Genomic DNA, 576716 nt, shown 5'->3' on the forward strand with positions numbered 1-576716 from the left:
GACAAGTTGGCTCACCATCACCACTGCATTGCAGATGTGTTTGTCAAGATTTACTCTCTTAGCCTCCCACTCCCCTGAGGTATCCACAAGGCAGTGGAGCTATTCACCTGCAGCTGGGAGTTTGGCTAAGGACATGCCCACATGCCAGTCTGCACGCCTGGCAAAGCCAAACCTTCTCCGAGTTCCTCTGAAGCTTTAGTCTGGGGCCACGAGCTGAAAACTACTGATGGAGGGTTGTATATTGACAGGGTGAGATTCACACATTTGACTATCTTTTTCACATTGCTGCTTGCCAGCAGCGTGTGCTGAAAATGAGAAGCAAACTAGCACACAAAAGTCCGATATCTCTCTTCACCAACACAATAGATGCATCACATTGACCTTTTGGACATCACTATAGGATTCAACATGCAAAAATTTAAAAGTTTTTTTAAAAGTGTATTTATAAGGCTTATATTAACACTGCAATTAATTATTGTGGAAAACCCCTAGTCGCCACACTCTGGTGCCTGTTCGGGTACACCAAGGGAGAATTTAGTATGGCCAATGCAACTAACTATGATTCATAGAATCCCAACAATACAGAAGGAGGCCATTCAGCCCATCAAGCCTGCACTAACAGCAATTCCACCCTATTCCCATAAACCCACATATTTACCCTGTTAATCCTCCCCCCCCCAAGATTAGGGTCAATTTCGGGTGATCAATCAACCTAACCTGCACATCTTTGGACTGTTAGAGGAAACCAGGGCACCCGGAGGAAAGCCATGGCAATACAAGGCAAACGTGCTGTCTCCGCACAGACAGTGACCTAAGCCAGGAATCGAACCCGGGTCCCTGGTGCTGTGAGGCAGCAATGCTAATCACTGTGCCACCGTGCTGTCCCAGTTCCAATCATAGTACAGAAATCCTATTGTCTATTTCAGAAAATTCAATAATTACTTACACCTGGACATAGCAATGTAAAAGGCTCTGTTTTAAAGAAGCAGTTACTCAGGTGAGCTTGATTTTTACCTAAAAATGTTGGTTCCTACATTGATCAGTTTTTATAGACATCACATTTAGTGGGAAAATTATGTTAACACCTGCAGACCCTGTATAAAGACACATCAATACATAACATGCAGCAGTGGAGCGGTACTGGAGAAAATAATCAAGCTCCTGTAAAATTGCTCAGATTCCCCTTGTTTAATCTTTGTTGTGTTCATTATTAACTTGCTAAGTTTGCATTGCACCAAAAGCCTGGAGGGTTCTTCATTAAAATGGTCAATAACGGCTGCACTCAAGTTGCATTAACAATAGCTGGTGATTCTGGTATTCAATGTTGCATCAACTATTTCCCATCACCGGCCAGCATCCTTCATCTTCCTAATGGTCCAACGACAACAAGCTCTGGTTGTGATTAAGACGGGCACCTTTTATTCTAAATTGGTTACCAGGGGTGACGCTTTCCAGGGTTGCCGCTGAGGAGAATGAGAATTGCATGCTCGTAACTCATTCAAACGCTCGCTGATCACAGATAATTACTGAACAGCAATAAACAAAAACCGCTGCAGATCATTTGAGAAGCAATTCTCACCGAGGAACATTTGTTTGAAAAAGCCTGGGTTTGCAGAAGAGGCAGCCTCATGGGAGTGATAGGGAACCAGCAAAGCTGATACAGCAAGCGAACAGATGGACATACTGGGATGCCTGTCTCCTTCCTCATACCTCATCTACCACATACACGCCTGATTGTTGTTAACTCCGTAGCCCATAGTTGTGCTTATGTGGAACATTTATTTACAAAACGCTAGGGCAACTGATCAATAGAAAGATCATTCGGTAGCTTGATTTTAAGGTTCAGGTACCTTTATTGTGCATTCTAAAGCACTTCATCTGGATCATTTTCAGTACTGTTTACACTACTGCCTTTTGCCAAATCCAGAGCCAAGAATGAGGGAGAATGTGTGCAATTTGAGCATGCCCCGTTCCATGCTGTGGTTGGTTTTATCAAGCTGATCAAGCATTCTTTCTGGTTGAATCACAGCTTGGTATGCCTCCTGCTCTGCCCAAGACCGCAAGAAGCTACAAAAGGATGTGAATGTAGCCCAATCCATCACACAAACCAGCCTCCCATCCGTACACTTTCTGCTGCCATGGCAAAGCAGCCAGCATAAGTAAGGACCCCATGCACCCTGGACACTCTCCCTTCCACCTTCTTCCGTTGGGAAAAAGATACAAAAGTCTGAGGTCATGTACTAACCGACTCAAGAACAGCTTCTTCCCTGCTGCCAGCAGACTAAGTTGATCTTTCTCTGCACCCTAGCTATGACTGCATTCTGCACTCTCTCCTTTCCTTCTCGATGTAAAATATGCTTTGTCTGTATAGCATGCAAGAAACAATATTTTTCACAGTATACTAATACATATGACAATAACAAATCAAATCAAATTAAATCAAATCAAAATGGCTGTCTTTAAAGCAACCATTAGAGGCAGGCATCCAATGTGGCAAGCCTTTTATTTACCTGTAGAGAAGATAGATGGAACAAGTTATTTCTTTTGGTACTATATTCAAATACACGCAAATTATATATCCGATACCAAACTCTTCACCTGACCACCTCCCCTTCACCCTTCTGGATTTATGATTGCTTTGGTGGCAGCTTATCTCTCTTCAATAGGGTGCATCACCCTAGGTAGTAGACAACGTCCACAGAAAGCCAGTCACAACCTGATGACACAGGAGAACTGGCTTTGCGTTGGCCTTTGATCCATCAGTTACAGTATGCCAGTTCCTGCTCACTGCAGGGTGTGTATTCAAGGCAAAAGTCTTTTTTAGTGAACTTTATTTTCAGAATTCACCTTTGAAATGCTTCCCTCTTATAAGTCAATCAATTCTTTTCTAAATATATTTTTCTTTTACAATGTTTTTAAATCTATTTCTATCTGACTATCCACTTCCACTTTTCTCTTCTTACGTATATAGTTTTTTCACGTTATCTCTCAATCCATCCCTCTGCATATCTTTCCAGTGGCACAGTGGTTAGCACTGCTGCCTCACAGCCCCAGGGTCCCAGATTCAATTCTGGTCTTAGGTCACTGTCTGTGTGGAGTTTGCACATTCTCCTCTTGTCTGTGTGGGCTTCCTTTGGGTGTTCAGGTTTCCTCCCCACAGTCCAAAGGTGTCTGTGTTAGGTTGATTGACCATGCTGAATTGACCCTTAGTGTCAGAGGGGATTAGGAGGGTAAATATGTGGGGTCATAGGGGTAGGGCCTGGGTGGGATTGTTGTCGTGCAGGCTCGATAGACCAAATGGCCTCTTTCTGCACCGTAGGGAGTATATGACTCCCTGATTCCCTACCTATCACATTCTTCTGTGGCTGCAATTTTATCTTCCTGCCCACCTTGGAAATTGGAGCGGGTGAGGGGCAGACCATGGAAAGCGCTGTTGACCTTGGGTACAGTTTTGGGATGAGCAAGGCCATAAAATCCTTCCCTACGTTTCTCTTTAAATATATAGGGCTGTTCTCTCTTTATCTGTGCTTACCTCAGCTACCTCCCCACATACATCTCTATTTATTGATGTTCCTGTCTCTACCTCTGCATCTCTATTTATCTGCGTTTCTCTATCTCCAGTGAGGGTAAACGTGTGTTTTCACACTGTGTAAGACAGAGCACCGCATCTGCTGTCTGCCCAGCAGTCTCTGCAAAGTGCTACTCAAATGTTGGCATCATTGACATGATTTATTGGTGCAGCGTACAGGAGTTTGTGTCCTGCAGGCTCCGACTCCAGCAGACACGAAGCCCCCTAAATGGATCAAGTCAATTTGTTGGAATCTGATGAATTGGTTCCAGTGGTGAAAACATTGATTTGAATTTGTTTTGCATTTTTTTACCTTCTGTTTGTCAAATGATTTACGCTGAGGCATTTGTACAGTTATAGGATATTTTTTACCCAGCTAAAATTTGTGTTTTTTTCCCATCGAAACAGATGGGATCTCTGTGTGTGACGTGCTAATTAATCTGCATTTTACTTTCGCAAACACTTTCATCAATGAAAATGTTTACCTCTGACTCCTGCCAAAGGGGTTTCAATGTTTGCAGTACAATTGAAATGTTATGGTGAATAATGATACAGTTTCAGTGCACATACATCGCCCCAGACCCCAATTGATTGGGCAGGGCCACAGTCACTGGTAAGAAAAGACAAATTTCATTGTGAAAGAGCTGGTCTTAGCATCTATTGTTGTCGTTTGTTGTGCAGGGAAAATGCATCAGATCAATGAAGAAGCTACTCCTCAATGTTGCACTTGGGCAGCACGGTGGCACAATAGTTAGCATTGCTGTCTCACAGCTCCAGGGACCTTGATTCGATTCCCAGCTCGGGCCACTGTCGGTGTGGAGCTTGCATGTTCTCCCTGTGTCTGCGTGGGTTTCCTCTGATTTCCTCCCACAGTCCAAAGGTGTGCAGGTTAGGTTGATTGGCCATGCTAAATTGCCCCTTAATGTCCTAGGGTGCATAGGTTAGAGGGATTAGTGGGGTGAATATGTAGAGATAGGGAATGGGTGAGATTGTTGTTGGTGCAGACTCGATGGGCCAAATGGCCTCCTTCTGCACTGTAGGGATTCTATGATTAATACAAAGTAGTTATAGTTCAAAAACAGCCCATTAGTCCCAACAGTTCTATTGTGGTCTTTTATTTCACTCAAGTCCTGTCCAACTTTTCTCCATCTCAGTCCCATCAAGCGTATCCTCTTATACCTTGCCCCCTGCCCACACTTACTAAATTCCCCTTAAGTGCCATTATTATTTGTCTCAGCTGCTCCCACTCCAAGTGGTTGCACATTTCACACTATAGCCACTCTCTGAGGAAAAAGATTTCTTCTGAATTTTATTCTCTTGAACTTTTAGAAGTTCACCTTTCTGCCTTCTTTTTCCTAAAGAAGAATCACAGCTTGTTCAGCTATTCCAGACAATTAGAATCTCATTTAAAGCCATAGGGTAGAATGTTCCCATCCCGCCCACCACAGGAATTGGAGAGGGTGGGACAGGACCACGCAAAGGCTTGGTAATCTCGGGCAGCATTTTCTGGTCTTGGGGTGAGCGCATCCTGAAAATCCAGAGTTATAGATGCCGACCTGGTTTCCTAAACTAAACTAGGCCCATTTGCGTGTGTTTGGCCCATATCCCTCTAAGTCTTTCCCATCCATTTACTTCTCCAAATGTATTTTAAATATTGTAATTGTACCCGCCTCTACCACCTCCTCTGGCACCTCACTCCATATCTGAAACACTTTCTGCATGAAGAAGTTGCCCCTCAGTCCCTTTTTAATCTTTCCTCTTTCACTTTAAACCAATGCTCTCTAATTGTGGGCTCCCCTCCCCTAGGGAAAAGATCATCCTTCTTTTACACTATATCATGTGCCTAGTTATTCTTTTTGTCATACGGAAACCAAAATTGAGCACGGTACTCTAAACAAACATGGTCAAAGCAATAACCTACATACTTTTGACATGATGGGTCAGATTTTCACTGAGGCAGCAGGTATAGTGGGCAGCACAGTGGCACAGTGCTTAGCACTGGTGCCTCACAGCACCAGGGACCGGGGTTTGATTCCGGTCCTGGGTGACTTTCTGTGTGGAGTTCTCCCCGTTCTGTTTGAGTTTCCTTTGGGTGTTCCAGTGTTCTCTCGCGGTCCAAAGATGTGCAGGTTGGGATTTTCACTGAGGCAGCACTTACAGCGGGCTGCACATTGGTACAGTAGTTATCACTGTTGCCTCAGAGCGCCAGGGATCCAGGTTCTGTTCCCAGCATGGGTCACTGTCTGTGTGGAGTCTGCACGTTCTCCCGTGCCTGCATGGACTTCCTCCGAGCACTCCAGCTTCCTCCCACAGTCCGAAAGACATGCTAGTTAAATGCACTGGCCATGCTAAATTCTCCCTCAGTGTACCCGAACTGGCATTGGACTGTGGCGACAACAGGATTTTCACAGTAAAATCATTGCAATGTTAATGTAAGTCTAATTGTGACTAATAAATAAATAAACTTAAACTTAAAAACGTGTAGGTTGGGTGGGTTAGTGTGGTGGATGTGAGGGCTCGCAGGGGTGGGGCGGAGGGGAGGATCTGAGTGGAATTTTCTTTCAGAGAATTGGTGCAGATTCAATGTGCAAAATGGCTTCTTTCTGCACTGGCGGGATTCTATGGTTCGATGATAGCTTGATTTGGGCAGTTCCCTGGCCTGGCAGACACGATTTTGTTTGAATTATTAATATTGTGATGTTGTTCTAGTGAGGGAGGGTTGGAGATAGATCTGAACCTACCATTCTCTGAAGCAGAGTGTAGGTAGCCACAGAGGCAGATGAATGTCACAGCAGACTAATTAAAAGGCCCACTTTAGTCCTCTTGGATTTTGTCACTGTTCCATTAGCCCTCTAACCTTCACCAAAATGTACTAAAAGTATATGTTCCAATAGCACTCAAATGCCAAGAAAATATTTTAAAAACAAAATAATAAAAGTGATTACTTTGAACAATTGTCCACCATGGGCAACAGTCCACTTAATTCTTCCTTAAAATCTTATTTCTTCATCACAATAACTCAGGCTGACATCTCTGCTTTTCAATTCCATCCCCTAGAAATGAATTTTGCCTACAATTCACACCCATACTGTTCACCAGCCATACAAAGGGGCAAACAGATCCGAAGACTACCTGATGGGTTTGCTCGCAGGGTGATCAGTGCCATCCATTTGCTTGGTGGGATTAATAGGGATCAGAAGCATGTCCCCAATTTTTTGTTGCTGATTACGATTCAAGCAGTAGTGATCCAGCCCCAAATTTCACCCTTGCAGGACCCCTTTCATTAATCCCCTTCACGACCTTTTTCTTACCTCCCTTCATGATGCCCCTCCTGCCTCCCTCAGGCCCCACTCCTCCTCCGAAACCAGCATGGCCATAACGCCTAGTCTCTCTCCATTTGTGGAGACTAGTAATGATTCTCGTTGAGTTCCTGCTGCACCTGAGGATCAGAGAATCCCGGAAACCGGGAGAATCCAGCCTCAAATGGATGAGGCATATATAAATTTTTAGTTAAATATCCTTATCCAGTTCCTGCCCTCACTGGACGTGATTATGTCTGGGTGCGGCGGCTGGGAGGATTCCAATGGGATTTTGCATTGGTGCTGAACATGATGGAACCCTCATCCAAGACTCTCTTACCCTGTAACACCTGGACGCGATCTGCGCTGAGCTTTGCACGGGGGGGAGATTCCTGATATTTGTATCTGGAGCGTCAGGCAATGTTAAGCTTCTTATTAAGTTGAATATCTGGGGCCACAGACTGTGAACAGAGTAACCTTTCAATTTTCTTCAGCTGTCATTTAATTTGCTACAAAGGAGTAACATCCTTTTAATCTACTGTCCCCTGTTTTCTACTTTGGGATCAAATGGTTCTATTTTCCTGATCAAATTTATTTTAACATGCATCTATACCTTGCTTCTTCGTATTTTAGATGCTCTAGTCTCTTCTCCCTCTAGCTGTGCACTGTGATCCACAAGGACTTTGAAAGCTTTTCCTCATCGCCAGTATAATAAATTGAGGGTGACTCGATGAGGCTTACGTGGCAAAAGACTCTATTGCCAACAAATAAATAAGTATTTACACTGTAGGGTCAGACAGAATAATGATGGAACTGTACGACACTCCTTCCTGCCTCCAAATGGGGATGCTCCCCGAACCCGGGTATGGGTCCTTGCCCTCGACTGGAGCAGCTTCCCGCCTCGACAATCCATAGCATCCGGCCTGATCACGTGGTCCTCAGGGAAAGCCTTCTTAAAGGGGCCATGCTACCACACGTTTATACCTCTGCAGGGTCTTTTACTCTAAAGGTGGCAGGATTTTCAGGTAGTGCCAGGGAGTAATTTGAATTAGCCACTCAACACGTCACACAACAGAGTTACCTTCATTATTGAGCACAATTTAATCACTTCAAAATCTTCCTAATCACAGACAGTCCCCTCAGCATGTGCAGAATTTAGTGCTGTTTAACACATTTCAAACTGTCACCAGATCCATTATCCTCGTATTCACTTCAATAAAATACATCAGCCAGCCAGACAGCACGTTGCCATAGCACCAAAGATATGTGCCTCTCATACTTATGTTATGGCCATGGATTTGTTCTTGTTTTCATTTTAATTCGTCACCGGTAAATCCGGAATTTCAGGATGAGCTTCTTTATCCTCAGAGGATAAATCTGTGCAAGTTGTTATCGGAAAGTATAGTTAAGTCAAATAGTACAGATGCATTTAAGAGGAAGCTTGGAAATTATAAAGAGGAGAAAAGAAGAGAAGAATTAGAAAGTTTATAAGGATAAATAAAGATGAGAAAAGGCTCCACCATACAGTGGCTGTAATGTGTACCGTCCACAAGATGCACTGCAGGACCTCACCATGGCTCTTTAAACAGTGCCTTCCAAATCTGTGAGCACTACTGTCTCAAAGGACAAGGGCAGCAGGTGCATAGTGTTAAGGTGCCAGGTTACAAACCTCAAGATATTATATGTCTGTGTGGGTTTCCTCCAGGTGCTCCAGTTTCCTCTCACAGTCCAAAGATGTGCGGCTTAGGTGGATTGGCCATGCTAAATTGCCCCTTTGTATCAAAGGGACTAGTTAGGGTAAATGTGTGGGGATGGGGCCTGGGTGGGATTGTGATCAGTGCTGGCTTGATGGGCCGACTGGCCTCCTTTCTGCACTGTAGGGATTCTATGAAGAAACAATCAAATCAAAACTTAAAGCACTGTGGAAACTAGCAACAACTTCTGAATCATCTAAAGATCGGAGGCATTAGACAAATGTAAGGCGTGTTTGTATGAAATGGGAGTTCAATGACGTTCATGTTAAACATTTATACAGACAAATCCAACTTATCATCCACAGTGTACAAACACTTTAGCTGGTTTAAAATTGGAGCTGGCCTTTTCTGAGTGAAATCAGAAAGCAATTTTTCAGCTGGAAGGAGATGGAAATCTGGGAAGTCCCTCCATGGAAAGCCCATGGGTGTTACATGTTCAAGACGGAGATCAGTGAGAGTTTTGTTGGGTAAGGGCATATTTTTCAATTGTTCTGTGTTTGATTAACTGAGTTTGTTTATGTTCACTGTGCTTAACTGGTTTAGCCTGTGAGTCGACTCAAGGAAAACTAAACCCATTATACAAAGAGCTGGAAAATGTCTTTTACTGGCATTTACGTAGTAAAAAGGTAGGAAGAGGAGAGGTGGGGCCAGTTAGCAGCAAAAATGGATTTATGCATGAAGGCATGGGGTAAAACTGAGATAGGGAAGAATTTTTGCATTCCACCTACCACAGGAATTGTAGTAGGTGGCAACAAATTATGCAAGGGTACATTGACCTTGGACAGGATTTTCCAGTCTTTGGGGTGAGCGCGGCTGGAAAATCTCACCTGTAGTAAATTAATACATTCCACCTTTCTTTACCAAGGATAAAGAGATTGCCAAAAAGTCAGAGTGAAAAAGGAGATAGCTGAAACGCTGTATTGACAAAGAGTAGATATTAGAGAGGTTAGCTTTATGCAGAGTTGATATGGCACCAGAGTCAGATGAGGTGTGTAGTGATTGTGAGGTCTGTCTCTTTAGGACAGATTTAAAACTTGATTACCTGTAGAGACGTGCATTCCAACCATTATCTTGTAAATTGAGTTTGTGTCTTTATATGCCGTGTTTGTGAATGTGACTCTTCAAATGACAAAATTCTTAGAGCGTGTGACAGGGTTGATGTAGATAAGATGTTTCCCCTTGCTTGTGAGTCTAAAACCAGAGGACATAATCTCAGGCGAAGGGGTAGGCCATGTCAGACTGAGAGGAGGGGGAATTTCTTCATTTAGAAGGTGGTGAACCTTTGGAATTCTTGTATTTGTATGTTGTGTTGTGTTATGTCGTGGCATGGCATGTTGTGTTGCGCCTTAGCGCTGTGTTATTTTGTAAATACTGATATGTTCACTTTGCTGATTAGTTTCACACTAAGATGAGTTTGAGGTATGTGTTGTTTCTCCCCTGAATTCGCTCAATGCCCTATTCGTTTGTGCATCGAACCCAATTTATTTTCACTCTCCTTGCTGGGAGGAGCTGTTTTGTTCAGTGTCAAGGAACAATTACTGCTTCTGCCAGTGAGATTTACACGTGTCCCTGGCTGTGTGACAGTAAACAGTGCATGTAACTCTACAGAAACCTTTCCATCTCCAACACAAACTCTATGCCTGACAAGCTCCTCTCATGCCTAACTCACATGGAAAGTGCCAGGAACGCCTGGGCTTGTTGGCACTCACTCTATCAGCAAATACAGACATGAATAAATTAATCCTTTTGAGAGCGCTTTGACTACCTTCAATAACTATTCTCCACTGGGTGGAGAATGCTTATTAGTCAAAATCTGCTGGGAGAAAAATTGCATTTTGGAATCCCAATTCAACCATAAGGAATAAAAGTATTTAACTCAAGGATCCTATGGCGTGAGTTAAAAATGTATTCATTAGTTTAGGGGTTTAGAGAAAGTTGTGGTAAATAGCAACCAATGGTCTCTGTGTTTCTTGTTGTGTCAGAGTGAATCTCACCAAGAAGACCGACGTAAGAACACTCAAGTCATTTTTAAAACTGCAGCAAATTGAAGGGAGCAAAAGGCATTTTTACAAATTTAAAATTACATTGCATCCAGTTAGTTGTTTCACACACTGAGTTAAGTAGCTACTTTAGCCAAGTCCAAAATCAGCTAAATACCCAAAGGGTTGTGAATCTGTGAAATTCCCTGCCCAGTGAAACAGTTGAGGCTATCCCTTTGAATGTTTTTAAGACAAGGATAGATAAATTTTTGAACAGGAAAGGAACCAAGGTGAGTGGGCAGGCAAATGGAGCTGAGGCCACAAAAAGATTAGCCATGATTTTATTGAATGGTGGAGCATGCTCGAGGGGCCAGATGGCACATTCCTGCTCCTAGTTCTATGTTCTTATGTTCTTTATATACAGGTGGGGAGGAACAGGGTCTGGGATCATGGCTTCAGCTTATCCATTCACTCAGCTCTTGTCGAAAATTCATTGAAAACCCATCGTACTTCATCGTACAGAAAATGGATATCTCCTGTAAAATGAAGGCATTTGACATTAGTTTTTCTATTTGAAATGATGGTATTACTGGTAAGGGTTCAGTTAATGATCATGTTTCAATATTGGCAATCACAAAATTGTCAACTTTGGAAATTTCACAGAAAAGATAAGTAAAAAAGTGCCAAACACTCACAATACAAAATGCTCACACATATTGCACGTTCCTAGACATTATGAGTAGCCTTATTAACAGGCACACAATCAGCTTCTACCAGAAGTTAACAGAGTTGGCAGATCATGCTGTGAATCAGCATGCAACACTGATTTGACATCACCAACACCATTTTGGAGTTCAGTGCTCCAGCTAATAGTGTCGCTTAATAACATGTGACTGAATGCACCTACAGCAATAAGAAGGGACTTTCCCATCCACTAAATGACAATTAAAAGGATCATTAGCTACTTTCAGGTTAGCTGCTGATTGATTTTTACTGGCTGTTGCTACAATTGTATCAGGTTTTCATATTTTCTAGAGTTCTTTAAAGCTCTTAAAGATCTCTGGAAGCAGTGTTGACAGGTGCTGAAGGATGTAGGGTGGGATTTTACGACCTTGCTTGAGCGGGATTGTAAAATCCTGCCTGTGGCTAACAGAGATTTCTGGGAACCTTGTCCACTGTGATTCTAGGATGGGCAAGGTGATAGCGCAAACCCATTGCTCCCAGACATGGTTACAGTAGTAGGTCTGAACCTCAGAATACAGCATGACTGGAAGAATGAGCAGCAAACATCCAGGGCAGGACAAGCTGCTAGAAGAGGGAGGAGGAGGAAGGAGAAGGTGGCCCCCAAACAGAAGGCATATCTGCCCCGGGTGCTGAGGGAGCAATTCTTCCACCTGAACCCCTGTCAGGAGCAACCTAAGACAATCATCTGTGCTTCGTTAAAGATGTCCCCACTGAATTCTTCTGCGACCAGAAAAGGGATAATCACTACAATGCACCAAGTAGTTACCAGCCTTCTTTTGTAGCCGTCCCATTGAGTGCTCATCTGAGCACCCTGTAGCAGAATTCATGTGTGATCTTGCCTTTGTGGGTACTGACATCCACTCAAACTTTGCCCTCTCCCCTATATACAAAGCACTTCATCGAATCAGAGAATCCCTTCCGTGCAGAAGGAGGCCATTCGGCCCATTGAGTCTGCACCGACCACAAATGCACCCAGGCCCCATTCCCGCAATCCCACATATTTACGCTGCTCAGCCCCTGATACCAAGGGTCAATTTAGGATGGCCAATCAACCTAACCCGTACATCTTTGGACTGTGGGAGGAACCGGAGCACCCAGAGGAAACCCACGCAGGCACGGGAAGAATGTACAAACTCCACACAGACTGTGACCCGTGGCCAGAATTGAACCCGGGTCCCTGGCACTGTGTGACAGCAGTGCTAACCACCATGCCACCGAGCCGCCTCAACTTGTAGCCAGTGATTGGCCAAATGCAGATCCCACCCCAAACCTCTTCTCTAAAGTATTGTATCTGTGTTCTTGGTTACTGGTGTGACATTCAGGTGAAGTATCTCACCATTAGCGCCACCTTCTTTCTCTATGGCCTGTTGCTCTTCCAGCATTCACGAGTCAGCTGACAGTTCCTGGGCAACTAAGAAGAAAAAAATCGCAAAATTAGGATGTGGTGGGGGGGTGGGGGGTGAGGAAGTAAGAGGTGAATGTTTCCACCATCTGTGGTTTCCAGGCCGGAGGACTTTGTGAGATGAAGAAAAGTGGGATGTGGGAAGGAGTCACCTTCTATCTTGTCAGCTTAAGACCCCAATAATGTCAAACATCATCATCTCTTCAGAGATAGGAACATGTGGCCTCAACACTTCCTCACCGTTTAACACCTCCAACCTTGTCCCGCAAGGACAGAGGTGCTTGACACGTGAGTATGGTGCAATCTGTTTGGGTGATGTGGCTGTCTTGGATGAATAGCTGTCAGTGCACACAAGCTGTGAGGTAGGGTGTGAGGCTTTCAGCAGGGTGGGGGTTAGCTTTGGGGTGTTAGGGGTGATTTATGATTGGTAGGAATTGTTGGTGGGTGAGCGATGCACGGGTGGCAGACAGAGTAATGCATGAGGCTGGTGGTGTTGTTGTCATTGTTGCAACAAGACATTGGAAAAGGAACCCACTGATCTCGCTCACCTGTGGGAGGGCACCAAAGCATTTCTCACTGCCCTGCATCCAGTGATCAGGGTTGCGTTCCTGATATTGAGTGTCATGGCTCTCTGATCCCATTGCCCCCTGAGAAATATTCTGGGGGTTGGGGGCTGCAAGGGGTGGGGGGAAAGGAGATGGGGGGACAGGAGGCACCTGCAGGTAGAGTAGATCATCTCCCCACCTCTGCACTTCCTTGACCAGAGCCTTCAATGCAGCATTGGCATATCCTGGAGCCCCATCCTCTCCATGTAGTGAGATTCCTTTCTCTTTCCTGAGTCAGAAGCAGTTGGCGAATGATCTTGAGCCTCTGGACTCAATGCACATCCCCTTTAAGAGCGGCAGGCTACCTTTAATTGTGCCAGCTAGTGTGGCTTCGTAATAGCCTCTTACAATTTTGGCCTTGCTCCTGAGGTGAGCAGCTATTCAACAGACTGAAAACAACGGCCTGTGTACTACTGTCACGGTGAAAGGGCTTTCTTTTTATTCATTTGTGGGACATGGGCGTCGCTGGCTGGCCAGAATTTATTGCCCATCTCTAATGGCACTTGAGAAGGTGGTGGTGTGCTGCCTTCTTGAAATGCTGCAGTCCGTGTGCTATGGGTTGACCCACAATGCCATTAGGGAGGGAATTCCAGGATTTTCCAGCGACTGTGCAGGAACAGCGAGATACTTCCACGTCAGGATGGTGAGTGGCTTGCAAGTGTTGGTGTTACCATGTATCTGCTGTCTTTGTCCTTCTAGATGGAAGTGGTTGTGGGTTTGGAAAGTGCTGTCTAAGGATCTTTGGTGAATTGCTGCAGTACACCTTGTAGATAGATTGCTGCTACTGAGCATTGGAGATATGCCAGGCCGTGAGGTTGCAGATTGTGCTGGAGTACAGTTCTGCTGCTGCGGATGGGTCTTGTTGATAAGTACACTTTACATAAAATACCAAACAACGACTTGTTTGCAGCATGTTTCTCAGTCGCTATTAGAGCGATAAAAATAAAATAATTCCACCAAAATGCATCTTCAACAGATTGTGGCATCAACAGACATTGAGCAGGTAGGAGTGGAGAATTATAATTATGGGTTAAAACAACATTAATGATTCCTCTTCAAAAATCCTGTCCCTGTAGCATTGAAGAGTTACAGAATTGGAACCGAGTGTAACGGGATCATTCAGGTTGTGGTACCCCCTGTGTTTAAACTGTACAAAACAAAAGACAAATTTTCAGGAGAAAGTGACGGTTGCAAATTACAGCGATTTTGAGATGATTTTTGTTTCCCCTCCACCCGTTCCCAACCCAGTTCCAGGCAGATAAAACAAGCTTCCTATTAACACTCACAAGTCATTCCTGTGTCAGGCTGCAGTAATCTAACCAGTCATTGTCGCACATTGCAAAATTATCGGTAGGATAAAGGGATCTCTGAGCACTGGAGGACTGAATTTGTGCATTTATCTTGCTGAGGTCAATAATGTTGACGGAGCAGTTCCTGCCCCGGGCCCTGGGTACATAAATCGAAAAGCAGACGGATGCTGGAAATCTGAAACAAAAAACGGAAAATGCCAGAAGGATCTGGCATTGTCTGTGGAGAGAAACACGGGCAGGAATTCTCCAGCCGTTTGCACCAGCGGGATTCTCCATCCTTGCTTACAACGATGGGGCACGAATGGCTGGAGAATTCCGGTCAGGGTTAATGTTTCAGGTCTGTGACCTTTCATCAGAACTGGGAGAAGGTGTGATAGGTGGGTGGGTGGGTGGGAGGGGCAGGGACTAAAGGGAAGGTAGAATTCAGGAGAAATTCAGTGACAATCTTCCAAGGGCCAAAGTGAATGGTTGATAGGGCAAGGCAAGAAATAGAGGAATAAAAAATGATTCTAGAGCAGGCACACCACCACTGAAAAGAAACAAAATGGAACAGAGATTGTGGTCTGAACGCTGAACTCACTGTTCAGCCTGGAAGACTGTAAAGAGCCTAATCAAAACTTTAAGATGCCATTCCTCAAGCTTATGTTGAGTTTCAGTGGAACAAAGCAGTAGGCCAAGGACAGAGATCAGCATGAGAGCAAGGCAGGGAATAAAATCGCTAGCAAATCATGTTTGGGATTGAAATGCAATGTTGTACCAAACATCCTACCTAGCTTGCCATAATCATGTGACCTCTGTCATGAGGCACAGGCTGAGGCAGCCATGTTACTGTCAGTTCTAATAAAGACGGTTGCACCAAAATCAATCTACTCTTTGACCTTGTAACATTGCGTCAGTTTGGCAGACAGCATTTGTAGGTTTAATAATAATGTTGGGGTTAGTGGGTAAGAGGCCAGAGGGAGAGGAGCAGATGGAGAGAGAGTATTGGAGATGGGTGAAGGTTGAGCAGGGGAAGGGGAGGACCACTTTTCAAAGTGATGAACTTGGAGACAAAGGCAGTGGAAGGAGAGTTCAACATCATGCTGAATTCAAAATTCATTATGGTGGGGGCATATTACATCTCTAACTTTTCCCAGTTCTGATGAAAGGTCACAGGCCTGAAATGTTAACTCTGTTTCTCAGATGCTGCCAGAATCTGCTGTGTTTTTCCACTCTCTTCTATTTTTGTTCTTGAGTACATATTCTGACCTGACACTTCAGTGTTACACTGTTGGAAAGTTGTTTCTTACAGATAAGATGCTAAATTCATTCAAGTTCTTCCAATTTCATATCCCAATATTTATCCCTCAAGCAACAACACCAAAAAAACAAATTATCTGGTCATTTCTCTCATTTTTGTCGGCACTCACACATTGGTTGTCATGTTTCTGACATTGCAAAAGTGACTATACTTCAAAAGTAATTAATTGGCATTGCACTGGATTCCTGATATATGCAAGGCACAATATAAGTTCTTTCTTTTTTTTCCTCTCTTCTTTTCTCTGTCTTTCCTGTTTTCTCTTTCTCACTGTTTCTTTCTAGTTCTTTTCTCTTCTTCAATTTCTTCCTCTCTTGTTCTGTCTCTTTCTTCTTTTCTTCCTCTCTCTTTCTTTCTGTCTTTTTTTCCGTCTCTTTCTTTCTCTTTCTCTCATTTCTCTCTTTCTTTCTTTCTCTTTTCCCTTTGTCTTTTTTCTATCTCTTTCTCTTTCTATTTCAATTTATGGGACTATTTGGATAACTCTTTCAAGAGGCTAGCACAGGATGAATGGGCTGAATAGCTTCTTTGCATACCAAATGGTGCTGTTCACCCTCAGGGTTAAACCCTTTCATCCCTTTTATTTTTTCTGTTTCCTCTCACCGCTCTCTCATTTTTTTTATTGTTTTTTACTCCATCCTTAAAGTTACAAAGCCAATGCTCAGACTAGACGGGCAGACTCAAATCCATTCCCTGCTATCTCCAAAAACCAAATTCAAAATCCAATTGAATCCAATTCATGGTCTCCACAAGAGAGACAAACAATATCCAAGCTGACAAGATAGAATCATAAAATCCCTACAATGCAGAAGGAGGCCATTCAGCCCTTTAAGCCTGCACCGAGAACAGTTCCACCCGGATCCTATCCCTGTAACCACACTATTTATCCCGCTAATCGCCCTGAAACAAAAGGGCAATTTAGCCAATCTAACCTGCACATCTTTGGGGGAAACTGGAATACTCAGAGGAAACCCATGCAGACATGGGGAGAATGTGCAAACTCCACACAGATTGTCACCCGAGGCTGGAATCACAGGTCCCCGGCACTGTGATAAGGCATTGCTCCCCATCTAGGGCTTGATCCAACGCTTGTTCTCAGCCAACAAGAAGCGATCACTGCTCTCTCACTGTATTATGTTTAGCCTCTGCTGCTCTGTCACTGTTTGCCATTTTGCCCTGTCTCTTTAACATGTTCCTGTGTTTATCTGATACCTCCTGGATCCTTTCTCCCTGCAGAATTTGGAGAGACTGGTTTTCCTCTTGACATCAGTTTTCATGTATTTGTCACTCCACTTTGGCCTCTGTTTTGTTTAGTCTGCACTTAGTCTACTGTGTTTGTCCTATAAGTTTAACAAGATATCTGTAATAATGTCAGACTTAAGCTCTGCTGCAGTGTTGTTTGAACAAACATCTGCAACTTGTTTTGTTTTACTTATTTCCTCAGTCTATTGAATTTAGCTCTTTTATATATCCAGCTTCTAGTCTTGGATATTCCCATCTACTCCATCATGTTATACATTATCATTCAGCAGTCACCGTCCCTCAGGAGTTCTCTGACTTCTGTTTGCTGTATATTACTGAGAACATTTACAGGTATCAAGCTGGACCAAAGGTCCCTTGTTGCTTCTTCAATGCATTGCGGTAAATCTTATCATTGCATGAATAGCAGATCACCCACCTGTTACATCAATGGACTCAAAGTTGGGATAGACCATCTACTCAGAGATTAAAAGCCACATGCTGTGCAGATGCTGGAATCGGAAACAAAAAGAGAAAATGCTGGAAAGTCTCAGCAGGTCTGACAGCATCTGTGGAGAAAGGAGGGAGCCAACATTTTGAGTCTGGGTGACAGTTAATCAGAGCTAAGAGCAAAGAAATCAGAAGAGATTTATTCTATGAGGGTGAGGGGTATGGGAGGGGGCTGTATTTGGACAAAGCAAATGTGAAGGAGGATGAAGAAGGCTGAGAAAGGCACCAAAAGTGTCCATTATATGATCAGAGTGTGTGAATGGCAGAACAGAGGGACTCTGAGAGATTATGGCCCATGTGGTGAAGGTGACAATTTATCCCACTGCATCATAAATAACATTTGGTGGGGATTTTCTATCATTTTCTGCTTCAGTAATAATAAAGGACACTGGCTACAGACAAAATGGTGCTGACAAAAATCCCAGGGACTGCTCAAACATCCTGCAGAGAAACATGATTGAAACATATATGTTAATCGTCACAGTACTGACTGAAATGTAAACTATGATAATAAGTTATTCACATATTAACTTATTAATTGTTTCAATAAATCGACTTTGTTAATGCAGAGCTGGTGACACATACAAAGGCAGGGAACTGAAGCCGAGATACAGATCAGCCATGATCGAATGCTAGAACAGATTCGAGGGGCTGTTCGTATCTTCCAAATGATGAGTGAGCGACCAGCTCCATTTACGTGTCACGCATGCCACATTGAGTAGGGTATTAACTCTGGTTGTTGTGCTGGGTTTTGATTTGCCATCAATTCTTCCTGTTTCCCTGAAGCGGAGGTTACAAGTGGATGTCACCGACGGGATTTCTGGTGTGAACGTGGTGCAGAACATAGTCTTGTCCCCTGAATTCACAATCTCAGCAGAGGAGAGCCATTCCCTGCAGCAAGGAGGAAAAGCAGAGAGGATGACAGAACTGTCATTGTATGTCACTGGCGTGTCAATGTATGTCACTGAGCTGCCATCACATGTTGCTAAATTGCTATCAAAGTTCTGCTTGCAATCGGCTCAGGACAGCACTGACGGAGCCTGGAGAGATAACTTTAACCAAGGTCTAAACAACTGGAGGAAATCAGAGTTTGTGAAGAGGAAAGAAAACATGAGGTTGCACGGAATGATATCCTGAAGATTATATATTTTGTAGCGAGATCTTTCTGCGCACTGCCCTACAAAGAATTTGGGTGATAAATGCAAAGCATTAATACTGAGCTATCGCCCTAGCATGAAGGCACAAATTACTGCAATTTTTTGCATTCTGATTACTATTGTTCATAAATTCATTAATCCAGTGAAATGTCTACATTCTAATCGCACAAATTAATCAGCTCAGCGACAACTGGCAAAAAGCCCGCATTTTGTTTGAGTTGAGCTTTTATTTATTAGTTTTAGCAGAAGAGAAAGGATAAGCAAAGAACCTGGCTTTATAAAACACCTTTCACACTCTCCAGGTGTCCCAAGTCATTCCACAACCGCTGAGGTATTTTTGAAGTTAGTTGTTGTCCCAATGCCGGAAACGGAACAGCAAATTCAAACACACCTAGTGGGATTTTCCAGCCAAGCTTACCCTAAAACCGGAAAATTCCAGCAAAGGTCAACAGACCTCTGCATGGTCTGATCCCCCGCCTGCTACGATTCCTGTGGCAGGCGGATGGAAAAACTACCCCCCCACCGTGTTCCCACAAAAAACAGTAATGATCAGGCATTCCCGGCAGGATTTTCCCCTCTCACCTAAGCCAGGATTTCCAATCCCACTACGGCGGGACTTGCCACAGAAGATGTGGTGAGTCAGACAAGAGTCCTTTGACTTGGGCAGGACTGGAAGATCTCTCCTCTAGATGGGGGCAGAAGGTTCGTGGTGTGACAAGGAAGTGGTAATAATTCCTGCTGCAGACTGGGGCAAGCTTTTACATGCACTCTCCACCTCATTAGTTATGCATGCATGCATTCCTGATGGGTCCTGCTGGGCATCACCTGAGAATCCTCAGCGAATTGGCTGGTCAGATAGATTATGTCATTATTTTAATTTTCCAAAATACACAAGGGGCTGGATTCTCTGATCTCACTGTGGCTGGGTTTGTCCTACAGAGAATGGTGATTTGGCTGAGCACCAAATTCACTGTTCCTGCTGGTAGTGGGGGCAAGGCGTGAACAGCTGAAGAATTCCAGCGTAGATTTGGGGCAAGTTCCATTTGGTTGGAAAATAGTGAAAGTCCTTTGCTCAAAAGGAGATGGAGACAGGAAACAGGAAACTACAGATCAGTCAGCTTAACATCTGGCATAAGGAAAATGTTAGAGGCTGTGATAAAAGATGTTATAGCGTGGTACTTGGAAGAATCTGGGGTAATCGGGCAGAGTCAACATGGTTTTGCGAAAGGGAAATCAACTTTAGCCAATGCATTAGAGTTTTTGAAGAAGTCACATATTCTGTGCTTCCCTTTGATAAATATAGAATCGACTCAAAAGATGGCACAGTGACACAGTGGTTAGCACTGCTGCCTCACAGCGCCAGGGACCCGGGTTTAATTCCTGGCTTGGGTCACAATCTGTGCGGAGTTTGCACGTTCTCCCAGTGTCTGTGCGGGCTTCCTTCAGGTGCTCCAGTTTCTTCCCTCAGCCCAAAAGATACACTGGTTCTGTGCATTGTCCATGCTAAATTCTCCCTCAGTGTACTTAAACTGGTGCTGGAGTGTGGTGACTAGTGGATTTTCACAGTAACTTCATTGCAGTGTTAATGTTAGCCTAGTTGTGACACTAAAAGATAAACTTTACTAAATTGCCCATAGACTAAATCTGTGGAGTTTTTGCATCAATGTATTGATAGATTTATTGTGGGATAGACTAATTAATTATTTGGCGGCTACAGGAATTATAAATAAATTATAGAGAGAGAATTGTCCATTTAAATGTAAAATTTAACACAGATACTGCATGCTTCTTAGCCTGTGTTAAGGTGTTCAATGGCAATTTAAAATATGGTTTGTTTCCTTTAGGGTACACATATCATCCACTGACACAGTTTCCAATTTTACATATTTATAAATGACAATTCAAATAGCTTAAGCTGTCAGATGTTAAGTGAAGTCACCCCGCATGTGATCACCTTCACGATCACCTCCTGAAGAATAGAAGCAATAGAAAATACCTTCCTCACCTCTTCACTTTACAGGAATGACTGGGAAACATGATCGCAAAACATTTACTTTGTTATCCTCCAAAGCCAACTATGTTATAAGATACAATGTGCTGCAATTCTTTTTCTTCATGGGATGTGGGTGTTGCTGGCAGGGCCAAACATCCCGAACCAAATGGCTTGCTCGGCCACTTCAGAGGGCAGTTTAGAGCCAAATATTGCTTCGAGTCTGGAGTCCTGTGTAGGCCAGACTGGGTACAAATAGCAGAATTTCTTCCCTAAAGGAAGTGAAGCAGATCGTCTTTAACAACAACTAATGATTGTTTCATGATCACCATTATTGAGGACTAATTTTCAATTCCATATTTTGTTAAGTGAATTCAAATTCCACTAGCTGCCATGTTGAGATTTGAACCCATGTCCCCATGACATTAGCTTGAGCCTAATCACAGAAGCCCTACTGTGTAGACAGAGGCCATTTGGCCTATCAAGTTTCTACTGACTCTCTCTAACATAGTACCTTGCCCATGCCCTTTCGTCCACCCTATCCCCATAGCACCACACATTTATCATGGCTAATCCATCTAACCTTCACATCTTGGGACATTAAGGGGCAATTTAGCATGGGCGATCCACCTAACCTGCACATCGTTGGACTGTGGGAGGAAATCGGAGTACCTGGAGGAAACCCATATAAACATGGGAAGAATGTGCAAACTTCACCCATACGATTGTCCAAGGCTGGAATCGAACCTGGATCCTGGTGCTGTGGGGCAGCAGTGCTAACCACTGTGCCACTGCGCCACCTTAATGATTACTAGTCTAATCACATTACCACTAAACCACCATAGAGTCATAGGGAAATACAGCACAGAGAAAGGCCCTTCAGCCTATCATGACTGCACCCGTCATCTCCCTTAAATTAATTTCAATAATTTATAAACTAAACAGTGTGAATAAATCTGATTTAATGACGGTATTTCTTTAAAAAGATTTTTTTAATGTATACTATCCTGTACACAAGGTTTTGCTTTCTGTGAATTAGGTCAAGGAAAGCAAATTAAAAATACAGTGAAGATCAATATAAATAAAGAGCCAGGTTTTTTGTTTCTTCAATGACAGGATGGATATCATCAAATACTTCCTCTTTAAGAATTGAACAATGTTTTCTGATGGCCATTAAAGGACATTGACTAAACTACTCAAGAACAAGAGTAAGGGATAGAAGCAGATTACTCAACTCCTTGAGCCTGCTCCAACATTTGATAAAATCCTGACTGATCTTGTTGTGGCTTCAAATCCACTTTCCCGCCCACCCCACCATTAATCCTCACTTCTCACGCCAATCAGAAATCTGTCTAATTCAGCCCTGAGCATACTCAATGGCCCACCTCCACTGTACTGGGATACAGACTTCCACAGACTAATAATCCTCTGAGGGGAAATTAAAATTCTCCTCATCGCCATCCTAAATAGGAGAGCCCAGATTTCTAAATTGAGTCGCTTTAATTCCCTGCAAAGGGCAACTGTGCCTGCAGAACAGATCCTGAATCTATTTTGTTGCATCAGCCTCTTTATTTTGCTTTTCTTCCTTCATTTCCTCTTCTGAAATGTATAACTGCTTGCTGGAAAGCTCAACCACGTGACTGTAATTCAACTGTTGGCATGATGGCACTTGATGGTGGCAGTGGAGGCCTCGCCTGCCAACTGGAGGGAAGGCAAGAGCCCTGTGTCGCTTCTTTTAAGGAAGGACACTGTATTAACTACCATTCAGGCCCTTAACTGCGAACAGTGGTGGGACTTCCCCAGGATTGAGGAGCCTGAGGTGGAAGTCCTGGCTGCCATGAAAAGCTGGCCAATCAGAGACTGGCAGCTCTACTGAACAACAGCACCATCAAGCAGGTGGTGGCTGTTTCTGGTACAACACCCACCTGGGGCCTGGTAGCATTGCTGGATGGTATGGACACAGATGAGTAATGGAGGAGTTTAGGGTTTGGGGGGTGGAAATTGTGGGGGAGGTGGGGAGATGGGAATAGGCAGCAAGGGAAGATGGTGGCTTTCAGCAGGCCCCCTACTCCTGAAGTTGTGATGCTCGGTCAGGAAGAATGCCTTTAAATGAGGGCCCTCCTTGACTCCAATAACCACTAATCCCAGCCTGGAGGCCCACAGTTGTTTGCATGTTGTGTTCCCCACATGGTATTAAGTTGGAATCAGCAATAGTTAGATGAGGCCCTTAAGTGAGCATTAAATGCCCACTCAAGGGCCTCATTTGGTGGTGGGATAGGAAGGCATTTCCATCGGGTGGAGGTAGGAAGGGGCTTGACAGCCTCCTGTCTGATTTAATATTCTGCTGTCCCTCAACCTACACATGGGCGAGGGCATTAAATTTGGCCCAGTCAACAGGCCTTTGGAGTGGTGGGATGCGGGGGGAGGCAGGGGCCTGCTGAATGATGAGGTGATTGATATCGCAGCCAAACTTAATCTATTTACACACTTGGAATCATGGACACCAAATGGGAGTTGGGACGGTGGGTATTTTCTCCCTTCCCAGTCCAGACACAGGTCAAGGGAGGTGTAGGAAAAATGCTTTGTTAAAATGGCGGCGTGGGCTCGTTGGGCCGAAGGGCCTGTTTCCCGTGCTGTGTTGTTCTTTGTTCTTTGTAGTTAAGGGGGGAGGTGTAGCATTTCCCCCACCGTCAGTCCCACTAATTGAGAAGCACCTAAAGCCCTTAACGGTGTGGGCAGGGGTTAAATATTCTTGCTCAGTGTACCCGAACAGGTACCAGAATGTGGCTACTAGGGGATTTTCACAGTAACTTTATTGCAGTGTGAATGTAAGCCTACTTGTGACTCATAAATAAACTTGCCATTTTACTTTAAAATTGTGGTTAGGCACTGTTCCATGGCTGTCATTTTAACTGATGCATTTCTAGCAGAAACTCCCTGCAGGCAGGGAGTACAAATCCCATTTTAGACTTTTGTTCATTTCAAAGGCAGGATTTGCATTTGGCACTCCTCATGTTCTCAGGATACAGACGTATAGTCACTATGAAAATGCAGGAGATTCAGCTGCTAATTTCCACACAGCCAGGCTCTACAAACAGTAATGCAATGATGATCAAATGATCCATTCTAGTAATGGAGGTTGGGGAATAGATGTTGGCTAGGAGACCATGGAGATCCCTTTCCTTGTTCAAACTAGTCTGATGGGATGTTTTACATTCACTAAGAGCAGTTTGGAACTTGACTGAATGCTTCAACAGAAAGCCAACGACTTCCTCAATACTGCATTGGGACTTTTTTCCATCGAGACAACCAGTACATCTAGATGAATGTTGACCCAAGTAAAGATATTGGATGTGAGAGTCTATAGCAGTACCAACCTTGTATCAAAAATGTGAACAATCTTGTAAGGGCAGAGACTCAAACTTCATCCAAGTCCAATGTTGCAAGAGTGGTGGAATGAGGGTAGGGTTTTTTGTATTTACTCAGGGGGGGGGTGCGGTGTTGCTGGCTGGCCAGCATTTATTGCCCATCCCTAGTTGCCCTTGAGAAGATGATTGTGAGCCACTTTCTTGAATCGCTGTAGTCCATGTGCTGTGGGTTGACCTTCAATGGCGTTAGGGAAGGAATTCCAGGATTTTGACCCAGCGACTGTGAAGGATCGATGATTTATCTCCAAGTCAGAATGGCGAGTAGCTTGGAGGGGAGCTTACAGATTGATGGTGTTCTCATGTATCTGCTGCTCTTGTTCACTCCCCTCACTGCGCCATAGCCAATGAAATCTCCAGGGTGAGACAAGAAAAGAGAACACTCCAAAATCATTAAAGAAAAGAGGGGAGAAAATTGGAACCATTTCTCTCTGGCCTCTTAGACAATCAAAACTAGTTGAGGATAATAATGGTGTATGAATTGGCTGTTTAACTGAATTCAGGTGGTGGATTTATTTGTGTTAACTGTGGACTCACCTATGTTCATTTGCACAGGAACAGGCTGAAGCTGTGGTTGTGGAATTTGAGTTACACAATCAGTAATGTGCATTTCTGTAAGTAAAAGCTTGCTTTTTTTCATTCATTTGTAGGACATGGACGTTGCTGGCTGGCCAGCATTTATTGCCCATCCTTAGCTGCCCTTGAGAAGATGGTGGTGAGTTGCTTCTTGAAATGTTGCAGTCCATGTGCTGTGGGTTGATGCCTTTAGGGAGGGAACTCCAGGACTTTGACCCAGTGACTGTGAAGAAATGGTGATATATTTCTAAGTCAGGATGGTGAGTGATTTGGAAGGGAACCTGCAGTTGGTGGTGTTCCCATGTTTCTGCTGCCCTTGTCCTTCTAGATAGAAGAGGTTGTGGGCTTGGAAGGTGCTGTCTAAGGAACCTTGATAAATTTTTCAAGTGCATCTTGTAAATAGTACACCAGTGTATAAAAATTAGGCTCCAGTTCTATCTTCACTGTCTGGCTACCTGAGATCTATGATGTGGAGAAGCCTGATGAAGGGCAAACCCTGAAAGCTAGTGGGTTTACTATCAAATAAACTTGTTGGACTTTAATCTGGTGTTGTGAGACTTCTTACTGTGTTTACCTGAGATCTATACAGGTTTCCTCGCTGTTATGACATGTTCTGGGAAAATTCCATCCTAGGAATTGAACTAAAGATATAATCAGGATGGGATTGGAATGTCGAGTAATTGCCTAACAAAGCTGGGGGTGGGAGGGCTGGGAGAACTGGATTGAATTGCTGGTCGAATATGATCTAATGGATATTAACAGATGAAGTGACAGAATTGATTGGTATTCAGAGCTGGCAGGGGAGACAAGTTAGTAACAGCTCACGCTTATAAAGTATTGTATAAACTGGTTAGCAATAGGAATATTTAATCAGATTGAAGAAATAAAGAAGGAGGATTTTCATTAGGAGTGATATCAATCATCAAGGAATTAAATTAACCAAATAAAACCTTCCTCAAAGGAGGCAAGAAAATGGGGAAAAAAGTAACTAGAGGCTCTTTCATTAAATACAAATCAGGGACCCAGAGTTGAAGCAAAATTAGATTAAGCTCTGTATTTTTCCCGTGTGTGATTGTAGACTGATGGATGGAACTTTATCATCCCACCAGTCATGGGAATCGGAGCCAGCGAGGACAGGCCATGGAAAAGTCGATTGACCTCGGGCAGGTTTCGGCTAGTTAGGCCATAAAATCCAGCCCCTTGTATTATGAGACTCATAATCCAGAACGCTGAAATAATGATCCAGATGAGTGAGTTCAAATACCACCATCACAGCTGGGAGATTTAAATTCAGTTAATTAAAGAAAACTGGAATTTAAAAAAAAGCTAACGTCAGTAATGGTGATCAAAAGAAAAGCAGATTGCTGTAAAAACCCCATCTGGTTCCTTCATGTTCCATAGAGAAGCAAGTCTGTCAGATGTATCCAGTCCAGCCTACATGTGACTCCGGACCCACAGCAACGTGCTTGAGTCTTAACTGCCACCTGAAATGCAACTCATGTTGTTGTAGCTAAACAGCTATTTACAAGCCAAAGGTATAAAACTGGATGGATTATCTGGCATTGACCTAGACAATAGACACGACAGAGACACATTCAGCCATGTTGATCCCGCAATAAATTCCTCTTTACTAACAAGTGGGGGCTTGTGCCAAAATTGAGAGAACTGACCTTACAACACTTCAAGTAACAGCTTCACATAGTCATACTCACTCAATCGTGCATTTTGGTAAATGTCCCAGTCTCCTCCGCCACCATCTTGAGGGTATGTCCTGTGCCACTGGCAGGGCAAACTCACCAGATGTGGAGGTGGTGGCACAGCGATATACAGTTAGGAGGGAGTTGCCCTGGGAATCCTCAACATTGACTCTGGACATTCCATGGAGTCTCATGGGAAGGAAATGTGCTGATTTCTACTGACTTCCCTCACTCAAAATCAGTACTCCTCGTGTTGAACAGCGTTTAGAGGAAGTACTGGAAAGATAGAAAAGCAACAGAATGTACCTTGGCAAGGGGACTTCAATATCTATCAGCAAAAGAGGCTCAGTAGTACTCAGTGGTTAGTTTAGTCCTGGAAAGATAAAACTGTCAGAGTAGGCCTGAGCGATGTACACTTGGAGGGCCAAAGGGCCTGTTCCTGTGCTGTAATTTTCTTTGTTCTTTTGTTCTTTAGGCCGGTAGCAGATGGTGATCAAAACAACATGAGGGAAATTTAATCTACCTTGACAGAATGTGCCCATTCATTACACTATTGGTGGGAATGCCTACCATAGAGCTCTCGTGAAGATAAAGTCACATCTTCACATTGAGAAAACCCCTCTTTACATTTGTGAGTTCACCACCTTAAATGGGACAAATTCAAAACATTTCTAGCAACTCAAAGCTGGCTATCCATTAGGTGCTATGGGCCACCACTAACACTGGAATCCAACACAATCTATAACTTTGTGGCTTGGCATATCCCTCACCATCAACCCAGGGGACCAACCCTGCCTCAATGAGAGGAGATCATAGATCAGGTATAGCATCAGATACAATAAGAATAAGGTGACAATCTGGTAAGGTTACCAGGCTGGTCCGCAAATATGTTAAACAGTGGAGGCAGTGTGCTACTAAGGGATCTCAGTGATCCCACAACTGACAGATCGGAGCTGAACTCTGCAGTCCTGCCACATCCAGCCTTGAACAGTGATGGACAATTAAATAACTCACTGGAACAGGAGGAGAAGGCTCTATGCATGATGTTCCAATTCTTAATCGTAGCAGAGCCCGGTACATCCAAGTCGAAGGTAAGGTTAAAGCATTTGCAAATATCTTCCACCAGAAATACCGAATAGATAATCCAACACAGCCTGCACCTGAGATCTCCCCCGCCAAAGATAACAGTCTTTAACCAATTCAGTTCATGGAACAGGGCAGCAAGGTGGCACAGTGGTTAGCACTGCTGCCTCACAGCTCCAGTGACCTGGATTTGATCCCTGGCTTGGGTCACTGCCTGTGTGGAGTTTGCACATTTTCCTTGTATCTGTGTGGGTTTCCTCTGGGTGCTCTGGTTTCCTCCCATAGTCCAAAAGACATGGTGGTTAGGTTCTAAATTCTCCCTCAGTGTACCTGAACAGGTGCCAGAGTTTGGGGACTAAGGGATTTTCACAGTAACTTTACTGCAGTATTAATGTACTTGTGACTGATAAAAACCCTTACTTTTATGGTATCAAGAAATAGTTGAAAACACAGAAAACAGCAAAGGCTATGAACATTAGTAACATCCCAGCTGTAGTGCTGAATACTTTTGTTCTTCAGAACTGGCCACACCTCCAACTAAGGTGTTCCAATAAAGCTACAATACTGGAATTTACCCAACAAAGTGGGAAAAATGAGGAGAGATCCAATCCAGCCAATTTCCATTAATCTACTTTTAATCATCAGCAAAATGATGGAATGTCTTGTTGAAGGTGTTATCGAGTGGCACATACTCATCAATAACCCACTGCTCACATACTCAATTTGGGTTCTGTCAGTTTGGCTCCAGACATAAATCTAACCCTAACCCAAACATGGACAAAAGAGTTGAATTCCAAAGTTGAGGTGAAAGTGATTACTCTTGAAATTATTTGATTGATGCAATCAAGAAGGCCCAGTAAAACAAAACTCGTTGTGAATGGGGGGAGAATTCTCCACTGATTAGACTCATACCTAACACAAAGGAAGATCGTTCTGGTTGTTGGATTTTAATCATATCAGCTCAAGGATTTTGCTGTAGGAGTTCTTTAAGGCATTGTTCTCATGCCATTTATATCACTCAAGTGCCAAGCAATGATCAGCTCGCAAGAGAGCTTAACCACCTTCCATTGATAATCAATGGCATCACCTTTGCTGAGTCCCCCATCATTAACATCCTGGAGGTCCCAGACATAACCTGGGTTCTGGGGTATTAATTGTTGCCTGGCCTCCTGCAGTACTGGCAGTGGCCATTGCCCCTGGTGGCAATACTGCAGAGCTGCTAATCTCCTATTGGTCAGCAGCTCTATGAAGTGAGGCCTCCTCCTGGTAAAGAGGTGGAAATCTCACTTCATAATCAAAGGTCCATTGACTGCAAAATTAAAGCAGGAAGAGCAGGCCAGCCCAAGAACTCCACTTTCCCGCTTTATTCCCATAGCCCTTGATTTTCTTACTGACTAAAACTCTCTCTATCTCAGCTTTGAACATAGTAATGATCCAGCCTCTACAGCCTTCTTCGGTAAAGAATTTCACAAATTCACTATTCTGAGAGTAGAAGTTCCTTATCTCTGTCTCAAATGTGTGATCTCTTACTCCCAAAAGAGGAACAACCTCTCAGCACCTATCTGTCGAGCCCCTGTGGTAACTTAGTCACAAAACAGTAGTCAAATGCATTGTGAAATTTAATCTTCTTATAATATTGAGATACAGTGAGTATGGACTCAGAACTAGAGACAGCGAGTTACACAAGTCCCTCGGTGTCAGACTAAACATGCATAAGCTCACGCTACCAATGACATCACTCGTGCACGCTCATACCCGCTAAAGACATCAGTATGTATACTCAAATAGGAAGATGCTTCATATAACAATCTGTCACACTTCACCCCCTTAATTTCAATCCCCCTTAAGGAAAGAACACAATGAAACTCATGCCTCAGCTATGTGTCAGTTTTTCAGGAGCTTTGCAACTATGCTGTGACCTTTACAGTCCCAGTTTTATGAAGAAGGGGCAATTCTCCCATCCCACTGTGCCGCTTTTGTAACACAGCTGGCTGGAAGACTCTAGTAGGGGCCATTTTGCAGATTCCCTGCATGGCGCCCAGGTCTGAGCATGTCTCCCAGTGCCGGATTTCCAGCATCATCAGCTCCATGCTGGAAATTGGTGCAGAGCAGCACAATGTTGGAGATCATTCTGTTGGCGGGGCCTAATTTGCATACTATTTAAGTGCCATTAGTGGGCCTGGAACTGAAATCTCTGGGCCTCCTAGCCTCATCCTCCCGCCAGTGAGTTTCACTCCAGCGGGATTTGTAGTAGCTCCCCACTTGCAGGCCACTGGTGCCTAACCCAGCTGGAGTGAATGGGGGGTAATTGAGGCCCCTCAGGGTGTCAGGCATTGGGAGAGGTGCCCCCTGAGTATTGACACCTTGGCAGTGCCAGCTTGGGGCCCTGGTACTGCCCAAGGGTTTAAGTGCCAATGCCCGGGGGCATCATGGCACTGTCTATCAGGCATGGGGCAGTGCCAAGGGGTTGGGGCCTAATGGGGACAGGGCCTAATGGGGAGGGGCAAATTTGAATTTTTGTGGGAGAATCGCCCTTTAAGTTTTTAACCTGGCAAGGGTGAGCATAAGGGGGGACAATTCTCCCAAAATAATCCAAAGTGTCAAATTTGTGTAAAAACTGGAGTAAGACATGCTGTTTCTTTCAGCGGGAGTTTAAAAATGAATCTCCCACATTCTGTACACTTTGAGTGCACTAGTCTGATGGAAATCTGGTGCTGGGAGATGCGCTTAGGCCTGGGGGCCCAGTGGAGCGCCCGTGAAATGGCTCCCCTCCCTTGAGTCTCCTGGCCTGCTATGCTAAAAGAGCAGTGCAGTGGGCAGGGAGAATCGCCGCGAGGTGTTTCACTCCAGATATGATTCAAATGACCCAAGTGTCAGGGGCATGGATCAGTGGAAGGTGGATCAGAAGGGACAGAAGGTGTTCCTGAGGGCATGGTGGAGTGAGGTGGGAAGGGCATGGTGTACTGGGTGTGGCTGGGAGGGTGTTGGGGATGGTCAGTCTGAGTAAGTGAATGAGGAACCTAAAGGCCAATGTCAATACTGTCCATATGCGGGGTCAACTTAAGGTGTTGGCTGGCAGTGTCCTCACAGGGCTTTGAGTTCACCTATAACATTGTAATTACCCTGTTCAGAATGATTTCTGACAATATCCTTTACAATGCATTGAAGGGAGGGCCAAGAAAGCCTGCAAGTTCAGTCACGTCCCTTGGAACGCTGAATAAACCAATGAACACAAGCATGAACTTTCAAGGTAGAATGAATGCCAAACACAGCATTTGTTTCTTCCACAAGAAAATAAATATCTCTAACTCGCCTGTAACCATCAATGCATGACAACTCTGAGGTGTGCCAGTCTATTTCACTCTGACTCAACTGGTCTCAATAAATAGTGACAATGCCAACAAAAATAAAGTGAAACGAATGTCATGTGAAATACTTGAAAGAGGAACTTAATTTTGAAAAACATTGTGTTCTCCTCATACCCTGAAGTCTGATGTAAAGTAGCAGTGATGTGGAGATGCCGGTGTTGGACTGGGGTAGAAGTCTCTCAACACCAGGTTAAATTCCAACAGGTTTATTTGGTAGGAAACGCCACTAGCTTTCGGAACGCTGTTCCTTCGTCAGGTGAACTCCCCACTCATAAGAACATAAGAAATAGGAGCAGGAGTAGGCCATCTAGCCCTTCGAGTCTGCCCTGCCACTCAATAAGATCATGGCTGATCTGAAATGGATCAATTCCACTTTCCCGCTTTCTCCCCATGACCCTTAATTCCCTTGTCTATCAAAAACCTATCGACCCGTGACTTAAAAATATATTTAGCAAGGTAGCCTCCATCACTTCAATGGGCAAAGAATTCCAGAGATTCACCACCCTTTGAGTGAAGAAGTTCCTCCTCAACTCCGATCTAAACTGCAACCCCACCCCCACCACCCCCCCACCCCCCATCTTGAGGCTGTGCCCTCTAGTCCTGCTATCCTTTCTAAACGGGAAGAATCTCTCTACCTTTACCCTATCCATCCCTTTCATTATCTTATACGTCTCTATAACATCCCCCCCCCTCATCCTTCTAAACTCCAACGAGTACAGACCCAGTCTATTTAGTCTCTCTTCATAGTCTAACCCCCTCATCTCAGGTATCAGCCTAGTGAACCTGACAAAGGAATAGCGTTCCGAAAGCTAGTGGTGTTTACTACGAAATAAACCTGTTGGACTTTACAGTAAGAAGCCTCACAACACTAGGTTAAAGTAGCTGGGCAGGGCTTTTGTTGCAGATCCTCCCTGTTTGAGCAGAAAGCCCTGTCATTGGCCACTCTCGGATACAGCATTGTCAGCTGATGTTGGGTTTCACCAATGGAAGGCTTTTCCCAATGCTAAATCGCACATGTTTCCCACGCACGCTACTGGCACTGAGAATTTAAATTACATGGGAAAAGGCAAAACGGGAGAGAGAGAGCATAAGTGGCACATAGTTCCTGTTATGACTGTTGACAAAAAGAAGCCATGAATCTGCTTCTCTCCTTTGATGCTGTCTGGCCTGCTGAATACCTCCAAAACTTACTGCATTCATTATAGATTTCTGTCATCTGTGGTATTTTGCTTTCCGTCTATTTCTAACGAAAATCCATCACTTGTGAGTCACGGTCAACATTCAGACCAGAAGGTCTTCACTCCAGAGCAGTATAAACAATTGATGGTTCCCAGTCAGATATCTGCTGCATTCACTATCACTATGTGTTTGGACAAATTGCTTTTTAAACTGTGTTTGCCATATTCAATTGAGCTCTGATGTCATGAGATATAAATAAAGACTTTAGGACAGCAGCCACACCACATGGAGCATAGGCCATGATCAACCAGCCCTGTTGATTACAACAAATAAAATTATAGTACAGGAATAGGCCCTTTGGTCCACCAAGTTTGTGCCAACACAACTTGGTAGGCCTCTATTTTCTTGCCTCTGTGAGGTCCACATCCCTCTATTCCCTGCCTATTCATGTATCTATCCGATGCCTCTTGAACATTTTTATAGAATCTGCTTCCACCACCTCTTCTGACAGTGTGTTCACCACCCTCTATGTGAAAAACTTGCCCCTTACATCTCTTTTAAACTTCCCCCCCTCTCATTTTCAACCTATGCCCCTGAGTAATTGACCCTTTTGACCATGGGAAAAAGACTCTGACTATCCACTCTATCCAAGCCTGTCATAATCTTGTAAACCTCTATCAGGTTCCCCCTCATCCTCTGAAATGAAAACAATCCAAGTTTGATCAACCTTTCTTCATAGTCCATATCCTCTAAACCAGGCAACATCCTGATAAATCTCTTCTGCACCCTTTCCAATGCATCAACATCATTTCGGTAGTGTGGTGGCCAGAATTGTACACAATATTCCAAATGCGATCTAACCAAAGTCTTACATAACTGCAACATAATTTTCCAATTCCTATACTCAATGCGGGCACAAATCCTGTAATGGCTGCTAAACATCACCAGCAGTTAAACGTGAGACTTGTGCCAGTGTGATTTCAGTTTGAAATCTTCCCTACCACAGAAAGGGCGGAAACCTGAATTCCACACATGTTAATAGATTAACAACATATACTTACCGAGCTTTGCATTTTAACACCCACCCACAACATATCTTCCCATCCAGTTGGCATGAAATCTAATTAGCACATATCACTACTATTCAAAAATGAAAACCAGTTGTGTTGACCTCGCTGGGGGCGCACAGGTAAGTACTGCCCTAGGGTGGGTAGAGATATGGGCGGGCAGTATTCTCCCAGTGCTCCCTCAATGCAGAGAGGAGAACCCCGATACTTGTATGATGGGTGGGTAGGGGAGTGCCAGGTCTTTGCATGGGTCAAGGGGTTTACCCCAATGCTTGTGGGCAGGTTCCTCCACGCTGTGTGGAGTTTATTTTTAACTCAAGTTGGGGAATCCTTTAAAGATGGAACCCTGATCTCTCTGAAGCCAGCCTTTTCCAGGCTCGATCAGACCCTGCCCTGCCAGGGTGCCTCCAAACCATGCCCCCAGATTCTCTATGCACTAAATGCCAGAAAATCTGGAGTGAAAACTTAGCTGTTCCCCTAGAGAGGTACACACCAGTTGTCAGCCTGAACCTGACAGCCTGCCAGGTTTTGGAGGAATTCTGCCCCTAGTGTCTGAAGAGTTCAGCCTGGATTGAATGGCTTTTGAAAGCTTTAAGAGAGCCAGCAGATATAAACAGCAGAGAATAATGGTTGGTTTCCCACTTTGTCGAGGACATTGACATCTGGCTGAATCATTATGACATTGAATTTTCCGGTACTTGCTCCTGTGGACATGAAGGGGGATTTGTGAGAGAACTGACAGTCAAGCCTCAATGGCAGAATTATGAGATTGCCACACAGCTAAAGAAGCTTAACTCTGTTACCAGTGATGGAGAAGGAATGCTTCAAGCTGCATTGCACCCTATACCTCACTGAGAAGCAGAAAAGCAAGATGACACTACCAGAAGCATGTGGAGAGAATATAGAAGAGGTTTCTCAGAATGCTGCCTGGTCTGGAGGGTAGCAGCTAAGAGGAGAGGTTGGATAAACTTGGTTTGTTCGCACTGGAATGATAGAAGTTGAGGGGCAACCTGATAGAGGTTTACAAGATTATGAGCGACATGGACAGAGTGGATAGTCAGGAGCTTTTTCCTAGGGTAGAAAAGTCAAGTACAAGAGAACATAGGTTTAAGATGCGTGGAGGAAAAGTTTAGAGATGTGCAAGGCAGGTTTTTTACACAGAGGGTGGTGAATGTCTGGTATGTGCTGCCCAGGGAGGTGGTAGGAGCAGATATGATAGTGACATTTAAGGGGCATCTAGATGAATACATGAATAGGATGGAAGTGGAAGGTTACAGATTCTGTAAGTGCATATAGTTTTAGTTTAGGCAGGCATCATGATTGGCGCAGGCTTGGAGGGCCGACAAGCCTGTTCCTGTGCTGTACTGTTCTTTGTTCTATGTATGAAAGTGTAGCGGCATTGAAGAGCCATGCTGAATCCTTTACTAAAATCATCTATGGATGCTCTGGCCCAGAATTTTGTAGAGTTAGGCTGAGTCAGAAAGCCTTTAAAATAGCGAGTGGAAGGTAATTCTAGGATTCCAGCCCCACTTCACATTTCTGGTCATTTTTGCTGGGGCAGGGTAGGGGTGCAGATGGCAGCACTCCACTTGCCAGCTCCATTGTGGAGGTGGGCATTTCAAACTGCAAATAATTTTCATGGAGTTGGACCTGTTATATTAGGAGATATGATTCACGGCATCTCAGCTGTATCGTGTCTCAAGTCGGGAACCAAAATAAAAGGCAATTAAACATTTCCTTTGAGAAAAATTCCCCCTTATCTTCTCATAATGCCGTCAATTAATTACAGGTGGTGAAGGTGCAATTGATGAAATGTTCAAACCACTTCACATACTTTAATCTTGTCCAAATAAACACACAGGCATTGTAAAAACTCCTCATAGATCAAGTTATTTCAAGCTAATAAAGATGTCAGCCACATAAAACTGGCACGCTCCTTGGCAAATGAATAAAAAGACCACTGCTGAGTTGAATCCATTAGCCATTCTACAAACTCAGCCAAGCAATCATAATGAGACCATCTGAAAAACCAGGTGTTGGGCCATTTGCTCAACCCCTTTTTGTTGGTATAGTTGTCAGATGAACATCAAGCTAAGCAAGCTGAAGAGGCTTTCATGATGCAAGACATCCCAGAAAGACTGGCAACTCAGAAGAGGACCATATGATGTCCTGTGTATGTCAAAGATGCAAGTGTATGGGCAGATAAAACCAAAAGAGAAAAAGTTGGAAAATCTCAGCAGGTCTGACAACGTCTGTAAGGAGAGAAAAGAACTGACGTTTCGAGCCCAGATGTGCCTTTGTCAAAGCTCAGACGAAACTGGAAAAGACTAGAAAGAACCGTTTTGTTCATGAGTGATAATTTTCTTGATGAATAACTTCCAAAATGATAATGCATGCATTTATTTTTATGAAAAGAGGGATATTTGGATAATTACCTTTGTACATTATGGTATGCATATTCATAGAATTGAAAATGTCGTGGCAGGTAAGTAAAGGCTTTAGGACAGTAAGCATTTTAATACTAAATGGACTCTGAGCTCTTCCCGGGCTGTCACTTTCTTCAAATTTACAGCATCTATTCAATGTAAGCCTGGTAGATGTAAAGATTGAGAGGTTATAAATTCCTTTATTTTCTTATTATAGTAAGATAGAATAATAGAACATGGAAGGAGAACATTTGGTCCATTATGTACTGGTTCTGGTAGAGAATGCCTTTAATATCTCTCCCCTGCACATTCCCCACAACCTTCTCAATACTTTTCCCTTCCAGTATTTATGCAATTGTTCTTTGAATATTGTTGTTGAATCAGCCTCCACTTCCCTTCAGACTGATTACAGCCATTCACTAAAACATTCTCTCATCTTGTACCTTCTCTTGCCAATCATCTTAAATCCATGTCTGTTGTTATTGCTATAGGAATCAAATTTCTTTATCTATTCTATCAAATTCATTCATGAGTTTGAATACCTAATATATATCCTCCTGACCTTCTCTGTTGTAGGGAGAATGGCCCCAGTTTGTTCAATCTCTCCACACAACTGAAGCCCCTCAGCCCTGGTAATATTTTTGTAAATCATCTCTGCCCTCTGTCCAAGGCCTAATCATCCTTTCTGAAATCTCATGTCCAGAATTGAAGACATACTCAGCTGTTTTGTAAAAGCTTTAGCACAACTGCCCTGTGTTTGAACTCTTTTCCTCTATTCATTAAACATACCTTTGTATGCTTCTTTTCAAACAATCTTCTCAACTTGTCCTGCTATCATCAAAAACTTCCATATACGCACATTCAGGACTCTGGCTGGAATTCTCCAGCTGTTCACATCCTGTTGTCGCTGTCAACAAGAACGGAAAATTTGGCGCTCAGCCAAATCTCCATTCACTGCAGTGGGACTGGAGAATCCCAGCCGTGGGTGAGGTCACAGAATCCAGCCCTCTGTTCCCTTCCTGTATTCTCCTTAAAATGGTGCCACTTATTTCATGTTGTCTCTTCTGATTGTCCCTACCAAAATAAATCACTGTGCACTTCATGGTGTTAATCTTCTGTCTCTGTGATTCAAAAAATGAAAATTGAAAGAGTTGTAAAAAGGTAGAAAATGTGTCTGCACGGAGGGCATTTGCTGATTTCCTCTGAGTCAGATCACACAGTTTGTACATTGAAATTCACTTTATCAAACCAACTGGGGATACCATTCTCTGTTTATTTCTTGCTAACCCAAACATCAATGCTTTATGCATAACTTTGAGTTCACCATATCTAGCAAGCTAAGGGACACTAGGGATTGTGCAGAAAGTGAGTAACGGATTGTGGAATACAAATACTCATGCAGTGTAGCTAGTAAACTGGTATTATTTGAGATAAAATCACAGCACAGGCTGGGTTATGAAGATGGCATTCATCTACATTATTGCGATCAACTGGCTCCTTATTTAGCCACCGACCACCTCATTTTGTGTAACCTCCATCCTGGCCAAGAGTAGATGTTGCTTCAAGAGTTTGACTTGGTTGCGTGCATGCAGGGCTAGAGCCAGTGTCTATAGTATTAAGAGCTTCACATTCCTAGCATCCCTATGTCACTACATCAGCTTCTGGACTCAACCCAAAGTGAATCAATTATTGCCTTTGTTGCCTTACATTTGTTTTGTAACAGAAAAAGCTGTGGGAAGGTGCTGACTCTGACAGCCTTAACAGGAGGGTTCACATCAGCAAATAGTCTCCCACAATGAGTAAAGATCATGGAAACAAACCAAAATGTAAGGGAAGAGTATCCTTAAAACTGCAGCACATTTATGATCAACTCCAGCCCCTACCCCACCCTGCATTTGATTTGTTTCGATTTATTATTGCCACATGTATTAGTATGCAGTGAAAACTTTCATTTCTTACTCTATAAAAACAAAGCACGCCATTCATTGACAAGGAAAGGAGATGGTGCAGAATGTAGTGTTACATTCATATGTTTTAGTCATAGCTAGGGTGTAGAGAAAAAGCAACTTAATATATAATAGGACCATTCAAAAGTCTGATGGCAGCAGGGAAGGAGCTGTTCTTAAGTCAGTTGGTACGTGGTCTTAGACTTTTGTATCCTTTTCCCAAAGGAAGAAAGTGGAAGAGAGTATGTCCTGGGTGCGTGGGATCCTTGATTATGCTGGCTGCTTTTCCAAGGCAGCGGGAAATGTAGACAGAGTCAATGGCTGGTTTGCATGATGACCCTTTGTAGTTTCTTGCAGTCTTGGACAGAGCAGGAGCCATACCAATATAGTGCAGGTTAGAATATGGTTTGAATTGATTAGGATAGTGTGATATATGTATGTTGGGGGTTTTGGGATGTGTACTGCCCCTTTAAGTGTGCAGATCATGTGACCCCTGGGGATTTAGCTCCTCCCAGTGTAAAACCTGCTTAAGCAGTCTAGGATTTGATTGTGGCTCAGTGCATGTCTACAATATAGTGTTTGCCACCAAGGCAGCATTTGATCGAGTGTATCATCAAGGAACCCTAACACAACTGGATTCAATAGGAATCAGATGGAAAGCTCTCCACTGGTTGGAGTCATACCTGACAGAAGGGAAGATGGTTGTGGTGGTGGAGGTTTAAGTTTACAAGGCCTATTTTGTGGCTCTTCTTGCACTGTATTTTGCTAAATAAATATATAACAGATTGGTAAAGAGAGCAGCCTAGAATCAAACTTACTGTCCCTGAAAGTTCCTAAAGGGTGGCTGCAGTGAGTTCAGCAATGGGTGTGCTTGTTGGCTGGTGATCAGTTTTATTTTATGATGATGATTATTGATGCCAAAAATGCTGTTCAGCCCCTGATGACCTATAATGATCAAAGACATCTAATTATTTGGAGTTAAAGACGTAGAGGCAAAACATCTCCTTAGCCAAATTAAAATGCTGCAAGCAGTAAGTCAGAAGGCATCTGTGCAAAGAACAATCAAGACACTGTTTTGAGATAGGCTCTTCTTCAGATCTTGAGCTTGTTTTCTCCCTCTACAGATGCTGCCTGACCTGTTGAATACTCCCTGCATTTCTTATTGTTCTTCCTGACTTCCAGCATCTGCAGTGTTTTACTTTCTGTTTACTGCAGAAATGATAGTACTGTGCCACTTGTTAGCTCTGGTTTGGTGGTAGTCCTCTTGAGTCTAAGTCAGAAGATATGGACTTCACCACCACCCCTCCCCTCTAGGGACATGAGCTCCAGAGGCTGGAGAGAATGCTGCACTGTTGCATAAAGTGCTAAAGTGAGGACCTGTCTTCCCTGCCAAGTGAATATTAGAGATCTCGCTGCACTATTTTCAATAACAGCAAGGGAGTTCTCGTAGTAATTGAGACACTGATGTTTGGCCCAACATTAATGCCTCAATCAATGTCAATAAAACCGATTTATCTAGACATCATGTCCAAAATTGGCTGCTGTGTTTCCTATATTATGTGTCAGTTATACAGGGCATTGGTAAAACCACAGGACAAATCTAACCCAGCCAGTTACTGTACATCATTCTTCTCTCAATCAACAGTAAAGCGATGGAAGGGGTCATCAACAGTGTTACCGAGTAGCACTTATTCAGCAATAACCTGCTCCTAAACAAATCAGTTTAGACTTTGCCAGTGTCACTCATCTCCTGATCTCATCACAGTCTTGCTTCAAGAATGGACAAAAGAGCTAAGCTTCAGAGGTGAGGTGAGAGTGACAGTGTTTGACACCAAGGCAGCATTTGATCGAGTGTATCATCAAGGAACCCTAACCCAACTGGATTCAATAGGAGTTAGATGGAAAGCTCGCCACTGGTTGGAGTCATACCTGACAGAAGGGAAGATGGTTGTGGTGGTGGAGGTCAAGCATCTCAGCTCCAGACCATCAATGCAGGAGTTCCTCAGGGTAGTGTCCAAGGCCCAAGCATCTTCAGCTGCTTCATCAATGACTTCCTTTCCATCATAAGGTCATGGGGATGTTTGCTGATTGTGCAATGTTCAGTACCATTTGCGACTCATCAGATACTAAAGCAGTCCATGTCCAAATGCAGCAAGACCTGGACAATATCCAGGCTTGGGCTGACAAGTGGCAATTAACATTCATACCACACAAGTATCAGACAATGACCATTTCCAAGAGAGGATCTAAATATTGCCCCTTGACATACAATGGCATGACCATGCTAATCCCCCACTATCAACATCCTGGGGTTAGCCTTGACCAGAGACTAAACTGGACTACCGGGTGTTAGAGATGGAAAGGTGGTAGGAATGGAGGGTCTTAATGACATTACTGTTACTAGAGAGGTGGTGCTCGACAGACTGGAGGGGCTGATTGTGGACAAGTCCCCAGGACCGGATGGAATGCATCCGAGGGTTCTGAAAGAAATGGCGGAGGTTATAGTGGATGCCTTGGTGGTTATTTTCCAGACGTCGCTGGATTCCGGGGAAGTGCCGGAAGATTGGAAAACGGCTAATGTTACGCCGTTGTTTAAGAAGGGTGCCAGGCAAAAGGCGGGGAATTATAGGCCGGTTAGTTTAACGTCTGTGGTAGGTAAAATGTTAGAATCCGTCATTAAGCAGGAAATTGCGAGGCATCTTGAAGGGAATTGCTTGATAGGGCGGACGCAACACGGTTTCATTAAAGGGAAGTCGTGTCTGACAAATTTACTGGAGTTCTATGAGGATGTGTCTAGGGCGGTGGATAGAGGAGAGCCGGTGGATGTGGTCTTTCTGGATTTTCAGAAGGCGTTTGACAAGGTACCTCACAAGAGGTTATTGCAGAAGGTCAGGGGACATGGAGTTGGGGGTAGGGTGTTAGCGTGGATAGAGGATTGGTTGTCAAATAGGAGGCAGAGAGTGGGGGTCAATGGGTGCTATTCGGATTGGCGGTTGGTGACTAGTGGGGTGCCCCAGGGGTCGGTGCTGGGGCCTCAGCTATTTACCATTTATATAGATGATCTGGAGGAGGGAACCGAGTGCAGGGTGTCGAAATTTGCTGATGACACCAAGATTGGGGGAAAGGCAAATTGTGCGGAGGGTGTGGAGAGTCTGCAGAAGGATCTAGATAGGCTGGGCGAATGGGCCAGGAAATGGCAAATGGAATTTAATGTTGGCAAGTGTGAGGTGATCCACTTTGGTAGGAAGAATGGTAGGAAGGACTATTACTTACGTGGCGAAAAACTGCAGCAGGCGACGGTGCAGAGGGACCTCGGGGTCCTTGTGCATGAGTCGCAAAAACCCAGCTTGCAGGTGCAGCAGGTGGTCAGGAAGGCGAATGGGATGCTGGCCTTCATAGCGAGGGGGATTGAATATAAAAGTAGGGAGGTCTTGCTGCAGCTGTATAGGGCATTGGTGAGGCCGCAGCTGGGGTACTGTGCGCAGTTTTGGGCGCCGCACCTGCGCAAGGATATTTTGGCCCTGGAGGGAGTGCAGAGGAGGTTTACTAGGCTGATACCGGAGTTGAGGGGATTGAGCTATGAGGAGAGGCTGAATAAACTAGGCTTGTACTCGTTAGAGTTTAGAAGAATGAGGGGAGATCTCATTGAGACGTATAAGATGATGAATGGGATGGATAGGATAGAGGTGGAGAGACTCTTCCCGCTCAAAAAAGACAGTAGGACTAGGGGGCACAGCCTCAAGATAAAGGGGAGGCGGTTTAGAACGGAGTTGAGGAGGAACTTCTTCACTCAAAGGGTGGTGAATCTCTGGAATTCTCTGCCCGTTGAAGTGGTGGAGGCTGCCTCGCTAAATATTTTTAAGAAGCGGGTTGATGGGTTTTTGATAAGAGAGGGGATTAAGGGTTATGGGGAGAGGGCGGGAAAGTGGAACTGAGCCACAACAGATCAGCCATGATCTTATTGAATGGCGGGGCAGGCTCGAAGGGCTAGATGGCCTACTCCTGCTCCTATTTCTTATGTTCTTATGTTCTTATGTAACCATATATGGCTACCAGAGTAGGTCAAAAGCTAGGAATGCTGTGGTGAGTAACTTTCCTCCTGACTCCCTAAAATCTGGCCGCCATCTCCAAGACACAAGTCAGGAGTGTGATGGAATACACTCCACTTGCCTGGATGAGTAGCTCCAACAACACTCAAGATGCTCAACATCATTCAGGACAAAGCAGCCCCGCTTGATTGTTACCCCTTCCACAAACATTCAATCTTTCCACCGTAAATGAACAGTGATAGCCATGTGTACCATCCACAACAATGATCTCCAACCCTTTTAGGCACAAGATCACTTTTGGTATCAAAATGTGGTCTGAATCTACTCTTAAAAATTTGACTTTACTGAATTCCCCAAAATGTACTTATGCATAACACATAACTATTCTCAGTATGACACCTGTGCTTACACACTATCTGGGAGTCTGAGTTGTAGTTTGGGATGGACAGTCTCACACAGTTAATCAGATGGGAATCTGTGAGACAAGTGCAATACTTGGACTTGATCATTTTCATCTGGGGAAAAGAACCACTTCACAGAGGTATGTGGAACCAAAGTAGGTCCTCACCTTGAAACTCAAGTTTATAAGTCTCCTAAAGTCTTCGTCCCTTGACCTAGCTTTCAGCTCTATGTCATTTTGCAAGGTGATTATTTTCATGTCAATGCCACTGTTTTGTTCAAACCAGCTGAAATTTTGCTGTCAGTTCTTCAATGTCCACTTGGAGAAAAGGATTTGAGACAAGCATAATAATTTGTTCCATCTTGTTTAACTCCTGAAATCGTTCATTCAGTTCCTTTTCCAATTTGTTGAGGTGGTTACAGGATTTGTTTGGATTGAACCCTTTCTGTTTGACCTGTTGTTGGATTTTCTCCAGATTTGGGAAGTGCTCAGGAATTTTGTTCTTTAACTGAGAGGACCACAGACTTAGTTTCAACTTCAGTGCATTCACTGCGCTGATCTCTGTCCCCCCCTCTACCGTTCATAGTTCAGTTCATTCAATTTTGCACTTGTATCCATAGAAATGCCAACTCTAGCAACCACGCATTATCTGACAACTCATTTCTTGATTTAACAAAGGTGACAATTTCAGGGAGCAGATCTAAAAATCCTGAGAGGAATTTTCCTCGACTTAACCACCTCGCATCTGCTTGAAGGATTAGTTCACCATAGATGACATCAAGCTCATCAGATAACCATTTGAACAAGTGATGTTGCAGAGTTCTGGCATGAGTTGAGTTGACAATCTTAACAACAGCTTTATATGAGAAAAGTTAATAACCTTGCTCACTAGCACTTGATGGATAACACGGTGGTAGCTGACAAAGGAAGGGAATTCAGGATCATTTCTGCAAAGTGCAATGAAGCCTGCCTTGACACCCAGCATTGACGGTGCACCATCAGTTATGATTGAAACCGGTTTCTTGATTGGAATATTTTCCTCAGTCACATATCTTTTAAATTTGTTGTAGATATCCTCACCTCTTTCCCCTCTTTGAGTAACTTCATTGCAAGCCAACTTGTGACACTAAAAGATTTGTAGCGTCAAGAGGAAGCAGAGTGGCAAGGTGACAGTGGTTAGCATTGCCGCCTCACAGCACAGCGACCCCGGCTCAATTCTGACCTCGGGACACTGTCTGTGTGGAGTTTACATGTTCTCCTTGTGTCTGTGTTGGTTTCCTCCGGCTGCTCCGGTTTTCTCCGGCTGCTCCGGTTTTCTCCCATGGTCCAAAGATGTGTGTGTTAGGTTGATTGGCTATGGTAAATTAATCCTAGTGTCAGGGGGATTAGAAGGGTAAATGTGTGGATTACGGGAATGGGCCTGGGTAGGATTGTTGTCAGACTCGATGGGCCAAATGGCCTCCTTCTGCCATGTAGGAATTCTATGAGTAGCAAAAGAGTGAGGAAGTCCTCCTTTGCTCCATCTTTGTTTTCATTTGCATAGCATTCAATCAGCTGGTCCGTATCCACCATGTCTAGTGATTCATCAAACTGCAGTAAAAAACATTCTCAATCTAGTAAGTCTTGGTGTACTTGCTGAGACACATTCTTGGACAAATTCCATCCTTCTAGTTACTGTTAAATCATCAAGTGGCTTCGTCTTGATGGCTGTCATCATTTCATCTTTATTTCTAAAGTCTTTGAACAAGGTGTTGGCAGCAACCACCATAGCCTCCTTGATACCTATATCATCGGTGAACAGTTCCTTATATTTCGCCAGCAGAAAGCTGATGGGAAAAGAAGCCACTTCGTTGACCTTACCTTCAGCCACAGGTTATGAAAAGAGTGGCTGTTCAGCTTGCAACATTCCATTTATCTCCCAAACTATCTTTGTCTGAATGGCGTTATTTAAAGGAAAGTTTTCTTGAAATTTTGCATGCACTGTCTTGTGCTGCTGTTCCAAATTACCTCTTTTACACAAGGCGACACTCTGGTGACAAATCAGACAAATGTTCCTGTCTTTAATGCTTGTAAAAAGAAATTCACTTCCTCATTCCTGGTGAAATGGTAGGTTTTTGCCCCCTTGGAGGTCCCTGGCACCCCACTCATCATTTTGTCTTCACCAGTTTAGTCCACATTTTTGGTGCGTGTGATTCAGTCGCCATCATGAGAAGCCCAAGTTCTGCACATCTTCAACAGCGGTTCAGCAGTTAATGACAATCAATTTTTCGAGACTCACTGACTATTTGGAGACCACGGATCTACAAAATGCACTGCAGAAACTCACCATGGTTCCTTGGGCAGCACTTTCCAAAGCCATGACCACTACCATGAGAAGGACAAGGGCACCAGATATATGGGAACACCACAACCTGTAGGTTCCCTTCCAAGGTACTCACCATCCTGATTTGGAAATATAATGCTGTTCCTTCACTGTCACTGGGTCAAGATCCTGGAATCCCCTCCCTAACAGCACGGTGGGTGTACCTATGCCTCAAGAAATATAGTAGTTCAAGAAAGAGCCTGTTCACCACCTTCTGAAGGGCAACTAAAGATGGGCAATAAATGTTGGCCTGGCTAGTGACAACCACATCCCATAAATGAATAAAAAAAATCTGGAGCATTGCTACAGTATTGGTCTCCTTATTTAAAGAAAGATCTAAATATATTAGAAGCAGTTCGGAAAAGGCTTACTCAGCTAATTCCAGGAATGGGAGGGGTGTCTTATGAGGAAAAGTTGGAGAGGTTAGGTGTGCATCTACTAGAGTTTAGAAGAGTAAGAGTTGATAGAAACCGCTTAGGGGCCTTAATAAGTGAATGGGTGGGTTTTCTGCCCAAGGCCCTGCCCCCCCAAGCGTGAAAGTGAATGTGGGTTTGGGTGGGTGGGTTCTTGGGGTGGGGAGGATGGTGGGAGAATTCTTGTTAAATCAATTTTACATTCCATCTGCCTCAGAATCCGCCTGGGTCAGGGAGAGGGGGGAGGAGCTAAAATTTTGTCCATTGAGTAGTGAATGTTTACATGAATGAATGTGTATGTGGATGGGTGGGTTTGCAGGTGTGTCAGCGGGTAGGTGAATGAGCAGAATAGGGTAGGCATTTGAGTCGAGTGGCATGTGGTTAGTGTAGTTGGGTGATAGAATGGCAAGACAGCACACTGGTAATGGAACATTGGAAAATAAGGAATAAGAGCAGGCGCAGGCCCTTCAGCCCCTTGAGCCTGCTCTACTATTCTATCTCAAAGCCATTTCCTGCATTTCCCCAATATTCCTTGATGCTTTTAACATCTAAAAATCTATCAACCTCTGGTTTGACCATACTCAATGAACAAGCCTCCATGCTCCTCTAGCTCGAGAATTCCAAAGATTCACCACCCTACCAATGAAAAAATTCCTCCTTAGTTCAGTCCTAAATTGCCTGCCCTTTATTCTGAGACCCTGTCTCCTGGTTCTAGATTCCCAGTCAGGGAAAACGCTTACACTTTCCCCACCTCAGGTGGGAAGGGGAGGGAGTCTCACAAGGAAAGCCCCCTGAAAGAAGAGGGGGCCTCCTCAGAAAAAGGGGTCCTCCTCCTCCTGGAATGTTGGAGCTTTAAGAACCCCTCCCCCAGGCCTAATCACCCTCCTGCTAACTCCTGCCTGGGCGTCCTCTACCCTCCCATCCCTGTGACCCCTGGGACTCAGCTTTTCGAAGGTCCCAGGAAGTAGGAAGTCCCAGGTGGAGTGCTGCAAGTTCCACTTCTGTCCCAGACAGGTTGAACAGAGGTCAACAGTTCTCACAGGCAGAACTTCCTTCCATGGACAGGATTTCATTCCAAGTGAGTGTTGAATGGAAATGGGAGTTTGAGAGTTGACAGCAGTGCATTAGGCACTTACGCTCTGACTGGTGAGTACAGTTTGCTGTCTATTCTTAAAATTATCTTCATTGGGAAGCTTGGAGACTTTTAAACATTTACCACAATATCGCAGCTCAAGGCTTAAGAAGGTGACATGGCTTCTGTGCAGAATCTCTTTGCTGCTCTCTGTGCAGGTATAGCAGGCAGTAAAGAATGCAAATAGTATGCTGGCCTTCATAGAGAGTGGACTTGAGTATAGGACGAGGGACGTTTTGATGCAATTGTATCGGGCATTGATGAGGCCATGCTTGGAGTATTGTGTACAGTTTTTGTATCCTTATCTGAGGAAGGATGCCCTTGCTGTAGAGGGACTACAGCAAAGGTTTACCAGGCTGATTCCTAGGTTGACAGGTCTGTCATATGAGGAAAGATTAAGTTGTTTAGGATTATATTCACTGGAGTGTAGAAGAGTGAGAGAGGATCTCACAGAAACTTATAAAATTCTAACAACAGGGTTAGACAGGGTAGATTCAGAAAGAATGTTCCCAATAATGGGGAGGTCCAGAACTATAGGTCATATTTTGGGAATAAGGGGTAAACCCTTTAGAACTACTACCAGATGTAGCTGAGACCAAAACACTGTCTGATTTCAAGAAGAAATTAGATATAGCTCTTGGGGCTAAAAGGATCAAGGGATATGGGGGGAAGCTGGTATCAGGGTACTGAATTCGATGATCAGCCATGATCAAGGTGAATGGTGGAGCAGGCTTGAAGGGCTGAATGGCCTATTCCTGCTTTTAATTTCTATGATTCCTGTGTGAGGGAGTTATGCATTATCTTTCCTCCGAGGCAGAACCTTTTCAATGAGTGCTGTTAAGTGGATAGTTCTCCGTATGATCAGAGTCGGCTAAGGGCCAATCAGAGGTTTTAGGCCATTAACTTTTCATTGTTTTCATTAAAAATGTTGATTTGAATGTAGATTTATGAAGCAAAGTCTTCCTTTAATAGATACACATGTAAAATATAACATAAGTTTGCTATTGGCTGTTGCACACATGGGGCTGACTTTTTGCCACAAGACCAGCAAACAGGAGGTGGGTTTGTTCGCAGGTAGGAAAGACTCTCTTCCACCACCTTCCATCAGGAAAAAAAATACAAAAGGCTGAGAACACGTACCAACTGACTCAAGAACAGCTTCTCCCCACTTGCTATCAACAGACTTTAGAATGGAGCTGCCATATATTAAGCTGATTTTTCTCTACACCCTATCTATAACTGCAACACTATATTCTGCACTCGCTCTTTTCCTTCTCCCCATGTACTCTATGAACAGTATGCTTTGTCTGTTGCGCGTGCAAGAAACAATACTTTTCACTGTATGCTAATACATATGACAATAACAATTCAAATCAAAAGACTGAATGAAGTCCTGATTTCCACAGGTTGTGAGCCCTGAATTGATATGGAGCTATTCAATTTCGAGTGAGAAGGAATGGGTCAGATGCCACATGGGACAACTTTAGATACCCCCACACAACAGCCATTACTGCCCTAAGGAAGAAATCTGCTGATTCTGCCAATGCCTTTCACAGCATCTGAGAGAAACCAAATGTAACAGGATTAGGCCTGGCACCCGATGTAGAGCTGCCCCTCACATCACTGATATTGACCTCGATTTGGTCCTGAGGGCTAGGATGGCTGTGCCTTCCTGAAAGGCTGCAGGAGAAAGTCTCCAGGTCACACAGAGGACCGAGTGAGTCATTGGGCTGTGTCCTTACTGACTTTTCATCTCCTTACATGGTTGTATATTCATACCATTAAAGCTCTTAGAAGTAGCAATTGGTTGGGTTCAAGACAATATACTGCCGACCCTGCGACCAAGGTGTAGCTCAGAGTAAAATCTGCAAGGCAAATAGATTTTTTTTTAAGTGGAGCTTTATTTTGACATTATCCACAGAATTCTTCTGATGGGCAGGAAAAGCTAGCAGCAGACCCACCAGGGTAGGTGAGAATAGTGTTGGTAACGGCATAATTCACATGTTGACGGGGCTATCACAACATGGGATTTCTCAGATGCTTAGGTAGATGTCTTATCTGTGAGACCTTGGCATACGACACTTGGGATTCCTCCAAATAGGTCTTAGCAGGCTGGGAGAAATACAAGGGTCATTTTATGCATCTGTGTTATCAGAAGGAAGCCTTGTTTGCTGGCGGTATAAATCAGAGACTTGGCAGTTAGAAAATCATGGGCGGTACATGTCCAAATTTTCACTGCTGTCTGGCAATGTTTTGCAGGTCTCTCAGCAAAATCTTGAAGTTATACTGCTAATTAAGTTTTCATGGGTAATTTTTCAGTATCAAATGAATGGGTTATTGGTGTAGAAATACAGTCAAGTTTGCCTGTCTACTTGCTGCATGAATAAACAAGCTGACAGGTTGAAAGTAGATCACTGTCCAGACTGCTACGAGGAAACATCACAATATGATTCTCCGAAGGCTTTCCTTTGCATCGCCTGTGCACCATGACATGCAACATTGCCAGATGCTCTGGGTATTACGATTGACTTGCTTGAAGAGAAAGTAAATGGAATCTATTTGCAAAGGAGTAGAGGTAGATTTACTGGAAGCTTCAGGTGAAACCTATGAAAGTGTCAGATTTGAAAGGGCTGAGCTATTTGAGGAGCACTTACCCGAGATGTAGCATGACCATTTCTAATGTTGCTTAATTATAGCACTTAGCTCGTTACAGAATAAATACTTTGTCATTCAGCCTGAATAAAATCTTATAATGTTAAATTAGCTGTAATTACAGTGGTCCTACAAGGTGATTACATGGTTTCTATTAATTTGAATTCACCAATGCCAATGTTAAGGGTCATATTTTTCTATGGATGTTATCAAATAAACAGGGAGGACACAGGTGGAAATCCAGCAGTGACCATGGTCATTTTCCCATGTAACTTGTGGCTAATCAAAATGCCACAGAAGCTGTGGTAGTTGTTGTAAAAACACAACTGGTTACTAACTTCCCTTAGGGGAAGGTCAGATTATACACTCAGGTTCAACAGTGGGTTTTGAAGCCACAGCTCCTTGCCTCAGTGGTAAATCTGATACTTGAAAGGTAGAAGTGTTTTGAGTTTGAGCTCCAGTTGTAGAGCTTCATTCACTGAGAACACAGATGTGCGTAATAAACACTGTAGGGTGCTCCTTTCATTCAGAAAGCCAGAGAATCCTACATATAGGACAAAATATGGATACATGGAGTTAAGTGTGAGTCGGCCGTGACATGACTGAACAGTCCAACAGGATCGAGGGACTGAATGGACTGCCCCTGTTCTTGCACAGTTTTATGTTATGAAAAATACATTTTGATAAACCTTTTTTACTGGATGCTTAGATGACGATGTGCCAAAGGTTTAGCTGTGACTTAGTGGAGGCTTTCTTGCCTTTAAGTCAGAAGATTGTTATTCAGATCTTATTGCAGCAATTTGAGGGAAAAAAAATCTGGACTGATCACCCTGTTTAATATTGAAGGGAGTTTTGCATTGCTGAAATACCATAATTTGGATGAGAAAATAGACTTAAAGGATCTTACTGGGTTTTCATGCCATACTCCCACTGCAGTGAACTCGGAGAATTTGGTGACCAGCCAAATCGCTGTTCATGGCAGCGAGGTGGACAAAAACCTGCCTGTGTGAATGGCAATAAGATCCCGTAGGCGCTCACATATAGATGTAAAAGATCCCATAGGCTCTCACAGATAGATGTAAAAGATCCCATTACTCTGTTTCAAAGAAGAGTAGTGGAGTTCAGCCCAGTCAAACAGATTATTTGGTTTCTTTATCGTTGCTTTTCGTTAGACTTTGTTGTGTGCAATTGGCTACCCATTGAAATGGGGAATTATATTTTGGTGACCAGATTACTTCAGAAAGTTCTAAAAAGCAACTTTGATAAGTAAACTCTTGCAAAGATAAAACAAAATTCAGTTTTCAAAATGTAATAAAATTTTACTTTTTTAAAAACTAGTTTTATTAAAACATTGGAATATTAGAATCAAAAACATTACAAATTAAAAATATTTCAGACAAACATACAGTTAAGACAAATTTCTTTTGGCTGAAAGCAAGATCTCTGATTCACCCACACAGTAAATGAGCTAAGAATCATTCTCAAAAGATCTCAGATTTCATGCTAAAAAGCAGAATGGTTATACCTTTTGTTATCAGATTATACAGCCCAGCACTTAATTAAAAGCAATTTCATCCATTCACTGTTCTGTCTACCTAACAATGACACATCCTTCAATCAATTATAGTTTGACACCTTCATACATTGATCTGTCATTCGTCTGTATTTTACAGAAGTTCTCTCCCAGAAATGACTTCTTATGATTCAGCATTTCTTTAACCAGTTTAAATTGGCTCTAACACCAAATGAAGGTGCCTTTATCATTTGGCATTATCCCTCGGCCTGGATATGCATGGGTAATTTGTTGCATAATTTGTGCCTGACTTGTGCTGGTATCTTCCATGAATAGATCTTTCATTTTACTGGCATGTTACAAATTGATTTCTTAGAGAAGTTATTAATATATTGCTTAAATATTTTGTATTATTCTCAAACCACATTTTAAAACATTAGCTACTATTTATCCTCATGTTAGGTATTTAGAATTAATTAGATTTCACAACTATATCCACCCTGAGGTTCTGAAAGGCACTATTTAAATGCAAGTTTTCTTTTCTGAATTAGTACATGTCATTTGTGACTGACTTTGGTGAAAGAAATATCATCTAAAGCCTTAACTCCTTCTGGAAAAAAAATGTTCAGCAGAAATATCTTCATGAAATCAATGTCACTTTAAAATACAGCTGCCAGCGTTGACAGAGCATAAATTGCTGCCAATACAATTAAGCCAGTCTTGAGCGTTGGTGGCTAGTCTTTTAATGGTTTTAAAGGGAAGATCAAGGAGCTAGAAACCACGTAGCTGTATAGCTGACAAATCTAGTAAATCTTCTTTCAAATGTCAAACCTTTTTTTAAATATCAAATGAGGCCACATGAATAGAACAAAGTAACAAAAAAAAGTGTAATTGCTGTGACCATACAACAGATCCCCAAATTGTTGTAGGGTGATTTAAAAAAAAAGCAGTAAAATTGTTGTGAACTGCAGAAATAATAGAGAAGTAATAACTGGAGATTATAACCATCCTAATATTAACTATATATGGAGGACACAGAATTCATAAAATGCATTCAAGAGAATTGTTTTTATCCCAGTCCATAGGAAGAACAAGAACTAGTTCTGGACTTGGTTTTAAGAAATGAAACTGGGCAGGGTGGAAGGTCTAATCAGTAGCAAAGAATTTTACAGGTAGTAACAATAAATCTATTAGATTTAGCATAATTACGGAAAAGAACAAAAGACAGATCAAGAGTAAAAGTTTTAACTTGTGCAAAGTCAATTTTATTAGGTCTGATGTGATTTGATAAAGCTTCCAACAGCTACTTGAAGATGAATCAGAGTAGTGGGAGATATTCGGGAAAGAGACAGAAAGGATTCAGAAGAAATACGTGTTGTAAAAATATCTAGTTTGATTATTCATATGTTTTAGGAATATAACTTTTTTAGTCTGGGGACTGAATTTCTATAACATTCAATCGTGGAAGCAACGGCAGGGGGACGATTCTCCCATTCCACTGCACTGCATTTTTTAGCGTAACAGGCCTGGAGACTCAAGCAGGGGCTGTGTTGCAGGCTCCCTGTTGGACACCCAGGCCTGAGCATGACTCCAACCACCAGATTTTTAACGTCGTCAGCTCCACACCTGAAATCGGCGCGGACACTCACAGCAGAAACTGAGAACTCAAAATGGGAGAAAACTAAGAGGAACAGAGAGTGTGTGGAGCGAAATGAAGGAGGAAATCCATAGTTACGAGTATTGCATAGTGTTTTGGGCACCGTATTACTGTAATTATGTGACAGCACTTGAGAAGATACCAAAAATGGGGAATTTTAGTTCGGAGGAAAGATTGGATAGACCGAGGTTAGTTTCTTTGAAACAGAGAAATTTTAATTGAGCTGTATAGAATTATGATGTAACAGGATAGAGTAGATAGAAATGACCTATTTCCCTTAGCAAAGGCCAATAACCGGGGCAGTGTTGGGGGTGGTGGGGACTGCATAGTTTTAATGTAATTTCCAGAAGGTTTAGATGGGAATTGAACAGACTGTTTTTCCACCCAGAAGGTGGTGGGCGTTTGCAACTTGCTGCCTGAAAGGATGCGAGGCAGAAATTCTCATCACATTTAAAAAAAAACTTTTGTTGGCTGCAGAGATGGGCTGAATGGCTTCTTTCTGTGTTCATTTTTTTAATGCTTTTGTGCTGATGCATCAGCTGAGATACACTTTTGGCACACCGTAGAAGCACTGAGCACCCACTGATCTTGTTATAATTGCCCATCTGTGACACAGCAGCAGAGACAAGTGTTAAAAGGATTAAAAGATTCACCAAGTCAAATTCACACCACTTCCTCTCTGCACAGGTCTTCCAGGCAAGACTAGCATGATCCCATTGTAATGGAGCCAAAGTGTTACTTAAATATTGGAATAAGTTTTAAAGCAAGTCCAATGCTATTTTATGTCGTCATAGGAGCAGATTATTCAGCAAGCTGTCTTCTCCACCCAAGCAAGCCTATGGGAGATTCACAAGTGACTGAATTCTTAAAGGGCCTTTAGCCTTTGTCTTGTTCATTTGCTTGTTTTACAAATGCTTTTATATAGCTTCTGTTCTTAATTGTTTCTTGGCATTCTATCGAAATCTTTTTAAAAATGAAGTTGAACAGTGCAAGATTTTCTGCCAATGTATTTTGGAGATGATTGATTTAAACATTGCACTTTGCAGTCAACCAAATATTTGTACATGTTTGTGTGTTTTTTTTCTGTGACTGTACTGCCTTCAAGACTAATGGTGTAATGAAAGAATGAAATGTGGAACTCGACTTTTCTCCCAGCTATTCATAAACCACAGAGCCAAGAAACATGAAGTGTGTTTATCATGTTTATGGGAATCTGATGTTGTTAGGATGATGAGATGCTCTATTTATTTCTTAACTCAAAATTTGTCTACAAATTACAGATGAAGGGAAACATACTGATAGGAAAAGACCAACTGATCCATGTAACTGTTTCATGATGTCGTGAAGCCTTATGCATTATGATACAAACACGCCCCTCATTCTTGCAGCCATGTAATCTCCTGGGAGAGGCAATGAAACAGATTGGAACTCCAGGTCAATTTTTAAAAATTTGGAAAATTTCTCTCAGATCCCCTTAGGTGATTGAAACAAGACCAGGAGACCACGTACCAGTTCAAAGAGGCTCGGCTTCATCGCTGATAGCCCCTGTCAGTGAAGCTCAGAGTTTGCTGTATCTGAGTCCCAGCTTAATTTGCTGCCCTCTGCTAAAGCTCACTAGTGGCGCTGGCAAGGCTGAGCTTCTGCGGGCCTGTGCGGAAGGTGGGAGCAGCAGTATGGGCCTGCCAGAAGTGGGGCCCACTCAGGGATCAAGATCTAGATAGCACTCTGGTCCCTGATAAAGAAGGAACGCAGATGCATTTTTGGCCTTCACAGATTTTTAGCTCTGACGAAGGGTCATCCTGACTCAGAATGTTGGCTCTATTCTCTCTCCACGGTCGCTGTCAGACCTGCAGAGATTTTTCAGAATTTTCTGTTTTTATTTCATATTCTAGCATCTGCCTAATTTTGCCTTTATTTTTAATCTCAGTGGGTCCACACATCCTACATAATAACCGCTACTGCAACTACCAGCAAGTAAAATGGGTGGGATTTTCCAGCCCCTCCCCGCAGCATGTTTTTCCAGTGATGCAGGCAGCTCATCATTGGCAAAATCTTACAGTCCTACCTAAGTCTATGATGTTTTGCATAATGCGTTCACCCTATTGCCAGGGAACCCAGCCTGAGGGTAGGATGGAGGGCAGTGTGGGATGGGGGGAGGGTGTTGCCTTCAATGGAACAAGATGATTTTGCCAATGGAAAAGGCTGGAAAATACCATCCAATAGTTTTGAGAACTGTACTGAATGTTCTTCAAGAAGTAGCACACTCAGGGGGTAAATTTAGGCTGTAGCCCCCATGCTAACATAACCTTCCTGAGGCTCAGTGTCAAAAACTGAATGCTTTTTCCAGGTGTGGTCTGCCCATGGCTCCTCAAATGCACAACTTCCTCACTTTCATGTTAGCGCTCCCCTGAGGTAAAGACCAACATTCTGTCAGCACACCAATCAGAAAATTTCACTTATAATCTCCATAAGTAAAACCTGACTGAAGTATGATTCCTCTGTTATTTGTGTCTTGTTTTATACAAAGTGGCCACACAAAGAAAGTGATTCAAATCCCTTTTATTCTTCAACATTTAGCCAGTCCAAATATAACTTAATTTTAACAAGTGCCAGAGGAGATATCTTTACAGCTTCTCTACCACTGAACATCCGTTCTGACTTTCAAAATATACAGACATAATGGGTAATCACAAGGAGATCCCGATTCCAAATATTACATTAATAAAAATACTAAAAATTTGAAAAAATTAGAACAACTTGTTCTTTTCAATGTGAAGAATAGACAGACTTGCCTATTTCTTGCAGAACTTTTTCTTTATGTACAAACCAACCAACTCCTGTGGCCTCAACTGATATTCTTTGAGCACTTCATGGGAGCTGTCAATTTGATCACCTTGCATTCGGTCCAGCAGAGTTACACAAACTACTGCACCTGTACAGAGAGAGCGTCAAGTTAGACGGCTGGTAAATCATTCTTCCATTGATACTGATGCCACACTGAACTCCTTGTGGAACAATTCCCACCAATGAGTGGCTGATGTGTAGAAGAATTCAACATCAATAGCCTCAGTCAAAGGCTCAGATCCACTGCCCGAGCTAGGTGTTCACTGTCTCCACGTTATTGCGGAGCATGCTTGAGGGGCTGAATGGCCTACTCCTGCAAGTTTTAATGCTACGGGAATGGCTCCTGCTGACAGAATCTCAAAAGGATCATGGAGTAAATGCATTGCATAGCACCATACAAACCACAGAATACCAGGGAATTAACAACGGCACAACAAATCAATTTAACAATGTGCAACTATGTTCACTGTGGCCATAAGTGATTGAAATCGGCTGATTGGAATGATCTTATTGGAAAGATAAGCAGCAGGGGGTTTGAAAATTATTTTAAGCACAAGGCTCTCTTAGAGTGGAGGGTTTGGGAAAAATTAGAAGAGTGAAGAGTTAGAAGAGAGAAGAGTCAGAAGAGCGAATTAAGAACAGAAAATGCCAGTAATATTTAGCAGATCAAGCAGCAGAGAGGGGAAAATGAGTTAATGGCTAGGATCAACAGCATATAATTCTCAGTGTCATAACCAGAACTGAGTGCCACTTTTGCGTTCTGTCTCTTTGCTTTTTCCTACGCGATAACTAAAATTCCAAATGCCAGCAGTGTGCACGGCAAGTACATGTGATTTACTAATTACTGAACAAATTTATTAATTTTGCATTTTTCCCATTGGGATTCTCCAAATCCATCAAAGGTTTTTGTATCCTGAAAAGAAATCCACTTTGTGACAGAGAGATGTCAGTCCTTTGCTCTGCATAATCTCATTGAGACGTATAAGATGATGAATGGGATGGATAGGATAGAGGTGGAGAGACTCTTCCCGCTCAAAAAAGACAGTAGGACTAGGGGGCACAGCCTCAAGATAAGGGGGAGGCGGTTTAGAACGGAGTTGAGGAGGAACTTCTTCACTCAAAGGGTGGTGAATCCCTGGAATTCTCTGCCCGTTGAAGTGGTGGAGGCTGCCTCGCTAAGTATTTTTAAGAAGCGGGTTGATGGGTTCTTGATAAGAGAGGGGATTAAGGGTTATGGGGAGAGGGCGGGAAAGTGGAACTGAGCCACGACAGATCAGCCATGATCTTATTGAATGGCGGGGCAGGCTCGAAGGGCTAGATGGCCTACTGCTCCTATTTCTTATGTTCTTATTACCCCGGTTGACTTATTTGGGCTTAGATGTCCCTGGATGAAATAATTGCAACGTCTCCCAAACCAGTGGGAGAATTTTCTGATTAGTGAAACCTTCTGTTAGCTGACAATGCTGCATTTAAGGACAGCCAGTTAAAGAATCCCTTGTTCAAATGTCACTGCCATGTTGATGAATGTTTGAGACTGCCATATTCTTTGGATAGAAATGAGGAGTTGTTCCAGACCTGAGGCTTCTCACAACTGCAGAGGAGAATGTGATGGAGGTTGCTAGTGAGGAGGGAGCATGATTGGTAGCAGACAGCGAGGGTGGATCAGGCAGGAGCAGGGAGGAAGAGACAACCATCTTGCTGGTGGCATACAGGCAAATATGATGGATGTGGTGAAATGTTCACACTCTGATTATTCTTAATATGAATCTTTTTGTTCTCCACCACAAGTCGTCACCATCTAAGGACAAGGCTGCAACCAAGACAGAAGCCAGAAGATGTCATCTTTGGGAGTGAAGAAGCCAGTACCTCAGAGGCTACCCCACCATCATCATCCATCACCACCAGCCTTGTTGCACCCACACAGTGGAGGATTTGCATGTAGATTTTGGAGCACGATCTGGGGAGCATTTATAGTCATGTCCCAGCAGTTGAGGGAGGATGGGTCCTCAGAGGACAACTGGAGATCAGGCCTCTATTGAGCCTCATACTGATGATGAGCCTTTGGCTACAGTAACAAGAAACCCACTGGACATAAGGGAGAAGCTGGAACCAAATATGGCAGAGATGCCAATGACCATACACAGCTTTGTGCAGGGAATGGAGGAATCCATGCACACCATGACTATTGCCATATCCCAGGCAATTCAGTGCATGGCTTTATCCAGGGAGAGAACGGCAACTGTATCAGAGAGTCAGGTTCAGCACTCAAACCATATGTACTCTGACCTGCATTATATAGTTTTAGCCATCAGTGCAACTGTAGCAAGGTGAGAGGGGGACAAGGCACTCAACCTCCTTTCAGAAGCCTCCTCTTCTCAGGGAGAGAGGGAGATGCATTCTGCACCCAGTGGAGGAGCATATATCAGCAGTCCTGAGGCCTTTATTTCAGGGAACCCCAAGGTTAGCAGCATTTCCTAATCTCTTCCACCATTGACACTAACAGCTCCAGCTGGGGAGCAGGATACCCCTCCACCATTGCAGAAGAACCCCAACAGGTTGGAACCCTGAAGAGCCCATGTCTTCAGGGGATGCCCACCATGATCATCCAAGACAACAAATGGCTTTTAACAGACACTTCTATCTCAGCTGCTAATGCTGGGATAGCGCTTAGATGTAGTGGTAAAAAAGAAAATCGAAAAAAGTATGAGCAATAAGATGGAATGGTCATTTTTTCATGTCTATCATACTTGTTAAAATATGCACAACATAATTTGTTTTCTGCAATCGCTCAGAATTAAGACTTTTTGGAGCCCATGTTTCTCAACGTGTGATGGCAAGAGAGGCAATAGGGACACAGATTATTCCAGAATGAGATGTGTTGCGTTTTTGTGCGTTCTTTATTGAATGTCCACGTGAATTATGATTTTGGTGATGATCATTCTGTAAATCATGGCATTATATGCAGATACAGCTGGAACCCCACCCATACATTCTTGAGGACACTGAGTTATTTAACTCACAGTGGTCATTAAATGAGACAGGTGCAGTTGAATGTTGGATCAGAATAATTGGGCTAGGCTGGCTGTTACATGGATTTCTTTGTACCCCTCAGGTGTAGGGCTACTAAAGTAGATGAATTAGCAGCACAAATCGGTATACATGGGTACAGTATGATTGTGATTAGACAATATGGCTGCAGAGTAGCCACGACTGGAAACTGAATATCCAAGGGTATCTGATATTTAGGAAGGACGGGCAAATAGGGACAGGAAGGGGGTGGTGTTGTTAAGAATTGAATCAGTACAATAATGCATGAGGATATTGGCTCAGAAAATCTAGATGTTAAATGCAGAGTTAAAAAGCAACATGGGAGAAAACATTAGTGAGAATTGTCTATTGGCCTGCAAATAGATGGCATTAAACAGAAAATTAGAGGATGGATGCTACAGTAATTTTGGGTGACTTTAATCTATATATGTAGATTGGGCAAATCAAATTAGCAACAATAATGTGGTAGATGAATTCCGTGAGTTTGTCCAAAATGGTTCTTTTAGACCAGTATGTTGAGGAACCAACTAAGGAACATGCTATCCTAGATCTGACATTATGCACCGAGAAGGGTTAATTAATAATCTTGTTGTGCAGTATCCTTCAGGGAACAGTGATCATAACATGATATAATTCTTCTTTAGGATGGAAAGGGAAGAATTGTGATCTCAAACTAGGGTCCTAAATCTAAACAAAGGAAACTACAAAGATATGAGACGTGAGTTGGCTAAGATGGAAAGGGGAACTTCAGGCAATGGCTAATACTTAAGGAAAAATTGTATGCATTGCCATTCATTTCTGGTGTAAAAATACAAGAAAAGTGACCTGGCTATGGCTTACAAAGGAAATGTGATGATATCAGGGCATCACGTCCAAAGAGGTGTCATGTAAAGTTACTAGGAAAATCTTGACAATTGGGGCAAGTTCAGTATTCAAAAAGGAGTAAGAGGGGACAGAGTAAACTTGCAAGTAACATAAAAGCGGATTGTAGAAGATTCTGTAAGTATTTAAAAAGAAAAAGATTAATAAAGACAAATGAAGGTCCTTTACTGTCTGAAACTGGAAAATGTATAATTGAGAACAAGGAAATAGTAGAGCAATTAAACAACTGCTTTAGTTTAGTCTTCATGGAGGACGACACAAATAACTTCCCAGAAATGCTAAGGAATCAAGGATCTAGTAAGAAGAAGAACTGGAAGGAACCTGCAATATCTAGAAAAGTAGTGCTGGAGAAATTAATGGGACTGAAAGTCAATAAATCCCCAGGGTCTGATATTCTACATCCCAAGGTACTAGAGGATGCGGCCCTGAAAATAGTGGATGTGTTGGTTGTCACTTTACAAAATACCGTAGATTCTGTAAAAGTCCCAGCAAATTGCAGAGTGACAAATGTAACCTTGCTATTTAAAATAGGAGGGAGGGATAAAACAGGGAATTATAGACCAGTAGTGCAGGAGCCTATGATAAAGGATATGATAATAGGACACTTAGAAAATATCGGTGGGATTAGACAGAGTCAACATGGATTTATGAAAGGGAAATCATGTTTGACAAACCTGGAGGAGTATTTTGAGGACATGACTAGTAGAATAAATCAGGGTGCACTAGTGGATGTGTGATGTATTTGGATTTTCAGAAAGCTTTTGATAAAGTCCCACATAAGGGGTTAGTGTGAAAAATTAAACCATATAGGATTGGTTATAATATATTGGCATAGGTTGAGAATCGATTAGCAGAAAGGAAACAGTAGGAATAAGGGGTCTTTTGGGAAGTGGCAAGCAGTGACTACTGGTGTGCCACAGTGATCAGTGCTTTGGCTCCAGATATTCACAATATACATCAATGATTAGGATGCGGGAACTAAAAGTAATATTTCTACATTTGCTGATGATATGAAACTTGGTGGGGATGTGAGTGATGAGAATGTTAGGAAGCGATTTAGACAAGTTGAATGAGTGGGCAAATACATGGCAGATGCAATGTTACATGGATAAGCGTGAAGTTATCCACTTTGGATGGAGAAACACAATGGCAGAGTATTATTTAAGTGGTGATATATTGGGAAATATTGACTTTAAAAGGGATCTACGTGCCCCAGTACACCAATCACTGAAAGCAAGCAAGCAGTTAGAAAGGCAAATGGTATGATAAAAGTAAATTACTGCAGATGCTAAAATCTGAAACAAAATGGTGGCACAGTGGTTAGCCTCACTGTGCCAGGGACCCGGATTCCATTCTCAGCTTGGGTCACTGTCTTTGGAGTGTCTGCACGTTCTCCTTGTGTGGGTTTCTTCCAGGTGCTACGGTTTCCTCTCATAGTTCAAAAAACGCGTTGGTTAGATGTACTGGCCATGCTAAATTCTCCCTCAGTGTATCCAAACAGGTGCCAGAGTGTGGTGACTAGGGTAACTAGGTTTCACAGTAACTTCACTGCAGTGTTAATGTATGCCTACTTCTCACACTAAAAAGTAAACTTAAAAATGCTGGAAAATCTCAGCAGGTCGAACAGCATCTGTAGAGAGAGAACAGAGCTAATGTCTTGGGTCTGGATGATCCAAGGGTCTATATCCAGATGAGCCATTGCAATCCCTGGTGTGGTGCCTTTAATTAGAAAATCTTCCTTTGACAGATCCAGCTCATCATCTTGTGGTGCTCCCTGATTAGTTCAGGAACCCTGAAGTGGGGTTCAAGGTTGTAGCTCAGTTGAAGAACCATAACAAAGTCTGCTCCAGCAACAATCAGGTTCCTGACCTGCTATTGATCCTATTCTTTGGCCAGGGACAATCAATTTAAGAGTCCGCCAAAAGTGTTGGCATAATATCAATGGTCACTTTATTATTGGAGGAAAGAAGCACCTACAGAACAGCATGTGAAATTAGATAGAGAATTCAAGACAGAATGGTAGGTAAAAGCATACTTACGACAAGTTTTATATTCTGTCTCAAGTGCTTAATATCTGGTTTAGTAAAATGAGGAGGAGTGATTTATTTCCATGGTTTTAGTATTCTAAAAGTTGACAGAGTCTCGCGACTTTCTATATCCCAATGTCTTTGGGAAGGAAAAGCTGTTACCATTATGTACATGTTATTGGTTAGAATTATCAACAGCTAGGCAGAATGGTAAGATTATTTGTGACTATTATTCTAACATTGCTAATACACAAACTACTTGATCTGTGTTGAAAGATTAATTGACGGGAAATACAGAGTAAAAGTATGGCCTCAATGCACAGGAGTGTTCAATTTCAATTACATTTTTGTCTGCAGTTATACTCCTATTGAGCCACCTGCCCAGCCTGCTTCTGGATCTGTTTATTAACTCTTCATTATATAGTGATTGCTTCTGATATGATTAAATTCTACCCTTACACGCTTGCCGCTTTGCGATTCTAATCCATCAGACTTAGTGATGCATTGGGAATTTAGGCAGGGGTTATTTGGAATGTTCAGGTAATCCAGCTTTACAGTGCTTCTACTAGTGGATTTTTAACCCAGCCATGGTACTAACATATTATTTCTGGGTTTCTTAACTAATAATTAATTTGAGCAACATGATGTTGACTTGGCTGAGTTTATTTAGAATCCCTACAATACAGTAGGAGGCCATTCAGCCCATCAAGTTGGGACCGACTATATGCCACCCTTGCCCTATTCCCACAACCCCATACATTTACGCTGCTAATCACCCTGACACTAGGGTCAATTTAACATGGCCAATCAACCTAACTCGCACATCTTTGGACTGTGGGAGGAAACCCACGCAGACACAGAGAGAACATGCAAACTCCACACAGACGGTGACCCGAGGAATTGAACTCGGTTCCCTGGCGCTGTGAGGCAGCAGTGCTAATCACTGTGTCACCATGCTGCCCTCTAGTATTTTAACTCTAGTATTTAAAAAGACATAATAAACATGAAACTGATACATTCTAGAATTTGGAGCGTAACATCAGGAAATGGTAGAATGGAGCACACGATCCAAACACAGACCTCCCCGGATAGGGACTGTAAAGGCTGGCAAGTCGACAGTCTTTCCTATGGTCAAGAAGCAGAAGCCTGTCAGAGAAATCGAAGCTTGGCTGTAGGTGCTGAGGAAGTCAGCAACAGGAATGTGGTGCCACATGGTTTAATGACTGAAGCAGGTTAACAATGGTGACAGGAGCACATTCAATTCCACTCTGAAGTACGTATCATGCTAAGCTCCTCTCTTTGCTTTCTCAAGCCACATCCCACATCCCACAACAACTTATCTTGCAAGTGAACACATCCTTCTCTATCTGTCCAACCACCTTTGACTCTTCATAGATTGTTATGCCTCTCTCTTTATAGTCATCCTTAACAAATGCTCTTCAGTCAACTTCAGGTCTCACTCATGGGTTTCTTCTTTCCTCACAGGAATACAGAACACAAGGTAGAGGCAGAGAACTGGACCTCCAATCAACTCACAACTGAGAGATGTAGAGGAAGTAGCACTGGACATCCACTGGGCTGCAGCCTTGGCATGATCGGCCATCAGAGAATTAAATGTCAGAAAGCCACATGGTATACAACACTCGCTCACACCGACTCAGCAGTGAGTGAAATATGAACCTGTACTTGAAACTTAAAATGTTCTTACCTTGACAGATTTGACGTATGTCTTTAATCTCTCACAGGGCTTTCAAGTGCACTTTTGCATGTGAACCCTTTTGCAAATTGTTGGTAAAATTATAAGTAAGAAAGCATATTGTATGAGTGTTCCTTGATTGTTGCAAGTGTTTCCGTTCCTGTGTCAGAGCACATAGCTAAAACTGTGCTGTCAGAGCCACACCTGAGACGAGTCACCCTGTTGGACAATTTGATCTAAGAGTGTTTGTGCTAACATTGAACTCCTAAAATAGCGAGTGCTCCAACACAAATAACCATCGCTCTAATGAGCCAAGGGAGAAATTAATTTCAATTAGTTTTAATTGTAGTTAGTGCATTTACCATAAGGGGAAGATCTGCTAATAAATTAAAGAAATTGGGGCAGAATTCTCTAATCTCCCACCCCACTGCAAATGAGAATGGAGAATTTAGTGTTCCAGCCAAAACTCCATTTACTTTTATCAGTGCCAGAGAATCCCAGCCGCAAACACGGATTTTGGCGGTTCTAAGCAAATTCCACATATTAGTAACAAGCACATTGTTCTGGATTATAAAAACAGCAACAAATCTGTTGCATAAACTGTATACTCTATATTTTGTTACTCAAAGTCCACATTAGGGTCATAGGCAACTCAATTTTCAAAAGAAGCTCAGTACTCCAATCAGAAGTCGTGAATGTGCAAGTGTTTACCTGGTATACCACTCCGGTTACACATGGCTGCAAATACGGAGGACTCCATTTCAATGTTGCGAACACCTGCCTCATAGGCACAATTCAAGTACTTCATCTTATCCTCGTAGGTATAGTTGCAGAAAGCACCATCCAAACGGGCTTGACCTGCAGAAAGTTAATACATTTCTTAACATGGATGTCTTCCCCTGCATATCACATGAATGGAACAGGCAATTTATGAGGATTGTGGTAATGGACAGCTTCAGAATATTTAAATAGAAGTAACTAAATTATAACAGTTTTTGAATCAATTGCAAATTTCTAATGAAACAATATGTTGTCAGTATATAATATCCATAGTTTTTCTCTGAATAAAGTATGAACTCAGTTGTAAACAAGAGTCTAATTTAAAAGCAATTACATACATTTAATCCATAGGTTTTGAGATATGAAGGATGGCAGATATATCAGTGTGTTTCATAATACTCAACGTGCAGGTTTGGCTTGTTACTGAAAAATTATGTATGTGCTGACTGGAAACCATTACAAACTTATTGTGAAGAATTAGCTTTATTCATATTGAAGAACTTCCCCTTGTAAAATGTGTGACTAAAAGTAAACACCTTCAAGGCAATGTTTTCTCTTTATTGACAGTTTGCTGTTAAGGCTTTATTCAGAAAAAAAGCTCCAGAAATAATGTTTGATCAGTAAAAGTCACAAGTGGTTTAATGCATAAGAATATCCCAACAACTTGTAAGATAATTTCTTTTTTGTCATTTGCCTAATCGGTAGCAAACTTTTAATAGCACAGTTCAATCAAAACATGGTATTTGCTTCAGGGCTACCTAAAAATTAATGATAAGAACATGATAAAGAGTAGGAGAAGGCCATTCAGCCCCTTGAGCCTGTATGCCACCATTCAATAAGGTCAAGGCTAACCTGATTGTGGCATTAACTCCACTGTCTTGTTTGTCCCCATAACCCTGACCCTCGTAGATCTGAAATCTGTCCAAGTCAATCTTGAATATGTTCAGTGGCCCAGTTTCCACAACTCGCTGAGGTAGAGAATTCCAAAGATTAATAACTCAGAAAAAAGAAATTCATTTTCAACTCCACCTTAAGTGGAAGGCCCCTTGTTTTGAAATTGTGTCCTATTGTTCTGGATTTCCCCCAGGAGAGGAAATATCCTCTCAGAAACTATGCTGTCAAGCATCCTTAGAATCTTAGCTTTTTCAATAAGCGCACCTTCATTCTTCTAAACTCCAGTGAGTATAGAACTACTCATTGAATCTTTTCATATAAGACAATTCATTCACTTCAGGAATCAACCCAGTCAATCCTTTCTGAACTGCCTCCAATATAAGAATATCCCTTCTTAAATTAAAACTGCAAGTAGAAATCCAGGGACTGAATTCTACTGGAGAAAGATCATATCGACACGAAACATTAACATTGTTTCTATCTCCACAAATGCTGCCAGATCTGCTAAGTTTATCCAGCAATTTCTGTTTTGATTTCAGATTTCCCAATTCAGCAATATTTTGCTTTCAATTTCCAGGGGAGGTGCGGGCTATTCACAACAACCACAGAAAAGTCAAAGGTCATCCCACAGCGATTAGGATTAGGTCGAGGGTAGGCACGAAGGTAGTGAGCTATTCCCTGTTTTTTTTTGTGTTCCTCCCATCCCACCCTTGCCACTGAAAACATGCTTGGTGAGAGGGGTGGTGAGGCTGTAAAATCCAGCCCGAATAGGTGTGGTCTCTAGTTTTCCAATTCCACGCTGTCTTTATATGTGGCAGGCTGCCTGGTAGAGTGAGAAGCCTAATTTGCCCTTTCCTACCACGTGCACTTTGAATACATGGAAAAGTACTACATTTGCAATCTTCTGGTGTTTTTAAGCGATTGAACAATACTAATATTAATTTTGCTTCACTGATGCGACCATAAATGTGCATTACACTGTCCATGTTGCCATTATCAGAGTTAGTTCAATGAATGTAAGGAATACGTAAGCATTATGCAAGATGTAATTATGAGACAAAACGTTGAATTACTGTCTCTTTATAAAATGCCTGGAGTAACCAAGTGACAGCAACATCAGCGTACTGAACTCAGATGCAACAGTAAATCAAGATAGGTCGCTCCGGGGGATTCATTAACCATCCTTTCACCTCTGTAATCTAGGTTTCAATCCAACCCTGGATAAAAGTTTCTCTGATGAGTGAAATTAATTAATTCTTTGGAAAGATTTATGGGCTGAGCAAAAAGAAGGAAGAAAGACTTATTGACTGAGTGCTAGAAGATCACTTGTGGGACCGATGTCGTGAGCCACTACTGAAGTTTGTAAAGCTCTCTGTAAAAATCAACACAACCAAATTAATAGCGCTTACTCTCAAACACAAGAGATAAATAATTTTCCTATAAGCTTTCAATGGTCACTTTATAAAACCAGATTAATGAACTACAAGTAGATTTCCTCCTAAAATAATTATGTATATCATATTAGTTAGACAGAAGGAAACCAGCTTCATTTAAATAAAACTTCACTACATCTTCATGAGATTTGAACGCACTTAACATTGAATAAATTACATTTGAAGTGTAGAGACAGGAAGACTGGCACAATGAATAGGTGTTGTGTTGTTTGCCCATTCTGATGCTGTGATGCCATCATGTCAGTGGCAGGAAAGGTGGTAGAAGACCCATTCATCCAGGGCTGACGTAAGCCACTTAAACAGCTAATTAAAAACCTTTTCCCCCATTTTACTAACTGCAGGGTTACACTCTTTGGCTCATACTTTTCTCCATAGAGGGAGCCCCCCATTAACAATGGTTGCCCTTACAGTAATGGCACTGCCAATGTCCTGTAACTATCCCATAATAAGACCATAAGAGATAGGAGCAGAAGTAGGTCATTCAGCTCATCATGTCTGGTCTGCTCCCATTCAATGAGATACAAGTTATCTGATAATTCTCAACTGCACTTTCCCATCTTATCTCCATAACCCTTGATTTCTTTACTGATTAAAGATCGATCTATCTGTCTCAGCTTTGAGCATACTCAATGAACCAGCTTCTACAGGCCTCTGCAGTAAAGAATTTCACAGATTCTGTACCACCTGAGAGAAGAGATTCCTCCTTATCTGTCTTAAACTGATGATCCCATACACTGAGGTTAAGCCCTTTGGTCCCAGAATATCCCACTAGGGGAAACAACCTCTCAACATCTACCCTATCAAGCGCCCTAAGAATCTTATATGTCTCAATAAGGTGGCCTCTCATTCTTCTAAACTCCAATGATTTCTGGCCCAACCTACACATCTTCTCATTAAGAAAATCTCGCCACACCCGAGATCAAGGTCTTCTGTTCTGCCCTACCTAACTGGCTCTGGTGCCCTGAGACTGAACTCACCTGACTAAGATCACAAGTCCTTGATGTGTTCCACCAGGTACAATCCCAGCAGCGGCCACAGCTGTTTGTGGTACTGGTGAGCAATAAGACCTCTGATTTGGACTGGCAAGTCTTGTGGCATACCATTATCCTTAATAGGATGACAATTCTGGTGGCAGTCACTTAATTGGCTGCTACCATCAAAATGTGATCCTGGGTTCCACCAAAGCCAGGATGCTACATCCCCAAACTCCCTGGACATTTTTGCATCCAGCAGCGAGACACCTATTGCCCACAGTAAGAAATCTAGTTTTTCAAAATGGCAAGCACATATTCTCAAAGTTTCAAGATGGCTGCTGGTGTCACCCCAACTAATAATAGGCTGCTTGATCTTGACTGAAGTTACTGGGCAGAATTTTATGACCTTACTCGACCTGAGACCAGAAAATGCCACCCAAGGCTTGCTCCTCACCTGCTCCAATTCTGTGGTAGGCATAGCAGTAGAATTCCAGTGACAGTGTTTCAAATCAGGCACTATATAATGACTATTATTTCCCAAACCCAGACATATTTTAAGTCTATTGTATCTTCGTGACTTTGCATTTCAGAAACATTGTTTGGTACTATTCAGCAATTCACCTCTTTTGACACTCCAAATGTCAAAACTAATACCTGATCTTCCAAACGATTATTACATTGAAAACCAGTATATTATATGCATTAAGGAATTCAGACATCTACTATGGAGTGGGAATATATAATACAGTCCGCTAGCTGCTTTCTACTTTCCAAAAACAACTTATGTTCTTGATGAGAAATAATATAGTTTGACTGCTAAAATAGCAGTTTTTTCTCAAGTATATGGTATGGAATATTATTCAGTGCTGTTTCACATCTTGTTTATCTTTCTATATAATTTCACTTTCAAATTGATCAGTTTTTAAGTCAGCCTGCTTTGGATAATTGCGTGGCTGATACTTTGCATTTCATGCAGTGATGAGACTGATGTCGAGGTTTCCACTGCAAAAGTAAAAAGTCTGCAAAATATAAAAGGGCTGTGGAGAACTTAAGCCAAGATCAAAATTTAAAAACAAGACAAAAGGCAAAGATTGGGAACTTAAACTCCTGATGGACCTTGGAGCTTTTAGCAGATGCACAGACTGCGAATAGGCTGCACATGCACAATACTGCAAGTTGTGTTCCTTTGGCCCAGTATGCCCCTGCAAGAAAATAAAAGGTGCAAAAATTGCAGCAGTATAGAGTATAAAAGTCCCAGGCAGGGAAAAGTGAGAGGGGACAAGAGAGATCCCGAAGGGAGGGAAGATAAGGAGACATCACAAAGGAAGAATTCCAGACAGTGACAGAAAAAGATCCCAATTCAGTTAAAAATAGAGAAACAGAGAAAGAGGCTTCAACCTGGAAAAGTGCTGCGAGTGGCAGACTTTAAATGAAGAGGACTCAGGAGGGATCTTTAACATTCAAGAAGGTAGAAGGTTGGTGATTGTGTGCTGCAGGCCATGGGGCGAGTAGTGTTCTGTTCAGCACAGCCAAAGAGCTGAAGTTGTGCTTGAGTTGGTGTTCGAATGTAGACTTGGAAATCCAGGGGAATAGAATCTCAGGAGAGGACATTAAAACTCCTGCGAAGTGGGCCGTTATTGATGCCATTCAAGCTGGAATGATATTTAGAGAGAATTCCCAGGTTGATCTTTGAAGGTGAGGACTGGAATTCCTCATGAGAAGGACAGAGTTCCAGAGATTGGTTGACTCACAGCGTTTACTGACATCTGGGTGGTTGTTGAGAAATCCATGGTATCTGTTTCTGTCACGTTTGTCATTTATTTGGAGGGCCAAAGGGCCTGTTTCCTGTGCTGTACTATTCTTTGTATTGTACAGTCTGGTGTGTTTGACCACAGTTTGCTTGTTAATTATCATGTACCTCATATCTAACCTGAATGTTAGAGTATAACATGGCTATTATAAATTGTTTTATTTTTCTGATCTTGAATATTAAAGTTTATTTTTGTTTGTGGCTTTATTCACTGAGCAAATGCCTTCAGTATCAAACCTTGTCTATTTTAACAAAATGTTTTGGCCCCTATGTGGATTCCCCCAAAATTTTCAGGGTTTGGCCAAGGATCATTACAATGTACAAACAAAAACATTTAAAACAGGAACAGTAAATGTTTCAGCTCATTGAACCTGCTCCAATATTCAAATGTGATCATGGCCGATATGCTATTCAAGCTCCCATACTCTCCCCATTCACCTGGATGCCTTTTGGCTTCTAGAAATCTATTTCTTTCTTAAACGTATTCAGTGCCTTGGCTTCCACAGCTTTATGTGGTAGAGAATTCCCCAGGTTCATCTGCCTCTAAGTGAAACCATTTCTCCTCATCTCATGGCCTACACTGTATTCTGAAATTGCCACCCCCTGTCCTAGAACACTCCCATCACCCCAGCCAGCAGACACATCATTCCTGCATCCAGTCTGTCCAACCCTGTCAGAATTTTAAATGTTTCCTAAACTCCGGTGACTAAGGCCTAGTCCACCTAATCTATTCTCATGCAACAATCCTGCCATCCCAGTTTGGTGAACTTTCGCTGCACTCTCTCAAAGGCAGAAGTGAGAGAAATTTAACAAAAAAGATTGCAAATGAGACCCACATAAAAGGGAGGCTGATGAGGGAAGATGGGCTGGCAGTGAGAAATGGCTGTGCTAATGAACTGACAGGAAAACACAGATCGACAGTAAGTCCATGAGCCGAGGGTACAAATCATTTAAGTCATACATCTGCTGTAAATCACTTCAATAAATCTCACCTGATAGATATGTGGCACTATAATCATGGCTAGTTTTAAGGCTGATTAAATTGGATATCTTAAAGAATTGGGCATTTTAAAATCAAACAGTCAAACCTCGGGCAGGCCAATTGTACAAATATACAAGTATATCTGGGCCTGGCCCATCAATCAAAGATCGTTGAACTCTACTGAGACCCAGCAGGAGATCATCGCACCACATTGAAATGCGCCAGCCTATTGTTAGAAGCCCAGATTGGGCTAGATTTCCTGTCACCGAGTGTTCCTTCAGTCACCTTATCTGACGACAGGTTACATGTAAGCAACAGCATGGAGATGGACACCTGGGGGTAGACCCTGGTATCCTGTTAGGCAGACATCAAGAAACCCACTGGGTATTGGAACCTCCTCCTGGGATCCCAATGGCTGGAAGCCAGAGAAGTTTCTGGAAAGGCAAGCAGGCAGGGGGATAAAGGTACACATCTCAGATACTCCAGCAGTGAAGGCTCGATAGTTTTGTAGACACTGGGGACACTGATATTTTGGTCACTGGGTAGAAAACAGCTTCTCATAAGAAATATTTATTAACACACATCTTGAATGCAGCCTCAGGAATCGGAAATACAAACAGCAAATGGTGGTAGATGCCATCTGCTAATGGCTGATAGATGCTGCCAGACTGGCAGAGAGAGGCATTTTAAATCCAATATGAATCTCCTTCTGAACTATGAAGGCAGTCAGTCTGAGAGACAAAGAGATCACAAAGGGAAGAGATCCTACCCAGCAAAGAAAGAACTCTGCCTAGAATATTCTAAATGGCAGATAAATTACCTGCTGACTCACAGAACCTGGCAAGCTCTTTGCTATACCTTCAATTGGAGCAAAGCCAGTAACCTATCAACTTTGCTCCAACCTACAGGATTTTGCCACAGGGAATTCAACACCAGAAATTCCCAACCTCCCTTTTCTTCACTGAACAAAAGAAATTCTGCAGGCTTGCAACATTTCCTGTTTCCATATTGAAAGATGAGCATCTTCATGACTTTTTGGACTTCTTTCTAAAAAGCTCAGTGAATGCTACACTTACTTTGCAATCACCTTTTCTGCTATCTGTGGGTAGTAAGTACAAGTGTGAGTGGGTGTTACTGCAATTACATTTGGGAGTTGAGGAAAAAAATCATTTATCCTTTTCATATTTCAAACTTCCAAGAAAACCTGTCTTGTGTCTGTTCTTAAGAATTATTGTGCTTAAGGGGTTAAAATACTTCTTCCTTAAAAAATATCTTGCAGCAGTTAATCAAGAGGTGGAAAAAAAGAGAAGTGCTATTCAACCATTGTTCCACTGTCCCTAACAAGGTACAAATCCAGAAACTCAACAGTGTATACTCATATCTCATCCTCTAAACTCCAACATGCCAGCAAGTAGTGCACAAATATCATGAGTATAATACAGACGTTCAAATACCTCCAACATCCATGAGGACATTTGCATTTTAAAATAATGGACTTTTTACATTTGTGAGGTCCTCTGTGCACGCTTGGATGTCATGATGTGGAGATGCCAGCGTTGGACTGCGGTAAACACAGTAAGAAGTCTCTCAACATCAGGTTAAAGTCCAACAGGTTTATTTGGAACAAACGCCATTTCCGACAGTTCTGGTGCGCCACAGCGAAAAACCACATTGGCCTCCTCAGAGGAGGAACATGGGACACGGTGGACAGAGTACCCTTTGTCGTCCAGTACTTCCCCAGAGTGGAGAAGCTACGACATCTTGTCAGGAGTCTTCAACATGTCATTGATGAAGACGAACCTCTCGCCAAGGCCATCCCCACTTCTTGCCTTCAAACAACCGCACAACCTCAAACAGACCATTGTCCGCAGCAAACTACCCAGCCTTCAGAAGAACAGTGACCACGACACCACACAACCCTGCCACAGCAACCTCTGCAAGACATGCCGGATCATCGACACGGATGCCATCATCTCACGTGAGAATACCATCCACCAGGTACACGGTACATACTCTTGCAACTTGGCCAATGTTGTCTACCTGATACGCTACAGGAAAGGATGTCTTGCGGTACGGTACATTGGGGAGACCATGCAGATGCTATGACAATGGATGAATGAACACTGCTCGACAATCACCAGGCAAGACTGTTCTCTTCCTGTTGGCGGTCACGAGCATTCGGCCTCTGATCTTTGGGTAAACGTTCTCCAAGGTGGCCTTCACAGCATACAACAGCTCAGAATCACCGAGGAGAGACCGATAGCCAAGTTCTGCACACGAAGATGGCCTCAACTGGGATCTTGGATTCATGTCACACTATTTGTAACCCCCATGACTTGCCCGGGCTTGCAACATCTCACTTACTGTCCTGTCTGGAGACAATACACATCTCTTTAACCTATGCTTAATGCTATCTCCACTCACATTGTCTGCACCTTTAAGACTTGATTAGCTGTAAAGACTCACATTCTAAACAGTACTCTGTAAACTAAATGTATGCCTTTATATGCACTGTGATCAGAACTCCCCATTCACCTGACGAAGGAGCAGCGCTCCAAAAGCTAGTGATTTTTTACTAAATAAACCTGTTGGACTTTAACCTGGTGTTGTGAGACTTCTTACCATGCTTGGATGGCCAATAAACAACTAATACTGGGCTGACTTCAGGAAAAAATAGGTTTCTGTGCAGCCCAATAGTGGTCCCCACCACCGAACAGATACGTTTTAAAATATATCCACCTGAATCCTTACTCCATCCAGCTCCATTCGAGAATGACAATCTAATGACACAACAGCAGCTCTCAAATTTTCTGCTGGTCAATTCTGATTTGCATTTCATAGTTCTCCAATAAAGTCTCCATCACTGTCACCATAATCACTTGCACTACCTCCCCATTAAAATACCATTTCTTTTCCCCACACCAGAATCCAAGCAACTTTGTAACCAGTTAGAGTTCTAACTTCTGAGAACGAGTTGGATTCTTTCAGAATCATTGAAAAAGAGTTGAATAGCAGTCAAGAAATTTAATACCTCGTTTTTCACAGACCAATTAGAAACTGTTCCAATCCCAAATGTTCACACTGTTTCTTTAAACTATCCCTCCTATTCTTCCTAAGTTAATTTGATTTTGTTTATTTGGTTGGACACCAAAAGATGTCCCTCCTTATTCTTAATGAATGACTTCGCATACAAAATATATTTTTTCAAGACAAACTGAATTTGGCATTCATTCTTGTGAGAACTCCCACATGGGATTGCATGGGGAAATCACTGATTGACCTCCCTGTACTTTTTACATACCAACTAATCATACAAAATCAAATTAATTCGGGGACAAATTAAGGGGGCAGCTCCCCAAAAGGAGGGGGAACAGCCTGAACAAGAAACAATGTTGAAAGGAGACTTAAAACATCAACTCAATGGAAAAAGCCAGACAGTGGTAGTGGAGAATGGCTTCTCTGAGTGGAGGCCTGTGATTCGTGGTATGCCACAGGAATCAGTGCTGCGTCCATTGTTGTTTGTCATCTATATCAATGATCTGGATGATAATGTGGTAAATTGGATCAGCAAATTTGCTGATGATACAAAAATTGGAGGTGTGGACAGCAAGGAAGGTTTTCAAAGCTTGCAGAGGATTTGGACCAGCTGGAAAAATGGGCTGAAAAATGACAAATGGAGTTTAATGCAGACAAGTGTGAGGTATTGCACTTTGGAAGGACAAACCAAGGTAGGACATATAAGGTAAATGGTAGGACACTGAAGAGTGTAGTAGAACAGAGGGATCTGGGAATGCAGATACATAATTCCCTAAAAGTGGCGTTTCAGGAAGATAGGGTCGTAAAGAGTGCTAGATATTGAGCGTATGAGTATTGAGTATAAGAGTTGGAATGTTATGGTGAGGTTGTATAAGACATTGGTGAGGCCAAATTTAGAGTATTGTGTGCAGTTTTGATCACCTAATTACAGGAAGGATATTAATAAGGTTGAAAGAGTACAGAAAAGGTTTACAAGGATATTGCCGGGACTTGAGAAACTGAGTTACAGAGAAAGGTTGAATCTGTTAGGACTTTATTCCCTGGAGCATAGAAGAATGAGAAGAGATTTGAAAGAGGTGTATAAAATTATGACGGATATAAACAGAGAGAATGCAAGCAGGCTTTTTCCACTGAGGTTAGGAGAGAAAAAATTAGAGGGCATGCGTTAAGGGTGAAGGGGTAAAAATTTAAAGGAAATATTAGGGGGTGGTTCTTCACACAGAGTGGTGGGATTTGAAATGAGCTGCCAGATGAAGTGGTGAATGCAGGCTCACTTTTAACATTTAAGAAAAACTTGGACAGGTACATGGGTGAGAGGGGTGTGGAGGGATATGGTTCAGGTGCAGGTTAGTGGGACTAGACAGGAAAATGGTTCGGCACAGCCAAGGGCCAAAAGGCCTGTTTCTGTGCTGTAATGTTCTATTGGTTTTATGGTTCTAAATTAATAGGTGATTATTAGGGTCTATAATACACCCCAGCTCCTGCGGTGCCCAGCAGGCATGTAAGGCGGATTGACCTCCCTGTAGAACACATAGAATACGAGCTCCCTGGTCTTAGGCAATTACCTTGCTGGTGGAACTCAGACACTGAGCTCTTTATAAAGCAGGCCCCTGAGTGGGTCCATTATTGTATTTTCCTGCTTGGAACCTGCTTGTGTTCACCATAGGCTTGTGGTTCTGCTCTACTTTATTTTGTGCAACAAAGTACCATTCTTTAATAGCTGACTGCTGGAGTTACTATAATTCTGAAATATGTGTTCAATTTATACTGAATCTTGACAATAATCATGATGGATTAAATGGCAACACTGACAAATGTTCATTGTTGATAAGTGTGAAACCATTCACTTTGGGTCCAGGAGAGACAATTTAGAGTATTTTCTATATAGTGAAAATAAAGGAACTGCAGCAAAGAGATTTTGCTGACCATGTATAAAAATGGCCAAAAGCTATTAGATACAGAAACCAAATAGGTAAATAGATGTTGACGTTTATCTCAAAAGGCTTAGAACACAAAGTGGAAGAAATTATGTTTCAATTACAGAGACCTGTGTTCATTTGTATTCATTTCCGTGTTCTGCAGCAGCTGTGACTTTTAGGACAAAACCAAAAACCAAAGAATTTATCTTGGGGGTTCACCAGTGACTGTCCAGTTATGTTAACACCATGGCTATGAAAACAGGGACAAAGCGTGGATACTCTGCAATAGGTTGTAGACCTCTTGAACTGTCAAAGCCATTTACAAACTTCAAATCCAAATTGTTTAGTAATACTCGCCACTTGCCTGGATCAATGAAGCCAGAACCACATTAAGGAGTCTTGACATCATCCAAGATAGAGTGTCTTGTTTGACTACGGAATTGATGTCCAGTCCTTCAGCGCACAATAAGTACAGCATGCACCTATCATGCAGCAGACCACCAAGGGTACTTGAATTGCGCACCCCTCTCCTACAATTTCACCTATCCAGCAAATGAAAGGCAGAAATGTTCTGGGACCATGAGTATCTCCTAGTCATACACCAGCCTGACTTGGATACATTGTGTTGTTCCTTCATCTTCTTTGGACCAATATCCTGAAATTCCATATTGAATACTATTGTGGGAGCAAAATCAATTGTAGTAGCTCAACTGGGATTGGGGAATAATGCAGCACTGCCAATATCATCCACATCCTACGAACAAATTAAACACCACCAAAAGCACTCTAAATCAACATGATGGAAAATATTAACATATGATATTTATGATATATTTTTTATGAAATTGAATAACGTAAGCAGCTCACAATACCTTTCTTTGTCAGTTATGTGACTTAATCATAGAAACCTACAGCATGGAAAAAGATTATGCAGTCCTTCATTCCCATGCTGGCTCTTTGAGTAGTGGTGTTAAATCCCACATCCACACATTTTGTCCATAATCTTGTAAGCCCCTCAAGTATCTGTTCAACTCTCAAATTATTTATGGAATTGGTTTTCAGCATCTTCTCAGATCCCATTACATATCCCATAAAATCAGTAAAAATCTCCTCCACTCCTCCCTTTGGATCTTTGATTCCAATGATTTTGAATTTATAACTTTATAAGAACTGTACAGCACAGGAACAGGCCCTTCGGCCCTCCCAAGCCTGCGTCAATCATGCTTACCTATTGAGACCAATCGCTTATATCCCTTTCTTATCCATTTGTTCATATGTATATCAAGATAAGTCTTAAATGTGGCTAACGTAACTGCCTCAATCACCTCACTTGACAGTGCATTTCAGGCCCCCACCACCCTCTGAGTAAAAAGCACTTCTCCCGTGCATCTTCACTGAACCCTCCCCCGCTTATCTTGAACTCGTGCTCCCTTGTAATTGCCATTTCTGCCCTGGGAAAAAGCTTCCAACTGTTCACCCTATCTATACCTCTCATAATTTTATAAACTTCCATCAGGTTGCCCCTCAGCCTCTGTCTTTCAGAGAGAATAATCCCAGTTTATTCAATTCCCCCCCCCCTCATAGTTAATACCCAGCAACATCCTGGTAAACCCTTTCTGTACCTTCTCCAAAGCCTCTCCATCCTTCTGGTAGTGTGGTGACCAGAATTGGACAAAGGTATTCCAAATGTGGCCTAACCAATGTTTTATACAACTTTAACATAATTTGCCAACTTTTATACTTGATGCCTCGCCCGATGAAGGCAAGCATGCCATATGTTTTCTTCACCACCTTTTCCACCTGTCACTTCTAAGGCATTAATGACCTACTTGTCAGAGGGAATAAGTTCCCTATTGAAACCCCGTAGCAGTGTGGAAGAATTAAATTAGACCACCTCTTAACCTTCTCTGTTCCTGAGAGAACTGTCCTAACATTTCCAACTTCTCTCCATAACTGAAGTCCTGACCCCAGTAACATCCTGGCAATCCTCCTCTGAACCCTTTTTAAGGTCTTTGCTACTCTCCTGAAGTTTGGTGTCAAGAATGGCCCACAGTACTTCAACTGAGGCAAAACCAAGTGAACCTGTGGTCTGAAATGTTTGCATTAAAAGGGCATCCATATTTCCTTTGCACGAATGGGTCCTTGTCATTGAGGCTCATTGGAGATGACCCCTTCGAAAAAATTCAACCGTAGCACAGTCAAAGGTGCTTTATTAAACATTTGTTCTCCTACCTTCATAAAAATCAGAGGTGCACAAGGTGCTGCCTATGATGGTGTTGAATTTGTTGATTTCCTTGCTGCATTTCATTAGTTCCTGAGCCAAACATTCATTTAATACTGTGGGGTAAGCCACAAGCATCCCCATTATATTCTGTTCAAAGTATGGATTGAAGCAACCATCGACTGCGACATTGGTGATGACAACTGTGCCTGGCTGCAAGCCTGAGAAAGAGAAGATAACTCAAAACCAAAGCCCAATATAATGAACAATGTTTATAAATGATACTGTTCCCTTCATTAATATATATTTAAAAAAGCAGAGGTCCCAATGCTGACCTCTGGGGTATACACTTTCTATTCGTCTCCAGTCTGAAAAATTACCATTCATCACTAATCTCTGCTTTCAGTCTGGTAGCCAATTCATATCCACACTGCCACTGCCCCTTCAATCACAGGGTCCTCAATTATACTAACAGGACCACTATGTGCTATTTTATCAAATGTATTTTGAAAGTCAACATAAATATCAACCAAAATTCCCTCATCAACTATTTCCATTACTTCGTCAAAGTACTCAATCAAGTTTGTCAGATCCAATTTGCATTTAAGACATCTATGCTGGTTGTCATTTACTAACCCGTGCTTTTCAAAGTGATGAGAAATGTTGTTGTGGATAACAGTATCTTTCTCCATTGTCGATCCTAGGCTAACTAGTCTATTGCTACTGGGTTTATCTGTCTTACTTTTTTTTTTGTTGAACAAGGATACAGCATTTGAGCTGTTCCAGACCTCTGATACCACCCTTGTTTCTCAGCAGGATTGAAAGATCATGGCCAGTTTCTCTATTTCCACTCGGTAAACCAGGCTGTACCCCTCTGGACAGGGTGACTTTTCCACTTAGAATACTGCCAGCTTTTTTAGTACCTCTTCTTGAACTACTTTGCCTCATGCAATCTCTCTACTTTCTTTCTTCTTTACTGTGCCATTAGCAGCATCCTCATTTGTTAAAAGTGCTGAAATCATTTAGAGCCTTAGTCACATTTGACACTACCACAAAAAGATGACCCTTTTAGTTCTGAATCACCCCCATCATTCCTATTCTTTTAACTACCCTTTCACTCTTGATGTTTTTAAAAAGTGTTATCCAGTATTCATTACTCAAGCACTCTTTATTCCTTTTCTCAGATCTGCTTGTATATATAGTCAAAAGTGCAGGTGATTATCTGGTTGTTTTATGGACTCATTGCCCCCTATATCTGCTGTTCCACATTTATACAGTGAATATAAGATTAGCTTTTATCATATGGATAAGTGATTCATGCTCGGGAATGCAGTGATCTGAATAGTTCATTATTCTAAGCAGACATGCACAATTTTAATTCAGAATCCATCACAGGTCTGTACTAAAGGAGCATTACTGCATCCCAAAACCAGACAGATTTAATCAGTACAGACGTCAAGTGACATGATTTGAAATCCATTTCTTATCAAAAATGTGATGTTGACATTTTAGATGTAGGAAGAGTGACAAGAAAGAACAAAAAACATAAGTCTATAAAATTCAAGCTAGTGAGAGATCGTCATGACAATGCTAGATATGAATGTATGTCTAGGATCTGTACACAGAACCATGGAGGATTACAGCATAAAACAGCCTAGCCAATTCATCAAGTTTGCACTGATGTTTTTCGTCACCTTTAATCTCAATCTCATATTTGCTCACCATGCCTTTTCATATTCCTCCTTTTCAAACCATCATTCAAATCTCTTTTAGAAGTATTTATGGTTTCTGCAATGGTTTGTGACAGTCCATTAGCACTGAGGTTATGGTCAATGTTCATAGTGAGAACATTCTGCTTCCTTTTCATGGGAACAACAGGAGGAGGCTATTTGGCTCATCGTGTCTGCCTGGCTCTCCAAATAAGCGATATACTGCATACCATTCCCTCCACCTTCTCCCTGTAAGCCTGTGTGCTACTCCTTTTCAGATAATAATCCAATTCCCTCTTCAATGCCTTGATTAAGCCTACCTCCACCACACCCTCAGGCAACACTTTCCAGTTCTTAACCACTCACTGTGTAAAAAATCTTTTCTCATGTCGCTATTGCTTCCTGTGACAATTACCTTAAATTACCCTCTCATTCTTAATCCTTCCAACAGGGGGAACAATTTTTTTTCCTATGATCTCTGTCCAGGCCCCTCATGATTTTAAGTATCTCTTTCAAATCTCCTCTCAAACTTTTCTCCAAGGAAAACAATCCCAACTTCTCCAATCTATCTACATAATGAAGTTCCTCATCCCTGGAATCTCTTCTATGAATCTTTTCTGCACTCCCTCTCATGCTTTCACATCTTCCCAAAAGTGTGATGCCTGGAACTGGACACAATACTCTAGCTGAAGCTGAACCAGTGTCTTACACAGATTTCGCAAAACTTGCTTGTCTGGCACTCTATGTCCCTATTAATAGAGCCTGACATACAGTATGCTTTGTTAACTGTGCTCTCAACCTGTCCTTCCAACTTGAATGACTTATGTGCAAATTCCCTCTTGATCTTCCCATTGTTATCCTTCCACCATGTTAAGTTATAAGAAGCCCATCTTTGATCACCTTCTCACTCATCTCTCCATTCATGTCCCCTCTTTTTCCCTTCCCAGCCCCGCTTTCTTCTGCCAGCCCTAGAAAAAACACACCCCTGAATTACATCAACCCCTTCAAATTCCAAACTATCTAGCCTTTATTCACTATAGCAATTCTGAAACTACAAATCTGCTTAGAAATATTGCCTCACTTGCTCCTTTACCCACTAAATCAATTACTTTTCTATCCTGGTCATTTTCCCTGCATGTGCCTCATCTCCTTTATGTCCAAAGGACACAGACTGGAATATTTATGCTGGTTTAGCCATTCATTGACAGATATGCCTGAAGCACAAAGTACCACCAGATTCTGCTCTCTCCAGCCAAGAATCATCATGTTAAGAGAGCTGACAGCTGCTTTAAATGAGGGGCAAACTCAAGAGATCAGTATTAAATCTTTGGGGGGGATTTTGACCTCACACTGGGATCAGCAGAGTGGAGTCAAAATCCCGTGAGATTCAAAAAGCACGGTTCACTCTGGTATGACCATGCTTTCCAATTTTCATTAGCCCTCACTAGTAATCAGGTTCAGGCCCATAATACTTATGTCAGTGAGGTTCTCAACAGAATTTTTAAAACATTAACTTGTCAAGGGGATCCCTCCCAGGATGGAGTGTAAATATAGCTCCTGGGGGAGAGGGACACAATCAAGCAGTGGCCTGGCAGTTCACCCCTGGCACAAGTTAGAACTGCCGGGGCATTGGTGGGGGTTTGGGGTGGGGTGGGGGGGTGGAATGCCAGCAATGATCTTGGATGGGATGGGGAGGTTGGTGGTGATCATTGGAGTATGATGGGAGTTGGGGGTTGTTGTTAACTTTCTGTTAGTAAAAATCTCTATGCAGCTGGCTTTGCTGGCTCTAAAGTACACCCCCCCCCCCACCCCCACCCACCCCCGACCACTCCATCAGAGTGATGGTGCAAACCTCAATCCACTTTTTGTTTAGCTGTCAGTGTGAATATTCCAGGAGAAAATAAACCAGTGGAGCCGGAGAGCTCCACACTGGTTCTCTTGCTGGAATGGATACTTTGACAAATCATGGTAAGTTTTCCCTGATTTTTTTTTTGACTTTGCAACTCCATACTCTCAGTGATTTAACTTTCAGCAGCTGTTTGAATATCACTGTCTAGTATGGCTTATTTCACTTTCTTACTTGAGTTTTGCATTAAGAAATTGCTTGGTTATCTAGCCTGTCTGATTCGATAACCTTTTTCTTTAGTCAGGATACTGTACCTATTCCACCTGAGGTGCCAATACGAAAGGCAACAACATCAGTGCACTTGGCATGACAGAGCAATTTGATGAGCTCATGCAACATGATTGAGATTGAGGGAATCCCCATGCCATGCTGAAACAAAACAGAAATTTAGATTGTTATGTACATTTTCTTTGTATTTTCTCAAATTAAAGCCCCCAGTGCCTTTAATATAGTAAATGTCTCGAAATAAATTTAAATGGATATTTAGCAGCAGCAGGAACAGGGCGGGAAGAGACTAAAAGCATCACTGAAAAGACAAGTTTTTGTACTGGTCAGCTGGGTGTCTGAAAAACAGGATAGCCCATCACCAAATAAACCACCAGTCAAATTACTGAGAAATCCCCACTCAGTGTGGACAACTCTCCCCACAGGGGCAACTTGCACTTAACTAAGCACTGAAAACTTGGCACACATTGGAGAGTCTAAAACTTGGTAGTTGCCAAAGTACACAAATAGATACCGCCAGCTTTTAATCAGCCAAGGCAATGCAGCTTACCTGCACATCACACTGGGAGCTTTCCTGCTGCTTGTTGGCTTTCAATACTACCTGAAATGGAGTAGCATCAATTCCAAGCTCCCAATATTGAATTAGGCTGGTTGGTATTTGTTAACAGTGTTATGAAATGCTCTAAGTCTGCTGGACCTGGGTATCTGGGAACTTAGTCTGCCATGTAGGGTTGACTATGTCCTAACTGCCCAGCACATTGAGTCATTTCGATTTCAAGGAAACTCTGTTCATCTCTTCCCAACAATTGGTCATCAACCACAAACTAACACTTGTCAGACAACATGCATCGGGAATTCTCTCATGTTGTATGGAGGCAGCATAGCTAACCCTAACATCTATGAATAGGTTGCCACCAACATCCTGTCAACACCATGGACATGACACCAACTACACAACATTAGGTTTACAAGTTGAAGGTCCCAGAGCTTTATCAGTAGTTTCTTACCTTTATTCCACACATTCATGGTAGATGTGAACTATTAGCAGCTTTCCAGCAAGTTTTCCAAAGATTCTTCATCAGCTATTTGATAAACCGTACCCACATCAATCCCCACATCTACCCTCCAACCACTTGTTCCACTCCCATTGCCAACTGCTAACTTTAATGGAAACATTTTTCATATTCATTCAAGGGATATGGGTTTTGCCAGTTAGGCTGGCATTCATTTACCATCCCTAATAATTGACCTTGAGAAGTGAGTGGCAATCTGCCTTCTTGAACTGCTGCAGTATGTGTAGTGTAGGTACACCCTCAGTGCTACTACAGAGGGAGTGCCAGGTTGTGACCAGTGACAGTGAAGGAAAAGTGATATATTTTCAATTCAGGATGGTGAGTGGCTTGGAGGGGAGAAGTTAAAGTTTATTTATTAGTGTCACAAGTAAGCTTACATTAACACTGCAATGAAGTTGCAGTGAAAATCACCTAGTCCCCATTCCAGCACTTATTTGGTAACCGAGGGAGAATTTAGCACGGCCAATGCACCTAATTAGCATGTCCTTCAAACTTCCAGGTAGTCATGTTCTCATATATCAAAGAACAAAGAACAATACAGCACCCTTTGGCCCTCCAAGCTTGCACTGATCATGTGTTCCTAACTAGACCATCTCTTTGAATCCCTCTATTCTCAGTCTGTTCATGTAGCTATCTAAATAAGTCTTAAATAAGTCCTTGTCCTTCTAGAAGGTAATGGTTGTAGGTTTGTAAGGTTCTGCTAAGGAGATTTGGTGAGTTCCTGCAGTGCATCTTATAGATGGCTGCCTCAATGCATCAATAGTAGAAGGAGTGAATGGCATAGAGAATGGCATAGAGACTAAATAGACTGGATTTGTACTCGTTGGAGTTTAGAAGGATGAGGGGGGATCTTATAGAAACGTATAAGACAATGAAGGGGATGGATAGGGTAGAGGTAGAGAGATTCTTCCTGCTTAGAAAGGACAGCAGGACTAGAGGGCACAGCCTCAAGATAAGGGGGGGGGGGTCAGTTTAGAACGGAGTTGAGGAGGAACTTCTTCACTCAAAGGGTGGTGAATCTCTGGAATTCTCTGCCCATTGAAGTGGTGGAGGCTACTTCGCTAAATACATTTAAGACATGGGTAGATAGGTTTTTGGTAGGCAAGGGAATTAAGGGTTATGGGGAGAAAGTGGGAAAGTGGAACTGAGCCACTTCAGATCAGCCATGATCTTATTGAATGGCGGGGCAGGCTCGAAGGACTAGAAGGCCTACTCCTGCTCCTACTTCTTATGTTCTTATCCCTTCCACAAACAATCAAGCAGGCTGCTTTGTCCTAGGATGGTGTCAAGAGTTGTTGGATCTGCACTCATTCAGACCAGGCGAAAGTATTCTATCACGTTCCTGACTTGTGTTGTAAATTGTAGACAGGCTTTGGGGAATTAGGAATCACCACAGGTTTCCAACCCTTTGACCTTTACTTTTAGCGCAGTTTTCACAAGGCTGATGCGATTCAGTTTCTGGTCAATCCCCCAGATGTTGATTGCTGGGGGATTCGGTGATGCTAATGCAATTGAATATCAATGAGAAATGGTTAGATTCTCTCTTGTTGGAGATGGTCATTGCCTGGCACTCGTGTAGTGCAAATGTCACTTGGCACTTGTCCGCAAGCCTGGTCTTGTTGCATTTGAACATGAACTGCTTCAGTATCGCAAATGGTGAACATTGTGCAATCATCAGCAAGTATGTCCCCTTCTGACCTTATGATGGAAGGAAGGCCATTGATGAAACAACTGATGGTGATTGGACCCAGACACTCTTCTAAGGAACTTCTGCAGTGATGTCCTAGAGCTGAGATGATTAACATCCAATAACTACAACAATCTTCCTTTGCACTCGATATGAGAGCTTTCCCGCTGATTCCCATTGACTCCAGTTTTGCTAGGGCTCCTTGATGTCACATCCAGTCAAATGTGGCTTTGCTAGCAAGAATCGTCACTCTCACCTGACTTCCAAAGTTCAGCTCTTTTAACCATGTTTGAACAAAGAAGCTTAGTGGCTACAATGGAACCCAAACTGAGCAGCCAGTGAGCAGGTTAAGCAAGTGCCACTTGATTACATGGTTGGTGACCCCTTTCGTCACTTTACTGATGATCAAGAGCAGGGAGCGATAATTGACCAGGCTGGATCTGTCCTGCTTTTTGTATACAGGATATACCTCAGCAATTTTCCACATTGCTGGTAGATGCCCCAATGTTGTAGCTGCACTGGAACAGCTTGGTTAGGAGCGTGACAAGTTCTGGAGCACAAGTCTTCACTACAATTGTCGGAATATTGTCATTGGCAGTATCCAGTGCCTTTAGCCATTTTTTTTGATATCATGTGGAGTGAATTGAATTGGATGAAAACTAGTATTTGAAATGCTGGAGACGTCTGCAGGAGGTACGATGGGTCATCAACTTGGTTCTTCTGGCTGAAGATTGCTACAAATGTTTCAACCTCATCTCTTGCACTGATGTGCTGAACTCCCACATCATTGAAGATGGGAATATTTGTGAAACTTCCTCCTTCAATGGGTTGTTTAACTATCCACCACCATTCACGGCTGGATGTGGCATGATTGCAAAGCTTAGTTCTGATCTGTTGGTTGTGATGTTGCTTAGGTCTGTCTATCACTAGCTGCTTATGCTGTTTGGCACGCAAGTAGTCCTGCGTTGTAGCTTCATCAGGTTGATACCTCATTTTTAGGTATGCCTGGTGCAGCAGCTGGCATGTCCTCCTGCACTCTTTATTGAGCTAGTGTTGATTTACTGGCTTGGTGGTAACGGGAGAGTTGGGTATATGCCAAACCATGAGATTACAGATTGTAGTTGAGTACAATTCTATTGCTGCTGATGGGCTCATGGATGCCCAGTCTTGAGCGCTGGATCTGTTCCATTCTGTTAACTACCTCTAACTTAGAAGTCATTTACGATATGTGCAGTTTAGACCAAAATTGTTTAGTTCCAAAACTTGGCATCAATGATCACCCACAAAGCAGGGATCAAATCAGGTTTTCTTTGAGGGCTAAGTGTGAACTTTCTCGGTATTTTTTCATTTTTGGGAGTTATCTTTTGGTTTTCAAGAGTTTCCTTCTTCATGAACTCCATTGTTAGCTGATGCAGTCATGAAGCAACATTATCTTCTCTATTTGTGTTGGTGAGACATAGGAGCAGAATTAGGCCACTCCACCCATCCAGTCTGCTCTGCCATTCAATCATGGCTAATATTTTTCTCATCCTTATTCTCCTGCCTTTTCCCCAGAATCCCTGATCCCCTTATTAATCAAGAATCTATTTATCTGTCTTAAAGACACTCAATGACCTGGCCTCCACAGCTTTCTGCAGCAAAGAATTCAATAGCTTCACCACTCTCTGGCTGAAGAAATTCCTCATCTCTGTTTTAAAGGATCATCCCTTTAGTCTGAGGTTGTGCTCTCTGGTTCTAGTTTTCGCTGCTAGTGGAAACATCCTCTCCACATCCACTCTATCCAGTCTCGCAGTATCCTGTAAGTTTCAATAAGATCCACCCTCATCCTTCTAAACTCCGAGTACAGACCCAGAGTCCTCAACCATTTCTCATACAATAAGCTCTTCATTCCAGGGATCATTCTTGTGAACCTCCTCTGGACCCTTTCCAAAGCCAGCACATCCTTCCTTAGATATGGGGCTCTTTATAAGGTTTTCATCTTTAGATAGATGACACAAATACCAAAAATTGTATATGCACACATACACACATTTTTATTAAATAAAATGTTTTGTTAGTTTATAATAAATTAATCTCCCCTGCTCCGTTTCCAAAAAATGAAAATTCTAGTTACTTGACACGAGGTAGCTTATTGGGAATGTATATCGCCCTTTGAAAAATGAATTACAAGCACACCACAGCATTATTTGGTCTTATTCTGCCAATTTTAAGTTTCTTTCCCCTTAACACTTGTATTGCTGGCAAACATGTTGATATATCAATTTCCAAAGGTCCAACTGTGCAACAAGGGGGATACATGCAAATTAATTCTGCAGCATGAAGCTAAACATTAGGTAATGTTAATTAACAATTATTTATTATCAAAGCAAATAATCACCTGCACTTTAATAGATATAAATTGGAAAGACAAAAGGAACATTCATTGTAGTTCTTTGTACCCATATTAAAAATTAGCCACATTCTTGGGATTTTACTCCATGACACGTATGCTACTATTCCAATATTCCAATGATCCATTTCATAAATACCAATTTAGGAAATTGAGTCAGATTTTGGGAAGAACCCAAACTAACATAATTGACCTTGAATGATTCAAGTTCAGTAGAGGATTGAGGACAGGAGTTTCTAATTGAAAATCTGAACTAAAAATGCCAAGCATTTTCTCAGGTATCATATCAAATAAACTCTATTCCATTGGCTTCATAGACATAGGACATTGTAATTAATCACTTAACTCCTCTGCTCCTCGTCACAGAATCTCCTGTTCCATTTCTCCTTGCTGCTCCTCCAATCATAGACTCTGGACATGATCTTCCCAGCCGTTCATGCCACGTTCCCGCTGCAGTGAGGTTCAGAGAATTTGGTGGCCAGCCAAATCTCCATTCACTGCAGCTGGATGGAAAAATCCCACCGGTGTAAATTGTAACAAAATTCCAGACTCTGTCTTGAGGAGCAGCAAGGGTGGGCACACCTGTGATTGGGGGAGCAAGAGTAGTGAGGATCAGAGACACAGCGGGGGTGATTTTACCACTTTGTGCCTGATGTCTCACTTCTCACAATCTTACTGGCACCAGATATCTGGTACATTCAGCCTCCCGCCCATTTTCAGCAAGAGGCTGAATAAATTAATTAAATCAAATTTGAACGCATCTAGCATTGATTTATTGAGCCTGTGATGCTATCATTGAGGCTCACTTGTCTTTGTGGGCTCATCTGGAGAGGGTCTTTCCAGTGGCGATCATGTATGTTGCTCACAAACAGGGACCAATAGTAATGGCCTCGCTGATAGAACTGGAGACCATTGAGGTTCTCCCCCCACCCTGGCCCAGAAAGTCAAAGGTAAGGGTCTGGCAGTGCAAGCCTTGCAGTCTGGCATTGCCCAGGGGGCGACACCTGAGGGGGCATAACCTACGGGGGCAGGCTGATCAGCTAGGGAGTGAAGGCTGCTGCAACTCTGCACCATGATCATGGGGGGAGGGAGGGAGGGAGTCCCCCACTGTGACTCTGCATTGCAATCGGTGTAGGGGAAAGTAGAATGCGATTAGTCTGGATAGCGGAGGCAATATTTCCAGATGGTCAGGATGCTGGGTTGAGGCTGGCTGTCGCAGCAGAGGCCTGACAGACCTCTCTCTCAGACTTGTCAGGTCTGTACTGGTTGCCATTGCACATGTGCAGCCACAGAGGTCTACATATGCGCAAAAGCACCTTCTGCTGCTAGAACAGGGGCTGGCTGGCAATTTAAGCTCCGCCCCTTTCCCTACATGCAACAAAAGCTTTAGCTCATTTTTTTCATGCACTAAGTGCATAAAATTATGGATTTGAACTCGCCTATAAAAAAGGAGAGAAACTCTCCCATTTTCCCACCCATCGTAAACTTAGAAATTCTTTGGTAAGATCAGTCCCAGAATCTGTGATTGGAAAAGTAACTCCTCTCAGATTCTAGGAGTGATCTTACCATTATGTGCCACCGGCCAATGGGTGAGGTAAGCCAGTAAGATCGTCAGAGAGCTGAGGAATCAGGTTCACACCTGATTTCTCATCTTTTGTGATCTTACTGGATAGCTGATGTAACCAACCTCCTGCCCATTTCCAGCAAGAGGCTGAATAAATTATTTAAATTCAATTTGCATGTGATTTAAATGGAATTGGTGAGCACGGGACGCTATCGTTTGGGCTCACTTCCTATGAGGCCTCAATGGGAGATGTTCTCTCAGGTGAGAATCACAGCTGGTCCCTAGTAACATGGACCATTTGTGATGGTCTCACCAATAGAACCAGAGGCCACTGAGGCCCACTGGGAGGTCGAAGGCAATCAGGGGTGCTCCTTAGGCAGTATCAGGGCTTGAGGGGGCTTGACCAGGCCAGGGGAAGGGTCTACAGGGTAACGGGTTGATTAGGTAGGGAGGGAAACCCCCTGCAGGTGATTGGTGCAGGAGGGAGGGTGGCCCTGCTGCCACTCTGAAGATGATCAGTGGAGTAAAAAGTCTGACAACCGATTTATTTATTTAGTCCAACCGATTTATTTGATAGTAAACGCAAATAAATCGGTTGGACTAAAACCTGGTGTTGTTGGACTTTTTACTGTGTTTATCCCAGTCCAATGCCGGCACATCCACATGATGATCAGTGGGACAGGGAAGGGAAGGGAAGGGGGCGATCAATTTGGGTGGTGGGGGCTGGATTGAACAAAATTTTTTCACCACTGTGGCTGAACATTGGAATTTTCCAAGCTTTTTATGGGCTTAGGTGGCAAATGTGCCCGCTGCCCTCATGAATTTGAATACTGCTACAAACTCTGGTAGTATTTTCTTCTGAATATCAAAGCAATAAATGGTTTTGGAAAAGAATAATAAATAAGTGAGATGAAGAAATATTCCTCACTCACTTGAAATCATGTAAGTGTAGGATAAGAGGTTTCATACATCTTTTTAATCACCCAAAGTAATATGTTGCTAAACAGTTACAAATAGGTAATATATATCCATCAGCATACTTACTTACATTTTGTGGTTACTTACACTGACTGCAAGGACAGGTCCCACTTTGTACATGCTGTAACGGTCCGTGTTTGCACAGATATTGGGAATGTCATCAGTGGCATGCCCCAATCCTAACAGCTCATTCATGTACTGACTGAAGGCTTTCATTCGCAACCCACTTCCTCCGACACATACAAACTGCCACATGAAAAAAAGAAACCATGGCGTCATTTTTATTCATCAGTCAACAAACGCAAGTGCTATAATCCTTGGCAGGATTTTAATACTCACGGGCAGATGGGCATTGGGCAGTGGTGAATGGGCGGGGAGAATGTGGGTGTTGGTCAGTTAAAATTGCAAGGTGGAATGCGGAGCAGGACTTTGATGTGTTTTTGCCCCCATGCAGATTTCCCAGAAGTGGTTGGGCTGCGGGGGTTGAAATTGCACGCAGCAGCGGTAGGCGGGCAGGCAACACACCTGTAAGGAAGCCAACTGTCTGCTATTTTGAGGTGGTTTTGAAATTTCACCTGGGCGTAAGAAATCAACAGAGCATCAGCAGCTTGTCAGCTATAAGGAGGTGACAGCTCAGTGTCAGGTGAGTGGGAGATGAAAATGAGAGTGACTGAAAGCAACGAAGTTGAGAAGCATCATAGCGCATGAGCAATAAACTGGAGGGGTTGAAAATGGGAATAAAGATCAGGGGTACATCACTGAAAGGGTCTCTGAGGTCCAACTCTCCCATTCAGAAGTAGGGGATTGAAAGACTTTGAGACACGAGTGTTTCGTTTGTCAGTGGGTCTTGCGCGCTCAGAGTCCTTGGAAGGTATGGCGAAGAGGTAATGCAAGTGAGAGAGCGAGGGAGAGAGGCAGAAGAGAAGAAAGAGAGAGAGCTGCAGCCACAGCTGGAATGGGGCTGCAACACTCAGAGGGGCAGCAGGTTCACGAGTTCTTGGAAAAAGACACATGAGGAGGGTGCAGAAGGTCCCGAATGCAAGTGTATGATCATTGAAGATGGTACCCAGCTAAAAGGGTTCACTATAAAAGGCTCTGCATCATGAGATATCATTAAAGTATCAACAAAGAGTGTGGGTGCTGTCCTAAATGCTGTAAGAGATTTGAGTCTAATTGGATATGGTAACAATCTATTGCTTGTGGTGGCACAGATGATGGTGGCAGTCAAACTTTACTCCTCAGGGTCATTCTAAAATTTGTCTGCAGGCATCTGTGGGATATCCCAGTCAGCAGTCCATCACTACATCAAGTTGCCATGTACCACAGAAGGGCAGGGCAATATCTATAGATCGGGCCAGACAGTTAGGAAAGGCAATGGGATTGGGGCCATTGCTACTTATCCCCTGGTGCAGGGTGCAATCAACTGCATGCATCTGGATATCAAAGTTCCCATGATATGCACAATCTTCTTGTGTTCTTCAAGGTTCCCATAGCGTAGCCAGGAGCTTTCATCAATGCTTTCAATTTGTTGAATGTACAACTATAGTATGTGCACTGTAAGAGAATTCTGGCATGTGGAAGCTGATGCAACTCATTCATTCTGAGACATTTTCAGGTGCCTCAGCTTTTCACGTGACCCAAACTCCTTTGTAGTTGGATACTAGGTGACAGGGACAGAAGACACACCGTCTGCACAGGTATAGGAAGCCATCAGCAACCACAAGGGCAACCACATTGCAACTGCAGAGGCAACCACTGGATATGCTTGCTGGAAATAAGGTTCAGATCTTTGGATAGATCTGGAGGATCCCCTCACTATGCCCTATCAAGAATCACATGCATCATTGTGGTGTGCTGTGCTTGGCACGTCTGGCATTCCAGAGGGGAGCAGCTTTGAAAATTGAGGAACTCCTTAAAAGCACTGCCTCTTCCTCTGAGGAATTAGTCCATGTCTAAACGCAGAAAGACCTGGACAATATCCAGGTTTGGGCTGACAAATGGCAAGTAACATTCATCATACAAGTGCAAGGCAATGACTATCTCCAACAAGAGATAATCTAATCATCTCCCCTTCGATATTCAATGACATTGCCATCACTGAATCCCCCACTACCAATATCCTGGGTGTAGTATTGACCAGAAACAGAAGTGGGCTAACCAAATCAATACTCTGGCAACAAGAGCAGATCAAAGGCTAGGAATCCTGTGGTAAATAACTCATCTCGTGACTCCCCACAGCCTCTCTACCATCTACAAGGCACAAGTCAGGTGTGTGATGGAATGCTGTCCCTTTGTCTAGATGAATGCTGCTTTAACAGCATTCAAAGCTTGAAACCATCCTGGTCAAAGCAAGATGCTTGATTGGTACCTTTTCCACAAATATTCGCTCCCTCACTCCCGGTGTACACAGTATACTGGAAGATCTCTCATTCACCTCAACCCCTCCCTTCTCCTCCACCCCCACAGATGTCATGCCCCCCACTTTCCTGATCAAGTGTTCCCCACCTTTCCACCATTGCGAATGGCAAAATCCAATACTACATCCCACTATCCCCAGTACGGCCACACCTCCTTCATATCAGTAAAATTCAGCCCAGTCATTCTGAGAGCTTACCTTGACATCGCCAAACATAGCACGGAAATCATGAGTTTTCGTTCCAAGGTCAAAGTGATATAAAACATCTTCTTTCAATGTTTCAAGATAAGGGTTTGATGCATAAACACATTTTGCTCTGCAAGAGGAAAAAGCAATTGGCATTTTCGTAATAAGATTACTGCTTTAACAGCCATTAAAAAGTGCTTGTCATCATTTACGGTGCATTGTAACCTCATGTAAACATTCATTTATCATGTGAAGATCCAAAGTGCTTTTAAAAATGAAAGCAATTGACATCACAGACTGCCTTCCATCGACAAATATAAGCAGAACGCATCTTGTACTCCATTGCCCTAAATGTACCATTGAAACAGACATTCAGTGTGACTGAAGGGTTAAGAAATTCAATTTTTGAAAATGCACACTCAAAAATCTGCTTGCAGTAACATTTGTTGCATTACTTTCAGTAAAGAACTGAAGTGTTGTCAACAGGGGAGAAAACGTGCTAATGTTTTTAAAATACTTTTTCTTTTAAAAAGGTAATTATCGAGAAAAAAATGATTAATTCTGATGGGCTGCAATATAAAGAACATGTGGTCCTGAACATGCAAAGAAATCTGACACTCATTACTGCAAAGAAAGAAAAAGTGTAGAAGTGGAAGTAGCGGACAGTGGAATTGGAAATTTAGCGCTGGATTTTCATCCCAAGTGGAAATTATTGTCAGGTGTAGTTGGAGGGATTGGGGGGGGGTGGTGGTGGTGGTGGTGGTGGTGGTGGTGGTGGTAGGGGTGCTGGTTGGGTTGGGCCAGCTAACTCAGAAAAGAAGTCAAGGTGCTGAGGTTGCGCTGTTTACAAGACCTGCCTCGGTGCTGTGGGGCTTGTCCCAGTTAAAATAAAAACTCAAAGGCCTTCCAGCCCTCACCATGTTCCTTCCATATCACCTCATGCCCTCATCTACCCTCAAGGTCCCTCATGCCCCTAAACCAAGCTAGACTTCTACACCCACCCCCATGATCCCTCAGTGATCTGAGGAAGAACGAGTTAGAAGACTGGCATCTTAGACTTGGCATCAAGCTCATGGCCCACACAGCAATAGTGATATTCTCTCCCCTATATGACTCAGAGATGTATAGACTATCAGGCAGCACAGTAGCACAGCTTGGGTCACTGTCTGTGTGGAGTTTGCACATTTTCCCCATGTCTGTGTGGGTTTCCTCCAGTCACTCCTGTTTCCTCCCACAATCTGAAAGACATGCTTAGTTAGTCATACTGACCTGAATCGGTGCCGGAGTGTAGTGACTAGGGGAATTTCACAGCAACTTCATTGCAGTGTTAATGTAAGCCTTACTGTGGCTAATAAATAAACTTTATGTATGGCAAGCACTTCAAAGCCCTGGAAAAGTAACACCAGTGTTGCCTCCGCAAGATCCTGCAAATCCATCGGCAGGACAGGTGCACCAATGTCACTGTTCTTGCTTAGGCCAACATTCCCAGTATTGAAGTACTGACCACGATTTATCAGTTCCACTGAGCAGACACATCAACCAGATGCTTGAAACGAGACTGTGGAAACAAGCACTCTGTTCGAAACTTTGACATGGCAAGCGAGCCCCAGGAGGGCAGAGGAAACACTTCAAGAACACACTTAACGTCTCCTTGAAAAAGTGGATATCCACTGACATCCGGGAATACCTGACACAAGACTGCCCAAAGTGAAGGAAAAGTATCCAGGAAGGAACTGAACACCTTGAGTTTCATCACTGAGAGTAAGCGTTGATTGTGAAGAGAATACTTTCAAAGAATCAACGCAGCTTTGACAGAGTCTGACCAAATATCTATAGGAGCCCACGTCAGCTGCTTGGTGCAGTGATAACAGGGCGCACCTTGTACTGAGGACTAATTTTTCACTCAATAAATTAGCCTACGGAGTGGATATAAAGCAACAGAATCAGTTGCCTGGACCTCACAGAATTGCATGATAAAGAACAGATTTAGCAGGAATCTCTGGTGACAAAGATCTGCAGGTCGATTATCCACTCATACAGATTATGCATCAAAAAATTACTAATCTAAGCAGAATTGCTGATTTGCAGAATTTCTAATAAGTTTTAGCATTTGACGAGGTACGAGGCCCAGTAATGTTTAGCTTTTATAGACTTATAATTGGTTATTCAGATATTCTAACATTTATTTAGTTATTATGGTACTACACACAACAATTTTTTCACAGCTACATGTTGCACTTGGCAATATCATCGAGACACGTTGGGTAAGCTTCACGTAGATCTGGGAATTGCCAAGCTTTCCTTTTCCACAGCCTCTCTTGACTCCGCCACTGCCTCTGTGTTTTTATATTGCTTGTCCAAATCAATTGCAATTTCCTTCAGGTAAACATGGAGAAGGCTTTAGGCATCCTCTTCACCTTCTATCACAAACACCATGGGAGGGAATTTCCCGGTGCTGCCTGCCACAGGAATTGGAGCAGGTGGGGAGGGTGAACATGCAAAGGTCTGTTGACTTCAGGTGAGATTTTCTGGTTTTGGGGTGAGTGTGGCTGGAAAATCCCACCTCCTAATACTTGTTACTGATTCTATCCAGGTCCTTGACCACTCTGACAGACTGAATAAGACCCTATAATTTTTGATATCTTATTTGACCCCAAAGCTCTCTTTCTAACACTGTCAGCAAGATCTCCTACACACACCTCTGCCCTGATTCAGCCCACCTGCTGCTGGAACCCTCATTCATGCCTGAGCTCCAATATTCCTCAGCCCATTCCCATCTTCTACCTTTGGTAAACTTTAAATCTCAAACTCTCCACCCATATCCTAACCCACCTAGTTCCATTGTCTCTCACCATTACTTACTCCTACTCCTATTGTACATTAGGTTTAAAATCACCATTCTTATGTTCAAATACTCATGGGAATGCCTATAGATTCCTTGAACACAACGATCATTAAAAATACCTGGCCTCTTGTACATTCCTTTGCTTTTTGCTCTTCAATTGAACCATGCCTTCAATCACCTAGAGCCTAGAGAATGGAATTCTTTCAATATATGGGCAGTAGAGTGGCACAACAGTTAACACTGCTGCCTCACAGTGCCAGGGACCTGGGTTTGATTCCAACCTTGAGTGACTGTTTGTGTGAAGATTGCACATTCTCCCCATGTCTGCGTGGGTTTCCTTTGGGTGCTCCCACTGTCCAAAGATGTGCGGGTTAGGTGGATTAACCATGCTAAATTGCTCCTCAGTGTCCAAAGATTTGTAGATTAGGAGGGTAAACGCGTGGGGTTACAGGGAGTGCAGCTGGTTATGATGCTCGGTCAGAAAGTCGGTGCAGACTCAATGAGCCAAAAGGTCTCCTTCTGCACTATAGGGATTCTATACCTCTCAAAGACCCAATCCTCTTTCAAGATCTTTGAACTATGCCTGTGAATCACCTTGGGATGATATTCTATGTTGAAGGCACTATATAGAAGCAAGTGGCTACTGGTGCAGTTTACTTTAAAGCTGTGGTAATGTTTACCACACAAGTTCTGAAATATCATTAAAACTAATAATTAAAGGCTAGGATGCCTTCAGTTATTTTCCATGGTAATTCAATTTTGCCTGCTGGAGGCAGTGAGATTTAATGTGTAGCATCATTAGGAATGTGCACTCAGATAAATATTTCATGCAGTACTAGTTACAAATAACAAAGCTGACTTGCTGCAGGGTCCTAGAAAATAACTTAATCTAAATGACAGATAATGTCTCAAAATATTGAGCATATCTATGCAAACCAGGATTTAAATAAATACACTACAGTTGCAGAAGTGCACATCTGAACATAAGATTTTTCAAATTCAGCATGAAGGCACCAGGAACACTGCAATTGCAAGTATTGTACCTGTCCAAGCCACATACAGCAAGGTCCCAACATGCAATCTGCGAGCAATGGGGTGGCATATTCAGCAACCATTTAAAGGGAAGCCTTTTTGACGTAAAAAATGTTTTGCAATAGTGGAGGAAATGTTAAAAACTGAAATAAATACATGATAATATTTCACCCCCTCACTGGCAGGTTGGAAGCTGAAGGAGGCAAAAAGGGAGAGGAAAAAAGGAGGTGGGGGGGGGGGGGGAAGGAGAAGGAAGAAATATTTGCACATTTTAGCATTTTTCATGATCAATAGATGTCTCAAAATGCTTTAGGACCAATTAGGTGGGTTTTTTTTAAGTATATTTACTATTGCAATGTGGGAAAAGTGGCAGCCAATATGAGCACAGCAAACTCCCCAAAAACAGCAACATGATGCGATGGGTGCGGTCAATCTTTTTAATGCTAATTGTGGAATAAAAAACCTTGTTATTCCTCATAATAAAGATCCATGGGATCTTTTGCATCTACCCAAGCAGGCAGATAAGTCTCACTTTATCATCTCACGTGAAAGACAGCACTTCCAACATTGTGTCTCTGGTACTGCACTGGAATGCTAGCTTTGATCCTAGAATGCCTACAATATAGAAGAACACCATTCAGCCATTGAGCCTGCACCTGACAACAATTCCATTTTATCCCCATAATCCCACATATTTACTCTACTAATCCGCCTGAAATTATGGTCAATTTATCATGGCCAATCAAGCTAACCTGCACACCTTTGGACAGTGGGAAGCACCTGGAGGAAACCCATGCAGACATGGGGAGAATGTACAAACTCCATGCAGACAGTGACCCGAGCCGGGAATTGAACCAGGGTTCCTGACATTGAGGCAGTAGTGATAACCATTGTGTCACCGTGCCATACCTTGTGCCTCCGTACCTGAGCCTGAGAGGGTGACATGGGGCTGGATTTTACACCTGGTTGGGGGGGGAGCGGGGAGGGTGGTGCGAGTTGGTACATGGAAGACACAAGGGATGGCAAGCTCACCCACTTCTTAGCTGTCCCCCTTTAGACACGGGAGGACTGGCTCTGGAATCAGCAGCCTAACCACTGTTTTTAAATAATTAACGGTCAATTGAGCTTGTTAGCAAACCAACTGACCAGAAAATGATTGGCATGGGCATGCAGACAGGAGGGTGAGCATGCCTTTTTAAAAATAGTTTTAAAGGCAGGAAAGGTGGAAGTCACGGCATTTGGAAGATGCCCTTTGAGCACTGGGAACTGCCCCTTCCCCATGGCATTACCTGCTCCCCCTTTTCCTCTATGCCTGGCTTCCAAAGCATGCCCTCTTATTCCCCTGGCCCTCACTCCCGCAGCTAGGCTGCCCAATTCCTTCCCATCCAATACCTGGTCTGGACAGCATGGGTCAGCTTCCAGTCTGATTAGCGGGCAGCTCTTGAGGGCATGAAGTCCTTCCACTGAGGGGCAGAAGTCACACTCACAGCTTGTTTAACCTGTTGGCAGTGTGTTACGATTGTGGGCTATACACCCATCCTTACAAAATCCAGTCCTCGAATCCAAAATCTTGTGACTCAAAGTGTAGTGCTCCCAAATGAGCCACAGCTGAAAGTATGAGTGCCAACCCTGCAAGGTGTGCTTACGTCATTCATTCACAATTAACATCGGTGTGTCCCTTGATTAAAGCTTGTGATATTTCAGACTGAGCCTATGTAATCGTGTCATACAAGGTTGGTTTGACCAATTGGACTCCTAGTGCAGCACTTTTTCCATCAGGACCCAAATACCGAGAATTCGGAGCATGGGTGGAATGGGATTTTCTGCTAGGAATATAATATTGCCAACATTACCATCATTTATTTAAAAGCCGATTTAAGAATCAACCTACAAATCATCACTCAACTGATTGTTATCCTCAACAGTTGGCTGACTGCTTGAGCCACACTATATCAGAATGAGAATCAGTGATTGAATTTACCATTAAATAGAGATTACTGTTTCTTTCTCTATCGACAATACACTGCCATATTGGATTAACTAATAAACAATTATTGATTTGTAAGGAAGCAATGGAATTGGAATAATAGATGCATAGTAACAGAATATGGAACTTGGACTCTTTGCATTCCTGGTGTGTGAATTACAGCAAAATTAACTAAACAGGAAGTTGGTGAGGTAAGATTGAGCAAGCACAGCTTTTGAGTTACTTGCCACACTATTCATAGCCTCTGATCTGCTCTTGTAGCCATGTTATTTATATAGCAAGTCCAGTTTTGTTCTGATCAATGCAAACCCCCAGGAAATTGATAGTGGGGGATTTGGCGATGGTAATATCATTGAATCTTATGGCGAGATGGTTAGATGCACTCTTGTTAGAGATGGTCAATGCCTGGCATAACATGAATGTTACTTACCACTTGTCAGCCCAAGCTTGAATTTGTCCTATATTGCTGCATTTGGACATGTTTCAGTATCTGAGGAGTCAGGAATGGAACTGAACATTTTATAATTATCAGCAAACATCCCCATTTCTGTCCTTGTAATGAAAAGAAGTTTTCTCCCTAATTCCCTTTGACTGCAGTTTTGCTCGGGCTTCTCAATGCCATGTCAAATGCTGCCCTGATATCAAAGACAGTCGTTCTCACCTTACCGCTGGGGTTCAGCTCTTTTATCCATGTTTGAAGCAAGACCATAATGAAGCCAGAAGTTGAGTGGCTCTGGTGGAAACCAAAGTGATGATCAGTGAGCAGGTTATTGCTAAGCAAGTGTTGTTTTATGGTACTGTTAATGGCCCTTTCTTCACTTTAGAGTAAGCTGATCGGCCAGTAATTGGCCAGGTTGGAGTTGTCCTGATTTTGTGTACAGGACATACCTGGGCAATTTTCCAACATTGTAGCTGTACTGATACAGCTTGCCTAGAGGCATGACAACTTCTGGTCTTCAGTACTATTGCCGGAATATTATCCGAGCCCATGGCTCTTGCAATATCCAGGTCTTTCATTTGTTCGTGAAGTGAATTGAAGACTGACAGCTCTGGTGCTGGAGGAGACTGAGATGGATTGTTCACTCGGCACTTCTGGCTGAAGCTTGTGGTCTCGACTCAATCGTCTTTGGCTCTTCTGTGCCTTTAGCTGTTTTGGTCTTGCTGACTGTCCAGTTCTATTGCACTGTTGGTATGAAATTGGAGGACACTGATCTCATCTGGGGGACGCTTTGCTTCACAGTGTTGGCACAGTCATTCTACTGGTTGATTAGGGTATTGCTTTCCTTAGCCTGAATGTCCTTGTTTTTGTGCTAGACTGCAGGATTTCCTTTATATCATGGCTTACTTTGTCCTCTTGAAATGGATCTGTGCTACACATGGAGTGCAGACTGCTTAAAAACTAGATAGCTTCCTTGACGGTTAAATCTTCCTTCAGTTTTAACATGCCCAAGAGTGCGTCATCCACTATTCCACAACTCTTCTGTCCCTGAGAAGTTCAGATTTTAGATCTCCACATTCATAGCCTCCAGCTATTCAGTACAGCTTATTAACAAAGTCGATGGGTTCTCTGGGCTGCTGCACGCACTTACTAAATTTAGCCCTTTCAAGGTCTTTGTTACTTCTTAGGTTAAAATGAACATCAAATGATTTTTGTATTTGTGCTCAATTTGAAGATGATTTATTGTTTTCTTGCCTAGTGATAATGTGATCTGCAATCAGGGCTACTGAGTCAAGCAATGTGTTAATTTATTCAGCTTCTGAGTTTTGATGCATACTGGAATAATCATGTATCTAAGAACTTTTCTCTTCCGATGTTCCCAATAATGTGATTGATCTTGGCCTTAGATAAGTCCAAAATAATCTGGAAGAGTGGATTTCTGATCCACAGTTAAAAATTTTCAAAGTGTAGGTTCGGCTTTAAGAAGTTGCCGAAATTCAAGATGGCGCCATTATTTTGAAGACAGAGGGCAGAATTTTCCAGTCCTGCCTGCCATGGGCATTGTAACAGGTGAGACATGGACCATGCACAGGTCCGTTCACCTCGGCTGGGATTTTGCGATCTTGGGGCGAACATGGCCGGAAAATCCCACCCAAAGGGTTAACTGCACTTGCAAGCTTTGGCGGGCTCCTGCTGCAATGACGCTCACACTCAGCCTTAAAAAAATTTTAAACCATGCCTGCTTGGATTGGTGAGTTGCAGGCTTCTCCATTTTCATGTTATGCTTTAAGGTGACAAAACATTAAATGATGGCTTTTGCTGGTCTTTGAAGCGGATTCTTCTGGCGTAATTCTTCTGTCGTAATTCTTCTGAATTAATAAATTAAACTCTTTAATTAAACCCCTTATTGGCCTTCATGGACAGAGCTCGGACCAGATGCTGACTCGGGATTTTGGGTATTCTGACGGAGTTTTAAATGGCAATTTCTGACCGCTGCATTTTTTTTTTAGAAGTTTCTCCAGACTTACTTCATCCTAGAATTTAAAAACTCTAGCTCACCCCTGCTAGATCTGCTGCTGATACTGAGAATTGAAGTCAGACTTCCAGGACATCCCATGGAATCTTCTGCTGCAGTGAGGAATTTTAAATTTCTGCCTTCAACTCCTAAGCCTTTATTTGAAGATTTTCCCCCACGGCAAGTTGCCACAAGGTAGGATGTTTGATCGGTCCAAATAAAATCCCTGTAGTTTTAAGTCTGTTAACTATACGAACCATGGGATACACACACGTACATATGTATATAATATATATAAGAAGGTCCAGGCTAGAAGCTGGCTCCATGCTTGCTTGTGCACACAGCTCTGTCCAATACTAAACTGACTTCAAGGTGCAAGGCCTATTATTTCTTATATCATCATGTGGCCAGTACTGTACTCAGTCCCTATATTTTATGTGCCATCCTCTTATACGGCAGTTTTTGTGCTCAAATTCTGCAATGGGACTTGGACTTTCAATCATCTGACTGTGAGGTTGAATCCTATCCTAGGGGAAGGCGGGATCAAGCTATGGGGTTGGAGGATCAGCAATGATCACAATGAATGGCAGAGCTGGCTCGAAGGGCCGAACAGACTCTTGCTGCTCCTATTTTCTATGTTTCTAACTGAGCCATAGTGGACATAGAGGTATGTATATTTGTTGAAAATTATGTATTAATTTGTTAAATGCTAGCTTGCTTATCTGTCATCATAAGAACATAAGAAATAGGAGCAGGAGTAGGCCATCCAGCCCTTCGAGCCTGCCCCGCCATTCAATAAGATCATGGCTGATCTGTCGCTGCTCAGTTCCACTTTCCCATCTCATCTCAAGATATTCGGTTGTATCAAAGTACCCTACCACTATTTTCTCAGTGGCACTGAAGGTAGGAGATAAATGCCAGTCTTAACAATGCTCGCAGCCCAAGAACGAAGAAAATGTTTAAATACTTGCTAGATAACTTAAAGTTACTGTATGATGACCCTGGGCATGAATGTGACAAGGGAACAGCTCAGCAACCTTCAATCATTATCCGTATTCTTCATGAAAAGTACACAAATCTGAATCAGAAACAGGGCTGAACATTCTACAGTTGAAATTAGTATTTGTTAAAGGCAAACTGATGGAGATTTCTGATGAAGTATCAGAGAAGGTTAATGAAGGTAATGGGGTCACTGTGGTATGCATGGACTTCCAAAGGACATTTGATAAGATCTCACACAAGCTCAAAGCCGGGTGTACTGTCAGGGGGCTCCACTGGGGGAGGGGTAACCTCCTCCATTGGTAGGCCGGGGGGGGGGGGGGGGGGGGGGTCTCTTTCTGTGTATGTGGGGGTGGTCATGCAGGTGACACCCCCACCCCCACCCCCTCCCCCTCCCCCCCCAACATACACTTTCCGCTTAGAAAGGATAGCGGGATTAGAGGGCACAGCATCAAAATAAGGGGGGGGAGGGGGGCAGTTTAGATCGGAGTTGAGAAGGAACTTCTTCACTCAAAGGGTGGTGAATCTCTGGAATTCTCTGCCTGTTGAAGTGGTGGAGGCTACCTCGCTGAATATATTTAAGTCAGGGGTAGATAGGTTTCTGATAGACAAGGGAGTTAAGGGTTATGGGGGAAAGCGGGAAAGTGGAACTGATCCACTTCAGATCAGCCATGATCTTACTGAATGGCGGGGCAGGCTCGAAGGGCTAGATGGCCTACCCCTGCTCCTATTTCTTACGTTCTTATGCAGGTGGGACTGTACGAATATGGGTTTTCCCTTCTGCTTGTGGGGAATGGAGGGGGGTGGTGTTCCCTTATCCGCCAGTGACGTCTTGATGATCAGTAGATTGGGGGGGGGGAGGCAGGGGGATAGAGTTCCTTCAATTAAACTTGTAGATAAGGGCACCCTTTAAACACCGTGTCTCAATCTACCAGCTATTTCAGGCTCAGCCACTCCAGCTGACTATGAGAACCACACCAACCCTCTGAAATTGAACAGAGTGCCACTAGATCTGGAGAGAAAAGCCACATGTGGGTTCATACAGGTTTCCTCACTTGATCCAGCACTCTGCCAAGTTTTGGGAAGATTGCACCCATAGAGTACAAAAGCAGAGGAAGTATGGCAAAAATGTATAAAACAGTAATTCAGCCCCAACTGCAGCTGTGTGTCCAATTATGACCATCACAGTTTAGGAATGGTGGAAATCATTAGAGAGGGGGGAAAAAAGATTGATAAGCATGGCTCCAGAAGTGAGAAACTTAGTTACATGGATAGATTGGAGAAGATGGGCTGCTCCCCTTAAAGAGAAATTCAAAGATTTGATAGAGCTGGGCAAAATTATGATAATCCAGACTGAGTTGGTATGGATAGAAACTGCTCCTCTTGTGGAAGGGGTCAGGAACCAGAGAGCAAGGAGTTAAAGATACAACGGCGAAAGAACCAAAGGCAACACGAGGAAAAACCTTCTCATGCAGCAAGTGGTCAGGATTTGGAATGCACTATGTGACAGGTGGTGGAGGCAGATGTAAAATAGTGGGGGAAGCTGCTCTTGCAAACAGGGGGCACCAATAGGAAAATCCAAATCAACTAATTCTATGTTATAACCACTTTATCCTTCTGTAATTGTCCTCTACATTGCGAATAGTGGTCGGATATATGAAGAACATATTTATTTCTGTCCTTTTTGCCTTCTGTAAATCTTCAGCCATGCAGTACGCCAACATAGAAAGGCTTGCCATTCAGTTAAAATTCACAGCATTCAGCCGTGCCACACAAAGCATATTAATGTGAGATCTTAAACTTGCCTGATCCAATTATTCTGATGGAAAAGGTCCAACAAGGAGAGAAAGCCAAGCGTTTGTAGTACTCGGGATGTAGGTATCGCGAGTGAGATTGGCATTTATTGCCTGTTATTCATTGTCATGAAAGGATGGTGCTGGCCTTCATCGTGGACCACTATGCAATGTAATGGTTTGATACAACTGCATGGTGGCACAGTGGTTAGCACTGTTGCCTCACAGTGCCAGAGACCCAGGTTTGATTCCTGGCTTGAGTCACTATCTTTGCAGAGTCTGCATATTTTCCCAGTGTCTGCATGGGTTTCCTCCGGGTGTTCTGGTTTCTTCCCGTAGTCCGAATGACATGCTGGTTAGGTGCATTAGCCACACTAAATTCTCCCTCAGTGTACCCGAACAGGCTCTGGAGTGTGGCGACAAGGGATTTCCACAGTAAGGTAACTGCATTGTTAATATAAGCCTATTTGTGACACCAATAAATAAACTTTAAACCTAAACGAGTGAGCCAACCACACTGGTGTGGGACTGGGATTTCCTTCTCTGAAAGACAGTAGCAAACCAGTTGGGCTTTTACAATAATCCAACATCTTCTGGTCACCTTTCTGATTTGTAAATTTTTTAAATACTCTGCATTTAAATTCTGGTAGAATTTGAACTCATTATGTTATTGCACTAGGCTGAATGACTGGCCCAGTAACATAACCATTATGTTACACAATGAACCCCAGCTTTTACTGTATTTCATTTACAATTGCTTCCTGTATCTACTTACCATCAAATGTTATGTGCTTCCCTCAGCAATGTAATTCTTTTTAGATTTGCATTATCTGTGTTTCAGATGGATATAGATTTGTTCCATACACAAGATTAGGAGACTTAGCCAATTTGGAATAAAGCTATCCGAAATTATTATCTAGCTTTGCTGCTTAAAACTGGCCAGATGATCCCCAAACTCCAACTTGAATGAATTAATCATTCTGGCTCGTACTTCTAGCTGACAGTAGGCTGGCAGGCTGTAAAGATTAAAATTCACCATCTCAATGAGACATCCATTAGTAGCTACGGGTGGGGGAAGGGATAAATCTGCTGACACCGAATGTGGTATTGCACTGACAAGAATAATACAAGTCAAGCAGCAGAATTGTCTATTTGGTCTATTAGTGGTGTGATACAACAGTGCTGTGCTCAACTAGCAGTCTGCAGCAGGGAGAGAGATTCATTTCTCTGTCACCTCTCCAAACAAGTCATAGCCTGGTTATGATTCATGGTTAGGTCAACAGTAAAGAATGAAAACTGCTACCATCATTTTAACACACTGCCCAAAAGCAGCAAAATGGCATCATGCCTCTATTAGTGAATACGAGTACAAAAATATGTACTTAAAAAGAATCAGAAAATATTATACAGCTTATATTAGATTTGAATGCTCCAGACCTCTTTAATAATAATCAGTACCATTCTAAAATCATAGATGCAACTTTAAAGCAGCTCTTTTAATGGCAATTCAAGACAAAATTAGAAGGAGTGATTAGACAACATTACGCATGTTAACTCGCTTAAAGCACATTACATAACAAGATGATCATCCCAACACCATCAAAAACTACTTGGGTTGCTGCAAGAATTAAATAAACATTTCCCATCCCCCACTGGCGGTAGGGGAACAAGAAAGGTGAAGACACTAGGGTCTGGAAATAGCTGTAGAATTAACACCGCCAGCAATTACGGATGCATAAAAAAGCTCAGAAGTTTAAGAGATTCACCCCAAATTGCTGAATGATTTGCACCGCTCCAACATCAGCCTTGCAAAAGCAGAAACACGCCATCTACCGCCCTTTAAGTGTCCAGAGATTGTTGGATCCATGACATGAATACAAATGAATCTTGCTACAGCCAATTAGGGTTGGCATGTTCATGTTTCACAGTTATGACATGTCACTCAATCTCTGAGGGCAAGAAAGGAAACAATTGAAACTGGGAGCATCACTCCTGCAGGTAGTAAGCTGTTCCTTTTATCAATCTTTTCTTTGACATTTTATCTTTACTTGTAGTCTTTATCCCTCTCTATTTCTTTTTCAATATTTAATTTCAAGTGCAGGGCATTCAGGAGGAGGTCCCAGACACACTCACTGCGATGGTATTAGCTAATACCTTCAGCAAATTGCAACGCAAAACATAATAGAATCTGAAAAATGAGGAAGGAAAATCCAATTCACCATTCAGGCAATTTCTAGGCCATGCGAGCACACAAGACAACATCACCAAAATCTATTACCAAACTAAAAACTGAGTAAGAAGATAATAGTTGCATTTCTTACGGGCAAGGCGTCTCCTTCTTGCATGGATCCTTGTTATTGCTTGCCATTTTGTGATCTGAATCCTTTGAAAAGAAAGATGTAATTCATGTACAGATGAATGTAAACATATAACACACATTGATTTCTGACTGCTTGTGCCAACTATGAGCCTGGAATGGGTTTTGTCCAATCTTTTTGCCTGGGGTGCCACATTTCAAACTTTTTCTCACTCTAGGGGCCGATGAGCAAATTTTGGAAAAACAAGGTCAGGCACAACATTAAACATTAATTAAAAAAGAACTGAGGTATGAAAGTAAACAAAAAGACAAGTAATAAATAAAGACGAGTATTAAAGTATAATAGGAAAGGAATGTGTCTTTCTGGCTCAGTCAGTCACCATCACCCATGTGAGTGTGGATGAGGGTGGGCAAGAATCCTGATACTGGGAGTGAGCCAGACTTCTGGACACATTCTGCCACCCACACTTTCTTGCCATCTCATCACACACTGTTTCTCCCCCTTAAACTCACTCTCTCTCCTCACACATTCTCTCTCTCTCTCACCCTCCCTCATACACTCTCACTCTCCCCCTCACTCTCTCTGTCTCTCTCCCCCCCACCATCACACTTTTCTCTCTCTCTCTCTCTCTCTCGTTCACACATCTTTCTCTCTTTCTCACCTCACACACACTCACACGGTTTTCACTCACTCACTTACTCAGATACCAGTGGGCCTGTCCTGCTGCCTTTGGCTCTACTCCAGCCTGCCTGGGTCATGTTTCCTGGCATCTCTGCTCCCAGGGCCCTGTGCCTTGGCACTTCCACTCTCTGGATATGGCTCCTCTGCTTCACTCCATGGTTCCCCAGGTCCCACTCCTTGGATCCCAGCCCTCAGCTCCCTGGGCTTCCCATTCTCAGGTTCCAAACTCACTGCCACTGGTATTCGCTGCTCCTCCAGTCAGATTGTTTCTCTCCCACGTGTCGTTAATATCAGCAGCACACATGGAAAAGGAATGCCTGTTATCGGAGGACTATCTCCATGCAGGTTCTTCCATTCAAACTCTACTGTTTGACTGGCATTTTGAAAACTAGTGCTGGAGGCTTATGGAGAGGCTTTGATAATGGTGTTTGGCCCGTGGACTGAACATTGAGCCAGGCTGGCACTGAACCACAGATTTCCATCAATAGGTAGAGGCCATGAGTCGCACTGAGTGGATTCTTGTGCCGGTGTAGGGGACTTAGCCCACCAACTGGAGATCCAGTAAAAACCCTATATTGTCTCTTCTCGAGAAGACATGCTGCATCCTCTGCCATTCAGGCATTTAGCAGGCCAGCCTCCAGGATCAAGGAACACTTGGCGCAAGTCCTGCTGTTCAAGAGCTATCAGCCAGTCAGCAGCCCTTCTGTACTGGATAGCGCCATTGGGAAGGTGGTGACTGCTGCCCACTACTGTACCCACCTAAAACCTCAGATCAAGGAGACACAGCAGTACTTCCAAATTTACAGTCATCTCTTGACCTTTCTTATTCCTTCCATCAAAATTCTTCAGAATAGTAGAAGCCTCAATATGATCTCTGACCCTCTCTGCTCCATCTCAAGATTCCCCCCCAGATCTATACAGTTTCTCATTGTTGCTATTTCATTACCTCTCTGTTTTCCTGAGTTTTTTGCAGTCCTCCTGTTTGTCAATCTTCCCACATTTGTGTTGTCACCAAATTTTGTGATCGTGCTCCATATGCAGAATGCAAACCTTTGGTCAATATCTAGAATAAAAATGGAGTGTTTCAAATTAACGTGTTTTCCTGCCGTGTTAACATTTATAGTATATAAATGTCTATATTTTGGTTGCTGGCATAAATCAATCATCAAAAACAGTGCCATTTACCCCATTCTGATGAGGTGATAAGTGAAAACGAGTGGGGTAATATTGGTAGGTCGTCCATAGGGTCTTTTGCCCAGCCTCGGTGATCTCTGGACAAAATAATTCGAGAACCACTACTATGCATTAAAAAAAAGTCCACTAAATGTGAGCATACATTTAATCTCAAACTTGCCTCAATCCAGCCTGCATGTCACACCTGGGTCATCTGGGCAAAGACTGGAAACAAAGGCCACAAAGACTGGGAACAATGGCTGAAAGAACTGGGAAAAATGGTTGCAAAAACTGGGAAAAGGGCTGCAAAGTGACCACACTGCTTAAGTGGCTTCCTTTGTGTCAACACAAAGCTCAACACCTAATCTGTGTAATGATTAACATCTTATCCTTCACATCACACATTATATTTAAACAAAGAAATGAAGCCAATGGGACTTTTATTAAATAACAAGTCTTTACAACAAGAGCATGCTGCTTTGTGTCGTGTAGCACTATCGCCAGGCTAACTAGGGTAGATTCAGAGCAAATTTATGAGGGTGACAGGTGCCGACTGAGGGCGATCTGTCTGATAGCCAAGAGCATCCCTGCCAAAGTGGAGATCTCTGCAGCCGCTCCTCCTGCTTTTGGTGGCACCATCAAGAAGGCGGCTGCTTCTTGGCTGAAGAAAAGTGATGGTGCTAGAGGTTCAGCGGCAGTGATCAAGCAGGTCCTGGAGGCAGTAACTAGACATCACTCTGAAGAAAACCATTTTAGCCTTGGGCTATGAGCGAAAGAAAGGCAGCAGCACCATCCAGCCCAACCCACTGCCCCAGCTACTCATGAGCACTTTGACCAACATGATCGCCCCCATGGCCGAAAGCAAGGCCAGCACCAGCTCAGCTTCCTTCCACCAGAGCAGCAGCAAGGAAGAGGAGGAATAGGGTGGACAGCAGGAAGGAGAGGGCGAGGGCAGCACCAAAGGGGGAAATCAACAGGGGAGCAGCCTCAAAGAGAGGGTGGCCGCACTAACCAAGAAGCCAAGAGTCCCTGACAGGAGATGGTAGCAAAGCAAAAAAAAGCCTCCAAGTGGCCAGTCCGGCAGAAACGGGTACAGGGAAGAGGAGGTAGAAGCATCGAGAGCAGAGAAAATATCGAGAAAGAACAGGTAGGAAATTGTGCCTCAATTAGAGACTGTAGGTGATCAGCAGCAAAATCATATTCAATCAGAATTTGTAGTTTCAACACCCTCACTCATTCTATCTTCAAGTCAGGAGGCCAACTCTGATTCAATGAGGTGAGATGCAGGGAGGGAGGGAGGGGGAGAGAGGAGATTTCAGCATCATAAACATAATGGAACATGCCAAGGAACTTCACAGGAATAATTACTGAACAGAATCTGACTGAGCCATAGAGAGACACTGGACAGAATGTTTCACTCCCGTTCAGGTCAGGCAACAGAAAGGTATCACGGGAAGGCCAAAGTCGCATTTCACGAAGACGTCAAACAGGAAGCGATTGCCCCTCCCCATCAGTGACTGGCCATGTTTAATGCCATTCAATGTCAGAAACCCCATTATAATAAATTAACATACATCTTTGATCGGCCCGCATGCCAGAATCTTGCCCCCAAGGCAAAAAATCGATCCAAAGCGGCTTGATGTCAGAACAGAGTGAAGCATAACTGGTTGCTGAAGGCGAGTGCCTGGCCACCAGCACACCCAGGAAGCTCAGAGGTTAGTGCAACAAGGCTCTTGGGAGCAGAGGACCATGCCAGGGTAGTATCTGGGTGGTATCAGGGTAGTGCCAACTTGCTGCCAGCAACTTGGTCCATTTTGGCAGGACCAATGGGATGCAGGAGTACAATATCAAGGGTAGGAGTCTTAGCTGGGTTGAAGACCAGAAGGATCTTGGGGTCTGGGTCCATAGGACTCTTAAATCGGCCTTGCAGGTGGAGGAGGTGGTCAAGAAGGCACATGGTGTACTGGCCTTCATTAATCGAGGGATTGAGTTTAGGAGTCGGGAGGTAATGCTGCAACTTTATAAGACCCTTGTCAGACCCCACTTGGAGTACCGTGCACAGTTCTGGTCGCCTCACTACAGGAAGGATGTGGAAGCTATTGAGAGGGTGCAGAGGAGATTTACAAGGATGTTGCCTGGATTGGGAGGCATGCCTTATGAAGATAGGTTGAGGGAGCTAGGTCTCTTCTCCCTGGAGAGACGAAGATTGACAGCCGACCTGATAGAGGTTTATAAAATGTTGAGAGGAATAGATAGGGTGGATTCTCGGAGGCTATTTCCCAGGGCTGAAATGGTCGCTACGAGAGGACACAGGTTTAAGGTGCTGGGAAGCAAGTACAGAGGAGATGTTAGGGGTAAGTTTTTCACTCAGGGGGTGGTGAGTGAGTGGAGTTGGCTGCCCTTGGTGGTGGTAGAGGCAAACTCTCTGGGGTTTTTTAAAAGACTTCTGGATGAGTATATGGGATCTAATGGGATTGGGAGTTACAGATAGTTCTAGGGCTTGGTAGGTATAGATGTGATCAGCGCAACTTGTGGCCGAAGGGCCTGTTTGTGCTGTGGTGTTCTATATAACACTAGCTTGGTGCCAACATATTGCCAGGCAGTGCCAAGGTATGCACCTGGGTGAAGACTGTCTCCTGGTTTGCTAGCTGTGCACTGAGGCAACCCGGATCATGGGGTGTCTGATCTGATGGTGCAGGGGGCAAATCAGAGAATGCCCACCAGCAATACATCATGGAATCCATGACTTCAAGTTGTTTAAATGCCACACTACAAGGTGGCAACTTCAAGACTCTTTTCCTGCCTTCACCAATATTGAAGAAAATCCCAGCCACTGTATTAAAACAGGAGGTTAGTTTGAAGAAACTGTATCTTAAAAGGAGAGAAAAGATAGAGTTGTGGCATGGTTTAGGGAGGGAATTCCAGAATTTAGGACCTAGACAGCCAAAGGGCTGAAGGTAATTGGCAATGCCTCCTTCCTGTCCCTTAAACAGGAATCAAATGTTATATTTACTGTTTGGTTTGACTGTAAAAATTGCCTGTGTGTCACAGAAAAAAGCAAAACTGGTATAAAATTTTAATGTTCTGTGGTTTGTTGTAAATGGCTGATCAGATTTGTGAAGTGTCATGTGGTACAGAAAACCTCCAAAGATATTTCATTTCTAATCAATAGTCTATTAAGTACAAAATTGTTTTAGCTTATCACTGCCTCACTGGAAGTATGTACTTGAGTGAAACAGGATTTGTCAATGGGAAAATAACGCTATGGCATTATCAGTTGAAAACCAAAATATGTACTTAGAGGAATGTTTACGCCCCAGGATATGACTGCTCACCCACTCATGCATGCGCCTCCTAAAAAACCTGGGGCTTCTAAAATCTTGATATGAAAACTGCAGTTACTGTCATGAAAAGGAAGCATGCTCTCCCTGAGAATTTCTTTTATTCATTCGTGAGACATGGGCATTGCTGGTTGGCCAGCATTTGTTGCCCATCCCTAGTTGCCTTTGAGAAAGTGGTGGTGAGCTGCCTTCTTGAATTGCTGCAGTCCATGTTTTGGGGTTTACCCACAATGCGTTAGGGAGGAAATTCTAGGATATTGACCCAGTGACTGCGAAGGAACGGTGATATATTTCCAAGTCAGGATGGTGAGTGGCTTGGAGGAGAACTTGCAGGTGGTGGTGTTCCCATTTATCTGCTGCCTTTGTCCTTCCAGATGGAAGTGGTTGTGGGTTTGGTAGGTGCTGTCTGAGGATCTTTGGTGAATTGCTGCAGTGCATCTTGTAGATAGTACACACTGCTGCTACTGAGCATCAGTGGTGGAGGGGTTGAATGTTTGTAGCTGTGGTGCCAATTAAGTGGGCTGCTTTGTCCTGGATAGTGTCAAGCTTCTTGAGTATTGTTGGAGCCGCACCCATCCAGGCAAGTGGGGAGTATTCCATCACACTCCTGACTTGTGCCTTGTATATGGTAGATAGACTTTGGGAAGTCAGGAGATGAGTTATTCGCCACAGTATTCCTAGCCTCTATCTTGTAGCCACTATGTTTACGTGGTGAGTTCAATTAAGTTTCAGGTCAATGGTAACCCCAGGGATATTGACAGTGAGGGATTCAGCAATGGTTGCACTATATAATGTCAAGGGACAGTGATTAGACAGTGATCTTATTAGTGATGGTCATTGCCTGGCAATTGTGAGACACGAATGTTACCTGCCACTTGTCAGCTCAAGCCTGGATATTGTCCAGATCTTGTTGCATTTGAACATGAACTGCTTCATATCTGAGGATGATGTGGGAATGCCGGCGTTGGACTGGCGTAAACACAGTAAAAAGTCTGACAACACCAGGTTTTAGTCCAATCTGGACTAAAACCTGGTGTTGTCATACTTTTTACTTTATTATCATATCTGAGGAGTCATGAATGGTGCTGAACATTGTGCAATCATTGGCGAACATCCCTACTTCTGACCTTATGTCAGAGGGAAGGTCATTGATGAAGCAGCTAAAGTTGTTGGGTCTAGTACACTAGCCTGATGGACTTCTGCAGAGATGTCCTGGGGCTGATATGACTGACCCTCCACACCACAACCACCTTCCTATGTACCAGGTATGACTCCACCCGGCAGAGAGTTTACCCCCGATACCCATTGATTCCAGTTTCGCTAGGGTTCCTTAATGCCACACTCAATCAATTGTGGCCTTGATGTCAAGGGCTGTCACTTTCACCTCACCTCTGGAATGCAGCTCTTTTGTCCACGTTTGAACCAAGGCTGTAATGAGGTCAGGAGCTGAGTGACCCTGGCAAAAACTAAACTAGTCATCACTGAGCAGGTTATTGCTGAGCAGGTGCTGCTTGATAGCATTGTTGATGACCTTTCCATTACTTTACTGATGATTGAGAGTGAACTAATTGGTCGGTAATTGGCTGGGTTGGATTTGTCCTGCTTTTTTGTGTACAGGACATACCAGGACAATTTTCCATATTGTTGGATGGATGTCTTTTCTTGTGCTCATCAGCCTTCCTCTTGGATGTCTATGCTGACCCATTGTGGCTTCAGCTGGGATCGGAAGCCCCAGCTGAAAAGGGGCAGCATCATCAGGTTGGAGAAAACTGATAGATCTGATTCTATGTTTCTCCATAGCTTTGCAGCTTTTCTCCCTTCAGCTGGTTATACAATTCCCTTTTGAAAGCCACCACTGGATTTGTCTCCACCCTTTCAGATAGCACATTCCAAATCCCAACTCACTACGAAAAACATTTTCCCCCATTCTACCTTTTTTGTTCATCGCTTCAAACCTGAATCTTCTGGTTCTTGATCCTTTTGTCCATCTCTGCCATTTCTCTCCATCTACTCTGTCTTGACCCTTCATGATTTTAAATAATTCTATCAAATTAGGATACCATTTGCCCTTTTCAACACTTTCATTAACCTGTCCTGCTTTTTTCAACAATTTGTGTATATTAACCCCTATTGTTGCAGCTCCAATATAATTGTCCCCCTTGGTTTATATTGCCTCTCCTTGTTCTTCCTATCAAAATGAATCATTTGACACTTCTCTGCCTTAAATTTAATTTGTCACTGTCAGTCCATACCACCATCCTGTCCTAGTCCTTTTGAAGTCTCTCACTATACTCCTCAGAGTTCACTACACTTCCAAGTTGTGTGTCATTTGAAATTACATCTTGCGCATCCATTTCTTGAGATACATATAAATCTCAAGATAAAAAACAGTGATCCTACCTTTGGGAAATTGCCACTGTGCTCATCTCCAGAGTACTGAAAACAACCACTCACCGCTGATTCCCATCACTGTCTGTTTCTTTAGCTTTTTTGAACAAGGTAATTCTCTAGTCCTCTGGCACTAAACCCATATCGAAAGGGGACTGGAAGATTATGGACAATCGCTCTGTGATTTCCATTTTAACTTCCCTCAGCATTCTTGGATGCATCCCACTCACTCCTGGTGACTTCAAACACAACTAATTTTTCTAGAATATCAATTTTTAGCCCATTCAGTATTTTAACTATCTTTTTCGCTAGGACTTTGGCAGATCGTCTTCCTCATTAAAAACAAGTGCAAATAACTCAGCCATACAATCCACACACAATCCCTGCAGTGTAGAAGCCATTTAGCCCATCGAGTCTGTATCAACAACAATCTCACCCAGGCCCTATCCCCGAAACCCCACATATTTACCCTGTTAATCCCTCTAACATACACATCCCGGGACACTAAAGGACAATTTTGCTTGGTCAATCAACCTAACCTGCACATCTTTGGACTGTGGGAGGAAACCGGAGCACCCGGAGGAAACCCACGCAGACTTGCAAACTTCACACAGACTGCGATCCAAACCGGGAATTGAACCCAGGTCCCTGGAGCTGTGGGGCAGCAGTGCTAACCACTGTGCCACCATGCCATCCTGCCTTCATAAATAAATCCCCATTGTTAATCCCTAATGAGCCCCACTTCTTCTCATACTGCCCTTTTGTTATTTATATGCCTATTAAAATCTTTCTAATTTCCTTTAAAATTGGCTGCAAGTTTCTTCTCATGACCTCTCTATACTGTTCATATTTCCTTTTTGCTTCCCCTCAAAACTTTCTATATTCAGCCTGGTTCTGACTTGTATCTGTCATACTGCTCCACCTTTAATAATTTTACAAAAACCTCTATTATACCAGCCCTCTGCCTGCTCATTTTAAGAGAAAAGGTACACAGCCTGTTCATCGTTCCTTGGTTGGTACGGATCTGAAATGGAATGACACATTCAGCCCATCATATCTGGACCAGCTCTTCAGAAGAGCTACCCAAATAGTTTCTCACTTCTTATTACAATTTTTTTCCTGTGCTAGTATTTATCCAAATCCCTTTTTGAGAGTTGTCTTCTCAATTGGCTTCTTATCTGTTAATTCAGCCTCCTCTCAAATGCATGTTATTCATCTCAACTACTTCCCACGGTAGCAAATTCCATAATCACGCCACTCTCTAAGTAATTCTAATCAGTTTCTCCACGTAACTACAACTCTCTCCATCCCATTCCGGAGGAAATGGGACACCTCCCTTTCCAGTCTTATCAGTCTCCTATCTTTAAACATTATCAGAACTTTACATTGGCCTTGCAAAGTTGCTCCTAAATTAAGCAGAGGTAAGGTAACGATTAATCAGGTACGCATTAATGTTCCATCTGTTTATTGTACTGTCGTTCATAATGCTATTTTTATGATAATTATCTTTGGACTATCCTGTACTTATCTCAGCTATGGAGTGAATAAATGATGATACCTAGAGAAAGTGTTGACAGAATATCAAGCAGATCATGCATGCAGAGTGACAGTGAAATTCTGCTTGTTCCATTATTATTGATGGAAACATCCTAACTCTAAATTCAACGTGGGAATCGCAGTATATAAAAACTGAGATCCAGTTCTAACCTTTACGTCCTGGCTATAAGTTTAAAAGCACTTGGCCTTCTCCTTGTCCCCTCTCTGTCCTATCTACTATTTAGAAAAGAGGACCAAAACTGTTCACAGCATCCCAGGTGTGGTCTAACTTGTGCCTTGCACAGTTTTAGCAAGACTTTAAAGGCTAACATTCATTTGCCTGCCCTATTACCTGCTGAACTTGCATGCTAGCTTTTTGTGATTTAAGCACAAGGACCCCAAAATCCCTGCACTGCAGCTTTCTGCAATTTTTTTCCATTTAAGTAACATTCAGAGTTTGCCTCAAGCTTACACAAACCACAAAAGCTTCATCTCCTTCTCCCTCTGCACCAAACTCCTAAATTTCACACACTGTTCATTATACACGTAGTTAGCACTATGATCTGTTACGCTCTGTGCTGCGAGGTAACAATGTTCTTTCACAAATATAACTAAACCACTTCCAAAGTTCATTTTAACAGTTAACAACAGCAGGAGCACTTTGTGAATTTTCTGTTGATTCTTGGTTTGGGCTTGATTTAAACTATTCCAAAATGCCTTGCGGTTTAAAGAGGCAGATAATTTATTTCATGTTTATATTCTGACTGCTGCAAGTTGTCTCCTAAGTCAGCAGAGTCTTTGAAGTAACATGATGTGGTTTGCAAATTGGTGATTCAAATTTAGAGGTCCTTGTGAAGCACCTTGGGACATCTCACCATGTTAAAGGCACTTCATAAATGCGAGTTGTCTATACTGTGGAAGTCATCAAAATGACCTATATTTCAAACTTGTCATATAAATCAAAACAAATAACGAGAGGTAAATAATGATAAATATCTCAACTCACCGGACAGATCATAATTCACTCTGAACTTTGTTAGAGATTACTTATCCAAGCAACCCTATCTGTGATAATTTATATCCCTCTGCTGAACACTCCTTACATCATATCCTTCATTTACAACACTCAGGGCTATAACTTCACAGAATATTATTTTATCAGCTGTAAAACTAACTACAAAGCTTAGCACCATCTTTGGAGAAGCGTGATCATAATTATTATAGTTAGTTTGCTAGTAATCAGTTCAAACTTTCTAAATAAAAGACTGGAGGATTATCATAGAACACGACAGTGCAGAAAGAGGTTCTTCACCCCATTGAGTCAGCATCAACCACAATCCCAGCCAGGCCCTAACCCCATATCCTTACATATTTTACCCGCTAATCCCTCTAACCTACACATCTCAGGACACTAAGGGGCAATTTTAGGATGGCCAATCAACCTAATCTGCACATCTTTGGACAGTGGGAGGAAACCGGAGCACCCGGAGGAAACCCACACAGACACAAGGAGAATGTGCAAACTCCACACAGACAGTGACCTGAGCTGGGAATCGAACCCAGGTCCCTGGAGCTGTGAAGCAGCAGTGCTAACCACTGTGCTACTGTGCCACCCCACAGTTATCAGCTATATAACAATCTAATAACAATGGTCAGCATAGATCTAGGGGCAGAATTTTATGGCCTCGCTTGTCCCGAAAACATAAAACTCTGCCTGAGGTCAACGGACCTTCCCATGCACTGCATCTCGCCCACTCTGATTCCCATGGCTGGTGGGTCAGTGAAGATCGTGACTGGTAAATCTTTTTATAGCTTTTTTTCCCCCACATTCTTCCCTTGTTTGCATGGGTTTCCTCTGATTGCCTCCCACAGTCCAAAGATTTGTGGATTAGGTGGATTGGCCATGCTAAATTGCCCCTTTGTGTCAGGAGGACTAGCTAGGGTAAATGCATGGAGTGATGGGGGCAGTGCCTGGGTTGAATTGTGGCCAGTGCAGATTCGATGGACTGACTGGCCTCCTTCCCTGTGGGATTCTATGATTCTATGAAAAGCTATTTGTGATTTCAGACATCTTCTAAAAGATTCACATGCAATATCCATAATCAAACTAAAAGTCTTAGGGTTCAAAGTTGAATGTGAATCTGGACAAGAAATTGATTGTAAATGAGAATAGTGGGAGGTCATGAAAAATGTTGCGTTCATAGAATCATAAAAACCCCACAATGTAGGAGGAGGCCATTTGGCTCATCGAGTCTGCACCAACCACAATGCCACCCAGGCCCTTTCCCGTAACTCCACATACTTACCCTGTTAATCCCTCTAACCTATGCATCCTCGGACAGTATGGGGCAATTTAGCATGGCCAATCAACTCAACTCACACATCTTTCAGAGCACCCGGAGGAAACCCATGCAGACACAGAGAGAACGTGCAAACTCCACACAGATAGTGACCCAAGCTGGGAACCCAAGACTCTGGTGCTGTGAGGCAGCAGCGCTAACCACTGTGCCACCGTGCCGCCATCTGTCTCAGCATCTTCAATCTATGCACGTGACTGGAACCCCTCATCCCTGGAACTATTGACAGAATGTGATTATTGGTGTCCAATAGGTGTTTGTTTCAATGTTTCAACTATTAATTATATTTATTAATGATTCAGATGAGATAGAGAACCACAATCCAAGTTTGCACAACAGCGCAAATAGTAAGGGGTGAGGGGGGAGGGGGAGGTGATGTGAAATTCTTCAGAAGTCAGTGCATCTTCCTGTCAAATATAATTTACATTTTTACATTTACGGTCCACATATTCACATTTTATTTTCCCTTTATTTATCATTTCCTGGTCCTCCCTCCCTGGATTTTAAAATGCATCCACTCCTTTAACTTGCAACTATTTTTGGCAACTTTACAAAGCCACACCCTTTGATCAAAGGCCATCCTTCACTTTTTTCATTAGTCACTGTTGATTTATCTTCCCTGAAGGTTTTTGTATTAGAACAATGTATATTTGTTGTAGACAATATAATACTAAAACTTCTTTAAATGCTAGCCATTACTTGTCAATCTTTTCATGTATTTTCCCATTCCACCATTGTCAACTTGCTTCCCATACTTTAAAATAAAAGCAAAGGACTGTGGATGCTGGAAATCTGAAATAAAAACAGAAAATCCTGGAAAAACTCAGCAGGTTTTCTGGCAACATCTGTGGGGAACGACAGAGTTAATGTTCCATATCCGTATGACTTCTTCAGAGCTGCTCAAGTGGTGGTCAATAGTACTTTGGGTTGGGCTTCAACTAGTCACCATTCTTATAAAAAACTTTAATGACTGGGGCAGGTAATGGTGTAAATAGTATTGTTGCTGCATTAGCAATCCAGAGACCTAGATTATGTTCTGGGGACTTGGATTCGAATCCCACCATGGCAGATGGTGAAATTTAAATTCAGTTTAAAAAAATCTGGAATTAAAAAACTCTAATGATGACCATTAAACAATAGTTGTAAAACCCATCTGGTTCACTGATGAATGTCCTCTAGGGAAGGACCCAAGTGCTCCGGTTTCCTCTCAGTCCAAAGATATGCGGGTTAGGTGGATCGGCTGTGCTAAGTTGCTCCTAAGTATCAGGGAGGCTAGGGTAAATGCATTTGGTTAACGGGATAGGGCCTGGGGAGGGATTATGGTTGGTGCAGACTCAATGGGTCAAATGGCCTCCTTCTGCACTGTAGCAATTCTATGAAATCTGTAATCTTTACCTGGTATGGGCTAAATGTGATTCCAGACCCACAGCAATGTGGTTAAATACCCTCAGGGATGGGCAATAAATACTGGCCCAGCCAGCAATGCCACAGCCCATGAACAAAAAAAAGATAGAACCAAAGATCTAAGTTTGCTAATGACATGATAATGGTGGCATCGTAAGCAGATTGAAGAAAAAAACTTAGATATTAAAATATTAAGGATTAATATATGCAAGTGTGAGGTTTCCATTTTAATCCCAAGAGGGTCAGATCAAAGTACCTTGAAATTTGTGAAAAGCTAGAAACACAAATAGGCCGAGAGGCTCATAAATATAGCCATTAAAATGGCATGGACCTGTACAGAAAATAATCACACATGGAATGTTTGCCTTCATATCTAGAGGACAAGATTAGTGGCTTTCAAACTGGGGGTCCATGAAGTAGTCTCTCAAGCAGGTAAAGGAGACAGAAAGATATGAATGAGAGTGGGGAAAGGAGGGCTGGAGTAAAGGAGGAAAAAAGATACAATCCACTTGTAGGACAGGATTTTACGGCCTTGCTCAGGGGAGAATGGAAATTCCTACCCAAGGTCAACGGTGATTTCTGTCGTCCACCCCTCGCCCGCACTGATTCCACGGCAGGCGAGGTGGTAGAGTTCCGGCCGTTGCGTCTAAATTCGTGGTAATTTGTGTTAGTCCTGTGCAAGTGGCTGGCAAGCTATTCAACCTTGGAACTCCCAAATACTCAGCCTTGTTCGCAGTGACAGCCACCTTGGCTCCCCACTTTTCAGTGGCAAGACTCAAAATAACTTTTGGCGAGGGGAGGAGAGGGGAAGGTAGGGAGACCAGCTACTGCTGGAATACCAGGATGCCTTCAGTTCGGATTCAGGGCAGCGAGCAAGTGTCATTATAATGATCTTCTGCTTACATTAATCTATTGCTGATTTGATTCTTGTAATCATGGGAAAATTGCCATCGTGATTCATGTACAATTTCCACAATGTTGCAATAAGGTAAACATGTTGCCAAGATCAAGTGACGCTGAGAAACTGGGCTGGGTTTAGGTAGTTTTATAAAATATTCCCAAGGATGTCACAATCAAGTGAGTATTAGAATTGGAAGGGAGGAATCATACAATGCAGAAGAGGTTTTTCAGCCTATCAAGTCTGCACCAACATGTGAGAAACACCTGACTTCCTACCTAATTGCATTTACCAGCACTTGGACCATGGCCCCCTGTGTTACAATGTGCCCCAAGTAGTTTTTAATGGATCTGAGGCAACCTGCCTCTACCACCCTCCCAGGCAGTGCATTCCAGACCACCACCACCCTCACATCCCCCCCGAATTTGTTGCCCCTCACTTTGAATCTATGTTCCCTCGTGACTGATCCTTCAACTAAAGGAAGCAGCTGCTCTTTAACCACTCTGTCCATGGCCCTCATAATCTTCTGACATCCAAGGGAATATTTGATAACCCCCCCCCCCCCCCAGCCTAGTTTTTCAGTGTTACTGGATCTCAAAGAACTTTATCTTATTGCAACATTGTGGAAACTGTACGTGAGTCAAACTAGCAGGTTGCCCCAACCTCAGTATTCTTTGCTCCAACAAAAACAGCCCAAGCCTATCCAACCTTTTAAATGTTCCATGCCAGGCAGCATCCTGGTGAATCTCCTCTGCACCCCCTCAATGCAATCAACCATAACTGCACACAGCATGCTACTTAGCTGCAACCTCACCAAAGTTCTACATAACTCCAACATGACTTTCCTGCTTTTGTAATCTATGTCTCAATTGATAAAGGCAAATGTCCTTTTTCACCATTCTACTGCCCTTCCACCTTCAGAGATCAATGGACAAACATGCCATGGTCAGTGGACTAGAACTCAAGGAGGTGGAAGTTATGAGTAAACTGTAGACAGCTCTAGTCTGATGCATCCAGACTACTGTGTTCATTTCTGGGCACCACACCCTTGGAAGGATATCCTGACCTTGGAAGGGGTGACTATCGATTTACTTGAATGATACTTAGATTCCAAAGGTCAAGTTATGAGAAGGCATTATATTAACTGTGGGCAGGATTCTCCAGTTTCATCTGCAGTGGGACCCGTTTGCGAGCAAGAATAAAAAATTTGGGATAACAAGGACACTTAAGTCAGGCTCTTATTTTTTAACTACAGCTCAGCCTTCAACACCACAACAGCAGCAGAACTCATCTCCAAACTCCGTGGCCTAGAACTCTGCTCCTCCCTTTGCAACTGCATCCTAGACTTCCTAACTCATTGACCACAATCAGTAAGAATAGGCAATGACAGCTCCTCCACGATCAGCCCCACAAGGCTGCAGCCTCAGTCCCTTACTATACTCCTTATACACTTACGACTGGGTAAATTCTGCTCCAACTCCATTTTCAAGTTTGCTGATAACACCACCGTAGTGGGTCAGATCTCAAGCAATACGAGACAAAGTGCAGGAAAGAGATACAGAATCTGGTGAAATGGTGCGATGACAATCTTTCCCTCAATGTCAGTAAAACGAAGGAGCTAGTCATTGACTTCAGGAAGCATAGTGGCGGACATGCCCCTGTCTAAATCAACTGTGTTGAAATGGAAATGGTCGAGATCTTCAAGTTTCTAAGTATCCAAATCACCAACAAACTGTCCTGGTCCCTTCATACATAAGGCATAATTAAGAAAGCTCACCAACATGTCTGCTTTCTCAGAAGGCAAGGAAATTTGGCATGTCCACTATGATGCTTACTAATTTTTTACAGATGCACCAATGAAAGCAACCTATTTGGGTGAAGCACACCTTGGTATGGCTCCTGTTCTGAACAAGACCACAAGAAACTACAAAGGGGTTGTAAACATAGCCCAGTCCATCATGCAAACCAGCCTCCTAGCCATTAACTTTGTCTACACTTCCCCTGCCTCTGGAAATAAACCAGCATAAGCAAGGACCCCACACACCATAAATATACTCTCTTCCACCTTGTTTCATTGGGAAAAAGATACAAAAATCTGAAAACACGTACCAACAGATTCAAGCACGGCTTCTTCCCTGCTGTCATCAGACTTTTGAATAGCCCTGTCAAGAAGTTGATATTTATTATTTGTTTATTTGATTATTTGATTTATTATTGTCACATATATTAACATAGTGAAAAGTATTGCTTCTTGCAAGCTATACAGACAAGGCACACCATTCATAGAAAAGAAAATGAGAGAGTGCAGAATATAGTGTTACAGTCATAGCTAGGATGTAGAGAAAGATCAACTTAATGCAAGGCAAGTCCATTCAAAAGTCTGACCACAGCAGGGAAGAAGCTGTTCTTGAATCGGTTGGTACATGACCTCAGGCTTTTGTAACTTTTTTCCCTGACAGAAGGGGGAAGAGAGAGAACGTCTGGGATGTGTGGAGTCCTTGATTATGCTGGCTGTTTTGCTGAGGCAGCGGGAAGTTGGACATAGTCAATGATGGGAGGCTGGTATGCGTGATGGATTGGGCTACATTCACAACCTTCTGTAGCTTCTTGCGGTCTTGGGCAGAGCAGGAGTCATACCAAGCAATGATACAACAAGAAAGAACGTTTTCTATGGTGCATCTGTAAAAATTGTCGAGAGTTGTAAGTGTCATGCCAAATTTCCTTCGTCTTCTGAGAAAGTAGAGGCACTGGTGGGCTTTTTTAATTATAACATCGGCATGGGAGGACTAGGACAGGTTGTTGGTGATCTAGACACCTAAAAACTTGAAGCTCTCGACCCTTTCTACTGCATCTCTGTTGGTGTAGACAGGGACATGTTCCCTTTTACGCTTCCTGAAGTCAATAACAATCTCCTTTTTGTTGACATTGAGGGAGAGATTATTGTTGCTGTATCAGTTTACCAGATTCTTTATCTAATTCCTGTATTCTGACTCATTATTGTTTGAGATCCAACCCACTATGGTGATATCGTCAGCAAATTTGAAAATCAAACTGGAGAGAAATTTGGCCACACAGTCATAGGTGTGTAAGGTGTAGAATTTCTCTTCAACTGCAACTCTATATTCTACACCCTACATTTTCCTTTCTCCTATGTACTCTATGAACTGCACATTTTACCTATTTAGTGCGCAAGAAACAGTATTTTTCACTGTATGTTAATACATGTGACAATAATAAATCAAATTCTGTCAGAACACCATTGACTCTCAGTGGTAACAGAAAATCCCAGCCGCGAACGAGGACGGAACATTTTGGCCATGGTTGTATACCCTGGAATTTAGAAGGTTAGGGGGTGATTCGATCAAAGTTTTCAAGGTTTTAAGGGGAACAGATAGAGTAGAGGCAGAGAAGTTACTTCTGCTGGTTGGAGTATAGGATGGTTGAAGGGATCGGGATGTGGGGGAGGTGGTTGTATTCTAAAGCCCGACCTTTCAGAAGTAAAGTTAGGAAACGCTTCTTACACACAAAGGCTGATAAAAGTTTGGAACTTCCTCTGCTGAAAATGACAGTTGATTCTAGATTCATTTATAATTTAACACAGAATAGATTGCTGTCTACTGAGATGAATTTATTAATGGGATTCCGGGGCAAAGGCAGGTATACAAAGGAATAAATAGGGGAGCGGCTAAGTAAATCATTCCCTGTTCCGATAATAAATGCATTCCATAAAACAAACCATTGCACTTGTACCCCACCAAGGTGCCAGACTGGAAGATAGAACAATATCCCTGGTGACATGTACAAGTTAAAGATATGACCGATAACTTTTTTTAAAGTTTTGAATGCGCTGCTTTAAAGGATGGTGAAGGCGGATTCTAAAGTAATTTGTTCAGGGAGAGGGAAGAGGGGTGGGGAGGAGTTCAAGGGCCCATGAAAGGGGGGCAGGGAGAATGTCAGAGTGATGGGGAGGGGGCTGGAGAGGGTCAGGGTATGAGGGGTGATGGGGTCGGGGATAGGGTCAAGGTGTGGGGGGGTCAAGGTGTGAGGGGGGAGTATGGGGGGTCATGGTGTGAGTTCATGGGGATAGGGTCGGGGGGGCTGGGGTCAGGGTGGAGGGAGATGGGGTCAGGGGGATGGGGCCAGGGTCGGGGGGGGGGTGTCCGGGCTGGATAGTGTGGCTGTCACTCTTCGGTTAGCACTGCTCGGGGTGATGCAGCCCCGACTCGGCTGGAACCGAGGGGAAAGCCGCTCCCCATCCCTGTGACAAAGGAAAAGAATCAGCGCTCACCTCCGGCACAGCCTCAGCTCCGGGAGCAGCTCCTGTCGACAGCAACGTCTCCATGGAGAGGAGCCAGCCGCGAGCCCCCAGACACGGCCTGCAGCTCATTGGTCAGAGCGAAGGGGGCGGGGGCCGGGGCCGCAGCTGGAGGGACAAGATGCAGATCCGCGCTCTGTAGGCGGGGCTGGGGGGGCGGAGCGGAGCGGAGCTACAGGTCGTGACGAGAGACGGGAAGGCTGTGGGCGGAGCTATGCTATGGGCGGGACTGGGCTATGGGCGTGTCTGATCTGGGGCAGGATGGTGCTGTGGGCGGGGCTGATCTGTGGGCAGGATGGTGCTGTGGGCGGGGCTGATCTGTGGGCAGGGTGGGGCTGTGAGCGGAGCTAATCTGTGGGCAGGGCGGGGCTGCGGGCGGGGGTGGGGGTTGGTATTTTTATGTCAAACCGAGTAAACAAACTGAAAATTACATTAGGACAAAGAAAAAGGGGGCAGCTCCCCAAAAGGAGGGGGAATGGCCTGAACAAAAACAAAAATTACAAAGGAAACTTAAGACACGTCAAATGAAAATGTGATTGTCAGGGTCTAGAACGCACCCCAGCCCCTGCGGTGCCCAGCGGGCATGGAAGGCATTGACTGTGCCCGCGGACACCGCATGCTCCCTCTCCAGGGACACCCAGCTGCGAACATAGCTGCGGTAGAGGGGCAGACAGTCAGGCTAGACGGTCCCCCCCCCCCCCCCCCCGCCGATCGCCAGCTGCCTGGACCTGTAAATGGCACGTTTTGCCAGGCCCAGGAGCAGGTTCACAAGGAGATCGGCATCCCAACCTTCTCCTCTCTGCACCGAGTGTCCATAGATCGGGAGCGTGGGACTGAAGCACAAACAAAACATCAATAAAAGGTTCTTCAGAAAATCAAAAAGGGTGTGCAGTCTATAACACAAAACGTGGACATGGTCCATGGACTCCTCGAGGCCACAGAAAGTTCAGTCTCGGGACCCCGTGAACCAGTGAATCCTACGGTTGTACGGCACCGCTGCGTGCAGCAGCCTCCACCGCAGGTCCCCCATGTAATTGGGGGAGATCCCTCCGTAGAGCGACCTCCATTGGGGGGCTGTGGGCGGGGTTGGACTGTGGGCAGAGCTAATCTGTGGGCAGGGTGCTATACCCACATAGAATCAGAGTCCCTAAAGTGGTGAGAAAAGTTATAAAAACAGGAAGTGCTGGAAAATCCCAGCGAGTCTGACAGCTTCTGTAGGAATAGAGCCAACATTTTGAATCTGGATGACACTTCAGAGCTAATTGGGAAATGTTAACTTCTCTCCTCTCTAACCCCAGGTTGCTAAAACAAATTAGAATTGTCTTTGCTCTCTTGTTACAATGCCGACTGCTATTGTTGCTCCTTAGTTATATTGGGCAGCATGGTAGCACAGTGGTTAGCACTGCTGCTTCACAGCTCCAGGGATGTAGGTTTGATTCCCAGCTTGGGTCACTATCTGTGTGGAGTTTGCACATTCTCCTTGTGTCTGTGTGGGTTTCCTCTGGGTGCTCCAGTGTCCTCCCACAGGCTAAAGATGTGTGGGTTAGGTTGATAGGCCATGCTAAAAATTGTCCTTAGTGTCCTGAGATGCGTAGGTTAGAGGTATTAATGAGTAAATATGGGAGTAGAGCCTGAATGTGATTGTGGTCAGTGCAGACCCAATGGACTGAATGGCCTCTTTCTGTACTATAGGTTTCTATGATATTGTGCATTTTGCTCATATTGTTTGAGGCTTGTTATAAAGGGCTGTTCCTACTTACACCACGGGATTGTGTAGTGGGTTATAAAGGTTCAATACATTCTCCACTGACATCAATTCATCTATTCATCTTCAATTCTTTTCAAGTCTTTCTTCATGGGTCACACATCCTCTTCCTTTGTCTCCTCAGTTCTTTGATTAGATACTTCTCTTTGTCTTAGGATATTGATCAATTTTGGCAAATTGCAGAGATGTTTCGGTCTTGGTCCTGTGAGTTCCTAAGGTGTGGGAGAGATAATTTAGCAACAAGGTATTGGGGGGGTGGGGGTGGTGGTGGTGGTGTGCAGGGGGGTGGGGGGAACACTTATAGCTAACAATGGTGAATTGTCTCTGAAGCTGTTTACGTTTCAATCAACGCAGCCTACCCATTTTGGGGGATTATTACTCCTAGGAACAGGGATGTAAAATATAGCGATTCAGTGCTAATTTATTTTATCCTATTCATATGGCATTGTGTGTCATATTTTATAACTCAGTGTGAAGTATTCTTATAGCCATCACATGAAAACTTTCTTGGGTTCTTTAGTTTAAAAGTCTGCTACAGTATAAAGAGCCAGAAGCTAGTACAGTTGCATTCGAAAGGAGGGTGTGAACTGGAGCCTAAATTGAAGTAACAGTTGCAATGTCAAAGGTGGACTAACATCGAAAGGATCTGTATTGGCTCAAATGCCAAGATCATTTTCAACCGAGGGGGAGATTTCATTAGCAAACATAATGGGCATTATTTAAAGTCCTTCCCACCCAATGCAAGTTTGGAGGTGGCATTTAATCAGGCTGTGCCTTTTCACTTCTCCCCTGGTTAAATCAGGGATGGGAAGGCTTATGGAAGGCCCATCCTGCCAGAGCTTGTATTCAACCAGAGACAGGTAGTGCAATGGCTGGACGGGAAGCCAGGAAGGCAAACCCTGTCAAGGCTGCTTCTTTATTCTAAGTATCCGACCTAAGGATGCAGCATCAGGAAGGGAGAGCCTGCAGAGTGCAATCCCTCTGCCCTTCTCCCTCTCCTGCAACCCCTTGTGACTCCTGGGTCTAAGACCCTCATTGATCCTCGCCCTCTTTTTTGACACGCAGCTGGCAGCTGTCACCATTCCCAACGCCAGCTGCATTAGTTAGCAAGTTTCAGGAACTAGGACATCCACTCCAGGAGGAACCTGGGCAAGGCACTCTGTTGGCTGCTTAATTGTCTTTGAGGTGCCCACCCACTACTCTACTGCCCAATTAAATACCCTCCCCACCTCCAAATTCACCACAGGACAGAGCATGAAATATCAACCATAGTTACAAATTCTGTTCTGCAAAATTAGTAATTAAGAATTTTAATAAACAGGTTATGTGATAAAACAAAAATAAACTTCACTTGAATACATTAATGTATTTGTTATTACTATCACAGTGCAACTAAAACTCATTTGTGGTTGAAATCGGGTGCTCATGTTGCAAAACATACAAACTTAAAGACAATATTTGAACAATAATCTGTTTCCCAACGATAGAAATGAATCCCTTGCGAACTTCTTTCCTATGTTCAAGATGTTTAATGGTTTGCTAAACCATTACCAATTCCAATTTGTCTCACATCTTGCTTTGCTTCCGATGCAGCCATCTCCAAATCCCCAGATGTGCATTCTACATTTCCACGATATGCTTCACAAAGTCCAAGTATTCCCTTTATTAGATGTATGGGAGTAAGAGCAGTCAACTGAGCTGTACATCACATTTGCCAATGGGGTAAAATCTTAATTTAACTGCTAGTCACCATGCATTGTCTCCATCTTACAGTAATATAATCCTTTATAAACCTTTACCTTCTGGTTATCAACTATTCAGCCATTGAAAACTCAGAATCATAGAATTCTTACAGCGCAGGAGGAGGCCTTTTGGCCCATTGAGCCCTCACCTACAACAATCACACCCAGGCCCCTTAGTCTCCCTGACACTAAGGAGCAATTTAGCATGGCCAATCAACCTAACCCGCATGCACATCTTTCGACAGTGGGAGGAAACTGCAGCACCCGGAGGAAACCCACGCAGACAAGGGAAGAATGTGCAAACTCCACACAGTCACCCAAGGCCAGATTTGAACTCGCGTCCCTGGCACTGTGGTGCAACAGTGCTAACCACTGTGCCATTGTGCTGTCTCTATTTATCTTTATCTGCTCTATCCAAACGCTTCATGATTTTAAATGCCTCTATCAAATCTCCCTTTAGCTTTCCAAGGAGAGCAACCTCAGCTTCAATATAAAAGCAAATTACTGCAGATGCTGGAACCTGAAACAAAGATCACTGGAAAATCTCAGCAGATCTGACAGCACCTGTGGAGAACAATAAAGCATTTTCATAGAAAAATTCCTATAGTGCAGAAGGAGGCCATTCAGCCCATTGAGTCTATACTGACCACAATCCCAGCCAGGCCCTATTCCTGTCATCCCACATATTTACCCTGATAATTCCCTGACACTAGGGTCAATTTATCATGGCCAATTAACCCAACCCACACATCTTTGGACTGTGGGAGGAAACGGGAGCACCCAGAGGAAACCCACGCAGACACTGGAAGAAAGTGAAAACTCCACACAGACAGTAACCCGAGGCCAGAATTGAACTCGGGTTCCTGGTGCTGTGAGGCAGCAGTGCTAACCACTATGCCACAAAACCACCACTATCTCAGCATCTTCAATCTATGCATGTGACTGGCCTCCCTCATCCCTGGAACTATTGACAGAATGTGACTACTGGTGTTCTACAGGTATCTGTTTCAATGTTTCAACTATTAATTATATTTATTAATGATTTAGATAAGATAGAGAACCACATATTCAAATTTGCCAAGGACATGAAGACATGGAGCACTCTAAGCAGTGTAGCTAGGACCATAAAATTACAAATAAATATCAATAGATTGAGAGAACGTGTCAAACCAGTTTCAATGTAAGTGTGAGGACATCCACTTTGGATCAATAAAGACAAATCAGAGTATGTTGTAAATGGTGAAAAGCTAGAAATGGAGGTCCATAGAAACTGAGGGATCCATGTACATAAATCATTAAAATGTCACGGTTAAGTACAGAAAATAATCAATATGAAATGTTTGCCTTTATATCTAAAGGTCTAGAAATGTCAGCATTGAAGACAACAATTGTGCACAAATTGTAGCCACATCCTAAAACAACAAAATTTGCCAGCACTGTAATATGCCTTTATGGGATAGCAGCATGACATCACTAGAAGGGAAGTGTGTCACATGATCCTTAGTTTCACTTTTGCCTCTGAGTGGAGCATACAGACAGCTCTGCTGCTGATGTCATCAAACTTTCCATACATGTATAAATGTTCTCATGTGCCTAGACTAAATAAATGAACTCCCAACATACTCCCTTGAGTGACTGGTGCCTCTATACCATTATAACAACATGACAGTCTGCAGAGTTGAGATTTGTCTGTGTTTCTGAAGTGCAGTACAATTACTGCTAACTGGTTAAATTTTTGAAACTGCTATCCAATAGCTTGATTCTTGGTGCATGTTTTCAATAAATAGGGAATGTTGGGAAAAGTACAGCCATCCCACTGGTGAATATAGCACTGATTTTGCTAGTCTCAGAAATGCAGGATTTATAGGGGCAATCCCACAGTATTACATTTGCAAGTGGGGAGCTACATTTACATGAAGCTTGGATTGGACAATTGGGTCTACAATATGATAGTCTGTAAGTGGAATTATTCTTTAATGTCACAATAGTCCACAGAAATGCAACACAAAAATAATTAGCAAAATCTCTTTACAGCCATTTACATCCATAGATAATGGACAAATTGTAATCAATGGAACAATTTTAATAACTTACTAAATTTACTATTTTACTGTCATAACTATATAATGAGATAATAATAATTTTGCAAACATTACTTATCACCTTTGTTTTAGTTGGAAGTACATCATACTGATCCAAACTAAATCCAAACTAAGATACAGCGATTGAACTTCTGCCAATATTTCCCTGATCTCCAACTAAAATTGATGGAAAATCAATGGAAACCCTGTGAAAACACTAAAAATAGGAGGATAAGGAGAACCTGCTCAGGCAGTTCCACCCTAAACTCATAGAAAATAGATGAAGCAACCTTTTTTGCTGCTACCATGAAAGGAATATCATGAAAGAATTCTGTTACTCCACAAAACCTATTGAGCAATGTCTCATTTTACCAGTGGTAAATGTTGGTTTAGTTCAAATTTTTAAGCTTCCTAAATTTATTGAGATAATAAAGAATATGGATGAAAAATATACAAGCCACTGTTATAAAGATTTATTTTCAAGATTAATCAAGGATAAAGTTGAATATTATGTGCATTTATTGCTACATGTGTCGGGTCTCTGCAAAGCATTCTTGGCAAATCAAGTGCTAAGGTCCAAGCTACCTCCAAAGTGAAGTGAAGGAGAGATGCCTCCTCCAAGCAGTCTTATGTCACTACTCTCCGGGGTAAGTAAGTTTGGGTCCTAATTCCAGAAAGTATGTTTTTTTCTTTATTCAAGGTATGTGAGCATCACTGACTGGGCTAGTGTTTATTGCCCTTCCCTAATTACTCTTAAACTGAGTAGTTTGCTTGGTCAGACCAGATAAAGATAGCAGATTTTCTTCCCTAAAGGACATTTAGTGAACTAGTTGGGTTTTAATAACAATCATTTCATAATCATCATTAGATTTTAATTCCAGAATTTTATTGAATTCCTATTTCACCATTTATGGTGGTATTTGAACTCAGGCCCTGAACTGCATCTCTGGATTACGAGTCAGTGACAATACTACTAAGCCACTGCCTCCTCCTCAAAACATCAATGAGAAGTTAAAATCCTTCTTCACACACCTATGCTATAGATGTACTGCAAATGCATAAACAAAAATGTAACATTTAAACAGGATAAAAAGGCCTAGGACACAGTGGTTCTACTGGAACACTACCATTGATACAGTGCATGTCTAGCAGAATGGCCATAGATTAGCCTTAAGTATGAATTTCCTTCAGGAGTTTATGGTGGTAAAGCCTCTGCCTAACCCAAAACCTGACGAAGGGACTAACCCCGAAAGCTTGTGAGTATATTATCAAATAAATAGGTTGGACTAAAACCTGGTGTTGTCAGACTTTTTACTGTGTCTAACCCAAAAAAGTCACTCGTGTAAGGGGCAGGTGGACATCAGCTTTCAATTGGGACCCAGGTGCACTGAAAAGATTACGTCCGATCTAATCATGATTAACCTGCTAATTTGGAGGAATTCAAGCTCATTTGGGAATTCAGGTCAGAATTACAGCCTTGAACCCTGGAGACCAGGCAAAGGAAATTTAATTTTGCCATTTTAATAGAGCCTATTTGGCTGGTTTTCTTACAGCAAGAAAGAATCTGAGGATTGCAACGTCATTAAAATAGTTAACCTTTGAGCGGATTAATCTTCCAAAACCAGCTATGCTTCCAATATATCTGGATGTGGGAAGTGAGCTATGAGATTCTTACTCTTTTTCTTCCCACTCAATCCAAACCCAACCATTTTTAAGGAATTAAAATTCACTCAATATTACAGAAAACTCTTGAAAGAGTAAAATAGATCACTTCTTGTACTTGAAGAGTGTTAAAACAAAGTTATTGCAATTCACAAGTGATTTTGTATTAAGACAAAACCTAACAATGCATTAGATAAGGAACAACATTTTATCTCATTAATTAATACAATGAGGTAAAGGATGACAGTGAGAAGGCAGCTGACCTTTTATTTTGTGATTATTTAAAATATAGAATGGTAAATACTTCTATAATATCACAAGTCTATTATAAGTGACATTGTACACAGTGTCTTATCTTTCCCTATTAATACTGATATTTACCATAATTAACACAGTACATGGATATGTAATTCATGTAGTCTCAACATAACATCTTTATTAGTGAAATGAGTGAGTTAACTTATGGCAACAAAATTATGAGCATGTTAGATTGAGTGCTGTTCACAATGTAGCACAGTAAGACCTAAATGGTCTTCAATTTATAAAATAAATTATTTTAAAAAGTGAGTTATGTCAGAAAGAAAATGTGGATGCTTCCCTGGTATTTTAATGTTTAGCGATGCAGGAATACAGAGTTATTTCATCTGAGTAACCAGTTATGCAGTCAGTTTACACCAATATGATATGTGAGCAATGTAAAGATTGTTCAGGATAGTCCAGTGTAAGTGTTTTTGTTCAGTTTCTGGAAATTAGTTGTAATATGGTATGATGTGGTGTGCAGTATCACAGATTGTGTAACATTTTCTCATTAGCTCAAGGAAAAGTGTATGATGAAGATGGTTGAATTTTATGTTTCTGTTATTTTATTTCCCCATTTAAACTAAATATGAGTATCATCCTTGTCTTCAGAACAATCATTGTTTCAGTCTAAAACATATTCTGATAGTTTGAAAAGATCAAGATAGCAGAAAAGGAGCATCAGAGCTTTCTAAGTACTAGAGCTGTGTAAACCATTGAACAATCGTGCACACACCAACATGTGAAATTTGTCTTTTAATATAAAAGGAATATTACCAACAAACTTCCATTGATTTTAAAGGACTTTTCAGTGAAATACAATGAAAAACTAATATTTCTAATTAGCTGAATTGTGAAGTAGGCTCCAGTCCTCATAATAGTGATTCTTCCATATCACATAAATAGTCAATGATACTTAGTACTCAAATCAATCTTTTATATATTACAGCTCAATAGTGCTTAATCGTATACATAGCCAAATTAACGAAGGCCCATTCAATAAGAATTAAATTGTCTCTTATAGTGATAAAACAAATTAAAGTTGCTGTAATGCAGGGGATAAATATTAATCATTATATAAATAATTACATTTTATTCTTAGAAGTGATAATTAGTCACTGTTTTCTTGCAGCTGTCCACTTTTAATTGGAATGATTTACTTTGTCCTATGATGATGAATATCTGCATGATGTGTGAATGTTCACATCTTAACTGCTGACGTCAATTCAAGCTGGCATGTCTCTGAATCTAAGATTATGAATGGAAAAAGAGATTATATTACTCTGTTCTATACAGCACAATGCCATGGTAATATCATCAGTTAAAATCCCTTTTATTTACGTTTTTGGAGACTCCATTTCTTATATTTTCCTGGGTTATCCTGCATAAAGTATTTACCATTAAATCTGATTTGTTTCCAATGTTGAGAAAGTACAAATTCTGATAATTACCACTGCTTTGTGATGCATAAACACCTATTTGCTAAAGGTTCTCCATTGGTTTGAAAAACAGAAACTACCTACAGCATTTAGGGAAAACTAGAAATAGATGAAAACTAATAGCCTATTTCAAAATCCTTCAAATTCAATATATGTACATTATAGTTAATGAAAGAAAATTTTTGAATAGTAGATTTGAAAAACTTTACGTTATATTGGGCTGATTTTCCATTCTAAACCACATCTTTGCCTCCAAATGTTACTTGAATACTGCACCCAGAAGTCTCCATGCAATAGGTAGACATGATAATGGGATGGATGGGAATTGCTCAACCTCCTCATGCAAGAAGGGTGTCAGTTTTGGAGATACTGAGAAAAAGTGGGCTTTACAGACTGCATTTTTTGCAGTTGGGAAAAATCAGCGGGGAACAAACAGTTATGTGACCTAAACAGGTTGTGTTATATTTTCTTTCCAGACCAACAGGACAGGAATTGTGTGTTGACAGCAGCCTAGTTGCTACATCTGGACAGCAGTCAGAAGGAATTAGATCAGAAGAATTTAGCCAATCAGCCATTACTGACCTTTACATTATCTGCCCAATCCCATTCAATTGGCACTAGATAAATACATGAATGTCTGTTTGGCACTCTCTATACTTGTGCAACCAACAAAATTACTATAGGGCTACTTGTTCACTTAGCTCCCCAGTCATATTCTTTGACACAATGAACTTGAGGATCTGCTATGATACTTTGCATTGACTGCTTCAATTTCAATGTGCCACTTGATTTTAAAGGAGGGCTTCAGGAAAGTGTGTTCTTGATCATGTTGTGATATTTTCAGGCTTAATGTAATCGGAGAAGTGCAGTACGGTAGGTGCCAGTGACCTTTAGTCCTGATCCTTCTGCAGCACCAGGAGACAAATAGAAGGTAGCATCATTCGCATGCAAGTGTCGAATGTCTGAATAACTAAAGACACATCTTTGACATTCAACAGAGAAAATGGAAGGCAGCAGTCACTGGAAAAGAAGCCGTTCAGCTGGTAATGCATCAATGGACCCTGTCAGAACGTTTATTTATATTTCTAAGGCATAAAAGGCAAACCCAAGTTCCCATCCTGGACTTCCCAGGTAGTCCCTAGTTGCATTATTGAACATGCCTCTATATTGGCTACATCCTGACATTCAAGGCATTTGACCATACGGAGGCTGAAGCCAAAAATTTGCTGATGCAGGATTGTCTTCTTCCAGCTCTTCTCTCTCAGTTGATGAGGCAACGATTGGAACAGATATAAGCTCTCATTCAAACATGCCCCATTCAGATTAGCATTCAGAGCAAACATGTAATGTTAAACAAACCAATTATGTTTACATAATTTCAGACCACTATTTTCTCTACCAAAGAACAACACAGCACAGGAAACAGGCCCTTCGGCCCTACAAGCCTGCGCTGCCCATTTTAACATTCAGTGAGTGCCTCATTCCAATCCTTCTTCTATCTACGACTTTTGTCTATGCCTCTTGGACTCCACAATAAAGGTGTGCAAATTTAGAAAATTATATGTGCGCCAGATTAAGGGATGTCTAATTTAGGGACTATTTGTTCACACCAGTCTAAAAACACGTTTTCCTCCAGTCCTCTGGGACCTCACCTGTGTCCAAAGAAGAGACAAAGATTTGTGTCAGAGGCCCAGCAATTTCATCTCTCGTCTCCCTAAGCAGCCTAGGATAAATGCCATCAGGCCCCAGAAATTTTTGACTGATTCTTTATGCATTGAGGTGAATTAGTTTCTGTTTTAAAACAACACTGACTTCTATGTTGTCCCTAGCAATTATTTACTCCTCACTGTTTAATATGTGTATTTAACCTCTTTTTCTCTATCTCTGACTAAAAATGAAGCTGGTGACAGTGACTAACATTCAGGGCTATTCCAGGCCTTTTAGAACTGGCCAACTCAGCAATAGCTCAAGTAATAACATTCAACTTTCTTTCTTTTTCCTCCCTCCTTTGAAAGCAAATAAGTAATCTCACTTGTGCATTTCAATAACTATCTGGTTTAATACCCAGGATTATTGGAATGTTATAAACTTCTAGTTCCATTCCTCACTTTTCTGATTTGTATATGTTTAGCCATTCCATCATTGTCATTGGAAGTCACTCCCAAACATCACTATTGAACATCGTCACCACAGTAACTATAGCAGTTCAAGAAGAGGTCTCACTCCTACCTTCTGAAGGCAACTAGGGATAGGCAACAAAAAGAATCACTCAAATCACAATTAATAAACAGAATCCAGCCTTGCATTGATAATTTCAGTCAACATTCTTCAACATCCTTCAGATCATGTACTCAGTTTTCATAATCTCCTGTCTTATTTAAGTGAGATAAAGGAATCACAATAATCATGAGATCGTAGGTCAGTTTTGGTGGATTCCTTAGTCCGGTGTAGCTCAGCATTGTTAGCGTAAACATTAACCTCTATAAAATAAAGAAAACCTAATGTTTGAATTGATATGTAACTGCTCCATTGTACAGACAGTAAATGCACATATCTATTATACCCATGGAAATTACTTGCATAAATTATATTTATTTCATTAGTTAGTTTCATTTGTTGATGATTGTATTGGAAAGAAGCATCAAGGGAATTGGATGAATGAAACAAATATTATGGCTACTGGATAACTGTGACATTTTAATCTGTCATCTTTCTTCTTTCCACTTCTACTGGAAAAGACCTGACTTGCTTACCTTCTAATTTACTCTGTTTACAGTTGCATAAAGCTAGTTAGTGTTCAAGTCTCCTGCTATGTATGGTACTGCATTTTCAAACTTCATTAAAGCTGATTTTTTCAAAATGAAATGTTGAACTATTTTTACGAATATTGAGAAAACAGCAAGTTGTTTGCATTTAAATAAAATTACATCTATTATACAAATTATTTACAGTATTCCCTACGGTGGCACAGTGGTTAGCACTGCTTCATCACAGCTCCAGGGACCTGGGTTCAACTCCCAGCTTGGGTCACTGTCTATGTGGAGTTTGCACATTCTTCCCAAGTCTGAGGGGTTTCCTCCGGGTGCTCCGATTTTCTCCCACAGTCCAAAGATGTGTCGGTTAGATTGATTGGCTATGCTAAATTGCCCCTTAGTGTCCTAGCCTGTGTAGATTAAAGAGATTAGTGAGTTAAATTTGTGGGTATCGGGCCTGGGATGGGATTGTTGTTGGTGCAGACTCGATGGGCCAAACAGCCTCCTTCTGCACTGTACTGTTTCTATGATTCTATAGCTTAAGCAATTAAAATTGCCATTTCAGCGGAATTTATTTTGTGTTATGTTCTTGCAAACACTTATCAGTCTATCTCGTTGGGTGAGAGGAAGCAAGGTCTGGAAACAGGTTGAGATGTGTCTTACTATGTAGCAATCCCTACATTCTGAATAGGTATGTTGCTGTTTCTCTATCTTTCCTCTGATGTTGAATAAAATTGGAAACCAGCAAGGGTTTGGAGCAATTTTCCCAAGGTCGTTACTGATTGCCTAACACTTTCCTTACTAAGCTGTAATGTGAATTCAGTGACTGGTTTTCCTTCAGATTGCTTTTCTCACCTATGTAACAGCAATGTGCAGTCACTGTTCTTAGCAGACAAGAAATGACAGCCTAGACTTTCTGTCTATCTTTGAAAATTTTTGGTAGATCCAAAGTAAATCCAGTTTTTGGTAGATCCAAAGTAAATGAGTTGGGAGGGGTGCTTGGTGAGTTGAAAAATTGCCAAATGTTTCACTTTTCCACCTCTTTCCACCAGAATAGTCATAAAGCATTAGTCTGTCCTCAGCTGAGTGGACATAATTAAATAAAGGAAATAGGTCCTTTGACACAGAATCCACAAGACCACAAAATACCTACATTGCAGAAGGCCATTTGGTAGGAATAATGGTAGGAAGGATTATTACTTACGTGGAGAAAAACTGCAGCAGGCGACGGTGCAGAGGGACCTCGGGGTCCTTGTGCATGAGTCGCAAAAACCCAGCTTGCAGGTGGTCAGGAAGGCGAATGGGATGCTGGCCTTCATAGCGAGGGGGATTGAATATAAAAGTAGGAAGGTCTTGCTGCGGCTGTATAGGGCATTGGTGAGGCCGCAGCTGGAGTACTGTGTGCAGTTTTGGGCGCCGTACTTACGCAAGGATATTTTGGCCTTGGAGGGAGTGCAGGGGAGGTTTACTAGGCTGATGCCGGAGTTGAGGGGGTTGAGCTATGAGGAGAGGCTGAATAAACTAGGCTTGTACTCGTTAGAGTTTAGAAGAATGAGGGGAGATCTCATTGAGACGTATAAGATGATGAATGGGATGGATAGGATAGAGGTGGAGAGACTCTTCCCGCTCAGAAAGGACAGTAGGACTAGGGGGCACAGCCTCAAGATAAAGGGGGGGCGGTTTAGAACGGAGTTGAGGAAGAATTCCTTCACTCAAAGGGTGGTGAATCTCTGGAATTCTCTGCCCGTTGAAGTGGTGGAGGCTACCTCGCTAAATATTTTTAAGACGCGGGTTTTTGATAAGAGAGGGGATTAAGGGTTATGGGGAGAGGGCGGGAATGTGGAACTGAGCCACGACAGATCAGCCATGATCTTACTGAATGGCGGGGCAGGCTCGAAGGGCCAGATGGCCTACTCCTGCTCCTATTTCTTATGTTCTTAAGTTCATTCAGCCCACCAAGTCTGCAACCTCCAAAAGAGCATCTTACCTAGGCCCACCCACCTCTCTGCCTTATCCCCGTACATTTACCATGGTCAAGTCACATAATCTGCACATCTTTGGAGTGTGGGAGGAAACCGGAGCACACAGAGGAAACCCACATAGACATGGGGAGGATGTGCAACTCCATTATGATACCCGTGACAAGTGAGATAATAAAACTCCCCCCATCCGATCAGATGAGGGACACTCAAGAAGTATCTTAAAAGAATAAAGCGAGGTAAAGAAACAGATAAGTATCAGTGGAAATTCTAGTATTTATGGGCCTAGACAACTGAAGGGCATGTCTGCCAAGTGTGTTAGCAATGTGCAAGAGGTCAGAATTTAAAATATGCAAATTTCTCAGAGGCTTGTGGGTTTGGAGGAAATTATACAGATATGGAGGGGTCAAGGCTATAGAGGGATTTGAAAACAAAAATGAATATTTTTAAATCAAGAACTTGTTTGACTGGGAGGTGAGCATTGGGGTGATAGGAGAATGGGACTTTCTGCAACTTAGAAAATGGGCAGCAGGATTTTGGATGACCTCAAGTTTAAGGAGGATAGAATATGATAGATTAGCCAGGATACATTAGAATAGTCAAGCCTACAGGTAACAAAAGCAATAGATGAGGGTTTAAGCAGCAGATGAACTGTCTAGTGATGTTACAGAGATGGAAATAGTCTTAGTCAGTGATGGCACAAATATGAAGTTGGGAGCTCATCTGAGGATCAAATATGGCATCTAGGTTACAAACAGGCTGGTTTAATTTCACATTGTTGCCAGAGAGATGGATCAAGTTCGTACCCTGGGAACAGAGTTTGATGTAGGAACCAAAACCAAAAGTTTCAGGTTTTCCAATATTTAATTGGAGGACATCAAGCGGAAGATGCACTTCACAAGGATCTGGAAAATTCATCACTTACATTATTACAGTAAGGCAACTTTGTCACATACAATTATTATAAATATCATGATAAGACATGATAGAAGCTACAACAGGCATTAATACTTCAAAACTCCACCTAAACTGATCCATTTAGGGAAAAACATCTTATCAACTATCGGCTTGTAGATAATGTCATACAAAATATTACATTTTTAAGCATTGGCCATGAAAACGCAGGCTTCATGGGAAATGTCAATAATAGCTCTGGTGAGAGTTCAGTTGAAGATCTAGGTAATAGGTGGGGGAGTGCTAATATACTCAGTCCTGTCTTTGCTGAAAGTTATGGGGTTGACAAATGAAGGCATGCCTGTGAAAAAAGCAATGCAAAAACTGCAGAACATCATTGAAGACACGGAATTAAAGGGCAGTGATAGCATGAATAGAATGTTGGCTAAGAGACAGTAGGTTAAGTTGTTTTTTTGACTGAAAGGAACAAGAGAATGGAGTTCCACATGGGTGGGTACAGTGATCACCACTCTTCTTGACACACATTAATGATATGGACTTAGTTATGCAGAGCAACATTTCAACATTCCAGGTGACATAAAAAAGAAAAGTGATAAAAAAGAGGGAGATTGTAACAGGAGAAAACTGACAGGCTGGGCAGACACATGACAGATGCATTAAGGCAAAGGTGAGGTGACTCATTTTGGTCGAAAGAATGGTACAATTTTAAAGTGTATGGTTGAATAGAGAGACCTGTATGTACACAAATCTGTGAACACAGCAAGGCAAACCGAGAGCTATTTTGGAAAATAGTACATTTATCATCTAATCAACCCTTATGGCCTGAGGGTATATATCTGCTCCTGATTTTGGAGTTCCCAAGGTAAAATTAAGTCGAATATCAGTCCTTTCTGTGGCACTTGTGCAATTGCAACTCCCTATGTTCCTTCCACCTGTAGCTAATGCTTGTCTTTAACCAGAACAGAATACTAAAAAGATTCAAATTCTAATCATGCTCCTGGGTTTATTGTGGCTACTGCTTCATTACATTACCTGACACTGGAAAGATGAATCAGGAGAGGCAGAGGCCTGGAACCTAGGGCAGGCAGCCCCTCAAATCACAAGTGCCCAAGATATGCCTTGAGGCTTTGAGAGGGAGAGGGGGAGGTATTCTTTCCAGGGGGCGGCTGGTGGATGTCTCCCTTCCAGACCAAGCAGGCCTCAGTGAAGTAGCTGAAGTCGCAGTCAGAGGCCGATGTCATTTGTCCTGCCACCACTGCCAGTGACAACGGAGAATTTGGTGCTCAGTCAAAACTCCATCCACTGCTGCAGTGGGACTGGAGAATTCCAGCCAAAGGCGAGGATCAGAGAATTCAGGCACAATGTGGTCACAGAAACAGGATTCGGTGAAGACAAAAGCTTCAATTTCCTTACATTCTGGTGAGGTGAGTGCAATAGAGGATTGGTTGTCAGATAGAGGATTGGTTGTCAAATAGGAGGCAGAGAGTGGGGGTCAACGGGTTAGGGTTGGCGGATGGTGACTAGTGGAGTGCCCCAGGGGTCGGTGCTGGGGCCTCAGCTTTTTACCATTTATATAGATGATCTGGAGGAGGGAACCGAGTGTAGGGTGTCGAAATTTGCTGATGACACCAAGATTGGGGGAACGGCAAATTGTGCGGAGGGTGTGGAGAGTCTGCAGAAGGATCTAGATAGGCTGGGCGAATGGGCCAGGAAATGGCAAATGGAATTTAATGTTGGCAAGTGTGAGGTGGTCCACTTTGGTAGGAAGAATGGTAGGAAGGACTATTACTTACGTGGCGAAAAACTGCAGCAGGCGACGGTGCAGAGGGACCTCGGGGTCCTTGTGCATGAGTCGCAAAAACCCAGCTTGCGGGTGCAGCAGGTGGTCAGGAAGGCGAATGGGATGCTGGCCTTCATAGCGAGGGGGATTGAATATAAAAGTAGGGAGGTCTTGCTGCAGCTGTATAGGGCATTGGTGAGGCCGCAGCTGGAGTACTGTGTGCAGTTTTGGGCGCCGCACCTGCGCAAGGATATTTTGGCCCTGGAGGGAGTGCAGAGGAGGTTTACTAGGCTGATACCGGAGTTGAGGGGATTGAGCTATGAGGAGAGGCTGAATAAACTAGGCTTGTACTCGCTAGAGTTTAGAAGAATGAGGGGAGATCTCATTGAGACGTATAAGATGATGAATGGGATGGATAGGATAGAGGTGGAGAGACTCTTCCCGCTCAAAAAAGACAGTAGGACTAGGGGGCACAGCCTCAAGATAAAGGGGGGCGGTTTAGAACGGAGTTGAGGAGGAACTTCTTCACTCAAAGGGTGGTGAATCTCTGGAATTCTCTGCCCGTTGAAGTGGTGGAGGCTGCCTCGCTAAATATTTTTAAGACGCGGGTTGATGGGTTTTTGATAAGAGAGGGGATTAAGGGTTATGGGGAGAGGGCGGGAAAGTGGAACTGAGCCACGACAGATCAGCCATGATCTTATTGAATGGTGGGGCAGGCTCGAGGGGCTGGATGGCCTACTCCTGCTCCTATTTCTTATGTTCTTATGTAATACTGAACCCTCAGGACTGACTTCTGGATTCTCATCCTTCTTTTCTCAGGTAGTCCCCCGTGATTGAGGATCACTTTCTTCCATTCTATTTTGATGGATTCTGAGATGACTGATAGGTCCAACATAGATCTGCAGATTCTGCCACGAGGAGTTGGTGATACTTAAAGAATTAGGTAGATGGGTTGTTCAGAATGTTGTGTGCTCTTTCTGATGCCTTCACCTCTGCATGTTCCTAACAAAGCCCTGTCAATGTGTTGATGCCTTCCTGAGTAAGCCTTCTCCATTTCGTTCGGTCACAAGTCAGGGTCTCCCATTCAGAAGGCATGTTTTACCCCTTCAGTGATATTTTGAGGACATCCCCCAAGCATTTCAGCTGTTCTACTAGGAGTGTCCTGCCATGACTGAGTTCTGAGTAAGAAGTGGTTGCTTTAGGAGTATAGTGTCGGCATACAACATTCAGCCTCAGGATCTTATATGTTTCAATAAGATCACCTGTCATTCTTCTAAATTCGAGTGAGTATAGGCCCAACCTACTCAACCTTTCTTCACAAAAAGCCCCTTCCTCCCAGAAATCAGCCTAGTGAACCTTCTCTAAATTGCTTTCAATGCAAGTTTGACCCTCCTCATGAGCAGTTGTAGCAAGGCTTTCCTACCTTTATACTCCATCTCCTTTGTAACAAAGACCAATATTCCATTTGCCTTCTGAATTACTGGCTGTACCTGCATGTCAATATTTTATAGTTCATGTATGAGGACACTGAGAAACCTCTGTATCACATTTCTGCAATCTCTCCAAATTTTGATTTTCTATTCTTCCTACCAAATTGGATAAGCACACAATTAATACAGATTATAGATAGTTGAGGCCTCAGCTCTGATCCCTGTGACTGCCTACTAGTTACAGTATGCCAAATTGAAAATTACTTATTTACCCCAAATATTGTTTTCTGTTAGTTTGCTAGTCCTCCATCCATGCTAATACTGTATTTTACCCCCAACAATAAGAGCTTGTACCTTATGCGGTAAACTTTTACATAACGCCTTACCAAATAACTTTTGGAATTCATTTACTGTTCCAATCTATCCACCCTGCTCATTGCTTCCTCAAAGAACTCTATTAAATTTGTCAATCGCGATTTTTCTTTCATAAAATCATGTTGATTCTGCTTGATTACATTATGATTTTCTAAATGTGCTATTATTACCAGAATCATGAATTCCAAAACTTTCCCAAGAGCAGATTTTAGGCTGACTGACCTATATTTCCTGCTTTCTGTTTCTCTCCTTCCTTAAATAGTGACTTTACATTTGTGGTTTCCCAAACCACTGGGACCTTTCCAGAGTCTAGGGAATGATGGCATGTTAACACATTATCCACTATCATCAGTAACTTATTTCTATGCTTCATTTCTTATTTTAGGATAGCCTGCAAGACAAAGAAAGACTGAAAAAAGTGAATATTGGTGATAAGAAGACGAAATGGGGTCAAGTTCAAATTGATGAGAAATTGCATATAGAGAAATAAGATTTTTTGGGATGAGCTGTGAAACAAGAATATCCTGTAAAATGGTGAGGGTAGTTAAGAGGGGAGTACCTGTTGTCTTCCTTGCCATGGCCAGGAAAGGTGGTGGGTGACCTTCCAGCCAAGAAGCCAACAGAGTCACTTAAGTCACTGTCAGTCCCTTGAAATGAAGATGATGCCTGATAGGCTTTGATTTTTGTGTCCTCAGATGACTCAGCAGGTATTCCTGGAGCCAAAGGTCTTTGGGCAGAGAGGATAACAGAAGCTCTGAGGACAGGGGGTGGGGGGTTCTCAAGTCAGGGTTCTGTTCTTCTTCCTTTTACTTGCATCACTTCTCCGTAGGAAAGATTATGTGGTCAGTCTCCATCTGTGTTGCAGTTTGTTAGATGAGGCGCCATCACATGGTAAGGCTTGCATTAAGTTCTTCCCACACACCATTGTCAATTTGTCCCTTTTTAAATGAGACCTTCACAATGTCCTTAAAATGTTTTTCTGCCCCCAATGAGATTGGGTGCCAGCCACATGTTGTGAAAAGAGATAGCTCCTTCAGAAGCCAATTATTTTGTATGAGGGTATGGCATCCAGACCAGTAACACTGATTTTGTATAACCATAGTTATGGTTCTAGACAAATTCTTTTCATAGAAGTGTTAGAATTTGTTCACCTGTCTTACCACTTTAAAAAAAAACCTTTCATGGTGCATCAGTGGCAACGTCAACATTTGCTGCCTAATTGCCCTTGCAAAGACAGTTCAGCTGCTGAAAGTACAACTACAGTGCTGTTTGGAAGGAAATTCCAGGATTTAGATCCAGTGACAGTGAATGATGCGTGCCTTTGAGCGGACCTTGTAAATGTTGGTATCCTCGTGTATCTGCTGCCCTTGTCCTTCTTAGTGGTAGAGGTCATAGGTTTAGAAGGTGTTGTGAAAGGAGCATTGTTGAGTTGCTGCAGTGTGTCTTGTATATAGTACACACTGCTGCCACTGTGCACAGTGGTGGAGGGACTGACGATTGAAATTAATGGATGGAGTGCTGAGAAAGCAGACTGCCCTGTTCTGGATGGTGTAAAGCATCTTAAGCGTTGTTGGAGCGACACTCATCCCTGCAGGTGGAGAGTATTTCACCACACTCTTGACTTGTACCTTGTAGATGGTGGACTGGCTTTGGTGAGTTAGAAGGTGAGTTACTTGCCACAAACTTCCCAGCCTCTAATCTGCTCTTGTAGATGCAGTATTTATAAGGCTTGTTCAGTTCAGTTTCTGGTAAATGGTATTCTCCTGGGCTATAATGATAATGCCATTGAATGTCAAGAGAAGATAGTTAGATTGTCTCTTGTTGCAGATGGTCATTGCCTGTCACTTGTGTGACATGAATGTTACTTCCACTTAACAACCCAAACCCAGTGTTTTGCAAATAGACATGGATTGCTTCAGTATCTGAGGAGTTGTGAATGAGGTTGAACGTTGCGCAATCATCAGTGAACATTCTCATTTTGGCCTTATGATGGAGAGAAGGCAATTGATGAAGTAGCTGAAGATGATTGGGCTTAGGCCTAGGAACTCCTGCAGCAATGTCCTGGGATTGAGATGATGGCCTCCAACAACCACAACTATATTCCTATGTGCTAGGTATGACTCCAACCAGTGGAGATTTATTTACTGATTCCCATTGACTTCAATTCTTCCAGTCTCCTTTGTACCTGATGCTACCTTGATGTCAATGGCATTTACTCTGAGTTCACCTCTTGAGTAGAGCTCTTTTATTCATATTTGGATCAAGGCTGTAATAAGATGAGGAGCCAAGTAACCTTGACTGAATCCAAACTAAACAGAGAATCATAGAATCCCTACAGGGCAGAAGGAGGCCATTTATCCATCAGGTCTGCACCTTAAACAATCCAATCCAGGCCCTATCCCAAAAATTCTAGCCTTTGGTGACTGTGTGGAATTTGCATGTTCTCCCATGGGTTTCCTCCGGGTGCGCCAGTTTCCTCCCACACTCCAAAGATCTGCAGGTTAGGTTGAATTGGCCAGGCTAAATTGCCCCTTAGTGTCAGGGAGATTAACAGGGTAAATATGTGGGGTTACAGGGATAGGGCCTGGACGCAATTGTTGTTGGTGCAGGCTGGATGGGCTGAATGGCCTTCTTCTGTACTATAGGGATTCTATAATTGTATGAATGCAAGTTGTTGTGTAAGAGCCAGATCTGTTGTAGCCAAAGTTTCTGCCAGAATTAACATCTGTGAGCAGATTGTTGCTGTGTAAGTGCCACTTGATAGCACTGTCGATGACCCCATCACTTTGCTGATGATCAGAAGTAACTAGATTGTTACTTTAGTTATATCTTTTACATGTCTGTGCAGATAAAACAGTCTAATGAAGGAGATGTTTCCTGTACTAGGCTGCAAGGAGATGGAGGCATAAATGTTGAAGGCTCTGGTCGCCTTGACTATACTTGCAAAGATGTTGACTGGCTGAAAGCCTACCTTAAAGAGACAACACAGCTGTATATCCTAGTTATCCTAAGCCTAAGCAGACAGCATTGTTTCATCACAGATGGAATGGAAAAGGAGGAGGAGGAGTCATAGTAAAGGATGACAATGTAAAGTTGTTTCAAGTGGCATTCCACAGGCTTGGTGTTGGGACCTTTGCTGTTTGCATTATATTAATAATTTAGATGTGAACGTGGTGATATGATTGGAAAGACTGACTGATTGGTAGATAGTGTAGAGGATAGCTATAATCTACAAAATGATACTGATGGGTTGGTGGAGTGGTTAGTGAAGTGGCAAATGGAATTTAGCATACTTACTTTGCTAAAATAGAATAATGTTGAAAAATATATCTGGTTATATATCTTTCATTAACACAGAACTCACAAAAATTTGCCAATGTATCCTTGTAGTAACATACTAGCTCCCAAAGACAGGTCTGTGGGAACTATGCTCAGGATTCCAGAATAACAAGAGCAGCAATTATAAAAGATAATTGAGAATGTTTTAGCATGGTAGAAGACTGACTTACTTGTTCAGAATAAATGATGTTTTAGCCTTGGAATCACTCACAGGGTCTCTGAAGGTTACATTTTGGTCTACTGTAGTGGAAATAGCTTTTCTTCCCCGTGTCTTTGTATTTCTAAGAAGCTCTTTCTTTTCTAACTTCTCCTGGAATGCTTCAAGAGGAACAGGGTCTGCAGATAGAATTTTCATTAGTTTATAGTAATTCCCATTATATTCATTTCCCCCTTTGTGTACATAGACAAGACATATTTACACTACATTTTGCAACAGAAGTTATCTTCATCTATAAATACTTGGCACTAAGATCAAGCCCAAGATGGGGTGCAATGCCTCATCTTGTCAGCTTGGATCTTGTTTGCCTCCCTTGTGGGGGCCATGAATTGGATTCAACTGGATTTTGAATTTGATTTTTGGAGCAAGCAAGGAATGGATTTAGGTTTGGTCCATTCTGAGAATTGGCTTTCTAACTTTAATAATGGAGTAAAAAAAATTAAAGAAGCAGAATTCCTTTTTGGTGTGAAATTTGCCATGATACTGAGAAAGTACCCTGCTTTTCTTTGAAGAATGCTATAGAGTCGGAAATATACATCTCAACTGACAGATGGGATCATCATTTAATACCTTCTTTTGTGCTGCACTAAAGGTGTCAGCCTGGTGTCCTGGGTAGGGACTTGAAATAATGTTTTCACTTCTGGCTCAGAGAGTATTAGGAAAGATGGACAGGGGGGTTGACTTGGTGCGCATTGGCACTATATCCTAATCACAGTCTAGCCCACATCTACGTAAGTTGATGAAGTCAAGGCGTTGCACGACATGTTTGTGAGGATGGTTTCCCTATGTCATTCCATGACATCATCTCATCAGTCTGACCCACGCATTCCTGTAAGGCTGTAAATTAGGGTGACCTAGGTTGGGTGTTGAATCTTCAAGGATGTTTGATATTTAGGAAGGTTTGACAAAAAGTAAAAAGCTTATTTGTTTATTTATTTATTGTCACAAGGCTTATATTAACAATGCAAGGAAGGAGGGTATCGCAGTTAATAAAGGAAATTTATCTATTGAAAAGACCTTGAATCAAAAGATCAAGATGCAAGATGCAGAATAAGTGTGGGTGGAATGAAGAAATAGCAAGAAACATTGGTAGGAGTTGTTTTAGGCTACAAAATGGTAATGATAGTGATGCATCTAACAACCTTGAGGGATTATGAGTGGTCATAATATGATAGAAATTTGCATCAAATTTGAAAGTGATGTAGTTCAACCTGAAAGCAAGATCTTAAATCTAAATAAAGGAACTACGAAAATATGAGGGACAAATTGACTGTGATAGATTGGGAAATACATTAAAAGCAATGACAATAGATAGGCAATGGCTCTCATTTAAAGAATAAATTAATAATTGACAACAAATTTACATCCCTTTGAGGTACAAAAACCCAGGAAAAATGATCTGACCATGGTTAACAGTTAATGATAGTCAAAAGTTGTCAAAACAAGTAATGAGATTAAGGATTGAGATTAGAATTCAGCAAAGGAGGGCCAAGAAATTAATAAAGAAAGAGAAAATAGAATATGAAAGTAAACTAGCAAGAAACATAAAAACAGACTGTAAAAGCTTCTATAAATAAGTAAAAAGAAAAAGATAAGCAAAGACAAACGTGGGACCATTGCAGGCCGAGACAGGAGAATCTATAATGTAGAATAAGGAAATGATAGAGAAACTAAACAAATACTTTGGCCTAAATTTTCTGGTCCAGTTCACCGCAGGAATTGTCAGGGGTGGGATGGAAAACCTGACGGACCGGTCAAAGGTCTATTGACTTTGGGCACAAATTTTGATATTGTGGGATCCTTCACAGAGGGAGATACAAAAAAGCTCTCTGAAATACTAAAGAAGCAAGGGACAAATGAGATTGAAGACTTGAAAGAAACCAACATTAGTGAAAAAAGTAGTACTGGAGAAACAAATAGGATTGTAAGTTGTTAAATCTTGTGGCAGAGTGTTCAAAAAAATGGTTATAAAGATAGTGGATGCATTGGTCGTCATCTTTCAAAATTTTGTAAATTCTAGAATGGTCCCTGCAAATTAGAAGGTAGCAAATTCACTATTTAAAAAAAGGAGCAACTGTAGGTTTGTTAGCCTGATGTCAGAAATAGGGGCAATGTTAAGATCTAATGGAAAGCATGTAATAAATAACAATATATAGAAATAATGGTAGGATTGGGCTGAGTTGATATAAAAATTACGCTTGACAATGAGAATGCAACTAGCAAAACAGATAAGGGACTACCAGTGGATGTGGTTTATTTGGGTTTTTACTAGGCTTTGCCACACAAGAGGTGGCAAAATTACAGCATTTGGGATGGGGGAGTGGGGAAGGTGGGTGGGGTGAGGAATATGGTGACATGTATTGAAAACTGTTTAACGGACACAAAACAGAGAGTAGGAATAAATGGATCATTCTCAGGTTGACAGGCTGTGACTAAGATCCTCAAGGACCCAGCTACTTACATTTTATATCAATGATTTGGAAGTGGGAACAAAATGTAATACCAAATCTAATACCAATGTTTGCTTAAGACGCAGAACTTAGTTGGAATCTGAGTTGCATGGAGAATGCCAAGTGGATTTAGACAGGCTAAGTGAGTGGGCAAGAATATGGTAGATGGAATGTAATGTGAAGAAATATGAAGCTTCGATAGAAGTAACAAACGCAGAATATGTCTTAAACGGACGGACTGGGAAGCATTGATGGCCAAAGGGACTTGGGTTTCCTTGTTCATAAGTCACTGAAAACTAACATGCTAATGCAACAATAATTAAGAAAGTGAATAACATGCTGGCTTTAGAGGATTTGAGTACAGAAATATAGAAGTCTTTCTGCAGTTGTATAGAGCCTCGGTGAGACCACACCTGGGGTACTTTGTACGATTTTGATCTCCATAAGGAAGGGTATATTTGCTATAGAAGGAGTGCAATGCAGATTCATAGAACATAGAACATTACAGCGCAGAACAGGCCCTTCAGCCCACGATGTTGCGCCGACCAGTTACAAAACAATGACCCACTAACCTAAACCAATCCCTTTTCGTCCATAAACCTATCCACGGATCTCTTAAACGCCCCCAAACTAGGCGCATTTACAACTGCAGCAGGCAGGGCATTCCAATCCCTCACCACCCTCTGGGTAAAGAACCTACCCCTGACATCCGTCCTATAACTACCACCCCTTAATTTAAAGCCATGCCCCCTCGTGCTAGATTTCTCCATCAGAGGAAAAAGGCTATTACTATCCACCCTATCTAAACCTCTAATCATCTTATATGTTTCAATAAGATCCCCTCTTAGCCGCCTTCTTTCCAGTGAAAACAACCCCAAATCCCTCAGCCTCTCCTCATAGGACCTCCCCTCCATACCAGGCAACATCCTGGTAAACCTCCTCTGCACCCTCTCCAAAGCCTCCACATCCTTCCTGTAATGTGGGGACCAGAACTGCACACAGTACTCCAAGTGCGGCCGCACCAGAGTTGTGTACAGTTGCAACATGACGCTGCGACTCCTAAATTCAATCCCCCTGCCAATAAACGCCAAGACACCATATGCCTTCTTAACAACCTTATCTACTTGACTCCCAACTTTCAGGGATCTATGTACACATACACCTAGATCCCTCTGCTCATCCACACTATTCAAAGTCCTCCCATTAGCCCTATACTCGACACATCTGTTATTCCTACCAAAGTGAATTACCTCACACTTCTCCGCATTAAACTCCATCCGCCACCTCTCGGCCCAGCTCTGCAACCTGTCTAAGTCTTCCTGCAAACTATGACACCCTTCATCACTATCTACCACACCTCCGACTTTGGTGTCATCAGCAAATTTACTAATCCACCCAACTATACCCTCATCCAGATCATTAATAAAAATTACAAACAGCAGTGGCCCCAAAACAGATCCCTGAGGCACACCACTCGTAACCGAACTCCATGATGAATATTTACCATCAACCACCACCCTCTGTCTCCTATCCGCTAGCCAATTCCTGATCCAATTCCCTAGATCACCCCCAATCCCATACATCTGCATTTTCTGCAGAAGCCTACCATGGTGAACCTTATCAAACGCCTTACTAAAATCCATATACACCACGTCCACTGCCTTACCCCCATCCACCTCTTTGGTCACTTTCTCAAAAAGACTAATCAGACTAATTCCTAGGAATTACGAGGGGAGGTTGAGGAGATTGGACCCCTATTCTCTCCCATGCCATCAGCCCCCTCAGGGGGCCTCAATTGCCACCAGTGAAGCCAACAGGACTGTTCCCCATTCATGGGGAGCAGGTGCTTTCCTCACCAGAGAGAGCGTCCACTGGTGAGGCCATAAAGACAAGTGAACCCAGACAATTGAGTGCCGGACTCACTAAACACACACAAATCGGAATTTCAGTATATTGCAATAAATTACTCAGCCTCACATCCAATTCCAGGGAAAAGCTGACCTCACCAGAAATCCAGCTCTCATAAAATCACAAGAGCCTAGAAATCAGGGGTGATCCTGATTTCTCGGCACTCGTGTGATTTTACTGGGTTGCTCACCCATTGATGGGCAGGGAGAATCGGTGAAATTTCGCCCACCCACTGCATATATTCAAGATGGAGACTTCTAGATATTAAAAACATCAAAGGGATATAGGGATACTGTATGAAAATGGTACTGAGATAGTAAATCAGCATGATCTCTTCTAATGCTGGAATGGGCTCTAAGCACCAAATAGCCTTTTTCTACACCTATGGGCCAATCTATATTCCTAGAACATGTAACCAAGTATCAAACTATAGCTATCCATTCCATTCTCTGCATAAACATAAGCTCTAAATTGCATATGAGCCAGTAGACATCTTTATAGAAGAAGATAAAGCTCAGCCTCAGCCCCTCTGCTAACCCAGAAACTGAGAAAGTACTTTCCCAATAGAAATGGGTTGCAGGCACATTAGATGTAACACTTGATTAAAGTTTTTAAGTTTAGAATTTATTTATTAGTGTCACAAGTAAACTTACATTAACGCTGCAATGAAGTTACTGTGAAAATCCCCTGGTTGCCACACTCCGACACCTGTTTGGGTACACTGAGAGAGAATTTAGCATGGTCAATGCACCTAACCAGCACATCTTTTGGATTGTGGGTGGAAACCGGAGAACTCCACACAGTGACCCAAGCCGAGAATCAAATCTTGGTTCCTGGTGCTGTGAGGCAGCAGGGCTAACTACTGTGCCACTGTGCTGCCCCTATGCCGCACTACTATAACTTCTTAGATGCAATATTGGGTAAAGTATGGCAAGCTATGATTAAGTGCTGCTGAAGCACCTAACAGAGAATGGCTGACATTGGGCTTTTACATTTCATAGTGATGCTACAAGATATTTTCTCTTTTCACTTCTGGATGTGTGGAAGTGGCGGTGAGGCTGGCCCAGAAGCAATTTTGAACTGGCATGGGACCTGCAACAAGATAGTATTTCGGAAAGGATGGTGTGGAGAGAGTGTTTGGGGGTGGCGGGGCTTGGCTGGAGGGGTGGAAACGCTGGTGGAGACAGTTGAAGGATGATGGAGAGAGTCAGTGGTCCAGATCTCTGAGTTGAATGGGGTTCTAAGGCCTGGAGGTCGGCAGGGACCTGAGGCCTGGAATTTGGCAAGGGGGTGTGGGGTAAGAGATTAGAATGAGAGATTGGATGGATGGAGGTAAGAAATTAGAGAGTGGAAGGAGAAGGGGGTAAGAGTTTGGGCACCAGGTTGTGGGAGGGAAACAGTTTGGAGACCAGAGGTTATTGGGAAGGGAGGACAGGTCTTGGGCAACTAAAGTGTCATTATGTAGCTTGCTGTTGGTTGCATGTCTCACCCGTGATGCCTCCTTCCTCAGTGATAATAGCACCCTGTCCATTTGCGAGTCAGCATTACTCTCAAAGGAATGTATGGGTATAGTAGGTTTGCCCATGGTTCAGTCAACAACCCTGACCTGTAGGCACACCTCCATGAACTCCTCCTATTTCGTGAGGTCATCAGGGACATTTGGGATCGTGCCCTTTCAAGATTGACTGTGACCCATGTACAAATCCTCTCTGTCTTTTAATTAGAACAATTCATCCAAATACATTACAATCCAAAGACATTATAATTCCACAATGATAAATTATTAAAACAACAGTCAACAGAAAATACACCTTCCTTAATACAGCAACTAAATCCTCCCTTCCAATGAAAATGGCATCCGTTATAAATTAGGTTACTGGGGCTTCACTTTCCGGGGTTATGCCAACCGGGGATTCGCTGGCCTTGGTGTCGCTTTCTAGGGTTTTGTCTTCTAGGACACACAAGTCCCAACTGGAACAACATTTCTTATACAAGACCCATCCAGGACAAAGCCTCTCAATGCCTCTGAGTCACAGCTACAGACCTGGTTAAGGAGGGGTTCAGCCAAGGAGAGTTACGTGAACAAGCCAGCATCAGTTGAATCCGTGTTCTGTCAGTCAGCCCATATGACAAAGAAGAATTGCTTCCTGAGTCAATCACTCAAGGCCCCATTAAGGACCTCACTCTTCTGTCTCAGCCCGCAGCTGCTCAATCTGGCCACATCTACAGAGTATTGGATAGGATTTCTAAACCCGCAGGCCATGTGCCCCCCCATCCTTGCCCCACAAGATATCAGGTATACCAAGGCATCTGATTACATCACCTTCAACCTGGACTAGGCCCATCAAGATGCCCAGGATGAAGAATTCTCTGTCATTTTTGGGATGCCCAAAGTCCAGGGGAAAAAGATGCCACCCATGTTGCCCTTCAAACTCCATTTCATACTGGGGTGCTCTTCAGTAACAGGAAGGGATACTACTCCATGAACATCAGGCTGCTATGCAACCACATCTTAAATATTATGTACGTCTGTGTATGCTATCCTGGGAGTGTGCATGACTCCTATAATCTGGGACAATTGAAGATACCCAACATGTTCCAGGATCACCCTCAGCCGAGGAGATTGGTAATGGGGGACATGAGTTACCTGCCAAGGTTATGGCTGACCCATTACAATAAGGCCCACTCTACCACCAGAAGTATCATTGAGTGGTGCATTGGCCTCCTCAAGATGCTGTTCCACTGGTTGGATTGGTCTGACGGGGCACTGCAATATAGCATTCAGAAGGTGAAACCTATTGCGGTCGCTTGCTGTGTGCTGTACAACCTCACATAGCATTGGGATGACAAAGTAAAGGTGGAGGAGAAAGAATAGGAAGCTTCATTAAAGGAGGAGAACCAGGATAGCACAAAGGAGATTGAGGAGAATGCCAAGGAAGCTGAGCACATGGCAGTCAAGATCCAACAGAGACATTGGACAAGGGAGGCTCTCATTGCCTCCAGACACAAGGTATAGGATCTTCATTGTCCAGCAGGTCAGATCCCATTAACTCCTGATATCCTCATTCTCTGCCTTGGGTGGTCCTTTCCCTCATTCTGAGCACCTCTCCATTCCCCTTCCCCCAATCCCTCAGCTCCATCTCCCCCTCCCCTGCTCAAGATCTAAGCACCTTTATTTTCACGTTTTGCCCTGAGCCATTATTCACTCACCAACCTAAACATCGAGATAGGGCAGGAAAGGGCCTTTAAGTAGAGGCCTTAACTGGGGCAAGGACAGGATTTTACAATGCCCACTCGTCTAAAATCACAACCAGATCAGAGCAGGTGGGAACCCCAGAGGGAATCTATTCTTGCAGTTTCACCCCCAACCCTCCCCACCACCACCACCACTACCACCACCACCACTGTCAGACCCTGCAGCAGGGAACATAAAATTCTGGGCCTGTTCTTTTGGGAACAATGAAGTATCTATCACTTTTGGGAACTTGATGGTCCCCCTGACCAAAGCATCGTTTTATCTTTTTCGAGTCATCTGTTTAGTTTTGCAAATTGTCTTTGACCTCAGCCTTGAGCTCTGGAAGGATTGTATATTCGCCAGATTTGAGATTCAATTCACCGAGTCAGTAACAACTCTTCATTTTTGATGTTGCATGTTCACCCAACAACATGGCAATTAGTCAGAAATGAATAAGACATAGGCCATGATTCTCTCATCCTGCTGCACTAATTTATTAGTGCAGTGGGCTGGAAAAATCATATGTTGGTCAATTCACAGAGTTCTCACGAGCATTCACATGGCGCTTGTGTCTCCCAATACTGAATTTTCGGTGCAGTCTGCTCCACGCCAGAAATTACGTGGAAGGACGGGTCAGCATTTAAACAGTATTCGTCATACTATGCAAATGCTATTAGCAGGCCCAGGACTGACGTCTCGGGACCTGCTAGCATCTTCAACCCTGCCAGTGTTTCACTCCAGTGGAGATTACACTAGCTCCGCACTTTTGGGAGTCAGCAGCCTAATCCCACTGGGGTAAAGGAAGGGGCAATCGGGGCTCCCCAGGGGTTGGGTGGTCGGAGTGGAAGTGGTGGGGGGTGCCCCTGGACATGGGCATCCTGGCAGTGGCAGCCTGTGCCCCAACACTGCCCAAGTGGCAAACTGCACATGCCTAGATGGCACCTTGGCACTGCTCGTCAGGCATGGGGCAGTGCCAAGGGAATGGGGCCAACTGAGGGGTACGGATAGGGGGTGATTGGTGGGGGTAGAGGGTCCTGCTGCCACTCTGCCATTGCAATCGATGAGGGCAAGAGGGAGGCTAGTGATTGGGGTGAGCTGGAGGGGGAGTCTGATGGGGGGATGGGCCGGATGGTGGGGGGGGAGCGGTCTGCCTGCAGGGGTGTCTATACTGCAGAGGTGGGGGGGTGGGATTGGCACTGTGTGGGACTGGAGATTGGGACGATCCGGGAACTAGTTGTTGTTGGGGGGCGGGGGGGGTGCGGTGGTGGGTGTGCTTCAAGACTGGCTGGGAATGGTTAGGGGGCCGTGGTCAGGCCATGGGCAAGGTGCTGGAATTGTGGGGGTCCCAGGCTGGCCAGCAATCGAGCTAGCCAGCAAATGGGAGGCTGACAGTTTGGGGCCGGTGTGTATACACAGAGGTCCACTGGTTTCAGCCTGCTGGGTAGGAATAAGCCTCACCCCTGAAATCTAATGATATTTGTGCTAATGATATTGGTGGGCTCTGCAGAGAGTCTAGTCTGAGCTCCCATTGAAATTACTCCAATTTTCCTATGAATTCAACACTTAGAATTTTTTTGGGAGAATTCCGCTCATAGTGTAATATCATGTATATATTCTGAAATGTTACTTGATATATCCATTAGGGACAGAAGAACCTTGAAGCAGCTTTCCTCAAGAGGTTAAATGGTTTGAATAGTCTATCACTGAGCATTCAAGCATATTCTTCTATGAAAGGAATAGGATTCCTGGGCCAAATGGTCTTTTTTCATGACAGATGTTCCTATGCAAGAGGCATAGTTTTATAGAATGAATTCTACAGATTGAAGAAGTATGTGAAGTTATGCTAATTGATGGAATAGTGAAGTCCTTATGCAGAAGACTGAGTGCTCCTGGCATAAGCATGGAGGTCTGGTTTACACATGCAATTCTTAAGGGTGCAGTGATTATAATTTTATGGGAGAATGCCAGTACAGACACACTTTTATAATTTTACAGATAGATAGTACAGCCCATCCTTAACTGATGCCTAGGCCCCACTGGATTGGTCGACATGAAATCCACTCATGTCAAGGTTTGATGTCCTGTTTGATTATTGTTTTCCATTTCTGTAAAGGATTACCTTAACTCATATTTCACTTTACTGTCACATATCAATTTTAGTACAGATATATTTATTTTTCCATCTTTGTCTGCATATTTTTCTTGTTCTGCCTTCAGGTCCCTGCCAGTATCACTTTATTATCTGACAATAAAAAAACTGCAAGTAGACCAGAATAAGAAGGCATCTGACCTTCAGTCTCTTCCTCCCTGTGTGCTGATTGAGGGTAAAATCATATCTTACCATAGCATGATAAGAACACCAACACATCTGTAAAGCATTACCTCCAGTCTCTTTAATCTTTACATTCGGTTGTATCTTCTTCCACTCCTTTCGCTGCTGGATCCAGTCTTCAGCATACCCATTAGTAATTAATTTGGTAATGTTTATAGGTTCATTCTTTTTCAGTAAAGGCCTAAAGGAAAGTGTTAGTTATCATAACTGCTCCAAGATGTTCACATTTTAAAGCAATTTTCTATTTGTTGGGTTTTATTTTGTTTGCAAAGCTTTAGGAAATTGTGCTCTCCGTTGGAGTTTCCATTGACCCAGTGCTCATCAGAAATGCAGGCATGCAGTTCCTACAAGTCTCTGTCCAATAAATTAAAGGATTGCAAATCATTGGGCATGCACGGACAGGTAGTGTTTCAATTTACATATCTGTTTTCCCATTTGGTGAGGCTTCATAGCAGGACTGCATTTTACTATGTTGCCTCTAAAAGGCATTATTATCTGGATTTAAACATCTTAACATTCAAAACAATTGTAATGAATAGTGAATTATGTGATTTTAGTTTACAATGAGTTGAAATTCCTCATCTAATAGGATAGCCTATGAAAGGTGAAGTAGCTTATTGTGGAGCATGAATGTTCAAGGTTCCTGTCCCAGCAACATATAATCCTAAATTCTGATCTTGGTAGGGAGAGCGAGAGACAAATTTTGTTCCTACATCCAGCAATGTCCACAGCCCAACTATGAGGGCATGTCTGATGGCTACCTTGGAATTGCCCTTCTTTGGCCTTGTGGAAACCACGCCTGCTGAGAGCTTTTTGAGTCCCAGCATGAGCCTACTAAATTTCCCAAATAACTTGCTCATGGCAATCAATTAATTCCCTAATAAAGGATTGTTTTTATCTTTGGTAAAATTAAACAGTTTTAATGATGTATTTGGCCTATCAGAATCCCTATTGTCTCCCATGCAAGTGGAAGATTTTCAGTCTTCACAGTAAACAGTCATCGTTACCGTACTTCTACATAGGCCTCCTCTTCCTATGAAATAGGAGTATGCCTTCCAGTCCCAGAAGCTTTTCTTCTCTGTGATTAGATCGTGCTTGATCTGTATCACAATGTTATTTTCTCACTATCATTCTGTATCCCTTTGTATTTTTAACCAACAAAAATCTATCAATCTTAGCCTTGAAAATTTCAATTGACATTGCACACACAGCCTTTTCTGGGAAAATATTCGAGACTTATACTAACTTATCTGTGAAAATGTTCAGTCCTAAACAGTCTAGCTCCAATATTCAGGTTATTGTTCTTTGTTCTTGATTTCACACAGAGAAACAGGTTTTTTTGTTTCTCCACTATTGTATCCGCTCAGATTAGATCACTCCACGATCTTCTAAACTCAAGGACATGCACAAACAAATACAACTTGCCAAAAAAATTTAACCCTTGAAGGCCTGGTATCATTCTGATGAATCTGCATTAAAGCCTTTCCAAAACCAAAACAATTTTCCTGAAGCTCATTTTCCAAAACTAAAGATAATTATTTAAATGATCCCATCCTAACAATTTGAGATAGGGTGAATGCTTAATCATGTCAAGCTTCACTATACTTCTGTCAGTGGAGCAGGAATCTTAGAGTGTCAGCCTGAGTATGAGCAGAACCATGGAACAAATGCAAATAAAGCATTATTGAATAACAGTGCTCATGCAATGCCTTTGTGCTCTTCTTGTATGAAGGACTCACTTAGGATAAGTTACTGAAACGAACGTTCTATGTCCCTGCTGAGAATTGTTGTTTCAAGTATGTTGTACATTAATTTTTTGTTATACAAAAATTCTGATCATTTTAGCCCTAAATTTAACAATTTAAACAGACTTTTTAGTAATGCTCTGTCATGTCTCTGTTTAGATTTTTGGGGCCACTTGAATGGTGCTTCATTGTATCCCCACTCTTGTGTTGTTGGTACTACGTATAACTTATAAAATGTGAGTGTAAGCTTTGCAGCAAAACTAAGTATGTGAGGGTGAGGTGAAGGATATAAATGTTAGGTATAAAGCTTGGTTGATTGATTGTTAGTAGGTGAGTGATGGCATGTTCTGATGTAGGAGTGGCTGCCAGAATTGGTCAGATATGTGACACTGCATCCAGATCCTCAGGACCTGACACCTGGCCCTGCCCTCTATGACTATCTGTTCCCAATCCCACTGTCAATTGACCATGGCCAGAATTCGCCCTGCAGCTGGGATTGTCCACCTTGCTGCAGTGAATGGAGATTTGGCTGAGTGCCAAATTCTCCATTCTCGCTGGCAGCAGTGGCAGGGCATATAACATTGGGGTACTCTGGCCCATATCTCTGAAAGGCCTCCTTCCTAACTGTAGTGGCTTCATATCATTTTCTCCATGTGGATGCTGGACAACTCTCCACTTTCCCTCCTTCTGCATTAAGACCTCCAGTACAGTATCCAAAAGCTTTGGAGCCTGTTTCCTGTTCTGTTATGCCATTTCTAATCCTTTCCCAGCACACATTCTTTTCGATCACAATTCCCAGTACCTGTTCCAGCCACAATATGCCTCACCTTTGGAAGTGGCAGAACATTTTGAGAGCTGTTGGTAAACCATGTAGATTCTTGGAATTCATAAATAACGCTATTGAGTACAAAAAAGGGAAGTTATGCTGAATCTTTACGTGAAAGTGCATGTTATTTTTAAAAATATTTTTAGTGAACATTTTATCAGTTTGTAAAGAAGGCACAAATGTGTATGTGTGTGTCTCAATGATCTAATTAGCTGAGAAAGGTTACCAGACAGATTGCCTGGGATATGAAAGATATGAAAGGATAGAGGTGTTAGATTTGTGCATTTGTAATGAGATATTATGGTGGGTTTGAAGTGCAAATAAATAGGCTGGATCAAACATTTGCATTTTTAGGTAAGATGAGAGTTCATTTTAATATCAAAGGTAAGTCAGAGGTGATAAGAAACATTTTGCATCCCACATGAGTTCAGTGGGCAAACAAGAGAGTACTTAACATTTTATTGATCCAAATGCAGAAACAACATAGAAACATGAAAGATTTTACATTTGGAATGATTTGAGTTTCAAAGAGGTGCAATAGCAATGGAACCTGGAATGAAAGGGGGCATAGAGTATTTAGTTACTGTGGAAAGTGTAGTAGTTGGCTATATGAGGAAGATCTAGCAATAGCTCTGGGCTGGAGAAGGTGCAGTTTGAATCAGCTATACCATCAAGCCAGGAGAGCTATGGCTGCAAAAAGCAGACCTGTTCTGAAGCCTTGAATTTGCACAGCAGAGTGGAGATGAGCTGGAGAGATTGTGTGGTATATGTTATTAAAGCAATAGCAGCTTTGCTTTGGAAAATATTACTGGATTTTTATAGATAAACATCTATAAGGCAGTATTAAGAACATAAGAACATAAGAACATAAGAAATAGGAGCAGGAGTAGGCCATCCAGCCCTTCGAGCCTGCCCCGCCATTCAATAAGATCATGGCTGATCTGTCGCTGCTCAGTTCCACTTTCCCGCCCTCTCCCCATAACCCTTAATCCCCTCTCCTATCAAAAACCCATCAACCCGCGTCTTAAAAATATTTAGCGAGGCAGCCTCCACCACTTCAACGGGCAGAGAATTCCAGAGATTCACCACCCTTTGAGTGAAGAAGTTCCTCCTCAACTCCGTTCTAAACCGCCCCCCTTTTATCTTGAGGCTGTGCCCCCTAGTCCTATTGTCTTTTTTGAGCGGGAAGAGTCTTTCCACCTCTATCCTATCCATCCCATTCATCATCTTATACGTCTCAATGAGATCTCCTCTCATTCTTCTAAACTCTAACGAGTACAAGCCCAGTTTATTCAGCCTCTCCTCATAGCTCAACCCCCTCAACTCCGGTATCAGCCTAGTAAACCTCCTCTGCACTCCCTCCAAGGCCAAAATATCTTTGCGCAGGTGCGGTGCCCAAAAATGCACACAGTACTCAGTTGCGGCCTCACCAATGCCCTATACAGCTGCAGCAAGACCTCCCTACTTTTATATTCAATCCCCTTCGCTATGAAGGCCAGCATCCCATTCGCCTTCCTGACCACCTGCTGCACCTGCAAGCTGGGTTTTTGCGACTCGTGCACAAGGACCCCGAGGTCCCTCTGCACCGTCGCCTGCTGCAGTTTTTCGCCTCGTAAGTAATAGTCCTTCCTACCATTTTTCCTACCAAAGTGGACCACCTCACACTTGCCAACATTAAATTCCATTTGCCATTTCCTGGCCCATTCGCCCAGCCTATCTAGATCCTTCTGCAGACTCTCCACACCCTCCGCACAATTTGCCGTTCCCCCAATCTTGGTGTCATCAGCAAATTTCGACACTCTACACTCGGTTCCCTCCTCCAGATCATCTATATAAATGGTAAAAAGCTGAGGTCCCAGCACCGACCCCTGGGGCACTCCACTAGTCACCATCCGCCAATCCGAATAGCACCCGTTGACCCCCACTCTCTGCCTCCTATTTGACAACCAATCTTCTATCCACGCTAACACCCTACCCCCAACTCCATGTCCCTCGACCAAGGTGTTTTACCTTCAAGGTGTTTATTTGTGAGTCTGATTAAGTCTTTTGAATGGAATGTACAACTAATTTTAATGGTGTAAGTATAGTTCTTTTGTGCTCAAGTTCTTTTTTCATCTTGTTAGTAAACATATTATTTTTAATGTTTAAAACCCCACAAACGTTACTGGACTTTTTTCTGCTGAGATCAGTAGTTTTCTTCTCGTTTCAGAATAGAAAGAAAGGGTATGCCCTGTAAGCCAAGTTTCCCTCTGGGATTTGGCTTGTTTAGCAATTAACATCTGCTGTGGTCTTTGCATTTATAAAACTCTGATTATATTAAACTCTGACAATAATATTATATCCACTTCTAGTCACCACATTTTAGGAAGGTATTTAATATCCCTGAAAGAGTGCAGAGGAAATTTACCAGAATGATTCCAAGGATGAGTGAATTTAGTTACGAAGTTGGAAAGCTGGAAGCAAAGGAGCTTGAGGGGAGGTTTGTTAAAGGTTTACAAATTTATGATGGCTTAGATAAGACAGACAAGGATAGGCTATTCATAATAACCCTCTGGTAGAAAGACGAGGGTACAGATTTGAGAATCTGGGCCAGACATACAACGGGGGATGTGCAGAAGAACGTTTTTATGGAGCGACTGGTAATGACCAGGAAATCACTGCCTATGCTTCCATGGAATCAGAAATGATCAATGATTTCAATAGAAAATTGGATAAGTATTGGATAGAAATGAACATGGAGGGTTATGAGGATAGAGCAAGAGAATTCAACTGACTGAATTCCTGGCGTAACCTTGATTAGCCATAATGACTCTATTGTATGTTGTGTGTTTTGTAGGTCTCACAAGGAAGTTCTGAATCTTGTATGGTTGAACATTAAGCATTTATTGATAATGCGTAACTATACATAAAGATATAAACAGGGTGATCAAGCTATGAACTAACTCAATATTTGCCTTTACACAGCTCTCTGTACAGTCCACAACTGAACCTAGTCACAGGTCATGTGATCCTTTACATTACACTCTGTTTCCCAGTCCCACGTTAACTAGGGGAATGCTGGTGGGAACCTCTCCCAGTGGTGGGAGACATTACTGAGCCCGGACAATACGACCTAGGCTCACTAATGATATAGTAATTGACATTTCCATTCTGTAATCAGCGTCGTGCTAATTTCCGGCACAAGACTGATCATGCTTAAAAAAAAGGGCCAAAAGAGTTGTGATCAGCTGGACGCCGGTCTTGAATCCCGCTACATGCCCCCCACTGATATTTCCCGATCCACTGTACTATTCGAGCAGCATAGCAGGCCAGTGGAATCACGCCCAGGATCCTCCCTGCCCCTGCTGATGCACCCAGCCAATGAGTAGCACAGTTAGCATTAACAGGACACAGAGGTTGTTCAAATGAACAGACAGCACAAAGTTGCTGCGTCACCTGTATTTCAATCAATGCCGGGTAATTTTACAGCAAAATCCCGACACCTATTTTCAGCTAATTTAGCCCCAGATTCTAAATTATGAAATGTAAGTTAAAATATTTAATATTATGTAAAATCATGACATTATGCCTGTATGGCCTAGCTTTAATTTTAAGGCTATATCTCCCTGTTCTGAACTTTCCCAATGTAGAGATGCCGGCGTTGGACTGGGGTAAACACAGTAAGAAGTTTGCCAACACCAGGTTTAAGTCCAACCAGTTTATTTGATAGTAATCTCACAAGCTTTTGGAAACGGTGTTCCTTCGTCAGGTATGTGCAAGGTTCTGATCAGAGAAAGGCATATAAAGATACACTCAGTTTACAGAATACTGATTAGAATGCAAGTCTTTGCAGCTAATCTGCTAATCAAGTCTTAAAGATGCAGACAATGTGAGTGGAGATAGCATTAGCATAGGTTAAAGAGATGTGTATTGTCTCCAGACAGGACAGTAAGTGAGATTTTACAAGCCCAGGCAAGTCATGGGGGTTACAGATAGTGCGACATGAACCCCAGATCCTGGTTGAGGCCATCCTCATGTGTGCGGAACTTGACTCTCAGTCTCTGCTCAGCGACTGTGCGCTGTCGTGTGTCGTGAAGGCCGCCTTGGAGAACACTTACCTGAAGATCAGAGACCGAATGCCCGTGACTACTGAAGTGTTCGCCAATAGGGAGGGAACAGTCTTGCCTGGTGATTGCTACGACAACGGATGAATGAACGTTGCTCGACAATCACCAGGCAAGACTGTTCCCTCCCTGTTGGCGAACACTTCAGCAGTCACGGCATTCAGTCTCTGATCTTCGGGTAAGTGTTCTCCAAGGCGGCCTTCACGACACACGACAGCGCAGAGTCGCTGAGCAGAGACTGATAGTGAAGTTCCGCACACATGAGGACGGCCTCAACTGGGATCTAGGGTTCATATCGCACTATCTGTAACCCCCATGACTTGCCTGGGCTTGTAAAATCTCACTTACTGTCCTGTCTGGAGACAATACACATCTCTTTAACCTATGCTAATGCTATCTCCACTCACATTGTCTGCATCTTTAAGACTTGATTAGCAGGTTAGCTGCAAAGACTTGCATTCTAATCAGTATTCTGTAAACTGTGTGTGTCTTTATATGCCTTTCTCTGATCAGAACCTTGCACACACCTGACAAAGGAACACCGTTTCCGAAAGCTTGTGAGATTACTATCAAATAAACTGGTTGGACTTAAACCTGGTGTTGGCAAACTTAAGAACTTCTTACTGGACTTTCCCCTCAGAGGAAGTAGTTTCCTCTCTAATTACCCTTTCAACAACTTTAATCATCTTAAACTTGATTAGATCATCCATAAATCATCTAAACTTAAGGGAGTACAAATTCAGTCAACATAGCCTGTCCTATAATTAACCTTAGCCAGGGTGGGGCACTACAATTAGTCTTAGCCAGGTTTGGGATGCAAGGGAAGATTGGATGTCAGGTCTTTGGCCAGTGGGAATAGGAAGAGGACAATGATGCTGAATCTATAGATTTTGCTGGGCTGTTCCCTAAGTAAGAAGCCAAAAAAAATGTCCCTAAGAAGGAAGGTCATTCAAGGAAAAGCTGGACCATATGACTTACGGATGAATGTGCAGAGGTTTGGGGAAAGGGCAGGGCATTTGACACTAAATCATAGTGCTTGTTTGGAGAGCCAGTGCAGACACGATGGGTCAAATAGTCTCCTTCTGCACTGTAACAATTCTATGATTATGCTTTGGAATTTGGAATTGTGTCCAGTGAACAGGTATTTGAGAATTATGTGGGAGAGCTGATGACATAAGGGAACCACAATGGCTAGGCACTGTGCTGAGGCTCCATCAACAGAGAAGCATCTTCAATAAATTACCACCCCCTCTTGACTGTCCATTGGCTATAACGCCATTCTTAAGAAGGGGTTTCCCACATTCTCCTTGTTGCAAGTAGACTACGCTGGGCTCACAGATTGATACAACAATGGTATGGAACGATCTGTCTGCAACATGCACAATGTGACAATAACTTCCTGCGCTGCCCTATACCTGTCAAATAATAAAGTAAGTTAAGTATCTGTTAGGGAGAAATGGCCTGATGAGTTTTAGTGATTGTCTTGCCATGCAGTGTTTGGGGGCGCTGCAGGGGGTGCTGGGTAGGATGGGGAGAGATTCTGCTATTTGCTGATGCACACTGACATCTTATGGGGGGGGGTCCCAGGAATAGATGTGTGACTGAGATGGCCGGCAGGCTATGTCTCATAATGTGAGTGGGGATTGAATAAATCCTCTGGGAGAATGGATGTCTCTGACTTAGTTGGGCAAATCTGTAGTGACTCCTGGATGATTGTTCATTGAGTATGTGACTGGGAGTCAGACAACAAGTAACTCAGTGGTCCACTGCTGTAAAAGATTGTGCACCTCCAGTGTGAGGTTTACCTCATGCTCTGTGCTGTAGCTCAGCATATAGCACTCTCATCTCTGAATGTAAGTCTCACCCCAGAGATCTGAGCACATTATCCAGGTGCACTCTCAAATGCAGTACTGAGGGAGTACCACACTGTTGGAGGTGCCATCTTCCAGATGAGACCTAAACCAAAACCCTCTCTGTTCTCTCAGGTATTTGCAAAAGATCCCATGGACATGCTACAGAATGTCCAGAGAGATAAAAGAGCAAAAAGGTAAAAAATACATTTTGTTTTATTTTTAATAAAATCTCCAACAATAATTAAAACCTGAAAGAATGAGAATTTGTGTTTGTGAAAGTAAATTTTCAGTGCCAGGAATGTTGTTTGTGGTAATTATGACTTATCATTGCATTAGAAATTTTCTTGAATGGACAAGCCCCAGCACATTCTATTCGGTAAATAGTGCAATGCCACAGCCTTTATGTATTGAAAGTCAATTCTTTTTAAGTAATACTGCTAGTGAAGTTTTTGGAGAAGCAAGTCAAATTGGACAACTTTCTAATTTTTCCATATAATCCCAACTGTGCAGAAGGTGGCCATTCAACCCTCGAAAAGAGCAGACTACCTAGGTCCACTCCCCTACCCTATCCCCATAACCCATGCATTGATCATGGCCAATCGTGCTAACCTGCACACCTTTGGACACTAAGGGGCAATTTAGCACGGCCAATCCAACAAACCTTGGCCTTTTGGCTAAGATCAAGTGTAGTATCGACATGCCGTGCTTGGTTGAAGTCATTAGGTTAAATTTTAGCTTCATTTGAAGCGATTTTTAAAAGCGGCATCTTGGCCTTTGGCTAAGATGCAAATGAGATCAAGCCTTGGAGGAGGGGCTATGCCTACTCCAATCAGCTTGGATCATGTAAATCAAGCCCAAGACAGGAGGTGAGAGCCCTGTCTTGTCAGCTTGGATCGGGAATGTCTCAACTTGTTGAGACTCTGAATTGGACTTAATTTGATTGAATTGGAATAAAAACAAAAAAAAAATCCAACAAACCGACACACTTTTGGAAGGTGGGAGGAAATCAGAGCACCTGGACAGAAGAAATCCAAGCAGACACAGGGAGAATGTGCAAACTTCACACAGTCACCTAAGGGCATAATTGAACTTGGGACCATGATGCCATGAGGCAGCAGTGCTAACCACTGTGAGATTTGTGTGTTTAACTATATATATGCTGAACTTACTACCTAATGTATTATATAACAACAGTGATTGCTAATGGAAAATTCAGTGAACTCTAAGGGAACCTGTGAGAATGAGAATTTGAACTTTGGCTGAGCATCTTAGGTTTCTAGGCAGCCAGGGTGTAGGGGTCATTCAAATGAGGAGTCAGCTTCCAGATTTCACAGACTAATAAGATACCATTATGTTAAGAAGTAGAATGCAATTTGCCGGAGTATTTGACTATTAATATTGTTGATTTGTATATCTTGAAGATGGTTGATTTAAAATTATTGTAAGGCAGGAATGCTTGGTAAGAAAAACCTATAATTGATCTAATTTTTAATTGTTAGATTTATTGGAGAGGTTTTGTTCATCTATACCAGAGCTGCTTAACCTTTTGATGATCTCCTGGCAGCTATAGGTTTACTAAAGTTATTCTTGAAAGTTAAAGAAACACTGACTTTGTGATTCTTGTATTGTCTGATATTTCTTGACAGTACTGATCACCTTGGTTACCCCACAACATCATGAATGCAATTTGTATTTATTTGCACATCAGGAATGCTCATTAAAACAGCTGCTCACCAATTTCTTGTCAAGCCTTCCAATCTTGCATCACACCAGCAGGAAATCATGGCAGCATGAACACAATTGCTAATGAGTGGCACGCAAAAGGCAGTCCTTAGTTCTCTAGAAACTTTGAGTTGAGTGCAGCAAAACCTTTGTGCCATTCAGTTGTGCTGCTCCTGATGCACTGTCCACCACTCTGCCAGGGCAGACCAATTCTTGCCCTCCACCTCCAAGCTTGGACAAAGGGTAGATTTTAAAGATTGTTTTAAATGAGAGAGAAGTAGAGAGGTTTAGGGAGAGAATCCAAACCATAAGTCCTTGGGAGCTGAAGGCAATGATGCAACAATTAACTTCAGGAAAACACAAAAGACAGAAATTGGAGGCGCACAGCAAATTTGAAGGATGGTGGGTTTGGAGGATGTTACAGCAGTGGGGAGGGGAAATGCCATGGAGAGTTTTGAAAACAAGGATGAGAATTTTAAAATCAAGGCATTGTCAGACAGGGAGTCAATATATGTCAGTGAACATTTGTCGGTGGCTGGCACTGTGGCACAGTAGTTAGCACTGCTGCCTCACAGTGCCAGCATTGGTAATTGGCTGTGAGGGTTTCCTCCCACAGTCCAAAAATGTGCAGGTTAGGTGGATTAGCCATGTTAAATTGCTGCTTAGTGTCCGAAGATATGCAGGTAGGGGGATTAGCAATGGAAATGTTAGGGATATGGGGATAGAGTACAGGGTGGACCTGGGTAAGATGTTCTTTCAAAGAGTCGATGCACACAATGCACAGTGGAGAGTGGCAAATGTTGTGCCTTTGTTTATAAAGGGCTGCAGGGAAAAGCCTGGGAACTATATGCCAGTAAGCCTCACAGCCATGGTGGGTAAATTGTTGGAAGGTATTTCGAGAACAGGATCTATAAGTGTTTAGAGACGCACGGGCCGATTAGGGAAATCAGCATGGCTTTGTGAATGGAAAATCATGTCTCATAAATTTGATTGAGTTTTTTGAAGGGGTAATCAAGAAGGTAGATGAGGGCAGTGCATTTGATGTTGTCTACATGGATTTTAGCAAGGTCTTTGACAAGGTACCGCATGGTAGATTGTTACATAAAGTTAAATCTCACAGGATCCAGGGTGAGGTATCTAAATGGATACAAAATTGGCTTCTTGACAGAAGCCAGAGGATGGTTGTAGAGTTGTTATTCAAAGTGGAGACCTGTGACCAGCGGTGTGACTCAGGAATCAGTGCTGTGTCTGCTGTTATTTGTTATTTACATTAATAATTTGATGAGAATATAGGAAGCATGGTTAGTAAGTTTGCAGATGACACTGAGACTGGTGGCACAGGGGACAGTGAAGAAAGTTATCTCCAATTGCAATGGGAACTTGATCAATTGGGCCAGTGGGCTGACGTGTGACAGATGGAGTTTAATTTAGACAAATGTGAGGTGATGTATTTTCATAGATTGAACCAGGGCAGGACTTACTCAGTTAATGGTAGGGCACTGGGGAGAGTTACAGAACAAAGAGATCTAGGGGTACATGTACATAGGTCCTTGAAAGTGGAGGCACAGGTGGACACAGTGGTGAAGAAGACATTTGGCATGCTTGGTTTCATCGATCAGAACACTGAATGTCTTGTTGAAGTTAAACAAGACATTGGTAAGGCCACACTTGGAATACTGTGTGCAATTCTGGTCACCCTATTATAGAAAGGATATTATTAAACTAGAAAGAATGCAGAGAAGATTTACTTGGATGCTACCAGGACTTAATGGATTGAATTATAAGGAGAGGCTGGATAGACTGGGATTTTTTTCGCTGGAGCGTAAGAGGCTAAGGGATGATCTTATAGAGGTCTATAAAATAACGAGGGCCACAGATCAGCGAGATAGTCAATATCTCTTCCCAAAGGTAAGCAAGTCTAAAACTAGAGGGCATAGGTTTAAGATGAGAGGGGAGAGATACAAAATTGTCCAGAGAGGAATTTTTCACACAGAGGGTGGTGAGTGTCTGGAACAAGCTGCCAGAGATAGTAGTAGAGGAAGGTACAATTTTGTCTTTCTAAAAGCATTTAGACAGTTACATGGGTACAGAGGGATATGGGCCAAATGTGGGCAATTGGGATTAGCTTAGGAGTTTTAAAAAAAGGGAGGCATGGACAAGTTGGGCCAAAAGGCCAGTTTCCATGCTGTAAACCTCTTTGACTCTATGACACACTTAATGGGCCAAAAGGTGTCCTTTTGCACTGTAGGGATTCTATGAAGTACATGGATGGTGTATGAATGAGATTTGTTACAAGTTAAAATATAAGTAACAGAGTTGTGGGTGAGAGGACTAATAATTACTAATAGCACGATGCAAACATGCAGGCAGCACTATTCCTTTTGGTACTGAAGAGTTGCATACATAACTGCAGTCAATGTAATAAAGGAGGGTATTTCAATTTGAGACTGAAGGCCATGCTTTTTTCACCCCTTGAACTTGCCAAATCTCTAATTTTCTAACTAGCATCTACTGCCAACAATGCTCTACAAATAAAAGCTAATATTGAAAACAAATTACATAGTGAAATAGCTACCATAACACTGAAACTGAAGCATTTTCCAACTAATAAAATGGCATGAATTAAAAATAATAAAATCTTAGGTCCTGCTTGAAAAATATCCTTCCAGATTTGGTAAAGTGCAACTTACATGGATGGAAATTTGTTCTCCAAGTTGTCCTCTTGTGCTGCTTTCTTAGTAAACACTTTGTCCTTTTGCTTCTTGTCTGTAATTTCTGGCAACTTCAGCTATGGTGTACAAATTATGCACAATGTTTGTTATGAGGAAGTAGCTTGCAGTGCATATTTATTTGCAATGTTGACAAAGGAAAATTATTTAGGGATGATTATTGGCAGTTCACTGAAAATACTCAATCAAAGCTAATCAACAAGGCGAATCAAGTATTGCAATGCATTTGAAGGCATTTAAAATTAAAGCAAGTGACCCTAACACTGTGAGATCACTGTTAGCATTCCTGATGCAGAACTTTGCAAGTTAGGAGTACTTATTTGATATCTGTCTAAATGCAATCTCACAATCTTCCATTGTTAATAAAAATCATAGAAATTGTAAACTGGCATGTGTTTGAATTTCTGATATGCACACTCAATATACAAAATTCTGCAGCTCAAGGAATAAAGAGAGAATGATTACTTTAAGTTTTTTTATTGAGTAAATATTCTAATATTCTACAATATTAGAATATTAGAAGGAATCCATAATGTAGATGGAAACAGATTATTTTATTTATACCTTAAACCTAGGATACAATAGCAGGAGAGAGCGTAGATAAAGCAGATACTGGAACGTACATCTAGAGGTCTGTGCCAGGTATAGAAAGAAGGACAGTAGAGGAAGGAGGTTATCGAAAGTTATGCTAGATAGTAGGACGAAATGGCAATGTAGGCCAATGCAAGAATACTGTTCTAAGAACATGGATATAGTGAAGGAAGAAGATTAATGATCTGACACAAGTTGAGTGAGTTCAATTTCAAAATGACATATCCTACTAACTGAAACATTCACTTCAGCCATGACTCACTTAAGATAGCACGTAAAAGGAGACAGCAGGAAAGAACTGGAGGATGACAAGCACCTCTGAATCTTTTAATCACCATGGAGAACACAGTGCTGGCCATCATGGGAGAGGGTACCCTAAAGATCATGATTACTTATAGGGATGATGAGGGATACTTAAATCTCCTTTGCTCTTACTGCATCTCCCATCCCTCCCTCACAATTTCTTCTTTTTTGTTTATTTATTAGTGTCACAAGTAGGCTTAAATTAACACTGCAATGAAGTTACTGTGAAAATCCCCTGGCTGCCATACTTCAGCATCTGATCGGGTATACTGAGGGAGAATTTAGCACAGCCAATGCACCTAAGCAGTGCATCTTTCAGACTGTGGGAGGAAACCGGAGTACCTGGAGGAAACACATGAAGACACGGGGCGGGGGGGACGTGCAATCTCTGCACAGATAGTGACTCAAGGCTGGAATTGAACCCAGGTTCCTGTCACTGTGAGTCAGCAGTGCTAACAACTGTGCCAATGTGCTGCCCTGATTAAGGTAAAGTTGTAACTAAGCACTTCTTATTTTATCCTCCTCCTCATCTCCCCCCTTTATTCCTTTTTCATTTCAAATATCTCAAAAGTTGGAACTTTCCCAGTTACAGAAGGAAAAGGAAGAAAACAACAAAGATGGACAGACTTGCAGTCACCAGCTAAAAGACTGCCAGCTCTAGAGCCTGACACTGTCCATAGATTAGAGGCCAGGATAGAAAAGGGACTTACACATGGTAGCCACCAGGCACAAATACGCAGAATTGGGATGATGAATGCCATATATGCTAGCGTGTTGCAGGGCCTGATCATACACTACTTCACTGCATCACTGCATAAGGGTCAGATAGGGACTTCAATCAGCCGGGTCGCAGAAGAAAGCTGGTGGGCATACATAACCGACTGGTTGATGCAGTGAAAACCTGCAGAAAGCCTGTGCATTATGCCATGGAATATGGAGGAGTCCAGCATCAACTTGGCATCAACAAAGCTTTGCCCTTATGCTGCTACCAGGCTGGAGAGGGAGAGTCCCCTAAAGGTCCTCGAGGTTGAGTGGGCTCAAGCTGGGGACAAGGGATTGATCTCAGCACTGTCCCATGGGATGGAGGTGCTACTGTGACAAAACATACCAAAGCAAATGAGACAATCCATAACTCTCCAAAACAATCAACAACATTCCAAATCAAACAAGCTATGACATCTTAAATAAAGTCATTCTGCCCTATCTTCCAACGTTAACAGCTGGGTCCTTTAAAAAAAAATCAGGATCTGGATCCATATCTGCAAATTTGCCAAACATTAATCAACTCTTCCTTGAGCCATACTGTACCAAGTTTTGTTGAAAGTTCTTGGGACATATTGTTTACATAGAGACTAAAAGAATCAAAAATATAACCTCTATCCACCTTCGGTGGCAAAGGTAATGATAGGATAATGGGAAGAGGGACAGGGGAGTACACACCTAGAGAATCTTGAAGTTGATTGGACAGGTAGGTGGGTGGTTAAGAAGGCACATGGGATATTGTATTGCATTACTTGTAGCATAGAATGTAAGCAAGGATGTTATGCTAGAACTGTATAAAAGACTAGTCAGGCCACAGATAGAGTTATGGCCATTGTCTTACAGGAAGTATATGACTGAGTGGAGGGGATGCAGTGGCAATTTAAGAGCATGTTGCCAGGAATGGAAAATTTTAGCTATGACATAGATTGGATAAACTGTGATTGTTTTTGTTTGGAACAGAGGAGGCTAGGGTGAAGATTTAATTGAGGTATATAAAATAATGAGGATAATGAAGGTGTGAAAAGGAAGGACCTGTTTCCCTAGTAGAAAGGTTAATAAGCAGAAGGGACGGATTTAAAGCAACTAGCAGAAAGTTTAGAAGAGTGTAAGGGTGCAATTTCTTTACCCAGAGGATGATGGGTGTTTAGAATTCACTGCCCAAAATGTGATAGAAGCAAAAACATTGATTGTATTTATAAAGTGCTTGTGTATGAATTTGAATCGCTGTAAACTAAGGGGTATGCAAAGCATGTTTAGGCATTTTTTCGGCTGGCACAGACACAATGGAATGAATAACCCTTCTTCTGTGCTGTAAATTTTCCATGCTGCTGTTTTCTATGTAAGTGTATGTTTTTTATGACTGAATTACCATGAGTTAATTTTAGTCTGTGGATCTCAGTGAACAAATAAAAATACTATTGACAATTATCAGAGGTTATTAATAGCTAAAGTGAGCGCACAGTACCAAAATTCAGCAGAAAATATGTAAGCTCAGGTCTGAAGAAGGGTCTTCCTTTAATTCTTTTGTGATATGTAGGAGTACTACGTACGCCAGCATTTGTCATCCATTCCTAATTGCCGATGAGAAAGTGGTAATGAACTGCCTTCTTCACACTACTGCAGTCCACATTGCTTAAGTACATCACGTTGCTGTTAATTTCGTGATTTTGACCCAGCGACAATGAAGGAAAGGTAACATATGTCCAAGTCAGGATGGTGTGTGGCTTGGAGAGAAACATGTTGGTGGTGGTATTCCCATGCATCTGCTGCCCTTGTCCTTCTAAGTAGTAGAGACAGTGTGTCTGAAAGCTGTTGTCAAAGGAACCTTGATGAGTTATTGCAGTGCATCATGAATATGGTACATAGTGCTGTTCTATGCATGGTGTTGGAAAGAATGAATGTTCAAGGTGGTGGGGTGCCAACCAAGCAGGCTGCTTTGTCCTGAATGGTGTTAAGTTTTTTGAGTGCTGTTGGAGCCACTCATCCAGGTAAGTTGAGAGTATTTCATCACACTCCTGATTTGTGTATTGCAGATGGTGGACAGGCTTTGGGGAGTCAGGAAGTGAGCTGCTCGCCACAGGATTCTGAGCCTCTGATCTGCTCTTGTAGCCACAGAATTTATATGGCTAGTCAAGTTATGTTTCTGGTCAATGGTAACCACCCCTCCTGCCCACCCCCTGCAGGATTTTAACAATGGGGGTTTCAGCAATGGTAATGTCTTTGAATAGCAAGGGCATTGGTTAGATTGTCTCTTGTTGGAGATGGTCACTACCTGGCACATTTGTGGTGCGAATGTTACCTGCCACTGATCAGTTTGAACCTGAATGTTGTCTAGGTCTTGCTGCATATGGGCTTTGGCTTCTTAAGAAAATAAGGAGTTGCATATGGTGCTGAACATTGTACAATTATCTACGACTATCCCCACTTCTGACCTTATGACAGAGGGAAGATCATTGATGAAGCAGCTGAAGATGGTTATGCCTACAACATTCATCTGAGAATTCCTGCATCAATCACCTGGGGCTGAGATGATTGACCTTCAACAACCTCAACAGTTTTTGCTTGTGTTAGGCATGACTTACCACTGGAGAATCTCCCCAATTCCCATTGTCTTCAGTTTTGCTAGAGCTCCTTGTTGCCACATTCTGTCAAATGCTACCTTGATATCAAGGGCATCTCACCTCACCTAGTGAGTTCAGCTCTTCTGTTCATGTTTGGACCAAGGCTATAATGAGATCAGGAGGAACCTGGGGAACCCAAACTGGCCATCAGTGAGCAGGTTGTTGCTGTGAAAATGCTGCTCGCTAACACGCTCCATGACACCTTCTATCACTTTGCTGATGATCGAGGGTAGGCTGGTGTGGCAATAATTGCTTGGGTTGGATTTGTCCTGCTTTCTGTGGACACAACATACCTGAACAATTTTGCACATAGTGTTGCAGCTGTATTGGAACAGCTTGGCTAGGGGTGCAGTTAGGTCTGGAGCAAGTCTTCGGAAGTATTGTTGGAATATAGTCAGGGGCCATAACTTTTGCAATATTGAGTGCCTTCAGCTGTTTCTTGATACCACATGGAGTGAATCAAATTGGCTGAAGGCTGACATCTGTGATGTGGGGCACCTCAAGAAAGCCCTGTTCAATCATCCACTTGGCACATCTGGCTGAAAATGATTTCAGATGCTTCAGGCTTGTCTTTCACACTGGTGTGCTAGGCTGTCCCATTGTTGAGGGTTGGGATATTTGGGGAGGCTCATCCTCCAGTTAGTTGTTTAATTGTTCACCACCATTAATGAGTAGAGGTGACAGGACTGTGTGATCTGTGCAAGATTCCTACAGGAATAAATTTAAAGTAACCTCCTAGCACCTGGATTATACCAATAAAGAATGAATAGTCTTACTCAGTTGAATGTTATATTTTCCCTGAGACTGACTTCCTTTCCTTTGGGAGTAAGGAATAAAGATAAATGTCAGGTGATTTTCTGCTCTTCTTCCTTTCCTACTTGTGACGATACTGCGCCTTTAAAAATGTATTTTAGTCATGTTTCTGCGCTGAACATGTTTATTAGTTCCTTTCATTTTTATTGAAGACGTTTTGTCTTGACTCCTGTAGCACTGTATTGTTTCTGCAACAGCATAATTGATCTTAATGGATGAGTGTTTGTTTTAACCTGACATAATACAGAGTTCTGGTATTTTGGGTTTCTCTCTGGGATTGCAGAGTAGGGTTTGATTAGGTCATATAACTGGGTACAGCTAGGCTTTCACAGAGAACTTAAGGCAGTCTGCTTTTGGTATTTTTAAAGAGACTTTGCTTTCTCTGTATCTTTTGCTCTATTTGAAGTGGAGGCTGGAATCTGTCAAGAAATAAGCCTTTTTCTCTGAGATTCTAATGTCTGGGGTGAAGACCTTCTTTGGAAGGTGCTGCATGAGAATTAGAAGACAGGTATTTGTCTGGATCACTCTCCAAAAATGTCAAAAGGCGACATCTCGTATCTATATAAGCATCTTTGGTTTCTATGCTAATTGGTTCTAAATAAGGGATTCATGTCTGTGGGGATGCTGCTGAATTGGAATTTGGAGATAGCTAGCTGTAAGGAACTATTCTTTGTCACGTTTAAGTATTTTAACTAGTAAAAGTTATGCTAATTCTTTTTGTTATAATCTAACTGTTCTTAAATAAAGTTTGTTTTGATAAAAGCTTCCTTGTGGCTCACTTAAAATATAACTGAAGCGAAACACCTAATGCCAAAACCAAATGTAAAAGTTAGGATCTAGTCTAACTTCGTAATATACCTTGGAGTTTCTGATCTGGTCCTTAACGTACCATAGAAAGCTGCAGGTATCTCCAAATCATAACATAAGGGAATCCAAGAAATATTGTAATACCTCCCCTTTAATGCAACTGATTAAGATGTTGTGCAGAGTATTTCAAAGAGTACTGAAATATCAAAAAGAGAAGCTGGCTCCACAAAAATGTGATCCAGTTACATTACAGGACAATTTAATTGTAATGCTAACATCCAGATTTAGCCTTTCAACAGGTTATTTTCCAGAATATTTCCAATGAATGACCAGAAACCTACAGTCCTCTTCCACTTAAATATCCACCTACAAAACAGATAGATGCAGATATCAACCAAAAATTGAGAACAGTATTTACATTAATATCAATTTTAAAATAACTGATTATAAATTCTTAAGTGCTCTATTTTGGGCAGAAGCAACTATATTTATTATGATATTACATTGCGAAGTACACATTAATGCATGGATCAATTTTCTCATTAAATCTGTAAATATAAAATAATTAGGGAAATACATGGAGAACAAATGCTGTAAAAACCTTATTTGTAATATTTTAGAAAATTAAACAGAACAAAATCTAAAATAATCTATTCAAGTTGGTATCTGTTTTGACACCATGCCTATCACTGATATAATTCAGTTCCTCTGCACTGGTGAAGGACCTGCTTATCGTGATTCTGATTTTGAAGCATTACTGTTTAGTATTTGTCACAGTTTAGTATTGATTTGTCCTTCAGATGCAAGACATCAAAAAGATAGTGAAAAAACTGCCTTGCTGTAATTTTGCTTGGAGCAATAGAGTGATGTTCCTTGGTCACTGGAGAGCTGCAGCTCCAGTGAAAGTTAAAAAGAACTGAAATAAGCAAGCTCTTTGTTAAGTGTCAGGTCCAATATTAAATATGTTTATCAAGTAAAGGCTTAGGGCATTGTGGATGCTGATGAGCAAGAACTATATAATGTATAATATAGCATTCTTCACAGATACTGCCAAACCTAACTGCTTCCAACATTTTCTGTTTTTGTTTTAGATTTTTAGCACTCACAGTATTTTGTTATCTTAAATATATATATAGCTTTATCACATTATACCAACCATTGTATATAGAATGGGCAGATTATGTCTGCACAAACATGCCATTATTAGTGGGGGACACTGTATTACATAGGAGCTCATGTCAGTCAGTAATTGGACATATTTCCTCCACAGATATCGTTTCTCACTAGCTATGAATGATCAATTACAATTTAACTCTTCCACAGACAATTGAATACAATCTTTTTTTATTCATTCATTGGACATGAGCATGGCTGGCTGGCCAGAATTTATTACTCATCCCTAGTTGCCCTTGAGAAGGTGGTGGTGAGCTGCCTTCTTGAAATGCTGTAGTCCACTTTCTATGGGTTGACCCACAATACCATAAGGGAGGGAATTCCAGGATTTTGACCCAATGACTGTGAAGGAATGGTGACATATTTCCAAATCAGGATGGTGAATGGCTTAGCGGGGAACTTGCTGCTCTTATCCTTCGAGATGGAAGTGGTTGTGGGTTTGGAATGTTCTATAAAAGGATCTTTGATGAATTTCTGCAGTGCATCTTGTAGATAGTACACACTGCTGCTACTGAGCGTCAATGGTGGAGAGAGTGGACGTTGTTGGATGTGGTGCCAATCAAGCAGGCTGCTTTGTCCTGGATGGTGTCAAGCTTCCTGCATGTTGTCGGAACTGCACCCATCATGGTAAGAGGGGAATATTCCATCACACTCCTGACTTGTACCTTATAGATGGCTTTGGGGAATTACTCACTGCAGTATTCTTACCCTCTGACCTGTCCTTGTAGCCACTGGTGAGTCCAGTCAAGTTTCTGGTCCATGATAACCCCAAGAATGTTGACAATTATGACTATTAAAATATATTTCTTGTGATCTTATGTAACAGTGATCTTACAAAAACGCATTTGTAAGGACATAACAAATTATGGAACAGGAAAAAACAATTTCATCCATCAAATTCATGCTTTCCATTGATTAGTATATAAACACTCTGTGTACCTCTTTTTAATTATCTGATCAAAATGTTTGCATAATGCAAATTAAATTGTAGAATACCCATTCATCTCTGCAATTTGTATATGAATAGGGTCAATCAAAATATAAATTCTCCAGTGAAGTTCCATGTTATAGACAAGAAATATCTGTATCATAGCTCAATTTTTATTTGAATAGAGAAAAGAAACATGTATGCAACCAATGGGAATGGGGTTACAGCCTTAAAGATAGATCTATCTCTACTTCAAAATCCATTCAAAATACTTTGGGGGTGGAATTTTCTCATTTCTTCGAGTAACGTAGCAGACAGGAAAAACCATGTGGAAGCTGCCAGCCCCAAGGATGGTTTCCTCTACAGCATTTTAGGTACTCAGCGACAGAATGGTAATGATGGATCCCATGACAACTCTGTCTGCAATTTAGGTTTTTAAAAGATCTACCCTGATTTTAATAAGTAAAACCATGGAGCCCCCAACCACAGAACATTCCTCTCCCTACTCCCCCACCATGGAGACCTCCCCCCTTGACATGGAACTCCCCCATTGCCCCTGACTACAGAGACACCCCAACATCCTACTCCATGGATATGGAATTCATCTGCTGCACTGTCTTGCTACTGTCACTGGCACTACCTGAAAAGTACCAGTAATAGTACCAGGGTCCTGCCTGGGAATGACCCTCTCTTCCCAGGGGCTGTACTCACCTCTGGTGGGTTCTGTTCACCACGTGTATCTTATGGGAGACCTGTTCTGACTTATATCAGCGCGAGGGCATGTGAATGTGAATGAACAGTTTAGGATGGGGGAGCTATGAGGTATAAAGATCTTATAATTATATTTAAATATATTCAAATGGATAAAGTTCCAATATTCTTTTGTCATTGGCAGGGGGTGGGCGAGGACAATCACAATGGGAAATCCTGCAGTCATAAAATCAATTCTGGGATTCCCACAGGATCGTCTGCACTGATTTCACCCCTCAAAAATGGGAGCAGAAAATTCCCCATTGTTTACATGGTGAATCTAGAGAAGTTGAGATCACTTTCCTCACAACATAGAAGGTTAATGGGTGATATAATAAAGGCAATCAAATCATGAAGGATTATGGTAGAGAAAAGAAAAGGAGGAACTGTTTCCACTGGCAGGATAGGAATGTTATTAACAAGATGACACACAGGTTTAAGGTAATTTTCAAAAGGCCAGAAGTGAAACAACGTGATTTTTTTGTTACACAGTGGCTTATAATGCTCAGGAATGTATTATCTGAAAGGATGGTGAAAGCACATTGACTTAAATGTTTTAAAAAGGAATTGGATAAATATTAAGAGAGAAAATATGGGGGAAAAAAGCATGGGAGTAAGACTAAATAGATAGCTCCTTAAAAAAGTGAACACAAGCATGATGGACTGACTGGCCTTGTTCTATTATATATGATTCTAATTTATGCAGCAAGTGAATATATAATTAAGTAGTAAAACCATCCATGCAATCCATCCCTAGAGTTTTCTCTCAAAACAAACTTATATTCAGCCAGTCTTTTATTAGACCCACTAGAGGATATCTAGCCTTCATATTTTCAAGTGTGACAACATGATACAAATATGAAACCTCTCCAAATTGTCAAAAGTAGAATATAAAATAAACAAAATCCATTCCATTCGCTATATATAGTTTCACAGGTTCTCAGTGGCACCTTGAAATAAAGTATTTTCAACATTATTTCAGGAAGATGACCTTGTGACCATCATCAGTTTGCCCTGAGCTTTAAGTCTAACTGCCTGACAACCTCTGGGAAACAAGGTAATGTGAACACAACTTCTACATATTAATAATTTTAATGGTGCGGGTGCAAAAGCCAGTAAACAGCTGACTGAAAGATCTTACTTTGATAAAAAGGAATTTCCCGGCTCTTTGAAGACAAACTGGGAGGCAGAGGGCAATAAAACATGGTAAGGTGCCATGGTAAGGTGCCAGGAGGGGACTCTGACTCCTTACTGAGACCATGGCATAATGCCAGTGATAGGAGCTTCAGTCGTGCAACCAACCACTGGACAACCAATTATGGTTATTAATTGCTCAATTAAGTGACGCCTCCCTCCACCACGCTAGCCCCCCACCACACACACACACACACACCCCCCCCCCCCACAGATTGTCATTGAAAAGCCCTTTTTTCTGATGATCCAGCATAAGCATTCATAACGTCTAAAGATGGCACTACTGAGGCTGCTGAGCAGTTGGCCGTCTGATCGTGTTGGCAGTGCTGGGAGATGGGCTGTCATCCTCAACTAGATGATAAACCCAGTACAACCTGTTACTAGGCTGTCACCTGAAAAATACCATCTCAGGGCCTGCCAGACCGGAGTTGTCTCCTGCTTTTGATTCTGCTGCTGGGCTCACATGAAAAATTCAGCCATACAAATAACAGAACATATTTTCAACTCTGAGCAAAGTTATTTTATACCCCACCTTATTTTACACCCCACTACCTTCCACAGGGATTAAAATTACCCCAATATATTGTTTCTAGTTTTGAAAAACAAATCTGCATGAACAGTGAAAAGAAAACACGTCAAATAGAGGGAGACCATAATTTCAATCAGCCGTCTATATATGCAAAATTTTTTGAACTTGTGTATGTTGGATCATTAAGTTTCTTTAATCAGACACATCCCAACAGTAGACTTTCAATGTTAGGTCAGATTAGTATGCTAAGATCCCAGAACAGCATATTCTGTCCCACCATGCATTCAGATATTGTAAACCACTCAACAATTTATATCCCTAAATCATTGGAGTTTGGGAGACTCCACTTTCCTAAGTGTCAGTGATTTAACTAAGAAAAAGTACACATTATTAAAGCTATTATGATTGCTGACTATTAGATTACCTTTCCTTTATTTTCCTTCTCATTGTCTTCTATCTCCTTCTCCAATGTAGTTTTATCAGGATCATGCAATTTTCTAGGAGGGCTAGGAACGAACTCCTCATGAACCATGTACTCTGGCAAATACCATTTAGGAACACTGTAAGTAAAGTGACATTCAACTTGTTTACATGGCTGCTTTTAAAATGGATGCATTATATTTTATCCATTACTATAGATTTTGACAAACATGGGGAGGGGGGCAATTCTCCGAAAAAAATGTTGTGTCGAATTCACATAAAAATTGGAGTAAATCACAGGAGTTTGAAAATGAATCTCCCACACTCTGTGCACTGCTGAGCGCACTGATGTGAATCACTTAAAAAAGCTGTGAGCAGGGCCTGTTCCCACTGGAGTGCCAGCAGCATAGCACTGAGTGGGCCACTGCGCATGCGCCGATCTGTCAGCACTAGGATTAACACATGCGCAGCGACCCCTGTCTACCAGTTTTCCGATGGCTGGCCAACCCCTTGATACCCACATCGCCAGCCGTGCAACACCTCCATCCAAAATATGCCCAGGCCAGCCATGATCTCTCCCCCACCACAGCCCCGATCTCCCAAACACACGCCCACCCCCCCGCGACCATCTTCCACAGGCAGCCCCATTGCTGGCCTCCCTTCCTCTGTCACTCAGTCCAAAGTGCAGAGTGGCAACGGAAACCTCCAATCCCACAGATCGCCCCCAAAGACCCCACCCCATCAGGCCCTGCCCCCATTAGGCCCTGCCCCCTTGGCACTACCAGATGCCCGATGAGCAGTGCCAATGTATCCCCCGGACATTGGCACTTTGCCCCTTAGGCAGTACGGGGGGCCAGGCTGGCTCTGCTGAAAGTGGCAAAGCCAGGTGACATCCCCCCCATCCCCCTCGGCACCCAGTTCTCGAGGGGCCCTTCAATTCCCTCCCCTTCACTCGGGATTGGGCAACCAGTTTCCTGAAGTGGGGAGCTATTGTAACTCCACTGAATGGAATACTCCTCGTGGAGGAGAGAGGCTAGCGGGCCTCCGAGATTTCAGTCCCCAGCCTGGTAATGGGATTTAAATTGTGTTAAAATTAGACTCTGCATATGTTATGCAACTCTGCGCCAGTAATCAGTGTGGAGCTGATGGCGCCGGAAATCCAGCGCTGGGAGATCTGTGGAGGCCTGGATGCCCAGCGCGAGTTGGCCACCGCTAGAGTCTCCTGGCCCGCTGCACTAAAGAAGCAGCGCAGCAGGATAGGAAAATCAGTTCCCCCACTTTAGCCGCTTTAGCAATGACACTAAATACATTACCTTAAGTTTGTTCTGTGTTTTAAAATTAGCACAAATTCTAAGTATGCACTGAGTGATAATAATTTTATTCATAGGAACATCTTTTAAAGGAGAGTAAGTTGATAAAAATGTTTGGGATTACAAATGGGTGTACAGAGTGAAAAGCAAAGTGGTAATGATGAACCTAAGTAATCATTGTTTTTGAGCCTGTACTTTTGGAAAAAATACAAGGTTGTGAAGTGGAAGCAAAAATAATTGACGACGATGATGGGCTTGATCTTTCTGGCCCGTTATGCCAGTCGATCAGCGCACCAGACCTTGATGCTAGCATGCAAGGATTTTGTGCTGGGTGTGAACTGGTCTCACACTGAAAGCCATCTTCCTGGCCCTGTTTTGCCACATGTTTGGCTTTACACGGAAGCCAGTTTAAATATTGTCATCACTAACATGACTTTAATGCATATGGCACAGCCATTTGTGGCCTCCTGGATGTTTCCTTCCTCATCAGGATCCGTGGCCATTGAAGCCCCAGGGTGGTCAGTGAATGGTCAGCCAGTGCCCATCTGGCATTGCCAGCCTGGCATTGTCCAGGCAGTGCTCACCAGGCACCGTAACAGTGCCGGAGACAGTGCTAAGAGGGTGGGGCCTGAGAAGGTTGGCTATTACAGTGGATAAAAGCAAGGTGGCAAACTCTGTATGTTAGCCAGGCAAGCAGGGAGCTCAGCAGGGGGAAAGGCAAAAGAGGGAACTCTGCAGTGGGGATGGGTGGGGAGGTGGGAGGCAAAGTAGGGAGATCTGCAGGGGGCCCGACAAGGGAGGAGCTCTGCAGCGAGGGGAGGCAATGGGGGGAGCTCTACAGAGGGGGAGGCAAGGGATGAAGGAGTGGGGAAGGAGCCGGGCTTCCAAGGGAGGTGTTGGGTGATTAATAAATTTGGGTCTGCGGAAGGGGTGGGCTGTGAAAGGGTTACGATAGGAGACTGATCGGGAAGGTCCAGATGCCCCGATGCTGGTAACCTATGTTGCCACAGGTGGGTTACACTGCTGCTGATGATGGGGGTAGTGAGGGCTGGGGGTTGGGGTGGGGTGAGGAGTGATCCTGTGGAGAAGGATTGTATTACAAATAGTGAGTTTGTACAATTATCGAGTTGCCGCTTGTTAAGGGCAGAAATCCGATCAGGGCCAGCAGGATGGGCGAGGGAGCATCATGATCGGTTTGGCATTCAGCACAAACCAATGCCCTATTATCCAGGCTATCATGATTCTCACTAGTAACTAGCCTGGAGAATCCCCCCACAAGTTGTTGGCAGGGCAGGTGCAAACAGAGTCCACCTCGCCAGTGTGATGTCATGGAATCCACCCTTTGCCATTTTTTCTGCAATGTTCCCAATGATTGGTGCTGGTAGTTTTAACACCACTATTGGTGCCTGTAGTTTTAATGCCACATTTCCTGCCTATTGCCACACACTGCCAAATACAGGTAAAACTCCGTTCCATGACTGGATAAAATTAGTGGTATCAAATTCACTTTGCCGTCTACCCTCCATAATCCCTGACTCCCACGGCTATCAAAGATCTGTCTAACTGGCTTGAATAAATTTAACAACCTAGCCTTCACTGCTTTCTGGTGAAGAGAATTCCGCATACTCACGACCTTTTGAGAGAAAACAATTCTATGATTTCTTCTTATCTATCTTGAACTTTTGACCTCTTATTTTTAAAATATGTCCCTTCTAGTCTTTCCCACAAGTGTACATATTACAGAGAAGGAAGTGCTGAAGTCTTAAAGCACATCAAGGTAGCTAAATCCCCAGGACCTGATGAAGTAATCCCAGGACATTTGGCAGGCTAGGAAATTGAGGGCCCCTTAGCTGAGATATTTGAATCATTGATAGTCACGGGTAAGGTGCCTGAAGATTGGAGAGTGGCAAATGTTGTGCCTTTGTTTAAAAAGGGCTGCAGGGAAAATCGTGGGAATTACTGGCCAGTGAGCCTCACATCTGTGGTGCGTAAATTGTTGGAAGGTATTTTGAGAGATAGGATTTACAGGCGCTTGAGATACAAGGACTGATTAGGGACAGTCAGCATGGCTTTGAGTGGAAAATCATGTCTCACAAATTTAATTGTGTTTTTTGAAGGGTAATCAAGAAGGTAGGTGAGGGCAGTGTAGTTGGTGTTGTCTACATGGATTTTGCAAGGCCTTTGACAAGGGACCGCATGGTAGGTTGTTGCATAAAGTTAAATCTCATGGGATCCAGGGTGAGATATCTAAATGGATTCTTGTCAGAAGCCAGAGGGTGGTTGTAGAGAGTTGTTTTTCAAACTGGAGACCTGTGACCAGCGGCGTGCCTCAGGGATCAGTGCTGGGCCCACTGTTATTTGTAATTTATAATAATGATTTTAATGAGTATATAGTGGGCATGGTTAGTAAGTTTGCAGATGACAACAAGATTAGTGGACAGTGAAGAAAGTTATCTCCAATTGCAACAGGATCTTGATCAATTGGGCCAGTGGGTTGACAAATGGCAGATGGAGTTTAATTTAGATGAATACGAGGTGATATATTTTGGTAGACTGAACCAGGATAGGATTTACTCAGTTAACGATAGGGCTTTGGGAAGAGTTACAGAACAAAGAGGGGTACATGTTCATAGCTCCTTGAAGGTGAAGTCACAGATGGAGAAGGCATTTGGCATGCTTGATTTCATTGGTCAGAACATTGAATACAGGAGTTGAGACATCTTGTTGAAGTTGTACAAAACATTGGTAAGGCCACACTTGGAATACTGTGTGCAATTCTGGTCACCCTATTATAGAAAGGATATTATTAAACTAGAAAAAGTGCAGAAAAGATTTACTAGGATGCTACCGGGACATAATGGATTGAGTTATCAGGAGAGGCTGAATAGACTGGGACTTTTTTCTCTGGAGTGCAGGAGGCTGAGGGGTGACCTTATGGAGGTCTATAAAATAATGAGGGGCATAGAGAAGGTAGATAGTCAATATCTTTTCCCAAAGGTGGGGGAGTCTGGAACTAGAGGGCATAGGATTAAGGTGAGAGGGGAGAGATACAAAAGTGTCCAGATGGGCAATTCTTTCACACAGAGGGTGGTGAATGTCTGGAACAAACTGCCAGAGGTAATAATAGAGGTGGGTACAATATTATCTTTTAAAAAGCATTTAGATAGTTACGTGGGTATGATGGGTATAGACAGATATGGGCCAAATGTAGGCAATTGGGATTAGCTTAGAGGTTTTACATAAAAAGGGTGGCATGGACAAGTTGGGCCAGATGGCCTGTTTCCATGCTGTAAACCTCTATGATTCTATGACTCTAAGTGGAAATATCTTCCCTGTATCTAATTTATCACATTTCCTCAGGATGTTATATGATTCAATAAAATCATCTCTCACTCTTCTGAATTCCAATAGGTATAGATACCACCTGTTCAACCTTTCTTCATAGGATAGGCCTCTCATCCCAGGAATGAGTCGAATGAATAGCCTCTAATTCAATTATATTGATTTTCAAATAAGAAGATCAAAACTGTACAGAGTATTTTAAATGTGGTTTTACAAAAGTGCTGTGCAGCTGCAGTAAAACTCTCCTATGTTTATATTCCATTCACCTTGCAATACATGCCAACATTCATTTGCCTTCCTAATCATTTGCTGTACCTGCATACTATTTTTCTGTGATTCACCTATAAGGACATTCAGATCCCTCTGTCCCACAAAGTTCTTCAATACCTTTGCATTTAAATAGCATACTGCTTTTCCACTCTTCCTTCCAAAGTGGACAATTCCACATTTTTCCACAATATACTCCACTGCCAAAATTTTGCCCACTCACTTAACCTGACTATATCCCTTGGAAGACTCTCCACCTCCTTGGACAACATACTTTCCTACCTTTCCTGGTGTCATTGGCAAATTTAGATATGAGACATTTGGTCCCTTCATCCAAATCATTGATGTAGATTGTGAATAGTTGAGGCCGCAGCACTGACCCCACTAGCACTCCACTTGTACAGCTTGTAAAAGGATCCATTTATTGCTCTCTCCAGTTCCTGTTTGATTTTGTCTTACACCTTCTGGAAATCCAAGTACAGCACATCTATAGGTGTCTCTTTATCTGTTGAGAATTCACTGATGTTAAATGTGAGGGTATCCTCAAACTCAGAAAGGTAACTTGAAACACCAGTTCTTAATGGTGTATATTTTCAATTTGATACACTGTGGGAAAAGAAGTGCAAACCAGGGAGGAATGACCTTTTCGTTTTGTGACCAATTAATAAAGAATATTAATCAGCTTAACAGAAAAACAAAAACAGTGCTAAAATACACAACAGCAATACACTTAACTACCCTGAGGGCTATACTTAGGCTGTATCACATGAAGTTACCCCACTGCCTACATTTCCTGAAATCTGAGATGCCTCTTTTGCCTAAACAACATCTAACATTATACAACTCTGAGCTAAATCCAGCAGATAGTTAGCACAAACAAGTTATCTGTCCACATTTGGGATGATTGTCTTCAGATTCAGTGAAGGCACATTCTTCTTAATTCGAGTTTTGGATTTTAACTAGCACCCTATTAGCAATAACTTGTTTTCAGGGGAGACTTTTCTGCAGCGGCATGTGGCTGTGATAGTAGCTGTTTCTACTATGTGCCTTTCTCCAGTCATTGTGCTATGGATATATCATTATTTTCCTTTGATGTTATTCACCCTATGGATCTGGCCTTTAGTGTATAAGTGCCATAGGTAAACACTAGTTGTTCTCACTTGTATGCTAATTCACATATCAAAACACCCCTTCAGACAGCTGCACTTAACAATCCCCCATTTTATTTTATGCCAATTTTCCATAATGTGTAACATGTGCACCGTATTTGTTATTACAAAATTAGTTAAACACAATTTCCCTATCACAAATCCATGTTGAAACTGCCTGATCAAATCATGATTTTCTTAGTATCCTGCTACAACCTCCTTAATGAATTCTAGTAATTTTTTTTTCTGACAGATGTTAAGCTAACTGGCCTGTAGTTCCCTGCTTTCTGTCTCTTTCCTTTTTTGAATAAAGACGTTACATTAGCTATTTTCCAATCCACTGGGGCTCTTGTGGAATCTAAGGAATCTTGGAAGATTATACCCATTGCATCTAGTATCCCTGTAGGCACTTCTTTTAAGACCTTTAGATGCAGGGCAGTGGGGATTTGTCAGCCTCTAGATCTAATCGTTTACCCTGCACTTCTTCCCTAATGATGGTGATTTTTTTAAGTTAATGCCTCTTGTTCACATCTTGGTTTTCAAATATCTTTGGGAGGTTTTCTACAGCGGAGGCAGATACAAAATACGTGTTCAACACCTCTGCTTTTTCCTTGTTTTTCATTTTCAATTCCTAATGTTGTGTGAGTGTACCTTTAAGAAAGTTTTTTTTAAATCATGCAGCTTACAGCTTCTGGGATGTCATTGGGGGATGGAGCTAAGCTGTGGCAGTCAGGTGATAGGGATTTCAGTTTTGTTTGTGGCAGTCATGTGATAGGGGTTTTCTCCTTTGGGCTTTCAGTTTCGTTTTGGGGAGTTTTTGGAAGCAGCTTAGCAACAAGCTAAGAAACAGTTTCTCCCTCTCCCTGTGTTTTTTCTCTTTGTTTCGTTCTGCCTTAAAGAAGCAGATTCAACTACAACCTCTTCTGAGTTTCTTCACAAGAGATTTTAAGCATTCAACCCAGGAGCAGAGTTTCTGTAACAAGTGGACATTAACTTATGCTGTATTGTGTTTATTTGAAGAGTTTTGTGTATTGGCTATTAGTTTTGGTTGGAACACATTGTAGATATTTCCTTAACAGTTACATGATAGTGTATAACATGGTTGCTGTGTTTCTTGTTTGTAACTGTTAAAAGTTATTGCTAATAGTCTTACTAAATATGTCAACAATATTCTTAATTAAACTTTGTTTTTGATAAAAGCTCCTTGTAGGTCAGTTGAATCACACCTGGAGTGAAACCTCTCATGCACATCCTAGCCAAATTCTACGTAAAATGTTACAGGTCAGGTGAGCTTCATAGAACACCTTGAAGTATCCAACCTGACTTGTAACACTAGACACAATCTCTAAAGAGCAATACTAGTTTCAGTTAACCTTTTCCTATTTAAATACACATAGAAACTCCATCTTTCTGCTTTTACATTACTAACTGGCTTTGTCTCAACTATTCTTTCTCCCTCTTTTTTAAGTCATTCTTTACTGATTCTTAAAATAAGAAATGAAACTGGATGAACATCCAGTATGGACTACGGTACCAGAAATGATAGTTTTGATTTGATTTATTACTGTCACATGTATTTGTATACAGTGAAAAGTATTGTTTCTTGTAAGCTTTACAAAGTATACCGTTCAAAGAGAAGGAAACAAAAGAGTGCAGAATGTGGTGTTACAGTCATAGCTATCGTGTAGAGAAAGATCAACTTAATGCAAGTTAGGTCCATTCAAAAGTCTGATGGCAGCAAGGAAGAAGCTGTTCTTGAGTCGGTTGTACGTGACCTCAGACTTTTGTATCTTTTTCCCAACAGAAGAAGGTGAAAGAGAGTATGTCCGGAGTGTGTGTGTCCTTAATTATGTTGGCGGCTTTACTGAGGCGGTGTGAAGTGTAGACAGTGGTCAATGGATGGGAGGCTGGTTTGTGTATTGGATTGGGCTGCATTCATGACCATTTCTTGTGGTCTTGGGCAAAGCAGGAGCTATACCAAGCTATGATACAACCAGAAGGAGTGCTTTCTATGGTGTATCTGTAAAAGCTGGTGAGAGTCGTAGCCAACATACCAAATTTCTTTAGTCATCTGAGAAAGTAGAGGCATTGGTGGGCTTTCTTAACTATAGTGTAACTATATATATGTATATATATTTATGTATGGCAAACCCAGCCCTGATGACCTTGTAAAGTCCACCTTTCTAATTTCTGGTGCTTTTGCCAGAATTGGAAGAGCTGTCCCACAGATTCATCAAGCAACAGCTTGATATAGTCATACCTAAGGAAGCATACCTTCTAGACAATGTCCCAGACACTACCATCATCATCCCTGGGTATGACCAACAAATGATGGTGGGACAGTGGTATAGTCAGAAGTTAGTTGCCCTGGGAATTCTCAACATTGATTTGAGATCTCATGAAGTCTCATAACACTAGGACAATATCCATCACCATGAGTGGCTTGGTAGCATCACTTCTGACAGAGCTGGCCAAGTCCTAAATAACATAGCTACTAGACTGGGGTCTGTGACAGGTGTTGAGAGAACTAACAAGAGGGGAAAATCTACATGAACTTGTCCTTAACAATCTACCTGTAGCAGATGCATTTGCTCATAACCATACAAATAATAGTGATCAACGCACAGTCCTTGTGGAGATGAAGCCTCATCTCTACATTAAGGAAACCCTCCATCGCATTGTGTGGCACTACCACCATGCTGACTGGAATAGATTTTGAACAGATATAGCAACTCAAAATCCACGGAGCAACATGGTGGCACAGTGATCCAGCGCTAGGGACCCGGGTTCAATTCTGGCTTCAGATGATTATTTGTGTGGAGTTTGCACATTCTTCCCATGTCTGCATGGGTTTCTGCCAGGTGTTGCAGTTTCCTTCCACATTCCAAAGATGTGCAGGTTAGCTTGACTGGCCATGCTAAATTGACTCTTAGTGTTAGGGGGATTAGCAGGATAAATATGTGGGGTTGCAGGGATAGGGACTGGGTGGGATTGTTGTCAGTGCAGGCTTGATGGGCTGAATGGCCTCCTTCTGCCCTGTAGAGAATGCTATGGTTCTATGTGCTGTGCTCTGGGTCATCAACAGCAGCAGAATTGTATCAACTACTAACTGTAAATTGTGGCCCAACATATTCCTACCCTACTATTATCATCAAGCATGGTAATAATTCTAGTTCAATGAAGAGTAAAGGATGGCATGCCTGGAGCAAAACCAGGCATACTTAAAAATGAGGTGTCAACCTGGTGAATCTACAAAATGGAATTGCTGGCATGCCAGATAGTGAAAGCAGTGTGCAACAGTCAGAGCTAAGCAGTCCCATGACCAATGAATCAGATCTAAGTTCTGCAGTCCTGCCACATCTAGTCATGAATGGTGGTGGACAATTAAACAAATAACTAGGAGAGGAAGCTCCACAAATATCCCCACCCTGAATGAAGAAAAAGCCAAGCACATAAGTGGAAAAGAAAAGGCATTTGCATCAATTTTCAGCCAGATAGGTCAAATGGATGATCCATTTCGGCCTCCTTCAGGGGTCCTCAGCACCACAGATGCCACTCTTCAACCAATTTGATTCATTCTACAAGAAATCAAGAAGCGGCTGAAGGCATTGGATACCACAAAGGTGATAGGTCCTCTCAACATTTGAGCAATAAGCCTGGATATTTGTGCCCAAGAGCCAGCTGCACCCTCAGCCAAGCTGTTTGAGTACAGTTACAACACTTTCATCTGCTTGGAAATGTGGAAAACAGGTAACTCCTGCCCACAAAAGCAGGATATATCCAACCTGACCAATTACTGCCTGATCAATCTACTCTTGAATGTCAGCAAAATGACTGAAATTGGTGTTGACAATTCTAACACTTACAGCACTTAGTAATAATCTGAACACTGATGCTAAATTTAAGTTCTTCCACGGTCACTCAGCTCCTGACTTCATTATAGCCTTAGTCCAAAGATCTCAGAAGGTGGGGTGAAAGTTAGCGCTCTCAGTATCAAGGCTGCATTTCATGTGGCATGAAAGAGTCAACAGGAATTGGGCGAAAACTCTCCACTGGTTTGAATCTTACGTAGCACAAAGAAAGACAGTTGTAGTTGCTTGAGGTCAATCATCTCAGTCACAGGATATCACTGCAGGAGTTGCTCTGGCTAGTGTCCTTGGCCCAACTGTCATCAGCTGCTTCATCGATGACTTTCCATCCAACATAAAGTCAGAGTAGGGATGTTTGCTGATGATTGCACAATCTTCAGCACCTACTGCAAGTCCTTAGATACTAATCAGTCCTTACCTATATGTAGCAAAACCAGGATAAAGTCAGGCTTGGGCTAATGAGTTTCAAGTAAGATTAGCCCTTCACAAGTCCCAGGCAATGCCTATCTCCAACAAGAGAGAATCCAACCAGTTACCCTTGACATTCAAAGGCATTACCATCGCTGAATCTCTCAATATTAACGTTCTGGAGTTACCATTCACTGTGAAAATTCAAAGATTCTAAGTCTGATTGACAGTTGTGATTTCTTCAAAAGGAATAAATGATTTGTCTTTTACAAATCCCAAGTGAAATTGACATCTCCTCTCTGACAGAGAACTTCAAAGGGGTCTGTTCACACCTACAGCTTCTAACAGGGAGAAAGGAAAATATCTGCTGCAGAATGGAGTGCTACCAGGTGAGCAGGCAGCATGGAGATTAAAGTGACCTAGCCACTTCAGAATTTTCACAGCTGACAGGCAGGAATGAAGATGTTGATCACAGAGCTGCCTAAAAGCTCTATGACAAGGGTGATCATTAGGTCTGCCAGGGTGAAAAGGGGCAGTCCAGCCATGAGACCCTGGGGAGAGAAATGAGGTCAGCACCATGCCCCCAGCCCAAGCCCACCCAACCCCAGAACTACAGAGGGACCCTTCCTCTTGAGCCTGGCAGTAACAGAGGGGCAAATAGTCACTGGATCTACTTCCTTGAGCCCCCAAGGGGCTAGACAAGTGCGTCAGTGCCAAGGTGCCAGTTGGAGCTTAAAGCCTCCCTTTCTGCCGAGTTATGTGACTCACCAGAACACTGGTCCCACCAGAGTTCAGGCGAAGCCCATCCCAAAGATACAGCTCCCATTTGGAGCTGGTGTCCCATGAATCGAAACCCATTCCACCTACACAAGTCTTTGAGCCATGCATTCATCTCTCTAATTTTATTTACACTATGCCAATTTATTTATGGCTCAGCTAATAATCCAGAAATCACTACCTTTGAGATGCCGCTTTTTAATTTAACTGCTAGCTGCTCATAATCCCTAAACAGAATCTCTTTCTTATACTATCAATAGCATCGTTATCAATGTGGATCACAACAACTGGATCTTTCTCCTCCCACTGCAAATACCACTCCAACATCAGACAGATGCCCCAAATCCTGGCATCGGATAAGCAACAGAACTGTCTAGACTCTGGCTCTCAGCTGAAGAGAAATGCGTCTATGCCTCCGACTGTACTGTCCCCTGCTAACACTACCTTTGTATTAACTCCCCCAGTTTGAATGGTGGCTTGTACCACGATGCCATTGTCAGTTTGCTCATCTACTTTGCAGCTCTTGCTTTCACTCATATAAACATCTCTCCTAGAATAATTAAATTGGCATTTTCTTTACAATGCTAATACACCTGCTGCATGTTCCCAGCATTTTCTGGTTTAAATTTCACATTTTCAACAAGTAATTTTCATTTTTAGCTGTTAATTGTCCTTCTTTGAGATTCCCCTCTACACACTATTTTCCAACAAAAAAAATAAATGGACAACCTTGCTAATTGTCTTAAGAGCAACTCAGAATAATTCATCCCTTAAGCTGTCATATACCTGAAGGTGCATTTATTAAATGTTGTACTTTTTCACACAGTCACCTGAAACAAAGCAATAATATTAACACATATTTATCCAAATATTAGATTTTTTTTTCAACCAAATTAGGCCAAAAATGTTTCTGAACTTACATATTTCTCCAAATTCAAAGCAAAGATTGTACACAGGAAAACACTTGTACTTACTCCTTGTTCTTCGAAATTGATGGTGCATGCACAAACCATTCTGGTTGTGAGCAGGGAACTGGGGGTGACTTCCTTGGAGGAGGGGAGTGATGCTTCAGCAAATCTAGACATTTGTAAGAATACAAAAGACTTTTAGTTTGCTTAAAAGCCAAACAATTAAATAAAAGATGAAAACACTACTTAAGATCAGAGATGTTTTTGACAACAAACTGAAATCTGGATCATGCACCTAGGCATATTGGATCATCTAGGCAGAGATCACAGGAAAATCATTGGGACAAAACTATACACCTATAAATAAGCATGCTGAATTTTGCATCCATTTAATTAATGGAAAGAAGATTAAGTAGATTATTTTCCTGCTTGACTTTTTGTTATCCAGTATTCCACCCTGGCCCAAGCCCAGGAACAACAGAACTTTATTTTTCAGCTCTTAATGTGATATGGGGACACATGTGACACCAAGCTGCTTCTTGCCTGGATATAGTGCCATTAAGAGAGATTGGTAATTCTATGCTGATGAAGTGGCAGCTATATGTTATTCATCCAAGATCAAAACCAATTCTGAACAATAATAGACAGATTAGTGTCTGAGAAAGTCTGACTATGACAAAATGTTTGGAGTGGTATAGAAATTATGACATCCTTACTCAACTATCTTTGGCCTGTCGCCATACCCTATCGGGGGTCACAGTGAAGGTTGCTTCAGATATCTGAGACAGGGAGTTGAGAATTTTGTCTCCCCATTAGAGTGATGCTCTACATTACAACAGTGACCACATCCATAAAAAAAAGTATTTTAATACTTGTGAAGCACTTGGATGCCATGAAGTCATGAATGGTACAAAATAAGTGCAATTAAATTTTTTCTTCTTTCTTTCAAAAGGCTTAAGCCTACTTATAGACGCAAGAACAAAAGCTTGGAATCTAGATAAACTTCTGTATAAGACATAGGGTGGAATTTTACCGCACGTCCACCCAAGTTTCGCACATCCCACCCAAGTTTCGCACATCCCACCCGAGGCCAACGGAGAATGCTGTTCTCCGAGCCGAGCCCGCCCCCGGAATCGGGGCTGGCATTTTGGTAAAATTATGGCCACAGTCTCATATTTGAACCAAGTAGGTCCTGAGTACAAAAATATTATTAATAATTGACCATCTGATGTGACTCAATTATGCTGAAGAAGCAGATCTGCCAACACTGAGTTGGCCCACAAAAACCTTGAAAGACAAGCCTTCAATGGATAAAGGGTTCTAACTGGAAAAGAGGGAGGCCAGTTTATTTGGTTAGCTAGGTGGCTAGCATGTTGTTCAGGATAGCATGGGTTTGATTCACATTCCAGTTGAGACAAATTTGGGACCTGCCTCCTGGCCCTGAGAATGGAAGGCAATGACAAACCACCACCAACAAAAATGCCAAGAAAATAGGACAGAATGAAGTATCAATAGACAATAAGCCAAGAACTTCCCTTTGGGCAGACAGCACATGAATAATGAATGAACTGGAAAAGGCAGCAACACTATCAACTGATTATACTCCAATAGTGTTCCTGCACACACTTGATGGATCTCTGAAGCCTTGGTTCTGTCAATATTTGTCTTTGTTTGCTGGACTCAGACAAGTAGGACGTATCCAGATAGCAAGAGTGTGGACAATTCATATTGGGAACAAACGTAGTGGTACGTTTTTTTCCCTTAGGCACTGAAGAACCTACAAAATGGAGAATGAAACGGCATACAGGTTTAGCCAACATTTCGTGCAAAATACCATCTTGGAAAAAGGAGTTGAAGCTTGCTGTAGCAATGCTTTCTGGATGATGATTAAGAGACAGGGTATCACTGGAATTGTAGCTAGCCCTCATTAATAAGCTGCACAGAAATTTGGTGATAGGCTAATGCTTGGAGGTGATGCCATTATACAATGTGGAATACCTCCCAGTAATTCATATTGTTTAATAGTATCATGATACTGGATATCAAGTTTTATCCTGAGTTACAGTATTACCCTTGATTTAATATAGATCATTAAACTGAATGGCTCACTTATGTAATTGGGAATGTTTCTGAAACTGTTCAGATAAATGACATCTCACTGTAGTTATGTTTTTGTGCCTCTGTATTTATATGAGAGAATGACAGATTTTCATGTTGAAATCATACTCAAATATGTAAAGCTGAAGAAGGATCAATGATTCTTATTTACTGCATCAAACTACATAGATTATTTTAATTTCATTAGTTCCAAAGCACAGCCAAATTAAGCACTGCTCTCCCAAACACAACTTTGGAATTACAAACTAGTTTTATAAACATCCTAATATGGTTGATTTTTGGTGGCTTCTCTCATATCGGGGCACCTAGTCTATCTAGCATGATCAGAAAATTATGATATGCTGGCTATATATTTACAAATTGCACTTACAGTGAAACAGGCACATTCGCCAGAGCGCGAGCTTGGAAAATCTACTCTATGTCTTTTTTAAATCAACCAGGTGCCTAAGGACTGGTTTGCCTGATTTCCCCTTTCCATCTGACACTGCAGCTTCACTGACTGAAAGGACTACATCCCTTTTTTACGCAGAAATCAGGATCATACATAATTGTGTCTAAGACAATTTGGTGCTTAAATATGACCCTTCCCCATCCTTTATATTTTGAATAATTACTGTATAACTGATAGAAAAGTAATGAATTATGCCTCAAATATCTGCACTTCATGTAGGTGCTCGTTTATATTCATTGTGGAGATGACAATTAGCCCAACTATGGCAGATCAATTCTGCCATCTGCTGGTTAAGAAGCAATCATGTGCTTGTATTATACTCATGCATTGCTGGTATGGCAGTGTGTTATATATTTCTCCATACTAAATGCTGAGTTATCGAAAACACTCCTGTGGTCTATCTTTTGTCTTTTTAATTTTGTCCACTAGGTGATGGTGTGTGTCCAAAATAGATCAACTTTTGCAGTCTATGAGGATGAAAATTCAAGCAGCCAATTCAGGCTGTTTCACCTCGCCTCTGAAAATTCTCAAAACTGACTATTGTTCAGATGAGCTCCATTAAATAGCAGAGAGAAACTGCCTCTCAAATTCATCAATGAATTGAATTACACATAAATTATGCATGCAATTTATTGATGCAAACCATTAAGCTGTCATGCAATGAAACTCATTCAAGTTGTTTCTTTAACATCCAAAAATCTGTTTTACCAAACTTCAAATTAAAGATTTGCACATTACAAAAGAGAACCTATTCATTGTAGCAATTTCCTAAGTTTTATGTTTAAACTTCAGTAGTTCTTTGTCTATCCACTTTTAATTAATTTGTAAATACAGTTCTTCTGAGATTTAGAAAATAACCTCTGCAGTCCAGAATCCTTGGGATAAAGCATTTCTGGATTTGGGAATTTTCTGGATTACAGAATAATTTTAGAATGCCTAACCAAAAGTGTGTGAACCAGATATAAATATCTCAGACATAAAACATGCAAGAACTAGTGCTAAGACACGAAAGTGTGCATTATCAAATTCATTTGAAAACATGGGCTAATGCACAAAACAAAATTAAGCATTGTCAACAGTGCTATAGACAGAGTAGAGATAACAGGCTGACCTCTTGGCTGACCAAAGACAATGAGGACGATCTTACCAAAAAAATTTGAAGTCCAGGATAGGCATGAAAATAGGTGAGTTTTAGATCTGTTCTTTGAGCAAGTTCAAATCTGTGATGTTAGGCACTCAATGCATGACAAAAGAATAGAAATGGTTTCTTGCCTGTAGAGGGGGAAGATGGGGCTTAAGTCATGCTGGCCTAATAGCAGCAGAGGGTGCCTTTGTGCATGTGCAGGTCTTCAGCAGCAGAGACATATCACTTAGCCTCTGCTGCTCTCAGCCAGTCTCTATGGCCTCCACAAAGCACCTTCCCCAACTACCGCAGAGACCCAATTGTCCCTCTCTCTCACCCCACCAATCCCTAGTGCAGTGGGTCCCCCCTCCCTCTTTACCCCTAGGAGGGGTAAGTTGCCCTTTAAGATTGTTAAAAGTAGACGTGTGCAAAAAAGCAAAAACTAATTGGAACTGTCAAAACGAACTATCTGGAGAGCTATATCACAAGATATGCTAATGTTATCTGCGAGGGTGTCCCAACTTGAAACACTGGTTCGTGGTGGTGTATGGTTTTGTTTTTGGAATGGTGTGAGGAGTCACATGTAATCCCAATGTGAATAACCAATCCAGTCATCATGCAACAATTATTAAGGACTATTTATTCAATTAAATAAAGGACAAATACACGAACAGGACTACAATACTCTAAGACAATTAAGTATACAAATTAAAAAACAAAAACTTATGTAGCAATTACCCCTTGTTCCAAATATATTTACAATCTCTGAGGCTCCTTAAGACTTTCACCTTCTCAAACAACATCCAAATTAAATAGATCTAATCCAACTTACAGTTACCACACAACACAGCTGAGGATCAAGTCTGGGAAAATGTATTAGTCCAGCGAAGATATTTAAACTGCCGTTATGAAGATTTCTGAACTGACTTGGCTCTAAGACTTAGATGCAAGGCTTAACCTCCTGACTGTGAATTGTGAACTGGCTTCTTGACTGCTAGATGTAAACTGGCCTCTGAGCTGCTAGATGTAAACTAGTATTCCTGCTTCTTAAAAGCAAAATACTGCAGATGCTAGAATCTGATCCACAAACAGAAAATGCTGGAAAATCTCAGCAGGTCTGATAGCATCTGTGGGGCGAGAATAGATCCAAAGTTTCGAGTCCAGATGACCCTTCACCAGAACTGGACCAGGTTTTCCAGCATTTTCTGTTTTTGTGGCTGCTTCTTAGGGTGCCTGCAATTATACCATCTTTCCTCTTTGATTCGTCATTCTGTGTATTTGTCTATCTGCATCTCTCAAATTCCTGGACTCGAGAAATTAGCATGTGTATGCATCCAATAATCTCTGAGTCATCCAGGTAAGCTGTTTCCTACTCATATGGCAAGTTATATTTGGTTTTGTCTAGATGTCTGCTAATCTCATTGTTGAGGAAATCACATCCGTTGAATGTTTTTTGAATTCTGGCTACTGCTGTTGTTACTAGACAGATCCGCTTTTTTAAAAATAAAATGATTTAATTTGAAAGACATTTCACTTCTCAACCCTTTTTTTATTAGTTCTATCTTATCAGACATTACAAAAGTCACGAGCATTCCTTAACATTGAAGATATCCCAGTTAATTCACTTCCACTGTTCCCAAAAGTCTCTTTTATACTAATGATAAAGCATCCACAATGATGTTTTCTCTCTCGGCCACATGAAAGATTTTTAAGTTAATTGGTTGCAATAGCAAACTCCATAAGAATAACTCGGTGTTCCGATCTCAAACCTTCTCTAGAAATTTCAAACAATCATGGTCACATATATAATTTTCTCCGCTGGCAACATAAATCTTGAATGTTGCAACGTCAGTTACAGGCTTAATGTCTTTTTCCAATGGTCAAATATTACTGTTGGCAACAGTTTAATTTCCTTGAGAAATATTCCACTGGCTTCTCAAGGCCAAGTTTGTCTTGTTACGGTAACACCACTCCTAAACCAATGTTGCTAGCATCCACTGCCATTTTAAACTGTGTGTTGTAACTGGGTACTGCTAACATTGGGTTTGTCGTCAACATAGTTTTTAAATGGTTGAATGCTGTTTGACAGTCCTTCATCCAGGTAAAGTGCTTTTTTTTCTTTAAGAGCTCTGGGAGTGGTACAACTGCACTACTAAAGTTTGGCACAAACATGAAGTGAAATCCGCTCGTGTCCATGCAGACGCTACGACAATGGATAAGTGAACGCCGCTCGACAATCACCAGGCAAGACTCTTCTCTTCCTGTTGGGGAACACTTCAGTGGTCACGGGCCTTCGGCCTCTGATCTTCAGGTAAGCATTCTCCAAGACAGGCTTCACGACACACAGAGTCACTGAGCAGAGATTGATAACCAAGTTCCACACACATGAGGGCGGCCTTAACCGGGATCTTGTGTACACGTCACACTATCTGTAACCCCCACGACTTACCTGGACTTGCAAAATCTCGCTAACTGTCCTGTTTGGAGACAATACACATCTCTTTAACCTGTGCTTAATGCTCTCTCCACTCATACTATCTGTACCTTTAAGACTTGATTACCTGTAAAGACTCACACTCCAATCATTATTTTGTAAATTGAATTTGTGTCTTTATATGCCCTGTTCGTGAACAGAACTCCAACTCACCTGATGAAGGGACAGCAAGCACTCCGAAAGCTAGTGGCTTTTGCTACCAAATAAACCTGTTGGGCTTTAACCTGGTGTTGTGAGATTTCTTACCAGTAATAAAACCAGCAATCTCTCTCCTATTGCAAAACTGAGTTTGGATGTCCCAATCAGCCCACCGGGCTGTCCTTAAATGTTTTCTTGTCACCTCACATGCCCCATTCAATTGTTCTCTGAAATTTGAGATTTTTTAAAATTTTATTCATTGTCACAATTAGGTTTACATTAACACTGAAAAAGTTTCACAGTTAGTAACTTTTCACAAATTAATTTTGATGGTCCTCTGACCTCATGCCCATGGACCAATTCAAAATGACTAAATTTGGCGCACTCATTTAGTGCATTTCTAATTGCAAATAATAAAAATGGAATCCCTTTGTCCCACTCATGAGAGTATTCTTGGCTATAAGCTTTCATCATGGTTTTCAAAGTCTGGTGCTACCTTTCTAGTGCTCCCTGGGACTCTGGATGATAACCTGATGATTTGTACTGTTTGGTCTTCAGGCTAGTTTTGACCTCTTTGAATAGCCCTGACACAAAATTTGACCTATGGTCTGACTGTATCTCGTTTGAAAAGCCATATCTAGTAAATAACTTGATTAACTCCTCTACTACTCTCCTAGCTGTAATGGTTCTAAAAGATATGCCTTCAAAGTTTCGCGCGGATATATCCATGGTAGTTAGCAAATATTGATTCCCACTTCGCTTGACAGCCCCACACAGTCAACTAGGACCTTTATCAAACGTTGGGATCAGAATCAAAGGTGTCGGTTTGATTGCCACTTGCAGTTTCCCTATTACCTATTAGAGTGACAGGTTCAACTAACGGTGATTACATCTTTGGGTAGTGCAGGCCAATAAAACTGTCTTTAGAACTTGTACTGGGTTTTTTTATTCCATGGTGTCTCCTTAATGAAATTTCATGAGCTATCCTCAGAATCTTTTTCCTATACTCAGAAGGTAAAACAATTTTGTATATTTCTGCCCATTTGTCCTTTGCACTAACATGTGGTGATCGTCATTTTTTTCTTAATACGTTCTTCTGTCCATAGTAATACTCGGGAATGCATTGAGCTTCCGATGCAGAGTACATGATCTGAGAATTACTTTAATTTTGAGTCACTCTGTTGTAATTCAATCAACCTCTTTGAATTGAACCACATCGGACTCGTTCTCTGAGAGCCCAGTTTTGATTCTAAATGCTGGGTGGACTTGAATCTGGGAGCGTTTTAAATGTGACTTTTAGACCCCTTCTCCGGCGCCCCCATACGCACTCTGCCTGAAAAAAAAATCAGTGATTCTGAACCGCGCTACACAAGCCTATGGGCAGGACTTATCGTGCCTGAAACACGAATTTGGAAGGCTCCAATTGGAGCCTTCAACAGCGCATGTGCAGTAAAAAAAAAGAAAAACTCTCCGCTGCCATATCGCTCCCAGATTGGATAATGCCATCCCTTGGCTCCCACAGACATTGCCCCAACCTCACAATATAATTGCTCCCCTTGTCCCCCAACCACCCCATTCGCCAGACTGATCGCAGTCCCCTGCCCCCCTTCCCCCCCCCGCCAATCATAGGCAGAGTGGCAGCAAACCCCCTTTCTCCACCCCCACTCCCCACCAATCGCGCACAGAGTGGCAGCAGAGCCCCCTGCACCACTCCCAGAGAGCCATCAGACCTGCCTCCCTTCTGCACTCCCCCCCCCACCCCCCACCACCACCGCCACCATCACCGCCGATCTGAGTCAGAGAGCTGCCAGAAGCTCTGAACTTACCTCCTCAGAAGCTGGAGTGCCTGAATCTGACCTTCGCGGACCATGTCTGTTTTGTGCCGAATCTGGACGTATAAACGCGGTGGTAAAGTGGTAGTGCTGATAAGTTTGGGTGTCAAGTCCATTAAGTCAATTTAAATGCATGCAAATGCATTTAAATTGACCTTATGCCTGTTTCGGGCGCGGTCCAGCTGGCAGCCATTTTTGGTGATTGGTAAAAGGGGAACGGGCGTGGAGGCATGTGTGGATCACACTACTCGTCTCACACCCAACTTTACCAAGTTTTCAAGCCCAAAAATGGGCGCAATGTGATAGTAAAATCAGGCCCTGAGTCTGTCTCATTCCCATTTAGCTGGCTAAAGATGGCATCAAATAACCTGATCTCACTGGTCTCATCCTGGGCTTGTAACTCCTTCCTCTTTTGTCTTAGCTTATGAGCCTGTGATCACGTCAATACGCAAATTGGAAAAACCCCAGGAAAGTCAGTTTGCAATTTCTCTGTGACTGGATCCTCTATCAGCTGTTTAGCTACAGTAGGCAACACTATCATATGTGATCCTGCTATGTCATTGAGTAGAATGAATTGAATGCCTGCAACAGGCCAAGTTTCTACATGTCAGCCACTACTGCCCCCCGTCTTCAAGCTACTCTTCAACCTTGTTTTTACTAAGGGATTTTCTTTCATTTCCACATGGATGCTGCTGAAAGGAACATTTTCCTTCAAAGCAAATCACTGCGGAAGCTGGAATCTGAAACAAAAACAGAAAATACTGGAAAATCTCAGCAGGCCTGACAAAAGGTCTCCAGATTCAAAACATTAGCTCTATTTTCTCTCTAAAGATGCTGTTAGATCTTTTCCTTCAATATCCTTTCTGGTCAACAACGTATCTCACAATATCTTTAACACCTTGTCCATTCTATCCTGTCCACATAGGAATACTTTACCATTGCACACAAAGGGTACAATCGTCTCCAAAAAATTCTAACTGTCATAAAAGTCTGAAAATGAGAGTGTTCCATACCATTTTTTGGGCAGGTTTGGCACTGAAATCTTCCCACACTCACTTTTTCTGACAGGGTGATTGATTCACACCAGGAGAGAAGGCAGAACCTTAGTTCACTAGTGAAGCCACTTCATGCTGCTAGGGGTGCCATTGTGCAAGGCGTCCTGATCTCTCAGAGAACTGGAAACCTCCTCCCAAATCCTCCATGCCTCCTCCCACACTATTATTGGTGGCATACTTTCCCCCATACCAACACAGGTCACCAGCATCGGTGCATCAATACTCTCTTGAGGAGTCCCCTGGCAAACCTCTACGTACCTCCCCAGATGCTCCCTCCCTTTAGGTGCTGCCCTTGCAGAGCATCCCACTTGCATAGCCCACCCCAAGCACAGCCCTCCTCTGCGCATAGCCCCCATCCTTGAAGACCCTCCCTTTGCAGAGATCCTCTTCCTCGTATAAGCCCCCTGTCATGTATACCACACCCTCACCCCCACCTCCTGTCATAGCCCAACCCCCACTCAGGCCCCACATCTATTTAGGTCACACGTACCTGGCACTGTCCTGGCATACTTGTGGAGCCCAACTGAGCACTTATAGGTGCTCGGTGGCAGTGCCTGGCTTGCAGGCACAACAGACACTGTCCGGCCATGCTTCTAACCACACAGGAGTTTCAATAGTCTCCCATCCCCCAGGGTTTCATGGCACCTGTTCTCCGCTGGTTCAGACCAGTAGTGATTCTTGCCGGCAAGGGAAGATTCCAGAGGCCAGAAGATGCCATGCAGGACACAGTAAAGGGATTGAAAGATATTCAATCCATACAAATATCACTATCAAAATACAGCTGGGAGGATTGCTTGTGGGACCAAACCAGTTCATACCTGATGTGAACCGGATTTTTGGCCCCTCACACAATCTTACTGGCTCGCCATCGACCAACTGGCACAGTGAGCAGTAAAATCACGACCAAAATCTTTAAGCACATCCGCCACCTGCTAGCCCCTCAACAAGCTGTGCACACATTTCTTTCCGTAGTTGTCAACTCTTTCTCTTGGTGTACCAATATGATTGGCTTTTTGTGTTCTCCAGTGTCAAAGTTCACTTTTTTCTGTTTAAGGTTAATAATCCCAACTGTCCAACCATTTAATCTCCAGCATAATGACTTTGTGAGTCCCAGTTTATTACGGTGAAAGCATCTAACCCTTTACATAGCTCTCACCTTCTGAAAGATTGGTTTATTTTCGGGTGAAGTCACCTTCAAGTTTCCGACCACTCCTTCTCTTGCTGACCTGTCCTCTCTCTCACTTTCCCAGTTTCTTGCTTTCTCTAATTTAAAAGTGAGTCTAAAGAAAGTTTTTGGGGTCTATGAACCAACTCATAGTTGTTCTCAAGCTCGGTGGCTTGTCTGGAAGTTTTAACTTACTGTTCCTCAGCATGAGTTCTAATCATTCCAGGCAATGAACCTTTAAATTCCCTCAACAAAATTATCTTCTATTTTTATTGCTCACACCTGCCTATCAAAATGAGTTTATTTAACCCTTTCGAATTCCATGAAAGTCTGTCCAGCCTGTTTTCTTACAGCTCGAAACGTTAATCTGTGAGCCTCCTGTACTAGCTCTCAAGCTCTCTTCATTTTCTCATAATCCCCAGATCTTTCTTTTGACAGGGATGCACAGACTTCACTAGCCTTATTTATCTACATGTTTAGTTTGTACGAGGAGGGTCCAAATGTCTTATGGCCACTTCATTTGTTTAGCTATTTTCTCAAAAGCACAAAAAATGTCTCGATATCCCTTTCATCAAATTTTGGGAGAGCTTGTCTGAACGTCTCCCCTATATTTTCCCATCTAGAACCACCTTATTCAACAGTCTGCTCTAACCCTTCTGTTTCTGCTGTCTGTTTATGAAGCTGGAAGTCTCTCTCTCTCTTTGTCCCTTTCTTTCCTTATGGCTTCTTACATTTCCCTTTTAAACTTCTTTCTTTCATTCCCGTTGGAAAGCTTTCTCCTGTTCCCTTTCCTCTCTTTCCCTCTTTTTTTTGCATCTCTAACTTCTTAATATCTGTGTCTCTTTGTATTTGAAGCCTAGCTAATTAAAGCTCCTCACTTCTCAAACCAGTGGGTCTGGCTAACCCCTCTCATATATTTAAGTGCATTGCTATGCTTTCAATGATCTCAACCTTCTTATCCCCTGGAGCTGACTGCTTCCAATGTATCTGCCAATTCCATCAATTTAGTTTTAGGCACATTTTTCAAACTTGTTAAAGTTATATTGTCTACTTCCAGGTAAGATCCAGTTAGATCAAGAACCACTATTTCGGACAGCTTTCTTTCTTTAAACAACATGTTCTCACTTAGTTCCACATGGTCCTCACTCTCGTTATATTTAAAATGTCAAAATTCTCCAAGGAATTAAGTTTTTTAGGATCCCGGACTTAAGTCCCAAATTTTCTGTCACAAGTCATGCTGATGTTATCTGAGAAAGCGTCCCAACTTGAAACATAGTTCGTTGCGTGAATAGTTCTGTTTTTGGAATGGTGTGAGGACCCATGTGAAACCCCAGTGAAAATAACCAGTCCAGTCATCCCTTAACAATTATTAAAAACTTATTTTTAAAATTAAAGCCAAATACACAAGAACAGGACTACAACACTCTAAGACAATTAAGTATATGAATTATGAAACACACACACTGTTTAAGTAGAAATTATCCCTGGTTCCAAAATATATACATGATCCCTAAACTCTTTAAGACTTCCTCCTTCCCCAACCAACATCCAAATGAAATAAATCTAAAAGTCAAATTCAGCATATAGTTGCCACACATTACAACTAAGGATTAAGTTTGGGAAAACATCTTTTCCTGGTCCAGTGAAAAAATGTAAACAGCCTTTACGAAGTTTTGGCTGTGAATTGTGGACTGACCTCTCAGCTATTAGATGTAAACTGGCCTGCCGGCTTCTTAGGTGCCTAGTATAATATAACTTTTCCTCTTTGATTCTTCATTCTGTGTATTTATCTGTCTGCACATCTCAAATTCCTGGACTCTAGAAATGAGCATGTGTATGCCTCCACTGATTTCTATGTCATCTAGGTAAGTTGTTTCCTAGTATTGGGGAATTTATACCTGGTTCTGGCTAGATGCCTGCTAATCTTGTTACTGGAAAATCACATCCTTTGAATGCTTTTTGAAAGCTGGCTACTTCTATTGTTAGACAGAGTTCTATCTGTTGTGGGACAGTTAAAATCCCAGCATGCCTTGTTAAATTCTGTTATTGCTGTTATTGACAGATCCATGACAGCTATCAAAAGGTGCTGCCAAGAGAGCTGTCAAAGGGAGCTGTCAAGCTGTCAAGGCATTAAAAATCCCTTTAAATATTTTTTAAATGAAAATGACTATAATGTGAAGCAAATCAGTACTTACTATTTCACTCTGTTGACATAAACCTGAGGGCAATCATTGCAGCATTAATGCTCCATAATTGATTTCACAACCCTTCCTTATTACAGTAGGGTGCCTGCCAATTCACATTTTATTGACAGCTCTAAATCATTGTAAACTCTTCGAAATGAGACCACAGTTTCCAATGCTTGTTTTTTTAAGAGATTAAAGTAAGTTAAATGTTGTGAATGGGTTTTTATTAATGGTAATGATTTTTTTTAAATAATGAATTAATCAACAGGCATTTAAGAACTTTATTTAATCTCAGTATGGATCCTCAGGTCTGTCTATGGTGGATACAGGATGAGCTGGCATGGTAGGTGTAAGGGCAAAGATTGATGGGTGAGGGGCATAGATTAGCATGAGTTGGCACTAAATTGGCATTGGGCTATAAGGAGATTTGGGGTGGGTGGAAGGGCATAAGGCAAAGAAATGTTGGGCAATTGTTGGAGTTGCTTAGATTGGCAGTGAAAATATGAGGTACCATGGGAGTGGGTGCAGAGGCAGTGGTTGGCCTAGGAATTATAAAGAGAGAACTGTGTTCCAGAATCACTCAGCCACATGTCATCTTGATAAGCTGGAATCTTTTATGGCCAACGTTGGAATCAAAAGGTCTGAAAACAGTATTGTGAAACCAGTCTCTTAATTAGTTTGAGAAGTGCAGTCAATAACCACAGGGAGGACTTGCCTTTTGTTGACTTCCCAAAGATATGTTCCGAAAGGTCATTTGCATTTTAATAGGTTCATCAAGTCTTGTCTAGATATGGAGATTAACTCAGAGTCTTTATAGTTCCATGTGCATTGGACTCCATTTGAACGCCATTTTGTTTAGTGTCCATTTTAGGTCTATACTTCATCATTTCATATTTATTTCATATTTAGCTCATATATTCATATGGCATGAGCATAACAACAGTTTACCAGTACACTCTTTTATAAATATTCTTTAAGACTTATGAATCCCAATGCATTCATGTTGTACATCAGTTATTCCTGCACTCTGGACACACCAGTCAATGATGTGTGATGGGAATGCCCTGATGCTTGCGTGTAGGAGGGCAGGGAGTAGGGAAATGACCTGATGCTTGCAAAGTTGGGAATGGTCATCCCAATGTTTGTGGTGGTCCTCTATGTCTGGGGGAGGGGGGTTTATTTTATCATTCTGATCCGGGTGCTCTTTAGAGATGGTCCTCCAACATTTTTGGAGCCATGCCAGCTTTATTAAGCTGCACCCAGCCAGAGTGATAAGGCAAAGCATACTCCCATGCAGATTCTCTGCACACTGGTGCCAGAAAATCTGGAGTGAGCACTCAGCTTTGCACCTAGGGATACACACCAATTCTCAGTTTGAACCTGACACTCTGCTAGACTTTGGAAAATTCCACCCTGTGATTTGCAGGGCCTTCTGTAATGAACCCTAGATAACTAGTATTGTGACAGCTGGAGATGTACCAGTTTATTAAATTTGCTTATTATCAGCATCTCCTTGTCTCACAAGACAAATTTAAGTTTGCAAAACAGGAAGTTAACCACTTATTCCTTTTGACGAAACCACAGCTGTCAATGAGGCTTAGAATCTTTGTAAACATTGTGTTTAGGATCAATAGAGGTACTTGAGGGAAATTCAAGCATGAAGGGAAATGAAAATGAGAACAGCTGACTGGGCATGAGCAGAAATCCATTAAGGTGTCAATGCAGAACTATTTTAAAGCACTATATGCTAAATTGACAGAGACCAAAGGCTTCTAATAGCCTAGGGCGGGTTTCAAATGTTTCAGCTTGCTAGGGAGCCTCAGAGACACTGTATCTTAGTTGAGTGAATACATTGGGGCTGAGTGCACAGCTGTGCAGAATGGAACCCTCACCCTCCCCACCAACACCACCAGGTGAAATTGACATCTGCTCTATGTTAGTGCACTTCAAAGTGGTCTGCTCACACCCGCAGCTTCTGACAGGAGAAAGATAATTCTCTGCACAATGGAGTACTGCAGTGATTTAAAAGCCTGACAGATGACTAGGTGGCATGGAGATTAAAGTGACCTGGCCACTTCAACATTTTCACAGTTGACAGGCAGGAATACAGATATTGATCACACAGCTACCTGAAATTATCCTGCCAGGGTGATCTTCAGGTCTGACAGAACTAGAAGGGCAGTCCTGCCACGAGTTCCCCATCCCAAGGGAGAGTGGCAAGGTCAATCTCTTGCCCCCAGCCCGAGCCCACTCAACTTCCAGGAACCTTGAGTGTTCCTTCTCTGCAGCCTGGCAGCAGCAGAGGGGCAAATGACCTCAGGGACCAAGGCACTAGGTCAAGGTGTCAGTGCCAGGGTGCCAGGAGCAGTACACCATTGTGATTGCCACGGCTCATAGAGTGAATGGGGCACCTGAGTTGGGGTCTGATGGGGGAGAAGGCCTGAATGGGGTTTCTGATGAGGAGAGGAGGCCTGTGGGGTTCTGAGGGTGGGGAACAGGCCTGAGTAGGGTGTCTGAGGATGGAGGAAGCCATGTAGAGGGTCTGAGAAGAAGGGGGACATGGAGGGTCTGAAGGGTCCTGATAATGGGGGATCTGAGGAGTTAAGAGGTGTGTGTTGGGTGGTCTGAGAATGGGGAGGGCTTGAGGGAGGGGTCAGGTTGCGTCATCCTCATGACTGCTTGTTGTGGGATGGGTAATCCATGATTTGAGTCATGGATGGGAAGATGCCCCTCTTTTCCAAGGGATTGGTGGGTCCTTCACGCTGTGCCCTGACTTAGCAACACCAAAGCCCAACAGATGCCGTTCCCACTGGGGGCAAGGGTGCATGGCGGGACAGATGAATGGACAGTCAAATCTGTTAATTGTATCACAATTAGCAGGTATACATAATTATGGGGTTGCCACCCATTATGGGCGGGAATCCAATTGAGGCCAATGGATGGATCAGATGAATCCCAATTGCTTTGACGCCTGTTGGGAATCCTGATTCTGCAGGGCATCAGAATTCCTGTGGGCTGTCTCATGAGGCTGGAGAACTCAGCCCAAACACCCTTCAAATTTTAATTAGGAATCACCATAACGTTCTAACAAAGTGGTCATTAAAAAGAAAATACAGTAGAACTCTTATCTGTAGTTACCTTAGAATGCATATCTTCTTACCTGCCCTGCCTCCTTGTTTGGCTAATTTTACATAGTCTGAGTCTGAGTCCTTAATCCATAATCTACGGCTCTCAAAGGTGACCTCCTTGTGAGGCTCTGCAAGTTTACTCAAGCCTGGGATCTGTGAAGTTGGAGGAAGCTGTACTTGACTCTTGTCTGTTTTGGTTGGTTTCTGGGGAATGTGGTAGAACCAATCTGCAAAAAGTAAAGAATGTTAGAACATTGTCACACAGTGTTGTCAGAATTCTTTTCCAGTTGGCTCCAAATTTGAAATAAATTGAAAATCATTTTCTCAAAATGTTATCTTAAAAATTGTTCTGTTTTGGTGATGATTTGCAACAAATAATCTTACTATTCTGTCAGCTGTGGTTCAGTTGGTAGCAAACTCACCTCTTGAGTTAGTTCAAGCCACACTCCAGGCTGAGCACAAAATCTAGATTGGGAATTTGACAGGATGGATGGGGAAAGGATGTTTCCATTTGTAGGACAGTCTAAACTAGGGGACACAGTTTTAAAAAAGGCGTCTGTTTCCCATTTAAGATGGAGGTGAGAATATTTTTTTCTCTCAGAGGTGGTGAATCTTTAGAACTCTACCCCAGAGAGTGGCAGGACAGGATATTGAATATTTTTATGGTAGAGATAGATTCTTAACTAACAAGGGAATCTAGTCAGTTCAGCCATGATCTTACTGAATGGCAGCTTCAGCATGAGGGACCAAACTGCCTACTCCAGCTCCTAAATTACATGTTCATTTGACACTCCAGTGCAGTACTGAATGAGTGCTGCACCATTAGTCTTTCAGATGAGATGCATGCAAACAATCCCATGGCAGTATTAAGAAGAACAACAGAGAGTTCTCCCGGTATACTGGCCAATGGTTATCCCTGAACCATCATCACTTAAACAGATTTTCTGATCATTATCATCATTATTGTTTTGGTATCTTGTGGTGCACAAATTGGTTGCCAGATTACCTACATCATAACAGTGACTTTATTGGCTGTAAAGCTCTTTGGAATAACTTGACCTCAATTGTATAGATGGAAGCTTTTTTTCCCTTTTCATAATTACATTAAAATCCATTGTGGAAAATTGTTCATTTTACCTGGTATCACTGGAAGCTTCATTAAAGACAAGAATTCAAATCTCAGTAAGATGACTTTTGATTAATTATTTTCCTGCTTATTATAAAGCTGCAAATAGCTCACTCAATTGGATTCTGGAATTTTATTCTTATAATCCTGAAAATGTGCAATATAAAAGCCAAATAACAAGATAAATACATTTTTCTTTAAACCCTGGCTACATTAGCTATTAAATTTTCTTCAAAAACTTTAAAAAACAAAGCTATTGAATAATTAAATATATCTTTTAGATATATCTTTTAGATGGACAGAAGAGGGGAACAATTTAATATCTGAAAAGGCAGTGTACAAAGCTTAGGGCATGAATTTCCCATTTGTTTCCCACTGGCATTAGCAGTACCTGTCAGGTAGGATGTAAAAGCATGCACTGCACAAATGACTGTAAGAAGTCTGACAACATCAGGTTTAAGTCTGGCCAGCCCAGCTTCACAAAAATCAGGTGCCCTTTTTAAACATAGCAGAAAAGAGAAAGTGAAACCTTCTGCCTGGTGTATAATTGATCCAACCTGTCAATCAGAATAAGAATGTTTATAAACATTGCAGTTGGGAAGAAAACCAAGTATTTGAGATGCATTCAACTGTGAAGGGGAAAACAAACAAACAAAGCTCCTGCCTGGTATGTTACTGATCCAATCTGTCAATCAAAGGCTAGTTAAAGGCAAAATTGAATGAACACAAAGCTTTTTGAGACACTTGAGCTTTCCAGGAAGGTTTGGAGACCTACAAAAAAGGCAGTCTTTACCATATGGGGCTGAATGAGCAGGTCTGATGGAAGGAGAACTTTCTTGAGGCTTACTGAATTACATCAGCAATGAACAGTCTGATTTGCTCTGGAGATGTCAATCAGAACAGTCGGCTGCACCTACTGTTCATTAGGCAACTAAAAGGAATCTCCCAGTGAAGCAGATATCTCCTGTCAGTCAGAGACTCGAAAGGGGTCTTCGCACACCTGGAGAAAGAGAAAGGGCAATCTCTTCTGCAGAGCGGAGTGCTGCTGAGATTTTGAAGGCTGCCAGGCGTCCAAGGGGCATGGATATTAAAATGACCAGGCCACTTCAAAGATTTCACAGTATACAGACAAGAATGAAGATTTTGAACTGAAAGCTGCCTGAGATCTCCATTCTAAAAGTGATTGTCACCTTTACCAGGGCTGGAAAGGGCAGTCCCACTATGAGACCCCCATCCCAGAAAAGAGTCCCAAGATCAACCCCTTCCCCCCAAGTCTGACCCCACCCAAATCCCAGGTCCTTTGGGAGGCCCTCCCTCTGCAGCCTGGCAGGACCACAGGAGCACATGAGTACAATATCTATCTCTTTTCTCCATTGCCCTCCACCCCCAGAGTCCAAGGCACTCAATCACATTTGTCAGGACCTTATCAAATCCCCCCTGCTGGACCAGCTTCAATCAGGTAAATTACATTTTTTAGCATATCAATTAGGATCCTGTCTGTTCTATGTAGGAATTTGATTGGGCCAGCCAGTAAAATGGCAATGGGTTTAATGCCCAATGCAATCCCATTTTAGCCCTGATGCCCAATTCAATGGACCTGTGGCAATCCTCCCTCCGGCTAGCGGGAGCAAAGAATTGTCCTCCCTACACTTAACTTTCAATAGCCCAAAATTGTAGGACATTGCTGTGCAAATAAATTATATTATAATGAGACAGATTATCTGCAAACCCACCATCATAGTACAAACAAGCATTAACATTTCTAACAGGTGTTCAACTAGATTTTTGCCAACTATTCACAGTCAATGAAGCAAATCAATATACTCAGACAAACTTCAAAGCTGTCCTAACAATTCCAATACTAAACTGCATTTCCTCCAAATTCTGGCTAAAACATCATAATTTGAAGTAAGCATATTAACAAAATCTCTCATCCTAGTTGAACACAATTACACCTTTACACATTTTCCTCACTATAGGAATATTTTCTCTTTGCGTGCCATTGAAAGAACATATAGCAATAAAAATAGTGCCACAAAACTCTTTGTTAGAGTTTTCACAATATGAACTATGATACCACTAATATTGAATAATCTAGCAACCTACAGTCAGGTCTCACTGATCCACATGTGGAAAGATGCATGAGCTTATAAATCAATCAGTGCTTCATATTTTAACTAAAAACTCAATGTAAAAGAACCTTAATCTCAAGAACCTTTGCTTACCAATATACATAGGCTTTCAGGCCAACAATGCTTCAATTTTAAAATTCTCATCTTTCATTTCAAATCCCTACACATTCTCACCCTCCCTTTCTCCATAATCATTATGTTAAATATGCTATACAAATGCAAGTTGTTATTGAACTTGAATACTACCTCTCTACAAGTGAATGTCTTAAGTGAAGGAAGGAAAGCATGGAATGAGAAAAGAGCATGTGGTCAGTTAATCCATTCACAGATCATGTAAACTATTGTGATCTGTAGCCAATCCAGTTAATTTCTTTAAGTAGGCAAACAACTACAAGTGAAATTTCTAAGGTAAAACTCTTGCGAAAAATGTTGTTACCTTGAAATTAAACAAACAAAACTCCAAGAGGTTAATTCAACTTAAATGTAATAGTGCACCCTACTGTGCAGCTCAGTTGCTTCTAGGCATTAATTATCGTGAACTGTACATTATTCTTTCTATTGAGGTTAATATTTAGATTTTCTGTCCTGTTTACATTTGTTTAACTAAGTGTTGATATAGTTTTTTTTTATTCCTTCACGGGATGTGTGGGCGTGGCTGGTTAGGCCAGCACTCATCTAATTGCCCTTGAGAAGGTGGTGGTGAGCCACCTTCTTGACCCGCTGCAGTCCATATGATGAAGGTACACCTGTTAGGAAGGGGGTTACAGGATTTTGATTCAGTGACTGTAAAGGAATGTCGATATAGTTCCAAGTCATGACGATATGTGGCTCGGAGGGGAACCGTTGCAAGTGATGGTGTTCCCATGCATTTGCTGCCCTGTTCTTCTAAATGATAGAGGTCACAGGTTTGGAAGGTGTTGAAGAAGGAGAAAAGAAAGTGTTGAAGAAGGAGGCCTGGTGAAATGCTGCACCTATACCATACACACTGCTGCCTCTGTGCATGGGTGGTGGAGGGGTTGAATGCTGAAGAAGGTAAATCGGGTGCCAATCAAGTAGGTTGTTTTGTCCTGGATAGTGTTGAGCTTCTTCAGTTTTGATGGAGCTGCACTCATCCAGGCAAGTGAAAAGTGTTCTATCATATTCCTGACTTGTGGCTTGTAGATGATGGACAGGCGTTGGGGTGTCAATAGGTGAATTACTCTCCACAGAACTCCCTGCTTCTGATCTGCTCTTGTAACCACAGTATTTATAACACTAGTCCAGTTCAGTTTCTTGACAATGGTAATCCCTAGGATGTTGACAGTGGGAGATTCAGTGATGATAACGCCATTGAAAATCAAGGGAAAGTCAGATTCTCTCTTCTTGCCTGGCATTTGAGTGACAGAATTGTAACTTGCCACTTACCAGCCCAAATCTGAATGTCCTCCAGATCTTGCTGCATCTGGACATGGACTACATCAGTTTCTAAAAGTCATGAATAGTGTTGAACATTGCATCAGGGAAGGTCATTGATGAAGCAACTGAAGATAGCTGGGCCTGAGACACTACCCTGAGGAACTCCTGCAGTGATGACCTGGCACTGAGATGATCAGTCTCCACTAACTACAACTATCTTCTTTTGTTCTAAGTATGATTCTAACCCATGGAGAGTCTTCTCCATGATTCTCAATGATTCTCAGTTTGCTTAGTTTCCTTGATGCCACACTTGGTTAAGTGCTGCCTTGATGTCTAGGGTGTCACACTCACCGCAACTCATGTGTTTTTAAGTTTTAGCTCATGAACAATTGAACAAAACATTTTGACTACGTTCCTTGACCACACATACAATCAGATCATCCTACAGTAGTCAAACTAGATTTTTATTAAAATGCTGTATGATCTGATAACTTCTAGGAAGTATTCTAATCCGAAGTGATTTGTTATAATTTAACGGTGTAAAGATCAAAACGATGAATTGCTGGTTGTTCATTTGAGGTCTGTGATGTTTGAAAGTCATTTGCAGCTTGATGCGATTCTGTTTTTAATAATCTGTGCAGGGATGCAAATGGCCCAAAGTCAACCATACAGCAATATAAGTGTTTTGAAAATCAACACTTTTCTCATTAGAGTGAAATTGAAGCATTTGTGTTTTGTTTAATTCATTTTATCACACTGGTGTATTCATTCATAATCTCTACAAGGAGAATTATCATGTACAGGTATGATTGAGGAGCAGTATTAGTCAAAATTTTAATCTCCTGAATATGCCTTTCTCTGCTGCCTATAAATCAAAGTCTTAGAACAGCATTTTCCAAACAGAGACAGATCAATCCAAGAATTAGGAAACAAAGGTAATGTGCAGAAAACTGGCTTGAGTGGAATGTAATGTCAGAGATACATAATTCTAAAGTGGCAACATGTTTTCAATGTAGCACCATGCAGCCTGCACTAACCAATTACACTTATGTCAAATGTTATCTTATTATGCCTCTGATGGGGGGATCAAATTTACATGTAAAATGAATCAACAGCGCATTTAGCATTTGTCTGGATTTTAATCTGGGGTCTGTTCCAAGGTAGGGAAACCCAGGAGAATGGGTTTTCTGTTTTTTTGGTTGGGTTTCCATCCACAGCAACAAGGCAGACTGCAATCTTGTCGGGTACAGAAGCCTATAGCAGAACATCCCAGGGTTGAGAGCAGGTAGGTCTGAGGTTCTTTACCAGACCCATGGCATTAGTTGTCAGGTGCCTGGAGAGAAGGGAATGTTCCACTCATTCCTGTCTCTCCAGGCACCTCACAACTTCCATCTGAATAACCAAAGTACATACTCACTCTTTTCCTATCGCTCTCTCACACACATGCCTCACAGCCACCCATAAGAACATAAGAACATAAAAAATAGGAGCAGGAGTAGGCCATCTGGCCCTTCGAGCCTGCCCCGCCATTCAATAAGATCATGGCTGATCTGTTGTGGCTCAGTTCCACTTTCCGGCCCTCTCCCCATAACCCTTAATCCCCTCTCTTATCAAAAACCCATCAACCCGCTTCTTGAAAATATTTAGCGAGGCAGCCTCCACCACTTCAACGGGTAGAGAATTCCAGAGATTCACCACCCTTTGAGTGAAGAAGTTCCTCCTCAACTCCGTTCTAAAACGCCCCCCCCTTTATCTTGAGGCTGTGCCCCCTAGTCCTACTGTCTTTTTTGAGTGGGAAGAGTCTCTCCACCTCTATCCTATCCATCCCATTCATCATCTTATACGTCTCAATGAGATCTCCCCTCATTCTTCTAAACTCCAACGAGTACAAGCCTAGTTCATTCAGCCTCTCCTCATAGCTCAACCCCCTCAACTCCGGTATCAGCCTAGTAAACCTCCTCTGCACTCCCTCCAAGGCCAAAATATCTTTGCGCAGGTGCAGCGCCCAAAACTGCACACAGTACTCCAGCTGCGGCCTCACCAATGCCCTATACAGCTGCAGCAAGACCTCCCTACTTTTATATTCAATCCCCTTCGCTATGAAGGCCAGCATCCCATTTGCCTTCCTGACCACCTGCTGCACCTGCAAGCTGGGTTTTTGCGACTCATGCACAAGGACCCCGAGGTCCCTCTGCACCGTCGCCTGCTGCAGTTTTTCGCCACGTAAGTAATAGTCCTTCCTACCATTCTTCCTACCAAAGTGGACCACCTCACACTGGCCAACATTAAATTCCATTTGCCATTTCCTGGCCCATTCGCCCAGCCTATCTAGATCCTTCTGCAGACTCTCCACACCCTCCGCACAATTTGCCGTTCCCCCAATCTTGGTGTCATCAGCAAATTTCGACACCCTACACTCGGTTCCCTCCTCCAGATCATCTATATAAATGGTAAAAAGCTGAGGCCCCAGCACCGACCCCTGGGGCACTCCACTAGTCACCATCCGCCAATCCGAATAGCACCTGTTGACCCCCACTCTCTGCCTCCTATTTGACAACCAATCCTCTATCCACGCTAACACCCTACCCCCAACTCCAAGTCCCCTGACCTTCTGCAATAACCTCTTATGAGGTACTTTGTCAAACGCCTTCTGAAAATCCAGAAAGACCACATCCACTGGCTCTCCTCTATCCACCGCCCTAGACACATCCTCATAGAACTCCAGTAAATTTGTCAGACACGACTTCCCTTTAATGAAACCGTGCTGCGTCTGCTCTATCAAGCAATTCCCTTCAAGATGCCTCGCAATTTCCCCTCCACAAATGTTGGCCTTTCCTCCATTACTACTCATAATTTTCTGCATTCTGTCTTTGCAGGATAAGAGAATATATAATCTCACGGAGGGACAGAGACCTGGAGAGGTGATAAGATATCTTGACAGCTACTGATGATAGATACCCACTGGGAAGGAGGTCTTGTTCCAGCTGCAGAAATCTGGGCTTCCAGACGCACTGATGCTCACATAGAGAGTTCTGGTGGTGTTGGGGATCTCTCCTCCCAGGAGTTGGAGCTCTATGTCAGTCCCCTCTGCACTGTGGAACAGCATGTGGCTGAGGAGAAGGTAGCTGTTGTTAAGACCATAAGACGTAGGAGCAAAATTAGGCCACTTGACCCATTGAGTCTGCTCCAGCATTCAATCATGGCTGATATTTTTCTCATCCCCATTCTCCTGCCTTTTCCCCATAACCCCTGACCCCCCTATTAATCAAGAACCTATCTATCTCTGTCTTAAAGACACTTAATGCCCTGGTCTCCACAGTCTTTTGTGGCAAAGAGTTCCACAGATTCACCACTTTCTGGTTGAATAAATTCCTTCTTATCTCTGTTTAAAGGATTATCCCTTCAGCCTGAGGTTGTGCCCTGTGGTTCTAGTTTTTCCTACTAGTGGAAACATCCTCTTCATGTCCACTCTATTCAGGCCTCGGAGTATCCTGTACGTTTCAATAAGATCCCCCTTCATCCTTCTAAACTCCAAGACCATTCCTCATATGACAAGCTCTTCATTCCAGGAGTCATTCTTACAAACCTCCTCTAGACCCTCTCCAAGGCCAGCACATCCTTCCTTAAAATTGCTCACAGTGCTCCAAATGGGGTCTGACCAGAGCCTTACGCAGCCTCAGAAGAATACCCTTGCTTTTGTATTCTAGCCCTCTCAACATGAATGCTAACACTGCATTTGCCTTACTAACTGCCAACTGAACCTGCACGTTAACCTTAAGAGAATCTTGAACAATGACTCCCAAATCCCTTTGTGTTTCTGATTTCCTAAGCATTTTCCCATTTAGAAAATAGTCTATGCCTCCATTCCTTCTTCCAAAGTGCACAACCTCACACTTTTCCACATTGTATTCTATCTGCCACTTCTTTGCCCACTCTCCTAACCTGTCCAAGTTCTTCTGCAGCTCCCCTGCTTCCTCAATACTACTTGGCCCTCTACATATCTTTGTATCATCTGCAAACTTAGCAACAGTACCTTCAATTCCTTCCTCCAAATCATTAATGTATAGTATGGATAGTTGTGGTCCCAACACTAACCCCTGAGGCACGTCACTAGTCATCGTTGCCATCCTGAAAAAGACGCCTTTATCCCCACTTTCTGCCTTCTGCCAGTTGCTGCTGCTCTTTATGCTGTTGTTGGAGCCATTGCTGTTGCTCCTCTTGCTCTTAATCAGAACTGCAATTTAGAGTTGTACAAGCTGTTCGCATTCCGTGATGAAGGCTGGCAACAGGAAAGTTTAACAGAAAGTGTGTGAAATGCAAGACAGATGAAATAACAGGTAAAATTGCAAGAAGTCAGCAATCATCCATCAAACACTGAACACAGTGAGTAGCAGCCTCTCATTTGGTATGACTTAACTTCTTCAGTTTTACTAATTAAAGGGTTCTAGCCTGTAAATTTCAAGAAGCTTTCACCACATTGGTAAACTAGGCGAATTCCAACATAAGAACAAAGAACAACCCAGCACGGGAAACAGGCCCTTCGGCCCAACAAGCCCGCGCCGCCGCATCACCCTACACCTATTCTACCCTGCGTATCTACAAATAGAACCCCTGACTTAGCCAGATTCAGGGGAGAATAGTGTCAATTTGGTAAAACCAATCAGCCTAAGAGCACATCTTTGGGGTGTGGGAGGAAACCGGAGCGCCCGGAGGAAACCCACGCATCCACAGGGAGAATGCACAAACTCCCACAGACACAGGCCCAAATCCATGTATCTGCACAGCTAGCAGTGCTAGTCACCGAGCTGTTGCGGCGCCCGTCTACCGGTCCAGGATCAAGCACACACACCGACACGAAGTACTAGGCCACTCCCGGAACCTCCAAGAGCAGCCCACGCAGGACCCACCGTGTGCATGCCCCTCGTTTGACAACGAGGTGGACCTCCACCTGCGGAATAAAAAGACAAAAACGTTAATCACAAGCCTGCCTTTCCGGTGTCTCCCGAGGTTCTAACCCTTATTTAATAACCCCTACCATAACCCTCCATCCTCGTTTCACTCATGTGCCTATCTAACTGAACCTTAAACGAGTCCAACGTTCCCGCCTCCACCACCCTACTCGGTAGCGCGTTCCATACCCCCACAACTCTCTGCGTAAAAAACCTTCCTCTCATATCCAAATTATACCTCTCCCCCCTCACCCTTAAATCATGTCCTCTTGTATTTGTAACCAATCTAGGGAGCAGTCTCTCACTATTGACTCTGTCTATTCCCTTCAGTATCTTATATGCCTCTATCATGTCCCCCCTCAATCTCCGTCTTTCCAAGGAGAACAGTCCCAGTTTCTCCAACCTTTCCTCGTAACCCAGCCCCTCCATGCCAGGCAACATCCTGGTAAACCTCTTCTGCACCCTTTCCAGAGACTCCACGTCCTTCCGGTAGTAAGGTGACCAGAACTGGACGCAGTACTCCAAATGCGGTCTAACCAACGTTCTATACAACTGAAGCATTAGACGGCAGCTTTTAAACTGTATACCCCTTCCTATAAAGGCTAGCATTCCATAAGCCTTCCTGACAACATTCTCCACTTGTGTTGCAACCTTCATGGATTTGTGAACCTGCAATCCCAGGTCCCTCTGTGTTTCTATACTCCTAATTTGTCTACCCTTAATCACATAGCTCCTCTCTACATTATTCCTTCCAAAATGCATCACCTCGCATTTGTCAGGATTAAATTCCATCTGCCACCTATCTGCCCAATGCACCAACCTATCTATATCCTGTTGTATCACCTCACAATCCACTTCGGTACCCGCCAACCCTGCCATCTTGGTGTCATCAGCAAACTTGCTGATCACACCACCTACGCTCGCTTCCAAGTCATTTATGTAGACTACAAAGAGGAGAGGTCCCAGTATTGAGCCCTGCGGCACACCACTGGTCACTGGCCTCCAGCCGGACAAAGTCCCCTCCACAACTACCCTCTGTCTCCTATTACCTAGCCAGTTCTCAATCCACCTAGCTACCTGACCTCGTATCCCATGCGCCTTGACCTTTTCTACCAGCCTACCATGAGGGACTTTGTCAAACGCCTTACTGAAATCCATATAGATGACATCAACGGCTCTCCCATCATCAACCGTTTTTGTCACCTCCTCAAAGAATTCCACCAGATTCGTAAGGCAAGACCTCCCTCTAACAAAGCCATGTTGCGAATCCCCAATCAGACCGCAACGCTCCAAATGCTCATACATCCTACCCCTAAGTACTTTTTCCATTAATTTCCCTACCACCGATGTCAAACTCACCGGCCTATAATTTCCAGGGTTATCCCTACTACCTTTTTTGAACAGTGGTACCACATTTGCTACCCTCCAGTCTTCTGGGACCTCACCTGTGTCCAAAGAAGAGACAAAGATTTGCGCCAGAGGCCCAGCAATTTCATCTTTCACCTCCCTAAGCAGCCTGGGACAAATACCATCAGGCCCCGGAGCTTTATCCATCCTTACGCTACCTAAAAGCCCTAGCACTTCCTCCCTCGTAATAGATATTTCTTGCAGCTGATCCTCAGCTCCCTCTAACAGACCGCACGATTCCGAACCCCTCTCCTTCGTGAATACCGACGCAAAGTATTCATTCAGGAGCTCCCCCATTCCCTCCGACTCAATACATATCTCCCCACTTTTGTCCCTAAGAGGACCAATTTTCCCTCTAACTACTCTCTTGCTCCTAATATAGGAATAAAATGCCTTCGGATTTTCCTTAATCCTACCAGCCAAAGCCATTTCATGCCCTCTCTTCGCCCTTCTAATTCCCCTTTTTAGCTCCCTCCTACTCTCTCTATATTCCTCCAGCGCACTCTCCGTACCCAGTCGTTTTGACCTAACATACGCCTCCCTCTTCTTCCTGACCAGGTCTTCAATACCCCCTGTCAACCATGGCTCTCTAATCCTACCTTTCCCATCCTTCCGCTTAACCGGAACATACCTCCCCTGCAACCATTTCATTTTGCCCTTAAAAGCCTCCCACTTGCCAACCGTGGACTTGCCAGCTAACAGTCCCTCCCAATCAGTGTCCTGCAGCTCCCTCCTAATCCTGCCATAGCTCGCCTTTCCCCAGTTCAGCACACTCCCGTTCGGCCGGCACTCGTCCCTTTCCATTTTTATCCTAAAGTAGATGGACTTGTGGTCACTATTAGCCACATGTTCGCCTACCTCTACCTCTCCCACCTGCCCCGGCTCATTACCCAACACTAAATCCAGTATAGCCCCTCCCCTAGTCGGACTAGTTACATACTGCTCTAGAGACCCTTCCAAAACACATTTCACAAACTCCTCTCCCTCCGTACCCCCAGCTCTAGGCCCCCTCCAATTCACTCCAGGAAGGTTAAAGTCTCCCACTACAACCACCCTATTCTTCCTGCACCTATCCAAAATGCCCCTGCAAATGCCTTCCTCCACTGACCTCGGGCTGTTGGGTGGCCTATAATACACCCCTAGCAACGTAATCTCTCCCTTTTTATTCCTCAACTCCATCCACAGTGACTCAATCCCTATCTCTTCTATATTGTCCTCCCTCTGCACTACTGTGATGTTTTCCTTGACTAACAGTGCCACCCCTCCACCTCTCTTCAACCCTCCTCTGTCACACCTAAAACACTTGTACCCAGGAACATTCAGCTGCCAGTCCTGCCCATCCCTTAACCATGTCTCTGTTACAGCCACCACATCTAACTGCCTCACAAACATCAAGGCCCTAAGCTCATCCGTTTTCCCTGCCACACTCCTAGCATTGAAACAGACACAGTTCAACCCACAAGTGTCCCTCGGAACCTCCTTCTCCCTGATACGTTTCCTTTCACCCGACTCTCTCCCAGCCACCTCCCCACCCCCCCTCCATATTAGTTTAAATCCTTCATAAACACCCCAGCTAACCTCCCAGCTAAGACATTAGTTCCCCTCCCGTTCAAATTCTCCCCACCCCTCCTGTATAATTGCCCTTCTCTCCTAAACACCTCCCAGTGATCCACAAAAGTAAAGCCCTCTACCCTACACCAATCCCTCAACCATGCATTCAGCTGCATGATCTCGTCATTCTTTGCCCTGCTGGTACTGGGCAATAACCCAGAGAGTGCCACCCTGGAGGTCCTACTCTTTAGTTTGGCCCCCAACTCCCTAAATTGCCTACATCTCAGGAAATAAATCCACTCACTGCCTCAAATCCTCGGCTGAAACAGAATTTAATTGTTTATTTGAATTTTTAAATACTGGGATTTCCTACTCACCTCCAAACTGGCCAGGGTGAAAACTGGAAGAGGTGGTATGATGTTGGGATCCTGACATGGTCTCAGGAAGCTCAGGTTTTCACACGTCATGCATGCACTAAACCTGTCTCCCCCACTGACTTTCTCTCTTCACAGATGCTGTCTGACCTGCTGAGTATTTTCAATATTTTCTCTTTTTATTTAAAATTAAATGTTGATTAAACTAGCAAATTGATGGTTGAAAAGCAATAAGATCACAGTGATGAATTTGGGCAACTTTGCAGAAAATGCATGTGTTGAAGGTGTAAAATATATTTTAGAATGATTTAAGCACATTCACAGCCCAGGAAGTTTGAATTTTTGACATTTTTCAATATTTGAAAGTGTGAGAATGATATTTCTTTATCAGTTATTCTGAGCTGTTGCCTTCCAATTCCATAGCAACTCCTAAAGATTATTCTGCTTTGACAGACTTTGCACAATTAAGATGTTTTAAATGATTCTAAACAGGCTGAATAGTAGTAAATCTGGCAGTAACAACCTGTTACCATTTTCTCACCTGTTTTACCAATGTACTTCTGATCATTCAGAAAAATATAAATCCATGTCTCTATTTAAAATGAAACTAATCATATTGGAATTTCATTACAAAATCTTCTGTTCAAATTACATTTGTATTATTGGATAAGGTTGTATGCTATAGCATCCTGGCATTCTAAATTTCTATATTTCATATTCTGATGTCTATCAGTAAATATTAACCCAACTACTAGACAATAGTGAAAACACCCAGTAAAAAACATGGTCACTGAATAAGAATCAACTACTGCAGCTTGCCTTGCAAAATTAACTCACGCCCAATAAATTAGAAACTTATTTTGAAGTTGTCACTTTAAACTCTTCATAACCTATGCATGCCAACTTGAAATTTCCATTTACCTATCCCCCAGGAAGCAACGCAATTAGAAATTACTATAAAATCTCTGGCTTCCTTTAACCATTAAATAAAGTTCTCACCCATTTTACTGTGATGGTACCATGTACCCATTGTAACATTCCACAATTTCCACCCACTGACTAGAAATAGTTTATATTTAACCTGAAAAAGCAAATAAATATCTTGTGGGTGAATTTCTTCAGGATTTCTCTCTTCCATCACCATAGTGACGGTAGAAATTCCATTTACGCCTGTAATCAGGGTTTTTATCAAATTTCTGCTGAGGTTATGATGGTGGAACAGGGAAAGATAGAAAATTCTCAGTTTTTGCATATTATTGCATCTTGATAAGAATTTCAAAGCATTCAATATGCAATTAATTACTTTGCATTAGTATTTGTGTATGTAAACACATTTAAATTGTACACTGCAAGGCTTCCCTCTATGCCATCTCTCCTCTTTCCCACTTCTTCCATCAAAGCTCCTGTGCAGCATCTGAAAACCTTGAAGCCCTTGTGGTATCATTCCTTATCCTTTCACATATCCGATTCTCTTCGACAACCACTCCCACCCAGCACCTGCTAGCTATAATGCATCTCCCATAACTTTAAGCAGTGTAGACTACTATTAGTGATGCTAACCATTCAACGTATTGCCCCCTACTAAATGCCTCATTGATTAATCATACCTGTAGGGCAGAAATCTGGATTTTAATAAAAGTAATTTATTTCTTGACATTGGGCAGGATTCTTCAGCCTCATGAGGTGGCCTGCAGGAATCCCGATACTCCATAAATTGGGACGTTGGGTAAAAATCAGGATTCCCGACAACTGTCAAGGCAATCAGGATTTGCCCAATCTACGCCAGCAACTTCAATCTGGGTTCCTGCCCAGAGCAGCAGTAACCCAATAATTATTCAAAATCCCTTGTTTCAATGTCATTAGCAGGCCAGTCAGCCCATGCAGCGTCCTCCTGCCATGCATCCCGCCTCTTTGCCAGAAGGCATGCAGGCGTCATTTGGTGTTGCTTTTCAAAAGCAGGGACCTGGCAGATATCTGAGGGCAAACAAGGATATAAGTGAACATTTAAAAACTGCTGGGGGAGTTCTGCATTTCAACTGAGGCAAGTGGGGGGAAGGAGGGGTTGAGTTAAAGGGGAGTGATGTTTCGAGGCTGTTGCAGGGGGAAGTCCCCCATCCCTGTAATGGAGAAGCCTTGGCAGACCACATTCATTCAGTTTCTGAGGTTTGGCAGGTACCCCATCTATGTTAGTTTCAATAGTAGTTAAAATGGTACACCTCTCTGTATCCTCTTTCAGCTCACAGTTATAAGCTCGATATAAACCTATATACATCAAGACTATCTGCACCCCTGTAAACTTGTACCAATTCTGTACTCACAGTCTGATCTAATCTTAGCCTCAAAGAAACCCTGAACTCAGAGCAGCTCTCCCTTAACTGATCCTATGCACAGTAAGTTCGGTGACCCAAGGTCTCCCTTGAAAACCTACATTAGCGTAGACACTTGGAGCAACTCATGGAACTCCCCTCATGACAGTCCAATATCAGATGAGAGAGGGAATTCGGAAAAGTTACTGCACATGGAATCAAATGTCCCAATGGCAGGTGAACAATGTGCTGCCAAGTAGCCCATATTACGTAAAAAGCCACATCGCTGAGACAGTCAGGGGATGCCTCATGAAGGATGTGGCTCTCTACCCCTGCCTAGCAGCTGCTCCTTCTAGTCTCCTCCATATCCCACTAGCTATCATTAACTCTTTCAGAACCTTGCTGAATCTCAACCAAGCTTTCTAAAAGAACTCACATTTGGGATACTGCAGCTCAGCTTCCATTATAGATTCAAATCTCTTGCCAAAGAAATCCTTCAATCTGTGGCATGATTGCAGCCTCTTCATGAGGAGATGCTTGGCTGCAAAGAATAAACACCCAGTCCACACATTCACCTGCCACAGCCATACAAGAGTTCACAAGGGTACCTCATCAAGGACTACCCCAAAACCACCCAACCCCGGCCCCACAGATCCCTCAGGAGACACTGGGAAAGGGACACAGTAATGCTCATGAAACCAAGCATCGAGCCCTCATGCTTGTCATATGAGAGGGAGAGATTACGAGAACTGAGACATTACAAGCCAAGGGGTGGCCCATCAACACCCTGATGGCTGAGAGCTGTAATGTTTTCTGTAATTCCTGGAAGGGGTCAGGGTTGTTGAAGGAATAAAGTACTACTAATTTCCATGTCGTGCAACTGATCACCGCATCTAGGCAGTCACTGAAACTGCTTCAGATAAGGTTCAGTGATGCTCACCCAGGAGGTTTCAGCAGGCAACCTTTCTCACCTGTGAGACCAAGATGTGTCCTCTTTCCTTCATCCTATCATTCATCCTCTTGGCATCGTCCCTCATTGTTGAGGAGACTGCAATTCCCCAGGGGAAGACCAAGTCAAGGGTCAAGGTTAAAGGTAGTTACAGGCAGGGCCATGGGGCAACCAAATGTCCAGCACTTTCAGGCATTGTGATGGGATAAATGATAAGTACATGAGGCTATGAAACAAGATGAGGGGACATGGGGCATCAGCCTCACCATGCAAGCTCGCTGGTGGAGACAGCAGCTACTGTAAAGAATTGCTGCCTGGGGGGGAATGCTCAGGTTGGTCAGCCTCCAACCACTGCACCAGACAGGACAAGGGAAAACACTGCCGTAAAAAGATAGATAACATTGCTGACTGTCTCTCTTTATTGCTCTCTCTCTCTCTCCCTTTTCCATGCCCTCACAGGTAGAAGGTGAATTTTGATTTGGAATTTTGATTTGAATTTTTGATTTTCAAAATTTTGATTTGGAATTTTGATTTTGATTATTATTATTGTTGACTGGCACTAAGGCATGTAGAAAATGGCAACAGCCCCTAGGCCAGCCCAGGAATGATCCAGCATCACAGGAGCCAGCCACGGAAGATCACAGGATTGCCACTGAGGCTCAGGTGCTGGCCGACCATTAGGCCAAGGAGGCGGAAATAAGACATTGGGACTGTAGACCCTAAATCTATAAAAGATCCTGTAGATCCTGGTCTTTGAGGAGCTGCTGGAGAACATGTACTGCAGAAAACTACACCTTCAAAAAGAGATAGTGTGACACCTATGCCAGGTTATTGATCACCTGGCACCAAGAGGAGACACTCCCCTCCCAGTGGCTGCCCTGAACATTTTCACCACTGAATATTTCCAGAGCTCGAGCGAGGGCCTGTGCAGGATGCCTCACTGCATCCACCAGGTCGCAGATGCCCTGAATGCTTGGGAAGTGGAATACATTTCATTCAATTTGCACCAAGCCAACCGGATGCCCTGGCTGCAGGATTCAGTACCATTGCCAGGATGCCCCAGGTCTAGTGGGCAATCAATGGCACACATGTCACCCTTAAAGCACCAAATCATAACAGAAGGCCCTTAATTAACACTTCCACTCCCTAAACATACAGCTGGTGTTTGACCACCAGTTGAATATCATGCACGACTGTGCACACTATCTTGGGAACATGCATGATGGCAACATCCTGGGAACTTGGTGTTTTTGAGTTTCAGCCTCAACTCAGGGACTGGCTGGTGGACGACAAGGATTATCCACTGAGGTTGTGGCTAATGACACCTGTGTGAAGGCCCTAGACCAAGGCAGAAACCTGTTACAATGAGGACCAGTCTGCCAGCAGGAGCATCATCAAGCAGGGCATGCCTTCTAAATATGCAGTTCTGTATTTGGACCGCTCTGGCAGGGCTCTTCAATATAATCCCCAGAAGGCCTCAAAGATCGTTGTGCACTATACCATCTTGCCCAGCAGTGGGGCAACAGAGTGATGGATGAGGAGGTGGAGGGACAGGCGATCTCCGACGAGGAGGACGAGGATGAGAACCTGGAAATGGCAGAGGAGGACCCAGAGGATGGTGGACATGCATTGGCCAGGGAGTTACAGGGCCACAGAAGCGGGGAGGCACTCACAGTTTCCAGATTCACCACCTAGGGCAATCATGTCCTGCTGCTAAATCTTTCCCTCACAATCCTCGCACCCCACCAGCCCCTTACCCAAAAAACCTTCCTTGCTTCAGGATATTTTCCCAACTCTGATCTTTCCTCTCCCCTCCAAACCCTTGTCTTCCCCCATTTCTCCCTACCCTGGCCTTCCTCTATTCCTCCCAAACCTCTCCCCTGTCCCAAGATGTATGCTCCCCCTTCCCCAGTCCAAGGGTCACTATTACATCACACCAGGATGACTGGTCTGGGTTGACGGTGTCAGCGGGTCTGCTCGCAAGGTAGAACAGTACTAAGACTCACTGTGAAGAAAGCTTGGTGCTCCTCAGTGTCACAAAATGGCTGACTCCTGACTTTTTCAGGATATCCCACTGACCTGCCAGATCATTTCTGAGTGTTTATTGGGACACTTTCATCTGGACAATTGTTAGTCAGGAAGGGTAGAACTTTAGGGAAGTGACAGAGATTGTAGATGGTAGTGGTTCAGTCAACCGGGATGTGTAACTCTGGCTCGTGTGGCCTCCTTCGTGGTGTTCCCCTGGACCCTTGGGGTCCAGCATGCCAGATCCATGTTGGTGATGACCAATGCCAAAGCTCACCTGGTGCATTTCCCACTAGAGAGGCTGGTGATAGCAAGTAAATAGGATTTCAAACCTGCTAACTGTATTACAATTAGCAGGTTTGCATATTAATCAGCTTGCCACCTGATCCAGCGGGAATCCGATCTGGACTCGGGGGGCAGGTCAGGTGAATTCCAGCGGGGATCCTGTTTTTAGCCCTGACATCGATTCAGCGGACCATCGGGATTATGGCCATCAGCAAACGGAGATCAATGAGTCCCCACCATTATTTTAGAGGCAAAATCCTCGAATCTTGTTAGTCATTGCTAATTTTTGTGGAGTGTATATTACATCTTGCTTAATAAATTCTACTTGATTCATGAATACAAATTATTCATACTTTATTAAATCAGGTACAATTAAAGATCACATTGCCATAAGTTAAGAATTTGGAACTTAAGTTAAAGGGTTTTATACTTCAAAACCTCTAAAATGTACAGCACTGCCAATACTTGACATAATGAGGATATTTTCTCACAGTGAGTTATACTACTGTTATACTAAATCAAAAAAGAAATGGTGGTGAACATAGAGTTATTTACAGGAGTCTTTCCTGAGGTTGCTTAGTACCATGCCCATTGAAGTAGTGATTACCATACATTCTGTAAACAATGGATGGATTTTGCTGGAGTGCATGACAAATACATATAAAAGTAAATAATTCTGGTGAACTCTTCAACGTTATACTGCAAGACATCTGCATAAGGGAGAAGCAATGATCAATTAATCAATTGACCCTCTGATAATTTCACTGTGCATTTCATCAATCTTTTCCTCAAATTTTTAAGAATATTCACAATAGGACTCACTAGCTGGAACAAGCAGCTAAACATTTTTACATTTTTGGTATTATTTATATTGGTTTGATATGACTGACTGGCTTACTAGGTCATATGGAAGGGCTGTACTGTGTATAAGGTCAATTTATAAATCAGGATTTTTATTATCTTTCTAAATGTAGAAACAATCTGCAAGTTTAAAGCCTGAATAGCAACTCAACATTGTCATAGGCTCTCGACCTCATTATAACCTTGGTCCAAACAAGGAAAATGAATTGATTTTCAAGATGAGATTGAATTCCCTTGATATCAAGATAGCATTTGACCAGGTGCAGTATTAAGGAACCCTCTAAAAAACCAAGGGGTTCAAAAGGAAAACTGATGGGAAAAAGGGGGAATCAATTGGTTGGAGTCATACCTAGCACAAAGAATGATTGTATTAATTAAGAACCAATCATTTAGCCCCAGAGTATCATTGCAGGAGTTCCTTAAGGCATTGTATTAGGTTCAATCATCTTTACCGCTTCATCAATGATCTTCCCTCATTATAAGGTCAAAAATGTTCACCAATGACTGTGCAATGTTGACTTCCACTCTGAAGTCCTCAGATAATGAAGTCTGTGTCCACATGCAACAAGATCTGGACAGCACCCAACTTGAGCTGATAAGTAGCATGGAACGTTTATATCATATAAGGCAATAACCATGCCCAGCAAAGCAGAGTTTAACTACCTCCTCCCCTTGATATTCAATGGCATAATTAGCATCAAAAATCCCAAATATCCAGGAGCCACTGTTGACCACAAACTGAACTGGACCAGCCAAATGAATACTACAACTACAAGAGGAGGGTGAAGTGACTCACCTCCTGATTCCAATAGTCAGCTACATGGCCAAACAAGTGCGATAGAATAATCTTCCCTGGATGAAGGCAGCTTAAACAATATTCGAACACACCATCCGGAACAATTAATCAGTGCCATTGATTGATATCCCATCCAAAATTTAAACAATGACTCCCAACACTATGCAGTGTGGCTTCAGTGTGTACCATCCACAAGATATGTTGCAGCAATTTATCAAAGCTCTTTCGTCAGCACCAAACACTCCTACAACTTCTACCATCTAGAAGGACAAAGATAGCTGGTGCATGAGAACATCACCACCTGAAGGTTCCCCTCCAAGTAACACATCATTCTGCCCTGGAAATGTATCACTGGGCCAGAATCCTAAAACTGCCTACTCTAGCAGGATGCTGGAAATGCCTTCACAATACTATAGACTGTAGCTGTTCAAGAAGGCAGCCCACCACTATTTTCTGAAGGGCAATCAGAAAGGGGCAATAAATGCTGGTCTTGTCAGAGGCATCCACATCCAATTATTGAATTTTTTAAAGCAATTTGTCATATCCATTACGTGAGAATGGACAGGGAAGGATCGTATCAGCTGTATCAACAAGATGGATCATTTCATCGTACATGAACCTTGAACCAACGAGGGAGCAAGTTATCTTGGATCTGGTCCTGTGTAATGAGACAGGTAGAATTAAAGATCTTCTTGTGAGGATGGGATGAGTGATCTCTCTTGGGATGAGTGATCACATTATGGTTGAATTTCTAATACAGGTGGAGGGTGAGAAAGTAGGGTCCCAAACCAGTGTCCTCTGCTTGAACAGAGGGGGGTACGATAGGACGAGGGCGGAATTGGCTAATGTAGACTGGGAGCGCAGACTAGTTGGTAGGACTGCTGAAGAACAATGGAGGATTTTTAAGGAGATTTTTCCCAATACTCAGCAAAAATATATTCTGGTGATAAAGAAGGAATGTAAGAAAAGGGATAACCAGCCGTGGGTAACTAAGGAGATAAAGGAGAGTATTAAATTAAAAACTGATGTGTACAGAGTGACCAAAACTAGTGGGGAATTAGAAGATTGGAAAAGCTTTAAAAAACAACAAAGAACAACTAAGAAAGGAAAGATAGATTATGAAACTAAACCACCGCAAAACATAAAAGCTGATAGTAAAAGTTTTAACAAATATATATAAAGGAAAAGAGTGGCTAAAGTGAACGTTGGATCCTCAGAAGACGAGAGGGGGGATTTAGTGGTGGGAAACGAGGAAATGGCCGAGGCTTAGACAAGTTTTTTGTGTTGGTCTTCACAGTAGAGGACACAAATAGCTTACCAAAAATTGACGGTCATGGGACTGTAGGGGGTGAGGTCCTTACAATGATTACTATTACTAAAGAGGTAGTGCTTGGTAGGCTAATGGAACTAATGGTTGACAAGTCCCCGGGCCCGGATGGAATGCATCCCAGGGTACTGAAAGAAATGGCAGAAGTAATAGCAGATGCGTTAGTAGTAATTTATCAAAATTCGCTGGACTCTGGTGAAGTGCTGGCTGATTGGAAAACAGCTAATGTGACACCACTGTTTAAAAAAGGAAGTAGACAAAAGGCAGGTAACTACAGGCCAGTTAGTTTAACGTCCGTAGTTGGGAAAATGCTGGAATTCATCATTAAAGAGGAAATAGCAGGACACCTGGAAAAGAGTGGTTCGATCAAGCAGACGCAGCATGGATTCATGAAGGGAAAGTCGTGTTTGACGAACTTACTGGATCTTTATGAAGATATAACGAGTGCAGTTGACAGAGGGGAACCCGTGTTTTTAGATTTCCAGAAGGCGTTCGATAAGGTGCCTCACAAAAGGTTGTTGCAGAAGATTATGGTATACAGAGTTGGGGGTAAAGTGTTAGTGTGGATTGAGGATTGGCTATCTAACAGGAAGCAGAGAGTTGGAATAAATGGGTGCTTTTCTGGTTGGCAGTTGGTGACAAGTGGCGTGCCGCAGGGTTCAGTGCTGGGGCCTCAACTGTTTACCATACAGACAGACGATCTGGAGGAGGGGACCGAGTGTAGGGTAACAAAGTTTGCTGATGACATAAAGATGAGTGGGAAAGCGAATTGCGTGGAGGACGTGGAAAGTCTGCAGAGAGACATGGATAGGCTGAGTGAGTGGGCGAGGATCTGGCAGATGGAGTATAATATTGGCAAGTGTGAAGTTATCCACTTTGGAAGGAATAATAGTAAAATTGACTATTATTTAAATGATGATAAATCACAACATGCTACTGTGCAGAGGGACCTAGGTGTCATTGCGCACAAATCGCAAAAAGTCAGTTTGCAGGTGCAGCAGGTGATCAAGAAGGCAAATGGAATATTGGGCTTTATCCCAAGGGGGATGGAATATAAAAGCAGGGAGGTCTTGCTGCAATTGTACGGGGTACTGGTGACGCTGCAATTGGAGTACTGTGTGCAATTTTGGTCCCCTAAATTTGCGAAAGGATATGTTGGCCTTAGAGGGGCTGCAGAGAAGGTTCACCAGGTTGATTCCGGAGATGAGGGGGTTAGCTTATGAAGGGAGATTGAGTAGATTGGGCCTGTACTCGTTGAAGTTTAGAAGGCTGAGGGGTGATCTTACAGAGACATAAAAGATAATGAAGGGGCTAGATAGGGCAGAGGCAGAGAGACTTTTTCCACCTAGAAAGGAAACAAGGACACGGCCTCAAAATAAGGGGGAGTCACTTTAGAACAGAGTTGAGGAGGAACTTCTTCTCTCAGAGGGTAGTGAATCTCTGGAATTCTCTGCCCATTGAAGCGGTGGAGGCTACCTCATTGAATATGTTTAAGTCACAGGTAGATAGATTTCTGATCAATAAGGGAATTAAGGGTTATGGGGAGCAGGCAGGTAAGTGGAACTGAACCACTTCAAGATCATCCATGATCTTACTGAATGGCGGGGCAGGCTCGAAGGGCTAGGTGGCCTACTCCTGCTCCTATTTGTTATGTTCTTATGATCTTATAACTGCATTTTCTGCCAAAAAATTACTTTGTTGGATGCTTGGGCCAATTTGACTTTTCAAATGCTAGTGGAGAAATGGTGTGAAAGTGTGGTCTAGTCACACTAATTATTAGTTTGGCTCAAATAATTAATTTCATTATAAGTAAAAAAATTACTTCTGGAGTTTACCCCAGTAGAACCATTCCCAGACAAGTTTAAATTGAAAAATGAAAGAGACATTGCAATAAAAGAAAGACACATTTTCAATTTTTTGTTGTCATTTCTTGGCAATTTTTCACTTCCTTCCACTCCTTCCCGAGAAACAGTTTCAAATTATAACCACATAGCTACAATTCATGTGTAAGCAGGAGTGTCAGTAGGTTTCTAGGGGAGGGGAAATCACAGCCAGATTTGATTCTGTCATCGATCTAGTGCTGTCTTGAAGAGTGTCACTGGACAATAATTGTGGCATCCCAACAGATTTTTCCCAGCCTAATCCAGGGACAACAAATTAGCCAGCTGCACAACAACTGCCAATCAAACTGGTATCAAACAGCTCAAGAGGGAACATCAATCTTGGGGTCTCTTTGGTTCATGTCCTCCAGATATTATTAGAAAAGACCTCAGTGAATCAAAAGGGAGCCAGGTATTAAAACTTGAAGTAAATAATTAAAAATTCTCAGTGAAAGTGCAGTGGAGCAGGAACAAAGGAAGAGGGGTAGCACAGTGGCAAGTGGGTAGTACTGCTGCCTCACAGCTCGACGGACTCCTGACTTGGGTCACTGTCTACGTGGCGTTTGCACATTCTCCCCATATCTGTGTGGGTTTCCTCATGGTGCTCTGTTTCCTCCCACGGTCCAAAGATGTGCAGGTTAGGTTGATTGGACATGCTAAATTAACCCTTAGCGTCCTGGGATATGATAGAGTAGAGGGATTACTAGGGTAACTAAGTGGGGATAGGGCCTGGGTGGATTGTTGTCGGTGCAAACTCGATAGCTGAATGGTCTCCTTCTGCACTGCAGTGTTGCTATGTTTCTAAATGCATGCAAGCACAGTCTGTCAGCTCCAACCCAAAAGGTACAGCTCTCCATGTATCCCATGTATAACAATAAAAAGTTAAATGTGACATCAAAATGTCAGCCTTGTCAGCAAAACCCATGTGTAAAAAGTACATTTTATGTAAATTGGTTAATTAATTTTCAGAAAAATATAGCTTCCAAATTTAATACAAAAACCCTGTCTATTGTTGTATTATTGGAAATGTCTGTAAAGAGCTAGGAACAAACTGTTATGTGTATGTATTCAGAGAGTCACGTTTTATAGCTGCACTGGAGAATCATGCAATATGTAACAGTTCAAACCAACCTTTCTTGGGTACAAGACATAATGGCAAATATTAAATATAAATAGTTGTCATCTTTCCAAGCTTAAAGTATGGATTATTATTAACATCAGAAATCCAAAAGACAAGAACACAAAGCACTGCTTCAATTTTTGGCTATTGTGTTCTTATGTTCTTATATTGAATAGACTTAGAAACTTTCACCCATTATCAATGTGTGGATGAGAATTGGGAGGGGGCCAAAAATGGAAACTTGATACATAATATATCAGGACCAAACAACCTGCAAACCTTTGATACAAGATGCCATTTCAAAAATAAAAAGAAAATTCAGCCATAAAGAAACTTTTTGTTGAAATTAGATTTTTCAACCATCACACATAATTTAGTTCAGTTTAGAGCCATCATCAATTCCAGCACATGCATAGCAGTGCTCAAGTACTCTATAATTGATATAAACCTTTGGATCATTCCATCTTATCATAGATTCAAAGCAAACAAATTTTTAAAAAGGCAGGGTGTATCAAGAAATCAATTGTGTGTGCTAATTTAACATGTTTGGAAAAACAGAAAAAGACTTACCACAATCACTATATTGGCTAGAGGCAGACATCTGTCTCTTGCAAGTAGCCCTGGAAAACAAAATACGGATATTAATTTTTGGAGAACTTTGCTCTATAAGTTTAGCCAAATATATTTTGGAACTTACCTCAGATTTTTACAGTAGTCTGTGAAACATGCTCAATTTCCCTGTTTGACTAAGGCAAAGTATAGGTAGGTGGAGGAGCAATACAAAAGTTTCAACACTTTAACCAAACTTCTATATTTGTGTTAAGTTGTATATATCGCAAAATTAGTCAGATACAAATTCAAGTTGGCTAGTTATGTTTATAGCTCTCAGTCCTTCCTTAGGATGTGGTTGCCTGTTTTTTTTAAGGGAAGTTGCCTCCCAGGGAAAATTTTTCACCAAGATCAGGAACGGAGGCAGACAGGATCCAAAAATACTATTGTCAATTCACTTGCCATGGTTCTGATGTTGGTCATTTTAAGGAAGGTGAACTTGGGGCCGAGAAGGGCTGCTTTCCCCTATGAGCTGGGCAGAAATTTATGTTCATTAAAAACCTTGTTAACAATGTTCAAAGAACGCTAACTGGCATATTTCAGTTAACCTCCAGTTTCCAACACAAAGCTGGGGAGAGTGGGTGCAGTTAAACTGTCCGGAGGCATGCACCTAGGTACAAGCCAGTGTGCTAGAATTTCAAGCAGGCCTACAGGCCTTCCCTGTCTGCTACCCTGTAGAGAACTCCCTGCCCCAACCCCAATAACTCTCCTTGCCCTGCACAACCACTTGTCACAATGGTTGCCTTTCTGTTTTTCATTTGATGTATTTTTAAATACTGGCACCTTCATGTTGAAGTGGTCTCTCAGTTGCTTATTCTTTTATGCCTCTAACAGGCCTTTCAGTTTCAAGAGCCCACCTGCTTCTCTTAATTTGACAGAGAAGCTGTCTTCATGCCAATGAAGGCTCTGCCTCGGTAAAAATCCCAAAGAGTGGCTGTCTCCACTCAGAACACAGAATCAGTCCTGACTCCTGTTTCCTTTCCTCAAAGTGAAAATTCAGTCCCTAATGTCCTGAAACAGCACATGACTTGGTAATCTTACAACAAATCCCCTTGTGATCTAGATTGGATTTCCATGTTTTAAGCACATGTATTCCTTTAATCTCTCTGAAACATGGTCTGAGTTAACATGAATTGGCTGACTTTGAAAGATATTTTACAGCACAGTTGTCAAAACATACAGAACATCGAAAATGTTGAGATTTACTATTAGAATCAGTACAATTTCAGTTCAAGTACTGTTACAATAAATTAAAGAACACACATTCCACTAGACCTGTTCCAGAAATCTTATCCCAATTTAAAAATGATATTTCTTTGTTACCAGTCCTAACAATCAGTACAGACATTACTTCTTCATCAGTTTTTTTGGTGTCTTCGCAGACTTCCTGGTATCTCTTGATTTTTAACAATCAGAGAATTAAGAAATTTGTCAACACCAAGGTGGTAGATAAATGCTGAATTATTAGATATTGCTAACAAAATAGGCTAATCAATAATTGGGAATTCATCAAGTCAGGACTTAAAGCATCTCAGGAAGGATTCACCAGCCCCATTCGCTGACGGTGGGAATCCGGATTGCCTGCTGAATTGGGTGTCAGGGCTAAAAACGGGATTCCCACTGGCTGTGAGCGCTTTCAAGATTTATCCGACCCACCCCCACTGTCCCCAATTGAGTTCCTGCCTAGAGGGGGCAACAACCAATTAATATACAAACCCACTAATGGTATCATAATTGACAGTCACTGCCCCCACCCCCTGCCATTCAATAGCCTCTCCAGTGAGAAATGCACCAGTCATCACCACCATAGACCTGGCCTGCTGTACCCCATACCCTGGCACTCACAACCACTATGGGGGTCAAGGAGGTAGGTCCAATGGCCATTTGCCCCTTTGACACTGGCTGGCTGCAGAGAAAGGGCCTTCAAGGGTCCTGAAGTAGGTGGGCTCGGGCTGGAGGTGAGGGGTTGGCCTTGCCACTTTCCCACAATGGGGGTCTAGTGGCTGGACTGCCCCTACTAGCCCTGGCCTATCTCAAGATCACCCCTGTCATGCTGATTTCATGATGTGGATGTGCCAGCATAAATCGGTTGGACTAAAACCTGGTGTTCTCAGACTTTATGCTGATTTCAGGCAGTTCTGCCATTAACATCTTCATTCCTGCTGTCAGCTGTACAAATTTGAAGTGGTCTGGTCACTTTAATCTCCATGCCCAGTAGTCACCTGACAGGTCTTTAAATCACTGTAGTACTCCACTCTGCAACAGAGATTTCTCTTTCTCTGTATCAGAAGCTACAGTGTGAGCATACCCCTTTGAAGTTTGGGACGGCATGATGGCACAGTGGTTAGTACTGCTGCCTCATGTGCCAGGGACCTGGGTTCGATTCCCAGCTTGGGTAACTATCTGTGTGGAGTTTGCACATTCTCCCTGTGTTTGCGTAGGTTTCTTCTGGGTGCTCCAGTTTCCTCCTACACTCCAAAGTTGTGTTGGTTAGGTGAATTGGCTATGCTAAATTCTCCCTCAGTGTATCTGAACCAGCACCAGATTGTGGGGACTTGGGGATTTTCACAGTAACTTCATTGCAGTGTAAATGTAAGCCTACTTGTGACTAATAAGTAAACTTTAAAACTTTAAGCCCTCTGATACAGAGGAGGAGCAGAATTTTCCCGTCCTGCCCACCATGGGAATTGTAGCGGGCAGGGGCAGTCCATGCAAAGGCCCATTGGCTTCAGGTGGGAATTTCCGGCCTTGGGCTGAGCACGGCCAGACAACCCCACTTGAGATGTCAATTTCACTGGGAGAGGGCTTCCCTTCTCTACCCCTATTTTTAGATCTTCTACTATAAATTCAGTTCATCAATTGTATATTTTAGAAATTCATCTGTAGACACAACGAGAACAAAGAGAGCAAAAAGGTTCTGTACAGGCCTAAGTGGGAGTTTCAATATGATTAGTTCATGTATTTATTCTAACTTTGAAGTTTTATTTTAGAGGGATCCATTATGGTTAAGTATCTGACGTGAATGTGGGAAGTCTCATATGACAGTATCTGTAAGACATTTACAATAGCTTCATCCCTGACTATGCCTTATGTTCTTTATCGTGTGTAAGTTCATTTTCGCTGTTGGTACTTTTCCTTACCATTTTGTACTATTTTGATGGCTATAATATACTTTCCTTACTGGTGTGTATTGGTGACTATGGTATATAATCCTTACCATTGGGAAATGTATTGATGACTACGGGATGTATCCCTTACTTTTGTGGAGTGTACATATTCCTTACCAGTGCATATTGATGACTATGGTATATATTCTTTACCGTTGTGGAGTGTATATATTCTTTCCCAGTGTGTGTTGGTGACTATGGTATATATTCCTTACCGGTGTGTGTTGGTGACTATGGTATATATTCTTTCCCAGTGTGTGTTGGTGACTATGGTATATATTCCTTACCGGTGCGTGTTGGTGACTATGGTATATATTCCTTACCGGTGCGTGTTGGTGACTATGGTATATATTCCTTACCGGTGCATGTTGGTGACTATGGTATATATTCCTTACCGGTGCGTGTTGGTGACTATGGTATATATTCCTTACCGGTCTGTGTTGGTGACTATGGTATATATTCCTTACCGGTGTGTGTTGGTGACTATGGTATATATTCCTTACCGGTGTGTGTTGGTGACTATGGTATATATTCCTTACCGGTGTGTGTTGGTGACTATGGTATATATTCCTTACCGGTGTGTGTTGGTGACTATGGTATGTATTCCTTACCGGTCTGTGTTGGTGACTATGGTATATATTCCTTACCGGTCTGTGTTGGTGACTATGGTATGTATTCCTTACCGGTCTGTGGTGATGACTATGGTATATATTCCTTACCGGTCTGTGTTGGTGACTATGGTATATATTCCTTACCGGTGTGTGTTGGTGACTATGGTATATATTCCTTACCGGTGTGTGTTGGTGACTATGGTATATATTCCTTACCGGTGTGTGTTGGTGACTATGGTATATATTCCTTACCGGTGTGTGTTGGTGACTATGGTATATATTCCTTACCGGTCTGTGTTGGTGACTATGGTATATATTCCTTACCGGTCTGTGTTGATGACTATGGTATATATTCCTTACCGGTGTGTGTTGGTGACTATGGTATATATTCCTTACCGGTCTGTGTTGATGACTATGGTATATATTCCTTACCGGTGTGTGGTGATGACTATGGTATATATTCCTTACCGGTCTGTGTTGGTGACTATGGTATATATTCCTTACCGGTGTGTGTTGATGACTATGGTATATATTCCTTACCGGTCTGTGTTGGTGACTATGGTATATATTCCTTACCGGTGTGTGTTGGTGACTATGGTATATATTCCTTACCGGTGTGTGTTGGTGACTATGGTATATATTCCTTACTGGTGTGTGTTGGTGACTATGGCATATATTCCTTACCGGTGTGTGTTGGTGACTATGGTATATATTCCTTACCGGTGCGTGTTGGTGACTATGGTATATATTCCTTACCGGTGCGTGTTGGTGACTATGGTATATATTCCTTACCGGTCTGTGTTGGTGACTATGGTATATATTCCTTACCGGTGTGTGTTGGTGACTATGGTATATATTCCTTACCGGTGTGTGTTGGTGACTATGGTATATATTCCTTACCGGTTTGTGTTGGTGACTATGGTATGTATTCCTTACCGGTCTGTGTTGGTGACTATGGTATATATTCCTTACCGGTCTGTGTTGGTGACTATGGTATATATTCCTTACCGGTGTGTGTTGGTGACTATGGTATATATTCCTTACCGGTGTGTGTTGGTGACTATGGTATATATTCGAATGGGCCAGGAAATGGCAAATGGAATTTAATGTTGGCAAGTGTGAGGTGGTCCACATTGGTAGGAAGAATGGTAGGAAGGACTATTACTTACGTGGCGAAAAACTGCAGCAGGTGACGGTGCAGAGGGACCTCGGGGTCCTTGTGCATGAGTCGCAAAAACCCAGCTTGCAGGTGCAGCAGGTGGTCAGGAAGGCAAATGGGATGCTGGCCTTCATAGCGAGGGGGATTGAATATAAAAGTAGGGAGGTCTTGCTGCAGCTGTATAGGGCATTGGTGAGGCCGCAGCTGGAGTACTGTGTGCAGTTTTGGGCGCCGCACCTGCGCAAAGATATTTTGGCCCTGGAGGGAGTGCAGAGGAGGTTTACTAGGCTGATACCGGAGTTGAGGGGGTTGAGCTATGAGGAGAGGCTGAATAAACTAGGCTTGTACTCGCTAGAGTTTAGAAGAATGAGGGGAGATCTCATTGAGACGTATAAGATGATGAATGGGATGGATAGGATAGAGGTGGAGAGACTCTTCCCGCTCAAAAAAGACAGTAGGACTAGGGGGCACAGCCTCAAGATAAAGGGGAGGCGGTTTAGAACGGAGTTGAGGAGGAACTTCTTCACTCAAAGGGTGGTGAATCTCTGGAATTCTCTGCCCGTTGAAGTGGTGGAGGCTGCCTCGCTAAATATTTTTAAGAAGCGGGTTGATGGGTTTTTGATAAGAGAGGGGATTAAGGGTTATGGGGAGAGGGCGGGAAAGTGGAACTGAGCCACAACAGATCAGCAATGATCTTACTGAATGGCGGGGCAGGCTCGAAGGGCTAGATGGCCTACTCCTGCTCCTATTTCTTATGTTCTTATGTTCTTATTCCTTACCGGTGTGTGTTGGTGACTATGGTATATATTCCTTACCGGTGTGTGTTGGTGACTATGGTATATATTCCTTACCGGTGCGTGTTGGTGACTATGGTATATATTCCTTACCGGTGCGTGTTGGTGACTATGGTATATATTCCTTACCGGTGCGTGTTGGTGACTATGGTATATATTCCTTACCGGTGTGTGTTGGTGACTATGGTATATATTCCTTACCGGTCTGTGTTGGTGACTATGGTATATATTCCTTACCGGTGTGTGTTGGTGACTATGGTATATATTCCTTACCGGTGCGTGTTGGTGACTATGGTATATATTCCTTACCGGTGTGTGTTGGTGACTATGGTATATATTCCTTACCGGTGCGTGTTGGTGACTATGGTATATATTCCTTACCGGTGCGTGTTGGTGACTATGGTATATATTCCTTACCGGTGCGTGTTGGTGACTATGGTATATATTCCTTACCGGTGTGTGTTGGTGACTATGGTATATATTCCTTACCGGTGTGTGTTGGTGACTATGGTATATATTCCTTACCGGTGTGTGTTGGTGACTATGGTATATATTCCTTACCGGTGTGTGTTGGTGACTATGGTATATATTCCTTACCGGTGTGTGTTGGTGACTATGGTATATATTCCTTACCGGTGTGTGTTGGTGACTATGGTATATATTCCTTACCGGTGTGTGTTGGTGACTATGGTATATATTCCTTACCGGTGTGTGTTGGTGACTATGGTATATATTCCTTACCGGTGTGTGCTGATCCTATTTCCTCTCTCTCTCGGGGTGGCAGTTGGTCTCGAGCTCTCCGTCTACAATCCAAACGCAGCGTCTCCATGGGAACGGGGACGCGCACTCTCTCCCCGCGCTCTTTCCAGCCGCCATTGCTGACGGTGCTTCTATTGCGTTACTGCCACTGCTTCCACTGCAATATTGCTCCTGCTGCTCCCGTTACTGCCACTGCTTCCACTGTAATATTGCTCCTGCTGCTCCCGTTACTGCCACTGCTTCCACTGCAATATTGCTCCTGCTGCTCCCGTTACTGCCACTGGTTCCACTGCAATATTGCTCTTACTGCTCCCGTTACTGCCACTGCTTCCACTGCAATATTGCTCCTGCTGCTCCCGTTACTGCCACTGGTTCCACTGCAATATTGCTCTTACTGCTCCCGTTACTGCCACTGCTTCCACTGCAATATTGCACCTGCTGTTCCCGTTACTGCCACTGCTTCCACTGCAATATTGCTCTTACTTCTCCCGTTACTGCCACTGCTTCCACTGCAATATTGCTCTTACTGCTCCCGTTACTGCCACTGCTTCCACTGCAATATTGCTCCTGCTGCTCCCGTTACTGATGCATTAGTGCCACTGCTCCTGTTACTGCCACTGCATTACTGTTCCTCTTGCTCCCATTACTCCCACTGTCTCCTCTCTGAGCGGGAAGTGAGACTGCAGGATTAAACAGAAAACTCTTCGCCCATTTTGGTGCCATGTGGTGACCCGGTAGCCCCAGCTTGATTTCAATCAATTCTCATTGCAATTGGATCTTTAGCACGGTTATATATACAAAAAAAAACACTGGGAGGACATGTCATCAATAAAGGGTTGGTTATGATAAGTTTCTCAGCAACAGGTGGAGTTAGTTGACACAAGTTTGTGTTGAACTCGCCTGTCCAACTGGTTACCTACGGCCAGCCTTATCTACCTGGGGATAGGTAACCAGATTCCATGCAGCTGCAATTGTAATGTCAGAGCCTACATTTACTTGTCTGCGTACCTTTCAAAGCGCAGAACTTAAGCTCATCAACAGTACAAAGACTGAAAATAGGTGGGATTCTGGTAGTAGAAATAACAGACATATAGTGCTCACCCTTTACTTTGAAATCAAGCAACTTTTTTGTTTGCGTTTTTATTCTATTTTTAAAGTTACAAAGCCAAAGCTCAGAGTGGACCGGGCAGATTCAAATCCATCTTCTTGGTTGCTCCAAATTCAAATTCCATGGTGCCCACAAGAGAGCCAAACAAGATCCAAGCTTACAATATAATGCATTGCACCTCATCTTGGGCTTAGCCAAAACGCTAAGGTGACAGTATGCACCATGGTGGCGAACAGTGTATTGACAATGTCTTGGTGTGGCTTAGGACAGCACTCTGGCAAGACAGTCTCTGCTACATTTGCTGCAGAGGAAGAGCTGGGCTTTTAATTTCTGCTTGCCTCTTTACAACGGTGGTATCTACTCAGCCTTTTCTCCTGCTTAGCACATGTTGTCCAAGTCTCACCACTGTAGAGAGGTGTACTGAGAATGCAGGCTTGGTACACTCAGTTTGGTGTTCGCAGTCAAGTCCACCCTTTTATTTATGTGGAGGTAACAGCTGCAGCCTTTGCAAAGCATATGTGAATTTCAACATCAGATAATAGATTGCTGGTGATTGTGCAGATTAAATATGTGAAACTATCAATATCTCCAATGTCACATTATCACTGCTGATTAATGGCACAGAGCATATCCTAGATCATAACATTTATCTCCCTGATACGAATGGTCAAGCCAAACTCTTCATAAGCATGACAGTCCATTTGTCCATTTGTCACTGAAAATATCCCTCACTATGGACTGTTAGTGTGGCATTGTCAGCACAGAAAATGTTCTGAGGAGGACTTGACACACCTTTGTCTTGGATCTTAGGCAATTAAGGCTGAATGCTTTGTCAGCTCTGGAATGCAAGTAGATGACCTGAAGGCATGACAGCAACAAGAATATGCCAAAGAATAAACCAGAACAAAACCCTATCTGACTCCACTACAGGTCTCAAGTGTTCTGAAGTTGCACCATCAAAGTTGACCTTACCCATCATGTTGTCAAGGAAAGAGAGCACATTGCGCAGCAATACCTCAATAGTTACTGCAAACACTATAGTCGCCCTGCAGTCAACCCCATATACAGTTAAACATGGAACTCAATGTCTGAGTTGCTCTGCTCATCAAAAAGTTGAATGACAGCATCTCACTTGCTTTTCAAATACACTAAATGGCAGGGAGCTGCTATGGGTATCTCCTACACAAGGGACCAAATTTGCCAGAGAAAATTGTGGCACATTTCTAACAGTGGTAGGTATTACTGCCAAATACTTCTCTGACGCTGAAAATTAATTTCCTTCAGATAGTTTATTCCTAATTTTTGTTTCCCATATCTAATTTTACATTGAATTCAACATTTCTTGAATGGCGCTGACAATACACAGTTTCTCAATTCAGGTATCTTTATATCATTCTGTACAAGCTCTTGAGGTGTAAAATTCCATTCAATTTCACCAGATAATTTTCCACTACTGGTGATTTAAGAAAATTATTTCTCATGTGCTTAACAACATTTTTAGCTGTGATAGCATAGTTTTACTTCGCAGAGCTTCACTTTCTTTGGGAAGTAGATTTAGGGATCCCTTATCAGCAAGCCCTTATTTTTCAGGCGTTCCCCATAGAGAACTGTTCACAAGCCTTTGCAGTGAATGGGACATTGTAGAAAAGTGATAATTCCTAAAATACATTGTAAAATTTAGCTCAACCACAAATTATGTAGTTATCCTTAATATCTGCCTGTCATAATTCAGTTGTTAGATTGATGCATACAGACTTGGGACATCTAATTTTATGGTCTCACCGCTCCCCTGAACGAAAGCTGCCACAAAGATCTAGCAACGACTGTGATGTAGATTTCTAATTTCTGTATGTTAGTTTGAATCTAGTGCCAATTCAAATGGTTCTTCGCGTGTCCTGCAGTGGTGATCTTATCAACGGCTTAGAAGCCAAACACATGGAAGTAGTCTCATACACAGCAAACCAGGAATTAAAATAAAAGCAAATTACTGTGGATGCTGGAATCAAACAAAAACAGATAATGTTGGAAAAGCTCAGTTGATGTGAAAGCATCTGTGGAGAGAGAATAGAACCAATGTTAAGTCTACATGACCATTCATCTGAGCTGAAAGCAAAGAAGATCAGCAGAGATTTATGAGGGTGGGGGGAGGAGGGTGGATGGGACAAAAATAATATACATAAGGATACAGAAGGCTAAGAAGTTGCTTAAATGTCCATGAGGTGGCAGAACAGAAGTACAAATTGTTAAAGGACTGCCTGAGGAATGTGGCTGGTGGCCTGAAGGTGGTGATGGGGGAGGGGGCAAGAAGGGCAGCAAGAACGGAGAAATCGAAAAATGGAAGGGAGGAAGGAGGATGATGAATGGATCAATGAGATGAAACAAAATGAAATGAAATAAATGAAGATGGGGTGATGGTGGAGAAGAGGGTTTATACTCTGAAGTTGTTGGAACTCAAATCTTCAGCCCAGGAGGCTGTAATGTGCCCAATCAGAAGATGAGGTGCTGTTCCTCCAGCTTGCATTGGAGTTCGCTAGAACATTGCAAAAGACCAAGGACAGACATGTGGGCAGGATGGTGTGTTGAAGTGGCAAGTGACAGGAAGATCTGGGTCCTACTTGCAGACAGACCAAGAGTGTTCGGCAAAGCAGTCACTCAGTCTGTGTTTAGTCTCTCCAATGTAGACCACATCCAGAGCAGCAAATGCAGTAGACTGGTTTGAAGGGGTGCATATGAAGCATTGCTTCATCTGAAAAGGGGTGTTTATGACCTGGGAAGGTGAGCAGAGAGGAAGGGGCAGGTGTTGCACCTTCTACAACTGCATGGGAAGGTGCTGGGTGTGATGGAGGAGCAGACCAGGATGTCCCAGAGAGAACAGACCCCGTGGAATGCTTGGCGGGTGCTAGATGTGTTGAGTAGTGGCATCATGTTGAGTTGGTAGAAATGTAAAGGATGATCCTTTGAATGCAGAGACTGGTGGGATGAAAAGATAAGAGAGATCCTATCCTGGCTCTGGGACGGAGTGGGGGTGAGAGCAGTGGCCTAGGGGATGGGTTGGATGCAGTTGACAGTCCTGTCAACCTGTGGGTGGAAAACCACAATTGAGGAAGAAGACATTATTTGGAAAGTGGCATTAACAGAACAGGTGCAGCAGAGGTGAAGGAATTGAGAATATGATGGAGTGCTTAAGAGGATGTAGGGTGTGAAGAGCTGTAGTCAGGGTAATTGTGAGAATCGGTGAACTTGTAATGGATACTAATGGACAGTTTATCACCAAACATGGAGACAGAAGTCAAGGAAGGGTAGAGAAGATATGGACCATCCGAAGGTGATAAAGGGATGGAAATTGGAAGCAGACTTGATAACGTTTTGGTCCAGACAAGAGCTTGAAGTGGTACCGAAATAGTCATCAATGTACTAATAAAGAAATTGTGGAAAGCTGCCGGAGTAGGACTGGAACAGGGAATGCCCCACATAATCCATAAAGAGACAGGCATAACTGGGACCCATGCAGATACCCATAGCCACATAGTGAGACAAGTTACTAGATAATATAGTTTGGTGATGTTGGTCAGGAATTTAGGAGTACACTAACTACTTTTCAAATAGTGCAATGGAATCTTTCACATTTATCAATATCACATGCAAAATGGCACTGCCTGCAGTGGAGCACATAATACTGCAGTGCTAGATGAGAAACTACAAGTCCATCTGGTTGCCTTCTACCACTGTGACAGTCAAATGATACAACGATAATGGGAGTTGTTGACTAACCATGGCAATCCTAAGAGATCCCAGACATAACCAAGTGTTCAAGAAGAAAAAAGAACAGCAACTTTAGTCCACTTAGTCTGTCAATGGCAAGGAGTATAAAGGAGAATGAGGCAGTGAACACTAAGATATGAGCTGGTTAGGAGTAGTCAATATAGATTTGTAAAATGCATGCATGATTAATGAAATTCGTTTGAGGTTACTGAGCATGCTGACTAAAGAAATACAACGTACTCTGCAACTTAACTTCCAAAAAGCATTCCATAAACTATATGTGACATTTATTATGAAAATTAAGATGTGCAGTATTAAAATGGTGGCAACGATGAGAGATGGTTGAGGGTAGCATGTTGTGTATAGGTTTTAATAGTTAGACATGCACACTATAAAATGATGTGCTATAGCAACCTGTGATGAGGCTTTGCTTGTTGTCTATTTTCATAATTTTTTTTAAGATGTGTGCATAACGATCAGTATTTTCTGACAGTACAAAATTAGGAATATTATGTGGAGGGCAAGTACATTAAGGAGTGGCCATGTATCACAAATACAGTTTGCATAACAGAACAAATTTGGCTCACTCTGTTTCAAACCAGTTAGCAAGCTGCTCATGAAACTTGAAAAATGGAAGTCATCTTGACTAGAGCAGCATAAGTAAAAGGACGTTTAAATAGACGTATTCAAAACTACGAAAAGATTTTGAGAGAGTGATTAGTAAAATTGGTTGGTAATCATTACCAAGGTGGTATAAACTTCAAATTAGCATTAAACATTCAAACATTTTCTTTTCCTTACCAGAGATTAAGATAATGGAACATATCACAACGGTTACTAAATTGCAGGAAATGTTGGAAGGATGACACCAGACCTGGAGACAGTCTCCATGAGACACAGAAATCAAGCCACCCAAAATTAGCAACGCATGGCAATGTAAAAAGGCCAACTTCTTCTGAAATTAACTGGAATCTCCATTCCTTAGAAGAATTGACTACATTGTAAATTAGATGCAACCTTAAATGATGTTACTATTTCAGCAATTCAAATGACAAATTTGCTGAGGAGTATGAGGTAGGGTTCTGATCAGGATTCTTTGGGTTCTCTGCTGGTTACACTATTTATTAACTGGTTGATTTCCTGCAGTATTACCCCTGGATAAGCTAAATAGATTCTCTCCTCCTGTGCTCTGTATGACTCACATACGTCCTTTCAATGTGGTCATTTGTCTCTGACCTTTTCTCTCCTTGTCTCTCCTACCGTGAAGGAGACATCTCCCTACTTTCCCCAAAGTTTAAAATTGTCCTGCAATTTGGTTAAAGTTGCTCAGGCCACAATTATAAACACTGATATTTTTGGGGGCCAAAATGCACACATGTCCATAAATGCTAAATTACTTGTATCAAATTACACAGTTTGAGATCGTGAATCCAGAAACAGATTGGAAAAAGCAGATAGTGGAGCGGGAGTGAAAATAAATGATAGTTAATGCAAAATCACAAATAGAAGGGTTGTGTGTGGTGGTAATAATCTTCTGAAGTGTGTGTCTATTTCAATGCCAGGAATATTGTGGGGAAGGCAGATGAGCTGAGGGCGTGGATCAACACATGGAATTATGACATTATAGCCATTAGTGAAACTTGGCTATAGGAGGGGCAGGACTGGCAGCTCAATGTTCCAGGTGTGATAGAGGCAGAGGGATGAAGGGGGTGGGGGTGGGAGCGGTGGCATTGCTAGTCAGGGAAAATGTTGCAGCAGTGCTCATGCAGTACAGGTTAGAGGGCTTGTCTACCGAGGCCATATGGATGCTGAGAAACAGGAAAGATATGACCCCATTAATGGGGTTGTATTATTGGCCACCCAACAGTCAGCGAGAATTGGAGGAGCAAAGCTGCAGAGAGAAAGCAGCCAACTGCTGGAAACAAAGTTGTGATACTAAGGGATTTTAATTTTCCACATATAGATTGGGACTCCCATACTGTTAAAGGTCTAGACAGGGTGGAGTTTGTAAAATATGTTCAGGAAAATCTTCTGAATCAATATATGGAGGTATCAACTAGAGAGGATGCAATATTGTATCTCCTATTAGGAAATGAGTTAGGGCAAGTGATGGAAGTGTGTATAGGAGAACACATTGGTTCCAGTGATCATAACGCCATTTGTTTCACCTTGATCATGGATAAAGATAGATCTGGTCCTTGGTTTGAGGTTTTGAACTAGAAAAAGGCCAAATTTGAAGAAATGAGAAACAATCTAAAAAGCGTGGATTGGGACAGGCTGTTCTCTGGCAAGGATGTGATTGGTAAATGGGAGGTCTTCAAAGGTGAAATTTTGCGAGTGCAGAGTTTGTATGTTCCTGTCAGGATTAAAGGCAAAGTGAATAAGAATAAGGAACCTTGGTTCTCAAGGGATATTGCACATCTGATAAAGAGAGAGATGTATGACATGTACAGGCAACAGGGAACAAATAAGATGCTTGAGAAGTATAAAAAGTGCAAGAAACTACTTAAGGAGGAAATCAGGAGGGCTAAAAGATATGAGGTTGCTTTGGCAGTCAAGAACATAAGAAATAGGAGCAGGAGTAGGCCATCTAGCCCCTCAAGCCTGCCCCGCCATTGAATAAGATCATGGCTGATCTGTCTTGTCTCAGTTCCACATCTCCGCCCTCTCCCCATAACCCTTAATCCCCTTGCCTATCAAAAACCTATCAACCCGCGTCTTAAAAATATTTAGCGGGGCAGCCTCCATCACTTCAACAGGCAGAGAATTCCAGAGATTCACCACCCTTTGAGTGAAGAAGTTCCTCCTCAACTCCGTTCTAAACTGCCCCCCCTTTATCCTGAGGCTGTGCCCTCTAGTCCTACTGTCCTTTCTGAGCGGGAAGAGCCTCTCCACCTCTATCCTATCCATCCCATTCATCATCTTATATGTCTCAATGAGATCTCCCCTCATTCTTCAGAGCTTCTACAGATATACTAAGGGCAAAAGGATAGTAAGGGATAAAATTGGTCCTCTTGAAGGTCAGAGTGGTCGGCTTTGTATGGAACCAAAAGAAATGGCAGAGATATTAAATGGATTTTTTGCATCTGTATTTACTAAGGAAACTGGCATGGAGTCTACGAAAATAAGGCAAACAAGTAGGGAGGTCATGGAACCTATACAGATTAAAGGGGAGGAGGTGCTTGCTGTCGTGAGGCAAATCAGTGTAGATAAATCCCCGAGACCGGTCAGGGTATTCCCTCGAACCTTGAAGGAGACTAGTGTTGAAATTGCAGGGCACCTGGCAGATATATTTAAAATGTCAGTATCCACGAGTGAGGTGCCGGATGATTGGAGGATAGCTCATGTTGTTCCATTGTTTAAAAAAGGCTCAAAAACTAATCAGGCAAATTATAGGCTGGTAAGCTTGACATCAGTAGTAGGTAAATCATTGGAAGGTGTACCAAGAGATAAGATCTACAAACACTTGGATAGACAGGGAATTATTAGGGAGTCAACATGGGTTTGTGCGTGGTAGGTCATGCTTAACCAGAGTTTTTTTGAGGTTACCAGGGAAGTGGATGAAGACAAGGCAGCGGATGTTGTCTACATGGACTTCAATAAGGCCTTTGACAAGGTCCCACATGGGAGGTTAGTTAGGAAAGTTCAGTCGCTAGGTATATGTGGAGAGATAGTAAATTGGATTAGACATTGGCTCAATGGAAGAAGCCAGCGAGTGGTAGTGAAGGATTGCTTCTCTGCGTGGAGGCCTGTGACTAGTGGTGTGCCACAGGGATCAGTGCTGGGTCCATTGTTGTTTGTCAACCATATCAATGATCTGGATGATAATGTGGTAAATTAGATCAGCAAATTTGCTGATGATACAAAGATTGGAGGTGTAGTGGACAGTGAGGAAGGTTTTCAAAGCTTGCAAAGGAATTTGGACCAGCTAGAAAAATGGCAGATGCAGTTTAATGCAGACAAGTGTGAGGTATTGCACTTTGGAAGGACAAACCAAGGTAGAACATACATGGTAAATGAAAGGACACTGAAGAGGGCAGTCGAACAGAGGGATCTGGGAATACAGACACATAATTTCCTAAAAGTGGCGTCACAGGTAGATAGGGTTGTAAAGAGTGCTTTTGGAACATGGGCCTTTATAAATCACAGTACTGAGTACAAGAGCTGGAATGTTATGGTGAGGTTGTATAAGACATTGGTGAGGCCAAATTTAGAGTATTGTGTGCAGTTTTGGTCACCGAATTACAGGAAGGATATTAATAAGGTTGAAAGAGTACAGAGAAGGTTTACAAGGATGTTGCCAGGACTTGACAAAACTGAGTTACAAAGAAAGGTTGAATAGGTAGGACCTTATTCCCTGGAGCGTAGAAGAATGATGGGAGATTTGATAGAGGTGTATAAAGTTATGATGGGTATAGATAGAGTGAATGCAGGCACTGAGGCTAGGGGAGAAAAAAAACTAGAGGACATGGGTTAAAGGTGAAGGGGGAGAAGTTTAAAGGGCATATTGCCAGTGGAGTGTTTGGGGGGGGGGGGGGGGTTGGAATTCTTCACACAGTGGTAGGAGTGTGGACTGAGCTGCCAGATGAAGTGGTAAATGCGGGCTCACTTTTAACATTTAAGAAAAACTTGGACAGGTACATGGATGAGAGGGGTATGGAGTGATATGGTCCAGGTGCAGGTCAGTGGGACTAGGCAGAAAAATGGTTCGGCACAGCCAAGATGGGCCAAAAGGCCTGTTTCTGTGCTGTAGTGTTCTATGGTTCTATGGAAACAATGGTCCTTCTAGGTTGAGGAAAAATGAACATATTCAGGTGGTTTATTTTAATTTACTTAATTATCTTTACAAAGTAAAACACTGAAGTGTGTTCAGGTCCCACAATGCAATCTGCATGATCAATACTAAAAGACCCCAAATTTGTGTGCTGCCTTTCAGGACTTCAGTATTTCCCCATCAGGGAAGTATAGTTCGTGCTGCAATATAGGAAACACAGCAGCCAACTTGGGCACAGCAAATAGCAGTGAGGTTCTTTCTTTTAAAATGTTGGTCAAAAGATATAATAAAAACTAGGAGGTTGCAGAGAACTCTCTACTCTTCAAATAATGCCATGGAATGTTTTACAAAAGGCCAGATCAGCCTTCACTGTAGTCCAAAATCTCACCAAAATGCTGGCACGGGCAACGATGTAGCATTTCCTCAGTGCTGCAATGAAGTGAGAGCCTGGATTTAATTTAGGTAACTAAAGTAACAGGTAGAATGTAAAATGTACATGCAGTGAATGATCACATTTAAACTTGCATGAAAAGTTGTTTGGGTGACTAGCAGTACTGACCATGACTAATCATGAAAGCTCTCATTGACCCAACAGTTAACAACAAAGCTATTCACAACAAGAATGCATACTTAAGCCAGACGATGAGTCAACGCAGATTATTTTGATCTTGTACCACAATTTGGGTACGGTTGTATTTAACAGCACAGTGAATATACTGGAAATCTCAAATTCAAAATGACACTGATACACTGAAGACAAAATTAAAAACAGTGGTAATGAAAAGGCTTGAAATGTTTTCAAAAGCAAGCCATGCAAAACTGAATTTGCTTCCATTCCTGGAAAAAAATTTGGATAGGGTTTATATAACAAGCCAAGGATTTTGATTTTATATAAAAACTCAACCTAAACTATATGTTTAAACAGTCGAGTTTAAAAAACTAGCATTGGCCCAATTGGCACAATGCTTGCTCTTCTTATCTAATTCTAGGTATGCAGAACTGGAGGAACAATACAATATAAGCATCAAACGAGACTTCTAGGAATTCTCCCTCTCTCCCGGAACGGCATAGAAAAGATTCCAGTCAAAAACGAATTGGCAATCCCTTTCGCACATGGATAACTGCAAATTATAAATATTGTGGGGCATTTTTCTCTCCTCTTTCACGCATCTTACCCCATGATGAGAAATAAAGCTTGTGCCAGAAGGCATGCAATTAAAAGCAGTGGCCTCATCAACACAGAAAAATTGTGCAACCGTGGGAAATATAGGCAATAAAAATGTATAAATTGTTTCATTGATATCATGTAAAAAATTAAATGACAGCTTCACAAATTTTTTCATTGCTAAAACAATATTTATCAGATGCTTATACTTGTGCAACATAGTTTTACATTGTATTATCCCTTAACCACTGACAAAACAAAAGAGCGGAATAAAAAGGTTTTTAAATTGTAAATCAGTAGTTGACCAATGTTTCTTTCAAATTAAAAAAAACACATTTGAATAAATGTTAGACTATAGTAGCCAGATAGTCTTTGACTTCTGCTGGAGTGAGTCTGCGAAATCCTGCTTCATCACAAATTCCAACCTCTATGTTGTCTTCTGTCATCTGGCCTTCAAAACTTTCCTGTCAAGGAAAGAAAAAATTCACGCCAGTCAGCATCATGGATAGTTTCTGTAGAACAATCTCCAGATAAACCATTATTGATATTTGAAGAACAGATGAGATACCTGACCTTTAATGTTAAGATTGCTGTATGAATGGCATCTTCAAGTTCTAGATCTTCATTGTACCTACAAGTACAAAAAAAAGGTCAAATAAATGTTTTTTTTCTCCTGGAAGAATTTCTTCCATTAACCGTTTCAAAACAGAGGTTCTAAAATATTGCCCAAGCATGAGTGCACAACATACCCTTTTATTTATTACAGAAATATAATGAAATAATTACTCCATAATGGTCATATCCCATTTACCAGAATTTTATGAAAGCCTGCTGGCAAGTTTCTAAATTTTAATCAATTAGGCACTAGGGGAAAACAGAGAATACTAAATAAAGCACATGTATTTACCCAATATAAACAGTTGAAAACACCCAAGTAAAACCTCAATTTAAAGTCTGTATAAAATGTTTTGTGAACAGGACAAAACAGGACTGAGCAGCAACAGATCAGCCATCATCTTATTGAATGGCGGGGCAGACTCGAAGGGCTGGATGGCCTACTCCTGCTCCTATTTCTTATGTTCTTAAATAGGTTAGTGATAAATTACAAAAATATTCAGCTTGAAGTGACCTATCTACCAATCCTGAGGAAAAAAATTCTGTTCATTGTGAACACTGTATTTATAATCTTCTTACATCTGATGTAATATAACGTCACCTAGTCCTGTTCCCACAAGCCCTCCTTTCTTATTTTAAGGCTTCGCAAATATAATTGGTATTTTACCTCTTTTCAAGGAAGGTTTTCCCATTTACGTAATTCTTCCCCATAGCTGTTGCTTTCCATGCAAAATAAGCACCCTATTGAAAAGGAAAAAAAAACCAGAAGTTTGATAGGAGAGCTTTTTTGCGTTGTCTCAAAATATGACAGAAACAAAGACATAGGACATCTCAGCGAGACAGTATTAACAATACATGACATAAATATTCAAATCTCCCTTGATTCAAAATAAAATATGAAATACTTCTAAGAAGAAAACAAAACAAAGGCCAGCGTACTGAAATGATTAAATTGTATCAGTAAATTACAAGCTAGGGCATCAGGATGCTGAGTATTTTAAGTGCTAGGCAACTCCCTGACTTCAACTTGTACTGACTCTGTCTTATACATAAGCAGTTATTGTTCCAGAGTTTAAAGAAATTGAGTACATATTTCAATAGCCCAGTTATGAGAACTGTCTTTTGGAAAATACAAAATTGCTGATAATCGAATTTGTTTTACTACTATAAAACATAACATGGATGCAAAACTAATATATCATGGTTCTAGTACAGATCAAACATGTGACATTGCTGGATAGGAGAGTAAACCAGGCTATAAAATTATATACATCATTATCCTGATGACCAGTTGTTTGAAGTGTTGGCAATGGCTATCACAGAATTGTTATGACACGAGGGGGTCATTTGGCCCTTGTGTCTGCACCGGCTCTCCAAACGATCAGGACTTAGTGCCATTCCACAATTCATATGTTATAGCCTTTCTGATGAAGAAATGTAGTACCAATGGAGTATCCCACACTGGCCCAGTGAGAATTTTCCCTTGTGCTTCGGCCTGGAAAATCTTTTGTCTCACAAACGGCGAGAAGTGAAATCTGACCATTGTAACAGGAACCCTGGGATCCTGGAGAAGGAGGGGCAAATAGTCCTTTACAAAGGAAAACAAAAAGGAATGACGAAATGAATTATAGTCAATCCTGTTTCAAAAAAGTAAGAATGGACTGGGAGAGAGCAGGAGACAAAAGGAAAAGAAAAATATTTTACAAATTTGAAATAATTCACAACCTAAAGGAATGAGGCATCCTTATTTCATATTTTCCCTCAAGTTGGAGGTTGTGTCATTTCAGGAACATAAATCCAGCAATTAAAAAGTATTTTTCATTGTTGAAGTTCTAGCTCTAGTTGACTGTGATTAGCCAGCAACTTGTGATTTGCAATTCGGATTATTCTCTTTCCTCGCAAATTGTTGGATGATTTGCAAACCAATTAACATTAATCATTACATTGCCAGCAAATTTTAAATCATTCAAGGGATGTGGATGTCACTGGCATTGATAGCATTTACTGCCATACCCAATTGCTGAGATGATGCAGTGAGTAGCCTTCTTGAATTGGTACAGTCTATGGGGTATAGGTTATTTCCAGAGTGCTTCAGGTATAGTGTTCCAGGATTTTCAACCCAGTGACAGAAGGAACAAGCTAAAGTCAGGTTGGTGTACAGGAACTTGCAGTTAGTGGTGTTCCTATGCACCAGCTGCCCTTATATTTTTAAGGCCGTAGAGGCTGAGAGTTTGGGAGACGTTGTTGAAATCTTGATGATTTGCCACAGTGCATCTTGTGGATGTCAAACATGGCACACATGATGTGCTGGTGGAAGGAGTACTAATCAAGCAGGCTGCCAAGCTTCAAGTGTTCTTCAAGCTGCAATCATCCAAGTGAGTGGAGAATATTCCATCAAACTCCTAATTTGGACCTTTGATTGCAGACAGGCTTTGTGGAGTCAGGAGGCAAGTTACTCACCACAGAATTTCTAGCCTGAGTTGCTCTTGTAAGATTTGTGTGTTGGCAAGCATCACATCAATGTCATCATAGTAACCCACATCTAGGGTCTTTGAGCAAAAAAAATCTTTTAAATAGAGATTAATGCCATAGAAAATAATTTTATTGCAGGCTGTGAACAATACTGGCAAGCAATTCAAGGCTAGGTAGAACACAGTGAGGGACAGACAGCTTTCCTTTACTCTTTCCCAACAATGTGCACATTCCAAACCTCAGAACAATAATCACAAATGCAATATTGTAGATTGTTTCTATTTCTCAAGAGTACCATCCCAACAGCTTCTCTAGTAGAAGTGCCAATTTGGGGTTGTGAACCAATGTCTATGAGGAATTGAATTAGGAATGTTCATACTTGTTTCATTTGGTGTTCTTAGAATAGAACTAGCTCAGGTGGAAATATGCTAAATTGCCTGGTTCACCCAGTTCCCCAAAATTTCATTTCTAGAATGATTCAAAGGTTTGCATTAGAATTGTGTCCAAGAATAGGTCACTGGAGTTCCAAAATGAAATGCACACAGCACAACTTGTACCATCCACAAGGACCCAGTGAACACCACCTTTAGTTTCTATGTCTTACCAATTAGATAGGAATTACAAGGGGCAGCACAGTCATTAGCATTGCTGCCTCTCAGCGCCAGAGACCTTAGTTTGATTCCCAGCTTGGGTGACTGACTGTGCAGAGTTTGCACGTTCTCGCTTTGTCTGCATGGGTTTCCTCTAGGCACTCCAGTTTCCACCCACAGTCCAAAGATGTAAGGTTAGGTGGATTGGCCATGCTAAATTGCCTCTTCGTGTCAGAGGGTTAGTAAGGTAAATAGGTAGGGTCATGGGGATAGGGTCTGGGTGGGATTGTGGTCGGAGACTCAATGGGCCAAATGACCTCCTTCTGCACTGTAGGGATTCTACGATTCAACTCTGTATTGTTGTAATGCACAACCTTTATTTATTAAAGTGATAGGTTTATAATATCAGGATCAGCAGCAACATGGAGCTTATTCTGTGTCCAGAAAGCAAACCATAAAAAAATCAACAGGTTAAGAACTGAGTTAAAAACTGCTTTTCTCCAGTACTTACAGATGGATCCGATTGGAACAAATATGGTCGCCCCTCATCCCAGCCAGCTATCAGCAGTGACACTCCAAATGGGCGAACACCACTGAAACAAGACAAAGGAATGAGCTTTTATCCTCGCCCTGCTGGGAGATCCTGTAGCCAATATAACCAGGAGAATTTGAGAGATCAAACTGGCAAGAAAAGTGAATCTCTCTCCATAATCTCAAGATATTAGAAAGGGGCATTTACGTAGCAATTCTTCATATCTCAGAACATGACAGAACATTTCACATCCAATGAACTATTCTATTTATGACAAAGATATTCTGTATTCATAGACTACAAGGCTATGAATTTGTACTCATTATTTTTGGTTTTGTATATTCTTGATTCAGACCCTCAAACTTATTTTCTCATCAAGGATTTGAGGATAAATTCTGTTTTCCTGCTCTATTAAAAACTGATACAATATTTTACAATAAACAAATTAAATCATTCAAATGTGGGGAGCAAATGTATACAAGATGGGACTGTTGGAGAAACTTATTTGGAATCTGGACAAAATATTAATGATTAATTGAAAGACAGCAGAACTTGGGTATGAAACCTTGGACATGGGTGGGGTGGGGATGGCACCAGGTGGGATGATGCAAAAATAGCACTGGTTAAGTATATTAATCTAACCACAAGAGTTTAGTGGGTCTCTGCTAGTAGGTAATATTTAAAAGAAATTTAATTTACTCACCTATGTTTTTCCCTCTATTATTTTACAACCTCCAAGTATTTGCAACTTCCTTTAAGTCAGGTAACAGTCTTCCATAGATTTGCAGCTTTAATCATGACAGAACGTGTTGGACACATTTCACAGCGACATTATTGCACAGTAGCTCACCTCGTATATTTCTCAGGTAAAAAAACCCTTTGTTGGAACGAGGTTATCTCACTCAAAGTAACAGCAAGTTTCTCACTGCCATTTAATTCAGTCACAGAAGCATATCACTGTGTCCAGAGAAGGCTGCTGATTTTGAATAACTTTGAACAGCAAGTGCCTTTTACACCTTGTCAGGGAACTAACCTAAAATTAGTAAGTCTTGTACATGTGGTGACCAAGTTATGTTATAACCAGCATTGAGTATAAGAATTCATTTTACTGACTTACCCGGACTGTGTATATTCCTGCATGACAGAGGCCACTCTCTGTACAAGCTGGGCTGTGGGAATGGGCTCTTGATATACAAGGTAGTACTGCTGTGCCAACTTACGTGCCCGACGAATCAACACCCTGTGAGGATTTAAGAATATAGCATTGTGAATGTTGCCTCATCAAATAGCAGTCTGAAGCTGAGACAAACCTGATTTTTATTCAAACCTCAGTTAAAGCTGAGTTTGTTCCCTCACCATTGCCCCAGCACACACTTTTGCCTTTGGTTCAACTCTGCATTGATCAGTATCCTCTAGACGGCACTGCTTTAGTGGATGGAAACTTCAGTGCAGCTCAATCATACAACACATTTTTTTTCACTTCCTATTTTAGCTGCAACGCAGTCAAGATTTCCTATTCATTCTATCTAATACCTCATAACAAATTCCATCATCCTCTTGTCTTGCCACAATCAAAGTTTTAAAATCCCAAACTTATTATCAATTAATAACTTCAATTTCTTGCTAATTTCAACTTTTTGTCCCACGCTGTAGCACTTCAGTTTATTATTAAGTTTAAAGGGCAGTAATAAAATTAATTTCACATTTATGAATCACATCTAAGCATGATAATCCTGGACATACATATGCAGGCAGCACCATGCTTCAACATTCTTCTGCCAGCAGTCCCAGACAAAAGATTCCAGCTATGGTCATGATTTAGGTAGTAACTTTGAACTATCTCTCTAATCACAAAGATAAAGTCAATTGGCTTCCAATTTCTAGAATGGTGCTAACATTACTCTTGGCTAAGTACTTCAATCCATTTCATGACATAAAACATAAGACCGAATATTTATTTTTTCATAGCCACCTTGGAATGTTTCCTGGTCATAACATTGCCACGGGCAGGTATTTTAGTGACTGATCATATCACACCCTCTCCACCCCCAAAATCCTCTTGCAAATCTGCTATACAGACTCTAAAATAACTACTATCGCAAACTTAGATGCATGTCAGATACTAGTTCAAGTTGCAAAGAATTGCATTTTTGTTGATGATGCTAGTTTTAGTTTCACAGCGTTTTGATTTAAAAACTGATTTTGCTCCAAAACTCTTTCCTCAAACATATATAGAGGAATGAATAGCCTTAGGTTTATCACCTCTATCAACAAGACTCCGTATCATTCAGTGATTAAACTTGCTAAATTCTGCAGCTGTTATCTCATTATCATCTCGCTTTGATTGGGCCACAGAATGACCATGTCACATACAGTACATCTCACTGGCTTGAAATAAATTCAACTGCATCGCTGGAAGTCAAATGCTGGTGACAAGTAATTGACTGGAGAAAATGGTCTGATGCTGAGGAACCTGAGAGTTCTTGACCATTATCTGCAAACAGGGCACCAAGAACAATCAAGTTCATGGATTTGGCTCACCTACCTATAATCAGGGCCCATTCCACTATACACCATTCCTATGTGCTTTGTGATCGGTTCCACTTTGTGTACACTCTGTTCATCGTAAAGAATGGATTTCTGTTTCTTCTCTGTTGCCAAAACAACGCCATTTGAAGCTGAAAAGGTTTTTTAAAAACATATTTGTTTCGAGACATAACAGTACAAGATACATACACATTGTCTCTATTCATTTGTGATGCTCTGATTTTGTTGAGCATTCAGGCATATCTACATATTTCAAATAACTAATTAACTTGCATTTAGCACTTTTCATGGCCTCAGGGCACCTCAAAGTGCTTCAGAGAATTATTTTTGAAATGCATTCTAAGATGTTAATTAGCTGATTGGAAGCCATGATAGCATGATGGATTAATTTCAACATCCCCGCAGCTAACTTGCATAGTAAATAGCAATGAAGTTCTTCAGGTGTTTTTTGGAACGTTGGTAAGGGATCAACCAAACCTCTTATTCAAAAGATGATACCTCCAACAACTTAACAAGTCAGCCCTGCATGGGGCTAGAACCCACAACTGTCTGATTCAGAGGAGTCATCACAGACTTAATTGGCCATTTAATAAATCAGGCTCTATTTCACTGTTGGCAGTGGTAAGTATGTGCCTGCATTTTCACTAATGAGGTGCCAGAACAACTAGGTTGCCATATAAACAAAACGGCATTCTCCTCACATATAAATTTTAAACGTTGAAACTATAGAAATTTACAGCCATTTGTTCAATCATATGTCAGCCAAAAATGAATTACACAGCCTAATCCCACTTTCCAGTTTTATCATAGTGCAAAAAGAGGCCATTCAGCCTGTCGACTCGGCACTGATTCTCCAGGTCCATGGCCTTGAATGTGCAGGTGCCATAATATACAAGTACAATGAGGTTTCCTGCCTCTGCCAACTTTTCAAGCAGCGACACACACACACACACACGCACACAAATTTACTGAACTTCCCTTTAATTCTTCCACCAATTATTTTCAATCTATACTCCCTTTAGTTACTGAATTCTTAAGAGAAATAGATACTTCATATTCACTGTATCCAGGCTCTTCGTTATTTTATACATCTGAATTAAATCCCTCCTTGGTTTTATCAGTTCCAAAGAAAGCAATGCAAGCTAATAGTTGCCAACATTCTCACAAATCTTCTCTTTCATCCTCTCTAGTGAAACCATATCCTTTCTGTAATGTGGTAACCAGAACCACATATCTGTGTCCTAACTATAGCTTCATTTTTGGCTATCCCTCGCTAGCAAGGATGATTGTCTTCCATTAGTTTGGGATCTGCAGAACTTATGGTATGTAGGATATTTATTGCCATGTGCAATGTCTGGTCACGTGTCATCAGTTCGGGTCATGCAGTGTTCTTTTTGTCACTTTCGCTTTTTGACTTCATTTTGTCTCACAACACTGGGATCTTTCCCACATACTCTGCCACCAACTGGCTCAATCCAAGGCAATGGTCTCTCAGGAACTGATGTCAATGTTGCATTTCCTTCCTGTTGGCTTTCAGCACATCCTAGAAGTGTTTCTTCTGACCTCTGCTGCGTCTGTCCTGACCGAGCTGGGAGAAGATGACCTGCTTTAGGAAGCTGGTATCTGGCATCCGAACTATATGACCAACGCAACAAAACTGATTCAAGCATAACCTCTGTGCTCTTATACTATGCCTCAACTAATAAAGTAGTCTGTACATCTTAATTGCCTTAACATGGAGTCATAGAATTAGAAAATGGCTACAGCATAGGAGGCCACAATTCGGCCCATCATGTTCGTGCTGGCTCTCTGCAAGAGTAACTCACCTTGTCCCATTCCCCACCTTTTCCCGTCACTTCAATTTTACTTGCTCAGGTAATTATCCAATTTTCTTTTGAAAGCCTCAATTAAATCCGACTCCATCATACATTCAGACAGCGTACCCAAATTCTAACTCTCACTGTTCAAAATAAACTTTCATCACCTCACCAATCACAATAAATTGGTGAATGCTGCTCAGTCCTTATTGCAAGCAGTTGTATCCTATCTACTCTGGCTAGATACTATGATTTTGAGCCTCAATCTCTTTATCTTCTCTTCCCCAAGGAGAACCGCTTCTCCTATGTAAATGAAATTCCTCATACCTGGAACCATTCTCTTGAATCTTTTTCTTTGTATCTGCCTATTGTCATATCTATTTGTCCAGTCACTTTGGACAACAGCTACTTAGCGTCACACTGCAGTGAACTAATTACTGAAAGGAGGAAACATGCATTTCAGTGATTTAGACCCATCTCCTCTTTTTTGGCGCTCTGCTGTGACTTCACAGGGCTGCAAGTTCCTTGGTACTTCAACCAAACAGTCTGAGTATTGATACCTATCATTATGAGGTCTACTCATGCATAATTCACAGGAAGAGTCGGTAGATAGTCATCAGGAATTAAGATGATTTTTCAGGGTTTTGAAATTAACCATTGCACCCATTTCACTGAGATTGAGCCCAAATCAGGAATCAAACCCACCATGGTTTCACAGTAGACACAAAATAAGACTACGCTAATACTTGACTGTCTGATCTCCTTTGAGAAAAGACTAAAAATCTGAGCTTAAATTGTAGAACAGGTGCACTGCAAAAGCCTCATGTAGTGCTCAACTGGTCTACGTGCACTGAGTAACTAGGCACAAACAAGACTTTAATTTACAAGTGCTGTCAATAATGTAATCAAAGGAGGCTACTTGGGTCTTTTTACCAAGGGTTTATTTGGCAATATTTCCAAACCCACAAAATCTATCGTCTAGAAGATGCTACAGGTGCATTGAAACACCAATTCCCAAGTCAGATGCCACTCCAAGTTGGATAAATGTAGCCATTCCATCCTAGACATTGGAATTCCCTATCTAACAACACTGTGGGAGAGCATTTTCACCACATGAACTGTTGCGTTTCAAGGTGGCAGCCCATCACCTCAAGGGTGACTAGCATTGTACAATAAACAACAATCTTGTTAATAATGTCTATATGCCAAGAATGAATATAATAGCTAACTCCTCATGTAAGACATTAGCACAAAAATAGGAAAAGGAAATTCCTTCGCAGGAGTTGTCAGGCTTAAAATGGTTAAAAAGTGCACAGTGGTATCAATGCTGTCCATACCTTTGATTCCCACTGCTGGAGCTCCGGCAGCTACAGCTGCTAAGGCATACTCAATCTGGACGAGTTTGCCTGAAGGGCTGCAAGATAAAATATAAAATAGTATAAATGAAACTGAAATTAAGAGCACTTTGATGAAAGTTTTTCTCCCTAGATTAATTTTTTTACACAATACCAGAAACAGACTCAGATCCAACAGCAATTTATCTCCAGTTTCTCTACAAAGCATAAATACAAACTGCTTTACATTGATTCAAATAGAACATTTTGCATTCCTCAGTGCAAAGATCCTGCATCTTGGTGAAAATAACTCACCTATACATAACCAATAAAATCAGTAACACCTATACACGCAAACACAGAGGCACAATATTTATGCCCAATACTTTTCTTGGAGCAATTTCCACCATACTGAAGTGTCAATGCTACACTGAGTTATAATACTATGGCCAATGTGGACTTCCCCTAGTCAGCTCAAACAATTGTTCTTCTAGGTGAAGAGAGAACTGGCAGATCCCGTGACCTTAGGCAGCACAGTAGAGCCTTATTGTGCCCTCATCTAAAATTTGCTTCCAGTAGGGGGTATTGAATAGCGACCAGGATTGGACAGCACGGTGGTTAGCACCAGGAACCTGAGTTCAATTCTGGCCTTGGGTGACTGCGTATGGAGTTTGCACATTCTCCTTGTGTCTGCATGGGTTTCCTCCAGCTTCACCCCCCCCACCACAGTCCAAAGATGTGCCGGTTAGGTTGACTGGCCACTTAGTGTCAGGGTAAATACGTGGGGTTACACGGATACAGCCTGGGTGGGATTGTCACCGGTGCAAACTTGATGGCCAAATGGCCTCCTTTTGCACTGTAGGAATTTTATGCACTCTATCCAATTATTACCATCCAAATGCAGGAATACTGATATCAATTTGTCAGAAGACTGTTACCCTGTCTTCTTAGGTCATTAAAAATGTGACAGGAAGAAGTCTGAAATGGACCACCTCAAGTGTTTCCATGTAGTGCTGCAATATTAATTTATAGATACACCTTCACGATATTGCAAGAGGTAATATAAGGAACCAAAAATAAAGTTCTTGCTGATAACTGATTTGCCAATATACAGGAAAATACATCAAGAAAAGACGAGACAAAGACATGCACATCACCTTTAAAAGTCTCTGAAGATCTTAAATTGTCTTACTGCCAAATTAAGGCCTGTAGTCACTTTTGTAATGCAGGAAACACATCAGCCAATTCGTTCACAATGCCCCACAAACAGTAATGTGACAACAACCAGATGTTTTAGTAATGTTGGTTAGGGGATAAATATTGGCCAGAGCACAGGCAAAGAAACATTAAAATTCAAAATAAATCTTACATCAGTTTGAAGAAATATACTATTGCAACCAACTGACATGATTTAGATTTCATCTGCTGAAATCTGACTATACTCCATAAATGTAGCAGTAAATTGTTCGCTTATTTTGTTCTTCCAGTCACAAAATTCAACTCAGTATGTTGCAGACTTAATTTTGCCTCTTCCAATAAGAAAGCAGCTTTTGGTTTAATAAAGCAGCAGGTTAAGAATAACACTGGGAATTAGCAAAAAAATTCATGTTAAACAGCAGACAAATGCAATTTCATTTAATCGATTAGTTACAAGGTTTGAGTCCATATAGAAAAACCTAAAAACAGAACCAATATTTAATTGGATCAAGTTGCTTTGAGTAAATTGAATTGAGTAAAGTGATAACTTTCAGAAGCAAACGAGATCAGTGTCACATTGTTACACAAACATAGGATCACCAATTGCTGAACGAAAACCTAAAGTTACAGGGAAGATAAGTGTGTTTTGTACAAACAAAAATTTGTGGCAGCATACTTAAATTAAAACAAATCTTTACAACTGATACTATTGCCATCAACTTATATTCCACATACTTTAAAGTTGGTTCGTTATCATAATAAAAATTACAGGAAAAACAATTTGGACACATAATGTTACATTTTTATTGCTGCTAACACCAGAGCAGCTTCACCTTCCATCAATACAATCCCAGAACTGTCAAGTTATATCCATCAGTAGCCACAAGCACCAACATGAATCAACGGTTAGCGGAATAGCATTCAACCAGGCTTTGACATCCACCATCCAAGCCAAGTGAAATAAGCCAGCACCAAAAACATTAGCTACTTGCTTCCACATTACAAAACTTCACAAGCCCCTAGGGAGAATTGCAGAAAGCAGAACGGAAGATTCTTTTATCTGGAGCAGAGTTGACCAAGAACACAAGAGTAAGTGGGAGATGGGGCTGGAGGAGAGTGTGACAGAATGATTGGGAGAAATCATGTAAAGTTATATGTTTGATATCCTGGACGATCTAAAATTAATTAATAAAATCGGGAATAAAATACTAGGTTCATTAACAATGGATCAGAAAAACCCATGTCGTTCACTAATGTGCTTCAGGAGAGAAAATCTGCCTGGTCTATGTAAATCCAGACACAAAATAATGTGGTTGACTAGTAGCTGCCCTCTGAAAATATCTCTAAGCCACCCAGTCATAAACAGCCACATAGAAATGTCAAATTATAAAACCAGATAGACTACCTGGCATCAACCTAGGTATAGGAAAGTACAAAAACATACCTTGCTCTGTTGACTCTGCAAAAACCTCTTCACTAATAAAACAGAACTTATACCAAAGTTGGGACAACTGTCTTATGGACTAGTCAAGCAACAGCCTGACTGTCATACTCACTGAATCATATCTTACAGTCAACGGCCCAGGCTTCTCCAGCACTCTCGCTGGGTATGTTCTAGCCCAGTGGCAGGACATAGGAGCAGTCCTGAGAACCCTCAATATTGATTCTGGATCCTATGAAGTTCCACAATATCAGGTCGCACATGGGGAATGAAACCACTTGCTGGTTATCACCTACCATTCTCCAGCAGCTCGTGAAACCGTGTTTCACCACATAGAACACCATCTGGAAGAAGAACTGAGGGCAGAAAGGACACAAAGCATCCTCTGGGGGGGGCAACTTCAATACTCATCACCAACAGTGGCTTACTGACCAAGCCCTGAAAGACTGGGCATGCAGCAAGTGGTGTGCGCACCAAATGAGAATAATGAAAAGTCTACTGACAAGAGGGAAAAGCCTACTTGACCTCGTCACCACCATTCTATAGGTTGCAAATGCATCTACCCGTTCCATTATTGGTAGAATGATGACCACACAGCCCTTGGGACTCAAAGTTGTTTTCTAGCTGAAGTCATTTTCCATCTTGCTGTGTGTCACTACCACCACACTAAACAGACTCAGAACAAAGATACCAACTCAGAGGCAGGCATCCATGAGATGCTGCAAGCTATCAGCAGAATTGTATTCAACCACAAACTGTAATCACACCTTGCATTTCTGTCACTCAACCATTCCCATCAAGCTAGGAGACCCGCACAGGTTCAATGAGTAAACGAAAACATAGTAAGGGTCTCACAACTGCAGGTTAAGGTCCAACAGGTTTATTTGGTAGCATAAGCCACTAGCTTTTGGGGCGCTGCCCCTTTGTCAGGTGACTGGGAGTTCTATTCACAAACAGGGCACAAAGATACAAACTCAAATTTACAAAATAATGATTGGAATGCAAGTCTTTACAGGTAAAGAAGTCTTAAAAGGTACAGACAATGTGAGTGGAGAGAGTGCAAAGCACTGGTTAAAGATGTGTATTGTTTCCAGACAGGACAATTAGTGGGATTTTGCAAATCCATTTGCTGTAAACATACCCAGCCGTCCCATTGCATTGGACAATGGGATCCTGTGCAAGAACTTCTCTGACTACGTCGAAGGCATCCTGAAACCCAGTGTACAAAGAATCCCCAGCTTTTGTCGCGACACTACGGACTTCCTACAGAAACTTAGCACACAGAGCAGTTGAACCAGGAGCTCTCCTCGTCACAATGGATGTCTCAGCACTCTACACCAGCATCCCCCATGACAATGGCATTGCTGCAACTGCCTCAGTACTCAAAGCCGACAACTGTCAATCTCCAGATGCAATTTTACAACTCATTCGTTTCATCCTGGACTACAATGTCTTCACCTTCAACAACTAGTACTTCATCCAGACGCATGGAACAGCCATGGGGACCAAATTCGCACCTGAATGTGCCAACATCTTTATGTACAAGTTTGATCAAGACCTCTTCACCACACAGGACCTTCAACCAATGCTGTACACTAGATACATCGATGACATTTTCCTCCTTTGGGCTCATGGTGAACAATCACTGAAACAACAGTATGATGACATCAACAAGTTTCATCCCACCATCAGACTCACCATGGACTACTCTCCAGAATCAGTTGCATTCTCGGACACATGCATCTCCATTAAGAATAGAGACCTCAGCACTTCACTGTACCGCAAGCCCACGGATAACTTCACAATGCTCCACTTCTCCAGCTTCCACCTGAAACATGTTAAAGAAGCCATCGCCTACAGACAAGCCTTCCGTATACACAGGAGCTGCTCCGATGAGGAGCATCGCAGCAGACACCTCCAGACGCTGAAAAATGCCCTCATAAGAACAGGATATGGCGCTCAACTCATCGATCAACAGTTCCGATGCGCCACAGCAAAAAAACCGCACCAACCTCCTCAGAAGACAAACATGGAACATGGTGGACAGAGTACCCTTCATCGTCCAGTACTTCCCCGGAGCAGAGAAGCGAGAAGCTATGACGTCTTCCCCAGAGCCTTCAACATGTCATTGATCAGGATGAACATCTCGCTAAGGCCATCCACACACCCCCCCTTCTTGCCTTCAAACAACCGCACATCCTCAAACAGACGACTGCCCACAGCAAACTACCCAGCCTTCAGGAGAACTGTGACCACGACACCACACAACCCTGCCATAGCAACCTCTGCAAGACATGCCGGATCATCAACACAGATGCCATCATCTCACGTGAGAATACCATCCACCAGGTACATGGTACATATTCATGCAACTTGGCCAATGTTGTCTACCTGATACACTGCAGGAAAGGATGTCCCGAGGCATGGTACGCTGGGGAGACCACGCAGACACTAAGACAACGGATGAATGAATATCACTCGACAATCACCAGGCAAGACTGTTCTTTTCCTGTTGGGGAACACTTCAGTGGTCACCGGCATTCGGCCTCTGATCTAAGTGCTCTCCAAGGCGGCCTTCATGACACACAACAGCGCAGAGTTGCTGAGCAGAGACTGATAACCAAGTTCTGCACAAAATGAGGACGGCCTCAACTGGGATCTTGGGTTCATATCACACTATCTGAACTCCCACGACTTGCCTGGACTTGCAAAATCTCACTAACTATCCTGGCTGGAGACAATACACATCTCGTTAACCTGTGTTTACCCCAGTCCAATGCCAGCATCTCCACATCATAAATGAAAACATACCAGGATTGGCATTAAGCATACCTAAAGATACGCCAATCTGGTGAAGCTGCAATACAGGATTACACCAAGTGATCCCACAACAGATCAAATCTAAGTTCTGCAGTCCTGCTACATTTGGCCATGACTAACGGAGGACAATTAAACAACTAACCAGAGGCTGAGGCTCTCGAAACATCTCCACTGCATCCATACGGGAGCCCAGTACATCAGAACTAAAGGCATGGCTGAAGCATTTGCAACCATCTTCAGTCAGAAGTGTCCAGTGATGAATCACAGTCTCCTTGAGTCTCCAGCACCAAAGAAGCTATTCTTCAGACAATTCAGTTCATTTAAGGTGACACCAAGAAATGACAGAAGACACTGAACATAGCAAAGGCTATGAGCCCTTTCAACATCACAACAGGAGTACTGAAGACTTGGGCTCCAGAAATAGCTATAATTCTAGCCAAGCTTTTCCAGTAGTTACAACATTAGCGTCTACACGATAATATTTTCAATATGTCCAGGAAACACAAAGCAGAGCAATCAATTACTGCCCCACCAAAGAAATTGCACACAAATGCTCAATTTGGGACATACCAGGGTCATTTAGCTCCTGATCTCATTACAATTTTGGTACAGATATGGACAAAGGAGTCAAAATCAAGAGATGAGAGTGACTGTGCTTGACGTCGAGACAGCTTCTGATGGCATATGACATCAAGGAACCGAAGCAGAATTGAAGTTAATGGAAATCAGGGATAAAATTCACCACTGATCTGAGCCATACTTAGCACAATTGTCTCATCTGCAAGAGTTCCTCAGGGTGGGGCAGTGTCCTTGGCCGAACCATCTTCCACTGCTTCATCACTGACCTCCTACCACAAGCTGTGGAGATCCAGTGTTGGACTGGGGTAAACACAGTAAGAAGTCTCACAACATCAGGTTAAAGTCAGACAGGTTTATTTGGTAGCAAAAGCCACTAGCTTTCAGAGCACTGCTCCTTCATCAGGTAAGTGGGAGTTCTGTTCACAAACAGGGCATATAAAGACACAAACTCAGTTTACAAAATAATGTTTGGAATGCAAGTCTTTACAGGTATTATTTGTGTGTTCTACCACAAGGTCAGAGATGGAGATGTTCATGGATGGTTGTACAACACTCAGCAGCTTTTATGACTCCTTAGATCATATGGCATCCGATCATATAAAAGACATCAATCATCATAAAAAGGTACTCTCTCTGCCACGGCATATAACGAGTATGCTCTATGAGATGCACAGCAACACTCTTTCCATAGATGCACCTTCCAAACCAGCAACCTGTACCACCAGAAGGACAAGGGAGCAGACTTGTGGGAACACCACCAGAAGCAAATCTCCCTCCAAGCTGCAGACCATCCTAATTTGAAACTAAAATATAACTAATAAAATTTGGAACTAAATCACTATTCCTTTACAGTCACTGGGTCAAAATCCTGAAACCTCCTCCTTAACAATGGGAAGAGAGATTACAGCAAAAATACAGTTTAAAACTAAAATATAAATCTGACTTGTAATCTGTCATTTTGACCATACGTTTTTCTTTTGAACCACGGTTTTTCTAGGTATTTTTAAAGTTTAGTTTTAATGCTAGATCCTGACTTGTGACATAAACAGTCACTGGGTCAAAACACTGTGATTGTTACATAAGAAATAGAAGGAGTAGGCCATCTAGCCCTTCGAGCCTGCCCCGCCATTCAATAAATCATGGCTGATCTGAAGTGGATCAGTTCCACTTTCCCGCTTTCTCCCCATAACCCTTAATTCCTCTGTCTATCAGAAACCTATCTACCCGTGACTTAAATATATTCAGCAAGGTAGCCTCCACCACTTCAACAGGCAGAGATTCACCACCCTTTGAGTGAACAAGTTCCTCCTCAACTCTGACTCAACTTGTTGTAGCTTTGTCATGAGGGTACAGAGGTCCAGCATTCCCTTCTTAAAGTAATCAATATGACCTCGTTAATTCTGACCACGCTTACCCCTACCGGACCGTTAATGTACCTGCCTCAGCCGCAGCAGAGCGGCCTACAGACCGAAAGCGAAACCAAGTTTGCAAACAGTTGGCCTCTGGGCCTCGGCACAAGGTGCTACTCCAACCACCTAGGGAGAAAACACGGACCCGGCAGAGGTAAAGACCTAAAGGAGCCTTTGGCAAATACAGCGATTCAAGTGCCTCACACACAGTGCCGCCGAGTAACATGCCAGCCAGCCGGCCGGCGCACAGCAACGGTGACTCTGCAACTTCCAGCGCCTGCAGGCCGCCCTCAACCTGAAGAGTCTGAGAATCAAAGAGCGGAGGCTCCTGCCGCCCAGAGGGATGCTCTTCCCCTCCTGAGTGAGAGAGATGTTCAGGCGCCCAGTTTACCTGAAGGTGGTGAGGGAGAAACTGTAGCCCCGGTCCGCCATCTTTCTGCCGCTCACACTTCTGGAATGCTGGGAGCAGAACTGCCGCTGGAGAAACGTCACGTCCGGCGGCCCTACGCCGACAAACTACAACTACCGGCATGCATCGCACCAGGAGGCAGGCGGGAATAGCACGCGGGGGACGCTGGGAGTTGTAGTGCGGCACGGCCAAGGGCGAGGCCGTGCGGAGGTCACGTGCCTCCGCCGGCAGCCTATCCGCGCGCACCATGAATGTCGCGCCTGCGTGATCGGGATGAAGGTTGTGTAGTTCCTGGTTCTGGTTCTGACCTCTGGCTCCACGATGGCGATGCTGCAGCGACTGCTGCTCTCCTGGTCAACACTGGAACGTGCTCTGCTGCAGGGACTGGGCTTTCAGCAACGGTTAGGTGAGAATGTGAAGATAAATGTTGAGGAGGATCTATCCATCCAGGAACCCAGCCGTCTACCCACTTGTCTTTTGACTTTCATCTATCCATTCAAAGTTTATTGGTCTCACAAGTAGGCTCACATTAACATTATAATGAAGTTACTGTGAAAATCCTGTGCAAGGAAACCCCACACAGACATGGGGAGAATGTGCAGTGCCGTGCAGACTCCACATAGACGGTGACCCAACCTGGGAATCGAACCCAGGTCCCTGGTGTTATGAGGTAGCAGTGCTAACCACTGTACCACCTTTTTGTTAAGTAAAACACGGTACTTAGGGCAATTAAGCTGATGTGTCGCATGTTTACACTAGTAGACACCAGTGTGATCCATAACAACAGCAACTTGAGCAATCTTGGCTCAGAGTTGATAAACTGGAGCTTGAGTTTCAGATGTTGCAATGCATCAAGGAAGGGCAATGTTGCTTGGGCACTTTATTCTAGGCTTCAGTAACATCCCTTAGACTAGATATTTAGGAATTTGGTCTGTGATGTGGGATAGGAGGGTGTGATTGAGTAAGGCAGGTATGAGGATCCAAAGGTAGCAATGGAGTAGCATCAGCCTTTCAGATTTCTTGACCGGCTTGAGGTTGTTGCAACTTATGTTGCAGAGGGAGCTGGGACAATCTCGACCTGAGCTGTGCTGGGACCAGTGATCTGGTGAATCGAATAACTAGTAGAGTGGAACTTAAAACAAATAGCCAGGGCAAGGATTCATGAGAGGGGTGATATGAAAGGTGACAGGGAAAAGACAAGGCAATAACGTAATGGTAATCAGAGTAGGACAGGGTGTATAAACATGAATGCGCCAGCAAATAAGGTCAGAGTAGGCAAAGATGCTAACAAGACAGAATTACGTATTCCCTAATGTAAGCCTATGTGGGTGAGAATAGGAACTGCAGGGTGGGTAAGCAAACTGACCTTGGCACAGGATAAAGGAGGCCACTTAAGCTGCAGAGTTAAATTAGATGAGCTGTAGCTGGGAGCAGTATTGTCAGGGATAGATGCAGCTCTCTGCATCAGTTATCTACCCAATGCCAAGGTTGAGGATATGCCCATAGGGCTGGAGAGGAATTTTGGAGTGCAAAGAAAAGAATCTAGTTGCCATGGTCTATGTAGGTACCAGTGACATATGTAGGAATAAGAACGAGGTCCTAGTCAAGGAGTACGAGCAGCTGGACCTGTATTAAAAAGCAAAACCATGATTGTAACAATATCTGGAGTAAATTGGTGTAGGATAAATAAGATTGGAGAGCTGAATGCCTGGCTCAAAGGTGAATATGGGAGAAATGAGTTTCAATTCGTGGGGCATTGGCACCAATACTGGGAAAGAGGGAGCTGGGACAATCTCGACCTGAGCTGTGCTGGGACCAGTGATCTGGTGAATCGAATAACTAGTAGAGTGGAATTTAAAACAAATAGCCAGGGCAAGGATTCATGAGAGGGGAGATATGAAAGGTGAAAGGGAAAAGACAAGGCAATAGCGTAATGATAATCAGAGTAGGACAAGGTGTACAAACATGAATGCGCCAGCAAATAAGGTCAGAGTAGGCAAAGATGCTAACAAGACAGAATTGCGTATTCCCTTTCTAGACAAGATGGATGGATTGATAGCACAAATAATTTAGTTCAGAAAATTAAGGTATAGAATCATTTTGGGTGGAGAAAAAGGAAAGGAGTTACTAGCAGGAGTGACAGTAGCTCACAATAGGACAGAGTATACGTCAAGAAATAATGAGAGCTTGCAAAAAAGGTACTACAACAATCGTGGGTGATGTTAATCTTGTTGATTGGACAAATCAAATCGGCAAGCTAGTCTGGAGACTCCGTTCACAGAGTATTTGCAGGACAGCTTCTTAGAGCAGAACATTCTGGAACGTGCCAGACTATTTTGGAACTGTTAATATGTAACGAGGCATTGTTAATTAAAGACTTCTCACTGGAGGATCTGCTGAGCATGATTACAATGTGATAAATTTCACACTCATCTTGAGAGTGAGGAGTCTCAGTCCATAATTTGTGTTTTAAATTTAAGACAATCACTAGATACGAAGGCAGAGTTAGCTAAAGTAGACTGGGTGAATGGGTTAAAACACAAGACAGTGGAGAAGCAATGGCAGATATTTAAGGAGGTATTTCATAACACAATAGATATATTTCCTTGGGGAAGAAAAACTCCAGCAGAAAGATGCACTATGATTAATTAAGGATGGTGTCAAATTGAAAGCAAAGGTGTACAATGCTACAAAGATTATTGAGAGACCAGAAGGTTGGAAATGTTTTCAAAACTAATAAAGGATTACTTTTTTTAAAAAAAGGGATGAATTGAGAGAAAACTAGGAAGAAATATATTCTATAAATTCTACAAGTATATCAAAAGGAAATTAATAGTTAAAGTGAGCATTGGTCCCTTGGAAGGTGAGAGTGGGGAATTATGATGGGAAACAAAGAAATGGCAGAGGCTTTGAATAAGTAAGAACCTTCACAACAGAGGACACAAGAAACATCCTAATAAAATGCGGAGAGGGGAGGGTCGAGACGCCGACCTCCTCGTGAACCTGGGCCTGGTGAAACGCGCCATCAACAGGTCCAGGCAGCGGGCGATCGACGGGGCCGTCCGTCCCGACTGCCTGCCCCTCTACCGCGGCTACGTTCGCAGCCGGGTGTCCCTGGAGAGGGAGCACGCGGTGTCCGCGGGCACCATCGAGGCCTTCCGTGCCCGTTGGGCACCGCAGGGGCTGAGGTGCCTTATAGACCCCGATAATCACATTTTGATTTGACGTGTCTTAAGTTTCCTTTGTACCTTTTGTTTCAGTTTGGGCCGTTCCCCCTCCTTTTGGGGAGCTGCCCCCTTTTTCTTTGTCCGAACGTAATTTAAGTTTGTTTACTTGGTTTGACCCGAAAGATCATAGGAAATTAAGGCAAAGTGGGAGGAGGAACTTAAATCAATTACTGTCACTGGAAAAAGGCAATTGGAATAACAATAGAGGTGGTTGTTGGGGAAGGTCGGTAGATGGGTGGGTGGGGGGTGTGGAGGGAGAGAGACTGATAGTCTGCATTCTAGGTCCATAAAAAAAGTTGCTGCCGCAGAGATGATGGATGCGTTTATTGTAACCTTCCAAAATTGCCTTGATTCTGGGAAATCCCAGCAGATTAGAAAACTGCAAATGTAATACCTGTGTTCAAAAAGAAGGAAGACAGACAGCAAAAAACTATAGTGTGTCATTATGAAAATGTCTGAATCCAAATAAGATAGTAGCAGGAGATTTGAAAAAAAAACACAATACTGTCAGGCAGAGTCAACATGGTTTTATGAAAGGGGGGGTCAAATTAGAGTTGTTTGGGGATTCAACAAGTGGGGTGGATAAAGTGGAACTAGTTGATGTCGTGTATTTGGATTTCCAAAAGCTGTTTGATAACGTCACTTAGGTTACTACGCAAGATGAGAGTTTATGGTGTTAGGGGTGATATATTAGAATAGATAAAGGACTGGCTAACGAGCAGGTAACAGGTTTGAGACAAATGGGTCATTTTCATGATGATAAGCTGTAACTAGTGGAGTGCCACAGGGATTAGCATTGGGGTCGCGACTATTTATGATCATTATTAATGACTTGGATGAAGGGCCCTCCTACATTGTAGCTAACTTTGGCACAAAGATAGATAGGACAGCAAACTGTGAGTACACAGGAAGGAATGTAGGGTACATTAAGGGGGTAGGAAAAAATGGCAGATGGAGCATAAGATGGAAAACTGTGAACTTGCCCACTCAGAAAAGCAGAATATTATTCAAATGGAGAGAGGCTGCAGAATGCAGCCGTGCTGAGGGATCTGGATATCCTTGTACATGAATCATAAAGTCCACATGAAGGTACAGCAAGTAATTAGGGAGGGAGATAGAATGTTGGCTTTATTGCAAGAGGATTGGTATATAAAAGTAGGGAAGTCTTACTATATTAGGTAGTGGTGACACACCTAGAGTAATGTGAACATTTTTCTTCATGTAACTAAGAAGGAACCCACTTCCGAATGTTCACCCAGCTGATTCCTGAGATGAGGATGAAAAAGATTAAGTAGGTTAGGCCTATACTCATTGGAGATTAAAGATGATTTTATTGATGCATACAAAATTGAAGGAATTTAACAGGTTAAAAATTAAACTAAAGTTTATTTATTAGTCTCAGATGGACTTGCATTAACACTGCAATGAAGTTACTGTGAAAACCCCCTAATTGCCACATTCTGGCACAATTTAGCATGGCCAATTCACCTAATCAGCACATCTTTTTCAGTGGAGGAAACAGGAGCACCCAAAGGAAACCCATGCAGACATGGAGAGAATGTGCAAACTCCATACAGACAGTGACCCAAGCCAGGAATCGAACCTGGGTCTCTGATGCTGTGAAGCAACAGTGCTAACCACTGCCATCATGCCACCCCATAGATGCTGAATCAATGTTTTACTAATCCAGAGATCCAAGCTAATGCTGTGGCATCAAGAGTTCAAATCCCACCACAGCAGGTGGTGGAATTTAATTTAAGTTAATAAATCTGGTATAATAAAGATGGTCACAGTAATGGTGACCATGACAATTATCACTGATTGTTGCAAAAAGGTCATTGGTGTCCTTTTGGAAGGGGAATACTCTCTTCTTACCCAATCTGCTTACACGTAACTCCAGACCCACAGAACAATTATTGACTCTTAACTGCTGCTGAAATGGCCTTGCAAACCATTCAGTATGAGCAACAAATGCTGGCTTTACCAGTAACATCCATGTCCATGAGAAAATAAAGAAAAAAAATCACAGTTCTACAAGTTGAATTGTAGCTATCACTGTACCACCAGGAGTGACTGCCCTGTAACTGTACCACCAGGAGTGACTGCCCTGTAACTGTACCACCAGGAGTGACTGCCCTGTAACTGTACCACCAGGAGTGACTGCCCTGTAACTGTACCACCAGGAGTGACTGCCCTGTAACTGTACCACCAGGAGTGACTGCCCTGTAACTGTACCACCAGGAGTGACTGCCCTGTAACTGTACCACCAGGAGTGACTGCCCTGTAACTGTACCACCAGGAGTGACTGCCCTGTAACTGTACCACCAGGAGTGACTGCCCTGTAACTGTACCACCAGGAGTGACTGACTGCCCTGTACCTCTTCAAGGAAGATGAGACGGAAACCAGAGGATTATAGGCTAGTTAGCTTAATATCTCTTGCTGGGAAATTACCATAGTTTATAATCAAGAATGAACACCTTAAAGATCACCACGTGATCAGAAAGCCAGCATGCATTTGCAAAGGGTGGGTCATTTTTGAATCGGATTGAAGATTTTGAAAATGTGGCTGAAGTAATGACAGTGGAACATCAATGATTGTTGTTCATATGAATTTCCAGAAGGTATTTGATAAATGTTAAAGCTCATGGAATTGAGGACAGATTATTGACCAGTTGAGGAAATTAGCTGAGAAACAGGATATAGAGGCGAAGGATAATGGACAAATACTGTAATTGTAGAATATGACTAGTGGTATCCCACAGGAATTCTGTGGTGGCTGCAGCTAATTACCCAATTTATTAATGCCCTGAGAAGATGGTGGTGAGCCACCTTCTTGAACTGCTGCAGTTTCTGTGGTGTAGGTACACCCACCATTAGAAGAGAATTGCAGGCTTTTAACCCCAGTGAGGAAATGCCAGCTACATTTGGTTTGTGACTTGTTGGGGAATTTAGAGCTGGGAGTGTTCCTATAAGTCTGCTAACTTGTCCTTCAAGGTGGAAGAACTCACAGATTTGGAAAAACTGTCCAAGGACCTTGGCTAGTTGTTGCAGTGCAGCTTGTAGATGGTACACACTGATGCAACTGTGCATTGGTGGTGGAGGGAGTCTTTGTTTAGGACGGTGAGTGGGGTGCTGATTAGTGGCTGCTTTCACCTGGATGGGGTCGAGCTTCTCAAGTGCTTTCGGACTTGCATTCATCCAATGGAATGGAAAGTGTTCCATTCTGACTGATGCCTTGCAGTGGGAGGCAGGTTTTGGAGAGCATGAGGTGAGTTACTTAATGGTAGAATTGTGTGGCACAGTTATTACTTGCCACATGTCAGCCCAAACCTGTACGTTATCCAGGTCTTTAAGCAAGTAGGAAGAAATTCCTCATTATCTGAGGTGAACTGAATGCTGTGCAGTCATCATCAAACATCTTCACTTTTTACCTTGATTTGATTTATTAATGTTACATGTATGAGTACGGTGAAAAGTATTGTTTCTTGCATGCTATAAAGCATACCGTTCATAGAGAAGGAAATGAGTGTGCAGAAGGTAGCGTTACATCATTGCTAGGGTGTAGGGAAAGATCAACTTAATACAAGGTTGGTCCATTCAGAAGTCTGATGACAGCGGAGAAGAAGGTGTTCTTGAGCCAGTTGGTACTTGACCTCAGACTTTTGTATCTTTTTCCCAATGTAAGAAATGGAAGAGAGAATGTACGGGGTGTGTGGGCTCCTTAATAATGCTGGCTGCTTTTCCGAGGCAACAGGAAGTGTAGACAGAGTCAATGGATGAGAGACTGGTTTGCGTGATGGTTTGGGCTATATTTACAATCTTTTGTAGTTTCTTGCGGTCTTGGGCAGAGCAGGAGCGATACCAAGCTGTGATACAACCAGAAAGAATGCTTTCTATGGTGCATCTGTAAAAGTTGGTGAGAGTCGTAGCTGACATGCCAAATTTCCTTAGTCTTCTGAGAAAGTAGGGGTGATGGTGGGCTTTCTTAACTATAGTGTCAGCATGGGGGTGATGAGGACAGGTTGTTGGGACCTTGCAATAGAAGGAAAGATTGTTGATGAAGCAGCTGATGATGGTTAGGCCAAGGATACTTACTCACTGACCCTGAGGAACTGCTCAGACTGCGTAAGGTCATGAGAAACCAACAGAGGTGATCAAGTTATGATAGAAGCATTAGCCGTAAGATAAGTGTAATATGTAAAGAAAAAAATGCTAAAAGTACTCAGCCTGTCAGGCCACACCTGTAGAGAGGGAAACAGTTAATAACTCAAGTCTATGATCTTGTGTCAGAACTGAAAACGGTGAGATGTGACAGATTTTAAGCAGGATGGAAAACAGCAGTGATTAAATGACAAAAGGGATGAAGGAGCAAGGCAGAAGTAGGTAGTGATAGGATAAATAAAGTAAGTAGGTGTGAATCCAAACAGTAGAACCATTACCAGCACCACCTGTCCAAAAATATTGAAAAAAGAAGACATGTTGCTAATACTGGCATTGAAGCGGCCATTGTCAGAACAAATGCAAGGGAGACCAAGAAACCAGGAGAATGGAGCAGAATTGTTTGGCAGCACCTTCTGAACCCACAACCGCTACAAGAGCAGCCAATACCTGGGAACACCACCACCTGGAAGTTCCCCTCCAAGTGACTTACCATCCTGACCTCGAAATATATCTCCGGTCTTTCAATGTTGCTGGGCCAAAATCCTGGAATTCCCTCCCAAACAGCACTGGTGTACCTACACTTTGGACTGCAGTGGTTCAAGAAAGCAGCTCACCACCACCTTCTCAAGGGCAACTAGAGATAGGCAATAAATGTTGGCCTGGCTAGTAATGTCCACGTCCGGTAAATTATTTTTAAAAAAATTTTTACAGGAGGTGGGGTGGGAAGATGTATAATCAAGGTAGCTTTGATGGAATTGGTAGGCATCGAGTAGGTATCAGCTGGTGATCTATTCTCAGCATTGGAAGTGGAGAAGCCAAGGAAAGAAAGGAAGAATTCAGCAATGGACCATGTGAAGGCAGAGGGATGGGAATTGGAAACAATGTTGATGAAATTTTGCAGTTCCAGTTGAATTGGAAGATATCTCAGGTTTGCCTGAGTCACATTTAATTAAATTGATTGACAACATTTATCAACCAAATAATACCATTCAGTTAAGTGATTGAGTGTTCACTCCATCCCATCCAGCTATTAGTGAGTACCAACATTACTAGGACATCCCATGTGAAGCACTGACTCTTGGCTTGCGAGTAAGGTTCTGCCCCCAGTCCTAGGCTATGAAAGGAAGGTGGATGCTGCCCTCTAGGATCATGGAATCATAGAATCCTTACTGTGCAGAAGGAGGCCATTTAGCCCATCGAGTCCACATTGACCACAATCCCACCCAGGCCCTATTCCCGCAACCCTCCACATCCACCCTGCTAATCCCTGACACTAAGGTCAATTTAGCACGGCTGATCAACCTAACACGCACATCCTTTGGAGACCACTGCCAAACTTTTGTTACGGTGAATAATGTAGCCTTGTACAGTCATCCTGAAACTGCTTGGAACTTAATAAATTCTCGGAAAGACCATTGACCTGAAACATTTGGATCCCTGTGCCAACGCTGCCTGATTGGAGCATCTTTTGGCATTTTCTGTTTTTAATTCCTATTTCCACCTTCTGCAGAATTTTACATTTTTTGCAATAAATTCCCTCCTTGATTCTTGAATAAACTTATACTCTGGTTTGAGCTTTTAAAGTTCTTTATTTACTCTGATTCTCACCTCTGTGGATGCAGTGGATGTTGGGGGAAGTGGAAGGGGATGCAGAAATGAAACTGATCATTTCTTGAAAGGTACATCCAAATCATTGCTGTTCTATTTCTGTATCAAACTGATTGCAGTAAGCTTTAGAATAACTTAAGTTTCTAGTATTAGGCTGCCAGGTGGATTTTCATTCCTCTCCTCGATATCTAAAATAGCGGGCAGCGTGGAGCATCGTACACTTCAGTGGCAACAAGAACCCAATCACTGACTAATACTCTACGTATGTGAGTTTTTTTTTAGTTTGACTGGACCAGTTGGTTTAATGATGCCAGCTTCCTAGGCAGTGGTCTTCATGTCCAGTGCCACCCTATTGGCCTAAATTCAAAACGGAACCATGCAGTGTATGATCTGCAAGTGTTTGATGTGGGCATTAAAGATCTGGAATTGACAGTGTGTCATTACAAAAGAAAATAAAAAAAACAACAGTCTTGAAACATTAGCTTGTTAGAATAACAGCAGGTCTCACTATTTCCCATTGTTTGAACCTAGTATCTTTTTTTAGTTTTATCTGGAGGCATAGACAGTAGCCACATGCTGGGAATTGCTACTGAAAGATTTAAATAGCCAGTTTGAAGAGGATGTTCATGGGTGGTAGCTAGATCATTATTCTTTTTAAATTTATTGGTGCAGAGCAGAATTAATCTGATATGAGAATATTATTAGGTGTCAATTGTTTGTTTTTATTCTGTTCAGTGTATAGATCTCTCCCAGGCCAGAAGGTAAGATTTGCTTACTTAGCCATGCAGGGATACCATAACCTGCTGTTGGAAGATGTGTGAAAACAGCCCGCAGTGATTCTTTCAGATTATTCTCATGGCTGTGGCAAAGTTCTCACATCCCACTTGACCCCTGGACACAGCAGCAAGGTCAAGAATAGAATGTCAGCATCTGGACAACCTGCCTTCCAGCAATGTGAAACATTTCAACTTAGTACTTTGCTGAAGAAGTTTAAGGAATGACACAGTTGAGTCCATAGTCTGGGAGAGGAAGGCATGGGGTGGACTATTTACAGCTCGTGAATTATCAAATACAAGCGATTTGCAGTGTTGCTGCTGGAACAGAGCAGCTGTTCCCAGAATCGAGCTGCAGTGCTCCATACCAGCAGCAGAGGTCAGCATAATCACATTGTTCCACACAGCTGTTCTCGAATGCTTTTATAAACCCATGTTTATGTGTACAGTATGCAGAAACCAGGATTGTGGTCAGGGAGACTACTGTTTTGAGAGGAGCTGGGCTATAGTTTTGTAGTCGGCGCACTAGGAAGGCACTGCAATAAAGTAATTATTTTAATGTTACGCTCTGTTCATTTATAATCTGGTTGGTTACACACTAACAGCGCTTATTGAATTCGAGGCCCCTTATGCATTTGTTACAAGATGTAATTATACAGAAAAATCTCCTGACAAACACCAGTTCATATTGCTAGCAGATTCCCTTCTCTGCTGGCCATCTCTGCTGCTGCCTTTCCCTTCACAGCTGGCACCACAGTGGGCCATCTCCTTTGCTCCTCATGTTGCTGTTGGCCATATTCTTTTCACCTCTTAAACAATTGTTCAATATGCTTTTCTTTATTATTTACCCTCCTGCCTTTCCATGCCATTTTACAGCACCCTCCCCCCCCGCCCAATACTACTTGCTTCCTTGCCTGACCCCAAAAGGTCTGAAATAGCATTGTGATCATCAACAGATCATCCATTTTTAGTGTTGTTTGAGGGATAAGTATTGAAATTTCACTGCACTTTGTCGAACAGAGCCATGGGCTCTTTATGTCCCATGAAAAAGTAATAGCCTCTCTGATACTGAGCGAGTGCTGCACTATGTCACTGCAGTGTCAGCCTGGATTTCGCACTTGAGTCTCTGAAATTTGCACCCAACGGAAAGAGCAGTCCCTGAAAGACTCCAGGTCTTTTTACCAAACATCTTTTGGAAGTTTATGTAAACTTCCCCTCACCCTCATCAATCCTCTCTGTTACCTCATCGGAAAACTAAACAATAGGTTTTTACAGCAATTAACAATGGTTTTGTGGTTACCACTAAACTAGCTTTTAATTAATTGAATTTAAATTCCAATAGCTGCCTTGGGTTTTGACCCAGTGTCTCCAGAGCATTGACAAAGGGTCATCTAGATTCAAAACATTGGCTCTGTTCTCTCTCCACAGATGCAGTCAGACCTGCTGAGCGTTTCCAGCATTTTTTGTTCTGGTTTCTAAAGCATAATCTGCCCAGGCCTCTGAATTATTAGTCCAGTGACATTACCACTACCCCGTCACCTTCCTTTCCAACTGGTACCTCCACAAATTATTTGAATAAAAGTTACCTTTTAAAGTAAAATAAAGTTTGCCACTCTTGTTTAATTTGAGAGCTGATGCAATTCCCTCTTCCACAGTATTTCTTTATCTGTTCTGTCCATGGAAAGCTTAGCTACGGTCTTCCAGCAATTTCTGACTTACTGCATCCAGTCAAAGTAGAGAATGTTTGAAGCACTTGGAGAACTCATAGGTAACATCGTGAGTGCTTGATTGTAGAAACACCAAGAAAAATTTTCAGTTCTTGTCTGGGAGCTGTTAACAATCTGGTGAGAACCATAGAATCTCTACAATAGTGCCAAAGGAGGCCATTGACACATAAAGGCTGCACCAACTCTCCAAAAGAGCACTTTACCCAAGCCCACCCCTTCCCCGTAACCCCAGGCATTACGCATAGCCAATTCATCTAACCTGTGTATCTCTGCGTTGTGGGAGGAAACCAGAGAACTCGGAGGAAACTCACATAGACGTCAGGAGAACGTGCAAATTTCACACTGTCCTCAACACCAGATTTGAACCAGAGTCTCTGGCACTGAGGCAGCAGTGCTAACCACTGTGCCACCTCACCATTCACTGCTGAGGTATATCAACACTGATTTCTGCAGTAAGGGGGGCCTCAGTTGGGCAACGATGTGGCACTAGCTACTGAACTAGTGCCTGTTAATTGTGTCCCAGTACAAATTGAGACATGTTCTGAAACCACTATTTTAACAGCTGGTGGGACAGTGCTTGAAATGGGTATCTTCAAACAGTCTCAAGGAAGTTTGTGTGCTCTTCAAAGTGCACTCAGTAGTTTTCATGCGACTGTTCATTCTGACCTAAAGCACAGACATTGACCGTTGGCATAACTAATAATTTGTTTGGGGGGGTGGAGGGGAAGAGGGGTTAAGAAAAATAAATGATAAGGGGTGCTTCGCAACCGGAGGAAAACTGTGGATTCCCTCCTGAGTGAACAGATTTATGATCAGGTGTCAGATGTTTTAATGGTGATTGTTGTTGTTAAATATGTTGTCATTCCTGATTTATTGTTGCTGATTTAAGATCGTTTTTTGTGTATATATTTTCAGAACATACGTCACGTTGCATTAAGCTTTTCCTTTACTTTGTTTACATAGGAGATTTTTTAATAAGCTCTTGTAAATTCGTCTGTTTGTTGCACCATGTCATTCCTTTCACTTTTTTTGTCATTAATCTCTATCTTTTGGCAATATTTATTGCTGCTGCTTTCTTTATGTTCCTTTTTTTTAAAGTTTATTTATTAGTGTCACAAATAGGCTTACACAGTGCAGTGAATTTACTGTGAAAATCCCCGAGTCAACACACTCCAGCGCCTGTTCGGCTACACTGAAGGAGAATTTAACATGGCCAATGCACCTAACTAGCACGTCCTTGGACTGTGGGAGGAAACCAGAGCACCCAGAGGAAACCCATGCAGATACGGGGAGAACATGCAGACTCCACACAAAGTGACCCATAGCGGGAATCGAATCCAGGTCCCTGGCACTGTGAGGCAGCAGTGCTAACCACTGTGCCGCCCATTCTTTATTTGTACATTTTCTGACCTTTACAATAGTTGTCTAGACTCTTCTGTTGCTAAGTTTGCTTGTCTAATGCTCCAACAAAAGGTTTGCATTTCTGTAGTTCTGCTGAAGTCTTCAAGGTTTTCCTCAAAAGGCAATGGATAACTATTGAAGCACAGCAAGGTACCACAGACCAAGCAGAGAAAATGGATTGGCTAATGCTAATCTGTTTTGGTAGAGCTGGTTGAAGGTTAAATCTTGTCCTTGACGTAAGGAGAACACATCTGCTTTTTGAGCAGTACCATAAGACCAGTTACATCCAGCTGAATAAAACCGGAGCCTCGGTTCAATGTCTCAGCCCAAAAGATGGCAACTCTGGCAATGCAACATTCCCTCAGTAAGTGCAGTCCCAAATCGTGAGCTGGCACTTCAATCCAAAACTCTTGAGTGAGAATGCTACTGACTGAACCAAGACTGACACAACCTATAGCAGCTTTAATATAAGGAAATGCAACAAGGCCCTCGCATAAAATTTTGATGTTGCAGTACGAATCCATAGTATTGCATTCTGCATGTCCTTGTGGAATTTTGCATTTCCAATCGCTCATTTTTGCTGAGATAGAAACATATAAAATAGAAGCAGGAGTAGGCCACTCAGCCCTCTGAGCCTGCTCCACTATTCATTATGATCATGGCTGACCATTGAATTCAATATCCTCATCCTCCTCTCCCCTATATCCCTTGATCCCTTTAGCCCCAAGATCTAGATATTACTGTTGACATTTTTCTTTGATTTCTTCCATTCTCCACTGCCCTGATCCCCACAATCAACGCAACCATAAAATCACCAATCCCAGAGATGCTGTATCTGTGAAAAACACCAAGTTTCTTCACAGGCGTGGCTAGGAAGCAGTGCCAATGCTCCAGTGAAGCTGCCTCTGCGAATTGTATTATGCATGGCGGATGAGGCTGCTTTTTAATCTGAAGGAGGGGACGTTCTTTTCACTCCAATTCTCTTTTTAAGTTGCATGACTTGAAATTAGATTCAGGCCATGTATCTGTGAGGTGAACGGCACAGCATTCACATTTTCATACATGCTTGTGCTGATATTTACCCTACAGAGTCTTTTAATTGCAAGTGTTAGGAGTTTTCCAATAAAATGATGAACAACATGTTGTCCTTCTACCCCTTGCAAATGTAATCTCATGGAGGGATTGAATAATTGCCCTTAAAATGTACACTTGACTCACATATCTTTAAAATAGGTCACTTTCCCTGTGTCAGTCCTTAATTTACACAATGGCCAAAGGCCTCCTGTGGCCCAGTGGGTTTGGGGCCTGTTAATGTCAGTTGTCCATCTGGCACAGGAAAGCGATAAACCTTGTCAGTTTTTAAGTCATGAAATAAAGGCCTATGGGAGTTGTACATTGTACTGCTTCAGAACACAGGAAGGGCTGTGGTGTTAATTGACTCAATTTTTCCTGACTTGTTGAATCCCTGAACAACGCTTCCTGTATTTTTGATTTGTCTTGTCACAATAGCCATCCTCTGAGGTTTTGCAACTCTTTTGGTATCCTACTGCTTTAGATCTTAATAGAATCTTTGTAAAATCCATATGTTGGACCCATTTGACTTTGAGACAAAGATAATTATAGACTTCAGGAGGAAATTTTTTTTTAAGATGTCCATGTTGATGAGTATCAACAAGTGTTTCTCCTGTGGCTGAATTAATGTTCAGCCCACATCAAGTAAAGCAAGGGAAGTGAAATAAAGATAATCTGCACTATGCTCACACTTCCAATAGAGAGAGGAAGGACTTGTATTTATATAGCACCTTTCATGACTTCACAATGCCCCAAAGTGCTTAATGGCCAATGAAATACTTCTGAAACGCAGCTACTGTGGTTACTAATGTGACAGTGAATTTGAGTGTAACAGAATCCCACAAACAGATGTGTGGTGATGACTAGATAATATGGTGTTGGCTGAGGGCTAAATATTGATGTGGATTGATGTGCATTGGACTGGGGTAAACACAGTAAGAAGCCTCGCAACATCAGGTTAAAGTCCAACAGATTTGTTTGGTAGCAGAAGGTTTTGCTACCGAATAAATCTGTTGGACTTTAACCTGGTGTTGTGAGACTTCTAACTGTGGCTAAATATTGGCCAGGGCACCAGGAATAACTCTCTCCACTTTACTTTAAAACAGTGCCATGGGAGCTTTCACATCCACTCACCTTGGTTTGACATTTGATTTGATTTATTGTCAAATGTATTAGTATACAGTGAAAAGTATTATTTCTTGCGCGCTATACAGACAGAGCATACCGTTCATAGAGAAGAAAGGAGACGATGCAGAATATAGTGTTACAGTCATAGCTAGGGTGTAGAGAAAGATCAATTTAACGGGAGGTAGGTCTGTTCAAGTATGGCAGCAGGGAAGAAGCTGTTCCTTAGTCAGTTGGTATGTGACCTCAGACTTTTGCATCATCTAGATGAGAGACGGCACCGCTGGCAGTGTAGCACTCCCTCAGGGTGGCACTGAAGTGCCAGTCTGAATTATGGACTCAAGTTTCTGGAGAGAGCCTTCAACCCACAACTTTCTGACTTTTAAGATGAAACTGCTACCAAAGTTGACACACAAATAATTGCACGTAATAAAATGACACACTTGATAATTGAATACTCGCTGCTGTGATTTCTGCAGCGTAAAGTTTGAAGACCCTAAATTTGTATTGGGGATGGTGAGAGGGCTTTGTTAGCTGAATTTCTGGAAGAGCTGGACACAATGATTTAGATTACATTGGGTGGACTGTTAGAATGTCCCTGTCGTTCTTAATCTCTGTCACTGGAGGTTCTCGGTGAGCTATGTAAGCATAAGGGATTTCGCCAGTGGCAGGAACCAGTATTGAAGCATTTCACTTTATTGAACAGGTACTGCAGAAATCACAGATGCTTGTGTACTCCCACTGCTGCAATTGGGGTTACACTGCAGCAGATTGTTCCTTTATTCATTCTTTACTGCATTATGCTGCTTGTGTGTGTGTGTTCCTTTATATTTTGTTTATTTAAAAACCCATTGCTTGTCTCCCTGTTTATCTTCCTCTGGAAGTGAATTTGTTTTATATGAGAGCTGGGAATCTTTTTTATTTCATTTATTATTCCCTCTTATGCTTTTCCAGTGATGAAATTAGTGCTGCAAATGGATGATTTTTCCACTTATTACAGTGACACGTTTAGGTCAAATACAGCGAGCAACAATAACTTGTTTAATATTTCCTCTTTAGTACAGTAATCAAGCCAACATATTCCACAAGAACTTTATCAGAAAAGAAATTAGCATTATAAAGATGTTAGGACTCTGGTGAAAGAGGAAGGAGTTAAGGGAGACAGAGGTTACAGGGTGAGAATTCCAGAGCTTAGCTTTAGTGCCTTGGCAGTTGAAAACACAACTATCAATGGTAGGCCAGAGGAAGCAATGCACAAGAGGCTGGAATTAGACAATCGCTGAGATCTCTGAGGGGTGTGAGCGTGCATGTGGGTTTCAGCAGGAGATGAGCTTAAGGCAGAGGCAAAGTTGGGCAACACTAAGGAGAAATAGGCAGTTTTAGTGATTTGCACAGAGGTATGTTCAGAAGCTCATCTTAGGTCAAAAATGAAATGCTAATTAGAAACAATCTGATTTAATCTCAGGCTGTTGCCAGGGAGAGGGATGGAGTCGGTGGTTAGGGAATAGAATTTGAAGTAAAGACTGAAGACAATGGTTTCAGCGTTCCCGATATTTAATTGGAGGAGATTTCTGCTTTTGCAGTACTTGATGTTGAACAAGTAGTCTGATAAGGTATCAGTAAAAATGGAGGTGTTGAGAAAGATGATGGTTAAGTAAAGCAGGATGTCATCAGCATCCATGTGAAAAGTGAGGCTGTGCTTTGAATTATATTGCTGAGGGACAGCAGCAGATATTGGAAGTGCCAAGGATAGACCTTGGGAAAATACTGGAGATAATGGTGCGGAAGCAGGAAAAGAAGCCATTGTAAATGATTCTGCAATGAGACAGAGGAAAATGGAATGAGAGAACAGTTCCATTCACCTGACAGCAGTGGAAAAGCATTAGAGGAGGAGGAGGAGGATGTAGTAAACTGTGTCAAAAGCTGCAGACAGGTCGGGAAGGACCAAGGAGGAAATTTTTACCTTTGTCACACGTCCAGAAGATGTAACTTGTGACTTCGGGAACCATTTCTGTATTGAGGTGGAGGCAGAAACCTGATTAGAGGGATTCAACCATGGAATTCTGGGGAAAGATGGGCATGGATTTGGCAGACTGCAATGTACTGAAGGACTTTGGAAAGGGATTTTGGAGGTGAGACAGTAATTTGGAAGGAGGTGGGGTCAAGAATTATCTTTGAGGAGTGATGATTTAAACGGAAGGGAGGTGGCACCTGACGAAAGAATGCCATTAACAATATCAGCCATTGTGGGGGCTAGGTGGGTAAATTAGGTTGTTCAGCAGTTTAATGGGAGTAGGGCTGAGAGAACAGGAGATTCACATATTGGGCACACTATACCCAATAGAATGCACCAGCCTAATCAATGAAAACTTCGCCTCCTACATTTTCCTACTTAACAACAGGGACTACAATTCCAAAGTGCTTGATTGGCTGTAAAGCACTTTGGGCCACCCTGCAGTCATGAAAGGCATTATACAAATGCATGTTCATCCGATTCTCCCTCAAAACATATAGCTTTTAGCTCAGTTGGCTGGACAGTTGATTTGTGATGCAGAGCAATGCCAACAGCACGGGTTCAATTCCCATACCGGCTGAGGTTATTCATGAAGGCCCTGCTTTCTCAATCTTGCCCCTCGTCTAAGATGTGGTGATCCTCAGGTTAAATCATCACCAATGAGTTCTCTCCCCCTCAAGGGAGAGCAGCCTATGGCCACCTGGGACTATAGTGACTTCGCCTTTGTACCTTTTACTCTTCTGCCAATGAAACACGCAGTTTGTTCACTTCTGTTTCTCTGCCCCTCAGCTCCTGCATTGGTGATACAAGTCCCAGTAGACTTCTCTCAGCCTGAGGCTGAACCCTGTGACAATAACCAGAGCGACAGCCCGAGCTTTCTAGAAAGTATCTTGTGGATGGCAGCTCCCAAAAAACGACGCACCATTGAGGTCAACCGTTGTCGGAGGAGGGACGTTAGGAAATTAGAGAAAGTTAAGGTACAATTGCAATTACAATTACTGTTTGTTTTTGGATCATGAATTGTTAAAAATTGTCTCTATGTATACGTTTAACTTTGAATTCTGCAACAGGGTGTCCGCTTTCTTCTTTTAACAACTCCCTCCAACATCCCTAAAGCTGTCAGTGACATGTTTTACTCTGCTATATATACTCAAGAGTCAGTAGCACAGGAGGAAGCCATTCAGCCCATTGTGCCTGTGCCAGCTCTTAGAGACAGCTATCCAATTAGTCCTATCTCCTGTTCCTTCCCCAAACCCCTGCAATTACTTTCTTTTCCTTTTGGAATGTTATTATTGAATCTGATTCCACCACTGAATGCCAGATCATAGCAGTTTTCTCCATAAAGATTATCATTCCCCCTCCTCTTTCCACCCTACCCCCCCAAACTTTAAGCCACCAATTAAAGGGTTGAAAGGAGCAGTTTCTATTGGTATCATTGTGGTAGATAATAGAGTAGCTCAGTGCAGGGCGTGCTCTCATCTATTCCTGTCCCATGTGGCCTCTCACTTCCTCACTTTGCAGCTCCTGTTCTCAGCTGTCAACCTGATCAACAGCCAGTCTGTGTTAAAATAAAATCTCCCAGAGAGGGACTATCCTTGATGGAATGTCTTATAGAAACATAAGATACAGGAGCAGAGGTAGGCCATTCGGCCCTTTGAGCCTTTTGATAAGATCAGGACTGGTCTGATTGTGGCTTCAGCTCTATTTTCCCATCTTCCTGAACTGCCCGCCCCTATAATCCTTAACTCCATTGGCTATCAAAAACCTGTAACCCCACCTTGAATAAAATCAATGATTCGGCCTCCACCGCTCATTGGGGGAGAGAATGCCACAAGGTAACAACTCTGAGGGGGGAAAAAAAGAATTCTCCTCATCTTAGTTTAAGAAAAGAAGTCTTCCTTCTGTGCCCCCTAATTCTGGTCTCTCCTACAAGAAGAGCCAGTTAAGAACGGAATGAGAGAACAGTCCCATCCATCTGGACAGCAATGGCACATGGTATCTATCTTGTCAAGACCCCTCAGGATCTTATACATTTCGAAAAGATTACATCTCATTCTTCTAAACTCCAATGCTGAATACCTTTTCAACCTTAGATCATAAGATAAGCCCTTCGTCCCAGCAGTGAGTTAAGTGAACTTCTTCTGAACAGCTTTTAACACAATTGTGTCACTTATCGACTGAGGAGACCAAAACTGTACACAGTACTCCAGATGTGGTCTCACCAAGACCCTGTACAGCTGCAGTAAATCTTCCTTCTTTTCTTCCATTTCCCTTGCAATTAATGTTAACATTCCATTCGCATTCTTAATCACTTGCTATATGATGCACAATAGCACAGTGATTCACGTACTAGGACACCCAGACCCCCCTAACAGAGTTCTGCAATCCCCCCCTCTCAAAATAATGTACTGCTTTTCCATTCTTCCTGCCAGAGTGGACAAGTTCACATTTCCCCACATAATATTCCTGCCAAATGTTTGCCCATTCACTTAACCTTTGCATGGGGTTTGATTCTGTTTCCTTTTAGCTGTAAAATATCTGTGTGGGACTGCATTGTGCTTGTGTATATATAGATTATAAAAAATTGGCTTTATTTAATACCCTGCATAGCTTGCAAATCAAGTCAGCAAATGAACAATTTTTTTTATTCATTCATGGGATGTGAGTATTGCTGGCTGGGCCAGCATTTATTGCTCATCCATAATTGCCCTTGAACTGAGTTTCACGTGCGTTGGAAGAGTCAGCCACATTGCTGTGGATCTGGAGTTGCATATAGGCCAGACCATGTAAGAACGGCAGATTTCCTCCCCTGAAGGACTTTGGCGCACCAGATGGGTTTTTACAACAATTGATCATTGTTCCATGGTTTTCATTAGATTTTCCATTCTAGATTTTTATTAAATTTAAACTTCACCATTTGTCATGGTGAGATTTGAACCTGGGTCCCTAAGTTACTAGTCTAGTGACAAAACCACTACGCCACTGCCTCCCCCAATCTACTGTCTGACCTGTTTGAGGGCTAAGCATGAAGATGCCTGGATGTGTTCTTCAAGAGGATCATGCAAAAAAAGGGATCTTGATAATGGATTGATACTAATTGCAAAGAACTCTACAACTGGGCTTCTCCACCATTAATGTAACATGAGTGAGGTGTGGGATATGTAAAGCATCCTTTCTACATGTTTGTATTAGTCCCTTTTAAACAATTTCTCACCAGTGTGCACTCTGAGATGGTGCAGCAATTTTATTTTTAAAATTTAAATCTCTTTCTGAGGTAAATTTTTCTCTCGTTTTGTTTTTCTTCCTTATTATTGGAATTTCTTCTCATTTCAGAACAACATAGAAGTTTGTCAAGATTGCGGGCGCTTGAAATTGAAGCATGTGCTGTGTGCGTTTTGCTATCAGAAGGTTGTACACGAAACAGCCCTTGTACGAGCACAGATTCGAGCCCAGGAAGGAAGGCCACATAACACCCCCCCTGTAGAAACTGTCATACTTTACGAGGAAGAAAAGGCTACAGAGGCTGATGAGGGAAAGAGGATCATTGAAAGGAATCGAAAACGCCCATCGTGGTTTACCGTAGACTCCTGACGCGAGCACAGCACAGAAAAGGAAGGTCATGCCATTCCAAGACCCTTTTTTTTCAATAACATAAAATGTGCCACTGTAGCTGAAAACATAATTTGAATATGTTCCCTTTTTGTTGACCCAGCAAATGTTTCAGGAATTCAACCTGGTCTATAGAAATGTATGTTGTAATAAACCCTTTTTTACACAAAATGCTGCGTGGATGATTTTTTTTTTCCCCCATTGTGTGTTTTTATTTTTGACAAACCCAGAGGGGAAATAGTATTTTCCTCTCTTTCTGCTCTCTGCAGCAATTCAGAAGTAAGCATTTGAATTGACTTCAAGAAGTCTTTCACTAAGCTTCAACTTTGCAATAGGTGACAGAATAAGGCTTCAGTTTAACTTTCTCCTTTACATTTTATATTTTCCAATGGTGAATTGTTAAAATTCTGTGTTTAGATTTAACTCAGTTGAATCCTGTAACAAGTGTCCACTTTCTTCCCTTTTTCTGTCCCTTGCTGTCAGAGCTGCCAGTGACAGTTTTTACTCTGCCGTATATTCAAGGGACAGTAGCACAGGAGGAGGCCATTCAGCCCATTGTACCTGCGCCAGCTCTTTGACTCAGCTATCAAATTAGTCCTATCCCCTGTTCTCTCCCCAAATCCCTGCAATTCTTTTGCTTCTGGAAAGTTATTATTGAATCTGACTCCACCATCCTTTCAGGAATGCCAGATCATAGCAGCTCTCTCCATAAAGACCATCATTCTCCCTTCAGAATAGAAATTTAAGCCACCATTTAAAGGGTTGAAAGAAACATCTTCTATCGGAATCATTGTGGTAGATAATAGAATAGCTCAGTGTGGGGCGTACTCTCACCTATTCCTGTCCCATGTTGGCCTCTCACTTCCTCAAGCTTGCAGCTCCTGTTCTCAGCTGGCAACCTGATCAAAAGCCAGTCTGTATTAAAATTTCCCAGAGAGGGACTGTCCTTGCTGGAATTTTATGTGTGGGGTTTTATTCTGCAATGGCTGGCTGAATAAAGCACCTTCTAATTTAACTTCCTCACTTGCATTTTTTAATATTTTTCAACATTATTGAATAAACTTTGAAATATCTTCCACTGTAATGGTTCATAATAAATCATTCACAATTCTAGTCCCTAAACTCTTTCATGGACTTTCCATCCTCTCTAATCTCATCCAGTCATATATCTCCTCTCTTCTGATACCCTCCTCCCTCTTGCTCCTCTGGCACTGGCTTTCCCTATATCCACGCACATGAGGACGGCCTCAACCAGGATCTTGGGTTCATATCACACTATCTGTAATTCTCACAACTTGCCTGGGCTTGCAAAATCTTACTAACTGTTCTGGCTGAGACAATACACATCTCTTTAACCTGTGCTTAACCCTCTCTCCATTCACATTGTCTGTACCTTTAAGACTTGATTATCTGTAAAGACTTGCATTCTAACCATTATTTTGTAAATTGAGTTTGTGTCTTTATATGCCATGTTTATGAACAGAACTCCCACTTACCTGATGAAGGGGCAGTGCTCTGAAAGCTAGTGGCTTGTGCTACCAAATAAACCTGTTGGATTTTAACCTGGTGTTGTGAGACTTCTTACTGTGTTTCCCTATATCCTATACCTCCCCTTGTCCCATCATTGGTTAGTGATTATAGGATATCTCTGCATATAACTTCTGCATATCTCCACTGCACTTTTGCTACTTTGTCTTTTGGAAACCAGTTCTTCAGTTAAACCCTTGTTTTACCAGTATCCATCCCTGATTCCAGGATTTGCCATCTACTTTCCTTGCAACTGTTTCTAAAAACCTAAGATGTGGTCTTTACATTGAAAGGTCCTGTATGAATCCATGATTATTAACTGTTAATCCTTCTCAAAGTGCCTTTTTATTCTTGATTAACTGGGGTGGCACTGTGGTTAGCACTGCTGCCTCACAACACCATGGAGTCATGTTCAATTCCGGTCTCTGTGGAGTTTGCACATTCTCCCCGTGTCTGTGGCTTTCTTCCGGGTGCTTCGGATTCCTCCCACAGTCCAAAAATGTGTGGGTTAGGTTGATTGGCCATGCTAAATTGCTCCTTAGTGTCAGGGGGATTAGGACTGTAAACATATGGGGTTACAGGGATGGGACCTGGGTGGTATTGTTGTTGGTGGAGGCTCGATGGGCCAAATAGCCTTCTGCACTGTAGATTTCATGATTAAGATTGTTGGATTAGTCTGAGTTTTTAACTATAATGCTGCTTTACATCACCAGCCTTGAAAGGAAAGGTGAAAAGGATTAATTCTGATCAAAAACAACTCCCTAGTTATTTCTAGGGTTTAGAGAATGTCTTAGTTATGAAATGGATTTGCTAATCAGACTGATTTTAAAATGTAGTTCTTGCAGTCAAAACTTAAAGTATGTAATTAACGTGAATTGTAAAACTAGCCTGTTTTGTATTTTGTCAGTGGTCATGGTTGAAAAGAGATGCTCAAGCTCCATGAGTCACTTCTTTGATATTTTGAATTGAGCAGAATAACTTTTGCTCTGTACCTCTACGAAGGGAAAGCAAAACTCCTGTGTTCATTTGAATGAGAGATAAAGGACATCTCTGTTCTTTGCATAGCCTGTGTAAAAATAAGATGATGCATGAATGATTTTGCAAGTAAATCAATATTTAAATAAATAAAACAGAGGTGGTGCAGTCAACTTTGGAAGTTTGCCTGAACATGCAAATCTTTTCTGGTGAATACTAAAGTCAAATATAACACTTGCCTTTCAAAGCAAAATTTAGTTTTGTGTTTCCTGTTGCATTGCCTCAAGAACAAGCCATTGACCAACTCTCTGAAAAGTCAGCAATCTCAGCTTTTCTTCCTAAATGGGTGACATGGTGGTACAGTAGTTAGCTCTGCTATCTCACAGCGCCAGGGACCCAGGTTCAATTCCAGCCTTGGTGACCATGTGGAGTTTACACATTCTCCCTATGTCTGCTTGGGTTTGTACTCTGGTTTCATCCCACACTCCAAAGGTGCATGGACTAGGTTGATTGGCTACGCTAAGTTGCCCCATAGGGGAACAGCAGGGTAAGTATGTGGGGGTTACAGGGATGGGGCCTGGGTGGGATTGTTGTTCGTTCAGGCTCGATAGGCCAAATGGCCGCTTCCTGCACTCTGTTCTTTGATTAACAGCCATAGCTCGGATTAAGATGGCTAGTGTGGAAAGGATCAGTATGCATAGGAAGTTGATTTTGCATTAAAGATGTAAATGGGTGGCTGTCAGTGTTACCTGTTGAAACTATTGCCCTTCTCTATTTCTCAACCTACTGCTTTTTTTATGTAACGTGTGATCTAGAATAACAAATTCAAGGAGGACTGTATGTGATTTTGAGTGGACATATCAGTAAATTGGGGAATTGGTGATACATTTGATGCAGAGAATTGCAGAGAAGAATAATATTTTGGGAAGAGTAAAATTTGGTGAATAGTAGAAACTTAGTGGTTTAGATTCATGTGCCTTATGGGGGATAAGTTAAGAAAGCTTCAAGAAAAACCATAGACTTCCTACAGGCCATTTGGCCATCAAGTCTGCACTATTCTCTGACAGCATTTTATCCAGGCCCCCTTCCCTGCCCTATACCTGTAACCTCACCCATTTACCGTCCATCTAACCAGCATAGCTTGGGCCAGTAAGGGACAATTTAGCCATTCCACTTACCCTGCACATCTTTGAACTGTGGGAGGAAATAGGAACACCTGAAGGATGTCCATGCAGGCACTGGGAGAATGTGCAAACTCCACACAGTCATCCAAGGCTGGAATTGAATGCAGGTCTCTGAAGCTGTAAGGCAGCAGTGCTAACCACTGTGCCACCATGCCACCCTAATAGAGATCCTCGCTCTCTTCCTCATAGGGCATTGGTAACCACGGACCTCTGTGTTAATCTTGCCCCAGAGCTGAGAATCCTCAGTTGTGGTACATTCATTCGGTTTGTGAGGGGAAAAAAGAATTGTCTACCGCAACCTCTTCTATCATCAATCTTTCGCTTTGACATCAGATTTTCTACATTGTTTTCTTATCACGTGCCCAAGAATTTGTAACTGTTCCTGATCTTGATTGGCAGAATTATTTTTGGTCTCAGATTTTGCTGGCAATTCTTCATTGGATCCTACATTTTTAAAGAAGAGGATCGAAGTACAAAGGAAGAATAGTAACCCTAAACCTATACAAATCATTGGTTAGGTCTCAGTATGAATATGGTGAATTTTGTGTGGACTTTAGGAAAGATGTCACAGTTACGGAAGGGTCATAGATGATACAGGGTGGGACTCTTATCTCTAAAAAAACTGATTTATCAGAACTGAGGCTAAGAGGTGATCTGCAAGAGATGCTCAAAATTATAAAATAGGCAAAACTTTGGCCAGTAAATCAGTAACAAAAGAGCAGAAGTTTAACAGGGCCCATTCATTATCTGCAACATTTCCTCATAATCCTAAAATCAGGAATGGCCAGCAGTTCAAGGGTGGCACAGTGGTTAGCGCCTCACAGTGCCAGAGAACTGGGTTCAATTCCAGCCTTGGGTGACTGTGTGAGTTTGCGTGTTCTCCCCGTGTCTGCATGGGTTTCCTCCCACAGTACTAAGATGTACAGGTTTGGCAGGTTGGCCATGGTAAAAATGCCCCTTAGTGTCTCAAGATGTGTAGGTTAGACGGGTTAGACATAGTAAATGTGTGGGTTTATGTGGATAGGGTGGGGAGAGGGCCTGGGTAAGATATTCTGTGTATCAGTACAGACTTGATGGGCCTAATAGCCTCTTGCTGCACTATAGAGATTCTACGATTCAAATTCTTCCAGAAAGGCAACATCCATTCGTACCAATGATTTTCCTGAAATAGTGGACGTGTGAAATGTCATTGATGAAAAATTTTCTTTGAGCCTCTGTCAACACTTCCCTGAAATTGATCTTCAGGATGTAAACTGGGATTTTTTTTTCACTCTGGAATACTTTTGTTTCCCTATCGTTAGTTGAAGTGATGAAAGGAATTTGGGAATTTGAAAATGTGCCTGCTGGAATTACAGAGCCAATCAGTCAACAAGAGGAAAAATAATGAATCCACCAGCAAGGCGGATAGCTTCTGCCCTAAATGACTGTGGAATGAGTTATTAATGCTCCACGTTATAGATGTTGTCCTCCCTCTTTGTGTCATCCATACTAAACACCATTATTTGGTGATCAGTTCTGAGAACACTGCTAATGTTTCTCTGAAACTGGCCTTTAACTGGATGTGCTATAGTGAACAACTCGCCTTGTTTCATAATGCTGGGCCTGTGCTCAGCATGACAAGGGGTCAAGAGCTTCACATTTTAGGGTGTCCAGATCACCAACAACCTGTCCTGGTCTCCCCGTGCCGACACTATGGTTAAAAAAGCCCACCAACGCCTCTAGTTTCTCAGAAGACTAAGAAAATTTGGCATGTCAGCTACTACTCTCACCAACATTTACAGATGTGCCATAGAAAGCATCCTTTCTGGTTATATCACAGTTTGGTATGGCTCCTGCTTTGCCCAAGACCGCAAGGAATTACAAAAGGTCATGAATGTAGCCAACCCATCACGCAAACCAGCCTCCCATCCATTGACTCTGTCTACACTTCCCACTGTCTTGGCAAAGCAGCCAGCATAATTAAGGACACCATGCACCCTGGACATTCTCTCTTCCATCTTCTTCCACCGGGAAAAAGATACAAAAGTCTGAGGCCACGTACCAACCGACTCAAGATCAGTTCTTCCCTGCTGCTATCAGACTTTTGAATGGACTTACCTTTCATTAAGTTGATCTTTCTCTACACCCTAGCTATGACTATAAGACTACATTCTGAACTCTCTTGTTGCCTTCTCTATGAACGGTATGCTTTGTCTGTGTAGTGTGCAAGAAACAATACTTTTCACTGTAAGTACATGTAACAGTAATAAATCAAATCAAATCAAACCTTCAGCTAGGAAAGCCCTAAGCCCTGGAATTCTCTCCCTGAACCTCGCTTTTCCACCTCTCTGTTTAAGACACATTAAAACTACCCCTGCAGTTTTTTGGCCACTGTCCTAATGCACTAATCTTATAGGGCTCAATGCTGATTTTTTTTGACAATGCTCCTGTAACTTCATATTGCATTAAAGATGCTTTAGAAATGCAAGATGCTGATAATTGAGGTAGATCTTAATTCTAGCGATATAGTGTTATTCAGGTGGTAACATGTCAGCAGCATGTTTTATATCTCTCACAATTGGATGAAATGTGCCACCATACAGCCTTAATGGGTGGGAATTAATCCAGCTTGTTGTGGTGGGAAGTGATGGCCTGGCCCACTTAAAAGATGTGCAGGTTAGGTTGATTGGCCATGCTAAATTGATCGTAGATGCATAGGTTAGAGAGGATTAGTGGGTAAAATATGTAGGAATTGGGGGTAGGGCCTGGGTGGGATTGTGGTCGGTGCAGACTAGATGGGCCGAAGGACCTCTTTCTGTACTGTAGGATTCCTATGATTCTATGATTCTAATTGTGGGCCAAGCCACATGACCATCTCCTAGCAGCGGGAAATCCTGGTGGATTCTCAATTAGGCTCATAAATTGAGATTAAATGGGAGTAGCATGGCTCCCCTCTGCATTCTGAAGGTCACCCATCAAACCCTATTGTGTTTGCCAGCTGCCTACCAGCTTCTGTGACTCAATGCCCAATTGAGTGGATCCAGCATTGGGAGGGAACATAAGAGCAGCAATAGGCCATTTGGCCCCTTGAGCCTGCTCTATCATTCAACTTCTACCTTAGTTGATCTTCTACCTTAGCACTATATTCTCTCATCATCCTCAAGGAAGGGCGAGGAGCTGCTGAAAACTATCCCCCCCATCCTTATCTCCGATGCCCCACCCTCTCCTGTAATCCTCACCCCATCTCTATCCCACCATCACTCTAAACTTGGGATCTGATGAAGATCCCTGGTGAAGTCTCTGGAGCATTACCTGAAGCAGCCTTGTCTCCTGATAGTGCTGCTCAGAATACAGAGTTACTGCTCTCTAATTAGTTGCTGGTCTTGGGAATCGGGATTTCTACTGTCAGAGACCTAATTCAGTGGGGTCTCGCTTAAGGAAGCAAGGTGGATTTATCATTGGTTCTCCAACTGATGAGTGGGACCTGCACAGGGAACATTCCACCTGCTGTATGCAATGGTTTTTAATTATATAGGTGGGTTGTTAGTTAGCTTAGGTGGCTGGAATATGATGCAGAATGACACCAATGGCATATGTTCAATCCCATACCAGGTTATTCATAGAAGCCTGAATCCTCACCTTAACCACTTGTGTAGAGTGATCCTCAAGCTATATAAAACCAATTCTAACTCTCTGATGGAGAGGGATGTCTATGGTCCTTTTTGGATTATGGATAATTACCTAATTATATAAATTCTGATGGGGGAACTTTAAACCTAAATAACTAAATTTACCAAATGACCCCCGAATTATCAACAAGATTTCACTTTCTGTAATTTTCACGTTAAGGTGAATCAGATCAAACACAGATTAGACATGAACTGACAGGCAAATTATCTTTGAAATAAAAAGGTAAATTTCATTTTATATAGTTGACACCATGAAGATACATCTTATACAACCATGAGTCCGCACATCATTCCCTGCAGTCATGCATCGTGTGTAGTTCCAAAGTTCTCTAACCTGACCTCTATTATGTGGGGATTCCACTTTCTCAATGAATTCGGTCCTTGAATCACTTGCACTGGCACCCATATTCCATCTGAAATCCCTGGTGAATCAAACAGCTTGCCACTTCTTAGCTAATTTCATCAAGGTATTGATGGCACAGATTTCAAACAGATTCCTTTAACTTAATCCTATCATGAACTCTGTTAAACATTCATAGAATCCCTGCAGTGCAGAAGGAGGCCATTTGGCCCATTGAGTCTTCACCGACTCTTACCCAGGCCCTTTTCCCGTAACCCCATGCACTGCCCTGCTAATCCCCCTAACCTATATATCTTGGAACACTAAAGGGTATCTCAGCATAGCCAAGCAACCTAATCTGCACACCTTTGGACTGATTGATGCTTGCAGAACTGAAGTTTTAATATTTGTCCAATGCAATAACACTGTTTTAAACACATTTTGACTTTCTGGCCTGTATAACTATCCTATCTGATACACACACAGCTCCTTGTAAATGTTCCTTTGCTCTCCTTTGCTGCAACCCTCCTTTGTGTCTGGCAAATTACATGGCTTTCACATGTCAATTTCCTGCTGGTATTCCTTCAAGGTCAAGGGTCACCAGGTCACATAGGCCAATGTTTCCTATTATTCAAGAGAATTACAATAGGTCCCTTAACAATTGTTGCAAACTTTCAAAAGTTCCTTTCAAATATTCCTAAAGCCAATTACAAATTCCACAGATATTTTAAAGAAATGGTGAAATTTCCTTAATGCATTGCTTCTCAGTCAAAGTACATCATGAGAGTGTTGCCCTTTATTGTTGAAATGCCCAGGGGAAGAAACAAGTGTGAGTTTTAGTTAACCAGATGTTGATTTTATGGCCCAGTTATGAAGGCTGAAAAGTATTCATAGGGAGCGGCAAGTACAGGGAATTGTTACCTGTTGATCCATAAACCGTCGGTGAGACTCTGCTAAGAGCAGTTGTGTCTTGTTTGTTCTTTACAGGTATTCAAAAACATAAGGCTCTCAATGTGATTACCTGGATTGAAATCATTAAGGTAAAAAGAGAGGCTTTGAATCAGTTCCCACTCAATCTAGGGGAAAGAGGGAAAAATAGTTAAGCTTTTAAATTTGTGTTCGACAGTGAGAAGTTCTTCATACCAAATCAGGAAGAGAAAAATGAAGAGATATGTCTGTAAACTAAGAGAACCAATTCACATGATGCAGCCCTCTGTCTAGACATGTTTCACACAATCTGAGTAACACACTGTCTGAGGGGCAGTCTTTTGGATGAGAACACGAGAGCAAAACCACGTTTTCCCTTTGGAGTAAATATAAATATCCCATGGCACTATACAACAACAATATCTTATATTTATATAGTACCTTCAATATCATGGAATATCCCATGATGCTTCACAGGAGTATTATAAAACAAATGATTACACTGAGCCACGTAAGGAGATTTTAGGTCAGATAAACAAAGACTTGATAAAAGATTTAAGGGATTTCTTAAAGGAGGAAAGCAAGTTAGAGAAGCAGAGAGGAGTAGGGAGGATATTCTAGAATTTAGGGCTAAGGCAACTAAAGGTGCAACAATGGTGAGGCAATTAAAATTGGGGATGTACAAGAGGTCAGAATTAGAGGAGCGCAAATACCTCAGAGGGTTGTGGAGCTGGAGGAGATTTCAGAGATAAGAAGGGTTGAGGCTCTGGGCAGCAGGTGAGGAAGAGCTTGAGAATTATTTCTAGTGCACAGAGCGTGACTGCAAATGAGGCAGGTATAAGGATCCAGAATGTAGCAATGAAGGAGCCTCAACCCTTGTAATTACATAGAATACATGGAACCTTGACAGTGCAGAAGGAAGCCATTTGGCTCAAAGAGTGTGCACCAACTCTCCAAAGGAGCATCTTACTGTGAGGCAGCAGTGCTAACCACTGTGCCATTGAGCCGCCATTCTCCAATCATTTCAGACATCTTGCATCTTGCATGGATGAGAATAGGGACTGCAGGGTGAATGAGCAAACTGAACACAGCACCGTAGTGCACAGAGTCATTCAAATGGGTGGAAGGGGAAGCTTAAGCTTATTTATTTATTAGTGTCACAAGTAGGCTTACATTAACACTGCAATGAAGTTACTGTGAAAATCCCCTAGTCGCCACACTCCGGCGCCTGTTTGGGTTACACTGAGGGAGAATTTAGCATAGCCAGTGCACCTAACCGGCACATCTTTCGGAGTTGGGGGGATAGAAATGATTGTCGAAAGCCAGGGCGTAAGTCTCGAAGGCTGTGTTGCCCGCCTGGTGCCAAGGTTAAGGATACCTCATCCAGCTGGAAAGAAACTTGAAGTGAGGGAGGAAAGATCTCATTGTTGTGGTCCACATGGGTGTGACTACATAGGTAAGCCTAAGAACAAGCTTCTGTTGAGGGTATATGAGCAGCTAGGGGTTAAATTAAAACACCAAAGCACAGAGGTAATAATCTGTGGATTTTACCATTAGGATCATGAGAAAATTAGCATAGGGTAAATAAGAACAGAGAGTCCACTAAAAGGTTTGTGTTGGAGAAATGTGTTCTGATTCATGAGAGAGGCTGATCAGCTACATTACTTTTTGTCAAACTTGTTGAGTGGTCTTGTGGCTGCATCCATGCAGGTGAGTATTCAATCGCAATCTTGAATTGAGACTTGTAGATGGTGTAGTGGAGGAGGTGCAGCGCTTGTCAAAGATGACCAGCCGTGGTTCTTGATGTTGTAGGTATGATGTTGATATGGATATTTTAGTTAAGCTTCCAGTCAGGGTGACTCCAATGCTGTTGGCGGTGGGTAACTCAGAAATAGTAGTGCCCTTAAACATTTTAGGGAAGTGGCCACTACGTGACATTTAACAATTCAAGCCTGGATGCTGTCCAAATCTGCTGTTGACTGGAATAGGCTGATTCATGATTGCAGAACATGAGAATAGAGCTGGAGATTGATGACCCACTAGGAACATTATGATAGAGGGAATGCAATCTCAATGCAGTGGCTAAAAGTGGCGATAATTTTCAGTGGATCATTGGTGACGTGCATGGTGGGAACCTAAAGAGAATGGGGAATAAGATTGTCCACTTTGCATCTTTAGCTGAAGGTAACTAAATACTCAGTTTATGTGTGCTGGGCTATATTATCGAGGATAGAATTCTCTTGGGGCCTACTCCTGATTATTACCTGATTGTGCACCACTAGAATGGATGTGGTAGGGCTACAGAATCTTGGTTTTCAAAAGGTGTTTTCTGGTTTACAGCATGTTGTGTTTGGCGTTTAACATCATGCTATTCCTTGTTACAGAACCCTAGAATGATATGGCACAGAGGGAGACCATTCAGCCCATCATGCATATGGAGGCACTTTGGTTGAGAAATCCATTTCATCCCATTTTCTGGCTCCTTCCCCCACAGCTCGCTAGTGTTTTTTTCAATCTCTTCTGGTATTTATCTGATCCTCTTTTGAATTGTACTATTGAATCTGCTTCCACCATCGTTTCAGACTCTGCATTCCCGATCACAACAGGCACGCTGTATTTAGAACTTTCTTCTTGACACCTTTTTATTTTTGCCCAAACCATACATCCAATAAAGAATTCAGGTTGAACTTACTGCCACATAGAGAAGTTGTGGTGAAGAGTATCGAAGGGAACACTTGCAAAGTACAGGAGGGAGAAAGGAATAGATGGATACGCTGATTAGATTGGATGCAGTAAGGTGGAAAGGAGGCTTGAATAAAGCATAAGCACTGGCACAGACAATTGTCTTAGATGATCTGTGCTGTAATTTAAATGTAGTACCCACCATTCAGCAGCCAAGAAGTAAAGCACTCACAATGATCAAAAACATTTATCCACTCTGCCCATTTTACCAAGGAAAACACTAAAATGCATACTTCATCGAAGCGCTGCTGCCTTATAGCACCACAGACCGGGGTTCGATTCCCAGCTTGGGTCGTTGTCTATGTAGATTCTGCACATTCTCCCGTATCTGCGTGGTCTTCCTCCGGGTCCTCTGGTTTCATCCTGCAGTCACTGGGCGTGCTAAATTCTCCTCAGTGTAACCCAAACAGGTACCAGAGTGTGGACAACTAGGGGCTTTTCACAGTAACTTCATTGCAGTGTTAATGTAATCCTACTTGTGACACTAATAAATAAATGTAAAACTTATTCGTCACCAATGGTACCTATAACTCAGCTTCTACTCTATCCTAGTCAGGAATGCAATGAGCAGCATCCCAGTATGGTTAGAGATTAATGTAATGGCAGCGCTGGCCTGTGATAACATGCTTTTTTTAGCTGTTAGCTTATTGAACTCCAACAGGAACAAAGAAGAAGCAAAATATGGTGCATTTGGTCAGAAAACCTAAACAAGATGGGTTGTTCAGACTGATTTTATTTGGGAGTAGGGGGTGGGGGTGGAATGGGGGGAAGGTGCTGATGTGGTTAGAGAACAAAGTAATGAGTAAGAAGTTTTACACACTTTTTGTACAGTGTGTGCAGAAGGGTTTCCTGACATAATATGTGGATAAGCCGACAAAAGGTGGGGCCACATTGGACTTGGTACTGGGTAATGAACCGGGCCAAGTGTTAGATTTGTTTGTGGGAGAGCACTTTGGAGATAGTGACCACAATTCGGTGTCTTTCATTATTGCAATGGAGAGGGATAGGGTCACACAGCAGGGCAAGGTTTATAATTGGGGCAAGGGTAATAATTATGATGCGATTAGGCAAGAATTAGGGAACATACAATGGGAACAGAAACTGCCAGGTATGGGCACAAATTAAAAGTGGAACTTGTTCAAGGAACAAATGCTGTGTGTCCTTGCTAGGTATGTCCCTGTCAGGCAGGGAGGAAATGGCTGAGTGAGGGAACCATGGCTCACAAAGGAGGTTGAATGTCTTGTCAAGAGGGAAAAGGAAACATATGTAAGGATGAGAAAATAAGGTTCAGTTGGGTCGCTTAAGGGTTACAAGGTAAGGTAGCAAGGAATGATTAAAAAAAGGGCTTAGGAGAGCGAGGATGGGGCATGAGAAGTCCTTGGCAGGTCGGATCAAGGAAAACCCCAAGGCTTTTTACTCTTATGTGAGAAATAAAAGAATGACCAGGCTGAAGTTAGGGCTAGTCAAGGGTAGTATTGGGAAATTATGCAAGGAGTCAGAAGAGATAGGTGAGGCATTGAATGAATGCTTTCCTTCTGTGTTCACTAAGGAGAAGGACCATGTTTTTGTGGATGAGAGTGTGATACAGGCTGATAGGATGGAGGAGATAAATGTTCTGAGGGAAGATGTATTAGCAATTTTGAAAGACCTGAGGGTGGATAAGTCCCCTGGGCTAGATGGGATATATCCTAGGACACTTTGGGAGGCAAGAGATAAGATTGTGGAGCCTTTAGCTTTGATTTTGGGTCCTCACTGTCCACGGGGGTTGTGCCAGAGAACTGGAGAGTGGCAGTGTTGTTCCTCTCTTCAAGAAAGGAAATAGGAATGACTCTGGTAATTATAGCCCAGTTAATCTTACTTTGGTGGTCAGTACGTTAATGGAAAAGGTCCTGACTGTTTGGAAAGATGCAGCTTTATCCAGGATAGTCAGCACGGATTCGTGAGGGGTAAGTCTTGTCTCACAAATTTGACTGAATTCTTTGAGGAGATAACTAAGTGTGCAGAAGAGGGTAGAACTGTTAATGTCGTATAAATGGATTTTAGTAAGGCATTTGATAAGGTTCCCTATGGTTGGCTCATAAAGAAAGTAGGGAGGCATAGGATAGAAGGAAATTTGGCCGATTAGATAAGTAACTGGCTATCTCATAGAAGACAGAAGGTGGTGGTGGAGGGAAAATTTTCCGACTGGAGGCCAGTTACCAACAGTGTACCACAGGGTTCGGTGCTGGGTCCTCTGCTATTTGTGATTTTTAAAAATGACTTGGAAGAGGGGGCTGAAGGTTGGGTCAGTAAATTTACTGATAACACCAAGATTGGTGGAGTATTGGAGGAGGTGGAGGGCTCTTGTCGGCTGCAAAGAGACGTTGATAGGATGCAGAGCTGGGCCGAAAAGTGGCAGATGGAGTTTAACCCTGATAAGTGCAAGGTGATTCATTTTGGTAGGACAAACTTGAATGCAGATTACAGGGTCAACATCAGGGTTCTGAGGAATATGGAGGAACAGAGAGATCTTGGGGTTCATATCCACAGATCTCTGAAGGTTGCCTCTCAAGTGGATAGACCTTGAAGAAGGCTCATAGTATGTTAGCGTTTATAAACAGGGGGTTTGAGTTTAAGAGCCGCGGGGTTATGCTGCAACTGTATAAGACCTTGGTGAGACCACATTTGGAATATTGTGTGCAGTTCTGGTCACCTCACTACAAGAAGGATGTGGAAGCATTGGAGACAGTGCAGATGAGATTTCCCAGTGTGCTACCTGGTTTGGAGGGTAATTCTTGTGAGGAAAGCTTGAGGGAGCTGGGGGCTTTAGAGTGGAGAAGGATGAGAGGTGACTTAATAGAAGTTTATAAGATGATGAGAGGGATAGATAGTGTGGACGTTAGACTATTTCCTGGGGTGGATGTGGCTGTTTCTAGGGGGCATAACTATCAGGTTCATGGTGGAAGATATAGGAAGGATGCCCGAGGTAGGTTCTTTACTCAGAGAGTGGTTGGGGTGTGGAATGCGCTGCCTGCTGTGATAGTGGAGTTGGACACTTTCGGAACTTTCAAGCGATTATTGGATAGGCACATGGAGCACACCAGAATGATAGGGAGTGGGATAGCTTGATCTTGGGTTTGGACATAGCTCAGCACAACATCAAGGGCTGAAGGGCCTGAACTGTGCTCTACTGTTCTATGTTCTAAGTTCCAATATGCTCAGACCAGACTAAACACTCACACTGTGTCAGCCACGTGGAATCTGCTCATGCCACTTGAAACTGAAGAACAAGTTGATGCCAAGTGACCCACAACACATCAGTCTCATAACAGAAAGTGAGCTCAGTCAGCAAATAGTAACACCACACGTGTTTTATTCTGTACCTTTTACTCATTTACGAGGCTCAAGAGGACTCTTGAGGAGTTGTTATCTTTCAGCCTTGTCAGTAATAATTTCAAACCCTTTGCTTTTAAAGCAAAGAAACAACTTGTAAACCTCAGTTCTGGAGGATGAGCCAAGTTTTGATTATTGACTTTGGCAATTCTGGTTCCTCTTTCACACCAGAATGTAAACTTTATTTTAACACAGTAAAAAACACTGCAGAAGATAAGGGACAACAGCAGTTTTGGCAATTGCAGCACTAAGCATGTGTTTCTCATTTAAAGAAAAAAAAACTTCACGCATTACAGATGTTCAACCTGCTGCATCTCATGTTTCTGCCTTATCTTCCACTAGCCATTAATACTTGCACTTAAGTGTCATCACACTCTGTCAGGGCAGCCCAGTGGCACAGTGGTTAGCACTGATGCCTCACAGGGCCAGGGACCAGGGTTCAATTCCAGCCTCGGGTGACTGCCTGTGTGGAGTTTGTACATTCTCCCTGTGTCTGCGTGGGTTTCCTTCAGGTGTTCCAGTTTCCTCCCACCGTCCAAGAATCTGCAGGTTAGGTGGTGTTAGAGAAAGTTAGAAAGCTCTGGGATGAATTCAGAAAACCCTGGGAATTAAGAACTAATAAAATTACTAAACAGGGGAAAATAACTTAGAATAGGGACCACAATGTGCCTTATACTTGTTTTATACAAAGGTATTACTTGCATTGACACACACATTACTGGTTAGGAATTAAACACGTACTTTAGATTTAAACTCAAATTTTTTGAATTTATTGTGCACCTTGGCCAAAATTCAAGCTGCCCTGAAGCATAATGGGAAGAGAGTTAAACCAGGCAGGCCACATTCTTTGGGAACAATAAGCCATAGAATACAGTTATGTTATCAGAAGAAAGTCAGGGAGAATGCACATTCTCATACTTTAGACAGTGAATAGATGTATTCACATTGTGTATACGAAGTATTCAGTTCCGACTGATAGTGAAGCAGAATGAGACAGTGAGAACTTCATCTTTTCAACCCTGTGGCCTAAGGTGGGAAAGCAACTTTTGAACCTTATGGATTTACGTAAGCGAGGTTGCTTGGTAACAGTGGGTAGGAACCTCCGGACCCTTTAGACCAATGAATTCCTAATTCTGCTTGAAGGTAGTATGCGATTGGCCAAGGTAAATATTGTGTACCAATACGATTGAAGCATTCAGTTAGGGTGGTAGGGTAGGCGAGAGAATTGAAGTTTTGAAAATGTATAACCATTGTACAATTGCATTGTAAACTTCAGAAAGGAGTTGGTGTGTCCAGTTGCCTTACTCCTAGTGTGGGTGGTCAATAAAGAATGTCTTTAACCAGCATACTGTCTTCGTGAGTCTTTGTGTTTAGCTGTTCAGCTCAATACTTAGCATCTGAGAAAAAAAAACCCTTTAGGTGGATTGACCATGTTAAATTGCCCCTTAATGTCCAAAGGTGTGTAAATTTGATGGATTAGCCATGGTAAATGCATGGGGTTACACAGATGGGGCGGGAAGGGGATGCTTTTTCGGAGAATCTGTGCAGACTGATGGGTCGAGTTATCTCTTTCTGCATTCTGGGGATTCTCTGATTCCACAAGAGTTTGCACGTACTGCTGGATGTTGGTCCCTGTTCAAGTATGATCACTGAATCAGAAGATCAGAAAGTTTCCAAATGCGCACCTATTTAACTAAAAACTGTATTTAAAATGTCTTCCTAATTTGACCATTGGGAGATACTTCCACAGCTCATTTATATTCTCCCCAAACTTTTGCTTCCTAACAACACTGTGGTGTATCTATATGGCAAGGACTGCAGAAGTTCAAGAAGGTGGCTCACCACTACTTTCCTAAGAGCAATTAGGGATGAGCAATAAATGCTGCCCTTGCCAGCAATACTGGCATCCAATGAACATGGGAAAAGGAAAAATTAAGCCCAGATTTTTACCATGGTGGAGATCCTTACTCTCCTGGTGAAAATAGTGGAAATGGCTGAAAATGCTAAGACTCGCTCATGAACATAGCTTTTCCTATTTTCGTGGGGCTGGAACTTCAGTCATACCTGGGGTTTACACATACGCATTTTACAGAAGTAATTCTGTAATTTTAAATTAATTTTAAATTTAAATCACCAACTACCTCTACTGAAGTCAGATTTTAGTAGACCAAGCATGTGAAATCTAGGGTGTGCAGATTAGATCAAGTTAAAGCTGGTCAGAACTTAGTAGATTCATTTGGATGGCCAGTGTACCCTTTTGGAAAGGTAAGGGACCCCTCCAGATATGATCCTAGGACACCTTTGAGAGAGGCAAGGTCCTTGCTGAGATAGGCAAGGTACTTGCTAGGATAGGCAAGGCACCCTCTGGGAAAGGTAAGGCACCTTTTGGGATTGCTAAAAGTAAAAAGTGCATAGAATCATTGGAACAGACAAAGCTGTCAAAGCACTATCAAAGATCTGTCAAGCTGTCAAAGAGCAGTCAAAGAATTACCAAGGAACTGTCAAAGCTGTCAAAGAACTGTCAATACTCATTGGAACAGTCAAAACTTAATGGAATCATCAAAAATGTCAATGGATTTAACCCTGTCGGGCCTTAAATTAGTCTAGAGTTTAAAAAAAAATCAATGCTTAATATTTCATTGTGTCTGTTGACGTAAATCTAAGGGTTATCATTACAGAATTTGTACTGCATTGATTGAGTTTACAAACTAACATTAGCACAGTGGGGTGCTTTTTCAGTAAGCAGTTTGAATGAAAGCTCCAAATGGTTATAGAATATAAATATTTGTTTTCATAAGAAAATAGTTGAAGAAATTTCTCTGTGTTGAATGTTTTTTGTAAATTCATGCGAAAGTTTTAAAATAGTGATGTCATCACTAGAAACATGTCAGCATGTCAGCATGGCTCCTGAGGTTTGCCCATGTGGATATCTGGTATGTTGGCGTGGAGGGGGTAAAGGCAAATAGTGGTATGTTGGGAACATATGTTGACATGATTTAATGACATAGGGGATGATTGGGCCATGAGGATGCGAGGGCATGGGGGTTTGAGGGGCATGGGGGGTTTGAGGGCCATGGATTGCATAGGGGTATGAAAGACCACAGGAGTTGGGTGGGGCACACAATGTGGCATGGATGGAGCATGGAGGGTGTGTGGAGGGTGAGGAACGATGGCTACTTTTGTTTTGATTTTTTATTGAATCCAGCAAAATGTAAGAGTGCAGAGGCAGGCCTTCCATCCAGCCTGCCTCTACATCCAGCCTCCACATTCATTTCAGAAGCAGTAGGCCTGACCTCTAACCTGGCCTGCCCCTACCCCCACACCCACCTCCAAGGAAGGAATGGCAGCTTGCCATTTTAAAGGTCAGCTTTGCAGTGCTGGAATTTCTCTCGTCTCTTCGCACCCAACTCAGGAGCAAGGATCTGGGCTTTGTCTCGCTCTGCTCTCTCTCCAATCCCAACCTTTGTCGAGACCCAAAACACTTTCCAGCCAATGAGGTTTTTTTTGAAGCACTAATGTTGTCACAGAACATTGCATTCAATTTGCACACAGTGAGGTACCACTAAGAGAAATGATGTAAATGACCAGATAATCTGCTTAGTGATGTTGCTTAAGTGATAAATATTGGCCAGGTCAAAATAGTGACATGGACCCAAGAACTTGGTACATTATCTCATCTGAAAGCCAATATCACCAATAGTGCAGCCTCTCTGTACTTTACTTTTACTATTCATTCCGGGTATATGAGCATCATTGCTGAAACCAGGATTTGTCACCCATCCCTGATTGCCCTTGAGAAGATGGTGCTGAGCTGCCTTTTGAACCACTGCAGTCCACGTGGTGTTTAGGAGAGTGTTTCAGGGAGACCCAGAAACAGTGAAAGGTCAGTGATAAATTTCCAAGTCTAGATGGTGTGTGGCTTGGAGAGGAACTTGCAGGCGGTGGTATTCCCAGGCATCTGCTGCCCTTGTCAATTGAGATGGCAGATGTCAGGGGTTTGGAAGGTGCTGTTTTGGTGGATTAGTGCAGTTCATCTCGTAGGTGTGTAAGATCTTAGTTCGTGATTCACAGATTACCCAAGCAGCGAGCGGATTAAACTCATAGTTGACTTCAAAGCGGTGCGACTAAGAAGAATTTAGATATGATACATCAGCTAAATAGGGCAGCACGGTGGCACAGTGGTTAGCACTGCTGCCTCACAGCATCAGGAACCTGGGTTTGATTCCCAGCTTGAGTCTCCATCTGTGTGGTGTTGGCACATTCTCGCTGTGTCTATGTGGGTTTCCTCTGGTTTCTCTGGTTTCCTCCTTCAGGCCAAAGATGTGTGAGTTAGGTGGATTGGCCATGCTAAATTACTCCTTACTGTCGGGGCGGGAGGGGGGGGGGATGGCTAGGGTAGGATTGTGGTCAGTGCTGTCTCGATGGGCCGCATGGACTCCTTCTGCACTGCAGAATTTTATGATTCCATGATTCTAAATAGGCCGAAAAGTCATATGATCCATAACAGATGAAATGATTTAATGGTCCTGGATCAGGCAAATGAATGGGTGAAGCAGGGGGTTGCTGATCTCCATAGCTAGCATGGGAAGTCTTCTCAGAATGGTTTATTTCTAGGACATTGTTCTAAACCGTCAGCCAGTTTGTGTACATATAGGTCATGGGGTTACCCCCACCTTATCGAGATTAGTCAAGTCTTGTTTCAGCACCTATACTAGACACATGTCCTTGGCTGCAATAACAGTCTTTGTAGTCCCTTGTTTGTCTGCCTAGAAAGCTGCCTTGTCAACTTCCTACGCACACTGACAATATCTTCTTCTATCACTTCTTTCAACACCTCCTACCCCCCCAGCCCTTTTGTGATAGCATACAACTTGTTTGATAGGAGCTCCCTATCGGCACAGTGGCACAGTGACTAAGACTGCTGCCTCATGGCGCCAGGAACCTGGGTTCAATTCCAGCCTCGGATCACTGTGTAGAGCTTGCACATTCTCCCTGTGTCTGCATGGGTTTTCTCTAGGTGCTCCAGTTTCCTCCCACAGTCCACAGATATGTGGGTTAGGTGTATTGTTTGTGCTAAATTGCCCCTTAGTTTCAGGGGGACTAGCTAGGATAAATGTATGGGGTTAGGGTCTGTATGGGATTATGGTCGGTGCAGACTCGATTAACCAAATGGCCTCTTTCTGCACTGTAGGTTTCTATGATTCTAACTCCTTTACAAACAGAAGAGGATGCTTACATCACATACACTACAGTGGTCCAAGAAGGCAGCTCAATGCCGCCTTCTCACAACCGTCTTAGGGATGGGCAATAAATGCTGACCTACCCAGCCATCTATTCAGTTATGAATGATGCTTCTCGCCCCATAACTGGGCTTTTCAATCATTCATGGGGCGGGGGGAGAAGGAGCAGGTGTGATTTGAGACTATTGCCAGATATCAGTGTCCTGAAGCTTCTGGGACACAATGTGAGGAGAAAGATGAGGGAGCCAGAAACCCTGATCACCTTCAGTTGATTCCTCTTGAGGAGCTTGTTAATGGGTTCAGGATGTGATTTGCAAATCGCAGATTGCCAAACCTGAACCGTTTGGTACATATTAGTGCACAACAGTAGGGTACAATGTGGGGAACCATCAAGCAATTTTTTTTTGAGGAAAACCTTAGGCACCAGATGTTTTTGTCTCAAGATCGGTGGAGTACCTTTTAGTCAGCCAGTTGGCCACTTCTCTCCATCTGTGAGTCTCTCCAATGTCCTGCCTCTATTCTGCAAGTCAGCAGCAGGCCCCATCATGGCTGCCATTTGCCTTTGCAAATCATGCTCAGTAGGCAGCTCCCACCTCCTCAGCTCACTGCTAGCCCAATTGGATTATCTACATATGAAGATAGAGCTGTAACAGCAACACAAACATGGCACAGAGTTGGGAGCAGGAAATTTTCAGGGCAAATATGGGAATTCTGAAATAAAAATGAAAAAAAAGCTGGAAATACTCAGCAGGTTAGGCAGTAACCTGTGTGGATTGAAACATAGAATCATAAAATCATAGAATCCTTACAATGCAGAAGGAGGCTACTCGACCAATCAAGTCTGCACTGAACACGATCCCACTCAGGCCCTATCACTATAACCCCATGCATTTACCCTAGTTGGTCCCCCTGACACTAAGGGGAAATTTAGCATGGCCAATCCACCTAACCTGCACATCTTTGGATTGTGGGAGGAAACCGGAGCACCCGGAGCAAACCCACGCAGAATATGCAAACTCCACAGAAACAGTGACCCAAACCAGGAATCGAACACAGGTCCCTGGCGCTGTGAGGCAGCAGTGCCAACCACTGTGCCACCCCTAATTATCTTAGAGTATTACAGTCTGAGTCATGTCTATCTGTCTTGTCTTTAGGTTAATAAATAGTCTTTAGGAATTGTTACGAGATGATTGGGTTGATTATTCTCAGCGGGGGTTTCACGTGACTCTTCACACCATTCCAAAACAAACTACACACTGCCACGAACCGAAGTTTTGAGATAAGACGCCTTCGCAGATAGCACACATGTGGTCCGTGACAGCTTATACCTCACACAAAATAAATGATCCCATCAGTTATTGCATTGCTGTGTGTGTGAGCTTTCTGGGCAGGAACTGCCGCAGCTGGTCACAACTGTAACCATAATGTTCATTAGATGCACCACACTTTGGGACATCATGGGGTCAGTATAAATGTAAATCTTTCATTTATTGCAATGACAAATAGAACAGATGATGTCTAAAAAGAGAGACTCGTGTGAAACCAGATCAGGAAGATGCAGGACTGGAGCAGAATTCTCAGCCTATATTACTGAAGTGAGACTTCTATTTTCTGCTGAGTTGGTCACTAGTCTGTGCTCTTGGGCAATTCTAAAGGTGTTAAATAACATTGACCTATCTGGAATATATCTAACAGCAGGTACCTAGCACTTAGGTTGCTTCCTCCCGGTGCTTCCTTGTGACTTAATTGAATTATACCTATTCTCTGATAAGCCACTGAGGTACCTTGAATCACTTCAAAGGTAACCTGCAATGTAATTGGAGAGTGGCCTTTAGCAGTCCCTTTGACTTACTTCTGAGATAATTGAAGCCTGAAATATAGTTGGATTCCAGCTTCAAGAAGCCACAATACAGTAACTGAATAAGACCAAAGTTAGTATTACTCACTGCTCATCGAACAGCTTTCAAAAACACAAGCACCCATCTATTAAGTGCTTATTAAATAGTGTCTTATCCTACGAGCACCGAGTGACCTTTCCAGCTTTCCAAGTAGTCATGTTTTCTGTTGTGTAACATTAATAGTCATTTTCCACAAATATATATCCCTGTACTAAGCAATTGTACATAACCACAGAACATTTCCTCAGTTTAAACAGTCACAAGGGTCACATAAATCTCAGGCAAAATTTACAGTTTTGTTAGTGTTTAATAGGAATGCATTTGCAAGCGGCCCCTTTTCTAGTAAGTGCTTTGTGTCTGCGCTTTGATCATACAAGCCACTGAACTGTAATCTACTGGGGATAGCAACATTAAACTGATTTACTAGCTTTGTTGTTTCAACAATTTGTATTCCTAGTGACACAATAAAAGTTTTTACCACTTCCACAATTTCAAAGCCGTATGTGAAATTATTCTCACATAACTGGAAGTTGAGTCATTATTATCTCGAAGATAGTGGTGACTGAACCCAGGAACAGCAACATTTGTGTGTTATATAAAAGAAAATTCTGTTGGATTAATGAACATGTTCAAACTTGTTTTTTGAGCAAGAAGTAAGAAAGAAAAGACCTTGATGAGGACTAAAGGACAGGCACAGTAGCACGGTGGTTAGTATTGCTGCCTCACAGCACCAGAGACCCGAGTTTGATTCTCGGCTTGGGTCACTGTCTGTGTGGAGTCTGCATGTTCTCTCCTTGTCTGCGTGGGTTTCCTCCGGGTGCTCTGGTTTCCTCCCAGAGTCTGAAAGACGAGCGGGTTAGGTGCACTAGCCATGCTAAATTCTCTCTCAGTGTACCCAAACAGGCATCTGAATGTGGTGACAAGAGGATTTTCACAGTAGCTTCATTGCAGTGTTAATGCAAGCCTACTTGTGACACTAATAAATAAATTTTAAACTTTAAAGAAGACCATGACTCATGTTTTCATGCATTTAACCCCCTGAGGACTACATATCATTTTTGATTTTGAATCCCATAATAACACATTATTGGGTGGTTGGAAACAAATTTCCTCTTGTTTCCTCCCCTCATCACCCACCCCTCCCCATTTCCACCTGGGATTTGACATAACCTGCATCCACATCTATTTTTTCACAGGTTTCCATTCCCCAAGCATAGCTCTGGCTTGGCTGGGCCCCGGAGCCAGAGGCAAAGTAGAAATCCAAGCATTGCCATAGATCCAAGAGAGCCAGAATTATGATAATGACCATCAGCTACTGGGTTTTCTGGTTAACAATTCATTTGCTAATGAAGTGTAGTTGCATTGACTTCAATAAGAGTTAATGCTTGGTCTGGTGTTCCTAGTTCCATGACAAATTGTGATAAAAGTTTATAGTAAAGTTTATTTATTAGTCACAAGTAAGGCTTACATTAACACTGCAATGCAGTTATTGTGAAATTCCCTTTGTCACCACAGTCTGGCGCCTGTTTGGGTCAATGCACCTGACCAGCCTGTCTTTCACAATGTGGGAAGAAACTGGAGCAACCGGAGGAAACTGGGTGATCATGCAAACTCCACACAGACAGTGACACAAGCCAGGAATCGAACCCAACTCCTTGGCAATGTGAGGCAGCAGTACTAATCAATGTGCTACCGTGCAGCCCATTGATGGATGCATGGGAGATCATCCATGCAGTGTTGCCAACTCTGGTTGGATATATTTGCGGAGGTTTCATCACATGACTTTCCCCTCACACTTCTGCTATTGGTCACCTGGCATGTAAACCCTCATGCCATCTGCCTTTCCATTGGCAACTAGAAAACAACCAGACTCTTCATTAATCGATTGAATGATTTTTGCCTGTCAGTCAAAGCCTATTTTCTCCAGCTCCAATATTTAATAACTGATACAAATGAAATAGGAGCAGAACTAGGCCATTTGGCCCCTCGAGCCTGTTCTGCCATTCATTAACATCATGGGTGATCTGTTTGTGTTTCAAATTCCACATTCCCATTTACCCCTGACAACCTTTGATTCCCTTATCCAACAAGAATCTATCTAACTGTGCCTGAAGAAGATTCAGTGAGCTCCCCCCACAACTCCCTCACTTTCTGAGACAGAGTTCCAAAGTTACACAACCCTCAGAAACGTTTTTTTCTCATCCCTGTCCTAAAAAGGAAATCCTTAATTTTAAAACAGTGCCCCCTAGTACTGGACTCACCCATAAGAGGAAACATCCTTTCCAGGTCCACATTGTCAAGACTGTTCAGAGTCTTATATACTTCAATCAATTCACCCCTCTCACTTTTGGTTGGAGGAATGAGGACAAGTAATTTATACCAAAAGATTCAATTTTTAAGGAAATTCGGAGTCGGAGAATCCGGGATGGTGGGGTGGGGCGAAGGACGTGAGCCAAGTTAAAGAGGCTGTTAAAATAGCAATTATGATCCTTGACCATATTAATGGTGGAATGGAATTCAAAATCAAGGAAGTTGTGCTTAAATTTTATCAAATGGTGATTAAGTCCCAAGAACATAAGATAAGACAAGAAAATATTTCCTCCTCACCTGCTGAACGAAGGCCAACAGCAGTAGGTTATTGGTGGAGGGTGGGCTTGTTGACCATCAGTCAGTGAGGCACTGATATCCCTTCTGTGGGAGGAGGAGGCGAATAGCGCACCTACCCCCATCTACGCCACCAGCCCCCTCGTAAAATTCAGCTCCACGTTTAATCAAAAATATGTCACCTCTGGGCTTCTGAGTAAACAATTTCATTGCTGTTTTATATGTTTGGTTGTGTGAAGTTAATGCTGCTCTAGACTAAAGTTTCTACCTTATGACCAATGTGACTAGCCAAATTTCTTTCATTCAATTTATTATTGTCACATGTGTGAATATAAAGTGAAAAGTAGTGTTTCTTGCTCACTAAGCAGACAAAGCATACCATACTTAGAGAAGGAAAGGAGAAAGTGCAAAATGTAGTGCTACAGTCATAGACAGGGTGTAGAGAAAGATCAACTTAATGCAAGATAGGTCCATTCAAAAGTCTGATGGCAGCAGGGAAGAAGTTATTCTTGAGTCAGTTGATACGTGATCTCAGACTTTTGTATCTTTCTCTTTATGGAAGAAGGTGGAAGAGAGTCCAGTGTGGGTAGTGTCCTTGATCATGCTGGCTGTTTTCCCAAAGCAGTGGGAAGTGTTGACAGAGTTAATAGATGGGAGGCTGGTTTGCGTGATGGACTGGGATTTGTTCATGACCCTTTGTAGTTTCTTTCAGTCTTGGACAGCGCAGGAGCCATACCGTGCTGTGATATAACCAGAAAGAATGTTTTCTATGGTGCTTCTGTAAGAGTTGGTGAGAGTGGTAGTGGACATGCCAAATTTCCTTTGCCTCCTGAGAAAGTAGAGGTGTTGGTGGGGTTTTTAATTATAGTGTCAGCATGGGGGGACCAGGACAGGATGTTGATATTCTGGATACCTAGAAACTTGAAGCTCTTGACCATTTCCATTCCATCTCTCGATGTCAGCAAGGAATTTCCTCCAAATTTCAGCTGTTATTTGATTCACAAGAACTAAAATCTCACTTACTTTAAGGAGTGTTTTTTCACAGAATCATTCAGCACTGAAGGAGGCAATTCAGCCCATTGTGCATGTGCCAGCCCTTTGAAAAGGCTTTCTAACTAGTTCCACTCACCATTAAGTATATATTCAGTTCGCTTTTGAAAGGTACGATTGAATCTTCTTTAACAAGCCTTTCAGGCAATGCATTCATTCTACACCCTGACAAAGAATTCTGCTCATCACCCATCTGGTTCTTTTGCCACTTATTTTAATTTCTGTCCTCTAGTTACTGACCTTACTGTCACAATTTCACTAGATTTTTGTCTTTAATTCACCAGGACAGACACAAGAATGGCAAATTTCAAAGGGAGTAACAATTTATATGGCATGAGAAAAAAGTGCTGATTGTGGTATGTGAATTTCAGTGTGAGGTCAGCCAGCCAGGTCCGTAGGCCGTACATCCCAATCACTGGCTGACAATGTCAAACAGCACATCCTTCTGACTGTTCGAAATAGGCAGATTGCTGACCGCACTCAACCAGCCCTTGGAAAGCTCAGATGTTACAAAACAAACAGAGAACAGTACAGCACAGGAACAGACCCTTTGGCCCACCAAGCTGGCTCCGATCACATTTACTTATCTAGACCAACAGCTTATATTTCTCTATTCCCTGTTTGTTCATATGCCTGTCAAGATAAGTCTTGAATGTGGCGAACATAACCACCTCAACTACCTCAATTGGCAATGCATTCCAAGACCCCACCATCCTCTGTATAAAAAACTTCCCCCGCACATCTCCACTGAACCTTCCCACCATCCCCACCCCCCCCAACCCCCACCTTACCTCGAACTTGTGTTCCCTTGTAATTGCCATTTCTGCCCTGGGAAAAAACTTCCAACTGTTCACCCTATCTGTACTTCTCATAATTTTATAAACTTCTTTCTGGTCACCCCTCATCCTCCATCTTTCCAAGGAGAACAATCCCAGTTTATTCAATATCTCCTCATAGCTAATACCTTCCATACCAGGCAACATCCTAGTAAACCTCTCCAAACTCTCTCCAAAGCCTCCACGTCCTTTGGTAATGTGATGACCAGAATTTGACACAGCATTCCAAATGTAGCCGAACCAACATTTTATATAACTGTAACATAATTTGTCAACTTTTATTCTCAATGCCCTAACCGATGAAGACAAGCATGACATATTGCTTTCCTCACCACTTTTTCCACCTGTGCTGCCACTTTTATGGATCTGTAGTTCTGCACTCCAGATCCCTCTGTTCTGTCATTTATTTTATAGCTGATTGTTCTGCCATTTATTTTGTAGTTCCCACCTGAATTGGATCTGCCAAAATGTATCAGCTTGCATTTGTCTGGATTAAATTCCATCTGCCATTTCTCTGCCCAGTTTTTCAGTCCATCTATATTCTGCTGTATTCTCTGACAATCTTCATCATATCCGCAACTCCACCAATCTTAGTATCATCTGCAAACTTGCTAATCAGACCAGCTATGTTTTCTTCCAAGTCATTTATATATATTACAAACAGCAGAAGTCCAAGCACTGATCCCTGCAGAACACCACTAGTTACAGACCTCAGTTCAGAAAAACACTCTTCCACCCTTTGTCTTCTATGGCTAAGCCAGTTCTGAATCCATCTAGCTAGTTCACCTCTGATCCCATAAGATTTAATCTTTTGCAGCAGCCTGCCATGAGGGACCTTGTCAATGCCTTACTAAAGTCCATATAGAGAACATCCACAGCACTTCCCTTGTCAATCATTTTTGTTACCTCCTCAAAAAACTCAGTTAAGTTAGTGAGCTATAACCGCTCACATGGAAAGCCATGCTGGCTGTCGCTAAAAGACCATTCAGTTCCAAATGTGTATAGATCCTATTTCTAAGAATCTTTTCCAACAGTTTCACTATCACTGACGTCAAGGTCACTGGCCTACAATTTCACGGGTTACCCTTGCTACCCTTCTTAAATAATGGGACAACATTGGCTATCCGCCAATCCTCTGGGACCTCACCAGTGGCCAATGAAGAGACAAGAATTTCTGTTAAAGTCCCAGCAATTTCATCCCTTGTCCCCCTCAGTAATCTGGGATAGGTGCCATCTGGCCCTGGGAATCTGTCTATCTTAATGCTTTTTAATTCACCTAATACTTCCTCCTTCATAATGATGACTTGTGCTAAAGGGTTTACATTCCCCTCCAAGACATTATCAATTGACGTGTCCCTCTCCTTTGCGACTACCAATGCAAAGTACTCATTAAGAATCCCACTCACTTCCTTCGGCTCTACACATAATTTCCCTCCTTTGTCATTAAGTGAACCAACTCTTTCTCTAGCCACCCTCTTGTTCCTGATGTATGTATAAACTGCCTTGGGATTCTCCTTAATCCAGTCTGCCAAGGACATTTTGTGACTCCTTCTTGCCCTCCTAGCTCCCTGTTTGAGCTCTTTTCTACTAACCTATGTTCTTCAAATTTTTTATCTGTTTTTAACTGCATAGACCTCATGGATGCATCCTTTTTCTTTTTGACTAGTATTGAATTTGATGATCAGCCATGATCAAAATGAATGGCGGAACAGAGTCGAAGGGCCAATTGGCCTACTGTTTCTATGCCTCTAAAACCCACCGCTCCATGTGCAAAATCTTGTAAGAGTCGGGAAACAAGCTTCTTGCTGGCAAAATCTTGTCTCCCAATTTTCCCCGCCCCTCGCTGATGACCTATTGAGGTTCCTGCCCACTCAAGGTGGGAACCTCATTTAAATACATTTTAATCTTAACATTATTGACGGGCCACCCTGCCACATGATCCCTTCGTTAAGTTGTCGAGGTTTCAGAGGAACAGGAATCAATCGAGGGCGCTAAGGTATGTATAGACCCCAGGGCAGAGCTATATCTCTGGGCAGTGCCCTGGCATTGGCCCCTGGAACAAGTTGGAAGTGCCAACCTGTACCAGGGGAAGTGATGGGGGGTCCCATTTTGGGGGTTACTACTATGTACAATGGAAAGGGGGGGGTGAAAGGGCTGATGCCATTGAATGGGAGTTGGGGGAACTTTCCAGTGAAGGGGTAGAGTGCCCACGATTTTGCTACAGAGGTGAGGGGGTGGATGGGAAAGCCCTTCGATACCTTCATGATGAGGTGAAGGAGAGATCGCTCCCCCCCACAAGTAGCTCTTTGGTGTTGGGGAGGGAGCCCCCAATACCTTTGTGGCGGGTTGTCGCCCAGATGCCTTTGTGGGTGGTGGGGTGTTGATGGGAATTGCAGCACTGATCAGGGCTCCATCTTTAAAGATAATGCTCTGATCTCTATGGAGCATGGCTTGTTAGCTCTAACTGGCCCCATCCCAGTAGACTGACAGCATAAACCACGTTCTCAGATTTTTTTTGTCAGAGTGGCTGAAGATCTGATCTAAAAATTCAGCCATGCACCTGGAGAGATACACACCAGTTTTCAGTCAGATCCTGATACTTTGGCAAATTATGGGAAAACTCTGCCCATTATGTATAAGGTTAGATGTAATTGGACAGCACATGCTGAACAACCCCAAGTATGCTAAGAATTATGCTAACAATCAAGTTAAGATTTTCAGTTGGGCTCAAAATGTAACTTATTTATAATTACAGAAGATACACATATTCATGCACTGTAACCTATCTTTTGCAGGCAAAAGCAATATATCCAGGCATTGCATCAATTTTGTACTAAACAAATTTATGGGAGACAATAGTTTCCTGTTGCATTATCAATGGTAATGCCTCGACCAGAGTTAACTTGCCAACTAATCAGCACCCTTTTCTCATGCAGTATAAATCATTGCTCCCTTTGAAATTTGGCATTCTTGCATCTGTCCTGATGAGCGCAAGATGAAAAACTTCAATAGCTTGTCTCTTTTTTCAGCAACACTCAAGTTCTGTAACACAATTTCTCCTTATTTATTCTCCCTCCATAATTTTGAGCATTCCATTCTCCCAATTCTCTGCTCAAAGATGAACAATCCCAGTTCCTTCAATCTCTCCACATAGTCCTTAAATCTTCTATCATTCCATTAACTTGCTTCTACTCCAAGACACGGACATCCATTACATTATATATATTGAACATATTCTGGTTCACTTTAATTACGTTTAAGTTGTTGTGCTGGCAGTAATCCTTGGGTTGATGTCTGGTAGTTATATTCACACCACGCAGCATAGTAATTTGGGTCAACTTGGCTCATTTGGTAACTTAATCGTTCTGGGAAGCAAAAATTGTCAGTTCAAACTCCATTCCATAGATCCAAGCATGTGGATTAGCTATGCACTGCACTTGCCAACTATGATTGGATATACTCCTGGGCGTTTAATCAAATGAATGTCCTCCATGAAAGTGCTCCACCCAATCAAACAAATTTTTAGATCCAACTCCAATACTTCTGTAAGTAAGAAACAAAAGGGTTTGAAGAAAATGATTGAAAATAGAAGCATTTTTTTTAATGCCTGCAGTGATGGTTCTCCTGTTTAGCTTGCAGCAATGTATAGGAGATTAATCTTTACTACCAAGAAAACTCCTGGAGAGTTGGTAAACCCACTCTGGGCCCCAGTGTAGCACTGGGGGATTGCTGTATCATCAAGGGACATGTCCTTAAGATGAAGCATAAGTTAAAGTCCTGTCTGCCTGATGTGCTAGTCCTTAAGGATGTAAAAAAACAATGATCGGTCTGGATCGCAATCCCATTTAACTAATGAACTGGTTATTCTTCTCATTGCTGTCTGTGGGATCATGTGGTCTACTCCATTTACATAGAAACTAGAAGCAGGAGCAGGTCATTCAACCCTTTGAGCCTGCTCTGTCATTCATTTTGCATATGACTGATCATCAAACTCAATATCCTGATACCCTCCCCTTTCCCCCATATCCTTTGATCCCTTTAGTCCTAAGAGCTATATCTAATTTCTTCTCAAAATCACAAAAGGTTTGGCCTCAACTACTTTCTGTGGTAGTGAATTCCATACATTCAGCACTCTCTGGGTGAAGAATTTTCTCTTCACCTCAGTTCTAAATGGATTATTCCTTATCTCAAACTACGACCCTCAGCCTGGACTCCACCACCAATGGGAACATTCTTTCTGAATCTATCCTGTCTAACCCTGTTAGAATTTTATAAGTTTCTACGAGAACCCCTTTCACTCTTCTAAACTCCAGTGAATATAATCCTAACCGACTTGCTCTCTCTCCTCATATGACAGACCTGCCATCCCAAGAATCAGCAAAGAGTGAACCTTTGCTGTACTCCCTCTATAGCAAAGACATCCTTTCTTAGATAAAGACACCAAAACTGCTCGCAATACTCCAGTATGCTGTCCTGATGATAATTACTGCATTTGAAAGTATTGGAGATTATAAGTGAAGAGACGAAATAAAGTGCTTTTATAAAAGTATATTCTTATTTACTCGGGCGTGGGGTTGACATTCTTCATCTCAACTTGAAACATGCGAGACATCAGTGGACTGGCCACAAAGTTCTGCCCAATGCTAATGTCGAGAGGCACTAAGCCAGTCGGGAGGCCCAAATATTCCTGCTCCTCCTGGCAGGAATACCCCTCTAGTATGTTTACAGGTTATTGCTAGATGAACCTCCAATGATTAAGCCACACATTGCATGGCAAGTGATAACTTTTACAGATGCACAACAGAAAGCATCCTTTCCGGATGTATCACAGCTTGGTATGGCTCCTGATCTGACCAAGATGGCAAGAAACTACAATGGTCGTGAACGTAGCCCAGTCCATCACACAGACCAACATCTCATCAATTGACTGTGTCTACTCTTTCGATTGCCTTGGAAAGGCAGCTAGTATAATCAAGGACCCCTTGATTACACTGGCTGCATAATCTCTTCCACTTTCTTCCATCAGAAAAAAGATACAAATGTCTAGGAACACATACCAACCAACTCAAGAACAGTTTCTTCCCTGCTGCCATCAGACTTTTGAATGGTTAGATTAAGCTGATCTTTTTCTGTACCCTATCTGTAACTGCAACATCATATTCTGCACCCTCTCTCTTCCTTCTCCTCTATGCAGTCTAGGAATGGTATTTTTTGTTTGCATTGTGCACAAGCAGCAATACTTTTCACTGTATCCTGATACATGGGGCAATAATAAATCAAATCAAAAAACATGCAGTGAAGACCTGATATCAATATCTGACGCTTCAAATTCACACTATCAACAGCTCAAATCCAGCACTTTGCAAGCCAACCATCGCAATAATCATTGATATTTTGACAGAAATAGCTGTATAGTTTCACATCCAGTGAATTTCCTGGGGGCTCCTCCCAATCCGCCACAGAAACCTTGCTGAAAGTTTGATGGGAAACCCAAGGAAATTCATCCCCAGTAAAGTGCTCCAGGGAAAAAAAATAAAACGACATTCACTCAGTGAAGAATTCACCCACTCTCTTGTAGAGAATACAAATAAAAAGATGCCAATGTGTCTAGTTTTATTGAATGTTTTATTTTTAGGAAAACAAATTGATTTGCTGGTTTGAGATAACAAGATAAGGATTATATGCTCAGTAGGGTAACAAATTGACAACATTAGGATAACACAAGTCTTTTTTTGAGTTTATGCACATCTACTGTTACCATCAATCCACATTACATATGCAAGTCTAAATTGATTTCCCGGGGCATCTACCATCCTGTATACTATTGCTCTTGTGCCTAAGTGTGAGGCTTCAGTGGCAATCTCAAAAGCCTTTTTGAAATCAAATTGTTTCTCCATTAATAACCTTCACCTAATTTCTTCCTGTGATAACCCATATACAAGACGGTCTCTCAGCACTTCCTGAGGTAAAGCTCCAAAATGACAAAATCTTGCTCGGCTTTTGAGAACCGTGACAGATTTAATAATGTTTTCACTCTTCAGTTGGTCCCGCTTGTAGAACCTGTACCATTCTGCAGTTTGAAACGGTTGTGGTGTGAACTGTGCCCCTTCAATAACTTGCACAACTCCGTGAATGGTTTATCGGCTGGCTTCTCTGGCTGCAGTATGTTATTTAGGACTCCAAACGTTTTATTGCTCACTGTGCTCAAGAATTGTAATAAAAATACTGAAACTTTCTATCTAGGCTGACCATGCTTCCGGTCCCCTTGTGGAAATCTCTGACAGTCCTAAACTTTCCTGCTATTTCGCCTTGGTGGTGGCAAGGTTTGACAAGGCCCGAAGCCTGTTCCTCCCATGCTGACTCATGGTCCCTTGATAACTGCTGGATTCCTCACTCACTTTGCCATTACCAGCAAACAGTAGCACTGTAGTGACAGTGCTATGCCTGAGTTCAAATGTCCGTTTCCTTCCCCCATTGCCTGTCTGATGCTTACTGTGGTTGCCGCAGTAAATCCTGAAAGCCCCCCTTCTCCTGCCCCCCAAAAGCAGTGCGCTCAGTGTGGCTCTTTCGATGATCCATGGTTGAGAAAAATGAAAATCCTCAGTCCTTCCTCACAGTTGTGGAACCAAGACTCTGACTCTCATCATCAGTGATAAGTTTCAGACTACCAGGGAGATATCTTCAAACTAGTCACATCAAAAGCAAGCCATTGGAACAATATAGAACATAGAACATTACAGCGCAGTACAGGCCCTTCAGCCCTTGATGTTGCGCCGACCAATGGAACCAATCTAATGACCCTCTAACCTAAACTATTCCAATGTTATCCATATGCCTATCCACTGACCATTTGAACGACCTTAAAGTTGGTGAGTCCACAACTGCTACAGGCAGGGCTTTCCACGACCTTACTATCCTCTGAGTAAAGAACCTACCTCTGACATCCGTCCTATAACTACCACCCCTTAATTTAAAGCTATGTCCCCTCGTGTTAGCCATCACCATCCGAGGTAAAAGGCTCTCACTGTCCACCCTATCCAATCCTTTGATCATCTTGTATGCCTCAATTAGGTCACCTCATAACCTTCTTCTCTCTAATGAAAATAACCTCAAATCCCTCAGCCTTTCCTCATAAGACCTTTCCACCATGCCAGGCAATATCCTGGTAAACCTCCTCTGCACCCTTTCCAATGCTTCCACATCTTTTTTATAATGCGGCGACCAGAACTGGATGCAATACTCCAAGTGCGGCCACACCAAAGTTTTGTACAGTTGCAACATGGCCTCACGGCTCCAAAATTCAATCCCTCTACCAATAAAAGCTAACACACCGTATGCCTTCTTAACAACCCTATCAACCTGGGTGCACATGTACCCCGAGATCTCTCTGCTTGCCAACACTACTAAGAGTCCTTCCATTAGCCCTACATTCTGTACTCCTGTTACTCTTACCAAAGTGAATCACCTCACACTTTTCCCTATTAAACTCCATTTGCCACCTCTCGGCCCAGCTTTGCAGCTTATCTACGTCCCTCTGCAAATGGTAACATCATCCTCACTGTCTACAACTCCTCCAACTTTGGTGTCGTCAGCATATTTACTAATCCATCCTTCTACACCCTCATCTAGGTCATAGAAGGATGGATTAGTAAATTTGCTGACAATATGGTTTATTGATGAACTGTACTCCTCATACTCTGGCACTTGAGTGGCTGTAGGGACTCCTGGGCAGGTCACACCATGCCCCAGGTCACCTGACCCTCCCTCTTAAAGGGGCTAGGCCCCGCAAACATAACATGGTGATCCTCAGGTTAAATCACCACCAGTCAGCTTTCCCCCTCAAAGGGGAGAACAGCCAAGATGATCTGGGACTATGGCAACTTTACCCCCTTACCCTTCTACTATACTAATATTGTGCAAAGTGCTGTAAAATGCATGTCTTTATTTCCTTAACAGGGTAAATTATAAATCAGATTATGAATATTATAAGAACAGGAACATTTTAAAATAAGACGCATTTATATCACTCTGGACATTCTTAAAATGGCGGGCAGCACTTTTACATCCCATAATATGCCCTACTCTGCTGCATCATGTTATTTCTTTATAGTTAAGGGGGTGAAGAAGGGAAGATATTTTAACTCCGTGGCAAAATAGCCACGTGTAGAAACATTCACAAAGAGGGCAATGACTTTTTTGGCGCTGTATTTTTTTCTGTTGGCTTGCAAGCATAGCTTTCAGTAATATCAATAAACAAGGTGAAACAATACACCCTTCAGAACATGCCAACCTCTGCAAAGAAGTGCTTACACAGTTTTCTCTATTTACATTGAAAGAATGTTCCAAAGCTTTGGAACTGTTGTCATCCCAGTGCAAAGATTGGGAGCGTTCATGGCTGCAAGAACTGATGTGATGACTGATGGTATACAATCCAAAATGGGGCCAGCAATACGAGCCTGAATGATATTTGCAACAGATGTAGGTTTGAGAAGCATCCCAGGTTATTCAGGTGTCCCATGGAACTCAAGATCAATCTCCAGGATGCTGATATCAGCAACCAGGGAGAGAAAGCGTAAGGTTATTCACAAAACAAAAGCAAAATGCTGCAGATGTGGGAAATCTGAAGTAAAAACAGAAAATGCCGGAAAATCTCAGCAAACCTGGCAGCACCCGTGGAGGGAGAATAGAGCCAACATTTCGAGTCTGGATGACCCTTCATCAAAGCTGAAGGCAAAGAAAATAAGATGAGATTTGTAGTATAAGTGTTGGGGTGGGGGGTGGGGGCTGGGCGGGAGGTGGCGGGGGGGGTCGGTGCTTTGTGTAAATCACCGAGACGTCATAGACAAAAAGACAAAGGGAATGTAATTGGTGGTGATGAAGGCTGAGAATGGTGCTAATACTGTCTACTAAGAGAAGCACGCCAATTTTCTCTCCAGATCTTACAACACTCTGCCTATAAAAAATTCAAGGGGAATTGAGTCAGCATCCTCTTCAACCCCCCTCCCCCAATCATCAACCTCTTGCCCCACTCAACGGTCGTTGAAGAAACCCGCCCTTCCCCCGATCAACGGCTCCATTCAACCCCCTACACCCCCACAATGGCTATCACCAGCATCTCCAGCTCCCACATCCACTCTGACCAACCTCCACGTATAAATGACTCCTCGCCCGCCTCCCCGTGAGACTCCCACTGAGGTCTACCCTGGCACTGACCCGTGGCCAACCCATGCCAAGGGGCAGTGCCGGGGGCATTGCCAGCCTTCTGTCTGGCCCTGTACCTCTCCTCTGAGGGCTATACTTACCTTTACATCCCCTGGGATTCCCCCATGACAGGTTCATGTGCTAAACTGTGCCAATGTGATGTCACATAGGTGCTGTGTCAACATACAGTGGCGGGAAGGGTGGGGGGCATGGGTTGGCAGGGCAGTCACTGTCTGGTGAGGGGGCAGATTAATGATATAAAAATTTATTCAAATGCAAACAAAGCATTTGGGTGTGATCTTGATGACGTTGCCAGGGAGGGGTGGGAAAGATCCCTAATTGCCAGTGAGATCTGCAACTTCCAGATCTTGAGCCCCCACCCACACACAGACGGTGAGAGTGGGCTCACGCTTGCCTCCTGATAGCTTTGTTTTCCTCCCACAGACGCTGCCAGACTTACTGAGTTTTTCCAGCATTAAAAAATATCAGGTTTTGTAAACACTTTATTGGGTCCAATAATGTTGGAGAAGGAAAAATGGCAAGTAAAGGAATATGCAACCAATGAATGAAAAGTCTGAGCAGTTTACAATTGGGCAGTACTGTAAGGATGGACGTGTTAGACAACCAACAATTGGAGTGTGGGGATGCGGCAGAGGACCACTGCCCATGTGATGAAACCGTCAGGAGCACTTCCAAGCAGAGTTGGCCGTTCTAACCAGCAGTGTTCTGAAAGGGTGTTGGACAAATATACAGCACGCTCCAGGAATGTGGATAGTGTAAAAGCTGAAAGGAAACAGTGTGTCGCTAAGTATCATCGATTATCCAAAGCAGTGCTGGTAAACAGGAAACTTTATTAAGCTAAAAAAAAATCTGCTGGTTTTGCATCCTTAAAATCTTCCACCAACATGTCCACGCAAACATGCCTTCAGTATAATTAACTTTCCGAATGGGGGTAAATGCAGGAAGAATGCTATGTTTAGCTGTGTGCTATTATTTGATGTAATCAGAGGGGAGCTGGAGGTTGCAAAAAAAGGTCAGGAAAAATTGTTGAGAAAGGTTTTGAACCATTGGCAGAATGTCACTTTGTGGCATGCTTCCTGTTTTTGTGAAAGCTTCAGTGAGTGATGACCTCTGGTTGCTCCGGGAGAAAAGTTTCCGTGTCAACTAATGACTGATGGGTCCGTTCTTTAATCAAATCTTTCTCAAAACTAAACTGGTGTGGAGGCTTCACTTAAAGGGACATCCACCCATTAACTCAACCTTCCCGATACGCAGCAAAGAACTCTTTCGCAAATGTAGCCGCTTTACAAATTAACAAGAGACGCTTGCAATGCTTGTGGCCTTGTGCATCTGAATCTCCTGTGAGTGCGGTGTCACAAAAAAATGAAAGACCCCCTCCAAAAAGCCAGGGTAAGTGGTGTTGCATCAAACAGTCTCTCAAGAGGGTATTTTTTATACTTTCATGGGATGTGGGCCTCACTGGCTGGGCTAGCATTTGTTGCCCATCTCTAATTGCCCTTGACCTGAATGGCTTCCTAGACTATTTCAGATGCGCCAATCTGGTTTTGAGTCATGGGGACACTGGAGAATGCAAATGGTAATAAGTGCAAGTCTTTCTTTCTGACAACTGTTACTTAACAGTCAACCACATTGCTGTAGATCTGGAGTACATGTAGGCCAGAACATAACATAAGAAATAGGAGCAGGAGTAGGCCATCTAGCCCTTCGAGCCTGCCCCGCCATTCAATAAGATCATGGCTGATCTGAAGTGGTTCAGTTCCACTTTCCCGCCTTCTCCCCATAACCCTTAATCCCCTTGCCTATCAAAAACCTATCTACTCGCATCTTAAATACATTTAGCGAGGCAGCTTCCACCACTTCAATGGTGCCAGACCAGGTAAGGACGGCAGATTTCCTTCCCTAAAGGACATTAGTGAACCAATGGGATTTTTCGACAATGGTTTCATCACTCCTAGACCCCTAGATCAGCTAGATAGTCAATATCTGTTCCCAAAGGCTGGGGAGTCTAAAACTAGAGGGCATAGGTTTAAGGTGAAAGGGTAGAGATAAAAAAGTGTCTAGAGGGGCAAATTTTTCACACAGAGATGGTGATTGTCTGGAACAAGCTGCCAGAGATAATAGTAGAGATGGATACAATTTTGTCTTTTAAAAAGCAATTAGGTAGTTAAATGGGTACAATGGATATAGAGGGATATGGGCCAAATGCGAGCAATTGGGATTAGCTTAGGAGTTTAAAAAAAAAGGTCGGCATGGACAAGTTGGGCCAAAGGGCCTGTTTCTATGCTGTAAATCTCTATGACTTTATGATCATCAGTAGATTCTTAATTCCAGGTTTTTTTTATTGAATTCAGATTCCAGAATCTGCCTAGGTGGGATCCAAACACAGCTCCACAGGAGTTGGTATCAAGCAATGGGAGTTTGCAACTGGGGAGAGGAACCAGGCTGGGAATTGTGCGGTCATCGTCAGAATCACATGGAAAAAAAAAGACCAGACCATGTGACAGTTGTGTGTGATAAGGCAATTTGGTACCAGTTAGAATGCAGGGCCAATATGTGGCATGGGCATGCATGGGGACATCCTTGTTAGGCGTCCCTTGTCATGCCAGTGAGTATCCACTTTGTTGTGCAGGAGACAGGAATCTTCAACAACAGGGAGAGGGCCAAGATTGGAGGAGGAAGGGCCAGCCCGAAAGTTCTAACACCATGTGAGGAGGAAGCCAAGGAGATTGCAGGGGAGCAGGGCAGCCAGCCCACTGCAGATGTTGATGTTGGATCAGCCAGCTGAAAAAGAATACTGCCAATCTGGCTTTGAGACCTGGGGGACACTGGAGAATGCAAATAGAAATAAGTACAAGGCTTTCTTTCTGTTATTTCAGATTTCTTGATTTCAGTCTCCCGACCTCACAGATTGCCTGGATCCACTACAGTTCGACTATTGCTGCAAAAGGTCCACAGCAGATGCCATTTCCCTGGCCCTACACTCAACCCTGAGACACCTGGATAACAAAGACACTTATGTCAGACTCCTATTTTTTGGCTACAGCTCAGCCTTCAACAGTATTATTCTCACAAAACTCATCTCCAAACTCCATGGCCTAGGGCTTGGCTCCTCCCTCTGTGACTGCATCCTAGAGTTCCTAACATACAGACGACAATCAGTAAGGATAGGCAACAACACCATCCCTGATTTTAACCTCAACACTGGTGCCCTGCAAGGCTGTGTCCTCAGCTGCTCATTATACACCTTATATACCTATGACTGTGTGGCCAAATTCCCCTCCAACGCCATTTTCAAGTTTGTTGATGACACCACTGTAGGTAGTTAGGACTCAAACAATGCTGAGATGGAGTACAGGAACAGCATCTTCCCTGCTGCCTCCAGACTTTTGAATGAACCTACCTTGTATTAACCTGATCTTTCTCTTCGCCCTAGCTTTGACTGTAACACTACATTCTGCACTCTTTCCTTTCCTTCCCCAACATGCATTCTATGAACAGTATGCTTTGTCTGTATAGCATGCAAGGAACATTATTTTTCACTGTATACTAATACATGTAACAATAATAAATCAAATCAAATCTTCTTCTTAGTCATAAGAACATGCGAATATAGTTAGGCTGAGTCAGTCTCTCAAGCCTACTCTTCCATTCAATGAAATCACCTCTAAGCTATATTCTAATTCCTATCTACATGTCTTGTCTTTGTATCTCTTAATACACTTGGTGAGCAAAAGTCTATTAGTCTCAGTTTTAAGGTATCAATTAGCCAAGAATATACTGCTTTTTGTAGAGAGATACACTAAAAGACCCTCCATCTTAAATGTTTACCATTGATCTGTGGTTCAGCTCAATATGAACTCTCTGTCCCTGAAGAACCTACTCAATAATTTATTGATTTCTTTGTAATAATTTGCTCATCCATCACCTCTGTTAATAGTTATCTTCTCCTATTCTTTCCCAGGCAATAATGGGAATGTTGTGGGACAAGTTACTGCCACCATTGGAAATATCCATGAATTTCTTTCCAAACCATTGTCTGTTGCCTCAAGCATTTTGTTTCCAAATGGGGCAATAATTTATGTTAAATTTCTTCAATTGTCTCTCAAAGTGGTCTCTCCTTTAATTATGGGGGATCTGATGAGAGTTGGAAAACTGCCTTTCCAGGCATCTTTATTCTGACTGTTTGGCTAATCCTGTTAAGAAGCCTACTCATGTGAACATGCAGTTGGGTTGTAGCAGGACATTACAGTCCATCTTACGGCCAATTTTGTTTGATGCCAATTTGTCTGCAATTTTGAAAAAATAGTCCTCATCCTATTCAAAATGGCTGCCAAATCTGAACTCTTGTCCTGTTGAATATGCCATTGATGGGCCAGCGACCTGGGTTCAATTCCGGCATCCAGTGACTGCCTGTGTGAAGTCTACATGTTCTCCCAGTGTCTGAATGGTTTCCTTCTGGTACTCCGGTTTCCTCCCACAGTCCAAAGATGTGCAGATTAGGTGGATTGGCCATGACAAATTGCCTCTTAATACTGGTGGGATTAGCAGGATAAATACATAAGGTTACAGTGATAGAACTTGGGTGAGATTGTTGTTGGTTCAGGCTCCATGGGCTGAATGGCCTCCTTCTGCACTATAGGGATTCTATGAGTCTATGACGTACTCAATCTAGCAGCAAATTCAGTTTGTGTAAGGTGACAGTTGAGATGTTCTGGGTCTAATAAATCTTCATCTTCTCTCTAGCTGAAAGGCCCCTTTAATTTTTATTATTAACAATTGCAGCCATTCATTGTATCAATAGCAAAATGTTTTGTCCATTTTATACCACTTAATTTTGTATACGTAAGTGCTCAGGTGTTCAGTAAAAACACTTCAAAGTAAGATCAGGTTATTACAACATATTAAAGATGTCAATCAAGCAAAACGTTTACTCCCCTGCAAACTGAGTCAATGTTGCCTGCTGAACTGAGTGCATTAGACATTCCTGAAGCTCAGACAAGTATTCATAATGAGGTCTAACAGTCATCATTACAGCTGGGCTGATGTTTAAGTAAACAGAAGTGGACATTCTAGTTTGCCAGTATCGTCGTTCGATCACATTTACTGCTAGCTTGGGCGTGCCGCCAGACTCCATCCCACTACCCCCCTCCCCAGAATGGGAATATGGTAGACAATGCCGTGTTAATGGACTGTGGTTTGCAGTTAGCTCCTGATTCGTAACCCATTGCCTTCTTAAATGTCTGGCCCTTAGAATGATTCTAGCACAAAATGAGTCCATTCGTCCTACCATGTCCTTGCTGGCCCTTTGCAAGGGTTCTTCATCCAACCCATTCCCCTAGATTTTCCTCATGGCCCAACACATTTTTCTTTTTCAGGTAATGATCCAATTTCCTTTTGAAAGCCACGCTTGAATCTGCCTCCACCATGGTTTCGAATATCTCTATCACATCTCCTTTCGACCTTCCCTTACTCCAAGGAGAGAATCCCACATTCTCCAATTCATTTAAGTGATTGAAGTTCCCGTAACTTATTCTCACTAATATTTTTGCATCCTCTCTAAAGCCTTTGCTTATCTGTTATAGTATGGCACCCAGAACTGGACACAATACTCCAGATGAGGGCAAACCAGTGTTGTATACAAATTTGACATAACTTCCTAGCTTTAATACTCTATGTCCCTGTCTACAAAGTTCAGAATGCGGGGCCAGTATGTGGCATACTGCTGTTTTACCCACTTGCTATTTCATCTGCTCTTTCAAACAGCCCCACCACATAAAACCCCAGGTCCCTCTGCTCCTGCACATCCTTTAGAATTGCACCCTTTAGTTTAGATTGGCTCTCTGCATTCTTTTTACACAAATGATTCACTTCACACTTTTCTGCATTAAATTTCATCAGCTGCAGAATTGCCTCTGAGCCACTCTTACATCCACAGTGTTTATGTGGCTGGTTCAGTTATGTTCCTGGCCAATGCTAACCTCAGCATGTTGACGGTGAGAGATTTAAAGATATTTAAGTTGTTGAATGTCAAAGTGAGATTGTTCAATTCCATTTTTAGTCATTGCCTGGCAGTTGTGTGGGACCTGAATGTTACTTGATGCTTATCAGCCCAAGCCTGAAAGTTGTCTTTGTCTTGCTGCATGTGGGAATGGACTGTTTCATCATCTGAAGAGCTGTGAATGGTACTGAACATTGTGCAATCATCAGCAAACATCCCCACTTCTGACTTAACATTAGAGGAAAGATCATTGATGAAACAACTGAAGATCTTTGGGGCTCAGGCACCAGCCTGGAGAACTCCTGCAGTGCTATCCTGGGACTGAGGTGATTGACCTCCAAAGACCACAATAATGTTCTTTTGGGATGCTGGGGACCTCAGAAGGAGACCGGGTTAGGTCATCTACTCGGTACTTCTGGCTGAAGACGGTTATCAGTGCTTCAATCTTGTCGTTTGCATTGATTTGCGTTGAGGATAGGAATGTTTGTGGAGCTTCCTCCACTGGTTAGTTGTTTAACTGTCCACAGCCATTCGTGACTGGAAGTGGCAGAACTGCAGAGATTTGCTCTGATTTGTTGGTTATAGGATCACTGAACTCTTTCTATTGCTGCTTCCACTGGTTAGTCCTGTATTGTAGCTTCACCAGGGCTACATTTTAGAATATACCAGGCCACAGGCCATGGGGGAATACAATTCTGCTGCTGCTGATGGCCAGTTTTGAGCTGCTGAATCTGTTCTGAATCTGACCTGAGCAGCTGACCACCCCCTCTCCAGCTACAGCCCACTCAGGCTTGGTCACTCACGACACGTGGATCTTGGGATGGCACAGTGGCACAGTGGTTAGCACTGCTGCTTCACAACATGGCATAATGGTTAGCACTGCTGTCTCACAGCACTAAGGACCCGGGTTCAATTCCGACCTCGGATTACTGTCTATGTGGAGCTTACACATTCTCCCTGCGTCTGCATGGGTTTTCTCCAGGTGCTCTGGTTTTCTCCCACAGTCCAAAGATGTATGGGTTAGGTTGATTGGCCATGCTAAATACTACCTCAGTGTCAGGGGGATTAGCAGGTAAATATGTGGGATTATGGGAATAGGGCCTGTGTGGGATTTTGGTTGGTGCAGACTCGATGGGCTGAATGGCCTCCTTCTGCACTGCAGGGATTCTATGATTCTATACAGGCTACAACTGGTGGCAATGCCAGTATCTTAGTTGATGGTTGTGTAAAGTCTTCAAACTCCTGCACTTCCTCTTATGTTTCCTTAATGGGCAGTGGCTCATGACTATCTCAATTCAAAGTATAAGGTGAGGGGAGGGGTAAAGGAAGGTAGGATGGGTGGATAGGAAGAGAAACAGGAGGTTCATGGTCACTCAATTCGTAGTCTCCACTTTCTGGAACTTTTCAGCAAGGACGTGAAGAGAGCGAGAAGATCCACAAGGCAGCATCCACCATCATCCTGCATGGCTTCAGCAGCTGAGGGGATATATGCATGTCAGTCCTTCATCAGTCTTCTGGGTTTCTGGCTTGTTGTGGGCCACTTCCTCCTGTAAGTGAGAAGGCAGAAATTCAGTGACTGTTTGTCAGTGTGGTTGGGTAATGTGAAGGGAAGTAAATTTGTGCATGCCCCTGGTGTGGTTTGAAGGTGTTTGTTTGTGAGGGGTAGTATAAGGATGTTTGGAGCAAATCCTGTGTGTCAGAGTGGGCTGCTGAATGAACGATGGGAGCATGGTGCATTGAGCACAATGAGAGGCGGTGGTGTGGGATGGGATGTGTAGATGTATTTGCTCACCTTGACCATCTGAGTGAGGTCATAATCCTCTCTTGGCATGCCTGCCATGTCCTGGCAGCCATACTCCAGGCATTGACCACCCTTGCCACATGCTCCCTCTGTGGTGGTTCAATCCTGAAAAATGACCCCCACCAACCTCCCCTAACCCCCAAACAGAAACATGACCTCCTTCCTGGCCTCCACCTCATTGTCCGTCTCTCACCCAAGGTGGCATCGTGCCAAAGTAGGAAGACCTCCCCTTTGCCAGCTGTGCTATCCTCCTACTCACTTAGTGCCTCTATTTCTCAGCCAATAATCCAGGAGCCAGCAGTACTTTGCTGCAATTTCCCTATTCCTGCTCCTTTCAAAAGAGGAAGGTTATTTGGAGCAGGCACTTCCTTCACAATGTCTCCTGTGTTGAGCAGAGGATGTAGTCAGCACCTGGGAGACTAGGACAGCCTTGGAGCTTCTTGTAGCTGCACCATAAATAGAGAACTGAGGTGGCTTCACTAATGTTTGTGTAGCCCATCTCATTTCTGATGGGCATGGGCAGCCCCTGAGCTCAAACACCAGGGCAAATAAACTGAATGGTTCTTGGCAGTGGCTGTGAGTTCAGTTAATTGCTTCCTGCATAAATTCCAACCACCGCCCCGCTTGACTACAGATTATTATGTGTCACAATAATGTAAGAAACATTAATGTTACCACAGGAACGAAATTACACTTTGGAGATCACGCAGAAAATGTACCGCTGAAAATTGTCATGAAGTGCAAAGATTATGTAAAAGATGCGTGCAGTCCCGGAATGGACTGCAAACCACCAGCACAATCTCAGGCTTTGGCTATACAGGTCTTTGTCCCTCTGTCTGAATAAAGAGGAATGTAATATTTACTATTAATTCAGTGATAGAAGCGTAGTAAGTTCACCTTTGCAATCAAATCTCTCCATGGCCTCACCCCTCCTCTCTCTGTTCAGATCCTCCAGTCCTGCAAAACTCCCAAGAGCTCTGCGTTCCTTTAACTCTGAAGATCGAGAGTTTTAAGTTTTTAATAAGGTCTCTCTGGTCTTTGTAATTGTCACACTTCATCTTTGAAATATGCGCTGTTTAACTTGTGGTTCAAGGACAGGATGAGCATGCATGTTGAACAATGGCTTTTAATGGCCAGCTGTACTTAACAGGAGCTGGCACCCTTCTCCAACATCTATAACTGAGTGGGTACTTTTTCCATTATACATATCCCCCACTTTCTGCAAAGAGGCACAGGAACATCAGTATTGCCTCTGTTAAATAATCAGTGGGATTTACAGCTTAAGGGCAGTTGAGTGAGATTTCTCAAGCAGTTGTCAAGTTTATCTATGTTTCCCCTTTTCTAAGAAGAACGGTTGCTAGGAGCTCGATTATTTATCGACACAAACAAAATGTGAGCTGTTGGTGTAATACCAGTATTTAGCCTATAGGCCTCACTAGAATCCTTGTTAGAAGTTAAATGAAATATCTCTGCATTGTAGTGAAAGTAAGCTCTAGACATGCACATTACATTTTGACTAAATTTCAGCTTTTCCCTCCTCGCCAACACACCTATTGCATTCTTAATGTTTATTTGTTTTTACTGGTTCTTCTGTTTCCAGCATTATTACAAGAAATCACCATCAAGCAAAACATAATGGGACCAATTGCCATCAGATTGGCACTTCACTCCCACGTTCCTATCTTTCACTGGAATTCCATGTTTCTTGTTCAGAATTCCAAATCAGGCCCCCACAGAAATGTGGGGCATATATGTTCTCGGAGTCCTTCTTTGTAACGCAGAATCAAAGAACAAAGAAAATTACAGCACAGGAACAGGCCCTTTGGCCCTCCAAGCCTGCACGACCATGCTAGCCAACTTAACTAAAATCCCCTACCCTTCCGGGGACCATATCCCTCTATTCCCATCCTATTCATGTACTTGTCAAGACGCCCCTTAAAAGTCACTTCTGTATCTGCTTCCACTAACTCCTGCCGGCAACAAGTTCCAGGTACCAACAACTCTCTGTGTAAAAAGTCTGCCTCGTACATCTTCTTTAAACCTTGCCTCTTGCATCTTAAACCTATGCCCCCTAATAATTGACTCTTCCACCGTGGGAGAAAGCTTCTGACTAACCACTTTGTCGATGCCTCTCATAATCTTGTAGACTTCTATCAGGTCTCCCCTCAGCCTCCATCACTCCAGCTTTGGGATTTTCCTTAATCCTGCTGGCCAATGCTTTTTCATGACCCCTTTTAGCTTCTTACTCCTTGCTTGTTTCTTTCTACTTTCCTTGTATTCCACATTGGCTTTGTGTGTTCCCAGCCTCCTAGCTTTGACAAATGCTTCCATTTTCTCTTTGAGTAGGCTCACAATATCTCTTGTTATCCAAGGTTCCCAAAATTTGCCATACTTATCCTTCATTCTTGCAGGAACGTGCCGGTCCTGAATCCCTATTAACTTATACTCGAAAGCCTCCCACATGCCAGATGTTGATTTGCCCTCAAACATCTGCTGCCAATCTGCATTCTTCAGTTCCTGATAATATTGCTGTAATTAGCCTTCCCCCAATTCAGCACCTTAACTTGAGGACTACACTTATCTTTATCCAACTGTACTCTAAAGCTTACTGAATTGTGATCACTGTTCCTGAACTGCTCCCCTACTGAAACATCCACCAACTGGCTGGCTCATTCCCCAATACCAGGTCCAGTATGGCCCCTTCCCTAGATGGACAATCTAACTACTGTTTCAGGAAGCCCTCCTAGATGGTCCTTACAAACTCTGTCCCGTCCACACCCCTAGCATTAAGTGAGTCCCAGTCAATCATTGGGGAAAACCAAGCCAGACCTAATTTCTTCAGCACTGGCTGCCATAATCAGTAGGTTGAGGCTTCCAAAGCTACTTTGAGAAGCTATGGACAGAAGGTATGTGTGTAAGATAAGTGTGTAAGAGGGGTTAGGGTAGAGGTAAGTGGGTGAAGTGGTTGAGTGGTAGGTAGGTGGGTGAGAGGTTATGGTGGCAGATGGGTGAAGGGGTCGGATGGCAAGTGAGTGGATTAGGAAGTCTGGTGGAAGATAAATGGGTAAGGGTGGCAGGTGGGGGAGCAAGGTGATGGTAGGTTGGGTGGAAATTGGGTGGTTGGGCATAGAGTCAGGTAGACACAGGAATTAGTAGTGGGGTTTGGGAGGGTCATGGTTAGTTGGCAGAGTTTGAGGTTATTGATTAGTGGTAGCCTAGGGATCCAGTAGGAAATTGGAGGGGGTTGGTGGTGGAGGGAGTGGAGAAGGGGTTGCGGGGAAGTCAGTGTTATGGTTACTAGTTTGAAAGTTTGAATTGGTTTTAATCCTTCTAATTTTTCCTATCTTGCCAGATGAGTTGGAATCATCTGGAGCTTCTGACTCTAACATAGAATTTCAAAGTGTTCCAGATACAGGGAATAGCTGTTGTAAGTTTAAACTTCTTGGGCAATTCCCATGTTGTCAGCGTGTTGGGACCTCTGAGGGTTCTCCAGCACATCCCTGAGGATGAGAAGATGTGTGCCAGTGAGCAGAACATTAACTCCATTGCTGGATTTGGGTTTAAATTCAGTAGAAGGTAAATATCCAGCTCTCAGTTTACTGCAAGGTCGGTCTGTTTATGAAAACTGTTTCAAGTCATTGACACAAGGCCTGAGGTGTTGGCTTACTCTGCCACATCCTGTCAATATTAACTTTGGGTCGCTTTTGCTAACCATGCATAGAATAGTTGTTTGTTCGTCTGATGTGAAACTAGGAACCTTCAATATCCTAACTTCATTCGACATCGATCTGTGGATTCTTTGTATGTTTTGCTTGGTGCAAGAGTGGCTTCTACCTTTATATATGTATATTATATTTGATCTTTTTGACATTGTTAATCACCGATCCAGCCCTTCTGCAAAGTCCTAACAGAAGGTCACATTTTATATGTTCATGAAATATAATACCTCTCCAAAATGCTCAGCAAATATGTCCCATTGCAACTGAACATCTGTTAGTTTTTTTATAGCTAATGCAAGTCAAAGGTTAGATATGCCAAAGCATCATAGCACAACTTGCATGGAGATGGAAAACATTTGTGATTCAATTTTTCCCCATGTCTTGAGGAAACGAAGAAACATCTTTCCTAAATCATCCAAGGCAATGAATCAAACGGTACAAGAAAGAGAGAACTTGTATTCCTTTCACAGCCTCTGGATGTCCCAAATCACTTTACACCCAATGAGATACCTTGGAGAGTGTAGTTACTGCCATAATGTGAGAAATACGGCAAGCAATTGTCTGCACAGCAAGCTCCCATAAGCAGCAAGTAAATAAATGACTTGGTCATCTGTATTAACTGGATAAAAGCAAATTACTGTGGATGCTGGAATCTAAAACCAAATGCTGGAAAATCTTAGCAGGTCTGGCAGCATCTGTAATGAGAAAAGAGGTGATGTTTTGAGTCCAGAAGGCCCTTTGTCAAAGCTGAAAGGCATAGAAAGTGAGAGATATTTATACTGCAGGGTGAGGGAATGAAAGATGAGTCATAGTCACAAAAACAAAGCGAAAGGTTGTTAATAGCTAAAGGAGCCATTGATGAAGTAGCTGATGAAACAGTTGAATTAACATCTAAATTAACTGTTGGCTGGGTGGTAAGTGTTGGCCCCTGCACTGTAAACAGTGCTGTGACATCTTCCAGGTTAATCTGAGATGGCAGATGGGTCTCAGTTTAACCTCTCTCCTGAAGCACAGCTCAGCACCCGCTTAGTGCGGCACCAGAGCACCACTCAAAGCAACTGTGCCCAACTCACAGAGGTGGCATTGGAAGACACAAACTTTAAAGTTTTTAAAGTTTGCAGTAAGTTTAAATGTTCCAAAGCTATTTTGAGAAGCTACGGAGAGAAGGTAAGTGTGTAAAGTAAATGAGTGAGGGGGAGAGAGTACCTTAAAGTTTTTAAAGTTTAGTTATTAGTGTCACAAGTAGGCTTACATTAACACTGCAATGAAGTTACTGTGAAAATCCCCTAGTTGCCACACTCTGACGCCTGTTCGGGGTACACTGAGAGAGAATTTAGCATGGCCAATGCACCTAACCACCATATCTTTTGGATTGTGGGAGGAAACTGGTGCACCCAGAGGAAACCCATGCAGGCACAGGGAGAATGTGCAAACTCCCCACAGACAGTGAACCAAGCCGGGAATCGAACCCGGGTCCCTGAAGCTGTGAGGCAGAAGTGCTGACTAATGTACAGCCCACCTTCCGGCTCAGAGGGTGGACTTTTGAGTGGGAAAAAAGTCTGATGGCTTGGGGGAGAGGGGAGGAGAAGTAACTCGGGGGGAGCTGAAATTCTGGATTTCCGACGATGGGTTGAGCTTTTGAAATTGAGTTGGCAGCATTTCAGCAACAGATCAGATTGGGCCTCAGTGCATCCGACGGCAGGTTTCTCTTTTCCAACAAAAAAAAGCTTCAGATTTCCAGCACCCCGCCGCATTTTGCTTTTGAATCCTCATTCAACTAAATTGCTTTCAAATTAAGTCCAACCTTCGAGATGAAATCTGTGGAGCACAGGAAACTTGTGGCTCTGGTTTCACGACTGGTTAAAGCTGATGTGCAGCAGGGGAGGATGATCATTCTTTAGCTTTCATGTGAACCGTTGTCTGAATTCAGCTGGCATGGGGGATGGGAGCAAGAGGAGTTTTGCAAAGCTGCACAGCCTGGTAGCAGCATGGGCAAAGCAGTGGGTGGCTGCGGGTGCTGGGGCATCAAACAGCACCCCTGCTGAGCATGTGAGGAGGTGGGGGTGTTGAGGCACCAAATGGAACTTCTCTCAGACACTTGTAACACTTGGATTCTGACCTCATTACAGCCTTGCTCCAAACATGGAGAAAAGAACTGAGCTCAAGAGGTGAGGGGACAGTGACTGCCTTTGACAACCCATATGAACGGGTTCGATTCCCGACTTGGATCACTGTCTTTCTGGAGTTTGCACGTTCTCCCTGTGTCTGCGTGGGTTTCCTCTGGGCGCTCTGGTTCCCTCCCACAGTCTGAAAGCTGTACTGGTTAGCTGCATTGGCCGTGCTAAATTCTCCCTCAGTGTACCCAAGTGTGGCATCAAAGAGACTCAGAAAAATTGGAGTCAATGCGATTTGGGGGATCTTTCCACTGGTTGGAATCATAACTAGCACATAAAAAGGCAGTAGCGGTTATTGGAGAATAACCATCTTAGCCTCAGGACATCACTGGAGGGGTTCCACAGGTGTTTGAGGCCCAACAATCTTCAACTGCTTCATCAATGGCTTCTTTCCATCATAAGGTTAAAAGTGGGGACATTCCCTGATGACTGCCCCATGTTCAGCAGCTTTCACAACTCCTCAGATACTGAGGCAGTCCATGTCCATATGCAGCAAAACCTGGACAACATTCAGGCGTGCGTTGGTGAGTAGCATTTGCACCACACAAGCACCAAGCTAAGACCATCTCTAAGACAGAATCTAACCATCTTCCCTTGACATCCAATAGCATCACCATTGCTTACTATCAATATCCTGGGGGTTGCCATTGAGCAGAAACTGCTAGCCATGTAAGTACTGTGGCAACAAGAGCAGATCCTAGGCCAGCAATTCTACAGCAAGTAAACCACCTTCTGTTTCCCCAGAGACTGTCCACCATCTACAAGTTCCGAATTTGATGGAATATTCTCCACTTGCCTAGCTGAGTGCAGCTCCAACAACACTCATGTAGTTCAACAACATCCAGGATAAAGCAGCCTATTGGATTGACATCCCATCCACCAGCTTAACCATTCCATCTCTTCACCATTGACATAGTGGCGGCAATGTGTACCATCTACAAGATGAACTATAGCAACTGCAAATCCATGCTCTCTGCCATCTAAAAGGACAAGGGGATTCAAGGGAAGACAACCACATGTTAGTGCTCTGTCAAATCACTCACCATCCTGACTTGAAAATATATCACTGTTCTTTCACTGCCACTGTGTCAAAGCCTAGATCTCCCTCCCTCACAGTTCTGTGGGTGAACTTACGCCATATGGACTGTTGTGGTTCAAGAAAGCAGCTAACCACCGCCTTCCCAAAGGCAGTTAGGAATGAGCAAGTTAGGGCTCTTGGCCTTGTCAGCGATGCCACCTTCCCACAAAAGAATTGAAGGAAACTCCTTAAAACATTTGACGAAACTTTAGGTCAATTGCCCTAATATCTCCTTATGTGACTCAAATTCAAATGTTGCTTATGCTCCTTGAAGTGCCTGGGGGGTCATTTTATTTAGTTAAAGGTGCTATACAGATGCAAATTGTTGTTGTATGTAAATGAGAGCGAGTGAGAACTTCCAGCTCTTCACTACAGTGGGACCTTCTGATCCTGCAGACTGCTCAGCCCAGTGTGGGGTGGAATCAATGGGAAATCTATCCATGCAACACACCGCAGGGATTCTAGAGGATCCCACCAACAACCTTCAAAAACTCGGAGCTTAGAGTACACCTCCCTTTTCATCCAGCCCTTCAAGTCTAAATAATGTCAATGGTGGAAAATCCATTGGAAACTATGGAAAGTAGCATAAACCCAAGGAGACCATGTTCCAGACTGTGTAATATTTCCTTCTGGATAAGACTCTCAAAGGTTAAACGTCTCCAACAGAAATGTGGAAAAGTTGGGGAATGTGGCTCAGGATAATGCAATATTGCAAAATCTCATTTTCTCATAAAAACTTGTATCAATGTGGGAAACATATTGATTCTTGGAAACATGTTTCATTATGCACATCCCAGTCACTTTAAAATTTGTAACATGACAGACGATATTTTGGAAGAGATTCAATGTAAAAGTATGCGTGTAGACAAGAAATAAATAATGCATTGCAGATTTCTGAACCAGTCAACTTTTATCTGACCTAATATGAAGAGTCCAGACATACTGCTTAAATGTTTTGAGTGTAATATTTTAGATGCATTTTGAAACAAACAGTCTGGCTTCATATACAATACAGGCTTTAAAGAGACGGGCGTTCATAGAATCATAGAGAGCCTATAGTGCAGCAGAGGCCATTTGGCTCGTTTCTGACACTCTGACAGAGCATCTTATCCAGGCCCTCCCTACACTTGTAACCCCACACATTGTAAGAAGTCTCACAACACCAGGTTAAAGTCCAACAGGGTTATCTAGTAGCAAAAGCCACTAGCTTTCGGACCACTGCTCCTTCATCAGGTAAGTGGGAGTTCTGTTCACAAACAGGGTATATAACGACACAAAATCAATTTAAAAAATAATGGTTGGAATGCAAGTCTTTACAGGGAATCAAGTCTTAAAGGTACAGACAATGTGAGTGGAGAGAGGGTTAAGCACAGGTTAAAGAGACGTGTATTGCCTCCAGTAACCTAGTGTTGTGAGATTTATTACTGTGTTTATCCCAGTCCAATGCTGGCATCTCCACATCATGACCCCACACATTTACCATGGCTAATCCATCTAACCCACACATCTTGGAGCACTAAGGGACAATTTAGTATGGCCAATTCACCTAACCTGCATATCTTTGGATTGTGGGAGGGAAACAGAGCACCCGGAGGAAACCCTGCAGAGATGGGGAGAACATACAAACTCCACACAGTCACCCAAGACTGGAATTGAACTCGGGTCCCTCGCGCTGTGAGGCACCAGTGCTAACCATTGTGCCATTGAGACATCCTACTTCAGTGGGGGCAGCACAGTGGTACAGTGGTTAGCATTGCTGCCTCAGAGCGTCAGAGTCCTGGGTTCAATTCCAGCTTCAGGTCACTGTCTATGTAGAGTTTGCACATTCTCCCCGTGTCTGCCTGGGTTTCCTCCGGATGCTCTGGTTTCCTCCCACAGTCCAAAGATGTGCAGGTTAGATTGATTGACCATGCTAAATTGCCCCTAATGTCATATGTGGGGTTATGGGAATAGGGCCCTGGTGCGATTGTGGTTAGTGCAGACTCTATGGGTCAAATGGCCTCCTTCTGCACTGAAAGGATTCTATGATTCATTTAAAAGTAGGCCATTTGAATCTCTGAATTCTGGATCTAGTAGAATCTATGGAAAGCCACTTAGTTGATTTAACACTTACTGACTTCTAAATATTGAGTTAGGTTTGCAGACCAACCATGTCCAACCTGGAGACCCCGGAAATTAAAGATTCATCACCTAGGCAATATTGTGCCCAAATTGAGAGAAAAGTAACGACAAGATTAAATTTACTTCATTTTCTATCTTTTCTTTGAAGGCTTTCGTTTATTAATTATAAAATATTGGCAATGGAGATAGAAGGACTCTTTGACTGTGCAGTATAGTTGGAGGTGAGAAGTTATGTGATGAAATCTCCAGAAACTTATCCAATCAGAATTGGAAACCCTATGCCATCGGACTATTGCTGGACATTGTCAGTTGAATTTTACCCTGAAGGTATAGTCCCTGTGTCCCTCCTTCCCCCCGCCCCCCCTGAACACTGCCATCTTGCATAAAAGCCAGGGCAAGCCAGTCTACAATTGGCTGGCTTGTCCCAAAGCCATTCAATGGCCAATGGCTTTTGAATTAGCTTCATGTGGTATGCCTGCCACTCAGCAAGAGGAAATCTCACCTCGGGGAGCTGCTGGCCACTTGGAGTGCCGCCAACTTTCATGTCTCACCAGCACAACTGGGAGTGGTGCCCAGTTCTGGGACTGAGTGAGGCGTTGAGAAAGGCATTCAAAGTTGGAGCTGGGCTGTAAGTTGAGTCTGAGTCTCACTGAGATTAGTGGCATGCTCCGCAGAGGAGGGTGGGGGTATGGTCAGAAAGGGAAAATGTGGAGGATGGATTGCACTGTGGGGAAAGCCCCTGTTGAACGCAAATGGAGGTGTCCCCCAACCCAGCAAAAAATTTTACCTCCTTCTGTAATGTAGGGATTCTATGATTCTATGACCAGGCATCTCCTGTTGTGACTAGAATTCTTCGGCCGTGGCAAGAGTCCCTTAAGTGACTTTTTAATTGGTGATATAAGGGCTTCAGTGAGCTCACAGAAGGTGAGCTGCCTGTTCCCCTCTCCACTATCAATAAAATCACAGTGGGGGTGGGTGGGGGCAGGTCAGTTCTTGGAATGGTGCCACCAAGATGGTGCTCAATTTTATGCCACCCCCCACCTCCCCCTCCCACCTGCCATCCTAGCCCATCGGGGTGGGGGTGGGTGGGGATTGTACAATCCTGGCCCCCACACGTGAATTCAATCCCTGGAAACTTCATTGGCCGTAAAGCACTTTGATAACATTCTGAGGAGGTGAGATATGCTATATAAATATAAACACGTTCTCCCATTTGTTAGGAACTCATTCATTCTGGTAAAATTACTAAAAATGTTCTGAATTCTTCTCTTAGTGCTTTTGCTCTTCACAAGTTATACTGCGTCTTATCTTGTGGAACCATCTGAAAGTCTTTGGATGCAAAGTATAGTTTGCTGATTTCTAGTTCCATAACATTTTCAAGCTCTGAGCGATTAAGCATTGTTGAAATGGAACTTTAATGCCCCTGGAAGGTGCAATAATTTTTAGTGAGTGGCTTGAGTTGGACTAGGTTGGACTGAATTAGGGAACTTTCCCCCTCATAGTGACGGGACTTCACTGATAATCTTTGATTGTTATTAAAATAAGTGAGTTGCCATGGGATTGGATACGGTTTCCAATTAAATACTCTTGAGGGCACCCCAGGACCTGATGGTCAGATGGCCCAGGATATAGACCCAGCGACAGTGAAGGAATGCTAATATGTTTCCAATTCAGAACGGTGACTGGAAGAGGAACTTGGGAGGTGGTGTTCCAATGAGCCTGCCAACCTCGTCCATTTAGATAATAAAGGTGGAGGGCTCAGAAGTCACTGCAGTGCATCTTGTATCTCCTACATGCTGCTGCCACGATGCACCAGTAGTGGAGGAAATGAAGGTTTATGATGGTGGATGGGGTGCCAAACAAGCAAGCTGCTTTGCTTTGTAAAATATTTTGAGTGCTTTTGGAGCTGCAGTCACTCAGGTACATGGAGCATATTCTATCACTCCTGATTTGTGCCTGGTAAATGATTGACAAGCTCTGGGGAGTCATGAGTTGAATTATTTGCCATAGATTACCCAACCTCTGAACGCAAAAAGTGATTTTCCTTGATCATGTTGTGTGAATTTACTCTTGTTATTTTAGCTATTTCATGGTATCTGCACTGGGCTGGTGAGCTGGTATATGTGATAAACAACTTTGTTTTCATTGTGAAACGTACCTTTCCCTATACTACTGGTGACTCGGAAGGTTACTACAGATAGACACCTCCAAAACTCTGCTTATCAATATCCTAATCGTAAAGGGGTTTGGAGAGGACATTTGGGGTTGGATGTTGCTATCAAGAAAAGATAATTAAGGCAGATAGTATCAGGTATGCATTTAAGGTGATCTTCGATAAATAGATGATGGAGCAAAGACTAAAAGAATATGAAGCTAAATTAAGATAAAGTAGACTTGGGAGGATGTTGTTTGAAGCTTAAACGGTTGGGCCAAATGGCCTGTTTCTCTGCTTCACATTCTGTGTAATATGTAATTAATGTTCTCAACGTGGAAGCTTTTCCATTTATCCTCAACTTTTGCTTCCTACTCCCCAATCAATCTGAAACACAGCTGGCAAATTTACAACAAACTTCACAAAACCTTAATCTTTCAATGCAGGCTTCTCTCTATCAAATGTCTGTTGAAAGTTCAAATCAATGATATCCACCAGTTGGCCTTTGCTCTCTCATTTAGTGTACCCTGTTAAACAATTCCAACCAATGTGCCAGGCCTGATGAATTGTTTATAATCTGTGCTAGCAACTTACGGCCCCTACACTCTTTTGATGATTGGTAAAAGCATTTTGTCTTCCAACACTTTTAGATTAACAGATCTCTAATTACCTTTGCCAAGTCACACTCCTTCCTTGAATGTAGGGACATGGAAAAATATTAAACCAAAGAGTTCCAAATTGGATTTTGCAACACTTCAAGAATATTCCAGCTGCATCTTCAATATCAATTGAAATATTATGCAATACCTAAACCAAGTCATAAAAGTTCTCCCAACAGTGTATGATGGAAATTGGATGCCATACATTCCAAGAGCATTGGAAAGTGCATTGAGCAAATTCTAAACTTGTGATTGAATGTCATTTCGAAGCCATTGTCATAAAACGTGAATGTCAAAATATGTGGAACACTAGTTACAGTTAAAATAAGGTTTACAAAATTTATAACTCCCAATCTGCCAGGTTGGCAATGCCAGTGTGCCAGGTTGGCAATGCCAGGGTGCTAGGTAGGCAAAGCCATGTCCCTGACCACCAGGAGCTTCAATGGCCTCTGAGCTCCTGGTGTGGCCATAATGCCTGGTCTTTGCTAATGGAGATCAGTAGTGATTCTCACCAGGCTCGCATTGCGCCCGAGGGTCAGAAGATTCCAGGAGCTGGGAGAATTTGGCATTGAGTGGGCTAAGCACATTGAAATGCTACTTTAAATATGCTATTCAGCCTCGTGTTCTTTTAGGTGGCATTCCAGTTTGTGCCAGTAGAAAGGAACCGGGACGATTGCAAACTGTTTGGCACTGGGTGCGAAATGTGTTTTTCAGCCAATTGCTATCTTCCGGAATTAGCATGATCTGTACTAGACATGGTGAGTCCACAAAATCCCCCTATGAAGTCTCTGAGAGTACATCTTTACAAATAACCTCTTATTCTTCTAAACTCCAATGGATACAAGCCTGGCCTTTTCAAGCCCTTCTCTTAAGATAACCACCCATTAAAGGTATTAATCTCATAAACCTCCGAGTTTCTTCCAGTGCATTTACATATTTCCTTAAACAAGGAAACCAATACTGTACAGGGTACTCCAGATATGGTCTCACCAATGCTCTGTATATCTGAAGCATAACCTCCCTGTTCTTGTATTCAATTCCCCTCGCAATAAACGAGAACATTAACTCTACTAATAGTCTTCACTTTGAGTGTGCTTGCAGATAAATTGGAAAAAGAAAAATATGGTGAAATTAAATTTGTCTTCCGTGTGATACATTACTCCTTTTAAACTGCAAAACTCAAAGCATAAATTTCTGGTAAGGAGCATTTGATGTACTGCTTGGTCCCAGTGCCATTATCTGTAAGGCTGAATAGGGAAAATATTTAATAACATTCAACTGACCAATATATTAATCTGTGTGCATGCACACATAGTACCTGGTGAAGTGCTGCACAACAACTATTCCCATGTATGCTATTAGAGAGATTGGCCGGAATTCTCTGGCTGTTCACGCCAACAGGATTCTCCAGTCCTGCCGGTGTGGGGTGACGTCAGTGGGAATTCCCATTGAAGGGCCAGAGAATCTTGCTGAGAGCAAACAATGTACCACCTCCCACCAGTGGGAAACACACAGCTGGAAGAGGGGAGAATCTCACCCAACGGGTTCAGTTTATTTCTTGGAGTTTCACCACTTTCTCCACTTCTGCCTGATGTCCATGAGTAATGTCATGGAAGATCTGAGAACCATATTTCAATTGTAAGATATGGTATAGGAGAATGCAAAACCAGATAAATTATATATATATAAAAGCAGACATACATATGTATGCATCCAAGAATACAATATTCTTCATACCTCTTCTATCTGCTTTTGGCTTTTGACCAGACCAAACAAGAACTCTTTCTGTTTGAATAAGTGCTAACTAATTACATACTGAAAAAAAGTTAGTCAATTCCATTTAAAAAATCCAAAAGAACCAATTATTATCCATCAGAAATAACCTGTCTCATGATAAAGGCATAATGACCCTTCTTATTGCACACCCCCAAAACCCTCAAAATATTTGCCTAATCATAATTTCAACAATACACAAAAATATTGCAAATTTACCAAGCTAATAGTCCCTGTATTTTTTTCTATTCATGGGACCTGACTAATATCTCTGCTTAAGAGCTTCTTCCTCTTATAATTAACAGTCCAAACACATTTTTAAAGTTTAGGCTTATATCAACATTGCAATGAAATTTCTGTGAAACTCCCCTAGTCACCACACTCCAGCGCTTATTTGAATACACTGAGGGAGAATTTAGCATGGCCAATGCATGTAACCAGCATGCCTTTCGGACTGTGGGGGGAAACCGGAACACCCAGAGGAAACTCACACTGATATGGGGAGAACATGTAGACTCCACATAGACAGTGACCTAAGCCAAGTTTGAACCCCAATCCCTGGTGCTGTGAGGCAGCAGTGCTAACCACCGTGCTACCGTACTGCCCAAGTACTGCAAGTTCCACAAAATACTGCATGGTGCAGCCTCAAAGATGACATGGGTACTGCATGTTCAGCTGATGCAGAAGAGCACAATAATGATAATAAGATATATTTGGAGCAAAGGGTTTATAAAGTGTGACAATGATTCAGACTTTCAAAGTTAAATCTGATTTAATTTTTTGTCTGCATCTCTTGAAGGCAAAAATGATTCTCGCCTGGTACAGGTCAGTCTTCATGTATGTTATTCACATGTTCTTTCTTTATTGCTGAGTTATAATACTGAATGTCAGCAGCGTAATCAACTGTGGAATTTAGTCCCTTGCAAAAACATTTGTTATGTATCATTTAGAGAAGAATATAGAAAACAAAAAGATAGGTAGCTTTGGTTGAGTTAAATAGACTGTTATGCAGATAAGATGCTTGTAATGGGAGAGGGATTTGCAAAACAATTTATCTTTGGCTCCATCTCTTTTAACCAAAGATCTTAAATCAGCATTGCATAGAACAACACAGTTGCTACAGTAACTATGGTTATGATGACGCACATCATAACAGCTGCCAACAATAACTTTGCATGCAAGAGTACTGAGAAAGATCTTCCGTGATTTTGTCTTGTGACTTCAATTTATTTGATCATCTTTAAGATGACGAAGGAGCCAAACCAGGGCAGTTGAGTGAACAAGTGGAAACTGCTGGCCCATAACTGGGAAGTGGACGGAATTGGGTGGTTTTGGGCCATAGGAGCAGGAATTGACCACTTGAGCCCATCTCACCATCCAATCATATCATGGCTGCTCTGTCAACATAACCTCCTTTATCCCGCGTGTTGTGTTACTATAATGACATAATACCTTAGCTTATTCATTGTACAGGACACTGTGAATCAATCGCTCATAAGGGATTTGGTAAACATTGTGGATTCATTTATTAAGAGATCAGTGATACAAAGTATATCCTTTCCAAATGTATCACAGCTGGGTATGGCTCCTGCTCTGACCAAAACCACAAGAAAAGGCAGGGAATTATAGCCCGGTTAGTTTAACGTCTGTAGTTAGAAAAATGCTTGAATCCGTCATCAAAGAAGAAATAGCGAGGCACCTAGAAAGGAATGGTTTGATAGAGCAGACGCAGCATGGATTCGTTAAGGGGAAGTCGTGTTTGACGAATTTATTGGATTTCTATGAGGATGTGACTAGTGCGGTAGACAGAGGGGAACTGGGGGATGTGGTGTTTCTAGATTTCCAAAAGGCGTTTGATAAGGTGCCTAATAAAAGATTGCTACAGAAGGTTAGGGTGCACGGAGTTGGGGGTAATGTGTTAGCGAGGATAGAGGATTGGCTGTCTAATTGGAGTCAGAGAGTTGGTATCAGTGGGTGCTATTCTGATTGGCGGTTGGTGACTAGTGGAGTGCCGCAGGGATCGGTGCTGGGGCCTCAGCTATTTACCATTTATATAGATGATCTGGAGGAGGGGGCTGAGTGTAGGGTGACGAAATTTGCTGATGACATGAAGATGAGTGGAAAAGCAAATTGCGTGGAGGGTGTGGAAAGTCTGCAGAGGGATCTGGATAGGCTGAGCGAGTGGGCGAGGACCTGGCAGATGGAGTATAATGTTAACAAGTGTGAGGTTATCCACTTTGGCAGAAATAATAGTAGGAGGGATTATTATTTAAAAGGTGAAAAGCTGCAGCATGCTACGGTGCAGAAGGACCTGGGGGTCCTTGTGCATGAGTCGCAAAAACCCAGTCTGCAGGTGCAGCAGGTGATCAAGAAGGCGAATGGAATGTTGGCCTTTATAGCGAGGGGGATAGAATATAAAAGTAGGGAGGTCTTGCTGCAACTGTACAGGGTACTGGTGAGGCCGCAGCTGGAGTACTGTGCGCAGTTTTGGTCGCTGCACTTGTGGAAGGATATATTGGCCTTGGAGGGAGTGCAGAGGAGGTTCACTAGGCTGATGCCGGAGATGAGGGGGTTGGACTATGAAGACAGACTAAATAGACTGGGTCTGTACTCGTTGGAGTTTAGAAGGATGAGGGAGGATCTTATAGAGACGTATAAGATAATGAAGGGGATGGATAGGGTAGAGGTAGAGAGATTCTTCCCACTTAGAAAGGATAGCAGGGCTCGAGGGCACAGCCTCAAGATAAGGGAGGGGCAGTTAAGATCAGAGTTGAGGAGGAACTTCTTCACTCAAAGGATGGTGAATCTCTGGAATTCTCTACCCGTTGAAGTGGTGGAGGCTACCTCGCTAAATATATTTAAGTCACAGGTGGATAGGTTTTTGATAGACAAGGGAATTAAGAGTTATGGGGAGAGAGCGGGAAGGTGGAACTGATCCACTTCAGATCAGCCATGATCTTATTGAATGGCGGGGCAGGCTCGAAGGGCTAGATGGCCTACTCCGGCTCCTATTTCTTATGTTCTTAAAACTACAGTGTGCTGTGAACAAAGCCCAGTCCATTATACAAACTAGCCTTCCATCTGTTACCTCCGCCTACACTTCCTGCTGCCTCAGAAAAGCAGCCAGCATAATCAAGCACCTCACGCACGTTGCCCATACTCTCTTCCACTTCTTTCCATCAGAGATCACATACCAACCACCTTAAGAACAGCTTCTTCCTGCTGCCATCAGACTTTTGAATGGACCTGTCTTAAATAAAGCTGATCTTTCTCTTCACCCTACTATAACTGTGACTCTACATTCTGCACTCTCTTCTTTCCTTTTCCCTGTGTACTGTATGAACAGTATGTTTTGTCTGCTTAATGTGCAAGAAACAATACTTTTCACTGTCTATCAATATGTGTGACAATAATAAAGCAAATCAAGTCAAAGCTAGAAGACATCAGAGTTGTGTGGTGTGTATGTCACATGACACTTTTCCCTTTTGGTGACATCATGCTGATATCTTTTAAAAGCACATTACAACATCCCCCTTTGTTGTTAAAGCTACCAAAGAAGTACAACTATTTGCAATACATGCTCATGTTTAATTACCATTAAGTAAGTGCATAGAACTAATGAGTATCCAAAGCATAAGGGTAATCTCCTGGTATGCCCAGATCTTGTAATAGTAACCTTATCTTATTGCTCACAGTGATATGTGGGATTGCCATTCTTGGATGTTGTTCCTTGATGCACTTAGGGTCTTTTCCTAGATGCAATAGAACTGTACAGTGGTTGAGGAGCTGGATTGGATCTGATATGTTCTCTGTTGCACATCGCTGGTGCATCTTTGTGTGTAATGAATACATAGGATCTTAGTGTTGTACGGATTCTTGTCACCTCCATTAGTGGCCACACAGCTTCTGTGGAGTCCTGGATGTGAATCTGTTGTCCCAACTCTGAACTTGGCAATTCTGTACCCATGTTTCTATTGTGTATATTGGTCATCTTCTTTATGTTTTAAAAGCTGTTCTCTAGATTCTCAGGGAACAGAATGATTAAGAGTACGTAAACTAGGACGCACTGGTCTGCCAAACATGAACTCTGTCTGTTGCATTAAAAGGGTTGGGCTCCCAGAAATAACGTTGCAATGTGTAAATATTACTTGATCTGTCCACATTTGAAAATTAGGTATTTCACTGTGTAAATCATTCATTCAGCTAGGCCATTAAATCTAGGGTAATGAGGAGAATAAGTAGTGTGATCAATATTCCACTTCTTACACATATCTTGAAATGGCTTACAAAAAAATTGCAGACCATTATCCACAATGATCTCTCTAAGCACAGCAAATAAAGCACTTGGAGTGTGTGTGTGCAACAGTTGTACTTGACATATTGTGCAATTGTCAAATAATGGGGTACTTTGAAAAGTAATCACTGATGACAATGGCAATGCCAGAAACATGAAAGAGGTTGGGTACGATTTTGGACTAAGGATGGATAGGAACTTTGAGCGCAATCAATGGTATTTTTGCTGACGTAGCATTTGCTCTTGACAAGCCTTGAACGTCTTGGTGATAACTTCAATGTCACTGTTCATACCCGGCTAATAGACTGTCTGCAAATCTTCTCATCCGATCTATTTCCATATGTCAGTGATGAAGTTGTTAAAGAATATTGGTCACAAAGATTCTGGTACGGTGACCTATCTGCCTTTAAAAATGACTCCCCAGGAGATGCCGAGCTTAACCTGATAAGGTCAAAATGGTCTCATGTGTTTGCGGACAAGTTGAATTGACTTAGGCCATTCTTTGTCTTTTCACAGTTTTTGTACTGTCAAATCTTTTGCCGTTTCTTCTTGTGGCTGCTGGCATTTGCTGTTGTGCAAAATGTGCCAGATCAGTTAAAAGAACATCTTCAGGTTTGATGTAAATAAAGTTACCTTGCTTATCTAAGGATATATCTTGTGTTTTTGCTGTGTTAGGCAATCAGCTAAGTGTATCTATTGTGAAGTTATCTGGTTTATTCCTAACCTCACAGTCATAACCTTAAACATTTAACAAGGGATGTTATAATCTCTGTGGCGCATTGGTGAATAGTTTTCACCAAATCATCTCCGATGGCTTGTGGTCGTTTTCTACCACAAATCTTTTGCCAAATGGATATGTATAAAAACACATGATTCCAAACACTAAAGCTAATGTTTCCCACTTGCTGTTGGAGTTGTTGAATTGCATTGCAGATAGAGATTTTGAAGCAAGTGTGTTCAGTTTGCCTAAATGTTGTATGCATGCTTTGGCTCCTTCCTGTGAAGCATGTATCTCCAGGGTAGCTGTCTCCCTGCAAATGTAAAATGCTATTGTTTTTGATAATGTCTGTTTCAGTGGTTTGCAGGGGCTTTGTGGACTTTATGCCACAGGGATGATATATCCTTTCTCAACAATTCCCTTCTGTGGGTGACACGGTGATACAGTGGTTAACACTGCTACCTCAGAACTCGGCACCGGAGTTTGATTCCCGGCTTGGGTCACTGTCTGTGCAGAGTCTGCATGTTCCCCCCATGTCTGCATGGGTTTCCTCCAGGTGCTCTGGTTTCCTCCCACAGTCTGAAAGACATGCTGCATAGGTACATTGGCCATGATAAATTCTCCCGAACAAGCACTGGAGTGTGGTGACTAGGGGATTTTCACAGTAAATTCATTGCAGTGTTAATGTAAGCCTAGTTGTGGCATTAATAAATAAGCTTTAAACTCCACCATGACGATTTCTGAGTGAAATTAGGAATGTGTGGAGACAAGAAATTAAAGAAACCTAGACATATTATGTTATGCATGTTGGGACATAGCTTCTTTAAGGGAATAGGTCAGGTGACCCTGGATGTGGGGTGATCTGCCTGGGAACTGCCCTGAGAGGGCAATTGTTGTTTGGAGTGTGGAGCGAGTAAGACTGCAATAAATGCCTGCGTTTGTTGATGCCTGTCTGTGGAGTGAGATCTTGAGGATGCTCCTCAGTAGTAAAGAATTTAATATATTCAAAGATCATCCTTAGCTTGAGGAGCTGGCATGGCTTTGATATCCTCTATTTTACTTGGATCAGGACATATGCCAGCATTGGAATGTAAAGAACTGAAGAAATTGATCTGCTACTTGTTGATGTCACATTTCAGACTGTCAAACACAAATCCTTCATTTTGCGCTGCTTGCTCCAATAAGTGCAAATTATGATCGTGTAGTTGCTTTGTTCTTTTCATAACAGCCGTGTCATCTGTGATACAGATGTATCCTGGTATAGTACATGTAATGCAGTCCATGTGAGCTCGGAAGAGATTTTGCTAACAGATTGCCTGGAAGGAAGTCACTGAAGACAATATAATCTGAATTAGGTATAAAATGTAGTAAATTTGTGAGACTTCTCTGCAAGATCTACCGACCAGTAACCAGACCTGACATCAAGCTTCGAGAAGTTTGCACATGCAAAATTTTGGATTTAATTCTTCTGATGTGCATTTTATGGGCAGGGTGGTGGCACAGTGGTTAGCAGTGCTGCCTCATAGGACCAGGGACCCAGGTTTGATTCCGGCCTTGGATGACTGAACTCATGCCCTGTTGAATATGCCATCGATGGGCCAGGGACTTGCATTCAATTCTGGCCTCTGGTGACTGTCTGTGTGGAGTCTGCATGTTCTATGAGTTTCTGTGTGGGTTTCCTTCAAGTGGTCCAGTTTCCTCACACAGTCCAAAGATGTGTGGGTTAGGTGGATTGGCCATGCTAAATTGATCCTTAGTGTCAGTGGGATAAGCGTATGTCAGGGGAGTAAGCATATGTAAAATATGTGGAGTTACAGGGACAGGGCTTGGGTGGGATTGCGGTCAGTGCAGATTTGCTGGGCTGAATGGCCTCCTTCTATACTCTACAATTCTATCCTGTGATTAGCTGCCAATTTTGTTGGCACATTCTGGATATTTAAACGTGAGGTCATGGACTGAGGTGCTAGGTGTAGTTTCTGAGGTGGATCTGCCTTGTATACCGAAATTTTACCACCTCGCCCACCTGAGGCTCATAAGATCCCACTCAGGGCTAACAGAGACTGTCGTTCTGCGTGCCTCGTCCGCCCTGATTCTGGGGTGGGCATGCGGTAAAATTCCAGCAGTGGTGTCTAACTGATTCCATGTATTGTCACTACTGTGGTTCATGACATGTCGTTAGACCTACAATCATTGGGCCTTCCCATGATCTGTGACACCCGGGAGGATTGATCATACTTGCAATCCAGGACATGGATCCTGCACATGGAATTGGTAAACTGCTGTATGCTGAAAGTTCCACAGCAGTAATTTTTGACATGTCTTCCGTGGCTCTAGACACATGCATTTTGGAATGTGCAAAGGTAGTTTGTTGGCACTTGCACTTGCTCAATTTTGGGCGATAGCGAATAATTACCAACTTTCTTAGGGTAGATAATTCAAATCTTTGGCAAACACTTCAGATGCGTGTAATGGCATTAATGATTTCCATGAATGTGATGATTGAAATTTTTAAAAAGTTGCTGTTGTCATTTGGGAATAATTGCAGCCAATTTGCACACAGCAAACAGTGAAATAATTGACCAGAATGTCTGTTTTTCTGTTATTGATGGGATAGAAATAATGACAGGGACATGTGTAGGGCTACAGCGGGGAGGCGGATATATCTTCCCTGCTCGTAATCCAATAATGCCGCAGGATCTTTTATGTCTGCCTAAGGGGGCAGACAGGGTTTTGGTTTAACACCCCATCCAAAACTTGGCAATCCAGCACCCCTTCAGCACTGTACTCAATAAAACCTCAGCGATTCATCACACAAGATTATTGTAATGATTATATTACAGCCAGACTGGCAAGCGCCAGGCTCTGCATTATGTGTAGGTGGCTTATTCAAGAAGATTATAGGTCCAGGACATCTAATACATGGTTATATCAACATTTCTTACAATCGTAGTTTATTGATGTTAAGATTGATTTCAGAGGCAGGAGAGAGCTTTGAAGTAATCTTCTGAGCCCCCACGTCTGACGCTGCTGGTTTAGAAAGGAACAGAAAGTTGGTGTAATCTTTCGTGGACTTCGATACTGGAGCTAAAGACAACGTGTGCTCTACTTAAGTGAATGTGGGCAATGTAAAAAGGGACACCATCAAATCTTACAACATAAAAGGAGGTCATCAGGGTCACAGTGACTATGCTGACTCTTTGAAGGTGTTATTGACCTTGTCTCACTGCTCTGCTTTTTTCTCATAGCCCTGTGATTTGATCTCTCTCCAGAGTTTATCTATTTTCCTTTTCAAAGTTATCATTGAATCGCTTCCATCAACTCTTCAAGCAGCGCATTCCTGATTATAATAACTGCCTCGTTAAAATAAATTCCTCTCATCCCTCACCTCTAGCACTTTTTGCTAATTACACCACTGTAGCAACAATATATTAAGCTAGGAAACTGCCAAACGGATTACCATGGTGTTCAGGTTGGTGATTTTTATTATCGCCAATACTACAAAGTATGCTTGTAGTTGTCGGCAGCCCCTATTAGTCATAGAGCCCAACTTCAGCCCAACTTGTCTATGCCGCCCAGTTTTTACTACTAAGCTAGTCCCAATGGCCCGCATTGGCCCAAATCCCTTTATACCCATCTTACCAATGTAACTGTCTAAATACTTCTTAAAAGACAAATTGTACCCAACTCTACTACTATCTCTGACAGCACATTCCAGACACTCAACATCCTCTGAGTGAAAAAATTGCCTCCCTGGATCCTTTTGTATCACTGCCATCTCACCTTAAACCTATGTCCTCTAGCTTTAGATTCCCCTACCTTTGGGAAAAGATGTTAACTACTTACCTTATTTATGCTCCTCATTATTTTATAGAAGTCTCCTGCACTCCAGGGAAACACAGAAAGTATCATAGAATCATACAGTGCAGAAGGTGTTCCACTGTGAAAATCACTTGTGCTGTAAAATAGGGGACTGATTCTCCATCAGCCCATCTCACATGACCGACAAAGGTCAATTTCACCCCCAACATGTTTGATGTTGGTGAGCATCAATTTTTCAGATAAAGAGAATAAAAAAAGGAAGAGCTTGGATTTGTACAACATCTTTTGGCATGACAAAGTGTTTTGCAATCAATGAAGCACTTTTGAAGTGTAATCTCTGCTGTAATGTGAGAAACGTGGCAAAGTGCACAGCAAAATCCCACAAACAGTAGCGTGACAAGGACCAAATAATGTAACTGAATAAAGTCGGTTGTTCCGGCTGGTAACATGGAGACTTCAATGTTCCTTAAAACTTGAGTCAAGGCAGAAAAGATTTGGTTCAAGTTAATCAAAAAGGGGAATTTTTGATAGAAGTTGGACTTTGTGTGCCATTTGAAGATTGCCTTCCTCTGTCAGAAAACTATGAACATAGACGCAGAGAATTTGTTTCCTCTTGCGTGAGAGAATCCAAAGTAGTGTGTCACACTGAAATGGGAGTGAGGCCAGTGAGGAGAGAGATCAAGAAGCATTGTTACATATGAAGGATAGTGGAAATCTGACATTCCGCCACCCAATTCTGTAGGAGCTGGGAATCTCTTGGAATTCTCAAGACTGAGTTGCTAGGTGTTGGGTCAGAGGATTAAAAGCAAAGGCGAGTAAGTGGAATAGAATATGGATCACCCATGATTTCACACAGACCTGTCCAACCTTTCTGCTTAAGGGGCCACATTTGTAAACTTACCCACTCAAGGGGCCGATGAGCAAATTTCAGAATAAGGTGAGGCAGGGCAATAAACTGAACTTCAAAAACAGAAGTTGGGGTTTTAAGGAAAGATACAATTGTTGAGCAATGCCAAAGCAATAGAACATAGAACATGGAACATTACAGCGCAGTACAGGCCCTTCGGCCCTTGATGTTGCGCCGACCAGTGGAACCAATCCAATGACCCTCTAACCTAAACTATTCCAATGTTATCCATATGCCTATCCACTGACCATTTGAACGCCCTTAAAGTTGGCGAGTCCACAACTGCTGCAGGCAGGGCATTCCACGACCTTACTACCCTCTGAGTAAAGAACCTACCTCTGACATCCGTCCTATAATTACCACCCCTTAATTTAAAGCTATGTTCCCTTGTGTTAGTCACCACCATCCGAGGTAAAAAGCTCTCACTGTCCACACTATCCAATCCTTTGATCATCTTGTATGCCTCAATTAGGTCACCTCGTAACCTTCTTCTCTCTAATGAAAATAACCTCAAGTCCCCCAGCCTTTCCTCATAAGACCTTCCCACCATACCAGGCAATATCCTGCTAAACCTCCTCTGCACCCTTTCCAATGCCTCCACATCTTTCTTATAATGCGGCGACCAGAACTGTACGCAATATTCCAAGTGTGGCCGCACCAGAGTTTTGCACAGTTGTAACATGACCTCACGGCTCCAAAATTCAATCCCTCTACCAATAAAAGCTAACACACTGTGCGCCTTCCTAACAACCTTATCAACCTGGGTGCCAACTTTCAGGGAGCTATGTACATGTACCCCGACATCTCTCTGCTTGCCAACACTACTAAGAGTCCTTCCATTAGCCCTATATCCTGTACTCCTGTTACTCTTACCAAAGTGAATCATCTCACACTTTTCTGTATTAAACTCCAATGACTTGTCAAGTTCAAAAAAATAAGGAATAAAAATCTATGGGGTGCGAGAGGGTCAGTGGGTGGGTGAGTGTGAATGGAGGTGTATGTACATGCCAGAGCGTGGTGGTGAAAGAGTGAGAAAATTGAGATAGGGCATACTGCTGAGGTTGAGATTCTGGGCTGACCTGCTTTCTGAACTTGGGGCCTCAGTCGTTTTCTAAGGCCGGGGTCACGACCCTTGTGCACTGGCTCCCACCACCTTTAAATAACTGCTTCCTTTGAGTTTATCTTTCCATGTGGTCCCCAGCCAGAAAGACATTCAAATTTTACCCAGCAACTGATGATGTTCTGCTTGTCCAATCACCGCCAAGTTTTACCCTGCATTGGAGCCTATGATTGGCTGAGCAGACATTGAGCCTTATTAAAAATTCTTTCTGGGAAGTTTTGAAATTGAACTCTTCTCTGCACCTGGAGGAGGTGACAGGCCCCTAAAAGATGCCTCACAGGCCACATCACCCTGCCCTCTGGCCCTTCGACAAGCCTGATCTAACTGAATGGTGTAATAAGCCTACTCCTGTCCATATGTTCAACCTTCATATGGTCCATGTGGTCTTCCTAAGGTACCTAATAATTGCAACAGGTTGTCGCAGCAGAGTATAGCACAACAATTCCCAACCAGCATTTCCAACACTGCTCAGTAATTCACCTCAAATCTCAATCATTAATTTGATAGCAGACTGATTCCCATATCAAGACTTCCAGAGTTTTGACTCAGTGACAGTGAAGCAATGGTGACTATATGTACAAGTTGCAATATTGCGAGGCTTACAGGAATTTGGTAATTGAGTCTGTTCCCAGAGGCCTGCTGCCTTTGCCCTTCTAGTTCAGGAAGGGCAATGATTTTGATAGGTGCTGCCAAAGACACTTTGACACTGTGCTGCAGTGTATCCTATAGATAGTGCAGACTGCAGCCACTGGGAGCAGTGTCTGGAGGAAATGGCCGCTGAGATGTGGATGAGGGGCTAGTGATTCTGCCCTGCATGGTGCTGCCCTGCATGATGCTGGGCTTTTTTGGAGTCATGTTGCAGCAGATTGCAGGTGGTCACAGACTGCTGCCCGAACACTCAAACAGACCTTTCCACCATGAGACAAATGGACCAGGGTGTACACGATTCTAGCCTGCTGCATGAATGCTGAAAAACACAAATTCTTCATTATGTATCCAATGTTGAGTACATTCCAACCTGACCCCAACAGTAGGGCGGCACAGTGATTAGCACTGCTGCCTCACAGTGCCAGCGACCCAGGTTCAATTCCTGGCTTGAGTCACTGTGTGGAATTGGCACGTTCTCCCCGTGTCTGCGTGAGTTTTCTCCGGGTGACCCGGTTTCTTCCCATAGTCCGAAAGGCATGCAGGTTTAGGTGCATTGGCCATGCTAAAGTCTCCCTCAGTGTACCCAAAGAAGGGCCAGAGTGTGAGCGACTAGGAGATTTTCACAGTAACTCCATTGCAATGTTAATGTAAGTCTAGTTGTGACACTAAGACACAAACTTTAACACTATTTGCCATCTTTGCATTGTATCTGTTACAAGAAGACAAATTTATTGGAAAGATCTTGTGTACTATGAGAACATTGCAATTGCTAACGTAACCAAGAGCCCTCTGAGATTTTTAACTGAAAGTCACTTTAGGGGCAGCTAAAGCATTGTACAGTGCAGATGTCCAAATCTGCCAACAACCATTTCTAATCCAACATGCACATTGTATCTTCCAGCCACTGTGACAAGGCACTTAAACATTTTCTTGAGTATTTAAGATCTTTCTCAGCATTTCCACCAGGCTATTTTGGTGAACCACTTGTTGTTTTCTGTATCTGGAAAGGGAACAGGATAGAGCTCACATTGCAAACCAACTGAGAAATTGCTGGGCCAGTGCAACAAGAGGAAGCTGAACTGTACACACTGGGAAGCAACAAGTTCATTCCAGCTGTGCAGAAACCCCTTGACCGTTTCACATTCTTTTAGCTGTTTGGATTATTTCTTTGGACCAGTGCCGTTCAAAATATACACTTTTCATACGCGGAAACTACTAAATTCAGCACTAAAGTGCAGTAAAACAAAATCTGACCCCCCCTCCCCGCCCCAGCCCCGGGTGGCTATCACATTTCTCAGGAAACGATTTGTCAGCAGATTTAGTCAATAGGCTAAAAGGATCCTCAGACATTCTGCGGCAAAAATTGAGGGGAAAGAACAGAATTAAGGGATGTACAGAATTAGAAAGCTCAGGCAAAAATATTCACATAAAATGATTGGGAAAAGGTGGAGTACTGTTTGACCCAGTCTGCAGCGAGCGCTAAAAACTCCAAATGGAGCAGACTTGACTCCTGCAGCCTTATTCAAGATCAATTTCTGCGAGAGGCCTCTCGGTGACATCGGTTAAAGGTAAGACTTGTTTTCAGCCGTTGCCCAGGATGACTGAAAAACAATCTTCAGTGATGTGGGGGCGCCTTGTAAGGCAAGGCTCAGAGTGAACCCTGCATTTACTGTCCTCTTTTCTGAACTCCTCAGAGGCCAGTGTCCCATCACCAGACTCCCTTTATCTACAAACTCAATTCCACTCCTAACAGTCAGAATCCAGAGAGTCAGGAAAGACCCGGCCCTCCTCGTTATATTCATATGTGAGACCCCCTGATTGGGCAGGAAATCATTATCTCAGTCAGGGAACTCATACTCCAAGAGGCCTATTTCACAGGCCTTGTTGATGTCGTTACAGTTCCTGTGCCTTGGAAAATGGACACACTGAGACCCAATTTCACTATTACAGCATAGCAGCTAGCACTGCTGCCTCACAGTGCCAGGGACCCGGGTTCGATTCCCAGCTTGGGTCACTGTCTGTGTGGAGTTTGCACATTCTCCCCGTGTCTGCAGGGGTTTCCCACGGGTGCTCCAGTTTCCTTCCGCAGTCCGGAAGATGTGCTGGTTAGGCGCTAAATTCTCCCTCAGTGTACCCGAAAAAGTGTTGGAATGTGGGTGACTGGGGGATTTTCACAGTAAGTTCATTGCAGTGTGAATGTAAGCCTACTTGTGATACTAATAAATAAGAAAACTGTTAATCTCACTAATAAAGCCACTAAGTTTGAGAATTCAGCATTCTGTGCATGATGGAAGGACACAGCAGGAAACTGCGCACTTCCCACTCATAACCTTTCCACTCCATTAATTCCAAGAAACAAAAAATTTAGACTTAAAAGTTGGCTGACAACAGCGGCATGGTAGCACAGTGGTTAGCACTGCTGCTTCACAGCTCCAGGGACCTGGGTTCGATTCCCGTCTTGGGTCACTGTCTGTGTGGAGTTTGCACATTCTCTTCGTGTCTGCATGGGTTTTCTCTGGGTGCTCCGGTTTCCTCCCACACTCCAAAGATGTGCGGGTTAGGTTGATTGGCCATGATAAATTGCCCCTTAGTGTCCTGAGATGCGCAGGTTAGAGGGATTAATCGGGTAAATATGTAGGGATATGGGGGTAGGGCCTGAGTGGGATTGTGGTCGGTGCAGACTCGATGGGCCGAATGGCCTCCTTCGGCACTGTAGGGATTCTATAACTTCTATGGGAAAATTTCTGTGGGATTAACTTAGACAAAAATACAGCTGCAAGTGGATTAGGGAGAACACTGAGTGGCAGGAATGCTATGGGTTTGAGGGCTAAAAGATTTGGAAGGGGCCTTTCACAAGTTGGATCCTATAACCCTCATCCACATGGCAATTGGTTGGACATCAGTCTTTCCACAGTCCAGTAATTACCCTGGATTCCATCACAAGATTGGGAGGTGAAATAAGGCTGGGTTCCTTGGGTTTGTAGCGCATTTTTGCAACACGTTTTTGACTAAGCACTTCCTTTTCAAAACAAGAGCAACGTATGCCTTGAAAGTGTTGAATAAGTCTGTTCCTTTGTTTGTACGAACATATTTCCGAACCGTAACAGCAAGTCCACAGTCCTTGATCCATCTTTGACAAAGTGCGTCACTGTGGGAACAGCGAGAAAATAAATGCAATCCTCATGAGGAATGGAAAGTCATTGGTTCGTTCGTGGAGACGGCACATGTTTTTATAGTTAGAAGAACAGAGGGCACCAAAGAAAAGAGCCTGAAAATAGGACTGTCTGTGAGGAAAAGGATTTCAGTCACACAATGCTCTGCATTCCAAGGGCAGGAAAACACACCTGCTTGTATCGTCTGCCAACTTTCTCCTTTCATGGGAGGCTCTTATCAGATGGCACCATATCCTCTGCTAATGTAGAGGAACCTCTGTGTCCCTTTGAATTACTTGCTTGGAATCTAATCTTTTAACACAGATTCTTAAAAAAAAACACTTCAATTGTTCAGTCTTTAACGTCTTTCATCTTTGCTTTCAAATTTCCCCAAATTTCCCCATAACCTAAAGGGCAGGGACAGAGGGCAGAGCTGTGAAGGGGGAGGAGACAAGTGCGGAGCTTCACAGGGGTGCAAAATTCTGCCAGGGTGGGAGGGAAAGGGGAGATTTGTCGGTGGGATGGGCAAAGGGTGGAACTCTGCTGGAGAATTGGCGGGAGAGTTGGGGGCGGGGTCAGATGGAGAGGTGGGGAGCTCTGCCAGGAATGGTGATCCACAATCGAGTAGAGAGGGAAATTTGCATGGGCGGGGGGGTGGTGTGATCGGTGCCCGGAGAGGAGAGGCAACTCTGCATGGGAGAGCGATGTCCATGGGGATGGTCTCAATGTCCATTAGGTGGTGGGGTAGGGAGGCAGCAGGAGATTGCCCACTATGCTGGGAGGTGGGAACGCCAGTGCAGTGGTGCCCCTAGGATGCAGCAGCCTGCTTCCCTGGCGAACTGAGGTTCCACGACCCCCCCACTCCCACCCCTACCCTCCACCCACTGCTGGCAAGAATCACATCCTGCACTTCTTTTGCACTAAGTGCCATAAGATTACATTTTCAAACGTGCCCAAGAAACATAAGAACATAAGAAATAGGAGCAGGAGTAGGCCATCTAGCCCTTCGAGCCTGCCCCGCCATTCAATAAGATCATGGCTGATCTGTCGTGGCTCAGTTCCACTTTCCCGCCCTCTCCCCATAACCCTTAATCCCCTCTCTTATCAAGAACCCATCAACCTGCTTCTTAAAAATATTTAGCGAGGTAGCCTCCACCACTTCAACGGGCAGAGAATTCCAGAGATTCACCACCCTTTGAGTGAAGAAGTTCCTCCTCAACTCCGTTCTAAACCGCCCCCCCTTTATCTTGAGGCTGTGCCCCCTAGTCCTACTGTCCTTTCTGAGCGGGAAGAGTCTCTCCACCTCTATCCTATCCATCCCATTCATCATCTTAGACGTCTCAATGAGATCTCCCCTCATTCTTCTAAACTCTAACGAGTACAAGCCTAGTTTATTCAGCCTCTCCTCATAGCTCAACCCCCTCAACTCCGGTATCAGCCTAGTAAACCTCCTCTGCACTCCCTCCAAGGCCAAAATATCTTTGCGCAGGTGCAGCGCCCAAAACTGCACACAGTACTCCAGCTGCGGCCTCACCAATGCCCTATACAGCTGCAGCAAGACCTCCCTACTTTTATATTCAATCCCCCTCGCTATGAAGGCCAGCATCCCATTCGCCTTCCTGACCACCTGCTGCACCTGCAAGCTGGGTTTTTGCGACTCATGCACAAGGACCCCGAGGTCCCTCTGCACCGTCGCCTGCTGCAGTTTTTCTCCACGTAAGTAATAGTCCTTCCTACCATTATTCCTACCAAAGTGGACCACCTCACACTTGCCAACATTAAATTCCATTTGCCATTTCCTGGCCCATTCGCCCAGCCTATCTAGATCCTTCTGCAGACTCTCCACACCCTCCGCACAATTTGCCGTTCCACCAATCTTGGTGTCATCAGCAAATTTCGACACCCTACACTCGGTTCCCTCCTCCAGATCATCTATATAAATGGTAAAAAGCTGAGGCCCCAGCACCGACCCCTGGGGCACTCCACTCGTCACCATCCGCCAATCCGAATAGCACCTGTTGACCCTCACCCTCTGCCTCCTATTTGACAACCAATCCTCTATCCACGCTAACACCCTGCCCCCAACTCCATGTCCCTTGACCTTCTGCAATAACCTCTTGTGAGGTACTTTGTCAAACGCCTTCTGAAAATCCAGAAAGACCACATCCACCGGCTCTCCTCTATCCACCGCCCTAGACACATCCTCATAGAACTCCAGTAAATTTGTCAGACACGACTTCCCTTTAATGAAACCGTGCTGCGTCTGCTCTATCAAGCAATTCCCTTCAAGATGCCTCGCAATTTCCTCCTTAATGACGGATTCTAACATTTTACCTACCACAGATGTTAAACTAACCGGCCTATAATTCCCCACGTTTTGCCTGGCAAGTCTGAAACTCTCCCGTTTTTCTTGCTCACTGTCACTTAGAATGTTTCTCATGAGATTCCACCCTCTGACTCTGGGACAGTCGGATGTCCAACTCCAGTGGAGGGTGAGGCTGTTCTTTCATCATCACTGAATCAATATCCTTGAACTCCCTATTTAACACTGTTTTGGGAGCAACATCACCAGATGAATTATAATAAGAAAAAACAGCAACACATCCTCTCAGTAAGGACGACCAATTAATTCTGGTCACGAGGGGGATTGAATATAAAAGTAGGGAGGTCTTGCTGCAGCTGTATAGGGCATTGGTGAGGCCGCAGCTGGAGTACTGTGTGCAGTTTTGGGCGCCGCACTTATGCAAGGATATTTTGGCCTTGGGGGGAGTGCAGAGGAGGTTTACTAGGCTGATGCCGGAGTTGAGGGGGTTGAGCTATGAGGAGAGGCTGAATAAACTAGGCTTGTACTCGTTAGAGTTTAGAAGAATGAGGGGAGATCTCATTGAGACATATAAGATGATGAATGGGATGGATAGGATAGAGGTGGAGAGACTCTTCCCGCTCAGAAAGGACAGTAGGACTAGGGGGCACAGCCTCAAGATAAAGGGGGGGAGCGGTTTAGAACAGAGTTGAGGAGGAACTTCTTCACTCAAAGGGTGGTGAATCTCTGGAATTCTCTGCCCGTTGAAGTGGTGGAGGCTGCCTCGCTAAATATTTTTAAGACGCGGGTTGATGGGTTTTTGATAAGCGAGGGGATTAAGGGTTACGGGGAGAGGGCGGGAATGTGGAACTGAGCCACGACAGATCAGCCATGATCTTATTGAATGGCGGGGCAGGCTCGAGGGGCTAGATGGCCTACTCCTGCTCCTATTTCTTATGTTCTTATGTTCTTATGTTTTCATTATCAGCCACAGCCCAAGAATTATTAAATATCCAAGATAGAAATATGGGTGTCTTCACGTTATTTGGAGAATGATTGTTATGATCCCCATTCAGCCCAATAACATATAAAAAGACATTTGAATTCCCAGTGACTGATGGAAGGGTCACATGACAAGATTCCAAGTTTTAAGACTTTTACTATAATAAACAAATTAAAAGCATCATTGGCCACAATTCACCCAAGTCAGTTCTAAGTGCTAATGCCAGCGGGGAACCTGGATTCCTTCCCATTGCATTGGCAGCGCTCAACAGGTGCTATTCAGCCTATTGAAATGGGTCAGTACTTCTCCCACAGGAATCACACTGATTTCCCCACTCCACCAGTGCCTGATTCTCCAGAGTCAGCTGTTAGTCCTCCCCAGGTAGGAGCTGCATATAAGCGTTCCCTTCAGCATCCACTTTCATTCCAGGCAGCACCATGGCTGCAAGAGTCACCCCAAGATTCCTGGGCGCACATGTGGATCAGATGCTGGACGCTGTACAGGAGAGGAGGGCTACCCTCTTTCCCAGGCTGCTGGGAGCTTACCTGCCAGAGTGGTCTCGGAGGCCTGGGATGGGGCGGCAGAGGCAGTCAGCTCCAGCAGTATCACCAGGAGGACCGGTCTTCAATGCCGCAAGAAGATGAATGATCTCCTCTGAGCCGCAAGGATGAGTACCCACCTGTCTGCCCCTGGCATCATTCCCATCCCTAACCTATGGCATCTTACCCCAAACTCTTGCACCCCTCATACACCCAAACTACTCACATTGCCTTCATTCCATCTCCCCCCCCAACAACTACCCCCATCAGAAACCCTCATTGTTTAGATATAGTGCCCACATGCCAACTGCTGGGAACCCCCTTACCTTCTGCCCCAAATCTGCCAGTCCACTGTCTCACAATGTCCACTTTGTGATAGCCCACAACAGGAGGGAGCGTGGGAAGGCAGGTGGCCAAGCTACATCTCCTCACTCCATTGAGGAGAGGGCACTGGAAACGAAGGAGAAGTGAGGTGTGGCAGAATGCAAGGTTGGAATACCCTAAGTAAGAATCCAATGCACCTTTACCCAGACGATCCATCTTGTGAGTCTATCATCCACCATGCCCCTCATATTCTCAAAGGCTGACCCTTGTTGGGTGGGGATGGGGTGCTCTGGCTGTGCACTAGACATCATATCTTCCCACAGGCCCTCCAACCTCAGCCAGAAGTGGGACCCTGTGAGTGCACCAGTCTGATACATCCTGTTATCACAGCATCACCAGTTTATGAGGCCCAACTTTTCCTCCTCTGTCTCCTCCCCCTCATCTACCCTCTCCCTAGCACTAGTGGATTCCGGGTCCAGTTAAAGTACACAAAGAAAGGAGTTAAGGAGGTAGCAGAGAGAGCTGCTTAGTGTGTGTGTGTGTGTGTATCAGTGCGACAGGGTAGTGCAACTGGACAAAGACCCAAAATAGTGCTACCACACCATAGAACAGCCGAATCAAAGAATTAATTACAATTCTGCAGATGTCAACTACACTGGAATCAATATCTAATGGCCGCAGCATGTCATCGACTGTCCTCCCAAACCAAGGAATGTTCTGTATAACTTTTTATTTATATCTATTTACTATTGGAGTCAACTCTTACTTCTAATCTGTATAAATGTAGATGCTTATGTTTTACCATGTCTCCTAACACCTTTTTAGCATTAATACATTTACTTTATCTTAACTCAAGAAAGCCTAGTTAAATTGATACTCTTTTAAACGTAACTATTGGAAAAGATATCTGAGAGAATGGGAACGTTGTTAGATTAAATTAATTGAGTACAAGAGTTGGGAAATCATGCTGCAGCATTATCAAACCTTAGTTAGGCCACATTTGGAGTATTGTGAGCAGTTCTAGTCGGCACGTTACCAGAAGGACGTGGAAGCTTTGGAGAGAGTGCAAAGAAAGTTCACCAGGATGTTGCCTGGTCTTGAGTGTGTTGGCTATGAGGAGAGGTTGAATAAACTAGGATTGTGTTCACTGGAAAGATGGAGGTTAAGGGGAGACCTGATAGAGGTCTACAAAATTATGTGAGGTATAGATAGGGTGGATAGTCAGAGGCTTTTTCTCAGGGTGGAAGTGTCAATTACAAGGGGCACAAGTTCAAGGTGAGAGGGGGAAAGTTTAAGGGAAAGGTACAGGGAAAGTTTATCATGCACATGGGGTGGGTGCCTGGAATGTGCTACCAGAGGTGGTGGTGGAAGCAATATTTAGGAGGCATCTGGATGCGTACATGAATAGGGAGGGAATATAGGGATACAGATCAAGTAAGGACATAAGTTTTTTTTAGTTTAGTTCGGGTATCATGATTATCAGGGGCTTGGAGTACCCGTGCGGTACTTTTCTTTGTTCTTTGTTAAATCCTTGTAGTTACAAGCAGAGGGTGGGTTAAGTAAAGACATGGAGCCTATCATCCTCCCATACCTGGGTTTGACACAATTTGGGGCTATTCCAGCCAGATGGTGACAAATCGAGGCGTCTTGCCTAGATCAACAACTTCTGGGGAATCTCACCTAGGGCTGGTTGCAACACCTAAAGAGGCAAATGTTCAATTCTCCAATACTCCCATCCACGTCAAGATAAACACAAAAACGTTTGCCAAAATGTTTCTGTGCTCAATCCTTTGCCATTATTTTGATTGCTAAAAATGTGGATTAAGCAATGATATTGATGAAATATAGATTAATTGAAATAGGGAAATAATTTAAACATGGCTCCATGAGTTTGGAAGTATAGGAAGTACAAGGGGAAGGGATGGCCTAGTGGATATTATTGCTAAACTATTAATCCAGCCAACTCAGCTAATGTTTTGGAACACAGGTTTGAACCCCGCCACGGCAGATGGTGGAATTTGCATTCAATAAAAAAAAATTGGAATTAAGAATCTATTGATACCAATGAAACCATTGTCGATTGCCAGATCAACCCATCTGGTTCACTAATGCCCTTTGGGAAGGAAATCTGCCATCCTTACCGGTTCTGGCCTATATGTGACTCCAGAGTCATAGCAATGTGGTTGACTCTCAGCTACCCTCTGAACAAGGGCAAACCAGGGTTGGACAATAAATGCTGGCCAGCCAGCAACGCCCATGTCCCATAGATGAATAAAAAAAACTAGATAATATGTAAAATTTTGCCTGCATCATTTCAATTACTCCAGACTGTTCTGCCATGAGTTTGAAAATAACACTTGGCTAGTGGAAGCTTTTAGCTTCATTTGTATCCTAATGTTTGGTTTGCTATTGCCTGATAATCACGAGGGAGAAATATGGAACGTGTCAAGGTTATATAAGTCTTTTTTTTATGTAAGAAATCATACAGAAACATTAAGACAGCATCTATTATAGGCTGTCTGACAAGGCTGAGCCAAACTAAACAGCTTACAATCCAAAGTCCCAATAATATCAGCCATTCTCTCTTAGTGTTCAATGAAAGCGGTGAGATTATAAGGTCACAGAACTGATAAGGGTTACTTAGGTCTACCTGAATGCAGGTAGTTATGGTAGAGAGGCAGAAAGGGCAAATGTGCTGCAGCCCACGGATGCTTCGAAACAACCCAATAAGCTCAGTTACACTCCGTCACTGCTGCATCTTGGCAACACCACCCTCTTCCGTCAATCTCAACCAAACAGACACTGGTTGTTTTGGCAATGGGGAAGTGGACGTGTGTGAGAACAAAGATAGACTTGTTGCCTCAACACATAAACTTGGCAAACATTTTTGAGAAATATGAAACAGTACCACAAAAATTAGCAACCCTGCCAACCCTGTGTAGAAAAATATCCAAACAAAGCTGGAAACTCTTAACACAATTACAACTTAGCAATTACACGACTTCAGTGAAGGCGTTTCCTTTCCCGTAAATGAAAGCAAGCAGGTCTACTTGGATTCATGATGGAAGTTAAACTGGCCTGATAGCATGCTGACTTAGGCATTATTAGGTAGCATCTCCCAAATCTGCAACCTCCAGTACCTAATCGGACAGGAGCTAGCAGGCACAGGGGGAAACTATCACCTTCAAGCACCACCCACCAAACTCACAATATGGATACATTTAATTGAAACAACATGCTGGAATGCGGCAGTACAAGTCGTCATCTTGTCAACCAAGGATGGATGATAAATGCTGATCTTGACAAAAAAATGAGTAATGGGAAGCAATCCCTTCACTTTCTCTGTGGCCTAATGTTATGCCACTGCTCTGCCTCCTCAGGAGCAGTCTAGCATAAAAAACCATAGGTTATGCCCACAGATTATGCACAGATAAATACAGTTATAATTTACCTAAAACTACACCTATCTTTTAACATACCAAATGCTCCCATCACTATCCCCTCTCCAGGAAGCAGGCCGCAAGGGCAATATTGTGAGAAAGCAAGAGAAGCTCTGCATTTAAATTATTGTGTTGCTTAGTTGATTATTTTCTGAGTTTTTAAAGATGGTTAAATATCTTTAATTTCTGTGTATTTAATTGAGAATGGAAAAGATAGAGCAGCAGAGAAAGGGATGTCTTAGGAACAGGAGCTGGTCTAATTGTGGTCCTTTCTACCACGCTTGCCACAGTGACACTGGGGTAAGTCCAGAAAGCTTGCTGACTTTTGGCTCAGCTATTTTTATGGACTGTAAAAGTGCTTCCATCGCAACTGCATTCTTTAAACATTTATTTTTATTTCCATGATGCAGAATGGAGCTGAGAAGGTCAATGTAGGCAGGCCCTTGTGTTTCCTGGAACATCACAACACATTAACCAATGTTAATCTCACACCTACCATCACTCATGGGGTGGGGGGAGGGGGATGATTTTCTGCAGGCCAAAATGGCAACGCCAGCGGAAAATCTTGCAAGGCCGGTTAAATGAGAATTTCGGCCATTTTTTGGCAGCCAGAATTGCACACAGTACTCCAAGTGGGGTCTGACAAGGGTCCTATAAAGTTGCAGCATTATCTCCCGACTCCTAAACTCAATCCCTCGATTGATGAAGGCTAGTACACCATACGCCTTCTTGACCACATCCTCCACCCGCGAGGCTGATTTAAGAGTCCTATGGACCCGGACCCCAAGATCCTTCTGCTCCTCAACAGCCTGCAGCTGGATGTTTTTTACAAAATAAGCGTGATAGGCAAGAAATTCTGGCTGCTTGCACTCTTGCTTTATCCCAATGTCCATGAAAACTATTGCAGATAATTAAGAATGCAAACAACAATGCAGAAATTGAAGCTCCGCAGTATTCATAGTTGTTGAACTCTGCAGCCATTTTTGAGCTTTGCTGAAATTAAAACTCCTTCAGTATCTTTTAGATATTTTGACAACCAAGAACAGAACAGCCCATGGGCTTGAAATTCATACTGAGATTTTGAGCGGGAATTTATGGCTTCGCTCAGGCAAGACTGGAAATCCTCACCGAAGGTCAACAGAGATTCCCATTGTTGGATCCTCGCCCGCACTGATTCCATGGTGGGTAAGGTGGTAGAGTTCCGGCCATTTTAGATGCAAGTGAATGTTGTCAACAACTGCATTCAGCTTTTATTTCAGTGCCTTCACAATGTGAGTTCATGTGGTAAAATTACATCCAGATGACCATAGGCTGCTCTCCCCATCGAGGTGGGAAGCTGACTGGTGGCAATTTAACCTCAGGTTTACCACACCTCAGGCAAGGGGCAAGGTTGAGAAAGGCAGTAGCTTCATGAATAACCTCAGCCATTACTGGAATTGAACCCACACCGTTGGTGTCGCTGTTCATTCGTACTAGCCATTCAGCCAAGTGAGCTAACTGACTCTCTGTTAATGAAGTAGTCAAAGAGGACGGGAGAGACATTGAAATTTGGCCAACATGGAAAACTGAATAAGTAATTCCTACGTTTTTGGTCGGGTTGAGATTGGGGACCCTCAGGATGTAGATGCCTGAGTTTTGGAGATCAAGGGGGGAGCGTAATAAAGGGAGTGACATTTTCTTGAGATGGGAGAGCCACAGTTGATTACAGGACAACTCCATAGGAGGTTTGCCCTCTTCCTTCTCGCCTTCCCTAGCTCCCTATGTTATCGTGGTGGAGGCAGTAACAAGCCCTTAATTGGCTATTAGTTGACCAGATAAGGGCTCCAATAGGCTTAAGGGAAGACAGATTGGCTGATGCCTTCTCAGCCCGCCATATTATGGGGGACTGGTCAGGTGTAGATGGAACGTCATGGGGCTAGCCACATGTCCTATTTTACATGGGTAAATATGTCAGCTGAGGAGCTGTAAAATTCCCCTGCTATTGTTTACAAAAAGACTGTCAGGACCAAAAGGATTATGTTCTGTGAGATGGAGGTAATTATCTGGAATAACTCAGCCATCCTTTGCATTAAGCACAGTGGTTACCATGGGTGGTTCACAGTTCAGTAGGTTTTACACTAAAACCAAATACTGAAATCAAAGAGCCAGATTCCTAACCTCAGGCAATCAGTCCTGACATTCCACTTTAGTCATGGATACAGTGATTTTGATATATTCCTTTTCAATATTTCTGAACTTTAACAGCCATGGAACCATAAAATCCCTACTGTGCAAAAGGAGGCATTTCAGCCCATCGCGTCTGCACCAACTCTCCGAAAGAGCATCTTACCCAAGGCCCCCTGCCCTATCTCCGTGACCCTGCTCATTTAGCATGACCTAACCTACACATCTTTGGAGTGTGGGAGGAAACCCACGCAGACACGTGTAGAACATGCAAGCTCCACACAGACAGTGACCCGAGACCAGAATTGAACCTGGGTCCCTGGCGCTGTGAGGCAGCAGTGCTAACCACTGTGCCATCCTGAAAATTGTATCACAATTCCCTTTATTTGAAGCAGCTACTGATATCAGGATAATGGCACTGACTATCAGCAACAATTACCCAAACGAGTTGCTTTAATTGTATTAAGTGCAGTGGTTGCCATGGGTCGTTCACAGTTCAATAGGTTCTACACTAAAACCAAATACTGAAGATTCTAGACATCTGAAAGACGTGCAGAAAATGCTGCAAAGACTCAGCGAGCTCTTGGAGAAATTGGTAACTCATTAACTCTGCATTAGTGATCTTGCTTCTTTCTGCCTCAGTAATTGGATTAGTCAAAGGCATCAAAAGAGAACTGTGAAATGGGAGAAAATTCACAGGCTGCCATTTAATGCTTGGCTCTTGAAGATGTCTGAAAACTCCAGCAAATCCCTCCCTCGGCCTGCCCCTTCTCTATAACCGGCTGCAGCCCAACAACCTCTGAAAACTTAGCATTCCTCTAATTCTGGCCCTTGAGCGTTCCCTCCATTTTCCACACTTCTCCATTGACACATCTCTCCCCCTCTCTCCCCTACTTTAAGAAGCTCTCGTATTGACCAAGCTTTTGGTCAGCTGAGCAAAAACCTCATCATGATAGCTTACAGTCAAATTATTTCATAGAATCGCTACAGTGCAGAAGGAGGCCTTTCGGCCCATCAAGCCTGTACCAACTCTCTGACAGAGCATCCCAACCAGGCTCTATCCCTGTAACCCCACATATTTACCCCACTAAAGCCCCCAACCTACACAGTTTGGGACCCAAAAGGGCATTTTAGCATGGCCAATCCACCTAACTTGCACATGTTTGGACTGTGGGAGAAAACCAGAGCACCCAGAGGTAATAATTTATCAATAAATAAACTTTTTGGAGATGTTTTACAGTGCTGAATATGTTGTAGAAGTGCAAGTTATTTAACCTACTATAGTTTAATTGGTTACTGTTTAGAGCAGACAAATCACATGATCTGCTATGATCAATGCTGCCACCAAGGAGGATAAGGTGAAAAGTCAATGGGCCGAACTTTACAGCCTTGTTGCACCCACACCACAGCGGGAAAATGTCATAAAATCAGGAGTGATGCGACTAGCGGGAATGGCGCAAGTTTTCACACTCATCCCCATTTTACCAAAAAAAAAGATGCGATTGGGACCCTGCACAAAATGGGCAAAATTTCGATTTGCATTTTTAGCATTCATCACAATGTAATTAGTGAGCTTCACTCCCAATCGTCCCAGCTCACTTGCCTTAATAACTGTGTTCACTGCAGCCAGATAAGTCAGGAAAACACCTCAAGTCTAAAAGTTGCGTTCAAGCACTTGATTAGTGAGGGTGAGTAAGGAGGTAAGATTCTGCTTTCAAACTACTCCATGCTGCTCAGAGAGGGTTGTTTTGTGGCGGCCATGTTGCATTTGGGTTGGGGGGGCGGCCTACAGGTGTGAAGGGGGTTGCCGTTGTTCACAGAATCTGACTTCGGCCTGTCAGCACGGATCCAGCTCAGAGCGCTGGCCTTGGATCTTGGCGCTGACTCTGGGTCCTAGTGCAACAGCAACAAGCACTGTTGCAGGTGGGGGATGGGCTGGAAACTCTCTGAGGTGGCAGTGCTGCAGCCTCAGGACTTGTCAAGCAGCACTGTCTGTGATCACTGTTGCATGAGTTCTGGATGTGTATTTATGAGTGGGGGGCTGTGTTGCCATTCTGGGACCTGTGGAGGGCGGGGTATGATGACTGTGTGGTGCTGCAGGTTTGTATCTGGCCTGTGTGTTGGGGGGGGGGGCGGTTGCTATCAGCAGAACGGTTTTATTTCCACTTTCTCTGCGCACGCGCAGTTTGTGGCTCAGATCTGAGCCACTGGCTGCCTGGCGAATTAGACCTCACCCACTGCCTCTAATGGCTAGAAATGGTCTAACCCATGTTTTCAAAGGCTGAGGGTATATGATTTGGTGTGAAAACCCACCAGAAAAATGAATCAGCAGTCCTCCCATTTTTGTGTTAGCTGGACACTTAGAAAAAAATTGAACCCAACCTGTCACCGTCAATTGTTATTTGGTTGATCATGCAGAGTGGTAGAGATGACACAAGGGGCAGAACGCCTTTACTCCTCTGATTCACATCCAGCAATTATTTTGGCATGCATTGAAACAGAGATAAACCCCGTCACAGTTATGGCCCAAACCCCAATCATATACCTCCATGGCAACATGGGCTTTATAATATTTTGTTTTCTCATTATTTTTACAGATCAGATTGAAAGCTAAATGAGTGAGAACAAGAAGCATGGAAAGTTTTGATTGAATGTTCTGGGATTTTTATGACATATTATTGGCCTGTGCATTTTGTGTCATTATTTCAGCAGCATGACCCATGCTTTCTGATAGAGAAAGAGGGAGAGTTAGAGTGAGAGTGAGAGTGAGAAAAACAGAGAGATAGAAAGAAAGCAAACTAAAGAGGAGAGAACTAGGTTCAACATGATTGGCTGCCAGGAGAAATAAAGAGGAAAGTAAGAGCGGCAAATTGAACATATGAGAGTATAATGGGAGTCAACATAAAAGGAACCTAAAAATCTTCTGGATGGCGCAGTGGTTAGCACTGCTGCTTCACAGCACCAGGGACCTGGGTTCAATTCTGGCCTTGGGTCACTGTCTGTGTGGACTCCGCACATTCTCCCCTTGTCTGCGTGGATTTCCTCTGGGAGCTCCAGTTTCCTCCCACAGTCCAAAGATGTGCAGGTTAGATTGATTGGCCGTGCTAAATTGCCCCTTAAGGCTAGTGGGGTAACAAGGTAAATGCATAGGGTTATAGGGATAGGGCCTGGTTGGGATTGTTGTCAATGCGGACTCAATAAGCCAAATGGCCTCCTTCTACACAGTAAAAAGTCCCACAACACCAGGTTAAGTCCAACAGGCAAATGCCACTAGCTTTCAGAGCACTGCTCCTTTGTCAGGTGAATGGGGAGTTCTGATCACAAACAGGGTATATGAAGGCACGCACTCAGTTTACAGAATACTGATTAGAATGCGAGTTTTTACAGCTAATCAAGTCTTAAAGGTGCAGACAATGTGAGTGGAGATAGCATTAAGCACTGTCAGGATTCTTTGATTCTATAATTCTATGATTTACTTCTGCCTCTTAATGAGGTTGAAGGGTATGTGGATGGCCAGCATGGAGGTGGGTTGACACTTTAAATATTGTGATGAGTCTTACTATCATTTAGTTAAACAACATTGACTCTGATTGGTCAGTTTCTCGAGCATCAGGAAACCCAGTATCTATATCCAGGTGACAAATTGGCAGATCCGGGGGTGAGTTCCTTTACACCACATCTTGAAAGCATTGCCTGAGCAACCTGTGAATTGGGAACCCTTTCCTCTGAATATCCACTTTGTGACAGCTGACCCTCCTAGCTCAAGGCCCCTCAACCAATACCTCTGACCTCCTCCCAGGCCATTGACTTCCAGCCTAGGTTTCCAATTTCCCACCGTGGGACCGTCCCCCAACACAAAGCCTCTGACATCCCCTTCGGCCCATAACTTCTACCTGCTATCCCTCCATCCCCCAAGACATCTCCTCACAGAGGCTCATAATCCTCGCTTCCAAGACCCTGGGATTGGTGGCTGAGCAAAAGAGCCACTTTCCTATCCTGGGATTGACCTCCCTTCCACCTCTCAGAACCGAACACACCGCTACCACTTCCTTACCATCCCCATTGGGCCGGAAAGGTAAGAATTCAGCCTGCTCCACTTGAAATGTTACCACAGGTACATTGATAGACCGTGGAACAGAGGATTTTAATCTTTCCCAGTGCTGCAACATTAAAAGGAGGAAGCACCAATCTCCAAAATATTCACACCTCACTACATGGAAGTGTGAGTTCTGTTTGTAATTTTCTGTTTGTAATGTTCCAGGAAATGACTGGAACATGGAGGGGATAAATCACAGCTCTGTTTACTCAGCTTTAATTCTGACAGATGATGAACTCAGATGATGAACTGAAATAAACGTTATCCTCAGACATCCGAGTTCACCAACCTGAGTGGCTTCTTTCAGAAGTCTTGCTATTTAGAAGATTCTAAGAAACAAATTCTGAATAAGATATCAATGAGTCCATAATATTTTTTTAATTCATTCATGGGACATGGGTGTTGCTGGCTGGCCAGTATTTATTGCCCATCCCTAATTGCCCTTAGAGGGCAGTTGAGGCCCAACCACATTGCTGTGGTTTTGGAGTCTCATGTAGGCCAGCAGATTTCTTTCCCTAAAGGATACAGTGAACCAGATGGGTTTTTCCTTGATGATTGACAATGATTTCATGGTCATCAGTAGATTCTTAATTCCAGATATTTTTTATTGAATTCAAGTTCCAGCAGCTGCTATGGAAGGATTTGAACCTGGGTCCCCAGAACATTAGCTCAGTTTCTGGAGTAATAGTCTAGCGATAATACCATTGGATCAACGCCTCCCCTTGTGAATAAACAAAGCCAGGTAGTTTTGGCCTATGTCCATTGACCTGATGGTGTGTTGCTGAAATAAGGCAGCTGATGCCATTGGAAAGGCATTCTCCTGCACCCTCTGGCTTGAATTTAGCTTGTTGGAAGGTCAGTGGGGTACTTTGGACCTTAGTGAATGATGGGAATCGGTATGCTATCTCCTTAAACAATAAGATCCCAGGATTGAAAAAGAAAATGAAGAACAATAGACGCAGCTGAATCAGATCCAGAAACAGAAATAAAGCACAGAATTTGAACAGTCAAGGTTCCCGGGATATGAGTTTGGATGCAGGCAATGGGAGTTCAATGCCTAAAATGTGTCCCTGATATGATCCCAACCAGTTCCGGGTTATACCAGAGTACATTCTGTGGCAAATAGATAACCTTAGTGGAGCTGCCGTGTCAACGATTTAAATATACAAACAGGGCGGCACAGTGACACAGTGGTCACAGCACCAGGGACCCAGGTTCAATTCTAACCTCGATTGGTCATCTGTGTGGCGTTTGCACGTTCTCCCCATATCGTGTGGATTTCCCCCGGGTGCTCCAGATTCCTCCCACAGTCCAATGATCTGCAAGTTAGATGGATTGGCCATGCTAAATTGCCCCTAGTCCTAAAATATGTAGGTTAGATGGATTAGACATGGTAAATATATGGGGTTAGGGGGATAGGTCTGGGTAAGATGCTCTGTCAGAGAGTCAATGCAGATTCTGTGGGCCAAATGGCCTCCTTCTGCACTATAGGGATTCTATGATTCTGTAAAACCAGCCACTAAGTATGACTTTAATGCTGGATTTTGACTGTACCAGCCAACAAGCTGTGTGGAACTTGCCAGGGTTAACAAGGTAAGATCACAGTAGACAGTAATCACTTTCACTACTGAAGGTGTGCAGAGGTAAGATTTTCACTTCTGTTGTCTGTAAACAACATATCTCAAAAACTAGTGGACAAATTTCAATTAAAATTGGCGGACAGAAAACGTATAGTCCAGTGAAGAACTGATTGGCTTTTGGTGAAGGTACGGATTTGGGTCTTGGAATTTTTTAAAGAAGCCCTTAATATTGGGAGATAGGACAAATTGATTTCTTTTTAGAGTGTGATATTTCAGCATGTTGTGGGTTGTCTCAGCTGTGCGGTGGAAATTTTCACAGCTGTTAAAATGTGAGTAGGGTTTTCAGAGTAGGTTGTTGGATAGAGGTTGGCCGGAAACCACCTTAGAGAAATGGAAACTCTTTAGTTCTATAACTACAAAGCTCTTTCAGCTTTGTAATTACAGAACATCAACCAGACCAGGGAAAGCCTCAAGGACGCGATACATAGTTGTTATAACACTGAGTCAACACAGCATGGTGGAGATATATTTTGCATATGAGTGCCCTCTTCATTTGTTGATCAGTGAGATTGACAGTCAGGAAAGCCTTTAAACAGGAAAACTGCATAGCTGCCTTTGTGAAAGTTTTGTAATATTTTATTTGGAAGTCGTTTCACCTACCTTGGTGTTTACTCACCTTAATCCGATCATCTCTCCTCTCAGCATCCACTGCAAATCTTTTTTTTTAATTTCCAAGATGAATTTTCTACATTTAGGAATCAAACTGTCCCTAAATTAGTTTCCCTCAATGTGGAATGCCATAATCATAGATAAGGGTCATGGGTGGAGGGGGGACCGGTAATATTAAAATGGTGGCACAAGCTCATTGGGCCGAAGGGCCTGTTTCCTGGGCTGTTTTTGTTCTTCGTTCTTTGTTCTTTGTTTTTGTAAACTGAAAACCTTTCTGGGCTGGAAAGTTTGAATGGATTGTAAGGACCGTGACAAACTGGTCCATTTCTCCGTCACCCTCAATGCCTCATCCCCTTCCCATGGCATCGTTTGATGCAATTGCACAAGGTGTAACATCTGCCCCTTATCCTCCTCCTTCCGTCCTATCTAAGGCCCCAAATCCCTTTAATATGTTAATGCAGCAACTTTTATTTGTACTTCTTTTAACTTAGTCTACTGCATTCGCTGTCCACATTGCATTCTCCTCATTGGAGAGACCAAATGTAGACTGATATGACCACTTTGAAGAACACTTTTACTCAGTCTGCAAGCATGACTCTGACCTCCTGGTCACTTGCCATGTCAATTCACCATCTTGCTCTCGTGCTAACATTTCTGTCCTCGGCCTGCTGTAATGTTCCAGTGAAGCTCAACGCAAGGTGGAGGAGCAGCACCTCATCTTCCTATTAGACCATGAACTCTATCCTCCATTTTTCCGGTGAGCGTCAACCTATATTGCTTTCTCATGTTTTTGTTTTCAGGCAGTGCTGACCTTTATAGAAGGTCACAGAAGCCACACAGCTTGATTAAACTTTGGTTAATATTGTACAGTCTGATGTATTTTGCCATTTATTCTTTAAAACTTATTTAATAGTGTCACAAGTAGTCTTACATTAACACAGCAATGAAGTTACTATGAAAATCCCCCAGCCACCACACTCTGGCGCCTGTTCGGGAACACTGAGGGAGAGTTTAGCATGGCTGATGCACCTAACCATCACGTCTTTCGGACTGTGGGAGGAAACCGGAGCACCCGGAGGAGACCCACGTGGTCACGAGAATGTGCAGACTCCACACAGACAGTGACCCAAGCCGGGACTTGAACCTGGGTCCCTGCTGCTGTAAGGCAGCAGTACCAATCACTGTGTCACTGTGCCAGTCTACAGTGCCACCATGCCGTCTTCTCAACTAGTTTGAAACCTTTGCTGCTGAGTTCAATGCAACCTCTTCCCCTGTGTATGCTTCAGTGCAATGTGGGTGAAGGCTTATCAGGGAAATATTCAGGAGATCTGGGTCTATAGCTTGGCAAAATAGAAAGTGCTCCTAATGAAGCAGCAGTAGGATTGATATCAATGCCTTGCTATTACTGCCTGCTTTCTGTCTTTGAGAGTGAATTCTTCCTGAGCTTTTGGTGGAAATCCTCACAAAAGTTAAAGGCAAAATACCGCGGATGCTGGAATCTGAAACAAAGACATAAAATGCTGGAAAGATCTCAGCAGGTCAGACAGCATCTGTGGAGAGAGAATAGAGCCAATGTTTTGAGTCAGGATGACCCTTTGTCAGAGCTCCAGTGTGGTGGGAGAAACCACAAGGGATAAAAACCTTCAGATGCATAAAAACTAAAATCTCATCATTCCTCTTACAACAATAACCCCCAATTCTATTCTCCACCTACCCATGGGGTGGCATGGTGGCACAGTGGTTAGCATTGCGGTCTCACGGCACCAGGACCTGGATTCGATTCCTAGCTTGGGTCACTGTCTGTGTGTAGCTTGCACGTTCTCCTTGTGTCTGTGTGGGTTTCCTCTGGGTGCTCCAGTATTTTCTCACAGTCCAAAGATGAGCACATTAGGTGGATTGGCCATGCGAAATTCACCCTCAGTGTATAATGACTAGGGGATTTTCACAGTGGTTTCATTGCAGTGTTTGTGTAAGCCTTCTTGTGACTAATAAATAAATAACCTCTACCCTCTTAATCATGTAGTGACAACTATATAGTGAAAGCTGTAGGACATTATGGAACCAATTACCACAAAGCGATCGACCAGGGGCTGAAGATATTGAAGATATCCCCTTACTTTGATCCCACCTTGGTGGACTGCAGGGCCCTGGGGCATTATTTTATCAATAGCAGCCAATTAAGACCTTGCCTATTGAGTATGGGTGGCTTGTCTCTCAGCGATACCTACACAACCAGAGAACTGAGAACTCGGCAGTGCCACTGTCCCTCCGTGTCATACACTGTGGAGAGTATATCTCGCTTTATTTAATATCAGTATAAATTAGCAAAACAAATTAGATTTCGAGGACTTATGGGTTAGTGTCAGATGTGCATTTGTAAGCTTGGCTCAGGATGAAAGCAATGTGCTTACTCTACAATTAGGCTCAAGGTTTGCCACTGATTAAAGAACAGCTGCCATCAAAAACAAACTCAAAGAACTTCAAGGACCCCGGAATCGTTTTCTTTCAAAACTTGAGATAAAAAGCCACACTGCTCTCGTACTCTCTGTGAAGGTGTCTCCCAGGGTATCTTTGTTAATTTAGCACTTTATTACAAGAGTGCTGATTCCCTCCCCTCTCCTGTCCCACAGGGAACAAACTAACCAGTGGAGCTGAGGTTTCCTGACTGCTTCTCAGAGGTGAGAGGGAATAGAATGAGCAGTGAGCTTGATTCCACTACTCAAATCTTTCTTGGCTGGTGTACCGTACTAGTTCACTGCAAAATAGCAACTTGCACAAAATTAAATAACAATTACAGCACAGCAACTGGGATTCAGTTCCACACACAATCTTCTTCCCATCTCTCTCCCTCTAACCTTATCAACATTTCCTCCTACTCCTCCCCACTCCGACTTCCTCTAACATGCGTCAATGTTATTAACCTCAATAACTCTCAATTATCACAGCTGATGGACAGTTGAGGAGCTGCAGTTTAGTTTTCCTGCTTTGTCTCTGCCAAGAGAATACGTTGTCAGCTCACTGCACCACAATCAAATGTGCAACATGGTTAGAATGCATTTTCTTCTCATGTCATAGAATCCTAGAATCTTACAGTGCAGTAGGAGCCATTCAGCCCATCAAGTCTGCACCAACTGTCCCACCCAGGCCCTAACCCCATAATCCCATGCATTTACCCTAACTAATCCCCCTGACACTAAGGGGCAATTTAGCATGGCCAATCCACCTAAGCCCACGTATCTTTGGACTGTGGGAGGAAACCAGAGCACCAGGAGGAAACACATGCAGACACAGGGAAAATGTGCAAACTCCACACAGATAGTGACCCAAGCCGGAAATCGAAGCGGATCCCTGGAGCTGTGAGCCAGCAGGGCGAACCATTGTATCACCATGCTGCCCTTATGTCATTTGGAAGTTAGTTGATTTGACAACATTCTTTATTCCCTAGAATGCAAAAGGTTAAGGGGTGATTTGATTCACGTCTTTAGAATCTCGAAAGGAATTGCTAAGGTAGATGGGGAGGACTCAAGCCAGGGACACATAACTTCAGAATTAAAGTCAGGCGAGAAGTTGGGAAACTCTGCTAGGTAAAGCATGGTAAAAATGGGGAATTCTCACCCACGAAAAGCAGGAGATGCCACATAGATCAGCTCCTGCTGGAACCATGCATTAGGCAGGCATCGGCAATCATGGACTTCCATTGGATTAGTCAATGATTATCCCTGGCAAGGTACTGCAGTGGTTTGGCATTGCCTTTTACAGCATGGCTGACCAGGAAACTCTCCCAGTCTTATCGCCTGCTATCAAGCACATTGGAAGGAATTACAAGCTGATTATCAACCTATTAGGCCACATTATTGTTGTGAAATGTTCGATACGTCTTATGTAGAGGTTTTGAGTTGTATCATTTAACAGTAAAGTTCTTGCAGCTTTATACTTAGATACAGTGTATGACCCAAGCTAGGTACTGTCTCCATGCTTGCCTCTACACATGTCTCTGTCCATTACAAGACTATAGGCTCTAGAATCAGATCATCTGTTACTTTGCATTATACCGTGGGCAATGCTGTAGCCAGCCCCATGTTAACCTTTTCTATCCCCGACTCTTATAGTACAGTAATGAATGTATCTTCTATGGCCATCAGGTTCTAAAGTGGAATAGGAGTCTACAGCTTCTGGCTCAGAGGTAGGAACGCTCCCATCAGACCAGCCACAAAATCTCCTTATATAGATTCATTAATGATTTTAAATCTGAGATTGATAGGTTTTTGCCAGACTGGCATTACAAAAAGATATGGAGTGAGGTAGCTGGATGAAACTAAGATGTAGATCACCCATGATCTCAATGAATAGCGATCCAGACTTGCTAATGGCCTACTCATATACCTATGTTTCTAACCCACCACCAAAAATCAAATCTGAAGAAATTTGCAGCAGTATTAAAGAAGAAATAGTGCATTTATATATCATCTTTCCAGACCTCAGCACAAACCAAAGAGCCTTACAGAAAATGACAGGCAGGACATTCCTCCCCACAGCAGTGTTTCGCAATGGCGGGAGTGGTATACCACTTATGGTCCCTCTGTTGTCAGTGGGGCTTCATGTAGAACGCACCCTCGCCACCTGGAAACCTGCAGTGGGGATATATCATCACCAAGGCTGTAAGATCCCACCAGCGTATATGCCAGCAAGAGTTTTGTTGTAATATAGGAAACATGGCAACCAATATGCACTCAGCAAGCTGCCACAAATGCCAATGAGTTAAATGGCTGCCAAAACTTCTTGTAATGTTATTGGGTTAAATAACTAATCAGCTCACCGAGGAGAAGAGTCCCACTGTTCTTCGAAGTAGTGCCATGGGACCTTCTGCAAGCACATGAGAGGTGGGTTAACATCTCAAGCAAAAGATGGCACCTTTGATAACACAGCACTCTCTCAGAACAGTACTGGGAGAGTCAGCATGAATTATATACTGAAGCCTCTTGAATGACGCTCAAGCCCATGAACTCCTGAGCCAGGGCTGAGAGAACGGTTTCAGGTTAAAATGCAACTGTGAGTGTTTGAAACGGAAAATATTTATTTATTAGTCACAACTAGCCTTACATTAACACGGCAATGAAGCTTCTGTGAAAATCCCCTAGTCACCACACTCTGCTGCCTGTTCAGTACATTGAGGGAGAATTTAACATGGCCAATGCACCTAACCAGCACATCTCTTGGACTGGGCGAGGAAAACCAGAGTACACAGAGGAAATCCAGGCTGACACGAGGAGAACTTGCAAACTCTGCACAGACAGTGATCCAAGCCAAATTGAGCGCAGATTCCTAGCGAGCTGAGGCAGTAGTGCTAACTACTGTGCCACCTGTGCCTCTCCATATATATTTTAGGTATCATAGTGCTACCCAGTCAGCTGCCCTTCATCTAACTTTGCTTTTTTTTGCCACCATTTTGCCACTCTCTGGGCAGCATCACAAGGGCATGTTATTGATTTGAACTCTTGGGTTGGGTTGGGGAATCTTCCAGAGGATAAATTTCTTCTAATCTGTGTATTTGGGCATTGACAGAAGATTTCCTCTGATGGTTGTTTTTTTCATCAATAATGTGAACACATTTGGTAAGAACACTTTCACATTCAAATGACATAGGTGCAGAAGCAGGCCATTCAGTCCATCACGCCTGCTGTGCCATTCAATAAGATGAAGACTGAGCTGATGTGATAATCCTCAACTCCACTTTCCCTCGATCCTCTTGCAGACTAAAAAGTGCTCAGTAAGACCATAAGCTATAGGAGCAGAAGTAGGCCATTCAACCCATCAAACTTGATTTCAATTTCAATAAATGAGGAGCAAGTATTGACAGGAGATTTGATAGCCCAACAAATTTAACATAATTGGCAAAAGAACAGGCAGAGTTGAGGAGAATCTTTTTTAATGTGATGAGCTGTTAAGATCTGGGATGCACTTACTCAAAGGTGGTGAATGCAGATTCAGTAGTAACTTTGAGAAGGTAATTTAATATACATGGCACGATGGCACAGTGGTTAGCACTGCTCCTCATAGTACCAGGGACCTGGGTTCATTTCCCATGTTGGGTCACCGTCTGTGTGGCGTCTGCACACTCTCCCTGTGTCTGGTTAGGTGCATTGGCCATGCCAAATTCTCCTTCAGTGTACCCAAACGGGCACCGGAGTATGGGTAACTAGGGGATTTTTACAGTAACTTCATTGCAGTGTTAATGTAAGTCTACTTGTGACAATAATAAATTAAAAGAAAGAAAGATAATTGCATGGTGGTAAGGATATGGTGGTACTCTTCAAAAAGCCAGCATACATGATAAGCCGAATGGGCTCATTCTGTGCTACCAGAACCTATGAAGTACCACATGAGCTCTTTTGTTTGGCTTCCTCCCCAATATTGCTGTAATAATGGTATCTTATTCAAGCAACACAACCACAGCCCAAAGGGTGAGCTCAGTGGGACTTACATATTGTCACATGTATTAACATACAGTGAAAAATATTGTTTCTTACGTGCTATACAAACAAAGCATACCATTCATAGAGAAAGAAACAAGAGAGCGCAGAATGTATTGTTACAGTCATGGCTAGGGTGTAGAGAAATGCAAGGTAGATCCATTCAAAAGTCTGGCAGCAACAGGGAAGAAGCTGTTCTTGAGTCTGTTGGTACGTGACCTCAGACTTCTATATCTTTTTCCTGATGGAAGAAGGTAGATGAGAGAATGCCTGGGGTGTGTGGGGTCCTTAATTATGCTGGCTGCTTTTCCAAGACAGCGGGAAGTGTAGACAGAGTAGATGGATGGGAGGCTGGTTTGCGTGATGGGTTGGGCTACATTCATGACCTTTTGCAGTTCCTTGCGGTCTTGGGCAGAGCAGGAGCCATATCAAGTTGTGATACAACCAGAAAGAATGCTTTCTTTGGTGCATCTATAAAAGTTGATGAGAGTCATAGTTGACTTGCCAAATTTCTTTTGTCTTCTGAGAAAGTAGAGACATTGGTGGACTTTCTTAACTATAGTGTCAGCATGGAGAGACCAAGACAGGTTGTTGGTGATCTGGACACCTAAAAACTTGAAGCTCTCCACCCTTTCTACTTCATCCCCATAGATGTAGACAGGGGCATGTTCTCCTTTACACTTCCTGAAGTCAATGACAATCTTCTTCGTTTTGTTGACATTGAGGGAGAGATTATTGTTGCCGCACCAGTTCACCAGATTCTCTATCTCATTCCTGTACTCTGTCTCGTCATTGTTAAGATCCGACCCGCTACGGTGGTGTTGTCAACAGACTTGAAAATTGAATTGGAGGGGAATTTGGTCACACAGTCATTGGTGTGTAGGAGTATAGTAAGGGAATGAGATCACAGCCTTTTGGGACCCCGGTGTTGAGGATGATTGTGCAGGAGATGTTGTTGCCTATCCTTACTGATTGTGATCTGTGAATTAGGAAGTTCATGATCCAGTCGCAGAGGGAGGTGCCGAGGCCCAGGCCACGGAGTTTGGAGATGAGTTTCATGGGAATAATGATGTTGAAGTCTGAGCTGTAGTCAATAAAAAGGAGTCTGACATAGGTGCCCTTGTTATCTAGGTATTCCAGGGTCTTCCATATTGATAAAGTGTTGTAACAAAATAGACAAACAAATTCAACCTGCAACAGGGAAATGGTGGATAGAATATTACAGTTAGTACTGCTGCCTCACAGGGCCAGAAACCCAGGTTCGATTCCTGGCTTGAGAGTTTGCATGTTCTCCTTGTGTCTGTGTGTGTTTCCACCAGGTGCTCCAGTTTCTTCCCACTGTCCAGAAGACATACCGGCTATGTGTATTGGCCGTGCTGAATTCTCTCTCATTGTACCCGAACAGGCGCTGGAGTATGGCAACTAGGAGATTTTTGCAGTCGTGTTAATGTAAGCCTACTTGTGACAATAATAGATAAATTTAATTTAGCAAAAGAATATTGAATTAAACTTATACCGAAGTTACAAATCATTCCTACATTACAAGCACTGAAATATATATAGTTATTGATTAAGTACTTCAGTTAGGGCCCAGGAAGGTAAGGAAGTTCCATTGATGTAGACCACTTGTCAAACAGCATTACCAATTAGGTCAAAAGATTTTCAGTGAAAGTGGTACAAGAATGGAAAATTGAAGGTAGTATGATTTATCTTTTTTCATGAGTCTACTATTCTCCTTCCATTGGCCTCTTTTCTACTATTTTCAACATTTTGCATGCCAGATGCTTACACTTAGAACAAGCCAGGATTACTACATCTGGATGTATTTACAGTGGCTGCCACACGGATCTTGTCTAGACCTGTTGGCTGTGTCCACTTGTCTCAGTGGTAGTTTGACTATTGGATAGACCTGAAGTCATGGAGCAAATTTGTTAATAATAAAAACCAATGCAAACGATCGGGAAAAGTGCGCTGGGAGAACGGGCAATCCTCTTCCTGGAAGATAATGGAAAATAAAAGTGTGGGAGACAAGCAGCAAACACAGCAAAGACAAAAGATATTGGAGAAATAAAGGGCAACAAAGACAAGGGGTAGGAAAGGAATGCAGAGGCTTGGGGAAGAAAATAAGGTAACAAAGGCATATACAGTAAATAAAGTAATACAAGGGAAGGCCGAGGCAAAGCATTATCGCTAGACTATTTATTCAGAAACTCAGCTAATGTTCTGGCGACCCGGGTTCAAATCCCACCACAGCAGATAATGGAATTTGAATTCAGTAAAAAATCTGGAATTAAGAATCTACCGATGACTTTAAAACTATTGTCGATTGTCGGAAAAACCCATCTGGTTTACTAATGTCCTTTAGGGAAGGACATCTTTTCCTGGTCTGGCCTACATGTGACTCCAGAGCCACAGCAATGTTGTTGACTCTTAACTGCCCTTGGGTAACTAGGGATGGGCAATAAATGCTGGCCTAGCCAGCGATGCCCATGTCCCGTGAATGAATAAAAAAAAGGTGAGGGGGATTTTTAATTATCCAACAGGAGAGCAGCAAAGTTTATATATACAACATAGGAACAGGAGGCCATTCAGTCCATTGAAGCAGCTCCATCATACAAATCTATACGTGATCTACACCTCAGTTTTGCCAATTCATTTCCAAATCCTTTAACACTCTTATGCAACAAATTCTATCAATCTCAGTCCTCAAAGCTCAAATTATTCCAACATCTACTGCCTTTTGAGTGAGAGAACTCCAAATTTCTACAACCTTTTATGTCAAAAAAAGCTTTCTCTCCTGACTAAATTAATCCAAAGGCTATTTCCCCTCATCCTTGATTCCCCTCAATGGAGGAAATAACTTTTCTGCATCTATTTTATCAAAAGCATTTATAAATTTTTAAAAACTGTGATCGGATGCTTTAACCTTTTCAATTCAAGTACCTGTGGTGAGGGAAACAGAATTAACAAATTGAATTGAATGGGACTCTCCTTCGGAACCGAAGATGGGTAGAAATGTGGGCTGGCATTTTACATTCCTTGGGCAAGTGGTGCCCAACTCGGAAGCGCGTAAAATCACGCAAAAAGATTTTGAGCGGCTGGCTTCATATCATTCATCCAATACTTCAGTTGGTGAATAGCCACAAGAGTCAGAAGAAAGAATCAAACAGAAATTTAGTTCATTTAGGCACCAATTGACCTCAGTTTTACATATTGCACCTGTTTTTATGGTTAGTGGGCAGGCTGGTTGGTAAGGCAGCCATAGGCTGGAATTTTATTGGCATGCCCGCCCCAGAATCGGGGTGGGCGAGGGTCGCAGGATGGAATTCTCAGTTGGCCTCGGGCAGGATCTTATAAGCCTTGCCCAAATGAGGTCATAAAATACCGGCCTATGTTTCCACTGCAATCTCCGGATGAAATGTCATGACTGAAATAAATTTTAAAGAGATGTTTGGAGTTTCTGTTTGAATGTGCTGCCTACACATTCTTTGCAGCATTGTTCCATTGCAATTTATATTTACAGGTCTGCATTCCCCTGAGACAGCTCCATAGTGGCTGTCCCCTGAGGGAGCACATTAGAAGCAGTAATCCACACCCTTGATTTAAAAAAAAACTTTCACATTCTGTGCATTACATATATGTGAAACATCTTTTTAAAACGTTTAGAAAGAAAATTAACCCACCCAAAAAATGTCTGCTGTCTCTACTCACTGTAGCTAGACCAAAATATAACTGTGCAAAAAATAAGAGCAAATACTCACCTAGCATCAGCCCAAGTGACAGAAGTTGGGGTGAAATTGTTGCTCAGTGCTTTAATGTTAGCAGTTTTCAGAACCTGAATTGGAGGTTCAAACTTGGCGCTCTTTCTGCACGAAGGATGTGGAGGCTTTGGAGGTGGTACAGAAAAGGTTTACCAGGATGTTCATAGAATCATAGAACCCTACAGTGAAGAAAGAGGCCCTTCGGCCCATCAAGTCTGCACTGACCACAATCCCACCCAGGCCCTACCCCCATATATTTTACCTGCTAATCCCTCTAACCTAAGCATCTCAGGACACTAAGGGACAATTTTAGCATGGCCAATCAACCTAACCCACACATCTTGGGACTGTGGGAGGAAACTGGAGCACCCAGATGAAACCCACGCAGACACGAGGAGAATGTGCAAATTCCACACAGACAGTGACCTGAGCTGGGAATCAAACCCAGGACCCTGGAGCTGTGAAGCAGCAGTGCTAACCACTGTGCTACCATGCCGCCCCAGTGTTGTCTGGCATGGAGGGCATTAGCTATGAGGAGAGGTTGGAGAAACTTGGTTGATTCTCATTGGAGCGACGGAGGTTGAGGGGAGATCTGATAGAAGTCTACAAGATTATGAGAGACATGGACAGAATGGATAGTCAGAAGCTTTATTCCAGGGTGGAAGAGTCAATTACTAGGGGCATAGGTTTAAGGTGCAAAGGGCAATGTTTAAAGGAGATGTACAGGCAGATCTTTTATACAGAGGGTGGTGGGTGCTGTCGGGGGAGATAATGGGAGTGGAATAGTGACTTTTAAGGGGTGTCTTGATAAATACATGAATAGGATGGAAATGGAGGGATATGGTCCCCAGAGGGGTAGGGGGTTTTAGTTGAGTTGGGCAGCATGATCGGTGCAGGTTTGGAGGGCCAAAGAGCCTGTTCCTGTGTTGTAATTTTCTTTGTTCTTTGCGTGTGCGAGTCCACAATCAGGTTAAAGTGGCATTCAGCCTGGAAGTTACGGGCCATTCTCAATTTCACAGACTTTTGCTTCTCTGTGCTTACTCTTTCTCTTCTGTCTGATATATTTAATGGCAGCATTCATGTCTTCTCCAATGTACATTATTTTCCCCATGAGCAAACATTCTGTTTTGCTTCTTTAGATTGGACTGTCATGCCATATGTATTGTCTTAATGACAATAAAGTCTTTCTTCATTTGCAAAAGATCTAATAGAGTTTCAGCTGAGGCCCCAGTGACTATACAATTGAGCGTTAATTCATTTCTGAGACTCCCATAGTCAAAATTCTCACAGGTCCATGGATTCACCCCAGTTTTTGCCCTCTCTTAATAAATTTCACTCACTCAATTATCCATTTTTTGAACACTAAAGTAAGATCAAACGTTTGGGGAATTTCCTCATCGGAGCTTAAAGCCTCATCGATGCATTAGGGGCCATCTGCTATGACCCTTACTGCCTAGTGTAAAGTACTGACCTGATCTTTCTGTTACATCTTATGCAAACCTGAAGCTATTATGTATCTGGAGAATCATTTGCTCCAATTGTCTTATTGTTGAGTCTGTTGTGAACATTCTATATTTTAGAATGGTTCTGGGAGCGGCAATGTAAATTCCATGCTTACACTAAGCTCTGGGTCTGTAACTGTTTCTGAAGTTGGGCTTTTGGATTGTACTCTGTATTCACAGCTGCCTGGACTCTGGGTCTGTATAACTGCTTGCAACTATAGCATTCACAATGCTCTGTTCACAGGTAAATCTTCAATCGTTTTGCTCATTGCCCTTTTTCCAAGGTTTTGTAGGTCTTTCAGGTTTGCAATGTTCATTTCATTTCTAGATCTTTACACTCTGTCCTTTGCTAACATGAAACCATAGAAAAGTTATAGCACAAAAGGAGGCCATTCAGCCCACCTTGTCCATGCCAGCCAGAGGACACCCATGTGCCCTTTCTAATCCGACCTACCTGCACCCAGCTCATATTCCTGTAGCTTATTAAGCTGCAGATCCAGATACTTTTTAAAAGAGTTTAGGGTCTCTGCCTCTACCACCAACTCAGGCAGCAAAATCATGACTCTGCATAAAAATGTTCTTCCTCATGTCTCCTCTACACTTTCTGCCACTTGAATGCATATACCCTGGTTCTAAAATTCCGAGCCAAGGGAAACAATTTTACCATGTCCACTCTATCTCTTCCCCTCATAATTTTGTGCACCTCTATCAAGTCACCCCTCAGCCTTCTTTGTTCCAAGGGAAATAACCCAACCTAGCCAATCTCCTCTCATAACTACACTCTACTAGCCCTGGCAACTTTCTTGTAAACCTCCTCTGCACTGTCTCCAGAGCAATTGCATCCTCCCTGTAATATGGTGACCAGGACTATACGTAATATGGTGCAGGTCAATACTTGGAAGAAACAAACAGTTGCCAACTTTTGCACCTTGGGTTCAGGGTCTAGATGGGGTTTCTTTAGGCTTTACCTCTCACCCTGAGAATGCCACCAAGGAGTGTTAATCACAAAACAACCCTCTTGTTCATACATAGATCTATATATATCTCAATACTCTTCACAAGGTTGTCACAGCTAGAACAGTAGTTTCATCAGAATCAGGTACTCCTGTTGTTAACCTTCTATATGATTCAGTCCTGAACCTACAATATGAAAGATAAATTAACTGACCATTTATCTCACTTGATTTGATTTGATTTATTATTGTCACTTATATCGGGCTACAGTGAAAAGTATTGTTTCTTGCGTGCTATACAGACAAAGCATGCTGTTCATAGAGTGCGTGGGAAGAAGGAAAGGAAAGGATGCAGAATATAGTGTTGTGGTCATGACTAAGGTGTAGAGAAAGGTCAACTTAATATCAACTTGCTGAGAAGGAGGGGAAGATCCACATTGACTTGAAGAAGTAACAGTGACAGCCACTTCAAAATTAATTAAGAGAAGCCAATTTCTTTTGGGAGATGTTGAGAAATCGACCGTGCGAATGGGAGTTCTTTCTTAGGCCCCACTTTCATTCTTAAGAATGTTTGCTTGTTAGAGGAACTGTTTTTGCCTCGTGAAATTTTATGGTCAATTTCATAAAGAGCGTGACCTTACAGTTAGCAAATGTGACCCTGCAGGCTTGCCACAAAGCTTACAGACCTGACATTCATTCCACACAAAGAGCCTCTTGCCAATGTAAACAACTATTTATTTTGATCTCCTCTAGGATAAGGGATGCAGAGAGAATCCTGAGAAAGCTGCAGTCCACATTCAACCGGAAAGGAACTGAGGTGCTCTATTATTTTATAACCTTGTGAAACGAATATGAACAATGAAGAGTGTTGAGAGAGTGCTGACTGGCAGAACAGCACTCCAAAACCCCCAGGACCTACTTCAATCAAAGCCATACAACAATAGGAACTGAAAAGCAGAGAGAGGCACACCGGTTTGCTCATTCAAAAACTCGGCCCCACCACATTGTCATTCCTGAAATGTCTGTGCTACAGGAGAACGTGAGCGCTTAACTTGACAAATAGCTGAAAGAAAGTTACATAGAAAGGGGGGCAAGCTGAGAAAGAGCACAGGGGTAATTGAATCAAACACTTCTCACAATCTTGGGTTTGCCTCTCACCCTGAGAAGCCATCACAGAGTGTTAATCATAAAACAACACTCTTGTTTATATATAGATCTATATATATCTCAATAGTCTTCACAAGATTGTCACAGCTAGAACAGTAGTTTCATCAGAATCAGGTACTCCTGATGTTTACCTTTTACCTGATTCAGTCCTGAACCAACAATATGAAAGATAAATTAACTAACCATTTATCTCACTTGATTTGATTTGATTTATTAATGTCACTTATATTGGGCTAAAGTGAAAAGTATTGTTTCTTGCGTGCTATACAGACAAAGCATACTGTTCATAGAGTGCATGGGAAGAAGAAAAGGAAAAGATGCAGAATATAGTGTTATGGTCATAACTAAGGCGTAGAGAAAGGCCAACTTAATATCAACTTGCTGACAAGGAGGGGAAGACAAATTGAGCCTGAGGTGGGGTACTCACAGTCTGACCATCTCTAATACAACGTGCCCAATTTTTCTGTTCCATCAAAATGACCATCGCTGACAATTAGGCAAGGCTGGGTAACAATCGGACAAACCATCAGCTCTGCAGGCGGCCCTGCTGGAGCTGAGTTTTACTCCCTGGTAAATTAGCCAATTTTAAAATTACGCTGGATGAAATTAAGATGAACCTTGACTTTAACTGTGACTGCGAGGTCAGAATTGTATATCGATTGGCAGGCATGCAACCGACCTGGAAGCGTGTGAAAGCACAAGACAAGACATCAAGTGCACGTCCCAGCATCATCAGGCAATCACGCAATATTTTAGTCGGTGGGTGCACAGGAGTAGAAACCTTGCCCGCTGAAAATCAAGTAAGCAATTTAGCCCATTAAGGAGCCAATTGAAAGTAATTTTATGTGGCCCGTCTGCTTCTAGGATTTGTGGACAAGCCAATAGGCCAGGCGGTCTTTATATTTTAGCTGCAGCCCTGGTCCAGAGCAGGATATACTGTCAGGGCTGAAATAAAATTTACAAATGTGACTGGAGACTGAGATCTGTGCATAATTGTCTTGTCGAGACACTCGTGGCATACTTTTAACATTGATACTTACTTAATGAGCGTCAGTAGCTCCCTGAGACAGCTCTGCAGTGGCTGTCCTCTGAGGGAACACATTAGAAACACCAGCCCATACCACCCGCTCCCACCCTTTTCTTGCAGTTAGTCTCCTTTCTGTCCTCCCTGGCAGCGCTCAGTCCTTCACAGAATGTGTTTCAGGCTGGATGGCCAGTCATTGGCCTGCCACTGAGAAATTGTGCACTGGGTTCCACCAAGGCTGGAAACGCCTTCCTGCTTCCTGGTCCTCTGAGTGTGCACGGCGGATGGGCAGGAAATCCAGGCCCAAGACCGAGCTAGGTTCAGTGATAACACTTTCACCATGGGATCAAAAAGGTCATTACATTCAAAGATGAACCTAGCTCCCAATGATGGCACAAGACGTGCCCCCTCTGCTTTAAAATGGTAAAGTGTGAGAAGATTTGGATGGGAAATCTGCCTGTTTCTCTGGGAAGAAGCACAATGGATCTCACTCTGAACATTGGGATAACTCTGCCTTGGGTGAGCCAGGGTGGGACTCCCAGTGTCAATACTCAGGGGGCGACCCATCATCAGAGGGTCACTTTTCAGATGAGAGTTTAAACTGAGGTGCCATCTCTGCCACCAGGTGGACGTACAGGATCCCAAGGGGTATTTTGAAGACAAGCAGCAGATTCTCCCCTCGCGTCTAACCAACGTTGATTGCTTGACTAAAATCACTGAAACAGGTCATCTGGCCAGTGATCTCAGTGGGATCTTGCTGTGCACAACTTGGCTGCCAGGGTGTCTTACAATGCAATAGTGAATATATTGATTTCATTGGCCGTAAAGTATGCTGGGACCTCCTGAGGTCATGAAAGGAGCAAGTATTTCATCAGATAACAATATTAAAGAAGTAATTTGAACAACAGTCGCCAGAATTAAAAAGTAGAACCAACAAGGTGGTTATCTCTGGGCTACTGCCTGAACCGAGTGCAGACGGGCGTAGGGTTGACAGGATTAAGGAAGTGAATGGGTGGCTCAGGGATTGGTGTGGGAGGAATGGGTTTGAATTTATGGGGCATTGGCATCAGTATTGGGGTAGGTGGGACTTGTTTGGGCGGGATGGGGTGGGTCTGAACCGTGCTGGGACCAGAGTCCTGGCGAATCGTGTAAAGAGGACTGTAGACAGGGCTTTAAACTAATTGGGGGGGGGAGGGTGCGAGGGTAGGTGACATTACGGGGCCTAAAGTTAAGGAGAGGGTACAGGTAAGGGTAGAGGCCGAGGATGTCCCAATAATAAAGGGAGTGGGGGGCTTGAGTATGGTTGGTGGCGTTACGGGAAATAGGGTCCAGGTGAAGGCTGGGATGAAAGCGCTTTATCTGAATGCACGAAGCATTCGGAATAAAGTGGATGAGCTGGTGGCGCAGATCAGCACAAATGGATATGATCTGGTGGCCATTACAGAGACGTGGCTGCAGGGTGACAGGGACTGGGAGCTGAATGTCCAGGGGTATCAAGTGTTTAGGAAGGATAGGCGGGAGGAAAAAGTGGGGGGGGGGCGTAGCTCTGCTGATTAAGGATAGCATCAGGGTGGTAGTAAGGGATGATATAGGAGCCAAAGAGCAGAAAGTGGAATCGTTGTGGGTGGAGATTAGGAACAGCAAAGGGAGGAAGACACTGGTGGGTGTCGCCTATAGGCCCCCGAATAATGATCTGGAGGTGGGGCGGGCTGTTAACGCGCAAATAAGTGCGGCGTGCAGGAATGGAACAGCCGTGATTATGGAGGATTTCAATCTGCATATTGATTGATCGACCCATGTTGGACGCAGTGGGCTCGAGGAGGAGTTCTTGGAATGCTGCCGGGATAGTTTCCTTGAACAGTGTGTGTTGGAGCCGATGAGGGAGCGAGCTATCTTGGATCTGGTGTTATGTAATGAGGCGGGTAGAATTAGGGACCTTGCGGTGAAGGATCCTCTTGGGGAGAGTGATCATTGTATGGTGGAGTTTCTGGTGCAGATGGAGGAGGAGAAAGTGGGTTCCCGGACATGCGTCCTTTGTTTGAACAGAGGGGAGTACGGTAGGATGAGAGCGAAATTGGCGAATGTAAGGAGATCTTTCTTGGTGCTCAGCAGAAATTTATTCCAATGGTCAAAAAGGACTGTAGGAGGAGAGGTAATAAGCCGTGGATAACAAAGGAGGTGAAGGAAAGTGTTAAATTAAAAGCGGAGGCGTTTAGAGTAGCTAAGAGTAGTGGGCGAGAAGAGGATTGGGAAAGGTTTAAATGTCAACAAAGATTGACAAAGAAATTGATAAAGAAGGGTAGGAGAAACTATGAAGCTGGGCTAGCGCTTAATATAAAAAAGGATAGCAAGAGTTTTTATAAGTATGTAAAAAGGAAGAGGCTGGCCAGGGTGAACGTTGGACCCTTAGAGGATGAGAAGGGGGACTTAGTGGTAGGGGATGGGGAAATGGCTGAGGTCTTGAATAACTTTTTTGTTTCTGTCTTCACGGAGGAGGACGTGAATAATTTGCCGGGTGTTAGAGATGGAAAGGTGGTAGGACTGGAGGGTCTCAATGACATTACTGTTACTAGAGAGGCGGTGCTCGACAGACTGGAGGGGGCTGATTGTGGACAAGTCCCCAGGACCGGATGGAATGCATCCGAGGGTTCTGAAAGAAATGGAGGAGGTGATAGTGGAAGCCTTGGTGGTTATTTTCCAGACGTCGCTGGATTTCGGGGAAGTGCCGGAAGATTGGAAAACGGCTAATGTTACGCCGTTGTTTAAGAAGGGTGCCAGGCAAAAGGCGGGGAATTATAGGCTGGTTAGTTTAATGTCTGTTGTAGGTAAAATGTTAGAATCCGTCATCAAGGAGGAAATAGCGAGGCATCTTGAGGGGAATTGCTTGATAGAGCAGACGCAGCACGGTTTCGTTAAAGGGAAGTCGTGTCTGACAAATTTACTGGAGTTCTATGAGGATGTGTCTAGGGCGGTGGATAGAGGAGAGCCGGTGGATGTGGTCTTTCTTGATTTTCAGAAGGCGTTTGACAAGGTACCTCGCAAGAGGTTATTGCAGAAGGTAAGTGGGCATGGAGTTGGGGGTAGGGTGTTAGCATGGATAGAGGATTGGCTGTCAAATAGGAGGCAGAGAGTGGGGGTCAATGGGTGCTATTCGGATTAGCGGTTGGTGACTAGTGGAGTGCCCCAGGGGTCGGTGCTGGGGCCTCAGCTTTTTACCATTTATATAGATGATCTGGAGGAGGGAACCGAGTGTATGGTGTTGAAATTTGCTGATGACACCAAGATTGGTGGAACGGCAAATTGCGCGGAGGGTGTGGAGAGTCTACAGAAGGATCTAGATAGGCTGGGCGAATGGGCCAGGAACTGGCAAATGGAATTTAATGTTGGCAAGTGCGAGGTGGTCCACTTTGGTAGGAATAATGGTAGGAAGGACTATTACTTACGTGGAGAAAAACTGCAGCAGGCGACGGTGCAGAGGGACCTCGGGGTCCTTGTGCATGAGTCGCAAAAACCCAGCTTGCAGGTGCAGCAGGTGGTCAGGAAGGCGAATGGGATGCTGGCCTTCATAGCGAGGGGGATTGAATATAAAAGTAGGGAGGTCTTGCTGCGGCTATATAGGGCATTGGTGAGGCCGCAGCTGGAGTACTGTGTGCAGTTTTGGGCACCGTACTTACGCAAGGATATTTTGGCCTTGGAGGGAGTGCAGAGGAGGTTTACTAGGCTGATACCGGAGTTGAGGGGGTTGAGCTATGAGGAGAGGCTGAATAAACTAGGCTTGTACTCGTTAGAGTTTAGAAGAATGAGGGGAGATCTCATTGAGACGTATAAGATGATGAATGGGATGGATAGGATAGAGGTGGAGAGACTCTTCCCGCTCAGAAAGGACAGTAGGACTAGGGGGCACAGCCTCAAGATAAAGGGGGGGGCGGTTTAGAATGGAGTTGAGGAAGAATTTCTTCACTCAAAGGGTGGTGAATCTCTGGAATTCTCTGCCCATTGAAGTGGTGGAGGCTGCCTCGCTAAATATTTTTAAGACGCGGGTTGATGGGTTTTTGATAAGAGAGGGGATTAAGGGTTACGGGGAGAGGGCAGGAATGTGGAACTGAGCCACGACAGATCAGCCATGATCTTATTGAATGGTGGGGCAGGCTCGAAGGGCCAGATGGCCTACTCCTGCTCCTATTTCTTATGTTCTTATGTTCTTATGTTCAAAGTGTTTGTCATTGAGGCTGTTCAGTTAAGGCAAAAATAAAAAAACAAAGCACCAGTTTCTAGTTGTACATTATCATCATTCTGAGGTGAGAATTCTTTGGGTCAGTCAGCTTTTCTGTGAAGAGCAATTGGATCCTAAAAGCAAAAGGGGAAAATTAGAGCACAGGAAACTTCACCAGAGGAACCAAATATAAAGACAGAGGGTAGGATTTTCTGCCGTTCCCCCTCCCACTCCGCTGCCCTGGCATGTTTTCCAGCCATGATGTGGGTGTGCCGGCACCTGACGAAGGGGCTAACCCCAAAAGCTTGTGAGTATATTATCAAATAAATAGGTTGGACTAAAACCTGGTGTTGTCAGACTTTTTACAATGTTTTCCAGCATCAGAACCAGGTTGCCATTGGCTGCAGGTGGGATCTTCTGATGTCTCACATGGCTTGCCTGTCCCATCACCAAGGAAGCTGCCGCAGTGGGTCACCTTCGGCGGGACCGGAAGATCCCACGGGCAGGAAGGGCTGGAAAATCCCACCCAGAATCTTTTACCTGCAGCTTCCAATTCAGCTGCTTGGCAAAAATGTATGTGAAATAAAGAGTTTGCCAGCATGTCCTAGAGATGTAAGAACAGTCCATTCCTGCTGTACTTCTGGTTCAAGTGTCAACCCATGGCTCCAGTAGCAGATAAATCAAGGCTGATGCATTTCTGAGGGAACAGAAAGTACCTGTAATTGGAAAAGTTGTTAAGGATGACACGATTGCACTGCAGTTAGCACTGCTGCCTCACAGCACCAGGGACCCGGGATCAAATCCTGGCATGGGGTCACTGTCTGCGTGGAGTCTGCACATTCTCCCTATGTCTGCTAGGGTTTCCTCCAGGTGCTCCGGTTTCCTCCCACAGTCCACAATGCGAGTTGTGCAGATTGGCCATGCTAAATTACCCCTTAGTGTCAGGGGGACTAGCTTGGGTAAATGCATGGGGTTATGGAGATAGGGCATGTGTGGGATTGTGGTGGGTGCAGACTTGATGGGCCAAATGGCCTCCTTCTGTACTGCAGGATTCTATGATTCTTTGAAACTGAGCCCTGTCTACCTACTTGGGTAGATGTAACAGATGCCAGGGGGTGAGTACAAACAAAATGGAGTTCAGTCTAAGGGGGACCACCCCATGATCGGCAAAGGGCAACCACTGAAGAGCGAACCCTCCCCCTCTATCCTTCCTTCCTGCCATTTAACCATTTTGTGGTTAAAAATTGGGCTTTCTGTCCTGGCCAGCAACCCTTGCCAAGTGTATTATGGAGTTGGCAGCATATTAGTTGGGTCAACTGGCTTGATAACAAACCTAATTTACCCTTAATTATCATCATTCTGAGGTGAGAATTCTTTAATATAGCAGACATCCTTGATAAGGAGTTGGGCTCTGTTTTATTATGGGTATGATGTGAAGATGCCGGCGATGAACTGGGGTAAGAACAGAAAGAAGTTTCACAACACCAGGTTAAATCCAACAGGTTTATTTGGTAGCATGAGCTTTCGGAGCACTGTTCCTTCATCGGGTGAGTGCCTGATGAAGGAGTGGCGCTCCGAAAGCTCATGCTACCAAATAAACCTGTTGGACTTTAACCTGGTGTTGCATTATGCGGGCATTATGATGCCACTGCTGAGCACCATTTTGGAATATGGGTTTGTTTGATGTCTCGTGGGTGAGATCTTGAGACTCACGTTTAACCACGAACCATTTATCAGCAGCCTTTGACTACATACAGATCCCAGATAACATCATGCATGGTGCTGCTTTTCCATACAGTGTCTTCTCTCAGTTTCTTACCAAGTGACCCTATACATCATACAATGGCTGGGACTATTCTCTAGTCCCATGCCACCCCTCGTTCTGCAGAACACCTTTATATTACACATGGCATGCAGGTACATACAACATTACGCAGCAAGCTCCAGGGTGGGCATGAAGATGGTGGGATGAGCACCCACCCCATTTTGCGTGTGTGTACGTGTCCCTGCCCTCATTGGAAACATGCCCAGTGGTGGCACATCAAATTCAGCCCCTGGACTTTGCGTTTAAGTCTCTAGAATGGGACTTGAACCAATAAACTTCCAATTCATAGTCACTGAATCACATCTAATTGGCAGTGGCATGGTTATGGAGAGGAAAACTGGGCAGAATTCCTCTTCCTAAATATGATCTGTCCAAAGTGCTAGAAGTGCATGTGCTTGAAAATCAAATGGGGAGGTGGGGTGGATAGGTTTAGATATTGCAACACTTGCCCATGTTGGGAAGTAAGCTGACACTTAATAACATAGCAGGCAATTCCTACAAACAGTTCATCTAGTGCATTGGTGCTTTACTTATTACAGAAACAGTCACTAGAACAGAGGAACAAGGGTATGCCATTCAGCCAGTAGAATCTGTTCTGAATTTTGACATTTCCAATTAACCTAGTGCGGAATTCTCCGTTAAGCTGGTCTAAAAGCTGAAACTTCCCGCCTGACTGTCAATGGGGTTTCATATTGTCTGTAACCCACCTGCAGTGATGGGTGGAATAGGAGAATTCCAACAGCTTTTATGAGAGTTTCCGATTTCACTGCCCTTGGTGTGGAGCCAATACTTCTCCCCAACATTGTCCCTGAATGGTTTAACTCTAATTTTAGGGTGATGGCTGCTTTTTATCTGGACTTCCCGCAGCAGAGGAAATAGTTTATCCATCCATCCCATCAACCTCTCCAAACACGTCAACTAGATCAAATGTTCTATACTCGGGAACACAAATGAAATCTATAATTTAATCTTTTTAGCCTTGGTATCATTGGTGAGAATGTACCTCACCCCCATCAAGGCCATTTTATATTTGCTGGCGTGTGCTGTCCTTAGCTGAATACATACTCTGGGATCTAACCACGCCTTTGTATCTCAGCTGTCTTGAGATAAAGGCCAAAAAACCAAAGAGAAATCTACCTCATATCGTATACAGTGGATGTAAGTGCAGATTTGTCAGGGAGGGCTTCCCGTAACTGATGAATGGCATCAAGTTAAAGATTACATTAACTGAACAGCACAGCAACATCAGCAGCTATTGTGCATATATTTTAGACAGTGTGGGGGGATTTTTTTTGCGTTCATTTTCCATACGCTGTCTGACCTCTGAGTGAGTTATAGCAAGCAAACATGCATTACTGCTTCCTTTTGGTATTTGGAACTTGGCCAATAATGAGATTTCCGTGTAATCTGCTTGAGGCAGTACATGAGTCTTACAGGTCAGCGTTAACTAGCAAGCACATGGGACCGCATGCATTACCTTAAATGGAAGCGTTGTACCTGTACAGGCCAAACCTACGGAGAATGTCTTACATATCGAAAGCTGCCAAATATATCAGACTAATCCTTCCCTGAAACATCATTCAGCTATTTTGTTGTCGAAATAATGTTACCCGACAAGCTGTGAATTTCTAAACCCGAATATTTGATTGTAAACATATGACACTTGTAATCTCTAAACTCTGCATTAGATTATAATAGCAAATCAACCAGCTGGGTGGAGACCTGCCTTGGGAACAGAAGGCAGAACACAATGAGAAATGGAAGAGGCAGTGACTAGAGGAGCTCTGCCCTGGACCCTCTGATGTTCAGACTATTTATAAACAGTAATGAGAGTTGGATGATTTAGCTTCTCCACTGTTGAATTTATTCATAAACAGAATGAGAGCGAGGAACCCCCAGCAATGTTACAAACGTGCTGACAACACCAACTCTGTTGGCCGTCAAGGTAATCAGAATCGGGGAATTCCAACAGCGCCTGATCCGTGGGATCCGTGTTGAGGGTCCTGCCCGGATAGCACCTCCCGGCACTGGTTTTCCAGCAGCGCCAGCTCCACACCGGGAATTGCTGGGGAGGCACATAAATCACTTAAACAAGCATTTCCATACATTTTAAATACAATTAGCAGGCCTGGGACTGAAGTCTCTCGGCCCACTGGGATTTCCCGCCCCACGGCCCGACCCTACTGGAGTGACGGGGGTGCAATCAGTGGAGGTAGGGGGTCCCGTTACCACTCTATACTTTGGGATTGAGCAGAGGGAGGGAGGCTAGTGGGTAGGGGCGGGGGTGGAGTGGGGCGGCGGGGGGGGGGGGGGGGGTGGTGGCAGTCTGCTGGGGGTCAGGACTGCGGAGGTGAGGGCTGGGACTGCTGGTGGGGTTGGGGTTTGGGAGCGGTCGGGAGATTAGAGCTGAGGGGGGAGGATTGATGCTGGCCCGGGCATGCATGGGGGGCCAGCAATTGGGCCATGGAGGTTAGAGAGCTGGTATTGCGGGGATCGCGGGGCTGGACACGGATTGAGCTGGCCAGCAATCGGGAGGCCGGCAGACAAGGGCCACTGCGCACGTATCAATCTTGGCTTTGACAGATCAGTACATGTGCAGTGGCCCACTCAGTGCTATGCTGCTGGCCTCTCCAGTGGGAATAGGCCCCATCCGCTGATTTTTAAACATGAGTTATGCTAGTGCACTCTGCAGTGCACAGTGTGTGAGAGATTATTATCCGAACTCCTGCTGAAAAAAAAACAGTGCGAATTATTCCAGTTCTCATGCAAATTCAACACTTGGAATTTTTTGGGAGAATCCCGGACCAGATTTGGCTTCATTTCTTTGACAGAGTGAGATAAGATTCTATATTTAACTCGCCCAAAACACATTCTCTTCCCCTTTTCACGCACTTATTTGGCACTTAGAATTTTTTTATTAAGATCGCCCCCATTGCTCCTGATTCCTTTATTGGAATTCATTATTAGTCGCTGCCTCGGAGCAGTGCTTCAGTTTGTCAATGCTGGCATTATCAGCCCAAATCAGTGCAGAAGACTGGGGAACATTAAACGTAAGATTTGCCCGAGAAACAAACGTTCGTGTTTTCCATGATCCTTGGCTCTGTTTCAAGTAGCCATTCAAGACCCACCCACAATTCTGGCCACATCCCAGATGGAATTGGCAAGATTCTGCCAATTGTGCTGGATTGGGAAGGATGTTCATCGCCATGAGGCCATGTGTTGGAAGGATTTCATATAGGGAAAGATATTTGATTTACTAAGATACTGCCCAGTGCGCAAAAATGGAACTAGTAAATGGTTTATTACAGTTATTTTTGAAAGTTATCTTCTGCAATGACAAAATAGAGGAGACAAAATATAATCCCAAACAACACAATTTATTTTTTAGCATGTAACGGTAGGCGATGGCATAGTGATATTATCGCTAGACTAATAATCCAGAAACTCAGCTAATGTTCTTGGGATCTGGGTTCGAATCCTGCCACGGCAGATGGTAGAATTTGAATTCAATTAAAAAAAATCTGAAATTAAGAATCTACTGATGACCATGAAACCATTGTCAATTGTCAAAAAAACCCATCTGGTTCACTGTTGTCCTTGACAGAAGAAAATCTGCTGTCCTTACCCAGTCTGGCCTCCGCGTGACTCCAGAGCCACAATTATGTGGTTGACTCTCAACTGCCCTCTGAGCAAGGGTAACTAGGGATGGGCAGTAAATGCCGGCAGCCAGTGACACCCATGTCCCACGAATGAATAAAACAAAAATAAAGCTGAAAATGAACTTGAATTATTGCTTCTCTTTGGCAGTGTCTGTTGGGTCGGGACTATCATGCTATTGGAGGTAGAAGTTGGTAAAAAACTCAAACTCTCATTTTGGATCTTTCTTCCCACACACTCTGCCCACGGGAGCTCAAATCTATCAATGTTTTTGTCCTGCTTCTCATAAATTGGAGGCTGTCCGTTTGTTCCCAGATGGGGAAATGAGCGTGCTTGTTGGTTTTTGTCAGCAGAATAGTAGAATTTTTAATGTGGTTGCGTTATAAATGTTATTCAAGTACTAACCTCTTAACACAGGCATGAATTATGCCTCGATGGTAGCACTCCCACCTCAGAGTTCATAGGTACGTGTTCACTGTGATTGCGATGTGTACACTGCAAACTCCCACTAAAGCAGAGAGATAATGAACGTTTCATTTGGCTTTAGCTGAGGGACACATAGAACCGGATGCCAGGAAAACATCAAAGGCCAGAAGATAGAATCCAGACTGATCCTCCTGTGCAGTACTCAGGGTGCTGTGCACTATCAGAGGTGCCATCTCAGATGAGGGGCTAAATTAAGGGCTACCCTCTCTGGTGGATGCAACATACCTCCTTGACACTATCTGAAGGGCAGGGAGATTTCCTGGCATCCGGTTCTATGTTTTCCTCAGCTAAAACCAGATGAAACGGTCATTATCTCATCGCTATTGTGGGAGTTTGCTGTGTACACACCACAATTGCATTACCTACATTACAACAGTAGTAATGCTTCAGAAAGTATTTAATTAACTGTGAAAAATTTGGGATTTCCTGAGGTTGTGGAAGGCTCAATATAAACACAAGTTCCTTCCTTCCTCCATTTTTTTTTCTCTCCGGAGTTCATTCTTTTAAATGCTTTTCCAGTTCCTTCAAAAAAAAAGCCTCAATTTAGTGCTTTATATCGCTAAGGGGTTCATAGAATCATAGAATCTCTACAGTACAGAAGAGGCCATTCGGCCCATAGATTCAGTGCAGACCACAGTCCTACCCAGGCCCTATTCCTGTTAACCCACACATTTACCCCCTAATCCCCCTGACACTAGCATCAATTTAGCATGGCCAATCAACCTAAGCTGCAAATCTTTGGACTGTGGGAGGAAACCAGAGCACCCAGAGGAAACTCACGCAGGCACAAGGGAAATATGCAAACTCCACACAGTGACCCAAGGCAGGAATTGAACCCAGATCCCAGATGCTGTGAGGCAGCAGTGCTCACTACTGTGCTACCGTGCTGCCATTCATATTGAATTGATTTGATTTATTATTGTCACATTTATTGGGTTGCAGTGAAAAGTATTGTTTATTGCATGCTATACAGGCAAAGCATACCATTCATACAGTACATAGAAGAGAAAGAAAGGATAGGGCGCAGAATATAGTATTGCAGTTACCAAAAGGGTGAAGAAAAATATCAGCTTCACAGAAACATAGAAAATAGCTATAGGAGTAGGCCATTCTGCCCTGCACCACTATTCAACATGATCATGGTTGATCATGCACTTTCAGTATCCCACTCCCACTTTCTCTCCATGCCCCTTGATCCCTTTAGCCACAAAAACTACGTCCAGCTCCCTCTTGAACATATCTAATGAACTGGCCCCAACAGCTTTCTGTGGTAGAGAATGCCACAAGTTCCCAACTCTCTGAGTGAAGAAGTTCTTCCTCATCTCAGTCCTTAATGTGTAATAGGACCAATCAATAGTCTGATGGCGGCAAGGAAGAAGCTGTTCTTGAGTTGGTTGGTATGCGTTTTCAGACTTTTGTATCATTTTTTCCCAAAGGAAGAAGCTGGAAGAGAGAATTTCTGGGGTGTGTGGGGCCCTTTATTATGCTGGCTGCTTTTCCAAGGCAGCAGAAAGTGTAGATGGAGCCAATGGATGGGAGATTGGTTTGAGTGATGGAATGAGCTACACAATATAATATTAATTATACAATATTAATCTAACCTGCCCAGTGGGTAACTAAATATCTTAGTAAGAAATAAAAACGGACAGAGTGCAAAATGGACAGTCAACCTGATGGCGTCATCTGAGCAGGGTAGGTTGAAATTAATCCCAATCTCAGTTAATTTGGTGGGTTTTCATCAAATAAATACCAATGCATTCTGAGACAGTTTTCCACAATGCATTCACTGCTGTATTTGTCAGCATCACTGGTTGTTAGGTGAGTTTGTACATACGCTGATGATAGCAATAGGAAGAATGCTACACTAGGGTTTTCAACTCGTTCCTGGTTGTTCAGAGATGCCAATACCTCCACTACTGAACAAAACCATTATGAAGAGTTTCAAAGGTATAAGAAATAATTTGATGAGAAGTCTGTGTGGAGTTTGCATGTTCTCCTCATGCGTTTCCTCCGGGTGCTCCAGTTTCCTCCCACAATCCAAAGATGTACAGAACAGATAGATTGGCCATGCTAAATTGCCCCTTAGTGTCCAAAAATGTGTTGGTTGGGGGATTAACCATGGTATATGTGTGGGGCTGTGGGGATAGATTGTGGGAGAGGGTCTGGGCAAGATACTCCATCAGAGAGTTGATGAAGACTTGATGGACCAAAAGCCACCTTCTGCACTGTGGGGATTCTATCTATAGCGGTGATTTTATGTATGTCTTCCCAGAATAGGCTGGGTAGAGCGGGCAGTTAAAATTACCCAAGTTCCTCACGTGCTCAAAGCCCCCAGGATTTGACCGTTCCATATTTGAACCTGACTCTACTCAGCAGGCAGAGAGCTCGCCTGACCAAAGCTGGCAGGCTCTTTTTTCATATATGTATGTCTGATGATGGTGAGATCAGCCTGACTTTAACTGAAGGTCTGAGTGGGGATGCCGCTGTGACTGTGGAAGCTTTGGTTAGGCCACATCTGAAGTGTCATAGAATCATAGAATTCCTACAATGCAGAAGGAGGCCATTTGGCCTATCTAGTCTGCACCAACCACAATCCCATCCAGGCTCTGTCCTTGTAACCCCATGTATTTACCCTGCTAATCCCCCTGACACTATGGGGTAATTTAGCATGACCAATCAACCCAATCCACACATCTTTGCAGTACTGTGTTTATTTCTGCTCACTGCATCTCAGAAAGGATATTACAGACTTTGAGGAATTGCAGCACACATTCAGAGGACTACGAGTCAGGCTATAAGGACAGGTTGCATGTACAGACTGTGCCTGTAATCCATTGAGTGTAGTAGATTAAGTAGTGATCTAATTAAGATAGTTTAGATGATTAGATGATTTGATGCTCACTCCTTCCTCTGTTGGGAGACTCTAGAACATGGGTGACACGATGGCACAGTGGTTAGCACTGCTGCCTCACAGTGCCAGGGACCCAATTTCGATTCCTGGCTTGGGTCACTTGTGGAATTTGCACATCCTCCCTGTGTCTCCTGGGTGCTCCAGTTTCCTCCCACAGTCCAAAGATGTGCTGGTTAGGTGGATTGTCTGTGCTAAATTGCCCCTTAGTGTCAGGGTGATGAGTTAGGGTAAATGCATGGGGTGGTAGGGATAGGGCCTGGGTGGGACTGTGGTCGGTGCAGACTCAATGGGCTGAATGACCTCCTTTTGCATTAGGGATTCTATGATTTATGAAAAATATTGGAAATGCTTCTTCGCACAAAGGAATGGTGGAAAACTCTCCCGACAAAAGATGTTGAGGATAGGTCTGGTGATAATTTGAAAACTGAGTTTTGGAATGCAGAGTTAAAGTACATATCAATCAGGATCTAATTGAAGGACGGAGCAGTCTTGAGGGGCTGAATGGGCCCCGGTTTCCCATTTGCATTGCTCTTGCACCAGAAGCAAATATTAATGGTTTGGAAGGAGAGACACTCTGTTTCTATGTGGCTGGGAAGAATCAGAAAAATTGCTTCGTGCTGTAATTTCTTTCTCCCTGGGTAGATCCTCGGGGTGTGGCTACAAGAGCAGCTGCTGTTTCTGAAGCAGCGAAGGGAAAGTGTACCCTGAGCCAAACAGCTGCCAGGCGATAAGGTTTATGAGATCAAAATTGCACAGAGCTGAGGTTAATTAGGAAGTGTTCACACAATTAGAACATGGCCGGCTAATAAAAAGAAAAAGGCTGGGGAAATTTTTTTAATCATTATATGTGACTGGCAAATTTAAAGCTAGTGCACATGGTCTGAATTTAAGCCTTGTGGTTTATTATTTTTCGCGGTAGGCCAGGAAGGAACCTGTCTAGTCCATTCACAGGTTGAGCTATATTTTAAAATGTTGCTTCATCTGAAGCACAGGAAAGATATTCGGACTATGCATAATTATAGCAGTGCAAACCCAAACTGGAAATTTGCACTGTAGGGGCTGGAGGGCATGTTGAGAGGCATTAGCGTTACATCAAATATTTCCCATAGGTTTAATACAGCTGTAAATGTTTAACATGATGGGATTGAAGACACTAATATAGCCATTATTATGGAACAGTGCTTGGCAGCGAGTTTGCCAACTGGATTCTTACAGGCTGCCACCAAATTTTGGCACTGTATCTGATTATTTTTCTTACTTCTGATGGGTTAAATCATTATTATGTTGATGGGGAGGCAGCACAGTGGCACAGCGGTTAGAACTGCTGCCTCACAGCACCATGAATCTGCGTTCAATCCCAGCTTTGGGTCTATGTGGAGTCTGCACGTTCTCCCCATATCTGCGTGGGTTTCCTCCAGGTGCTCCGATTTCCTCCCAGAGTCCAAAGATGTGCAGGTTAGGTTGATTGGCCATGATAAATTGTCCCTTTACGTCAAGGGGATTATCAGGGTGAATATGTCAGGTTATGGGAGAGGGCCTGGGTGGGATCATTGTCGGTGCAGTCTCAATGGGCCGAGTGGCCTCCTTCTGGGCTGGAGGGATTCTATGATTTCAATCTTTCCAGTCTGAGAGTTTGATTGGCTTCAACTCCCATCTTCATCCAATCAGTGAATGTTGGCTTTTTTTTTGTACCCGTCTCCAAAATGGATGGTTGGAGAAGAGTAAAAGGAAACAACTTTAGAAAAGCTTTCAGATAAATTCCTCTGTGGCCTTATGTAAAAATATGTACAAAAAAAGGAAAAATTCTTCAAGGAACTAAATAAATATTTAAATGAAAATATTCTTCTTTCCTTCCTTCAGGTGATGACTCATGCAGCATGAGAGGTGATATTCAAATCCAGTGACCATTCTTTACAGGGGTCTAGACAGCAAGATATTCAAACGTACATGAGAGGAATTTCTGATCTGTATTTCCCCCAAATTAACCCAGGTTTTATCTGCTTCCTTTCCTCTACCAGGTGATAATTTCAGGTGGGAGTGTATAGATGATGATACACAAAGTAAAGTTTATTTATTTGTCACAAGTAGGCTTACATTCACACTCATAGAATCATAGAATCCCTACCGTGCAGAAGGAGGCCATTTGGTCCATCGAGTCTGCACCGACCACAATCCCACCCAGGCCCTCTCCCGTAACCCTATGCAATTACCCTAGATAGTCCCCCTGACATTAAGGGTCAATTTAGTATGGCCAGTCCACCTAACCTGCTCATCTTTGGACTGTGGGAGGAAACGGGAGCCCCCGGAGGAAACCAACGCAGACATGGGGAGAACATGCAGACTCCGCATAGTGACCCAAGCCGGGAATCGAACCCAGGTTCAATTTCCAACTTGGGTCACTGCCGGTGTGGAGTTTGCACGTTCTCCGCGTATTAGCATGGGTTTCCACCCACAGTCCAAAGATGTGCAGGTTAGTTGGACTGGCCATGCTAAATTGCCCCTTAGTGTCAGGGGGGACTAGCTAGGGGAATGCATGGGGTTATGGGAACTTACTGTGAAAATCCCTGAGTTGCCGCATTCCAGTGCCTGTTCAGGTACACTGGGGGAGAATTTAGCATGGCCAATGCACCTACCCAGCACATCTTTTGGACTGCGGAAGAAAACTGGAGCACCTGGAGGAAACCCATGCATACATGGGAGAATGTGCAAACTCCACACAAACAGTGACCCAAGCCGGGAATGAAGCCCATGTCCCTAGCGCTGTGAGGCAGCAATGCTAACCGCCATGCCATTGTGCCATCCAGTTGCAGTTGGAAGGGGATTCTGGATGGATTAAAAGATCCTTACCTGTCCACCTTTGTTTGTATCTCATTTACTGAACAGATGGAAATTGCTTTTCTTCACCAGTTCTCCTCACTTATATCAGTGTTAAAATCAGTGATCATCTGATGGTAGTGGAAACCCATCTTTGAACAGGTGGGGTTGGCACAATTAACATAGAATCCCTACAATGCAGAAGGAGGCCATTTGGCCCATTGAGCCTGTACTGATAACAATCCTACCCAGGTCCTATCCCCTGAACTCTACGTATTGACCCTGTTAATCACCCTGACACTAATGGGCAATTTAGCACGGCCAATCAACCAAATACACACATCTTTGGAGTGTGGGAAGAAACTGGAGCATCCGGAGGAAACACATGCAGATACGGGGAGAATGTGCAAACTCCACACAGACCTGAGGCCAGAATTGAACCCGGGTCACTGGCGCAGTGAGGCAGCAGTGCTAACCACTGTCCACCGTGAAGCCCATTCCAAATAAGTTCAAGTACTTCATAGAGAACAAGCATGGGACCTAAGACCCCCCAATCTATATTCCTTAGCATTGCCATATGTGTGACATTTAACCAATGGGTCATAGAGGAGGGACAAGGTACGGTAACTTTTTTATCTGTTCAATCGCACCCTTACTGAGGGCACCTTATCAGGTTCTCATTCAGTAGACAAGTTATCGCTGGCTCCTTTATCTTCGTCCTTTTATCATGGTGGTGATGGCAACTTCAAAGCACTCCAAAGTGCCGATACAGATGAGCTCCTGCGGAGATGTGAAGGGTCAAGCAAAATCTTCAGTATCAAGAAGACACTCAACAAGCACAACAAGCAAGTGCAGAAAGAATATGGCTGGGAATTTGAAGAGTTTTATTCAATGTTATTTGGTAAAGGTTGGGAATGTTGAATCATCTGAATTAATGTTATAAAAATTGTAAATCTCTCTCTGGCATTGAAAGATTGTGGTATGTTGCAACTCCTTCACGGAAGAATTGAGCAGGTTGGTAATTCTTTCCCTGGTTATGGAAGAATTATCTTCACATGTTTCCCATTCCAGAACATTTTTTGTTGAGTTTTATCCTGAATTCAGTTACTTAACAAAAAATTCTGGCAACTTTAGGAATTTTTTTCAAGCTATAGTTTCCTCCAGTAACTTTGCTGCAAGTGTGATGGAAATCACATATACACATGTAATCACATGCATTTACAGCAAAATTGAAAGTTTAAAGTTTACGTATTAGTGTCACAAGTAGGCATACATTTACACTGCAATGAAGTTACTGTGAAAATCCCCTAGTCGCCACACTTCAGCGCCTGTTTGGGTACACTGAGGGAGAATTTAACATGACCAATGCATCTAACCAGCATGTCTTTCATGGGAGGAAACCCAGAGGAAACCCACGCAGACATGGGAAGAATATGCAGACTTCACACAGTGACCCAAGCTTGGAATCAGACCCAGGTCCCTGGCACTGTGAGGCAGCAATGCTAACCACTGTGCCACTGTGCTGCCCTAGTGGGCCAAGCATGATTGGCCCATCTATCTAGGCATTTTTATATATCGACATCTACGACAGTCAGTTAAAAACCACTTAAGAAAGTTATTTCATTTATTCAAGTTGCGACTAAGATTTTCCATTCAGGGCCTATGCACATTTTGGTCAAGGGATAAATGAACCGTGGCATAAGGAAGTACAATGTAGCCCAATGGATGCTGAGGCTGTGTTATTTATTGCGGCACCTCGACTCTGTAGCTACATTCTCTCTGCCGGTTTAAACAGTTGTCGGTTTAAGCCCCACACCAGGTCCTCAGCACAGAATGGAAACAATATTGCCAGACATGCTGCCATTCCAATGAAGTGTTAGCTGGCATCCCACCCTGTTCAAGTGGATGCTAAGGACCATCTGGAACGATTTGAAGAACCGTGGAGTTTTCCTAATGTCCTCGCCAAGATTTCTCCTTCAACAAACACCACAAAGGAAAAAACATCTCATTGTTACCAGAGTAACATGGCTGCTAGCTTTGCCAAGTTAAATCGCTGGACTTAAAGAGTAAAGTAATCCAGGTGTTGGTAATGTTTTGACGTGTTTTTCAAAGTGGAATGTAAATACAGGTTATATTTAGCACCTATATAACAGTGCTCAACACCACAATCTTTGTCTAATCACACCAGTATTTGGTTAAACTTTATCTATTTCACAGATCCTATATCAAGCGTTTAAAAACCAAGCAACAGGTGGATTTTTTTTTCAATTAGTGGTCTAATGATTCAGAGATTTGAGAAAAACATCACCCTGAGTTTTATGTCACTCAGGAGGGTCTGACCCAGAGGCAGGTGAAATTTCACAAGGAGGCGTCAGGCACATGAGAGGGAGATGTTACTCAGGCAATGTGTTGGTCGGTGGGTTTGCAGGAGGGTTCAAAAAGACCCATGGACAATCAAGCAAGCCTATTGTCCCCTTAAGGAGTCAATTGAAAGTAATTTGACTTGGCCGGTCTTCTTTAACAGTTGGCGAATGGGCCGATCGGTCGGGCGTCCTGTACGTTTCAGCAGTGGCCTTGATCCAGGGTAGAATAAAACATTATCCATTTTGAACTCTGTAGCATGGGTGGTGGTGTGCAAAGATGGTCATTGAGGTGCAGGGAAGTGTGGAAGAGGGAAGGGCCTACTGTCCTGTGTGTAATGGCCCTGCAGGAGAGAGATGGTCAGTTCCAGGCAAGGATGGAATGATGAGCCTCCAGACGGGAAGGGGCATTTTGGTGAAGGGACTTCTGCCTCTGCAGACTTATTCCAGTAATGTTGAGTAGGTTGGGTGTGTTAAAGCAAGCATGAGGGCAAAAGCACCAGGGTTTGGTGGCGGGGGGGGAGGCTGCTTCAGATGCAGCCATTCCAGGGGAGGCTTCTGTCTTCTTTAATATCTAACTAGCTATCACACTGTTTTCTTGGAGATCTAACCAGCCATCTCACACACAGTTGAAATTAATGATTTTTTTGTCAACTTGGGCGGGAAAAGCAGCGGGGGTTAACCCCCCCACCTACCTACCTCCCACCACCGTGCCCCCCCCCCACCCCCCCCCCCACTCCCCTTCCCCAGGTACATGTCATGCTGATGTGAATGGACAATTTAACACGGGTGGCGGGGGAGGGGCAGGGGGCGCTATCAGGGTTAAAGTCCAGACATGCATAGTTAGCCAGTTAAAGTCAGGTTTCCCATTACGTCATTGGCAGGGAGCGGGGACAATCGAGTGGGGAAACCGCGCCAGCATAAAGACCGTTTTGTGACTCCCGCTTGACTGTCCGTGGCCCTCTGCTGCTCCGGCCTCCTGAAAACAGGAGCAGTCTTTAATGTTTTCCAAAATCTGTTTTTCCCCTTCAATCTCACCCTCCATTGTTTCCTACAGTCCTTTAGAAGCCTCTTTTTCCAGAATTGATCTATGTCCCTTTTTTCACTTTATGGCACCCGTCCTGATCTTTCCCCCATCTATTTACAATCTTTTTATATATGTTCTCCTTTGAAATAGAACAACCAAATTCAGGACACTTCTAAAATTTTTATTCAGGCTCCACTGGTGTTCTGTGCTCATGTCGCACTATCTGTAACCCCTATGACTTGCCTGTGTTTGTAAAACCTGTCTGGAGACAATACACATCTCTTTAACTTATGCCTAATGCTCTTTCCACTCACCTTGTCTGCATCTTTAAGACTTGAATAGCAGGTTAGTTGTAAAGACTCGCATTCTAATCAATAATCTGTAAACTATGTGTGCTTTATATGCTCTGTCTGAGGCCAGAACTCTCCATTCACCTGACAAAGGGGCAAATCCCGAAAGCTTGTGAGTTTACGATCAAATAAATTGGTTGGACTTTAACCTGGTGTTGTGAGACTTCTTACTGTGTTCTCTGCTCATCACCAGGTCAAACCAACTGCTTTCATATCATCCTTATCGACACTTGACCTTTGTTTCTAATCCAATTAAACCAATCACAACTTCCCAAGCGTTTTACCCAGTATATGAGAATGTGACAGTGATATTACAGAAGACAAAATAGTATTATTTGTGCAGAGTTAGTGGTATATCAGGTGATACCCAACCCCCAATTGTCTATGTGCATCCCATCACGCATACTTGCCCGTTGGTCACATGTTGCATCCAAGACCAAACCTCAATGTTCTTTGGCCTCAGATGCCATGTGGCACTAAGGCTGATTATGTAGTTACTCTCCTGGCATAGCTCACTCACATATATACCTGTCTCACTGATGATGCCATGCAAAACTCCTGTTGGGGATGTGACACCGATGCTTACCCTGGCAGTTCAAAGGAGGTCACTGACCCGCTTCCTGCAATGAACCCTGGTTTGATTTGTTACCTACAATGTCTCACCTCCTCTGTGACCTCCATCCAGGCTTGGCTTGGTGCGATGGGATGCTGTAATTTAAGGGCCACTTCAAGGGCCTGATTGGCCATGTTAAAATTGACTCTTAGTGTCCCGGGATGCATAGGTTAGAGGGATTAGTCAGTTAAAATATTTAGGGATATGAGGGTAGGGCCGGGTTGGGATTGTGGTCGGTGCAGACTTAATGGGCTGAAGGGCCTCTTTCTGCACTGTAGGGTTCTATGGTTCCTGCCCAGGCTTAATTTTCAGGCTGACAGGCACCAAAGGCATTTCTTTTCATATTCATTTGTGGGGTATGGGTGTCACTGGCCGGCCAGCATTTATTGCCCACCCCTACTCGCCCTTGAACAGAGTAGCTTGCTAGGCCATTTGAGAGGGCAGTTGAGAGTCAACCACATTGTTGTGGTTCTAGAGTTACACAGAGACCAGATAAGGATAGCAGATTTCCTTTCCTGAAACACATGATGACATTAGTGAACCAGATGGATTTTTATGAGAATTGACAATGGTTTCATGGTCATCAGCAGATTCTCAATTCCAGGTATTTTTTATTGAATTCAAATTCCACCATCAGACGTGCAGGATTTGAACCTGGGCCCTCAGATCATTAACTGAGTTTCTGGATTAATAGTCTAGTGAAAATACCACTTGACTATCACCTCCCCTGAAGAGTGGGAAACAGAAAAAGTTTTCAGCTCAATCTTGAGCAGTAAGGGGTGGAGAGCAGCTCCTTCAGACTAGGAGAACCCTCTTCTAGTGGACTGGAGACCTCTAGACCTCCCTATACCCCTTCCCCTCCTCCCTCCCCCGGCCTATCCCTCAGCAGCGAGATCATTCCCTCACTACCCCAGGGCATCCCATACCTTCCAGCCCCAGGGACCCCAGCTACTTATTATCACTGCAGTTTCTCGGATATTAGATGCAATTTTACTGTTTCAGGTCGAGCGAGGCCATAAAATCCTGCCCCAGGTCAACGGACCTTTCCACGGGCCTTTCCCTTTGCCTATTCTGATTCTCGTGGCGGGCGGGACAGTAAAATTCTGGCCTTAGTCTCAGGCATGGCGCTGCAGTAACTCTTCCGGCCACTGCAGCGCTGTGCCTGGATGAGCTCGAGGGCTGCCAGCCAATATGATTGGTCAACAGTTTTCCAAACCAGGACTTCCTTCCAGGAGCAGATGGCAGTCCTGCCTGCCGCCAATCAATTCTCATCGGAGTGTGAAGTGGTAGCAAACCTGTCAGAGTCAGCGGGGGTACGTTCCTCACCGACTCTCCAGGTGATGGGCATTGAGTGCCCGGCATCCTGAAAATCCAGACCATGTTTTCTCGATTCCTGTAATTGGGGTTATCGTGGTAATGATTTAATTGACATCTATCACATCTGTTGCTACGTCTATCCTGTGGGCTTTTTGTATTTAGCAGATGATCTGCGTCTTGTCTTTACTTCCGATAATCTTTAACTTTTCTGTCTTTATAGGATGCCTGCAACTGACAGTTCTAAAGTCCATTATTGCTGTCAGTCCTGGGCTATTCATTAAAAATCATTAGGACTGGGATAAGAACAGTTACAACAATACGTTACTCATAGCTATGACTAGGGTACACTTTTTGCAGGCTGATTTAACATATCCGCATAAACTCTGTGTGTGTGCCCTTTTAACATACAATGAGTCTGCACTCCTTTGAGCAATTGGGGAAAGACAGGTTAGGTATTTTGTTGGAACAATGGTGGACTGATTATGTACTCTGGATGGATTGCTTTCATAGCTTACACTGACACAGTGGCTTAGTGAGGAACTAAACACTTAGTTCTGAAAGGTCTGGGCCTACAGTGTGATACGCATCATGTTGACCTGTTGTAACTGCTTTCAGAACATTACCCTATTCAGTAAGGGCCAGCACCATCTTGCCAGGAGACTGGGAAGAAAAACAAATCCCTGTTACATTTATCAGTGATTCAGAATCATGGCTTTTTGTATTTGGAAACAAGCTCCATGGGACCTCTTTTATGTTTCAAGCTGAGATGGCGGGACAGAAGGAAAAACAGATGATGAGATAACTCATTTTCTCTTTGATGGCGAGATTTTTGGTCTAAGATTGGAGCAGTTGAATAATAGCACATTCACATATTCACGTTGTTCAATGTTTCAGCAGCGGTGTTAACCAGTAGAAAATAAGAAGGTTGATGTTTCTATTAAAACAGCAGACTAGACAATAACCAATCAATAGGATTGTTTATTAATGTTTAACAAACTAATTTAGAGACATTTTCTTTGGGATTCTGTGCATCTTCAAAGGTAATTTATCATAAAGTGATTTCTGTCCTTACCTGGTCTTCTCACCCTCCACAAGTTTCAAACAGTGAGATTCCCTGCCCCCATCTCCCACCCACCCCAATCGCCACCCCCTTGCCATCGCTACCCCCCCAACCCCCACCGCCCCCACCACCTCGGAAAGTGATCTCCATGGGATATCAGGATATCAGTTGATCGTGCCCTCCAATAATGACCAGCCTGGTGTTTGCAGTCACTGGGAGGGTGCCTCACCTACAGAGGGGGCTGTCAGCCACCTCCTTGGCATCACTTTTTCCATATCCATAGAAACTTGGATGCCCGGCCCACTCCAGCATTGCCCCACTCAACCTTCCAGGAAAGCAACCAATTCAGGAAGAAAATGCGCTTTAGTCTCTCTCTATCTCCATCTCTCTATCTTTCTCTTCCTTCTTCTCTCTATGAGTGCTAGCGCTTAATATAAAAAAGGATAGCAAGAGTTTTTATAAATATATAAAAAGGAAGAGGCTGGCTAGGGTGAATGTTGGTCCTTTAGAGGATGAGAAAGGGGACCTAGTGGTAGGGGATGAGGATATGGCTAAGGTATTGAATAACTTTTTTGTTTCTGTCTTCACGGAGGAGGACGTGAATAATTTGCCGGGTGTTAGTGATGGAAAGGTGTTAGGACTGGAGGGTCTTAATGACATTACTATTACTAGAGAGGCGGTGCTCGACAGACTGGAGGGGCTGATTGTGGACAAGTCCCCAGGACCGGATGGAATGCATCCGAGGGTTCTGAAAGAAATGGCGGAGGTGATAGTGGATGCCTTGGTGGTTATTTTCCAGACGTCGCTGGATTCCGGGGAAGTGCCGGATGATTGGAAAACGGCTAATGTTACGCCGTTGTTTAAGAAGGGTGCCAGGCAAAAGGCGGGGAATTATAGGCCGGTTAGTTTAACGTCTGTGGTGGGTAAAATGTTAGCATCTGTCATTAAGGAGGAAATTGCGAGGCATCTTGAAGGGAATTGCTTGATAGAGCAGACGCAGCACGGTTTCATTAAAGGGAAGTCGTGTCTGACAAATTTACTGGAGTTCTATGAGGATGTGTCTAGGGCGGTGGATAGAGGAGAGCCGGTGGATGTGGTCTTTCTAGATTTTCAGAAGGCGTTTGACAAAGTACCTCACAAGAGGTTATTGCAGAAGGTCGAGGGACATGGAGTTGGGGGTAGGGTGTTAGCGTGGATAGAGGACTGGTTGTCAAATAGGAGGCAGAGAGTGGGGGTCAACGGGTGCTATTCGGATTGGCGGGTGGTGACTAGTGGAGTGCCCCAGGGGTCGGTGCTGGGGCATCAGCTTTTTACCATTTATATAGATGATCTGGAGGAGGGAACCGAGTGTAGGGTGTCGAAATTTGCTGATGACACCAAGATAGGGGGAACGGCAAATTGTGCGGAGGGTGTGGAGAGTCTGCAGAAGGATCTAGATAGGCTGGGCGAATGGGCCAGGAAATGGCAAATGGAATTTAATGTTGGCAAGTGTGAGGTGGTCCACTTTGGTAGGAAGAATGGTAGGAAGGACTATTACTTACGTGGAGAAAAACTGCAGCAGGCGACGGTGCAGAGGGACCTCGGGGTCCTTGTGCATGAGTCGCAAAAACCCAGCTTGCAGGTGCAGCAGGTGGTCAGGAAGGCGAATGGGATGCTGGCCTTCATAGCGAGGGGGATTGAATATAAAAGTAGGGAGGTCTTGCTGCAGCTGTATAGGGCATTGGTGAGGCCGCAGCTGGAGTACTGTGTGCAGTTTTGGGCACTGCACCTGCGCAAAGATATTTTGGCCTTGGAGGGAATGCAGAGGAGGTTTACTAGGCTGATATCGGAGTTGAGGGGGTTGAGCTATGAGGAGAGGCTGAATAAACTGGGCTTGTACTCGTTAGAGTTTAGAAGAATGAGGGGAGATCTCATTGAGACGTATAAGATGATGAATGGGATGGATAGGATAGAGGTGGAGAGACTCTTCCCGCTCAAAAAAGACAGTAGGACTAGGGGGCACAGCCTCAAGATAAAAGGGGGGCGGTTTAGAACGGAGTTGAGGAGGAACTTCTTCACTCAAAGGGTGGTGAATCTCTGGAATTCTCTGCCCGTTGAAGTGGTGGAGGCTGCCTCGCTAAATATTTTTAAGACGCGGGTTGATGGGTTTTTGATAAGAGAGGGGATTAAGGGTTATGGGGAGAAAGCGGGAAAGTGGAACTGAGCAGCGACAGATCAGCCATGATCTTGTTGAGTGGCGGGCCAGGCTCGAGGGGTTGGGTGGCCTACTCCTGCTCCTATTTTTTTTTCTTATGAGTCTCACTGTCTCGCTACATTTGCTTCTGATTCTATCTCACTTACCCTTCCTTTATGTTACACTCTTGTGTCCATCTCCCCTTTGGGTGTCATTTTCCAGTCCTTGCCTGTCCTCTGTGGAGGGTTTAATAATAGGCAAAGGTGGGTACAATGCAGTGGGAACTGAGAAATCAGTTTCTTGCTATAAAATGGTGGTTGGAACAAATGCTTCCCCCCATTCCGCCGGAACACAATTCCTGTCCCTTTCAGGCAGATGGAGTCTGACCAGAATTGTCTCCCCACACCCAATTATTCCAGTCGCCAATGGGTTTTCATGCCAGCCCAGAACATACCTTGCCCAGTGTGGCATGCAAATCTCAGACTTACCTGCAAGAAGGCTAAGAAGCTTAGGGAGATTGGACGTGAAAATGAAGACCTCCAGTTACCAGGCCCTGAAACACCCATGTGCAGCAGTGAGTGAGTGGAGCGCTTATGATGTGGATCTCCTAACTCCGGAACCTCCCAGGAGTTGAATCTTCCATCTTCAGTGGTGGTGTCTGGATGTTTTTTTAAATATAGGTCCAAATATGATGCCAAGTATGAGCTATCCAGCCCTCCCCACTGCACAAAGCATCAAGAAACCCCCAATGTACAATTTATTACACTAATGTCATGAAAATTCCCAGCGGCTTCCCTGGCAGGAATCTGTTCCCACTCCCGCCCTCACCATGGGAGTTAGTTTCAGAATGAAAAATTCCATCCTTAATTTCTGTCTTTCCCTCTTCCGGCTAAATACATCCTCTCTTTCAGTATATCCCTTTTTCTATCTTTCTAGCCTTTTGTCTCTATTTATGTAAGTCTGCTACTTTCTTTCATCATATCAGTTTCTTTCATGTCCCCAGTCTGTGTGTTTAAGTTTATTTATTAATTTCACAGGTAGGTTTACATTAACACTGTAATGAAGTTACCGTGAAAATCCCCTAGTTGCCACACTCTGGCGCCTTTTCGGGCACACTGAGCGAGAATTTAGCATGGCCAATGCGCCTAACCAGCACGTCTTTCAGAATGTGGGAGGAAACCGGAGCACCCAGAAGAAACCCACTCAGACATGGGGAGAATGTGCAGACTCCGCACAGACAGTGACTCAAGCCTGGAATCGAACCCGGGTCCCTGGCGCTGTGAGGCAGCAGGGCTAACCACTGTGTTTCGTGCACACTTCCCTTTCCTCTGACCTCTACTACAGACTAAGGACCTGGTTTTAAATTAACTCACCTGGCAGGAACAGTACTGGGATAGGAGAGTGCTGGGCTGTGCACAATAATAATATAACAAAAGTAAAATACTGCTGATGCCGGAAATAAAAACAGAAAATGCTGGAAAAACACAGTTAGTCTGGCAGCATCTATGGAGAGATAAACAAGTCAACGTTTTGAGTCTGGATAACTCTTCAGAGCTAAAAAAGGGGAGAAATGGGACTGATTTCATTCTGTAAGAGGAGGTCCAGTAGGTGGAGGAAAGTAGAAGGTAGGAAAAGGTTGTTTGACTGATGGTCAAGATTCATCTAATCAAATAATGAAGAGGCTTTCCAATTGGCTTAGGTAGGCACCGCACCATGAGGACAGGGTATATTGGTGACCAATGGCAAGCATATGGGATACAGAAATTGGAGTTAGGAAGTCATGTGATGGCACATCCAGGAATATGCTTAGTGTAGGCCAGACCAGGTAAGGACTGCAAATTTCCTTCCCTAAAGGTCATTAGTAAACCAAATGGGTTTTCTCGACAATGGTTTCATGGCCGTCCGCCTTGTAATTCCAGATTTTTGTTGAATTCAAGTTTCACCATCTGCTATGGTGGAATTCCCCAGAGCGTTACCCTGGATTAATAATCCAGAGACCCAGGGTAATACAACTGAGACCCAAGCTAATAGTCCAGAGATCCAGGGTAATACCACTGCGCCATTACCTCCCCTCGATTCAGTGTGAGATTCATAGTGTTGGCTTTCCTTGGAGCGAACTTCTCCAAGGAGACAAAAGGTGACAATTCTGCAGCCAGCCTAGCAATCACATTTTGCCAGCCCTTTCATTCCAATGGCTTACACATTCTGTGTTGTTGTTTACCAAAGTCCATTACTATGGTTACCATCAAAGTGGATCCACCACCAAAGATAAACAAGTGCTGAGACTCAGAAAAAAACAATTAGTGCCTCTCTTTGAGGCAATAAGAAGGGAAGTCATTCACTAACCCCCCTTGAGAGAGCTTTACTTTTGTTATTAATTGGACCAGTTCCACAAAGCATTTTGTATGTTATTGGGACAACCAAGTAAATGACGGTTATTGGCTCATCTTCCAGTTCCACTTCTCAATCATCCAGAATCCCATTCTTGTTTTGGGATTTCTCCAGGTTAAGCGCTCACGGCACGCATTTTAAATAAGCTCTCCCTAATTCTTTATCATTTGTTGTAACAGAATGATGTTTCTCAAAGCATCTTTACATAGCCTGTATACAATGTTGTGACAGTAAAAATATCGCACACAGCTCCTCTCATTCTCAGTCCTGGGAAACGTAGCTCAGTCCAGTGGCCGCTGTATGTTTTATATACAGTGCAACAGCTCACCAAGGTTTTTTGGACAGCGCCTCACCATTGTGACTTCTTAGAATCATAGAATCCCTACAGTACAGAAGGAGACTGCACATCTTTGGACTGTGGGAGGAAACCGGAGGACCCGGAAGAAACCCGCGCAGACACAGGGAGAATGTGCAAACTCCACACAGACAGTGACCCAAACCCGAGTCACTGGTGCTGTGAGGAAGCAGTGCTAACCACTTCCATCGATTGAAAGGCAGGGACAGTGAGTGTATGGAAATACTATCCGAGTTCTCCGAGTTCTTCACCAACATCCTAACTTGGACATCAATGGGTATTCCCATCATTGTCACTGGAACACCCTACTTTATAACGCAAAGGGTATACCTAACTGCACCAACCACAGTGATTCAAGAAGATTCACCAAATAGGAATGTGCAATAAATGCCAATCTTGCCAAGATCCCATGAAAGAACATATTAAAAATAAATACAACAGAGAGAAAGCCTGCATCATGCAAGGTTCATGCATCAAGTTGGCAATTTGGTCCAACCTTCTTGAGCAATAAGGTTATGGTTCATTCACAAAGATCTCTCACAATCTGCGCAAAACTGTCTCGGGAGGGCATGTTTAAGTCTATTTATTAGTGTCACAAGTAAGTTTACACTAACACTGCAGTGAAGTTACTGTGAAAAATCCCAAGTCACCACACTCCGGCTCCTGTTCGGGTACACTCAGGGAGAATTTAGCATGACCAATGTACCTAATCAACATGTCTTTTGGACTGTGGGAGGAAACTGGAGCACCGGAGTAAACCCACACAGACATGGGGCAAATGTGCAGACTGCACAGTCAGTGACCCAAGCCAGGAATTGAACCCAGGTCCCTGGCATGGTGAGGCAGCAGTGCCACCCCATATTCATAACTTTTAAGATATGAACTCCATTCAATGTGACGCTGTATTTTTAAAAAAGAAAGGAAGAAACATGGAGTAACGGACATTTTAATCTCCCAAAATGGTTGCCAAAATGTAAGACTATTGTTTGTAGTTTCCAGACAGACAAGGATTAATTCAAGTCTGAACATGCTTCTGGAAGATTATTAAAATGTAAGCTGTGGATGGACTCCCTCCTTGGAAAAGGGATTCTGATTACAAAAATCACTTATAATCTTGCAGCTCCTTGCAGAAACTGAAATTCAACACCCTCCCCCCACCACCTCCATTTCCACAAACCTGCACCCCACCCCATATCTGCAAACTCAGAACTTAACAAAGAGAGGCATGGGGAAACCAGTTTATCACAAGCAAGTGTGATCGATCATCATTCATCCCCCATTGCCTAGCAATGGCATCTAACTGTGAATCATTTGTGTGGACAGTAGAAGGATTGAGCATGTGGTCATAACTGACTCCAGATATCAAATATTATTATTCCAGGGATCAGCCAGGGGCAAGTCAGTCAGGACACAAGACAGAGCATTGGACCAGCAAGAAGACAGAACCCTGCCTATCAACCATTCACCTGAGGCACTGAGAAAGGGGCTCATTTGCTTTCATCTGCAATAAAAGTATAATCTATTCTCCTACAGAAGCTCAACCCCAATTTAGTCTGAAAATCCCGAGACTTTCAATCTCTATACATCTATTCAGTGGTTAGCACTGCTGCCTCACAGTGCCAGGGACCTGGGTTCATCTCCAGGCTTGGGTCGCTGTGCAGAGTCTGCATGTTTTCCCCAATATCTGTGTGGGTTTCCTCCCACAGTCCGAAAGACGTACTGGTTAGGTGCATTGGCCATACTAAGTTCTCCCTCAGTGTACCGGATTGTAGTGACTAGGCGATTTTAACAGTAAGTTAATTGCAGTGTTAATGTAAACCTACTTTTGACACTAAGAAATAAACTTAAAAACTTAAAACCTTCAAAGAACCATGAGATGCCCCCCTCCAGGCATACGATGGGTTAATCTTAAAGGGCTAATTTAAACATTTTGATTTGTTTTCTTCTCATTCCATGAACAACCCATGTGCATGCATCATCATCTCTTCTGCTGTGTATGCGCCTGTGTATTTAAGGGGGTGAGTGTTTTGTTGTGTCTATATTCCGGCTGTTGCGCGAATGAACATTTATCTTTTCTGCTGGTTTAAACTAACCAGAAAGCCTGTTTCGTGTGTTCTTTGAAAAGTCACAACCCCCAAAAAGGGGGTTTAAAACACATTCCCTCTAAACATGCACATCTTGTTGCGAACAACCAGGAACTGAGGGAACAGGCTAAAAGTGACCCCATCGCCACCTCTCCCTGCCTGTAACAGCTGTCACACAGTTAGACTGACTGTCAGTCGTATCTGATTGTAACTGTGTCACAGAAAGTATGAGTTACCTATCTGCCTTCATATAACGAGCAGAACTCACTGCAAAAACCGATAAAACAGCCACGAACAATTTACGCTGGCATGATCACCTAGCCAAATGACTCTCTGTTGTACCGCTCGTTGGTCAGCTTGTAATCTCGAATATGTTAATCAAACTTACAACATTTTACACTTCCCCTGAGATGACCAAATTTCATAACATCGCGGGTTGGCAGGTTGAGATTTTCCCTGAAACTGGCTTTAATGCCAAATGCCTCACACAGCCCTTTGGTTGGTGGTATCTGCATTCAAATGTACCTCACCTCCAAGTGGGTTTTCCTGTCCTGCTAGTGATGGGGGTTCATGGTGGACGGGACAGGAAAATTTGGCGGTCGATTTCCCACCAACATAACAACAGCTCGCGATTGTGCTTTCCCAACTTTAATAGTGGGTTAGCTAGGTTGCTGCGCCATGTTGGATTCTGCATTAACCCATCACAAATATTAAAAGCAGGCTCACCAGGATCACACCCCTCCCCCCCAACTCCAGACCAAAAGGCCACAACAGTGTCCAATCAGACCAGTGTGATTCATAACTAATTGGACGGCACGGTGGCACAGTGGTTAGCACTGCTACCTCACAGCGCCAGGGACCTGGGTTTGATTCCCGGCTTGAATCAGTGTCGTGTGGAGTTTGCACATTCTCCCCGTGTCTGCGTGGTTTCCTCCGGGCGCTCTAGTTTGCTCCCACAGTCTAAAGATATGCGGGTTAGGTGGATTGGCCATGCTCGTGTCGGGGAGACTAGCTAGGGTAAATGCATGGGGTTGTGGGGATAGGGCCTGGGTGGGATTGTGGTCAGCGCAAACTCAATGGGCCAAATGGCCTCCTTCTGCATTGTAGGGATTCTGTGACACATACTTAGGGACCAGCACGTCGCACATGTCTTCAAGGTATTTTTCCCATCTTTCTCTGTGCTACACTCATGGTTTCCCCAACTCTGTCCAAGGTCATGCAGGTATGACCGGCAGGAACTGAATTGGGGTTTCAAAGCCAAGGCTCTCCATGACACATATTAGGAGCAGTCAAATACCAATTTAGGTAATTAAGCACCTTAACTCAGACTGTTTTCATTCTTGAGTATAATTCCAATTGGAGCCTTGCAAAGACCCTTTGTCCCACTCGTGGGAAATCTTGAGTATCAGAAGGAGCCAATAGAAAAGGCATAATATGCCAATCTTAAGATACAAATGCATGCAGCAAGTCACCAACATCCTCTATAGCAAGGCTCAGAATTGTGTGCAGTTTTCTCTGGATGTGACCAGCCAGGCTGCCAGAACTGTGGGCTTTGCTGCTATCTCTGGATTCCTACAGGCTGCCATTGACTGCACTCACATGGCTTTATGAGCTTCCTGGCAGCAGCCCCTCCAATTCATCAACAGGGAGGGCTTTCACTCTCTTAATATGCCACAGGTCTGCCATTACCACAAGCAGATTATGCAGGTATGTGCAAGATACCCTGGAATTTCCCATGATTCATACATCTTGAGTCACTTGCAGGTGCTACAGATTTTTGAGTGTCCTTTCAGTAATATGATAACAGCAGCCACAGGCTGTCTCGTGAATGATCAGCTGGTGATGGGAGCCCACTTGGTTGGAAGGGATGGTGGTCTCACCCCCAGTGCAGGCATAGTCCTGGTCCTTGCCAACCAACTCGAAGAAGTTTATTTATTATAGGCTGTCACAAGTAGGCTGACATTACTGCTATGAAGTTACTGTGAAAATCCCCTAGTCGCCACATTCCGGCTCCTGTTTGAGTACACCGAGGGAGAATTTATCACTGCCAATGCACCTAACCAGCACATCTTTCGGACTGTGGGAGGAAGCCTGAGCACCCGGAGAAAACCCACACAGAGACAGGGAGAACTCTGCACAGACAGCAACCCAAGCCGGGAATCGAACCCGAGTCCCTGCTGTTGTGAGGCAGCAGTGCTAACCATTGTGCCATCATGCCACCTATTGCCAAAACAGGCTCTTCAAACTGAGTGAGAGGCCTGAGCACAGGCAACCCCCTGTACCTGCGACCTCTCTCTGCTGTTGTGGGTAATCTTCTCCTGCATAAAAACAGATGGATAGACTGTGAGCAGGACAGATGTGAAGGCAAATGACAAAGTTGCCTATCTCCTGTGACTGTGCTGAGTGGACCAGTGTGAGGGCTGAGGACAGAAGCTGCGTAGGATATCAGAAGGAATGAAGATGTCAAAGTCAGTGGTGATGTCCTTTGTCTTGGTGGTAAGTGAGATCCTTGTTAAATTGAACCGTGCACTGCCTGATGGAATTGTGAGAGTTGAGAGTGAGGGGAAGGTCGACTTACCCTAGCTGTGCAGTTGAGATCATTCATCTTTTTTTCTGCACTGGATGGCAGTGCTGACCACATTGGCCACCTCCTCCCAACTCAGAGTGATGAGATTGGTGGACCTCCTCCTGCTATCGTGGGGATAAAGCGTGTCCCAGAATGCCTCCACTGCATCCAGAAGTAGTATCAGTGCATCCAAAAGAGAAAAATGCTAGAGAACCTCAGCAGGTTTGGCAGCATCTATAAGGAGAGAAAAGAGCTGATGTTTCGAGTCCGGGTGACCCTTTATGCTTTGATAAAGGATCATCTGCACTCAAAACAATTTTCTCACCTTACAGGAGATGCCAGGCCTGCTGGGATTTTCCAGCATTTTGTCTTTTTTGGTTTCAGATTCCAGCATCCACAGTAATTCACTTTTATCTAGTATCAACGCATTGTTGCTGAACTTGATGGCACTCTGTTTCCTTCCTTTGAGGGCTTTCACTATCTTTGAGCAGCCCAGGGCTGTGGACAGTGAACTGTTAGGGTTAGTACAATTTAAATATCGCATCCAGAATGGTAATCTAATGAGGTCAAGGTGGGCAGACAAATTGTAGCATGTGGCACCATGATATCCAACATTCTTCCTGAAAAGCGAATGATCTGGCATGGAAACCCGGCAGTGAGAAACTCACCTGCCACTGCACTGAGTCTCGGGACCAGAGAATCCCACCCTATGTTATTAGAGGGCCTATTTTAGGTAGGGAGTAATCCCAAGTGTACTGGTTTTCTGAACATAACATATCTGTGAAGGCTTACTCTTCAGTAGAAGTTATAAGCATTACAACAGTACTTGTGCCCAATATCCGAATGCTGTAGAAAAATAAAACTTTCCATTCTTGCACATAAACACACCAGAGACTTGCATGCATACACAGTCCTGTTCTATATAATCAAACATTACTTATTCAAGCTTAGTGTAGCCAAACTATATACAATTTAGATTGCTTGGATCAATATCATGACAGTTATCAGAATTTATATGACTAGAAATGTTAGTCTTACAGTGGACTTTAGTTTACCAACATATAGTCTGTATTTATATGTAGTCTTTATCCTCCTTCTAAAAAAAGAAACAGGTTTTAAATGCAATACTTTGACTGCAAACATTAAGTATAGAGTAGATAAAAACATTAACTAGCCAAATTCTGTTGGAAAAAAATAATAGTACATTAATGACACTCACCATTGGCCAGCAAGTTCAGTGGGATAAGAGATACACCATGAGTTGCTAATCTCCATAGCTTTCTGGTTGATTTATGTCATTCCCACTTTTGCCTTGCATAACAACATCTCACCTTGAACCTCTCAATTTTATTTGAAGAACTTGTTAGAATTGCACAATAGTTGTCTATTAAACTCACTATAGAATTTAAGTCTGGTAATTGAGAATGTAAGTGCCCCTTTTGACAATGTAATTATTGATAATGCAATGCCAATGAACGTCCCTGGCTCGGATACAACATAAACTTTGCAATCTCATTCATGCCTGTAGAGAATTGTTGTTAGAGATTTTTTAAAAAATTCAAATATTTATTTTTTAAACATTTTCCTTTGCTTCGAGTTTCTTTTCTCTATCCAATTTTTCTTTCAATCTCTTTATTTCCCTTTTTGCACCTGATCGACTCATTAATAAGGATAGGGAGTACAAGAGCAAGGAGACTTTGCTGTAATTATACAAGACATTAACTAGACATCAGCAGGAATATTGTGTATAGTTCTGGGCATCACATGTGAATGCATTGGAGAGATCGCAGATGAGGTTTACAGGAATATTTCCAGGGATGAGAAACTTCCGTTTTGAGTGTAGATTGGAGAGGTTGGGATTGTTCTCTTTGGAGACAAGATTGAGAGGCGATTTGATAGAGATGATCAAAATCATAAGGTGGCTGGACAGAATAGATAGTGAAAAACTGTCAAAGATGAGAGGGCATGGACTTAATAATACCATTTGCAAAAGGAGAAAATGTGATGTGAGAAAAGACTTTTTCAGACAGCGAGTGGTTCAAGTCAGGAATGCATTGGCTGGAAGTTTGGTGGACACAGGTTCAATTGAGGCATCCAGGAGCGCATTAGATGATTGCTTGAATAGAAAAAATGAGTGGGATACGGGGAAAAGGTAGGAGAATGTCACTAAGCCATGATGCTCATTTGGAGAGCTGGTGCTGACTCGATGAGCCAAATGACCTCCCTCCGCACAATAACAATTCTATGACTCTACCCTTTTCAATTTGGCCTTCTTCCTTATTGTTTCTCATAAATGGAGAGAATAAGCTCTATTCTCTCTCCACAGATGCTGTCAGACCTGCTGAGATTTTCCAGTGTTTTCTGTTTTTGTTTCAGATTCCAGCATCTGTAGTATTTTGCCTTTACCTTCTCTCTAGCCAATCTTACTCTGAGGCACCCCAAACCACATCCAATTTCACTTAAGATGAAGCCATATCTAGCCTCTGGTTCACTTGGTAGGTGTAGGGTCATCATTATAGTGCTGAGTTTCATTATTTCATAAAATATCTGGATGACATTTGGGTCTCTGACTAGCGCTATTTACATTCCAAGATTCTGCCAAGTGTGCTTGTTGCATTCGTTAATTGAGGGCAATTGTCTTCAGTACATAATCAAGCACAGTTTGTGCATTGCTCCAATTCCTATCATCCCAAGAACAACAGGATTTTGCCAAATTACTTGCACTGAAAGATCTCAGATTATCACACACAATAGTGCAGAGTTTAAATTCTTCTACTCATGTAGAAACAATTAAGTCTCATTACTTGTATTGTGCAATAAGTAGCTGAATACCCTTCGAATAGGCTGAGACATCTATAGTCTGGAACCTGACTGATCTCGATGCTGAATCAGATAGGCCTGAGGCCTAACTCTTACTGCACCTCAGGCCTCATTTTATTACAGAGCAGCAAACTGCAGGCATCTATCAGGTGCCACAGCTGGCTGGTTGGCGAAGAACATTTAAATTTGGGGCCGTTAAATCAGCAGATCTTCAGGTAGATCTAGAGAGAAGGAGGAGTGACTAGGAGAGTGGGAGCATGAGCACTGTCATTGACTCCTGGTTCTAATGTTGAGCCAGAAGTGGCAGTCCTTCTCCTCCACAGATCCAGACTCAGACAAGTATTTCATAGAAGAAGAAGAATCATAGAATCCCGACAGTGCAGAAGGAGGCCATTTGTTCGGTCAAATCTGCACTGACTCTGACTCAGGTTTACCCATAATCCCATATATTAACCTGCTAATCCCCCGACCTACATATCTTGGGACATAAGAAACATCTTATCATGGCCAATCAACCTAATCTGCACACCTTTGGACAGTGGGAAGAAACTGGAGCACCCAGAGGAAACCTACACAGATATGGGGAGAATGTGTAAACTCCACACAGACAGTGACCTGAGGCCAGAACTGAACTCATGTCCCAGTGCTGTGAGGCAACAGTGCTAATCACTATGCTGCCCTTTCAAATTTGATTAGTTGGCCTCAGGGGGCCTGGTTTTCCTGAATGCTGTGGGTCTGGCGCTGGTTTGGTAAAGGAGTCACCATGGGGCTAATATCCCAGAAGGAAAACCAGTTCAAAGTAATTGGATCCCAGTAAAAATCAGTAATACCGATACCAGCAATACTGGAGTTCCAATTTAAGGCATACAAAGCCAATTCGGACAAAGTTTACTGATGCCCCTCATTTCCGACTTTTAGTGTTGTTTTTCCTTGAGGCACATCCTGAGGCACTATCTATACCGCTGTGGCGCATGATGGGAATGTGCAAGGTGCCCTCTACATTCAGTGCATTGACACCATTTATATGCCTGTAACACAATTACGTTTCATTGAATTTCTAAAGTCTGTGCTTGATTTGGATTTAAATCTAAATTTTTGGTGAGTGGTGTCATTCCTATTATGTGAGAATGGCGGGGTTCTTTCAACCCTGGACAAGTCAATGTGGCACTAAGCTGCCCCAAGCCAAACACAGAATAAAGTCTTCTCTCTGAGAGCAGCATTGTTTAATCCCAAACTCAGAGAAAGCATCATCTGCTACGCAATTGCATTCCTTCCACTCTCCATGCTGTGTTCATAATCTTCCATACTCAGATTGCTAACCTATTGGCAATTTTGTACTCTGGGCCAACAAGGATTCAAGTTAAAATAACCCCAGGTAGGATTTTACATTCCCTGGCTGGCAGGTAGGCTCCTGTCTGCCCCAATATTTCTGCAATTTTATGACGGAATGGGTGAGGTCCAGAATGGCACCCAGCCCCCTTGCATCTCCCCCAAGACCTTGCCTCAAATGAGACCCCTAAGTGGCCAATTAATGATTACTTAAGGCTGTAACTCACTCGGCTTCAATACTCTGACTGGTGGGGGAAGTTCAGGGGTAGGGAGGCGGACAGACAAAATGTGTTCCTGCTCAGGGAAGGGAGTGGGTCAGAGGGGGCACCTTTATTAATAGCCTCTTTTCCACATTGAACATCCCCCTCCCCCCAAAAGATCTGGCCCCTACAGATGCTTCTCCCCCTCTGGCATTTCCACTTTCCACCAACATCCTCAAATGCACCACCCAACCAATTGCGCACAATTCCCTCACCACGCCACCCACCCCGCAACCTTGTCTCACAGGCCTCAAGTTGTCTCCCTGCGCCTAAATCCCCAAACCCAACCTGGTCCTGCACTGCTGCAACTTGGACTCATGTGCACTGCAACCTCTGGCACTGCTGAGACTCGAGAGTCACAGGCCAATCAGATTATCCAGCAGCTCTCTGAGGCAGGACTTCATCCTGCGTGAGGGGTGGAAATCTCGCCTCCGGTCAATTGACTCTCTTTGTCTCCGGGGTGAGCAGTATCCATGGGGATGTGTTCACCACTGGCTTTAAATGTTCATTAATGAGGCCTCAATGTCCTTGTCCTCCCCAACTCGCTAACCTTTTCCAATTCTACAACCTTCCAAGATTTCTTCACTCTTCCACTTTTGGCCTGCTGTGTATTCTCGAGTTTCTTTACCACTCTAATGATGGCTGTGCCTTTAGCTGCCTCGGGCCTGATTTCTGAAAATCCCTTCCTAATTCTGTCCACCTCTTTCCTCTTTAAAGCTTTCACCAAGCCTTTGGTACATCTATCATAATATGGCTTTTTATGTGGCTGTGTCAAATATTGCTTGATAAAGCTCTGGTGTTTTGTCTTAGACATTTTACTATGTTAAAGGCATTGTATAAATGTAAGTTGCAGTTGCTGCATACTTATATCCTACTGCATAATTTCAGGGTTGAAGAAGCAAAAACAATGCAGGATTTTTTTAAGTTTAATGCAGAATTATACACTTGTTTCTGTACAGAAAAGATGGATTTAAACTTGGTCTATGATGGTTATTCTGCAATCATTTACTAACACTTACATTGGTACAATCTAAACTTTTACTACTATAGACACTTGGAGCTATGAAGCAATTTGGAACTATCAAAACAACTGTTAAAAGTGTCAAGATAGACCGCCAAAGGGAAGTATTAAGCTGTCAAGACATGTCGAAAAACTGTTGCCCTTTAACTCTTCCAAGCACTTAAGAAAAATGATTGCTTGCTACTTCACTCTGTTAACTTTAGGGCTACCATCACTAGATAAGTGCTGCATGACCAATTTCACAACAGTCCATTATCACAGCAGGGTGCCTGCCTACTGTGATAATGCAGTAAGAAGTCTTACAACACCAGGTTAAAGTCCAACAGGTTTATTTGGTGGCAAACGCCATTAGCTTTCGAAGTGCTTGCTGCTCTTTCATCAAGTGAGTGGGAGATTTTTGATAATGGACAATCATATTGACAGTTCGAAGTAGTTATGGACTTTTTGAAATGGGACTGTGAATTCAATGCTTGTTTAATGGAGGATAATGCAATTGAATGAAATATTTGTTGTTATAAGGGATAATTTGGTTAAAGGAGTGCAAATGTAGTACTTTTTTATGAATGAGAATTTTAAAATAAAGTCTGCTATAGACACTTAGAACATTATTTTATTTAATCTCAACATTAATCCTGAGGTCTGCACATGGTGAATACTGAGTGAATTGGCATTGTAGGTGTAAGGGCAGAGGTGGTGGGTGGGAAGAGCATGGGCTGGTCTAAACTGGCACTAAAAGTGGCTATAATAGATCATGTAGGGTGAATGGGGTCCATATATTCGCATGAAAGGTGTGAGGGGACATGAGGTGCAAGGAGGGAGGCATTAAGTGCCATGGATTGGCATGAATGAAGAGTGGGAGTGTGTGAGGGCTAAGGGAATGTGAGGGGTGAGGGCTGGAAGTTACTTTATATGTTTCCTTTTTTTTGTACAATTTCAGTACAGTGCCAGCACACGGAGGCAAGCCTTCCAACCAGCCCCTTGCACATCGGCATTCTCCACACTCATTCTGACATCACCCAGCCAGACTCCCTGGAAACTGCAACATCCCAGAATGAAAATGCAGCCTTCCAGGGCACTTGCTCCCTGGTCAGGTTTGCGGAGATGGGAAGTCTCCCGACTCTGCACTTCTGGCCAAGGGACCGAAAATCCCATCTTAAATCTAATGATTAATGCTTATCATAACATGAGGATTGCATTTAAGTAAAGGAAACATGAGCATTCAGTTGACAAATGACTCATAGTACATGAACCAGACATTCCCTATTGCACACTTTTCCAATAATTGCGACACTGGAGATTAACCTCCAGTGTGTTCACTTTCCGTGATGTGGACTGGGGTTGGTCACAAGCTGCTCTTCTAACCTTCAAGAGGCAAAATTATGGGGAAGATTTTCCAGCCGGATCTGTCCCATTTTCACAGTAACTTCACTGCAGTGTTAGTATGAGCCTACTCGTGACACTAATAAATAAACAAAACTGGAAAATCCACCTAAGGTCAACGGATCATTGCATGGTCAATGTCCCGCCCACCACGATTGCCATGCTGAGCGGGATGGGAAAATGCTGCCCTATAAGTTGTGTAAGATAATGTGACAATGGAAAATACACCAGCAGGGAACTTAACTGAAGTGAATTGAATAAATGGATTTAAGCTCGATTTGTATCTGGAAAGAGGAAGGGCTTAGAAATGTGGGCTGAAGTCAAAGGGCAAGTCACAATTTTTTAAAGTTAAAGTTTTTTTTTTAGTCATAAGTAAGGCTTGCATTGACACTGCAATGAAGTTACGGTGAAATTTCCCTAGTCGCTACCGTCTGTTCAGGTCAATGCACCTAGCCACCCAGAGGAAACCCACGCAGACACAGGGAGGACATGTAAACTTCACACTGACAGTGACCCAAGCCAGGAATCAAACCCAGGTCCCTGGCGATGTGAGGCAGCGGTGCTAACCACTGTACCACCGTGCCACCCTTGTGCGATCGTGCACAAGGAATTATCTTAAAAGTTCTAATGCTCTTCTCCAAAAAGCTCTCACTTTAAATTTGGCATGGTCAGGCACAAGTGCTTTTGTGACCGTTTAAACATAGGGCCTATGGGTCTGCCCAGTCAGAATTTAACAGAAACCTAGGTATTTACCCTAGTTCCAATTTTCTGTTTGCCACAGAACAGGCAGAAATCCTTTACGAATCAGTAGCCTTGCCAAACATGCCCACAGCTGGGTGTAGGCCAGATATAGTTAAGTATGAAATGCATGTTGAAGGAAGCTGGCAGCAACTTCAATGGAAGAATGAGCTACCACTGTGGCAAGGCGATGGTCCACACAGAATGAATCACAAAAATATGGTACCGCCTGGCACTCGCCACAGAGAGACTTCAGAGCGGAGAGAAACATCAAGGGTGCAAATATGTAGTTCAGACCTAATAAAAAACAGTGAGAGGAAATTGATTGAATAATTCGTGGAAGTGACTGACAATAACAAGAGCAACGTGACATCTGCCACATCATCATACTGACAAACACTATCAACAGATCCCTAATACGATAAGGGGTAAGAAACTGAAGCTCTATTAACATTAATAAATCAAGGTATATATTTCTTTCTTTGTGATGGGGGTGCATTTCCTTGCTGATTTGTACGGTGTTTGGAAAAACAATAGTGGGTGTGTAAGAATTCCTCCTGGCACAGTGCAGTGTCTCTGCAAGGTTTGAATATTAAAAACCATGTGAGTTTTGGGTGTGGTTGAGGCTCTGAAATTGTCAAAAATGTGCGTGTGCCTGGAAGTCATTTCCAAAGCACTGACTTCCTTATTTAACTCAGATTCGGGCAGCACGGTGGTTAGCACTGCTGCCTCACAGCACCAGGGATGCAGGTTCAATTCCAGCCTCGGGTGGCTGACTGTTTGGAATTTGTACACTCTCCCAGTGTCTGCGGGGGTTTCCTCTGGGTGCTCCAGTTTGCTCCCACAGTCCAAAGACGTGCAGAGTAAGAAGCTTAGCCATGCCCCTTATAGTGGAATTCTTTTGTCCAGCTTGCCACAGAAATTGTAGCAGGTAGGGGCAGTCCATGCATTGGCCTCAAGCAGGATTTTCCCGTTATGGGAGCGAGCGCAGCTGGAAAATCCTGCCCTTAGTGCCAGGGGGACTATCTAGGGTAAATACATGGATAGGGCTTGCTTGGATTGTTGTCAGTGCAGGTTCGATGGGCCTCCTGCACAGTAGGAATTGTATGTGTAAGATTGTATATACTTGCCAGGTTAAAGATTTAAACACTTGCATCAACGTATTGCAGTGATATTTTAACCAGCATTTAAATTTCTAATATCACATGCACTGTCTCTGGTCTTCCTAAAGTTCATCATTTTCCCAAAGTAAGAAGAGAATTGCCATTTGTGGTGCTCATTAATAAGAACATAAGAACATAAGAACATAAGAAATAGGAGCAGGAGTAGGCCATCTAGCCCTTCGAGCCTGCCCCGCCATTCAATAAGATCATGGCTGATCTGTTGTGGCTCAGTTCCACTTTCCCGCCCTCTCCCCATAACCCTTAGTCCCCTCTCTTATCAAAAACCCATCAACCCGCTTCTTAAAAATATTTAGCGAGGCAGCCTCCACCACTTCAACGGGCAGAGAATTCCAGAGATTCACCACCCTTTGAGTGAAGAAGTTCCTCCTCAACTCCGTTCTAAACCGCCTCCCCTTTATCTTGAGGCTGTGCCCCCTAGTCCTACTGTCTTTTTTGAGCGGGAAGAGTCTCTCCACCTCTATCCTATCCATCCCATTCATCATCTTATACGTCTCAATGAGATCTCCCCTCATTCTTCTAAACTCTAGCGAGTACAAGCCTAGTTTATTCAGCCTCTCCTCATAGCTCAATCCCCTCAACTCCGGTATCAGCCTAGTAAACCTCCTCTGCACTCCCTCCAGGGCCAAAATATCCTTGCACAGGTGCGGCGCCCAAAACTGCACACAGTACTCCAGCTGCGGCCTCACCAATGCCCTATACAGCTGCAGCAAGACCTCCCTACTTTTATATTCAATCCCCCTCGCTATGAAGGCCAGCATCCCATTCGCCTTCCTGACCACCTGCTGCACCTGCAAGCTGGGTTTTTGCGACTCATGCACAAGGACCCCGAGGTCCCTCTGCACCGTCGCCTGCTGCAGTTTTTCGCCACGTAAGTAATAGTCCTTCCTACCATTCTTCCTACCAAAGTGGACCACCTCACACTTGCCAACATTAAATTCCATTTGCCATTTCCTGGCCCATTCGCCCAGCCTATCTAGATCCTTCTGCAGACTCTCCACACCCTCCGCACAATTTGCCTTTCCCCCAATCTTGGTGTCATCAGCAAATTTCGACACCCTGCACTCGGTTCCCTCCTCCAGATCATCTATATAAATGGTAAATAGCTGAGGCCCCAGCACCGACCCCTGGGGCACCCCACTAGTCACCAACCGCCAATCCGAATAGCACCCATTGACCCCCACTCTCTGCCTCCTATTTGACAACCAATCCTACAAGGTTTCCGAGAGCTGTAAAAACTCCATGTTCACAGATACTCCCTGACCTCTCACTGGGAAAAGATTTGTTGAGTAAGATTTGTGTTGAGAGGGTCTTGGCTTTTGAAAAGCGTTGAGACTCCAGATCAGGTTGGGTGGTAGGACTGGATCTTGGCTGAGATGGAAGATGACCATTGGCAGCACTGAAAGTCTATCATGGAGAAACCTGCAGGTGTTGAGCAGATGTGGGGGCAGCAGTGGGGCCCGCGAACAGGGTGCACAACAATAATTCCTCTTTCTAGACTTCTCAAAGAAGTAGTTACTCCGCAGGCAGAGGTTGTCATGTTAGATGGGGAGAGACATCTGCAGTCTGAAATTTTCCAGTCCCATCCACCGCAGGAATTGATGGATGTATAATTTGGTGGACCAGTAAAAAGACCAGGCTGGAATTTCAAATCCCACCCTTGGTTTCTGTTGGGCCTGGTGGACATGGAAGTGACGATCCCCCTCAACCTTTTGCCTCCAGGTCCATCCGAGTCTCAAAGGCAGACATATCCAGGATCTCCCAGTCAGTTGCATATAAACATCATGAGGCAAGCCACCGAATGTTTGCCAGGGTCTGAAGTTCTGTTAACGTCAACTGGAATGACATCAGACGGAGTGAGTGGGTGCTCAGCTTTCCATTTCTGGCTGGTTTCCCATAAGGCCGGATGTCATTAACAGCGTGCATGTGGTAATCTGTGCGACCCCAGATCAACTGGGAGTATTGGGACACTGTAGGAGGTTTTAGTTCAGCAATGTACAGCTGGTGTGCAACAACCAGAGAAAGTTCATGCAGACATGATTCAGATTCCTGGGGGACTGCCATGATCTTTTCAACTCGCAGCCGTCCAAGTTTCCTTTGCTCATTATTCCTCACTTACTTCCTGCTCCGACATGGTGCAACCTCGATGGCTTCAGCAGACCGAGAGGCAGGTTGCTCAGCTCACTGCTCTGAGTGTTGAGACCTCGAGCTGTAAGAACCCATGAGGACCCAGCCAAGGAGTGCTCCACCTGCACCCAATGCAGGAACGCGCACGTCCACCTGGAGAGGAGGTAGCTGGTGAGAGACTAAACTAACCCCCACCTAACCCGCACATCTTTGGACTGTGGGAGAAAACCAGAGCACCCGGAGAAACCCACACAGACACAGGGAGAATGTGTAAACTTCACACGGACAGTGACCCAAGCTGGGAATTGAATCAGGGTCCCAGCACTGTGAGGCAGCAGTGCTAACCATTGTGCCACCATGCCACCCCCACCAAAGATATCCAAAGATGTGCAGGTTAGGTGGCCATGCTAAATTGCCCTTTAGTGTCAGGGGGACTAGCTGGGGTAATTGCATGGGGTCATGGGGATAGGACCGGGGTGGGATTGAGGTTGGTGCAGACTTGGTGGGCTGAATGGCCTCCTTCTGTACTATAGGAATCTATGACTGATTGGGGAGGTTTGTGGTGCAATGGGTCTTTGAGGCAAGCTCCCATTTCTATGATTCTGTTTGCCCTCACATGATCCGGTCAGGAATTCTCTGGCCTCCCCGCGGCGTTTTACTCGGCTGCTATCAATGGGACTTCCCATTGATCCCATCCCATGCCACAGCGAAACCAGCAGTGGTGAAGCACCATCAGCAGGACAAGAAAATCCCACTGATGTAAAGAGCTGGAAGATTGTTTCTCTTCCCCTTTCCCAGAGGAAAAGAGCACAGAAGATTAGAAAGAGATAAAGAATTGGAGGTATGGTTGACGGATATAAAGGAGGAAGCACTGGGGGAATCATTGGCATCTCAGTTTTCCTGACCATTGGACGTGGAGAGAATGGGAGCTCCCAGCCTGCTGATTCAGAATGAAATAACCCACATGCCACAACACAGAGGCATGTTGCCTTGATTTCAGCAGAGATCCCGTTGAATTTAATAGCAGAACCCAATTTATTTATTACTCATCCAGAAAGCAGCCGAGGTAGCCAGCTGGTGGACAAGAACACCAGTGGTAGAAAGCAAGAGCTGGGAACTACTGGGAACAGACAGGCAGCTACGCCGTGGATTGAAGTTGGGATTGAAGATCAGAGTTTTAAAATTTTTAGCCTCCTGACCTTCTCCATCTGTCATGAGGGTGTGCGATGGAAGCATGGGGAGTGGGAGATGGTTTCTAATCTTCACACTAGCAAAGGGTATACTCTAGGCTGACACCTCAGTGCTGAGCGAGGGCTGCACATTCCCAGATGCCAGTTTATAGATGAAGCATTCAGCTGGAGCTCCATCTGTCTTCCCCAAAAGGTTGGAAAGGTTCTGACTGAACTATTTGCAGAAGTCATGACCAATATTTCCACACACAATTAACACCACGAGAAGCAGATGAGCTGCTCATCTGTTGTTTCTAAGACCTTGCAGTGCGCATTTTAGTTGCATTGTTAACACATTCACCAAAGCACCTTCCAAACCCACCACCACTTCCATCAAGAAAGACAAGGGCAACAGATAAATGGGAACACCACCGCTTGCAAGTTCCCCTCCAAGTCATTCACCATCCTGACTTGGAAATTATCACCGTTCCTTCACAGTCACTGGGTCAAAATCCTGGAATTCCCTCCCTAACAGCACTGGGGTCAACCCACAGAACATGGACTGCAGCGATTCAAGAAGGCAGCTCACCACCACCTTCTCAAGGGCAACTATGGATGGGCAATAAATGCTGGCCACCCAGCGACCTCTATGCCTCATGAATGAATAAAAAAATTAACAGAAGTGGCTACATTTTAATTGTAGTGCATTGGACGTGAAAAACCTGGACCATTCTGAGGACGCTTTAGAAATCCAAGTTCACTTGAACTTGGTGTATCTGAAAAATGTTTCAGTGTTTCCCAATATAATCTGAAGCATGTCAGCTGTTATCTTATTAGTACTCAAGTTAAATGACTAAAGAACTGAAGGGAAGTTGAGGAAAGGTTTTTATTCACTTAGCGAGTTGTCATGATCTGGAAAGCATTTTGAACAGCAAAGGGAATGTAAGTTTATTTATTAGTGTCACGAGTAGGCTTACATTAATACTGCAATGAAGTTATTATGGAAATCACACTCTGGCACCTGTTCAGTACACTGAAGGAGAATTTAACATGGACTACGTACCCTAACCAGCACACCTTTCAGCTTGGAAAGCGGAACGCCTGGAGAAAACCCACACAGACATGGGGAGAACATGCAAACTCCATACAGACAGTGACTCAAACTAGGAATCAAACCTGGGTCCCTGGCACTGTGAGGCAGCAGTGCGAACCACTGTGCCACCATGCCGCCAACAAGGTGCAGAGGATGACCATTTGGCCCCTTGAGTCTGCTCCACCATTTAAAAGTGGACAAATCATTGAAGAGTGAAAGTGTTTAGGGATATGGGCAAAGGACAGGGGAGCTGTGCTATATGAATAACTCTTTCAAAGAGCCAGGACAGGGAGACAGAGGCGAATGGCTTGATTTTGAACAAGGTGCCACGAATGCTTGAGTAATCACAGATGGTATGTAAGACTTAACGTTACTGCCACTAAATCACAAGTTAGTCATATTATACAAGGAAAGATATTAATAGCTTGGTCTTGTGCATGATTAAAAAATGTCAAGAGTGATTGAAAACAGACATGCAACTGAAAGAAAGGGAGCGCAAGGGAATCATTTGGAAATTGCACCAAATATTTAAACAAAAATAGGTTGGAGTTACGATACATGATACTAGTAATGAGCAGAATATTTAATGAAAGAGTGTATCTGTTTTAAGATAAGTGGGTTAAAATATTATCCATCAACTGATAAAAATATTTCATTTGAATGCCTTCAATTCTAATATCACTGTGTGGTTTCAAACAAAATGATTAAAGAAGAGCCGAGATTATGGGTTTTACAATTTTTACAGCCACCCCTGTCAAAAGTTAGCCATTGCTTGATGAACGCTTTAGGTCCTTTCTTTTACTTATCATTTAATTTTCTTTCTCTCACCATCTACAAAATTGAGAGGGTGGATAGTCAGAGGCTTTTTCCCAGGGTGGAAGTGTCAATTACAAGGGGGCACAGGTTCAAGGTGAGAGGGGGAAACTTTAGGGAGATGTGCAGGGGAAGTTTCTCACCAGGCACAGAATGGTGGGGTGCCTGGAATGCGCTGCCAGAGGAGGTGCACATTAGTAACATTTAAAAGGCACCTGGATGTGTACATTAATAGGAAGGGAATAGAGAGATACAGACCAAGTAAAGGCAGTTTAGTTTAATTAGGGCATCATGATTAGCACAGGCTTAGACAGCCGAAGAACCTGTTCCAGTGCGGTACTTTTCTTAGTTCTTTGTATAATTCAGAACACTCACATCTACAACGGATGGCTTCCATTGAAGGCAAGAAAGGAGATGCAGAAAATATTTTAGGGAATGGTCCCTGGGGTGGTGAACTTTAATTCTGTAGAGAGGTTGGAGAAGCTGCAGTTGTTTCCTGGGAGTAAATAGGATTTGTCCAGATGTCTGGACAAAGTAGGTAGAGAGAAATAGTTCCCATTAGTGGAAGGATCTCGAACCAGAGGATACCAATTTGAGGTGATTGACAAAAGAAGAGACAATGACACAAGAAAACACCTTTTTAAGTCACAAGTTATTATCATGATTTAGTAACATCACAATTAGGCTTATATTAACACTGTAATGAAGTTACCGTGAAAATCCCCCAGTTGCCCTACTCCAGCACCTGTTTGGGTACACTGAGGGAGAATTTTGCACAGCCAATGCACCTAACCAGCACATCTTTTGGACTGCAGGAGGAAACCAGAGCACCCAGAGGAAACCAACACAGACACAGGGTGAATGTGCAGACTCCACGCAGACAGTGAACCAAGCCGGGAATTGAACCCAGGACCCTGGTACTATAAGGCAACTCTGCTAATCACTGTGCCACCATGGAAAGCAGGGCCTGAGAGTGTGATATTATCTAATTACAATGAGATTATCACACCACAGGTTCAGTCAGATAGATGGGTGACCACAGGAGAGGCAGGCATGAAGTGAAGGAGTCTCCTGTGGCTATTCCCCTTTTAAACAGATATACCGTTTTGGATACTGTTGAAGGGAATAGCTTCTCAGGGGAAAATACCAGCAGCTGACAGGCCTATGACACCACACCTCATTCTGCTATAAAGCAGAGTCTGGCAAAGGACAACTGAGCAGTACTAATAGGGGATATGCAAGTTAAAGGCACAGACAGGTATTTCTGTGGCTGTGATTGAAACTCCAGGCTGATGTGTTGCCAGGATCATAGACATCTCCAAGCAGTTAAAGGACGTTCTTAAGGAGGACGGTAAGTATCCAGAAGTTGTTGCACGCATTTGTACCAACGACATAAGTAGGAAAAACGATGAGGTCCTGAAGTGTGAATATAGAGAGTTAGGCAGAACGCTAAACTGCAGGGCCTCAAGGGTAGCAATTTCTGGACTACTGCTGGTTCCACATGCCAGTAAGAGTAGGAATAGGAAGATTAGGCGGATGAATTCTGGCTTGACAACTGGTGCAGGGGGCAAAGATTTAGATTTGTCGATCACTGGGATTTCTTCTGTGGGGCAGGGGTGACCTGTTCAAGAAGGATGGGTTGTCTGAACTGGAGGGGGACTAATATCCTCTTGGGGAAATTTGCTGGGGCCACTCAGTAGGGCTTAAACTAGTTTGGCAGGGATTGGGACTCAAAGCAGTGGGGAGACAGAAGAGGAGATTGAGGACAGCACAGAAGTTAAAGAGAACACATTAAATAGTAAAGGCAGTGTCAGTAACCCTAGTACTAGACAGGTCAGGTAAAAGCAGGGCAGAGAGCAAGGGAAGTCTAGATTAAACTGCATTTATTTCAATGTAAGAGGCCTGATGGGCAAGGCAGATGAACTCAGGGCATGGACAGGCACATGGGACTGGGATATTATAGCAATTACTGAAACATTGCTAAGATGGCTAAGGGAGGGGAACTGGCAATTCAATGTTTCAGGATTTAGACGCTATAGGAAAGATAGAACAGGAGGTAAGATAGAACTGAGAGTTGCATTTTTATTTAAGGAGAATATCACGGCAGTACAGAAAGGAGATATTTCTAAGGGTTCACCCATTGAGTCTATAAGGGTAGAAATGAGAAATAAGAAAGGGGAAATCACTGTGATAGCATTGTACTGTAGCCCCTCCCAAATAGAAATTGAGGAATAGATATATAAGGAGATTACTGATAACGCCAAGAAAAATAGGGTGGTAATAGTAGGGGACTTTAAACTTCTCAACATAGACTGGGACAGCATTTGGGATTTGGATGGAGAGATTCACAGTGCCAGGAACCCGGGTTGAATTCTGGCCTCAGGTGACTGTCTGTGTGGAGTTTGCATGTTCTCCTTGTGTTTGTGTGGGTTTCCTCCCAGTGCTCCAGTTTCCTCCCGCAATCCAGAGATGTGCTGATTATGTTGTTTGGCCATGCTAAAACTAACTTTTAGTGTGAGGGGGGATAGCAGGGTAAATTCGTGGAGTTAAGGAGATAGGGCCTGGTGGGATTGTAGTTGGTGCAGACTTGATGGGCCAAATACCCTCCTTCTGCACTGTAGGGATTCAATGATTCTCTGATTCAAAGAGGTAACCAAGAAAGTAGATGAGGGCAGTGCAGTTGATGTTGACTACGTAGACTTTAGCAAGGCACTCTGAGTCCGTATGACTCTTCTTCACAGGTCAACATTTTCCAGCCTTTCCTGTCTGTGGGACCTTCCAGTCCCACTGATGATAAACCCCCGGGGTCCATTCCTCAACAGTGGAGGGTTGGGGGGCATGCAAGCGCCCATAAACATTGGTGGTACCAGAAGATCCCACCTTCAACCAACAGTAGGAGGGCTATGCCACTAGAAATGGGTTGCAGGAGGGGGTAGTGTGGGGTGGGCAGGGGATGCAACGGGGGAATGGGGACAGCGGGGGAGGAAGGGGGATGCTGCTCAGAGAGTTAACTCTGCTTCTCTCACCAAAGATGGTGCCAGACCTGCTGAAACTTTCTGTCTTCATATAAGACATGTACATATTGTTCTCCTTGGTGACAGTAGTGCAGGTGTTCACTGTTTTGAGTCAGACTGTTGTGGGTTTAAGTTATGCTTCAGAGAGCTGTGCCTATCATCTAAGCCCACAGTGCTCTGCAGCAATGAGATTGGAGGTGTTACCTTCAGGGTGAGACCCAGGATGTGTCGCCCTCACAAGTTGAAGCAAACTGTCCCATGATTGATTCGAGGAAGAGTAAGGCGTTCCGACCAATACTTTATCTTGAAGAAACATGACTAAAACTGATGATTGTTGCCACAGTGCTGTTTGTGGGAGTTTGCGGGGTGAGAATTGGCCGCTATGCTTCCCTTCATTGTAACACTGACAGCACTTCAGAAATACTTCATTGGCTGTAAAGTACTTTGGGAGCATCCTGAGGCTGTGAAAGGAAGCTATATGAATGCAAATCTTTCTTTTCTTTTGTGTTTCATTGCATTTTTTTCCTGTCACCATTCTGAACACTCATATATACAACGGGAGGGTTTCCTGTGGTTTACCTTCACGATCCAGAATCAAGCTGTGAAGTGGTGAGGAAATGGTTTCAAAAATGTGAGCATTCTGCTCTTTGTTATGAACGCCTGACTTCAACATAACTTTGGTATGTAGCTGAAGGGAAATGAGTAATTAGAAATAAGCCATGGTATTCCATTTAGAGTAATTATTATGTCAATCACTCAGTTTAGTCATCTCTTTCGGGATGCCAAAGCTTTCTGAACTGCCACAAAGAGTACAGTGGTTAGACTGTGTCGTGAAATGTCCATGAGTACAAGTGCACCTCACAGAACATTGTTAATCTCAGTCGACAGTGAGCAACATAAAGAGACTTTGGGGGACAGTACTGCTGTGATGTTCCCCTTAAACAAAAACGCAACTCTCATTTCTCTCTTACCTCCTGTTCTATCTTTCCTGTAGCATCTGTATCCTGGAACATTGAGTTGCCAGTTCCCTCCCTTAGCCACGTTTCAGTAATAACTATAATATCCCAGTCCCATATACCCATCAATGCCCTGAGTTCATCTGCCTTGCCCATCAGGCCTCTTACATCGAAATAAATGCAGTTTAATCAAGACTTCCCTTGCTCTCTGCCCTGCTTTTGCCTGACCTGTCTAGTACTAGGATTACTGATACTGCCTTTACTATTTAACATGCTGTCCTTAACTTCCATGCTGACCCAAAGTTTGGACAAGGAGGTAGGTTTTAAGGAACCACATAAGAGAGAGAGAGAGAGAGGTGCTGAGAGATTTAGGGAGAGATTTCCAGAATTTGAGGCCCAGGTATCTGGAGCCATGGCCACTAATAGCAGAATGATGAAAATTGAGGATGCAGGAGAGGATGAGGGAAATTATCTCAGAGAATTGCAAGGCTGGAGAGGTTTACCAAGATATAGAACAATGAGGCTGTGAAGGAATCTGATTGCAAGGTTGAGAATTTTAAAATGGAGGTGGTGATATGTTGGAAGCTAATATAGGCCAGTGAGGAATGAGAGGTGAATTAGACATGGCTTTAGTTTGGATGAGTGACACGGTGGCACAATGTTAGCACTGCTGCCTCGCAGTGCCCAGGTCCTGGGCTCAGCTCTGGCCTTGGGTCACTGTCTGTGCAGAGTTTGCACATTCTCCCCATGTCTACGCGGGTTTCCACCGGGTGCTCCGATTTCCTCCCACACTCAAAAGATGTGCAGGTTAGGCGGATTGGCCATAGTAAATTGCCCTTTAGCGTCAGGGGGACTGGCAGGGTAACAGATGGGGTTATGTGGATGCAGTCTGGATGGGATTGCGGTCGGTGCAGACTCAATGGCCTCATTCTGCACTGTAGGGATTCTATGATTCAATGGAGACAGGAGAATGTTGGATGAGATCAAGTTTACGGAGGATGCATGGCGTATGGTGAATGGACAAAACTGCTGACACATATCCTGACCCACAAAAATTTGTTGTAAAGAAGGCATCAAAACCAAAAGACAGTTTCAGACCAAGCTAGAATCCCAGGCTAGCCACACCAACCCCCGTCGCCTATGGCAAGGTCTGCAAGAAGTAACAGGCTACAAGATGAAGGCATGTAAAATCGCCGGCTCCAACGCACCCCTCCCTGATGAGCTCAATACTTTCTACGCCTGTTTTGGGCAAGAGGTCAGTGAGAGTATGCCCTCCATCCTGGAAGCCCTGGATGAACCTGTATCTGGGGTCTCCATAGCAGATGTCAGAGCAACTTTCTCAAGGATCAATACACGGAAAGGGACTGGCCCGGACTGAGTACTCGGACGAGCGCGTGTGGATTAGCTGGCAGGGATATTTGCAGACATCTTCAACCTCTTTTTCCAAAAATCTGAGGTCCCTATCTGCTTCAAGAAGGCGACTATCATCCCGGTACCTAAGAAAAACCAAACAGCATGCCTTAATGGCTATCGGCCAGTAGCTCTGACATCCATCATTATGAAGTGCTTCGAAAGGCTTGTTATGGCACGAATCAATTCCAGCTTCCCGGACTACCTGGATCCACTACAGCTTGCCTATCGCAACAACAGGTCTACAGCAGATGCCATCTCCCTGGCCCTGCACTCAATCCTGAAACACGTAGATAACAAGGACACTTATGTCAGACTGCTATTTATTGACCACAGCTCAGCGGTCAACCGTTATTCCCACAAAACTCATCTCCAAACTCGGTGTCCGTGAACAGCCGCTGAAGTGTGGCGACTAGGGGATTTTCACAGTAACTTCATTGCAGTGTTAATGGAAGCCGGCTTGTGACTAATAAATAAATAAACTTAAAGTTGTAAATAAAATAAATAAATATAGTGTGTCTTTTGGAGGATGACCGCTCAGAGGCCTGAGGGTCTGGAGTCGCCCTCACTTTGTCAGAGCAAATGACATCATTGATTTGTTTTTCTGGCACAGAAGCCAATTCTTCCTGAGTGCTCTTCACCTGATGTCCTCAGCCATCTCCATCCATGCCTGATGGTTTGGAATGGCAGCCGTCCTGTGCTACCCCCTGGAAAGAGGACCTCCCTTTCACTACTTTAAGGAGAGCTTTCAGGTCAGTTTCAGTGAAGTGATGAGTGGCCCTTGCCCTCTGCCTCTGTCTCGCCCATCAGTGCCACTTCCATTTTATTGATACAAATGGCAACCATGTAATGGTGATGGGTTTAAATTGCACCTACACCATCTCACCTCCATTCTTTAGATTTGATTTGATTTATTATTGTCAGTGTATTGGTATACAGTGAAAAGTATTGTTTCTTGTGTGCTATAAAGACAAAGCATGCCATTCGTAAAGAAGGAAAGGAGAGGGTGCAGAATGTTGTGTTACAGTCATAGCTAGAGAAAGACCAATTTAATACGAGGTAGGTCCATTCAAAACTCTGATGGCAGCAGGGAAGAAGTTGTTGTTGAGTCAGCTGGTACGTCATCTCGGACTTTTCTATCTTTTTCCCTGACAGAGGAAAGTGGAAGAGAGGATATGCAGGGTATGTGGGGTGCTTGATTATGCTGGCTGCTTTTTCAAGACAGAGGGAAGTATAGACTATGTCAATGGATGGGAGGCTGGTTTGAGTGATGGATTCAGCTCCATTCACGACCCTTTGTAGTTTCTTATGGTCTTGGATAGAGCAGGAGCCATACCAAGCTGTGATGTAACCAGAAAGAATGCTTTCTATGGTGCATCTGTAAAAGTTGGTGAGAGTTGTAGATGACACGCCAAATTTCCTTATTCTCCTGATAAAATAGAGGTGTCGGTAGGATTTCTTAACTATAGTTTTGGCATGGAGATGCCAGGAAAAGTTGTTGGTGATCTGGACACCTAAAAACTTGAAGCTCTTGACCCTTTCTACTTCATCCACATTGATGACATGGGCCTGTAGACAGGGGCATATTCTATACTATGCTTCTAGCCGCCACTACTAATTGGCTGCCCAGCCTACCTTCTAGCCAATCAGCAGCCTGTCTCTGTGAAATCTGGGGGCTGTGACTATGACAAACCCGGGGTTGGGTTGGGACCAGGAAACGATCCCAACACTCTGACCCCAAGAGGAAAATCAGGTCCACAGAACCAGGATGGAAGAGAGAGAGAGAGAGAGACAGAGGGGAGTCAGATTGCAGAATTTTCCCATCATGCCTGCCACGGGAATCATAGTGAGTGGGACATGGACCATGTGGATGGGATTTTCTGGCCTTGAGTCGAGAGCGGCTGGAAAATCCGGCCAGAGAGTTAGAGACAGAGACGTACTGAGAGGGAGTGGGGGAGAGACAGAGATAGAGATGAGGAAAGCTCATTCCAAACTGTCTGAAATTTGACAGTTCTGCCTTCAACTCTCTCTCTCTCTCTCCTTGTGGTGAAGTAAACAAATCTGTTTAAAATCAATCAGACTCGCCGGTAGATTTATAGTGAGGCTTTCAGGACAAGTTGTAGCTGCTTTAAGAACACCGGTGAACTGTCCATGCTGTGTAAATCTCTCTCGACAGCACAGACATTACAAGCATTTTTGAGGCACTTATAAGACATGTCAATTCCAACAGAGCGGCAGCAGTGCAATCTCCCCTCAGTTGCTGACATCGCTGAGGCTTTATCCCATTAAATATCAAAAACGGTGTCAGATATGATTGACCTGGTCCTGCTTTGTTGCAATTCTCCTGGCAATACACTGCCCATAAAAAGAGAAACCTTCCACCCTGCACTCTGCATTTTAGCCATTTCAGTTTTGCGATTCCAGCCTTAAAATTTCATCGGACTTCCTTCCTTGATGTCTTTTCCCTCTCCTGTCACAAGTCCAACCTATTACCCTCTCATTCGCCTTTGCAAAGTGGCACAAACCTGCTTCAGACATTTAGAACCAGGTTTTTAGTTATCTAAAACAGTGGCCTTACAGTGAGTGTTCCAGCCCGCTCCACAACCAGATAAGGTTTTTGATTTGATTTATTATTGTCACATGAATTAACATACAGAGAAGAGTATTGTTTCTTGCACGATACAGACAAAGCATACTGTTCATAGAGAAGGAAACAAGAGAGTGCAGAATGTAGTGTTACAGTTATACCTAGGATGTAGAGAAAGATCAACTTTCTGCAAGGGAAATCCATTCAAAAGTCTGACAACAGCAGGGAAGAAGCTGTTCTTGAGTTGGTTGGTTCATGACCTCAGACTTTTGTATCTTTTTCCCAACAGAAGAAGATGGAAGACAGAATGTCCATGGTGCATGGGGTCCTTAGTTATGCTGGCTGCTTTGCCGAGGCAATGGGGAATATAGACAGAGTCAATGGATGGGAGGCTGGTTTGCATGATGGATTGGGCTACATTCACGACCTTTTGTAGTTTCTTGCGGTCTTGGGCAGAGCAAGAACCATACCAAGCTATGGTACAACCAGAAAGAATGCTGTCTATGGTGCATCTGTAAAAGGCGGTGAGAATTGTAGCTGACATGCCAAATTTCCTTTCTGTTCTGAGAAAGTAGGCGTTGGTGGGTTTTCTTAACTACGGTGTCGGCATGGGGGGACCAGGACAGGTTGTTGGCGATCTGGACACCTAAAAACTTGAAGCTGTCGACCCTTTCTACTTCATCCCCCTTGATGTAGACAGGGGCATATTTTCCTTTACGCTTCCTGAAGTCAATGGCAATCTCCTTTGTTTTGTTGACACTGAGGGAAAGATTATTGTTGCCACACCAGTTCACCAGGTTCTCTATCTCATTCCTGCACTCTGTCTCGTCATTGTTTGAGATCCAACCTATTATGGTGGTGTCATCAGCAAACTTGAAAATCAAATTGGAGGGGAATTTGGCCACAGTCATAGGTGTATAAAGAGTATAGTAGGCTGCTGAGAACGCAGCCTTGTGGGGCACTGGGGTTGAGGATGATCGTGGAGGAGGTGTTGTTGCCTATCCTTAATGATGTGGTCTGTGACTTAGGAAGTTCAGACTCCAGTCACAGAGGGAGATGCTGAGGCCCACTGCAATGAAGTTACTGTGAAAATCCCCTAGTTGCCACACTTCAGCACCTGTTCATGGACACCGAGGAAGAATTTAGCGTGGCCAATGCACCTAACCAGCACAACACTACCAGGAGGATATGGAGACTTTGGAGACAGAACAGGAAAGATTTACCAGGATGTTGCCTGGAACAGAGGGCATTAGCTATGAGGAGAGGTTGGAGAAACTTGGTTTGTTCTCACTAGAATGACGGAGGTTGAGGAGTGGCCTGATAGAAGTCTACAAGATTATGAGGGGCATAGACAGAGTGGATGGTCAGAAGCTTTTTCCCAGGGTGGAAGAGTCAATTACTAGGAGGCATAGGTGAGGGGCAAGGTTTAAAGGAGATGTTCAAAGCAAGTTTTTTACAGAGGGTGGTGGGTGCCTCGTTGTCAGGGGAAGTAGTGAAAGCAGATATGATAGTGAGTTTTATGGGGCTTCTGGACAAATACATTAATAGGATAGGCATAGAGGAATGTGGACACCATAATGGTAGGGAGTCAGTGCAGGCTTGGAGGGCCGAAGGGCCTGTTACTGTGCTGTAATTTTCTTTGTTCCTTATTTTTTGTCCTGAGAATGCACGCTGTTCTTAAACCTTGGAGTATTGTACAGCCAGGCCACTCGCAGACTGCACAGCAAAGCCCTTTTGCTGTTGAAGATTTGTCAGGACCGACACACGCGGTTTTTTTATGTCAATGCATAGACCTCTCTCTTTTTCATCTTTGCAAGAGAAAAGGATTCATAATGTCTGAGAGAGGGAGCTGACAGGAGGAGTGTCTCCACATGGAGGAGAGAGACACAGGGATCAGTCGGGCGCAGATTACACCCTCTCCCAACACCTCCCCACCCCTCCAAGCACACTCCCAGACCGTCCCTGGAACAAGTTAGGGAAGGTAAGATGGTCATTCCCAGTGGAAAGACATTATAATCCGTAGATGAAGAGGGTGGAGTACACATCAGCTCACCTCTCACATGCCAAAACTCTCAGCTCCACTGAGAAGTCCTTGTACAGACCCAGGCTCCTGCTCACCAAGAGTGGTTCCCCTGACCTGTTTTTGTGTCTCCCACAAGCTCTGATGTGGAGGGAGGACAGAGTTCTGTATCTGCATCAGACCGAGTGCTGGTATCAAACACATCAGAGAAAACGTTAGATCTGATAAGCATACTCTCCGCCTGCGCTGATGCTCACTCATCAGTGGCGCCTCACACAACAGATGAAGAGAACAGCATGAATGAGCAGGAGGAGGTGAGGGTCACAGAAGCAGTTGTGGGCCCTTCCCCCAACCCACAGAGGATGGAAGACAGATATAGCCATGTTCAGCTGGGCACACGTTCCTGCATGTTCAAGGTTCCTGAGACATTGAGGGATCATAGGATGAGAATGTCAGCTGATGTCCGTCACCGTGGTTCAGAGTCTCAAGTGCATTAGCTCCTCCATTGCGCGAATGGCCAACCTTATGGAGAATATATGTGGCAACACTCAGCACAAAACATGCACAAAATCTGAGGGCAGCATTGGTATAGTGGTTAGCACTGCTGCCTCAGAGTGCCAGGAGCCTGGTTTCAATTCCAGTCTCGGGTGACTGTCTGTGTGGAGTTCTCCCCACGTCGGCGTGGGTTTCCTTCAGTTTCTCCAGTTTCCTCCCATAGTCCAAAGATTTGCTGGTTAGGTGGATTGGCCAAGCTAAATTGCCCCTTAATGTCAGGGGGATTATTAGGGTAAATACATGGGGTTACAGGGATAGGGCTTGGGTGGGGTTGTTGTTGGTGCAGCCTCAATGGGCTGAATGGCCTATAGAGATTCTATGATCTACACTCTGTCACATTGACTGATCAGTGGTGCAGAGTCGAATGGAACAGATGTCAGTCCTGCCCCAGCTGGTTCTTCCCTTCTGTCATCTGCAGCACCATCCATAGCCTGGGACAGTCACCAATGGGGATGAGGGTGCTATCCCTCATTGGGCACCCTCAGTCTCCCTGGCTCTCTAATTGAGCCACTGTCTATGTATCAGGACCCTGTGATAGAGGCTTAATCTGCACTGACACTGGTACAATGGCCTGTGGAAGTGCTCCCATGGGCATCTCCACCTCAGCTGAGGCCACGAGGGAGAACCTCATAGGAGTGGCTGAAAGGTGAGGCTATTGCATCAGGCAGAACACAGAGTGGGTTGCTGAGGTTTGCTTCCCTTGTGAATGTTCACTTTGTTACTTCTCTAAGACAAACTCAATGTTGACACATGACACCAGGCACGTGAACTTTCATTTTTTAATGGCAAAACTGAAAAAGAGGGAAGAGGTGATGAAAGGAAGCAAAGGACAATGAGGGGGGTCAGGGAGACCTCACTATTTCTCTCTCTGCCTGTACATCTATCTCTCATCACTCCCTCTGTCTATCCTTCTCTGTCACATGCTATCACTTAACCCAGCTTTGTCTGTCTGTCCACCTCTGTCCTCTCTCTTTCTCTATCTGCTGTTCTTTCTGTCACTTTCTCTTTCTAGTTATTCCGCCCTCTCACTCTCTCTCTCTCTCTCTCTCTCCTCCTGCCAAAATCCTATCATTAGTAAAATCACTGTCTCACAGCCAATGGAACCAGAGTCATTCAGCAGATGTCATGGTAGTCAAAAACAGGAAGTGAGCAATAAATTTGCTGACCCTGAATTCTGGGATTGAATGCTCAGAGAATCATTGCCTTGGGACTGACTAATTCTGCGGTGTTAGTCATTCTTGGAGAAAAACTCTTCTGCCATTTGTTCCAGTATGTAGGAGACATTAAACTTCGTCAGTCATTCTTTTTCTCTCCGTTCTTATCTTTAGGCTTTGCAGACTATCGCCAAACACTTATATTGTACCTCAGAGCGCCCCCTCACTGAAAATCAGAGTTGGAGATACATCCTGAGGCTGTCTGACTCAGGCCGTGCATGAATATACTACATAATATTCTCCAGGCAGTGATAATGCAAGTGGAAGGGCAATTCTCTGCTTTCCAGAGAGACAAATGTGATAGCTCAGAGGTCAGGAGAGCGCTGAATGCTACGCACACTTACGCTTTCACCAAAATTTGCAAATAGCAGAAACAGAGTGTTAGTATTTACAGTGAGTCCCCAGGACAGTGTCAGTATTTACAGAGAGGCCCCAGGACAGTGTCAGTATTTACAGAGAGGCCCCAGGACAGTGTCAGTATTTACAGAGAGGCCCCAGGACAGCGTCAGTATTTACAGGGAGGCCCCAGGACAGTGTCAGTATTTACAGGGAGGCCCCAGGACAGTGTCAGTATTTACAGGGAGGCCCCAGGACAGTGTCAGTATTTACAGAGAGGCCCCAGGACAGTGTCAGTATTTACAGGGAGGCCCCAGGACAGTGTCAGTATTTACAGAGAGGCCCCAGGACAGTGTCAGTATTTACAGGGAGGCCCCAGGACAGTGTCAGTATTTACAGGGAGGCCCCAGGACAGTGTCAGTATTTACAGAGAGTCCCCAGGACCGTGTCAGTATTTACAGAGAGTCCCCAGGACAGCGTCAGTATTTACAGAGAGTCCCCAGGACAGCGTCAGTATTTACAGAGAGTCCCCAGGACAGCGTCAGTATTTACAGAGAGTCCCCAGGACAGCGTCAGTATTTACAGAGAGTCCCCAGGACAGCGTCAGTATTTACAGAGAGTCCCCAGGACAGCGTCAGTATTTACAGAGAGTCCCCAGGACAGCGTCAGTATTTACAGAGAGTCCCCAGGACAGCGTCAGTATTTACAGAGAGTCCCCAGGACAGCGTCAGTATTTACAGAGAGTCCCCAGGACGGCGTCAGTATTTACAGAGAGTCCCCAGGACGGCGTCAGTATTTACAGAGAGTCCCCAGGACGGCGTCAGTATTTACAGGGAGTCCCCAGGACGGCGTCAGTATTTACAGAGAGTCCTCAGGACAGCGTCAGTATTTACAGAGAGTCCCCAGGACGGCGTCAGTATTTACAGAGAGTCCCCAGGACGGCGTCAGTATTTACAGAGAGTCCCCAGGACGGCGTCAGTATTTACAGGGAGTCCCCAGGACCGTGTCAGTATTTACAGGGAGTCCCCAGGACAGCGTCAGTATTTACAGAGAGTCCCCAGGACAGCGTCAGTATTTACAGAGAGTCCCCAGGACAGCGTCAGTATTTACAGAGAGTCCCCAGGACAGCGTCAGTATTTACAGAGAGTCCCCAGGACAGCGTCAGTATTTACAGAGAGTCCCCAGGACAGCGTCAGTATTTACAGAGAGTCCCCAGGACAGCGTCAGTATTTACAGAGAGTCCCCAGGACAGCGTCAGTATTTACAGAGAGTCCCCAGGACAGCGTCAGTATTTACAGAGAGTCCCCAGGACAGCGTCAGTATTTACAGGGAGGCCCCAGGACAGCGTCAGTATTTACAGAGAGTCCCCAGGACAGCGTCAGTATTTACAGAGAGTCCTCAGGAGTGTGTCAATATCAACAATGAATTCTCAGACTGTGTCAATACTTTTAACAACTCTCCAGGGTTGTGATAGAATTCACAGGGAATCCCCAGGATTGTGTTGAGAGTTAGAAGGAGTCCCCTGGTGTTTGACAGTATTTACAGTGCATCCCCAGGAGTGCTTCATTTATTATTTGTTCATTAGATATGTGCTTCACCTGACTAGGCCAGTATTTATTGTCCATCCCTAGTTGCTCTTGAGAAAGTGGTGGTGGGCTGCCTTCTAGAACCGCTGCAGCCCATGTGCTGTTGGAACACCCGCAGCTCTGTTAGGAAGGGAGTTCCAGGATTTTTACCCTGTAACTGTGAAGAATGGAGGTATGGTTACAAGTCAGGATAGTGAGTGTTTTGCAAGGGGTGGCAGCTTCTGCTGCCTTTATCCTTCTAGGTTGTAGAGGTTGTGATTTGAAAAGGTGCTGTCAAAGGAGCCTTAGTGAATTGCTGCAAAGAATCTTGTGGTTGGTACACACTGCTGTCAGTGTGCCAGTACTGTGCCCAGGAATGTCTGTGAGAACAGTCAACCCTGGGAGTCTGTCACTATGCACAGTGAATCCCCAGGATGTGTCGGCACTTACAACGAGTTCCTGTGATTGTGTTAGTATTTGCAGGGATTCTGGCAAGGCATCCTACTACAAAGGGTTGTGAATGTTGCCCAATCCATCATGCAAACCAGCCTCCCATCATTGAATGTGACTACCCTTCCTGCTGCCTCGGAAAAGCAGCCAGAATAATCAAGGACCGCACATACTCCCGACATCCTCTCTTCCACCTTCTTTCATCAGGAAAACGATACAAAAGTCTGAGAAAACGTACCAACTGTCTCAAGGACAGCTTTGTCTCTGCTGCCAACAGACTTCTGAATGGACTTACCTCGCATTTAGTTGATATTTGGTTAGCACCACTGCCTCACAGCACCAGGGACCCGAATTCGATTCCCGGTTTTGATCGCTGTCTGTGTGGAGTTTGCACATTTTCCCTGTGTCTGCGTGGGTTTCCTCCCACAGTCGAAAGATGTGTGGGTTAGGTTGACTGGCCATGCTAAATTGAACCTAGTTTCAGGGTGATTGGCCGGGTAAAAATGTGGGGTTACGGAGATAAGGTGCGGTTGTTGTTGGTGCAGGCTCGATCGGCTGAATGGCCTCCTGCTGTACTATAGGGAGTCTATGATTCTCTATACCCTAGCTGTGACTGTAACATAACATTCTGCACCCTTGCCTTTCCTTTTCTATGAACAGTATGCTTTGTGCACGAAACAATACTTTTCACTGTATACTTATACATGTGACAATAATAAATGAAATCAAATCATTTCCAGGATCACAGAACGGTGCACAGACAATTGTTGAGATGTGCCTTAACAAAAGGCACATCTGCCTTCCATATTTTGTGCTGATGCCTCGTTCAAGATGGGCAAATACATTGCAGATTCTTTGATGCTGTGACTAACACTTCAGGGTGCAGCTGTGTAGTCTCCACCCAGTCACGAAACTGCTGGAATGTGAGACAGCTACCCACAAGCATCTGGTTAAGATGCCAAAAGGCCAAACCTTGTTACTCTTTTGTGGTGGTCGTATGTTTTTCTTCACATTTCTGAGTTTGAATTCTGTGAGGGATGATCTCCCTCTGTAATTTTAACACCATGTACTATTGTGCAGTGAATGGCGATCTCAGTGAAATTACCTTAGAGCAGTATTCTTCCGAGAACAATGAAATAATGCTTGCAGGTGGACCAATAACACAGCAAAGAACAAAGAAAATTACAGCACAGAAACAGGCCCTTCAGCTCCCCAAGCCTGCATCGACCCCCTACCGTTCCGGGGACCATATCCCTCTATTCCCATCCTATTCATGTACTTGTCAACATGCCCCTTAGAAGTCAATATCATATCAGTAATGAGACAAATCTATTATGGCTGGAACCCAATTATAAACTTGCCTAGTTGTTCTATGCAAGAGCAATTAGTACGCAATATGTGTTGCGATGTTCTGAACCCTCATTATGAAGCGCTTCCATCATTATGAAGTGTTTCGAAAGGTTAGTCATGGTACGAATCAATTCCAGCCTACCGGATTACTTGGATCCACTACAGTTTGCCTACCACCGCAACAAGTCCACAGCGGACACTATTTCCCTGGCCCTACACTCAACCGAGAAACACCTAGATAACAAGGACACCTATGTTAGACTCCTATTTATTGACTACAGCTCAGCTTTCTCAGCTATTATTACCACGAAACTCATCTTCAAACTCCGTGGCCTGCACCTCAGCACCTCCCTCTGCGACTGGATCCTGAACTTCCTAACTCACCAACCACAATCAGGAAGGAAAGGCAGCAACACCTCCTCCACGATTATCCTCAAAACCAATGCCCCACAAGACTATGATCTCAGCCCCCTACTACTCTTCTTATACACCTATGACTGTGCGGCCAAATTCCCCTCCAATCCACTTTTCAGGACACCATCGTAGTGGGTCAGGTCTCAAACAATGATGAATTAGAGTGCAGGAATGAGATCGAGAAGCTGGTGAACTGGAGCAGCAACAATAATCTCTCCCTCAGTGTCAGCAAAACGAAGGAGATTATCATCGACTTCAGGAAGCATTAAGGAGAACATGCTCCTGTTTACATCAATGGGGATGAAGTAGAAAGGATCAAGAGCTTCAAGTTTTTTTAGGTGTCCCAATCACCAACAACCTGTCCTGGTCCCCCCATGCCTACACTATAGTTAAGAAAGTTGTATCACAGCTTGATATGGCTCCTGCTTTGCCCAAGGTCACAAGGAACTACAAAAGGCCGTGAATGTAGCCCAATCCATCATGCAAACCAAGTTCCCAACCATTGATTCTGTCTACACTTCTCACTGCCTCGGCAAAGCAGCCAGCATAATTAAGGACCCCACACACCCCAGATATTCTCTCTTCCATCTTCTTCCTTCGGGAAAAAGATACAAAAGTCTGAGGTCTCATACCAACCAACTCAAGAACAGCTTCTTCCCTGCTGCTGTCAGACTTTTGAATGGGCTTACTTTGCATTAAGTTGATCTTTCTCTACACCCTAGCTATGACTGTAACACTATATTCGGCACTCTCTCCTTTCCTTTTCTAGGAACGGTATGTTTGGTCTATATACCATGCAAGAAACAATACTTTTCACTCTATGTTAATACATGTGACAATAATAAGTCAAATCAAATCAAATCAAATCAAACTCGCAGCTACAGAGGTTGAACTCACAGGCCGTGATTTTCTAACCCTTCCCGATAGCTGGCCTTCCAGCCCTGCCACAGAGTTCCCCAGCAGTGAGGCTGATAAGCAACGCAAATAGCCATTGACTTCAGCGAAATGGATGATCCCACCAGTGGCCAATGGCAAGTCATCTCCACCAGCAGAACACCTGCGGCGGGGGGCGGGGGGGGGGGAAGGGGTGGGGTAGATGGGTTGGGGGGTGGAGAGGCAGGGGGACTGGAAAATTCCAACCGCTGAAACAGCATTCCAAACTCAAGCCATCATTTGATAAAGGGGGGATAATTCAATACAGACCTCAAACTTACAAAAGTCGATTCTTTCTCAGAAAGAGCTGAGGACTCTAAAATACTCCATATGTGATGAATAGTCACTTGGCAGTCCAAAAATTGAGTTTGCTGAGTGGATCCCAATTGATAGAGACATCGCCCTGAGGTGTGCAACAGGGAACAGTTAACTGCCAAGCATTTGATTAAATTCAAACCAAGCAAGTCAACTCTGATTGGTCAAGACATTGCCACAGGTTGACTTTGATTGATCAAGGCATTGTCATGGTGAATGGAAAAGCCTGAACTTGTAAAATTCAAAATATAGTGTCCAACATAAGCATGATTCTGTGATTGGACAGCATTTACTAAACAATCCTAATTGTGCTATGAATTACACAGACAACAAATTTAGGATTATCAGTCAAGTTCAGTGTGTGACTCATATATGCACGCTCGATGCTACATGTCTATAGGTATACATTCACACACAGGGCCTGTCCTTTGCAGACAAAAATAAGCATATGATGTATTGTGCCTTTTCTAACTAAACAATAACTTGGAAGACAATCATCCTGACATTCTCCATGGAAACACCTGTACCAATCAGAGGCATTGCCAACCAATCAACATTCCCTTCTCATGCAGTATAAATTGTTGTTCCTTTTATAAATGGTATTCGTGTATGTCTGTCCTGATGAGTGCAAGACAAAAAGCTTTGACACAATGTCCTCTTTTTCAGCAACATTAAAATCAAGAAGTTAGATCAAAAGTGGGGTTGGCCTTGTTAACAAATATACTGCTAGAAATGTAGAGATTGCAAGATGAATAAAGACTAAGGTCCATCTAGTTGGTCACCTACCATTCTGGCTGTTGCTGGATACAATGGTAATGGAGCTTTTTATTAATAATTTCAATCAATAAATACATCAAAATATTAATATCATTACCAGAAACTTCTAATCCTTCTTTGCTCTAGGAATGAAATGGTTACACACTGCAAGCATTTAAAAAGAGGTAAAGGTGGAAGGAGCTGGGTCTTGTGATAGCTGGTGGATTTAACTCACATGCCCCATGGTTATGGAGTTGGAATTACTCTGGAGCCATGGTAGGTAGGACCCATTCCTGGCACCCCTATTTTCACTGGTCTGGGATTAGGTGTGGGCTCAGCCATGCATGCTTAATGAGGACAGGTGTGAGAGTTCTTTCAGCAGAAGCGGGGATGTCCTCATTGCACATGCTTGGCTGAGAACTCAAACTCATAAAAGGATTATCTCAGTAGAGAGTTCTGCTTTGACAACTGGAGAGAACTGTTGACATTGCTTGATTGACATCTTTAAGTGGTTCAGTTAGATTGTTCCTTCTTTGTAGACAGCCAACTAGATGGACCTTAGTCTTTATTCACCTTGCAATCCCTATGTTTCTAGCAGTTTATTTGTTGGCAAAGTCACATTCCACTGCACTTTTGGTCTAACTTCTTGATTTTAATATTGCTGAAAAAGAGACATTGTGTCAAAGCTTTTTGTCTTGCACTCATCAGGACAGACACACAAGACTACCACTTATAAAGGGAGCAACAATTTATATTGCATGAGAAGGGAATGTTGATTGGTTGGCAATGCCTCTGATTCGTAGAGATGTTTCCATGAAGAATGCCAGGATGATTGTCTTCCAAGCTTTGGTTTAGTTGGAAAAGGCTCAATTCATGACATGCTTTTTTTTGTCTGCAAAAGACAGGGCCCTGTGTGTGAATGTATACATATATATATATATAGCTTCTAACATGCATAAATGAGCCACACTCTGAACTTGACTGATAATCCTAAATTGGTTGTCTGTGTGATTCATATCACAATTAGGATTGTTTAGCAAATGCTGTCCAATCACAGAATCATGCTTTGTCAAGGTCTGAATGTTTATTTGCACAATATTAAGAAATGCAAAGTGTAGAAGTCTCTGTTATTGATATGTTAATGTCTGCCTCATTAACACTTTTATACAGTGTAGGAACGGCAGTTTCCTTTTTCAAAATTAGATTTGTGAATGGGTGAGGTTTTTTTGAGCAACTTCACACATGCCATTGTTGCTATCTGCTCATTGGTATTGTATGCAGTGAAAAGTAGGTGGACGGGCCAAGCTTTTGCATCAATAGGCATGAAAACTCTCAGCAGCAATGGGGGTGTGTGGCAGCGTGAATTTTCATGTAGTCACGTAAGGGCTGTGAGACCAACAAGGAAGGTTGGATGGGGGCATGAGTCAGCATATGTTGGCATGCAAGGCATGGAGTTGGCATTGGGAATGGATGGGTGTTGAGGGACTGTGAAGAGTGAGCGCTGAGGAACCTTACATGTTTTAATACAACTGAGGAGATACCCCACAGAACCAAGGTTGACCTCTACCCCACACACGCGCTCCTACTCACCACCCACGACTCTCCTCCGCCCCCTCTCTCCCACCACTCCGACTCAAGAGCTGCAATTTTACCCCCAAAAAACTAAGTGCCCAAAGGACAAGAAAATGTCCTACCTGTTATCCTACCTGTTTTCACACTGGGCTTAGTAAAATGAGTTTCCTGCATTCTGTGCTAGAGTTCATCAGGGGATTTACGCTGGTGGAGGCGTGAGTGCCTAGTCCCACCCAAAAGGCCAACATCGGATTGCTAGGAGTGCCAATGTACATGTGTCAATCTGCCAGTGTATTGGGAGATTGGTTGACATGCGCCTCCCTCCTCGACACTGCTGGCCTCCAAATCACCAGCCCAGCCCTAACCCCTGATATCACCAGCCCAGAAGCCCCCCTCCAATATCACCAGCCCTAAAACTCCCCCAGTCACCTGCCCCAACTCTCCACATTGATTGCCTGCCCCCACTGTCCAGGCCCACCCTGTCAGGCTGGTGCCCTGCTGTGCACTGCCAGTGTGCCAGGCTAGCAGTGCTAGGGTGCTGGTCTGGCACTGCCTAAGAAGCAGCCCCCCCAACCTGACCTCCCAGGGATGCTTCAATGGCCTCTGCTTCCACCAGCGAGTAAAAAGTCTGACAACACCAGGTTTTAGTCCAACCTATTTATTTGATAATATTCTCACTAGCTTTCGAGGGGACAGCCTCTTCGTCAGGTGAATGGAGAACTCTCCATTCACCTGACGAAGAGGCTGTCCCCTCGAAAGCTAGTGAGAATATTATCAAATAAATAGGTTGGACTAAAACCTGGTGTTGTCAGACTTTTTACTGTGTTTACGCCAGTCCAACGCCAGCATACCCACATCATGTCCACCAGCGAGGCCATCAGGCCTGGTCCCCATTGCTGGAGACCATACATGATCTCTGTTGGTGTGGACCATAACCGGTGGGGTCAGAAACATTCACGAAACCAGACGATTGTGTCCTGGACTTGCTAAATCAATACAAATAAGCATTTCCTTATTGTAATCAGCTTCACTCTGTTTCGCAGCACGAGGCTGATTACATTGAAAAAAATAGCCTGGGAAGATTGTTATCAGCAAGACGCCAGTCGTAATTCCCATTTTTTGCCTCTCACTGATGTTTCCCAATGCGGCACCCAGGGGTCAGAGGGAAATCACACTTAGGCTACCTGCCTTGGTAGCGAAAAGCAGACAGCCACAGCCTTCAGTCACATGGTTAGCAGGAAGAATTGTGGGTATTTCTGATAGTGACTGACACTGATAGTGTGTCATTGACAGTATGGGTGGGATAATTAATTTAAAATACGGATGGGGAAAGCCTGCAGACTAACAAACCTACTGCATATTCCCACCCACTTTGAGAAGGTCACTTTTACTTAAGAGAGAAGTGTTTACCATTGTGTTAAATCAAGATAGGAAACTGTTGGGTGGGAGGGAGGGAGGAAGGGTGCTCCCAGATCCTGGAGGGGTGGACATCTGTAACAATTTTAATCAGGTAATTGAGGTTGGCCACTTTGAATATGAACTCCCTGACCAAATTGATGGTCCAATCCCTTGCTCTGTATTTAAACAGGACAGTCAGTTCCTCTGGCACTCCGGATGTAGACTGAACATAAGAACACAAGAAATAGGAGCAGGAGTAGGCCATCTAGCCCTTCGAGCCTGCCCCGCCGTTCAATAAGATCATGGCTGATCTGAAGTGGATCAGTTCCACTTTCCCACCTTCTCCCCATAACCCTTAACTCCCCTGTCTATCAAAAACCTATCTACCCGTGACTTAAATATATTCAGCGAGGTAGCCTCCACCACTTCAACGGGCAGAGAATTCCAGAGATTCACCACCCTTTGAGTGAAGAAGTTCCTCCTCAACTCTGATCTTAACTGCACCCCCCTGCCTTATCTTGAGGCTGTGCCCTCTAGTCCTGCTATCCTTTCTAAGCAGGAAGAATCTCTCTACCACTACCCTATCTATCCCCTTCATTATCTTATACGTCTCTATAAGATCCCCCCTCAGACTTCTAAACTCCAACGAGTACAGACCGAGTCTATTCAGTCTCTTTTCATAGGCGAACCCCCTCATCTCTGGTATCAGCCTAGTGAACCTCCTCTGCACTCCCTCCGAGGCCAATATATCCTTCCACAACTGCGGCGACCAAAACTGCACACAGTACTCCAGCTGCGGCCTCACCAGTACCCTGTACATGTACTCGTTAGAGTTTAGAAGAATGAGGGGAGATCTTATTGAGACGTATAAGATGATGAATGGGATGGATAGGATAGAGGTGGAGAGACTCTTCCCGCTCAGAAAGGATAATAGGACTGGGGGCACAGCCTCAAGATAAAGGGGGGGGGCGGTTTAGAACAGAGTTGAGGAGGAACTTCTTCACTCAAAGGGTGGTGAATCTCTGGAATTCTCTGCCCGTTGAAGTGGTGGAGGCTACCTCGCTAAATATTTTTAAGACGCGGGTTGATGGGTTTTTGATAAGAGAGGGGATTAAGGGTTATGGGGAGAGGGCGGGAATGTGGAACTGAGCCACGACAGATCAGCCATGATCTTATTGAATGGCGGGGCAGGCTCGAAGGGCTAGATGGCCTACTCCTGCTCCTATTTCTTATGTTCTTATGTTCCCTGCTTTTATATTCTATCCCCCTCGCTATAAAGGCCAAAATTCCATTCGGCTTCTTGATCACGTGCTGCACCTGCAGACTGGGTTTTTGCTATTCGTGCACAAGGACCCCCAGGTCCCTCTGCACTGTAGCATGCTGCAGTTTTACCCCTTTTAAATAATAATCCCTCCTACTATTATTTCTACCGAAGTGGATAACCTCACACTTGCTAACATTATACTCCATCTGCCAGGTCCTCGCCTACTTGCTCAGCTTATTCAGATCTCTCTGCAGACTTTCCACACCCTCCACGCAATTTGCTTTTCCACTCGTCTTTGTGTCATCAGCAAATTTCGTCAGCCATCACTCAGCCCCCTCCTCCAGGTCATCTATGTAAATGGTAAATAGTTGAGGCCCAAAACCGATCCCTTTGGCACTCCACTAGTCACCAACTGCCAATCAGAATATCACCCGTTGATTCCAACTGCCTGCTGAGAATGCTCTGTTTAGTGTTGTTGGATCCTGTAAATAAAGGAATTTTGGTGAAGGAACTTCTGCCTCCAAGGACTTATTACAAGAGACTTTCAGATTGAGGCAACCCTTCTCCGCTCTGTCCAAGATGGAGAGTACTTACATTCTCAATTTGGCACCTAGCTCTGGCTGGCACCTGCCAACCTAACAATTGAGATTGGGCAAGTGAAGGTCCTAAAGTGGCCTAGAAATAACAAGTAGGCTTCCTGCCTGAGGCCCTGCACCAGGATGTGAACAGGCAGAACAGGAGGGAATCCTATCCATGCAACTTTACCCTCACCAACCCCCCCCAGCCCCAACTCCAAAACCAGCTGGGAGAGGGTGTAAAATTCAGGTCATGAGTTAGCCTCCACTCTAACTGAGTGGAGGAACAGGCTTGAGGAACCATACAGATTCAGGAGATCGCCATTGCATGAAACCAACATGTTAAAAAAAATGATAAGGGATACAGTCTTTATATAGCTGAAACAAAACATGTACAGAGTAGGACGGCTATGCTGGAAACAAAGTGAGAAACCTTAGCACTCCTGTTTGATTTATGCATTAATAGTTGGTCATTCACTTAACCCCTTGAGAAATTCAAGGTTTCACCCAAGAAAAACATAACACTCTTACTGTAAACCTTTCGGCTGTTTCAGGAAACTATAAAGGAGAATTCCCAAAGATATTATGGAGCAAGACGCAGAAATGTGGTCTAGCTTTGTTATGAAAGAGAACACATAGACAAAATTTCCTATCCCAGAGAATTGCTTTGAGACAATTTAATTAATTATATTATATGTCCATGCAAATGAAAAAAAGATGCCAAGCTTTTTCTCATTCCGACTATGCTTCTTTTATGAGTCACTTTTCGAAGAATTGAAACCGCTTTTTTTTGGTCATAGCCGAGCCTTACTTCTGCTCATTTGTCCAAATAAACCAATTTCTTTACCATTAACAACATATAACATCCGAACCCTGGGGCAGTATACCTGAAGCTGTTCCCCATATGCACTGGGGGACCATCCCCTCCACCTCCAATCTAGATCTTCCTAGGTAAGGATTACATGCCAATTGCCCAGGAAATACAAACTTCTGATGGGCAATTGCCCTGCGCCAGGAACCACCTGAAAACATGATTTAAATCCTAAACTTCGAATGGTTCTGACTATGTTGCAGTTAATAATTACTCACAAAAGTTAGAATTGAAACCACTTCTAACTTCTAGGTAACTGTTTCACAAAGCCAAGCTGGCCTTCCCCATGGGGCTCCAACCTCATTTGGTTTATGACAGCTAAGGTTGAGGGGGTGGATTACAGATGTACGACTGATTTGCCCTTGACAGGTGGCCCTGAGAGCGAACTGCACTGCAGATCTCGCATCGCTTGAGTTGGAAGGTTGGAGATCAGATGGCCTGGATTTCCAGGTTTGAGCAGAGTAACGAACTGACTCAGTTGCCCCTACATTAGAAGTTACAGCCCTCAGTGCCTAGAATTTGTTCTTATTTACAAAGTGATGGTGAATTTATCACTGACCATAAACTGTGAATGAGATGGTATGCAATCTGTTGTTGATTATGGAATGCTTCCAAATGAACAGAATGAAACTATTAAACAGGTTGAAGGCAGCAAAATTACTCTATTTCCTTTCTTAAAATTCACTTATGGGACGTGGGTGTCATCGGCTTGGCCAGCATTTATTGCCCATCCCTAATTGTCCTTGAGAAATCAGTAGTGAGCTGTCTTCTTGAACCACTGATGTCCATGAACCTGACAGTGCAGTTAGGGAGGGCATTCCTCAATTTTGGCTCAGTGACAGTGAAAGAACCATAATATATTTCCATGTCAGGATGGTGAGTGACTTGGAAGGGGGCGGGGGAAGGGGGGTTCCCAGGTGTGATGTTCCGATGTGTCTGCTGCCCTTGTCTTTCTAGGTGCTATGGTCGTGGGTTTGGGAGGTGCTGCTTCAGGAGCTTTGTTGAGTTTCTGTAGTGTATCTTGTAGATAATACACACGGCTGTCACTGTTTGCCGATGGTAGAGTGAGTAAATGTTTGTGGAAGGGTTGCCAGTCAGATGGATTGTATTGTCCTTGATAGCGTTGAGCTTCTTGTTGGGGCTGCATTCGCCCAGGAAAATGGAAAGTATTCCATCAACTCCTGACTTGTGCCTTGTAGATGGTGGACAGTCTTTGGGGAATCAGGAGGTGAATTACTTGCTGCAGGATTCCTAGCCTCTGACCTGCTCTGGTAGCCTCACTATTCATATGGCTAATCCAGTTCAGTTTCTGGTTAATGATAATCTCCAGGGTATTGTTAGTGGGGGAGTCAGTGATGGTAATGCAATTGAATGTCAAGGGGTGATTGTTTGATCCTCTGTTGTTGGAGATGGTCATTGCCTGGCACTCGAGGCAAGAATGTTACTTTAAATGACTTGACAATATTACAACCTCTTCGGCAATTCTCTTTGACAGATGCTTCTGAAGTTCTGACAGTAGGTTTTTGACAGGTCTGTTGACAGTACTGAGTTTGTACACTTACGTACATTTATGCTGATTTTTAGCAATTCCAAAAGGCACTGACTTACACCAAAGTGCACCCTACTAACCTCAAAGGGGGCATAGGAGAAGATCCAAAGGTCTACCTTAACTTTCCAAAGGAATACCCTGCTTTACCAAAAGAACAGTAAGAAGTCTCACAACACCATTTTAAAGTCCAAGAGGTTTATTTAGGATCAAGAGCTTTCGGAGTTCTGCTCCTTCCTCAGGTGATTCTGAAAGCTCGTGATTCCAAATAAACCTGTCGGACTTTAACTTGGTGTTGTGAGACTTCTTTTTGTGCCTACCCCAGTCCAACGTCAGCATCTCCACATCATGGCTACCAAAGGAAATCCACCAAGTTCAGACCTGCCCTTACTCGGTCTAATCCACACACTTAGGGCACGATCTTACCAGCCATTCACTCCAAGCTCTCGCTGCAGCGAGGTCGGAGAATTTGGCAGCCAGCTAAAGCTCCGTTCACTGCAATATGGTAGGAAAATGCGGGCGTGAATGGCCATAACATTCAGGCCTTCGAGTTTCACATCCAGATGTACCAAAATCTCACCTCAGTGGAAGCAGCTGATAATTACATTTTTAATCATTTCTGCTACTTTCGTCATGACAAAGAGCTTCTCCTTGATGGTAATAAACCAGATATCTACTCCTGTTAGTGTACTATAGGTGGTGCACAGTGAATACTGAGTGTCGTGTGGTATGAATCCAATTCCTGGCCATGTAACATTAAAGGTCAAAGCTCCAAAGAGGAGTCATATTGGACTGGAAACATAATTTAACCACCCGGCCCACCACGAGAATTGGAACAGGCGAGGGGCGGACAATGGAAAGGTCTGAAATGGGTGTAGAATAGACTGCCTGCTGTGATAGTGGAGTTGGACACTTTAGAAACTTTCAAGCGATTATTGGATAGGCACATGGAGCACACCAGAATTAGAGGGAGTGTGATAGCTTGATCTTGGGATTGGACATAGCTCGACACAACATTGAGGGTCGAAGGGCCTGTACTGTGCTGTAATGTTCTACGTTCTATGTTCTATGTCTGTTGGTGTCAGGTGGGATTTTATGGTTTTGAGAGGATGAGGCCATAAGATCCTGTCCATTACCTCTGTTACTCTCTCCACTGTTCCTGCTAAACCTGCTGAAATTTTCCTACATTTATCTTTGATTCGCAATATAATGTTTGCTTTCAATTTGTTATTAATGGGACCTGAATTTTAACTATTCATAACATCCAAATCAGCATAAAAGAAATCTTCAGTTCTGATATTTGGTCTTATGAAGCTTACTGCATTTGTTGATACGTTTGACGCTGTAATAATCCCGTTGCAACTGTCTAGGTGGCATTATTTTACAAGATTATTAATATGGCTTTGAGGAACATTTATCACATCAGTGTGATTGACGAGGGAATCCAGAACAAGGGACATTATCTTAAAATTAGAGCTGGGCTTTTTAGGGGTTGTAACAGGAAACACTTCTTCACACAGTGGTTAGCACTGCTGCTTCACAGCACCAGGGACCTGGGTTCAATTCCTGGACTGGGTCACTGTCTGCGTGGAGTCTGCACGTTCTCCCTGTGTCTGCATGGGTTTCCTCCGGGTGCTCTGGTTTCCTCCCATAGTCCGAAAGATGTGCCGGTTAGGTGCATTGACTTGAACAGGTGCTGGAGTGTGGTGACTAGGGGAATTTCATTGCAGTGTTAATGTAAGCCTACTTGTGACTAACAAATTAACTTTAAACTTAACACAATGGTAGTGGAAATCTAGAACACTCCGGAAAGCTATGGATAGGGCGATTGAATACTTCACTAAGTAGAATTTTGTTAGGCAGTGATATTAAACAATATGGAAACAAGTTAGGTAAATGAAGTTAAAATACCAATCAGCCGTGATCTGGCTGAATGGCGCAACAGGGACAAGGTGTTGTCTATTTTTCCAATGTCCCAAATAAATTTGTGTCCTATGGGGTCTTATCAAAGGCAGTTCTTGCTTGATTATTCTTTTTGGAGCAGTATTGTCGCCTGAATTAAGTCATGTGACCGTGAAAAGATACATTGTACCCGTGAATTATTTGTCAAACTTTGGGTTTGCATTGGCCAACAAAGAGTTTATAATTGGAGAATAATTGTAATCGGTGGGGATGCCTTCTCCTAAATAACAAATGCCGCATAATTCAAACCATTTCTCAGGATTTAGATCAATCAAAGAGAAAGAAGGAACACACATCTCTGGAGCATCTTTCACTATCTCAGGATAGCATTTGTAGCCAATTCACCATTGCAGTCGCTGGGAAGGTGTAGGAAATATAGCAGCTCATTTGCACATAATAATGTCATAAATGACAAAATAATCTGGGTTTTTTATTGTGATTTTGACTGAAGGGAGTGCCAGGGACTCCTCCATTCTCTTCAACATAGTCACAGGGATATTTTAAATCTATTTGAAAGAGCAGGCTGGGCTTTGATTTAACTGATCACCAAAAGGATGGCCTTTCTGACAGCGCAGTGTTTCCTTGGAATTGAACTTGGAACACCAGCCTTCAAGTGGGCCTGTAACCCCCCGCAACCTTCTGACTCAAAGACAAGAATTCAACCCTCTAAACCACAGCACTGTGGGAATGCCCTTTTAAGCTTCACTGGTGCCTGATGGTGACAGCATACATGACACTTATATAGACACATGGGTTAACTGAACCATCCCATCCAGTTTATCGTGGAGAATGGAACTGGTCCAGTTAACTAACTGGAAGGGGAAGCTGGGAAAGAGAAAAAAACAATATATAATTGAAACAACATTTCAAAAACAAATCAGGGGAAATCAACCTAACAAACGAAAGAGCGTGTGGGTGATGCTAACGACTTGCAGATGGGGAGGGTAAGCTAAACAAACAATTATTTGTGGGGGACCGCCAATGTTTTTCTCTCATCGGTGAGAAAATGTCCAAGATTGCACCAGAGCGTGGCGACTTCTTGTGAGCTGTGCCAAGCATAACCTCTAATTCTATCTTTTAGTCTCATTCTATGTTTTAAAACTCTACTCCAACTCTTTTAAGCTCTGTGACAATGACAGCCTAGCTATGACTGTATCACTACTTCTTCTCCTTCTCTTCTCATATGTATGGTATGCTTTGTCTGTATAGCACGCAAGACTACTTTTCACTGTATACTAATACGTGTGACAACAGTAAATCAATCAATCAGATTATTTCACTGTTTCCTTTTTGTTTTATTGTTTCAGTTCCTGTTAAATTTCTTTCATTCACACAACAGCGTGACCTGAAGAGAAAAGAAGGTTTATATAGCATCGCTCACAATCAGTGAACATCACAAACGTGTTAGAGCCAGTAAAGTACATTTGAACCCACTGTTGCAGCAGTTAATTTGCACATAGCAGCCAAGTCCCACAAGCAGCAATGTAATCATCAGCATACAGTCTTACAATAATATTTGCCGGGGGATGAATATTGGTTGAACATTCCTGCTCCTTTTCCAACTAATGTCATGGATCTTTTATATCCCCCTGGGCAGGGAAGATGGAACCTCAGTTCAACATCTCAGCCATAACTTCCTGGCCATTCACACAGGTGGAATCTTCTAGCAGTCTCCCACAAGCGTTTGATTTGATTTGATTTGATTTATTATTGTCACGTGTATTAGTATACAGTGAAAAGTATTGTTTCCTGCACTCTATACAAAGCATACTGTACATAGAGAACAAAAGAGTGCAGAATGTAATGTTACAGTCATAGCCAGGGTGTAGAGAAAGGTCAACTTAGTGCAAGGTAGGTCCATTCAAAAGTCTGATGGCAGAGGAGATTTTCACAGTAACTTCATTGCAGTGTCAATGAAAGCCTACTTATGACTAATAAATCAACTTTTACTTTAAGAAGCTGTTCTTGAGTCGGTTGGTATGTGACCTCAAACTTTTGCATCCTTTTCCCGATGGGAGAAGGCGGAAGAGAGGACGTCCGGGGTGCGTGGGGTCCTTCATTGTGCTGGTTTCGCGCTGACAAGGGGGACATTCAATGGAAAACCCTGCTGCCAACGGCGGGACTGGAAGATCCTGCCACTGGCAAATGGCGGGCTGCCTTTGGCAGGTTGCGCGGAAAACTGCCTTCCCTCATCTGAAAGGAGGCTTTCTCTGGCAGTGAAGCAGCCTCTCAGCGTTGAACAGAAGCTCCCCAGCCTAAACTCTGTGCTCTGGAGTGGGAATCGGCCAGAACAGCACCACCGAGTCACAGGACACACCAGAAAAGAGGCTGCATTTCTGGTACTTTCTATCCTCAGGTACCTGACCAATCAGAAGAAGCAGAGAGATACTGGAGTGTGGAATGAGTTGGCCCAGGGAGTGACTGAGGCTGGATTTGTGGGCTGAAGTTCCCTATCTTTGCTTTTAAATGTAAAGCAACTTTACTTCCAGATTCGGAACCTGGAGCCAGAAGCCACATTCCTTCTGGTTCAATCTTCTGGAAAATGCCCAACTAAGAATTTGCTTAACTAAAGGCAAAATACCTCAGATGCTGGGATCTAAAACAAATATAGAAAAACTCAGCAGGTCTGACAGCATCTGTGGCGAGAGAGTCGAGCCATTGTTTCAAGTTGGGATGATCCTTTGTCAGAGTTTCCTGGTTTGCCATTCAATTCAGGAAAGCAGGCCGGATGCAGAGTTGGGATACAACAGGTCCTTTTGAAAAGGCGGCCAGTGGCCTTCACCATGGCTGCCGTGCTTCCCCAGGGGGCTACCAAATAAACTAAATCAACAAATTGAGGGATAAACTAAAAGGCAGCCCCTTAAAGAGATATGACATCAAAGTTAACAGAATCTGGAAGGAAACGTCAAACAGCTGTGACTGAGAGTCCTGCTGAGGTGAATAGCACAAAAGAGGGTGGAGTGAAATGTATGCAAATTAACAGCCTGGAAGAAATGAGCAGCTAATTCTCCAGGCCCAGCACTGTAGAAGCAATCTCCAGGAGATTCTCATGTGGTGAAGTGCCTCCAGTCTGCAGGCTGGCTATTTGCATCTCGCTTCCACTCCATTCCAACCTTCACTATGCACTCCGCTGACCAGTGGCAGGCGCTGCACAGGTAACGTGAAACACTAGGAAGATCCCTGGTAAAATGGCAGATAATTGAAGCTCAGCTGGTCTCCCAGTGCTGCCGAGTAGATTGTTTGCAGTTGAAACCAGCACCCCACCCCGCCGCTCCCACCCCGCCCCCCCCCCCACCCCCACCACCACCACCACCACCACAGGAAAAGCAGATAGGAGCAGGGGCACATTTTCCAAATTTTTCTAGCACCCTGCACCTACAACCCATCCCCATAGGCCTGGAAAAACCATCTGCTAAGTCCAAAGAGTTGCAGGTTAGCTAGATTGGCTGTGGTAAATGTGTGGGGTTATGGGGATAGAGAGGAGAAGGCCTGCTTACGCTACCCTGTCAGAGTGTCAGTGCAGACTCGATGGGCCGAATGGTCTCTTCTGCGCCACAGGGATGCTATGATTTGATTTTCACATATATTGGGATGCAGTGAAAAGTATTATTTCTTGCGTGCTAGTCAGACAAAGCATTACCATACATAGAGTACATGGGGAAGAAGGAAAGGAGAGGGTGCAGGATGTATGAATCTTTGGGTGGAATATTACTACTGTTCATGCCCGCAGAATTTTCCCATCCTGTTGCAGTGCACGAAGATTTGGCTGTCGCCAAATTCTCCAACGTCACTGCAGTGGGAGCAGCGCATGAAAGGCCAGTGAGATGGTGCCGTATGAGTCCCTGAAGGGGTAAGTGCGTAAAGGTTCGAAACACAGCTATGGGTTGAACTTTGGATTGCTGCAGCATAGACACAACAGGTTTCTTTTCCTTCTGTGTTCTCTTTAGCACTATGTGGGACTGAGATGAGGTTTACTTTACTGCACTTATAAAAGCAAAGCTTCAGAGACATTATGACTTTTAGCAGGATATCCTATAGCATTTCTGTACGAATAACTGGAAGAGCTTCCTGGGCCTCTGGGAGATTTCACTTATCTTCCTGAGATTGAAAACACATGCAGACAGATGACAAGATTTCAGGAATGATTTCAGTCCGTTGGACATTATTGTGCAATAGGAACGGTTCGAGTTTTGCTGAATGGCTTCAGACCAGAGTAAGCAGAAATCATTCCCAGACAATCTTAAATGTGAATCACAGTAACAAATGATCCTTAAGGAGAGCTACTTAAGTCCATCATTGTACAACTAAGTAAAATACTCTTCTGTTATCGGTTGCTGGAATTAAGCTATTTTTTAAAAGATTAGTCACTGTTGTAATGTCAGAAACACCACAGCCAACATCCACAATGAGATCATCTGTTTGATGTTCATTGGAGGATAAATATTGGTGAAGACACAGAGAAAAACTCTTTTTTAAAAAAATCTTTTTGATCTATCTGAGAAAGCTGAAGGGGTCTCAGTTTTCTCCTTATCAAGAGAATGACAACTCCAACAGGATAGCATTCCCCCAGTAATACACAGAAATGTCAGCCAAAGCGCTGCACACAGATGAAAGGGGGACATGAACCCACAAATCTTCTGACACTGAGGTCAGAGGTCACTGAGCAAAAATTTACTCTTTGCTATTGAGCTATGCAGAAGTCCTGGAGCAAGAGCTGCACTGAAGGCCTTTCTTTTCTATTCATTTATGAGATGTGGCCATCACTGGCTAGGCCAGCATTTATTGCCCGCCCCTAATTGCCATTGAACTGAGTTGACTTGCTAGGAGAGTCAACCACACTGCTGTGGCTCCGGAGTCACATGTAGGCCAGACCGGGTAAGGACAGCAGATTTCCTTCCCTAAAGGACATTAGTCAATCAGATGAGTTTTTACGACAATGGTTTCATGGTCATCATTAGGCTTTTAATTGCAGATCTTTAAGAATTCAAATTTCACCATCTGCTGGGGTGGGAGTGGAACTGGGGTCTCCAGAACATTACTCTCTGGGTTTCTGGATTACTAATCTAGAGACAATACACTATGCCACCTCCTCCCCACTGCCTGAAGATCGTTATCCATTAATAAGCCAGATGCAAACTTCATGGCGATGCTAGAACTCCAACAGTCACAAGCATCTTCTCTTAGGCAAGGGAAAACTCCAGCCAGTGGAGAGTTTTCCTTGGATTTCCATCAACTAACTTTTGTTAGTGCACCTTGATTCTGCACTTGGACAAACGCAGTCATTCTCACATCATCTTTAGAATTAAACTATTTTGCCCTTGTTTAAACCAAGACTAATAAAGTCTGTAGCTGAGCTTCCCTGGTAGAAGACAATTGCACTACGGGTATGAAGATTGCACCATGAGTAAACAACTTATTGAACTATATCCAAGATGGCAGCTCTCCTTGAGGATATTGTCATCCTTTTAGCCTTTTTAAAAATTAATTTATAGGATGTAGGCGTGGCTGGCAAGGCCAATATTTATTCCCCGTCCCGAGTTGCATTTCCAAAGGTGATGGTACATTGCCTTCTTGAAATGTTGGAGTCCATGTGGTATAGGTACACCCACTATGCTGTTAGGGAGGGGGTTCCAGGGTTTTGACCCAGTGAAACTGAAGGAATGGTGATATATTTCCAAGTCAGGATGGTGAGTGACTTGGAGGGGAACCTCCAAGTAGAGGTGTTCCCAGATATCTACTGCTCTTATCCTTCTAGATGATAGTGGTCATGGGTTTGGAAAGTGCTGCCTAAGGAATCTTGATGAGTTGTTGAAATGCATCTTGTAGATGGTACTCACGGCTGCCATTGTTCATTGGTGGTGGAAGAATGTTTGTGGAAGGGATAGCAATCAAACAGGCTCCTTTGTCCCGATTCATGTCGAGCTTGCGTGTTGTTGGAGCTGCACTCGTTCAAGCATAGAGTGTTCCATCAACAATCCTGACTTGTGCCTTGCAGATTGTGGATAACCTTTGGGGAATCTGGAGGCTACCACAGGATTCCACCCTTTGCCTGGTCTGGTAGCAACAGTATTTATATGGCTAGTTCAGTTCAGTTTCTGGTCAATGGTAAGCTCCAGGATGTTGATGGTGAGGAGATTCAGTGATGGCAATGCCACTGAGTGTCAAGGGGCAATGGTTAGATCCTCTATTGATGGAGATGGTCATTGCCTGGCACTTTGTGGCGTGAATTATCCAAGCCTGGATAATATTCAGCTGCCTTTAGCAGCTAGGCAGATTCTGTTATTTAATATGTTTTAAAAGACAGCAGAAACGGCTGAATTGCATCTGTCTGACTATCGTGATGCACCAGCAGTCCTGCTATCGACATAACTCTGTCCCAAGCAGTTGCCATGGCAACACAATGGTCCAGGGGATGACTGCCCTTCTTTATATCACAGAAGAACTGAATGCTCAGACAAACATTGCGCAGGGCAAACACGCTCCCTTCTACACCGCAGACCAGAAGGAAAAATGCATGCGAGACAGGAAATTCTTGTTCTGACCCAGGGGCTTTGCTTGGCCAGACTGACTTGGAGAAGTGAAATTCTTACATATTGAACAAAGTTTTAAAAAGTGAATGTTCAGACTTTACATTGCATGAAAAAAAACAAGAACTGTGGATTACAGAATACTGTAGATGTTGTCTTGTACTGCACAGGTGTCAGGAAAACAGACAGAGGCTCAGTCAGTGAATACATTCAAGACAGAGGTTGAAAGATTTCTCGATATTAAAGACATCAAGGGATATGGGGACAGTGCGTGAAGTTGGCGTCGAGTGAGATGATCCGTCATGATCTAATGTTGAATGGCAGGCCAGGCTCGAGGGGCCAAATGGCCTTGTCATGTTCCTGTTTTTTATGTTTCTAAAACAGACAGCAGAAAAGGAACAAATCATTTCCAATCTCAGCAAAAGCACGGCCATTAGGCATGAGGAGAAATTTCTTCACTCGAAGAGTTGTGAATCACAGGAATCTTTTACCTCAGAGGACTGGGAGTGATACAATCCTTAAATATTTCACAAGACAGCAATCAATAGACTTCAGAAGGAATTAAGGATGTGAGGCTCATGGAGGAAAATAGAATTGAGATAGACTATTGAGATAACTATCAAACCATGATCACACTGAATGGCAGAGAAGCCACAAATGAGCAAATCATCTATTCACAAACTCTTTCCCCTAACTGGCAGTATACTCCTGTTTCTAATTCAAGAATTCATACGTGCAGAACCTGTTTTTGATCATTAACTTGCCCTGTTGTGTGATCTGTAACGTTAAAGCCTTGTGCTCTGTAGTTAGCCGGGCTGTTCCAGCACAGCTACAACACCAGCATCTATCTGACAATGTGAAAACAAGGCATCCAATTATTGCCTCGTTAGCCTACATTGAATCATCTCCAGAGTGACAGAAGGTGTCATCAATAGTGCCATTAAGTGGCACTTACTCAGCAATAACTTGGCAAGCGTGTGTCAGGATGGCTGAATGGTGCTGTGTTCAAGTCGCAATCTTCTCTAGAGGAGTGAGTCCAAATCCCACTCCTGGCATTGAGTTAGGGGTGGCATGGTGGCATAGTGGTTTTAGCCCTGCTGCTTCACAGTGCCAGGGGCCAGGGTTTGATTCTAGCCTTGGGTGACCGAGTCTGTGAGTTTGCAGATTCTCCCCAAGTTCAGTGTCATCTTCCTTATTGTTTCCTAGCATCCATAGCGCTCAATGTTACAAATATGCACTTTCTTTATACCTCCTCCCCTCTTTACAATTGGTGGCAGGCAGGCACTAAAGTAAGTCAGAACTCTCCCTATAGTCCTTTTCTTGAACTCAACTGTTATCTATTTATTGGTTGCTGGTGACCTCCTTAGATTAACAGAAGAACAAAACATGCCTTTGCAGCATGCTGCTGGAATTTGTGTCCCTGTTACAGAACATAGAACATAGAACATTACAGCGCGGAACAGGCCCTTCGGCCCACAATGTTGCGCCGACCAGTCTTATTTTTTTTAAAAAAAAACATTGACCCACTAATCTAAACCAATCCCTTTTCGTCCATAAACCTATCCACCAATCTCTTAAACGCCCCCAAACTAGGCACATTTACAACTGCAGCAGGCAGGGCATTCCAATCCCTCACCACCCTCTGGGTAAAGAACCTGCCCCTGACATCCGTCCTATAACTATCCCCCCTTAATTTAAAGCCATGCCCCCTCGTGCTAGATTTCTCCATCCGAGGAAACAGGCTATCACCATCCACCCTATCTAAACCTCTAATCATCTTGTATGTTTCTATAAGATCCCCTCTTAGCCGCCTTCTTTCCAGTGAAAACAACCCCAAATCCCTCAGTCTCTCCTCATAGGACCTCCCCTGCATACCAGGCAACATCCTGGTAAACCTCCTCTGCACCCTCTCCAAAGCCTCCACATCCTTCCTGTAATGTGGGGACCAGAACTGCACACAGTACTCCAAGTGCGGCCGCACCAGAGTTGTGTACAGTTGCAACATGACGCTGCGACTCCTAAATTCAATCCCCCTACCAATAAATGCCAAGACACCGTACGCCTTCTTAACAACCTTATCTACTTGATTCCCAACTTTCAGGGATCTATGTACACATACACCTAGATCCCTCTGCTCCTCCACTCTATTCAAAGTCCTCCCGTTAGCCCTATACTCAACACATCTGTTATTCCTACCGAAATGGATTACCTCACACTTCTATAGTTCTGACATCTCTGTCTTATTGCTATGGGGAGAGTATACAGTGAAAACTGTAAGAAAATCAATATATTCTCCAAAAATAATCAGTCTTTACCAAGTACTTAGCAAATGCCAAAGGTTGCAGAATGCAGAGCCAAACATCTCAAGGTCAAGTCTCATCGGCAGGGCGATGTTAATGGAATGGTAATTGTATTAAGATTATACAGGTGGGGGGGCAGTGATCGATTAAGTACTTTGGCATTTGTAAAGAGAGATTGCTGCGATACTGCAGCCCAGATATCTGCCACAGAGGCAGATAGCTCAAGGAAGGAAATTCCTGGCTTGGCACACTTGGTCCACCTTGGTAGAATGGCGTGATATTTGTTCCTGGGTGGGGATAGTAGGTGCACGATAGGGGTGGGCTGGCATCCCTGGAAGCAGATCGGAGGTGGGGGCAGGGGGTACTGAATGCCAAGATGAACTGGTTAAAAGGCTCACTGGGATGTCACCCCAATTGTATTAAAAGTTGTTTGGCCCTCTAACGCAAATCCATCACACCCGCTCATCTCATCTACCCAGTCCCAATGGCCTTCTATAGCCTCCATGCCAAATTCAATGTCTCCCAACCTCTCCAATGATTCTCATACCTTTCCATTCACCATTTGATTTGATTTAATTTGATTTATTATTATCACATGTATTAACATACAGTGAAAAGTATTGTTTCTTGCATGCTATACAAAGCATACCATTCACAGAGAAGGATACGAGACAGTGCAGAGTATAGTGTTACAGTCATAGCTAGGGTGTAGGGAAAGATCAAATGCAAGGTATGTCCATTCAAAAGTCTGACAGCAGCAGGGAAGAAGCTGTTCTTGAGTCGGTTGATACGTGACCTCAGACTTTTTGTATCTTTTTCCTGAAGGAAGAAGGTGGAAGAGAGAATGTCCGGGGTGCGTGGGGTCCTTAATTACACTGGCTGCTTTGCCGAGGCAGCAAGAAGTGTAGACAGAGTCAATGGCTGGGAGACTGGTTTGCATGATGGATTGGGCTAAGTCACAACCTTTTGCAGTTTCTTGCGGTCTTGGGCAGAGCAGGAGTGATACCAAGCTGTGATACAACCAGAAAGAATGCTTTCTATGGTGCATCTGTAAAAGTTGGTGAGAGTAGTGGCTGACATGCCAAGTTTCCTTAATCTTCTGAGAAAGTAGAGGCATTGGTGAGCTTTCTTAACTATAGTCTCGGCACAGGGGGTACAGGACAGGAGGATCACCAGATTGCTGATGATTGGAACACATAAAAACTTAAAACTCTCAACCTTTTCTACTTTGTCCCCATTGATGTATATTGGGATAAGTTCTCCTTCATGCTTCCTGAAGTCGATGATAATATCTTTCATTTTGTTGGCATTGAGGGAGAAATGATTGTCGCCACACCAGATCACCAGATTCTCTATCTCATTCCTGTAGGCTGTCTCATCATTGTTTGAGATCTGTCCCACTATGGTGGTGTCATCAGCAAATTTGAAAATCGAAGCTCAGGATCCAGTCACAGAGGGAAGAGCCAACGTCCAGGCCATGGAGCTTGGAGGTGATTTTTTGTGGGAATAATGGTGTTGAAGGCTGTGCTATAGTCAATAAATAGGAGTCTGACATAGGTGTCTTTGTTGTTTAGGCGTACCAGGGTTGAGTGTAGGATCAGGGAAATGGCGTCTGTTGTGGACCTGTTGCGGTGATAGGCAAACTGTAGTGAATTCAGGGAGGCTGTAATTTATTCGTGCCATGACTAGCCTTTCGAAGCACTTCATAATGATGGATGTCAGAGCCACAAACCATAGTCATTGAGGCATGCTGCTTGGTTTTCCTTAGGTACTGGGATTATGGTCCCAATAGTAATAATAGCATGCGTGAAACTGCTTAGTGAATATCCCATTCACAGGTCTTTTGAAAAAGACTGCTGAACCTATAACCCTATAAAAGTGTCATTAAAATATCAATAGCAAAAGCATTAACTACTTTAGACCTCTTAATGTTAATAAACATTAAGACATTGACAAAAGGGATCACGAAGAAAAAAATAACTTATTAAAATGATCTAAAGATGTCAACAAGGCAAAGCCAACTGTCCTATCCAGCTGTCCAAACAACTTCCCACTTGGATAATCCTTTAGGGCACATTATCCACACTCTTCTCCCATGTCAGTGATAATTGGGGGCACTGGGAATGGAAACAGGAATCCTAGAATCAGGTCTCTCTCACCAGTCTAAATGACTACAGAGTTACTATGACACAATAAAAATCTATACCAGGTTTTTGATTAAGAAGAACATAAACATTTGTAACATTGCAGTTCTGTCAATATATCTAGTGTTAAATCGAAGATTTGGCGTCTGATTTTCTGCTTCATCGTCTGGCTTCAGAATGTATTAACAGCTTGTTAGAGTTGAATTCCCCTTGTCAAATTCCACTTTTAAACTGATTGCAGATGAGTAACCATCGACCGCAGGCAGTACGGGGCAATTCAGGTCGCCAAATAGGGAACTTAGCCACTTTCACCAGGTACCACCTTCAAAAACCAAAACGTGTCACTTATCATCAGCATTTTACAAAGAAAATAAAATCATCCCATGTACAAAATATCAGACATTGTCAATCCTGGGGGGTCTAGGGCTGGATTTTGAGTCCCCTCACAAGCCACCGCCCACACATACACTCACACAGGGTCAGACTTGGAAGGAGCGAGGAACTAAAAGTAGTGCTGCCAGCCTGCCTGTCTGCCAGGTGCCTGGCTTGATCCCATCCCTGAGCCACATTCCTGCAGGTGTGGTGGCGTATGGTTTACTGCTGACTTTCCAATAAACTCTTTGGACTTGGCAGCGTTCCCTTTCTATTACACGTTTTCCTTCACCCTCCAGCTTGAAACCTTTTTACGCCATAAATAGCTGGAAAAGCAAGTCGATAACAATGTGATAAAGGCAATGGGACAACTGGGACCTGTGAACGATGTGTCCCAACAGGCTATCAAAGAAAGAAACAGGAACGACAGAGCAGGAAATATGAGTTCATTGGCATCAACTCAGCTACAGAATTATTAATACAATGAGGGAAGGAGATATTAATAGAGAAACAATTGGGGAGGAAAATAAAGAAAAAAAAACTTAAAATTAGAAATGTTTGAAATGTCAAAAAAATTGCTAAATGCAGGAATGAGTCTCAACAGTTTAAATTTTAATTACCTCTCTGGGTCAGAGAAATTGGTTGGAGTTCCAACAACAATTGCCACATTGTTAAAATTTACTTGTTCTGTTAGTTATGAGCATAAATTTCCTGCAATGAGGTTAATGGGCAATTAATATGTAAAATTAGCATTAAAAATACCCAAGGAGGTGAAAGATGAGATACAACTTCATAAAAGTAAATAACAGCGGATGCTGGAATCTGAAACCAAATGAGAAAATGCTGGACAAAGGGTCACCTGGACTCGAAACCTCACGTCTTTCCTCTCCTTCTAGATGCTGCCAGACCTGCTGACATTTTCCAGCACTTTCTCCATGAGATACAAATTGTTTGAAGCAAATGGCAGGGCAAAATAAATCAACCAGTAAAATCTGGTGATTCTTAGGATAAGGTGCATTCCTTCACCCCCTCAACATGCTGTCTGACTTGTACATTAATAATGTTACGATCCTGTTTGTTGTTACTACTGAATAGGAAGATCCCAGAATGGAATCCTGGCTTAAAGGTTCATAACTTTTACTCTTTTCTTTACAAAACATAGGAGAATAGAGTTATTGGACAGCCAATTAGCTTTTAACCACAAAAAACATTTATTAAACATGAAAAATTTAACAATACAATACAAAACTCCCTCAGCCCCACTTATCTTCACAAAGGCATACAGATTTTAAGAATGCCACAGGTTACAAAAGCTTTCTTAAGCCCTCATGCTCTCAGTGAACACACAGTGCCTGTAATCCAACAAGCGAACTGTGATCAAACAACACCACTCTCTGAAACTGAATGGTTGGTGTCACCCAATCGGACTTCTGTCAATGTCTCCTCAAATCCCCCCAGAAGATTGTCACATGAAGGTTTCCAAACTCAAAAGACAAGCTTTAGAATCTTCTCACATACAATGCTTTCCCTCAATTGTTTTCAGCAAGGATCCACCTCCAGGATTTCCAACTCTCTTTTCAGTATACCTTTATCTTGAATAGCCACTAGTTTTCCTGTTCTTCACATAATCTCTCAGGTACTCGGTCCCCAACAAAATACAATTGCTCCAAAGACTGGAATAAGGATATCAACCTTATAATTGCCCTAGATATCTGTCTATTCTTGAAGTGATTTCACTGAGTCTGCCCTTTCCAGTTGTCTTTAACTTCAGTGAACAGTATCCTGCTCAAATACCGTTGCCTGATTTGGTTTCTACTTCAATCTCCTTGAAAGCATCTTTTCATTCTCTAGTTTATAGAGCTATCTGTCCTTTAATTTCTCTGGGACTTGTTTTCTTGCTCATTACTTCATTGTATGGCTTTTCTTCTAGCAGAGTTATTCTCTCTCACTGCTAAGTTCTTTCTGCTAGGAGCCCAGTTAAACTAAAAACACAAGGAGCGGGATTTTCTGACTGCGCTCGCCCCAAAACCATAAAATGCCACTCCAGATCAATGGACCTTTGCATGGTCCACCCCACTACCCTCCCCCAGCCCGCTACAATTCCAATGGTGGGTGGGATGGGAGAATTTCCCCCAAATGGTCAGAACCTTCTGGCCATTTACACAGGTGGGATTTTCTGGGCCTGCTGCAGTGACTGGAGATTTGGCTGGACACCAGATTTTCCATCCTCACTTCAGTGGCAGTGGGGTGTGGACAGTCTTTAAGATCTCGCCCAAGGTCTTTTCCCTAAAAGTTGTCCATAGCTGTTAAGCCACAACTGATGCTTTCTCCAAGTTCTTGTTTACCTTTCAGGCCAGAAATTCTCTAAGCACAATGGAATCATAGAATCCCAATAGTATAGAAGGAGGCCTTTTGGCCTATCAAGCTTGCACCAACAACAATCCCACCCTATCCCCATAACCCCACATATTTACCCTGCTAATTCCCCAGAAACTAGGGTACATTAAGCATGGCCAATCAACTTAACATGCACATTTTGGACTGTGGGAGGAAATTGGCGCACACTCATACAGACACAAGGGGAATGTGCAAATTCCACATGACGGTGACCCAAGATGGGAACCAAACCCAGGTCCTTGGCACTATGAGGCAGCAATGCTAACCAATGTGCGACCATGCCACCCAGAGAGAGGCAGCTTAAAATGAAACTAAAACACCCTCTACATGAAAATACCTTTGTCTAATGTAAATCTAACTGGAGTTTTACCCTTTCTTACCCAGAAATACTAAATTAAACTCAATTGCATCTATGCCTTATTTCTAACATCAAACAATACAAATATGTAACGATTATAACTACTTTTGCTTCCTGACAAAACAGTATATGTTTTGACCCAATAGACAATCTACATATTAATCTTGTGAAAATAGTACATTAAATATTCACAAACCTTACTTCCTATTGTCAAGTTGTTTGTATCTTTGCATCAGCATTGTCATTTGCTATGTCGACATTTCCTATCTGAATGATACATGTTATCAACTGTCACATCTGAATTTACCACAAATTGGGTGGGAGCTTCCAGCCACGCTCGTCCCAATGTTGGAAAGTTCTGCCCAAGGTTGATGGATCTTTTCATGATTTGTGTCCCAGCCATTAGAATTCCTGTGGCAGGCTGGAGGGGAAAATTCTGCCTATTGTGTGCATATACTTGGTGGACCCAGAAGTGACCATGATTTCTGCTTTTGGCCATGATTGGAACATAAACGTGATTTCACGCTGGCTCTCCAATTAAGGACCAACCAGAGTGAAACATAACAAGACATTGGCACAGTGCTAACAGCAAGGGCAAGAGTGTGACAACACCTGGTCCAATGGGGACATGGCGGGGGATTTAAATTCAGTAGAGTCAGTTCCCTGAAGGCTGCCAGGAGTTGGTGAGGTGCCTCAGGGAGCTGGCCAGGAGAGACTGGCATCAGTTATAGCCTCTGCACCCATTGGGCATGCCAGGCAGGACAGCAATGTCAGTGGGCATTCTGCCCTCCACTTTTCGGATGAGTTGTTGTGCACTCTAGTGCAATCAGTGAGTGCCAGATGGGATGGGGTGGCAAGAGGAGAGGACCACACAGCCTGGTCAGAGGTGGCCACTCAGGTCAGCGCATCTGGATCCATTGCTGCGAAAGGTTAAATGATCTTCTGTGCTCGGCATGGGTGGCTACTGAGTCGGCATGGCAAGGTGTGGGTGTGGAGATGTCTTAAAGGGTGGCAGTCCTTCATGGCGCTCAGGGTTGTAGGAATCAGAGCAGAAATAAAAGTGAGGGCAAGCGGGCATTATGGGGCTGAGACTGGTATGGTGCTGCAAATAGAGGGTGGACTAATGAATGCACTTTTGTCCGTGCAAAAGAGAGGCCATAATGTTGTGGCCTGCACAAGAATGGGTGCTGGGTGGCCAGTCTGCTCATACAGAGCAAAGTTGAGATGGACACGCTGTGTTAGAGTGCAGGTGTGGAGCGAGGTCCTCAGGCCATGGAGGGCTAGGATGTTGGAAAAGGGAAGAGTCCAGGGGGCAGATGTGTGACTGACAGAGAGTGTAAACAGCATAGCGTCATCTCATCTCTAAGTAAGAGTCTCCAGTGATCTAGCAATCCCATGCCACAGGGACACAGTTGTCCAGTCTCACCAGGCTACATAGAGGCAGCTCCAGGAAATCAATCAGTTGTTCCTGGTACTGTGCTCGATTCTGCAAGTCCACACCCCAGCAGCAACTTCTGGAGGACACTGCCAGTGTGAGAGACGGGTGAGATGCCATCTGCTGGATGCCCGTCTATCAGTGGTGAGTAGGGACTTCCAGACTTATCTCACATTGGCGGATGAGCTGCTTGTCATCTCTGTGGGCTCCTCTCACGGCACTCCAGATGAGGGTGGCAGCTTCTCTGCTCCTCTGCCAATGAGCACACCACCTTCTGATGACTGACCAGTGCCCACTGGTCACACCTCCCAGACAGTACTTGCTCAGGCACTGCCATCTAAAGGATGACCTCCAAGATCACTGGGGTCCACAAGACAACAGAGTCAGCAACCTGTCCCCAAAGGCAGGGGGCACCAAGAAGCAGCAGTTGCAAGGGCAATGTGAAGGCACCATGAGTACAGGATGGGGTTATCATATTCATTTTTGTTCATTTCCTCACCACAATGTATTGCTTTATGTAAATATGGCAAACATGTTATGCTTTGCTCCTTGCTTGCATCTCTGTGATAAATCTAGTCTAAGATTTTGTTTCAATGCCCTGTGTGTTCTTTATGTTTTCCATAAGTGCAGACCTTATCATTGCTTTCTGATAGACTTTGAGGGAAATGCACAGCTTGTGTGATATCTTTGGGATTATATCATTGTCAGAAATGTGTGTGAAGGAGGTGAGTGCCCTTGCCCTCAGATGGAAGGCAGGTCTTGGCAGCCCAGCTGGAGGAGTATTGAATCAAGGTCTCTCTTGGGTCCCTGCCTCCCTGAAGGCTCCTCATGTCTTGCTCCTTATCCACACCGTATGCCTGCCAGAGCTCATCAACAGATCCATCTCCAGAGTCAACGTTTGAGCTTTTGAAGCTTCCGTGATATCATCATCCACAAGTGGGTCCCCTTTGCCAGGGTGTGCAAAGGACAGCAGACTACAACAATAAGTGACACTTGCTCAGGGGGGTATTACAGCAACAGTCCAGCAGCAGAATCTCATCTTCAGCTGCTTCTTGTCTCCTCAACTACCACCCTTGTGAAGTTATAAGAGTATCTCTCTTCTGCTTCTCTGTCCTAGGGTCGTCAGAGCGGTGGCATGAGCCATCTTTTCAATGGATAGTCTTTGCCACCCAGTAACCAACCAACAAGCCAAGCTGAAGCCAAGAACAACCTTGACATCTGAGGATGTCACAGAATATATGCATCGTGGGAGCTGCCTGGGCTGAATTGCTGTATCTGGGTTCTATGGTCACATAATAAATGCTTCCTATTCACAAAGGTACCAAACTGACCTGCTGAAAAGTCTATGGCCACATGAATGCAGTCTATAGTACCCTGGGTATGAGGGATCCAGTAATAGTTTCTCTGGCTTTCTCAGTCTGGCTGGCTTGGTCTGAGTTGCAAGGGGCAAAGAAACCCTGCTTTGAGACTGCTAAAACAAAGTAAATTAGTTTAAGAAAGGGCCACACTGTGCCTTATAAATGCAAAAGGTCTCATAATGTGCCTCACTTATATAATACATGGAGGTATTGTCTGTATAAGCACACACATAATCAGTTTTGAACAAGTATGATAGATTTAAAATGCATTTTTGTATTTTCTTGTGAGATTTGACCAACAAACTGTTTACTGTTTGGCATAATGGGAAATAAATTTAATTAGACAGTCCACATTCTTATGGAACAATGAAGCAAAGAGCCTATATAGAAGCATAGGGGCAGGTCAGGCAGCTACAAACAACCAAGGTTATTGAAATGAATAGAAAGATTCAGCTTCTAGTTGCAATGAATAGACCTACTGAGCCTCACTGATAAGGGGACGGAAAACAGACCAGAGAAGATGATGTCCTTATTGCTCTCAGGACTGTAGGTGTTAAGGATGACCCTTGAACCTACTGGATTTGCGTAGGTAAGGTTACTAGGCAATGGAGGTTCCATTGACCAATGAATTCCTAATTCTGCTGGGAGGTAGAATGCTATTGGACAAAGTAAATTAAGTGTATTAATGTAATTGGACCATCCAGCTTAGATGACATGTGAGGTGGGAGGCTCAAATCTTTTGAAATATATATCTGTTGTGCTGTTATATGATGTGATGTAAGGTCACAGGGAAGTTGGAATCCTCTGACTTTCTCTCTCCCAATGGTCAGATAAAGAACGTCTTTAACACAGTACTGTCTTTTGCAACTCTTTGTGTTAGCTAAAGGCAGCTAACTACGAGACCACCCCCCAGAGAGAAATACCAGATAAATCCCTTTACAGTCTGTGTGATAATGAATGAGTGTGCAAATCCGTCTGAATAGAACATCAGTTACTAGCTTAACACAGCAACAGGCAGCTGATTGGGACACTCCACTCAGATCGCCCACTGACCCTTGGAATGTTCCGGATGCATAAAAATTGAGGGCTACTGTGAGTTTCAGAACCATTGGCATTGGGTGCCCACCCACACAGTTACAGATGACCTTCAGCCCAATCATGTGGCATAAGAAAGTGACAGTTCCTTTGAGAGGCAGAGCCTCCTGCGGCACTGGACCTCGGACATGTTGAGTTGGCTGGATCACTGCCTGTAAACTCTGGCGACATGAAAGTGGCATCTTCTGCAGGCCAGTCCGCCTTGCTCTCCCTGCTGGCCTTGCACCCTCTGTGCCTGCGCCTCCCATCCCACACCTCTCTCCCAGTGATGCCGCTTGTGGACACCTGGCCCTCTGTCTCTTGGCTCCTTTCTTCCTCCTCAGAGGAGGTGCCTCCAGTGAGGTACACAATCCACATCTGCTGAAAAGCAGATGGCACTGCCCTGTGCCCTAAAGGCAGCAATTGCCTAAACTGGCTGATTAATTGTCAGCGGGCATGCTGCCAAGTCCCGTGTGCACCCACTGATTGAAGTATTGCGCAATGTATTTGAAACACCCACGTGAAGTCTTCTTGGGCGATTTTGGGTCATTTAAACAGTACTGATCACAAAGTATCTGTAGGCTGGCGCTATTAGGTGCTCTGTGGAAGGAGTTTCTAGAAACTTCATCATGAAGACTGTTTTATGTAAGTTCAAAATTGGCCACGGGGGCATCAAAATTAGTGAATCAGATTGAAAATCTGTAAGTAATAAACTTGCAAGAGTCAAGTTACTATTATTCATGCGCTGGATCTACCCACCATTCAGCCTAGGCTGTGAGTCAGAACTATCGTGTAACAATTCCCTTGAATTCTTATTTGGATCAAAAGGATGAGATTGTGAGTAACGACGTTTCATATCCATCCTGTTCCTGATAGTTCCTTCTGACTGAAATTTCCTTTGGATCAGTGCTCCCTCACAGTCGTGGGTTACTCAGTGATGAGCCTCAGAGCTTGCATCGTTTGATTTCAGCCCTTGACATGAACTGAGTTCTCTGTCCTCTGTTTCTTTGCTTGTCAGATGAAACCTCATCTGTTTGCATTTCCTGTGTCACTTCGCTTTTAGCCAGGCGCCAAAACACAGTAACGGGAATCGGTCGTTGACAGATTGTCACTTTCGCATTAGCCACTTCCTTTCAGGTTTTGTAAAGAGAGATCAGCTTTATGATATTTACAGAATTAGAAGCTCCTTATCTCGATGCACAAAATATCCGTAGATGGACGGACCTTCAGCACAGATAAAAGTAAGTGAGTGTGATGTGATGGCCATTACAGGGACATGGGGCAGAATTCTCCCATGTTCCCATTGGTGAGTTCAATGGTGAGTTGGCCCAGAGGAGAATTTGGAAGGAAGCCCAAAAGTTGGTGGTACGCTGATGTGAATTTCCCGCAGGAACTTCTTCTGGTGCCAGCCACGGTGGATCGGGAAACCTGCTGGAGTCCAACGTGAAACCCAATCACATCCCAGACAAAAATTCAAAATTACATCCAGGATGAAAACTCGACAGGAAACTTCCATCCATCCCCATTCTCCACAATGATGGTGGGAAAACATGTCAGTTCAGAACACGTCTGGGACAACATTGAATCATAGAATCCCAACAGTGTAGAAGGAGGCTATTTGGCCCATCAAGGCTACACCACCAACAATCCCACCCAAGCCCTATCTCCGCAATCCCATGTATTTACCTTGCCAATGCCCTTGACACTAAAGAACAATTTACCATGGTCAAGAAACCTGAATGCCAACTCAAGATTCCAAGCTTCTTTAGACTGTAGGAGGATGCGGGGAGAACGTGAAGACTCCACGCAGACCGGAAACCGAAGCCGGAATTGAACCCAGGTCCCTGACACTGTGAGGTGAAGCGGTTCTAACCACTGTGCCACCGTGTCACCACATGGCGTGCAGGACTCATCCATCTAAACAATGCCCAAGACTGCCTCCTGAATTCAGAATGGAGGCTGCACCCCAAAACTCCACTGCAGTGGATGGTGGAGAACACTTCCAGGTGGATCTTTCTGATTCAGTGTTACTGAGGAGGTCCATCTTCCAGCCTCAGAGTTTTTCCAGAAGTCCATCTTCTCTCTTCAATGGTGGGTCGGAGGTGTTAGGCTCTTTTTCAAGTGGCTAGGACATTAGTGTCGCACACCTTGGAGGAAGGCAAGAAAACCTGCATCAAATTTGACCCCACAGAGACCACACACAATGAAGCCTGGGTTCTCCGACAGTTAGCTCACATCTGGGAATAGGAAGTTCTGGGACCCCCAACATCACAGTCCGATAGCAAGCGAGAATGCTTCTGACGAAGGCTAACCAAGATCCAGTATGGAGAAACAAGGATAGAGGGATCACCATTACCAGAGAGGTACAGCTCCACTGTACCCAACCCCAGGGAGAGATAGAGGGACATGTTTTAATTGTGGGCAGCCAGACACTTTGCGTGAGATTGTAGGAGACCCCCACCAGCCTATACACCATCCCCGAGACCAAGCAGGACCATCGGACCACCAGTTAGGCCAGCTCCCTAAAGCTTCACATGCTTAAGTGAGCAGCAATCCCACCATCATGGCTGAAGAAGGAAAGTTGTTTGTCGATGGCCTGAACTTCAGCACAGACAAGCAGTCCCCAGAAGATGGGCCGATCTCTGAGGTGAAAGTGATTAAAGACAAAGACACCATGGCATCTTACGGTTTCAGCTTCATCCTTTTTGAAAGCCTGGAGGAGGCCAGGGACACACTGCAGGTGTTGAATAGAAAATCTCTCAATAGCACCAGATCTGGGTGGGTCACACCGCAAAAATGTCTGGAGGTGACCATGGGTACGGTTGAGGCGTCTATAGTGGTGGCTACAGTAACAGTGGCTGCAGGAGAGGAGCAGGAAGTGGCTATTGGGATAGTGACAGGAGTGGCAGCTATAGCTATAGCGATAGGTACTGTATGGGAGACAGGAGTAGCTATTTGAGTGGCTACCAGAGCCAAGGTGGCTACTACTACTATGGTGGTGGTGGTGGCTACGGAGGTTGCTCATTAATCTTGTTATCCAGTTGTTGACTCGATTAACTCATTATGAGGATTGAACATTTCCTTCAAAAAAAAGCCGTGTGTCTCCTAATGAATTTAAATTTCTTCACTTGGAAAATTGGCATAGAGTGTCTGTTGAGGGACTGAGACCGTAAGTTGAATATTGCCAGCAATGTACCCATTTACTTTTGAGTCATTTACTTTTGAGTCATTTTTCTTGCCACTAAAAAGTAATGGAAGATCTCCCTACACAACAGTTTGTTCATGTTAAAGTTAAAGTTTATTTATTAGTCACAACTAAGGCTTCCATTAACACTGCAATGAAGTTATTGTGAAAATCCCCAAGTCGCCACAGTCCCGCGCATGTTTGGGTCAATGCACCTAACCAACTTATTGCAAGACTCTTTGAAAGCAAATTGATGGTCTTTTGTTTTAAAACTCATTTATTGAAAAACTGTACACTGATTTTTTTCAAAATCAAATGTCATTTGTTATACTTTCATCAGGTGACATGGTCCTTTGAACAGAATGTTGCCTCTTGGAAGTCAAGTCTTTTGCCAGTGGACTTTTATGAATAAAATGCACTTTCAAAAACAAAAGGGTAGTTCACATATAGGGGATCATGAACGATTTAAGCAACTTTATATATACACATACATACGTGTATATATATATATTAAACATGATAACAACACAAATTACATTGATCTCCTCAGGACAATGACGGGCAACGATGAGGATGCAACTTAGGATCTAACTCATCAGATTCATAGGGATCATCACACAGTTCACCCCAAGCAAGATTTTTTTTATATACTTCGGCTATTTGTGGCTTGACACAAGGACAAGAGGCAGGGTCCAAATGTGAATTGCGTTTCCTCTCATTCGGTAGAGCAATGTTTACAGAAACCTGCCAGGAATACCATTTGCACAAATGGACACTAATGGACAATTGACAATCTTTTAATATTGGAATGCACCCCAGATTCGCGAATGCTTATCATAATATTTTTTAGAATGTTTGGTTGCTTGTAATTTATGTTAGTAGTAGGATGTTTGCTGTATGTAATTTCTGGAATGTAACTTTGCTGTAGAAATTTGTTAACATTGTGCACACAAATACCTAGGCCTCTCTTGACTGTTGAGTGACTGGGAAATTCTGACAGATATCAGTCCTGAGTCTATGATCCATCACGCTTTGTGTTCAGGATCAAGAGGAGGGACTGTGGTCAAATGGGCCACCTAAGATGGCGATTTGCAAAGCACACTGGGATAATTGGCCAAGTACAGAAAGAGACAGACTGCAGCTTAAAGGACAGAGATAAAACAGGCTGCAGTTCAGATGACTGAAAACACAGGACGTAGGCCATCTCAAAGACAATGGACACTTTCTGGTCAAACAGAATTGTTTACCAGACACAGTGATGCCTTAATCCTTATTTGGGAGGGAGGTATGTGATCTATGTGCCTCCAGCACCTACAGGCATGGATGTTGGGTACACAGCCAGAGATCGGTGTGGCAGCACCTGATTGGACTTTATCAATCAGGGTGATCAAGCCTTGATCAATTGATTGGTAATGACCAAAAAGGATGCAAAACCAATGAGGCATAAAAGGTGCTGCACAACTGAAGCATCCCTCTCTTTCTCTCTTGCACTAACGACAACAACGGTGACCACCACCAGCAATGACCAGCATGAGGAGAGCCACCACACCAACGACAGAAGGAAGATCAGAGCCAGAGTATCAGACCAGACCGAAGGACCAGACTACGCAGAGGACTATGGAGACCAACACGCGGATAAAGGCCAGTATCTGCTGGATACTTGTCAGTCACACAAAAGTTAAGTCACAGTCTAGTATTGGACTTGAACTTTAGTATTCTAGAAGATAACTTATTATTGATTGTGTGTGTGGAAAAATATTACTGTACTAACAAGAAGTCGACTTGCAATTTTTTGTCCACCGTATAAAGGTTAAAAATAGACAGTGTGGCTGACACATCAGGTTAATAAAGAATGAGATCAGGACAGTAATGGGAAATGCTATTGGCTGGAAGATCAAAATGTAGAATCAGTTTGTGTAGAGATAAGAAATAGTAAAGGAAAAAAGTCGCTGATAGGATTGGTTTACGGCCCTTAACAGTCTCCAGGCCAGATCTACATCAGGCAAAGATGGGGCTTTGCAAGAAATGATCTGCAGCAATCATGATGGATTTTAATCTCCATTTGGATTGGACAAACCAAATGACCAGAAGCGCTGGAGAATCAGTTCATAGAAAGCACTAGGGACAGTTTCTTAGAACAGAACATTTGGAACTAACTATTATTGACCTGATAATGTTTAAAGGAATGGGATTAATTAATGAATTGAGCATAAAGGATCCTCTTGGTAAGAGTGATTGTAACATTTTCCTTTTTCCTTATTCCCCCATTTATTGTGAGTGTAAAAAGAGGTGGATGTGGGCGTGTGGATGTGGGTGTGTCTCTGTGTGTGTGTGTGTGTGTGTGTGTGTGTGGGTGTGTGTATGCGTGTGTAAAAAATAAAACAACAAGTTTATTTCCATCTTACCTGTGTTTGCTGTGCAAGTTATTAACAAAGTATTTGAACATTTCCAAATATAAGTGTTGGGGAAAGTACAGAATAATTTATAAAGGGAAGAATCAGAATTAAAAAAGACACTTTTCTGTTTACAGACAGGTAGCGAGTGGGGAAATTAGGGCTGTTTAAATTGACCCCACCTCATGTCTGTGACACCTGTAATAAAGCAATACAGAAACTTACCTGGTTTTCTGGGACTTCCCCTTTAAGTCCTCCTGATGAGGTTGCCTGCTGATGACCAATGCTTAGAGCATTAACAGCGCACAGTCCGTGGTTTGATACTGGATAATAATTGCATGAGAGCCCTACAATCTGATTGGCAATCTCCTATCTGAAACCTCAGTGAAAGCCTCAGTGGAAATGCCACCAGCCAGATCAGGTGTGGGAATAGCTGTGGGATAGGGGCAGTGGAGGCAAGAGGGCAAGAGCTTGGCACGTACCTGGTCCCCAACCCGGGTAAAGCAGAGGTGAAAATCAGGCCTCCTCCTCACACCCAATCATTTTCAAGTATTTAAAATAAACAAAGATACCACGCCCCATTCTCCTCCAGCTCCCCATAGCTCTATGATCCATTCCATGTTAATTAGTTGTCTCATCATCAACACTCTCCAATTGGTTCCAATTCTGTGATAGAACAAATAACAAAGAAAATTACAGCCCAGAAACAGGCCCTTCAGCCTTCCAAGCCTGCCCGACTGAACTAAAGCATCCTACCCTTCTGGGACCATATCTCTCTATTCCCATGCTATTCATGCATTTGTCAAGACGTCCCTTAAAAGTCACTATTGTATCCGCTTCCGCTACCTCTCCCAGCAGTGGGTTCCAGTCACCCATCACCGTCCGTGTAAAAATGGTTGATATTGGATGTTTCATTGTGTCACAGATTCATCCAATTAGTGACCCAAGAGCATTCTGCCCTCCATTGTATTGCCATAGATTGTAGCTGGTATCCCGAGATGCTCAACATTAACTACTAAAGAACCTGCCTGAATGTTTCTTATATTTGCTTGAATTAATAATGAATCAATGAATGGGGAGGCAATGGCCTAGTGTATTATCACTAGACTATTCATCCAGATACTCAGCTAATGCTCTGGGGGCCTATGTTCGAACGCCACCACAGGTGGAATTTGAATTCAACACAGAAAATCTTATTGATAACCATTGTCAACTGTTGGAAAAACCCATAGTCACTTGGTTATTAATCCAAGAGCTCAACTAATGTTCTGGGGACTTAGATTTGAATCCTGCCATGGCAGATGGTGAAATTTAAATTCAATAAAAAATCTCTGGAATTAAGAGCCTACTGATGACCATGAAGTCATTGCCAATTGTCAGAAAAATCTATCTGGCTCACTAATGTCCTTTAGAGAAGGAAATTTGCCCTTACCTGGCCTGGCCTCTATGTGACTCCAGAGCCACAGCAATGTGGTTGACTCTCAGCTGCCCTCTGAACAAGGACAACGAGGGATGGGCAATAAATGCTGGCCAACCAATGACCCCCATGTACCATGAATGTATATAAAAAATACACAACAACAACTTGTACTTACAGAGAGCCTAGCTTTGCAAAATATCCCAAGTAGTCGAATCAGGCAAAATTTGACATTTAGCCACATAGAAAATGACTAGGACAGGTAACTAAAAGTTTATTCTAAGGGGTCAATTTTAAGGAATGCGGTGAAGGTGCAACAAAGGAACAAGAGTCAGCCATTCAATCTGTCCCATCATTCCACTGGAGCAGGGATAACCCCACCTCAATCCCAACTCCCCACCTTTGTTTCCTAACTCTAATTACTTTTGTCTAACAAAAACCTCTCGATCTCAAGTTGCGAAATTTTCTGTGGACTTAGACTGAGATGTATTTTGAAAAAGAACAAAGAACAAAAACAGCCCAGGAAACAGGGCCTTCGACCCAACGAGCCCACACCGCCATTTTAATATTACCAGACCCCCCTCCACCCATGACCCTTATCTATTGTTTTTGTGGCCATCCACATTGAGGGAAACTAATTTAGGGACAATTTATTACTTCCCATCAGCCCAATAGCACATCTTTGGGGTGTGGGAGGAAACCGGAGCACCTGGAGAAAACCCACGCAAGCACGGGGAGAATGCGCAAACTCCCCGCATTCAGAAGTAGTTGAAGATTTCCACTACCCTTTATCTGACAAAGTACTTCCTAACCTCATCCATGAGGTGTCTATTCTATCTTTTTTGATGATGCTCTCTTGTTCTGGACTCCCCCGCCAGCAGAAAGAGTTTCTCCTTCCCATTCAAACCTTTGTTTTGGACCTTCTGTCTAGTTTGCAAATCATAGAATCCCTATAGGACAAAAGAAGGCCATTTGGCCCATCGAGTCTGTACCGACCACATCCCACCTGGACCCTATCCCCGCGACCCCACCCTGCCAATCCCCCTGACACTAAAGGGCAATGGTGACATGGCCAACCAACCTAACACACTTCTTTGGAATGTGGGAGGAAATTGGAGCACCCTGAGGAAGCCCATGCAGATACGGGGAAAATGTGCAAACTCCACACAGTGACCTGAGGCCAGAATTGAACCTGGGCCCCGGCACTGTTTAGGCAGTAGTGCTAACCACTGTGCCACCATGCCGTCGTTATGTTCTTACTTTATCTCCAGAACTATTTTAAAAGTTTCTTGGAAGCTTGAGCTGGCATTCAGAGTACTGGCAGCAATTGATACTGGCTGCAATATGTACTGCTAGTATCTGTGGAATCTCAAAAACGCTATTGACGCACTCTTGGTGCTCATACATACCCTTCATTTCAATGAGTAGTGAAGGCTTTCAACCCAACTAAATGCAGGTTCAATTCCGGTCACTGCATATGTGGAGTTTGCACATTCTCCCCATATCTGCGTAGGTTTCCTCCGGGTGCTCTGATTTCCTCCCACATTCCAAAGATGTGCGAGTTAAGTTGATTGGCCATGTCACCACTGCCCTTTAGTGTCAGGGGAATTAACTAAGTCAATTTAAGTTTTAGCATTATTGTCACAGGTAGGCTTACATTAACACTGCAATGTAATTACTGTGTGAAATTCCCTTGGTCGCCACACTCCAGTGCCTGTTTGGGGTACACTGAGAGAATTTAGCAAAGGCAATGCATTTAACCAGCACATCTTTCAGACTGCAGGAGGAAACCAGAGCACCCAGAGGAAACTCATGCAGACATGGGGAGAACGTGCAGATTCTGTACTGGCAGTGACCCAAGTTGGGAATCGAACCCGGGACCCTGACACTGTGAGGCAGCAGTGCTAACCACTGTGCCTCTGTGCTGCTCTTTTGGTGTGAAGTGGCCTTCATAGAGTCCTTACTGTATATAAAAAAAGGTATCGATGTGCATTGATTTAACATAAGGAATAGTGCACTGGTAATTGGAATTGCCTTGACCCATGGGTAGCCTGATGGCACTTTCCTGTGTCACTTGGCGAGGCTGCTTGTGGCAGCCTACCTCAGCTCCTTGCACCAGCACCAACACTTCTTTCAGATGGGAAAAGAAGCTCAGTGTGATGAACAAGGGCTAATCGCAAAGGGCGTGATGAATGAGGCAGCAGGGAGATGCAAGAAAATGATCACAAAATGTGGCCAACTTTACTAGTTATGAATTATGGTATGACACAGGCTTAAGAGGATTAATGTTAAAATTGGCCCAGTCAGAAAGCGAGTTAAAACTCACTTCCACATGCCTCCCAACAGAAGGGTTATTTTTACATGAATTCAAAGTAAAAGTATGATGGAGTCCATTTCTGATCTGAAGGAAGGAACTCGCTGTCAGTTTTGGTGTTATAATTGAGCAATGCAAGCAGCTGATATTGATAACATCTTTATCTACGGTTTAATGCTGATTTTTGCTGACAACTAACAGAGAAACAGATGCTCCTCTGACTTCTTGGCTCCATTGTCGCATGTTTTTGTCTGCACACAGTCGATGAGTCAACAGGACGGCTTACTTTGCCATCATCAGCTGTGATTCCTAATGGAACAAACACTAAAGGGAAAAAGAGATGCAATAACTCCTTCCCAACCAAGCATTTAAATCATTGTACTTAATAATAGCAAACAAATTGTGCAACATTCCCCCAACTGAGCACTAATCCATTACATACTGAGATCAAGAAATTCTGTACCGGTGCCATAACTGTTCCCTACAATGAGCTAGACCACATGATTCCTAAGTTAGTTATGAAGATCTGATAAAATGCTAATCTAGAATTAGGCAATAAATATTCTGTTGTTTCTAATTACAACACCACAACAACTTGCATTTAGTTAACACCTTCAGTATTTTTTTTAATTATTGATAGCACATGGGCATTGCTAACTGACCAGCATTTATTGCCCACTCCTAGTTGCCTGTGAGCAGTTGTGAATCGACCACATTGCTATGGTTCTGGAGTCACATGTAGGCCAGGCCAGGTGACGATGGTAGATTTCCTTTCCTAAAGGACATTAGTGAGCCAGATGGGTTTTTCCCGATAATCAGTTCATAGTCATCAGTAGACTCTGAATTCCAGAAATTTTTTGTTGAACTCTAATTACATCATCTGCCTTGGTGGGATTCGAACCCAAGTCCCCAGAACATTAGCTGAGCTCTTGGATTGATAGTCAAGCGATAATGCCACTAGGCCATTGCCTCTCATGAGGGAGTAAAATTGCCCCAGTGTGCCTTGTAAGAGCACGATCAAGCAAGCTACAGAAAGATAGATTAGGTCAGGGGATCAAAGAGGTGGGTTTTAAGGAGCAACTTAAAGAAAGGCGATCGCATAGAGGTGGAGAGGTTTAGGGAGGGCATTCCAGTGCCTAGGGCCTAGCTGAGGGCAAGTCACTAATAACGAGGTGACAAAATCAGGGAAGCCCAATCAACTCCAAGAATTGGAGGAGCAATGAGATCATGGAGAGTTGGGAGAGGTTACAGTGATTGGAAGTGTTTGAGAATTTAATCCACATGTGGTACAAACTTCCATTCCATAATTCCTCCTTCTCCTTCTGGTACCATGTCCTAAGAGGGTGTAGGGATAACAGACTTCCAATGGATTGGACTTCATAATTACAAAGTAAATATGCTTATTGCTAGTTAAAACAATCAATTATTATTTGCAGGTTGAAAAATTGCTTTTGATTTAATTTTGATTCTGATTATTACATATTTGCCAGACACTCCATACTCCCAGAAGTCACCTAGGCCAACTTCTAGCTTTCCTCAATACTGCGTGGCACATTTCCTATTATGTCAGAATGTTCTCTGCTGATAACTGTATATGGAATAAAAAAAAACACAAATCTGGAGAGATGAGGGAGGGAGAATGTCTTGGTTTCAAGTCATCCTCTATTCACGAGTTGAAGAGATTTCTAAAATTGGCATTGCGTGGGGGTGTGTATGTATTCTGGTTTAGGGTGTAACCCATGGTAAAGATGAAGATCATCTCGTGGTAGATACTGTATGACATTGTTCTTGAACAGAGAGGTTGACAAGTTTCTGATGCCTAATGAAGTTGGAGGGGTATTTTCCAGATTTTCTCTCACCTCCTTGGTTGGCCTTGATTTTCTTTGTCTCTAGCAGAAGATCACATGACTTTCATGTGGGGTGGGGAGTGTGGGTGCGATACACAAGGTGTATGAGATAGGATAGGTGTACGAAAGGATCCATTGTTCCTGTGTAAACCACAGGATTCACCAAGGAAGTGAAAGTTGTGGGTTAAAGAGGTGTCTGGGTCCTAACCAGGGAGTTCTTTAACAACAAACAAAATGGTTCACAGTTTCAGTGCTTGCTTTTCTCTTTTATTCTGAAAGTTGTTAGTTTTACAGACAAGCATGAAAACCAAGGAGAAAATACAGGAAAACCATGAAAAAACGATCAGTTAACACTGAACGATGCAAGGAGATATTGTTGGGCAGGTAGCCAATGTTTTGGTCATGGGTAAGTTTCAAAGGTTATCATAAAGGAGGAGAAAGGAGCAAAGAGATTTAGCAACAGAATTGTGGAGGTTTAGGATCAAAATGATCAAAGGCACCATTAGCAAAACAAAGGAAGAGGGCAGAACTGGAGAAATGCAGGTTTTCCAGAGGGTTATATAGGTAAATAATCTGTGCATTTATTCAGTTGTGATGATACTGTGCCTTTAAGAAATGTATTTATATCACATTTCTTGGAAGGGGTATGTTTAAAATTGAACTCTGTTTTACATGGTGCCAATTTGTCTGGGCACAAGGCAGCTGACATGCTGAGAATGCAGGCCAGTGATTGATTTAAGATAGGAATGTGTTCCATTTAATCTGAGTTAATGCTTTTGTTTATTTGGTATTTTTCTCCTGGGTTATCAGAGTAGGGTTTTGATAAGGCTGACTGACAGAGATAGTCATGTGCTTGGGAGGAGGAGCTAATCTTACAGGGAAAAGCAGGCAGTTACTGCAGATTCTGAAAGATGTGTTTCAATCCCTCTCTCTCTCTCTCTCTTTCTCTGGGGGTTGCTGTTTGGGACCTGGTAGGAGAAATTGGCACTGACCTGGAAAGCAGACTGTCCAGTCATTTCAGAAGCAGCTGATTCCTTACCAACACACACTAGACCCTTTCGAAACTACCTGAGTAGGCGCTGGCCTAGCTTAGCCAGAAATAAAATGGCAAATTACACTGGCCAAGTCATTCTTGATTTAGTCCAGCCTGGAACTGGCTGTTCCTGCCACTGGGAATTTAAACTTGAAAGAAAATGTTAAAAAGATAGACACACACAAACAAGCATTGGCACTCATGAACAGGCATTGGCACACACAACCAGGTCTAGGCACTCATAAACAGGCATTGGCACACATAAACAGGCATTGGCACAAACAAACAGGCATTGGCACTCATAAACAGGCATTGGCACAAACAAACAGGCATTGGCACTCATAAACAGGCATTGGCACAAACAAACAGGCATTGGCACTCATAAACAGGCATTGGCACATACAACCAGGTCTAGGCACAAACAAACAGGCATTGGCACTCATAAACAGGCATTGGAATGCACAAACAGGCAGTGGCACGCACAAACAGGCAGTGGCACACACAAACAAGCTTTCACACAACATATAGGCATTGGCACACACAAACCAGCATTGGCACACACAAACAGGCGGTGGCACACACAAACAGGCAGTGGCACACACAAACAGGCGGTGGCACACACAAACAGGCAGTGGCACACACACAAACAGGCATAGGCACACACAAACACATTGTCACACACAAACCAGTGTAGTGGGCACACACAAGCAGGCATTGAAGCACACAGTTTCTATGCGCATGTGTGCTGAAGGCGTTCAACAACAGGCTTATACATGAAGAGACAGATTTTGGAGAGGAAATAAAATATCATTACCGCTTGGGAACCTCCTGAATGCTGCACTTCACCTGCTGCTGAATTACTCTGGATTACATCTTTAGGTGGGGTTGTGAATGAGTCAGACATTGTTCACTCCCTTTCCTTGTAGCAACAAGCACAGGCCACATTGTTGTCAAGAATCTGCTTGCTACTAACAGGATATAACATCCCTCACGGTGCAGAAATAAAGACAGGGCTTGCTCTAATACAATACCTCGCAGTAACTCAGCATATCCTGAAGTGTTTTGCAGCCAACTGAATATTGTCAGTATTTGTAATCTTGTGCCAGTTGTAAATTAGGCAAACCAGCAGCCAGTTTGCTCACGGTAACATTCGACAGAGAGATGTGACAAGGATAGGATCATGGCCATAGAGTTTGTCTCAGAGCTGTGGTTTTGGTAACGCTGCAATAATCGACAACTCACAAAACACCGAGCAGAATGATTCATCAAACCCCCCCACGTGGCACATTCTGACTGAAATGGCTGTCAGAACGCAGGAGTGCCACATGTGCTCTGAAAAGCCGAGTAGATAGACTGTGAAGCCACAATCTCTAATGCTGATATGGTACAGGAGCTGGCATTTTGACCCTTGCATGTCGACTTAATGCCATTTCTTAATCAGTCCCAGCTATACATAAGATCAGAGAACCCCAGCACCACGACCACTTCACCATATCCATGTTTAGCTGCTGCGGCGGTGTTAATGGAGGTGCTGTGTTATTGAAAGAGTTTTGGATTTATCAGCGTTGGATTTTGCCCGGCAACACTGGGGGCAGTAGCCTGAGTGAGCTGGCTGACAGATCAGGGCACTGGTGGAGTGTCAGTGACGGCAGCATGGACACTGTCACCCTGAGATAGGGAACAGTAGGCTTGTGCCTCTCTCAGCCGCTGACCATCCTCTGGGCTGGCACCCCAGCAATCCCAGTGAAGGGCAGACAGAGTGCTGTGCAGCTGTGAGAGCCTTCGATTCTCTCTCAGCAATGGGACATGTGGCCACAATGGCAGCTAAACTCAGCTTCCTTGGCAACAACCATCAACTGCATCATCTGTGCCTAGGCCTCTGCTGAGATGGCAGGGTTACTCTGCAGTGACTGATAGTGGCCTGGAACAAGCTGCCCATGAGGGCGGTCAGTGCAGAAACAATGAACAATTTCAGAAGGCAATTGAATGGGCACTTGAAGGAAATAGACTTGCACGGCTACAGAGACCGAGCAGGACAGTGGGACTAACTGGATTGCTCGGCAGACAGCTGGCATGGACCTGATTGGCTGAATGGCCTCCCCCAGTGCCGTAAATAACTCCATGATTCTACCAGACGCTGCTTCACGACTGGATCCAGAAGTGGTATTCTGGGATTGGCCACCCACTTCTACACTAGCAAGGAGGGGCTTCAAGCCTGTGTGAAGCCCTGTGCAGAATCGCAGAATTGTTATGGCACAGAAGGAGGTCATTTGGCCATTGTTAGAGCCAAGCACCTCCAGGGCTTTGTGGTGGGCCTACCAGTTCACTAGGCATCGCTGGGTGCATGCCCATCAGCTTTCCGTATGCCACCCCGTTGATGTCTTCATGCAGATCCTCTGCGGCAAAACTCATAAATGCCTTCCCTATCCATTACTTTGCTAAGCATGCTGCCCTCCACCACCCCCCCCTCCCCAGTCCTTGCAGCACCCACTCATGCAAAATGTGATCCTGACTCTACATTCCCTCTGGGGTACGCAAAGTGCCAGGATCTGGTCTGGTGACTGCAATTGTCAGAGCAAATGATTTTTTTTATCAAAATGTCTTCAGATGTTCCCAAGGTGAGAAGGCTGGTCAGGTGTCAGAAAGCACAAATACAGAAGTGGGCAGTTGAGGTGAGGATAGGGACGCAGAGTGGTGCGGGGAGGGCCTTGATTCAGTTTGTGTCTGGCTGGGGACCTGGGTCTAATACCTGATTTGTTACAGGGCATTAAGTATCATTGGGCCTGGTGATTTGGTCGTTTATATAAAGTGTTTGAGTCATCTATAGCCCTGTGCTTTCAACACTGAGTCTGAGAAGCTGCAGCACTTAGTCAAGGGAAATTAGTAAGATGGTAGTAAGAATCTTCAGCAACCACAGTATGTCACTTTACTTGGTTTACAAGTTTGATGATCCCACGCTCTTTGCACGCACGTTTATGGTGTTGAGAAATATTCTTATGTGAATAAGTGCTCCAGGGTTAAATCTAATAATGGGGATATCTTTGCTCGGAATCTGTTATGGGTCCTGGGTATTTTTGTGGCCGAGTGATTTTTGCTCTAATAAATGTCTAACATAAAAAGATTAGTGACTGGGAGAGCTGCCAGCATCAGCCCATTATTAGTTCATGTGGTCAAAGATCTACAATTATTCTGCAAAAGACTCTACGGTCAGTTGTTGTTTACCAGTGAGACGCAGAAAGATCTGATAAATTCAGGTTCATTTGGTCCCTTATTGAAGACAACTTCTACACTCACATTCTCCTCATTCTTTGTTAAGTTCCAAACAAGTGCTGAATGGAAATTAGTAGTATTGAGGTGGAGCATGGGGGAAAAATCTCCACTGATTGTCTTGCGGGGAAAGGGTTCAAGAAACCGGGTTTGTTACCACCAGGGTCTGGAGGAGTGAGGGGTGACTTTGAAGTAATTGAAGCAATTTAGACCCTGGACGGTATTGACAAACTTGACGAGGAAAGGGTTAGTCTCTTGTGGTGGGAGTGTGGAATGAGCTGCCAGATGAAGTGGTAAATGCGGGCTCACTTTTAACATTTAAGAAAAATTTGGACAGGTACATGGATGAGAGGGGTGTGGAGGGGTATGGTCCAGGTGCAGGTCAGTGGGACTGGACAGGAAAATGGTTCGGCACAGCCAAGAAGGCCTGTTTCTGTGCTGTAATGTTCCATGGTTCTTGTGGGTTAGTCCAGAAGTAGAAGGCATTGTTTTCAAATTAGGGGTTGCCCTTATAGGACAGAAATGAGGAGAATACTTTTCTCTCAGAGTGCTGTGAGACTTTGGAACTCTACCTCAGAGAGCGGGGGGCAGAATTTTCCCACGGGAATCGGAGCGGTCGGGTTGGGAAAATTACAGGAATGGGACAAGGTGGGGAAGGACCACGCAAAAGTCCGTTGACCTTGGGTGGGAATTTCCAGCCTCGGGGCCAGCGTGGCCATAAAATCCTGCCCTGGGTGCCTGAATGTTTTGAAGGCAGATAGATTCCTTTGTAAGAACATAAGGTTATTGAGTGACAAGGGGTAGATGGGAATGTCATTCAAAATACTGGAATTCAAAACATAAGCAGATGAGTCATCATCACGTTGAATGACAGAACAGGCTAGAAGGGCCAAATGGCCTATTTTGTTCCTATTTTGTGCATTCATATGCACTCTGAAGAAATTAGCATCAATTGTCAAGGCTACTGGAATGAATTGAGTGTTATTTTTAAGTGTCCTGCATTTCACGTGTGATGTGGGAGCCATTCTGATTGAGTGATGCCACCTGATTGGTGGGATTGAGGGTTCTGGCCTCTCTTGTATGGCTTTGGTTGTTGCCGGTCAGTGACTTGCATTTTACCCAGTCTGCTGATCATCTGCTTCTAGGAATTGACTGCTCCCCTAACCTGCTCAGTAACTCCATCAGTCTTCCAATAGGTGCAGCAGCGAGGGTGACAGGGTGGCACAGTGGTTAGAACTGCTGCTCATAGCACCAGGGAACCGGTTCAATTCCAGCCTCTGGTGACTGTTTGTGCGGAGTCTGCACATTCTCCCCGTATCTATGCGCGTTTCCTCCGGGTGTTCCAGTTTCCCCCTACAATCCAAAGATGTGCAGGTTCGGTGGATTGGCCATGCTAAATTGCCCCTTGGTATCCAAAGATGCGTTGGGTGGGGGTTGTTAATGGGATAAATTTGTGGGCTTACAGGGAGAGGGCAGGGGATGCGCCTGGGTAAGATGTACTGATGGAGAGTCAGCGCAGACTCAATGGGCTGAACGGCCTCCTTCTGCACTGTAGGGATTGTACAAATTAGTTGGTGCTGAAATCCCCACAGTGATTGAAGTGATGAGTAACACTCTTCACTGGAAGCTGCTACTTTAAACACAGGATCAGAGTGTTGCATGGCTGCTTCCCTGGTGTGCTGTTCAGAATGTTAGCCCTTTTTCCTTTTCGTTTCATTCATTTTCACCCCAAAGTTAATCCCATTAAGCGGACAACTCCTTAAGACCCCACTGACACTAATCAGTACCATCGTTACCACTCCAACTGATATTAAGACTGCACAAGTCAGGTTTAAGAGTGAAATCTAGCTTGATAGATTCTCCTTATACATCATGGAGAAAGTTACTCAAAAGAATCACTGGAGCCTGCTGATAAACTTTTAACACAAAGAATAAAACATTTATTAAGCAAGAGAAATGAACTCTACTACACCAGATAAAAAGGTTGGAAAAATCTCAAAACAAATACAACAGAATGATTCACATATTCATGATTCCTTCACCCCAGCTATATCTTTACAGACACATACAACTTTGGAAGATTAAAACAATTAAGCATATGTATCTTATACCTAATATTCAGGGTAAATATATAGTACATGCGAACCAGCTATGGTCAGATGCTTTCCAAAGTAAATGACAGATGTGACAAAAGCAAATTCCATGGATTTCTCAACAATTCACCCAAACGAATATTACACCAGTCTTACTGAAATGCAGACTTTCTCACAATGACTTCCTATGTACAAATTTACCTTGGAGTTCTACCCAAATGTTGCTCCTTCTCGTTGGCTTCAACAAGGATCCATGTCCAACATTTCAATCTCACCTTCTGAGATACCTTGCCTTTGGATCTCAGACTCAAGTTTCACCTTCCAAGCTCCCTTTCATATTTGCAGCTATGCCAAGCAAAGTGCCATTGCTCTAAAAGGGTACCTTCTTCCTTATCTTCGCTGCCTTTTCCGATCTTCAGGGCATCCCTCAAGCCCACTTTGCTTCAAGATTGCTCCTGGCTGCTCTTCCTTTAAGTTGGAGCCTTTATTCTGCTCCTTTCCTTTAACTTTACTAAACAGATCTGTTTCTGTCCTCTGCCCTTGACCCTTACCTGGTTCTGTCTTCTGGAACCTCTTGTTGTCTCATTCCCTGAATTGGGAATATTTTCTTGGATTGGGATCTCATCCCTGATCCCTTCCTCATGTCCTGGGTCACCCTCTCTCAAATGACACCTGAATTTCAAATCACTGAAGTTCTGTGCTGTTTCACTTTGTTTTTGTTTTCCTTCTGCGCGTGTACTCATCTGAAGCAAGGTAATATTGTTGAAGTTGTATAGAACCTTCGGTGGGGCTGTGTGCAGTTCTGAAAACCACATTATAAGAAGGATGTGATTGCACTGGAGGAGGCACAGAGGAGATTCACCAGGATGCTGCCTGGGGTGGAGCATTTAAGTTATGAAGGTAGACTTGGGTTGTTTTCGTTGGAGCAGAGAAGACTGAGGGGCAACCTGATTGAGGTGATCCAGATTACGAGGGGCATAGACAGATTGGATAGGGAGCAGCTGTTCCTCTTAGGTGAAGGAATAGTCACCAGGGGACATATGTTCAAGGTGAGGAGGTTTAGAGGGGAAGTGGGGAAAAACTATTTTATCCAGAGGGTGGCGACGGTCTAGAATGTGCTGCCTGGCAGGGTGGTAGAGGTGGGTAGTCTCTCAATTTTTGTGGCTAAAATTTAAGGCTATGAGCCAAGTGTTGGTAAATGGGATTATTTGGGAGGTCAGGTGTTTCTCACGTGTCGAGGCAAACGCGATGGGCCGAAGAGCCTCTTCTGCACTGTATAATCCTGAGACGGTGAAATGAGTGAACTGTGCATGGGCTGCTGTTCTCCAGCTGGTATATGTGCTGACATCCTGAAACCTGCCAACTCCTGATTTAGGAAACTGGTTTTGGGCTTCCTGTTTTTGATAAGAGAGGGGATTAAGGGTTATGGGGAGAGGGCGGGAAAGTGGAACTGAGCCACGACAGATCAGCCATGATCTTATTGAATGGCGGGGCAGGCTTGAAGGGCCAGATGGCCTACTCCTGCTCCTATTTCTTATGTTCTTATGTTCTTATGTTCTTATGTTCTTATGTAACACTAGCCTAGACTTAACATAGGCAGGTGCAGCAACCATTTGACCTGTTGGTCAAACCAATCACTTCAACTGATTCGGGGCAGCACAGTGGCACAACGATTAGCACTGCTGCCTCACAGCGCCAAGGATCTGGGTTCAATTCTGACCTCGGGTCACTGTCCATGCAGAGGCTGCACATTCTCCCCATATCTGTGTGGGTTCCCTTTGGGTGTTCTGGAACACTCCAACGAAGTACAGATTAAGTTGATTGGCCGTGCTAAATTGGTCCTTAGTGTCAGGAAAATTAGCAGGATAAATATGTAGAGTTATGGGGGTAGGGCCTGGGTGGGATTGTTGTCAGTGCAGGCTCAATGGGCCAAATGGTCTCTTTATTCACTGTAGATTCTGTGATAATTCTACTGAGCTGGAACGATGCTCCTGAGCAACAGGAAGTCAAGCGCTCAGCCAGTCCAAAGCCCAGCAACAGAGCTTCCTGAGCACAGCACTCAGACTGCACAATCCCGGGGAGTCCTTAGAGAAAGAGGAGAGGAAGGCAGCAGAACCAAAAAGCTGCCCAAAAAGGGCAAAGAGACGGTTTGAAAGGAGCACGTGTCAGAAATATGCTTTGCATTTCAAGACGCCTCGGTAAACAGTAAAAGTCTTACCGCTGAAATGTGTGAAATAGTGCAGGCCTTTGTGAGCCAGCTGGAAGGTTGTCAATCCAACTACCTCAGACCAGTTGGCTGAATTGGCCTTCCAGCCTTCGACAAGTGTTGCTGAGTTATCGTCCAAAAGCTGTGGGGTGAAACTGGGTTACTTCAAATTGAAAATAAATGCTGTCTTCATGAGAAGGATAGACTGCGGCTGAAAGAAAGTCAAATACTTGACCCAGAAGCTAACGCAAATATTTCAAGCAGCACATCAAGCTACACAGAAAATGCACTTTGTAGACTAGTTTCGCACAAACAGCTGGAGAATGTAGATGGCTTTTTTGCTCTTGCGTTCAAGGATATTCTTGCGGCACCTGTTTTATTTTTGATTTGCTACCTTTCCAGTCGATCGAATGCTAATCGAAGACCATTAGCAACTCTCCCAGACTCAGATAAAATGGCAGGATTCACAGCAGCGGAGGCCCAAAACCTTACAACCTTTAAATAATATTCAGGTGAGCATTTGAAGCATCATAGCATTCAAGGATACGGGACGGGTGCAGGAAATTGGGTGAAGCGTGCCTTTGGAGGTCATAAGATCATGGAAGCCCTTCAGCCCAACTTGCTCATGCCATCCTTTTTATTAACCGACGTGCTAGTCCCAATTGCCCACATTTGGCCCATATCCCTCTATGCCCATCTTACCCATGTAACTGTCTAAATGCTCTTTAAAAGACAAAAAAAGCTTCTGGCAGCTTGTTCCAGACAAGGTTATTGACAGTGCTGACTCTACAGGCCGAAGGGGCTTTTCTGCACTATGTGAGCTATAGCTGGAATTTTACCATCCTGGAATCATACAATCCTACAGTGCAGAAGGAAGCCATTCAGCCCATTAAGTATGCATCATCTGTAACTGCCCCCCCAGGCCCTATCCCCATGGATTTACCCTAGCTAGTCCCCCTCTCACTAAGAGGCAATTTAGTATGGCCAATCTACCTAACCCACACATCTTTGGACTGTGGGAGAAAATCGGAGCGCCTGTAGGAAATCCACACAGACACACGGAGAAGCTGCAAACTCCGCACAGACAGTGACCCAAGCTGGAAATTGAACCCAGATTCAAAGAACAAAGAACAACACAGCACAGGAAACAGGCCCTTTGGCCCTACAAGCCCGCACCACCCATTTTAACACTCAGTGAGTGCCTTATTCAAGTCTTCCGTCGATCGTCGACATTTTTGTCTACCTCTAGTGGACTCTACAATAAACGGGTGCAAATTTAGGGAATTATATGTGCGCCATATTAAGGGAGATCCAATTCAGGAACAACTTATTGACACCAATCAGCCTAAAAAGCACGTTTTTGGGATGTGGGAGGAAACCGGAGCACCCGAAGAAAACCCACACAAGCATGGGGAGAATGTGCAAACTCCCACAGACATTGATCCAAGCCAGAGATCCGACCCGGGTCCCTGTAACTGCACGGCAACTCTCGAAGCAACATCCAACAGCAACCCTCGCACGACCCACCGCATGCTAACCACTGTGCCACCGTGCTGTCCTGCTTGCCACAGGAATCAGAGTGGGCAAGCGATGGATCATGGAAAGGTCTGTTGACCTCAGAAGGGATTTTACAATTGCGGGATGAGTGAGGCCGCAAAATCCTACCCTTAGTCTATGACATGTTTGTTGGGAAAGGTTTTAACTTCAGCTTCCACTGCAAGCTTCACCTTCTCCATCTAAAGAACACAAATGGATAATGCCAGGATTAGTTCAGATGTTAATTCAGATGAGAACTATGATCCCTGTACTACACTTCAGTCCACCAGTGGAATTGGGCAGGATTTTCCAGTTATGTTTGCCCTCAGACTGGAAATTCCTGTCTGAGATCAATGGACCTTTAAATGGTCTGTCAAGTTTTCCATCCTTTCTGCCCCCTGACAATTCCCATGGCAGGCAGGACTGGAAAATTTGCCCCCTTATTAGGAGCGCTGTAATGGCGACTAGAAAGAAAAGACAGTATTTTATGATTGCCGAGGTTCCAAAACATTTTCCAGCCAATTAAGCGCTGTTGAAGTGTAGCCATTGTTGTAATATAGAAAATGTGTTGGCCAACTTACACACAACAGGGTCCCAAAAACAACAATGTCCAAATAATATCCAGGTAGCCTGTTCTAGTGATGTTGGCTAAGGATGGAAATTAGCCAGGACATCAGGAAAAAATCCCCTGCTCTTCTTCAAATTTTTGATATCTGAGAAGGCAAGTGGGGCCTTGGTATGAAGCCTCATTCATAAGGTAGCACCTTTAACAGTGCAGCATTCCATCAGGTTGTAACATCTGTCCTGCATACCTGACAACTTTCTTAGAGCATCGCTGTGTAGTTCTAACAAAAGTTAATTGTGCTTGCTAATTCTTCTAGATACCTTCATAACAAAATCATGCATTGTAGCAAAAATAACGGCAAACTTATAAATAACTTACAAACTTCCACATGTCTCTACAATGTTATTCAATAAGCAAACCATAAACTGTTCATTCTATGGCTTCCTGAGTTTGGTAAGGTCAGGGGGAAAGGGGGCGGGGGGTGGTGAGCAGAGAATTTGGGTTGGAACTCGCTTCTGCCAGGATTCTAGCACGACTGAAATTTCCCTGTAAATTCCACTGCGAGATTGTGTTGGCAGATATACCATCTGCATTCCCTTCAACTAGTAGTCTGGGCAGAGCTGGACCACACCAGGAAATTTCACCCTTCCAATGCCTCAAGGGTTGTCACACCTGAGAGATGTCAGTTCCTCAGAGGGTCATACCAAGGGGTCTTCTTGTTTCATTGATAGGAGAAAGTGGTAGGTGTCTGAAATGCCCGGCCAGAGGTTGTGGTGCAGGTAGATACGACAGGGGCATTTAAGGGGCTTTTAGAAAAGCACATGCAAGGATTAGAGGGATATGGACCAAGGGCAGGCTGAAGGGGTCAGTTTAATTTGGCGTCATGGGCCGAGGGACCTGTTCCTGTGCTGTACTGTTCTATGTTTTAACAGATTTTTGTCAGGCATGTCCTGTTGGCATAGTAAACATTTGCCAACCCAATCTGTGGTTCAGCTTCGGGCAGCCTTTGCCAACATGGTTTACCAACCACTTGGACTTTGGAATTGGGTGTCACATTTTTGAAGTTGGGCAAAAGGGTATTTGCTCAACCAAACATTGGCTGACGGAGCGGAATCCTAAGATATTGGCCGGAACTCTACCACCTCGCCTGCCATGGAATTGGAGCAGGCGAGGGTCCGACAATGGAAATCTCCATTGACCTTGAGGGGGGATTTCTGGTCTCACTCAAACGAGGCTGTAAAATCCCGCCCATTGTTTATTTGATTAATTATAATCTCCTCGTGTTTTATCATCTCTGTCTCCCCTTCCTGATCTACTGTTGGTCTAATTTGTCGCTCCAAGTATTATTCCTCCCCCATTCTTTGTCCCTGAGGTTTTAGGAGAGCTATTATTGGAAACTGCCTTTCCCGACAATGGTTGATTAGTACAGTCACCTGATCAATAGGGATTTTTCTTTCAGAAAGTAGAATGTAGCAAATCACATGAAACAGCAACCCTGAACAGTAAAGGAGGATGAAAGGGAAAAGATAAAAGCAAATTAGAGCGGATGCTGCAAGCTGAAACAGAAACAGAAAGTGCTGGCAAATCTCAGCAGGTCTGACAGTATCGGCAGAGAGAGAGAATAGAGATAGCATTTCAAGTCTGGATTACGCTTTGTCAGAGACCTCTGAAGAAGGATTGTCCAAAATATTGGCTCTATTTGCTCTTCACAGGTGCTATGTCTACACCCTAGCTATGACTGTAACACTAGATTCTGCACCCCCTCCTTTCCTTCTCTGTGAATGTTATGCTTTGTCTGTGTAGCGCACAAAAACAATACTTTTCACTGTACACTAATACATGTGACAATAATAAATCAAATCAAATCATAGAATCAGAATCCTACAGTGCAGAAGGAGGCCATTCGGCCCATCGAGTCTGCACCAACCACAATCCCACCTATCTCCATAACCTCATACATTTACCCTAACTAGTCCCTCTCACACTATAAGTGACGGCATATGAAGCCAGGTCTATGGGCAAGTGACAGCCCCAGGCATCTTGGAACCAAGTTGTAATGATTGGGACTATAGTCCAGTGTGAACTATCTCATTCGCCCAATTACCAATACTGCCAATGAATTGCTCGTTGCTTGGAACTTCTGGTTAGTGGCATTGGACTATATCCCTGGGAATAAGCAACATCTAAGTTAAATTCTTGAAGCGTATTATATAAAATCTCATACCACAAAATATTTGACACCCACGTTAATTAAATCATTGACAAGTGTGCAGACAAAATTTCTACTTGTCACACTACCCAAGAAGTCTTTTGATGGGGCTCCACTCACAAACATTTTACTGAGAAAGTTCTTCCCTTGCATCTCTCACCACTCTGCGATCAGCGTATCCTTCACTGTGTCAACTGTAGCTAAGAATTCAGCAAAGGCATTTCCTTCTAACTACTGATTCTGATTATGACACAGGATAACAGCCACTTCCCTTTTTGGACCAAGTCTGCCGGAACCACTTAAAAATCTTTCCCTTGGATGGGAGAGTATGTGATCTCCCACACAGTATCTCTGCTCATTCTTTCTCTAACTTCCGGCTTTTTCCAAATGGGCCCTCCTTGCCAAAGCCAAGAGTTTCCGTTTTAGTTTTCAAATGAATATAGGATATGGTCCACAGTGAAAAGAGAAAACAGGAAAGAGAGAAACTGTGCATAAATAAATGTTTTAAAAAAGCATGAAATAACAATCAACCCGAATGTAAAACAACACTTGGAGTCAAATAAATACCAGGGGGCTAATTTTCCAACCAACGTGGCACAGTGGTTAGCACTGCCTCACAGTGTTAGATTAGTTGCATTGGCCATGTTAAGTTCTCCCTCAGTGCACCCGAACAGGCACCGAAGCGTGGCAACTACGGGATTTTCACAGTAACTTCATTGCAGTGTTAATGTAAGCCTAATAAACTCTAATAAATAAACTTAATCTTAGTTCCCTGGCTGGGCAGACATGGAGGTGAGAATGTTACCATTCTGTCATTAACCCGAACCCACGCATACATTCTTCCACCTTCTTCTGTCAGGAACAAGATACAAAAGTCTGGAGACACGTACCAACCAACTCAAGAGCAGCTTCTTCCCTGTTGCCATCAGGCTTTTGAATGGACCTACCTCACAGTAAGTTGATCTTTCTCTGCACCCTAGCTGTGACTGTAACACTGCATTTTGCTCTCTTCTTTTCTTATCTATGAACAGTATGTTTTGTCTGTACGGTGCGCAAGAAACAATACTTTTCACTGTACACTAAAACATGTGACAATAATAAATCAAATCAAATCATGGTTGATACCTAAGAGCAGTTTTACGTTGAAACTCAACTCTGCTGGCCGAAATTTTCCATCCTCACTCGCAGTTGGGATTTCTCAATGCCGCAGGAGGCGAATGGAATTTTTGGCAGGAGCGCCAAATTTTATGTTCTTGCTCGCAAGGATTTCCGGTATTGGGCAAGATTGGAGAATCTCGCCCACTCTGTCTGAAAAGTTGATGCACGCACAGATCGAAGGCAACTGGCCAATCCCTAAACAACTCATTGGCAGAGCAACAGAGATTCCAACTTAAATATCATTCAAGTTGTGTGCATGTAAATAATGAGTTCAGCAAAGTAGTCACTGTGCAGTAAAAGACCTGAGGAGCAGCCCAACAATACTGAGCCCCCGCCACACATGGAAAAGGACTGTGATATTAGGCAATTTATTTGGTAGTTTATATTTTGAGGATTCAGATAACCTCATAAGATTGATTGATCATCTAAGAGCTATGATTCTTCAATACAGATGTGTGTTCCACCAACTAACATCAGAGGGGAATAAAACCTTTCAGAAAGACCATCACGTTCATAAATAGAAATTACAGATTTGCTTCAACTCATTCTTAGGATATGAGTGTCACTAGCAAGGCTGGAAAATATAGCCCATCCCCTAGTTGTCATTAAGATGGTGGTGGTGGGCCATCTTGAACCGTTGCAGTCTATGTGATGAAGATTTTAGCAGCGTGCTTCTAGGAAGGGCTTTTGACCCAGCAGTGATGAAGGGGCAATGGTGTCTGTTCAAGTCAAAATGGTGCCTGGGTTGGGCGAAAGCTTGAAGGAGGTGTTTGTTCCCATGTGCCTGCTCTCCTATCCTTCTGGATGTTGAATGCGTAAATCATTGAGTCCACAGTGCAGAAGGAGGCCACTTGCCTCATCGCGCCTACACCGACAACAATCCCTCCCAGGTCCCATTCCCATAACCCCACATATTTACAGTCCTAATCCCCCTGATATTAAGGGGCAATTTAGCACAGCCAGTCAATCTAACCTGCACATCTTTGGACTCTGGGAGGAAACAGGAGCACCCGTATGAAACCCACGCAGACATGGAGAGAACATGCAAACTTCACACAGACAGTCATCCATGGCCAGAACTGAACCCGGGTCCCTGGCGCTATGAGGCAGCAGTGCTAACCACTGTGCCACCATGCCACTCATTGTCCCACCATGCTGCATAGTATTCCATTATTTCACCAGAGACCTTCAATTAAATATAGCCGATTTTCTGCCTTTTCAAACATATTTCAGTTGTTGTCTATTTTCATTTCTGATTTCTTTTATTCACACTTTTTATTTATTTATCATTTTAGCACTGTCGGGTTTGCTGAAAATCAGGACCTTGCCATTTTAGTAATAGCAGATAATAGCCTGTGCCAAACTGAGGGCTGCTCAGTATGGCAGCCATTACAAGTTCATCACAGACTTTTCTGGAATTATTTGCAGTCCTTATGAAGCACCATAAACAGCTGAAGCAGTGCCCAAAATAAAACTAGGCACTGTTCTTATCTGGTGCTAGTTAATGGGCAGCTTGTTAATTGATCAAGGGACAAAGTATTCATTCCACAAAGGGCCACTAGACCAGCATTTATTGTCCATCTTCAGTTGTCCTTAAGAAGGTGGTGGTGAGTTGCCTTCTTGAGCCACTGCAGTCCCTGAGGTATAGGGACACCCACAGTGCTGCTGGGGAAGGAATTCCAGGATTTTGACCCAGCGACGGTGAAGGAACGGTGATATATTTCCAAGTCAGGATGGTGAGTGACTTGAAGGGGACTCCCAGGTAGTTGTGTTCCCAGGTATCTGCTGATCTTGTCCTTCTAGATGGTGGTGGCTGTGGGTTTGGAAGATGCTGCCTGAGGAACCTCGATGAGCTCTTGCAGTGCATCTTGTAGATGATACACATGGCTGCCACTGTTTGTCAGTGGAGGGAGTAAATGCTGGTGGGTTGGGTGTCAATCAAGCAAGCTATTTTGCCCTGGGTGGTGTTGAGCTTCTTGAGTGTTGTTGGAGCCACATTCGTTCAGGCAAGTAAAGAGTATTCCATCTCACTCCTGACTTGTGCCTTGTAGGTGGTGACAGGCTTTGGAGAGTTAGGAGATGAGTTATTCGCTGCAGGATTCCTAACCTCTGACCTAGTCTTGTAGCCGCAGTATTTATATGGTTAGTCCAGTTCAGTTCCTGGTCACTAGTAGGATGTTGATAGTGGGGGATACAGTGACGGCAATGACAATGAATGTAAAGAGGAAATGATGAGGTTCTCTCTTGTTTGAGATGGTTATTGATTGGTACTTGTGTGGCATAAATGTTTCTTGCCATTTATCAGCTCAAGCCTGGATATTCAAGTCTTGCTGCACTTGAACATGGACTGCTTTTATATCCGAGGAGTCATGAATGGTGCTAAACATTGTGCAGTTTTCAGTGAACATCCCCACTCTGAACCCATGATAGAAGGGAGGTCATTGATGAAGCAGTTGAAGATGTCTGGGCTTAGGACACTACCCTGAGGAACTCCTGCAGTGATGTCCTGGAGCTGAGATGATTCACCTCAAACCACTACAACTATCAATTTGATTTGATTTGATTTATTATTGTCACATGCATCAATATATAGTGAAAAGTATTGTTTCTTGTGCACTATACAGACAAAGCATAATCATCGAATCATAGAACCCTACAGTGCAGAAAGAGGCCCTTCGGCCCATCGAGCCTGCACCAAACACAATCCCACCCAGGCCCTACCCTCATATCCCTACATATTATACCCACTAATCCCTCTAGTCTCCACATCTCAGGACACTAAGGGGCAATTTCTTAACATGGCCAATCAACCTAACCCGCACATCTTTGGACTGTGGGAGGAAACCGGAGCACCCAGAGGAAACCCACGTAGACTCGAGGAGAACGTGCAAACTCCACACAGACAGTGACCCAAGCCGGGAATCAAACCCAGGACCCTGGAGCTGTGAAGCAGCAGTGCTAACCACTGTGCTACCGTGCCACCCCACTGTGCTACCGTGCCACCCCACTGTGCTACTGTGCCTCCCCACTGTGCTACCATGCCGCCCCGTGCCTCTATGTTCATAGAGAAGGAAAGGAGAGGGTGGAGAATGTAATGTTACAGTCATAGCTAGGCTGTAGAGAAAGATCAACTTAATATGATAGGTCCATTCAAAAGTCTGATGGCAGCAGGGAAGAAGCTGTTCTTGGGTGTGTTGGCACCTGACCTCAGACTTTTGTACCTTTTTCCTGATGGAAGAAGGTGGAGAGAGAATATCCGGGGTGGAGTCCTTGATTATGCTGGCTACTTTTCCAAGGCACGGGAAATGTAGACAGAGTCAATTGGATGGGACGCTGGTTTGAGTGACGGACTCGGCTTCGTTCATGACCCTTTGAAGTTTCTTGTGGTCTTGGACAGAGCAGGAGCCATACCAAGCTATGATACAATCAGAGAGGATGCTTTCTATGATGTGTTTTGTAAAAATTGGTGAGAGCCATCATGGACATAGCAAATTTCCTTAACCTCCTGAGAAAGTAAGGAAGTTGGTGGGTTTTCTTAATTATCACATCAGCGTCGAGGAATCAAGACTGGTTGTTGGTGATCTGGACATCTAGAAATGTGAAGCCCTTGACCATTTCCACTTCACCCCTGCTATTGTAGATAGGATAAGAAGTCTCACAACACCAGGTTAAAGTCCAACAGGTTTATTTGGTAGCAAAAGCCACTAGCTTTTGGAGGACTGCTCCTTCATCAAGTAAGTGGAAGTTCTATTCACAAACAGGTCATATAAAGACACAATCTCAATTTACAAAATAATGATTGGAATGCGAGTCTTTACAGGTAATTCCAACTTCTTGTCAGGTATGACTCCAACCAATAGAGGGTTTTCCCTGATTCTAAATGATCGCAGTTTTGCTAAGGCTCCTTGATGCCATGCTCAGTCGAATGCGGCCTTGATGACACTCTCACCTCACCTCTGGAATTCAGCTCTTTTCTACATGTTTGAACCAAGGCTGTGATGAGGCCTGGAGCTGAGTGACCCTGGCGGAACCCAAACTGAGCATCAGTGAGCAAATTATTGCTGAGTAAATGCTGCTTGATAGCTCTATTGATGACCCCTTCCATTATTTACTGATGATGGAGCGTAGACTGGAACTGTCGGTGAGGGGCGTGACAAGTTCTGGAACACAAACCTTCAGGATTATTGTCAGGGCCAATCTACCCAACTTGCACATCTTTGGAGTGTGGGAGGAAACCAGAGTATCAAATGGAAAGCCAGGCAGACATAGTGAGAACATGCAAACTCTACACAGACAATGACCCGAGCTGAATTTGAACCCGGGTCCCTGTGAGGGAGCAATGCTAACAATTGTGTCACTGTGCCGCAATCAAGGCTGCCATTCCAGTGCAGTAATGAGGGAACGTAGACCAGGGGTTAACATAATATCTGATTTCAGGTTGATCATCTGATTTCAAGAGCTCCGAGGCAGCAACAGCAATTCTCGAATATGGACTTAGGCCAGACACCAGTTTATTTTTTCCCAAATGCTTCGTCAATGGGACAGACTTTTACTGCCCTGATTGGCCATTCTCTAATTCCCCTGATATCCAACTGGAGCACTGAACTGAACAGCCAACTGAGGGCTTACATGGCGGTGCTCTTAATGGGGGAGGTACTTTCAATGCACACTAAAAGGTTCTTTGAATGTGTGCTGTGGCAAATGATGGAACAGTCCAAGGATTGGTGCAAGATATGTGTGTGCACGATTCTTTACATCTACAGGCCTATCAAACAATAGTGGGCAAAAACCCGTGTCTGTGTGGGTTTCCTCCGGGTGCTCCAGTCTCCTCCCACAGTCCATAGACATGCTGGTTAGGTTGATTGGCCAAGCTAAATTGATCCTAGTTTCAGGGGGATTGGCAGGGTAAATAGGTGGAGTTATGGGCAATAGGGTAGGTTTGTTGTTGGTGCAGGCACATTGGGCTGAATGGCCTCCTTCTATACAGTGGGGATTCTATGATTCTATGACCTTTGCATCGTCCATGTCCCACCCACTATGATTCCTGTGCTGGGCAGGATGGGAAAATTCGGCCCGGATTGTTTCTTGCGCATTTTACAGAAAAAGCATACTGTTCATAGAATACATAGGGAGAAGGAAAGGAGAAGTTGCAGAATGTAATGTTACAGCCACAGCTAGAATGCAGAGAAAGATCATTTAAATATAAGGTAGGTCCATTCAAAAGTCTGATGGCAGCAGGAAAGAAGCTGTTCTTGAATTGGTTGGTATATGATCTCAGCAGATTTTTGTATCTTTTCATTGATGGAAGGTGGTGGAAGAGAGAATATCCAGGATGCGTGGAGTCCTTAATAATGTTGGCTGTTTTTCCAAGGCAGCGGGAAGTGCAGACAGAGTCAATGGATGAACTTTGCAAATGTTGGAAAAGTATTTCAAAAATGTTTGTTGATTTGGTTTGCAGCATTAGTCAAAGTTCGATAATGTATTATGGTCTATCATTTTATTTACTTCTGCACAATAGGTTCCTCCATAAATGTGATTTATGGGTTTTCAGCCTGAAGCACATAGTCTGGTCACATTTTCTGCTGTTGCAAATAAATCTGGATCATATCTTGCATTGACTATATTATTATCAGTGTATATCCCCCGCAGCAATTCTCTCCCACATATCTCAGCATTCAATCAAGTTCTGATATGTAGACATGTAAACTTACTAAGGGAGGCTGATTATTCAGACAGCATGAATAAAGAGTGTTACAAATGTAAAAGTTGTCAATCAGGTGAGCTCAGGAAACTAGCTCTGGGACTTTCTTTTGACCTAATTTGTCAGGAGCACTGAAAGGAGCAAAGAGAGTTAACAGCTAACACACACGGTGGCACAATGGTTAGCACTGCTGCCTCACAGTGCCAAGGATCCAGCTTCGATTCCCAGCTTGGGTCATTATCTGCGCAGAGTCTGCACGTTCTCCCAGTGGGTTTCTTCCGGGTGCTCCAGTTTCTTCCACAGTCCTGGTTAAGTGCATTGGCCACGCTAAATTCCCCCTCAGTGTACCTGAACAGGTGCCGGAGTGTGGTGACTAGGGGGTTTTCACAATAACTTAATTGTGGTGTTAATGTAAGCCTACTTTGACACTAAAAAAAAACCACATCCATAATGTGTCAGAGCAGCATATTGACACAGTGATTAGCACGGCTGCTTCATTGTGCCAGGGACCCAGGTTCCATTCCTGGCTCGGGTGTCTGTCTTTGCGGAGTTTGCACATTCTCCCCGTGTCTGCATAGGTTTCCTCCAGGTGCTCCAGTTTCCTCCTACAGTCTTAGTGCTGGGGGGACTGGTAGGGTAAGTATGTAGGATGACAGGGGTAGGACCTGGGGATAGGATTGTTGTCAGTGCATGAGGTTAAATGACCTCCTTCTCCACTGTAGAGATTCTATGAGTCTATGAATGTGTCCAATAAAGGCAGGAATCATAAAACCTGCTTACAAAATGCTCCAATGTAATGGCAAAGTGCGAATAACCGATGGTTGTGAAGAAGACAGAATGATGTTTCAATAAACATTTGACCCTGGCTATAACCCCAGTCGCCAATGGTAAATGTATCCATGACTAAGGATTAATACAGCAAATTTACATCTAAAGGAAGCAAGGCCATAAAGCAAAGGCATTTTCAAAAAATATTATTACAGAAAGAATATGGGTGGGATTGCACACCAACCTTCCCCACACCCCCCCCCCCAACCCCCCATATGTTTTGAGGCAGAGGAGGTAGCCTGCCATTGGCTGGCAACAGGGTCTTCCAGCCTCACCGCCATCAAAGGGTTTTCCCTAGCGGCAGAGGGTCGCTGTCGGCAGGACTGGAAGATTCCACTGGTGGGATCGGCCGGAAACATTTGGCAGCACGATAACACAGTGGTTAGCACTGCTGCTTCACATTTCCAGGGACCTGGGTTCGAGTCCTGGCTTGGATCACTGTGTGGAGTTTGCATGTTCTCCTCATGTCTGCATGGGTTTCCTCTGGGTGCTCTGGTTTCCTCCCACGGTCCAAAGATGTGCGGGTTAGGTTGATTGGCAGTGCTAAAATTGCCCCTTGGTGTCCTGAGATGTGTAGGTTAGAGGGACTAGCGGGTAAATATGTAGGGATATTGGGGTAGGGCCTGGGTGGGATCGTGGTCAGTGCAGACTCGATGGGCCAAATGGTCTCTTTCTGCACTGTAGGTTATCTACTTATCTATCTATCCTTGTGGCAGCACAGTGATGTCAATGGATTGTGTCTAATCTTAATAATCCTGTGCTGTCTATGTTTTTAATGAAATGTTACAGCGAAAAGGGGAAAACAAAGGCCACAGCCAAAAGCATTGGCCAAAAGGAAGCCAAAATACCAACACCAGGGTGGATATTTGGGAGCAGGATTTGTAGAAACAGCAGCTTATATACAGGGCCTTTACATAGTCAAATGTGGCCACAGAAAAGAGTTTTAAGAAGTGTCTTGAAAGATCACAGAGAGCTAAGTTTATTTGTTAACAAATTAGGTTACATTAGCACTGCAGTGAAGTTACTGTGACAATCCCCGAGTCGTCCACACACTCAGGTACCTGTTTGGGTAGCTGAGGGAGAATTGAACATGTACCTAACCAGCGTGTCTTTTGGACTGTGGGAGGAAACTGGAGCTTCCGGTGGAAACCCATGCACGGGGAAAACATGCAGACTCTGCACAGACAGCGACCAGGAATCAAACCCGGGTCCTTGGCGTTGTGAGACAACAGTGCTAACCATGGGCCATTGTGCTATCCCCTGGAGTGATTTAAAGAGGAACACCAGAGCTTAGACCTAGACTGCTGAAGCCACCACCACCAATAAATAGTAACATAGAAACTAGGAGAAGGCCATTTGGCCCTTCGAACCTGCCCCACCATTCATCTTGATCATGGCTGATCATTGAACTTGATATCCTGATCCCTCCCTTCTCCAATATTATAGAATCTACAGTGCAGAAGGAGGCCACTCAGCCCATCAGACCCACAGCTACCACAATCCCACCCCAGTCCTGTTCACATAACCCCACAAATTTACCCAACACTAAGGGGCAAATTAGCATGGCCAATCAACCTAACCTTTGGAGTGTGGGAGGAAATTGAAGCTCCTGGAGGAAACCCACACAGACACAGGGAGAACATGCAAACTCCACACAGCCAGTGATCCAAGCTGGGAATTGAACCTGGGTCCCTGGCAGTGTGAGGCAGAAGTGCTAGTCACTGTGCCACCTTGCTGCCCTTGATCCCTTTAGCCCCAAAATCAGGCAAATGAATTCAGAAATCCAGAGGGCGGATCTGGAGGAAAGCAGAGATCTCTTTTTTGCACTGGAAGAGAGAAAGAGAGGGTGTCGAGCGTGCTGAGATTCTATCAACTAGATGAGGCTTTTGAACTGGAGAAATGGACCTGTCTGGTAACGGTTTATCAAGCAAGAATGCCCCTTTAATCTGTCGCCAATATTACTTTTTTTAAACATCATGTGAAGTTTTTCTCCTTGCTCAATGGAAACAGTATGCTGGCGCCAGGAATGAAGATACGATGCGGAAGACAAAGGCTTGCATATGATACAAATCAACGGGTGAGTCATCCTGTGCCAAGGGTGAATGAGAGCAGAAAGGGAAGGTAGAACAGGGAGAGTGCTATCACATAGATTCAATCATTCCAGGCACTTGAATCCTGATAAACACACAAATAAGCTGCCAAGAAACGATGTGGATCATGCTTTGTTTTACATATCTGCTGTGTTTTGACTTCTGCCAATTAGGAAAGGGATAACATTGGACTACTGAAAAATAGTCTGTTTAATTGCAATCAGTGTGAGCAATGTCTATAACAAGAAAGAAAAACTTACGTTATGCAGCCCCTTTCATGACCTCAGGCCCATCTAAAGTGCTTTACAACGATTGAAGTAATTATGGTGTGTCAGGACTGTTATAATATGTGAAATACAGCATTTAATTTGCACACAGAACACGTCATAAACTGTATTTGGAGAACTGATTAGATATTGTGTTTTAATGTTATTCGTTGAGAGATAAACATTGGTCACTAGGGGCAACTCCCTGCTCGTCTTTGAAAGCACGGTGGTTAGTACTGCTGCCTCACAGCTCCTGGATGCCAGGTTCGATTCCCGGCTTGGGTCACTATCTGTGTGGAGGTTGCATGTTCTCCCCATGTCTGCGCGGGTTTCCTCCGGGTACTCTGGTTTCCTTCCACCCTCCAAGGACCACCATAGAGTCCCTACAGTGCAGAAGGAGACCATTCGGCCCATCGAGTCTGCACCAACCACAATATCACTCAGCCCTCATCCCCAAACCCCATGCATTGACTCTAACTAGTCCCCCTGACACTAAGGGGCAATTTATCATGGCCAATCCACCTCACCTGCACATCTTTGGACTGTGAGAGGAAATTGGAACACCCGGAGGAAATCCACACAGAACATGGGGAGAACTTTGCAAACTCCATACAGACAGTGATGCAAGCCGGGAATCGAACCCGGATCCTGGAGCCTTGAGGCAGCAGTGCTAACCACTGTGCTTTCGTAGATGAGCACGGAGTTGGCCCTAGTGACCAATGTTTATCCCTCAATGAATAATACTAAAACACAACATTCAATCAGTTCTCCAATTACAGTTTCTGACATGTTGCTGTGTGGGATAGTTGTCGGTGCAGGCTTGGTAGGCCGAATGGCCTCCTTCTGCACTGCAGGGACTCTTTGATACTGTGAAATCATGCCATAGGATCTGTTATCTGCAGGAGCAGATGGGATCTAAGTTTACCTATTGGACAATCACTTCAAGGCTTCAAAAATTTTAACAGCCAAGATTTTGTCCTCAAATCTTTGCAGCAGATCTTGAACCCACAGTCTTCTGAGGTGAGCTCGCTGCCACTAACTACAGGAAACGTTACAAAAACTCTGCTTGTCTTTCACTTCCTGACACGTAAAGGCTCCTACTGCAGTTATCAGTCTAAGTAGGGACATGACCCCCATTGACAGAAGTAGCTGCTCTGCGTCAGAATCTACACCATTGTGATATGATCTTGGGATTTGAATGATGTCAGCAGTAACCCTGACAGTGCCTCCACGCCACCCTCAAATGTTGTGGCTCCCACTGAACAAAGGCCATGACCAGGATTCTCCCAAAAAAGCAAAGTGCCCAATGGGTGGGAAAAAGGGAGAATTTCCCATCCATTTTTTGGACCATACTTAGTTTCAGGAATCTCCGGCACTCCACGCATCGCAAAGTGCACGAGCAAGATTCAGGGCAGAAAGTGTGAGAGGTGAGGCCTCATCCACTGGAGAGGCCGGCAGCATAGTGCTGAGCGGGGCCTCTGCGTGTGCGCCAATCTGTCAGCGCCAACATCGGAGCATGCACACTGGCCACCCCTATCGCTGGCTTCCCAATCGCTGGCCGCCTGATGTTATCCCCAACTCTCCCCTGATCTCCACCCTCCGAGACACCCCCATCTCCCCAGTTGCCAGCCTGCTCAACCGCCTCCCCACCCACAGCCATTGTCAGCTCCAATCGCCCCCTCTACTTTCCCCCATAGCCACCCCTGATAGCAGCCCCCTGCTAAGGCCAACCCCAATTGCTCCTCTCTGCACACCCCTCCATGGCCACCTCCCTCCCTCCCCCACCAAACCCATTGCATCGTGGTTCCCTTCACACCACCGATTGGACTCACAGTAGGCCCGGCCCCCTCGGCACTGCCCAGTGCCAGGGTGCCCCTTCAGCAGTGCCAGGGTGCCAGGCTGTCACTGCCCAAGGGACACACTGACACTGTCCAAGGAGAAATCCCTTGCCTCCTTCTTCCCCGAGGGCAGTGAGTAAGCACGCCTGTTCTACATTGGTGAGAAGAAGTTGTAAACCCCGCTGGTGGTAACCTCCCTTCCCGGCGGGGGACAGAGGAGAGGAGGCGGGAGTGGGGGAGGGCAGGGGGGTTGGAAACACTAGCATCCCAAGCCTGCTAATCATATGGAAATTGATATTTCCAGCACAGGGCAGATTACATCAGAATGAAGGGCCTGGGAGACTTGCATTTTGTCGGACGCTGGCCATGTGTCCCGCTAAAGGTTGGTGTCTCCTGGTCCATATATCTCTCGTTGTCTGATCTCTCTGTCTTTTCTCACTGCAGGAAAAGGGAACACACAGCACCAGGGAGAGTTGGAGACTCGGAGGGCGAGTTGCATCCTTGGCTAGATTGATGCCAATGGAGTCCGATGACCTGGAAATCGACAGGGTGGCAGCGACGCATTCCTTAGTCAATGGACAGATGGGGGTGGCACAGAGACCAAGTGAAAGCATTAATTACCATCGTGGCACTTAGCACTGTCATGAGTACTCATGCATTCACCGATATATTAAATCTGATGGTTTGCAAAAGGCTAGGCATTGACCCCCCCCTATCACCCACATGCAGCACTAAAGAAGGTGTCCCACTTGGGCATATCTCTCTGGGGCATTACTGCAGCAAGAGGTGAGGGCAGAGGCAGTGCCATTCCCAGGGGAGGAGCAGCACTCTGAGAAAGCGTCATTATATGACTTCTGCACAGCATTCACTAGCACAAATACACATACACCAGGGTTTCAACATCACAGGTAGAGAGGGTGGCACAAGGTGAAGACTATTTCACAGGTGAGCGGGCGGACTCGCTGGAGGCAGTGATAATGGAGCGTGTCCTTTGGAGGCCTCAGGAAGCATCCAGCTCTGCTCAGCTAAATTCAGATGCTGAAACTCAGCGGTGAGGGGGTCAAATACCAAGCGGGTACTTGTGGAAAAATGGAAACGTGCGTTTGCCTATCAGAATTGCCAGAAACAGTACCTCACACTGAAGATAGAGTCCATCTTGACCACAGGGCTGTGATGTTTCTGGCATATGAGCCCGTGACAATTTCCATTGAAAGACTGGCCAACCTCATGGGACGTGGCAGCCCAACAAGTGGATGCAGGGACATGACAATGGCTTCCATAAAATGCTGACAAATTTGAGCAGTATTGATGGAGCAGTCAGCTGAACACTAAAACAGCCGAGTGTTCTCCTACTATTAGTTAGCAAGGGCCCTGAAAGTAAAGTAGAAGGCAGAGGTGATGGCAGTGGGGCCTCTCCTCAATGTACCACGGCCTCTGCCATCGTCCCTCTAACACACAGCCACCAATGTTGTATCCTCTCCCCGCACCGTTACCCAGGCTGTCACTGCACAGCTGGAGCTGGGTCAGTCTTTGGTGCATCTCTCATTGATTCCACATCTTCCATCAGCATCTGATGGGGGGGAGCAAGGAAATGAATAGGCTGCCAGCAGCTCTTGGCATCACAGAGAATTAAAAGGAAGAGGACATGGAAATAGACTTGTGTTTTTATCACTTGATAATATAGAAACATAGAAACGAGAAGCAAGAGTAGTCAATTTGGCCCTTTAAGCCTGCTCTGCCATTCATTCTGATCATGGCTGATCATCAAATCCAACATCCTGATCCCCCCTTCCCCCATATCTCTTGATCCCTTTGGCCCCAAGAGCTACATCCAATTTCCTCTTGAAATCACAAAACATTTTGGCCTCAACTACATTCAGTGGTAGTGAATTCCACACATTCACCACCCTCTGGGTGAAGAAATTTGTCCTCACCTCAGTTCTGAAAGGTTTATCCCTTTATCCTCAAACTATGACTGCTAGTTCTAGGCTCCTCCCCTATTGGCAACATCCTCTTTGAATCTACCCTGTCTAACCCTGTTAGAGTTTTATAAGTTTCTATGCGATCCCCTCTCACTCTTCTAAACTCCAGTGAATACAATCCTAACCGACTTAGTCTCCTCATATGACAAACCTGCCATTCCAAGAATCAGCTGGTAAGCCAATACTCCAGATTCATATGGGATTATTTCTGTTCTATCGCATGTTAACCATGGGTAGGTGGAAGGAGTGTGGCATCACACTCGTGGATCCAATGCAATGTTGGGAATGGAATGAGTGGACATCTTTCTGCAACATTTAGATTTGTTTATTGGACCGGGTATTGGGTGTGACTACAGGGCACACAATGGCATAAGTATAATGCTGGATGCACTGTACCCAGCTAAAGCGTGCCTGGGTGAGGGGCGGAGGAGGGGGGGGTGGGGGGGGCGGTGTCACAGGCTTCCCTCAGGGAAGAGATCCTGATCCCGAGAGCCACTGATAAATCAAAGGCAGCAGCTCTCTGTTGCAGGCAGTGTCACCAGAAGGTAGCATTAGCTGCTGGCAGTGAACCCACCAAAGGCCCAGGGTCAGTAAGGGATATAGAGCCCAAGTAACTGAGGGTAGGATCGGGGTCACAGAAGGAGAATTGCGATCTGGAGTGTGGCTGGGGTCATGGGGTAAAAAGGTGGGAGTGGACTCTCAATGTGGTCTCCCCTTCCAATGCTAGGTCCCTCAATCAGGCATTGAGTACCTGACATTGAGGGACACCTTCTACGCAGGAGGCCCACAATCACACCTCATAGAATTAGAGAATCATAGAATCCCCATAGTGCAGGAGGAGGCCGTTCGGTCCATCCAGTCTGCACTGACCACAATCCCACCCAGGCCCTATCCCCATAACCCCACATATTTATCCTGTTAACCTCCCTGATACTAAGGAGCAATTTATCATGACCGATCCACCTGACCCGCATATCTTTGGACTGTGAGAGGAAACCGGAGCACCCGGAGAAAACCCACACACACATGGGAATAATGTGCAGACACCACACTGACAGTTACCCAGCAGGGAATTGAACCCGGGTCCCTGGCACTGTGAGGCAGCAGCGCTAACCACTGTGTCCACTGTGCTGTCCCCTGACAAACCTGGCAAAGAGTTACCAAATCACATTGGATCCCATGGGCTATGAGTCAAAAGCTTTACTGACCAAAGATGCGGGTTAGGTAGATTGGCCATGCTAAATTGCTCCTTAATGTCAGGGGGACTAGCTAGGGTAAGTGCATGGGGTTATGGTGATAGGAACTGGGTGAGATTGTGTTTGGTGTAGACTTGATGGGCCAAATGGCCTCCTTCTGCACTGTAGGAGTCTATGATTCTATAAACTCTACTTCATGTTTAAATCAAGGCCCGATGCAGGTTTTCTGCCCAGCCCCTTCCACACCTGGCATCCTCCTCAGTTCTTCCCAGACCACCTTCCCCTGATTTCTAATCCAACACATGCCCCTGTACTAAAAATCTAATTTCCAGGCAAAGGTCAGGTTCAAGGAGTTGGGAATGCTTCCATCTCTGCGCACCTAACCAGAGAGCGAAAAATCTGGATCTTAGTGTCATACGTAAACAGCTGAAGAGATGACTAGTTGTTTGTGCCTGAATTTCTTCAAGGTCATTGGCGAGTGCACTTTAATCACCACTGGCCAAAAACTGCACCGATCTCCTCAGAAGGCAAACACGGGACACAGTGGACAGAGTACCCTTCGTCGTCCAGTACTTCCCCGGAGCGGAGAAGCTACGACATCTTCTCCGGAGTCTTCAACATATCATTGATGAAGACGAACATCTCGCCAGGGCCATCCCCACACCCCCACTTCTTGCTTTCAGACAACCACACAACCTCAAACAGACCATTGTTCGCAGCAAACTACCCAGCCTTCAGGAGAACAGTGACCACAATACCACACAACCCTGCCACAGCAACCTCTGCAAGACATGCCGGATCATCGACATGGATACCATCATCACACGTGAGAATACCATCCACCAGGTACATGGTAAATACTCTTGCAACTCGGCCAACATTGTCTACCTGATACGTTGCAAGAAAGGATGTCCTGAAGCATGGTACATTGGGGAGACCATGCAGACACTACGACAACGGATGAATGAACATCGCTCGATCACCAGGCAAGACTGTTCCCTTCCTGTTGGCGAACGCTTCAGTGGTCACGGACATTCAGCCTCTGACCTTCGGGTAAGCATTCTCCAAGGCGGCCTTCACGACACATGACAGCGCAGAGCCGCTGAGCAGAGACTGATAGCCAAATTCCGCACACATGAGGACGGTCTCAACAGGGATCTTGGGTTCATGTCGCACTATCTGTAACCCCCATGACTTGCCTGGGTTTGCAAAACCTCACTTACTGTCCTGTCTGGAGACAATACACATCTCTGTAACCTGTGATCAGTGCTCCTTCCACACACATTGTCAGCCACTTCAGGTCTTGAACAGCAGGTTAGGTGTAAGGATTCGCATTCTAATCAGTAATCTGTAAACTGTCTGTGCTTTGTATGCTCTGTCTGAGGCCAGAACTCTCCATTCACCTGACGAAGGGACTAACCCCGAAAGCTTGTGAGTGTATTATCAAATAAATCGGTTGGACTAAAACCTGGTGTTGTCAGACTTTTTACTGCACAAACTCCCAACCACTGAGTCCTGGAGGGAATGTAGTTCCACAGGCACTCCTTCACCATGCCAGGTCCCCACCCGAAAATGCTCCTACCCTTTTCCAAGGATTAAGGCTGCAAAGGCCAGCCTGGAAGCGCTTCAGCAGTTCAGTTGCTTGCCTGCTTGACAAGCTGGCTGAGCTGCCAAGCGAGCAGCCTTCTTCTCTTCACAATATTTAACTTTCCCATGCTGCTGCCAAACAGGACTAAAGAAAGTGGCCGAGTCAAAACTCAAAACCACTGTGGGTGGCAGATCTGCTCTGCTGCCGAGGACATGGAATCTTCCAGCCAAAGACCTGGCAAAATTCATCTGGTGTCACCAATAGCAACTGAGAACAGATTTATTAATTTATCCGCAACTATGGTAACAGGCGTCTTGTTGTGAGTGTCCGCCAGTTGATTTAATGCTGTGACCCTTCCTGCCTTCTAACAATGGCTTTTTCCTCTTGTTTGAAGCCAGTATGTGTCTATTCATTTGGCTACTGCACTACATGAATTGTAGCAGTAATTCTAACAGTGGAGTCAGCTAACAACATCACTGTGTGTGCGTGTGTGTGTGTGTGTGTGTGTGTGCCATTCTATGTGCTTTGTTCTGTGTGTTAGTACACGGGTTTTAATGTGTAAGAAAAAGAGATAATTTGCATTTATATAGAGCTATTTGTGACTGCAGAGTGTCCCAAAGTAAAGCACATGCAATGAATTAGTTCTAACATGTAGTCATTGTGGTAATGTTGGAAAACATCAACAATTGAGATCAATAATAAATTAAACAATTTGGCATTTCTTTACATTTATTCTGTCATGGGATGGGGGCACCACTGGCAAGATCAGCATCTGTTGCCCTTTCCGAATTGCCCCTAAAGTGTGTGACTCACTAGACCATTTCAGAGGGCAGATAAGGTCGACAACAATGCCTGTGGGTCTGGAGTCACTTGTAGGCCAAACGAGGTAAGGATGACTGATTTCCTGCGCAAAAGGGGCATGAGTGAACCAGGTGAATATTTACACCAATCAACAACAGTTTCGTGGTCACTTTTATTGAGAGTAATTTTTGATTTTTATTAGTTGAATTCAAGATCTAACAGCTGCTGTGCTGGGATTTGAACTCATGTCCCGAGAGCATTAGTCTGGGCCTCTTAATTACTCTTCCACGGATGTTATTGTTAATGCCACTTTGTCTGCTAACAATGAATGTTAAATATGGGCTAAGGACATTGAATAATTCCACTTGCTCTTCATAAACGCCCAACTGTCCTTTATAGGATAGGGCTTTAGTTAAAAATCCGATCTGAAGGATGGTACCTTTGACAGTGCTGCACCCTCAGTGCTGCAGTGGGAATGGCAGTGCTAGTAGTCAAGCTCTGCAGTGAGAATTAAACACAAACCTTCTAGTTCTTTTTTTAATTCATCCATGGGATGTGGACATTGCTGGCTGGGCCGGCATTTATTGCCTATCCCCAGGACATTTACGAGTCAACAACATTGCTATGGATCTGGAAGCAGATGTAGATCAGATAAAGATGGCAAATCCTCCCCTACAAGTTCAGAGTCGCAATAAATAGGCAATAAATGTTGGCCCAGCCAGCGATGCCCACATTCCATGAAATAATTTTAAACAAACTTTAAGGTTGTGTGTTCTGGATGGTGTGTCCTGCGCTTAAAAAAGGTGGCCATCCCAGATAAAGCAAGGTTAGCTTGTGGGTTCAGGTTTGCTAGCAGTGTAGGTTTGATTCCTGTTCCAATTGACGTAGGCTTAGGACCTGCCTATTCTGCCCCCTGAGAGTGGGAGATAATCAGAAACCACCACTGACAAAATCTGGCCAAGCAAAACAGCTCGGAATAAAGCATCGGCAGACAATGAGCCAAGGATGTACCTTTGAGTAGAGCACATGTGAAGGAAGAAGAAAAGAACAATATCAGACAGAAAGCACTTGTACTTACTCATAGAACCACATCAATTCTCTAGAGAATCTGTGAGAACTCTAAGTTAAGGTGACTTCCCTCCATTGTCTTCCTGGCCTAGAATTTGATCGCTATCTTTACTTATCTTTTTTTACATCCTCACATTGTTTTGTGACCTACTATGGGTCAAGGCACATTCAACCTCCATATTATTTCTTCCCAGCCTGTTTACTGGAATGTGAATTAAGGTGGGAAAGGTCTTTATTACATTGCTGGAATCCACTGAACATCTTAACAATACCTCCAATGCAGCAAAGGTTCATCACCACCTCACTAAACCAAACCACCATTAGCATTAGGTGGAAGGGAGCTTTGGGCCTAATACAACTGAGTCAGAAGCTGCAGGGTTGGAAATCCACAACATGTAGGCTGGACTGAATGTCCACCTCTGGATTTTAGGATATTTGCATCCTGTGGGTTTAAGTGAAGCCCCTGCCCCCTCCCCCTCCCCCAAACCCACCCTGACCCCAGCCCCACCTCTGCTGCTCATTGTCCTGTTTGTGGAAGCCCATAAAACCCTCTCAACATCTAGGATCAACCACCCTACAGGCTGGTAGAAGATAGTTATGGCCCAAAAGAAGCATTCTTACCACAAGCTGTCAGACTGATTTCCCTGCAAAGCCATCCACTATTTCATGCTCTTCTCATTCGCACTCACAAATTAGGAGCAGGAGTCAGGCCACTCAGCCCCTCAAGCTCGCTGCACCATTCAATAAGATCATGGCTGATCTGATTGTAACCTCAACTCCATTAAAGCATCATCGCTTTTGGAGCGGACTGACAATGGCTAATGCAACTGGCTGAGAAATGATAGCGGGCGTAACTGCATCTCTGTCCAGCATAAGAGTACAGTTACATGCAGAAGGTTGGGACTAGACTCTGAAATCCATTCATGCATGAAAATATTGTCCTCACTAGGTCTAAACTAGTTCTACTAGCTGTGTGGAGTTTCCCAACTCTGTAACACCTTCCTGCAGGTACGGCCTGGATATCATCTCAGTGGGCATGGAGTGACGATACCTAAGTGACTGTCCGAGGAGTGAATAGCGGGTGTAACTGTGTTCCTGTATGATCACTACAACCACAAGACTGCCTGCAATGACAGTGTTATCGCTGAACTAGGGAGACGCCCTTGTGCTGTGATGATCCTGGCGTTCTAAGCCACAGTGAGCCATTCCTCACCAGTGGTTCCACAGGGTTGATGTTCGCCACAATTCTGGCAGCTGTTGGTGACATCAGAATACAACTGGCCAAGAATTGCCAAACATACTCCTGGGCCTTAAAAATGAATCACAAAAGAAGGATTGGTGAATGCCATCTATCCCGGGGACAGCAGGTGAAGGGCATTCAGCCACTGAAAGGATGTTTGGAACACCTATCAGACCACAGGAACTGAGACCTTGACTCTCACAAATGGTCAGTGAGAGAAGTCAATGAACAGAAGGCCAGTGCCCGGGATGAAGAAATGAAAGGATGCAGGTATCCTGTCTCATTCATAGAGATCACTGGTGGAAGAGGACAAGGAGAAGGTCCACAGGAACCCAGAGACTTCTGAGACCAACATCTACTAAGCCCAAGGGATCGGGCATAGTCAGACTCTGAGCAGTACTACTCCCTAGTTGTGCGGGTAGCGTATTGTGTGTAGCTGTGAATGTTGTTAGATTTGCTGGCGTTGCCACTTGTACTGTTGCCCTTTTGCTATTAAAACATCTTGGTTCAGATGATGATTTTATGGGTAAATGTCTCTGGACATTTGAGCAAAAACTAACCATACCTGGCTCCATTCTCAGTGGTGTAACGTTCTACTTGACTGTAGTCGAGGCTGTATCGATTCTCAGGATCAACACCCTGTTTCTGCTGTAAGCCTTCTGGCTGTGGACCATCTGGTGAAAGACATTCAGATTTCATTCTGTAATGCGTGGCACTCGTTCATGAGTGATGTAAAAACTCAGACAAGGCACCCATAGAATTATAGAATCCCTACAGTGCCATTCAGTCCATTTTGCCTGCACCAACCACAATCCACCCAGGCCCTATTCCCGTAACCCAACACATGTACCCTGCTAACCCCCCTGACACTCAGGTCAATTTAGCATGGCCAGTCAACATAACCTGCACATCTTTGGACTCAAGGGAGAGTTTCAATATAAGCAACAACAACCATGACATTATGTTGAAAATATTTGATCAGCACAACTATTTTATGACCAGCAGATAATAAAAGCATTTCCTACATCACAAATCAATAATTATCAACACGGCATTCGGTATAATCGATGGTTCTGACTTACATATGAAAAGAAAATACCACAGTCTCACATGATGCACTAACTGAAGACATTTCCTGACTAATTCAACAATTACCACAAAAATTTCCTACAGATGTTGCATGTGTGGGATATAGAAATGAAAACAGAAAATGCTGGAAAATCAGAGCAAAAAAAGGAACAAGATTTATATTGTAAGGGATGTAATTATTGAATAATAATTATTGAATAACTGTTGAAATGGCTGTTCTTTGAAAGAGGGATACAGGAGCAACACAGTGGCACAGTGGTTAGCACTGCTAGGACCTGGGTGGGATTGTTGTCGGTGCAGGCTCAATGGGCTGAATAGCCTCCTCCAGCTCTTTACGGATTCTAAGAGGTTTTTTTATTAAAAAGGACAGTGTTCACCAGATGAAATACCTTTCATAATTCACAAGCACAATCATTGGAGTGTTGATAACCTGACAAGCCACTCTCTCAGTGGAAGTCTCACAACACCGGGTTGAAGTCCAACAGATTTACTTGGTATCATGAGCTTCTTTAACCTGATGTTGTGAGATTTCTTACTGTGCCCACCTCCATCCAACAGCAGCATCTCCACATCATCCCAGTGGAAGTTATAACTCCAGGAAATTGTCACACGGTGGCTCCAACAAATGACCTCAGGCAGGAAGGTCAGTGGATGATAAAGGCCTCCAGTCTCATTCGAGGAATAGTACCTCCTGGTCACCTCACTGCAATCCTTCAACCTGTGCTTGGTGGAGTCAATCCAAAGTAGTTTCACTGAGGAGATAGTAAGAACTTTTCAAGGTTGTCTGAAAAGAAGAAGAGTAAAGCCAGACTCATATGGAAAAATAAAGGGAAGGAAATTGTGGAGTGGCACAGTGGCACAGTGGATAGCACTGCTGCCTTACAGCGCTAGGGACCTGGGTTTGATTCCTGGCTTGGGTCACTGTCTATGCGGAGTTTGCACGCTCTTCCTGTGTCTGCGTGGGTTTCCTCCAGGTGCTCAAGTTTCCTCCCATAGTCCAAAGATGTGTATGTTCGGTGCACAGGCCATGTTAAATGCACCCTCAGTTTACCTGAACAGATGCTGGGATGTGGTGACTAAGGGGTTTTCACTGTAACTTCATTACTATGTGAATGTAAGCCTACTTGTAACGAACAAGTTAACTTTAACTTTACTTTATTCTGTTTGCACAGCCTGCTCTGTCACCTTTAGCTTCTGAAAATGAACAGTGTATTTCTTTCCACCCAATATACAAACCTTCAATAAGCTTAGAATCATAAACCACAATCTCATAAAATCATAGAATCCCTAAAGTGCAGAAGGAGGCCATTCAGCCCATCAAGCCTGCACCAACAACAATCCCACCCAGACCCTATCCCTGTAGCCCCACATATTTAACCTGCTAATCCCTCTGACACTAAGAGGCAATTTAGCATGACCAATCAACCTAGCCCGCACATCTTTGGACTGAGGAAGGAAAGTGGAGCACTCAGAAGAAACCCACACAGACATGCGGAGAATCATAGAATCATAGAATCCCTACAGTACAAGAGAGGCTATTGGGCGTATTGAACCTGCACCAACTCTCGGACAGAGCATTTTACCCAGGTCCACCCCAACCCACCTTATCCTCATAACCCCATGCATTTACTCTAACCTACACATCTTGGGACACTATTTAGCATGGCCAGTGCACCTAACTTGCATATCTTTGAAAGATGGGAGGAAACCCATGCAGACACGGGAAGAACGTGCAAACTCCGCACAGACAGTGACCCAAGCCAAGCATCCCTGGTGCTGTAAGGCAGCAGTGCTAACCAATTTGTGCACAGTAAGGTCCCATAAACATAATGACCAGATTTTTAAAAAAATTATGGCCCAAATTTTCCATCGGTTTTTGTCTGTAGGATCTTCCAATCCCACTGATGGCAAGCCCACGCCACGGGTTTCCCAGTAGCAGGGGAGGGGGCAGGTGCATAAAACAAGAAACCCCATCAACAGTGACAGAAGATCCCACCACTGGCCAGTGGTGGGTCACATCCACCACCGCAAAACACACTGCAGGGAGTGGGGGCAGTGGGAAATTCCCACCTGATTTTTATTGAGGGATGAACAGGGTGGTTTTTAAATAGACTGGGGGAAGAACCTCTGACCATCCTACACTCCTTCAATATGTTCTGGAAGGTCAGTGTAGATTTGTGTTCAAATCCCTGGAAAGTGTGTGGCTATCAGGTAATAACAAGTTATAGAATTAGTATAGAATTGTAGAATTCCTACAGTGCAGAAGGAGGCCATTTGGCCCATCCAGCCTGCACAAACAGCAATCCTACCCTATCCCTGTGAGCCTATGTATTTACCCTTCTAATCCCCCCAACACTAAGGGCCAATTTACCATACCTTTGAACTGTGAGAAGAAAGCAGAGCACCCAGAGGAGACCCATGCTGACACGGGGAGAATGTGCAAACTCCACACAGACAATGACCCGAGGCTGGAATCGAACCCGGGTCCCTGGCTCTGTGAGGCAGCAATACTAGCCGTTGTGCCACCATGCTGCTCGCCGTGAGTTCGAACTGGGTTGGGCAGTCCAAATAGGATATGAAGAATTATACGAAAGAAATGTTGGCTCTATGGCTCACTGCCTAATGGAGCCATTTACTCTAATCCCCTTGCCCTGCTTCATTTTATATGCTTCTTTCTTAAATGATTCCTTTTGATTGATGTGAGAGTCTCTGAATTATTAGTTTCTTGAGGAAGTGTACTCCACGTTCTAAAGATCTGTTGTGTGACAATGACTCAGCTCCCTCCCTCCCCCAACATTCCCATAGTGGTTCCAAATGTACCAATCTGCCAACCAGTAGAAATTGTTCTTCAATATTAACAATAACAAAACCTCCTACATCACACCAGGGTCATCAATTCAAAATTACTTCATTGTTTGCTAAGGGCTTTGAGACATTCCGAGGCTGGGAAAGGAACTATATATATTCAAGCCTGTCTTTCTTTTCAATTCCTTCAGGAGGGGTTCAAAGTTTATTTATTAGTGTCACAAGCAGGCTTACATTAACACTGCAATGAACTTACTGTGAAAATCTCCTAGTCGCCACACTCTGGCGCCTGTTTGGGTACACTGAGGGAGAATTTAGCAAGGACAATGCACCCAACCAGCACATTTTTTGAACTGTGGGAGGAAACCGGAGCACCCGGAGGAAACGCATACAGATACAGGGAGAATAGTGTGGACTCCGCACAGACAGTGACCCAGGCTGGGAATCGAATCCATGTCCCTGGCGCTGTGAGGCAGTAGTGATAACCACTGTGCCAGAGCAGTAGGAGAGGAAAGGATGCCTGTAAAATGAGATTAAGAAACAAATGTTCTGTGGTTCCATTACAAAATTTGCTTTTCTTTTGACAAACTAACATCACTTTGTCCAAATTCTGATACCAGATTGTCGGTCCTTATTGCTAATTAGTAAAAATGTCATAAACATTTCTTTTGAATTGTTGATAACTTCTTACATTTGTAGTCAATAATTGGAATAAAAAACCTACTTAAAGACTTACACTGTCGTGCGTGAAATTCAAACTTGAAGTTGCTTTCATGTTGATGAGATATAATCAGTTGTGGTTGTTTATGTCACTTTTGCGTTGTGGGTTGTAACATTACATCGTAACAGCAAAGCAAGTAAAACACATTGACGATCTTCTTTCTCATATTGACTCTGCCTTCCTGTAGCAAGGCAGCAGGGCTGCGAGATATTGCGCTCGATTAAACTGACAGAGAATGTTTTTCTCAGAAGGTTGTGGTTTATTTCTTTTCAGCCTTACTGGCACTGAAAGGATTGTTGTGCTCTGAAAGGCATCAAGATTATGAAGTGCAAAAAGCGTCTGAAAAAATCAGACAGGCATCTCATTAAAGAAAACAAAATATTATTACTGCAGCAGCAGCAATGGGGAGATGTTAACACGGGAGAGAATAGGAGCTTGCATCTGAAAGGTGCACCCAATACCACCCCAATCCCTTTACACCCCTCCTAAATCCCCTCACACCACCCTCCCTAGCACCGCTCCCCCCACCCCCTCCACCACCTTCCCACGCCCTCACAGCAATTCCAATCTCCACCGCTCCCCCACCCCCTCACACCATCCACTACACTGCCCTCATGGCCTCACACTACCCCCCTCCATCATCCCCCCCAAGCCCTCACCCCCCCCTCCATCACCCCCTCACCTACTCATATCACTCAACTCACTGCCCCTCAACCCCTCCCACACCACCCCCCTCTATTGCTCCCCACCCCCTCACGCCACACCCTCACAGCACCCCACCCCTTCCATCACCCCTCACACCCTCTCATCACCCCCTCTCCACTGCTCCCCATCCCTTCTCCCGGCCACCCCCCCACCCCCCCCACCTCCCAACCCCTCACAATGTATCCCCCTCCCCAAAGCTCTGTTGAAACCAAGAGACTGATCTCTCCACCTGACTCGGGCTGGGGCGGATGTGCTGCGAATTTCTAGAAACTGATTCAGTCAACAAAGAATTCTGGAGACGTGTGAATGAACTATCGAAAGAAGAATTCAACACAGAAGCCCATTCTGGGTAACTACGCACAAACATGGACCAGCCGTCGAAATGCGCCTGGGGATTGATTCCTCCTCTCCCAGCACATCATCAGCCTGCCATCCCACCAGAAGCTCCAACCCCTGTGCCATCAGTCAAGTGGGACTTAAGCTTTTCCCCCGAACAAGTGGTTCTCAGAGTATTGTCCGGCCATGAGTTCAGAGTTCACCACTGGCTGTATGGAGAGTCAGCCGAAGTCAGCATTACTTGGCATTAATCCATTCACCAAGATTCAAGGTCAGAAAAGCTTTTGGCACTTCCACAAGAGTGAATAAGGTACATCAAAATTAAACTCAAAAAATGCTGGAAGTACAGATCAGGGCCTAGCTGTAAAGATGGTAGGCAGGCTGGCATCAGCTACATCAGAATTATGCAGAATTTGGACTAGGTCAAAAGGATCTGAAAATAAATAGAGGAAAAGTGATGATGAAGCTGTTGGATTGTTGAAAGAACCCAACTGGTTAATTTACGTTCTTATGCATCTGGCCTAGTTTGAGTCTTACACCAATTGGTTGCCTGGTCATGTCCTCACAAATGGCAAAAATTTTAAAGTTTATTTATTAGTGTCACCAGTAGGTTTATATTAACGTTGCAATGATGTTACTGTGAAAACCCCCTAGTAGCCACACTCCAGAGCCAGTTCAGGTACACAGAGGGAGAATTTAGCATGGCCAACGCACCTAACCAGGTGGTTGCATGTTAGTAAGGGTGTGGAATGCCCTGCCTGCAGCATTTGTGAACTCACCAACTTTAAGGGCATTCACATGGTCAGTGGATAGGCATATGGATAACATTGGAATAGTTTAGGTTAGAGGGTCATTAAATTGGTTCCACTGGTCGGCGCAACATTGAGGGCCGAAGGGCCTGTACTGCGCTGTAATCTTCTACGTTCTATGTTCTATAACCAACATGTCTTTCAGACACTGGGAGGAAACTGGAGCACACGGAGGGAAGCCATGAGGGGGAGAACATGCAGACTCCGCACAGGCAGTCCCCCAAGACAGGAATCGAACACGAGTGCCTGGCACTGTGAGACAGCAGTGCTAACCATTGTGCCACCCATTAAGGTGCACTATGGTGAGAAACAAATGCCCGCGGTGCCTAAATTCCGAGAACTGAATAGAAAAATAGACGGTTTGGAAAATTACAAGGATCACAACTCTAATGTTTCAACCAGCGCTCATTAATCAGCCCCACACCTCAGCGCAGGTAAGGGATCAAAGAAAATCCAGCCAATCTTAGTCACAACCGCATGATAGTGAGCCCCGCTGAATCTGATGGCCTTGCATCTGTAAAATGAGGATAAAAGATTTCAGGAATGCTCAGATATTAAACTCCCGCAACAACAAAATGGAAAATAGCAACATATTTTACATCAAACAATACACCTCTTTGTTGCTGCTAGACTGCGTGGAATGCTTTGGCATAAGTTACAGAAATGGTCCGAAGTTTTGTTATAGTTTTTTTTTAATAGCTGCACAAATTATGCCCACAATAGGTGCCTGTCACTTTAAATTCTGCTCCTTCTGCTCTGAGTGAAACAAAGGACAACAGTTCTGACCTGCCTTTCATTCCCTCTCCTAACCTTTCCACTGATGTCACACAAAGGAATCACAATCAAGCTTCCTATTGTAGACAATCTGGAAAGCCACAGCGATCCTTCTTTAGTAGGAGGAGGTGAATTCTGCCGTATTCATAGAATCCCTACCGTGCAGAAGGAGGCCATTCAGCCCGTCAAGTCTGCACCGACAGCAATCCCAGCCAGGCCCTATCTCCATAACCCCACATATTCACCCCGCTAATCCCTCGAACCTACACATTATCACCAACTTGAGTGAATCATAGGAAACTCAGCACTCTAGGAGGCCATCTGGCCTATGCTAGCCATCCATTTAGTCCACTATCCCTCTGTGCATGTCATTCCCTTTTCCAATACCCTTTTGACTATCGATTGTATCGGATTCTCTGGAGATGAAGGGAGATGTGAAAATAAATTGGAAATTCTTCTAGCCTCAATGGCGGAATTATGAAATAGCCACAAAGTCAGACAAGAAACCTGAATGAAAAAGAGTAACAACTTTGTTACCAGTGCTGGGGGAAGAGTCCAAAGATGTGCAGGTTAGGTTGATTAGCCATGCTAAATTGACCCTAGTTTTAAGGGGATTAGCAGGGTAACTATCTGGGGTTACAGGGCCTGGTTTGGAATGTGATTGGTGTAGATTCGATGGGCCGAGTGACTTCCTTCTGCACTTTTGGATTCTATGATTCTAAGATTCTGGTGCAAGTTTTATTGTACCCTTAACCCACATGTGGAGCTAAAAAGCTAGCCCAGTGAAATTTTGGAGGTCTTAATTCCCACTTTGAACCCTCTCTAAATGTTATTTATGCATGCTACGTGCTCAACACCAGATTTCAGGGACAAGGCAGAGAATATTGATCGGTATGTGACAGCAGTGAGACATCCAGCTGAATCTTGAGACGAGTCACTGAAGGATGACCTGATCAGAGGATTTTCTGAGGAACAAGAGATCCTGCCATGAGAGTATATCTGCTGAGGAATGAGAGGCTTACTCAGCAGAAGGTTATTGACATGTGCCGAAGTTCTAAAGTGGTTAATCACCAGCCAAAGAATATAGATAGGAGAACTGATGAGGCTCTGCACTGTGTGGGAAGCAGTTCAAACCTTGCAAGCACAAGACAATAAAACAAGGAAAGAAGAACTATTTACAAAAGGGCCGGCAGAAAGATCAAAGATCAGAGTATTGGATGTAAACATTCTGGAGGACAAGAAAAGGAAGCATGTCCAGATTGAGGAAAGCATTGCTCTCGCTGTGAGATGCTAAATTACTTTGCGTGAAAGCGTTCTGCTGGCAAGAAGATAAGCAAGTCTATAAAGGTGGTTGTCAGAGAGGTGTCAGACCATGATTCTGATTAATCTCTCTGCACCGAGCAGTCAGAACTCAAGGTAAAGAATGGTTTATGAATATGAGAAAATTGACTGCAGAAAGACTGTATTATGTTAATGTGAAATGTCAGAAAGACACTGGTTACAGATGAACCATAAAAAGCACTTTTTCCCATGTATCACAGCTCCTGTTCTGTCCAAGCCTGCAAGAAATTACAAAGGGTTGTGAATGAAGCCCAGCACATCATGCAAACCAGCCTCCCATCCATTGACTCCATCTACACTTCCTGCTGCCTCAGAAAAGCAGCCAGCGTAATCAAGGATACCATGAACCCTGGACATAGGCTGGAATATTCCCACCCTGCCTGCCACGGGAATGGGAGCATCCAAAGATCCATTGACCTCGAGCGGGGTTTCAGGACGAGCAAGGCTATAAAATCCTGCCCATATTCTGTTCCAACTTCTCCCATCAGGAAAAGGATACAAAGTCTGAGGATCAACTTCTTCCCTGCTGTCTCTACACTCTAGCTATGACTGTAACGCTATATTCTGCACCATCTCTTTTCCTTCTCCCCTTATGTACTCAATGAACGATATATTCTTTGTGTATAGTGTACAAGAAACAATATTTTTCACTGTCTCTCAATACATGTGACCATAAAAAGGCAAATCAAATTAACACATGTAACATCAAGTGCTTTGCTGACTTGTATGTCAGTGGTTACGATCCCAACTACTGTTACAACTGGACAGTCAGGTCCCAGAATGCAACCCTGGCTTGATAACCTGTAATTTCCTATGTTTTTAAAAGACGTGGATGGACGAACAGAATCCCAGGACTACCAATTAACTTCTAATAAAAGAATAAAATATTTATTAATCACGTAAAGATTAGCCACTCCTTCACCACACCTACGCATCTGCACAGATTCATAAGGATAACACAAGTTACAGAATATATCTTATACTCTAAAATTCTCAGGAATTACATGGTCCATATAAACCAATAGGCCAACTGTGATTAGACACATCACACTCTGAAACCAATTGGCAGATGCTACCCAAAGTAATTTCCACGAACTTCTCATCAAATCACCCCAGACACTTGCCACACTGCGAGCCAACTAGTCTCATTGGACCTCTAGCTTCCACACGAGTATCTGCAAACTCAACTCTCAAAAAAACACACTTTAGAATCTTCTCCCAAAAAATTCTTTCTCTCAGGTGCCTTTGCCTGGGATCCACTTCCAGGATTTCAATCTTTCCTTTCAGTGTTGCTCTGCCTTGGATTACCACAAACATTCAAGCTCCCACACAATCTCTAGGGTACCCAGCCATCCAACAGAATATCACTGCTTCACTGGCTCTATTGAGGTGTCATCAAACTTTTGATTTACCTCTGATGTCTGGTTTCTCACTTTAAATATGGGTCCTGCAACTATGTCTTTAACTCAGAGCACTTTCTTTGCTTTTTACTTTAACTTCATCAAACCGGACCTTAGTCAACTTCTTGTTCTTTATTCATAGAATCCCCACAATATAGAAGGAGGCCATTTGGCCCACTGAGTCCGCACTGACCACAATCCCACCCAGGCTCTATTCCTGTAACCCTTCATATTTACCCTGCTAATCCCCTTGACACAAGGGTTAATTTACCAATCAACCTAACCCACACATCTTTGGACTCTGGGGGGAAACCCGAACACCCAGAGGAATCCCATGCAGACACTGGGAGAATGTGCAAACTTCACACGGACAGTGTCCCAAGGCCGGAATCGAACCTGTGTCCCTGGCGCTGTGAAGTAGCTGTGCTAACCACTGTGCCACAATGCTGCCCCTAAAACAGGCACTGCCACTGCGCTGTCATGGAACTTGGCAGTTCCCCTAACTTAACTGTCTTCCTGATACATTCAGTTTGTCCCAACTCCCTGGTTTCTGGACTTTCTTTTGTTCTTTTGGGATGTCTGCTCCCTGCTCACTCCTAGAGAACAATCTGACTTTTGAAACCAATCTGATGGAAAGAAAGTAGATCTACAATTCAAAATAGCAAACAAAATCCTCAGTTGAAACAAGTCAAAAGTTTGGACTGGTAGCTCTTCATGCACTTAAAGAGATTTGCAGTGTTTCACATGGAAAGAAATCCCATCAAGTCACTAATGTCACATCGCAGTCAGGTTACTCTGCCCACAGTTAAAAAAGCTACTGAAGCCAGAAGCAGTAATCAGGAGGTGATGGTCTAATGTTATAATCACTAGACTATTAAACCAAAAACTCAAATAATTTTCTGGGGACTCAGGTTTGAACCCCACCACGGCAGATGGTGACATTCAAATTCAATTTTTAAAAATCCGGGATTAAGAATCTATTGATGACTTTGAAACCATTGCTGATTGTCGGAAAAACCCATCTGGTTCACTGACGTCTTTTAGGGAAAGAATTCTGCCATCCTTATCTGGTATGGTCTACACGTAATGCCAGAGCCACAGAAATATGGTCGACTTTCAACTTGGGCAACTAGGGATGGGCAATAAAGATTGGCCAGCCAGCGGCACCCATGTTCCATGAATGAATAAAAGGAGTGAGTGACAAAATCAAAGTGAAATGACAAAGATCCAGTCCTCTCTTTGATAAAGTGGCCACATCATTGCCAGAGTTGAGAGTTGGCGAGCCGACCAGAGTGCAAATAATTGACATAGGTTCACCCACACAGCAACTTGCAACACATACAAAAAAAACGTCACCTCGATCATTCACAATGCAAGCAGACAATCAGATAGATGATCGCAATTGCAGGCACACATATCTGCCCCGTGACGCTGTTCCTTCACCAGTGAGGAAGAGTTGATTTCACCAATTGAACAAGGAATGGATAAAGCAACACTTCCAGAGGTCAACTGCTCCCCAAAAAAATGCAGTGAATCAACAGTACCACTGATCCATGGCAACAACATTCCCCAGAGTGGCAACGTCACGCCAGAATCTAATAGACACCAGGATAACAACTAATAACAACCCACACATGCACCATTAGAAGACCTGAATGCATTAATGACGTGGTGTAATGCGTGTGTAGAGGCAAGCGAAAGTGAGACAGACGAGAATGAACAGCTTTCTGTTTGAGCATAATGACCTTCTTTATAAATTGTATATGTGGGTTACTTGCAACTGCAAATGGTAGTACCTGCGATGTGTTTTTCTTGTTATGAAAAGGGGGAAGTTTTGAGAACTGTATTTGCATTGTGCAAATTGTGTATTGTGGCTTGTGTCATGAGACATCTGATACATTTTGGTTTGTGAATGAAGAGTTCAGAGGACATTTTACCACACCACACGGAACACACCTGTTTGGTCATTCATTGAGGTTATGGTTGACCTGTATCTTAAACCCCATTGTGCCGCTTGATTTCCATATCCCTAGTCTAACTAAACTATCATCGCTCTCAGTTTTGAAGTTTTCAATTGACCTAGCTGCCACATTTTTTTTGAGGGAGAGTGCTCTAGCTCTCCGGAAAATAAATGAGACGTTCTTGGATCTAAAATTGAAGGCAAACATCCAAAGGCATATCGTAGAAGTTTGCAGAACGGAAAATACACCTTCAGCAACCTCAAACCTTCACCCGTGACTGTTTAATGACACAGCAAATGAATTGTGAAGCAGATTATTTCCTGACTATAATGAAATTTGATTTGATTTGATTTATTATTGTCCCATGTATTGGGATACAGTGAAAAGTATAGTTGCTTGCACGCTACACAGGCATAGCATACCGTTCATAGAGTACATAGGGGAGAATGAAAGGATAGCGTGCAGAACGTAATGTTACAGTCATAGCTAAGATCAACTCAATATAAGGTAGATCCATTCAAAAGTCTGATGCCAACAAGGAAGAAGCTGTTCTTGAGTCGGTTGATACACAGGTTTTTGTATCTTTCTCTGGACCTCCCTCCAAACTTGCCAAAGAGCTGATAACCCCACTCCTACCCCTCCCTCTCCTTTAAACTCTGTGGCACCTTTGTTGGTTCAGTCCAAGAGGCAAATATATTTATAGTGCAGAATGAAAGAGTTTAGTCATCAGGAACAACAACGTTAGTGTATAGTAGAGGTTTATTTGTCTTGGACCAAAGCCCCAGTATACACCCTGGATTTCGTTGCTGCCACTGGATCCCATTGGAATTATTATTTTTAATGTTCTTGACTTAAACAGAGTGAGCAGTTCCAATTCCAAGTATCACTGCAGCGGATCTTGAGGTACCTATAGGCTGGAATCAGCCAAACAATTTTCTAATGAACTATTAAATATTTACCCGGTTGTTGCGAAATGGCCTCATAGCACATTCCTGAAAGTTGTACCTCTTCTCTGCTTGAAGGCCCGAGTTCCCTTCCCTGAATTGATTGCGTTACAGACCTTCCCAGAATTGAAACAGGCACCTGATATTTTGCCAATAGCTTTATGGGAGGATGCCAAAGTGGCTCTTTGCAGCAGCAGCCTAACATTCTATTGCTTCAGGGAGTAAAAGAGGCCTCACTTAGCAAAAGAAAACCAGAAAGAATCAAGGATCAAAGTTCCAGTGCCTTAGCCTAATTTTACTAGTGCTAAGTATTAAGGACATGAGTAGAGCTATAGAACTTCCTCTGACTATCCATTACTAGAGAAGCTAACTCGGAAAGAGTTTATTCCATTGTTAAGAATTACATGCCCCTGTTTACCTTTGCTGTTAGTTCTTGGCTTTAGGATTTTTATAAAGGACAAACTTACACAGACACAGGGTTGTCATCTCAACCACAAATGTGCTTATTAACAAAACCCTCCTAATGCCTGAATGAAAGAACTCTAAAATAGTGCCATGGTGCTGCACAACACTGGAAGCCATATCTCAATGCTACAAGCCTTCACTGAGAAACCAAATTTCTGCCCAGAAACCTTAACCGGTTCAACTCAAACACCCTCAGGATTTAGCCGTTAACCTTAGGCTATCCTTACCCTCAGCCACAATATTCCTCAGATCTAGCTGATACAACTCTCCACACGGTTGGCCATTCCGGTACAAGCCATAGATCCACAAATCAGATTGACCATTCCTGACCCTCCTCCGTGACTGTAATCCCAAATCTTCAGGCCAACATTGCCAGCTAAAAACACTCAAAATCTCCAACATATCTAGTCTTGTCCGGTGTGAAAATAGCCCTGATCAAGGTGACCAGTCCTGAGCTTCCCTCCAAATCTAGTGTCAGACCCTACAGGTCTCTGCCTTTTATCTTATAGAAAATATCAAAACACATTTCCTGAAGATATTCTGTTGGATGGTCAGTGCTGATCATCTTTTTAATCTCTTCAGCCTGATTCCTGCCTCGGTCCAGATCATTGTGATGTTGTTTCCACAAATGAAGTAACTCTGTTCAGGTATAACCACTCTGGCTCCCAGCCTGATATGCATGAGACAAATCCATTTCTCCTTTAGCTGTGGTCCACGTTGTTTGTATGATGGCTGTTGCTCTGATGGTCTCCCAGTTTCTTCAATCGGGTTGTCTGATTGCAACTGTTTTGTGCCTGTCTGATCATAATGTCCAGTGTCTTCATCGACTGTTGACTTAATATTGACATATTTTAAAATGAAAGCCTGACAGTGCAGCCTGCCTCTGTGTGTTGCGGTTTGGCCTGTTTATTTGCAGTATTTGCATCATCTTGCGGTTCTATATTTAATAGAAGTTCGGTTGGAGGGGGATTCCAATCCTACGCCACACGACTCAGTGCCAGATAACTCAGTCTTGAGAAAGTCAGTGGGCGCGATCTCACAACCTCGCCCTAGCTGATTTCCGGTGCTGGGAGATTCGGATTGCCGAGTAATCCGCTTCACTGACGAGCTCAGGCTCCATATAACCCCCCGTCCCACTCCCCCCACAACTCCTCCCCGCCAACACCCCCCCACCCTCCTCCCACCAACACCCCGCCAACAACGCACCCCCCAAACCCCACTCCCCCACCCCCAACCCCCTGCACCCCGGTGGGTATCCCTGCACTGTAGGGATTCTATGATTATATGATTCCTTGGGTTACTCTTCCTTGGCTCAGTATCACAGACTAACACACTGCAGAAGAGGCCCTTTAGCCTGTCGAGTCTCCAATAATGCACGAGAAACACCTGGCCCCTCCATCTAATCCCATTTACCAGCACTTTGCAGAATCCCTACAGTGCAGAAGGAGGCTATTCGGCCCACCAAGTCTGCACTGACAACAATCCCACCCAGGCTTTATCCCCACAATCTCATATATTTACCTTGCTAATCCCCCTGACACTAAGGGGCAATTTAGCGTGGCCAATCGACCTAAAGCGCACATCTTTGGACTGTGGGAGGAAACCGGAAGAAATCCACACCGACATGGAGAGTACATGCAAACTCCACACAAACATGACCTGAGGCTGAATTAAATCTGGATCCTTGGTACAGTGAGGCAGCAGTGTGCCACTGTGCCACCAACAGCCTTGAATGTTATGACGTTACTCTTTCTTGATTTACTATTCCCTGGGGGGCATTTTTCTGCATTACTATCCTGTCTTCCTTTTCCATGGGTTAATCCTCCTTAGATGACTTTTCTCAACGTTGCTGTTCCCTTGGATACTCTTCTGAATGTCACTTGTCCATGGGTCACTTTTCCTGGGTGGGCAATCCTTTTCCACGTGACTTCCTCTGCCTCAGCATAGGTTCGAATGAAGTTGACTTTCCCCTTGCCTATGTTCTGATTAACAGGTCACTGTCCTCTCCATGGCCAAATAAGCAGACAGCGAGCATTACGAGTCAATAAACTGCAGCTTCAACAAACAAAGCCAATTCTCAGCAATAGTGTGGAGTTGACGGCGTTGGACTGGGGTAAGCACAGTAAGTAGCCTCACAACATCAGATTAATATCCAACAGGTTTATTTGGTAGCACGAGCTTGCAGATTTGTTCCACAGATAGGGCATACATAGATACAAACTCAATTACAAGATAATGGTTGGAATGCAAGTCTTTACAGGTGCAGACAATGCAAATGGAGAGAGTTAAGTACAGGTTAAAGAGGTGTAATTGTCTCAAGCCAGTGAGATTTTGCAAGCCCAGGCAAGTCATGGGGGTTACAGATAGTGTGACATGAACCCAAGATCCTGGTTGAGGCTATCCTCATGTGCGTGGAACTTGGCTGATCAGTTTCTGCTCCGCAATTTTGCGTTGTCGTGTGTCATGAAGGCCGCCTTGGAGACTGCTTATCTGAATGCTTACCCGAAGATCAGAGGCTGAATGCCCTTGACTCCTAAAGTGTTCCCCGACAATAAGGGAAAACTCCTGCCCAGTGATTATTGAGCCATGTCCATTCATCCATTGTCGTAGCGAGTGCATGGACACACCAATGTACCATCCCTGGGGAAATCCTTTCCTGCAGCGTATCAGGTAGACAACATTGACTGAGTCACAAGAGTACGTACCGTGTACCTGGTGGACGGTGTTCTCACGTGAGATGATGGCATCCGAGTTGATGATCCAGCATGTCTTGCAGAGGTTGCTGTGGCAGGATTCTCAGCAAGCAATATATAAAGCAAGAAAAACTGTAATACTGGAAACCAAAAAAAAACTGAACATTAGAATGATTTTTAAATAGCTTCTGGACACGTTTCCAGATAACAGTAAATTTATTAAAAATGAAACCTCTTCAGAAATTCGCCTTCGCAACTTTATCATTTCCTATCTTGAATCTACTAATTAGCCTTGTCAGATGTGATATTTTCAAAGCAAAATTACATAAAGTTAAAGTTTATTTATTAGTGTCACAAGTAGGCTTACATTAACACTGCAATGAAGTTACTGTGAAAATTCCCTAGTCACCACACTCCGATGCCTGTGCGGGTACACTGAGGGAAAATTTAGCAAGGCCAACACACCTAACCAGCACATCTTTCACACTGTGGGAGGAAACTGGAGCACCTGGAGGAAACCTATGCAGACACAGGGAGAACAATCAGACTCCACACAGGCAGTGACCCAAGCCGGGGATCGAACCCAGGTCCCTGGTGCTGTGAGGCAGCAATGCTGACCACCGTGCCACCATGTCACTCCAATTGTATGTGCAATTTGTTTCATTTTAAACAAGGTCTGTTGTTTCAGAACCATTAAGTGGAAAATGCACAATACTTTCACTGAGACTGTCGACCCATAGGCACAAGACGTCTGCACTCAAAGTTTCCCCTCAGGGGGATTTTCTAAGTAAGAATTAGATCACATAAATGCTCAACTATTTGTGCAGAGGCTCTGAAGATAGGAGACTGTACAAGCGTCTGGTGAATTTATGATAAGCTCTTGGAATGTGTTATCAGTACTCATTTCAGAACAGAGTTCTGCAGTGTTGGAAATTTGAAATTAAAACAGAAAATACTGGAGACATGCAGCAAGTCAGAAAGCAGGAGAAAGGATCACAGTCCATGTTTCGCGTTGATGATCTTTCATCCGAACTGGGAAAGATTAGAAATGCATTAGGTTTTGATCGAGGAGTGGGTGAGACAAGGGCAAGAGGAAAGTCTGTAATAGTCTTTGACGGCACGGTGGCACAGTGGTTAGTAGTGTTGCCTCACAGCACCAGGAACCCGGGTTCAATTCCCAGCTTGAGCCACTGTCGCTGTGGAGTTTGCAAATTCTCCTCGTGTCTGCATGGGTTTCCTCCAGTGCTCCGGTTTCCCCCCAGAGTCCAAAGATATACAGGTTAGGTGGAATGGCCATGCTAAAAATTGCCTCTTAGTGTCAGGGGGACTAGCTAGGGTAAATTATGGGGTTATGGGGATAGGGCCTGGGTGGGATTGTGGTCGGTGCGGACTTGATGGGTGGAGTGGCCTCCTTCTGCATTCTAGAGATCTGAAAGCAAATAAGAAGAATCAGAGTGTTATAGAACAAAGAACATAGAAACACTACAGTGCAGAAAGAGGCCCTTCGGCCCATCGAGTCTGCACCGAACACAATCTCACCCAGGCCCTACATATCCCTACATATTATACCCACTAATCCCTCTAACCTACGCATCCCTGGATACGTAGCCAAGGGGCAATTCCTTAGCATGGCCAATCAACCTAACCCACACATCTTTGGACTGTGGGAGGAAACTCACGAAGACACGAGAATGTGCAAACTCCACACAGTATAGTAGAACCTCTCTCTCTCTCTCTATTATAGTAGCACCTCTCTCTCTCCCTCTGTCTCTCTATTTATACTGAGCTTAGTGGATTTATAAAGTAGGATTCCTACTGCTTTTGTAAACTAGCTTGCATCATGTACTGGATCCATGCTCAGCTAATGTTAAACAAAAGGAACATTAGACTACTCCTGCCAGGGAAGTTTCCTCCAAAACTCAGGAAATCTCTTGATTTAAACCAATGCTGAGCTCTCAGATACAAGTGCATCTTAAAGAGTACTAACTACAGATCCATTCTGATCGGGACGAGTGAACCAGTTAGTCTGCTGTTCTTTGGGAGGGTTTACTTTGCTCAATTTTGACTGCCATTAAGGTAAGGAAAGAAAATGCATTGATTTGACCTCTCGTCACTTCAGGAAGGCCCAAGGTAATTTAAAGTCAATCAATCAAGCATTTTATGAGTTGTAATCATTAGGAGTCATGGCAACTGTAATAATTTCAAAAGCGACTCATTGTGGTTTCATGTTATGAAGGCTGTGTTATTAACAATATTTTAAAGTTTGAAGTTTATTTATTAGTGGCACAAGTAGGGTTACATTAACACTGCAATGAAGTTACTGTGAAAATCCCCTACTCGCCATGCTCTAGCCCCTGTTCAGGTGCACAGAGGATGAACTTAGCATGGCCAATGCGTCTAACCTGCACGTCTTTTGAATTGTGGGAGGAAACCAGAGCACCCAAAGGAAACCAATGCAGACACTGGGAGAACATACAGATTCCACACAGGCAGCAACCAGAATCGAACCCGGGTCCCTGGCGCTGCAAGGCAGCAGTGCTAACTATTGTACCACCGTGTCACACCCGTGTGCGGTGGCCAGAGAATCCCGCCCATATTAACCATAATGGTACTCTAGGGGCGGGATTTTCTAGCCGTGCTCACCCAAGACCGGAAAATTCTGACCAAGGTCAGACATGGCATGGTCCGTCCCTGCCCGTATGATTCCCTTGGTAGGCAGGACAGGAAAATTCTATCCCAGGTCTAACTGAGATGTAATCAAATTTAACATAACTTTTCAGTCATGACTTTACAAAGCAGTACCTTCTTGAAGGAAATCTAAGTATATTACATCAATTACATTATTCTTATCTGTCCTTCCTGTTACTTCTTCAAAGAGTTCAATAAGGTTGGTCAGGCATGAGTTTCAGTTTTAAATTTCATGCCTACTACTCGCTAATATGGTTTTAGTTTCTTGCGGAGCAGGGTGGCACAGTGGTTAGCACTGCTGCCTCACAGCACCAGGGACCCAGGTTCAATTCCAGCCTTGAGTGATTACGTGGAGTTTGCGTGGTTTCCCCGTGTCTACATGGGTTTCCTCCGGGTGCTCCAGTTTCCTTCCACACGGGTCAAGTTGATTGGTCATGCTCTATTGCCTCTTAGTGTCAGCGGGATTAGCAGGGTAACTGTATGGAGTTATGGGGATACGGTCTGGGTGGGATTGTTGTCAGTGCAGGCCTGATGGGCTGAATGGCCTCCTTCTGCACTGTAGTAATTCTATGGGCAGAGTTTTCCCATTCCACCGAGACAGGAATCTGAATAGGCAAGGAGTGGACCACGGAAAGGTCCATTGCCCTCGGGCAGGATTGTCTAGTCTTGGAGCAAGTGTGGCCATAAAATCCCACCCTTTGTGTTTCTACTCTGTCTTTGGGCTTCCATTGTCTTTCCTGCTAAAAATGTTAAACAAGTTAATTTATTGTTCCCTAGGCTTGCTCTATATCCCTTTTCATTGCACTAACTGTCTACAGTCCTCTGGCAGTGCACTGTTCACTAATTTAATATGATGTAAATGTAATGGTGTTTCTGCTGTCTTTTCCCTAGCTTCTGTTAGCAAGCACGAAGTTGATATGATTCATTGTAGACTTCTATCAAAACTATTAGATACTCCTGCAATAATCCTAGTTTGCCCAATAACTAGCTTAGAGCACATCTTCTAATAATTTTCATCTCCATGCAGGTCTTAGAGATGGCAGTTTTAACAGGAACACCATCTATTCAATTGAATGAGTCCTCATTCCAATGAACTTTTTGGAATCACTCACTTTAATGAAGTGTACAAGATTCCAGGTCATATTGAGCCTGATTTGTGGGAGGAATGAAACATTACAGGAAATAACAGCCCTGAAATCTGCTGTCAAGAGCTGATGAAGATCACTTTAAGATCAATTCTTCATATAGAAGAATCACAGAATTGTTATAGCATAGAAGGAGGTCCATTTGGACTATCATGTCTGCACCAGCTCTCCAAATGAACATTATGGCCGGGATTTTACAGCCCTACTTGTTCCAAAATCCTGCCCAACCTTCTCATGCTCCACCCCTTGCCCATTCCAATTCCTGTGGTGAGTGAGCTGATAAAATTCCAGCCTAGAACTTAGTGCCATTCCCTTACCTTTTACCCATACCCCTACGCGCTGTTTCTATTCAAATAATGATCTAATGCTCACTTACATATGGGAAAAGAGTGAGTCATTAGGCCTCGCAAGCCTGTCTGCTTATTAGATTATGGCTGATCTATATCTTAATTCCATTCACCTCAACACCATGGCCAGAAAACTCTAGCCATTCACACCCCACAGCCGTTGCAAGCAAGGACAGAGAATTTGACGCTTAGCCAAATCCCCATTTACTGCAGTGGGACCACAGAATCTGCTGGTGTGAGCAACTAGAGAATTCCAGCCATATCTTTTAATACCATTGCCCAGATAAAATCTATTACTCTTACTTTTCTAGTGATTAATTGGGCCAGCATCTGTTGTTATTATTTATGAAAGAGCTCCACACTTCAACCATACTTTATGTAAAGAAGAATTTCATAATCTGGACAGTCTGGCTCCTTTGTCCAATGCTCTACCATGACTGGAAACCATTTCACTACTCCATCAATTCCTTTCAAAGCAGTCGCTTGGTGGAACTTGAATATTGTGAAAAGGAGAGGCACTTTGCTGAAGCTTTATGCCAAGCACACATCAGGACAAATACAAGAATGCCAAATTTCAAACATCCACAACACATCGGGAAAAAGATGCAACACATCAGGAAAAAGATACAAATGTCTGTGGTCACATACTTACTGATTCAAGAACAGCCTCTTCCCTGCTGCCATCAGACTTTTGAATGGACCTACCTTGCATTAAGTTGCTCTTTCTCTACACCTTAGCTATGACTGTAACATTACATTCTACATACTCTCCTTTCCATCTCTAAATGGTATGCTCTGCCTGTACAGCGCAAGAAACAATACTTTGCACTATATACTAATACATGTGACAATAATAAGTCAAAGCAAATCAAATAAATCAATTCATCCCACTTAACTTTTCTTTTCAACAACATTCCTTTCAAACTATTAAAATCTTCAGTCAAATTGTGCCTTATGGCATGAGTGGCATTGTGGCAGTGGTTAACATTGCTACCTTAAGGGACCTGGGTTCAATTCCCAGCTCAGATCACTGCCTGTGTGGAGTTTGAGACCCCAGTCAGCTGTACATTTGTATTGTTTTATGTTAAATAAATTTGTTACGTCTTTTGCACAGAGATACTTGCCTTGCAAGTTTTGAATTGTCTAAGTCTTAAGATGCATTTGGCTACCTCTTGAAATTCCCCCACAACAAAGAATAATGTCCATTGCCACTCATTCAGTGCAACTAGGAATAGGCAATACATCATCAGTCTTGCCAAAAGTACCTGCGATTTGAAAAGGATTATTGTTTTTTAATGGCTGCTCAGGCAAATAAAAGCAAACAGTGCAATAAATATAGTGGCTTAAAATGGAATCTGTGGGTTAATGATAGATTCTGCAAGATTTGGCTCTATGGTGTCTGGTTTTTTAGTGCCACAGAAACTATTTTACTCCAAGATGGTGTCTGTGGTGCACACTTCCGCTGTTAGCCATGCCAGACACAGCTTTAGTGAGGTCATTGTCACATGTGCAGGGATAGTCCATCAGACATAAGCAGTAAGTAGATCATGACACCAGTTGACATTTAAGGCCAATTTTATGCCAGCATTGCCTTTTTGAAGCTGAACTGAACCACACAGCTAACTATGTATTCAACTGTAGGAAAGACCACTCCCATTGGCATTATTTAAAGGGACCATCAACTACTTTCAGGATCATTGTCGATTGATTTCTATCACCTCTTTTCGTGACTGTAGAAGTGCTTTATGGTTTCCAGAGTTGTTCACAGTTGCTTTAAAGCCTGCAGTGTGGCACATTCTCAAAGGACTTTGTCCGGATTTTAAGGATCCTGCACAAAATGCTTGCGCAGTAAGAAGTCTCACAACACCAGGTTAAAGTCCAACAGGTTAATTTGGAATCACAAGCTTTCGGAAAACCGCTCCTTCATCAGGTGAGGGGACAAAATGCCTACCCCAGTCCAACAGTCGGCATCTCCACAAAATGCTTGCAGCCAGACACTGGGTTCAGTACTTCGCATTTATTTGGATTATAAATGGGGAGGATAAGCAGAGACAACACAAGGGAAGTTGCTGGCAGAGGGAGAAAGAGGAGCAGGAGAAGAATTCGCAGTGGGAGTTTACATTTCCTATCTGAGCCTCAATAAGGAACGGTGTGTTGGGCATCTCCATCTGACAGAGGAGGCCCACACTGAAATTTCCAACTGCCGCAATCACGACTGAAGCCTCAGAGCATTGCCAGAGCTGGTGAAGGTGACAGCCGCCATGTCAAGCTTTCTCCATGTGATAATTTGCCAAATCTAGCAGCTTGTCACCCACTGTTGCATAAGAAAGAAGCCAAAACATCGTGAGGAAAAACTTCCCTGTGTCGGCGTGGGTTTCCTGCCGGTGTTCACGTTTCCTCTCACAGTCCAAAGGTGTGCGGGATAGGTTGATTGGCCATGCTAAATTGTCCCTTCTCAGTGTCAGGGGGTTTAGCAATGTAAACGTGTGGAGTTACGGGAATAGAGCCTGGGTGGGATTGTGGTCAATACAGGCTCGATGGGCCAAAAGGCCTCCTTCTGCTAATAGGGATTCTATGATTCCAAGAGTGGTTAAGATCTGGAATGCACTAAGTGAGAGTGTGGTGGAGGTAATTTCAATCAAAGCATTCAAGAGGGAATTATCTCAAAAGGAAGAATATGCAGGTGTATGGGGAGAAGATTGGAGAATGGCTCTAAGCAAATTGCTCATTCAGAGAGCAGGCACAATGTACTGAACGGCCTCCTACACTGTAACAATTTTGGGATCCTGTGAAGAGGGATCACTGATGCTCTGCATTCCAAGAGAACTGAATACATTTCATCCTTTCTTGCCAGAGAGAGGAGGGAGAATGAGCACGTGGCTTCATGAGGATTGCAGATTTCTCCATGGGTGCAGGCTGCCATTGACTGCAGATGTGGGGGTGATCTTACCTTCTCGTTCCACCGGTTGATGGGTGGGGTGAGCCAGTAAGATTGCAAGTGAGATGAAAAATCGGGTTTGCATCTGATTTCTTGCCACTCACAATCATCCTGGCGCCAGATATCTGGAAAGATCAGCTGAAAATGGCGTGAGGCTGATCTCAATATTTAAGTTCAGTGATAAATAGAATTAAATATTACAAGTGAGCCTGGGACGGAATCATTCAGGCTCACTTGTCTTAGCAGCTTCGCCATGAAAGTCCTCATTGGTGAGGATCATGTACCACCCCCATCAATGGGGACCTTTCATGATGGCCTCACTGGTAAGACCAGAGGCCAATAAGTCCCCCAGGAGGTGTGAGACAGACAGTGCCCCTTGGGAAGTGCCATCCTGGCAGTGCCAGAGTACCCTGGCACTGCTCACCAGGCATCCTGACACTGCCAACTTGGCACGCGGCGATTGACCAGGCCAGGATAAGAGCTAATCCATGCCGGGAGGTGCAGAAGATGGAGGGGGGCACTTGGCAGGTCCATGCGAGGGAGGGGATCGGGCGTGGAGGCTGAGGGGTGAGTCAAATAGGAAGTGGTGGCATATTCAGGGGGAGGCATTGACAGATCTCTCTGTTCTGTTTCAGGATCAGTTCCGGGGGAGGGAGATTGAAGAAAGGAAGCCTCGTTGGCCCCTTTGCCAGTCCCTGGGTGGCTTCCTCCAAAGACCCGCAGCACGGGGCCTCCCAGTCACCACCGATGTGCCAATCTGGCTTTGAGTGGCCAGTTAATTTCTTCTGATTGGCTGTCTGCAGCTACCCAGGGTGGGCCACCATTTCTGACAAGGAGTTGCCTCTATTCTCTCTCCTCAGATGCTGTCAGAACTGCTGAGATTTTCCAGCATTTACTGATCTTGTTTCAGATTCCAGCATCTGCAGTAATTTGTTATTAGCTGGATAACCATTTCTAGGTCGCTGCAAGTTGGAACCATCTCAGCTCATTGATCTTCCCCTACCGTTTGGATTTCCCTCCTGGTTCCATCTCCTGCCCTGTCTCCGTGGTTCTCATAGGGTTCGTTCCAATAAGCATTGTAAACATTAAAGTACAGTCAATCAGGATCCATAACTGTTATACTCCTCTGTAAAGAATATACATGTACGAGTGAGGAATCAAAACTAAAGGTTATGAAAAAAGATTACCTATTGATTCAGTAAAGTCCAAATGTGACAACACATATAAAAAATGTGTACTTAACAATATGTATCAGTGAGTCTTTATTTCTACAATAATTCCTGCTTATTGTTATAGATAGTATTATAATATGAACTGTGAGAACAACTTGGAGAGATAGACATAAATAGACAGATGGAGAGATAAAATACACATTAAATCCATTAAAAATCTTATTCCTTTGACATAACAAGCAAAATCAAAGAATGACTACATTGGACTATATTGTGAGTTAAGTGACGAGGAATGTATTAGCTTGAGGTTTAATCCACCCACACAGTGAACTGTGGTTAGGTATTGTTAAGTGAATTGTGCGACTATGCTGGTGCTTTTCAATCTCACAAATGTGTAACCAAAGTGGTATTTGTAAAATGCTTCCCCAACCCACTGCCTCGCTACTTTGTCGGAGTTTTCACAATGAGCATCATTGCTCTCCTTGTTTTATTTAACTTGGCAGCTTTCATTAATTGAAAGATTAAGTCACAAGGGTGAGTCCCTTGGTTTGCCAATTAGGAACCAATGAATTATATCATTGCAATGGGGACTGAGAAACGATTGACTGAATGGGCTGGGGTGGACTCACTCAGAGAATCTATTAAATCAACATCAGCAGGATTCCTGGGAGGGGGAAACTTGCTGCAGTGAGAAGCAATTGTTGATCTCTCAATGGTACCCTTGTCTCCTTTTATTAAATACCCTTGCAAGTGAACTGGCAACAGGCAAACAAACTTTTTTTATTCATTCACAGGATGTGGGCGTTACTGGCTCGGGTCAGCATTTATTGTCCATCCCTAATTAAACTCAGGAATTTAGGAGTAAACCACACTGCTGTAAATCTGGAGTCACACAGGCCAGGCCAGACCAGGTAAGGATGGCAGATTTAAGGACATTGGTTAACATGGGTTTTTACAACAATGGTTTCATGGTTGTCATTTGACTTTTAATTCCAGATTTTTATTAAATTCAAATTCCACCATTTGCCCTGGTGAGATTTGTACCCAGATCCCCACAGTATTACCCTGGGTCTCTGGATTACTAGTCCAACAACAATACCACTACACTACTGCCTCCCAAATAACGGACCAAAGCTGTCTTCTACTCTTGCTCTAAACCATCCCACTTCCTGTATTCTATCTCGAGCACAAGTAAGTGCTCTCACTGTCAGTTATCTTTGTTTTGGCTGCCACATCTTCAGATCCTGCTTTTCTCCACTTACCCCCTTTTACAGATGTGTATAATATGCTCTTTATAAAAAATTCTGCTTTATTAACAAACTCTCTGGTCCATGAACCAACAAGCTGTTGTACAGAGTTAACCACCAGCTGGCAGGAAAATGGCATCATTCTTCCCAGAATGTACTGCAGAAGGCAAAGACAAAATCTGGATCTCACAACCAGATCGCAAGTGCATGGTTTAAAGCACTTGGCAGATCAGTGCCTTTCTGAGTAACTACACGTTATTTTATAACAATAAGATAGCAGTGACCTAAGAGGTGGCACAAGAAACAAATATTCCTTTCTCCATCTGATCTCTTAGACTGGTTTCACTCACCTGAGGAGGCTGGAGAAGAATTTTCAAAAGTATTTGTCCTTCTCAGTCCAGGGAAGGACTTTTTGTTTTGCGGCTCCCAGGAGATTATATAGTTGCAGAGGGTGGCAGGTGACACAGTGGTTAGCACTGCTGTCTCACAGCACCAGGGATCCGGGTTCAATTCCCAGCTTGGGTCACAGCCTGTGCGGAGTTTGCACATTCTCCCAGTGTCTGGATTTCCTCTGGGTGCTCCGGATTCCTCCCATGGTCCAAAGATGTGTGGGTTAGGTTGATTCGCCATACTAAATTGCCCCTTAGTGTCCCAGGATGTGTAAACTAGAGAGATTAACGAGGGTGTGGGGTATGGCTTAAGTGGGGTTGTATGCAGATGCGATGGGCTGAATGGCATCCTTCTGCACTGTAGGGATTCTGAGGGGGTTAGGGAGGGGTTAGTCACGATTATTCAGCCATCATGAGTGTGGGGCAAATTACTGGATCAGCTGATCTTTTGCATTCACCTGAGAGAGCGGATAGGTGTTTAATACCTTACATTGCTAAATGCCTTACCCTCGAGATGGCACCTCCAACAATGCAGCACTCCCTCAGTATTGCAGTGGAGTGTCTGCCTAGAGTTTGTGTTCGAACCTCTGGAATAGAACTCGGACAGATTCATGGGGGAGACACAGGATGCAAAGCTCTAGCCACTGAACAATGACTGGTACCTCAGGGAGGATGGATAATAGGCATCTGAGTTGATGTTGCTCATTGTACACAATCACCCCAACAAATTATAGCGTGCCTTTAACATGATGAAACATTGCGTTACACGGGAAAATTCATGAAGCAAAATATGGCACGGAGCTACATAAAGACAGACTAGGCAAGGTGACCAAGAGCTTGGTCAAAAAAGTAGGTTTTAAAAAGTATCTTAAAGGATGAAGGTGAGATGGAGAGGCAGAGCGTCGTAGAGAGGGAATTATAGAGCTTCGAGCCAGGACAACTGCAGGCATGACCAGCAATGGTGAAGCAGTTCAAGTTTGGTTTGCTAGAATTCCAGGAGCACTGACATTTCAGAGGCTTGAAGGAGTCCTAGAGATAGGGAGGGGCAAGGCCATGGAGGGATTTAAAAAGAAGGATGCGAATTAAATTAAAGTCAAAATGACTCCTAACAAGTGTCTACAGGCCAAGGCTGGAATGCCAACCATTGTTCAATATCTCATGGACTCACAGGGAGGGATGAAAGAGTATAGTCACTTGGGGAACGTTCAAGAACATTGTCTGTGGTGTGAAATAATCCCCCCAAGATTCAACACTTTACAGCAGCTGGTATCCGTGGTGACTCTGGTAAAATATCTTAAATATTTGAAATCCTGAGCAGCCTTGATCTGTAATTTCTATTTTGATTCCTGTTCATATTGTATAGCTACAGCCAGAATAAGTAATCCCCAATCGCTACAGAAAGAAACAGCTACTCTCCCTTGATATCCTCACAGTTTATTTATTAGTGTCCAAACAAGGCTTACATTAACACTACAATGAAGTTACTGTGAAAATCCCCTATTTGCCACGCTCCGGCACCTGTTTGGATACAGTGATGGAGAATTTAGCATGGCCTATGCACCTAACTGACGCATCTTTTGGACAGTAGGAGGAAATCGGAGCACCTGGTGGAAACTCACGCAGACAAGGGGAGAACGTGCAAACCCCACTCAGTCAGTCACCAAAGCCGGGAATCGAACCTGAGTCCCTGGCGTGTGAGGCAGCCATGCTAACCATTGTGTCACTGTGCTGCCCCTCACATTAAATCAGAAGTGGGGAGTGAAATATTTTGATAGGAAGGACAAGGAGAGGCAATATAAAATAAGGGGTACAGTTCTTCATTAGGTGCAGGAGCAAGAGGGTCCTAGATGTTTCCGTGCATAGAGAGCATTTAATAGAGTATGCAGTATCCTAGGGTTTATTATTAGGTTGTGCTCAATTTATATAAGTTGGACGTCAGCTGGAATATTGTTTCCCGTTCTGGGCATCATATTATAGGAAGGATGTGAATGCATTGGCAAGATTGCAGAAGAGGTTTACAAGAATGGTTCCAAGGATGAGAAACTTCAGTTTTGATGATAGATTGGAGAGGTTGGGAGTGTTCTCCTCAGAGATAAGTAGACTAAGAGGAGATTTGAGGTGTTCAAAATCATGAGGAGGTTAGATAGAGAGAAACTGTTCCAACTCATAAAAGGATCAGGAATGAGAGGGCACAGATTTCAAGTAATCTGCACCGTAACAATTCTGTGATTCTGTGATCATCACAATGGAGGCCAGTTCTCAAACTTTGGGAGAACGTGGTAGGGGGAGTGATCAAACTGCTTGTTGACTTCGGGAAGCTGGTAAGATAACTGCCATGTGAATAGAGTTATTGTCCATGTGTCTGTAATGCTGGATTAAGTCACAGTAGCTATCTGTTCTGCAGTTTGGTGGTGACATTCTATAATCACAATAGGAGCATTCGGAGAACATGGATGAAGCCCAAAGGTTGGGCTTGAAACCCACTACTCTTCGTCAAACATTGATGCTTTTGGAGACACTCGGGAACAAATTATACCATGACATTTCAAACTTACACTGGGGCCTATTGAAAATCTGTTAGATGAGCTGATAAACTAAGACGCCATCCACCCTTTCAGGTAGGTGCCAAAGATCCCAGAGTAATAATTGGAAGAACAGCAGGGGAGTTCTCCCTGGGGTCCGAGTCAATAATAATCCCACAACCACAACATTTCTGACAGAACACGCCATGTGCAAATTTGCTGCTACTTTGTAACAAGAGGACTTGGAATATACTTAAAAGCACTATAATAAATGTAAGTTTATTCTTTACTTTATACCTTTCATTTGTACAGAAAATCATAGAGTTCCTACAGTGCAGAAGGAGGCCATTTGGTCCATCATGCCATCCCACCCAGGCCCTATCCCTGTAACCCCATGTATTTACCCTACTAATCCCCCTGAGACTAAGGGAGGAATTTTACCAGCATGTTTGTCCAAGGTTCGTACGATCCCACCCAAGGCCAACAGAGAATGCTGTTCTCCAAGCCTCACCTGCCCCTGGAATCGGGGCAGACGTGCAGCTAGAATTGTGGCCTGAGGATCAATTTAGCATGGCCAATCAACCTAACCCACGCATCTTTGAACTGTGGGAAGAAACCGGAGCACACGGAGAAAACCAACACAGACACGGGGAGAACATGCAAATTCCACGTGGACAGGGACCCAAGGCCGGAATTGAACCCAGGTCCCTGATGTTTTGAGGCAGCTGTGCTAACCACTGTGCAACTGTGCCATCTTTAACTCCAGTGGTTCACTGGCGTAAGAGGGGGTAAAAACAGTCAGGGCCTCCAGTGATAGTCTAGTGATTTCCATGGGGAAAGATACATATGGACATTCCTGTGATCTCTTCCTGTCAAAACCTATTGTCAACAATCACACCTAAACTTTAAAGATGGTTTATGAAAGTGAATCTGATGTGGAAATCTGACCTTCAGCCATTAGCCAGATGTCCAGCAGCAAACAGATAAAGCTACAAATGTGAGACATTAAAACAGAAGGGACTTTATTATGTGGCAGCCAGATTAAATTAGCAGTGAGTTTCGAAAGCTGTTATCAGTCACACCATTCCTGTCGTACAGTTATCCTATTGTGCCTCAGCTGGCAACAGCCCACTACCCACAGCATGGAAGATCAGTTAGCTGAATGGTTGACATCAATGTTGAAAAAACACATTCAAAAATCAAACAGCACGCTTGCACCCAAGAAAAACATGACAAGTGACTGAAAAAATTGGGTCTGTGCGTGAACAAAAAGCTGTCATGTGTACTGGAAAGTGCCCTGCGTTACATTAAGCCCAGACAGATCAGTCGTTAGGCAGGCAGAGGAAAGAAAGGAAGAACTTGCCTTCGCATAGCGCCCTTCACAATATTTCCCAGGGTGCTTCACAACCAGCAAAGTACTCCTCGAGTGTAGCCACCATCATAAAGGCAGATAATTTGCATGCGGCAGTGTTCTCAGGAACGTGAAGCGGAAAGTGACATGATCATCCTTTTTTAAATAAAGTTAGTTGGGGGGATAACGCTGCGAGATTTCAGAGAGAATTCTTCTGCTTTAGTGGATGTTTAATGACTCTGACAAACAAAGGCTTCCAACAGTATAGCACTCCCTCTGTACTGACAATGTCAGCCTGCAATTTATGCTCAATTGTCCAGAGTGGGACTTGGCCCCTCAATCTTAGGAGTGAGAGGACTGCTCGCTCAGCCATGGCAAAGTGGCTCAGTAACTCTGAAATCTAATGAGAATTTAGCATTGTTAGTCCTGGTGAGAAAACTGGTCTAGAACTCTTCAGCTCCACTGGCCTGTTTGCTCAGTCGATATAATTGCCAGGAAAAAGTGTGCATGGTTCACTCTGGTGAGTTGGGGACTCTTAGGGCCAGGAACTGGCTCCACTGAGATCAGAGAGCACCTGATCACTGAAAGAAAAATTAATCTTCCCCCGCACTCTACCATGGAAGTATCTGTGACCCCCCCCCCACCAACTCTACCCCCCCCCCACCTGCCCCCATCCCCCAGCCAATCATCACTGGCATCCCCATTGCTGTTCTCCACCCTCCCCTGCACCACAAATAGATGAATCTGCAGACTTGAGTGTTCCCCGCTAGGGCCCACCCCTTGCATTGCCCTGGCACAGATTGGCACCACTGCAGTGCCAGCCTATGCTGGGGCAGTAACAGCAGGGGGTAGTGCTGAGGTCAGTGCCAGGGAACTACCAGGCCATGTCCCTCTCCTCTGGGAGCTATAGTGACCTTTACATCCTGGAGGTATCCTCATGACAGGTTCATATGACTGAATCTGCTGTAAGCCTTGTCATGAGGGAGAAAGTCTGGCATAGGGATGGTTTTAGTTACATTCAAATTTATTTGAATGTATTGAAATCAGGTTTACTCCCATCTTAGATGTGAACCCAATTATGTCACCGGCAAAGGGTGGCAGAAATCAGAGATCACGATCTCGCTGGCAAGATTCACGGTTTCCAGGATTTGCCGGATCTTGAGATCCCGCTGGTGATCTTGTGATCAGAGAGTACAAGCTCAAGATCTCATCTTCTGTTTGTCTCCAGACCACCAGTTATAGAATAAAACCAAGTCATTTTTCTTCTACTTTCTATTCTCTAGTGCAGACTTGCTTCATCTTTGATCAGCACCTAGAAACATATTGGGCCATAACTTTCTGGGTGCCCCGTTTTGCCTTTGGTTGGGAGGTGGTAGAGGAGGGTGGGTGTGGGAGGAAGGGTGGGGAGGGGGTGGATTCACCAAAATGAATCCCTCCAGGAAGTTCCCATGTCAAGGTTTGCCTTGCGATTGTCTGGAAGTGCGAACTTGCTCTGGCCAATGACATTGAGCTGGGAACCATCTGACAAAGCAAGTTCAGTCACTAAACGCGGATGGCTCTGCCAGTTTCACACCAATAGTTACTCTGAAAGAGTTAGAAGGAGAAAAGAACATTTCTAACTTTAAACACCCAAACCGAGCTACACACAAGACACCCAACACTCCCCCATACCCACCCCATTCCCCACCCCTCCAATGGTACTGCTGCATGGTATATTGGACATTCTGGCTAACTCAGTGAGATGGGGCCAGAGAAGGAATGTCCATGCATTCAATCTCCCAAAGTGTTGATGTATTATATTTGATTCCACAGGGTTTCCCTCATCTCATTGGGAGGGCGGAAGATTGTATCTTTTCCCTAGATATCCACCTTTGGGTATCTTGATGATTCTCCTTCTGGTTGGTGGAGTCTTACTTTATCACTGTTACAAAATATTAAGCCACGTTATCGAATGAAAATCTTGGAAGTGATCAGATATCCAAATGCAATGGTCCATACCATGAAAAAACAGCTTCCCCTCCAGTGATCAGATTTGCATCATCGTGGAGACAAGTCTGTCCTTGTGAACATCTTTGCCATACCTTTTTTTTTGCCATGGTTGAAGGAAATAATCATCTTATTATGTTTCCAGATTTGGCTCTAACATTTCTGTCATGTGTCAGGCCATTAAACCATAAATGATCCCTCCCTCCTTTGCACCCACAAAAGAAGCCATTGAATTTTGGTCAATTGAAAATTTCAACATTGAGGTCGATAGATTTCTGTTAGGAAATAGTATTAAGAAATGTGGAATGAAGGTGATTAAATGGAATTGAGATACTGATCAACCATGATCCAACTGACTAGTGAACAGTTTCAAGGGGCTAAATGGCCCACTCCTGTTCCTATGTATCTCTCCAAGAGGCAGAATGTAAATTCACATTATATTGTTTTATGAAGTGTTGCCCCAGGGTAAACAAGGAACCTTGTTATTGCATTTAGCTCATTGAATGGGAAACTGATCCTTGGGTGATCCCGAGACTTCAAATCTGGCACACAAATTACAACATTGGTTTAGTCTTTAAACTGTGGAGCAGGGTTCATACAATCATAGACCCTTACAGTGTAGAAGGAGGCCTCTTGGGTCCACACTAAATCTCTGATAGAACATTCCACCTATTCCCGTAACCCCACATATTTACCCCACTAATCCTCCTAACCTACACATCTTGGGACCGAAGGGTCAATTTAGTATGGCCAATCCACCATCTTTGGAGTGTGGGAGGAAACCAGAGTATCCAGCGGAAACCCACACAGACATGGGGAGAACATGTAAACTCCACACAGTCACCCAAAGCCAGAATTGAACCTTTGCTCCTGGCACTACAAGACAGCAGTGTTAACCACTGTGCCACCATGCCACCCCTTTGTTAGAAGTGACAAACATGGGGTAACAAAACTTCCTAAAACTGTAAGTGTAATTGAATGAAGCCATTAATAGAATGCCTTGCAGCAGTTCAATTTTGCATGCCATTTCCTTGGATCTCCCTGGGCACTGTAAATCTGCTGTAAAGGCAACATAAACAGATTTACTAATGGAATTCCGGTAAAGCTACAATGGTGAGCCGATGATCTGAGGAAATTCTCATAGAGTTCAACAGGGCGGAAGTAATAATTGATACAAAATGTGGATTAGCCTATCAGTAGAATGTGCACTTTTGGATGCAGTATTATGAAATAAACATGGGGAATATATAGCATTGATTCACTAAGGCAATGTCAAATATGCCAAACTACATTTATAAAAGCCTATTTCCGCAGAGAAAATTGCAAAGGGATTTAATAGAAGTTATTTTCCAATTCTGGTTGATTTTGATAGACCAGTTAAGGAAAGATCATTTCCTCTGGTGACTGGAAAGTTAAGAGTGATTGTGTCATGCAATGGATCTGGTAGACAATGGAATGCTTTCCACAAGAAGCAGAGACAGAGACTGTCTTCCGAGGGAAAATTATGTCAATATTTTAAACATCTGTTATTGTTGTTGTGGGTCTTAGATGTGGTAGTCATGGGTCTGGTTTACAGATGCTACTGGAGGCAAGGCTGTTTGCAAACTTCATCTTTTCTCGAAGGTTATACTAACTACATACAATACAGGTTTAGCACATGACTCCATATGGAATTATCTCTCTCCCTGCCCCGTTGTCATGTGATCTCACATCACGATGATATGGACAACATGTGGGATTTCCCAGCCCTTCCCTCTGACAGGATCTTCAATCCTGTCGACGGCACCCTCCCATGATGGGTTGCCTAGCAGCAGGCCGAGGGAGCCACACATAGGACTGCAAGATCTTTCCTGCAGCCAATGGTGAGCTGTCTCCACCACCAGAAAACATGCCATTGAGGGGGGAGGCTGAAAAATCCCACCCTGTATCTTTACATATTTAACATTCACCCTCTATACTTCATCACTCCACTAAGTCTCTCCCTTGAATAAATACTATTTGCAATATCTTACACCTTCCTCTGAAGTCTCTGCCAACATTTCTGGTTCACCAGGATAAGCATTGTGATGGTTTCACCAATCTCCCCGACCTTGTTCTATTTTCCCTTGGAGTCATGCACAGGGTTCAGGTTCTCTACGTTTTTTCTTGAATTCCACAGAGTAGCATGTGAATCTTCAGAAACTATTGATTCTCTCAGGTTGTCTTCCTGATCATAGTCAGTCCATTCCTCTGATGGTCTTTGCGTAGTTGCTATGAATGCACTTCTATTTCTGCTCACTGTCCCATTCCCAGTCTCTACAAGATAAGATGTCAGATTTTGGATCTTTTCCAGTACTTGGCTTTTGCTATTCTGGCCTTTAATCCAGACTGATTCATCTAGTTGGGGTTCTGGTAAATCATGTACTCTGCACTATTAAATGTGGCTTCTGGTCTGATCTGCACAATACTCATCCTCCTTCTCCCTTACTCTCTCAATATCAGTAGTTTTTAGATATGTTATCATATATTTGGACATACAAGAGGTTGTATTGTTGTCTCCTATCCATCAGAAGTTCTGACGGAGCTAACCCATTCTGAAGTGATGTGGCATGGTAGCTCAAAGTGCTGAGATAATACCATCATTCTTTCTCAACAAACGTTTTACTGTTCTTATTCATCCTTCTCCATTTACTTGTGGGTATCTGGGTGAACTAGTTGTGAGGACACATGCATCCATGGTTTCTGTAAATTTTCCGAAGCCTTCATTCAAAAATGTGGACATTTGCCTGAAATGATAAAATCTGGAATGGCACATGTGGCAAAACTTCCTTCTGGGGAATTAAAGACTGCTTCTGAGGTTGTTCCATGAAGATGTTTGTGGAATGATAGTCCATCTAGCATAATAGTCAATAGCCCTGAGAAATATCTTCCCCTTGAGATCGGAAAGGTCCATTCTGAGACATTCCCATAGCCTAGGCGGAAAGGAAGATCCAGTTAGTGGTTCTCTTTGCTCTTAGCGATGGATTGCGCAGGCGATACAGCTCAGTCATTTCCTCTAGTAATTCTGAGACTCCTAGCTACCAAAATGAACTCCACGCTCCAACGTAACAATTTGCAATGCCTAGCTGACCCTGTTTAACTTTTTTGAATGATCCCAAGTCTGAGGACTCTTGGGATGACCAACTTCTTATCATACATTAAGGAATCTATGCTCTTTTCCAATCCTTGGGTGTGCTTATTGAATTTTGCTGTCTTGAGATAATGTCCTTTCAAAGACTAAAGTAAGTTTCAAAAGCTTTGACACCTTCTTTGTATGTTGTCATGTTTTCATTTATGGCCTGTTTGACCAATACATCATTTGCACTACTGCCTATGATGTAAAGTACTGACCTGTTCCTTACTAGTCCTGATGCTGCTCTGTACCTGGTGAAACTGTTCTTGGCTTGATCTAGGCCTTCCCATGGTCAAAGCGCTCTGGTAAAGATAGAATTTCTTCCATGGCTTCCTTTTGCTGCTGCTTTCTTCAGAGTTGGGTTGAAGATTTTCTTTCAGTCACCTTAGCCTGCAGTCATTGCTCCTGCTGCTTCTTCCAGTCCTTGGGCTCTGCACTTGTTGTGTTTTCCACCGTCATTGTGTGTTTTTGGGGTTATTGTCATTGTAGGTCTTTGCTGTATGTTGGAGAATTGATGCTAGGAAGCATCTTTAGACAAATAGAAAGGTGCTTGAAATTGCAAGGACAGAAAAAAACCTCATAAAACATAGAGATGTAGAAAGGAAAAAGTCAGTATTTTGGTCATCTGATCAAAGCTGAAAAGTTACCAAGATCACTCCTCGAGGGTAAGGTAGAGGGTAGCAGAAAGATGCATCAATCCGTGCAGGGTTGCTTACAGAGGTAAATGTTCCAACAGCAAAAATAACGGGGCTTTATTTCCAGGGTTGTGTACAGTTACATGGCTACTGTTTCTCTCTGGCAGTTTCCCCACATTAACAAGCTGTGGCGTCACTTCCGATGAATATATGAATATATTAATACACAATGCTTAGTGCAGTTACAAAGAATCAGTATTAATACAGAGATGTATTAGACATTAGTCTGGACTTACAGGATGGTGGAGGCAAGGTTGTTTGTAAACTCTACCTTTTATTGAATGTTATACTAACTATGTACAATATAGGCTTAGCACGAGGCTGTACATAAATCTATCTTATTCCATGCTCTGTTATCATGTGATCTTACATCCCTGGCGATGTAGACTGTTTATGTACATATTTAACAATAATCCTTTATACTACAAAAAAGAGGAGCAAGGTAGGGGGATGAGGGCAGTTCCCCTCTTCTTGGGGGCTGCCCTTCTTGCTTTGTCCCTGAATTTGTTTAACTTAGCTTATTTAATTTCCAAGAAGAAGTGACTTTGCTGGTTGAAGGAAATTGGAGACAGCTGCAACCTGTATGCTGTTGTTGGGGTGGCATCGTGGTTAGCACTGCTGCCTCACAACGCCAGGGAGCTTGGTTCAATTCCTGGCTTGGGTCACTGTCTGTGCGGAGTTTAGATGTTCTCCCCGTCTCTGCGTGGATTTCCTCTGGGTCCTCCGGTTTCTTCCCACGGTCTGAAAATGTGCAGGTTAGGTTGATTGGCCATGCTAAACACTTAGTGTCAGGGGGACAAGCAGGCTAACTATGTGAGTTTACGGGAATGGGGGCTGGGTGGGATCCTGGTCAGTGCAGATTGAATGGGACGAATGGTCTCCTTCTGCACTGTAGAGATTCTGTAGAGCTGTATTACTGCTGCTCCTGAAGCTTTTTGCTGCTGCTATTGGAACATTTGCTCCCTCCCAGGAGCTGCAAGCCTTCACCGGTTGAGGCCTCTTTCTGCTGCCCTCTACCTTGCCCTCTAGAAGATATCTCGGTAATTTTTCAGCTTTGATTAAATGGCCAAAATATTGGCATTTTCCCTTCTGGCGTGTCACATTTTAAGAGTTCTTTTTGTCCTTGCAACTTCAAGAACCTTTCTATTTGTCTGAAGATGTGGGCTGGTATTCTCTGGTCATTCAGTTCCCAACATTGCTGGCAGCGTGAACGGAGCGTTTGGTACTCAGCCAAATCTTCATTCACTGCAGCGGGATTGGAGAATACTGGATACGGGCACGGGGGAAGGGAGAATCCAGCCCCTGCTATATAGAATTTTAAGTACTTGTCTCACCTTCCAGATTTCAAAGGCCTCCAATTTCGTCCATGGATCTTTATTTATTCTCCCAGTTACTGAGGCGTGCAGGAAAGTGGAGGGAATGTAACATCTTCTGAGCCTTTTTCTTGGTACAAGCTTGAATTTTGTTGCTGTTAGCACACCCCTTAATAAAGGGCCACGTTTGGGAGGGCAGTGGGAGGCGGGGCAACATTAGGAATAAGGTGCACAAACAATGGGGGGACCCTCCACAAGCCACAATTATCCATCACATTGTGTAGATTCCTCCCACTGGTCCCATCAGAGGCATTTAGATAACGGACATGGTGCCAAGGCATCCAGTTTATGGTCCCCCTGCAAGGCAGCCCATCCCTGGGAGCCACAGTAAAATTCCACCAGCTCGCAAATTAGCGTCAAACAATGGGCATTTGTGTGCTGGGGATTTAAGATAATTAGCATTTGGGTTGTTACATCTAGGTTGATGTAGCCACTAGAAAGAAGACTTTAATTCCGTCAATCTAACTGGTTTCAGACTTGAGTGTTGTGATATGGTGTGCATGATAACACAGATGATCACATATATCTTTTAGAGGTTGCCTATAGTGGTGAATGACTCTCAATGACATCACCGCGTGTGAGACTGGAGGATAAAAGGTTCATGCTCCGGGAGAATTTTCCCTTCCCATCTATGACAGGAATCGGAGCAGGGGGTTGGGGGGGTGGGTTGGGTTAAACCATGGAAAGGTCTGTTGACTTTGGCCAGGATTTTCAGTTTTGGGGCGAGCGCAGCTGGTAAATCCTGCCCTCTGTGTAGGTTGTTCACTATTCCCTGTGCACCTTACTGTGGATGTTCACTACTGTTCAAGACCGTGTATCAGTGAGCTTTCATGTATACCTTATGAGTCAGGCGCATAGCATCATAGAATCCCTACAGTGCAGAAGGAGGCCATCCAGCCCATCAAGACTGCACCGACCCTCCAACAGACATATTACCCAGGCCCCATCCCCATAATCCCAAGTATTTATCCCGCTAATCCCACTAACCCACACTAAGGACCAATTTAGCAAGGCCAGTCCACCTAATCTGTACATCTTTGGACTGTGGGAGTAACAGAGCACCCGGTGAAAATCTACTCAGACATGAGGAGAACTCCGCACAGTCACCGAAGGCTGGAATTGAACCCGGGTCTCTGGCGCTGTGAGGCAGCAGTGCTAACCGCTGTGGTGCCCTATTATATAATCAAGTAATCAACTTATGTAACTGTTAGGATTCAGGCCTGATGAAGGCCTGAGCAGAGCTGTATATATCGTGGCTGGTAATAAATTCCATACATGTGCGTTTGAGCAGAACCTCTGTCACTCCCAATATCTTGCTGAACATTGATAGCAGAGAGACAGATCCCATATGGTCTACATCAAGACCTTCAATGTGTATGGTGTTGGACGTAAGAGACCACAACATGGTTGGCAGCGAAGGCCATTTTTAAAGATCCCTCAGCAGCGGAATTAATTCCTGAAGATCTCAGAAGATTACTTCAGCAGCAACATCGACCGTAGTGATTCCAGTTCCAATCGAGGTTCCTCGAGGGAATGGCAGTCTGTAAGTACAGCAATTTAAGGGAAGTCACTCACAAGGAACCTCGCTCCAGATGCTTTTGTTTAAGACAAATAAAAAGGTCCAGTTCTTCAACCACAAAAACTTGGAATCTGAAGTTGGGCACGGCGACTAGTTCCAAATCGCATCCAAGTTCAGAAGTGAGTGGGGGCCTCACTCCAGGATCAGCGATTTGGGCAGCAGACTTTGTTTTATTTGAAGATTGGGATCAGCTATATATAAACCACTCAGCCCAACAGTGAAGGTTAGAGTGCTGAGCGTGTTTTTATTTCAAAAAAAAGCACTCCAGGCTGAGAGAGTTGGGAGAGGCAAGCTCCAATGGTGCCCAGCATGACTGTTGGTTAGCTCCGCCATTTTGTTTTTTTTTTAGTTTTGGCGCAGGCCAGCTTTCCCGCACTGACAATCGAGGGGTGATAGCAACGCAGCAGAAAAAAACAGTGCCGTTTCAACACTGCAACAGAAACAGCACTCCAGGCAACAGGTCCGCAATCTAAAGATCTGCAACTTAAAATTCTTTCTCCTTATTTCAAGCCAAGCTAAAAGAAAGCCAAGCATCTCCAGTACTATTTTTAAAATATATACAAAAGGGGAGGCCAGCTTTTTTTCTTTAGCAGCACACCGTTATAAGCCAAGAGTGACCACATTGTTGTGGCATTTATTCTCCAACAGCACTGGGATAATGGGAAGGCAGCAAGTCAAATACTCTTCCAAAAAGACACAGCACTCAACAACTCAATGTGCAGTACACAATAACCAAGAACGTCACAAGGGCAGATAGAGATTTGATTATGAACTGGCAAGCAGGAGACCTTCTTCTTGCAGAATTTCAACTCTTTAGACAGAAGAAACGCTTACATCTTGCAGAAAAAAAGCTGTCAAATTACAATTGCTCTTGGCAACAAGTGGTTGATGCATGTAAATTCATCATAGGACCCCCATGCACCTCAGGCATTCCCTCTTCCACCTTCTTCCATCGGGAAAATGATACAAAAGTCTGAGGTCACATACCAACAACTCAAGAACAGCTTCTTCCCTGTTGCTGTCAGACTTTTGGATGATCCTACCTCACATTAAGTTGATCTTTCTCTACACCCTAGCTATGGCTGTAACACTACATTCTGCACTCTCTCCTTTTCTTCTCTATGTACGGTATGCTTTGTCATTGTAGCACGCAAGAAACAATACTTTGCACTGTATACTAATACATCTACCAATAATAAATCAAACCATTGGTTTTCACAAAAACAGTGAGGGCCCCAATAACGTTCTAAAGCTCAATGAAAGTCAACTGAAGGTCCGAATCAGCTCAGGGGTGAGAATTCATGTCATAATGACAAGTTAAAGCATCGATTGACAGGTGTCAGCACACAGGGGCCAAATGAGATTTCAATGACACTGACCTTGTGGAGAGAATCATGGAGTTTGTCATCACTTCTTGTCCATCATGTCTCTTAGGGAGGCGCTAATAGACAAAGCCAAAGGTCACTCAGTGGATGAACTACTGGACGGAGGTAGCACAAAAAACAAAGAAAAGTACTGCACAGGAACAAACCCTTCGACCCTCCAAGCCCATGCCGCTCATAATGCCCTAACTAAAACTAAAAGAAAACCTTCTGCCCTTACTCGGACCATGGCTGGTGAATAGCACCTCCAAACCCACCATCATAAATCTACCACTGCCACGGACATGCTAGGACATCAAAGGCTGCCAAAACATGCCTGCATTGTGGTCTTACACCAGATAATGTCCAGTATATTTTTCCATGGGCAAGCTGTGCTCCACCAAAAGGCATTGGGCAATATTGTGCCGTCACAAATCAGACATACCCAAAGTACAAAATTCACTCCGTGGAAAGATGCCACAGAAATGTGACACAAATGGCAGTTCCGGAGCTCATCCCTTAAAATGCAAACATGTTAGTGAAGCGAAAGATACCCCCAATACAGCACAACGTAGAGATCCCAACCAAACTGTTCATAATGTCAGCCTCATTCAATGGCCAGAATCTGCTGGACGTTGATGCCAGCGGGACCTTCCAGTTTCATTGTTGGTGAACCCCTGCCATGTCTTCCCCAGCAGCACCGGGGGTCGGCGGGGGGGGAGGGGGTTCAAACACGGGGATACCCCACTGGCAGCTGTAGAACCACAAGATCCCAATGCCAGCCAATAGCGAGCCACCTCCACCATTACTAAACACACTCTGGGTGCTGGGGGGATGCGGATTGGCCGATTACGTGAACAAAATCAGACAAGCTGAAGCATTTGCCATTATAAATGTTAAGTATCCGTAACACTATGGACAGCATAACATGTGTGAAAAGATCAATACTGGTACAAGTGCCAACATCTTACCATTGCATGTTCTCAGTACCACATGGGAAAATGGCACAGCATAGTTCTGTCAACATCTGACAGGCTTACCACTTACTATCAATCAGACATTGGCACCATCACAATACAATGCCAACCTGAGAGATCCCAGTGGACACCGGAGACTATTTAGAGACCAGTGGGCCAGCATGCAGTAACATGTATGTGATTACTACCCACAGAGGTCACAATCATCGCATAGAACAGCAAAGAAAGAGTTTACCCCATAAACGATCTGATAGTCATGTCCCTAGATCACTTTGACACCAAAGATGACTAGAAGATACTAAAGGAAGATGCTCTGCCCAGTATGGGCCCACCAGGAAGTGTAGTGTTCATATCCAAGACAAGTTGATAGAGTTGGACACAATGGTCCACAGTAAAACCATGCAGGAAGTCGAGCATCATACAAACTGGTACAATTCTGTCGCCATGTACTAAAGATGGTTCACTACATTTATGCATGGATCCAAGTCAACTTAGTATGGCACTAAAGCAATGTCCTCACATAATCCCCACACTAACAGAACTATATTCCAAGTTCGCAGGAGCTCAATACTTCTGGAAATTTGGCCACAAGGAATGGCTACTGGTCTGTCCATCTGGTACCAGCATCAGGCAAGCTCACCATTTCTTGTGTCCCTTTTAGACAGTATTGATCCTTGCTGCTTGGGCTTTCGGTGCATCAAGACAAGTTTCAAGAAAACATAGAGTGTATCATAGAAGGTGTGTCCAGGTACCTGTGCATTGCTGATGACATAGCAGTCCTTGGCAAGACTAAAGCAGAACTTGACAGCAACGTCCACCTGCTCGTGGAGACAGCCATGGCTTTATTTTTGATCGTGTCAAATGCCAAATCAATGTGTGGCAATTCAATTTTTTCAGTTCCATTTACCCCTCTCAAAGCATCTAGCCAGATCTAGCTAACATAGAAGATGTACATAAGATATTCATCCCCCAACACACACCTGCAAAGAAGTCTTGGGATTTTTTAACTTTCTATCTTCATACATCCGTATGGGGTGACACAGTGGTTAGCACTGCTGCCTCACAGCACCAGGGACCTGGGTTCAATTCTGACGGAGTCGCTGTCTGTGTGGAGCCTGCACGTCTTCCCCATGTCTGGGTGGGTTTCCTCTGGGTGTTCCGGTTCCCTCCCACAGCCTGAAAAACCTTCTGGTTAGTTGCATTGGCTACGCTAAATTCTCCTTCTATGTACCCGAACAGGTGCCAGAGTGTAGCAACAAGGGGATTTTCACAGTAATCTCATTGCAGTGCTAATATAAGCCTACTTGTGACACTAATGAATAAACTAAACTAAAAAACATTCCTTAAAACCCAACTCTTCGACCGAGTATTTGCTCACCTGGCCTGATGTCTCCTTCAGGCATTAAGAAAGGCAAAGGCTGATTGGGGACAGTCAGCATGACTTTGTGAATGGAATAACATGTCTCATAAATTTGATTAAGCTTTTTGAAGGGGTAACCAAGAAGGTAAATGAGGGCAGTACAGTCGACATCGTCTACATGGACTTTAGCAAGGCCTTTGATAAAGTACTGCAAGGTAGGTTGTTACAAAAAGAACAACACAGCACGGGAAACAGGCCCTTTGGCCCAACGAGCCTGCGCCGCCATCTTAACAATGTGTTTTTCCTCCTCCACCCTTGACCCATGTCTATGCTTATGGTACCCCCAATGGAAACCTTATTACATAAGGTTAAATCTCACGGAATCCAGGATGAGGTAGCCAATGGGATACAAAATTGGCTTGATGACAGAAGCCAGAGGGTGGTTGTAGAGGGTTTTCAAACTGAAGGCCTGTGACCAATGGTGTGCCTCAGGGATCAGTGCTGGGTCCACGGTTATTTGTCATTTATATTAATGGTTTGGATGGGAATTTAGGAGGCATGGTTAGTAAATTTGCAGATGACACAAAGATTGGTAGCATAGTGGATGATTGCAACAGGATCTTGATCAACTGGGCCAGTGGGCTGATGAATGGCAGATGGTATTTGATTTAAATAAATGCGAGGTGATGCATCTTGGTCGATCGAACCAGGGCAGGACTTACTCAGTTAATGGTAGGGCTTTGGGGAGAGTTATAGAACAAAGAGATTGGGTAGTACAGGTCCATAGCTCTTTCAAAGTGGAGTCACAGTGGGACAAGGTGGTGAAGACGACATTCGGCATGCTGGGTTTCATTGGGTAGAACATTGAATACAGGAGTTGGGACATCTTGTTGAAGTTGTACAAGACGTTAGTAAGGGCACACTTGGAATACTGTGTACAGTTCTGGTTGCCCTATTATAGAGAGGATATTATTAAACTAGTAAGAGTGTAGAAAAAATTTACTGGGATGCTACCGGGACTTGATGGTTTGAGTTATAACGAGAGGCTGGATAGACTGGACTTTTTTTCCTGGAGTGAAGGAGAGTTAGAGGGAGATCATATTGAAGTCTATAAAATAATGAGGGGCACAGATCAGCTAGATAATCAATATCTTTTCCTGAAAGGTAGGGAAATCTAAAACTAGAGGGCATAGGTTTAAGGTGAGAGGAGATAGACACAAAAGGGTCCAGAGGGGCAATTTTTTCACACAGAGAGTTGTGAGAGTCTGGAACAAGCTGCCAGAGGTACAATTTTGTCTTTTAAAAATCAGTTACATGGCAAAGATTGGTAAAGAGCGATACAGGTGAAACATGGGCAATTGGGACTTGCTAACTGGTAAAAACTTGGCAGCATGCACAAGTTGGGCCAAAGGGCTGTTTCCATGGTATGAACCTGTACCTGTACCTCTATGGCTCTATGTGACTAGTTGTTACTTTTTTGCCTGATAAGCTTCAGTGAAGTGCCTGGTGATTATGTACTACATTGAATACAATATATAAATGCTAATTGTTCTTATTGTTGACTCAACCAGACTGTCTTCAATATATTGATATTTTTCCTTAGAATGCTGCGATGGATGGTAACAGACAGTACCACACAAACAATGAATAAACAAAAGAGAAAGTCAAACTCTCCTTTACTAACAATAGTATCAGGATGGAAGGCGAATCTAAATGAGTAACCAGTGCACAAGTGAGCAACTTAACTGCGTCACAGTAACTAGTCCAAAGTCTTCCTCTAATACAAGGGGTACTTTTGTGAGGCAAAAACTCCTCCCTCATGCAGAGATTTATTTGACAGCTGCATAAGTCAAAGGTCAATGTGCCCAATTTGTAATGCACCCAGTTGTCTGGCCATTGAAATGGATTTTGGAAAATTGCAAGCACCACAGTTTAGGATGTGTAATCCTCACCTCCTATGGTATCCCCAGTATATTGTGTTCCAACTGTAGATCATCAAGTACATGGAATCCACTGCTGGTTACTAGCTCAGCAAACAGTTGTTGTACCAAGAATAGATACTAAATTCAGCAACTTGAAAGATGTCCAGGGCACATCTCAAGATAGCAAGTTCATCTTGGAATTACAGTTGCATCACTGGGAGTAGGGTTGCCACTTCTGGTTGGACCTCTCACCATATTCCTTCCGTCCTTCAACTGCCCCGCTCAGTCAAACATATTTTCTTCCCATTTCCAATATCTTAAAGTGTTTGAGCAGTAAGAAGTCTCAAACACTTAGTTAAAATCCAACATTGAAGGAGCAGTGCTCCGAAAGCTCGTGATTCCAAATAAGCATGTTGGACTTTAACATGGTGCTGTGAGACATCTTACTGTGCCCACCCTAGTCCAACGCCAGCATTGCCACATCATGCTTATGGGGTTTGACAGGGTAAATACTGAGAGGATGTTTTCCTTCATGGGAGAGTCTAGAACCAGAGGGCATAGTCTCAGAATAAAAAGTCACTGATTTACAACTGAGATGAAGAGAAATTTCTTCCCTCAGATGGTTATGGGTCTTTGGAACTCCTTGCCACAGAGAGCTGTGGGTGTAGTGTCCTCGTATATATTTAAGGTTAAGATGGATATATTTTTGATCAGCAAGGGAATCAAGGAGTATGGAGAAGGGGCAGGAAAGTGGATATGAGGAATGTCGGATTAGTCCTGATCCTATTGAATGGCGGAGCATGCTCGAGTGGCCAAAAGGCCTACTTCTGTTTCTATTTCTTATAGGCTTAGTCTATAAGAACTAATAAACAAAACAGTTCCATACCCAACCACTGAAAAGCACGTGATACTGTCCCAGAGGCAAAAATTCCTCAGATTATCTTCAATCACAAGCAGAAGTGTCTGTCTTCCATCAGAAACTTGACATTGTGAAAGATTGAAGTGAGTTCCTTTGTTTTAATGGTTTTGCACACTGAATGTCCAGCCTGCCTTCCAACTATGGACATTTAGCTAGAGATTTCTTAAAATTCAACCCATTTAAGAGGAAGTTCGATGTGAGGAATTTAATTTTGCAATCAGTCTGCCTTTTCTAAATAAATCCAGTGCCATCAAATGATAAACTTCCCCTTTTTAGAGGGGTACAGATAATAAAGAACCAAAAAAGCATGATTTTTTTTATATTCATTCATGAGATGGGGGCATTGCTGGCTGGGCAAGCATTTATTGCCCATCCCTGAAGGCATTTCGAAGTCAACCATTTTGGCCATTGGCACACTGCCCCTCAGTGTCCTGGGATGTGTAGGTTAGTGGGATTAGCAGGGTAAATATGTGGGGTTATGGGGGTAAGGATGAGATGGGATTGTTGTCAGTGCAGACTCAATGGGCTGAATGGCCTTCTGTTCAGGTACACGAAGGGAGAATTTAGCATGGTCAACCCATCTAACCAGCACGCAGGAGGAAACCAGAGCACCCAGAGGAAACCAAAGCAGACACGTGGAGAACCTGCAAACTCCACACAGACAGTGACCCAAGCTGGGAAACGAACCCTGGTCCCTGGCGCAGTGAGGCAGCAGTGCTAACCACTGTGTCACCAGGGTGGCAATGATAATGGCAAGAAGTGTATTTCCAATGACAGCTCACATTGTGCATGGTACATTTCTGAGGGAGGTGGTCACAATCCCCGCCTGATTAGCAGAACAGCTCAAACTTCACCCTGTTTTCTACATCAGGATCTCAGTAGTTTCACATCCTGACTCAGCAGGTGTTTCCACTGGAGAAGAGCCATGCCCTCGACCCTGACATATTCACTTCCATTTCTTTGTTCATCTTCCCAAATTTCAACACTTTCCCTACTTGTCATTTTACAGTCACTCCCTTGTGTGAACAAATAGCCCCCAGGCACTTAATTCAACTCCTAGGTTTCTTTAACGATGCTTTCATAGTGCGAGGGAGGTGGCTCAAACTCCACACACACACTTCATTAAAACGATTTCCCAATATCAAATTCTGTTATATATGACAGCAAATCACTTAATTCAGCACATCAACTTCAGACATCTTAGAAAAATGTAATACAGGGTCATTCAATACTCCTTTACCAACACGGTCAAAAGCATGTGGTTTCTCACTCTTGCGTCAAAGAAAGGTGGTTTTGCAAAGTTTAGTTGTTTTTGTAAGTAAACCTGCGCATGCAGACAATGCTTCAGACTGTATTAACCAGCTTTCAGTTTGCAAGGCCAATTAACTGATCATCTTTCTCATCAACTTTCCTATCTCCACTCCCGGCTCCACCCCTTAGCCCTAAAGTTGCAAGCTCCTTCCATGATAGGCTACTATGAGCAAGGGTCAATCATGGACACATGAGCACTGATTGACCTCCGATCCTTAAGAACTGCTTGACCTCTACTACATTCATGGCTGGGTGTCCCTGGAGAGGGAGCATGTGGAGTCCACAGGCCTTCCAGGCCTGTTGGGCCCTGCAGGGACTGGGGTGTATTATTGACCTGTTTAGTCATGTTTTGGTTTGATGTTATATGCTTTGTCTTTGTTTCGGATGGTTCCCTTCTTTTTGGCAGCTGTCCTTCTTGCTTTGTTCCTGAGTTTGATTGATTTTGTTTATTTGATTTTCATGACAAGAATTGCAGGTGGGCATCCCTGTAGAGGGAGCATGCAGTGCGCAAGGGCACCATTGGGGTCTTCTGTCCCATTGGGCATCACAGGGACTGGGGTCATTATTGACTCCTTTAATCACATTTTGATTTAATGTTTTGACTTTCCTTTGTTTTATGGGGCGGCATGGTAGCTCAGTGGTGGGGGAGCATGGTAGCTCAGTGGTGGGGGAGCACGGTAGCTCAGTGGTGGGGGAGCACGGTAGCTCAGTGGTTAGCACTGCTGCTTCACAGCTCCAGGGACCTGGGTTCGATTCCGTCTCGGGTCACTGTCTGTGTGGAGTTTGCACATCTCCTTCTGTCTGCATGGGTTTCCTCCGGCTGCTCCAGTTTCCTCCCACAGTCCAAAGATGTGTGGGTTAGGTTGGTTGGCCATGCTAAAATTGCCCTTAGTATCCTGGGGTGCTTAGATTAGAGGGATTAGTGGGTAAATATGTAGGGCTTTGGGGATAGGGCCTGGGTGGGATTGTGGTCATTGCAGACTCAATGGGCCAAATGGCCTCTTTCTGTGCTATAGGGATTCTATGATTCCATGATTTGTTTTTTGATTCAGATAGTTCCCTTTCTGGGGGCTGTCTGCTTGCTTTATCCCTGGGTTTGTTTGATTTAGTTTACTTGGCACAAAAGAAATGCCATCTCATTAAGTGACTATTACTAATCTTAAGCCTTGATTGTGAGTGTCGGTAGATGATTTGGAATTCAAGATGATCACGTGAGCCTAATCCAGTCCTCACTACACATTTCATATATTTGGATTATAATCCGGACAGGTGATCCTGGTCATTTACTTTTTCCCTCTTCCCTGGGGAGATGGGGAGGGTGGAGAATCTCAAAGTGGGTTATAAAGCCTCTGCTATTGCCTTGCCAAAAGGGAGTTAGAACTGACTTGACAACAACCAACATCACTGGAGCAACAGAAAGGATAGGGCCACTACTTCCAAAGTTTAAAGTTTAATTTTTATTTATTACTGTCGTAAGTAGACTTACATTAACGCTGCAATGAAGTTAGTGTGAAAATCCCCTAGTCGCCACACTCCGGGGCCTGTTTGGGTATGCTAAGGAAGAATTTTGCAGAGCCAATGCACCGAACCAGCACCCCTATCAGTATCCCTACAGTGCAGAAGGAGGCCATTCAGTGCATTGAAGCTGCGCCTGCAAGAATCCCACCTGGGCCTTATCTCCGTAACCCCACATTTTACCCTGTCACTCCCTCTAACTTAAATATCCCAGGACACTAAGGGCAATTTAGAATGGCCAATGCACCTAACCTGCACATATTTAGACTCTGGAGGGAAACCAGAGGAAATCCACACAGACACAGGGAGAACATGCAGACTCCGCACAGACAGCGATCCAGCAGGGAATCAAACCCTGGTCCCTGGCACTGTGAAGTAACAGCGCTAACCACTGCGCCACCATGTCGCCCTTCTGTCACTGGATTAGTAATACAGAGACTTGGATTAATAATCCAGAGAGTCAGAATTCAAATCCCACCAAAAGAGAAAATGCTGGAAAATCTCAGCAGGTCTGGCAGCATCTGTAAGGGAGGAAAAGAGTTGATGTTTCAAGTCCAGATGACCCTTTGTCAAAGTTCAAACTTTTACAAAATGTCAACTGTACTCAAAACGCCAGCTCTTTTCTCTCCTTACAGATGCTGCCAGACCTGCTGAGATTTTCCAGCATTTTCTCTTTTGGTTTCAGATTCCAGCATCCGCAGTAATTTGTTTTTATTCAAATCCATCATTGGCAGAAATTTTTAAAAATCAGCTATAGGTAAGAGTGACAAGGACGTTGTTGGAAAAATCCAATTAACTTAGTTATGTCATTTAGGAAACCCAACAAGCCATCCTTCACTATATGTGACTCCAGTTCCATAGTCATCTGGCTAATTCATAGAAACTGACTGTGGCACTAGTGTGCACAACCCTGATTCCCCCATTCATTAACAGCTAACCTTCCCTGTGTTAGTGGGCAACACCGGATGGACTCAATACAAAAACAAAAGCCAGCACAAAACATATATTCTAAACCAAATTTATAAATCACAGCATGCCACATTGAATACAAGCTTAAACTAATCACCCATCTGCATTCCCAGGTGCCTGCTCTCTGTGCGTCCTATGCTTCTGCACAGTGTGAACCAATGGTAGCAGTATATCTGGTGGAAGACCGCTGACCTTCACTCAGGGCAGCACAGTGGTTAGCACTGCTGCCGCACAGCGGTTAGCACTGCTGCCTCAGTGTCAGAAATCTGGGGGGCAGTTCTCCCAAAAGTGCTGAATCGGTGGGAGAACTGTTCTAGATCACGACTGTTTTTTCAGTGCAGATTCAGACTCGAACCTCCCCACTCTGTGCACTGCAGAGGTCACGATTGTGAATATCAGTAAAAACCCGGGGCAGGAGGGACACCGGAATCTGACGGTTCTGGAACTCTATACATGCACAGTGGCCTTGATCTGCCAGTTTTCCCCCTTTGCTCCCCAGCAGCACTGCTGCCCCCCTAGCCCCCTCGATGGCCCGATCACAGCCCCCACAACAATTCCTGGGCCAACCCTGACTCCTACCCACCCCACTGAGCACCCTAATGTCCAGCCAAGCCCTCCACTCCCCCCTCACCCCAGCAGACCCCCACTCCCCAGGAGGCAGACATTCCCGGCAGACCATCTGCGCCCCACCCCCGCCAGCCCACCTCAATCGCTGGTCTCCCTCCATTCCAGACCAGTCACCATGCAGAGTGGCAGCAGGACCCCCATCCCCAGCGATCGCCCCAGGCCCTGCCCACAATAGGACCCACCCCCTTGGCACTGCCCAATGCCCACTGGGCAGTGCCAAGTGCCCCCTGGGCATGGATACTTTGCCCCTTGGGCAGTGCCAGGAGATACAGGCTGGCACTACACTTCCCACCACCCAAACCCCCGGGGGGGCCCTGATTGCACCTCCTTTCAATCTGGCAGGGTTTTCCACTAGTTCCCCGAACATGGGGACCTACACTAAACTTTGCCGGTATGAAGTAGTCCTGGTGGGGTGGCAGGTTCAATCGGGCCCGGCAAGTTCCCGATAATCACATGCAAAACATATTAAAAAAAGATTCAAGTGACTCACCTCCCTTCCCGCCGGTTTCAGGATTCTGACTGTTCTCCGGCTCTGGGAGATGCACATGTGTTCGCAATGCATGCGCAAATCCAAGAAAAAGGCCAGCGATGCGATTCTCCCAACTGGATCTGCCAGAAAGGTTGTGGGTCGCAATGGGAGAATTGGGCCCCTGGGTTCAATTCCCAGCTTGGGTCACCATCTGTGTGGAGTTTGCACATTCTCCCCATGTCTGAGTGGGTTTCCTCCCGCTGCTCCAGTTTCCTCCCACAGTTGAAAGAAGTGCTGGGTATGTGCAATGGCCATGCTAAATTCTCCCTCAAGTGTATCTGAATTGGCACTGAAGTGTGGCAACTAGGGGATTGTCACAGTAGTTTCATTGCAGTGCTAATGTACTTGTGACACTAATAAATATATAATAAAATAATAAAGGGTAACTACAGATGGCTTTGGCAACAAATTTGAGTGTCTCTGATCCAAGAAGGCTTTATTTTGGACTGTTGCATCTCAACACAAGTGATAGCTATCTGACAAACCAGGAGCTGGCTGGGTAGTAATGCCGGAAGAACGATGGTTATCATTCTGAGAGAGGGCAGCAGGTTTGTACTCCACAGGGCGATCCCTCCCCTCGGACAGCAGCTCAGTAATCCTTGTCATTTACTGGAGGGCAGATTGCTGGCCTGCTGTAAGAGGCTACAAGGCCTATTGAACACTGCCATCCGCAGCTATGATGGGGGCAGTCTGGCCTTGTGTGGTGACACACAGAACTTGTGTGGCTTTCACTGCTGCTGCCAGAGATTGGGTGGGTAGCCGTGGAAGCTGAGACATCAGCCATCGGGCACTGCATCAAGATTTTGGTCCACAAATGTGCTAATGGAGTTGGTCACAGTGGAAAGGATAGGCTCCAAGCACAAAGTCCTATCCGGAATTAGTGCTAGACTCCCTGACGTTCCTCGACATTGCGAGCAGGATTTCTGGCAGCTTCGCCAACATGCTAAGCAATTCATTGTACAAACCCTTCTTCAGCCCACTTCAATCCTCATCTGAGTCCTCAGCTGCAGAACTCGGGTATGAATTCACCCTCCAGTGAACCAGTGTCTGTGCCATATCCCTTCCCCCTGCTCTGTGTGCTGGCTACTGATATCCAATATCTTACTACCTGCAGATCCTACGCTGTTCTCAAAATTCCACACAGTGTCAGAAACTGTGTGAAGCCACTGTGAAACTGAGTGATGCTTCTTCACTATCCGGCTGCTCTGCCTGGCCTGCTTGTAGTTCCCCAGTCTCTGAGAGGAGAAAGGGCAAGGTTGTCTTGTGGGAAGGGAGCGGGGAAGCAGGAGCTGTAGACTCACACTAACAGCAGCTTATAAATCAGATGTAATTGTGACTCGATGGAGGTAGGAGATGTAAGAAAAAGGATTAGGTAGAAAGATAACGTTATCTTCCTTCCTTTCAGCCCCACTGCTGTCCATGGCTCCTGCACTGGCTGCTGTAATTAGATAATGATGTGGAGATGCTGGCGTTGGACTGGGGTAAACACACTAAGAAACACTGTTGAAGGAGCAGCACTCTGAAAGCTGGTGGCAGTTGCTACCAAATAAACCTGTTGGACTTTAACTTGGTGTTGTGAGACTTCTTACTGTGCTGCAATCAGAACCATCATTGTCCCTTCCATGTGTGTAAGGTATGCCCTCTCTCCTCTGCTGGTTAACTCCCAATGCTTCTGTTTATGTGCCACCTGCCTCAGCAGGAGAGAGGGAAGTGTGTTAGTGAGTGAACGGCAATCTGCTTGAGTGATGTGGCTGTCAATGGTCGAAGAGCTGGCAGTTTGTGAAATGAGTGTGCGTGATACGTATGGCAGTGTTAAGTGCGAGAGGATGTGGTGAAGTTTTGAACGTTAGCTACATAAGAGCATAAAAGTAAGAGTAGGAACTCTCCATTCACACCTGTTCCACCATTTAATAAGATCTTTTTGTGTGTTCTTGGGACGTGAATTCCACGGGCTAGGGCAGCAATTATTTCCCATCCCTAACTTCCCTTGAGAAGTTGATGATAGTCCACCTTCTTGAATTGTTACAGTCCATTTGGTGCAGGATTTGGATTAACATCATTCTCAACCTTTATCACCAGCATTTACATTCACTTTGTTGTTTTGTCAATGACATCTAGGTCAAATACACAAACCCTGTTTCCCCCACCCCGCTTAAATCTTGTCCTATTTTCTTTGTCTTCAGCTCTGACAAAGAGTTATCCAGACTCAAAACGTTGGCTCTATTCTCTCTCCACAGATGCTGTCAGACCTGCTGAGATTTTCCAGCATTTTCTGTTTTTAGATCTGCCTGGTGCCGCTCCTGGAATCCTCTCTTGCATTTCTCATTAAACCAGGACTGGTCCCCTGGTTTGATGGTAATGTATGAGTGAGCAATATGCCAGGTCATGAGGTTCCAGATTTGGATTAAAGACAATTCTACCCCTGCTACTGCTGGCCCACAATGTCCCATGGATGCCCAGTATTGAGCTCTATTCTGAATCTATCCCATTCAGAATGCCACTCAACATGATGGAGGGTATCCTCTTTGTGACCATGGACCATAGAATCCCTACAGTGCAGAAGGAGACCATTCAGCCCATTGAGTCTACACTGACCACAATCACACTGAGGCCCTCTTCCCATAACCTCACATAATTACTCTGCTAATGCCCCTGTCACCAAGGTCAATTTAGTATAGCCACATCTTTGGGCTGTGGAAGGAAACCGGAGCACCCAGAGGAAACCCATACAGACA

The 576716-nt window shown here is 43.5% G+C and overlaps 4 protein-coding genes across 6 annotated transcripts; 1 reads left to right on the forward strand and 3 right to left on the reverse strand.

Moving 5' to 3' along the window:
* Positions 1–54340: 54340 nt before the first annotated feature.
* LOC145353127 (uridine phosphorylase 1-like) lies at positions 54341–122090 on the reverse strand. Of its 2 annotated transcripts, none has more exons than XM_080203523.1 (9): positions 121990–122090; positions 105551–105667; positions 103927–103988; positions 90509–90626; positions 87982–88140; positions 80233–80347; positions 76375–76584; positions 63005–63151; positions 54341–54728 (listed from the first exon to the last, which is right to left on the reverse strand). In XM_080203523.1, exons 3-9 carry the CDS (start codon positions 103971–103973, stop codon positions 54589–54591), a joined length of 936 nt encoding a protein of 311 aa, XP_080059649.1. In that variant the 5' UTR covers positions 103974–103988; positions 105551–105667; positions 121990–122090; the 3' UTR covers positions 54341–54588. The 2 variants fall into 2 exon arrangements, with proteins under 2 accessions (XP_080059649.1, XP_080059660.1); XM_080203534.1 differs by lacking the exon at positions 121990–122090 and adding an exon at positions 119811–119865.
* Positions 122091–129562: 7472 nt separating this feature from the next.
* Positions 129563–231362, reverse strand: LOC145360418 (uncharacterized protein C7orf57-like). 2 transcript variants are annotated; one of them, XM_080215622.1, is made up of 9 exons: positions 231179–231362; positions 230357–230406; positions 205336–205530; positions 189680–189782; positions 177589–177724; positions 166655–166752; positions 153766–153896; positions 143744–143909; positions 129563–130811 (listed from the first exon to the last, which is right to left on the reverse strand). In XM_080215622.1, exons 2-9 carry the CDS (start codon positions 230385–230387, stop codon positions 130790–130792), a joined length of 882 nt encoding a protein of 293 aa, XP_080071748.1. In that variant the 5' UTR covers positions 230388–230406; positions 231179–231362; the 3' UTR covers positions 129563–130789. The 2 variants fall into 2 exon arrangements, with proteins under 2 accessions (XP_080071748.1, XP_080071756.1); XM_080215630.1 differs by lacking the exon at positions 129563–130811 and having other exon boundaries at positions 143740–143909.
* Positions 231363–246614: 15252 nt separating this feature from the next.
* Positions 246615–265505, reverse strand: LOC145353128 (proteasome subunit alpha type-2). Its single transcript, XM_080203548.1, has 8 exons — positions 265439–265505; positions 257605–257681; positions 254449–254581; positions 253021–253143; positions 251883–251964; positions 248977–249050; positions 248268–248325; positions 246615–248158 (listed from the first exon to the last, which is right to left on the reverse strand). Exons 1-8 carry the CDS (start codon positions 265477–265479, stop codon positions 248042–248044), a joined length of 705 nt encoding a protein of 234 aa, XP_080059674.1. The 5' UTR covers positions 265480–265505; the 3' UTR covers positions 246615–248041.
* A 225-nt stretch (positions 265506–265730) lies between these two features.
* Positions 265731–287735, forward strand: mrpl32 (mitochondrial ribosomal protein L32). Its single transcript, XM_080203563.1, has 3 exons — positions 265731–265862; positions 283354–283541; positions 285898–287735. Exons 1-3 carry the CDS (start codon positions 265778–265780, stop codon positions 286153–286155), a joined length of 531 nt encoding a protein of 176 aa, XP_080059689.1. The 5' UTR covers positions 265731–265777; the 3' UTR covers positions 286156–287735.
* The last annotated feature ends 288981 nt before the right edge of the window (positions 287736–576716 follow it).

This window comes from Carcharhinus amblyrhynchos, chromosome 2 (assembly GCF_965287045.1).
Source record: "Carcharhinus amblyrhynchos chromosome 2, sCarAmb.v2.hapA, whole genome shotgun sequence".
NCBI classification, from domain to species: domain Eukaryota; kingdom Metazoa; phylum Chordata; class Chondrichthyes; order Carcharhiniformes; family Carcharhinidae; genus Carcharhinus; species Carcharhinus amblyrhynchos.

Coding starts and splice junctions, on each gene's coding strand:
- LOC145353127 (XM_080203523.1), bottom strand. CDS start 103,973: ATGGCAAGCAATAACAAGGATCCATGCAAGAAGGAGACGCCTTGCCC. Junction 88,141..90,508: donor CTATGTTTGGCGATGTCAAG/GTAAGCTCTCAG, acceptor TTCATGTGGCAG/TTTGTATGTGTCGGAGGAAG. Junction 76,585..80,232: donor TGGCACCTCAGGTGGAATAG/GTACAGTATCCT, acceptor TCTCTTTCTCAG/GCTTGCAGCCAGGCACAGTT.
- LOC145360418 (XM_080215622.1), bottom strand. CDS start 230,387: ATGTCTGCCTCTAGCCAATATAGTGATTGTG. Junction 166,753..177,588: donor AGAAGGAAAATAAAGGAAAG/GTAATCTAATAG, acceptor TGTACACCATAG/CTGAAGTTGCCAGAAATTAC. Junction 130,812..143,743: donor ACATCATTTATTCTGAACAA/GTAAGTCAGTCT, acceptor TCATAATCTTAG/ATTCAGAGACATGCCAGCTT.
- LOC145353128 (XM_080203548.1), bottom strand. CDS start 265,479: ATGGCGGACCGGGGCTACAGTTTCTCCCTCACCACCTTCAG. Junction 257,682..265,438: donor TTCTCCCTCACCACCTTCAG/GTAAACTGGGCG, acceptor TTTATCTTGCAG/CCCTTCAGGCAAACTCGTCC. Junction 248,326..248,976: donor AAAACCTTCCTTGAAAAGAG/GTAAAATACCAA, acceptor TTGTACTTGTAG/GTACAATGAAGATCTAGAAC.
- mrpl32 (XM_080203563.1), top strand. CDS start 265,778: ATGGCGATGCTGCAGCGACTGCTGCTCTCCTGGTCAACACTGGAACGT. Junction 265,863..283,353: donor GGGCTTTCAGCAACGGTTAG/GTGAGAATGTGA, acceptor TCTGCCCCTCAG/CTCCTGCATTGGTGATACAA. Junction 283,542..285,897: donor GGAAATTAGAGAAAGTTAAG/GTACAATTGCAA, acceptor TTCTCATTTCAG/AACAACATAGAAGTTTGTCA.